This window comes from Apostichopus japonicus, chromosome 19 (genome assembly GCF_037975245.1).
Source record: "Apostichopus japonicus isolate 1M-3 chromosome 19, ASM3797524v1, whole genome shotgun sequence".
In the NCBI taxonomy this organism is placed as follows: domain Eukaryota; kingdom Metazoa; phylum Echinodermata; class Holothuroidea; order Aspidochirotida; family Stichopodidae; genus Apostichopus; species Apostichopus japonicus.
Genome location: NC_092579.1, coordinates 29,496,840 through 29,947,707, shown reverse-complemented (window position 1 = coordinate 29,947,707; position 450,868 = coordinate 29,496,840). Strand labels below are relative to the sequence as shown.

Genomic DNA, 450,868 nt, shown 5'->3' with positions numbered 1-450,868 from the left:
TGATTGGAGAACGAATTTATATAGTTGTGAAATTATGCCTTATATCAATCGTACCGCGAAAGTTGTTTTTGATTTTCTACAGCGGAAGAACAAAATTGAAACAAAGAATAATAAAACATCCAAACGTGTATATATCTGTGTTTTTCTAGAATATATAGGTCAAATTGACACAGCGCACTGTACTTTCGTGAATAAACAATAGTTGCAACTTGTTATTAAGATGCTACTAAGAGCGCACTATAATGTGAAAATGTCAATTTTTTTCTGCTTTCATATTTAATCGTTATTGTCAATAAATAGGCCTACGTTTCACTACAGCAAAATATATTAGAAAACAAATATATTAAAAAGTCGAGTTCATTAGACAATATACATAATATTTTCATAAGAGACAGCACAAAGATATATTACATGATGTTATGAAATAACAATAATTTACATGGCTTTCAGCATAATGTGCGCACTCAGATTTATTAGATTCTTATATTTTGGTCTTTGTTTAACAGATCTTCTGACGCTTTAAAACTTGTAAAATGGTGTTTTTATTATATCTTGTAGCATACTGAACAGTTTTTTTCACGAGCTTATATATATATATATATATATATATATATATATATATATATATATATATATATATATATATATATATATATATATATATATATATATATATATATATAAACCGTATACTAAGATTCTGTTGCAAACATCAGCGAAAAGGTTTACATGGTAGCCCGCGGGGCCAAGGGCTATAGATTGTCCACTGAAACGAACGAAGCGAGCAACTATTAATTGGGGTGAGGGGTAGGGGAGGGGAGGTCAAGGTTTTCTTGAAATGAATCATGTGTGAATCAACATCTTGTAAAATTTTGAAATAATATTTGATGGCGTTAATATTCTATCATAATTTAAAAAATTTATGAATCAAGTTTTAGGATCGGGATTCAACAATGTATCAATGAGGCTCCCTACACACAAACGACTTAAGGACCCTATATACGCAAATTCTACAACTGAAGCACGGTAACCCTACAACATATGCTATAGTCTTTATGAATAAATTACAGACCAAGAAAACAATTACTGAAGGATAGATAAGTAGCTGGAATTTTAAAACCAAAACAAACAACAAACGTGGTAGGTTTCGTTAAATTGTGTAAGGACAGTTTGTAGCTATCAATTATGTTGACATTAGGAGCATAGACCAGTTAACTACAACATGCATAATATGTACAATATTAAAAGTATAATTAAACAATATAGTCTATTGTAGTGAGTTCCATTATATATATACATTCCTCCGATTATCAATTTCTTACATTGCAATTCGAAGGTTATAGCTCATCAATAAAGGTCACACAATTTTGAATATTTAAAACACTTACAGTATATAATTAAATAACAGTATAGTTAAGTGTCATTAAAAGCCTATTGTAAGGTTCATATGAGGTTAAATAAATTATTTCCCTTTATTCATTGTTTATCTTGACGGTCAATAGTACGTTAAGGCTAGCATACAAGCTGGACAACAACATGCTTATGAATTAATGTCAATATTATAACAATAGTCACAATTAAATTATTGTTAGTAGTTTTAAGTTTGTATTTCTGTATACACTGGTTTCCCCCCTTCTCTTTCATTTATATATATGCAACTTATTAGCGAATAAACGCCCATACTCACAGGAGAGAAAACCAGTGTACGCGTGTGCTGCCTTCGCCTTCATTAAAGATGTACGCTCTTACAATGTGGGTAACATTGTCGAGGGTTTTAACTGTGTGTGAACCGGGCTCCACATAGCTCGCTGCAAATGGATATTTGCCAGTTCCCGTTAAAGCCCAGTCCATGCTTTGAACATTATCTACACTTACTTTGTTTCTGTCTCCACCTTCCGAGAGCCATAGAAACAAAAGATAGAAATTTGGTCCAACGACAGGTGCGAGAGGGAAAACTAGTTCCTTTACAACGGTACGAGAGAAAGTCGGGACTAAGATTGGTAGACGGTCTTCGATTGCTATGTTAAGAACGAGGATAGGGCTTGTAGATCTCAATTCGGCAACGTAATATGCTGAATTCGAATCACCGAACTGTCGGGTAATTACCTCACCTGGAGTAACCGACAGCTCGTCTCTGTAACCGTGTTGGGATGTCACATTAATCTGGGCTGCAGAAGTCGATAAGAGCTTATAAGTAGCATAGAGGTCGCGCCAAGATTTGAAGAGGGCTACAGTGCGTTGCCACCTGAACACAGCCTCGAGATAACTCACAAGAGAGGTGCAAGCAAGGCCACCCGTGGAAGGCAAATTAGGGTAGGACTGGTAGGAAAACAAAACCAATATTGGACCGGAAGCATAGATCTTTGCACCCGATAGATCAGATCTGTAGCCCACGTAGAGGGTCTGATGTGTGTCAATGGTCACTTCCAGGGTTTCTTCTAGTGAAGTAGAGGGTGGGATTAACCGCACAATGGTATCGTCTTCTAAAGCCAATATACCGATCTTTACGATATTATCTAAATAATCCATCAGGACCCAGTACTCTCTACCGATCTCATCGAGCCCTTTCACTCGATAAGTAGTCCCACATTGTTTACCGGAGGCTGCCGTGTAATCGCAGTATTGTTGCACGTACACAATAACCGTCTCATTGGCCGAAACTACCATCGTTGCATTCAGTAATATCGTACCATCTCTGTGGTTGACCACTGACGATACCGCGGTATCTGGAACATCGATGTGAATTCCTTCGCCGGGCGCAATAGAGAAGAAAATATCGTCAGTTTCTTGGTTTGGGAATGAGACGGTACCATTAGTTCCGTTGTGGTCGCTTCCAGTGCTAATGAATAGTTTGGAAACTGTCGATATCTCATCCGAACACGTTAAAGATAAAATCGGAAATATGTACTGAACAATGTGAGAATCTGAAAATGAAAAAAGAAAAGAGAATTTGTTTTTTCGTATTCCTAAGAACGATAACATGAAAAAAAAACAATATAACATAGAAGCCTACTTTTAGTGACCTTTTGACTTTCGTTTTTATCCTCAGTCAGATAAATGAAATTATTCTTTTTTTATATCGATCGTTATTTGCAGCCTGATCCGGTAAAGTAGGGTGCGGGCACTGGTGTATAACCTCGGCATACTGTTGACGTCCCGTTTCCCGTTGTAATCCGTCCAACCATCTCAGTCTCGTGTCCAAATTGGTCCAGTCGGTATCAAACACAATATTGTCTCCTTTTTAATCACAAGAAAGAACCAAACAACACAAAAAGGGACACAAATTAGGAGACTCAATTTCCCCCGGTTAGGCCTATCGCCTACCTGACCGGCGCCGTGGCCCACTTCGGGTGGAGGCAGCATATACTGAATATATGTCAGTTTCTTTTTCACACACAATCGGTCACGGAGGACAAATTGATAAACTTACCATCATGAGTTGCGACTGTTGGAGTTGTTATTGTTTGTGTCGTTATTGTTGGTGTTGTGATTGTTGGTGTTGTGATTGTTGGTGTTGTTATTGCTGGTGTTGTGATTATTGGTGTTGTGATTTTTGGAGTTGTTATTGTTGGTGTTGTGATGGCTGGTGTTGTTATTGTTGGTGTTGTGATGGCTGGTGTTGTTATCGTTGGTGTTGTTATTGTTGGTGTTGTGATGGCTGGTGTTGTTGTGATTAGTGGTGTTGTTATTTTTGGTGTTGTTGTGATTATTGGTGTTGTTATGTTTGGTGTTGTTGACTCAATCGAGTAAGTCGGTTGTTCTGTGTAAGTCGTTGGGTCTGAATTAATAAGTGGGTCGGAGTTAGTCGGTGGGTCTGAGTAAATCGTTGGGGCTGAGTGAGTCGGTCGGTCTGTGTAATTCGATGGGTCATTTCTTCCCTCATCTGGACCGCGACAGACAAAGTGCTTGACATCATCAGCGATACCTGTATAGAGATGTCGGAAAGCGTGAATCGGTATTAATCAACCACATGGATTTGGTCAGAGGTGAACATTAAAACATTATAGAAGTGAGAAAAAAATATGCCAATCACAAAGTTACATTCACAAACTTATTTCTTTTAAGAAAAACGTGACACATCTTGAAGCAGTAACGAATCGCAGTGATGACAGCCAATGTCTTACCATAAAATATTCTTCAACATTTTAATTGCCTAGGGGTGGTGTATGTGGGGGTGGGAGAAGAGGGGGATGTTTCCTCGTAAAAAAATGTTGAAAGTTGTGAGCTTCATTATACATTGCTTATAGTAAGAGAATTGGGCGTTGATATCTAATGACGTAATAGAGATGTCCTATAATGTTTGATGGCTTTATATACTTACACCCTGGGACCAATATCAGCAGCGTAAGTGCCCAGATCTCCATCCTGTGAATAAACATTACTGCAAATTGAAAAGGCGGAAACAAACTGTATTAACTGAAATGGTTAGGTAAGAGTGAAACAAAAGAAATAATTGAGAAAAGAAACGATAAATCTAGAAAAAAAAGTAATGTAACGAATAAAATGAAAAAAAAAATGGCGAATCGCGGAAGACAGAAATTTTGAAAAGAAAAGTAAAAATAAAATTAAAAAAAGGGAAAGAAAAGGCAAGCAGATAACAATTTGAAAGAAAAAGAAGGATTTCTTTTTTTAAAAGAACATATAAAAAGACGTCTAGAAGACTATACAGTCCATTTTCATTACGGAATTCGTTGGTGCTTTATAAACAGCAACCAGCTGTAATCAAATCAACTTCAACAATATGTCGTATAACGTGTTACTGCCATGGCATCCATCGTTCCGAATATTTTAAACCTTAGGGTTATCATCACCACTTATCAAATCCATCCTTCGACCATCCTGCCATTCGCTCAGTCCCACGATATACACACACGTACACGCTTAAACAATTGTGTATGTCCGTTCCGATTGCGTTTATTCAGCTGTTGTCGTTGATCCCCTCACTACACTGGACGAACGAGCAAACATTTGAGGAAATTTTCAATATAAAAAAAAATTATATTGCACAGACTATACAAACTATATACAAAATTGTAGCCAAAACAAACTCCCGACATTTATTTACCACTCACCTTTTATGTCTGTTTCTCCTGACAATTTTCTGGCTAAAAATAAAACATATATATATATATACACCGTATACGTGGGCTGTTATATACGTATCATCAACTTCATTCGAGTTAATTTAGAACTTTATGAGCACAATTAATGACTCAGTTGCAGCGCTGCCAATATTCTCTATATGAGGTTCTTCCAATGATCACTCGTATAAGTTCCTCTAAATAATCTATATTATAATTAACTATACGGTGGCGTTACACAACTATGGCTCCAAAGGAACGGAGGCAAACTGACTATTTTCACCGACTGATTAAGGTATAGGGGGGGGGGGGGCTGAATTTTTGTGGAAGGGCTAGAGGCGAATGAAGGATTTTATGGAGGAGGGAGCCTGCAATGGGCTCATTGACATACGACTCCTATGTATAGGGGGTTGGTGGTGGTGTGGGGGGGGGGGGGGCATTGGGAACTACGGGGTCTTCATGCAGAAAAATAAAAGTTTAAGCGTGAAATGGTGCTTCTTGAGGCCTATTTAGATAATTATTATGGTCTATGTCTATAAGTAAGCTCTAAACGCAGGATTGTGCTAATCATGAAATAATAACCAACTCCGATATCCCCAGCACCCCCACTCACTATACCGATTTAGGTAGCGATCTGAACCTTGATTGGGGGGGGGGGGGAGGGGTCCAGGTGCGAATTAAGTACTTTATAACGGGAGGGACAGCTCTGCCATGTATATACGGGTTGTCTGAGGGTCCTTGCCAAGAAAAATTATGAAATTTTAGTGAAATGGCGCATTCTGAGGCATATTTAGACTAAAATTTAGGTCTTATATTAGTAGCTTTAATCGGAAGGTTGTGGTAATAAATAATAATAAATTCAACATTTCCCCGACTGATTCCTTTTTTTGGAGGGTGAGATCGGGTGAATGAATTTGAATGATGTTATGAAGAAGAGGGGTTGCCCTGGCGTCATTAAATTCACCCCCTTTAATAGCGGGGTTTTGGGTGTGGTCCTCCCCCCCCCCAGAAATAAAAAAACTAACTGGACGTGAATTTAAATGGTGCATTAACTGAGGCATATTAAGACTTTAAATTAGGTCTATGTATATGTACAGTAGCCCTAAACGTAAAGTTTTGACTTTTGAGGTTTAGAAACAGGGCCCCAGGTGGCGGGAGAGGCAAGGTACACCCGTAGTAATGGTCTAATTCTTCCCGTGCTACATGAACGCAAAGATCCCCCGACTGACCCCCTTACCCCCGACTGACGATAGCAATAGCCGGAGGACATGGCCTATGATGATTACTCAATATGCCAATAAGTCAATTAAAACTCTGCCCCGTCACCCTGTCCCTCCCCCTCCCGAAAGTAAAGGTTTCTGCGGGCGCCCATGAACGTTGAAAGCTTATACGTGTTGCTTGATCTAAGAATTCGGCATTTACATCACAATCAACAGTAAGGAAAAACGTACATTTTATCAGAACTTTCACAGAATCATATTTGCTTTCCACCTAAATATGACAACTGAACACCTCCTGCTACACATTCACAAGTGTAAGCCTGGTTGAAAAATCCAAGACGCATGTACGCAATGGTCAGTGTCAACTATGCTTAATTTTATCCTAGTCATTCTCTTCTAGAAATTTTCAGGACCCTAACATTGGTCAGGCGCGGTACCTTGATCTGTCAACTGAAAAGAAAAAAGTAAACAAGTAATAATAGAGACAATACACAAAAACACAGGGAAGTACGTAGGTGTCTGCACCAGCTGTGTCTCCAAGATCCGCCGTTGACTGAAAAATTCATTAATTAGCTATCGAAATGACCGTAAGAACTGAGCAGCAATGTCACTTTTATCATTTTTGTATAGGTAAGCTAATCTTAGGCCATTGATACCCTGACACACTGTACTATAAACAACTAGTCCTATGCCTGTAAGCAAGTCCTAGAGTAGGCTAAACAAGTTGTAATGTAAGATTTGAATTGGCTTTGAAGTTGTACTACTACTTACATTACTTGTTAGGCCTGTGCTCGGACTCGAACAGACTACATGCTAATTAACAAACCTCGCAGCTAGGTGTAGCAAAGGCATCATCATAACTGTAATGCAGGAATGTTTAGTTTGCAACAGGGCCACTAGGCTTAACACTTACACAGTAACAGCCTAGGCTAGGTCTAACGTTAGGCCCTTATTTTAGGCTAGATTAAGTAAAACAAAAACAGACTTGCCTTCTAGTCTTTCACAAAATAAGCGCGACTAATAGTTTTCCATGTCAGGAGGTTATGGAAGCAAAACAGAATTGGGCAAAATCCAACAAATATAGAAAACATTGTTAGGTTTTACAAGGTAGCCTACCCATAAAATGATTTAGGCCATGTAAAAGTAATTGTATGGAAAATGAAGTGAACTTTTTAAAATTCTTACTGCAGGTAAGAACATGTGTTCAATTAGATCCCAGGTAAGGGAGATCCCAGGTAAATCAGTATGTATGTGGGAAACACCTTTGACATACAAACATATGTGATACATTTGAGATAGTGTAATCAATGTAATGAGAATTTCTCCATCTCTTTTGAAGGCACATAGTGAGAAAACTCTGGGAGCGTAAGAGCTATGATGACTTGAGGTTTGACCCTAGTTGTAGACAGATATGGTAAGCTTGCAAATGTATATATAAAGAGCACAGACATTTGTGCCTCTTATTTGAACTCAAGTACCAAGTTTATTGTCTACATTCCTAAACAGTAAAGAAAGAGTAGAATATAAAGTTAGGAACCAGAAATATGTAAGTAGTTTTCTGGCCTTAGTTTCATAGATGATAAAGAAACATACATGTATATATGGTACCGTAGATACCTCCCCCCCCCCCCCCCAGTAGGAGAAGTGTCTGGTGATAACAAGAATTATTTTTTAGTTCTACATAATTTACAACTGTTCTTAGCACAAACTTCCTTTCCTGTTGACCATTTTGTTGCATTAATCTCACAACTTTAAAATAACAAGAAAAGCTGCTTAAAAGGTTTTCTAAAACAACTATGAATATTCCCAACCCCCCCCCCCCTCCTCACCAGGCCTGTTATAACATATATGTGGAGGCTTAGCTTACTTTGCAGGTAAAATCAGGGTGAATTTGTCTTGTCTTTTACCGCAGCATATTACAAAATTTTCGGTAAAAAGGGTATTTTATTTCTTTGGTCCTCACCAATCATAGTAATGATGATTTTACACCCCCTCTCTCTCTCTTGTTGTTAGAACTGCTTGAAGGATCTATCCAGCATGACAAGAAAATGACTTTCATCCTTCGGAGCCGTCATGACTCTTCCAAATCTATATCGCTTGACCGGCCAAACTGAGGAGAGGTCACACGCTGGAAGGGGATCTGCTGTTAACAGTGGGCCATCTGACAGACAACCCTCTGCCGATCACCCATCGAATTCAGTCAACACCAGTCGATCGATTCCGGGGAACAGGGGAAACCTTGGTGTGATCCACAGTAAGAGTAGCTTGACCACTGCTGGTTTAATCGTCATTGCCCTAGGTGGCTTTATGCTTATGTCGGGCTTGATTATGCTAATCGGAGGGCATGGGAAACAACTACTTGTGGGTGTTGGTGTTGCAGCTGTCATTGGTGGATTATTGCTATTGGTCATGGGTTGGACTATTTGCCTCAAGATTAATAGGAAAAGACACCACCAGGGGGGTTGTGTCAGCTATAGGACGACGGGCCCTTGCGGTGGACAAGTGGGTATCGTGGGGCCCCCGCCTGCATACAGCCCGTTACCCATCCCTTCTGGTTTAATCAGTCCTAGTCCATCGTCACCAGCAACTGTAGGGTCAGCGAGAAGTCCAATGCTCGTCCATACCCCTCTGTCTTCCATGAACTCAAATGTTGAGGATTCCATGTTTCCTTATCCGCCTCCCAGCTATGAGGAAGCCGTCCAGAGTGGTTGAGGTCAAAGGTGGAAGGACTAAGAAATGTAGATGAGGATGTTTGCATCTCGTATGGATTCTACGAGAGTAACACATGCAAGCAGGCAGCTGAAAATGTTATGTTCCGAGTTGAGCTTCTTAGAAAAGAAATTTTGTGTACTGTACCATGGAGGCTGCAGGTTTGAAAATTTAAACACAATGTGCTTTCTTAAGTAGTTAGAAAGAAAACAAACTAAAGCAACAGTTTAACACTTTATTACAATATCATAATAACTCCTTTTTCATACAAGGTTCTTTCCAAAAGAGGCATCCATTTGGTTTCAAACCTTTCAAAATAGAATGGCCCAAAGAAGAAATATTTTGTACTGATAATGCACTCCTAGTCAATAGAGTCTGAATGCTCAATGCTAAACCGAGGAAATTTCAAAACATTTACACTCACCCCGTGTGCAACGAAAAGTTGTCAAGTTTACATGGTGTCTGCTTTCAATTATATTTAAGACCCCTCAACACGCTCAGACCGTTTCTGAATATCATGCCCATACGGTAGTGCTATGTGCTATATTGAGCAACTGTACCTGTGCATCTGCTTGTATCACTCTCAAATCGGCATAGCGCCACCATATTTCTCTACTACCACGTATAAAGTTACTGACTGTCTGATGTAGCCTTCGGACAACTTTCAAACAACCATTTCATGCTTATTTGATACTGGGAGTACATTCGATAAGACACCAGGTCGCCTTGACAGATATTTTCAACCATCTTAGAGACCAGAGATATACTATTACATGTATGTTGTTGGGAAATTTGGCATATCTGACACTTCTGTGACCTTCAGCCAGTTTTCTATGGAATGCATTTCCAAACCTTGTTCCTTATACAGTGTGTTCTCTCCATAATTACTAAACTTACATTCAGTTGATGAAATTATCACAAGTGGCTTTTATAAGTTAGAAATCGCTTCAGTCCTCCATTTAAATTGATTTAAATTACCTCTGAGAAACAGGAATATCAGGATGTACCGTACAAAAATGTCTTGTTAAAAGACAATAGATAAATGATAACAAAAGAAAGAAGAGACCAGGGGCAAACGAACGAGCATGATCAGTATCCCTTATAGCCAGCCAGAGTTTGTATTCATGTAAAAGAGTGTCTTTCTTAAAATGAAAATAGATAAATGATAAGAAAAAAAGAAGAGGCAGGGCCAAACGAAAGAACATGACAATAGATAAATGATAACAAAAGATGAGATAAGGGTAAACAAAAGATCATGATCAGTATCTATTATAGCCAGCCAGATTAAGTATTAATGTAAAAGAGTGTCCTTGTTAAAAGACAATAGATAAATGATAACAAAAGAAGAGGCAGGGCCAAACCAAAGAACATGACAATAGATAAAAGGTAACAAAAGATGAGATAAGGGTAAACAAAAGATCATGATCAGTATGTCTTATAGCCAGCCAGATTTAGTATTAATGTAAAAGAGTGTCTTTGTTAACAGACAATAGAAAAATGATAACAAAAGATGAGATGAGGAAACATAAAAGATCATAAAGATCAGTATCCCTTAGCCATGACGTAATTCATGCATTGTGGTATAGGATAGCAGGAAAGAGCAAACTATTTTTTTTTTTTTCAAAGCTACTGATTGTTGGGATAAGGTAAGCGTGTCTTTATTGAAGACCTTAGCAGGTAAGGTAATTATAAAATTTAAACCAAAACCCAATGATTCATTGTCGAGTAGCAATGATCTAGCAAAGTAGTACACCAGAACCTTTTTTTGACCAAAGATGTAGTAAATACCAAAGAAGAAGAATAAGAAAAGAAACGAGAAACATGCATTATGAGATAGATAACTTAATTTTAATCAGAAAAATAGAAACCAAATATATCCCTTAGTATTACTTTTGCAATGACATAATCTGAATTTCTGTGGTGAATTTGATGTTATGTCATGTTTTTTATTAATATTTATTTAATTTTTTTTAAATTCTTTTTCGATAGTACAAACGTAAGTTATAAATATTTTGAAGCAATACACCAGAGAAATGAAAACTCATCACATGTCAATGCCGAACGATTTCACACGCAGGCATTATAAGTGATTGTGTACAAATTAAGCATACATCATAAGTGAGTTTGTACAAATTACAGTAAACATTTCTTGGAATCATTTGGTAAACATTTTGTGGGATTTAATTCAACAATGCTGATGACATATTTATATAAAACAATGACTACGAGTCATGGGTGGACGCACAATGATGGAAAACGAGTAAACAAAGGCTTATTGTTAAGTGCTCAAACAAACTATTGTTCAAGGTAATACCAAAGAAAAATGCATGATGACATTACAATGATGATTCATCAAAGTTCATGAAAAATAAATATTATATTATTATGATTAGTTTTAGTTTAGTTTTATAATTTATATGATGAAAACAGTGTAAAGATATAAAATATTGCTCTGATGAAACACAGGTGGCTGCGAAATTCAAAAGAATGCATAATACATTTAATTTTAAAAATTTGTGGCCGACAGATTTGAGTATCTTTTATTTCACTACATGTCTTCCCTGGAATTACAAAATTTGATTAACGAATATCTCGAAATGTCCAAGTTATTTTAAATTGACTTCCAATTTATAAATCTTACTTCCTTATGCCATATTGACGGTTACATAGACTGTTGGACATGTGGAAAATACCTTGTAGAACAATTGTAGGTAGAACAGTTGTATGATATGAATAATTTGAAAGCATGTTTTGGTATGTATGAAAGTATGTTATTGTTAAGTATGAAAGTGTGCTTTGGCCAATGCGCTGAAAGACGAACGTAAGATAAAATGTTGAAAAGATTAAGATGAATTGTTTGAATAGTTGATACTATCCAAGGTTTTGGCTTCGTTCCCCACAATTTTTCAAACAATTTTCCAGTTTTCACCTTATTGGAACAATGTAATGCTGGTATCTACCTAATATTGCTGCAGCTTTGCTTTTACTCTGTGCCCCTTTCATTCATATTTCTTTCTTATTTAATCTCATTTTGTTTGTTTTAAAAATATCATATCTTTTTCTTATAACCGCATTGCAATTTACAAATTACCCACGCGCGGCTGTTTTCAATATGCAGTTATAGCAGTACTATATAATATATATTTATTATGTATTTTCGAATCGTTTGTGTCGTTTCTTGTGCTCGTTCGACATCAATGTTGCCAAGGGATACGTAAAATATTTAAATTTGAACTTGCCATTAGTTGCATGTAGGACCAGTTGGGTTATGCAAATCCCAGTCGAAACAGACCCATGATAATGGTTGTATACCTGTAGCATTCATCGACGATTAGATCGATAGTAGCAGTTTTTCATCAGCAGGCCACTAAGCCCAATGGAATGTATTACGTATAGTTTAAAATCAAATATAAATCAAACATACGATCAGCTAAGAGATGTTGCATACATTGACTTTTCCAAATGTCATGTTTTTGACCACCGATTTCCCAACTATCGAAGATTTAAATCAATAACTGGGGGTTGGGGGCGAGGGGGGGGGGTGAGACACCCTACGGCCATGTAGCTACGTCCAGGCTGCATTGGCTCATTGGAGACGACTCTTATGTGGGTGGTCTGGTGGTGAAACTTTGTATAAATTAAGGTACGTTTGTATACAAGCTTTAGCAATGAGAAACAAAAGATGCCATTGTTCTTGCACTAACATTAAAAATTCAAAGAATTACTGAGTGCAATGCATCCATCTGCCAGGGGGGTCAACCACAAGTTGCGAAAGCTTTTCTTAGATATGGATAAGGCACATATGCTATGCACGGGTGTGACAGTTTTAACAGCCAGGTAAATAAAAAATCCCAGCACGTTCAAAGTCTATCGGGCACTTCTAAAGTTCAACCAAACCTACGCACATAAACAAACACACCCACGTATATGATTATAATAATAATAATAAATATAAATTACAAATTATGTAGCATTGTACAATCAAAGAAGAAATAAAGAGAAGCAAAATGAATAAATCTCATAAAAGATACAAAAAGAAAACAGAGCAGATTAGATATTCAAAAGCTAGCTTTTTGCTTAAAAGAAAAACAAAATTTTAAGTTTACAAAAACGACCAACCGAGATTACATTTTGAGATCAGTAGGAAGAGAATTTCACAGATAAGAAAATCTAACTGTAAGTTTTCATGGAGCCATACTCCAAGGTTGCGAACTTCTGTGACAGCTTTGAGTTAAAAAGCACCAACAACCACAATAGAATCAATACAAATTTTTGGCGAAAAGCATTCTTCTAGATCCAAATCTGGACCTAGACAAGACCCCTACTACTACTACTGTGCCTATACTACTACTACTACTACTACGACTACAGCTACTACTACTACCACTGCTACTACTGCTACTACTACGACTACTACTGTACCTATAATACTCTACTACTAGTACTACTACTTAAACTGCTACGACTGCAGCTTCTTCTATTGACACTGCTGCCACCATCACTAATACTGCAATTACCAATACTAATAATACAACTTCTACTATTTCCACTAAGCCTACTACCTCTAATATGCTATAATTACTAGCTGTTATAACTACTACTACAACTAACCTGCCACAACTATTGATACTGCTACTACTACTGCTACTATAACTGGTACTGAAACTGCCGCTACTATTGCTACTACTATAATTACTACTACTACTATAACTACTACTACAGCTGCTACTACAACTAAATGAAAAACAAGTGCACACACGCACATTCACACATACAAACATTGTTTTCTGTCTTCGATAGTGATCTGCAAATTACAGACTTAGAAATACCCAAGGGCGTAGGAACCGGGGGCTGGGGCGCCAGCCCCCCCCCCAGTGAAAAATATGGGGGCGGAAGTATCATTCCGCCCCCCCCCCCCGCTTCGCAAGTCACAAAACCCCCTTTTCAAGTACCTCCCTACGCCACTGGAAAAAACACTATAACCTCTACTTAACTTCAGCAATGAAAGTCACTCTGTGGCGCTACTTGAGATATTCCAAAACGTTCATTATAGAACGACTTTAGGCACATTGCTTTTGATATGCTGTAGACCAGGGGTTCCCTAACTGGGGTGCATGAACCCCAAGGGGTATGTGAGTCCATCCCAGGGGGTTCGTGAGACGTTTCTGAAAGTCAAAACTAGAGTACTTTTTGTTGAACTAAAATCTTACATATCATGTAATTAAGTAATGTACATAAGTCGTACCTATCGAAAAACAGGAGCAAACGTCTCATCGTGTGTAATGGATGATCGATGAGTGATACGATTCGTGATCTGATCTTGAAGTTTCCAAATAAATATTTGTTCATCTCTTTTTTCCCCATTACAATATTATGAACTTGATCTTTAACGAAGCACTTTTATGCGTATTATAGTATATTCATTCATACTTAGTAAAGATTCCTAAATCCTATTGGTCCATTCAGGTCAGCTGACCGTGATTAATCCTGTGAGTAACGCACGGTAAAATTACGGGGCATCACTTAAATAAATCTTTGGTTATATGTAACCAAAACTGTTTTGTTTTATGATTTTTCCCCGGAGCATGTACCCCTCCTTTATATAAAAAAAAGTCGGCGAATCCCCGCCGGTCTTTGCATGACGTCATGTGTACGTTAAATTTTCCTCGTTATCGATAAAAGAAACTGAATACTGTATAATGAAGGACAATGGTATCTCCATACGCGACAGTTCAAAGTATACGAGCGAGTAACCTAGTATTAGTCATTTGAGTGATTACAATGAATGATATAGGGGACGGACTTGCAGCTGCACATTTTCAAGGTAAGATGCATTAAGAAGTGATGAGTGTACAACAAAATGAACCAATCAAAACAAAGTTAAGATGTTGCATGTTGCTATGACAACGAAACCTTATCAGTGCGAAGGACGGAATTCAAACAATTTGAGTTAATGCTTGCATTTAATTGCATGTCATACATTTTTGTTTTTTGGTAATCAAAATTTGCTGGAGTTTAATGCCATTTCCAATATTTGAATAGGTCGTGTCTATTGGCACGTGAACGTGCCAATAACAACCGTTATTGTTGCGTTGACTTACCAATAAGCATCGATATTCGCACGAACATGCTCGTGCTTATAGACAGTGACTTTACACACGAAGGCGTACTACTAGGATTGTTATTCGCACGAACGTGTTTGTAGGTATAAGTAGACATGTAGTGATTAGAAAAGCACTGCCAATAAACATTTATATTCGCACGAACGTGTTCGTATTGAGTAGGCGGGGAAGGTAAACCATGGCCCCAACACCAGTGCTGGGTGTGCACGGTCGATTCGCCCCCCTCGCCCCCCCCGTCCCTCAAGATTTTGGTCGATGAAAATTTGCTGATTCTCAAAAAATGGTTATCTTTTTCAAAATCAATAGCCAAATCTGTAAAATATGAGAGAAATCAGAGATGTGATCAATTCTGGGAAAATTCGGAGTAATACTTAAAGATTTTGTTGGAATATTTCAGAAAAGATTTGTTGCAAACTTTCTTAAAATGCGTAAGGAATATGATGAATTTAATTCATCTAGTCGCTTGTTTGCTGCTTCAACGGTTTTTGAATCCTTCATTACAAAAATAGATAAAGTATCCGCAGATATCCTTTTGAACATAACCCTGGCAAGCCCCATAGTTATCAAATTCCTGTTCCATTGTCATGCACTGCTGTGGTATTGTCCATCGATGTCCTCACCCCTCCCGGCCAGCACATATCAGGACAGTTCATTGGTTACATCAACCACAAGCGCTGATTGATCAAGTTACATGTGTGCAAATAGTCAATTGTATTCGCACGATTACGTTCGTGCGAATAGCCACAACGATTTGAATAAGTTCAATCCCTCTACTGAAGTTGAATAAATGGTGATAAAAATGACTCATTGACAACTTCAGATATAACGCACTGAAAATGACTCATTGACAACTTCAGATATAACGCACTGAAAATGACTCATTGACAACTTCAGATATAACGCACTGAAAATGACTCATTGACAACTTCAGATATAACGCACTGAAAATGACTCATTGACAACTTCAGATATAACGCACTGAAAATGACTCATTGACAACTTCAGATATAACGCACTGAAAATGACTCATTGACAACTTCAGATATAACGCACTGAAAATGACTCATTGACAACTTCAGATATAACGCACTGAAAATGACTCATTGACAACTTCAGATATAACGCACTGAAAATGACTCATTGACAACTTCAGATATAACGCGCTGAAAATGACTCATTGACAACTTCAGATATAACGCGCTGAAAATGACTCATTGACAACTTCAGATATAACGCGCTGAAAATGACTCATTGACAACTTCAGATATAACGCGCTGAAAATGACTTATTGACAACTTCAGATATAACGCGCTGAAAATGACTCATTGACAACTTCAGATATAACGCGCTGAAAATGACTCATTGACAACTGCAGATATAACGCACTAGTGCAAAAAAATGGAGAGTGACGGAATACGAGGAGCGTAATTATTTTCCATGGTATTTCAGATGGAGATATAGACACTATAAAAATCTTGAATCTTTGCATTTTAACTACAAAAATAACTCACACGGCCAGTCAGGGTCACATCTTATGAGCTAATAGAGCTATACAATGTCCAGACGGAAATTCGACTTAATAGTTCATCCTTTTACATTAAAATTTATCAGCATATGCCGATTTATTTCTTAACGTATCAACATTATTTTTGGTAAGACAGACAAAAACCTTCTCTGAATAACCTCCGTCTAACTGTTGTTTGAAGCTCACATTGAACGCCAAAAGGGTCAACTTGCGTTTTGACGATAATTTACACAATGTAACACAAATATATGAATATCAAGAAGCTGCCTAAATGAATCAAAGCTTGCTTAAAACTGAAATAACAGGATTGCTGCAGGAGGCGAGGTCATGCTGATCTCTATGAGGGTACTTTCTACTTTGTCAAAAGTGGATGTGCGATCCGTTTAACTCATAACAGAAGTATAACAGTTAGTAAGACTACGTACATGGCAGTCGATTTTCAATTGATTCATTTGCAGTCTACGATGGAACCAATATAACTTGTGTGATGTAAACCTGGTTTGCAGTCACTTTCCGAAGATGCATCGTCGTTCATGACGTGTGCATTTCTCAAAAACATCAAACCACGATTTTTGGTCAACATTTTGACCCCCTTTGTGAAATTTGCTTCATGTTTGCGCGCAATTCTTCTTTTGTTTCTTGTAAATATTTTTAAATAAAAACAAACCACCGTAGTAGCGATCACAATAATTGGAAATATTTGTCCCAGGAACGTATCCTTCCGGAATGTTGGAATTTTTGAAACATCTATACATTGTCTCATTTTGTAACTTCTTGAATTCTCTAAGATCTCGCCAAAAGCCAGGTCCTTGTTCTTCGACTCGTTTCCAAAAGGTCTTATTGAAATGATCGTAAAGACGAAAGTCCGCATGATTAAAAATCCGGATTTTCTCAAGCACTTTTGGAGATATCGCTGGCTTCTGTTTACTTCGATTGTTTTGGACAGTGTATGCTAAATCCTCTAAATTCCAACAGAATTCCCTCGAAAAAAGGACCACAGATTCCTCAAAATACTCGTGGATGAGAACCAGATCGAGTTCCTTATTTAATCGATTGATCAAGTTTTCAATCTGAGTTTCATTTTCAAAATCATCCCTCGCCAGACCGAGATCTTTCGATTGGCTATTTCTACCATAAGGAGAATTTTTCCAACTGCTTCCCTTCAAATAGTTTGACAACTTAATTTCACTTGTTTTACCAATCGTACTCTTACCCAGATTGAAAAAGACGAATGCCGACAGCAGTTGAGTGACGGGGTTACGTAATATCGTGATGTATTTCGTACCCGGGTTCATGAAAGTCTCAAAGACCGATCTATCGTGGACAACGTGAACGGCGGACATATTGTAACCACGGAATGAACATTCATCACCAGCTGCGAGGAGAGGCAAGAACATCTTTCTAGGGCTATCTTTGGTGACTTTCATGTACCTAATATGCCCATTGTGGGGATTCGTCTTCCGAACGACAAACGAAAGGTTCCGAGCGAATCCATATCGGTACAGAATAGACTGGACCGTGGTGCTACCAGTCTTGTGAGTCTTAATGTATACAACGTTTTCTTGACGTGTACAAGTGGCAGGTCTGGGCATTTCATTTTGTAGGACGATTGTATTTAAAAACTCGCTTCTTATTGTTGTCACGCTTTGTCTATTGCCAGATAAAAATAGAGAAAAAAACAAAAGAAGCAGAAAACTGGATTCATTAAAAGGAAAGAAACAGAAAACAAAAACAGAATTAGTTGTCAAAAACAGAAATCAATGCTGAACATACAGTTATAAGATAAAATATAACTGTTATAATATAGGATATAACTGTTATATTACATAGATACATAATATATATGTTTATACAATATATATATATATATATATATACATAATTATATATATATGCTTATATTTGTGTTATATTTTTTATAATATACAAAGCAAATCAATTTAATAAATATAAAAATGGGCTAGCTGCCACTGACATTTTGTCATGGCTTACATCACTGTGTTTTTTTTTTATCCGTTTCAAAATGGACAACGGAGGCTCTCGGATTACTCAGACTAACTTTCGGTATGCCTACGATTGAGGCATCAGTCTCCAGATATCAACATTTTATAAAAGCGATTACTTTTCTGCTGATTACTGGCAGTTACAAAGAAACGTTGCCTTTAAAGAGCGTACGCGAGGAGAGGGATTTTACCTGCTAATATTGCTGACGTAATCCTCGTTATTCCAAGACTTCATGTATAATACATGCAGTGCTTCATTCTCAGAGAACAGTGACAGGGAAACGAAAGTGACAGCCAATGCACTAAGAATGAAAGCGAAGCGTTTGACCTCCTGTAGATGGTGTAGCAAAACATCAACACATTGTAATCAATTATATTATATGGAAAGGCCAGAGGGAAAAATGAAAGCGGGGCACTACTAGTACTACTACTACTTCTACTATTACTATACTACTATCACTGGCGGATCCAGGACCTTTGTTTGGGAGGGGCCAAAGTGGCATTAGAGTGATATGGGGGAGGGGTGTAAGGGGAGGGGGCCCCTCCCCTTTGTAAAATTTTCTATTGCTGAATGCCCTCAGATGCAATTTGGTGCGACAAAAGTGTACAATGGTGATGTTAATTTACTTCTAAAAAAATGTTTCCCAGGTGTAATTTTCTAAAATATTTATAAAACAAACTTGGGATCATCTTTCTCAAGAAATTTTATTTCTTATAGGTTATAAATTTCTTACAACCAGCCTGTAACTGCAAAATTGTGTTAAACTGTTAATCCTCATACTCATACATTTACATAGCTCCCAAGTCTTGAGAAGGCAAATGCTGGTCCATGCCACGAATCGCCGTCCTGGGGGACAGGTGCGGCGGAACGGAAAAATTATTGGGGGGGGGGGGGGGCTAATGTATGGAGACTATCTAAGCGGAGCGCCACCATCGGTTGGCGCGGAGCGTACAAGAAAATTTTGGGTTTTTTCAAACCTCCAGATGGCCGGAAACGGCACTTCCCGAGTGTTTTATGCTGCGAATACCTAGCCCTAAAATATGGGTCTCAAGTCTGCAATTTCTCAGATTGCACGTAAAAGTCTGTAAAAACATTGTAATTTTGTATATTCGATGGTGCTTTAAGAGAGTAGCTATTACTCGTAGTGTACTCGCAAAGACGTTTTTGAGTGTAGTAAGGGTAGTGGCGGAGCTTGGGGTATTGGTCAGGGGGGGCAAGAATGGTCTGTAGGGGCGCTTTCAACACTATCTAAGCGGAGCGCCACCACAGGTTGGCGCGGAGCGTACAGAAAAATTTTGGATAAAGATACTCCCTAGATTGCAGGAAATGACCCTTTCCGGGCCTTGCTAATTTGCAGATAAACGGAGAATAAATAGGTGTCGTCGCCATTTTGTCGGAAAATTACACCAACAGAATATGACAAATGTCAATAGGTATATATGAGAGCGCAATAAAATAGTCAATAATCGCGAATAAGTAAAAAGTAGTGAAAAGCTGAAAAGGGCGCCAGCAGTCCATTTGAGTCCGTCCGGGGGGGGGGGGGGCATCCGCCCCCTGACTGTGTATATATACGCTCCGCCGCTAAGTAAGGGGATGTTGGAGAACTGGCTGAAATGAGGCAAGTCATTGGCCTAAGACGAAGTTGCGTTACGCTTACCGGTACTCACACTCACTGCTTCCACTTTTCACGGGGCGTGAAGACGCGGTTGAGGTGACAATGTGGTCTATAGCCAGGGGACGGGCCGAGAGTCCCCCAGCAATTACTAAAATTATTTACACCTATATAGTATACGTGTGCATCGGACAGATCGACAAGTATGCATTGAAAAATGGGCAGATGCACGTTTCGGAGCCTCGGTAAATATTTGGGGGGCTTATCATGCATTTGCCCCCTCAACTTTTTTATTGGGGGGGCTGAGCCCCCCCCAAGCCCCCCCGGTTCCGCCGCCATTGCTGGGGGAGGGGTATAAGGGGAGGGGGTGTCCCCCTCCCCTTTTGAATTTTTTTTGGAATCCTGGTGATGCCTACATGTAAAATGCATGGCACTTAGAAAGGCTTTTGTCACCCAAAAGTTTTTGAGAAATATGCATTTTTTTGTGTAACATCAATAAATTGAATAGTAGGTGATAATTCATTCTTTCCCGTGGCATGAAAATGTTCGCTGCTCGCCACAATGAAAAGAATTATAGGCTAATTTGAGGTTCAAATGATGCTGTAAAGGAGGTTTTATACTCTATTATGCTAAATGCTAAAGAAATGATGGTTGCTAAGTCAAACTTTGATGCCAATTTCTTTATGTATACTTGACAATTACAATGCGGTTTTTTCGGACGCTTGTGCGGGTCAGCGGGTTTGGGTGTTAGAATGCGGGTCTAATTCCCGCGAATTGCGGGTCAGTTGGGAGCTCTGCATTTAATTTTAAACCAGAAAACGAAAAGGTTAAGACTCGTCTACCACTGCTATTCCTCTCGATTTTTTTAATTTCCAATCATATGATTTAGCGAATGTTCGGAAACACTTTTTGGCTCACCTTTGGGGGGGGGGGGGGGGCCATGGCCCCCCTTGGCCCCCCCCTTGGATCCGCCAGTGACTACTATTATCACTACTACTAGTACTACTACTACTTCTACTATTAGTACTATACTACTATTATCACTACAACTAATTCGACTACTTCTACTGTTGCCCCAACTTGGTTTGTGTGTTCTTCCTACGTGTAATATTACTCTCATTCATAGGCGTAGGAACCCAACTTGATTTGGGGGGGGGGGGGGGCTGTAACATCTTGCCCGAAAAATAAAACCAAAACCTCTCATTTAATAGATAGCTTTGTATACGTAGCTGCATAAGAAATAGCCACTTGATCAGTCGAGCTGGCTTTGGCTGGCTCATGATTGCTAAGTTCGCACGGCTCTCCTTTATTTAGTTACTATACAAACTATCCGTTGTATTCTCTACCAAAGTCTCTTTTCAAATTCAATAGCTTCTGTAAAACCAATAGTGTAAGTCCAAGGTCTGCTCTACACGACATGATCTTCTTCCCTCATATATGTTATATAGGTTAAGTGAGAGTTTATGAACACTTCCATTAGAGGTTTAACTTATCCTTAGTATTTTCATATCCAGTGGACCGTTACGCAATTTGGACTTCGCACAACTCTCTGTTCGATAATAAGATTTTTTTCCCGTTAAGTTAGGTCGTAACTTGGAGATCCCCATTAGTTAACCGGTCTTATTTCTATAGCATATAATTAATGAAGAGGGAAAATAAAGCAATGACGAACCTTCATTGGAACTTGGTAAGTTGAACCAGGCCTGGAAAATCTGCTTCAGATGCACTCTCCACCAAACTTTGCTTCACCTAACATAAAAGTATATATATACATATATATATATATAAATAAATAAATATATAAATATATATATATATATATATATATATATATGTATATATATATATTTATATATATTCATTTGCCTTTGTCGTTTACCTTGCATATATATATATATATATATATATATATATATATATATATATATATATATATCTAATGTCTTGGTTGTTTCATCATGCCACGGTCTAAAAAATTAACAGACTCTCTAGAGAATCCTCTGCCACGAAATGAACCACGTGTAAGGTGACCTTGAACCTCTGCCTCTCCCCCGATTTGCCGTACTTTTAAGTGCGGACACTCGGTTAGGTTCAGCTATGTCTCTTAATTTTTGGGAAACATCATCACCCAACAATATTGTACTCACTTGATCTGACCGGTTACACAAACTTCTATACTCCAACCTCAAATCTGGTCTGAGTAACTCACGCCGAAAATGGTTAAGTTCCATGTTCGCACTGCCCAATAGTGCCATCGCATCTGTGATCTTAATAAGCGTTGCTTGAATGCCCATTTTTTTGCTCTCGTTGACAACATGTCATCCATTAAGGTTGTTAATGCCGTTATTGCCTTTATATTACAAACTTGTATTTTTGGAGCTTCACATCTGACGCTCTTGTATTGTTACGAAGGCCATTCCAAATGACCTCATATATCTGAGTTCAAGTCTGCAGCATTTCTAAATTAGCTGGCATATCATATTTGACCAATAACCCTTTGAGCTTGGTTTCTGCCAGGCGTTGTTTTAATTATACAAGGGCGTAGGATCCGGGGGGCTGGGGGCGCCAGCCCCCCAGTGAAAAATATGGAGGGGCGGAAGTATCATTCCGCCCCCCCCCCCCGGTTCGCAAGTCAGAAAACCCCTTTTTCATTTCCAAATGAGAAAAAAATCTCATTTTGTGGAGCACCAAATTGCATCTAAGGCCAGGTGAAAATGCAAAATTATATACAAAATGGAGTGGGTGGGTTGAAGTGTGCTATATTGCACCAAATTGCATCTGAGGCCACCTGGAAATGCAAAAAAAAATCCAACTGGGAGGGGGACACCCCCTCCCCTTAGACCCCTCCCCCAGGCCGGCCATCAGTCTTCAGCCCCCCACTCAAAAGTACCTTCCTACGCCACTGATTTTAATACATTATCCACTATTTTTTTTTAACTCTGTCATCGACAGGTATTCCTGGTTTCTTTTCTAGTTCTAAGAACGCCACAAGGTCCTGAAATAATTCATCGTTACCTGCAGTAACCGGGTTTGCCCTCCCCCCCCCCCCCCACGGAGACAAGGGTGAATTGTTTACCTCATATATTGAGTCCTCAGGCAACAAATCATACACTGATTTAAGGTCTAAATTCCTGCAGCTGGAGCCGCTTTCATTTCGTGACTCAACTAGCTTTGAATTTGTGTCTTTCCCTATAACACCTTGTTACTATAAATATTTGAATTTGGTTCTGCATTGCTAAAATTACATCTTTCATATCAAAACTGTTTTTCATTTGAGGGAATTAATCGGGATGTACCTGAGCCACATGGCGCATCCGAAACCCCAGACATCTCACCCTCGTCAAGAAGGGAGAAAATATCATTTTCACAAGTATTAGCCATGAATTTGAATGTTAAACCCTTCAAGAGGGGTAGATATTCTAAATATAACTTGCGCGTTAAATTCCCTATTCACCCGGAAGCCTAATTTTTATTCCTAGGACGAATAAGGGTTTCAGGTTTTCAGGGATTTACAAATTCGTTTGAAATCAGAGTTAGGGTTTAGAAAGTGGGTTAGGGATCCAGTTCCTGAGAAAATGAAGGATTCAGAACATGTTTTTTGAAAAAGCGTCACATGTTTGGAATATAGGGATTTGATTGGCCGATGCCCTTATTCGTCCTAGGAAAAATAATTACGCCACCCGGAACAGGAGAACTTGTTTGCAATCTCACCCGGAGATTTATGTGCACGTTTTATTGTATCAGCTACAGCCTCCGGTATGCTTATTCTTAACGTTAACGTTCTGCTGCAATCTCACCCGGAAATTGCTTAGGCTAAGCGTAGAGCCTAGCCTCTATTACAATCGCACTCGGCGATTAAACCAACGCTTGACTCAAAATAATGGCCAACACAACAAGAACTCACCAAGTTCAACTGCACGAATTCAAAGTCAGTGTGCCACACTGACGTTAATATAGCCGAGACGTTTCCCGAGACGAATTGTAGCGATGGGTTTACCTTCAGAGGCAGAGGATGAAAGAACTACACCAACGCTCCAACAATCTACTATACTACTAGACACTGCCGTGCAGAACACAACAACAATAGTCAATACAATTGACAATAGTCAATAGTCAATCGTCAATAGTCAATCGTGAATTAGACGATCTCATAAGAGACCGACCTCTGTATGTTACGTAAGAGATAATCAATACCTTTATATAGGCTGTGCTTCGATGGAAAGTATGTATGAATGTATATTTTAGATCCTCCTGCAAGCAGGAACTCGTGAAGAAGCAATCATTGGCTTATCAAAGCTGCAAGCTGACCGAAGTCAGTCTCTTACATTCATTCTTAACGTCCATGATTATGAATGGTCAATTCTCAACAACTCTGTAACTGGACGACATATACATTAATCTTGGAGTTCTCAAACTCGGGACCTTATGCATTGAAAAGCATCGACGTTAACCACTGATGTAACACTCCTAGTAAATAGAATTGCAGATTTAAGTTTTAAGTAAATATTGCCAAAGGGAGGGGCGAAACTGTAGATTCGGCATTGCAAACTATCTAAGCGTACGCCACCATGACGCGATGCGTACAAAACAAATTGGCTGAAAATGCCTCCCAGATTGCTGGAAATGGCACTTCCCAGGCCTTGTTAGCTGCATCTTAACATTTTCTCTTTTGAAAATGCTAGTGATATCATAAAAACATTTAAATTAAAAAAAAAAAAAAATGCTCAAGGGGGGAGGGCGGCTGCCCCCTTCGCCCCCCCCCCTTGGCTCTACGCGCCTGGACCATAAACGCATGTTTCGTGTCATTTCTTTCTGCAATATTTTTAGCGACCTCTGGTATCATTACTACGTTCCATCGTCTGCAACCCATGGCCAATGTAGCCTGGCAGGGTCAGGGAAATAATTTAACGAAATCGTACCGCCAATGTCGCATTCCGTGTTTAACGTTTAGGACATCTTCTTTGATGCAAACTTACCGTTGTTTGACTTATTTCCACTTTTCGTGTTACTGAACATGTGTTATCAATCCCTCTATACAGTATAGACCTACAATAGCACATGCTCTAGAGGCTAGATCTAATTTTAGATTAGTGGGGCAAAAAGGATCAGGAGGGACATAAAGTCGCCATCAAGGATCATATGGCAAAACCTCTAAACACAGAAACATCTAAGCTACATATAATTTTTATTGTTACTATCCAAAGCATTCATAAATCAATTGAACATTTTTGGAACGGATGACCGACTCAGGGAAACCATTCCAACTCTCTGAATTTCCTAAGAACATGTTATCAACTGTAAACTTTCTGCAAGATGACGCAATAACCTCTAGTGTTCCTACCATTTGAAAAACTCAAAAAGGCACTGAAAATCACGTTAACAAAACCTTGGACATACAGTTATAAATATAGGCTAGTCTAGGCTAAGTTCGACTTAGGCTAAGTCAGGCTACTTCAACCATGTAACATACTAGCATGGGTCTTCAATATGTTTGCAATTATGAAACATTCCCTTCACGATTGTGAAGGCTGCAGTTACATCATAATTATTATAACTCAAGAATTTCAATGCAGATTACTCAACGAAATGTCAAATTGATTTAAATGAAGAAAAAAAAAAGAATAATTTTGCTTTGACTGACGTCATGCGTACGTTAAATGTTTCTCGTTATCGATTAAGGAAACATACTATAATATAGTTACGTGGCATTCGTCTCTCTACGCGACAGTTCCAATTATACGAGCAAATACATATGTTATACTATAAGCAACAAATAACACTGGGTTGTATACCCTATCAACAATTTGAGTGTTTACAATGAATGATGACAGAACGTATTGTAACTACGTTGAGGTGTAATATTTCAGGCAGCGTTTATACATGGAAACGGTAATATGCCGCCGTCTAGACGTGCATACTCCTATATAGCCATATTTGTTATAGGGTCAGAGCCAAAATCTCCGTTTGTGCGACGGACGGACTTTGGGGCACATTTTCACTTGTGTTATAGTTTACGTGTCGCAAAATAAGATACCTTAAGAAGTTGATTTAAATAAAGTGATGAATGCACAACCAAAATGAACTAATCAAAACATAGTTACGAAACATGTAGCATGTTGTAAATTGTTGTAACAGAGTTGTAAAATAATATAATAATCATAAAATAAGTTGATTAAAAATAAGTTATGAATGTGTAACAAAATGAACCAATCAAAACATATTTAAGAAAAGATGAATATCATGCAGTTGATATAGCAACGAAAACCCATAAGAGAAGCAAACATATACATGTCAATTTAATCTGCGTTTGCTCCTAACCTGGCAGGCACAATGTAACAGAAATATTAAAAGGGTTGCAAGAATGGTAAAATAACGGTTGATTTGATAAGGTAGACGAATCATGGAGCTATTACTTAACAACTCTATGATGCTAACCTGAACCTAACTATAGCTTCAAACGTAAATTCACTTCATTTATGCACGAACATCATTAAAAACAAAACAACAACAACACTGCTATTAGTCCAGGTATTCTATACATCCATACACGTTCATTTTTTTAAAAGAATAGGGTATCCCTTTAAACGTCTGAGGCTCCTCAATTAAAAGGGCTTTGACTACCTACGCAGGCCATTGGGTACGTGCTCCATAGTGCCAACAAAAATCAAAATAAAACCCAACCGGAAACAAAACATTATTTTGTTCTCAATTGAGGTGTTTACATTGTATAACAAATGTTATCTATTAAGGACAAAATTCTGTTGAATACCATGCATGGGTACCGTCTGTTCAATATCTGAAGTAAAACGAATATAATTTAGTTTCATTTATAAAAATTGATCAATCAATTGACTAACATTAACATTAAGATTTGCAACGAGGAGCTGACGTCATATATATATATATATATATATATATTTATATATATATATATATATATTAAGGAAAAATTGAAAACACCACAGACTTTAACTTATACATCTATTTACCAAAATTAATACAAAGGGAACGACATGTTTCGAAAGTAGCGACTTTCATCATATATATATATATATATATATATATATATATATATATATATATATATATATATATATATATATATATATATATATATATATATATATATATATATATATATATATATATATATATATATATATATATATATATATATATATATATATATATATATATATATATATATATATATATATATATTGTCCCGTCTTTTAATTAACCTATACAATATCAAGACGAAAATTCTGCTTTATGTTCATTCTTTTACACTACAAATTATCGGCATATGTCGATTTTTTTACAGTGTATTTTCTACTTTGTCCGTTTAACTCATAACGCAAAGTGGAAACAGAATTGCTGCAAAGTGGATGGGCGACATGGCACTCGATTTTCAATTGATTCATTTGGAGACTACGATGAAACCAATATAACATGTGTGATGTGAACCTGGTTTGTAGTCACTTTCCGAAGATGCATCGTCGTTCATGGCACGTGCCTTTCTCAAAAACATCAACCACGATTATCGACGTCGTAAAACAGTTTTTGTTTTTGGTCAAGATTTTGTCCCCTCATGTTTGCGTACAATTCTTCTTTTGTTTCTTGTAAATATTTTTAAATAAAAACAAACCGCCGTAGTAGCGATCACAATAATTGGAAATATTTGTCCCAGGAACGTATCCTTCCGGAATGTTGGAAGTTTTGAAACATCTATACATTGTCTCATTTTGTAACTTCTTGAATTCTCTAAGATCTCGCCAAAAGCCAGGTCCTTGTTCTTCGACTCGTTTCCAAAAGGTCTTATTGAAATGATCGTAAAGACGAAAGTCCGCATGATTAAAAATCCGGATTTTCTCCAACAATTTTGGAGATATCGCTGGCTTCTGTTTACTGCGATTGTTTTGGACAGTGTATGCTAAATCCTTTAATTTCCAACAGAATTCCCTCGAAAAAAGGACCACAGATTCCTCAAAATACTCGTGGATGAGAACCAGATCGAGTTCCTTATTCAATCGATTGATAAAGTTTTCAATCTGAGTTTCATTGTCAAAAGCATCCCTTGCCAGACCGAGATCTTTCGATTGGCTATTTCTACCGTAAGGAGAACGTTTCCAACTGCTTCCCTTCATATAGTTTGACAACTTAATTTCACTTGTGTTACCAGTCGTTCTCTTACCGAGATTGAAAAAGACGAATGCCGACAGCAGTTGAGTGACGGGGTTACGTAATATCGTGATGTATTTCGTACCCGGGTTCATGAAAGTCTCAAAGACCGATCTATCGTGGACAACGTGAATGGCGGACATATTGTAACCTCGGAATGAACATTCATCACCAGCTGCGAGGAGAGGCAAGAACATCTTTCTAGGGCTATCTTTGGTGACTTTCATGTACCTAATATGCCCATTGTGGGGATTCGTCTTCCGAACGACAAACGAAAGGTTCCGAGCGAATCCATATCGGTACAGAATAGACTGGATCGTGGTGCTACCTGTCTTGTGAGTCTTAATGTATACAACGTTTTCTTGACGTGTACAAGTGGCAGGTCTGGGCATTTCATTTTGTAGGACGCTAGCATTTAACAGCTCGCTTCTTATTGATGTCACGTTTTGTCTATTTCCAGATAAAAATAGAGAAAAAAACAAAAGAAGCAGAAAACTGGATTCATTAAACGGAAAGAAACAGAAAACAAAAACACAAACAGTAGTTAAATCAATATTGAACATACATTTATAAGATATATACTGTATATTACATATATATATATATATAATATACATGTGTTATATTATATATATTGTATAAACTGTTATATATATATATGTATATATATATATATATTTATATATATATATATATATTTATATATAATATACATGTGTTATATTATATATATTGTATAAACTGTTATATATATATATATATATCACATTTTGTACAATATATATAATATAACAAATAATATGTGTAATATATATGTTTATATATATATATATATCATGTGTTATATATATTGTATAAACTGTTATATTATTGTTTTGCCTTAGTTGATGTTATTAAAGACTTTGAAAGCAGTTTGAAGACCCCACATATATATATAACGATGTTTGTTGACCTTTACACATGTTTAACAACAATATGCTGGCTGCCACTGACATTTTGTCATGGCTTACATCACTGTGTGTTTTGTTATCCGTTTTCAAAATGGCACAGGGAGGCTCTCAAATTACTTTACGGAATCTATGGGGCAGACTAACTTTCGGCATGCCTAAGATTGAAGCATCAGTCCCCAGATATCAACATTTTATAAAAGCGATAACTTCACTGCTGATTACCGGCAGTTACAAAGAGACGTTGCCTTTATAGAGCGTTTCTTTTACGAGAGGAGAGGGATTTTACCTGCTAATATTGCTGACGTAATCCTCGTCATTCCAAGACTTCATGTATACTACATGCAGTGTTTGATTCTGCATTGCGAACAATGACAGGGAAACGAAAGTGACAACCAATGCACTAAGGAAAGCGACGCGTTTGAACTCCTGTAGATGGTGTAGCAAAACATCAACACAGTGTAATCAATTAAAAATGTAATATGTAAATATGCATGTCAACATTGTTTTCAATAAGGGCTGACAAAAATGACAATATCGTTGTAAAAGCAACAATGGATATGGGCGCCCGATTGGAAAGGCAAAAGGGCAAATAAAAGCGGGGCACTACTAGTACTACTTCTACTACGTACTGTTTCATGCAGTACTATCCCTTCCACAACACTATTACTATTCACTAGCACTGCTACTACACTTCGAGTAGTACTACTACTGCTACAACTATTACTACTACAACACTCCTACTACTACCACCACCACCACTACTACTACTACTACTACTACTACTAATACCACTACTACCTGGTTAAGCCCATCATATAGCATTTTTTATATGGCAAAAATATGGATTTTTCAATTTGGTGATAGTTTGTAATTGCAACTGGCAACAGCAGAATACATGACGTCATCATGGCAATTGAGCTGAAAATGGATTTGTTTTTGTCTTATTCACATTCATCCATATATAGAAATAATATTTCTACAAAAGAGTTTGCATTTTAATGAAATTCTATAATTACAGGGAAACAATTATAGCGAAGCGAAACATTCCAAATATATCATGTTTCAAGGATAAATCAGCTAGAATATAATGATAACCCAACTACAGCTTTTTTTTTCTTCAAGAATATTAATACCGTGACGGCATCACAGATCATCACCTACAATCCATATCTTGGAGTATCTGAGTATAATGGGAGGGATTAGTTATTCAAAATATAGGTTACATTCTCTGTCAACCACATTTCGAGCGGGATAAGATATAGCGATGGGGTGGGGTTGGGGTGGGTTCGGCATACAGTGTGGAAGTGTCATGTCAGTTTTAACAACGGGCGTATGCTTTCTGGTCACTTCGCCCAACAACCATTTCGCCCAACTAGCATGGTCATTTCGCCCAACCTTGTTGGTCATTTCGCCCAACTAGCATGGTCATTTCGCCCAACCTTGTTGGTCATTTCGCCCAACCATTTTTTTACTTATATTCAGTCAGAATAATATCACTTTTTCTATTTCACTAGTTCAATTGATTTATTTTGGGTTACATTACTTCGTGGTAGGTAAATAAAGTGATGTCCGTTCGATATCGATCGGAGTCTGAGCAGTTATTTCGGGTATAATGGGAGGATTACACTACTTTAGGCGGTTACGCATACAATGGAAGTTATTTTATTATACAAACAAAGGGGAATCGGTCTCCATAAAAACCTATCAAACCTAACCCCTATAACACTGATCCATCATACCGACTGTCACCACTGTAACGTTAACAATTCCCCAACGTTTCCTTATTAAATTGACCAATATTGAAGTATAATATTTAATCAATGTTGGGCGAAATGACCAACAAGGTTGGGCGAAATGGTAAGGTTGGGCGAAATGGCAGTTGGGCGAAGTGACCAGCTTCCGGGCGTATCCCTATAACTTCTTTCTGGAGCTGGATTTAATCTGCAAACCAGTCTGATGCAGAAAGCGAAAGGAAAGAAAAACATGGCAGTATTTTCTTTTTTCTCTCAGAGTAGCAACTTTGACCACGGGAAAATAGTTCTTCATTTAAATAAAATCAAAATATAACATCAAAGTTTTTAACACAATTGTTATCACGCTGAAGATTTAAGTAACCATAATAACAATAACGACTCAGCGTAATGAAACCCTGTAACATATTTAAATTTATAGATGAATGGAAATACTACCTTCTACTATAATTGCTACATAATGCAGCAATTTTCAATATACTAAAAGCGCTGGGCCGGAACGAGTAGATATATACTTACACACTTCATGTCGCTTCTATTTCGGCCATTCGTCATTTCAACACATCAGTTCCTAAAGTCGATCAACTTCCTTTTTGAATATTATTGGGGTCCTTGAATTATTCCAATAAAACAATTTGGTGGTTTACTTTGTCGCTTCCGACGTGCGTCTTGCAGTGTGTGATATTGTGATGATACGCTTTTCCTTTCCAAAATTATGAGCATGCGATAATCATGGAAAACTCTCGTGTTCGAGACTTTATGCAGCATTCTGACAATAGTGCTGTAAGTTTGGTCACTGAGCCAAGTTCACTGCTAATATTTAACCCGACATGACATTTACAAACATATTGACACAGTGCATGAACGCTATTTATAATGTTATACGGTATTTATACAGTTTTAATAATGTTATAGCTCTGTAGATAACAAATCATGAAATGTACCGCACCACATTTAATTGCTCCCATTGACTTACACACTAAACATGTCACTTTCCAAGGCCGATAGAGCATAGATAAAAGTTTTCAATTGACATGTCCTATACCCACCTTGGGATATCATAAAACTTTCAACTTTTGCCACCATGACCGTTTTAGATTTTGAGCTAGAAGAGCTCAAAGTTTATCATAGTGTTCCCCATTCCCATCTGACAGCTGTCACTGCGGAATCTTCTTGTTTCACCCAAGATTTTCTAAAATACCTTAAATCACTTTCAAACCTCCAGATGTTTAGACCATCGGTGATTGATTTCGTCCTCTTCAACATCCAATCATAAAAAGAATGGTGATGACTCATAAATCATCCCCTCCTCCCCCCCCCCCCCCCCAAAAAAAAAATCAACACAGTAGGTCACTTTAGGGCTATTTTCCGATACTGGTTAACCTCTCAGGCGGACGTGCACTACTCTAATTGTGTTGTGATACCTGAAGTCGATCTCGACCTTTTAATAACGGGTACACATGCTTCAATATGCTGAATCTCTATGCCTTGTGCTAGGCGACCCCAAGGTGTGGAGAGGGGGTCAATTCCCCAATCAAGCCCCCAGCTTCCCCCTCCCTCCCAAGGAGAAGGCGCATCTAAATGTTGACTTGGAATGGGGCGTCCATCGTTGCTCGAAAATTTACTTTCAGTATTAAATTAAGTAGAAAACAACCAAATTCGTGACTAAATATACGAGTCACGAATTTGGGTTATGAGAAGCCGAATTACACAATATACTTTACAGTGATATTTTGTTTAGAAAAGTACATCATCATCTACTGAAATTGTGACCATTATTGTAAATTGTACGTTTCTCCTTTAATGATTTCATTGGCGTATACTTTCAGTAATTATGGTTGTTTTCACTTTCCAGTTTGATTAATTATTTAATTACCTAAGAGGCATGACACTTGTTCTTTACCCTTAAGAGCACAGAGACAGCTCTTCGAGTCTACGTTTGATATACACACGTACAAGTAACAAACAATCCTTTTTCATTCGCCTCTGGCCCTCCCACAAAGTTTCAGGCCTCTTCCTAAATCAGTCGAGGGAATTTGAATTTTATAATTGATTATTATTCATTAGGGAAATATCCCGTTCATAGAGCTACTAATAAAGACCTAGTTTAAATATGCCTCAGAAAGCACAACTTGACGTCTAAATAATTGAAGTTTTCCTGAGGACCCGCAAACCCCCTATACTTGGGGTCAGTTTTAATGACCCCGGAGCAGACCCCTCTTCTATAAAAGCCCCGAATCCCCGCCGGTCATACAATAAAGGCACACGCTCCTACCTAAATCAGTTGGGAAAATGTTTGAATTGCCACCCCCCACCCACCTTCGAAATCCTAAGCACGCCAATGATGTTGACGAATAGACAATCTCTCCCCTCCCCTATCCGCATACGTACAATACAGTTCCTCTTCTTTTAACAAACTGAAGCATTACGGACATGCAAGTAGAGAAACGGAATCGCTCATTTTACATTTTTCATTAGTGGAATCAGACACCTGAATTTAACTCTCAACGGAAATGGTTCTCCTGAATTACGTACGTATTAATTTATTGTAAAGTATTAGACGCTAAAGCACAGTCGTCACATGAGAAATCTAATGTCGCGTTATATCGAAATTAAGTCTTCACCCCCTCTCTCCGTTTAGCATACTTGAACATCATTGATCTGACGATTTTATACAACGGATTTTTTTATTTTTTTTATCCGGTATGATGTTTTAAACTAAACTAGCCTCTAACATACTAAAGGGGGGATTTTACACCGTCACATCGGCAGTAACATCAGGGTCCATAACACTGTTTTAACCAGTCACGTGATTCTCAAGCGTCAGCTCTGCAATGCCTTAACGTGTTATACGCTGCTATTGCAAAATCATGCAAAATAGTTATTATTTCTTCTTATCATCCCCATGTTACGATGTGTAACAAAATGGTGATATTTGTGAATGGTCTTCCGTAATGTTCATCAACATTGAGAACGCAATGAACGACCGATAGGATTAAAAAGTATCGGCGTTATTTGCCCGCTCAATCTCAGCATTTTCATCCCCCCCACCCCCCCAACACACACACCTAATATCTTGGCCAAGCATAAATTAGTCAGCATAAATTAAGTTAGTTTTCAAGTTGTGTTTGAAAGGCTGCAGTTACATCATAATTATTGTAACTCTGGGTAAAATAACACTGGGTTGTACCCTATCAGCAATTTGAGTGTTTACCATGAATAATGAAAGAACTTATTGTAACTACGTTGAGGTGTTATATTTCAGGCAGCGTTTATACATGGAAACGGTAATATGCCGCCGTCTAGACGTGCATACTCCTATATAGCCATATTTGTTATAGGGTCAGAGCCAAAATCTCCGTTTGTGCGACGGACGGACTTTGGAGCACATTTTTTCCTTGAGGGGGGGGGGGGGGCGTTGATGGAGTGATGTGTATAGATAATGCAATAAGAGTTATAAAGGGTACTAAATATCAGGCTGCATCAGTCCAATCGAATTTCTGCGAAGTGCTCTGCGACGTCGGTGACCCCAGATTATAAGTGCTTCCGCCGCCCATGAAGATACCTTAAGAAGTTGATTAAATGAAGTGATGAATGCACAACAAAATGAAAAAATGAACAAAGCAAAGCAGTTACAAAAACATGTAGCATGTTGTAAAATGTTGTAAAACAGTTGTAAAATAATATGACAATCATAAAATAAGCTGATTAAATAAAGTGATGAATGTGCAACAAAATGAACCAATCAAAACATATTTAAGAAAAGATGAATATCATGCAGTTGATATAGCAACGAAAACTGAAAAGAGAAGCAAACATACATGTCAATTTAATCTGCGTTTTCTCCTGACCTGGCAGGCACAATGTATCCTATACTAAATATATGCATGCATATATAAATATTACATATATATATATTCCCTTCTTTTTATTAACCTATACAATATCAAGACGAAAATTCTGCTTTATGTTCATTCTTTCACACTACAAATGATCGGCATATGTCCATTTTTTTACAGTGGATTTTCTACTTTGTCCGTTTAACTCATAACGCAAAGTGGAAACATATACGGTATTGCTGCAGTAGGCGAGGTCATGCTAATCTTTACAGTGTACTTTCTACTTTGTCAAAAGTGGATGGGCGATCCGTTCAACTCATAACGCAAAGTACATGGAAACAGTTAGTAAGACTACGTACATGGCACTCGATTTTCAATTGATTCATTTTGAGTCTACGATGAAATCAATATAACTTGTGTGCTGTGAACCTGGTTTGCAGTCACTTTCCGAAGATGCATCGTCGTTCATGGAACGTGCCTTTCTCAAAAATATCAAACCACGTTTATCGACTTTGTAAAACAGGTTTTGTTTTTTGGTCAAGATTTTGTCCCCCTTTGTGAAATTTGCTTCATGTTTGCGTACAATTCTTATTTTGTTTCTTGTAAATATTTTTAAATAAAAACAAACCGCCGTAGTAGCGATCACAATAATTGGAAATATTTGTCCCAGGAACGTATCCTTCCGGAATGTTGGAATTTTTGAAACATCTATACATTGTCTCATTTTGTAACTTCTTGAATTCTCTAAGATCTCGCCAAAAGCCAGGTCCTTGTTCTTCGACTCGTTTCCAAAAGGTCTTATTGAAATGATCGTAAAGACGAAAGTCCGCATGATTAAAAATCCGGATTTTCTCAAGCACTTTTGGAGATAGCGCTGGCTTCTGTTTACTGCGATTGTTTTGGACAGTGTATGCTAAATCCTCTAAATTCCAACAGAATTCCCTCGAAAAAAGGACCACAGATTCCTCAAAATACTCGTGGATGAGAACCAGATCGAGTTCCTTATTCAATCGATTGATCAAGTTTTCAATCTGAGATTCATTGTCAAAATCATCCCTTGCCAAACCGAGATCTTTCGATTGGCTATTTCTACCGTAAGGAGAATTTTTCCAACTGCTTCCCTTCATATAGTTTGACAACTTAATTTCACTTGTGTTACCAATCGTACTCTTACTAAGATTGAAAAAGACGAATGCCGACTGCAGTTGAGTGACGGGGTTACGTAATATCGTGATGTATTTCGTACCCGGGTTCATGAAAGTCTCAAAGACCGATCTATCGTGGACAACGTGAATGGCCGACATATTGTAACCACGGAATGAACATTCATCACCAGCTGCGAGGAGAGGCAAGAACATCTTTCTAGGGCTATCTTTGGTGACTTTCATGTACCTAATGTGCCCATTGTGGGGATTCGTCTTCCGAACGACAAACGAAAGGTTCCGAGCGAATCCATATCGGTACATAATAGACTGGACCGTGGTGCTACCTGTCTTGTGAGTCTTAATGTATACAACGTTTTCTTGACGTGTACAAGTGGCAGGTCTGGGCATTTCATTTTGTAGGACGCTAGCATTTAACAACTTGCTTCTAATCGTTGTCACATTTTGTCTATTTCCAGATAAAAATAGAGAAAAAAAAAAACAAAAGAGACAGAAAACTAGATTCATTAAAAAGAAAGAAACAGAAAACAAAAACAGAATTAGTTGTCAAATCAACGCTGAACATACAGTTATAAGATATGAAACATAATATAACTGTAATAATATAGGATATAACTGTTATATTACATATATATATATATATATATATATATACATATATGTTAATATAATATATGTGTTATATTGTATACATTGTATAAACTGTTATAATATATATATGTATATATATTGCATTTAATATATATATATATATATATATTGCATTTAATATATATACATATATATATATATAGATATACATATACATATAAGTTTATATATGTGTTATAATATATATATTATACAAAGCAAATCAATATTAAGAAAAATAGAATGGGCTAGCTGCCACTGACACTGCCACTTACATCACTGTGTTTTTTATCCGTTTTCAAAAGGGACCACAGAGGCTCTCAGAGTACTTTACGGAATCTATGGGGCAGACTTACTTTCGGCATGCCTAAGATTGAGGCATCAGTCCCCAGATATCAACATTTTATAAAAGCGATAACTTCACTACTGATTACCGGCAGTTACAAAGAGACGTTGCCTTTAAAGAGCGTTTCTTTTACGAGTGGAGAGGGATTTTACCTGCTAATGGGCCTATTGCTGACGTAAACCTCGTCATTCCAAGACTTCATGTATTCATTCAGTGTTTGATTCTGCATAGCGAACAGTGACAGGGAAACGAAAGTGACAACCAATACACTAAGAATGAAAGCGAAGCGTTTGACCTCCTGTAGATGGTGTAGCAAAACATCAACACAGTGTCATCAATTTAAGATGTAATATGTAAATATGCATGTCAAAAAGAGAAAAGCAAATATAGAGATGATAAAAATGACAATTTCGTTGGAAAGCAATGGATATGAGCGTCCGATTGGAAAGGCCAGATGGTAAAATGAAAGCGGGGCACTACTAGTACTACTACTACTACTACTTCTACTATTAGTATACTACTACTATTATCACTGCTACTAATTCGACTACTTCTACTATTGCCCCAACTTGGTGTGTGTGTTCTTCCTACGTGTAATATTACTCTCATTCATAGGCGTAGGAGCCCAACTTGATTTTTTTATTTGGGGGGGGGGGGGCTGTAACGACTTGCCCGAAAAATATAACCAAAAGTTTTCATGCGCTCAGCGCGCGTTCGACATGCCACCATGACCGTCTCTTTTCAAATTCAATAGCTTCTGTAATACCAATAGTGTAAGTCCAAGGTCTGCTCTACACGACATGATCTTCTTCCCTCATATATGTTATATAGGTTAAGTTAGAGTTTTTGAACACTTCCATTAGAGGTTTAACTTATCCTTAGTATTTTCATATCCAGTGGACCGTTACGCAATTTGGACTTCGCACAACTCTCTGTTCGATATTAACACAAATTTTTTTAAGGGCGCTGTCCTGTAGGCCCCACAGTGAGTAAGAGCTATCATGTTTATAGATCTCCGACGATTTTGTGTGGCGCTGTTACAGATTTCGATCTAGGCGCTAGTTGTGAACATATGTTTCAAAAGATCTCGTCTTCAATAATTACGAGACGAATCACAGGTAAAGTCCAGTATATTCCATCTCGAGGACTTGGATAAACTGTATGTGGTATACGCCACATAGAGCCTATATCAATCCGCCCGAGTGTTCTCCGTCAAGAACAGTGCTGAAAAGCATTAGAACTTTTTTTTTTGATATGTTAACAATTTTTTTTGTGGGATGAATGTAAGAGTTCACATGCAGGTGGGCGTAAATGTGGTGCAAAACTTGGATAAATTGCGGCAAATTTTAAACCACTTTATGCCTCCCAGTTTTCTACTGAGTGAAGAGGTTCGTTCACAAGTAACGAAAACTTCAGGCTCTCATAGCGACCAAATCTTCATGGGTCACGATTCGTACATTTAAAGGTGCAATCAATGACCAACGTGTCAGGGATCCAGTGATGGGTACGGTTTAGCTAGTGAGAACTTGTACAAGGACTTAGAGACCAATGGGGCAATTATATGGCATATTAAACTCAGTTAAGCGGACGTTAGTGAAATACATCTAAAAGCTTTCTGACTGGTTGACGACCAGACGTGTGTTACGTTGCCAAACGGCGAAAGGTGTGCAACATTTCGTTGCTAAAATGTGACAGTTATGAGTAATAAGAACCGCATGTTATTTTGAATGTGTCACATTGTGCGTGAATTAGGTAATGTCCAGGTTATTTGCCCAGATGTGTCCGTCAGAGACTCCTCAAAGGAATTCTCAGTGGTTTCAGATTCTGCAGCTTGTCAAGTTTCGCGGAATTAGAATGTATCGATATGATAGCGCCCTCTTTTCAGTTAGGTTGTGGCTGGGAGTCTCCATTAGTTAACCGGTTCTATTTCTATAGCATATAATTAATGAAGAGGGAAAATAAAGCAATGACAAACCTTCATTGGAACTTGGTATGTTGAATCAGGCCTGGAAAATCTGCTTCAGGTGCACCCTCCACCAAACTTTGCTTCACCTAACATAAAAGTAAATATCTATCTATATATATATATATATATATATATATATATATACATATATATAATTGAAAACGTAATGAGAAGGAAAATCCAGAACAGTGAAAAAACTTCCAGCCTCCACCGGGATTCGAACCCGGGACTCCCGCTCTGTACGCGGACACCCTAACCAAGGCTATGGACGCTGATTGTATGTCCAGAGGTTCGAAACCGGTAAGGAAGGTCGTAATTTCACTGTAGGCGTTTGACACCTGTATCGAACAACACTAGTTCTGTTTTTGGTGACATATTTTGCCCTACTCTAGGGATCAAACATGATGCTAACCAACTCGAAAATCATTTGTGATCCCTAAAGCCGCATGATATGATTTTAATGGCTCATTTCTCTTCAGAAAAACAGAATTGCAGCTGTAAAATCAACATTACACCCCCCCCCCAAAAAAAAAAAAAAAAAAAAAACGTTCTTCATCTCGACAAAACAGTCAGTAATATCATACAAAACAGTTTCAAACATTTCAAAATACTGATATAGTTTTTCGGTATTTGGTTAGCTGCTGAAACACTACATCAAAATGCATCCACCGATTGTGTTTTGTCTGCCAGAGTATAAATATTTTCTGTAACCTAATCCAATGCATCTTTTCACTGGTCGGCAGGAAGGAGTGTGCACATGATTCTGCTATCATATTTCTCAATCACCGACAGGTAAATGCCGGTACCTAACCAAAGCATTTTACTCAATTGCCAAAAAAAGAAAAAAAAATGCCTATTGAGTAGAAATGTTTTTGGGTCAAAATGATTTAATCAAGGATTTTTCCCCTACTTAAAATTTAGTGGGGGCTGGGGGAGGTACTTAAACAGATTAAAGTGCAAAAACGCACCTGTGTAAAGTGCACATCACTAGACACTTTATCTGTCTATGGAGCACGTCCCTCCTCCCCACCGCCTCTTGCAATCCCATGCTTCATCGGTGAACCAAGTTTTTAATTTATCACTGTTTTAAGTTTTACATGAAATTCAAAATTGTGTCAAAACTTCAATGTGATAGAACCAGAGTTGTGCAATCAACCATTTTCTCAAGAACAGACTTTCAATGGCTAACTGGAGTACATTCCAAGAAATAAAGCCACCACTTAGCGGCAACTTACTTTATTATTAAGGACTATACACTGTTATTAGCTGGGAGTGCAGTGCCCAGAGAGGAGAAGAAGCAGCACTTTTAGGTAGTTCTTGTTCACCTTTGTTGCGATTCTGGAAAGAAAAAAAAAATGTCAGAGAGGGAGGTAACAGGCCCAGTGAGGGTTCAGAGGGTCTATTTGAGGTCTCGGGGGCTATTGCAGGGGAAGGGGGGGGGGGTCCAGGGGGTGAATCATTTGCAGATATTCTTTATATTCTCTCGGAGCGAGATTAAAGCACAAAATACGCGAGAGAGAGAAATTCAATTCCCATTCAATTGATATTAAAGCCTTAGCAGGGAGGGGTCAAAGGGGCGAACCGCTCTGGAAATTATTGGATTTTGATATATTTCTTGTTCCCTTGTAGCGACTTCAATACACATGCCAGAAAGAGCAATTTTAATTCTGTGGAAGGCTGGAATTTATTCTAGAGATACAAATTTCAATAGAATGCATTTCAAGCACCCGTGGGTGTAGACGCCGAATAGTTGCCGCAAACTAAATACCATTAGGCTGTGCTTCGATAGAAAGTAAATATAATTGCAGATTTTCGCCATGAATATGTTTTGCCTCTTTAAAAAATGGAGTATTTGCATACCGTAGTACTTTACCGGTTATTCATCAGTACTTACGAAATAGCTTGAATATTTTATTGGCGAAATAATAACTACGTATTTAGCCTTCTGTGTCATGTCAGATTATGCAGTTTGAACATTCTTAAAATGGGAGTGTGTATTTATCTGAGACCATAAACGCATGTGTCGTGTCATTTCTTTCTGCAATATCCAATGTAGCATTTCGTGTTTAACGTATAAGACATCTTCTTTGATGCAAAATGGCCGTTGTTTGACTTATTTCCACTTTTCGTGTTACTGAACATGTGTTATCAATCCCCATCATACAGTATAGACCTATAATAGCACATACTAGGCTAGATCTAATTTGAGATTAGTGGGGGAAAAAGGATCAGGAGGGACATAAAGTCGCCATCAAGGATCATATGGCAAAACCTCTAAACACAGAAACATCTAAGCTATATATAATTCTTAATGTAACCATCCAAAGCATTCTTAAATCAATTGAACATTTTTGGAACGAATGACCGACTCAGGGAAACCATTCCAACTCTCTGAATTTCCTAAGAACATGTTATCAACTGTAAACTTTCTGCAAGATGACGCAATAACCTCTAGTGTTCCTACCATTTGAAAAACTCAAAAAGGCACTGAAAATCACGTTAACAAAGCCTTTGACATACAGTTATAAATAAAGGCTAGTCTAGGCTAAGTTCGACGTAGGCTACTTCAACCATGTAACTTTGAGTAACACAGTGGGGTGCAGTGTGTTGCATTTAAAGCATGCTGGGAATGTGTTGCCTGCTTATCTATCTTTGTTTATCTATCTTTTCAAATATAGCCTATATGAAAATTGACAGAAGACAGCATAACGGTAAACTATGATAGAACTTTGGACAAGGTTAACATTTAGCGAAAGTTAGTGTACTGTGTAAGCCTAACTGTACCGTTAGAAAACCAGGCAGAAGTGCTGTCGTCAACCTAACCTAGGTTCAGTATGTTTGCAAGTTATGAAACATTCCCTTCACGGTTGTGAAGAACACGTTGAGATCTCCCCGGAACCCTTCAAGCTATGTTATGGTCGAATCAAGAATTTTCTAAAAAGGGCGTCACAATAATAAGTTAGCCAACTGATTATAGCCAAGGCCCAAAGTAACTTAGGCCTAAGCACGTTATAATACACATTGACAACACTAGGCTAGACCTAAGACATTCAGCGTTAAAACCAAACAGATGTATAGGCCTGTCATATTTAGCCAGTAATCGTTTTACTCGGGAATTGGTGATATCGACAATTATATGTTGGAATCCAAAACTTAATTGCAGACATTAGCAAACTTTTGTTAGGATCAGCAATTGCGGGTGGTGTTGGTGATATCAAATTGTTGATATCACCAACTTTAAATAATATAAGGGACGTACAGTCTAATATTGCTATGCTTTAACCAGGGGCGGTGCAAGATAGGGTTCAATCTAAGGGGGGGGGGGGGGGAGCTTTCTTGGGCATTGGGACATGTGATTTGAGGAAGCACGAAAAAAAAGTAGCCTTAAAAATGTTTACCACAAAATAGATCCTCTCTGCATTCCGTACCATAAATTCAATTAATCGAATGTCTTAAAGTTATGAGTTTCCACCAATAAAAGAACACTGTTCAAATAGGAACCAAAGGGCAGTGTTAAATTACGAAATATAAGATGAATTTATGCATTCTTGAGAGTTTTCATGAAACCCTGAGGAGCATGGAGCACGTCCTCCCTGTTCCCCCTCCCCAACCCCTCCACCTAAAGGTGTATCGTAACTTCAGTGGTGGCTAGCGATCACTGGCGGATCCAGGGCCTTTGTTTGGGAGGGGCCAGAGTGGCGTTAGAGTGATATGGGGGAGGGGTCTAAGTGCCCCCTCCCCTTTGGAAAATTTTCTATTGCTGAATGCCCTCAGATGCAATTTGGTGCGACAAAAGTGTACAATGGTGATGTTAATTTACTTCTAAAAAAAATGTTTCCCAGGTGCAATTTTCTAAAATATTTATAAAGTTGGGATCATCTTTCTCAAGAAATTTTATTTTTCATAGGTTATAAATTTCTTACAACCAGCCTGTAACTGCAAAATGGTGATAAACTGTAAATCCTCATACTCATACATTTAATGTTAAACCAGAAAACGAAAAAGTTTAGACATCTCTTGACTGTCTACTCTTGATGACCTTTGACCTGACCTTTTTGGGGGCTAATTGGAAGTATGGACAGGTATAAGGATTACCATGGAACATTTCTTAGTTGCTACTCAGCAGTGGAATTATCGTTCATGGTGGTTATTACAAGGCATTGCCTTTTTCCTGTCCCCCAGCAAGTTCCTGTAAGTAAGGGAATTTGTCCCACAAATGATAGTACGACATGTTACGAGTGCAAGTAGTAATTCACAGTCAATTATGCAGAATTACAGATGTCCGCTCTAGATCCTGAAACTAAACTTCAATCTCATGAAGCCACTCCAGGGCAATAGCTCACGGAAGTGCCGAGCTCAACTGCTACTGCTAGTCTACCACTGCTATTCCTCTCGATTTTTTAAATTTCCAATCATATGATTTAGCGGATGTTCGGAAACACTTTTTGGCTCACCTTTGGGGGGGGGGCATGGCCCCCGTTGCCCCCCCCCCTTGGATCCGCCAGTGCTAGCGGTTTAAGACTAGGGCATGCATATTTCATTTGTTTTCATTTTACTGGTGGAGCATCGAGTAATCACTGGGACTAATAACACTATTTGGATGAGCAGTAAACGACCTGAGCAAAACAACCCGACAGTTTACACTTCCGATAATTGAAACGTTCAAGAGGACCTTTTTTCTTTTATATTTAGAACTGAACCAAATCGGCAGGTGTTTGCTTCATCCGTTCAGAGGCGGTGAGGATCGAGTGCTCTTCTCTTCTTACATATATCAAAACCTGTCTAAAGAGATGCTGATATGTATAAAGATTTACTCAGGTGCTTTTATGATTATCTTTTGAAGTTTTGAATTGAGACTTTGGAACTGACAAAAAGGGATTGGCTTTATGTATAGTGCACGGTTGTAACAATTTATATTTAATATTTAATATAAATAAACTTAATAACAACATTCAATAATTTATACTCAGTCTAATAAATCGTTTTGCTCATTTTGTTTTTAAGCCTCATTCAACAGACCACCCGGCGTTAATCTCATAGGAAGGAAAATCATACAGAAAATTAATTATTTACATGTCGTATTCAAACATTTCCTTTGCGGCTGCTGTGTGTCCTGTCAAAATTGACCCCTTCAGCAAATATGAACAATGTTTACCCACGGCATTTGGTATTCCGCTGGTGGACGTTAGGTTATATTTTTGATATAAATTTATTAATTTTAAGTTTTTCACAAATAAAATCTACATACAATTCGATCACTCAATTATAAAAAAAATTGTTTGAAATTGGTACCAAAATATTGACATTAAAAAAGTGTATGTATTTTCGTTCCAGAATATTACTTTGAATTTAAACGGATGCACTTCGAGTTACGTCTCCATGCAGATTGGACGGCGATTAGGGTAGGGGTAAGGGAGGGGACAGACACTATATACAGAATTTTTCTCCCCTCCTAATAACCTGCGTTCTCTCACGAACAGTTAAATGCGCCAACACACTGGTCTAAGCATTTGCATAAATATGTATAAATAGATCTTCGAAAGCCTTCCGGCAGGGCGCAGGAAAGTTTCTTACGTACCGGATTTTACCTACCTGTGCTTGGACACCCACACCGTCCAAATATGGCACTAAAGTATACTCCATGTCAGATTAAATGCCCCCCCCCCCTTTACTTTTAGGAGCAAATTGAACGACTATAATGAGAAAATAGCATCACTATTGTTTGAAATTAACGCAACGGTCTGTGTCAGCAATCTGCTATACCCTTACCCCCTCCCCCCCCCCCCCCCATTAAGTGGATATTTCGGTGGAAGAAAATGTAACTATTGAACTACAGAGATAATATTTAATACTTTTAGTCATAGTTGAAAATCCCATCTCGATGTCTTGACCTTCACTCGAGGTATGGGTTATTAAATGGAAGTTATCCAATATCTTGACTGGCTAAACCCTTTCTAATTACCCCAGGAGGTGGACCATGGTAATTGGTCTGTTATGTCATGTTCTTCAAATACATCACTTTTCCTATTATAATATTCTTGTCAATTTAATTATACTTCAAATGTGATAGTTCTGGAATGCTTGCTTCGCTGTCAATAATTTTCTGCACTTCAAATTAATGTGTTCCCTTAAGATCATAAAATTTGAAGATAAAAACAGAAAAAGGCACTGAATACCACCTTATCAAACCGTGGTCGTACACAGTTATAATAAGCTAGCCTAGGCTAATTTAGGCTTATGATACTTGCAAGGTCTAGGCTACTTCTACCATGACAGTTTGAGTAGCATAATGGGGTGCAGAGTGATGCATTTAAAACATGCTGCAATGTGCTGCCTGCACGTCTTTTCATATCTGTATGAAAATTAACATTAGTCAGCCTTACGGGCTATGTTGGAACTTTGGATAAGGTTAACTTTTAGGCTAAGTTAATGTATTGTGTAAGCCTGACTGTAACGTTACTTAGAGAATCAGGCAGAAGTATCGTCGACAAACTCACTAGCCTAACCTAGACCTAGGCTAGGTCTTCAGTAGGTTTGCAATTATGAAACATTATCCTCACGGTTGTGAACAAAAATTGCCCCTACAAACAGGGCTTACCTCGCCGTGCTATGGTCGAATCAAGAAATTTCTAAAAAGGGTGTCATAATGTTAAGTTTACAAACTGACACTGTAGCCAAGGTCTAAAGTAACTTAGGCCCAAGCATATTGATAACACTAGGCTAGGCATATGCCATTCAGCGTTAGATCCAAATGCACTGTTACTAGGTAAGCATACTACTACTAGTACTCATACTAGCCTAACACTACATCTGACTAAAGTAACCTTGGATTTACACTGGTTTTGTGGCTGATTAATTTTATGAAGAAGATTTTGGATATGAAATTTTACTTTATTCTGTCTTTCCATATGCTTAGTCTTCTATGTTTGCTACACCCAACTTTGCAAAAGTAAACCTATCTTACGATCACGATTCTTGATGGCCGATTCAACATATTCGAAGGTTCAAGTGTGTGTATCGTGGAACTACGGTGGCCCGGACGAGACATTAACATGATAACTGCCAACCGTAACAATTTCGGCCTTGATCTTAATTCTTCTTTTTAGTATAGTTTTCCATTTTATTACAGAGTATGTTAATATTTCCATGTGTTATGCTAAGGCTGTGTACATTATGTAGTGAGGTGAACTCTTGAATATGCAAGACTTGGTACTATTTCTTGATGCTGACCAGTGTTCTTGTCATGCTCAGGGGGTATCACTATTGGCCAATCGCTGGCCACCATAATGACCGTCCGTTAGTATTGTAACGCAGTTAATGTAATCTTCATAAATCTTTCACATTGTTTTAATTCTCGGTTCTTAAAGGTAGTCGATGATGATTGTAAACTATGATTCTGTGTATAATATCACGTTAGGTGTTTTTGGAGAATCATGACAGGCGCGTATCCAGGGGGGGGCGTTGGGGGCGCGCGCCCCCCGGGTAAGAAAAAGAGGAGAGATAAAAAGAGAAGGAAAAAAGAGGGAGAAAAAAAGAGGAGGAAGGAGAGGAAGGAAGGGAAAAGAAAAAGAAGAAAGAGAGAAAAAGGAGAAAAGGAGGGAGTAGAAGATAAACGCCAAGATACCGGGAAGATAAGAGGAACAGTCATAATTACAGCGCTGATCACTATTATATACACAGGGTAGCCAGTGACGAATCGAGGATTACGGAGGGGTGTGCGCCTCACCCTACCCCTTACACCGACCAACTCCATTTTTGACGTTTCCATATTTCCTCTCTCACTAATGTAGATATCTACATATATATACCGGTTCTAAATATGATAACGAGTGTGTGTGTATGGACGCCTTAAATTGTACAATTGTGCTATGAAACCAACTGTGGCTGGTCTCGAACTCGACCGAGTCGTCGGGGAACATGACGAACCCATCACTTCTTGAGGTTGTTCCCATCTGCATGAAAACGCGCGCCCACAAACATACGCCCACCCCTCTAATCGCTTCCCGATGAGTTACGAAACTAATTAATTAATGACCTTCGCCCGTAGTACCAAGACCTTGACAAAATCCGACAACACACCACTTCATCGATAACAAGTGATCGGGTATATTAGTGACGTCTAGAGGTCGTGCACTGACCTACATAGAGTGTGACCACTTCCGACTTTGCAATTTCCCAAGATCAGGCCCCGAAAAATCCAAGGGCACTGTACTGTATGGATATCTAGCAATATCTAGCGATAGGGATGAAAATCCCAAGATCTTCCCTTAACTGAAGGCAGATAGAGAATCGAAGCCTTCAGTGTGTAATGAACTTGAAACTGTGCGTCTTTCGAAATGAAAAGATTGTGGGGCAAAGTAGCGTAACTCCTATTGGCTCAGACCGTGCTAACCAGGTGGACCCGACCAAAAGGGGGCCCCGCTATACTGATGCACAGAAAAAGGGTATACCTCTTTGGATAGGGAGGGCCCGTTTTACTGGGAAAGAAAAACTCATGCAAAGACTGAACAAAACAATATACATATTTTCACGTGATACGGAATACGGACATCATGATCATGGGCCCATTTGGGTATTAATGTCTGTGTCGAGCTAGTTATGTTATTTATTATTATAATCGAAAACGAAGTATATTATTTAAAACCCAATTCCAGCCAATGTTGTACTGAGTACAACATCGGGACATACGATTTTTTGAAAAATTCTAAAACAATAACCCACCACCCAACAGACTTGAAACTGCGTTCATTTGAAAAAGAAGGCAGGGCTTGCCTATAAATATAATATAAAAGGTAAGAATAAAGATGCCATCGGTGTATCTGGTAAGTAAAAAAACACAGGAAATTAGGCTTAGATGGAGACAAAGTTTCAGCCGAAATTAGGTTTATGCTAAGGTTTGATTACTGTATTTGTACAGTAGTCTCCATTATACTCCATACAGTACTTGCCCACTCCCCCTGGAAAATCACAAATTAAAAAAAAAAAGTTAAGCATTTGACATTTCAATGATTTCCCCCAACCGACAGTTCTCTAGTTATGTTCATTGCATACGGACCCATAATGCATTACTGAAATTATTGAAAGTCAAAATCCTAAGACATGAGATCTCAAAATAACCGATGTGTAAATGCATCTTGAACGGGAAGTGTCTTTTCCGACGATCTAGGAGTATTTTTTGGCAAAGAAATCGTCGTGCGCTCCGCGCCAACCAATGGCCATTTCTGAGGACGCCCTTGCTTAGACTTCCTGATAGGGGCCCCTTTGGGCCAGGAGCCCGCCAGGCTCATCGTTACACCCGGGTGGAGCATTACACAATAAACAGATAATAGTTACTTATTTCAGTCTCCTTTCAACTATTCGAATTTTTAAAGCAAACAGCAGATATCACATCATATATCAGTGAGCATGAAAACGGCGCTCCGGGATGAACAGCCTCCAACTGTAGATATGTGTAGTGTTCGGTTTCGGAAATATCTGGTATTTTTTCATTTCCTTCAACGAAATTTTATAGTAGCCGTATAAGAGGTTTTAATAGATGTACACCAATAAATTAACTGTGTCTGAATTTTCGAAAATTCCCTGACCACCATTCTTCATCATTATTCCCTCCATGCAATTTTGACCGGTCTGTTAGGGGTTGAAGGTTTTCCTGTATTGGTTGTCCATAGATGAAAATTTGTGCAACATTATGGGTATGTTTTGAAGTGAATTTATTCACGAGAATTTGTGAATTTTCAAATTCTGAACAAATAATGGGCTTAAAACCTTGAAAAGTTGGGCTTACGGGTATTGTGGGCCACGACGTAGAATCACCTACAAAAAGCAATGATCCACAGGAGATGCGATGAGGTCGAACATGATGTGTGACTGGTGACATCTTCAAAAAGGATATGGATGAAAAAAAACTATTGGGAAATTCTTGGTTCTCAGGCAGAAGTGTACATCTGGTTGGTCATTTCAAGCCCGAGAAGTGCCATTTCCGGTGATCTGGGGGGTATCAAAACCAGAAATTATCTTGTACGCTACGCGCCAACCGATGGTGGCGCTCCGCTTAGATAGTAATTCGCCCCCCCCCCCCTCCCAGGGTTAAAAAATCCTGGATAGGCCCCTGATTACCATTGACATAATCATGATGAACACCCTTGCTAGCTTGGTAAATTTGGAACTATTTAATTATTCGCCCGCCTTGTCAGGTGACTGCACGTGATGTAGCTTCACATGTCAATCATCACCAAAATCAGAATTTGGAATATGTTAATGAGCTATATCGATGATATGTCGATTTAAATAGGTAAATGTCAATTTGAGTTGCTAGAAACTGGTATAGGCCTAAGTCCAAGCAATTGACTTCTACCGATTTAATTCGACATATCATCGATTTAAACTAGTAGATGTCGATTTAAATTGACATATACCGATTTATTTTACATATCATCGTTTTAAATTGGTATATGTCGATTAAAATATGTCGATTGAAACTGGTATAAGTCGAATTAAATTGACATATACCGATTTAATTCTACATATCATCGATTTAAACTGGTATTTGTCGATTTAAATTGACATATACCGATTTAGTTTACTTATCATCGATTTAAATTGTATATGTCGATTTAGATCGATTATATGTAGAATTAAACTGGTATATGTCGATTTAAATCGGTAGATGTCAATTTAAGCTGTTGGAAACTGGTATAAGTCGAAGGAAATTGAATTGGTATATGTCGATTTAAATCGGTATAAGTCGATTCCCCACAATTTGAGACTGATTGCCCGCCATAGTGCTGTACTATTTTGGTAGGTTCTACTGCATACACCACTGCGCATAAACGTAAACAGTATACTGTATTCAAATTTCAAACCAATCCGTTTTACTATATTCATTACACGTTAACCCAGATTCAAATTTCTTACAAACATTTCAAATGGATGAGCGAACGATCTTGCTAGTCACTGTTTTACTGCTGATGTCGTATTTGAGGCTAATCCAACATCGAAGGCATTTAATATTAGGTCTTAACACCTAGGAAGGTATATGCGTAGGCTAATGTAACGTCATTATATGCTAGGCCATACGTAAGGGTTCTAGCCTTTTAGTACTGCCGTAGCAACCGAGTCCAAAATCATCCGTTTCGAAGTAATCATAAATTACCATTTTTTTGGCCTCTTCAAAAACCTGTGAGTTTGGCGTACAATGAATTATAGTTTATTAGATTTAAGTGGACTGTCATTCAGTTTGTTCTAGTCTCACGAACTTAACGGTGACTTTTATGCAGTGTTGGTCGAATCGGTGCGAAGAAAAATAAAATGTGTTTACGTATAGCGTCGTTAGGTAGTGTTTCTGTTAAGAAAGGCCCGGCCTGACATTTGAACAAACACAACGTAGGTATACCTCACGCCTACTGCACGTTCAAAAATACCCGCCAAATTACAACTGGATAGAGCGGATATTATAACTTAGTCGGAAATCTCAGGTCACCATAAGTCCTCCACCGTTCACATTACATTTATCAAGAACGCAAGAGGGATTGCAGAAACCCCGAAAGAAGGATTATTCCTCAAAACGCACGCGGACTTGAAGTACGAGTACGCGAGCGTTCACACAAACACACATACATACACCCACCCACACACACATACATACACGCATACATACATAGACATGCACTCAAACCGATGAAAGCATCATACTTCTATGACATCGTGCAATAGCACCAACATAATATTGGGTTAAAATTATCACAAATTCATTTCTATGCAGAGCATCTTTTTTTATTCAAAATGGTTTCTTGAATGATTTGATTTAATATATGTTTATTGATATTTCCTTAATTTCTTCAGTTGACTAACACTTTGAAAACTGATGCTTTTTTTACTAACTCTTAATTTGCCTTTAATCGCTTTTATGGAATTTATCTATCATACGTTTTATTCTCTCTTATTAAACATAATTGTATTTTATGCTATTTATGCTGGAATGAAGGATCGGAAACTGAAACTATAACTAGATCTAACAGCTAGGACATGTTCCTTTTGAATTTATGTGTGCTATGAAAAAGAGGTTCGACCCACACCCTCTATCCACTCTTGTTCAAACATATATTAATTGGATGCCACCATATACAAATTGAAATGATAAAACTACCATTAATTTATCATGCACAACCAACCTGAACATTCTGCAGCTTGCTTGCATTTTGTGTGCATTGAAACCTTAGCTTTTTCTTAGTAAACTTGTCTAACATTCTCTCCAGATGTTGATCAAGGAATGAAAAGAACGTAGTTTCACAGGTTTACATTAGCAAGACTTGAGAAATCAGCAGAAAGCTGTACAAATAGAAAAATCTTATATTACTACCAAGTATTATTCTCAGTATTGTTACCGGGATTTTAAGAGCTGCGCCAGCGCCGGGATACAACATCTTAAAAATTGTTTGCGTCCGCTCAGAAAAAACTTGCGTCCACACGTTCCTCCATGAAAACATGCACTTTAAATTACCTCTACAGGAACGCACAATACTTAGTTATAACATGGAGCTATAAAGCCCATGGTTATAATGACCCCTGACAAAAACATTGGCTTGTGCGCAACGGATATCCTTTAGTTATAGGTTTATAATATGCATATTGAAAATCATAAATGCAAATTATACAACTCATGCCTATGGAAGCGTGGGGACATTAATATTATATGTATTATCTTAGATTACAAATAAATTCATGTGTTTGCACTGAAACCCTTTACAAGGTGTACTTACTATATAAAGAGAAGTGCAACTCATAGCAAGAATATTTTGACATAATGTGGTAGCCCATACATGCAATACAGACACAACTCTTTAAATGTACATTAATATTCACACAGATTGAAACAGATTGAAGAGGAAGGTGCCAACTGAATTATCAGTACGCAACTGGTACGGTACGGTGCCAGCATTATTTTAATATATGCCAGCATTAATTTGAATTTATGTCCACATCAAATCAATTTTATGTAGACATAAAAAAGTCCTGCCCTCTGATATGTCGTCATAATTTCTAAATTTTGTCCACTGTGCAGGGGCGTATCCAGGATTTTCCAATAGGGGGGGCGCCAGGCATGAATCATCGCCGTCCTGGGGGATGGGTCTAAGGGGAGGGGTGTACAATTTTTGCTTTCAAAGAAGGGCTGAAATGCAAAATGGTGTCACATGCATGGGCGGCGATCCGTACTTCCGAGTGGGGGGGGGGGGGATATGACCCTGTTGACTATCTAAGCGTAGCGCCACCATGAGTTGGCGCGAAGCGTACAAGAAAATTTTGGGATTAACAAACCCTCTAGATGGCCGGAAACGGCACTTCCCGAGGTTTCCAAGCGGCATATACCCAATTTTAAAATAGGGATGTCATGTCCGAAATATCTCATAATCAGGATCCAAAATACATTTTTTTTAATTTCGGGTGTTAGTTTGGGAAAATTGCCCCTGTCAATCTTGTTTCAGGCGCAACGTTAGAATGTTCGAGAGCTCTGTTATATTATTCGATGAAGAAAATGGCCTCATGCAGGCTATTATAGGCCTATACACATGCAATACACAATTACACATAGTTACATTCCTAGGTACCGATTGCTAGGGCATCCAGGTGAAACGTGTATTAAGCATTACCCTGGTTACATGAGATTCTCAGCTGTTCGAGGGAACATGTACGTGTGTAGGCCTACTATAGGGCCTATATGAATACTATGAGGGTGCATATATGTACTATATCAATACCGTGGGCGAAATAATACATTTTGTTGTTATAGGGCCAATGAAGCCTACAGTCAACTATTTTTGCTTTATAAAGACGCTTTATTTGAAAAGATCGCACTGCGTTTATGGTAGGCGAGAAATGAAGCTAAAAAAGAGCCGTACATTAACGAAGATGCATAAATGTAGGCATGAAAATATTCTTATCCCTGGCATTTGGTGGGGGGGGGGGGAGATATGGTGCATTACATCCCCTCCACCCATTTTCATGGGGGGATATATCCCCCCTCCACCTAGGATCGCCGCCCATGGCCATATGTGATCCATTTTTCGACCTTAATAATAAGCAACATTTCCAGTAAATATGGACACAAAATGCACAATTTAGTATGGCTGGCATGTCATTTAGCGTTTATAGTGATAATACAAACACAATTACCATCTATGTTTCTAAAACTATTACGCCGCCGAACTTCGCCAGAACCTTTTTTTGGCAAACAAAAAATAAAGCATACGGGAGGGGGGGGGGGGGTTGAGCGATCACCGACATCTCACATAAAGGTCGTCATCAATTTTTTTTTTTTTTTTTGCTAATTTTTTTTTTTTGGTGACGGCCAATAGGGGGGGCGCGCGCCTGTTGCGCCCCCCCTGGATACGCCCCTGACTGTGGCCAACCATACACGTTGTGATATTTGAGAGTGCACACACATGAGAGCCTATATACTACAAACTTTGCTATCTCTACACGGGACAGCAACGTTACAATTAGTTGCATTGAGACCGTCAGTATAATGCGCTATATAAATAAGTTATTAAAACATAATACGTTGTGTTTATTGAGCACGATATGTGCAAAAATGCTTGCAGACAATGGTAGGGACTATTAGCCAAACAAATCACAGGAAATTTGGAAACGCATCATTGACTGCTTTCAGCATGAAACTTCTTTGTAACGGGAGTGTTTTTAACCTTCTACTTTGCGGTTGATTGTTATCATTTATTTTTTATTTGTTTTGAAACAAATTCAATCATCTATACAAAGGATTGGAAGAAATTTTGGTTCTTTTGAGAAGTTGCGGTTTTTTGAAAAGAAAGAAAGAAAGATATTATTCCAAAAAGTACGAAAACATGTTACTGGAAACCGGCTCAAATACCGAATCATGTGTCGTTGTACTCTTGTTTACACAATTTACACGTTGACACTGAGGGTTATATCTACGATTTGTGCAAACAGATGAATATTTTTTTCAACTCCCTGGTTAAAAGTTGCAGTTAAAACGGCATGTCTATTAAGTGTTTATATGAATGAGGAATTGTTATAACGGAACGCCGAGTGGGGGGGGGGGGGGATATGACCCTGTTGACTATCTAAGCGTAGCGCCACCATGAGTTGGCGCGAAGCGTACAAGAAAATTTTGGGATTAACAAACCCTCTAGATGGCCGGAAACGGCACTTCCCGAGGTTTCCAAGCGGCATATACCCAATTTTAAAATAGGGATGTCATGTCCGAAATATCTCATAATCAGGATCCAAAATACATTTTTTTTAATTTCGGGTGTTAGTTTGGGAAAATTGCCCCTGTCAATCTTGTTTCAGGCGCAACGTTAGAATGTTCGAGAGCTCTGTTATATTATTCGATGAAGAAAATGGCCTCATGCAGGCTATTATAGGCCTATACACATGCAATACACAATTACACATAGTTACATTCCTAGGTACCGATTGCTAGGGCATCCAGGTGAAACGTGTATTAAGCATTACCCTGGTTACATGAGATTCTCAGCTGTTCGAGGGAACATGTACGTGTGTAGGCCTACTATAGGGCCTATATGAATACTATGAGGGTGCATATATGTACTATATCAATACCGTGGGCGAAATAATACATTTTGTTGTTATAGGGCCAATGAAGCCTACAGTCAACTATTTTTGCTTTATAAAGACGCTTTATTTGAAAAGATCGCACTGCGTTTATGGTAGGCGAGAAATGAAGCTAAAAAAGAGCCGTACATTAACGAAGATGCATAAATGTGGGCATGAAAATATTCTTATCCCTGGCATTTGGTGGGGGGGGGGGGGAGATATGGTGCATTACATCCCCTCCACCCATTTCATGGGGGGATATATCCCCCCTCCACCTAGGATCGCCGCCCATGGCCATATGTGATCCATTTTTCGACCTTAATAATAAGCAACATTTCCAGTAAATATGGACACAAAATGCACAATTTAGTATGGCTGGCATGTCATTTAGCGTTTATAGTGATAATACAAACACAATTACCATCTATGTTTCTAAAACTATTACGCCGCCGAACTTCGCCAGAACCTTTTTTTGGCAAACAAAAAATAAAGCATACGGGAGGGGGGGGGGGTTGAGCGATCACCGACATCTCACATAAAGGTCGTCATCAATTTTTTTTTTTTTTTTTGCTAATTTTTTTTTTTTGGTGACGGCCAATAGGGGGGGCGCGCGCCTGTTGCGCCCCCCCCCCCCTGGATACGCCCCTGACTGTGGCCAACCATACACGTTGTGATATTTGAGAGTGCACACACATGAGAGCCTATATACTACAAACTTTGCTATCTCTACACGGGACAGCAACGTTACAATTAGTTGCATTGAGACCGTCAGTATAATGCGCTATATAAATAAGTTATTAAAACATAATACGTTGTGTTTATTGAGCACGATATGTGCAAAAATGCTTGCAGACAATGGTAGGGACTATTAGCCAAACAAATCACAGGAAATTTGGAAACGCATCATTGACTGCTTTCAGCATGAAACTTCTTTGTAACGGGAGTGTTTTTAACCTTCTACTTTGCGGTTGATTGTTATCATTTATTTTTTATTTGTTTTGAAACAAATTCAATCATCTATACAAAGGATTGGAAGAAATTTTGGTTCTTTTGAGAAGTTGCGGTTTTTTGAAAAGAAAGAAAGAAAGATATTATTCCAAAAAGTACGAAAACATGTTACTGGAAACCTGCTCAAATACCGAATCATGTGTCGTTGTACTCTTGTTTACACAATTTACACGTTGACACTGAGGGTTATATCTACGATTTGTGCAAACAGATGAATATTTTTTTCAACTCCCTGGTTAAAAGTTGCAGTTAAAACGGCATGTCTATTAAGTGTTTATATGAATGAGGAATTGTTATAACGGAACGCCATTACTCTTTTAGAGATGTGTAACCATTTTCTTTAAAACTTTCCTAGCTTCCAAGATTGTTATTATTTTGAATTCTTATACATGAACTCATACTTTCATTTGTGGCTTCATCATCTGTTACTAACAATGTGATCAAATTTGTTGTATCACAGTGTTCTTGTGTTTAATTGTTTCTACCTGGTAAGTTGCATCACATAATTTAAAAAACAAAAAAGCACCCACGGTTACAGTTTACCGTTAATCAATGGATCACAGGTAGGGATGTGTCTGTTGTATAAAGCTTTACAAGATTGATTGCCCTACACAACAAACTATAACAACACCACTGAACTGAACAATGTGGCAACAAACACGTATTTAATGTAGATCCCACCCGTACAGTATACCCACAAAGAAATGTGTAATATACACTCGAGTCCAGTTTTCTGCACTCGGACTTTAGACCAATTCCAAGTTGGTATATCATCTTGCTTGGTCTTGGCAAATCTCTTATTTCTGAAGTTTACTCTTTGAGTGTCCAGAATGAGCACTTATGTAAGGAGTCAATGCAGTCTTACACATTTAGCCACACATACAATGAATATCTTCTTGTTTAAAGCAAATCATATGAAGCCAATGCTTTGATTGGTTGCTGCTGTTCGTCATATGGTAGATTCTTTAGCATAAACGATAGTGGATTTGTAATTTATATAGAGACTGTGTGTATACGGTAATTCTCACAATATAACTCCATTTCAATTAGATCCTTTCATCGTTCAAAGCTGTTTCAAAGTTATGGTTACAAAGATAAAACGGTGATCATATAGATGTCATTTTGATCTTAGTTATACAGTGAAAAGCAGTGTGATGTGACAAACAATAATTCACAATGACACAGGCTGTCCTGAAATGACCATTGACCTCAACAACTGGCTTCTTGTACTAAATGTGATACATCAAAATACTAAATATGACATCTGTCCTTGTTAAAATATTGTGATAAACAATGGTTTCCACAATTTGACCCCTGGTGAACTCAACGAATATATGACCTCCGCCCACAACATAAGGCTCAATATCACAATATTGGGACTACTAGCCCCCTTCATCATCTACATGGCTGGCTGGTGAATGCCAGCTGAACATACACTCTCAGGCGCGTATCCAGGGAGAGGCGTTGGGGCGTGCGCCCCCCGGGTAAGAAAAAGAGGAGAGAAAAAGAAAAGAGAAGAAAGGGAAAAAAGAGGGAGAAAAAAGAGGAGGAAGGAGAGAAAGGAAGGGAAAAGAAAAAGAAGAAAGAGAGAAAAAGAAGAAAGGGAGAAAAGGAGAGAGTAGAAGGAAAACGCCAAGACATCGCCAAGATGGTGGCGCTCCGCTTAGATAGTACTTTGCGCCCCCCCCCCGGGTTAGAAAATCCTGGATACGCCGCTGCATGAGACATATTAAATGGGTTGATGTTCAATGAATGGCCAACATGTTGTTAAGAGAGGGAAAACAAAGAGTTGTTACGATGCAGTTACCGACTACATGGTCCCATACATGGATCATGGGGCGATTCTAGTAAGAGTTATGAAAGACTAGTTGAGGATTTACTGATTATGAATGTTGTTTCAAGTTTGATCAAGTCTGATCTATAGTTTGTTATCGAAGTTAACTCTGAAGAAGAAAATGTACTGTACATTGTTTCATGTTAATTGTTATACTGTAGACGTAGGTGTAATTAGTATGGCTATTATTTTGCAGCAATTATATATACAGAGGTTCTTTCCTACCAATTGAGGGTGGATTGGTATTTATATATTATTTGTGTACATACTTGTTTGGTATAGGTTCTGTGTCATCAAACTTTGTACTGTAGGCCACTGTCATCCCAGGTACAGGATCCGCTGCTAAAATGGTTTCGTTTGGGTTGGTGAGTACATATAGGCGGTTATTTACAATAAGTGGTTCTTAACTGAGTTCCCAGATATTGCCTACTAGCTATTACCGGTTGGCGAGTGTGAAATATTTGGACACAGAGTACAGTTGATTTCCATTATTATATGATATCATTCTCTAACAAGTTAACACTATGTATATACCGAATAACGTATGTTAGGTTCATTAAAATGTTATTGTATACCACTGTTTGATATTGAGAGGTACCGTAGTGTTTCCTCGATGATAGTTAGGCCCACGGTTAATGTCTTGTGACATTTGGAACATGGGTATAAATAGTACAAAGCGTGTACCATGAATTGTGGTCCATGCAATGAGTATTGCTGTTGTGACATATTACCGTTATATTGTGTTTCATGTTAAAGATATTTTCAGTTGTATAACAGTTATTTTGGTGCTCACTTTAATATTCAAATTTGACGTTAATCATGTTGCATTTATTCGTAGGCTACTTACATTTTGTTCATGGTATTGATAATTCATGGATTGCTGGTTCATGATAGTCCAAGAGAATGCCATTTCAGATTGGATAATGGGTTATTCTAGTGCATATAATATGGTCTGTGGTGATCACATGACAAATTATGAGGGTGCTAACTCACGTGCTATACGTTCCTTTCATTCTACATGAATTCGTTCATGGATTTGAACTAGTGTTCTAATCTTGTGAGTTAAGATGTACTCCCACCCGAGATGCGGTGATCGGTTAAATTGACTATATACTCATTGCTTGATCATTATGATTTATGAATAGTTATGGGATGATCATTTAGATAATTATTTCATATATTAGTTTTTAAGCACTTGTTAACGGATAAAGATGTGGTTATCTAGTGCCCATGAAAGGCTTGGTATTCGCAATATTTTCCGCTCTTTTTTTTGGGGGGGGGGGGGGGGGTACATGGACAAATAGCTAAAGATATGCAATCCTTCCTGCCTGGGTGACAAAGGGCCTACATGTATCTGTGCTCAGGGCACTAATATCATATTATATTGTTGTACATGTTTCTATTCCTGTTCTCATATATATTTTATTTCACATATTTCAGAGGCTGTTTTTCCTTGTTTAATAAATCGACAGTGTCTCTATATCTCTGGTGTCGCCCTTATTACTGTAACCGATTGTAATCGACGATCTTATACCCATCTTGTTCCCGTCCGTCCTCGGTGCACGTATATCTTCAGTTACCAGACTGTTTACCAAAACTACATTCTCGAAATCGTTTCTAACCATCTTTTCTGATATGACAGATCATAAAAGTTTGTTTACATGTGTAGCTGGTGTGCAAAGACCTACCTGTAGAGCGGCATAGGCGTAAAAGGCGGGGGGGGGGGGTGGGGGCTGCAGACCCCCAACCAAACTTTTTGGTGAAAATTCGGGCACTTACTGAAAGAAAAATAATTTTCAATGTATTTTTCAATGGTTAAACTGATATTATTATTATCATTATTATTGTAACGACTTCCCAAAAAAATCTAACTAATATGGAAGGGTAATAACACGGCAAATGATTGTATGTTATTGGCATGCGATGTAATAACCGATGCATGCATATACGATATGCACATTATGACATTAACATGTTGAAAAAATGGGCTCCTACGCCTATGTGTAGAGCACAACTTAATTATTTTCACAATTGACACTCAATTTACATAATAGAAGAGTGACTGAGAACAAAACAGATGTATAGACCGGTAATCGATTTACTCGGCTTGGTGATATCAACAATTATCTGTTGGAACCAACAACTTAATTGCAGATAAACTTTAGCAAACTTTTGTTTAGGATCAGAAATTGCACACTGTTAAAAATAATTGTAAAACTACAACAGTTTTCTGTTCATTTGCAGAATTTCGTCCGTGTCACTACAGGAAAGTTTGTTTTTTAGATTTACGTTATCTTAGAGAAACTTACCGTATTTGCACAAACTGTTGTTGTGGATATATACAGATATCTATCCTCGTTCACTTTATCACAAAAATGCGGCACAAATATTTCAACACGCGACCCTCCAAAAAAAGCCGAACTATCTTACAAAATAAAATATGTAAGTTTTAACACAACAGATGAAAAGTCGATGACCTCTTAGTTTTGGCAACAAAGATGAGAGTGAATCAATGTTTCCCGGCCGGTTCGCACACTCGAATCATATCAACTAATTTGCGCCAAACTGTCTCGCCTACTGAGCAATCGAACAACTGTTTGTGAAAATAATTGCCGATCAGCGAAGGCGCATATTTTGCAGATTTGAAGGTATTGTAAGATGGCGAAATTATGTAACAAAATAAAATAATTTAATAAAATAATTTAGGTGAAGATCGACTGCTGCTTACACTAGATAAATTATCGACAAATTACATTCAGTTCGTCTTTTTGAGCACACGGCACTCCTCATGATAGGCTAGGCGTTCAATGTATATTTACAGTAGGTCCATGTCATGTTCATCAATTAAGGCTTAGTTGGCCTAAGGCCAGGTCGAAAACGCGGAAACCGCGGGAATCGATAAACATGAAATATTTCTTAAAAAAAACTTTAGCTACTTTAACTTAGTGTTATTGGCATACAGGACGTTTGATAACAATATCAGGTTCAACTGGGAACAACGTTAAACCTCGTTGAAACACGTTATTTTACCGTGGCTGGGTTCAGATGAAATGCGCCAGAAAACTTCTTCACCCTCTCTTGACAATATCATCTAGTTTCGCCATTGTAAAAAAAAAAAAAACATTTCCGCGTTTTAGAACTGCATTAACTGAAAAAAAGTCTCATATCCCCACTCCATCCATGCGCATATTGACAAACACATTTTCCGCGTTTTCGACCTGCATTTAGTGAACAAGCCTCAACCCACCTCCCCAAACCTTTGCTGGCGCATATTGACTGAAATGTGTTACATTACGTAAAATGCGAAAATTTGTATCGTAAATTCAGTGGTGAAAAAAAAAATCGATTTATGAATATATTTCACATGCCAACTGCTTGCTGGGCAGTGTAGATATATTAGTTAAGCTTCATGGGCGATCAATAAAGCGACCTTATATTATATATATACGTGCCACGATAAGAATGCACAGTATACTTGTATATAATATTCCGTTTGGACCAACGTGCTCTTGAATATTTACACAATTTTCGATTGAAAATTTCCATTTTAAATTTGGGAATCATTGAGTAATCACTGGGATTAATGAAGCTATTAGGGAAGAGAAGTAAGAGTCCTGAGGAAACTATACCTTGACAAGTTGAAGTACACCTCCAATAGTTGAATCGTTCACTTAATCACAACCTTTCATATTTCATACTCAGTCATATAAATTGTGTTGCTCATTTAGTTGTTTAAGCCTCATTCAACAGACCACCCGGCATTAATCTCATAGGAAGGTAAATAATACAGAAAATTAATCAATTACATGTCGTATTCAAACATTTCCTTTGCGGCTGTTGTGTGTCCTGTCAAAATTGACCCCTTCAGCAAATATGAACAATGTTTACCCACGGCATTTGGTATACCGCTGGTGGACGTTAGGCTATATTTTTAAAATAAATTTATCAATTTTAAGTTTGATCTCAAATACAATGTACAAACAATTCGATCACTTTACCCACGTATTATAAATCTGTTCGAAATTGGTACCAAAATATTTAAATTCAAAAAGGTATCTGTATTTTCGTTCCAGAATATTACTTCGAACAGAAGAACTTCGTGTTACGTCTTCATGCGGATTGGACGGCGATTAGGGTAGGGGATTAAGGGCGGGGCCATTCCCCCTTCTTTGTAAGGGAGGGGACAGACACTAATGCATTTCATGCTTCCAACAATTTAGGGTTCGGAGTCCTAATATTGGATGGTCACTATATACAGAATTTATCTCCCCTCCTAATAACCTGTATTCTCTCACAAAACAGTTATAGGCGCCAACACACTGGTCTAAGCATTTGCCAAAATAAGTATTAATAGGGCTTTGAAAAGGCGCAGGAAAGTTTCTTACGTATCGAATTTTACCTATCTGTGCTTGGACACCCACACCGTCCAAAGATGGCACTAAATTAGAATCCCTGTCAGCTTAAGTGTCCCCCATGCACCCCTTTATACTTTGAGAAGCAAATTGACGCACCTTTCCCCCAACGACTATAATGAGAAAATAGAATCACTATTGTTTGAAATTAACGAACGGTCTTGGCCAGCAATCTGCCGCGCCCTCCCCCTCCAACCCCCCCAAAAAAAAAACACCGTAAATGTTTATATTCTGTAATGTTTTTTTTGTGTATGTGTGTGTTAATCTAACACTATACTGAAGCTCTTTAATAGCATGGCCTAATGATGACACTGGTGTCAGTGTTCCCAACTCCCTCCCCCCTCCCCAACCCCCTCCCATCCCCACCCTACCAAACATACAAACATCATTATACATATCTGTTTCACTAATATTTATATATAGTTGTTATTTGTGGTTTATGGTGGCTTATGCTATCATCTCCTAGCTAGCAGCATTTTGAGCGAGTATGTTCTTTGAGCACATTTCCTCTTTAGGAGTGAAATCTTGTTGCCAAGCACACATGATTAAACAATAACAAAAGAAGGAAAGAGGGGCAAAACTGATTTCCAGCTACTTGGTATTCCCTGTTTCATTTTCAATAATTTCACTGTTAACTTAAATGACTGAGACTATTACTCGTTATTGACAAATCGTGTGAATTAAGTTGGAAGTGAATCCTTTGCGTGTCCTTTCAGTTTCTTGAGATGCTTATCTTTTCCTGACTTTTTGCTTTTTGTCAGCACTGTTTCAATAATTCTGTGGATACATAAAATTTAATTTTTCATTTCAGTTGAGCTGTAGTTTACATTTTTTTAAATTACATACCAAATTTGTAAGAACAGTATCTGACATGAATATATATATATATATATATATATATATATATATATATATATATATATATATATATATATATATACAGATCAAAACTATGATGTAAATTTCGTAATTCCAATATATTTTCTCGAATAAAGAGTATACACTTTATTTTTCCGAATAAAATGGAATGAAATACCCCGTCCTGATGTTATATTGATTAATTGGCACCAAGACGATTCACAACGCCTATCTTGTTTCTTATCATACTTGTTGTATTTCTTACCTAAAGATCCTTGTCAACTTAATAAACGGCCAGTGGTCTATAAAGGAGGGGGTCTTTCCGCCCTGGGTCAGCTGAAATCACCTATATGAATCCAGTGTTTCAAAGCTAGCTCTGGTGACGCGGCGAGGACACTCTGATCTCTGGGTAAAATCGTGAATGAAGCAGGTGATCCATGAATTTGTTATTACGTTGCCACCACTGTATTATGGCACTGAAGCTAAACAAACAAACAGTCCGAGTTTGCTAATTTGAACGAATATCATAACAACGATAGTAGTGTTAGCTCAGTGGTAAACGCCGGTGCCTTTTCAATTACAAGGTCCAGAGTTCGAGTCCAGTTATAGATTTGTTGACCGTGACAATTCATAGTCATGATCGTTATATGAATCTTAAGGCCCGGTCACACTATACCGATATTTTATCGGAATACTATCCGATTTTCCCAGAGGAATCGAAACAGACAGTTTTTCGTTCGGGTCTTCTAGCCACAGTGATAAAGGACCTGATTTGCTATCTGTTGAGCCATTCCGATGTGGAATAGCCCTCTCCTAACTTTTGATATTGACTCCGTTTCCTTTTATCGGTTAGCTATCCGATTTCTCTTCCGATTTTTATCGCTTTTCGATGTGACGTCACTTCAGAATGTAGTCAGTTCTAGAACCCCTCAGATTTGAAGTAGGTATTCGAATATTCTACTGCATTCATTACATTCACTACCACAAACCTCACTCTTCGGCCTTAAATCGGAAAAATCGGACCGTATTTCGATAAAATATCGCTGTAGTGTGACCGGGCCTTAAGAGACTGACTTCGGTCAGCTTGCGGCTTTGATAAGCCAATGATGGCTTCTTCGCGAGTTCCTGCTTGTAAGAGGATCTAAAATACATACATACATACATACACACACGCATACACACATACATACATACTCAACAAATATGAACAACTTTATATGTGTAATTATTACTAAACGTGCAGTATATGACGGAATACACGTGGTAGATTTCTCAGTACAATAAAAATAATAATGATGATGATTGAGATGATGATGGTGATTGTGATGATGATGATGATGATGATGATGATGATGATGATGATGATGATGATGATGATGATGATGATGATGATGATGATGATGATGATGATGATGATGATGATGATGATGATGATGATGATGATGATGATGATGATGATGAGGCCCTTTATATAGCTTCCTTATACGAGTTGAATTTTATCTGACTGTTGATCTGATGTATTTCTAGTTTGCTATATATATATATATATATATATATATATATATATATATATATATATATATATATATATATATATATATATATAGGCCTATATATATATATATAGGCCTATATTATATAGGCCTATATATATATATATATATATATAGATTTAATCGGATTTAACTACTAATTCAATAATTCCGAAATCCCATTCTATAGCCCAAAACTTCTTTGCTCTTGTCCAATTCAAATTTAATTCATCTGCGAGGATGCATACTTACACTGGCGCTCTCTGCTTGCACTCTTAATTTTTCCTTAATAAATCGAAATAATATGCTATTCTTTTGCCCCTTTTGTGTTACATTGGGCCGCATCGGCCTATAGTTTCGTCACGGTATACTTTGATATTTGCAGCATGCAATACTAACGCGGACATGAAGGCCGTTAAAGAGGGGACGCACTTTCACATCACAATTAGGAAGATTGTAGTCAAAAACACTATTCATGTAGCCTGGAGGGAATCTGTAGAGAGCGAACTGGTGGGTCTTATAAGGGAACGAAACGATTGGTTTCCCTATATATTTCGTTTCATGAACAAATATGTAAGAATCCGAAGTTACTCATTTACCTTACTTAACTTTTGCTCTGCTTGCGACACTCTTCTCGAAGGAAATAAACTGTCGAATTTATATCAACGCAATCTGGACTACTGTATTTCAATGAACGGAGAATATTTACACTGATACAAGTTGTGTTTTCTGGATGTTTATGCCCTCCCCAGGGGCGTAGCGAAGGGGTTTTTGTTAGGGGGTGTGGAGAATTTGATTTGCCGACGGATCTGGAAGTGGTGACTGAAATGGGGGAGGGGTCTAAGGGGAGGGGGTGTCCCCCTCCCGTTTGGAAAATTTTTAGTTTCGAAACGTCCTTAGATGCAATCTGGTGTATATTTTAAGTCAAATTTGATTTGCCGACGGATCTGGAAGTGGTGACTGAAATGGGGGTGTCCCCCTCCCTTTGGAAAATTTATAGTTTTGAAACGTCCTTAGATGCAATCTGGTGTATATTTTAAGTCAAATTTGATTTGCCGACGGATCTGGAAGTGGTGACTGAAATGGGGGAGGGGTCTAATTTTTAGTTCTGAAACGTCCTTAGATGCAATCTGATGTATATTTTAAGTCAAATTTGATTTGCCGACGGATCTGGAAGTGGTGACTGAAATGGGGGAGTGGTCTAAGGGGAGGGAGTGTCCCCCTCACCTTTGGAAAATTTTTAGTTTTGAAACGTCCTTAGATGCAATCTGGTGCATATTTTAAGTCAAATTTGATTTGCCGACGGATCTGGAAGTGGTGACTGAAATGGGGGAGGGGTCTAAGGGTAGGGGGTCTACCCCTCCCCTTTGGAAAAATTAGTTTGAACGTCCTTAGATGCAATCTGGTGCATATTTTAAGTCAAATTTGGCACGGAAGAAGCTCCCGTTCTCCTTTTTCTATTCAGCTTTCCTTCTTTCTTCCCCTTCCGCTCTCTTCACCTTTTCTCCTTTTGCCGACAGACCCAAAATTTGCCGACAGCGACCAAATTATTGGGGGGGGTGTGACACCCCCCACACCCCCCCCCCGCTCGCTACGCCCCTGGCCCTCCCCTGTCGGCTCTAGTCAAACAAAAGTCCCTGAATTTGCCCGTGATGTTTTCGCATGTCATCCAATTACCCTCTTCTTCAGACTATTGCATCGATAGGGATGGGATGAGTATGGTGTGGTCGAGTATGTAAATATGGGAATGTAAATATTAAAAGGAGTTATCAGTGAAAGCACCATTTGGGGGGGGGGGGGTGGGGTGCAGAGGACACACAGAGCAACTTGCGTTGGAGTATAGGCTTCGATGATCCTATGGGCCACACCATATCCTTCTTCAAAGGAATTTTGTGGTGCCTTCCAGTCTGAAAATCTACTTCTTATGGATGAATTCATCTACCATATTTCTAAACTTAATTAACACTAATTAATCAGTGCCAATTTGGAAAATAATCACTGTGAATGGGTTCAGGAGACATTAAAGATGCCAAAAACAGCATGAATTGAAGATTGATTTTTATTCATATTTTATTTTAGCCACATTTGTCATATTTTAGACTATGCAGCCAGCCGTACACTTATATGTTACAGATCCCTTTGTTTCAACAACATGCTTCATCTTCCTTCAATTTTTACACACAAAATAATATGTAATTTCATAATTTACTGCAAGCAGCGGCTCAAAAAGCCAGCGCCATGATTGTCTGAATCTTGTATGGCCTTAACTACATACCTATAAGGCCCAACGCTATTGTTCTTATTATGGTTTTTGTTATATATATATATATATATATATATATATATATATATATATATATATATATATACATATATATATATATATATATACATATACATATATATATATATATATGTATATATATATATATATATATATATGTCGGGTACTGTTCTTACAAATTCGGTATGTAACTTAAAAAAACTGTAAACTACAATTTAATTTTAAAATTAAATTTACTGTCTACTGAAGCCGATAAATCGCGGATACTGCCCGGTCTACTCTTTAGCGAGTTAACAGAAATATCTTGTGCTCGCCTCATTCTACCTTGTTCGGCTTACAGAAGTAAAGGTCGGTAAAGGGTGCGGAAATGGCGGAATAACTTGAGTATAAACGACTGTAATACCCTGCCATGCTTAAGAACTATCTTACTTCTTTCTTATTAGCAGGAGCAACGGCATTTACTTTTATCTTTCTAAAATTTCTGGTTGTGGCTTTAACAACCCTTCTCCAACCAAGTGCCCTAAAATGTCCAATGACTAGGCTGGTATCAACAACAACAACAACAACAACAACAACAAAAACGCGGTTCTAGATATACGTTTGTCTTCCTCTGCAATTGGAATCTGCCAATAGCCTTTTGTTAAGTCAATCTTTGTGGAATAATTTGGTGTAGCTACTTTAGCCATTAAATATTCTGGCGTTTGGGATTAGTTCTGGAAATCAACACAGAACGAATTAGGTCCGTCTTCAGCTCCCCCAACTAACACTATATCAGGTATAGGCGTATGCGGTGGATTCTGATCTCTTAATCACCCCCTTTTTGATCATAGCCTCGATTTCGTTTTGTTACTACTTGTTGGGAACTGAGGGAAGATGATAAGCTTTGCTCTTTACGAATTCGTCAGTTACAAGAGGCAACGTGTACTCAAATCAAAGTCATCAATTTGGTCGTTAAAATGTGACATATCAAATTTTCTAGGTGCATCAACTTTTGGATTTCCTGCTACTGATTCCTCTTGAGAAATCTTTGATTCTAATAATTTTTATGCTCCTGCTCTATTAATTGGTCGTCACGGGGCCATATTTTCTTTATTCTTAGCGAAATCTAACAGATCTTTTACCCTTCAAACAAAGGCTCTCGCCCATGTCTGCATAATTTTGAATACTCATTTCAAAATACATTTGTTGCATTACATTGCATAGTAAATTTGCATAATAGATAATAAAATGGCGACTTCAAATACATACCGTATATGATGGATGTATATACGTGCCAATACACTGTAGCTTGGTAACAACACGGAACGCTGGTAGTGACTTATAGTTGAAAGGTGGCGTCCAGTTTGAAGAAGATGGCCTAATAATTCTTTGTCTTTTGCAGCGGATACTTCAGGCATGGTGTGTAGGCGTGTATAAGTCGCAGCGAAATGGCGCGTATAACTCGTTGTGAGTTGACGCGTAGGCCTATATAGTGTTTTGAGTTTCACAATGAATACCGATGGCTGTACAGTTCTATTCCGACCCTCAGAATGTCACAAGTGAGGTGGTAATCATAATAATAATAATAATAATAATAATAAAAGGCCATGGAAAGTATCAACGAAGAAAGTATAGTAAGAAAACGCCTGTTATTGATGGCAACTGGACCGTGAAATTGTACGTTGATTCGTTTTGTGCATTGAATTGAATTCTGACACGAAATATTTTTGCCTTGACCTTCTGTGTTAACTATACCCAAATTTACCATACTCAGAATGGGGGGGGGGGGGGGGTGACCAATGTTTATTGCTAGAAGTCTATACCTGGGCTGCTTGTACTATATTCTATTGTGTAGGGATTGCCTGCGTATAACCAAGCCGCAGTGGCGGAGCTAGGGGTATTGGTGAAGGGGGGCGAGATTGGTCTGTAGGGGCGCTTTCGACACTATCTAAGCGGAGCGCCACCACAGGTTGGCGCGGAGCGTACAGAAATTTTTTGAGTAAACTTTAAGATACTTCCTAGATCGCCGGGAATGACCCTTTCCTGGCCTTGCTAATTTGCAAATAAACGAAGAATAAATAGGTGTCATCGCCAACAAAATGTGACAAATGTCAATAGGTATAGATAAGAGCGCAATAAAAAAGTAAATAATCACGAATAAGTAAGAAGTGGTAAAAAGCTGAAAAGGGAGTCAGCAGTCCATTTGAATCCGTCAGGGGAGAGGGGGGGGGGAGGGTGCATCCGCCCCCTGACTGTACGGACGCTCCGCCACTGCCAAGCCGTATAAATAGTAAGCATGCAGCAAACATTGATTACTACTAGCTGCTTCGGTGTAAATTCTTTTCACTTACTATTTAGGGTGTTACTAATACGAATGACAATTGCGTTACACATAACGAATGACAATATGTTGTACACACTAAAAAATTGCGTAGACACAAATGAAAGACATTTGCTTCATCCGGATATCACAGTTCAGACTTCGTGGGTATATTAAAGCCACGCAAACCGATTGAGCGGACGCGAAGTGCGTGGCTTATACAGATCTAGTAAAGTACGGACAAGATGCAAACGCACCTTAGGCTATAGTAAGCGAAATTGTAAGTCTGATTTTAAAAAGTAAATTTAACATCATTTTTCCGATATTAATTGTTAGAAACTAACAATACTATAATTTTAAATTGGACATTTCTATGAAAAAAAAAGTTTTTTTTTTTGGGGGGGGGGTGTGCAAAAGGGACTGGAAAAGGAGAAAATTTGCGCCAGTTATGGAGCAACTCTGTAACAGTGGCGTAGGGAAGCGGGGAGGGCGCATCCCTCTATATAAATATACAGCGGTAAATGTCAAAAGCACAGCACTCAAGCGCATTCTCACAAAAAACACTTTCCCTGTGGTTTCTATCTGTAATATAAACCAAAACCCTGCAACCATGTAACATGCGATTTTCCTCAAATCATTTTTTGCGCAGGAAACCAATAACCCCATTTACTCCACTCCGTTAATCATTCTATCTCCACTCACCACCGTCCTTCGTTGTCCTTCGTTGTCATTCGCTGTCATTCACGAATGATAATAAACCCTGTACAATGTCAACTGTCATTTGGTCATTCGCTGTCATCCGTTTTAGTTTGTCCCATTATTTAAAACACTTCAACATTACAATCACCCTTTCCATGCATCCTCGATGACTTGATTGATAATTTAAACGAAAATCTCAAATTCAAAGTACACAAACACACAACAAAGAGGATTGTAATTGTACACAATTAATATATCATATACATCTATTGACCGAAAACGTTATTAATGAAACACAGTCATACATTTGTAGTAAATAATAATTAGAGTAACCAAGGTGAGAAAATCTTTGTGCGTCCTCGGAAGCCTTTTGCCCTCAACATGGGCAAATTGTGCTACGCCACCTTTAGTGGCAAAATTCCTTTTATGTCCCTATACCCCCCACCATCCACCCTGCCCCCCCCCCCCCAAAAAAAAACCCCAGTCAACTGCTGCCAATTTCTAGCTTACCAAATTCTTTTCTTTTTTATTGTTACTATTTATGATAAATGAAATTAAATGTATATTTAATTAAATCAAGTGATAATAACTTTTCAATCGTAATGATGATTTAAAAAAAAAAATCAGAGTACAAATGACTGGAGATTACTATGACTCCATTAAATTTAAAGGTCTGGAACAAAATTGTAGGCATGTTCCTTCCTCTTTTCAAGTTCTAAAGATCGGTTTACAGAACCTCCAAATTCCAAAATGTATTCACATGATAACATTTAAGTCCAGGACCAAATTTTTTGATTTCAAGTCATTCACATTCAACTTACTTTTGTGGGGAGCTTCTTCAAAGCCCTTAGATGTTACTTCTTTCAGAATGGTCTGTAACTTTAAAGTTAGTGCTGGTTAATATTAGAACACACCATCAAATTAAATTCAATATCATCAAAAGAGCTCGGTGCTTAGCAAACTGACATCAATAACTTACTTTACACATACATGAACATGGGCTATATAAGAACCGTATCATTATTTTTCTTGTTATTATTATCTTTATTACGTACACTGTAACAGTGCATTAAAATTCATTGCATGCATGTGCAGATAATTTGAACTTAATCCTCTTTTATCGTCTCCATTATCATATTTTGTTGTGCTTTTAGTTCCTCCATCTTCAGACCAACAGTTCTTGCCACCTGTTGTCGCTGCGCATCTGATAATTTCTCTAAAAGTGTTGAATACTGCTCCAGAGTGTTGCTCAGAGATTCCTGGGCTTCGCTGAGATCTTCGTTGAAATAAACTGAACCAAATGAATTCCGCTGGGAGAAAGAGAACAATATTCGACTGTATTTTTGTGAGAAAAAGTTGACTTGCATGTAGATTTTCAGTTCACCTATGTATGGAATTTTTGTACAAGTTGGCATATGGTCTCGCAAATCAACGGAGGTAGGACCTGTCATGGTACATAATATTATCAAAAACAGAAGTAACAAAAGGTATTTGATGAACTAGAGGTTTTCAATTCACAAGTATATAATTACTGTATGTCTCCCTCTTCTGAACTTCCAAAATATTTCAAACATGAAACATTAGCCGTGGAAAACAAAACTAATCATTACAATATGGCTTTTTTGCAGCACTTTTGATAAGCCATTTTGATAAATATTTCAGTATTGCTGTTATTGATGATTTTCAATTTCCATAGGATTCGGTCAATTTTTATTGCAGGGTCAAAGATGTCCACCATTCTTACTGAGCACTACTCAATATGCTTTTTTTCACCTAATTTATGTGTGAATTTGTTGGCCCAATGTCATCAGAGTTTTGTGCATTACTTGTTGACATTTTGGTGTTATTTCTATGAATCAATAATAATGGGTCAGATATGACAAAGAGAACAAGGTAGAAGTGTGACCTATGAAGTAATTAAATTTGGTTAGTTTAGAGTTTCCCAAGGATCAGGAAGCCTTACAGTAGCTTATGTGATGTCCTATCCGTGTTAGATCATGGATGAACATAAGCTCATTTCAAGCCTTCTCTTTTCGATAGGTGTTCAGAGGATAATTAGGCAGGGGTGTGAATACAGTACGTTTCCTTACTGCTCCTGGGACCACCATTTAACAACCCCATCCGACGGACGAGAGTGTATGCCCTAGCATTTGACCCCTTTCTCAAATACTGAGGTAGGCAAAGGCACCCCATTCGACAACACTGCATTGCAGCCATGACGAACAAAGTTGTTTCAAAACCAAGTGAACAGAAACAAGCCGCTTTTCTCAAGTTCACAAACCAGAAATACCAAATCCACGGAAGACTCCGCACATCACCACTGCCATTTTGAATAGGTCAAGATAATTTCTACCCATGACCTGTTTATAAGATCACATGGATCAGTTACGAGGGGTCACTCCTACTGTACAAGTTAGTTAAACCTAGAGTGAACACTTCGCTTCGTCAAAATAATTTTACGCAGAGATCTATTACTTATTGGAATTCTTTGCCAGAACATGTTGTTAATTCTCCTTCTTTGAACTGTTTTAAATCGAGGCTTGATTCATTCTGGAAGGATAAACCTGGAGTGTTTGATTTTCAACAGTAACTTCTGGAGTTTAATTTGTGGAGTTTAATTTTCTGTGGAGCGATGAAATGGCCTTTGGCCAACAGCATCGAACTTGATGATGACGAAGAGAATCAGATCCCTGGCGGAATTTTGATCCTGGAACCTAAAGATTGGTTTGTTTAATTGAACTTGACTGACTTAGAAAGTCGGTAGCCAAATAAAATCTGACCTCAAATGGCAAATCATATTGCCACTTGTTATTCTTAAGTCAAAAGTTGTTTGAACACATGTGACTCTTGGCTTACATGAGTAATATGAGCTTGCATTGCAGACCAAACCCGGCCCGTACAAGACTTCATTGTGAAGTACGCCTATGACAGCCTAACGTTAAACCCATGGCCATGATAGTTACTGTACCTTAGTCAATAACTTACTGCGTCATCCAAGAGTTCTCTGGTTTCTATGAACTGGTCACTAAGGGAATCTACCTCCTTTCTGAGATCTGTGTGGGATAATGTCGACGAGGAAGACAACTGGGCTGAATGGTTTAACCACTTTACACTGTACCTGTTTTGGTACAAGCCTGTTGTTTGAGGTAACATCTGCTGGTGCGACCGTGAACCTCTGAAGTTGGGTGAACCAGTTCGTGCGACATAACATCCAGAAGCATTACTTGAGATACCATTCTTAACAAAGTAAGTGAACTTGAGCAACTGGTTTCGGAAATGCATATTTGTCTGTTTACAACCTCCGTTATTAACCTTCAACAAAGAATTACCAATATTAAGACTGTAGTTGAATACTGCTCTTTGCATATTTAGACATATGGACGCAGCCATCTTTTTATGTGTGTTGATGGCTCGTTCAAACTGTTGAAAATAATACCAATTATAATTACGAACTATTATCAGTTTGGTACAATGAACGTGTTTAATGGTGCTTCGTAAGGTTTAAATAAATAGTTGTCAAATATATTTGTTTTGTATAATAATTATAGATCAAATGATAAAATATAAACTTATCATCATAATAACGTTGCGTACTGCTCGTTGTTGCCTTTACATTGATATCGAAAATGACGCACTCGCTTCAAACAATGTTTCTGGAAAATGGCAATGTTAGACGCCGCTTTCATTATCACAAGTATTTCACAGAGACAACTCGTCCATGACATACTGCTTTGTAGATTTAAATATAAGGTGGAAACAATCATGGGAATTATTTAAGGGAATCCTCTAGGTACTTTCTAACCTCTCCACAAACCCCTTCATCTCAATGCTCCTCGCATGCGATGGGTGAAAGACAATGTTTCTCACAATCATTTCAAGGCGAAAGTGGGTATTGTGACAAAGCTCGCTGTGGCGTTATAGTACATGAACGAGTTGCCTCTAATTCGGGACTGTTTGTGTAATTTTTGTATTGGGACGAGTTAGTCTTCTGCGGTCCACGATGACCGTCTCGTTTGCGGATGTCATTTCTCGTCGTTGCACTGTATACAACACGCTTTGTAGATCCTATATCATCCGTTATGGCATGCGTGATAGCGTAACGTTTTACCACTGAAGTAACTTGTAACCAAGCTGGGTCCAAATTGTAGGCCTAAGTGGTAGTACTAGAAGTACTCAGTGTAGGCTAGGCAAGTCTGGGTACGAAAAAGACGCTACAGTGCACAGACCACCATCGTGCTGTGAATCTGTTATTGTGTTATGGCAAGTTTGGTTTCAATGTGAAGGCCTCTTCTGACAAAGACGGTTTATTCTCATTTGTGTTTGCTGGTACAAATTTAGGCTAGCCTACTATAATAAATTAAATGTTCCATGGATGGTGTGCTTTAATTGAGCTTTAACTTAGGCCTAGGCTAACCAATGTTAAATTAGGCATAGGGCCTACACAGGCTTTGTGTTAAGATTGCCAATGATAATGTTAAACTTATGTCCCAAATGTAATGAACGATCAATGAGGCGGCCTACCCTAACACTAACAAGTAAGACACTGAAGGTATCACTTGATATGTGCAAGTCATCTTTCTGAGGCCTACAGGTCATAATTTATAAAATTAAACAAGGGCCTACACAGGCTATGTGTTAAGATTGCCAATGATAATGTTAAACTTATGTCCCAAATGAAATGAACGATCAATGAGACGGCCTAGCCTAACACTAACAAGTAAGACACTGAAGGTATCACTTGATATGTGCAAATCATCTTTCTGAGGCCTACAGGTCAGAATTTATAAAATTAAACAATTGCATTTAAGTTCATTCAAAGGACATTGCTCTCATTAAATTAAAACTAATCATTCCAGAACATGTTTTCACTCTAACATTTATAACTTTTTTACATTATTAACTGCAGCTCTCACATAAATCACAAGCAAGCAACAGGTTAAATACAACAGAAGAGAAATGATTTATGATTTCACTAAACCTTGTAACTAATATTGGTACAAAGAGTTACCATCTCACATGTACTGTATATATCTTACAATGGCAAGCATGCCCTGCTAGTACTAGCAAATCCAGAGATGTGCTCCTCTGTAAGACCAAGGCTTAGTTTCTAGTCGGTCATTCCAGGTCTTACATTAATTTCAAATGCTAAGTAGTGTTATAGGGATGTATGGACTATATAAATAGATATATGTAAATACTATATAATTTACAATTTAAATTCATAAATTTTGTTAGGCTAGTTATCATCCCAAAACTTGATTGTACAGTTAAACTGATCTTTAATACAAGTATGTGTACTTATTTTCCTTGAAATATCTCTCCGTCATTGCAGCCTGTAGTGGACCAAGATAATGACAATTGACGATTCACTACGCAGGGATCTCCTGACATCATCCACAGGAACTCCCCATAAGAATAAAGCAAACAAGACCACCCCTCTTGACCTCGATCAGCTTATCGTCTCCTCTTCCAAACAAGTCCTTCTTAAAAAAATAGACTTTCAACCTGCCGAACAGGAAGTATCCTTTTGCCTTCAAAATCTCAGAGGAAAGTATGTTCCAGTGAATTCTTCTAAGGAGAGAGTGAATCCAGGAATGGTTCCAGTTTCTAACCAAGGTACAGTAGGACCCAAAAAAATTTAACGTCTGTGTCCAGAAGTGTCGGCTTTCTGAGTGTGTTGTGTGCTTACAATGCCATCATCCTGACTGCACAAATTTAAAACTTATATCAAAGACCCATGTTGTGTCTGCAGTATCGAGAAAGACACTTCAACGGAATACAATATGGGAGAGTAGGAATTTTTCATGATCAGTTATATTGCCCACATAAATACATATGATATATATATACAAATGTTAAAAATAACATGTTGGCCAGTAAGAAGAATGGCTTGAACATTATGTATGAGAGAAAGCCGGCTCACACTGCATATATGATGTGTACTTTTAATGATGGGGTCTTCAAGTGATAGTTCTTCCTGCGTGTATGAACCATTATGGAATATATGTGTGCGTATGTGTTATTTGAAAGGTATTCTTGTGTTTACATATGATGCGTTGGATTACTTGCTTATTGACGTTTTGTCACTTTGGGGGGGGGATGGGGGGGTGGTAGGGAGATGGCTTTGCACTATCTTAAATACTTTTTTTCTGAACGTCTTTGGTTTTGCTTCAGGGAGCATGTCCAATCTTGAAAATGGCAAGGCAGACGGTATCCCCAACCCAAAACATGTTTTATTTCAACCTGAGAAGATCCGACTGGAGTGGCAGAAATGCCACCGGATCGGAGTTGGACTCATCAACATGGGAAACACCTGCTTCTTAAATTCAACCTTGCAGTGCCTGTCGTACACTCCTCCTTTAGCCAACTATCTACTGAGTCATCAACACAAAGAACAGTGTAAGTGGATGTCACGGTGTTAACCTAAGGAGAAGTGTCGGTACACCATTGGCCGCGACCCATGAGCGATGCTGAAAGCATTCGCGGTGGGTCGCGAGATCTGGCCGTAGGTTGGAAAATTTATCTCTGGTTTGTTCTGTTGCTTGCTATACCGTCTAGCGGCCAAAGCTCGCTTTCATGTATTCTGAGGTGGTGGGGCTCAGTCGTCATGGAAACTCGTGGTTTGTGGGCCTAAAATTTACAGACCACTGGTGACTGATCCAAGGAAGATTTTTGTTACATTTTGACAGATATTGACATGCTTGTCAGACCTGTAGTCAAAGGCTCAATAAACCAAAACTCCATTAAATGACGAATTACGCTTAAAGAATAAATACAATGCGTACTTGTATTGTTTATCAAACTTTACAATACTATTCAAAGCTTTATGAGAAGTCTTCAGGTAGTCCACAGGAAGAAAGACAGACTTTGACTTAAAAATGGTTCCAGAATAAACAAAGACTAACTAAAGCATGTGTAATACTGTACGTGTGCAGTTGTAGACAACCTGTTCTCTCAATAATGGAAGATTTTGTTTGTCCAAACTTAATAGTGTACTACTACTTTGTTCCTGATACTTCTTTCCAAAGTTGTTGAAAATTTCGACCCTGTCTTGGTGGTCAACATCAGTTCTTAATAGCCTCTTTGGTGGGCTTATTATTATTATCGGACAGGAGGCAGGGTAGATGGGTAGCCAAAGTGGAACAGGTTATTCCTGCTCATAGAGCCGTTTTGTCTTTTATCCTTTCCAACAGGTCAAATGTCAGGCTTTTGTATGCTGTGTGAGCTCTACAACCATCTGGTTCGTATAGGACAACATCACGGACAAGCAGTTCGACCAATGGTGATCATCCATAAGCTTAAACGTAAGTGAGCTTTCTTCCGTCTCATCTTGAATTGGCATTTCTGGTAAAAGTATCTACCAGCTAATATATTAATACTAGATAGCTGTCTTTCGGAATGTCACTGTACTTATATGTATATATGCATGTGTGTATTTGTATTCAATTGTGTATGTATGCATATGTGTATATATATGTATTGTGGGTGGTGGGGTGGGTGGGTTTTATGTGTTGGTGGGTGTGTGGGTGGATATGTTTGACTGTTTTCTTGTATTGTTCTCTCTATTTACTTATGGGAGCGCTCTACTAGACAAGCCCTCTGGGTTTTTTTTGGAGTGCTTCCTTTCACAATTTTCCCTGTTAACTTCTCTGTATTTATATTGTGAAGATAAATGAAATGTAACTTGTAACACTCATGAGTGAACCCTGTGGGAAGTGTTCTACAGTACTGGTTTTATTATGTCGGATGCATTGACATCTCAACATTCCGCTAGCTGCTTTGTGTTCCGACAATCATCATTTTCTAATTATTCTTAATCCGGTGTCGTCGACCTCTGTTATACTCCTTTAAACATTGCCCCACAAATGATGTTGAAAAGTAAAAAACTCCATCTCAACATTCCGCTAGCTGCTTTGTGTTCCGACAATCATCATTTTCTAATTATTCTTAATCCGGTGTCGTCGACCTCTGTTATACTTCTTTAAACATTGCCCCACAAATGATGTTGAAAAGTAAAAAACTCCAAATATTTCCCCTAACCCCCCACCCCCCCAGAAAATTTCACTTTGGAGATGTAGTGTTGAATGCCAACCAGAGGTGATCTGTTGAAAAATAAAGTTAAAAGAAATTGTTAAATGGTTGAGTTACTAGAATTTATTCAAAAAAGAAAACAATTTGTCCTCCACACTCAATTTTTTTGTTTCTAAATTAGAACATCAAGACATTCTGCTTAAAGTCATCTTTTATAAATTCTGACATGTCCTATGGATCCTTCCTCCTTAAATATTGCTTTAAGATCAGTGGAGGAGTAAGTACAGTATCTCACAATTCTGACGAGTTCTTTGCATCCTCTCTTCAGATATAGCTAAACATATGCATCTAGGTAGGCAAGAGGACGCCCACGAGTTCCTTCGTTACATCATTGAAGCCATGCAGCGATCATGCACATTCGGATATGACAAGTGAGTATCCTTTGGCCTGTCCTGGTCTTTATTCTGTGGATTGCTCAAAGCAGGATTTGACCGCCGGGACGAAGGAGTGTGGTTGTTGTTGTATATACATTTCGGTAGTTACTTACTAAGCAATGATATGGTAATAGAATGGTCACTAATCAAGACATTTCTGATGTTTTGTTTCACTTAAATGTTCGTAGCTTAGACGTGAAACGGTATTTTTAATCGATTATTACTCTAGATTTGCAACGAGTCCACAAGATTCACATTGACCATCTGTTGTTAGAATCAACTTCCATTCAATCTTGATCTGCAATCGAAACATCTGCGTCCAAATGTCGTAATATAGATATTTTTGAATTCAAGATATTGAGAGCTCCCCCACGATCACAAGCTCTTATTTCTGTGTAGACAGAGGAAAGCACTCACTAATCTCATGTCATATGTCAAAATGTTTGATTTTTCTTTATATTGAAAGACCCACTTTTTTGTTTCTTCTTTTCTTTAAGGCTGGATAAGTTTAGTAAAGAGACCAGCATTGTTCATCAGATCTTTGGTGGTTACTACCGGAGCAGAGTGACGTGTTCGTTGTGTCAAGCCATTTCGGATACGTTTGACCCTTTCCTAGATATAGGACTGGATATAAAGGTGAGACCACAATCTTTATGTATGAATTCCAAACTGGCTAGAAATGGTCCCACTTGGCCCAACCTAATTGCGTGGAGAGAAACATGATCAGTGTGTGAAAGTAGGGATTAACCCTTCGACAGCCAGCAAGCCTAACATTTTTAGGAAAATGCTGTCCTCTTCAGAAATGTATATTTAGGCAGGGAAAAATAGTTTTTTTTTTTCTCAAACCTGAATACTAGTCCTAGTATAACCATGTGGTGTCAAATGAATTATTCGTTACCATAGCATGTACAGAGGGTAGTATTAATAAATATGGTATTAGACAACAAGTAAACATTTACCAGTTAGTTTTGCTTTTGGTTGGTTCATCCCTGCAACTGGTAGTTTATAACAGTTCATTATAAAGGTATTTATTACTCTTCCAACTGTTTTCATTTTGATGAATATCGCATGCCATCTCCCAATCACAGCACGTTCCTTCGGTCAACAAAGCTTTGGATCGGCTGATCCGACCAGAGATGTTAGATGGAGACAACAAGTACAAGTGTGCAAGGTGAGTGGAGCTTGTCCAATCAACTTGTGGACTCGTTATCATATCCAGTAGTTATTGCACAGCCTGACTGATTAATTAGCGGAAACGGTAAAAAGATGGACTCATCTCAAAGGAGAATCAAAACCTAAACCGCCATCTGAATTTTATGTGGTAGAAGTGGCTGAGGAAATCCTTCAAAATCCTCTTTTTTTTCTTTTCTTTTTTTTAGAGAACATGGCTTGAAAGTTTATGAGATGGTGCTGCCATTTTGTTCATGTTTGATGTTATAGTACGGTTAGGTACGAGTTATTCTAGATTGATTATAGTACGATAGTAAGATTGTTGTTATAGTACTGTAAGGTACGAATGATTCTAGTTTGATTATAGTACGATAGTAAGATTGTTGTTATAGTAATTTTTGTCTTTACGGAAGTTAGCAGTGACATTACTGTTAAGTAATGTTTAAGTTTCATCTTACCATACAGAAAATATCAGTGGGTAAGATGAAACTTAATCATTACTGTTAAGTAATGTTTCAGTTTCATCTTACCATACAGACAATGTCAGTGGGTAATAGAAATTTAATCATTACTGTTAAGTAATGTTTCAGTTTCATCTTACCATATAGACAATGTCAGTGGGTAAGAGAAATTTAATCATTACTGTTAAGTAATGTTTCAGTTTCATCTTACCATACAGACAATGTCAGTGGGTAAGATGAAACTTAATCATTACTGTTAAGTAATGTTTCAGTTTCAACTTACCATACAGACAATGTCAGTGGGTGGGATGAAACCTAATCATTACTGTTAAGTAATGTCTCAGTTTCATCTTACCATACAGACAATGTCAGTGGGTAAGATGAAACTTAATCATTCCTCTTAAGTAATGTTTCAGTTTCATCTTACCATATAGACAATGTCAGTGGGTAAGAGAAATTTAATCATTACTGTTAAGTAATGTTTCAGTTTCATCTTACCATACAGACAATGTCAGTGGGTAAGATGAAACTTAATCATTCCTGTTAAGTAATGTTTCAGTTTCATCTTACCATACAGACAATGTCAGTGGGTAAGATGAAACTTAATCATTCCTGTTAAGTAATGTTTCAGTTTCATCTTACCATACAGACAATGTCAGTGTGTAAGATGAAACTTAATCATTCCTGTTAAGTAATGTTTCAGTTTCATCTTACCATACAGACAATGTCAGTGGGTAAGATGAAACCTAATCATTACTGTTAAGTAATGTCTCAGTTTCATCTTACCATACAGACAATGTCAGTGGGTAAGATGAAACCTAATCATTACTGTTAAGTAATGTTTCAGTTTCATCTTACCATACAGACAATGTCAGTGGGTAAGATGAAACTTAATCATTACTGTTAAGTAATGTCTCAGTTTCATCTTACCATACAGACAATGTCAGTGGGTGGGATGAAACCTAATCATTACTGTTAAGTAATGTCTCAGTTTCATCTTACCATACAGACAATGTCAGTGGGTAAGATGAAACTTAATCATTCCTGTTAAGTAATGTTTCAGTTTCATCTTACCATACAGACAATGTCAGTGGGTAAGAGAAATTTAATCATTACTTTTAAGTAATGTTTCATTTTCATCTTACCATACAGACTGTCAGTGGGTAAGAAAACTGAATTGTCCCTCATATTGATATATTGCAAAATTAATTTTTTACTTTACAATTTTTGTTTCATAATCTAAACATGTCTTTATACCCTAAGTTTTGCTGACCTATTCTTGAAGATGTCTGTCATTGGGGGGGGGGGGGGGGGAGGAGAGGGGAGGGGGCATTTAAAGCTGTGCCTGGCAGCTAACAATCAACACAGACATTTTGCACAAGGGATAATGTCTTTAACCTGTAAATTATACAACATGTTAAAGGTTCCCTTTCTAAATAATACGTTTACAGGTGCAAACGACAAGTGACAGCTCAGAAGAAGTTTACTATCCATCGGTCTTCCAACGTGCTCACATTATGCCTGAAGAAGTAAGTCAATGCGTTGACCATCTTCTGCTTACAGTATTTCATTCACTTGCATGGCTTTAGTTATACATTTAAGCTACAGTGTGAATGGCCAAGAATTAAAGTGCCGATATTCAGAGTCAGAGAGGTATTTTGTGATTCTTTGGACATCACTCCCTTATTTAACTGCTTATTCGGAAAATTTTAAAGGATTGGTATTGAATAGGTGGCTTGGAAGTTACTCAGTTATGCTCCATGAAAAATCTAGAAGAGGACCTCAGAAACCCCCCCCCCCCCACCCCTTACAGTCATCAACAACAAAAGAAGGAAAAAAGAAGGAAAAGACAAAACAAGAACAAAGTTTTCTATGGAGAAATAGGTTTGATTTAGAGAAATCTGGCAAAACATCTCTGTAGCTGAGTTTGTTAGTTAGCTGGTGAGGTAAAATTTGCAACTTAGCATCCATTTACCTTATCCTGATGAGAACATTTCAAGGGATGAGGGTAGGGCATATAAGAAAGCAGGAGTCTTTCAATCAATTAAAATTCAAGTTAACATTGAAGTTAAAATTGGAAATGTTTGAGAGCGATTGTTTATCGGCAGTAGTTTCGAGTAAAATCAGGAGTTTATATTTCATACTTTTCCTTGCTTACTTTTATTATGATGATTTTGTTGGTTACAGATTTGATTTCCAGAGGTTTGGTTCAGGCAAGCTCCACAAGGATATATCCTATCCAGAAACGCTAAATATTCGTCCATACATGAGTGATACCAAGGTACAGTAACAGTTCTGCTATTTCCATCCATATTAAATATCACAAAAAAGAGATTTACGAGTACCCCGAAAACAACGAACGATGCCTCGACGAAAGGACTTGTAAACCAGATGAATTTGTAATTATGTCACTTTTGAATCTCCCTGCAACAGGGTCCAGCAGTGTTGTATAACCTATATGCAGTACTGACCCACCAAGGGGCCTCGTGCAACTCTGGCCACTATTTCTGTTTCGTCCGTGCCCCCAACAAGATGTGGTACTGTATGAATGATGCCCATGTCAGTCAGGCCAGTTTGAATCGAGTGATGAACCAGGATGCATATCTTCTGTTTTACATCAGAAAGCCTCAGGGGTCCACTTCAGGGCACAAAGTGAGTTAAAGGTTTTCCCGCATTTACGGAAACCCTCAAATGTAGAAAAGGTGGAAAATGGAGATTTTTAACAATAAGGGCATAAAAGTTAGTCTAAATATGTGGAAATGCACACTGAAAAAATTAATACAATATTATGAAAAAGTCTGGGTAAATAGACAATTTGTTACCCCATGGAATGAAACCTAACTGATCACAAGGGGAAACATCTTTTGTCATGATCTTGTAAAAGTGCTGCAAAATGGTTAACTAGACTGAAGATACCTCCAAAATTCCATTAAAGTTCTCCATTTTTACTGCCATCTGTTGTTATGCAGTACATGGCTGTATGTAGCATAGTTTATCACAAGGGTCTGTAACTCTTATGAGTTTGTCGAGAAGGTCCCTTTGAAAATTCATGGAATTTGTTTGCTAACTGCAGAATCATCTTAGGTTCATATATGGCTTTAAGTTTGAGGGACACAAACATGTGACAAACAATAGACTAAGGGCTGCTAGGTTGGTACAGTATTGCTCAAGTGCACAAACTTGAGTAGAGAGAGTAAAGATGTGTTTGTATCAATGTATATATCTTGCCATATTTATATTTACCAATGTAAGCTTTGTATGATAATCTGAACTGCCCTTTTCACATGGATGTTAATGCACCCATTAATCTCCATCAAACTTGTAACTTAAAAAAGTAACCGGCCGTTTCCTCTATTCTCTCTCAGAATGGGCCTAAGCAGAATCCTAAATCGAGAATATCTGGACCCTTTCCCCAAACTTCCGGTAAATCTCCGAGTTTAGCTAACAGCCAGAATGGCGGATTTATGGGTAAGAAATCTGAAGTCCAGACGTCTTCAGTAACGACCCCAAAGTCATCGCCGAGACCTCAGCCACCTGTCAAGCCTTCTCCAAAGCCAGCCCCGCCTAGTTCCAGTTTGCCTCCGGTTAAGAAGGAGCCCCAGAGTTTTGTTCAAACCGCTACTACCCCCTTTAAGTCCAGTACCTTTCAAGCTCCTTCCAAGGCAACGCCTCTGCCGTCGAAACGGGAGAAACTCTCCTTCTCAATCAAGAGTCAGGGCGTCGCCGGTACTCTGCAAACACTGAAGAAACAGCAGCAGATGCGGAGCGAGTTAAACCAAGAACCCTCGCCGAGTGGTGGAAGAAGCGGTGGCAGTGATAAAGGCAAAAGAATAGGCCAGAAGACTAAACTGGAGCATCTGGTGAAACCGAAAGCAATGAACGCCTGGGGTGACACGCCCCAGGGGGGGTTGGTGCCGTACGCGGCCGACGACAGCTCGGAGAGCGACTCTGACGAAAATTACGATGACGTGGCAAAGAGACTTTCTCAGCAAGCGCCGAGGTCTTCTGGTTCTGGACAGCCTAGCACCAGTACCAGTGGTAGCACCAGCGGTAGCACCAGCACCAGTACCAGTGGTAGCAATGGTGCCAGCGGTAGCACCTGCACCAGCACCAGCGCTGACACATCCACGACGACCACTGATGCGGAAGCAAAAGCCAAGGAGGATGCGAACGTAGCTTCTTTAGCAGATAGTACTGACCTGACCGCCATTCAGAGCCACGACTCACCTCTCAAGCTGACCATCACGACAAACGGTAACGCTCAACGGATCAAGAGCACCTCCACTTGGCACGTCAACCATTCCGACACTCTCATATCCCCTTCCATCAATTCGGAGAGCAGCACAGGGAGCGTCTCGTCGAATTCCACACAGGAGTGGAACGTCACGGATAGACAGAAGGACAGCTCCCGAAGCAAGTCTCGGAAGGAGAGCAACGGTGGAGGGAAGAGCTCGCACAAACCTGCAGCTTTTCCAGTCATCGGTAAGAGTGCTCCGGGCGAGATGAAATCACCGGCTATGCGACAGCTGTCGTTTGTCAAAGATGTCACCAAAGAGGGAGACAGACCGGAGTCGAGAATTGAAGCTTCCTCAGTGAAAGACCCTGTCAAGGGTGGCTCAAACACCCAAGAGCAAATCATAAATGAACCAGAATCAAGCCAAAGTCTGAACCAACACTCTTCGGTTGAAAGCAAAATGAAAAATTTGTCTGCAAAGTCACCGGACGGTTTTAATGAGGCCGTTCCCTGTTCTGTAAAAAATCCTCCCGATTCTTTCAGAGGTGGAAATTCTCAAACAGCGGAAAAGAAACAGCAAAGAGAAAGCGATTGGTCCAGCTCATCAACAGCTTTTGGAAAGCCCGGCAAGAGTGAAGATGCAGGAAGTTTAGGTCCGCAGACCGTTAAGAGAGATGAAACTACGAACAGCGTGAACGATGACGGAGTAACACCTCCCGTCGGTGCGACTTCGCATCAACGAAAGAAATCAACGATCTCGGCGATAAAGGAACTCGTCACAGAGAAAATAACAAAGCACAAGAACAAAAGGAAGAAACGGAAGATTGATTCCGAGAGCGAGAAAGAAAAGTTGCTGTCGGATAGCGAGGATAGACAGAATCAACCAAACTGTGAGGATTACGAGTGGTACGTCGTCGCCACCGAGGATCGCCACGACGATGAGGACTCTGCCTCGAAGAAGAAGAAGAGGAAACGTAAGCGAAAGCAGAGAGACGATAAAGAGGATAAATCCGAGGAAGACTGTAGACCTGATGAGAAGGAAGTTATCACAGAGAGTTGGGAGAGAGGCAAGGAAATGGGAAGATATCGAGAGAAGAGGCCGATCGACAGCGATTCCGACAGAGAGAACGTCTCCTCGAAGAAGAATTCAAAAGCTGATAAGAAAGACTACTCTCAATTGGATAGTTTCAAACAGAACGGCAGGAGAACTCCCCAGAGCAGCGACGAGGACGACTCCTCGGATGGAAGCACAGAGTATACGAAGACGACGGACTCGAATCGATACCGCATCCACGGTGCGGGGAAGGCGAGGTTAAGGGCGACGGGGGATCACAAGGCCAAGAAGAGGAAGAGGAAAGATAGGGATGGAGATAGAAAGATGTTGCTGGAGGATAGCGAGGAGGATGAGGATGAGGAAAGGTACTCCTCGCATAGAAAGCAAAAATACTTCCCTCCCGGAGAGATGGAAAATGGCCAAGACAGAGACGAGAGCAGGGATGCCAAGCAATACCACAAGCGTCGGAAAGATGGTATGTTAAAAATTGTCATCAATTGGTAATTGATATTTATCATATATTCGTTGCATTTTGCTCTTGACATCTTCAGGCAGCCATGTTTTGTTTTCATTGGTCTCTCTGTTGGTTAATCTCTCTATCAGTCTGTCTGTTTCTATTCTCAATTTTGGCAAATTGCCTCATAGATAATGGGTTAATGAATTTTTGATAATACTGACATAATCATCTTTGGGTGGTTGTCCAGTTTGATTGTTTCCCCAGAATCTAAGGTCAAAGTTCATTTTGGTGGTTGTTATTTACCCACAGTCATAGTTGCATGTATGTTTATTCAACAAAATTCCTCTTGACCTTCATTGTTTATACCCTTTCAAAGGAATTGTGTTTCCTTCTGTGATTGTTTCAAAATATTAACGAGAATTGGTCCCGATTCATTGAGGAACTTGACGTCAAAAGTTATCCCCAGTGCTCCATGGAACAAGTTTAGGTCAGAATTTATATTGAGTATGGTTGGGTAATCACTTATAATTCTTTCAACAGTACAAGAGCAAAGCTGGGATCACCATATCAAAGGTAAAAACAAAAAGTCTCACCAGGATAAAAACAACTCCACCGGCAGTTCGTCCTGGGATGGACGCTGGAAGGGCTCAGACGATGTCGTACGCCACCTGACAAAGTCTTCCTTCGGTGGTTACGGTTCGCAAGGTATGTAGATCTTGGATGACCGCAATCTGGGAAGAGTTAATTCTGTACGTGAAGCTTGAAGTCAGAATACTCCCCAACACTAGACTTAATATATGAATAAAGAGATACTTGATTTCAAACAATATTAAAGTGCATAAAAATGATCAGATTGAGATTTAGGTCACTATTTTCTGTTGAATAGGTCAGTTTAAATGCAATCGATGGACATATAACAACGATAGGTTCATGATTTTGATATTATGCAGGGTGATTGGTGATTGAGAAATTAGTTGTGTGATAAATTCTGCTAATTTGGGACAAAATCTCTTTCATCCGGTCGGTGACTTAGGTCTTGTCAGACAAATATAGAAATGTTATCGACAGCTAAAAGTTATATTGCTTAGAAAAGTATGAATCATTTTGTAGTTTAATTTTGTCTTGTCAACATTTCCAGTTAATTGGATAAATCTTATTCTAGAAGTTGAACGGTATGTACAGTGTTATAAAAGCGAGAGAGTGGGATCTTGCGAACATAATCTATCTTGCTTGTTTCTCATTAACCTGTCTGTATTCTGTGCGTGTTTTTGTCCCTTCTGTTACTGTTACTTGTCATTTAGCCTCTGAAGAAGATCCTGCTAGGATCGAAACGTCAGGCCAACTTACTTTTACACATTCTCTTACACAGGCTCTCTAGTGGATAAGCAGTTTGCTAACAGTTTTATTTTATTTTGCTTGTTTCTCCTCAGTACAATCCTGGGGCGGAGGAAAGAGCCTGGTCGATGAAGAGGCAGAGAGGGACTCTCGGCTAGCCAAGCAGAGGGACAGCTACAATGAGGAATTTGACAGCGGCAAGGTGCGTCATTGCAACAAAATCAAACTCTTCTGTAGTAACAAGATGGGACTTTATCAGATTTATCGCATTGACACAGCACTACCAGATGTTACGGAGTTGAGGGACAATATTTAATTGGGTTATCGACTGGAGGTGTACAAAATGAGTATTTCTGTTGTACCTGTAGAAAACAAGTGTTTTTAGTTTATGGTATTTAATGTTTCATTCTTTGCTATTGATAGTAAGTTAGGTGAAGCAATATATATTCCCAAAAGTAAATTACTTGCATCGATGTTTATAGGTTTGTTAAACTTGAGGAAAAATCGAACGGTTTTTGGTCGGGGGAAATTTCCAATCAGTACCTGCAGTTTAATGGTGCAGTGTTGTGTTGGTAATGTACCTGTCTGTTATTTAGCAGATCTAGTCTCATTAGCAGATTTTCACTGAGATTTATAAATGGTCTCATCATCTCTCATGCGAGCTAGTAGTGACTTCTAAATAGTACACGATAAAGGTGGGAGAGTCTTTCATTGCAAGGATATTTTGCAACCAACAACTTGATGCTCACTTTGAAATTCCAAATCAAATCCAAGAATACGAAAATTTACCAAACAAGTCGTGAGCTTAATTTGCAGTAGACCGGGTATCGATGAGTTCGAAACAGACCGTGCTCTAAAAAGATTTTTTTTCTTTCTTTTTTCCAGGTCAAGAAGATTAAAAAGAAGCCAGAAGATGACACAGACAGGTATGGCAGAGGTTACCATGGTAACCCATTTCAGCACTATCAGAGCAGCAAGAACAAAGGCAGGTCGCCTGTAAGTATGAATATGCATCTGAGATAATGATATCAATTATACAAGAAGGATCATGAATTATTTAATTTATTCCACACCTTTGGACAGTTTATCTCCTCCGCCTTTGGTCTGTCTAGTTATACTGCAGTCTTTGTTTATTGGTTCTCACTCAGTTGTCTCTTTTCTAATGCATTGTTAGCCTATTTTCCTCCCTTCCAGTTTGCCCTCTGAATAAGATCCTGCTAGGATTGGAATATGAGGCCCTCCAACTCTCATATATTGAGCTTTTTGAAGTAGATAAACTATTTGTTAACAGTTTTTCGCGCTTAGTTATGATAAATTTCGATAAGAGGAGGTGATAGCTGATTGGTTATCCTTGAAAAAAAGAAAAAGGAAATACAAAACACTCTAGACTAAGTAGGACATTTCTATTCAAGAGTTTCATTGGTTGGAAAGCCATAGGTAGGTTTGTGCTTTTGTCTGTTGGATGGATTTACCCATAGGGATGAAAATTTGGTTTGGGAATGAAGACAGCTGCTTTTATTTTCTGCCTCGGTTTAAGTCTCGAGGGAACGATGTGCCAAATATCAAACTAAAGACCCAAAGATTATCTGTCTCGCTCTTTGTCATGTCCAACTCAAAAAGTTCCAGATAAATGGAAGAGCTCAGATACTGATAGTCTAACCATCATTAAAAGATCAAAACCTAGTCTAAAACATCTACTTATTTCCTTCCTATACAATTTTTCTCCCCTCTCCTAGCAGTTTTGGAATCGTAGGCATAGCAGCAGCAGCAGCTACCATCGATTTGGTCACAACAAAACTCACAGCTGGCGTACAAATAACTGGAGATAATGAGAAAGTCAGACGGTTAGAAACTTCTTGCAAACACGGGAGACGATCTGTGGTTTCTCGTTGGGAGAAAGAAAAATGAGGTGCCGATATCCAGACTCGAAGAACAATGGGGTCCTCTATCTTGCTGACCTATGTGATGGTGAGGGCAGAGGGAGATGGCCGGGGAACTGAAGGGTTACTTGGACCAGTTGGAACTAAGTCATTGGTGGTTGGATTTGTCAGATTCTTGAAGCTTTGGAATGATGAAACTCAGTATAGTAATTGATGAAGCTAACTACACTTCTTAAAGTGTACTGGAATGAATGTTTCCCTAGCTGGATTGTTAGTAGGGCTAGTCTCTGCATATTATACACCCTTGGATGTGTTGCTAGGGAAATATTAAAGAGGTTATTAACAGCTGTTACTGTGTGTATTTCAAAACTGTGGCAGGATAGGGGGAGATAGCGGTTTGTATTTTGTTTGGCATAAAAAGGAGACAGAGTGCTCGATGGCCTGGCCTTCACAAATACATTTTTAAACAGTGTAAAACAACATGATCTCATGCCTGTGGGGAATTTGATCCACCTAGCCATCATTTTTGGGTGACAATGTGTCAGATTCTTTTTGATATGTAAATTTGCAGTAATTCTCTCAAATTTTGGTGATGGGAAACATAGAAAATGGCTTCATGATGACTTCATCACATAGAGTGAGCTCAGTATGGCTTATTTCTGTGCTTTATGTCTGGCAATCTGCAAATGCCCTCACTTTGTCCTCAGATGTCCTCAATGCAGATGTCCTCACAAAGTAATTGTTTCTTCATATTAAACAACTTCATGTAGTGGATTCTTTCTTTACAAACTGGCATAACTGTCACACAAATGTGAACGAGTGGATCCGTTCTTCAGCGTTGATTATAAAATTCATGTAATCGTACGCTTCTTGTATTCCTGACTTCCATTGATCAAGTTACACTTAGTGGAGTAGCCTTAGATATCTTACCAGGAAATGGTCACATCAAATTGCTAAACTCCTACTAGGGTCAAGGCTTTATTTGGCCATGAAACAAACTTCACAGGCCATGACGAAAAGAGAATAGGCATTAACAATGAACAGTCACAATATAATTGGCGAGGTCCTTATCTCTGCTAATAGTATGGTTGATTTATATGTACACGTATATAGGCTTGTTACTGTTGAGTGATGCCATGTTTAAGTGATGGTCATTTTAACTTTTTAATATATATTTTTTCAATATGCTGCAACATGTATATATATAGTGTAATGAAAAACAAAATGTTACAATTTAACAGGGAAGAAAAAAAAAGTGTAAAACTTAATAGAATACTTGGTTATATCACAAAGAGATTTTTAAGTTTAAAACAAAGATATAATATGAAGTGATATTGTGATTTCGTTATGTGGATTATCATGTGAGCATTTTTATTAAGAGGTATTTGCATATTAATTACTTGGAATTTCAGTATTGGCATTATGGATGAGTTGTGGCTTGGTTACTCTTCCAGACTAAACAATTCTTTGAATTATAAAGCATCCATGATTTAGAGGCCCTGAATGAGCAAATAAAATGGTGTAATTGTAGGGAAAACATTGACTTGTTTGTCATGCACAATATTGTTCAAATATGTGTCCAATATGTCATATTGTTATGTTAATTATTTTCCCTAATCAGTAGATTATTAATCTTTATATGTGACTGAAAGGAATGACTGAATTATATTAAAATTTTAACTGGAAAATGAAGATCAAGGAAATTAACAGCACCTTGAGGCAAAGAAACATTAACAAAGGCTTTTTTTCTTAGCTATTAAGCTGAACTGTGCTCTCATTGGCAGTACTCATTGTATGCTAATGTTACCGACATAAACAGATATCTTTCACAGGCTTGTTTTAGTATTTGTGTTTGGTTTCACTGGTCTCAGTCTTAAAATATTCTTTGATGTGTCCAGATTTCAGAGTATAGTAGTTAACTGAAGTTTATAGCCAGCGGAAATAAGGGTGACCCTGCCATTCTCTATGAGCCTAGGTCATGGAATATACTTCAATCAATCAAAGTTAACTGCTTCGTGGCTTTGAGCATGCTGCGTGTAACTGGAATTTACAAAAGAGAAAAATAAGAAAAGAAATTAACCTTTGACCTGAGAATAGAAAGATGGTATGTGTCAAAGGTCAGAAGGAGAGTGCAATATCTCAAAAGATGTCAAGGGTCTCTTGCACAAAAGGTAGTCAAATTACAGTTGTTATTAAAAGTGATGACCTTTTAAAAGACCAACCATATTAAACATTTACATAGTGTTTCCAATAATTCGGTTATTGTAGCCACTTGTTTCTAAACCATCATTTGTGTCTTACTTTTATCCGTAGAAGATGTGGGCGTTGGTGGGGGAAGATGGGTCACCCACTGTCATCTCAGGTTAGGCTTGATAGGCTACTGAACTATCTGAACTGTCTGTGAAGCATTCCTTGCTTGTAAACTCTTATTCTTTTCCTATTTTGTTTTTGAGTAAAACAGCTTTTTTTTTGGGAAGATTTTCAGATACCTGATCAATGTAAGAGAACAGTCTTGTTGTGTAGTATGAATGGCAAAGAAGGTGTTTGAGGCACTCAGTTTATAACTTTAGTTGGCTTTTGAAATGGTTGTCCAACACAGTCCATGTTTTGTGCTTGGCTTGAGATAGTTTCAGCATTTTACCAGTTTTGCTAGTATGGTGCGTTGCATTTTCAGGCAGATTCTCCTGACACTGACCACTTGCATCTTGCAAGAAGAAAACTTTGAATTTGTAAGCAGAAGTTACCACTGCTGTGCGAAGTTCGTTTTGTGTAAGTTTGTTTGGTGCTATTCAATACTATAATCTCATAACGATGGTCGAGTTTTATTTTGAAGTAATGAAGTAAAAGTTTTAAAAAGTTTTGAAAAATTTTCAACTTACTTTTGGCAAGTGTTTTAATCCTGACATTAATAGTGTCTTGGCAATTCAGTATTAATAATGGAATTAAATTCATAAATTTCTTCCTTATGTTTATTCACTTGGTGGGGGAAAATGAAGGGATGTTGTGGATAGGTTAATAACTCACTGCAATTCTTAATTGGAGAAACAATTGAAAGGTTCTTAAATATTGGTGTATCATTAAACTCCGGTTTTGTGTCGGAATACTAACTCAACAGACTTTAAGCGGTAAAGTTAAAGAGGTCATTATATATTTGGATACATCTAATGAAATTAAAAATCTCAGCTGATGTAAGCGTCGTTTGGCCAAAGGGACTTCATATCATTAGATGAAGACCGGACATTGAATTATGCTCAGGTTACTTCGATTTGAGGAAAGGTATGGTCAGATTGACATCAACAAACTATTAATAGTAAATAGCTAACAGGTTTTACGAGTATTAGTATGACCCCCTAAACTTAAAAATCGTCTAATTGTAGAGTCCTCAACGGTTGTGAGTGGTCGTCCACAGTCTGAATCTACAAGAAAGCATGTTGTAAAGTGGCTTTTACAGTAGCAGGTTGCGTCAGCAACGTAATATTTCCCATCATGCAATGACATGATCACATAACACATTTTTTGTGTGTGTTTACTTAATTGTATTTGTGTCGGAACATACAGACAAGATGAAATATGTATTCAAATCCCAATGTTAGCTTTGTAACGTATTTATCGTAACAGATGATCGCGTCCTGACTTAGTTTGCGTATAGCAAAGGCTCAATGTTAAAGTTATTATTACCTAAGGTGGTTAATACGTTAATTTTGGCCTAACTACTATTTTCTGCTTAATTAAGAGTAAATGCTTCTTCATAATGGGAGTCCCAAACACTGAACTAATTTCTTGAGTGTAGATATGTAGGCATGTTGACCCACAGCTTCTCCAGATATGCCTACTATAACAGATATGTTAAAACCAGATAAAGTTACACACCCTTAAGAACAAAGTCTTGGGGAGAGAAGGAGGGGGGGGGGGCAGAGGAAGGGGGTGACGAGGAGAGACCGTTAAATTCTCCCAAACCAAATTCTTTTAGCTTTAGTAATTGTTTCAGAAATGCTTCACAATTATCACAGTATTTTCTCTCTGACAACACCCACCAATACAAGCCAACAGTATAAGAAATAACTTAAACAACTTTTAACATATCGTCAATGTTTAACAGAATTTGTGTAAGCAACATGGTTTTGGTGATCTGTTTTGGCACGCCCTACCCTAATTTTGAAAATGTGAATCATGTTTACCTCTTTTGGTGGAGTAACATGATAATTAAGCAATCAAAGAATTATGATTAGTGAGAATAGCCAGGCCTTGTTATTTCTGTGACTAATTGGTTTCTCTTACTTTATTAGATTAGGATTACAAATTGATTTAACCTTCTTTGTTTTTTTAAAATTGTATTTTTTTTGTCATGTCTGAATAGTTAGAGCAAACTGCTTCTTAGTGCAAAACAATCTAATTGTATTATTTTAAAAAAAATATAATTTATGATAGTTTAGCCAATTCACTGTTATACAATTCACTGATGTATAAAAGAATATTTCTTGGGGATGATGTTGCATCCTTGATGGTGAGAAGAGATCATTGGAAGGAAAATGAAAAAAAAACAAAAAAACATGGTTTTATGTATGTCTTGGAATGGTTGGTATTGTTAAAGAAAATATACACCACTTTGGATCATGATATATGAAAATCTTTTTCAAACTTTTCTTTTGAGCTAAATTTCTTTCTTTGGAAATTTGGTAACTGTCCCTGCTCACCTCCCCCCCCTCAAGAAAAAGAACTTTCCCAAATATGAACAGTGGATATAGGCAAATTTGCCATATTGATAAGCTGAAGGACTGGAATATTAATTAATTTTTAATTAACAGAGCACAGGACTAACTGGAGTCGTGTTCAAGGTGAATTGGTATGTTTGCTCTTGTACAATTATGATCATTGGTATTATTGAAGTCATTTGACAAGAAAAAACGAACTTAGAACTGGTTAAAATTATACCAGAAATGTTGACTGATGCAGGAATTTAAGAATTTTAACAAGTGCATAGCACCTGTTGGCATATTGTTACAACTTTTAACTAGGAACTTTCATTGTGTGCTATGGAACCAGTGTAATGCATACAGACTTTAAAATACCAGTTCCACATCATTCAAATTCTACTGGTTAAAAAGTATGGAAGTGCTAAATATTTCGAACAAAGACAGCATTTTCCAAGTAAATGTGTGACTTGTTAAAAATGGTTAAGTTTTCAAACCATACAGCCATTGTTTAGGTAATTGTCACCTTATCAATAGCTGAAAGTTGAATCAACGGTTACAAGTTGCAATATTTGCTGATATGTCGATTGAACTGAAATCTCCAACAGTGATTGGTTGATTATTGTGTGTATAAAGGAATGAAAAAAAAAATAGCAACATGGAACACTGAAAGAAAGAAATACACACAAATTTGAATTTTTTTCACAAAAACCTATGAATTTTCAAAATTTTATTCACCTGCCTTTCTAATATTAATATGATACGAAACAGATAAAAAATACATTATTGCTAGAATATTTTAATAGTAAAGCCAAAGACTCACCAAGGCATCCCAAAATCTGAGGTATCTAGAATTCTAATAATTTTTTAAATACAAAATGACGTTAATTTTATGAAAAAAGAGATTCATTAGCTTACTTTTCATATCATAATATATTTACAGTGTTAATGTTACATGGGCCAGAAAAGGCTCCCTCACAAGATCCATTCACGAGGTCCTTATGACACAACGTTCATCGTGCCCTGTCAAATTTTGAAATGTATTCAGAGGGTTTGCTGGCTATGGTAATGGATATTTCTCACCTCAGGATACAGGTATTTAACACTACAAACGAACCAGGCATGAGCTAGCCGGTTTGATGATACCCATGATAGTTCGGATGATACCAATTGTGGAATACAAGGCTACAGGCTGAATAAGACTGGATAAATTTAATAATTGATACTTCAAATTCAACAAATTCAAATGCTACTACATTTTACTTTGGGTATTAATGTATCATTTTGGCTACTTGTAGATTTTATGTATTTATAACCATTCTAATATGAGTAAATGAGTACAGAAAAAATTAATGACAACCCCCCTACCCCTGCCCCCCTCCCTGAATGTAATTTCATTCTTCTGGTTCATGCAATTACTAATTTAGAAACCCTTGCAATTTTAGTTATTTCATATTTCCTGGGGCTTTTTGTTCAGGGACCTTGGATTATCTTTCTTTTATGGGTGGAGCATGCATGGTTTAACCAGTGTGTGACAAATTCAATGCTAGATAATGCAACAGGGCAGACGGCTATTGTCTGGATTTGTGGTACAATAACTATATTATATAGCACATCCATCCCAGGGTCCCTGAATTGTTGGCTACTGACTCACACATATTATATCAAATACCATATATATATTAAAATAACAAACAGGAAAAAAAAACTGAAAGCTAGCACTGTTACCATTTCAGTATTCTGTACAGATTCCCTACTGAAAGCAAGCACTGTTATCATTTCAGTATTCTGTACAGTTTCCCTTCATATCAATTGAATATCACATAAATTGTTTCTGTTAATTTTCTCTACTTATTAGATAAATACCTTTTCTGGGTTTATCAAGAAAAGAAAATATCCTAGCAAAGTCATCATTCTTTCTATTTCTGTCTGTTCCATCCTAACAAGGAAAACCAATCCAAACCTAGTCTTTTTTAATTGACATCTTGTGGGAAAGGTGAGTATGATGCAGCATACCCAAATGCATAGACCAAAACAGAATGATGTAGATAATTCTAGTAGCATTTAGGTCATTGAGCAATCAAGAAAATGATAGTAAAGTTATGAACAATTTTTGAAAAATTGCAAAGGAATAACAATAGGGATGGTCACCAACTACGAAACTGCCTAGCTCAGTTGGTAAATGTTGGATTAGTAACCATAGAGTCACTAGTTGGAATATCCAATCCTACCCAAAGATTCTTTACTCTTTTAAGTTTTGGATAACCACTGCATGATCCATCATTTATAAAAAAAAAAAAAAAAAAAAAAAAAAAAGGTTAGAGTATGTTGTTTACAACTATTCAAATCGTGAATCTTAGAGATGAATGTAAATGTCAGTTTCACTGAAAATGATCGTTCTATAATTGTATAAACATTAGAAAATATTGAACCCATGGAGGAAAAACTTAAAAAAAGCTTATATTCAAAAATCCTGGCAAACCCTCTCTTTGGTTCTAATTGTGGGCCTGTACTACCATAATTAAACCATTGTATAATTTTGAAAACAAACACAAACAAACCTGAAATGGCAAACTGAACAGTGCGGAACGGTCAAGTGAAATCTGCAGGTCTGCAAAAAGACTAGTTCCAGCAAAACGATCCTATCTAAATGTGGTCTTTGACCTAGCTTAGACTTCCTAACCTGAGGTACTTAGTTTGCAGCAGATCACAGTCAGAATTTACTCCATTATCACTGAAAGTGAGATAGCTGACACAATTCTCTTCCACAGCAATTGTAGTCCGTGTCATATCTAAACCCAAGAAAGACTGGTTGACAGATTAACAGTTACAAGGAGACGTATGCAACATGTGTTAATCAATACTTTTTTTTCTTCCATGTTTAAAATGAAGTGTATTCTTAGAAGATGACTGCGTGGGCTACACTACCGATCTCTGAGCCAAGTTCCAGGAGGGCTTCAACTCTCGAGAGATATATCTACCAGCGATCATTTCTTGAAGTTTACGGGTAGTATTAACTCTTGGATGATCTTCTCCGACTCTGAGAAAGTTTCCGTTTTCTTAAACCTTTGCCGAACCAGCCCGGCTGAGGAGGATTTTCATGATCTTTGTCTATTTCTGCCTCTGCTTCTCCATCTTGTTCTTCTTTCTTCAATTCCAGCTCAGAGTCTGCACATGATTTTAATGGTGTCTCACAGGGAGATGGAACCGAACGTAACTCCTTGGTTGAGAATGATGACATCTCCCTCTTTCTAAGACGTGTTGTAAGAGAGAACAAAGGATCGCATGATCTGAAATAAATAGAAAGAAAAAAGAATAAGAAAAAAAAAAGAATAAGAAATGAAAAAAAAAAAACTATGCAGAACAAGAATATTTTGAAATGGGAAGCATTTAGGGTTTTGTTTCATATTCAAGACTGTCATTTTGTATCTCCATAGAACATTAAAGGTATCAAACTAAGGTAAAGCTGATTCAATGCAGACACTTTCAGTTTATAAAGATTTTTCTTACTTTTATTCATCTATTTTTGAAATTATATTTGTAAAATCCCATGGAAGAATCTTACTGTTTGTATTCTGGAATCTCGAGGCAGAGTTCACAGCACAGACGTTGTACGACCTCGTCGCATCTCCCGTTAATCTTGAGATAGGCCTGGGAATCTTTAGGAGTCCACTGCAAGGAAGAAAGGGGGTGGTAAGAATGTAACATACCAGATGGTGCTACTGTATTGAGCAGGGGAGGAAATTTATCCCAGGATGTTTGATACAATTGGATTATTAACACAGCTGAAAATGAATAGCAATGAACACTTCCTAAAGTACCCACTATTCACAAGTGTACCTACAGAAGTATCTATACATCACTCACCCTATAGACCAGGAGTTATTATAGTTTCTATACTTATGTATCCTTGAAACCAGCTAACTTAAGTCATAAAATGCAGTTTCGTAACTGAAAGCAAAACTAGGAGCATTTGTGATAGATAATAATACTTTTGTATTGAATGCAGGGAATTTAAACAACTAAATTAAATGCATCCAATTTCCTTTTTTTCAACTTAGTGACTACTTTCTTCTCATTTCCACTTCTTACCCTCATACCGAGTCATTAACGTTTAACCGAAATGATGAAAGGAATGCTTGAGAAGAGGGAACGATATAGCATGCTGTCCTACAGTCTAAAAGAACAGAAATTACCTGCAAATTCACAATACATAGCTTTGGTCTTCTCTGCGGAGGTTGGTGAGTTCTCCATAAACAGGTGTACTTACGTAATACCTGGTCAGAAGAGAGGAGAATACAACTGACGGGGGTCAACAAACTAATGCTACGAAACAGGATGGTTGTCATTGCTGACTTATGAAGGAATGTTTGGCTTAAGAAATACATTCTCCTTACTTGAGAAAATATTAATAAGAAATATTGGAATCAACTAAACAATCACACTTGTCCAGATATTGCTTGAGCCCTTTACTGTTTTATATATCAATTTTCTTTTAGTGGTTGGTTGTTTTGAAATTGTGCTCTAGGAAGTGGCAATTTTCACACCTCCAAATCCATCTAACAGAATGATATGGACTGCCTTCATTTATGCAGTTTGACTAAAAGGATCAAAGTTGCAACATTTTAACCCACGTTCCATTATTTGAATGTTTTCCAACAAAACAGGCACTTCTTAATTTCCATTTATTTTTCTTTTAATAACAGGGCACTTTTCAACTTTTATTTTTCTATTTCTGCACAAAGAATCCTTTTTCCAATAACAAAAGTTTTTACATAATCAAATTGAATTACATAAAACATGAAAAAAGGACACTTCTAATTATTGAAATGGAGCACTGATTTGTGGTTTTCCACAAAGTGGGAGGGAGGGGGGAGGGGGAGGGTGTACCAGCTGTACCCCAAGCTCTGCTGCCCCTGAAACCATTAATAATGTTCACTGACCTTTAAACTTGAACCAAGACATATGATAAGACCAGCTGCTTCCACATTCTCTACGGCACCTTCCCAATTCAGGGGAAATTTGACAGAACTTTTCTCCCCGAAATGCACGATGGTATCTTCTAAGTTTGAGCGACACCTGTGGCATTTCCGAGAGGTGCGATGTCTATGGAAGGAGGTATTCTCTGTAACGTCAAAAGTGCGGATGTACTGCCTCTCTCTAGTACAATTCTTGCAAACCTGATTAAAAACGGAAATTTTACAAGGCTGAAAGGTTTTTATAGCTCAAAAAGGCTTAGTGTACTATAGAAGTCAAATCAATAATCAGGTGAAAATATTCTGTTGGAGAAATAATGCTACAAGCTTAAAAAAAGGTACTACTGTGTACTAGGGATGTGCTCAGGAATATTTGTGTGCCAGGCCGAATTGTGCAGTAGTGTGACCCACGTCCTGGGGGGAGGGCGTCTAAGGGGTGGGGGTGTCCCTTTATATAGGAACATGGCCTTAATATACATGCCTACCTTCTACAAGAATTTGGAAGAAATTATCATAACAAAGTTTAAATTACCAAAAGTAAATTAAATCTATCACATCATAATGTCGGAGCAAAATGAGATAATTTTCTTTATGTTTTTTGTAACAGTTTATCGTCAAGACTCACCATCTTCACCCTGCATGAACAAAACAAAAACAATTAATTGAAATAAACCAACGAAACCAACAAACAACAATGACTCACCTCTATGAACATATTGCCATGAATTTCTGAAAGTGATTCTTGAGGTAGGCCGCTACGTAAGTGAAGGCCGTCACAGTTTTGGGAAACGACATGTTTGACCTGAAAATTGAAAGAGAATGCAGAGGAAGAGGTTCTACACATTACAGTCTACTTTGTTTAGAAGACAGACCTTGAAGGAATGCTGTTAATTAAGTACTATGGTATAGATTTAGAGAGCAAAAATAGTTGGGTTGCATCTGAGTCTGGTAAACAAAGCTCCCTATAAAACACTTATCAATCATTTTGCACAAATTGTATATTTTATGAGTGAAATAGAGACCTTACCAGACCTTCCTGGTATAACTTGAAGATTCCCATATGAGCTGTTGTAGGACAGGCATCAACGATTGGGGTAGGTCTGAGGAAGGAAAAAAAAAAAAAAAAAAAAGTGTAAACTTGTTAACAGATCTAGCCTATGAATTTATGTTTGTCACATAACCAAGGAAAATTAAACCTAAAATTCCTTCAAAAATTGTCACATTTTTTATGAAAACCTCATCATACCCCCATTATTGGGACCCTCCAATACCTGCATCCTTTTTTTTTTATGAAATGACTGGCAAATTATCAAAATAACTCACTTTACTTCTTTGCCTTTCTGCAGTAGGGTCCACACACCATTAGGGCCTCTGTAGTCCGGTATGGAAGCTGCCTGAAAAAAAAAATGTAAAACAGTTGAAGAAAATCTCTTAAATTTTCAACTGGTCATTCCTCTCTTCTGTTTGACCTTCATTATTAAACCTGCAACATGTTAATTTCAAATTGCAATTCAGATTCTGTGAAATGGTGACTAATATTTGACCTTTGCCTTCGATATTGAAGAGCACAGACAGGCTTGACAACTGAGTGTGCATGTAGATCAATAATGGGTAATAACTTACTGTGCTGACACCAGCTCCAGTGTACAGGATAGCATGGTCAGAGTCTTTTAACAAGTCAGCAAGCAATTTTACTTTAGATTCCAAAACTTCAGGTACGTCTTCTGTCTAAAGAAAATATAAAACTTGGTGTTGTGAATGTCCAAACAAAGCTGGTGTATACAGGCAAAATTGAATATTTATGTTTTATTTTGGTAGTACAGGCATAGTTTTCATTAGTTGGTATACAACAAATCCATCTATCTTGATTGAAACTCACTTATAAAAATGCGATACTGCTTTATCAAAAAAAGGCCTACAGTAGCTGCTTAACATGGAAAACTGTGAAAGTCATATAAGATGAACAAGTGTGTAAGTTGAAAGATTTGACATTATTGAGGCTAAGAGGCCGATAAACACTCTATGGTAGCAAATGTTAATGACATTTACCTCCTCTAGGTGAGCTTTTTGCCTGTCCCTCTGTCTTGCTCTCTTATGCAACTCTTGTACAATGTTATCCAACTCTTTCAGAATCTTTACATCTTCTTCTGTTCTTTGACACTCTGGCTTCTTTAAAATCTGTTTTATCTGTTTAATGTGAAGTAAAATATGCTTTTATATAAGCAGATGCTATACATGCAGGTTACAAAAACATAGTAAGAAATCATGATTAGTATGAAGGATAGCAAGTCTGGGGTAAACTATTCTCATATGTCATAATTGAAAGGTGTATCATGTGGTCTCAACTTGAACAGCTTGATTAGTTTTGTTAAGATCCTAGTATAAACAGCCGTGTACCTTTCTTTTTCACAAAGCTATTTTCCCATATCTATTTGCTGTACTGCCCAAAGAAAGCCTGCGGCAATGCTTTCCATTGATACTAGGGTCTTGCACATTTCTCCTATGTTTTCCTTTGATTTTGGAAGATTTGCTTCGGAAAAGCGAAGAAGCCAATCAGGTTTGCCAATTGGGCCCACCTCCCCACAAATGTGTATTCAAGCCCTGCCCCAAGCAGTGAGCAATCACTTGGCCTTATATTGGTTTGTACACTGCCAGACGGTCGCTAATTGCTGTGGAAGATCCTCGGGCATGTAAAATACACTGGGCAAGAACATTCATGGTAGGCAGAAACGGACTCTGAGGCATGTACAGTTGCACGCGAGAAAAAGAGTATTATAAACGACTTCGCCAAGACTAGTACTTGATATGTGTAGGCCTTATAAAAAAAAAAATGAGGGATGCTTTTTAAGCCACTATCAATTTGCTATTTTCTGGGAAGGACAAGTCAACCCTATATGCTACATACCTTTTTTTCTTTCTCCTTTTTCTCATGTTTCAATGACACGGTGTGTCCGAGTTTTCGTACCAGAGAAATACAATTTCTACTTGGTCGCTTACGAGTTTCTGAGGGTTCCTCCATAAAGTTGTATGAAGTCTGCTTTTACTGCGATCTGTTTCTTATTTGTGCACTTGCACTACACTCTGTCAGTGATAGTCTACTTAGGCCAAAGTTAGTCATTTCTGTCCAAAAGCACTGTGCTATACAATAGTTAGTGCAGTACAACTGTAAGTGTAAGGCCTAGGCCTACCTACAGTACAAGCAGTAACTTAGCACTGTGGTACAGCCTCACACCGCGTTATTTTCTCACAAGCTATAGTACAGGCCTACGTTTCGAACTTATATTATAAACTCTCTGAGTAATTCCACTAAGGCTTATGGTAGTCGGCAATAAAACAAAATTTAAACCGTGTCTGTAGAATCTGATAATAGCATTAAAGAATGCCAAGACTGTGCGAACCAATCTGCGTTCTTCAAGCTACCGCACACATTTGTTTACAAACAGTATTTAGAATCAGTATATATCGCCGAAAGTCTGTTTTTCGCTGCCGTCTGCACGATACGGAAGTCTTTCACATGGAATTCCATCAACTTAGCCTTACTAAAACTTACAGTTCAAGATAAATTCGAGGGATCCAAAAATAACACAATTAAAGAGGATTATATACCTTATAAAAATTGATTTTATCGAAAAAATATTTTAGTTTATGTTAAGAGGATAAAAATACTGTTCTCTTTTTCTTTCGAAAACTTAATAAATAAAAAAGAAAAGCTATTAAAGTTACTTGGCAAGGATCACAAGATGGCGACGTACAGTTGGTGAGTGAAAAGTTTGTTTACGTTTTTAACTTGGCGATTTCGCTGCATTTCTTTTTCGAATTTTTAAGAAAAGTAGCCAGTTGATTATTTTCAACTTCGTGATGCATCTCTTAGTGAATTAGCAGCTGATAAGGTCGTCATATAGCGAAATCGAAACGTTGTGTTTTCATTGATCTGCGAATCGGCGGTGGGCGGTGGGCCGTGCCAATCTTTTATAGACCCTTCCTTACCTTACATGAGACTAGAGTAAAGGCTTGTTTTGTTTTTAGGATCCTTGGTGTCTAATGTTATAAAATCATATAAATACACCATTACATCGCTTCTCGGCCTTTTGACTAAGATCATGTGTAGTATCTGTTCCCTTTTGAAGGGAATGCACACCCGACGATGATCACACAGTAACAGTCCCGATGGAACGGGACTGGGGTTGACTTGAGAGCGGATCAGTCGTTCGGTAGTTTGGTTTTCGTGGCCAGGTTCTTTCCTGGGCGACTTTTTCTTAAAAAGTATAAATACACCATTACTTTCAATACACTAAGTTAAATATTTATCATACTGTCGTGCCTAACACTAACAGTTAGGTAAGTCAATACAATTACAAACATATATGCTATCCAGTATCGGTTCTGTTTATGAGTCTTTGTGAAATACTTGCAATGGGATTGAAATAAACTATTTTAAGACATGTCACAAGTAATAACTGAGGGTTAGGTTTATACACACTAATGTCCAAAACATGGGTAGTTCAATAGAAATTTCTCGGACTGTAATATGGAGCTCAATGAGTTGGTGGTATCTTGGAACGTTGATAGACCTCAACGTGCACCCTACACCATTCAACCTATTTTGCAAAACATCTGTATTGTATGTATTTATGACCCAGAGCTGTCACTTTGCCTTTTCAAAGACCTGCTTAGCTGTTGTGATTCTGTATCGTTGCAAGAAAGACAGTATGTAGCAGTACTGTAACTGACTGTGTTTGATAGAAATTATTTGCTATCAATGAAGAATGGATACTTGACACAAACAGTAAAGTTTCTGATGCTCATAGTGATAAGTTAAACAAATGAAAGGAAACTGCTATTTCTTCTAATGTATCGGAGGTAATAGTTCTACTCTGAATTTTTCTATTTCATAGGAAACCCAAGGTAAGGAACTATATTCCAGAAAAGGAAAAACTTCAGCTAGAGCGAGAGGAGACGACTAACCATCCATTAAAACCGCTTGTGGTAGGTGAAACCAGCTTAAAAAATCACTTTAGGATCTATCTATATTTCATATGCTTTACAGTAGTACAAAACAAAATAATAAAAAGACTGGTATAATTACACATATCCTGGGCCTTAGAAAAAAGAATGTTTTTCAAAGCTAGTGACCAAGAGAAAAGACAAGGCTACAAAAAAGAATAGAAAAAAAAGAGTATATCAAGCCCATTGTTTAAGAATATTGGTCATATCATGTTGCTGAGTGTAAATAACAGCTCATCACAATATATGGTAAAAAGATTTCATATTGTGGCCACCCCCCCTTCCCTCTGCCTACTTTATAAGGACCCATGATTTGTTCAATTATGGTTGAAGGGACTATGAAATGAACCCAGAATTGCTGGATTTGCAAACATCATTGCAAACCATTAAAATGTTTGATTCCAAACCGATAAAATGTTTGACAAACAGTTTAGGACATAAACTATGTTCATGATATATAAACAGTATATAGAATTGTTAAGAGAACTTCATTTTCCAACTGTTTGATTAATCCTAATAAAATTGAAGAAGGCAGTAGTTCAAGGAATTCAGTATCATCAAGCAATGCTACATTTGGCTTCACTTGGTAGTCCCTTTAATATGTGTACATACCAGTTCATGTTGAAACATTTCAACCTGATCATTGTTATGACATATCTACTGTATATGTCAATCTTCTGCAAGCATCAGATATATTTGAAGTTGTTACAATGTGATTTATTGTCATTCTTATAGGACTCTGAGCGACTTTACCATATCATCGCAAAATAAATGTTATACTCATAACTACATCTTCAAATATCACTTTGTTCTTTGCTTGCAAGGTATCCGATGTGAAGAAGATTGTTCGAGATGGCAGCGGTAAAGAGAAGGGAAAGCCCAAACCAGCTGCGGCTGTTGATCCTCTGTCGAGTGCTTTAGATGGAATTGATCCGCTATCAATGTTTGCAGCAGCAGCCGCGGCCAAACCTTCCAGAGCAGTTGATCCCCTCTCTGGCTCAGCAGGATCAACCGAAGTATGATCAAACATTTTCACTCCTTTTTCTCTTTTTTCTGTATTGTCATTGTTAGACTTTCCATACAATTTTGCAAAGAAAATGTGACCTAATTTCCCACATCTATACATGATAAATTAACATCCATGTCCAGTTTATAAAAAATATAACGTTGTAAGAATTTTAGACATGAACAGGAAGCTGACTGGGGAGCGATAAAACAAATTTGTAAGAAAAGGGAAGTTGGTCATTTTGGAATTACTGTAAAGACCTGAGGAGTACATGTCATGTATTCTATAAAGCAATGGTTAGCAAGGAAATGATTCCAGCATAGGGTGGGATTGTTCAGTTGGTGGAAGGCAGGACTTGTAACCAAGAGAAATGAGGTCCTTGCTAGATCAATGCACTGCTAGATCAGTAGTTTCTGTTGTATTTTCCATGTTTATATTAGCATCATATAAGTATGATTTTCATTTTTGGTATTGATTACCTAATTATAAGGCAAACAAGTAAGTTGGGTTACCTAGAATGCCTTTACCTGGCTACAGATAACAGTGTGCTATATATATAACTTAAGTTAAACAACTATTAAACTTGTTTAAAACATATGTATCTGTATTGTCACCCTTTGTAGAGCATATTCGCCCCTGTCTTGTCTAGGATATTTTCCGTCACCATCAGTCTTTGTAGGCCAGCTGTCAGAAGTTTCCGTCTGTTTGGAGAAGATGTTATAACACCAACTTTGTAAAACTTTAGCCACTACAGTCAGTCTCATAGTGATGGAAAGATGTGAGCAAATAGTGTGCATACATAATGAGAAATGCTGGGTATAAAATATAAAAGAAAACATGAAAATTAGTTATTGGGGCATCTACAATCTTTGGTCCTGGAGATTTTAAATTACTGGCTGACAGGAACCAATGTATGGCCTAAATATTATTGTTTATAGATCTTAAGGACAATATTTGATCATTGCATTTCCAAATTAAATCATAACAGGTTGACTCTGGTACTATTGATGATGTTGACATGGATGAGTCTTTCGAACCCTGGTCCAGTCGGAGGGGCAACATTCTTGCCACTTACACAACTTCAGAGAAACTGTCCATTACAACGGTAAATATCTTTCTTTAATAATAATATTTACCTTTTGTATAGCGCTATATACCAGTGATAGGTCTCAAAGCGCTTTACAGATGTTATATTACCCCTGGTCAATGATAACCTGTCCCAGAGACAATCCCTCCAGTTGGCAGCAGTTATATACTGCGCCCAATGACAAGTTACCTCACAGGTACCCATTTAACCCCTGGGTGGAGAGAGGCAAGTGAGATAAAGCATCTTGCCCAAGGACACAACGTAATGAACTAGGCAGGAATCGAACCAGCAATCCTTGGATTACGACTGACGCCGAAGCCAATTGGCCACCACGCTCTCATTCATCTTATCATGTCTTTTTAAGCTGGCTTTTGCTGTTTCTGTTTATTCAAGGTTATTGAATATATATCTCTGACAAATTCTATTAAAGAGAGTTGACTATTTCTTTCAAATGTAGGTTGTTTACATTTTAGTTCCGCCCCCCCCCCCCCCCCCCGAAAAAATAAATATCATTACAAACTTGAATGTGGGTCACACTTTACAGACTGAAGCAGCTATAAGGCAACTGACATTGTTTTGCATATTTCAAGAAAACTTTAAGTGGACCCTGCATGGAGAATATTGTTAAAAAAGTTGTTTGGGAATCAATTCAGTGAAAAAATATAAACTTTAAATCTAACAGAAATGGATTGTAGATGGTACTAAATTTACAAACACATCAATACTTGAACCTTCAATCCGGTTTTTGTCAAAACCTCAAGCCTGATTTATGCCTGATTTCCTGATTTCGGAACCATTTGTCTGGCTAACTTTTCAATCTGAGTTTATCGTGTGATGACCTTTTCCTGCAGTCGGGTATAGTTACAAATTTATTTAGTGTTTCTCACATTTCTTATGCAAGTTTTGAGAATATTGTAAAGAACAATGGATCATTTGATAAATTGTGCCGATCAGTTTAAAACAAAATAGTCTGTTGTTTGAAGACAGAAATAATTATTAATGATTTGTCAGTATTATTAATGGATTACTTCTTGTTTATGTAATTTAGCTTACTTTTGGCCAATTAGGTTGATCAAAAGAGGAAATAAAATGATAATATAAAATGATAATTTTATGGAGAAAATCATTCTGCTTTGATTTCAGAGTTTTCTTTCACCAGCGGATAGAGAGAAGGTTGCTGTAAAAAGTCAAGTTGCCAAGAACACCGTCACTGATCAGGTCAAGAATCGATTGGAACAACTCGATGACTTTGAGGAGGTCAGTCGAGAAATATAAATAGGAAAATGAATTCAATGAAACTGCCATTATGATCAAACCATAGCATTGTAGCAACTTGTATTGCTTAAATGTTCTAAATCATTGCATTTAGTAACATATTTGCAACAGTGAATGTTACATTTCTGTCTATTAAAACTTGAGCTTATTAGTTAATTTCGTGAGTTGCATTCATGCCAAAATTTGTATTGAGTATGATACATGATACATTTAATTGCCACCACTCTGTCATTTATTTCTAACAGTCTTTCTCAGGTTACTGTGGTGAGTGAGATTGGTCTATTCTAATGTCACAATCAATTGGGTGGCTGCATACGAACAAGCCTTCCTTTGGCCTCTAAATTGTGGCAACAGTATTTCCTCATTCCTGAGAATTTGTCTGAATGTGTAAAATTAACTCCTTCTCTTACCTCTTCCCTCCCTCTACTTCCACCCCTGCTCTCACATTCCTCTAACCCCTTTTCCTCTCACATGTGTTCTCCCACTAACTGTCCGTCATTATTCGACTGTTTTGTTACCTCTATCAGGGCTCCATCAAGGAGATGCTCAACCTCAGCCAGCAAGATTATGTCCTCCGCATTGAAGAATTGAACAATGCTTTGGTCTCAGCGTGGGAACATGACCAGAAAGTCAAGTCGTTGAAAATTGCTATACAGGTGAGATATCTGCATGCCCCATTGTGCCTTTAATCACAACTTGTGCAATGTGATGGTAATCCATATATCTTAGATCTGTTGTTAGCCATTCATTAAACATTCCATCCAGTTCTAGCAGATTTGATGAATATTGCAAATATGAAGTGAATTTTAATTGCTAAAGATGTGGGCACTCCTGTGTTTAAGTTTGGAGCTGTAGGAAGTACAGCGAAGCACTAAGAATATAAATTTGTAATGCACTTCATATACCTTCCAGAGTTTGTAACAATAAACAGCATGTCAGAATATCGAAAGAGTTACAAAATTATGAGTCTTTTGGAATTGACCACTTGTGATCAATCCCTATCCAGTTAAAAAATTTAAGACATAGTCATATATGAATTTTGCAATGTCTGTTTATTAGTAAATAAATTTGAAGGAAAGAGATGATACCATGTGAAAAACTCTGTTGTTGGTTGTTGTTCCATCCATTTTGGTCTAGGAGAGAAAAACCTTTTAAGAAACTGTTTATCCTCTCTATAAAGCCTGTTTAGGTGACATGTAAAAGTTAGAGGGCCTGATGTTTTGATCCTAGCAGAATCTTCTTCAAAGGCAAACTGAAACAAAAACAGATTAATAATGACACATTTAATATAGACAGATGGATAAGCGCTGTGATCTTTTGTAGAGCTCTCTATCAAATACATAGTAATAATTATGGACAGACAACAAAAAGTTTGACTAAAGAACAATGAATAGAGTTAGACTAGACAGAACAAGGAGCAAAACAGCTCTGATCTGTTTCCATTAGTTTTGCCTTGGAAGAAGATCCTGCTGGGATGAAACATCAGGCCCTCTAATCGTTACATTTTCGTCTAGTTACATATTTTTTTGTTCATCTCCCTTTAATAATATCTATATATTTCATACCTGGAAGGTTGGTGTTTCTAGTTTTCTGTCACTAAGTATGGTTTTAATTGTCAATATTTCTTTTCTGCTGATTACTAACTTTACCATCCCTTCCATTAAACTCTCTTTTGTATATCTATAATAATTACTGGATATTTGTGAATAATTCTCTTTTATATATTTATATATGTATTTTTTTGTCTTGTTCAGTGCTCCAAGCTGTTAGTGGATACATCTGTCATCCAGTTCTATCCCAGCAAGTTTGTTCTGATAACAGACATTCTAGACACTTTCGGTAAGTCTGAATCACACAGAGGTTGGTCACATTTGGGCTCAATGAGTAGTGTTATGAAATAACATGCGTTGCAGTGATGTTTGACTTGTTGTACAAGGAAGCATGAATACAATACCACTGGCAAAGAATTGTTTAAGTTTTAAGTAACTATGATCTCTTTAGTAAACTTTAATACCAAAGGCTGGCAATGTAACAAGAAAGACTGATTTAAGTTTTAGTATTTCACATTCCACTAAAATATAAATATATAATTCCTGTAATTGTAACTGAAGCCCACAGTATTTTTAAATGTTTTTGTGAGGAGGGTGGGTGGTGCTACCACAAGGAAAGTGAAAAACTTGACAATGCACAAACAAACTGTGATTGTCTCTGACTCAATTAATGTTTGATAGCAGAATTTAATTTCACGTATATGAAACTTTGAAAGTCCATATATTCTACTGACAGCTTGTATTGTACTGCATTTTTTTGTATTTTACGGTGATATCATAATTTGTGTCTCCTCAGGGAAGTTGGTCTTCGACAGGATACGCCAGAAGTCTTCCTACATCCCGCCAGGCAGCAAAAAGCCCCAAATGCTCCCCGAAAACTTCACCCCCGAACAAGTCCCTGAATCCGCAAAGGAGACGTGTCGAAACTGGTTCTTCAAGATTGCCTCTATCAGAGAACTGATTCCAAGATTGTATCCTTTTTTTGGTTTTCTACGAGAAGCATCTAATGTTGCACAAAACAGAAACTTGATAGTTTTACACAAATAGTAATATATTTAGATTTGAGAGTTGGAGGGGGGAATATCTTGTAACTCTATTTTCACCGCATAAAACGTTATGTTAATCTATCATAGGCAGGCTAGAAATAAGTGCTCTTATTTTTCACTTATTTTTTAATTTCCTTAACTTATGATACATCAGGTATGTTGAAGCAGCCATCTTGAAATGTTACAGTTTCCTTACGACAGGGTAAGTAGGAAGGTTGGAGATAGAAATGAAAGGAATGGAATAGTTTTTCTTTGAATATCAACTTTATAATTGGGTGGATATCTACGTAGGATTGTGTGGAAACTATACTAAATCTCACTCCCAATGTAGCACTTTGTAACAATTTCTGGGTTAAACAGGAGGGGAAAAAAAAATATAAAAAATTTAAAAAAGAAAAAGAAGAAAGAAAGGGGGGGCTGATAAAAGTTATTTCATTCAGTGTCTTTGTGCCCTCCCAGTTTTGTGTCATGAAATTTCATGGAATTTAGTAAGATTTAAAAATGTAACTGAATCTTTCACATACAATTAACAACAACTCAATTGGTAAAAGTTTGGTCACAAGTTTACACCTGGTAGTAATTAATTTCTGAACAAATGTTTAGAACTCAATTTTAATGATTTTTGTCCTATTTTCTCTTGAAGGGAATACTCACAAGCTCTTAATAGGCTGACTACCCAGATAAGAGGGATCGGTGATCCTCTTGTTGCGATATACGGCCGGGCTTATCTCAGCAGGGTGAGTTACAGTAGTACTAATCTGTTTGTTTCTTATAGTCAAACTAAAGTGTCTGATTGACTGATTATGTATGGGACAGGGGAGCGGGAGGAGGGTGCACAGCTTAAAGCAGCATGTTGGGTTTTGTCAGCAATTATTTTCCAAATCTACTAATAAATCTAAAAAAGTATCTAAAATGTCTTCGAAAATATTTACTGAAAAAGGATTGAAAATGATGAAACTAAGATACTCTCCTAGAGTTTTCAACCAAAAGAATTATTCAAAAGTAGGAATTTGAAGAATATGATTTCAATCCTGAAAAGTTTGTTGTCCAGGCAGTTTTTATACTAAACTTGGCTAGTGAAGCTAATGAAGTCCATTGATATAGGATTTTAATATAGGAGTGGATAGAAATGTTTTTTTTTATCAAAAACCAACTCAAAGAGCTTCTTCCAAGCTTATTTCCAATCAAATGTTTAATCAACTAAGTGCCACTTATGTAGCTAACCATGGATACGTTTGTTGCAGTTTTGCAATGTATTTTTTCTTTTGGGGGGGGGGGGGCTTATAATAATGCAAACAGGATGAGTGGAGGAGTGGTAAGGCTGGAACAGAGGATAAGAATGGAGGAGAGTAGAAAACATGATGTGCTCATCATATAATTGGTATATGTGTCTGTACTGAGATAAACTATTTCGAATGCTTCCCTTGTAGTTTAGAGGTTTGAATATAACAAGATGAAGTTGTAAAAAGTTATTTTTTCCTTTGATATTTGGTTTGGTGTTTGAGAAGAAAATGGAAATAAAAATAAACTGGGATCTGAAGAGCGATATTGAGTTGCTAGTAAATCATACTTTATGCTGTAAGATGTTTTATTGTTTATATTTCTAATTTTTGTTTAGGTTGGTATGGCAGTGGCACCTCAAGTCAAATCGCATCATATTAACAACCTGTATGATTTCATCAACTCATTCTCTCAGGTAAGATATAGTTCGATCAGAAATATTTTAGGCAAAAACAAGTCATACATAACTTTTATTTTATCATTTCTTTACCAACTTGATCAGCCAGTTTTCCATTCCTTGAAAACCATGAACTCATATCCAATTACCAGCACAAACTTGTTTTGAGTTAAATTCCTCCTTTTAACAATTTAAAAGTAAAATAAAACTGTTAGCAAACTGCTTATCCACTAGAGAGCCTGTGTAAGAGAATGTGTAAAAGTAAGTTGGCCTGACGTCTCCATCCTAGCAGGATCTTTTACAGAGTCTAAAAAAAAAAACAATTAAATAGTTCAATTTGCATGTGCACTCTTGTGTCATAAGTTCATTGTAAATGTGATGAGTTAATAGTTATAAAACAGTGCCACAGAGTGAACAGAGCTAACAGGAACATGGCTACATCGTAGTACTCGCTTGTTGGTGTATTATATTTTGAGTATTGATACTTGCCTCTAGTGTTAATAGACCGTCACGAAACATTGATACAAATTAGAAACTTCCAGTTGCATTATAATGAAAGTGCTGATATAGGTCAAGCATGACTAATGAGTCACAATAATTTGGTTTGATATTGATAGAATTGATTTAGATTCATAAAGAAGTCTGTTGGAACTCAAAGAAAGGGACACCATCGTAGCTAATATGCCTAGTTCATATACGTAAATAAATGTCCAGAATGAATTTGGTTTAATTAATGTCAGAAATGAGGTTATTATAATGCCTTTAACAATGGTTTCTTTAATAATGATTTATTAGCATTCAACATAGAGTTTCATCCATGAATATACAGTAGCCTTCCCCGCATTCAAAGCTGCAGATTATTAGCTATGAATGTATAGTAGTCTTCCTAGCATTCAAAGCTGCAGAGTATTTGCCATGAATATGCAGTAGTCTTCCCAGCATATCAAGCTGCACTTCGCTCCATAAATATGTCCATCTTGGGCTATTTTTAGGATTGTAGGACTGTAGATATGGAACTGTCATTTTCTCCATCAGAATAACTTTAAAAGAAACAGTGTAAAATCAGCTAGCAATGACAACATTATAACACATTCCTAACTATGTACTTTATGGAATAGTTGACCCGATGGTATTTGACTGGCAGGTTTGACAGTCATTGGATATATTGATATATAATTGATCCCCCCCCCCCTCACCACCACATGGTTAAAAGAGGAGCTAGCCTTGGCATATGCATTCATCAAATCATCAAACAGCTTTTATACGGGAGAGAAAAGTGTAGTAGTTTTATTGCATAATAGGATATGTCTTGTGTACTATACAACTAAAGTATGTTTTTTTCTGCTTGTGATTATGTCCAGCTGGACTCAGACACTGTTCAGAACGTCCTGGCAATGCAGAGATTGGACATGCCCTCCTATCTTCATCTCTACTCCCCGGCACTAGACTGGCTCCTTCAGTGCATTGCCTTCAAAGCAGCAGAGGTACAGTGAAATGGAACTACGCCCTCCTCTTAGCCCATCTCTTATTAATGGGGATGTTTGTTTTATTTAATGGGGATGTTTGTTTATTTTGTGGGGATGTTTGTTTTGCGTGTGGGCATGTGTGTTTATTTATGGGGATGTGTGTTTATTTTATGGGTATGTGTGATAATTTTGTGTGATGTGTGTTTATTTTGTGGGGATGTGTGTTTATTTTATGGGGATATGTGTTTATTTTATGGGCATGTGTGTTTATTTTGTTGGAATGTGTTTATTTTATAGGGATGCTTTTTATTTTATGGTCATGTGTGTTTATTTTGTGGGGATTTGTGTTTATTTAACAGGGACGTGTGTTTATTTTATGGGGATGTGTGTTTATTTTGTGGGGATGTGTGTTTATTTTATGGGAATGCGTCTTTATTTTGTGGGGATATGTATTTTATTTTTTGGGCATGTGTGTTTATTTTGTGGGGATGTGTGTTTATTTAACAGGGACGTGTGTTTTATTTTATGGGCATGTGTATTTATATTATGGGGATGTGTGTTTTATTAAATGGGATGTGGGATAATTTTAATATGGAATAAAGATGACAGTGATTTGAAGCAGATGTTTGCCAACATTTGTCATTTCAAACATTGTTTTTTGGGTTAACTCATTCAAAGATACAGAATGTTTCCTTAATTATTTTCCTTTAAAACTTAAACTTTATAATCTAATTTATTTTTGTTTCTACTTTTTCTGTTGCAGAATACTTTGACTGAGATTCTTGGCAAATGCAAAAAGCATTGCAACAAGTAAGTCCTTCATACTTATTGGCATCATCAAGTTTTCTCTGACACTAATAATGAAGAGTAAAAAAGAAAATTAAAATTCAAAAATTGTTTGAAATCCAATTTGCCTGCTTAAAAAAAATAAGAAGAAACTCCATGGAATATCATGTATTTTGGATTTTACTAACTTAAATACTGTTTGAAAGGCAGCGATCAGGTTTGCATGCAGTTCTAGAGCCTGTATATGTACTGCTGTATCGTTGCTATTTTTGTCTGAATTGATGGTCAATACTAGTGACATGCTGATAGATGTATTTGTGTCTTTCAATGCATAATGTAGCAGAAGGATGTCACAACTCACAGACCCCACCCACCCCTTTCCACAAGTTCCCCCGCCTTCCCTGGAACTTAATATAGCAATCGGTTTGAGAAGTTTGAACTAACCGATTTATACTTTTCTCTTTCTAGTGCCCTGTTATTGAATTCCATAATGTCTGCATTCAAACCAGAATTTATCTCCAGACGGGCCATCGAATTCTTGGAATTGATCAGGGAATGCGAAGAAGCTGGTTTTCCAAAGGTAAAAAATCATCTGAAAATTATTTCGAAATGAACAAGATGACAGGGAAATTTGAAACCTAGATTGATATTTCATAACCTGTAACAACCTGTATTGTATGGGAGACTGTGTTAACAACTATGTCAACAAACAATGATTTTTTTTTGGCCATACGAACTTTTACCAATTTTTATGGTTTTCTTACTAAATGATAGAAACTAGACATTCATGTTGTATTGTTATTGTAATTTACTCAATGTGTAAAAGTAAGAGGGCCTAACATTTTGATCATAGCAGGTTCTTCTGCATAGGCTGAAGAAGATCCTGCTAGGATTGAAACCTCAGGCCCTCTTACTTTTACACATTCTCTTACACATGCTCTTTAGTGGATAAGCAGTATGCTAAAAGTTTTGTTTTATTTTGTAATTTACTTAATACCACATAACCCTTGTTTTTGATCACTTTTGTCCATATTTAGCATAATCTTTATAAATCACTCGGAACCAACTTGATGTTAGCTGCGCCCGCCGAGCAACACAGACGGGGTATCCTCAATGAAGTATGGAAGGCTGTTATGAAGTTTCAAACACCTATGGTAAGTCATGTAATGATCAACAATATTTAATTTTGGATTTTAAAGCCCTTTTTTTTTATCAAAATTTCTGAAATGGTCTTCTATTTCTTAGGGAAAGGGTTACTCGAGAGGGTCAAATAATCTGATCCTAGACCAGCTGTCATTCAGACCAACCCCTGACCTTCTGTGGTATCTGAAAAATGCAATCTGAGGCATTTTCTATATTTCAGAAACATTGAATACACATGAAGAAGCATCATGTGTCTTTTCCAACGCTGACTTCACAAAGAATTTACACTTCATTTCAGTTGATTTGGTATCTTACCAGGATTATCATTTACATATGTATGGTAGCCTTCAAGAGCCACTTCATCACAGCCACCTGGTAGGATTATATTGTACAATAGTGTGACCAAAGTGCTTATCTTGAAAAATTGTGGTGTGCAGGAAAGGTAATCCTTCTCTTGTCACTCATTGAATAGAATTACTACACAGAACCTTCTGAAGTAATATAATATTTATAATGAACTTGTAATTCTATGTTTTGTTTTCTCCTCGTTTATCATTATCCAGGAATACATCACCTGTGCAGAAGTGTGGGTGGAATTCCCTTGTAAGCACTTCTCGGTAAGTCAACCAGAACCTTCTTTCTGACCTTAATACTGCAGAAACTAAATAAACCTTAGTCTATCTAAATTACCCTTAGCCTATCAAAATGGAATCTGTTTCAATATGAAAGTGTGAACTGGCAGTGGGTATCGATATATAATAAATGTAATGATTTAATATTAAATGGTTAATCATACATAGGAGATAGACATGATACAGTATTGCATAGTCATTGCAGTGTGAAGAAGAAAGTTCACACAGAGAATGGCGTAGTGTAATATAGGAAGTGTTTGTATTGCAGACTAAAGCTGTATTGTATATATGTATGTATGTATATATATATATACACATACATATAAATATATATATATCAAATTGAGATTATAGTGAGTTGGAAAATCCAGAACAGTGAAAAACTTCCAGCCTCCACCAGGATTCCAACCCGGTCCTCCCGCTTTTTATGCGGACACCCTAACCACTAGGCTTTGGACGCTGATTGTATGACCAGTGGTTCAAAACTGGTTAGGAAGGTCGTCATTCCACTGTATATATATATATATATATATATATATATATATATATATATATATATATATATATATATATATATATATATATATATATATATATATATATATATATATATATATATATATATATATATATATATATATATAATCGCCCTGTACACAAAATTGCAAAACGTGCTTACTTGTCGATTTGACCGGGGCCTTTCAGAGCAACCAAACCAAACGCACGTTCCAAATTCGGCGCAAAATTAACTGCCTATCCAAAAATGTCATTTACCTCATCTACTGCAATATTTGTAACTTACAATACATTGGAGAGTCAAAAAACACTCTTAGAATGAGAATGACACAACATAGATCGGCGATCAAAACAAAAAAGATCTACCAACCTGTTGCAAATCACTTCAATCTCCAAAATCATTCAATTGAGAATTTACGTGTTATTGCCATTGACCAGAACGATTCTTGGACAGATAAATCTAGGAAAGCGAAAGAAAATTTCTGGGAACTAAACCTAAAGACCACGGCACCATTCGGTTTAAACATCAGAAACGATTTGCCGTCCCAGATAAACCAAAACAATTCCTTTACAATTACGACGGAATCGGATTAAAATAATCCGACGCGGATTAAAATAATCCAAATTTCTAAAACTTCTGCTCAATTCAGCAGATATCAGTAAGTCGCTTTGCCTTTACAACCATGCCCACAATCTTCTCTATAAAATAGTTTCAATTCCTGCTACTCCTTGTCACTTTCGGTGATCATGCACTGAAGAAGAGCTAGTTTTGCTCGAAAGCTCTGCAAAAACCAAACATTGGCTGTTTTACTTCCAATCACTTACCTAATTCAATTATTGTATCTCACTCGAGATATATAGATATAAACACTAAATCAATATGGAATGCCATGTAATGGACTGTTTGTAATTGTGTCTTATCAGTTGAATGGATCGTTTCACAAGCAGCTGCACTCTTGTATGTGTCTGTCTGGAAACCTGAAATTAAGAAAACTGATCTACAGAAGCAAATATATCATGTGCTTTATGTGGAATGACTCTGAACGTAACAGAAAATGTTGTTATCTCTCTTGGGGATTTTCAGGGTCACTAAGTGTCAATTAGAAACCAAAAAAAAAATCAATGAGATAAAAAGTATTCCAAAATGTTTCAACTTTCACCTTCTTTCTATCAATAGCCCTTTTGTAAGTCTCTTTCATGTCCTGTAAAGAGTCGCAGATTAAATATTAACTCTGTGTCAATCATTTACTTAATTTTCTTCAAAATAAAAAAAACTGAAACTAGAGACATTTCCTATTTTCATGGGAAGTGCTTTAATTTGAACTTATCTCTCCTAGAAGAAAGAAAGTGAACTGGAAAGAAAAATGGAGCCTACAGTTAGGAAGAGGAAAATGAAATATGTTATCAGGATTATCGAAAGTGATTAAATAGAGCTGTGTCTGACTGTGTCTGACATTTAGAGCCCATTTCAGATAGCGTTTCCGTAAACAGATATGGTTTCGCCACGGTAATGCAAACAGAAGTCTCCACTTCCGTCTAGAAATTGAATTGTATACTTTTGAATCATCAATTTATAACGTATATCTTGAAAGCCAGATGAACGGCTACATTCCACATTTAATAACTCGAGTTATACTTTACAAGTGTTTTTTTTCCAAAAGAAAATTGACTTAAATTAGTTTTGTCCTTGTAGAGATAATAATACATTGACCTGAGTCAATGACTGGACATGTTATTGGTAGTGACTAAAATTGACCTAAGAAAAGCAAGCTAATGATTAAATTTCTACCTTTGACTCTGCAGTGCTAGAATTAGGGTTGAATTTGCAAAAAAATTCTGGTTTAATAGTTGACCTTGGAAGTTCTTTTGTTGTTGTTGCTTGAATCCACCAAAATTACATCAGGAATATTCCAATTTTGAAATAAAATTGTGGACTTAGTTTTAGTTTGTTAATGACTTTGTGGGACAGTCGTTACTAGATATGAAAGACCAAACAATGAAGCTCTTCCAGCAGCACCCAAACTGTTGAATCGGTCCCATCAACTTGGACCAAGCCATTCCATTCGTAGTTGATGAATAGTAGTTTATATTTGTAATTATTGAAGGACAGATATTGTCAAAGATAGTTATTGAAGTATCAAGTGAAGCTTCCTGTTAATAAGCACCTTGAAATGTGTTTTCCAAAACATGTTTTTCATTCAGCCAACCTGCATCAATGAAACAGTGCATTAGTCCATTATCCAACGCTTCAGTGTACAAGCTCATCAGCCATGTCTGCAGCTTGTGAACGCTTTCACCTGACTGTGTTACTTCAATTTAGAGATCATTAAACAGTGTAGATTGAGGTGGTCATTGTAGTCCTGATATCACAGCACCCTCTGTTCAATCTCTGGAGCTCCCCATCGATGGGTTGTCACCAAATATCCGTTAGGATATATTTAATTTTGTATGAATATGATATAGCGGGTTCGCGTGATGAGTTATTCTTACTGGCCGTTGCAAAATAGCTTGATGACACTTGGGTTGACAGGTGTTAGCCATAATTCCCCCAAAATCAGGGATTGTGAGAAGTGTCCTATATGACCAAAAAAAAACTTAAAGAGCAACTTTTTGAAGTTCAGGTACCGGGTAAAAGCTAGAGGGCCAAACGGGGAAAAAAAATTAAGTATTCAAATTTTGCGTAGCATTTTCAAAGACTGGGAAGATTTCTTCTCATCAAAAGTTAAAGTTCCTGTGTACAACACTGCCACATACACATCTCGATGCTTGTATAGCAACTTGACCATTTTGTATAGCACTTTGAGGTGCTATACCGGATAATTCATTCACTGTTAAATATTTGTTTATGATTGTCCCGTTATGTAGCATGTTTTATCGATCATTTTGAAAGATCCAAATTATGTTTTATCGATCATTTTGAAAGATCCAAATCATGTAAATTTGTAAATCTGTTGTATATGAATATGTTATATGATGAATATATTTATCAGAGGCTGTATAGGAGAAATGCTGGTCGCATTTTGATTGCCATCGTATCAGCAATGCTACTGTTGTTTTGGGTGAGCTTTTCATCGGTAAAGGCACCAAATGGTATATAACCTCAAAAGGCACTGAAAAGGTTTTACTCTGTTAATTTAATTTTTGAACAAATATTAGCCTTGAGTTTTTGAATGTTCACTTGTACAATCGTCATCGCCATCGTCATATCTCGCCCTGCACGGGTGAACTGAAGTGTGTTAATTCTGTTAACCGAAGTGTGTTTCGATTCAGAACAAAGGGATTGAAACTATAACCTAGACAATGTTACCCAAAACCGAAGAGGTTTTTGGGTAAATAATGAAACTAACTCTTGTTATTTCTATCATTTCTTTTCCCCCTCGATTACTTCAGAAAAAGGAGGTTAACACGATTTTGAACGACATCATCAAACACATGACTCCGGACAGAGCTTTTGAGAGTCATTACCTGGAGGTGAGATCAAAAATAATCCCATAGAGGTGTCATAACTCACCCTTTAGTGGAGTAGGGAAGGGGAAGGGAGGGGAGAGGGAGGGGAGGGGAGGGGGATGGGGGTCATGATGGACTCTATCCTCTAACAGTGGAGGGTGGAGAACAAATCAGTAAAGTAAACTAAAACTATTCAAAACTACCAGAGATGAGATTGGCAGGTGGGAGGGGAGAGGGGTGGGGATTGATGGGGAGGGAGAAGAATGGCTGTAAGATTGCGGAGAGGGGCAGAGTAATCTGCTAGATCCAGCAGAAGCACAGCAAATAGGTATGGTTAGTTACAAGGATTGGGTGATTAATGTAACAGGTTCATGTTCTAAACTAACTGCCGTACAGTATTTATATATATAGTGAGAGAGTACTGTACGCAGTTGAGTTTTGATTATGTATTTCTGTACGTAATTGTGTGCCATTGTTTATACCAGATTGAAAAACAAAAAGATTTACTTTGGTTTATATCATGACCCATTTGATAGTCCAGAGGAAAACATTATGTTTGACAGACGGAAGAGGAACACCTTTTAAGCCTCCTTGTGAAATTTAAAATCCAATCCCCATCGTTTCACTTGACCTTGGATTGGAAAGGGTTCCAACTGTTTGCTTTAATGAGTTTTGAATTTATCAAATACCCCGATGACGGAAGTATATTTATGTATGTTAAGGCATCTCAGTTTTGAGGAAGAATTAGGAGGTGTTGCTAATAGCAATCAAAGCTAAGCTATCAGTGGCTAAGTACCAGGCATATTGATCAATTTGTTTGATCGATTGACATAATAATGAGAAATTCCTTTATCGTTACTTTTACCAAAATAGATAGACAACTTCCAATGGGTTGTAGGATTGATCGATGTTTTCATTGATCGGTTTATTGATTGATTTTTTGACACTGATTTGATCATAAGTGTTCAAACGATATTTTTGAAATCCTACTTTTTGTTTAAAGAGCTGTACTTGGCCTGTGCTTCCTCAAACTTTGAATGTTCAAGAGGTTCTCATGGACAAAAAATCATTTTCTCTTTTACTGCTAGCGCTGTAGAGGAGATCAAAACTTCTTTAAATGCAGGGTGTCAAAAAGATAGGATAGCATGATACTATAAAATTAGGTTTCCTGTTACCAATTTAAAGGATTCATTAAAACCTGATGAACTATGAAAATAACATTATGTAAAATTCCTCCCCCCCCCTTCCCCTCCCCCCAAAAAAAGGCATGTTTCTTTAATTTTCTACATGAAGTCCCCATCGTAAATATTGTCTCACTTTTCCTCTTCGGAGGAATTTTTAATTTCTACATTTTTTGTTAAGCCATCTTTACATAAAGAATGTAATATTTACAAAGTTAATTTAATTGTGCAGTGCAATATTTACTGTGGTTGTTTGTATTTTTTTTCCTTTTCTAGTTACAATCAGTTGTGTCCAAGATTCTCTCACAGATGCATGACTTTTCCATTCTGTTTTCCATGGTAAGTTGATATGCTTCATCTTGTCTGCATGCCATCACATAGAAACTGCAAAATGATGAAATACTATGTGAAGAACAGATGTGCAGAGCATTTGTTTACAGAAAGAAAATGTTTGGATAAAGGAGTGGGTCAAGTGGGTGGGTAGGTTTCCCTGGATTTTATTAGTCGTCAAACTTTGTATAAGTTGCAGATTGGAAGAAGAAACTAACATCACCTCTGCCCCACCTTTAGCTAAGTAGGAACCCAACCCCCAACATATCTAGATAGCAGAAATAACAGTGCAGTATCCAACTAGTTTTGTTACCACGTCATGTGACAGTTTCAACAGCCATCACATGAACAGAATAATTTTCTGTCACTGTTGCATTAAAGAAGATGATTTTGCATATTTTTTAACATTTTGCTCAGTTTTCTGCACTTAAATGCAATGCTTGCTTTTGTCACAAAAACTGCACTTGATTAATTCAAATTTGCAATCAATGCACAAAAGAAACGTTACAAGCGTCGCTTGATACGAGAGACAGACGCATGACTTAACGATCGGTTTCCGTGAATGCAAAACTATTCTGAGCGGGCGTTGTCGATTACGAGATGAAAGAGATTCACTTCTCTCGCACAGAAGAAAGAAGAAAGAGAAACCGTATGATCAAGTCAGATCGGAAAGATAAGATGACCGGAAAACGGTTTTGTCCCGATATGATGACCGAAACACGTTTCGTCCCGATAAGATGACTGAAACACGGTTTCGTCCCGATATGATGACCGAAACACGTTTCGTCCTGATATGATGACCGAAACACGGTTTCGTCCCGATATGATGACCTAAACATGGTTTCGTTCCGATATGATGACCGAAACACGGTTTCGTTCCGATATGATGACCAAAACACGGTTTCGTTCCGATATGATGACCAAAACACGGTTTGTGTCCTGATCTATCTGGTTGCTATCAGTAACCGTTTTAAATCAGTAGTTTAAGGTTAGCTCAATTTTTTTTGCATTGGTCATATATTTTAATCAGGTTAGCAGAAAACACTCTTTATGTAGACTTTAAACCTCAGAGTAGCCTTAAAAGTGACTTACCAGTTTTATCTCAGACTTTTGATATTAAGCTCTAAATCCCCTTTGTACATGTGAGTCATATAGAAATCTGTCAGGCTTTAAAGTATCATATACACAATAAACTTATATTCTCACATGGAGTATGTGATTAGTTTTCACATAGTTTACTATGACAGCAATGTAGAGACTGTTACATAATACACTGAAACATTATTTTCAGTACTGTTGGGCCTTCAGTAAAGCCTGTATTATAGATTAATATACATTTTGCTGTTTTTTATTCTAGAAAATCTTGTAAATATCTAGAAAGATCTTAAATTCTGAGAGGTTATAGATATTCTTGTAGTAACTTCATAAGACTTGTTGTAAATGTTTCAGTCTAGTTTATTGCAGAGTTCTGTGATAGATGGGTTTTTCCATCAGCAAAGAACAAGGCAAAGTAGTCAAGATGCTGAGGAATACAGTATTAAGCATTTCTTTTCATTCCTCTTGGAGTTGTAAAGAAATCTCACAAAAAAAATATTAAATTTGCGTCAGTAGAATTAACAGATAATTAAGCATTGTTACTTACTCTGTGCTGATCATTACTTTTATGTACACATCATTCCTGCTTTTATAGAAAATTACATCTAACCGACAGCTTGACGTACTAATGTAGTTCAAAAGTGTAAGTGTAAAACATTTGAGTTATCTTTGTTCTTAGTTGGCCCCATGGATAATTTCGCATGTTACTGTTTTGTATTCATGAACTAGTTGTAGCCGACTGGAAAAAATTGACTTTGGTGTTAAAGGAACTGTTTAAAATAGTCTTATTCAATATATTCGAAGAATAAAAACATTTCCCATAAATCAATGTTCAGCAACCTCTTTGTTATATTTTCCATCCAGTTGTGATTTGCCAATCGAAACTCAGTTTTCAAGTGTTATTTTGTCAATTGGCAATTTCTAAAAATTTAAAAAAAACAAAGTAGAGGAAACTGAGAAGGAAGTGAAATGTTCTTTCCTGTTGAAGAGGGAAATAATGTATTTCATTTAGCGTTGGATGATTCTGCATTTTTAATAGCTGTAATAAGTGAGCTTTATTCAGTAGTTGCCTCATCACTTTTAAAGAGAGTAAAACAAAATTGAATTCAAGATAGGGAACAGTGGCTACCACAGACTGTTCTGCAATGTGTTTTGATATCAGTACAGTAGCTACAGTGTAGTGCATCTGATATTTAGAGAGACAATAGACACCCCATGTGCAATGAAAGCTGTACAGCTGTATCGGAGCGAATGGTTATGAGTGCAATAGTGCAAATATTTCATGAGTTGGAAGATGTAATTTGCTCCATTCAACGAGGCGCGGCCGAGTTGAATGGAACAAATTACATCTTTCAACGAATGAAATATTTGCACTATTGCACGAATGGAAACCATTATTTGTTTTATACAACACTTTCAAATTTGGATATAATTGGATGTAAAATGCACTCATACAACAGATTGTTTTGAACAGACAGGTTTCTCTGCTCTCTTACCATTGAAAAAAGTGCTATCAAAAAAGTATAACACATGGTTCTATTTCATAGAGTGCAATGGAGCAGATTTTGCATGCAATCGACGAGCAATTGACCAATCAAATGGCAGGAATATAATTAGGTGTTGTATAATAGAAGCTGTAACCCTGTATACACACCTGTGCATGGTGTAGTCTTAGTGTTGCATTTCATACATAATTGTAATGCAATGTTGATGCAGTGTGGTATTTAAGTGACATGATCCCTCACTCCTCTGTAAAGCAGTACAATGTTTCAGTTATCAGTAGTTGACTAATGGTGCGTTTACCTTCAGTAGCGGATTTGAAGTTCGAGGCAATTAAAATACATTTTATGTTTTTCAGAGAATGTCTATGAAGATTGAAATGTTCGGAAACTGGGAATCTTGCAAAATTATCACAAATAGATATTTTGTGTAATCGTGTGGAAATCAAAAGCCTCCTTTAAAAGGAAGTAAAACAAGCCAATTGAACTTGTTATAAATAGCCTTTCTTTCAGTTTCACCTTCAATGGCTGCGAATATAATGTTTCCTTAATACACAAACAATAAAAGGAGTAATGTAGAATAATAGATTGACACATTTAATGGCTTGCATAACCTAAGCCTGGACTAATTTGCATGTAATAATTAGGTCACCTTTTGTTGTTGTCATTCAAGGGGTTAAGCTAGTATCTAGATGAGTAGAGTGAAAGAAAGATATATTGAATTTGTATTTTACCTTCCGTACCGTGCTGTACCTTATTGTATAGTACATTACAGTACAGTACCGTATAATGTTACAGTACCATACAGTACGGTACCATTTATTACCGTACAGTACAGTACCGTATTGGACAGTACATAACATTACAGTATCATATATTACCGTACAGTACAGTACATTCAAAACCATATAGTACCGTACAGTAATTACACTACTTCAGACAATCTATCATCGTTGGACAAAAAGGAAAGAAAAAACTGTCAGAAGCATTTTTTTGTCAGAATTTACAGTGTGGCCATTGTACTCATAGTGAGAAGTATGGAAGCAGTAGAAAACAAACACTGTGTGTGTCGCAGTTAAAACAAATTGCAACGTCATCTACATTGCAGTTGAACATTACTCCAAGTTAGCTAATATTGTTAATTATTACTGATTAATGTTAATTCCTTAGATGCATGTTCATTCATCATCATGCAAAACTGTCCAGATAGTAGAGATTTTGGAAGATTTTTAATCACAAAATAGGGAACTAACAAACTTTTCCATTCAAAAGCAGTATGTCATGGTAGCCTGGGCTACCTTATTTGCATAGTTATTTTCTTAGTGTTTGGAGTATTTAGTAGTTCATTAAGTAATTAGTAAGAATTACTATTAATCAGTGCAAAAATTAAGAGAAGAAACTACTTAGGCCGACAGAGAAAAACAATTGAGAAGACTGATTAGACACAGAGTTTCATTGAACAAGTACTACTTTGAACAAACTATTTCCAGAAATTACATAGAAGTACTTAGGAAAAAAAAAACCCAGAGAGTTTCCCCTGAACAGCAGCACCTGAAAATCATTTTCAGGGTTTTGTTTCTTTGTTAACTTTGCTGTATTTCACTCACTCTAGGAATTAGATGTGATAACATAAAAAACGAAAGAGGAGATAACAAATTATTTTATAAATCGTAGAGCCTTCTGTAGTGTTTGAATAAGAAAGTGAAAGGTTTGGATTGGTCTTAAATTAACATGTAAAAAACACTGTTCTCGTCCATTTGTTCAATGCCAAACATTTTTCGGAAATATAACAGAAAATAATGCGACAATGAGTTTAAACATTTATATCCTTCAACTAGTAAATTGAATAAATGTAAAGTTATAAATTGAAATTAAATAATACTAATTAGGTATGTTATTTTTGGAAATTGGAATTTATAAATTAAAATTAAATAATATTAATTAGGTATGATATTTATGGAAATTGGAAATAAATGATTGATGAGGAGGTGAAAATGGCTGCGCTGACTCAGTATTCAATTAATAGCTACAGTAATGTGTTAAATTAGGTCATCACTAAATGTGTTTCACTTTGACTTATATATAGAGATGTGTGTAGTAATATTTCACAGATAAATTGCTGAGTGGATTCTAAAGTATTGAGATAATTATGTGCTTAAAGCTGTTTGGTGGCTTGTCATAAAAACTCAATGTGTAAGCTAGAGTTCTGTTGTTCATGACTTGAAAGCACAAGTCTTTAAATTGTAAAGGTTCAAAGGTACGATTCGGGAATGAGCCAAAGTTATGTATTAGGTGAAAATTGTGACTGTTATGGTAGTTAAAATTTGATGAAATAACAAGTACTATGTGCTGGACACTTGGAAATCCATTCACGATGACAGGTGTCATTGTGCTTCCATTCTAATAGTTCTATTGTATTAATGAAAAGCAGTACAATAGATAATATAATGAGAAACCAAAGACTCTCATATAGTTGAGTATGCATATAAATAAACATAAATATATATATATATACTGTATATATATATATGCATGCATGCATTTCCTGGATATTTTGAAAAGGGTTTAAAGAGCCTCTCTCGTGATTTGGTTTCAGCATTTAGCATTTTATCTTTGAATATTTAATGACTAGTTATATTTAATTGCTGATAATGTTGAGGGGGGGGAGAGTTCATACAATTGGGGGGGGGGGGAGAAATACATCTCTAAAGGAGATTTCAAGATTTCTTGGAATTCATACCCGTAATAGCAAAATAGTATGAAACACACAAGACAAAGGGTCATAGAAAATTGAAGGGAAAAAAAAATGTAATGTTACAGCAAGGTCATGTATTCCTGGATATTTTGAAAAGGTTTTAAAGAGCCTCTCCTGTGATCTGGTTCTAACATCGATCATATTATCTTGGAACATTCAATTATCAGTTTTCTGTAATAGATTAATACTATTGGGAATATTGGGAGTTAATACAATTTGTGTAGGGGACCAGTGGGAGAGAAATACATCTCTGAAAAGGAGATTTCTTGGAATTGATACCTATATAAACTAAATAGTATGAAACACCCAAGACAAAGGGTCTTTAGAAAATGGAAGAAAAAAAAGAGTTACATTACCCTACTGGGACTGTGGACTGTATGTCAAATAGGTTTCATGTTTTTTTCCCTTTAATATTGATGAATCTCCAATCGAAAGTCTTTTTCCCGAAGCAGTTAGAAATTTATAATTGGTCGTTGTTAATAAACTAATTAGAATGCATGGCCTAAAAAGGTAAAGAAAGAGAGAAAAGAGAATAAAGCAATTATGTTGTGAAAGTGTAAGCACATTGTTATTTATTAGCCGGGGGGTGCCAGACGTACTAGATATTCTCATTGCAGTTCATTGCCATGTGTAGTTCAGCATTATTGCTTGAGCGGTATACAACGGTATATAGGCCGAGTGTTGATTATGTTGGCAAAGCAAAATGTTTGCTTACAGCAATACAGGACACCTTATGTGTTTGTTTGTATAGTTTAGTATAACTATTCATGTCAGTGATTTAGTCTTCATCATAATCCTGGTCGGCCATCATCATCGTCTGTCTCTTGCAGTATTTATTTCTCGCTATTCGTCAAGGTCATTGATATTATTAATACCTGCGTCGTAGTAATCTCCTCGTCTAAACGAACTGTGGATTTTCACTGGAAAGTGAAAACACAAGGTGAATTGTTTCCGTGGAACTCGTACGTGTGTACCTTCATCTGCAAAGGTTTTGATAGGGATTTTGTTTATGTTATCTAACATTGGACTTCTCTGCAGGATTTCTGCCTTACTCTATCAATAGGACATGTAGAGCAATTGTTATGTTTTGTTGACAAAACAAAATCACTAACAACAAAAAACGAGACGAAATGAGATTGAGCTTGCCCTTTGCTAACATCGTTGATCGGCTTTATTTAAACATGATAAAGAGATGAACCATGTGGGTCCTGAACAGTGACTGTGCTTATTACAATTATTATCAGGAATAACTAGATAGAAAAGTCAGTTAGCGACACAGTGATAGTGGTGGGAGACAACAGAGAAGTTGATGTTCGTAGAAAGAATTCTGTTTATATCACAGTACAGTGATTTGTTTCTTGAATATTGAAGGATATGCGACATTAAAGACGGCCATGATGGGTTTAAGGATCACCCTTTCGCGGAAGATGTCTTTCATAGTCACTGTCATACTAGTAGTGGTATGTGTATCAAGCAAAGCAGAAGGGCAGTCCACTGATAACACGTCTGACACAACAACAGCAATGGATACTACAAGCCCATCTAATGATGGTATCCCTGGTTTTAATACTACTTTTGCTACTGTAAATACTACAGCTACTACTAATACTACTACTCCTACTACTACTACTCTTACTACTACTACTACCATTACTCCTAGTACCACTCCAGGTTTTCTTGACAGAATTAACAACTTTTTTGATGCCACACATGGCCTCTTTCTGATATTGTTCAGCGTTTGTCTGATCGCATATGTTTGTGTCAAAGCCTCGAGACCGGCGAGAAAATTAGTCCGTCGAATCCGGGTGAGACGAAAGAGGACGAAGGAGACGAAATATCAGAAATGGTTGGCAGTTTATTCCAGAACTGGAGAAGAGGTAGTCTGCACTCCGCGAGACCCTTTGAAAACTTTGTAAAACGATGTAAAAATTTCAACAAAACCAAACTTGTTTGGCTAATTTGCAAAGCAAAACATGCAAAGCACACCGTAGATGAGACTTTGTCTTTTTCATTTTGTTAGTTTGCTGGGTTTTGATGGTAAAAATGATTTGGATAAAATCGTGATAAAATGTACAAAATGCCACGGTCCGGAGGTGCACGTTCGTTGTAAAATTGTTTGAAACACGTTGTGTAAAATTTTATTCGATTGTTCATCTCAATCCAGAATGATAAATGCAGATGGCAGTAAGCCAAAAACACTCTTTTGCAAAGTGAACATTAGTAAGAAACAGTATAACACATCTTAGTTTAATTCTATAGCTTGTTTGCTATGTTATACGTATAAATTGTAAAGTATAATTCGTTGTACAATCCTCGGCAGAAATGTGTGCCTGTTCATGGAGACAAATGGCTCATAACTTTACTTGCCACCTCGGGTGGCATATTCCAATTCTCGCTTTGGATTTTGTTACCACTGGGTAACTGTTTCGGATTGGAAGCCAGAGGGAGATCTAGAAATCAAGTCTTTTGTGACCAGATGTTAAGCAATACTTTGATAATATAATCTTCCATCCTGTAGTTTACCACAACTGGAGCTTGTCTTCAGTGACCAGTTCCTACAGTTTCTGTAAATGTACCACCAAATATGTCATTGCAATTTTGCTAATGAAACAACCATTAAGCTTTGCTTACCAGTATAGAGGCAAAAAAGCATTGTATTTTGTATGTTTGATAAAGCGGGTTAATTGTGCATTTTTTTTCACATTTCAGATTTTCTGCATTTGGTTGAAATGACAGCTTGATGATATTTGTTAATGAAGTTATTAAAATGCACTCTATGGGAAAATGCTGAAAATTACAAATAATGATACTAAAATAAAACTAAAATCTGTTAGCAAACTGCTTAAGAGTCTGTGTAAGGGAATGCGTAAAAGTAAGTGGGCCTGACCTTTCGATCCTAGCAGGATCTTCTTCACTGGCTGAATGGCAAGTAACTCTTACACAGATAATGATACTCGATGCATTTATGCTCTCATCTGTTATGGGAAGAGCAGTATGGATTAACCTTAAAAATTTAGCCAACATGTCCATCTACTGAAGCTGAGGATATTGATATACTCTACAACATAGACAGGAATTAATGGGAAAAGAACATGGCATATTGGTATAGCCTACAGCATATCAGTGACATAAATACCTCAGCCTGGTATATAATATTAATATGCCATATAGTATGTCATGTAACAAGGAAGATTATATATTGAGCCATGACAATTCCAATGATGCTGGAATTCACTTAAATACTTGTTGTAGACATGAGTGTTAATATCTTGCCAACATCCAGATGTGTGCAGTTCTGATAACATGGAAGCATATTTTTGATATTGCAAGCTATGATTGGTCAGACATTTGCCAACTGTTTAATTGATTGGAATGATGGTTGGAAATAGTGTAGTTGTGGCATTGTCTACTTTTCTGGGTTTGTATTTTTTTTTAGTTTTTTTTTTACTCAAACACAGCATATTAGTATATATCTTGTGGTATTGTTGTTTCAGTATAATATACACCCATGAGTAATTTAGTTCACAGGCTCTACCCCAGTGTCATTGGGTTGTACCAAGCATATGCAACCATCATGTAATTTCTGAGATATAATCGTTTTGCAAATATTTTGTGTTGTATCTGTATTATAGCTGTGTAAATTTCAAATGTTGTAAAACTGTGGCACTTACAGTTTATCATGATGTCTTGAAAACTTGGTAGACTCATTAAGAGTGGTGGTAATTAAGTTTTGGAGAGACAATAAAAATGTTGTGGTTGCATGCACCAGCCGAGATTTATACCAAAAGACCTGTGGCATCCTGTTATTACAGTATAATTGTACAATTGGGGTGCACATGTATAAAGTACTAAGCAAAAGCATGCATGAGCATGTCTGGCAAAATAACTGTGTTTTGAAACTAAAAGGTAGTATCACATCTTTTCACAAACATATTTTGTGTAAAACATATGAAAATGGGTTGCATGATGTGTGACAAAATGAGTTGAGAAAGTGTTTGTTTACTGTTCGTGGCAAATGTGAGAGTCTAGTCCAACTCAAAGAATAATACAGATACTGTATAAAGATAATTGGGAAAATTCTGTGTCTTGGGACAAGTTCACATATTTTATTTTACATTTTCAGTGGAGTTCATGTCACAGATGTAATCCTGTATGAACCTGTGTTCTGAAGATTCCACACTTTTTGACCAGGAAATGCTGTGATAAATTTGTACAGTTAATTAAAGGGTAAAATCGGACAAATTCTGTGTCAGTGTGTGTCTTAATCATACGTTTCACTTTCATTCCCAGTAATTTTCAGAGATAGTCAAAAGGTCTCTGCATTTTGATCCTGGATACAGGGAAATTTGTAGTTGTGACCCAATTTTGACCTTATCCTATATATAGTTACAACTGATAGTAATTTCAAGTTTAAAGGTCTTAACTATGCAATCAATCATTTTTGGCTCATACACATTACTGTGTTTAAGATTATGGAGTTCCAGTTGTTTTCAAACTTTTCACATATTTTCAGCGACTTTGTGCGTTACTCTTTCCATTTGAAATTTTGTGAGCTACTTTGGTTGGATTACAGTTTTTCTTTTTGCTCATGAGAGATTAAGAAGTGATGAAACAATATAATATTTGGTAATTTTTAGTAGTTCCACAAGCAACTTCCACAAGACCCATTGTTTATTTCTGTATCAATCGGTTGTATTGCCAGCCTTCTGTTGAGCTCAGTTAAAGTGATACGGTTAGTATACCCCCCTTTTCTTACATGGTATGTGCTGTATGACATGATACGTACAGCACTACTTTGTTCCAACTAACTGTTGACTGATATATTTTCCAAAGTGGAGGTTACTACTTCTACCAAGGGGGCGGGCTCCTTATTAACATTCCCCCTCACTTCATAACTGGATGCTGTAACTTAAATCGACTTAAGCAAGTCTGATTTCATGCGACCAAGTCAATGGGCTGTTAGCCTTTGTGATTTCTGTGCGTACAGTTAACTCAATGGAAAAGGCCAATTGACTTACTGTGTAATACCTAAAAAGATTGTTGAATCAATGTTCTTTCAAAACGGATGAATCAAGAACGGTCTCCTTGAGATTTTTGTTTGTGGTAAGATAGAAGATACTTAGTTAATATATACACATGTCTGCTGAAACTCAGAGAAAGTGAATAGATCGTTGAATCAAGCAACCGCCTTGTGAATGACGAATCAAACTAATCTCCCCATAGTCCCCAAGATTTGTGGGTTACTTGAGTCTATAGTGTAACTGATAGTATGGAGACCTAGTTTTGTGAAGTTTGGCTAGCCTAAATTAGATGTAGGCTTAACAATGTAAATATGTAGACATGTTTGCATACACAAGCCGTTCTTATGTTCACCAAAATAGCGTTATGAAATTGATGAGTAACTCATTCTGTGGTAATGATTGCTGATTGGTGTCAGAGTGTAATATTGTCCATAAGTTAAATAAATGATTTTAACCATGTTGTCATCATTGATTTACAAACTTGCAGATAATGCTAAATATTAATGGGTTTGCAGTAGACGCTTTTCTGACAGTTGTTTTTATACTCTCTGTGAGGTAAACATTTGTTGTCATCTTTTACAAGGAAAATGAAAACAATAAATGATATTTACAGTGATAATCATGAACAAAAACATGTACATCAGCTGGGAGGAAGATGCTAAGCACATACACTCTTGTCAATCTTGTAACATGGTTAGGAAATCTGTTTTCCCAGTACTTTTGTCACTGTATAATTAATAGTATATATGGCTTTATACGCACTGGACCACTGTGTTATTCCTGTCGCAAGCTTATTCCTGTGTTAATGCTTTAAAATTGTTGGATTATTTATATCGTGTGGAACTTATTAAACCCCTTACCAGGAACAAAAGGAATAATGAAGCGTTTATCATTACAGAATGGAACACGCTTGCTCTCTCTAAGTATATATCATATCTGAGCAGCTGCGACCCCTGGATATTACTTGATATTATAAAGTTAATGGATTTACTGAAGTGATGCTTTCAATTTCATATTTCATGGTTGATATTAAACCAGTATCTACAGAAGGAAAAGTCATAACGAGGGTATTAAAGAAGTTGAATGCAAAGTAGACCAATAACATGGTTGACCTCCACAAAACCTACAGAAAGCAGTATTGACTAAATGGCCACCGGTGGTCAACTTGTGTTAACTACTACAATAATTAAGTGATATGCTTGCCACTAATTGGTTTAACTATTGCACAGTCTCTTTAACTCTGCTTAGAACACACCCTTTGTTAATAAACATGTTCACTCCTGGAGATTCACTCCTGTAGATTAATAACATGGGTGACCTCCACACAACCTGACCGGTGGTCAACTTGTGTTAATAACTACTACAATAATTAAGTGATATGCTTGCCACTAACTGGTTTAACTATTGAACAGATCTCCTTAATTCTGCTTAGAACACACCCTTTGTTAATATCATGTTCACTCCTAGAGATTCACTCCTGTAGATTAATAACATGGTTGACCTCCACACAACCTACAGAAAGCAGTATTGACTGAATGGCCACCGGTGGTCAACTTGTGTTAACTACTACAATCATTAAGTGATATGCTTGCCATTAATTGGTTTAACTATTGCACAGATCTCTTTAACTCTGCTTAGAACACACCCTTTGTTAATAAACATGTTCACTCCTGGAGATTCACTCCTGTAGATTAATAACATGGGTGACCTCCACACAACCTACAGAAAGCAGTATTGACTAAATGGCCACCGGTGGTCAACTTGTGTTAACTACTACAATCATTAAGTGATATGCTTGCCATTAATTGGTTTAACTATTGCACAGATCTCTTTAACTCTGCTTAGAACACACCCCTTTGTTAATAACATGTTCACTCCTAGAGATTCACTCCTGTAGATTAATAACATGGGTGACCTCCACACAACCTACAGAAAGCAGTATTGACTAAATGGCCACCGGTGGTCAACTTGTGTTAACTACTACAATCATTAAGTGATATGCTTGCCATTAATTGGTTTAACTATTGCACAGATCTCTTTAACTCTGCTTAGAACACACCCTTTGTTAATAACATGTTCACTCCTGGTGATGATATTAAATGTCATATATTTGAGACTTGTCTCTGTTTGTTTTGTTCATATCTCAACCCAGCGATTGTTTCACCGTGTCACAAAATTCTGTCTTCACTCCTCCACACAGTTATTGAGTCCTGTAAGGCAATTGAGACTAATTAATAATAATATTAATTATGAAAAATTTCTATTCAGCTGGAAAACCTCTAGTATAGTTTTACAATTAATCAAATCACAAAAATGAAAAAAAAAGTTGATCCCTGTTTTCCGTTCGTGTGCAAATCTCATTTGCATTTGAAGGCAACTTGGTTTCAAGTGTATTACTGTAGCTTCTTTGTATTTTGAAATAGTTTGTTATCAAATAAAAAGCGAGATTAATTGATTACATTTAAAGAGAGGTTGATTACAAATGAAAACTAATTCCCCTTTTAAGATACATTAAGTTGGTTTTAATTGTAAAGCCTTCTTGAAAAAATATGTTACCAAATGCATTTAGCTTTTGTATTAAGTGCAAAGGCTAATTTGCATTTAAAGACATCATAATTGTCAAATGCGAAACATGTTTCCAATTAAAGGGCTAATATATCCCATCCTGTATGTCTATTTTTCCTTATTAAGCTTTGACTTTTAAATGGTAATGCCATTATGGTAAGTTTTAATGTGAAACTGAAAATTGCTATTGTAAAGTTATTACAAATTTACTCAATATTGATCCTTCAGAGCATTACCTAGATCAATTTATTAATGTATGTGATATTAATAATAGATACTATTTTACTTTCATTGAGATCTACTTTGCTCTCAACATATATATACAATTGCTATTGAAGAGCATGCTCTAAAACAAATATTCACAGCCCCTAGTTTTTAAAGAGAAGCAGATCGTGGGAAGAATCGTATGTGCTGTTCACACACATTTTGGCACTACACACAATGTTACACATTGATTATTAAAATCATGAGAAATTTGTCGATTTAATCAGGTACTCAAACTTTAAGCCCGACCAAATCGAAGAAACTGGTGTTGCATGTCAAGAAATTAGAAGATTTTGGTTCATCATTGCAAGCAATATATCAGAGATCTACAGGTATCTGTCGCATAGAATGCAGTATTGGAAATATCAGAATGATTTGAGCTTCTTAATACCAGAGAAGTATTGTACAGTCACTACTTATTACAAGCTCACTTTTCTCATGCATGCTACCCTCTATTACTAAGTTTTGAGTGAATCCGTGGGTTTTGTTCCTCAAAGTGCATGAAATTTTTAAAATACCAGGTAAAGATACATAACGTTCTCATACAATTGTTACCCAACCATTGAAGTGAGAATTTCTGTTGTAATTCCCTCTACACTCTCCAGTGTCTTCTTTTTGATCCGGAGGTACTGTGTGGGTATGAGGTTCATTGCTTTCTATTATTTGTGATAGCAAACCCAACATTTGAGGCCTGCGCTTGTCATATTAACACTGATGAAGCTGTTCTCATTTACTATATGGTGCTGTTTTAGAAAATGGTCACTCACTTAGCATAAAGAGGATATATATATTTATATATATTTATATATTATATATATATTTATATAAACAGGTGCGTATCCAGGGGGGGCGTTGGGGGCGCGCGCCCCCCGGGTAAGGAAAAGGGGAGAAAAAAAAAGAGAAGGAAAAAGGGAAAAGGAGGGGGAAAAAAGAAAAGGAGGAGAGAAAGGAAGGGAAAAGAAAAAGAAAAAAGAGAGAAAAAGGAGAAAAGGAGGGAGTAGAAGATAGCCAAGACCTCGGGAAGAGAAAGAGGAACAGTCATAGTTAAAGCGCTGATCCCTATTATATACACAGGGTAGCTAGCGACAGATCAAGGATTACGGAGCGGTGTGCGCCTCACCCTACCCCTTACACCGACAACTCCATTTTTGACGTTTCCATATTTCCTCTCTCACTAATGTATCTATATAAATACTATATATGGTCTATCATAACACGTGTGTGTATGGACGCCTTAAACAATTGTACAATTGTGCTATATGGAACCAACTGTGGCTGGTCTTGAACTCGACCGAGTCGTCGGGGAACATGACGCATTTCGGGAAGGGGGCGACCGCACTCCCCCCCCCCCGAGCAAATATTCTTTATAACATCGCTAGTAATTTCAAAATAGACAATGCTTAGATGCAACTTACAAGGCCTGGGAAGTGTCATTTCCAGCGATCTTGGAGGCATATTCGGCCAAAATTTTTCTTGTACGCTTCGCGCCAACTCATGGTGGCGCTTCGCTTAGATAGTTTGCCTATAGGCTTCACCCCTTCCTTGGCAATTACTCGCTACACGCCTGTTCGAATTTGTAAAGCAAAGAGCAGATATAACATCATATCAGTGAGCATTGAAATGCATGTTCCACGATGTACAGCCTAAAAAACTGTCTATGTGTGTAGTCAAAGGCGTAGGAGCCCAATTGGATTTGGGGGCTGTAATGACTCGCCCGAAAAAAGCCAAAATTTTTTCGCGCGCTCCGCACGCGTCCAACAATAAGCAAGCATCGGTCATTACATTGCATGGCATCGTGTACCTTACGGTCCGTCAAAGTTCCACAGTATACCGCCGGATGCTAATGTAAACAACCAAATGTCTTATGTAGATAGAGAAAAAGCATACAGATCCATCTATGTCAAAACTCTCTTTTACAGTAGTAATGTCGGCCAAGCTTAGAACTTTATTTTAATTACCAAGGAGATCATTTTTAAGCTATTCGTTGCTATTTATTTTTCTTTCATGCAGTAGGTGCCCGAAAAAATGGGAAAAATTTGGTTGCGGGGGGGGGGGGGGGGCTGCAGCCTCGCCTCCTATGGGACCTACGCCTATGTGTGTAGTGCTCGGTTTCGATATACCTGATATCGGAAATATCTGCTATTTTTCATTTCCTTCAACGAAGTTTCATAATAGCCATTATAAGAGGTTTTAATATTTGTACACCAATAAATTAACTGTGTCTGAATTTTCGAAAATTTCCTGACCAACATTCTTCATCATACTTCCTCTACTCGTGCAATTTTGACCTGTATATTAGGGGTTCAAGGAGTTTTTCTATATTGGTTGTCCATAGATTGTATTTTGTGCAACATTATGGGTATGTTTTGAAGTGATTTTTATTCACGAGAAATGTGAATTTTCAAATTCTCAACAAATAATGGGCTTAAAACCTTCAAAAGTGGGGCTTTCGGAGGCCGTGACGTAGAATCACCTACAAAAGCAATGATCCATATAGGACATGTAATGAGGTCGAACATGATGTGTGACTGGTGACAATCTTCAAAAAGGTTTATGGATGGAAAAAAAACTTTTGGGAAATACTTGGTTCTTAGGCAAAAGTGTACATCTGGTTGGTCATTTTCAAGCCCGAGAAGTGCCATTTCCGGTGATCTGGGGGGTATCAAAACCAGAAATGCTCTTGTACGCTCCGCGCCAACCGATGGTGGCGCTCCGCTTAGATAGTAATTCGCGCCCCCCGGGTTAGAAAATCCTGGATACGCGCCTGATAAATGTTTCCTTCAATCCAAAATGCTGCAACCATTTAAGTTAGCGAGCTAGATATCTATTGCAATGCAGTTTAAGTTAAGCTGATAGAGAATATGAATCAACCTGGTGGATAGAGATGGAAATCCTGGTACCTTTCATTACAGTAGCTCTGATTAGCTCACAGTACACTAATATGTACAGTCTGTTTAGCTTTGACCTCTATTCAGCTAGTCTTCCAGCTCTTTTAAGAATGCCAGATGCAAAAAAATAAACAGTTTAGGAGGGAAAACCTATAAATCAATTCAGAATAAGTTACCTGTGATCACCACAATACTGAACCACAGTATGATCGCAATATCCATAACTTTCAGAAGATATACTGTACTGTACCCTCAAAACAACCACTTATTAAATTTTAATGAGTTCTGATGAGGTTTGCTACTCCATATGAAAAATGTACTTAAGTAGCATGACTATATATAAATATCATTTCAGTTTGCAATTGTAAATGATACTACTACCCTCAAAAGAACCATTTATTAACTGAGTGTTTATGAGTTTTAATGAGTTCTGATGAGGTTTTCTACTCTATATGGAGAAGTGTACTTAAGTAGCATGACTATATATCAATATCATTTCAGTTTGCAATCGGAAATGGCACGACTAACCTTCAAATCAGCCTCTTAAAAATGTTGGCCAAATGCCAAATGTTGCTTGTATGTGTTTTTTTGTTTTTTTTATTTTCCTATATCTCAAGCTGCAGTGGCATGACGCTGGTATGAATATCAATTACAGAATATTTGGTTCAGTTGATTTGCAAGGTAAATCACTTAATCTGTGACTTTCACTTTCCCTCTTTGACTGATACACAGCGAATGACGATGGAATAAAATGACCAATTACAGACAAAGACGAAGTGACTTGCTGTTTAGACTTAGACGTTAACTGTACCAGGTAAACCAACATTATAAAGGTGCAAGGATTATGTGTGGCATAGTCACAAGAGATCAGTAAGCTCAAGGATAAAGTTGAAATTGGAAAGTCAGAGATATATACTTATCTTAACTCTTTAGACTTTTTGAGCCTAGATTTATTTAGCAAGATGATTACTTCCGCGCTGCTAATGTATATTACTTTTCTTCTACCAGCATTTTTGCTGGTTTATGCTTCTGATAATGGAACTGTTTCTATAAAATTGGCTGATTCGTGTAACTGGGAACAACAGTGTTCCGAGTGTCAACTTGAAACTTTACAGAATGGAACATATCTGGATTGTAGTAAACTAATGCTAACAAACATTTCTGTGGAAGGCAATTGCTCATTGATGTTGTTAAATCTCTCTTCGAATTTGTTGAAAGATGTACCACAGTTAGGTACCTCATTAAAGGTAGAATGGATGGACTTATCTCACAATAATATAAAAGTTCTACGGACAAGTGCTTTTAAACAACTGAAACATCAAGGATTAAAAGTTTTGATATTAAACCATAATCGGATCTTAAATATTAGAAATTTGATATCAGTAAGTGATGTTGTATTGGATCTTCAGATAATGGAATTGTCGGATAATCCTCTAGGATATGTCCAGAACTTTGGTGACTTTAAATGGCTTCACCTTTCATCAATTAACAAGAACTATAGTGAAGGAAGTTACTGTGCAAATGCAAGCTACAGCCTTTCAGAGAGTAAGACAATCTACAGGTCAGGCAACAGTAGTCAATACTGTAGCCCTTGTAATTATTATTATCCTTCTAACTTGGAACATATCTGTGAATATTATGAATTCATTATTCAATGTGTTGATAATAGCAGCCAATCAATGGCATCGCTTAATGATTCTACTGTTTGTCAATTAGTGGCCCAAGAGCCTGAGAATTTCAGAGAAAAAGGGAATTTGTTTTGCAAGATTAATTCAACAGTTACTTCTGAACCATCGCTAGGAGTGTCAACCCTATCAACGAATAAAGAAAGTCACCCTGAAATTGCCTACACTACTTCTAGTGATTCATCTGGGGAAGACAATGAAAATGGAACAACCCCTGTCTCCTTTAAAGAACCATTGTTTATAGTCTTCATATTAATTGGTATTGTGGTAACAGCTTTGATATGTGCAACTCTTTACCGGGGATGGCAATACTGTAAACAAAGAAGAATTCACAAAAGGTATGACAAATGGCTGGCTGTTTATACTCCTAAGAATAGAAGTCCTGATGTCGTTCCAGAAACATACAATTCACACCGTTTTGGTGATCTCACACCCCCAGGAGATCAGGAAGATGTTGCCACGGAAGTCGAATTGACACCTCTGGCTCAACCCTAGAATCTTGCAACAGATAGTAGGACACTAAAGAACTCGATACATGTATGCTTACAGTAGATACAAATAGTAGAGAATTAATATAGCAGAGGTAAAAGAGATTGCAGTTATTTAATTTAATTTTACTTCTGAAAAGTTTGACTATGTCTTGTTTGATCCAATGTTACATTCACTAATTTCACTTGGTTCAAAGTCAAGTAAATTGATTTGATAGCTCAGAAGGAGCAAAAACTTTTTTCCCCACTTCAAGTATGCTCTACCTCCAACAGTAATGTAGTTATTTTTCATCTACATCCCAGTGGGTCTCCCCAGAGTTGGTTCATTTTCCACTTACCCAAACCAACCTGTTATGCTAGTGACACATGATATACGATGCAATCTGCACAATTTTTAATTCTTAAGTGTTGAGTTTCTTTTCCACAAGTTTAGCTGTTTGAGTGCATCCTAAGAAATTGTGCTCCACTGTTGACCACCTCAACAGACCATGTGACAAATACTATTGGCACTCCTTTTAGGGGTACTTTGACAACTTACCCAACTGTAGCACCTTTCAATAATTTACACTTAATTACACTAATTGGTCTGTATACATACTAATTCTATACAATAATACCTCAAGACTTGTTTTGATGAACAATTCAAAATCTTTGTGAATTCATAATATTTTCATGGCTACTAATATCAGAGTCATTTTGTATAAAGTTCATGCCAATGTTTATGTTATGTATAGTCAATAGTGTCCAGTAATTCTACAATTTCTGTAAGGTCAAATTCTCTTGCTGAAAATGACCAGTCTCGGAAAGTGACAATCTTTAAAAAGTAAATCACATTTCAATTTCTTTTTTGCTGTACAAGAAGGAGAGGGTGACAGTATTCTGTCTGTCAGCAGGGATGTGTTGATAGTGAGATGGGTATACATTTACATCTGTAAAATGTTGACTCTATGTTGACTCTGGAAAAAAAACATAACCACTGGCCAAGGGCGGCGGAAGCACTTTTAATCTGGGGGGGGCACCAACGTCGAAGGGCACTTTGCAGAAATTCGATTGGACTGATGCAGCCTGATATTTAGTACCCTTTATAACTCTTATTGCATTATCTTATTTGCGTATACACATCACTCCATCAACGCCCCCCCCCCCCTCAAGGAAATAATGCATACTAGCACTGCAATATCTAATGTGCAAATTGGGAAACAAGGAACAAGATTTCTTTCGAGACAAAATGAGGTTAAATCATTATAAAGTCCAAGTCCCTGCACACGCGATCGATGCATGCATGAAAGCAAATGAAATATGTCAAAATACGAAAGGATGGGGTAGGTTAAGGGATATTAAAAGTAAACTCATTATTCATAGTAGGCTATAAATGGCTTCTGCTTATTACAAAGTCACAATGTTATATAGCAAGGCATTTTTGGAAATGCATTAGGATTTTGTTGGCAAATTGAATATGCATAATGGCACTCACCAGAATGTTAGAAGCCTTGTGGTAGTAAACATAGGTGTAGGAGGCTGGGGGGGGGGGCCCAACCTAAAAATTTTGTGAAAATTCGGGCAATATGCTGAGAATTTTTCGGGTAGCTACTGAAAGAAAAATAATTAACTATGTGTTTTTCAATGGTTAAACTGATATTATTATGATCATTATTATTGTAACGACTTCCCCAATAATTCTAACCAATATGGAAGGGTAATAACACGGAAAATGATTTTATGTTATTGGCAGGTGATGTAATAACCGATGCATGCCTATTTGATATGCACTTCAACATGTTGAACGCGCGCCGAGCGCGTGAAAAATTCTGGTAATATTTTTCGGGCAAGTGGTTACAGCCCCCAAAATCAAATTGGGCTCCTACGCCTATGGTAGTAAACATTTAAAACTTCCCAAAATATTTCATTCGACGTGGGTTTCGCTTTGTAAACTCTTTTTTATTTAGAAATTTTTATGTAGAAAAAGGGCACATTTTAACCTGAGGAACAGTGGGGGGGCACGTGCCCCCTGTGCCCCCCCGGTTCCGCCGCCCTTGCCACTGGCTAACCAGTCTTCCGACATTAGGCTAATTCGTTAGTTGTTATCAATGGCTGTGTGTTCTTGTTTGATAGTTATTGTGTTTTTTCCTGACTTGAGATTAATCTGAGGCAGTAATATTGCTGGCAAGACTCGTCACCTTTTTGTTTCCCTTGTCGCGTTTACAACAGTTTTTCATTAAGAATTAAAGAAATAATGGTTATTCGTTATACTGCGACACTTTAAATTGTGAGTGTTGTCAAAACATCTAGTAAAACAAACTATAATCCTATTAAGGTCCTCTATGACCAATTTGAAGTATTTATGAGCTTTTATGTAGGATTATGTTTACTTCAATAGATAATGCTGTCCCTTATATCACATTTCAGGTGTATATACTTACAGAGATATTCCTGTCACCCCCGAAAATATAAAATTATAAAAAGCAAATATGACAAACAGTTAGGTGTTAACCCCCTCTCCAATCTGTCCCAACTTGAGATTGACTGAATGCAACCTGTAATGACTCGCTAAACCCTTGGTTTTTTAGAAAGTGGATGCCAGCTGGTACTAATACTGTGATGTCATCATGGTACAGTAGATATTCTTCCGAAAGCTTTACATTCCTATTACAATCTACTCATTGATTTATCATTAAACTGTTATACACAATTTGTAATGTCTTCTTTCTTGCCAGTGATCTTTGTAACTACTTTCACTTTCACCAAATTTGAACTTCCTTGTTGTAGTAGTAATATGATATTTGTCAGAGAATAAATGATTTTAATATTGTGAAGATAAGCTTAGTTTGTAGAGTGCTTGTTTTGAAACAGAGAGATGACACTGGTTCTTATCCAGGTCTAGCTAAAAAGTTCTTTGCTCTTTTCCATTGTCTCAAATTTCCCAGACAATTTATCCATTATTCGTGTACTTAATATAAGATTATCAGTAATTGTCATTTTTCAAAAAGAAAAAGAAATCGAATATGAAAGAAAGAGGAAACGGGGAAAGCCATGAAAAGACTTATTAACATGATGTGTTACTTCCTTGGTTGAACTTATTTTTCCTGCATTTTAAAAATTATTTTAATAATGAAATTAAATTAAAGGACAGTGATTGTGCAATGCTAAATAGTTTCATTGTACTATTAGTACATTGCCCTTTTGTTTAAGGTAACTCATACTTGTTTTCTGGCATGTACATCTGTTATCTTATGTTTGACAATGTTTTCAGGATTCAAAGGGTTCCGACCCTTCTGTAGAATACTCTGGTATAAATATCAGTTTCAGAATAATTTGTTCAGTTGATTTCCAGTTAAATCACTTAATCTGTGACTTTCACTGCAACTTTCACTTTCCTCTTTGACTGATACAAAGCGAAAGAAAATGGAATAAATGAACCAAATACGGACAAAGGCGATGTGAATTGCTGTTTTGACATAGCTGTCCAGGTAAACCAACATTATAAAGGTGAAATGATTATGTGTGGCATAGTCACAAGAGATCAGTAAACTGTGAGATAGAGTTGATATTGAAAGTCATATATATATATATATATACTTATCTTAACTCTTTTGACATTTTGAGCCTTGATGTATTTAGCAAGATGATTACTTCTGCGCTGCTAATGTATTTTACTTTTCTGCTACCAGCATTTTTGCTGGTTTGTGCTTCTGATAATGGAACTGTTTCTACAATATTGGCTGATTCGTGTAACTGGGAACAACATTGTTCAGAGTGTCAACTAATTGAAACTTTACCCAATGGAAAATATCTGGATTGTAGTAAACTGATGCTTACAAAAATTTCTGTGGAAGGCAATTGCTCATTGATGTTGTTAAATCTCTCTTCAAATTTGTTAGAAGATGTACCACAGTTAGGTACCTCATTACAGGTAGAATGGATGGACTTATCACACAATAATATAAACATTCTGGGGAAAAGTGCTCTAGTACAACTGAAACATCAAGGATTAAAGGTTTTGTTATTAAACCATAATCGGATCTTAAATATTAGAAATTTTATATTAGAAATTGATGTTTTATTGGATCTTCAGCTAGTTGAATTGTCAGATAATCCTCTAGGATCTCTCCAGAACTTTGGTGACTTTAAATGGCTTCACCTGTCATCAATTAACAAGAACTATAGTGAAGGAAGTGAGTGTGGAAATGCAAGCTACAGCCTTTCAGAGAGTAAGACAATCTACAGGTCAGGCAATAGTAGCCAATACTGTAGCCCTTGTAATTATTATTATCCTTCTAACTTGGAACTTATCTGTGAATATTATGAATTCATTATTCAATGTGTTGATAATGGCAGCCAATCAATTGCATCGCTTAATGATTCTACTGTTTGTCAATTAGTGGCCCAAGAGCTTGAGAATTTCAGAGGAAGAGGGAGTTTGTTTTGCAAGATGAATTCAACAATAACTTCTGAACCATCGCTAGAAGTGTCAATCCTATCAACGAATAAAGAAAGTCACTCTGAAATTGCCTACACTACTTCTAGTGATTCATCTGGGGAAGACAATGAAAATGGAACAACCCCTGTCTCCTTTACAGATCCTTGGTATTTAGTGTACATTTTAACAGGTGTTTTGGTAACAGCAACTCTTTACCAGGGATGGAAATACTGTAAACAAAGAAGAATTCACAAAAGGTATGACAAATGGCTGGCTGTTTATACTCCTAAGAATAGAAGTCCTGATGTAGTTCCAAGAACATATGTTTCACACCGTTTTGGTGATCTCACACCCCCAGGAGATCAGGAAGATGTTGCCACGGAAGTCAAATTGACACCTCTGGCTCAACCCTAGAATCTTGCAACAGATAGAAGGACACTAAATAACTAGATACATGAATGCTTTGATACAAAAAGTAGAGAATTAAAATAGTGGAGGTAAAACAGATGGCAGTTATTTAATTTACTTCTGAAAAGTTTGACAACTTCTTGTTTGATCCAATGCTGCATTCACTAATTGTGCTTGGTTCAAAGTCAAAGTAAATTGATTTTAATACTCCAGAATGAGCAAACCATGTTTATTTCCACTTTTTCTTACCTCCAACAGTAAAGTAGTTATTCCATCCATGTCCCATGTGGCCTCCCCAGAGGTAGTTCATTTTTCGCTAACCCAAACCAACCTTCCATGCTAGTGAGACATGATAGAAGATGCAATCTCCACAATTTTGAATTATTAAGTGTTGAGTATCTTTTGCACAAAGTTATCTGTTTATAAAGTGCATCCCAAGAAATTGCGCTCCACTGTTGACCGCCTCAACAGACCATGTGACAAATACTGTTGGCACTGCTTGTAGGAGTACTTTGACAACTTACCCCACTGTAGCACCTTCAAAAGCATTGTCTCTTTGCCAGGGTTTGTTCCTATGAAATTGAGTACTCATAATGGAGAAGACAATCAAAACAAACAAAATTAACCACTCAAGTTCAAAGCTGTCAGTCATTATGTTTGAAGAAGATTGAAATACCCAGTGGTTATATTGTCATCAACCCTGTTTACAGTCTTCCCCTTTAATGCTTAGAGATTGCCTCTCACAGGGACGGTTCATTTCCGCAAGATCAACCGGCCTCGTGGAGTTTCTGTGAACTATTGACTAGGCGGTACACAATCATCGACATTAATGTTGAAAATGACCCTGATAATGAATGGTCATTAAAACATTATAAGTCAAAATGAGTTTAAAATCTTTGTAAAACTTGTCTTGATGTATACTAGGGGGAATGGTTTCCATTGATAGCCTATATAGGTGGTGCACATGCCGACTTTCTATGTTAGAAGTGGCAGAGAGGATTTTGACTTCCTAATTAAGTTGAATAACCTTACAACAATCACCTTGATTGACCTAATGTGTCACATATAGTGTGTGGATGGTTTACTTCTTCCATATAATATTCCCAGCTTTAATTTAGAAAATTTATTCGTATATTTGTAGTCTTGTTTTAGTGGAACGAGTAGTTGATGATGAAAATAGTAGGGGATCCTGGCTTGAAGATGAACAATAGAGAAAACATCAATATAAGACAAATGACACAAGAATATTGAAAATAAAACAAGGTATGAGAAAAATAATTTATATAAAAGTTGGTTATAATTAGAATAACCATTCGCTGCTTCATGTGAGCACTGAATATTTCTGACCTGATAAAAATTGAATGACCTATAATAAAATATAAATCTGATCAACGGAGATCCATGGCAACTAATTAACTTAAAAGTAAGTACTTAGTTTTAAATGAAAGTGCACGCGGAGCAATCAATCATTAAGCTTTCCGCACTGAAGTGCACAGATTGTGGCATCAGGGATTGTTAGTGTGAGTTTGCACAGTAACATTTTGATTGCTTGGGAATGCCATCGAAGAAGGACTAAAAACGATAATAGATATTTTAAAATTTTTTAAACAAGATGAGTTAAAATATATTACACCAATTCAAAATTTTGCTGTTACTGCAAAGGCTTAATTAAGGGCTAACAGTGGATTCTACTGGACATGAGAGCATGAACGTGAACTGCAAAAGGTTTCTAAAATCAAACGATCATAACGGCTTGATAAACAAGTCTCCTTTCAGCTTCATTTGCTCTAGATAATATTGGACTTGACCTCAAACCCAAGACTATTGATAAGATTTTCTATCTTTGAGGGTCTTTCCAAAAATTGATATATTGTATGTACTATGGGAGGTTGCACAGGAAGCCTCTTATCGTACTGTTTTAATTTTGTTCTCCCTTGATAACATTTCTAAATATGAATATCATAATAACAGCATCAGAAAGCTTCCAGCTAAATCTACATAAACTGGTATTAATGTTATAGACTGTATGCCCATTAGGTGTATACACAGAAAGCCATTTGTCATACCGATTAGATCTTTGGCTCCTTCGGTAACATTTCCAAACAGTTAAGATCAACAGGAAAAGCATCAGGAAAAGCACCAGAAAACTTCCAGCTAGAGAGGAATCTTCAAACGTTAAATTTGGCATGGGTCCTGAGGTTGTCACTGGTAAAGCATAAGTGGTAGTGACATACCTGTTACATCCTAACATTGGTCTAATCACATCTTCCCTGCTACAGTTTCTCTCAATAGTGTCTCCACCAAGACATTCAACAAAAAGATAATCAAATTCACAATGATTTTGAAGGAAGGCCTCAATACAATAGAGAGAGCAGTTTAGTGAAGGCAGGAGAATAATTCCACCTTCTTTCCCAAGGTCACAGGTAGATATATTCAAACTCCTGTTGTTCCTTAGATCCAGCAATTTAAGATGATGTAAGCTCTTCCAGTCAGAGACCTCAAAAAAGCTGGTTGCCAACAGATTGTTTGACAGATTGAAAATAGAAAGATTTGGCAGAAAGTTACCTAGATTTTGTGTTTTCATTCTAAGAAGTCCATTGTAGCTGAAGTCTATCACCTTCAAGGTATGACTACTCAGTCTTTCAATATTATCTGCATTCAAGAACTTGATGTTATTATGAGACAAGTCAATCCATTCTATTACCAGACTCCCAGAGATATTTGGAGTTCTTGACAAGTTGTTATAAGACAGATTCAAACCAATGATGGAACATCTTCCATTAACAGTCGCCTGTTTTAATCCCTTATTGCTACAATCCAAGTTGGTTCCATTAGACATGTCACACATTGAGCAATAAATGTCACCTGGTTCATTCCAGTAGCAATGAGAGTCTGATCCATATGCAGCGAAAAGTCCAGCAAAATTAAAAATCAACAAACAGCAATAAAACAAAAAGTTTTCTCTCTTCGGAAGGAACTCCATATTCACTATGACTTCAAGAAATATTAATAATTTTGAATAATTATGAAGGACATTCTTCATCACTTTAGATAAAAGACAATCGCACACTATATCCACTGTCTGATAAAACAATCACAAGGTAATGAATACGACCAAGTATGAACTTCTCTCTTCATGTTTCTCAAAAATTTAACACAACAATAGTGCAGTAAATGAATATTTTCACGACCATGACAATGCTTATTAACTACGTGGAAATTTGTATAAAAACATATGCACACTATCCACTGTCTGATAAAACAGTCAGCAGCTAATGAACTAGACTATTAGTATTAACTTTCTCTCTTCATGTTTTGCTCAAAAATTGAAAGACAGTTTTAACAATGGGACAGAAATGAATATTCATGACCATGTAAGTGTCAAACAATATCAACTATAGATGAAATCTGGTCTGCTTTTATGAGATGAATTTCAGAAATATACTTTCAGTTTTGTAGTCTTATTGTTCAGTGGACAAGAAAAGTTCAGTGGACAAGACTTGTTTATGAAACTTACGAATATCAAAAAATGAGTTGTCTGTTATTAATGAATATTCATTTACATTATGAGTGCAGTAGCAACAGATGTTATAAATAATAACTGAATACTTCTCTGTCAAACAAAAGAAATATTAGGCATAAGGCATAATGACAGTTTTGATACCCCATATTTGTGACTTTCATTCTAGAAGAGATTTTAAATGAGTGGGCAGACCTGGACTAGGGGTGAAGCTAAGAATGGGTGGGGGAGAGAGTGGGTGGGGGAGAGAGTGGGTGGGAGAGTGGTTACAGAAACATATTATTTGAATGCATCATATTTCATATTATTTACTAGGGTATTCAGTGTTAAATTATACCAAAGTAGTTATTATCATCTCACAGCATAATTTTGAATAAAGCAATAAATTATTAGTGTATAATTTTGTCAGAATTAAGCTGACAAAGAGATTCACATTTTTTGTGTTAAATTAGTATATTCTGAGACATTGTTCATATTTGCAAAGAATCATTGCAAAGGGGAGAAAAAGTCTCCTAATTCATCCCTTTTTGCTGTAATTTTTGTTAATATTTGATACTTCATTCCCATTATTCGTTACTCAGATAATTCAAATTGTATCTCAAATTTGGAAGAAGCCTAAACATTCCCCCAATAAATTTGATTCGTACCAAATTCTTTATGAAAAAGAGTCTGGACTACAAAAGCTTAAGAATACAATACATAGCTACCTTTATGACCTTTGTTCAGAGTGAAACAAAATTTAGTCTTAGGTTGATAACATATATTACTATTTTATTTATGTTTTGCAAAATTGAAAGTGACAACCTCTAAAAATTAAATCGTATTTCCATTTCTTCTTTGATTTACGAGAAGGAGACAATGATAGTATTCTTTCTGTCAGCAGGGATGTGTTGATAGTGAGATGGATATACATTAATATCTGTAAGATGTTGACTCTACTGAATAAAACCATAACCAATAGCTAATCATTCTTTGGACATTAGGTTTACTAGTTAGTCGTTATCAATGACTGTGGGTCGTTATGTATTTTCCTGACTTGAGTTTAATCTATTAAAGGCAGTAATGTTACTGGCAAGATTTCTTACCTCGTTCCTTTGTCATATTTACAACAGTTTTTCATTAAGAATTATAGAAATAAATGTTATTTGTTATAATGCGACACTTCAAAATGTGAGTGTTTTGAAGTATTAATGAGCTTTTATGTAGGATTATGTTTACTTCAATAGATAATGCTGTCCCTTATATCACATTACAGCTGTATATACTTACAGAGATATTCCTGTCACCCCCGAAAATATAAAATTACAAAAAGCAAATATGACAAACTGTTAGGTGTTAACCCCCTCTCCCATATGTCTCAACTTGAGATTGACTGAATACAACCTGTAATGACTGGCTAAACCCTTGGTTTTCTAGAAAGTGGATAACAGTTGGTACTAATACTGTGATGTTATCATGGTACAGTAGATATTCTTCCGAAACTTTACATTCCTATTACAATCTACTCATTGATTTATCATTAAACTGTAATACACAATTTGTAATGTCTTCTTTCTTGCCAGTGATCTTTGTAACTATGTTCACTTTCGCCAAATTTGAACTTCCTTGTAGTAGTAATATAATATTTGTCAGAGAATAAATGATTTTAATATTGTGAAGATAAGCTTAGTTTGTAGAGTGCTTGTTTTGTAACCGAAAGGTGACACTGGTTCTTATGCAGGTCTAGCCATAAAGTTCTTTGCTCTTTTCCATTGTCTCAAATTTCCCGGACAATTTCTCCATTATTCGTGTACTTAATATAAGATTATCAGTAATTGTCATTTTTCAAAAAGAAATAAGGAATAGAAAATGATTGAAATTGAAAACAGGGGAAAACCATTAAAAGACTTATTAACATGCTGTGTAACTTACTTGGTTAACTTATTTTACCTGAGTTTGTAAAAATTGTTTTAATAATGAAATTAAATGAAAGGACAGTGATTGTGCAATGCTAAATAGTTTCGTTGTACTATTAGTACATTGCCCTTTTGTTGAAGGTAATTCATACTTGTTTTCTGGCATGTACATCTGTTATCTTATGTTTGACAATGTTTTCAGGATTTGAAGGGTTCCAACCCTTCTGTGGAATAAATATCAGATGTATAGGTGTAGGAGATGAAATGTACTGTACTTTCATATGGAAGTTAAGCCCTCCTACCTATTTAACCTGAAAGTAGATATTTCAGCACATATTACTTGGGCCTGAACAACACAAGTTGTGTTCATACCATGTTACCTCTTGCACAAAATACATGAGCCTAAAGAGTATATAAAAATTCATTTTATTTTATTAATCTCATAAAAAATATTTCATATTTGATAAAGTATATTTCTTATGCTACTTGCCAATACAAACATCCTAAATTAGTATGTATAGGCCAGGTTTACAATTGCTTACATTGTAACAGGCATTATAGCCACTGAAAGCCTAGATCCTAGTGAGAAAACAATTTTTATTGTTCACAAGAAATAGTTCAGAGACTGGCTCATTCAGTTTGTGTTTTTTGTTGTTGTAATTTTCGTTATAGAAGACAAGCTACTAATACCTCAACCTGCAGTGGCATGACTCTGGTATAAATATCAGTTTCAGAATTATTTGTTCAGTTGATTTTCAGTTAAATCACTTAATCTGTGACTTTCACTGCAACTTTCACTTTCCTCTTTGACTGATACAAAGCAAAAGAAAATGGAATAAATGACCAAATACAGACAAAGGCGATGTGAATTGCTGTTTTGACATAGACAATGACTATTGCAGGCGAACCAACATGATAAAGGTGAAAGGATTATGTGTGGCATAGTCATAAGAGATCAGTAAACTGTAAGGTAAAGTTGAAATTGAAAAGTGAGATATATATACTTATCTTAACTCTTTTGACTTTTTGAGCCTTGATTTATTTATCAAGATGATAACTTCTGCGCTGCTAATGTATTTTACTTTTCTTCTACCAGCATTGTTGCTGGTTTATGCTTCTGATAATGGAACTGTTTCTACAATATTGGCTGATTCGTGTAACGGGGAACAACATTGTTCTGAGTGTCAACTTGAAACTTTACCAAATGGAACATATCTGGATTGTAGTAAACTGATGCTTACAAACATTTCTGTGGAAGGCAATTGCTCATTGATGTTGTTAAATCTCTCTTCAAATTTGTTGAAAGATGTACCACAGTTAGGTACCTCATTAAAGGTACAGTGGATGGACTTATCACACAATAATATAAAACTTCTGGGGAAAAATGCTCTAGTACAACTGAAACATCAAGGATTAAAGGTTTTGTTATTAAATCATAATGGGATCTTAAATATTGGAAGTTTTGAATTAATAAGTGATGTTTTATTGGATCTTCAGCTAGTGGAATTGTCAGATAATCCTCTAGGACATGTCCAGAACTTTGGTGACTTTAAATGGCTTCACCTTTCATCAATTAACAAGAACTATAGTGAAGGAAGTGAGTGTGGAAATGCAAGCTACAGCCTTTCAGAGAGTAAGACAATCTACAGGTCAGGCAACTGTAGCCAATATTGTAGCCCATGTAATTATTATTATCCTTCTAACTTGGAACATATCTGTGAATATTATGAATTCATTATTCAATGTGTTGATAATGGCAGCCAATCAATTGAATCGCTTAGTGATTCCACTGTTTTTCCAGTGTCCCAAGATGCTGAGAATTTCAGAGGAAGAGGGAGTTTGTTTTGCAAGATGAATTCAACAACTTCTGAACCATCGGTAGAAGTGTCAACCCTATCAACGAATAAAGAAAGTCACTCTGAAATCGCCTACACTACTTCTACTACTACTTCCTTTACAGATCCTTTGTTTATAGTCTTCATATTAACAGGTATTGTGGTAACAGCTTTGATATGTGCAACTATTTACCGGGGATGGCAATACTGTAAACAAAGAAGAATTCACAAAAGGTATGACAAATGGCTGGCTGTTTATACTCCTAAGAATAGACGTCCTGATGTAGTTCCAAGAACATACGTTTCACACCGTTTTGGTGATCTCACACCCCCAGGAGATCAGGAAGATGTTGCCATGGAAGTCCAATTGACACCTCTGGCTCAACCCTAGAATCTTGCAACAGATAGTAGGACACTAAGAATTCTTTACTTCCAACAATTATGTAGTTTTTTCCATAGATCTATGTCCCACTCGGCCTCCCCAGAGGTAGTTCATTTTCCACTAACCCAAACCAACCTTTCATGCTAGTGACACATGATAGACGATGCAACCTGCACAATTTTGAATTATTAAGTGTTGAGTATCTTTTGCACAGAGTTATCTGTTTAAGTGCATCCCAAGAAATTGTGACAAATACTATTGGCACTGCTTTTAGGAGTACTTTTACAACTTACCCCACTGTAGCACCTTCAAAAGCATTGTCTCTTTGCCAGGGTTTGTTCCTTCTATGAAATTGAGTACTCATAATGGAGAAGACAATCAAACAAACAAAATTAACCACTCAAGTTCAAAGCTGTCAGTCATTATGTTTGAAGAAGATTGAAATAGCCAGTGGTTATATTGTCATCAATAGATTCAAAAATCTTACAGTTGTTAATGTATACCCAACTGTCAACACAACCCTGTTTGCAGTCTTCCCCTTTAATGCTTAGAGATTGCCTCTCACAGGGACGGTTTATTTCCGCAAGTGCAACCGGCATCCTGGAGTTACTGTGAACTATTGCCTATGCGGTACACAACCATCGACATGAATTTATAAAAATGACCCTGATAATGAGTTGTCGTTAAAACATTATGAGTCAAAATGAGTTACAAATGTTCGAAAACTTGTCTTGATGTATACTAGGGGGAACGGTTTCCATTGATAGCCTATATAGGTGGTGCACATGCCAACTATCTATTTTAGAAGTGGCAGAGAGGATTTTGACTTCCTAAATAAGTTGAATAAACTTACAACAATCACTTTGATTGGCCTAATGTGTCACATATAGTGTGTGGGATGGTTTACTTCTTCCATATAATATTCCCAGCTTTAATTTAGAAAAGTTATTGGTATATTTGTAGTCTTGTTTATAGTGCACCGAGTAGTTGATAATGAAAGTAGTAAGGGATCCTGGCTTGAAGATGAACAATAGAGAAAACAGCAATAATAGACAAACGACACAAGAATATTGAAAATAAAACAAGGTTTGAGAAAAATAATTTATTTAAAAGTTGGTTATAATAGAATAACCATTCGCTGCTTCATGTGAGCACTGAATACTTCTGACCTGAGAAAAACTGAATGACCTGTAATAAAATATAAATCTGATCAACGGAGATCCATGGCAACTAATTAACTTAAAAGTAAGTACTTAGTTTTAAATGAAAGTGCACGCCGAGCAATCAATCATTAAGCTTTCCGCACTGAAGCGTACAGATTGTGGCATCGGTGATTGTTAGTGTGAGTTTGCACAGTAACATTTTGTTTGCTTGGGAATGTCATCGAAGAAGGACTAAAAAACAATGATAGATATTTAAAAAAATTTTAAACAAGATGAGTTAAAATATATCACACCAATTCTAAATTTTGCTGTTACTGCAAAGGCTTAATTAATAAAGGCTAAAAACTGATTCTACTGGACATGAGGGCATGAACGTGAACTGAATAAGGTGGCTACAAGCAAACGATCATTACGGCTTGATAAACAAGTCTCCTTTCAGCTTCATTTGATCTAGAAAATATTGGACTTAACCTCAAACCCAAGTCTATTGATAAGATTTTGTTTGTTTGAGGGTCTTTTCAAAGATTGATAGATTGTTTATAATATGGGACGATGCACAGGAATCCATGCACTTATCGTAACGTTTTAGTCTTGTTCTTCATTTCCAAGTATGAATATAAAAAATAATAGCATCAGAAAACTTCCAGCTAAATCTATACAAACTGGTTTTAATCTTATAGACTGTTTGTCTGCCCTAAAGGTTGTATACACAGAAAGCCATTTGTCATACCGATTAGATCTTTTGCTCCTTTGGTAACATTTCCAAACAGTGAAGATCAACAGGAAAAGCATCAGAAAAGTTCCAGCCAGAGAGAAATAAAGTACTTGTAACGTTACGGTACTTGGCATGTGTCCTGTTGAGGCAGTCATCGGTGAAGCATTAGTGGTAGACACATCCCTGTTACATCCTAACATTGGTCTATTCACATCTTCCCTGCTACAGTTTCTCTCAATAGTGTCTCCACCAAGACATTCAACAAAAAGATAATAAAATTCACAATGATTTTGAAGGAAGGCCTCAATACAATAGAGAGAGCAGTTTAGTGAATTTATGAGAATAATTCCACGTTCTTTCCCAAGGTCACAGGTAGATAATTTATTACTTGCATCACCGGTGTTGTTCTGTAGATCCAGCAATTTAAGATGATGTAAGCTCTTCCAGTCAGAGACCTCAAAATAGTTGGCTCCCAATGGATTGTTTGACAGATTGAAAATAGAAAGATTTGGCAGAAAGTTACCTAGATTTTGTGTTTTCATTATAAGAATTCCATTGTAGCTGAAGTCTATCACCTTCAAGGTATAACTACTCAGTCTTCCAATATTCTCTGCATTCAAGAACTTGATCTGATTATGAGACAAGTCAATCCATTCTATTACCAGACTCCCAGAGATATTTGGAGTTCTTGACAATCTGTTATGAGAAAGATTCAAACCAATGATGGCATATCCTCCATTAACAGTCACCTGTTCTAATCCCTTATTGCTACAATCCAAGATGGTTCCGTTACACATATCACACAATAAGCAATTAATGTCACCTGGTTCATTCCAGTAGCAATGAGTGTCTGATCCATTTGCAGCAAAAAGTCCAGCAAAATTAAAAATCAACAAACAGCAATAAAACAAACAGTTTTCTCTCTTCGGAAGGAACTCCATATTCACTATGACTTCAAGAAATATGAATTATTTTGAATAATTATGAAGGATATTCTTCATCACTTTAGATAAAAGACATAGGCACTATATCCACTGTCTGATATAACAATCACAAATGAATACAACCAAGTATGAACTTCACTCTTATGTTTCTTCCCTCTAAAACTGAAGACAACAATAGCACAGTAAATGAATATATTCACGACTGTGACAGTGCTTATTAATTGTAATTTGTATAAACACATACGCACACTATCAACTGTCTGATAAAACAGTCAGCAGCAAATGAACTAGACTATTAGTATTAACTTTCTCTCTTCATGTTTTGCCCAAAAATTGAAGACAGTTAACGATGGGACAGAAATGAATATTCATGACCATGTAAGTGTCAAACAATATCAAATATATTAATATAATAGATGAAGCCTGGTCTGCTTTAATGAGTTGAATTGCAGAAATATACTTTCAGTTTTGTAGTCTTATTGTTCAGTGGACAAGAAAAGACTTGTTTATGAAAACTATGAATATCTAAAAATGAGTTGTCTGTTATTAATGAATATTCATTGACATTATGAGTGCAGTAGCAACAAAAGTTGTAAATAATTTACTGAATATTTTTCTGTCAAACAAAAGCATAAGGCATAATGACAGTTTTGATCCCCCATATTTGTGACTTTCATTCTAGTAGAGATTTTAATGAGTGGGCAGACCTGGTTTGAGGGTGAAGCTACGTGTGGGTGGGGGAGAGAGTGAGTGGGGGAGAGGTTACAGAATTATATAATTTGAATGCATCATATTTCATATTATTTACTAGGATATTCAGTGTTAAACTATACCAAAGTACTGTAGCTATTATCATCTCACAGCATCATTTTGAATCAAGAAAGAGATTATTGTATAATTTTGACAAAGAAATTCACATTTTGTTTGTTACATTAAAACATTCTGAGACATTGTTCATATTTGCAAAGAATCATTCTTCTTCATATATACACAACATTAATGATGATATTTTTTATTCTTTTGCTGAAAGAGAATACTTCGTTCCTGTTATTCGTTACTTCGATTATTCAAAGTGTATTTCAAAATTCCCTGTTACGATGAAGTCGGCGTCCATCAAACCTCAATACAAATCTTGTAATATTTCAACTGTAATCATGCCTACCCACAGAGTTTTCATGCTTCTTCATATAAACACAACATGAATGATGATATTTTTTATTCTTTTGCTGAAAGCAAAAAGAATCATTGCAGTCATGATGCTGTGTGTGTGTGTGTTTGTTTGTGACACTTTGGCTCGTAAACATGATAACTCAATTTTCAGGATATTGGATGGACTTTGTATGTAGAGGCATTACACTGAGTCCTCGGTTGCTGTTGTTTTTGGGTGGTATCACTGGTCACACTAGAGGTCAAGCTGTAAAAATTTCTAAACACGATTTCAAGTTAAATCACAAAGTTAAATGCACCTTTCACTTTCCTCTTTGACTGATACAAAGCGAAAGAAAATGGAATAATTGACCAAATACAGACAAAGACGAAGTTACTTGCTGTTTTTACTTAGACGTTAACTGTACCAGGTGAACCAACATTATAAAGGTACAAGGATTATGTGTGGCATAGTCACAAGTGATCAGTAAGCTCAAGGATAAAGTTGAAATTGGAAAGTCAGATATACTAATCTTAACTCTTTTGACATTTTGAGCCTAGATTTATTTAGCAAGATGATTACTTCCGCGCTGCTAATGTATTTAACTTTTCTTCTACCAGCATTGTTGCTGGTTTATGCTTCTGATAATGGAACTGTTTCTACAATATTGGCTGATTCCTGTAACTGGGAACAACATTGTTCAGAGTGTCAACTTGAAACTTTACCCAATGGAACATATCTGGATTGTAGTAAACTGATGCTTACAAACATTTCTGTGGAAGGCAATTGCTCATTGATGTTGTTAAATCTCTCTTCAAATTTGTTAGAAGATGTACCGCAGTTAGGTACCTCATTAAAGGTAGAATGGATGGACTTATCTCACAATGATATAACAGTTCTACGGACAAGTAATTTGAATCATCAAGGGTTAAAGGTTTTGTTATTAAACCATAATCGGATCTTAAATATTAGAAATTTTATATTAGAAAGTGATGTTTTATTGGATCTTCAGCTAGTGGAATTGTCAAATAATCCTCTAGGATCCGTCCATAACTTTGGTGACTTTAAATGGCTTCACCTTTCATCAATTAACAAGAACTATAGTGAAGGAAGTGAGTGTGGAAATGCAAGCTACAGCCTTTCAGAGAGTAAGACAATCTACAGGTCAGGTAACAGTAGTCAAGTCTGTAGCCCTTGTATTTATTATTATCCTTCTAACTTGGAACATATCTGTGAATATTATGAATTCATTATTCAATGTGTTGATAACGGCAGCCAATCAATGGCATCGCTTAATGATTCTACTGTTTGTCAATTAGTGGCCCAAGAGCCTGAGAATTTCAGAGAAAAAGGGAATTTGTTTTGCAAGATGAATTCAACATTTACTCCTGAACCATCGCTAGAAGTGTCAACCCTATCAACGAATAAAGAAAGTCATTCTGAAATCTCCTACACTATTTCTAGTGATTCATCTGGGGAAGACAATGAAAATGGAGCAACCCCTGCCTCCTTTATAGATCCATTGTTAATAGTCTTCATATTAACTGGTATTGTGGTAACAGCTTTGATATGTGCAACTCTTTACCGGGTATGGCAATACTTTAAACAAAGAAGAATTCACAAAAGGTATGACAAATGGCTGGCTGTTTATACTCCTAAGAATAGAAGTGCTGATGTCCTTTCAGAAACATATGTTTCACACCGTTTTGGTGATCTCACACCCCCAGGAGATCAGGAGGATGTTGCCACGGAAGTCGAATTGACACCTCTGGCTCAACCCTAGAATCTTGCAACAGATAGTAGGACACTAAAGAACTAGATACATGAATGCTTTGATACAAAAAGTAGAGAATTAATATAGTGGAGGTAAAAGAGATTGCAGTTATTTAATTTCATTTTACTTCTGAAAAGTTTGACTATGTCTTGTTTGATCCAATGTTACATTCACTAATTTCATTTGGTTCAAAGTCAAAGTGAATTGATTTTAATAGCTCAGAATGAGCAAAACATGTTTATTTTCACTTTGAATATGAATTGCCTCCAGCAATTATGTAGTTATTCCATCTACATCCCAGTGGGCCTCCCCAGAGTTGGTTCATTTTTCATTAGCCCAAACCAACCTTTCATGCTAGTGACACATGATAGACGATGCAATCTGCACAATTTTTAATTCTTAAGTGTTGAGTTTCTTTTCCACAAAGTTAGTTGTTTGAGTGCATCCCTAGAAATTGTGCTCCACTGTTGACCACCTCAACAGACCATGTGACAAATACTATTGGCACTGCTTTTAGGAGTACAAGTTACAACTTACCCCCCTGTAGCACCTTTCAATAATTTACACTTAATTACACTAATTGGTCTGTATACAGACCAATTCTATAGAATAATACATCAACACTTGTTTAGATGAACAATTCAAAATCTTTGTGAATTCATAATATTTTCATGGCTACTAATATCAGAGTCTTTTTGTATAAAGTTCATGTCAATGCTTAGGTTTTGTATAGTCAATAGTGCACAGTAATTCCACAAGGTCTGTAAGGTCAATTCTCTTGCTGAAAATGAACAGTCTCTGAAAGTGGCAATCTCTAAAAATTAAATTGCATTTGCATTTCTTCTTTGATTTACAAGAAGGAGAGGGTGACAGCATTATTTTTGTCAGCAGGGATGTGTTGATAGTGAGATGGGTATACATTAACATCTGTTAGATTTCGACTCTACTGAATAAAAACATAACCACTGGTTAATCATTCTTCCGACATTTGGCTAATTAGTTAGTCGTTATGTATGGCTGTGTGTTCTTGTTTGAAAGTTATTGTGTTATTCCCTGACTTGAGGTTAATCTGTGGCAGTAATATTGTTGTCCAGACTTATCGCCTTTTTTTGCACTTTTTTTGCATTGTTGCAACAGTTTTTCTTTAAGAATTAATGAAATAATCGTTATTCGATATAATGCGACAACTTTAAATTGTGAGTCTTGTCGAAACATCTAGTGATACAAACTGTAATCAGATAAAGGTCCTCTTATACCTTGGTTGTTACCATATTGAAGTGTTAATTTGCTTATATATAGTATTATGTTTACTTCAATAGATAATGATGTCCCTTATCACATTGCAGCTGTTTATACTAAGAGCGATCTTTCTGTCACCCCCAAAATCTAAAATTAACGAAATATGACAAACTGTTAGGTGTTAACCTTCCCCTCCACCCCCCCCTCCCCATCTGTCTCAAAATGAGATGGATTCAATGCGACCTGTAATGACTGGCTAAACCGTTGGTTTTTCTAGAAAGTGGATGCTGGTTGGTACTAATACTGTGATGTCATCATGGTACAGTAGATGTTCTTCCAAAAGCTTTACTTTTCCTATTATAATCTACTCATTGATTTATCATTAAACTGTAATACACTATTTGTAATGTCTTCTTTCTTTGCCAGTGATCTTTGTAACGACTTTCACTTTCACCAAATTTGAACTTCCTTGTTGTAGTAGTAATATGATATTTGTCAGAGAATAAATGATTTTAATATTGTGAAGATAAGCTTAGTTTGTAGAGCGCTTGTTTTGAAACCGAGAGGTGACACTGGTTCTTTTCCAGGTCTAGCTATAAAGTTCTTTGCTCTTTTCCATTGTCTCAAATTTCCCAGACAATTTCTCCATTATTCGTGTACTTAATATAAGATTATCAGTAATTGTCATTTTCCAAAAAGAAATAAGGAATAGAAAATGATTGAAAGCGGAAACAGGGGAAAAGCCATTAAAACACTCATTAACATGCTGTGTTACTTACTTGGTTGAACTTATTTTTCCTGAGTTTGTCAAAATTGTTTTAATAATGAAATTAAATAAAAGGACAGTGATTGTGCAATGCTAAATAGTTTCATTGTACTATAAGTTCATTGCCCTTTTGTTGAAGGTACTGTAACTCGTACTTGCTTTCTGGCATGTACATCTGTTATCTTATGTTGGACAATGTTTTCAGGATTCGAAGGGATACGACCCTTCTGTAGAATTCTCTGGTATAAATATCAGTTGCAGAATAATTTGTTCAGTTGATTTTCAGTTAAATCACTGAATCTGTGACTTTCACTGTAACTTTCACTTTCCTCTTTGACTGATACAAAGCGAAAGAAAATGGAATAAATGAACCAAATACGGACAAAAGGTGATGTGAATTGCTGTTTTGACATAGACAATGACTGTTCCAGGCAAACCAACATTATAAAGGTGCAAGGATTATGTGTGGCATAGTCACAAGTGATCAGTAAGCTCAAGGATAAAGTTGAAATGTGAAAGTCAGATATACTAATCTTAACTCTTTAGACTTTTTGAGCCTAGATTTATTTAGCAAGATGATAACTTCTGCGCTGCTAATGTATTTTACTTTTCTTCTACCAGTATTGTTGCTGGTTTATGCTTCTGATAATGGAACTGTTTCTACAATATTGGCTGATTCGTGTAACTGGGAACAACAGTGTTCCGAGTGTCAACTTGAAACTTTACCCAATGGAAAATATCTGGATTGTAGTAAACTGATGCTTACAAACATTTCTGTGGAAGGCAATTGCTCATTGATGTTGTTAAATCTCTCTTCAAATTTGTTTGAAGATGTACCACAGTTAGATACCTCATTAAAGGTAGAATGGATGGACTTATCTCATAATAATATAAAACTTCTGGGGAAAAGTGCTCTAGTACAACTGAAACATCAAGGATTAAAGGTTTTGTTATTAAATCATAATGGGATCTTAAATATTGGAAGTTTTGAATTAATAAGTGATGTTTTATTGGATCTTCAGGTAGTGGAATTGTCAGATAATCCTCTAGGATCTCTCGAGAACTTTGGTGACTTTAAATGGCTTCACCTTTCATCAATTAACAATAACTACAGTGAAGGAAGTTACTGTGAAAATGCAAACTACAGCCTTTCAGAGAGTAAGACAATCTACAGGTCAGGCAACAGTAGTCAAGTCTGTAGCCCTTGTAATTATTACTATCCTTCTAACTTGAAACGTATCTGTGAATATTATGAATTCATTATTCAATGTGTTGATAATGGCAGCCATCCAATTGCATCGCTTAATGATTCCACTGTTTGTCAAGTGTCCCAAGAGCCTGAGAATTTCAGAGGAAAAGGGACTTTGTTTTGCAAGATGAATTCAACAATTACTTCTGAACCATCGCTAGAAGTGTCCACCCTATCAACGACTAAAGAAAGTCACTCTGAAATCACCTACACTACTTCTAGTGATTCATCTGGGGAAGACAATGAAAATGGAACAACCCCTGTCTCCTTTATAGATCCATTGTTAATAGTCTTCATATTAACTGGTATTGTGGTAACAGCTTTGATATGTGCAACTCTTTACCGGGGATGGCAATACTGTAAAAAGAGAAGAATTCACAAAAGGTATGACAAATGGCTGGCTGTTTATACTCCTAAGAATAGAAGTCCTGATGTTGTTTCAGAAACATACGTTTCACACCGTTTTGGTGATCTCACACCCCCAGGGGATAAGGAAGATGTTGCCACGGAAGTCGAATTGACACCTCTGTCTCAACCCTAGAATCTTGCAACAGATAGTAGGACACTAAAGAACTAGATACATGATAGCTTAGATATTAAAAGTAGAGAATTAATAGAGTGCAGGTAAAACAGATGGCAGTTATTTAATTTACTTCTGAAAAGTTTGACAACTTCTTGTTTGATCCAATGTTGCATTCACTAATTACACTTGCTTCAAAGTCAAGTAAATTGATTTTAATAGCTCAGAATGAGCAAAACATGTTTATTTCCACTTTTTCTTACCTCCAACAGTAAAGTAGTTATTCCATCCACGTCTCATGTGGCCTCCCCAGAGGTAGTTCATTTTTCGCTAACCCAAACCAACCTTCCATGCTAGTGACACATGATGGAAGATGCAATCTCCACAATTTTGAATTATTAAGTGTTGAGTATCTTTTGCACAAAGTTATCTGTTTATAAAGTGCATCCCAAGAAATTGTGCTCCCTTGTTGACCACCTCAACAGACCATGTGACAAATACTGTTGGCACTGCTTGTAGGAAAATGAGGAAAATGAGTTGTAAAATATTTGTAAAACTTGTCTTAATGTATACTAGAGGAAATGGTTTCCATTGATAGCCTATATAGGTGGTGCACATGCCAACTACCTATGTTAGAAGTGGCAGAGAGGATTTTGACTGGACTAAGTAAGTTGAAAAACCTTACAACAATCACTTTGGTTGGCCTAATGTGTCACATATAGTGTGTGGATGGTTACAGCTTCCATGACTTATATAATATTATTTGATATTTGATATTTAATATTTAATTAATACTAAGCTTTAATTTGGAATAGTCAGTGGTATATTTGTAGTCTTGTGTAGAGTGGACTGATTAGTTGATAATGAAAATAGTAAGAGATCCTGGCTTGAAGATGAACAATAGAGAAAACAACAATATTAGACAAACGACACAAAAATATTGAAAATAACACAAGGTATGAGAAAAATAATTTATTTAAAAGTTGGTTATTAATAGAATAACCATGCGCTGCTTCATGTGAGCACTGAATACTTCTGACCTATGTAAAACTGAATGACCTGTAATAAAATATAAATCTGATCAACGGAGACATGGCAACTAACTATTAACCTAAAAGTAAGTACTTAGTTTTAAATGAAAGTGCACGCCGAGCAATCAATCATTAAGCTTTCCCCAGTGAAGCGCACAGATTGTGGCATCGGTGATTGTTAGTGTGAGTTTGCACAGTAAAATTTTGATTGCTTGGGAACGTCATCGAAGAAGGACTAAAAACGATAATAGATATTTTTAAATTTTTGAACAAGATGAGATAAAATATATCACACCAATTCAAAATTTTGCTGTTACTGCAAGTCTTAATTTAAGAGCTAAAAGTTGATTCTACTGGACATGAGAGCATGGACGTGAACTGCAAAAGTTTTCTAAAATCAAACGATCATAACCGCTTGATAAACAAGTCTCCTTTCAGCTTCATTTGCTCTAGATAATATTGGACTTTGACCTCAAACCCAAGTCTATTGATAAGATTTTCTATCTTTGAGGGTCTTTCCAAAGATGGATAGATTGTATGTACTATGGAAGGTTGCACAGGAAGCCACTTATCGTACTGTTTTAGTCTTCTTCTACTTTGATAACATTTCCAAATATGAATATCATAATAACAGCATCAGAAAGCTTCCAGCTAAATCTACATAAACTGGTATTAATGTTATAGACTGTATGCTCATTAGGTGTATACACAGAAAGCCATTTGTCATACCGATTAGATCTTCGGCTCCTTCGGTAACATTTCCAAACAGTTAAGATCAACAGGAAAAGCATCAGGAAAAGCATCAGGAAAAGCACCAGAAAAATTCCAGGTAGAGAGAAATCTCGTAATGTTACGGTAGTTGTCATGTGTCCTGAGGTGTTCATCGGTGAAGCATAAGTGGTAGTGACATACCTGTTACATTCTAACATTGGTCTATTCACATCTTCCCTGCTACAGTTTCTCTCAATAGTGTCTCCACAAAGACATTCAACAAAAAGATTATCAAATTCACAATGATTTTGAAAGAAGGCCTCAATACAATAGAGAGAGCAGTTAAGTGAATTTAGGAGAATAATTCCATCTTCTTTCCCAAGGTCACATGGAGATAAATTCATACTTGTATAATCTAAGTTGTTCCGTAGATCCAGCAATTTAAGATGAGGTAAGCTCTTCCAGTCAGAGACCTCAAAAAAGCTGGTTCCCAATTGATTGTTTGACAGAATGAAAATAGTAAGACTTGGCAGAAAGTTACCTAGACTTTGTGTTGTCATTCTAAGAAGATCATTGTAGCTTAAGTCTATCACCTTCAAGGTATGACTACTCAGTCTTTCAATATTCCCTGCATTCAAGAACTTGATGTGATTATGAGACAAGTCAATCCATTCTATTACCAGACTCCCAGAGATATTTGGAGGTTTCGACAATCTGTTATGAGACAGATTCAAACCAATGATGGAACATCTTCTATTAACAGTCGCCTGTTTTAATCCCTTATTGCTACAATCCACGTTAATTCCATTACACATATCACACATTGAGCAATTAATGTCACCTGGTTCATTCCAGTAGCAACTAAAGTATGATCCATATGCAGCAATAAGTCCAGCAAAATTAAAAATCAATAAACAGCAATAAAACAAAAGGTTTCCTCTCTTCCAAAGGAACTCCATATTCACTATGACTTCAAGAAATATTAAATATTTTGAATAATTATGAAGGACATCTTCATCACTTTAGATAAAAGACATACACGCACATTATCCGCTGTCTGATAAAAAAATCACAAGGTAATGAATACAACCAAGTATGAACTTCAATCTTATGTTTCTTCCCTCAAAAACTGAAGACAACAATAGCACAGTAAATTAATATTTCAAGACTGTGACAATAGCTTATTAATTACAAGGAAATTTGTAAAAAAACATCTGCACACTATCCACTGTCTGATAAAACAGTCAGCAGCTAATGAACTAGACTATTAGTATAAACTTTCTCTCTTCATATTTTGCTCAAAAATTGAAGACAGTTAACGATGGGACAGAAATGAATATTCATGAACTTGTCAGTGTCAAACAATATCAAATATAGATGAAGCCTGGTCTGCTTTTTTGAGTTGAATTTCAGAAATATACTTTCAGTTTTGTAGTCTTATTGTTCAGTGGACAAGAAAAGTTCAGTGGACAAGACTTGTTTATGAAACTTATGAATATCTAAAAAAGAGTTGTCTGTTGTTAATGAAATATCCATTTACATTATGAGTGCAGTAGCAACAAAAGTTATAAATAATTACTGAACATTTTTCTGTCAAACAAAAGAAATATTAGGCATAAGGCATAATGACAGTTTTGATACCCCATATTTGTCACTTTCATTCCAGAAGAGATTTTAAATGAGTGGGCAGACCTGGTTTGAGGATGAAGCTACGAATGGGTGGGGGAGAGGGTGGGTGAGGTTACAGAATCAGATAATTTGAATGCATCATATTTCATATTATTTACTAGGATATTCAGTGTTAAACTATACCAAAGTAGCTATTATCATCTCACAGCATCACTTTGAATAAAGAAAGAGATTATTGTATAATTTTGACAAAGAAATTCACATTTTGTGTGTTAAATTAAAACATTCTGAGACATTGTTCATATTTGCAAAGAATCGTTGCAAAGGGAAGAAAAAGTCTCCTAATTCATCTCTTTTTGCTGTAATTTTTGTTAATATTTGATACTTCATTCCCATTATTTGTTTCTCAGATTATTCAAATTGTATTTCAAATTTGAAAGTACGGCTACAAGATTCCCCCCAAAAAATTTGATTTGTACTAAGTTCTTTATGAAAAAGAATCCGGACTACAAAGCTTAAGAATACAATACATAGCTGACTTATGACCTTTGTTTAGAGTAGAAAAAATTGGAGCATTAGGTTGATAATTTGTAATACTATTTTATAAATGTTTTGCAAACTGATGACATATGTGACTAATTCTGAGGAAATGCCAAGAACTGCTTGCTTGGTCCATGTAGTAGTTACAATATTTTATCTTGTTTCTGTTCTCTGTGAGAGAGATGCTATATATAGGAATGAATAAGTTATAATGTTTCAGTTGTAATCATACGTACCACAGAGTTTTCATGCTTCTTCATATATACACAATATTAATGATTATATTCTTTTTGATTCCTTTGCTGAAAGCAAAAAGAATCATTGCGGTCCTGATGCTGTGTGTGTGTGTGTTTGTATGTGACACTTTGGCTTGTAAACATAAAAACTCAATATTCAGGATTTTGGATGGACTTCAATCTTCGTATGTGAATGCACCATATTGAATTCTCGGTTGCTATTGTTTTTGGGTGGGATCAATGGTCACACTAGAGGTCAACCTGTGAAAAGTTCTAAACACCATATTACTCTATACTGTATTAAAAAGTTGGATGGACTTCAAACTTGGCATGTACATGCAACGTACTTATTTCTCGGATGCTATTGTTTTTGGCTGGGATTAAAGCTCATACTCGGTCACCAGAGGTCAAACTGTGGAAACATTTTAAATTCGATATCTCAAGAAGGGAAGCTTGATGAATCTTATGCTTGGCGTGTTGATGTCCCATAGATGATCCCTATTGAAATTTGATGTAGGTTAAATGTCATTGGCAGTCAACATTTGAGTCAAAATTTCACAATCTTGTAAACACAATAACTCAAGCAGAACATCTTTCTTGAACTTTTTACTTAGTATGTAGATCTAGCTTGGTAAGTGCAAGAACTACATTGAAATTGGTAGAGGTCAAAGGTGAAATGAGGTCAACAGGTGAAAAAGTCTGAAAACCTTTTATACAAGACAACTCCAAATTTAAAACTTTAATTAACCTATGAATTCTCCCATGCTATGATTTTCTTTTTGTGAACATAGTTTGATGAAATTCAGTTCAGTTTTGTCAAGGGGCTCTGTAAGTCTCCAACAAAACATACAATTCATCCTCTGAGCTTCAATAGGTTATGTTAAATGGGGGGGGGGGGGCAAAATCGGCTCAAGGGGTCAACAGGTTATCTCAACTGGTCTCAAAATTGGCCCTTTTCTCTATGATATATAATAAATTAGTTTTGCTTTTGCAGTTAAGTGAACCTCTTACTTATTAATAACAATTATTAAAAGGATGGTTGCAAGGTTGCACAGCTGATTTGCTAACTCAAAATTAGTAAAGCAAAATGTCCCCATAGTCATGCTTCTATGTGTCTGTACTTCACATAGGAAGACACTTCTTTCTTGATTATGAAACATTTTGGAATAAATTTCTATATTATAAAATCCTTACCGGTTGATGCCCACAAGGGATTGATACAAATAAGAGCTGGAAATCTCTGAACTTTTCTGGTTCTCACTTAAAAATTCTTGGACATATTTAACTAATTTTCTCTATTTTAGTCAGATAGTTATGTGGAATGTTTGAGCAAATTGTATCGGCAAGGAATCACAAAAGCTTACTGGCTTTCTGGTTCATTTGCTAAGTTATAATATTTCATCACAATGCTGAAATTCATGCCTCACTTTACAACAGAGGGCAGTATTACACTTTGTGTTAATTATACATGTCACCAATAGCTTAGATTTTGATGATCAAAATTTGTGATACTGCCCTCTCCTTAATATCTATTTATAGCCATGTCATTGCTATCATGCTTGTATTTCATGAAAACCTCTAAGACAAACAAGGCAGAAACATTGTTGTTTCTGCTTTGGCCAAATTTATGTTTCATTAATGACATAGTGGAAGCAATATAGATGATTTACTAAGATAACTAACATCAAGCAATATAAAACCTTGTAAATTCTTCCCTAAAGACAACTGCATGGTATATATGTAAAGATTATCAATCCCATGTGATCTGCAATTTTTTTCTTTACAAACATCTATTAACATCTCTTTCACAAGGATAACTTACGATTTACATGTTCTAGTTCTTTGTATTTTATTAGATATGTCATCATTTTTGCAAAACACAATCAATAATTAGTCAAATATTAAGAATACAAGTTATCAACCTCAACTATTTCCCTAGATTAATTTCACCAAAACAAAGAACTTCCAAGCTATAGGAAGATATGTATTGCATTAAAGGATTCTTAAAATTTTGTTGCCCAGGCTTCTGAACTGGAAATAGGAAAGTTTGGAAATGTTGTGCCCTAAGTGCTTTTTAAGTTTAAACTGAAAATTGAATAATTAAGCTAAATTAATGAGTAATTGGATCAAAGATCAAATTGGATCAGATATCAATCATATATACCCAAATAATGACAATGGTTAAGAGATCTGTCAATGATTCCATTCAGTATTGCTTTACATATTATATAGTTGCATGATTTTTCTTTATTCATATTTCTGATTTCTAAGTTAGCTTAAATTTAACGGATGATGATCTGTGTTCTTTATTCAAATTTGATGTTGTGAGATGCAAACAGCTACTTTGATAAAAGGAGCACAGAGTTTATTTTTGTAAATCATTGGAAATAGGAGATTTAGAGAACATGATTCTGTTGACCCTTTCCACCCCCATTCTCCCCACACACCCCCGCACTCTCCACATCTCCTTTCTGTCCTGGTCTCTGTCACTCATGAAAATCTCTTTGGAAAGATAGTCACAGAAAGAAAGAATGGAAACAGTCAATGCCATATGTAAATATTTAACAGTCGTTTTGTTTGGTATGCAAAGTAAGTTATTGCTTCAAGCATTATGTTGGATTATGCTGGATCTTGAATCAGTGTTATTGCATATTGTACTGTAGATAAGAGACTTTCACTTGTAGACAGTGGTGATATTCATAATATCCTTTTCAAGTCTTTATCTACACTGAATATGAAAAAATATGAAACTGAAATTAGTAGGTTTCAAAGTGGAAGTAATAAAGGCAACTAGTTTCAATTACTCTATTATCAGCATTGTCATGAATATTCATTCACTGTGCCATTGTTGTCTTTGGTTTTTGAGGGAAGAAACGTGAAGAGTGAAGTTCATACTTGGTCGTATTCATTACCTTGTGATTGTTTTATCAGACAGTAGATATAGTGTGTGTATGTTTTCATCTAAAGTGATGAAGATGTCCTTCGTATTTGTTCAAATTATAATTAATATTTCTTGAAGTCATAGTGAATATGGAGTTCCTTTGGAAGAGAGAAAACTTTTTGTTTTATTGCTTTTTGTTGATTTTTAATTTTGCTGGACTTATTGCTGCAAATGGATCACACACTCATTGCTACTGGAATGAACCAGGTGACATTAATTGCTCAATGTGTGACATGTGTAACGGAACCATCTTGGATTGTAGCTATAAGGGATTAGAACAGGCGACTGTTAATGGAGGATATTCCATCATTGGTTTGAATCTTTCTCATAACAACTTGTCAAGAACTCCAAATATCTATGGGAGTCTGGTAATAGAATGGATTGACTTGTCACATAATCTGATCAAGTTCTTGATTCCAGATAATATTGAAAGACTGAGTAGTCATACCTTGAAGGTGATAGACTTAAGCAACAATAGACTTCTTATAATGAAAACAGAAATTCTCAGTAACTTTTTGCCAAATCTTTCTATTTTCAATCTGTCAAACAATCTGTTGGTAACCAGCTCTATTGAGCTCTCTGACTGGAAGAGCTTACCTCATCTTAAATTGCTGGATCTACGGAACAACAACGGTAATGCAAGTATGAATTTATTTACCTGTGACCTTGCAGAAGGAGGTGGAATTATTCTCCTAAATTCACTAAACTGCTGTCTTCCTTGTATTGAGGCCTTTCTCCAAATTCATTGTGAATTTGATCATCTTTTTGTTGAATGTCTTGGTGGAGACACTATTGAGAGAAACTGTAGCTGGGAAGATGTGAATAGACCAATGTTAGGATGTAACAGGAGTGTGTCTACCACTAATGCTTCACCGATGACTGCCTCAACAGAACACATGCCAAGTACCGTAACGTTACAAGTACTTTATTTCTCTCTGGCTGGAAGCTTTCTGACGCTATTCCTGTTGATCTTCACTGTTTGGAAATGTTATCGAAGGAGCCAAAGATCTAATCGGTATGACAAATGGCTTTCTGTGTATACACCTCATGGGCATACAGTCTATCCATCCTTGACAAAAATTGTCCTTGATTCATCCGACTTCACTGTAAGGAAGCCTCCTGCCAGTTTGACAAAACCTCCCGAGAGAAGGTCTGGTCTCGCTTCCAGGGCAAAGTCTCACGAGATTCTAAGTCAACATAGTAAGAAAAAGAACAGAATCATGATCAGGAAACAAATAACAAGCTTACCTGTTCCTGAACGTGAAGATCCAACCCCAAAAAGAATTCTTAGTTGGATTTAAGAAGATTGTTGTTTGAAAACACTAATAACTTCAATCACATGGGCGACAGAGGATTAAAATAAGTATTACTTTATAGGGACTTTATGAAATCATTTTCAAATTTTGCTACTTCTATTTAATGCACTTTGTGCTAACATCATTATAGTAATTGTTATAAATATTAGTACTTCACGTTAAAGTTACATCTTTTTGTGGGATTCAAACAGTTATGTTTCAATTTTTATACAAAAAAAAAATAGGTTGCATAAAATTTGACTAATGCAAGAAATTTTCATTCCAACACACCACACGATAACACCTCTGTAGCACTTGTTAGGAATATTCTTGAAAATAGATTCTTTACTTATTGAAGCCAGGAATATATATTATCTCTGATCTCCAGAGCTGTACAGATGTCTAAGTTTATACCTAATCCAATTTTTCATTATGAAGAGCGTGTTACCCTGAATAGGGCTGATAGCAGAGAAATGACTGGAAAGAAAGGAAATTATATTCCGCAAGTTATTTTAAGATGTATTAAAAACGGTATACAAATATGAGATTTATTACCCCTATGAAATTGTCTACGTTTGTGTTTGTCTCCTGTTGTTCGCCTCCCCACCCCCATCCCTCCCTGCCCCCACCCTTGCTACCACAGTCACAGGTGATTACGTTAGAACTGGGATCTTCATGTGATCTTATATTAACTCTTTAATGCAAATGAAAAGTCTGAAGATTAATAGATCAAACTATATTGCAGATGTTGGAAAAGATTCTGGTGTTTGAATGTATAATGTTTGTTAAATATGTCTGTTCATAAAACTTTGTTTGGTTTAAGTCTTATGATAATGGTTAAGTTTTAATCTAATCTATGTTGTTTTATAAATGAATGTTCAGTCTTATTTCTGTTCAGTCTTATTGTATATGTTTAGTCTTATGTCTGTTTTTAGTCTTGTCAAATCTTTTGTTTATAAATGTCTTGTCAGTCTTATTATATCTGTTAAGTCTTATTATTTTATATCTGTTAGGTCTTATCATTTCAGTTAAGCCTTATTAGGTGTGTTTAGTCTTTAGTTAGAAATGTATGTTCAGTGTTGTTCACTCTAACTTTTATAAAAAATAATAAAAAATAAAAAAAGTATTATTTCTGTTAAGTCTCATTTTATATATTCAGTATTATTATGTCTGTTTTAGTCTTATCAAATCTATGTTGTTTTATAAAGTCTTGTGAGTCTTATTATGTCTCTTAAGTCTTATTGTGTCTGTTTAGTCTTATCATTTCAGTTAAGTCTTATAATGTCTGATTAGTCTTATTAAATCTATCGTGTTTAATGAATGTATGTTTAGTCTTATTTCTGTTCAGTCTTATCTATGTTAATTCATATTGCTTACTATTTTAATTTCTATTTTTTGTGTGTCTTATTACCTTCTTTTTGATCATTGTAATGTATTTTGTTCATAGTCATATATATGTATATCTCTCTAGTAAAATTACTATATGTTTATTATAATATTATTGTTGTCTACATTATAATAAATTTAATTAGTATCATTGTTACAATTCTTATGTACTCTTAACTTCTTTATCACATGTGTATATTGGTGTTATTTTGATACTTGTAAATTCCATTACGCAACTTGAAAACTGAATGTTAGTTTTTTTAACACTAAGTTAAGTAATTATGCTAATTACATGATAAGTTAGCTGTTCATAAAGGTTTTGATAATAATTATATGTCAACATTTTTTTTCATTAGGAATTTGCAAGAAATTTGTTCTTCCTTGTTGAAACACACATTGGTTATTGTCATTAATTTAAAGCAAATATTGTTATTTTGGAAAATATTTAAAAAAAAATGTTGTAACACAATCTACTCAAAATGCCAATCTCATTAACTAATTAGAAGAAAGTGAAAGGTCTTTGTGACCATTTGAGGACTTCATGCTACATTTGCAATAAGAATCAATGCAACTTTATCCTGTAACTAGATATCTGCAACATGGAAATGGAACTCAAGCTGAACCATTTTACTTTTAAATGACTTAATAGTGCAAGATAGTGCAAGCGACCGTCGTGGTGATAATATATTTTATGTTCTTTGAAATTCTCATTCTTTTCTATGGTAATCGTTTGTAGAAATGATCACTCATTCTATAATTTTCTTTACCACATCTGCGATATAAAATGTTGGTTTTGTACATATTGTAGCCAATGTGTATATGTAGTAAGTAGGGCAGGATCTACACAGAATTGCTCAATGAAATTTCTGTTGATAAGGAAGGACAGTTTGTTGAACCAATAACGCACACACAATATTATGGGATATGTTGCGCTAACTGTAAGACCGGTATTAAGGTGGTACTTATTGTAATTACTTTCAGCTGTTCATGTATAATATTTAATAATTATAAATAGTAATTTCCACTTCAGTGTCAAAATCAATTATGTTTCTTTGACCCTAACAAAGTTTTTACATGGTTTTAATGGACTTTGTCAGATTCTATTTTTCGAATTGTTCCTGAGCACATGTATGCTGCAGATATTACAAAGTGTACTGTAGATGTAGTCTTGATTGCTGTCCTTACCTTAGTAATTTTATTTAAGAATATTATTCAATTTGTACTACGCTAAGTTTCCCCCAAACCTAGCAGGATCAAACTGGACCTGAAATGTTGTTTTGTTTGTTTTGATATATGTGGCCAGATGGCTAAGTTCATCTCAGGCTATTTAACTAGTATTTGAGTTAGTATATAAAGCAATCATAAAAAGGACAGTAACCACCCTATGCCGTAAAACTTAGATATAAATGTTTATTCCTCAAGGCTAAATCAAGATATGGAAAAGAAATATCCCACTATTTTATGCAATTTAAAGATTTGATTGTGGAAGTGGTTGCAATCTCCCTGTCTGAACTATAAACTTAATTTGAGTTAATTAACCCTTTGTATATTAAAGATTCTTCTGTCTTTATAGCTGAATAATTTATCATTTACAATAGATGTCATTGTATAAACAAAGTTATTTCCCTTTGTCATAGTACATAAAAGGGAGACTTCGAGAAGGGGTCCCAGTCTGTGACATAATTGTGCCATGTCCTGACCTGGCTCTCCATGGCCGGTCTATATGAACCTTTATGTATATCAACCAAATATCAAAACTGGCAACATATCATACTTATCTATGGAAATCGACATCTGCAACCAATAAGCCTGTTCGGAGATGCAACTTATGCATGTGCGAAACTATGTGCTTGATCTCCGCTTTTGGTCATTTGTGCATAAAATGTGTGTTGTTGCGAGCATACTGTGGTAAAAATGAACGAGATTAATCCTAGAATTTCGGGGGAAATTGTTAAGATAATGGACATATTTCTGATTGTGGTAGGCCAGAAATTTAAGTAATAATATTGCCCTACATCAGAAAATATGTAATTTTGGGTTAAACCTCAGGGCTAAAGATGTCTGTGGTGATAATGATACTGCATATGCGGTATGAACGCTAAGATTATTAAGTATGTAATTTGACGCATTGTGTTTATGCAAATGTATAGAAAATTAGCACCAATGAATTATACATGGGAAATATCGTCGTAGCCTGTCATATTATCATTACTAAAATCTGTTAATACGATAAAAAATCATATCTTCAAAATTTGTTTTGTATGTGAATGATCATGAGATAACGGATTTGAATCAATTTTTGACTTGAAATACTTTCACCTTTACAACCAGTGCATATCATATTCATGTACTATGCATACCATAGGTTCTGTACCAATTTTGCTAATTCTGTGTCTGTTGCTGTTTGTAATGTTGGGACAAGCTGAGGCAATCTCTTCACAGGGAAAACAAGTGCAACAAGTTCTTCTTTTCTTTAATTTTTTGATAATTTTAAGTCCTCCCTCCCTTAGAAAGACCTTCAAAGCCTTAACCGTCCATAGCTTAATATCATGATGGATATTTCATCCTCCATTGCGAAAATATTAGAAATACTTCAATACAAATATGATCGATATTTGGAGTTACAATGCTATAGTGTATGCATATGTGTAAACAAGCTGTGGAGTTATGCTACTATTCACAGTCGACCCTTTGACCTGTTACGTAATCATTAGCTGCTGGTACCTCCAAACTGGCTTATAAGTACAAAGCATCATGTGTACTTAACTAACATGATAAAGATACTTACAATGCAAAAATCTGTAACCCAAAGTAGGAAACATTGTTGACAGAATCAGTAATATATTAATATATTTTGGAACCAAATTCAAATCTAAAGGTGTATGTTTGCAAACATTGCACTGTGTGCCTAAAATAATATTTGGTGTTTAACACATGTGAAAGAGTGAGAAAATGTTTAGTAAACCTGTTTGTGGCAAACCTGAGACAATCCAGTTCAATAGAAAGATTTGACTTGTAAAATTTTGTCCAATATGTGATGTCCTGGAATCAGTGGGATTCTAGAGGAGTATTTTCATTGTTTTTCTTGTTCATACTTTGGTTAATATATTTGAAACATTCCTTGCTTGTTTTTGTTCATAAAAATTGTCTAAGTTAAAATCAGTTTTAGGCAATTATACTATAGAAAATTTTATATTTGGTAACATATTTACAATAATTGCACAAATGGATAATGAATAAACAAAAAGGGAAACAAAAATGCAATTAAGATTACGATCATCATTGGTCTTTATGATAGAGATCCTTGCAGGGGGTTTGAGCCGGGGGGGATGCGGTCCTCCCACTTTTTTCCAAAAAAACAAATGTACCTACGTACTGGCAAATAAGATGTGCCCCTTTGATGATAGAAGAACTGTCTGTTGGACATTTTAAGCCTTTGTTAATTTTAATATTTTATTTGAAGTTATTTATTTTTAGTCTGTATATGCTATTTTAAAATGGCAACCCATATCTTTTTGTAGAACGGTTAACAATAAACAATCTCAATAAATAGTATTGATAGCATACTAACACATATATATTAAATTGATATAGCTGGTTTGTATCACTTTAGAGCATAACGAATGATGGATGTGGAATGAGAAAGTGCCCCTCTGATGTTGTGTTCCCCCCCCCCACTGGTGTGGAGACTTGAGCAAGTCTAAATATGACTTCATTGAATTGAGTATCATTCACATTGTTGCATTTTTTATTCTCGTAAATTGTAAATGTTTATATTCTGTAATGTGATTTTTTGTGGGTGTGTTATCTAACACTACTGAAGCTCTTTAATAGCATAGCCATGATGACACTGGATTTAGTGTTCCCAGTGTAGTGTATTAAACATGGAAAGTAACAAGGATCCAAATCTTTGTCCTCCTCCGGCCCCCTCCCCACCCCCCTCCCAACCCATCCCACCCCACCAAACATACAAACATCATTATTCATATCTGTTTCACTAATATTTATATAGCTGTTATTTGTGGATGGCTTATGCAATATGCTATCATCTCCTAGCTAGCAGCATTTTGAGCGAGTATGTTCTTTGAGCACATTTCCTATTTAGGAGTGAAATCTTGTTGCTATGCACACATGATTAAACAATAACAAAAAAAGGAAAGAGGGGCAAAACTGATTTCCAGCCTACTTGGTAATTCCTGTTTCATTTTCAACAATTTCACTGTTAAAAATTAACCTTAAATGACTGAGACTTTACTCGTTATTGACAAATCATGTGAATTAAGTTGGAAGTAAATCCTTTGCGTGTCCTTTTAGTTTCAAGAGATGCTTATCTTTTCCTGACTTTTTGCTAGCTCGTCATAATGGCATTTCACCCATTAAATTTCGACAAAGAAACAATAAAGAGGCATGTGACGTCTTTATTGTTCACTTCCCACTCTTGCAACCTCACCAGCAATTATATAGTACCATCAAGTATTGATGCAATGGAATCGGGATGTCACATCCTGCTGAGTGATGAACACTATGCTGGTCTCAGTGAAGTATATACATATATATATATATATATGGTTAGATTTGATGACCTCCATGTCACATTCTTACTCGTTTACTGAAAATATGTATAGCTATTATTATATATAATAAATATATTATAATATATATATATATATCTATCTATATCTATATATATAAATATATATATATGTATATATATATAAATGACAACATAATGACAAGGAAAATCCAGAACAGTGAAAAAAACTTGCAGCCTCAACCGGGATTCGAACCCGGGCCTCCCCCTTTGGACACCCTAACTAACTAGGCCATGGACGCTGATTGCATGTCCGTAAGGAAGGTCGTAATTTGACTGTAGGCGTTTGACACCTGTATCGAACAATACTAGTTCTGTTTTCGGTGACATATTTTGCCTTACTCTAGAGATGAAACATGATGCTAACCAACTCGAAAATCATTTGTGATTCCTAAAGCCAGATCTCGAAAGAGATGTACGTTAAACAGACTTAATTTTAAACGACAAAGGCAAAGGCAAATGAATATAAATATATATATATATATATATATATATATATATATATATATATATATATATATATATAAGAATTTAATTTGTAGCCAGTGGTATGACAGATATGTAGTAAATCAATAAAGAATAACACACCAGAAAAACTCCACTTTCCGACCGGTTTCGTCCTTTTGGGACTCATCAGGGGAAAATAGGAATCGAACCCCGGATTTTCGTGTCACGAACCTAAGTCCGTACCACTCGACCACAGTGATTCTACTGGTGTGTTAAAGCGTATAAATTTATAGCAATCCGGTCACTAAGCAGCATGCATATACTTGTCCACTTCTTGTAATTGCGTGTTAAGCAAGCTTGTATTTGGCGGAAAGTATTTTTAGTGCAAATGTGAAATACATGTGAAATTACATCTGGATCATCACCATTGAAATATTAGTAATTTTGGGTTTTGCTTCATAGCTGAGAGAGATATACATATGCAATGATAGCTATGTGAAAGTTCAAGTTTCTATATTTTCTTTGGCCTGTCAACTAACTATTCTTAAATGTCAATCATAGTTTGCTTTGTAATCAAAATTCATTGTCCTAAAGAATTTGCAAAACTTAGGTTCTCTTAATTTCGTGTCAAGAAATGAACTCTAGTTTCAGTCGCTCTATGAAACTAACCCGTTTTTTGAATGAGTTTCTCCACTCTTCCCACGGTACTTGTAGAGTTTGAAGTAAGGAGCCAAATACAGAAGGTGTTTTGTTGTATTTCTAAAGATACTGAAAGGAAAAGCACAAAATAAATGTGAGGGCAGTAGTTGTCTTTGTTTCATTCAGTCTAGGATGAAAGAATGCAAAGTATAAGAAAGGAAGGACAATACATTCATTGTTTGAGCCATTCTATTGTCACTGGGACATTGTAGACAGGATTGCAAAGATCTTAAAGCAGCTGTTTGCTCGGTTTCATAAGATTTATTCTGTAAGCAGCAGAATTGTAGTACTCAAGTTGTTACTCTGGTACTCAAGTTGTTACTCTGGTACTCGAGTGCGTCTTTCTGTAGCCAAACTTTTACTAGTTTTACACAAATGTAATAACTGTCATTTTGTATTCATGACCTTCAGTACTAGTTTGTTCCTGTGTAACTCACACACACTTCACAACAGTATTTGTATCATTATATGAACAGAATCAATCAACAGTTATATAACAATGTAATTAAACTATATATATTGTAACTTATACAATGTAGCACATGTTGTAATATTTAACGATGTTGTATATCATCGATTACCATTGCTGTTATACTGCAGACATCAACAGTCATATCAGTGGACATGTGTATTACAGTTATTTAGTGTTATTGTTGATTTTAGGTATTCAGTGTTGTGTGGTTTCGTAAGACGTGAATTAGCTAGCTGAATCATGGCTTAATTCTTCATTGTTTTATTTAAATTTAAAACAAAAACAAGTGATGATCTTGTATGATAGCTCATTTCGGTTCATAATAATAACAATAATACCAGCACAGTTGTCTCAGAGACAATGCTCTGTTTAGAATGTAATCCATGAATTAATGTTCACTCTTAATTTATCAGTGAATGGCCAAGAGTTGTTTAACTTTCATATTATTCAAAAGTTATTTCCAAAGTACAGTTTTTTTTTACTTCAAACTGTTAGAAAGTTTAGAGTATTCAACAACAAAACAATCGTGTATAATCTGTACTAATTTTATGACCTAGTGCTGTAGAGTTGACTTTGGTTTACGGAGATTTTGTCGGAGCCATTGACACAAACAAATGCGACTTTAAACTATCATTCTCTGCAATGATAACATATATTTAACTTTCTGGCATTTGTTCTGCAATTATACAATTTTCAATACTTAGTTCGCCCAGATAAGTTTAACTTGTTTACTGTCTCCCACACATACAATAGTTACAGAGTTTGAAATAGATGAATAATCCATGGATATACTGGGCTGGTGTGCAACATCGTAACACATTGTTTATTTGATATTGAATCCACTGTACAGTGAAAAGTTTGTTGGTTTCGTTAGAGTACTTGAAATGACCATACTAATGTCATCTGATGACATTACCCAACCTGCAGTGAACATTTAATCTCCTTCAACATGCTATGGCATGCAGATCTCATGCATGCATGCCAATTAATTTCTCCAATTGTTTTACTTTCACATTGATTCAAACTTTACCTTCAAAAGTTTAGAATATTGGAAGTAGAAATAGAGGTAGAAGTAGATGCTTAGGATATTAGACTCCAAAATATTAGAAGTATTTAGAGCATTCAAAATATAAGAAGAAAATTATGAATGATCGATACTGACTTCTATGAACGAGTGCTATAGAGTTAACTTTGGTTTACGGACATTTTGTTTGAGCCATTGACACAAAAGATGAGAGCCTTAAATCTATTATTTTCTGCAATGATAACATATTTTACTTTCTGGCATTTGTTCAGCAGTTTAACGATCTTCAATACTTAATTAGCCCAGATAAGTTTGACCTGTTTTACTACTGTATCCCACACACACAATAAGTCAGTATGTTTAGTGTAGTGAGAGTGATGTGATGTATGTCTTCAAAGGCATTGTTATAAATTGGAAGTATATAAAAGCAATTTTCTACATAAAGTGATAAAGTCAATGACATCTATAGTCATTAAGTCCAATGGTTTATAAATACAGAATACTTTCAAATACCATTGTTTTAGGTCAGTGACGTCACAGTGCACTTTAATTCCATTGACTGACGGAGTCACGGTTATATAATGACGTAATTAATATACAATGTAGCACACCTTGTAATATTAACAAAATTGTTTATCATCAATTTATAATACCACTGCTATGTTTTATTTAGAGTAAAAACAGTAGGTAATGTATTTGTACGACAGCTCAGTTTGGTCTCCAAAATAATAACAATAATACCAATATTTGTCTCACAGATAATTTTTGAGAACGTAAATGGATGGATTAATGTTCACTGACTACTGATCAGTGAAACCAGTCAAAGTTTAATCAATTGTTAAATTATTTTATCACTATTTAGGATACTAATATCAAGTGGTAACCATGGTGTTTCAGTTGCCTTTAATCATCTGTTATTCTTATTTGGTTACGATGCGGAAGCCTCAATCACCTTTGCAATCGTGCCGGCAGCTTTGTGCGTGAGTGCGTGCGTGCGTGCATGTTTGTGTGTATGTGACGCCCAGCTTGTAAAAACGATTTCTCAAGAAGCACAAGTTGAGTCCATGTCATGCGTGGTAGGTAGATGCCCCATGATGTGTAGATGAGCCCTATTGTTTGTGGTTCCCATCTCATGCATATTGGTGAGTGGGTGGGACTTAATGTAAAATTCTTCATTCTTATAATGGCAATATGTCTGATAATCAATTCATTCTCATTATTATTCATGAATGGGTGTGGCTAGAGTGTCATCACAGTGAAAAGTTTAGAAACATGATACCTCGAGACCAACAAGTTGAATCAATGTCATACTAGGTACAACAGGTAGATGCCACATGATGTGCAGATGTACCCTAAGATTTGTGGTTCCCAACATGAATATTAATGAGTGGGCTGGGCTTAACATAAAATTTTTAAAATGTCAATATCTCTTCAACAGTATTTAGTTGATTTTAGTATGCTTTAACTATAGTTATACAACAAATGCATATGCATATTCATATGGTAGAAGGATAGTTGATGCTCTTGCTCAATAAGCAGAATGAGTACTTCATCTCTATATAGTATCATATTTTACAGCAATGAATATGTAGATATATGCAAAGTATACCTAGTATGATGTTGAATATTTGTGAGATTTCCCAGAGTAGTTTGTAAGGATTTTTTTTAAAATTTTGTACTGCATATTAAGTATCTTAAACTACTGATTAGTGGAATTTAGTGAAAATGTGTTAGTGCATTGCAACTGGCCACTTTTTCACTAGTACGAAGCAGTCGCATTCGTAATGCAACACTGAGATTGTCAGGAGCTCTGTTCCTTTGAATGTTATAATGGAAAATCATTTTAGATTTCAGAAAAACATTCCTTGGTAAATCAAGATGCGTTTCAAATTTTGTAAAAACCCACATTTGGTGGAGAGCTATATATTCCAGGGTCTGTCATTGCTAGTTGTTTTTAAAAGAAATTACTTAATAATATAATATTCAAAGAAAAATTCCCACCAATTAACTGGACTTGCATCATAATCATAATCATTTTCTGGAATATTTCCTAGTTCAAAGCCAAGTGGAAGGGTTTTGGTCCCATCTTGGAGTGTCACGTCACATCACATGCTCATCTCTGAAATGTGAATTGCTCTCTAAAGTCACCATGTGTAAGGCAGAAAAATAGAGGGAGATATTGCATGTCAATGATGAAAGCAAAAGCCTTTTTATTGTTCAGTGAAAGTAATAAACGAAGTAAATGAGTGTTATTGAAAATCTTCCTTTACAATTCTGGTACATTATTATTGGTAGGTTAAACACAAATGAATCTTGAACAATTCTATTCCTTGAATTGCTTTAATATAAGATCAAGCTTTGTTTCTGAATTGTGTTGTTGTAACTATGGTACTTCAGTTGGGAGATGAGATGATATCAGTAATAAACCATTCCCAAATTGATGTTTTACTTTCTAGAAATTTTATGAAATTTATGTCCTGTGTGATGTAATCTTAAATGGTGTATTATTCGGTATATTACTGGTTTATTATAATAGGACAAGTGTACTTCCCATGCATGGTTTAGTAATCCGTATATTAATGGTTTATTATTATATGACAAGTGTACTTCCCATGTGGCAGACAAAATAGAGGGGGCTATTGTGAAATGTGGGTATATTGATTGTTGCTTGATAGTCTGTTATGTATTAGTTCTTCAAATAGGATGTTAATGGAAATATGGACTGATATAAATTATACCGATAGATGACTTCGTTGTTGACTGTAGTCAATGGAGATGAAGTTGTGGTACTACCACTGAGTTCAGGGTAGAAGTGGGAAATATATGCTATGGTCCTCAGAAATTCATATTACATTAGCCATTAAAAGCATTTATCGAACACTTAACAGTTTGCAACTGACATTTCAAAATAAAACTGACGGTAAAGTTAGACTTAGTGTCCTGACCAACATCTCAGTTAAAAAGCAACAATTATCCCCTAAATAAAGGTATCGTATATATTATTGATTTATTAATGGTTTGTACTGCCCTGTGTTGGTTAATAGATAGAATTGTTGGGTGGGTACAACAGGCTTGGCGATGTCACAAAGGATAGAGGATGAACTTAGGTTTATCAACGTCTGGTAGTTCAGACAAGAAGTCATGAAATCTAGGTTAAGAAGCCGTCATGCCGCCAAAGTTCTTTGATAAGTTTGAAAGAGCAAGAGTGAAATAATGAAGCAACTTGAAGTCGGTTGCTCAATAAAGTAAGCAGCAGAATGATTTGCTGACTTCTGCAGACGTCTGAAGTAGATTTTATAGTACCGCCCTCCAAATGCTCTCTTATGTGTTGGTTGTTCAGATAAATGGGAATTAAAGGGATGCAGTGTGAGGCTTTAAAGTGTGAGCAGTGTGAGCATTAAACCTGCGGATTTATTCTCTCTCAGTAAGACTCGACTGCAGCAGTAGCCAAGTTCAATAAAATGTCCAAGACAAACTCAGCTTAACATGATGATTAAAATACAGTCATTGTCTCCCACCTTGAACTATAAATTTACAAGAGATTTGCATATCCTTTTATTCTCATTAATTCTTAACTTTACACATAATCATTTTCTGGAATATTTTCTAGTAAGCTATGGATGAAGGGTTATGATCGCATCTTGGAGTGTCACATGCTTATCACTGAAATGTGAATTGCTCTCTAAAGTCACCAACGTGTGTAGCCCACAGATAGACCATGCACCTTGGAAATGACACCTCCAAGGAATGTTGTACTGTACCTCTGTTTTTGCTGCCACAATAGTACACATATTGACATTGTACAGTTTGTCAAACACAAAACATCTATTGAAACATGATGGATTTCAAATTTTACATCAGTATACTGTAGTGAATATTCAGTTTGAATGATGTAGTTAAAGGCAATAGTTCATTACTACCTGTTGGTAAAAACGACTTAGGTGGTGGAGATAATAATATTAATGGTTTAATAAACAGGAAAATCAATAGGGAATAAGTACTGATATATGCAGAAATGAAATGCTTATTGTCATCTTTTTTGCACATTTTGCTTCACATTTACCAAATTCTGGTAGTTGTGTAAATATCATGCTTTTGATACAGCTCTTTTCAGTTGATATTGAGAAATTACAATAGAATAATCAATACTGAAACCCCTGAAATATGTTGCCCATTTATAATTTTTGATGAAACCAGTTAAGTATTTCAAATTAATATTATCAAGTTAAATATTGATTTTATTTAATGCTTTATACTCTGCTTTTGAATGTATCATACATATATATATATATATATATATATATATATATATATATATATATATATTTATTGTATGTACAGTTGAGGTGATTAAGGTGTCACTGTCAGGTTTATATCTGAATATGAATTACTTTAACTTTAAATAGTACTATTGTATGGTTACAGCTATTTGATAAAACAAAGCAGTTATCTTTCTTCTCTTTCAAGGAATCTTGAACTTGTATGTTATAGCTATCACATGAGGGGGCTGACCAATTGTAACATCGCCCACGTAGCTGCTTTATTTTACCCGGTCTCTTTAACTCAAATTGCCTGAAATGATACTAAAAGTTTGTGATAGTTTTTATTTGTATTCTGCTGTCTCATAAAAGGAAAGTAATTGTTTTCTCTGTTTTCTATGCAGATGAGTGGCCTTTTGATTGGTTCCAACCTACTGCATGATTTTGCATTATATTCATAATCAAAATTGCTTTTCGATCGTCAAAGTACCCTTGCATAATTACAAGTGTTTAAAACAAAGTTCCATATATGCTTTCACTTTATATTTTTACGACACAGTGTAACCTTCAACACAACCTTCTGCTATAATCACAGACATACTACATGTCTATCCGTTGGCAAGAACATAACTGGCATGGAGCAGGTGTAATGTTATACTTACTAACCTGTTACTTTTTGGTCTAAATTATCAATTTGTCTATTGCCGCACATACATCTGGCTCTAGCATCACACCACAAGATGTCTTTTCAAGTGATCTTTGCTGGATCAGTCATAGTTCTGCTTTGCGGACATTTAGTGTGTTGCTCTTCAAAGGATTGTGATGATTGCTCATGTCAAGTTCATGACAGTGGCATGGAAATTTATTTGACAAATCAAAGTTGTGAGGATCTCAGTTGTCTCTCGAAGTGCAATATCACCAATATGGGCTCTGTAAAGACACTCAATTTGTCTCACAATCGATTCCGCTTTCTTCAGAAATCAGACTTCAGTGGATTCACCAGCCTGGAAGTTCTCGACCTCAGTCACAATAGGCTGTTGACACTTCCCGATGATCCATTTACATCCTTGAGACACCTCAGGGAGGTTTACCTTCAGCATAATCAACTCGGGAAGCTTGATCTGAAAATGTTTCATGACCTCCAGAACTTGAGTCTCATCGACCTGGAACAGAACAGTGACATATTCGTTGCAAGTTCTTCTTCTTCTTCTGATGACGGTGGTTGCATCAATGGCACTGTTTCTGTCAAAGTAGATAAAGACCTCAATGGTGTTTTTTGTGATGAACCATCCACCGCAAGACCTCCGACCGCACTGTTGGCATCTTCCTCTGACGGCTCCAGTCCTACATCTGCCTCTGATGGCTCCAGGTCTACATCTTCCTCTGATGGCTCCAGTACCACATCTTCCTCTGAAGACACCAGTCATACTTCTCTATCCGTTGATGTCAACAAGGAATCTGCATCTTATACATCAGGCTCTGAGTTTGTTTCACATGTTGCAATTACTGCACAGAATTTCTATAGATGTGTAATCCTTGGATCCACTGGGCTGGTGTGCAACATCATAACAGTTTGGTTATTGTTCCGAATGCGCTATACCGTGAAATGTTCCTTGGTTCGGGTCGGGTAGGTTGAAAAGACCATACTAATCTCAACTGATGATATTACACTAACCGGCATCAACCATTTGATCTCCTTCAGCGTGCAGGGACATGCAGTCATCTTTTGTGAATATGGAATGGACTCTGAGTTCTCGAAAAAACTTTACGTATTGAAATTCACAAGTATGAGTATTAGTTTAATTACTTCTGTGAATATCAAAGTATTAAACTTGTGTGATTACTTACAGTAGAGTAAAGACACATAATAATTGCTACTTTCATGCACCTTCTTTTGTGGATCGTTGCAGCGAATAGATCCGATTTATCATTCTTTGGCACGACGACATGCTTTAATATCCAAATATGTCTATAATAACCAGTGGAAGTTTATTAGCAGACACTATCTTACTGTTAAAGAACAGTCAAGTTACATGTCAGAAATGGATCCATGAACATGGAACACACAAACTGTGTAACTATATTCACACTTTTCATAATTACTGAATAGTTCTTCTCTTTCCATTACTGTAACCGGGCAAATTCATCCAATCATCTGAGTTTACCAAATTTATATTCTGATAACCAAAGTCAGCTTGGTCGAGGACAACTATTTGTATACATCAAATTTGGATTGCATTGTAATTTATAATACCCCCAAAATATGTCAAAATAGAAATTTGTTTTATCCTCCATCACTGTGGAGATACTGATATTAAATAGTTATAGGCCTATGCTCCCAAAGGGGGATTTTTACAAGTTTTTCAGAAAACAAAAACATAAGACCTTGATTTTTGCAGGAAAACCACAAAATAATAAATTCTATGTCCTGCTGTATTTGTTCTCTCAAATCATAAATGTTTCTTTGTATAATTAATGGATGAAGGAAGAACTGGATTTGGTGACTTGTTCCTCAGGAATTTTGTGGGTCTCCATATCCATGCCAGAAATTTTTGAATGATCATCTTTGAGTAAAACATTCCTAACTTTATCGGAACTTATAACCATAATTAAGAAGAAGTAGTGGGAAAGAAATTGGTATAGTCTATTCAACGTAAAGAATTTTTTTTTGGACCTGTACATATTATATTTCATTACTTGTTCTTTTGATTGCGAGTGACTTGCATAGAGCAGTTACTTCTTGTTTCTGATTTGTCCTCCATTTTTGGCACTCTATTATTAATATACAACTGTTTGTCCCTGAAATGTGTATACTTGCATTTCCGCTCTGCTTTTTGTGTCAATTGTGTCAATTGACACTGATGGCTCACGCAGTTGAACCTTACCGAGTTGGTTGTAAACTTAGAACCTCATAAAACCAAGTTATAAAATTTGAAACCAAAATCTTTGGTTATCAATAAGTTGGTCGTATAGTCTCAAGTACAAGCCGTGTAAACTTGGCTTTCCGCATTTCACCTGATAAAGTTATAAACCAAAAACTTTTGTTATATATAAGTTGGTGTCCTGGTGTCATTTACAAGCCATGTATACTGGCTTTTTGCATTTCATCTGACAAACTTTTAATCCTCAAACTTTGGTTATAAATAAGTTGATTTTATCCCATCACATTTACATGTCGTCTATACAGCATTTCATCTGTAAATTTTCTACTCTTGTCATCATTCCTTATAAATAGAGTTTATCGTTTGGTTTTGAATCACACAAACATTTGTATATAGTCAATCCTTGCTGGTATTGGTGTAGGATGGGTAAAAAGATGATGCCTGGAGTGTATCAAGTATTATCAAGGAAACAGGCCTGGAGTGTATCAAGTATTTGAAAGCAAAGTAAATGTCTTAAGTGTATCAAGTATTTGAATCAAATTAAATGTCTTGAGTGTATCAAGTATTTTGAAAGCAAGGTAAATGCCTGGAGTGTATCAAGTATTGTAAAGAAAAATAAGGCCTGGAGTGTATCAAGTATTTGTAGGCAAAGTAAATTCCTGTAGTGTGTCAAGTATTTGAAAGCAAGGTAAATGCATGTAGTGTATCAAGTATTGTAAAGCAAAATAGGCCTGTAGTGTATCAAGTTTTTGAAAGCAAAGTAAATGCCGGGAGTATATCAAGTATTATAATTAAAGCAAAGTAAACTGGAGTGTATAAAGTATTTGAAAGCAAAGTAAACAATCACTTTCGATAAGAGTTGGTCACCTGAACTACGTAAAACACTTAATTGATCATTGAACTGTCCACATTATATGGTATATCTTAAAGTACTTTAAAGATTATCTTTAATTGGCAGATGCACAACCAACACTCAACATTAAAGCACTAGTATACATGTAACATGCACAAGCACCTTATGGCTCACTTTGATGTCATATATTTTGCTGGGAAATATACACTATGAAACCATTGCAACCTTCTCAACAGAGAGCTATTTTGTTTATTCCATGATAAAGCCTCATAGATTCCAGGTTTTCTTTGATATCAACAACCATAATTTGTTGAAGTTTCCTGTTGAATACAACAAAATGTAAGGAAAACATGTACAGGGAGGCTATGATACGAGGCTATGCCGTGACATTAATCAAAGATCTAACCCTTTTTCATAAGCCCATCCTATCAGAGGAATGAAATAATGAACGTTTATTAGTTAAATAACACTGCTCACAATGTTGTCTAAAGTTGGGGCTGCTTTACGAGAAACAGTTGTTGTAACAGCAATGCTTGAGCTATTAGCCAAATGATTATTACAACAAACAGTAGATATAGTCCATGCCTGAAAGTGTGCTGCAACATACGGATTGTGAAGAGGAGTGTTGGTCTATTAAGCAGTTATTCAAAGGAGGAGAAGTATAAAGATAACTTCTAAATGACCTTATATAGTTGGACATGATCCAGTCCCGTTAATTGCAAGACTGTTTGATCATCACCAGGGTTACTTGGGACAAATTATGTCTGATCATGCAAGGCATCATTCAAAGCCATATATGACTAGAATCATGTTACATTAATGGTGACAGAAGAAGGCTCATTATACCACATCATTCCAATCTCAAGTTCACTCTCTGTCACATGACACCCTGAGTCTGATTGTGATAAGAGTCATGTGACATTCTCTGAGAATTATATGCACATCAGTTGACAGGCTCATATTCTGTCAAATATCCATCATTGTCGAAGCTGTATTCAGTCATATTAATATACATGTACAGTCCCTTTAAGATTCATACTCAACCACATTGATGTACATTTACTGTTAGATTCATTTCCGTGACATTGACATTTATTGTTAGATTCATACTCAGTGACATTGACATTTATCGTTAGATTCATACTCAGTGACATTGACATTTATCGTTAGATTCATACTCAGTGACATTGACATTTATCGTTAGATTCATACTCATTGACATTGACATTTATTGTTAGATTCATACTCAGTGACATTGAAGTTATTGTTAGATTCATACTCAGTGACATTGTCATTCACTGTTAATTAGATTCATACTCATTGACATTTACTGTTAGATTGATACTCATTAACATTTGCTGTTAGACTCATACCCAGTGACATTGACATTTACTGTTATAATAATACTCAGTGACATTGCCATTGACTGTTTAATTCATACTTATTGACATTTACTGTTAGATTCACATTCAGTGACACCAACATTCACAGTTAGATTCATACTCAGTGACATCAACATTCACAGTTAGATTCATACTCATTAACATTTACTGTTAGACTCATACCCAGTGACATTGACATTTACTGTTATATTCATACTCAGTAACATTGACATTTACTGTTAGATTCACATTCAGTGACATCGACATTCACAGTTAGATTCATACTCAGTGACATTTACTGTTAGACTTGTACTCAGTGACAGTTACATTTACTGTTAGATTCATACTCATTAACATTGACTATTAGACTCATACTCAGTAACATTGACATTTACTGTAAGATTCATACTCATATTTTCATTGACATTTACTGTAAGATTCATACTCCCACACATGCTCTGTGTCATAGAATCATACTTAGTCACATGTCAGCTGGTTGTCTGCTATAAGAAATAACAATAAACAGATGTTAATACGTTGTTACTTATGTCACTAATATGGAATAAATTCTCAAAGTTTTCCAAATTTGTTGAAGAAACACAGACAACCTTGTTTATGCCTAAAGCACATTGAATTGCCTGTAGTATGTTTTAATAAAATAAGCTACAGTAATTGGGGTTTCATGATTGTACTGAGTTAGTAATTAGTTTCTATTTGCAATTTGTTCTTTGTTTGTATCAAATTATTCAAGCTAATCACATCTGCACCATTTTGATTGTGATGTGACTAGAGAACACATTTCATGGAATTCTTTTGCAAAATATATCAAAGGTCTCATGAGTATACTTGCAACCCAGCCCCTTTTAGATTTTCTGCCTTTGTTGTCATGGTGATAGTGTCAATATTCATTGTTGCCTTTGTATACCCACAGAAAAGAGTAGTTATATATAAAGACTCTATGGCGTGAGATAATTTGAAGTCCCTGGTGGGTGGCATGAAAAGGACTGTGAAAGAGAATCCTTAATTATATTATATAAAAGTACTTTCACTTATGATCTTACTACTTCAAGTGGGGAATCAAAAACATACTGAACTGTGTGGGATACTTGAATGTTAGTACTTACAATCACTTTTAATAACATATTTTAATAGTGCTAATGTAGTTTGATGCATGCAGAAACTATCACTTGTGCTTGACTCGTCATTTGTCAGAAATGTGTTCTGCACTGTCACCGTTGATGACCATTTAACTCATACATCGTAAATTGAAGACCTAGAAATATCCGCCCACAAATCGTGAAAATCATGGGAGTTTATAATCATATCTTTCGGCTCATCCAGTGTTCTGTCTACTTGCTTGGTTTAGTAGACATAAGGATAGTTGGTTCTTCATTGGGAGGAAACCTTCGTCCAGGGTCTTGCTCAAGCAGCTGTGAGTTGGTACCTCAACCATCGGACGACTGTGGCGCTAACCGGATCGACCTGGCGGGTTATAACATACGTTACATGCCACGGTTTCCCAACACCAGTGACGTGACAGATCTGAATCTGTCGCGAAACAGTCTGAGATCCGTTCCTCGCAACAGCCTGACTAATCTGACCGGACTGACCATCCTCGATCTGAGTCATAACCAGATCCTTCTCATACACGAAGAAGCCTTTGGTGAGAACACAAGCCTCAAACAAATCTTTCTGCAGAATAACAGCTTGGCCTTCATTTTCATGTCCATTTTTGATCAATTCTTACCAGATTTGGTGCTGGTTGATCTCCATGACAACAAGGATTTGTGCTTACTCTGTAATGATCAAACGCCGGGATGTACACAAAACTGTAACCTGCTTGGGATTTTGAAATTCAACGAAGAACTGACAGAAAATTGCAAGTACAAGGCACAATGCAAAAATCATTATTTCTTCAAAGTCAAGCATTGTCAAGGACAGCCTGAAACCCCAAGTTGTTATTTGACAACTGAAATGCCAACAACATCAACAACACATGAGGCAACAACATACCGTGGCAGGGTGACTGAATGGACCAGCAAGGGGGTTGCAGTATCTAGAATCAGTACCGTTCAACCAAGTAGCACCATACAGTCTACTGGTGGAGAGGAAGTGTATGATGTAACTGAGGGATCAACAATGCTGTATCTCACTTCACGGACAGAGGAACTTTCTACAGCAGGCAGTCCTATTGCTGACAAACACCAATTGCAGAATAACGAGTCAATGGATAAGGCTACAGCTAGCAAATCAATAACTGTCACCGTGGTGATCCCTGCTGCCAGTGGATACCTTAACCTTATCTGCTGGAGTTTGGGTTGCACTGGAATTATCTTCAATATCCTAACATTGATTATCGCTCCCTTTTTCTTTTGGAAGGTGAAAGTTTCGTTTCAAGTGACGAAACTCACTGAATATTAAACAGGATTTGTGGTGTACGATTATGAAAGGAAAAAAAACAAATATTGAAAACTGAACAGCACCATGTTGAGGAACTCCAATTGACTTGACTTGCTCCAACATACTTACAAAACCTCTTCCAGGAGTATACGCCACATCGTTGCCTCTGATCCAGTTCGAAATCTTTACTGCATGGTTGCCCCTTCTGTGTTCACAAAGTCACATTTCACGTCTCCTCTGCTATCCTCTGGAATGGTCTTCCATTCGGAATTAAAGAAGCTCAGTTTTGTAACCAGGTTCAAAACGCTTTTAAAGACTCACCTTTTCTTACTTTTATAGTTTTCCGTCCTTTCAGCGCATAGAGACTTTAGAATATATTTGCCCCTTATAAGAACTGTGTATTATTATTATTAAGAAACGTCTGTACATATTCTTTCTTTTCAATCTTAGGAGGTATTTCATAGGTTTCTTTAACCTTCTCTGTTGTGGAATGTTTGCGAGTATATGTTTTATAAACAGGCCGCTCTTGTGCTTCCGACAAAGGACTGCACTTAGCATCATCAGAATATTTTAAAGTTAAAGTACCTTTATGTTGGCAAAGAAATATCTAGGCATTTTTGCAATTAATACACATCATGCATGGATCATGGAGATATCAACTTTACATAACTTATAATATTTTCTTGACAAAATCATATTTTTTGGGTAGAACTTGTAAATTCCTACTGCTTTTACCTCCCCTCTTTGGTATCCTTACAGAAGGTACATGTGCCTTGAAAATTTTCTTGTGTTGAAGATTTTTGTGGTTCAAAATGCTTCTCTAATGCCAAAATTATGCGGTAGTTTCAGAATGCAGTATACAGGATTGAAATATATTGTTTCAAGGAAATTCAATTGTTTAAGGGAAATCCTTATAGGACAGAAAAAGGTCTACCAATGGCAGCTATTTTTATCTTGTGTTAACATTATGAAATGTAGACAAAATATTTTATTAAACAAGGTCATGCTTCTGTGTGTTTTGTAGAACAAAGTAGCACAAAATGAAAATGTCCAATGTCCTTTTGCACTCTTCCTTTGTACATTAAAGGCATTGAAGACTCGCCCCAAACCGTGTGCGGCCATCTGAAAAAGTTAACTCTCTGTTGCTTGCAAGTGATGTTTTGTTTGCGTCACTACAAAATGCAGACAGTAATGAACGTGATACCTTGTTATCTTTAGCTGGACCTGAGATGTCCATCGCTGTATCGTTTATTTACTGTGCTGTGGGTATTGACCGCAGCTGTATGTACTGACTGTACACTAGTGTCTAATTACCGACGGTAGCAAGCTGTGTGTGTATTTTCTGGAATCGATGGTGGTGTTTAACACTTCTGTTACACCTCATTCAAAACTAGGTCAAATAACCAGCATTAGATGTTTATTTTTGTGCGAGTCTTCACACCCTTTAACCAGTACAATTCCATCTGGCTTACGTACTTCATGTACTCTCTCATCTCCTGTTTGATTTCCTTGTACAGGTACAGAGCAAATTAAATCTTGTTGAGATTGGTTTGCTAACAATATCAGTAGAGATTGGTTTGCTAACAATATCAGTAGATATTCAATATAATATTAGTGTGTATTATCAGTATATATAATATAATATCAGTAGAGGGTTATTCCATCATAAATTATAAATGAATGTAATTCAGTAACAAATAAGTTTAAAAGAAGTTATGGAAAGCTAGACTGCACTGCATGTCACAGATATAATTTGTAGGCCTTTGATCTTACTTTTGTAAGTGAAAGCAGACATTGGTTAATTTGAAAGTCTTCCTTTGTTCATTACAATTGTAAAGATTATGTAAACGATAGAAAGTCATTTATAACCTATTATTCCACATGAGCAGTAACTTAGTTGTGTGTCAATCAACTTATTGATGCTCATTTCCATGAAAAATAGCCTGAATTTTATTGAGCAGAAGTTTTAATGCCTTTCATACTTGCGGTTTTCATTTCTTCTAGCTTTTGTTACATTAGTTATGTTTTTCTTGTGAAATGAAAGTATCAATCCAACCATTTATTAAAGTGATTCCGTGCACACCAAAAAAAGTAAAAAACTTAAAGCAGCATTTTGCGTCCTTTTCTATGGTTTTTCTCGACCTCACTGATTCCTCGATGCCATAACGAAATACATAACAAGCTTATCTATTCAAATCTTACTTCAAATGGTGGCATAAAAGTCAAAAAATTTACGACTTTCAACTTTGTTTTTCTCAAAAATATTTTCCCTTGGGATCCAAATAAACCTCGCCCATAATATGAATATTTAAAAGCTACGAACGTCATTGACCAATACGTAATACAACACCATGCTTGATTTGTGTAGATTGTTTATGGCAGTTTTACCAGGGAGCTGTTAGAGTACCAGCTACCAACTCGATGTTTTGAATCTATTTTTAGCAATGGCACATAACTAAACCTGCATCTCTGATTGGTTGAGTTCAAACTAGTGGGTTGGGGGAACTGTATGCGATTAATATGAAATGTGTAATTTGTTGGTGGACACTTTTCTCATTATTTGCAAATGTCCTTAATTACTCGCCAATTAATGCTTTTGGCAGGGAAAAAACTTGGCTAATATCTTAGTTTGCTGTTTTGTGATTGATGTATGTAAAAAACTGGATGGACTTGTCAAAAGTGGAAAACGGCGACCAAATGCAAAATGCTGCTTGAAGATAATTTTGACCTTATATTTCAATGTTTCAGTTGCAATGTACTGCTGGTTTTGTTCATCAATGCAATTTGTCATTTGATCAATGAAAATAACAGTAACGGTTGTTAAAACTTAGGGAAACGACGTAAAAACGGTAAATTTTGAAAGCATTTAAAAAAAAAACGGTTCTCATTATAAGAGCTAGACCAGTTTATTAACAAATATGCCACACTGGACAGTGATAGTGTCACCAGGGTAAAGCTTACATAACACTTAAGTTTTAGTTTTTGATTCCAAATTTGGCCTAAAATGTTGAATTGGAAGCTAGCAGACATGAACTTGTAATTACCCTTGCTGGCTTCTCCCACAGTCGTGGTCACTAATTAGTTCCATGGTCGTGTCAGCAGTATTCACAGGGTTCGTACGGGTGCTTGAAAACCTTGAAAATGCTTGAATTTGATTGGTCAGTTTTCAAGGCCTTGAAAGTACTTGATTTCTTATATTTTTGGAAAATGTCATTGAAAAGTGCTTGAAATTTAACATGCTTAATGCAAAACATATTTTGTATGTAATTGTTACACAATAATTACCGTGGGATAGTCAAATTGTGACAAACAAAAAACTTAAAAGAATGTCTTAGTTGTCTAAAAAATTACGAGGGAGGGTCGCGCACAATCACCGCAAAATTCTCGCACAGTCACTGGCAAATTACGGCCTCCACTGAGCAATTTCAGTACCAGCGACAATAACCAAAAATCCCCACAAATCTCCAACCACATGGTAGCCTAACTTCACACTGAGTCAACATGGAAATCTCACCTAGCCATCTGTTTATTCGCTCAGTTGTGTCGCAAATAAAGAATAAAAATATCCATGAAAAACTTCAATCTTCAACCACATTTTAGCCTAAACAGTAACACTAAGTCAATGGGAAATGTAGCCTAACCATCGGTTTGGTTTGCCCCCCAAATAAACTTTGCGTAGCTTTGTTTACACACTTTCCTTGCTGCTATCGTCGCGCGCATGGTAGCCGAACACCACACATAGTCAACAGGAAAATCTAGCCTAAGCATCTCTTTATTTGCTGAAATTGTGACGCAGTTAGCCAGGCGCGTAGCCAGGAATTTGCCAAGGGAGGGGCGAAACTGTAGATTCGGCAAGCGGAGCGCCACCATCGTTGGCGCGAAGCGTACAAGAAAATTTTGGCTGTAAATGCCTCCCAGATCGCTGGAAATGGCACTTCCCAGGCCTTGTAAGTTGCATTTTAGCATTTTCTCTTTTGAAAATACTAGCGATATCATAAAAACATTAAAATTTAAAAAAAAAATATGCTCGAGGGGGGGCGGCTACCCCCTTCGCCCCCCCCCCTTGGCTACGCGCCTGCAGTTAGCTAGAACTAAAATATCCGTGAAATACTGCAACCTTCGACCACATGTTAGCCTAACAGCCACACTAAGTCAATGGGAAATGTAGACAACCATCGGTTTGCAAAAAAAAAAAAATGCGTAGCTTTGTTTACAATTTCAATTTACTGAAAATCGACAGTTGTTTGGATGGTATGTGCTATGTCTTAAAGAGGGAATGTTGTATTTTACGTACACCGTTGCTGTGGCGATGGATTGAAGGTTTTAACTTTGATTACTTTTCAGCAGTATATAATGGTTTTTTATTTGGTGGTGAGTGATTTCATCCACACACGTTGTTTTTTATGTGTTTCTACATGTTTTCTATTTCAGTTGATAGGTTGTTGGTTTTTCGTAATATATTTGGTGTCTTGACGTTATTTGCTAAACGATCGCAAATTGTTGAGATTAAAATTTTAATGAATTTGCTTTAAGGTCGCAGCACTAGGAAGAGGGTAATTGTGCTTTCTTTATCCTATTAAATGCTTACAACCATTTCCTTAAACAGCATGTTGAATTTTAGAAAAGAGCACCCCTAAACCTTCACAAAAAAACCCTCGTAAATTCATTAAGAGGGTCGTTTTTAACTTTTCATTTTCCAAAATTGCCCCCAAAGCCAAATCTTAATTCTACCCTGGTTGTAACAACAGTCGATCAGACACGGACAGTCTATAGGCCGAGTGAAAATGCATTGCTGGAGGTACGCATGTGAGTTGTACAGTAGTAAACAATCTAAATCCTACCTACCTGGACGATAAATTATTTATCATTCTAGTTGGTAGGATTTATATTGTATATCATAAACAATACTGTTTGTATGCGGCGCACGTGTAGCTTCGTTACAATTCGGATATATCACGTAAACACATGCATGCTGTGAACAATTTTGGTGGAAAATTTGGAAGGACTACCAAGTTTTTTGCAGGACTACCAAAATCTTTGAAAATCTTTGAAACTGGTAGTCCCACGGACAACCTTCTCAAATACCTGAAAATCCAACACTGATCATGTCTTTATATACCCAGCGTACTGTACACATTGCATTAGATATGTTTTATGCCTCTGTCTCACAGAATGTCTATTGTTAATGATAAGCATGTGCTTGAAAACATAAATTTGGTGCTTGAAAAGAGCTTGAAAAGTGCTTGAATTTTGTTGTGAAAAAAAGTGTACGAACCCTGTATTCAGTACTGATAATGATAATGCATTGGTGAGATATGATTACTGTGTAAATACTATCTGAAGTAATCCTATTAGTAGTAATTCTGTACTTGCAGTGATACCAGTTACTTTTTCTCAGTTAAATTATTCCTCTACTTTTTTATCACCGGACAACTATTTTCATATCATAGGACTTTGAAAGCCAGATTTATTGCTGAATTATATATACAGTTAATATGATTAGTCCTTCGATCAGCTTCATCTAACATCAGTTAGAACTTTGAGCTACGTAACTGTTGGTAGGCCTATACTAGTACTAGTAGCATAGGTTTTAGTATAGAATTAGTGGCCTAGTCAGAGACCTAGTTTTTAGGCTTTTAGCTTTTAGGCCTAGTCAGAGAGAGCTTGTGAAGATGATCGAAGGTCTGTGATACCAAGTGTAGTATTATGTGTGACCATAGGCTAGGTTTTGCACATGAAATACAGTTGTCACTAGTCTGCTAGTCGTATCGACGAACAGCTGTTACTTGAGCAAGGAGAGCTTCATTTTCAGTGAATATGCATTACAGTGCATTCTCTCATTGGCTTGTTTAAACCAAGAGGCATGGCATAATAATAATTCATCATTGAAATCTCTCTTTCAAGCAGATAAATGTTTTGATACTTTAGATCATTAATTTTGTCAATTAGTGAAATATCTTTGGCAAAACTAGCCAGGTGGAACCTCATTTTGTCAGATATATAAGCAGCTTATACAAAGTGAACAATTTTATGTATTATTTATAATAAAAAAGAAAATAACGCCTTCTTATTAATGTGCAGTATATTCTGATACAACAAGTTATCATTATCAATGAATTACTGAATAATTCTGAGTGCATCATTAAGTCTGTATTTTCCAAATTTTTTCACAGTTTTTCATACTTTTTAACAACCAGCTATTCAGAGAGCCATGGGAAACCCCATACAATTTCTCTATTCGTGAAACAGGTTGTGTCTCCAAATAGTCTTCAACAGTATTGTATGAGAGTTAACTAGGTATCAATTAAAGTGGTACAACAACATTTTGTGAAGTATCAGAAAAGACTTCTCTCTAAATAACACGTCCATATTTGATATAATGGCCAATAAAATGCTGATGCATGAAATTGAGAGATCTTACAAATTTGTCTTGATTATATATTGTGTTAATACATTTTATAATTTTTGCAATGGTCACTCTCTGTCAATTTTTGTGCATTTCTTGATGTAACTGGAAGCATATATAAAGAGGTCGACTAGGGCTGTGACCATGTAGCAATTAATCGCTATTCGATCGCAATTGGAATAAAAGTTACTATTAAAAGCCACTTGCGATTTGTTTTTAAGTTATAAAGTCTATAATCCACCTTAACCCGTAAATTTCCTTGGCAGTCTTTCCTTCTATGAAATAAACGAAAGGAAAAATAATAATTGTGAGAAAAAAAAAAGTCATTCTTTTTATAGCCTTGTTAACAACTTTCAATTAGCTGGAAATTGGCAACTGTTTGGAAGGTATGTGCTATGTCTTGAAGAGACCAAGGAATTTTTTCCCTCTTTTCAGCAGCTTTAAATTTCCAAGTCCGTTTTCTAGCTGCTTTATAGGCTTTCCATTTCTTTCAACTTTGTGTTAACTTGCAAAATCATAAAGGAGTAATCATCATAATCATACTCCTGTCACACTATGCAACAAAGTTCAAGTAAGAAACATTAGTTCAGCAAGTTTGAATACAACTCACAGATATCATCAGTAGATTCTGTTTGTCATTTATGATCTTGTCAACATATTGGTTATAGTATTAATTACTGGAGCACCCATCATTCAAGAACTGGTTGAAGTTCTAAGCATTAGATGAAACTATAATCATGTCAATCTTTCAAAACCTGTTGAAATAAGTCTCAGTTATCATTTCAATTTTATCTTATCCCCATCAGACTACACTGTGGAATATGATGCTAGAGATTGCAATCTTGACCAGCTTCAGTATACAGTTAATATGATCTGCTTAGAGAGGAAATGTTTGAAGCTCTGTGTTCTAGGTATTAGTGTTTCATTTTTGAGATGCTGATGACCTTCAGTGTGTACTCCATGTATCTCTTCTACATGCTTCATTGTTTGATGGACAATGTCTTAATACGTACACTTTAAACAGTAAGTCGAGGGCAGTCTTTCAAAAAAGCCAAAGAAGAAAGTCCTAGTTATTATGAAAGCTATTTAAATTATGAGCTGCAAGTACCCCCTCTATTATATGTCTTATAGTTCATCAGTCCATACCTTATTAGGCAAATAGTTCCATTTCCATCACTATTTCTATCACAAAGCCAAGAAATTTGTAGTTTAGGTTTGTGGTCCATAGCAGTCCCTCCCATATGTAAGATACTAAAGGTTTGCAAATGAAGAAGTTATAAATGTAACATTATTCTATCAGAAAAACTAATTTCTATGTTGTATTAAGTAGAACAATAATCACTTATATGAATATTCCAATTAATCATAACCATGTAGATTACACCTAGGTAGTATGAGGGATATACAATTTTTTATAACTACGGTAAATGGCTTGGTCATTTCAAAATACAAAATATCGCTAATTTTCAGTAAAATTATGGTCCCATCCCAAGGTCAGATTGGCACACAAATGAATAACTAAAGGAACTGTCACTGTCATATCAGCAGTGTATTTAAGGTCTTTGGTCACCTATGAACAACATAACCCTTATCACTCTAATATGCATTAGAAATCATGAAAATAGCTGAAACTCCCATCAAGATTGACCACTTTACAACACTTTTCTCAATTCTAGTTTTATTTGTGAATAAAAATTAGCTAATTCTGCAGATTGATGATGTACAGGAAGTGATCACTGCCTAATTTTCTGTTGTTCAAAACTTTCATTTCAAGGACACTGAACATAGGTTTCAGTTTCAGTTTCAACAACTATATTTCGGTCACATATTTTCAGAACATAAATTGACAGTGTGCATATAGTGAGAGAGACCGGGGAGAACCCACAAGAAGCTTAGCAAAGCTTGTAAGCATGGATACCCCCTAGGCAACTCCCTAGAACGGAAAGTGTAAATCGAATAACATACCGAAAAGTAGATTGTGGCCAATTATGGCAATTGTTTTGAAATATTTTTCTTCTTTGAAAAAAGGAAGATCACATAACTCAAATGATATATGTGGGCTTGTAATTAGGGATTGAACTAAGAAGGTTTGATGAGCGCAACACTCCACGACATAGTTTGCACATATTCAATGAGTTTCCCAAATCTTGGAAACAATAAAAAGCTTTTTAAAAAATTTAAACTGATTTGGAATGAGATTGTCACACACAACTAATTTACTGAATATGGGGCAAATTGGCTTGGTGTCCGTATTAATTTAATAACAGAAGATAGAGTCATAATGGAGGGCACCCTTGAATAAGACATAGAAATTATAGCGCTTCTTATAGAAAGTAATATCGCTACTAGTCTTCCAACCAACTAGGTACCAAAGTTAATTCAACATTGCTGGCTATGTAGACGCACTATTTAAAAATATAATGTCCTGAAAATTAAATGTAAGTATCAAACTCTGTACTAAATAGTAGGCAAGTTCCAAAAGAAAATTGAAACATTAAAATTTGTTGGAATTATTAGTTCTCTTTGAACATCAACCAAGTATGTGATAAATGTGAATATGATATTTTCCTGTGGAAACTCAATTTATCATGATTTCAGTATATTACTATTCTCTTGTCAGCCTCGATAGAATTGATAAGTAAATGATACTTTCATACCTTAAGATTAATTGCTAATGTTTAAAATTAGTTATCACTTTTATTGCTCCTGTATACTAAAATTTACTATTTCAAGATAACTCTGCCAATCACGGATCTGTGATTAATTATTATTTGGCATTTACCTTTACCTATCCTCAATCTTTATTCATTTCTGAACAATTTCTGTCTATGATTAGTTTTCTCTGTTGTTTTGGAGTTATGTGTGACTTGCTTTAATTCAAATGAGATTATGCTATGGCGCCACCACTTTCTTGCCACAATCAAGTTGATACACAAACTTACAGTGTAGCCACAAGTACTCACAGTTGCAAGTTATTGTTGATTCATACAGTAGCTCTGTGTGCAGTTGAATAAGAAACATACTTAAATTAGTATTAAGTTGAATGGTTAACACTTTCATGAGGTTTTAATACTCTACATAGCATCAGTTTATTTAAATTAGTATATGCCCTTAATGTTCATTCCTTTTTTGTGTGTGGTTTAGCTGTGATTATTTGCTCTTGGATTTATTGTGGAACACTTGCCAATATCAGCACAGATATGTGTGGGAATTCTAATGAACTAATAGTGTGACTATGATGTTATGGCTGTTGTTTCTTTTGTGGATAATTTCTTGTGTTCAGCCATTATTTGTTTGTATGTTTTCTCGGTCTTCTCAGGAGTAAATTCAATGAATATGATAGACTGTAGTAGTCGCAGCATCCATTTTAACGGAAGTAAATCCATTAATTTTATCTGTGGAGTTTGCTGTACTGGTGGGGATTATTGTCCTCCTCAGGATGGTGAAATTAATCTACAGATTGTTAAACATTCAGAGATTAACTTGACTAGATATAATCTTGGATGGATTCCTGATTCCTATAGACACAGTCTAGTACTGTGTCCTGATTGTTATCAGAATTATTCTACAGAATCTTTGTTAACTTTTGAAGGATTCAACGGATCTTATAACTACTTCAGTGTGATTCCTTGTTTCAGTCAATGGTCAAACCTTAAATGGATTGATTTATCTCATAGTAAGATAAGAACACTTAGCTATCCTATTTACTTTGGAAATGACTCCGTTCTAGAGGAATTTATGCTAAGAGGTAATGGACTACAGTTTGTCCACCACACGCTGATCTCTAATCTGAAGGGGCTCCAATATCTGGATCTCAGAAATAATACTTTATTGATAGATTATTCTTTTACTAAATATAGCACAAGCTTGACAACCTTAGATTTAAGGTTCTCTTGTAACAATTTCATTGTGGTCTGTCCAGTCTGTGAGAATCTAACAAATCTAACATTACTAGTGAGTAATAGTTCAGCATGCAGTATTGAATCTCAGTGCAATGCCACTAACTGTACTTTTTCTTATGATGATTTTGAAATGTACTCCTCACATCAGTGTGTAGAAGTGGACTCTGTTACCAGTCATACAAGCTTTATTACAGTAACCAACCAAACTGTTGTTCAATCGCATACTGCTCCTGTAGTGACAAAAGACTATAGTAACAACTATTGTCACAATGTCCCATTTCTATCACAAAGCCAAGAAGTTTGTATGTTAGGTTTGTGGTCCATAGCGGTCACTATCCTTCTTGTAATGTTCCTTGTTTATCGGACTGTCAGAGACGGACCTGGAAGAAGGTAAAATGTACTTTGATGTAACTTCTGTTAATTGTAGCAGCTGTTACCTTATTGAAGCACAAAAATACATAAATTGTAATATTATCAGCAAACAGTCATTATGACATTACTAATTAAAAGATATACTGTACTTGATAAAAGATAATCATCAAATGTGAAGTAATCCTTTCTGTTCCATTTCTTAATTACTAGTAAAGTGATGAATGTCATTAGAAACAGTTGTTGTACGTGGTTATAACCCTAGCTGTTCTTTGTAAGCAAAGCGGTTATCGTAATAGACTGTTGCATGGAAATGGATTCATATCAATGCAGATAGCTGACTGTAGATTTGACCAAATTTTTTTGCTGCATGAAAACTTCACATGGAGGAAATAGATTTTTTAAATTGCAAATATTGTCGTACCTTGCAATAGTCTGAGTTATTGTGAGCAAAAACCTTGGGAGGTTTAAGTCAACCAGTTAAAATTCTATGACATTTTTATTTTCAGAAATTGGATATTTAGATGCTAGAAATATTCAGCATCAGTGCCAGCTGCTCTTAGGTTGGGAATGATTAGTTAATGTCCCTTACATGAAAAAGCTAAGCTGATTTCATTAGTAGAATCATTGTTCTCAAAACCATCTGTCTATTTTAGATCCTAAAAGAAATGTGTAAGTTATTTGGTATCATTACATTGTGTTGTTAGAGGCTTACACAAAACGTCAAGCAATAGAGAGCAATTTTTTTCAAAGATAAGTACTTTCTTTTTATAAAACTGCAGACTGAAAAGTAAGAAATATACTTACTACTGTGTGCTGTATAGTACAAACATTGAATTTATGATATGATTTTATACGTAAACGCTTGAAAAGACACATGGTTATTTCTTCTTTCGTATTTTTCTTTTCTTCTCCAATTTGTTATTAATCATGAAAGTTTGACACAGTTTTGCTTTACTGTGAAATAAGTCTTCATTTTCAAAGAATAGCAATTTCTTATAATATTGAAGTTGGGGGTTTATCAATTTACATAAAACAAATAAAATATAGTGGACAGACTTTAATTGATATTTCATGCATTGTGTTGTTAAAAACTGATGGTATATGCTATATCAAGAGAGACCTGGAAGTTTAAAATGCATAGTTCATCCGTATTTAAGATAATCAAAATTATTTTCAAAAAAGTTTAAAAGCAAACCATGACAGAAGAATCCATGTCTGATATCAAGGATTGCAATCATTCATGAATATAATGGAAATTTTGCCATCAGACGGTGGCTGTTACCTTGTTTCTTATTCAAAGTCATGGTTCATGTTTAAATAATATATTTCACTTTGAAATGTTGATATGTTTTTAGTATTAAAGAAAGTATGCAATAGACAAATGCCTCTTGTCATTTTTCTGCGATAATATTACAATATGAACAACACTTGTATATTCTAATTAGTCTGTTGTTTTTATTGACTGTTTAAGAGCCCCTCAACATCTTCAGGCAGTAAATTGGTTGATTTCTTTATATGTAGTGAGCAGGGTTGTTACCAGACCATTTTTAGAGCCGGGTAATTTGTGACAGTGATCCGCGTCCTGGGGGAGGGGTATAAAATTTTCAAACCCTGATGGTGCCTACATGCAAATTGGTGGCATTTAGAAAGGGTTTTGATCCTCAAAATACTCCTGAGATACCTTTGTTTTTTCCTGGGATCTTTTTTGGTATTTTTTGTAATTAGAGCCCCTCATCACTCACCCCCAGTGTTAATGTTTCATATGCACATTGTTCTCATTTAGTATGCATGACCATTAAATCCCAAAAAAAGGAATTCACATTTTACCTGTACGCGGGAAATCATTGGTACAGCAGACTGTCGTCTGATGATTTGCATGCTACAGTACTGTACAACATTCTTACAATGCGCGTGAAACACTTGTTCTTAGTTAAACTTGGCAAATCGCCAAGAAACGATTGGCAGTGGAACGTCTCTACATAGCTAAACAGCGAACAGTATCCATTGCACCGAGTCTTGTCCCGACATGTTTTTCGAACAGTACTCGGTGCAACGTTTCCTAACCTAATGTGCCTAAAGTCCACACAAAACGCGAGGCCTAATGTTACTACTAAAAATGATATGTTACACCGAAAGGATAAGGCACAAAGTTTCCTTCTTGCTTTTTATTACTTCGGGTAACCAGAACATATCGGGGAATAAAATAAACATGTATAAAAAGTTTTTGCCCTTCAACACGAAACTATTCTCGTTTAAAACTTTCTTTCAGTCAAAGTTCGTAAACTTCGTACTCGTAGGTCTACTCTGGATGTTTACAATAAACAATTGTGATGCATACAACGTGTGTTGGTTACAAGCGATCGGTATAAGCTACCTCCACGCTATGAATAGCGTTGTATCGATCGGTTCACTCCCATTGTGTCGGTGGTGAATAGCGAGCGAGGGGAATTTGCGTTCCTTTATTTGGAGTGCGGGGAAAGTAGCGTTCCTTTATTTGGAGCGGGGTTAATTACAGTTAAGCTGCGTTTTGCACTGAATCGCGCTAATCTTTACCAAGTTACTTATTGGCGGTACTGTAGGCTAATTTGTGCCGGGCGGTAAGGCTGAAATTGACCTTGAGTACCGGGCGGAAATTTTGAGAGCTGGGTAGCACCGCCCGGTGCCGCCCGGCGTGGTGACAACCCTGGTAGTGAGATACATTTAATTCTTTAATTGTAATCTTGCAAATCAGCTGTTGCAATTAAGAGATGATGAAACTCAAGTGAAAAGCAATTCTTTATCTTTTTATTGGATAGAAATTCTTCCAACATGCTTGAGCCATTTTGGCAATAATTCATATGATGACAAGTTCTTTAATGGTCAATATTGATTGTTCCCAGCACCCCTTTAGAGTGGACAATCTCTCTTCACCTCAGAAACTTTTATTAAAGCTTATTGACAATAGTGTTTCGATTTCAGTAGTTTCAATTTCATTCTTGAATTAAAGAAGTGAAAAAATAAAACACTTGACATAAGAATAAACTATTATCAGATAATTTCAACTTCACCACTTTGCTGATAGAAGCATGGGAAGATCAAGAAATGAGAGTTAGTTATCAGCAATAATTGAAAATGATTTGAAACAGAAACAAACTGTAAACCATTCAATAGATGGAAACAAGTAACATCCACCATAAATATTGTTTGTTTTGTTTGATAAATTACTGACCTTCAAGTTGTTTAGGGTCTAAACAGTTTTGTATACAAAGTGGACAAATGTTCCTTTTGTCATGTGTATAGTTATGGGGTTCATGTCTCATTGGCACAGTTGAACAAGTATTTTACAGACATTGTTGAAAATGTGCATTTGTCTATTATTAATAGATCTTTAGCTGCCTCTAAAAGCCACTAATATGAGTCATGCAAAGATCATTTGTTATGCAATAATTTAACTTGTTGTTGGAAAAGTTGTTACCCAAGTAGTAAATATAGTTTAAACTGTGTGTATATAGAGTGTATTTATTCATATTGCAGCTGGTTTGACTTCAACCTCTGAACTTATTTAACTGTTTGATACCTGTCACTCTCTTCAGAAAATGTAACGGTAGCATATTTAGCTTTACTTACAATCCAAGATCTCTTCAAGATGATAAAATCTTGCTCCTATTGTTATAGTAATTTCTATGAATATTGAATATGTGTTTGCAAAATCATAAAAGGAGTTATCATCATAATCATACTCCTGTCACACTATGCAACAAAGTTCAAGTAAGAAACATTAGTTTAGCAAGTCTGAATACAACTCACATATATCATCAATTGATTCTGTTTGTCATTTATGATCTTGTCAACATATCAATTATAGTATTAAGTATTGGAGCACCCGCCGACCATCATTCAAGAACTGGTTGAAGTTCTAAGCATAAGTTGAAACTATAAAAATTACAGTCATTAGTATTGTGAGTGTTACTATCAGTACTGCAGGATAGAGGGAAGTATTGACAAACTAGTTGAAATAAGTCTCAGTTATCATTTCTTTTTACCTTATTTCCATCTGTCTACTCTATGGAATATGATGAGATTGCAAACTTGACCAGCTTCAGTATACAGTTAATATGATCTGCTAAGAGAGTAAATGTTTGAAGCTCTGTCTTCTTAGTATTAGTGTTTCATTTTTGAGATGCTGATGAGCTTCAGTGTGTACTCCATGTATCCCTTCTACATGCTTCATTGTTTGATGGACAATGTCTTAATACGCACACTTTAAACAATAGGGTCGAGGGCAGTCTTTCAAAAAAGCCAAAGAAGAAAGTCCTAGTTGTTATGAAAGCTATATAAATTATGATCTGCATCTACCCCCTCTATTAAATGTCTGCTCGTTCATCAGTCCATACCATAATAGGCAAATAGTTCCCTCTATTTTATCAGCCAGCATCCATTGCAAATAGCAAGGTCTCCTTTAACACTTGCTATGTATCTAAGTATCTTGGAGAAACTAACTAGACCTTGCAATCTTATATATCAGCAATACATTCTCAATGGTTTTCTTCATTACAAAAATTAAATCAAGTACCTATTACAACATGACAATGAAATACTTAAGTATGTCTTTTGGCATGTTGAAATTACTCTGGCACTTTAAGTTAGCCATAGCCAATATGAATACAGTTTGGCAGAATAGCAGGAGTGTCCAATGGACAGTTCAATCACATTGGCTTAGCATGGTTGGTATCTGATTTGGTTTATTACATAAACAATGTTACAGAGCTTGTATCATTAGTGTTTAAATTCAGCTTATGGATTTTGATTGATTAAAAAAAAAACAGCAATTGCATCAGTTACTTTAATTTGACCTTTAACCTTTTAATAAATATATTCTGAGAAAAACAGAAACAGTACACTTTCACAAGTTCCTGGGGTTTTATTTTCTGTTCCTGAAAATCTCCACAAAATATCTTGAATTTTAAGAATAACGTGTAACTAACTAATTTCAGATACTCAGATGATTACTCCAAGTATAACTAATTAATTTCAAATATTTAATTCAGCTTATGGATTTTGTTTAAAAAAGCAAATTGCATCAGTTGTTTAAATTCGGTCTCTAACTTTAAGAAACTTGAAAAAACAGAAATACACTATCAAAAGTTCCCAGGGACTTATTTTCTGTTTCTGAAAATCTCCACAATCTTGAATTTAAAGAATAATGCGTAACTAATTAATTTCATATACTCAAGGTATAGATCCTGTCTCCAAGTATAGCTAATTAATTTCAAGTATTTATATTCAGCTTATTGACTTTGTTCATAAACAACAGCAAAGTGTGTCAGTTATTACATTCGGCCTTTACCTTTTAATGAAATTAAACTGAGATGAACAGAAACAGTACACTTTCAAAAGTTCCCAGAAATCTATTTTCTGTTTCTAATAATCTCCACAATCTTGAAGTTGAAGAATAATGTGTAACTAATTAATTTCAGATACTCAAGGGATTAGTTAATATCTACAAGTATATTGATACCAGGAATTGACTGTATTATCCAGCTACACCAATATATTATCTTGTATTGTCTGTATTGTAAAGATGAGTTCTCAATACGTTTCAGTTTATATGAGCTCATCTATTAACTAATTTCTCCTGTTCTTTTCAACAAGTTCAAGGCATTTCATTCTTCCCAGTGTTTATAACACAGTTTGACAAGTCATTATATGACAGCTTTAAGTGTTTTCCATGATGGTTTAACGGTGCTTCAAATTTTTTCGTTGGAGCTTCTCTGCATGATCTTATTTGGTGAAGGAAGAAATTTATTGTGGCAAACAACTTTTACAATGACCAATCTATGACCATTGGAAATAGTAATGTTAACCAGAAATTGGTATGTTTGTAATGAGTATCACAATAGCATTTATTAGTTGCACATGCTATCCATATCTGTTGATGTCTGTAATAAGTGTTAGTGTCTGTATAGAGCTGTGAATCACATAGTTAATATAGACTGATCTTATACTGTCCTCTGTACATCCAGTCTGTACATTTCTATGTCATGTCAGTCTTCCTGCCTGAAATTCACATCAAATTTGCAAAGCCAACTTAATTTCAGCAATTTTATAAGTCATGAAAAGTGATTGGATTTTATCCTCAGAACCTTTTAATCTCAAGCACAGAAAATCTTACTTTCCATTAATTAGAATGATATTTGTTAATGCAGTTCTTTAATGATTTTAAAGTAAATTTAGTTTAAGGCTGAAGGTAAACCTACATTTAATTTAATGTTTATCACTATTAAAACAAACTGCCAGACATATAGATGATAAAGTTGCATTGAATGATTCAAAACATTGTGCTGAGACATCCTATATAAAATGTAATGCATACATTCTCTTTAAATTGAATTCCTCATGTATGTGTATATCTTACGTGTGTTACTGCTTTACAGTCATGTGTTTAGTTAGTTAGTTGGAGCATCAGAAGAAGGAAGTTACTGCATGTTTATTAGCACATAACGGCTTTGTGCCAGATTGATGTCTATATTCGATACTTTCATCAATACTGAATCTTTTTCATGTTGGATTGGATTTCAGATCTGTGGTTTAATTACAAGACAAACATTGAAATTCTCTTTCTCTGGGACTTTGCTGTCCAAGATGGAGAGTTATAGTAATGTTTTGTTATATTTACTTCTGCTTTCGGTGTTCTTAGGGATGAATTCATCTTATGTAGTAGACTGTAGTCATCGCAGTATATATTTTAACGGATCTTCTTCAGTTAATTTTACTTGCCATGTCTGTTGTACCGATGATAATTCAACATGTAACTTTACTGGTGATATAGAACTTGAGATTACTGGATATGACTCAGAACCTCAGAGCTCAACTGTCGTTACTTCAGAGGTCAGTTCTGTGACAAATTCAGCCGATGATAAATCTGTAAATAATGCAACAGTTAGTTATTCTGTGATCACTTCCACACATGATGCTGTTATGCTCAGTCTTTGTAATTTCCATTTGTTACTTTGTAAAGACTGTTCTGGTAATAATTCTACGGTGATACTTTCTCTGGGTGATGTTGTTGGATTCAATGGATCTTATAACCAATTTGTTGAGCTGCCATGTTTTGAAGAGTGGTATAATCTCCAATGGATTGATTTATCCTATAATGAAATTCACAGGACTAATACTTTGTACTTTGGAAAAAATTCCCCTTTAAAAACTCTGATACTGAGAAACAATCCTTTGAAAAATGTTCAAAAGGACACCTTCAGTCATCTCTCTAAGATTCAGCATCTTGATTTGAGTTATAACCCAGATATTAGGGAATTCAGATTCCTGAAGAATCTCACTAGCTTAAAAATGGTTGATTTGAGAAGTTCTGCTTACCATACTGGTGCATTTTGCCTTTCCTTTAAAGCCAGTTGCAGGGAAAGTTTCATTACAATAGAAAGTTTCATTACAATAGTGAATGTTTCTAGTACAGCTGGCACATTTGTGTCTCCAGATGCTATGAAACAGATAAAACTACTCAAACAACTGAACCAGAAGTAACTGATGGAGGTTACAAGATACTATTTTGTAGCAATTTTCCTTCGCCTTTCTCTGATGACGGGTGTGTTCCATTCTTTTCGGTAATGTTACTTATTCTTCTTGGAGTAATACTGATATCGCTTGTTATCGAATACAGGAAAAGAATCAGACGTGAAGGAAGGTATGGCAGGTGTATATCTATTTACTCTCCTGAAGTTTCTTATCAAGTTAAACATGGAGACACTCATATAGAGTAGTAACTGTAGAATTGATCTCTTTAATAAACCATCCAACATCTGTAATAGGATAAATTCATCAAAGAGTAGTACTAAGTGAAGAAGTGATTAATTATTCATAACCAGGAATCAGTGTAGAGTATAAGAATTGAATGAGTAGAACATTTCATGGAATAGGAATGCAAGTCAAGTACAATGTAAATGAAGACCAAGAAGTGTACCTGTTAGGTCTATTTCAAATTACAAGTTGATCTATAATGTAAACTAACCAGGATTATATATAGTCTACATTTTGTAAGAAGTACTATGAGGCTGTAAGAAGTGCATTAGATATTGTTTACAGAGATTATAGTAAGGGTGGAATTAGGGAACATTGGAGGGGATCCATCCGTCAAGAAAGGCGGATAATGATTCACTAAAGAATAAGGAATGCTCAAAAGCAATGGGGACATGAATGGAGGCCTTAAGACTTATAAGAATTATTATGCAGATCTGAAGCATAGTTTGTAATGCATACAACTAAGCTTTAAGAAACCATTAATACAAACTTGAATGTAACTATAGTGAGTAATAGTTTAACATGCAGTAATAATGGAATTGAATCTCAGTGCTCTGCCACTACTTGTACTTTTTCTTATGATGATATTTAAATGGGTCTCAAAGTTATTGAAGCACAAAAATACATAAAATGTAATATTATCAGCAAACAGTCATTATGATATTACTAATTAAAAGATATACAGTACTTGATAAAAAAAAACAATTTTCAAATGTGAAGGATTCCTTTCTGTTCCATTTGTTTAATTACTAGTAAAGTGATGAATGTCTTTAGTAACAGTTTTTATACATGGTTATAACCCTAGCTGTTCTGTGTAAGCAAAGCTGTTATCTTAATAGACTGTTGCATGGAAATGGATTCATATCAATGCAGGTAGATGACTGTAGTTTTGACCAAATTGGTTGCTGCAAGAACAATTTACATGGAGGAAATTGATTTTTTTTTCAAGTTGCAAATGTTGTCGTACCTTGCAATAGTCTGAGTTATTATGAGCAAAAACCTTGGGAGATTTAAGTCAACCAGTTCAAATTCTTTGACATTTGTATCTTCAGAAATTGGATTTTTAGATGCTAGTAATATTCAGCATCAGTGTCAGTTACTCTTACGTTGGGAATGATTAGTCAACGTTCCTTAAATGAAAAAGCTAAGCTGATTTCATTAGTAGAATCATTGTTCTCAAAACCATCTGTCTAGTTTAGATCCTAAAAGAAATGTGTAAATTATTTGGTATCATTATATTTTGTTGTTAGAGGCTTACACAAAACGTCAAGCAATAGAGAGCAACTTTTTTCAAAGTTAAGTACTTTCTTTCATAAAACTGCAGACTGAAAAGTAAGTACTGTACTTACTACTGTGTGCTGTATAGTACAAACATTGAATTTATGATATGATTTTATAATTAAATGCTTGAAAAGACATATGGTTATTTCTTCTTAAGTATTAATTTTTCTATTCTTCTCCAATTTGTTATTTATCATGAAAGTTTGACACAATTTTGCTTTACTCTGAAATTATTCTTCAGTTTCAAAGAATAGCAATTTCTAATAATATTGAAGTTGGGGTTTATCAATTTACATAAAACAAATAAAATATAGTGGACAGATTTTAATTGATATTTCATGCATTGTGTTTATTGTTGAGTTGTTGAAAACTGATGGTACATGCTATATCAAGAGAGACCTGGAAGTATAAAATGCATAGTTCATTGGTGTTTAAGATAATCAAAATTATTTTTAAAAATGATTAAAAGCAAACCTGACAGAAGAATCCTTGTCTGATATCAAAGTTTTCAATCATTCATGAATATAACGGAAATGTTGCCAATCAAACGGTGGCTGTTACCTTGTTTCTTATTCAAAGTCATGGTTCATGTTTCAATAATTTATTTCACTTGTAAATGTTGATATGTTTCTAGTATTAAAAAGTATGCAATAGACAAATGCCTCTTGTCATTTTTTCTGCTATAATATTACAATATGAACAACACTTGTAAGTTCTAATCAGTCGGTTGTTTTTATTGAACGTTTAAGAGCCCCTCAACATCTTATGGCAGTAAATTGGTTGATTTCTTAATATGTAAGAGATACATTGAATTCTTTAATTGTAATCTTGCAAATCAGCTGTTGCAATTCAGAGATGATGAAACTCATGTGAAAAGCAATTCTTTATCTTTTTATTGGATAGAAATTCTTCCAACATGCTTGAGCCATTTTGGCAATGGCTCATGTGATGACAAGTTCTTTAATGGTCAATATTGATTGTTCCCAGCACCCCTTTAGAGTGTACAAGCTCTCTTCACCTCAAAAACTTTTATTAAAGCTTATTGTCAATAGTGTTTCGATTTCAGTAGTTTCATTTTCATTCTTGAATTGAAGAAGTGATAATATAAAACACTTGACATAATAATGAACTATTATCAGATAATTTTAATTCACCACTTTGCTGATAGAAGTTTGTCACTTTTATTGCTCCTGTATATTAAAATTTACTATTTCAAGATAACTCTGCCAATCACAGAGCTGTGTTTATTGTTGTTTGGCATTTACCTTGACCTAACCTCAATCTTTATCTTTTCTGAACAATTTCTGTGTATGATTAGTTTTCTCTGTTGTTTTGGAGTTGTGTGCCACTTGCTATAATTCAAATGAGATTATGCTATGGCGCCACCACTTTTTTGCCACAATCAAGTGATACACAAACTTACAGTGTAGCCACACGTAACACAGTTGCAAGTTATTTTTGATTCATACAGTAGCTCTGTGTGCAGTTGAATTAGAAACATACTTAAATTAGTTAAAATTTGAATGATTAACACTTTCTTGAGATTCTAATAATCTAAATAGCATCAGTTTATTTAAATTAGTATAGTATATGACGTTAATGTTCACTGCTTTTTTGTGTGTGGTTTAGCTGTGATTATTTGCTCTTGAATTGATTGTGGAACACTTGACAATATCAGCACAGATGTGTGTGGGAATTCTAATGAACTAATAGTGTGACTATGATGTAATGGCTGTTGTTTCTTTTCTGGATAATTTCTTGTGTTCAGCCATTATTTGTTTGTATGTTTTCTCGGTCTTCTCAGGAGTAAATTCAATGAATATGATAGACTGTAGTAGTCGCAGCATCCATTTTGACGGAAGTAAATCCATTAATTTTACTTGTGGAGTTTGCTGTACTGGTGATGATTATTGTCCTCCTCAGGATGGTGAAATTAATCTACAGATTGTTAAACATTCAGAGATTAACTTGACTAAATATAATCTTGGATGGATTCCTGATTCCTGTAGACACAGTCTAGTACTGTGTCCTGATTGTTATCAGAATTATTCTACAGAATCTTTTATAACTTTTGAAGGATTCAACGGATCTTATAACAACTTAAGTGTGGTTCCTTGTTTCAGTCTATGGTCAAACCTTAAATGGATTGATTTATCACATAATAAAATAAAAATACTTATCTATCCTCTTTACTTTGGAAATGAATCTGTTTTAGAGGAATTGATGTTAAGAGGTAATGGACTATATATTGTCCACCACAAGCTGAACTTCAATCTGAAGGGACTCCAGTATCTGGATCTCAGAAATAATCCTTCATTGAGAGATTATTCTTTTACTAAATATAGCACAAGTGTGACAATCTTAGATTTAAGGTTCTCTTGTAATGATTATGTTGTGCTCTGTCCAGCCTGTGAGACAAATCTAATGTTACTAGTGAGTAATAGTTCAACATGCAGTATTGAATCTAGTTGCTCTGCCACTAACTGTACGTTTTCTTATCATGATTTTGAAATGTACTCGTCACATCAGTGTCTAGAAGTGGACTCTGTTACCAGTCATACAAGCTCTATTACAGTAACCAACCAAACAGTTGTTCATTCACATACTGCTCCTGTAGTGACAAAAGACTATAGTAACAACTATTGTCACAATGTCCCATTTCTATCACAAAGCCAAGAAGTTTGTATGTTAGGTTTGTGGTCCATAGCGGTCACTATCCTTCTTGTAATGTTCCTTGTTTATCGGATTGTCAAAGACGGACCTGGAAGAAGGTAAAATGTACTTTGATGTAACTTTTGTTAATTGTAGCAGCAATTACCTGATAGAGTATGATTCAATGGTATAAGTTATTGAAGCACAAAAATACATAAATTATAATATTATCAGCAAACAGTCATTATGACATTACTAATTAAAAGATATACTGTACTTGATAAAAAACAATTGTGAAATGTGAGTATTCCTTTCTGTTCCATTTGTTTAATTACTAGTAAAGTGATGTTTGTCGTTAGAAACAGTTGTTATGCATGGTTAGAACCTTAGCTGTTCTTTGTAGGCAAAGCCGTTATCTTAAGTAGACTGTTGCATGGAAATGGATTCGTATCAATGCAGGTAGCTGACTGTAGATTTCACCAAATTTGGTTGCTGTATGAAAAATTCACATCGAGGAAATAGATTTTTTTAAATCACAAATATTTTCTACCTTGCAATAGTCTGAGTTATTGTGAGCAAAAAGCTTGGGAGATTTAAGTCAACCACTTTAAATTTCTGACATTTTAATCTTCAGAAATTGGATTTTTAGATGCTAGAAATATTCAGCATCAGTGTCAGCTGCTCTTAGGTTGGGAATGATTTGTCAACTTTACTTTAAATGAAAAAGCTAGGCTGATTTCATTAGAAGAATCGTTGTTCTCAAAACCATCTGTCTAGTTTAGATCCTAAAAGAAATGTGTAATTATTTGGTATCATTACATTGTGTTGTTAGAGGCTTACACAAAACGTCAAGCAATAGAGAGCAACTTTTTTCAAAGTTAAGTACTTTCTTTTCATCAAACTGCAGACTGAAAAGTAGGTACTGTACTTACTACTGTGTGCTGTATGGTACAAACATTGAATTTATGATAAGATTTTATAATTAAATGCTTGAAAAGACATATGGTTATTTCTTCTTTAGTATTAAATTTTCTATTCTTCTCCAATTTGTTATTAATCATGAAAGTTTGACACAATTTTGCTTTTTTTGTGAAATAAGTCTTCATTATCAAAGAATAGCAATTTCTAATAATATTGAAGTTGGGGGTTTATCAATTTACATAAAACAAATAAAACAGAATTTAATTGATAATTCATGCGTTGTGTTTATTGTTGAGTTGTTGAAAACTGATGGTATATGCTATATCAAGAGAGACCTGGAAGTATAAAATGCATAGTTCATCCGTATTTAAGATAATCAAAATTATTTTAAAAAAAGTTTAAAAGCAAACCATGACAGAAGAATCCTTGTCTGATATCAAAGTTTTCAATCATTCATGAATATAACGGAAATTTGGCCATCAAATGGTGGCTGTTACCTTGTTTCTTATTCAAAGTCATGGTTCATGTTTCAATAATATATTTCACTTGTAAATGTTGATATGTTTCTAGTATTAAAAAAGTATGCAATAGACAAATGCCTCTTGTCATTTTTTCTGCTATAATATTACAATATGAACAACACTTGTATATTCTAACCAGTCTGTTGTTTTTATTGACTGTTTAAGAGCCCCTCAACATCTTCAGTCAGTAAATTGGTTGATTTCTTTATATGTAAGAGATACATTGAATTCTTTAATTGAAATCTTGCAAAACAGCTGTTGCAATTCACAGATGATGAAAACTTAAGTGAAAAGCAATTCTTTATCTTTTTATTGGATAGAAATTCTTCCAACATGCTTGAGCCATTTTGGCAATGGCTCATGTGATGACAAGTTCTTTAATGGTCAATATTGATTGTTCCCAGCACCCCTTTAGAGTGTACAAGCTCTCTTCACCTCAAAAACTTTTATTAAAGCTTATTGTCAATAGTGTTTCGATTTCAGTAGTTTCATTTTCATTCTTGAATTGAAGAAGTGATAATATAAAACACTTGACATAATAATGAACTATTATCAGATAATCTTAATTCACCACTTTGCTGATAGAAGTTTGTCACTTTTATTGCTCCTGTATATTAAAATTTACTATTTCAAGATAACTCTGCCAATCACAGAGCTGTGTTTATTGTTGTTTGGCATTTACCTTGACCTAACCTCAATCTTTATCTTTTCTGAACAATTTCTGTGTATGATTAGTTTTCTCTGTTGTTTTGGAGTTGTGTGCCACTTGCTATAATTCAAATGAGATTATGCTATGGCGCCACCACTTTCTTGCCACAATCAAGTGATACACAAACTTACAGTGTAGCCACACGTAACACAGTTGCAAGTTATTTTTGATTCATACAGTAGTTCTGTGTGCAGTTGAATTAGAAACATACTTAAATTAGTTAAAATTTGAATGATTAACACTTTCTTGAGATTCTAATAATCTAAATAGCATCTGTTTATTTAAATTAGTATAGTATATGACGTTAATGTTCACTGCTTTTTTGTGTGTGGTTTAGCTGTGATTATTTGCTCTTGAATTGATTGTGGAACACTTGACAATATCAGCACAGATGTGTGTGGGAATTCTAATGAACTAATAGTGTGACTATGATGTAATGGCTGTTGTTTCTTTTCTGGATAATTTCTTGTGTTCAGCCATTATTTGTTTTTATTTTTTCTCGGTCTTCTCAGGAGTAAATTCAATGAATATTATAGACTGTAGTAGTCGCAGCATCCATTTTGATGGAAGTAAATCCATTAATATTACCTGTGGAGTTTGCTGTACTGGTGATGATTATTGTCCTCCTCAGGATGGTGAAATTAATCTACAGATTGTTGAACATTCAGAGATTAACTTGACTAGATATAATCTTGGATGGATTCCTGATTCCTGTAAACACAGTCTAGTACTGTGTCCTGATTGTTATCAGAATTATTCTACAGAATTTTTGTTTACTTTTGAAGGGTTCAACGGATCTTATAACTACTTAAGTCTGATTCCTTGTTTCAGTCAATGGTCACACCTTAAATGGATTGATTTATCTCATAGTAAGATAAGAACACTTAGCTATCCTCTCTACTTTGGAAATGACTCTGTTTTAGAGGAATTGATGTTAGGAGATAATGGCCTATGGATTTTCCACCCCAAGTTGATCTTGAATCTTAAGGAACTTCAGTATCTGGATCTCAGAAATAATCCTTCATTGAGAGATTATTCTTTTACTAAACATAGCTCAAGTTTGACAATCTTAGATTTAAGGTTCTCTTGTAATAATTTCACTATGATCTGTCCAGCCTGTGAGACAAATCAAATATTACTAGTGAGTAATAGTTCAACATGCAGTATTGAATCTCAGTGCTCTGCAACTAACTGTGCTTTTTCTTTTCATGATTTTGAAATGAACTGCTCGCATCAGTGTGCAGAAGTGGACTTCGTTACCAGTCATACAAGCTCTATTACAGTAACCAACCAAACAGTTGTTCATTCACATACTGCTCCTGTAGTGACAAAAGACTATAGTAACAACTATTGTCACAATGTCCCATTTCTATCACAAAGCCAAGAAGTTTGTATGTTAGGTTTGTGGTCCATAGCGGTCACTATCCTTCTTGTAATGTTCCTTATTTATCGGATTGTCAAAGACGGACCTAGAAGAAGGTAAAATGTACTTTGATGCAAATTTTTTTAGTTGTAGCAGTTATTACCTGATAGAGTATGATTCTGTGGTATAAGTTATTGAAGCATAAAAATACTTAAATTGTAACATTATCAGCAAACAGTCATTATGACATTATTAATTAAAAGATATACTGTACTTGATAGAAAACAATTGTGAAATGTGAGTATTCCTTTCTGTTCCATTTGTTTAATTACTAGTAAAGTGATGTTTGTCGTTAGAAACAGTTGTTATATGTGGTTATAACCCTAGCTGTTCTGTGTAAGCAAAGCCGTTATCGTAATAGACTGTTGGACGGAAATGGATTCATATCAATGCAGGTAGCTGATTGTAGATTTGACCAAATTTGTTACTGCATGAAAACTTCACATCGAGGAAATAGATTTCTTTAAATTGCAAATATTGTCGTATCTTGCAATAGTCTGAGTTATTGTGAGCAAACACCTTGGGAGATTTAAGTCAACCAGTTTAAATTTCTGACATTTTAATCTTCAGAAATTGGATTTTTAGAGGCTAGAAATATTCAGCATCAGTGTCAGCTGCTCTTAGGTTGGGAATGATTTGTCAACTTTACTTTAAATGAAAAAGCTAGGCTGATTTCATTAGTAGAATCATTGTTCTCAAAACCATCTGTCTAGTTTAGATCCTAAAAGAAATGTGTAATTATTTGGTATCATTACATTGTGTTGTTAGAGGCTTACACAAAACGTCAAGCAATAGAGAGCAATTTTTTTCAAAGTTAAGTACTTTCTTTTCATCAAACTGCAGACTGAAAAGTAGGTACTGTACTTACTACTGTGTGCTGTATGGTACAAACATTGAATTTATGATATGATTTTATAATTAAATGCTTGAAAAGACATATAGTTATTTCTTCTTTAGTATTAAATTTTCTATTCTTCTCCAATTTGTTATTAATCATGAAAGTTTGACACAATTTTGCTTTTTTTGTGAAATAAGTCTTCATTATCAAAGAATAGCAATTTCTAATAATATTGAAGTTGGGGGTTTATCAATTTACATAAAACAAATAAAACAGAATTTAATTGATAATTCATGCGTTGTGTTTATTGTTGAGTTGTTGAAAACTGATGGTATATGCTATATCAAGAGAGACCTGGAAGTTTAAAATGCATAGTTCATTGGTGTTTAAGATAATCAAAATTATTTTCAAAAAAGTTTAAAAGCAAACCATGACAGAAGAATCCTTGTCTGATATCAAAGTTTTCAATCATTCATGAATATAAGGGAAATTTGGCCATCAAATGGTGGCTGTTACCTTGTTTCTTATTCAAAGTCATGGTTCATGTTTCAATAATATATTTCACTTGTAAATGTTGATATGTTTCTAGTATTAAAAAAGTATGCAATAGACAAATGCCTCTTGTCATTTTTCTGCTATAATATTACAATATGAACAACACTTGTATATTCTAACCAGTCTGTTGTTTTTATTGACTGTTTAAGAGCCCCTCAACATCTTCAGGCAGTAAAGTTGGTTGATTTCTTTATATGTAAGAGATACATTGAATTCTTTAATTGAAATCTTGCAAATCAGCTGTTGCAATTCAGAGATGATGAAAACTTAAGTGAAAAGCAATTCTTTATCTTTTTATTGGATAGAAATTCTTCCAACATGCTTGAGCCATTTTGGCAATGGCTCATATGATGACAAGTTCTTTAATGGTCAATATTGATTGTTCCCAGCACCCCTTTAGAGTGTACAAGCTCTCTTCACCTCAAAAACTTTTATTAAAGCTTATTGTCAATAGTGTTTCGATTTCAGTAGTTTCATTTTCATACTTGAATTGAAGAAGTGATAATATAAAACACTTGACATAATAATGAACTATTATCAGATAATTTTAATTCACCACTTTGCTGGTAGAAGTTTGTCACTTTTATTGCTCCTGTGTATTAAAATTTACTATTTCAAGATAACTCTGCCAATCACAGAGCTGTGTTTATTGTTGTTTGGCATTTACCTTGACCTAACCTCAATCTTTATCTTTTCTGAACAATTTCTGTGTATGATTAGTTTTCTCTGTTGTTTTGGAGTTGTGTGCCACTTGCTATAATTCAAATGAGATTATGCTATGGCGCCACCACTTTCTTGCCACAATCAAGTGATACACAAACTTACAGTGTAGCCACACGTAACACAGTTGCAAGTTATTGTTGATGCATACTGTAGCTCTGTGTGCAGTTGAATTAGAAACATACTTAAATTAGTTAAAATTTGAATGATTAACACTTTCTTGAGATTCTAAAATCTAAATAGCATCAGTTTATTTAAATTAGTATAGTATATGACGTTAATGTTCACTGCTTTTTTGTGTGTAGTTTAGCTGTGATTATTTGCTGTTATGGAAAACTTGCCAATATCAGCACAGATCTCTGTGAAAGTTCTAATGAACTAATAGTGTGACTATGATGTTATGGCTGTTGTTTCTTTTCTGGATAATTTCTTGTGTTCAGCCATTATTTCTTTGTATGTTTTCTCAGTCTTCTCAGGAGTAAATTCATTGAATATTATAGACTGTAGTAGTCGCAGCATCCTTTTTGACGGAAGAACATCCATTAATATTACCTGTGGAGTTTGCTGTACTGGTGACGATTATTGTCCTCCTCAGGATGGTGAAATTAATCTACAGATTGTTAAACATTCAGAGATTAACTTGACTAAATATAATCTTGGATGGATTCCTGATTCCTGTAGACACAGTCTAGTACTGTGTCCTGATTGTTATCAGAATTATTCTACAGAATCTTTGTTAACTTTTGAAGGATTCAACGGATCTTATAACAACTTCAGTGTGATTCCTTGTTTCAGTCAATGGTCAAACCTTAAATGGATTGATTTATCACATAATAACATAAGAATTGTGATCTATCCTCTTTACTTTGGAAATAACTCTGTTTTAGAGGAATTGATGTTAGGAGATAACGGCCTATGGATTTTCCACCCCAAGCTGATCTTTAATCTGAAGGGGCTCCAATATCTGGATCTCAGAAACAATCCTTCACTGACAGATTATTCTTTTACTAAACATAGCTCAAGTTTGACAATCTTAGATATAAGGTTCTCTTGTAATGATTACATTTTGCTCTGTCCAGCCTGTGAGACAAATCTAATGTTACTAGTGAGTAATAGTTCACCATGCAGTATTGAATCTCAGTGCAATGCCACTAAGTGTACTTTTTCTTTTCATGATTTTGAAATGAACTCCTCGCATCAGTGTGTAGAAGTTGACTCCGTTACCAGTCATACAAGCTCTATTACAGTAACCAACCAAACAGTTGTTCATTCACATACTGCTACTGTTTTGACAAAAGACTATAGTAACAACTATTGTCACAATGTCCCATTTCTATCACAAAGCCAAGAAGTTTGTATGTTAGGTTTGTGGTCCATAGCGGTCACTATCCTTCTTGTAATGTTCCTTGTTTATCAGATTGTCAAAGACGGACCTGGAAGAAGGTAAAATGTACATTGATGCAACTTTTGTTAATTGTAGCAGTTATTACCTGATAGAGTATGATTCTGTGGTATAAGTTATTGAAGCACAAAATTACATAAAATGTAATATTATCAGCAAACAGTCATTATAACATTACTAATTAAAAGATATACTGTACTTGATAAAAAAAAACATCAAATGTGAAGTATTCCTTTCTGTTTCATTTTTTTAATTACTAGTGAAGTGATGAATGTCGTTAGAAACAGTTGTTATACATGGTTATAACCTTAGCTGTTCTGTGTAAGCAAAGCCGTTATCTTAATAGACTGTTGCATGGAAATGGATTCATATCAATGCAGGTAGCTGACTGTAGATTTGACCAAATTTGGTTGCTGTATGAAAAATTCACATCGAGGAAATAGATTTTTTTAAATCACAAATATTTTCTACCTTGCAATAGTCTGAGTTATTGTGAGCAAAAAGCTTGGGAGATTTAAGTCAACCAGTTTAAATTTCTGACATTTTAATCTTCAGAAATTGGATTTTTAGATGCTAGAAATATTCAGCATCAGTGTCAGCTGCTCTTAGGTTGGGAATGATTTGTCAACTTTACTTTAAATGAAAAAGCTAGGCTGATTTCATTAGTAGAATCATTGTTCTCAAAACCATCTGTCTAGTTTAGATCCTAAGAGAAATGTGTAATTATTTGGTATCATTACATTGTGTTGTTAGAGGCTTACACAAAACGTCAAGCAATAGAGAGCAATTTTTTTCAAAGTTAAGTACTTTCTTTTCATCAAACTGCAGACTGAAAAGTAGGTACTGTACTTACTACTGTGTGCTGTATGGTACAAACATTGAATTTATGATATGATTTTATAATTAAATGCTTGAAAAGACATATAATTATTTCTTCTTTAGTATTAAATTTTCTATTCTTCTCCAATTTGTTATTAATCATGAAAGTTTGACACAATTTTGCTTTTTTTGTGAAATAAGTCTTCATTTTCAAAGAATAGCAATTTCTAATAATATTGAAGTTGGGGGTTTATCAATTTACATAAAACAAATAAAACAGAATTTAATTGATAATTCATGCGTTGTGTTTATTGTTGAGTTGTTGAAAACTGATGGTATATGCTATATCAAGAGAGACCTGGAAGTTTAAAATGCATAGTTCATTGGTGTTTAAGATAATCAAAATTATTTTCAAAAAAGTTTAAAAGCAAACCATGACAGAAGAATCCTTGTCTGATATCAAAGTATTCAATCATTCATGAATATAAGGGAAATTTGGCCATCAAATGGTGGCTGTTACCTTGTTTCTTATTCAAAGTCATGGTTCATGTTTCAATAATATATTTCACTTGTAAATGTTGATATGTTTCTAGTATTAAAAAAGTATGCAATAGACAAATGCCTCTTGTCATTTTTCTGCTATAATATTACAATATGAACAACACTTGTATATTCTAACCAGTCTGTTGTTTTTATTGACTGTTTAAGAGCCCCTCAACATCTTCAGGCAGTAAAGTTGGTTGATTTCTTTATATGTAAGAGATACATTGAATTCTTTAATTGAAATCTTGCAAATCAGCTGTTGCAATTCAGAGATGATGAAAACTTAAGTGAAAAGCAATTCTTTATCTTTTTATTGGATAGAAATTCTTCCAACATGCTTGAGCCATTTTGGCAATGGCTCATATGATGACAAGTTCTTTAATGGTCAATATTGATTGTTCCCAGCACCCCTTTAGAGTGTACAAGCTCTCTTCACCTCAAAAACTTTTATTAAAGCTTATTGTCAATAGTGTTTCGATTTCAGTAGTTTCATTTTCATACTTGAATTGAAGAAGTGATAATATAAAACACTTGACATAATAATGAACTATTATCAGATAATTTTAATTCACCACTTTGCTGGTAGAAGTTTGTCACTTTTATTGCTCCTGTATATTAAAATTTACTATTTCAAGATAACTCTGCCAATCACAGAGCTGTGTTTATTGTTGTTTGGCATTTACCTTGACCTAACCTCAATCTTTATCTTTTCTGAACAATTTCTGTGTATGATTAGTTTTCTCTGTTGTTTTGGAGTTGTGTGCCACTTGCTATAATTCAAATGAGATTATGCTATGGCGCCACCACTTTCTTGCCACAATCAAGTGATACACAAACTTACAGTGTAGCCACACGTAACACAGTTGCAAGTTATTGTTGATGCATACTGTAGCTCTGTGTGCAGTTGAATTAGAAACATACTTAAATTAGTTAAAATTTGAATGATTAACACTTTCTTGAGATTCTAAAATCTCCTCTGATATTTTTTAGTATAAAAAAAGTATGCAACAATACTATGCCTCTTGTCATTTTTTTCCTGATATAATATTACAATATGAACAACACTTGTTATGTCTAATCAGTCTGTTGTTTTTATTGACTGTTTAAGAGCCCCTCAACATCTTCAGGCAGTATATTGGTTGATTTCTTTATATGTAAGAGATACATTGAATTCTTTAATTGTAATCTTGCAAATCAGCTGTTGCAATTCAGAGATGATGAAACTCAAGTGAAAAGCAATTCTTTACCTTTTTATTGGATAGAAATTCTTCCAACATGCTCGAGCCAGTTTGGCAATTGCTCATATGATGACAAGTTCTTTAATGGTCAATATTGATTGTTCCCAGCACCCCTTTAGAGTGGACAATCTCTCTTCACCTCAGAAACTTTTATTAAAGCTTATTGACAATAGTGTTTCGATTTCAGTAGTTTCAATTTCATTCTTGAATTAAAGAAGTGAAAAAATAAAATACTTGACATAATAATAAACTATTATCAGATAATTTCAACTTCACCACTTTGCTGATAGAAGCATGGGAAGATCAAGAAATGAGAGTTAATTATCAGCAATAATTGAAAATGATTTGAAACAGAAACAAACTGTAAACCATTCAATAGATGGAAACAAGTAACATCCACCTTAAATATTGCTTTTTTGTTTGTTTGATAAGTTACTGACTTTCAAGTTTTTTAGGGTCTAAACAGTTTTGTATACAAAGTGGACAAATGTTCCTTTTTGTCATGTGTATAGTTATGGGATTCATTTCTCATTGGCACGGTTGAACAAGTATTTTACAAACATTGTGGAAAATGTCCATTTGTCTGTTATATGATAGATCTTTAGCTGCCTCTAAAGTCACTAATATGAGTCATGCAAAGACCATTTGTTATGCAATAATTTAACTTGTTGTTGGAAAAGTTGTTACCCAAGTAGTAAATATAGTTTAAACTGTGTGTATATAGAGTGTATTTATTCATTTTGCAGCTGGTTTGACTTCAACCTCTGAACTTATTTAACTGTTTGATACCTGTCACTCTCTTCAGTAGATATAACTGTAGCATATTTAGCTTTACTTACAATCCAAGATCTCTTCAAGATGATAAAATCTTGCTCCTATTGTTATAGTAATTTCTATTAAGAAGCTATAGTATTTGGATACTGTGTAGCTAGGGACCAAACAACAGTTTTGTGCATTGTAACCCAGAAATTTGTTCACTCTGTTCAACATCTTTAAAGTTTCCCACTAAGTTTTCTAGCTGCTTAAGGCTTTCTGTTTCTTTCAACATTGAATATTTGTTTGCAAAATCATAAAAGGAGTAATCATCATAATCATACTCCTGTAACACTATGCAATAAAGTTCAAGTAAGAAACATTAGTTCAGCAAGTCTGAATACAACTCACAGATATCATCAATGAATTCTGTTTGTCATTAATGATCTTGTCAACATATCACTTATAGTATTAAGTACTGGAGCACCCATCATTAAAGAACTGGTTGAAATTCTAAGCATTAGATGAAACTATAATGATTACAGTCATAAGTATTAGGAGTGTTTCTATCAGTACTGTAGGATAGAGGGAAATATTGAAAAACTAGTTGAAATAAATCTCAGTTCTTATTTCAGTGTTACCTTATTTCCATTTGTCTACACTGTGGAGTATGATGAGATTGCAAACTTGACCAGCTTCAGTATACAGTTAATATGATCTGATAAGAGAGGAATGTTTGAAGCTCTCTCTTCGTAGTATTAGTGTTTCATTTTTGAGATGCTGATGAGCTTCAGTGTGTACGCCATGTATCTCTTCTACATGCTTCATTGTTTGATGGACAATGTCTTAATACGCACACTTAAAACTGTAGTGTCGAGGGCAGTCTTTCAAAAAAGCCAAAGAAGAAAGTCCTAGTCATTATGAAAGCTATTTAAATTATGAGCTGCAAGTACCCCCTCTATTATGTCTTCTAGTTCATCAGTCCATACCATAATAGGCAAATAGTTCCATTTCCATAACTATTTCTATCACAAAGCCAAGAATTTTGTAGTTTAGGTTTGTGGTCCATAGCAGTCCCTCCCATAAGTAAGATATTAAAGGTTTGCAAATGAAGGAGTTATAAATGTAACATTATTCTATCAGAAGAACTAATGTCTATGTTGTATTAAGTAGTACAAATAACTCTTATATGAAAGATCCAATTATTCATAACCATGTAGATTACATCTAGGTAGTATGAGGGATATACAATTATTTATAACTACGGTAAATGGCTTGGTCATTTCAAAGTACAAAATATCACTAATTTTCAGTGAAATTGTGGTCCCATCCCAAGGTCAGATTGGCACACAAATGAATAACTAAAGGAACTGTCACTTTAATATCAGCAGTGTATTGAAGGTCTTTGGTCACCTATGAACAACATAATCCTTATCACTCTAATATGCATTAGAAATCATGAAAATAGCTGAAACTCCCATCAAGATTGATCACTTTACAAGACTTTTCTCAATTCTAGTTTATTTGTGAATAAAAATTAGCTAATTCTGCAGATTGATGATGTACAGGGAGTGATCACTGCCTAATTTTCTGTTGTTCAAAACTTTCATTTCAAGGACACTGAACACAGGTTTCAGTTTCAGTTTCAACAACTATATTTCAGTCAAATATTTTCAGAACTTATAAATTTACAGTGTGCATATAGTGAGAGACCGCGGGGAGAACCCACAAGAAGCTTAGCAAGCTTGTAAGGGTGGATACCCCCAGGCAACTTCTTAGAACGGAAAGTGTATACCGAATAACGTACTGAATAGTAAATTGTGGCCAATTAGGGCAATTATTTTGTCTTCTTTGAAAAGAGGAACATCACATTACTCAAATGATATATGTGGGCTTGTAATTAGGGATTAAACTAGGAAGTTTTGATGAGCGCAACACTGCACGACATAGTTTGCACAAATTCAATGAGTTTCCCAAATTTATGAACCTTCAAATGTTTGTATCTTGGAAACAAAGAAAAAGCTTTTTAAAAAATTTTAACTGATTTTGAATGAGATTGTCACACACAACTAATTTACTGAATATGGGGAAAATTGGCTTGGTGTCCGTAGTACTTTAATAACAGAAGATAAAGTTCATAATGGAGGGCACCCTTGAATAAGACATAGAAATTATAGCGCTTCTTATAGAAAGTAACATGGCTACTAGTCTTCCAACCAACTAGGTACCAAAATTAATGCAACATTGCCGGAGACCCACTATATAAAAATATAATGTACTGAAAATTAAATGTAAGTATCAAACTCTGTACTAAATAGATGGCAAGTTCCAAAAGCAAATTGGAACATTAAAATTTGTTGGAATTATTAGTTCTCTTTGAACATCAACCAAGTATGTGATAAATGTGAATATGATATATTCCTGTGGAAACTCAATTTAGCATGATTTCAGTATATTACTATTCTCTCGTCAGCCATGAAAGAATTGATAAGTAAATGAGACTTGCACACCTTAAGATTAATTATTATGTTTAAAATTAGTTATCACTTTTTATACTACTGTATACTAAAATTTACTATTTCAAAATAACTCTGCCAATCACGGATCTGTGATTAATTATTATTTGGCATTTACTTTTACCTATCCTCAAACTTTATTCATTTCTGAACAATTTCTGTCTATGATAAGTTTTCTCTGCTGTTTTGGAGTTATGTGTGACTTGCTATAATTCAAATGAGATTATGCTATGGCGCCACCACTTTCTTGCCACAATCAGTTGATACACAAACTTTACAGTGTAGCCACAAGTATTCACAGTTGCAAGTTATTGTTGATGCATACTGTAGCTCTGTGTGCAGTTGAATAAGAAACATACTTAAATTAGTATAAAGTTGAATTATTAACACTTTCATGAGATTTTAATAATCTACATAGCATCAGTTATTTAAATTAGTATATGCCCTTAATGTTCATAGCTTTTTTGTGTGTAGTTTAGCTGTGATTATTTGCTCTTGGATTTATTGTGGAACACTTGCCAATATCAGCACAGATGTGTGTGGGAATTCTAATGAACTAATAGTGTGACTATGATGTAATGGCTGTTGTTTCTTTTGTGGATAATTTCTTGTGTTCAGCCATTATTTCTTTGTATGTTTTCTCGGTCTTCTCAGGAGTAAATTCAATGAATATTATAGACTGTAGTAGTCGCAGCATCCATTTTGACGGAAGAACATCCATTAATATTACCTGTGGAGTTTGCTGTACTGGTGGTGATTATTGTCCTCCTCAGGATGGTGAAATTAATCTACAGATTGTTAAACATTCAGAGATTAACCCTACTAATTATAATCTTGGATGGATTCCTTATTCCTGTAGACATAGTCTAGTACTGTGTCCTGATTGCTATCAGAATTATTCTACAGAGTCTTTGTTAACTTTTGAAGGATTCAACGGATCTTATAACTACTTAAGTGTGAATCCTTGTTTCAGTCAATGGTCAAACCTTACATGGATTGATTTATCACATAATAACATAGGAAAATTTAGCTACCCTCTTTACTTTGGAAATGACTCTGTTTTAGAGGAATTGATGCTAAGAGGTAATGGACTAGAGAGTGTCCACCCCAAGCTGACCTTGAATCTGAAGGGGCTCAAGTATCTGGATCTCAGAAATAATCCTTCATTTATAGATTATTCTTTTACTAAATATAGCACAAGTCTGACAATCTTAGATTTAAGTTTCTCTTGTAATGATTACATTGTGGTCTGTCCAGCCTGTGATACAAATCTAACATTACTAGTGAGTAATAGTTCAGCATGCAATATTGAATCTCAGTGCTCTGCCACTAACTGTACGTTTTCTTATCATGATTTTGAAATGTACTCGTCACATCAGTGTCTAGAAGTGGACTCTGTTACCAGTCATACAAGCTCTAGTACAGTAACCAACCAAACAGTAGTGACAAAGGACTATAGTAACAACTATTGACACAATGTCCCATTTCTATCACAAAGCCAAGAAGTTTGTATGTTAGGTTTGTGGTCCATAGCGGTCACTATCCTTCTTGTAATGTTCCTTATTTATCGGACTGTCAAAGACGGACCTGGAAGAAGGTAAAATGTACTTTGATGCAACTTTTGTTAATTATAGCAGTTATTACCTGATAGTAAAGTGATGAATGTCGTTAGAAACAGTTGTTATACATGATTATAACCCTAGCTGTTCTGTGTAAGCAAAGATGTTATCGTAATAGACTGTTGCATGGAAATGGACTCATATCAATGCTGGTACAGTAGCTGGCTGTAGATTTGACAAAATTTGTTGCTGCATGAAAACTTCCCATTGGAGTCAAGATTTGTCTAGTTTAGATCCTAAAAGAAATGTGTAATTATTTGGTATCATTACATTGTGTTGTTAGAGGCTTACACAAAACGTCAAGCAATAGAGAGCAATTTTTTTCAAAGTTAAGTACTTTCTTTTCATAAAACTGCAGACTGAAAAGTAAATACTGTACTTACTTCTGTGTGCTGTATAGTACAAACATTAAATTTATGATATGATTTTATACATAAATGCTTGAAAAGACATATGGTTATTTCTTCTTAAATATTAAATTTTCTATTCTTCTCCAATTTGTTATTTATCATGAAAGTTTGACACAATTTTGCTTTACTCTGAAATTAGTCTTAGTTTCAAAGAATATGTTTAATAATATTGAAGTTGGGGGTTCATCAATTTACATAAACAAATAAAAATAGTGGACAGATTTTAATTGATTTTTAATGCATGGTGTTTATTGTTGTGAACATTGTTGAAAACTGATGGAATATGCTATATCAAGAGAGACCTGAAAGTAAAAATGCATAGTTCATTCATATTTAAGATAATCAAAATTATTTGAAAAAAGTTTAAAAGCAAACCATGACAGAAGAATCCTTGTCTGATATCAAAGTTTTTAAAATAAAATAAGATTGTTAGCAAACTGCTTATCCACTAGAGAGCCTGTGTAATAGAATGTATAAAAGTAAGTTGGCCTGACGTTTTGATCCTAGCAGGATCTTCTTCAGAGGCTAAATGACAAGTCATGACTTGTCATTTAGCCTCTGAAGAAGATCCTGCTAGGTTCCAAATGTCAGGGCAACTTACTTTTACACATCAAAGTTTTTTTGAGTGAAATTATGGCGGATTCCCCCCCCCCCATCCCATGGTCAGATTGGCAAACAAATGAATAACTAAAGGAACTGTCACTTTAATATCAGCAGTGTATTTAAGGTGTTTGGTCACTTATGAACAACATAATCCTAATCACTCTAATAGGCATTAGAAATCATGATAATAGTTGAAACTCCCATCAAGATTGATCACTTAACAAGACTTTTCTCAATTCTAGTTTTATTTGTGAATAAACAGCAGCTAATTCTGCAGATTGATGATGTACAGGGAGTGACTGCCTAATTTTCTGTTGTTCAAAACTTTCATTTCAAGGACACTGAACACAGGTTTCAGTTTCAACAACTATATTTCGGTCACATACTTTCAGAACATATAAATTTACAGTGTGCATATAGTGAGAGACCGGGGAGAACCCACAAGAAGTTAGCTTAGCAAAGCTTGTAAGCATGGATACCCCCTAGGCAACTCCCTGGAACGGAAAGTGTATACCGAATAACATACCGAAAAGTAGATTGTGGCCAATTAAGGCAATTGTTTTGAAATATGTTGTCTTCTTTGAAAAGAGGAACATCACATTGATATATGTGGGCTTGTAACCAGGGATTAAGTTTTGATGAGTGCAACACTCCACGACATAGTTTGCACATATTGAATGAGTTTCCCAAATTTATGAACCTTCAAATGTTTATATCTTGGAAAAAAAAGAAAGAAGCTTTTTAAAAAATTTCAACTGATTTTGAATGAGATTGTCACACACAATTAATTTACTGAATATGGGGCAAATTGGCTTGGTATCCGTAGTACTTTAATAACAGAAGATAAAGTTATAATGGAGGGCACCCTTGAATAAGACATAGAAATTATAGCGCTTCTTATAGAAAGTAATATCACTACTAGTCTTCCAACCAACTAGGTACCAAAATTAATGTTACATAGCTGGCCATGTAGACGCACTATTTAAAAATATAATGTACTGAAAATTAAATGAAAGTATCAAACGCTGTACTAAATAGATGGCAAGTTCCAAAAGCAAATTGGAACATTAAAATTTGTTGGAATTATTAGTTCTCTTTGGACATCAACCAAGTATGTGATAAATGTGAATATGATATATTCCTGTGGAAACTCAATTTAGCATGATTTCAGTATATTACTATTCTCTCTTCAGCCATGAAAGAATTGATAAGTAAATGATACTTGCACACCTTAAGATTAATTGTAAATGTTTAAAATTAGTTATCACTTTTTATACTACTGTATACTAAAGTTTACTATTTCAAGATAACTCTGCCAATCACGAAGCTGTGATTAATTATTATTTGGCATTTACCTTTACCTATCCTCAATCTTTATTCATTTCTGAACAATTTCTGTCTATGATAAGTTTTCTCTGTTGTTTTGGAGTTATGTGTGACTTGCTATAATTCAAATGAGATTATGCTATGGCGCCACCACTTTCTTGCCACAATCAAGTGATACACAAACTTTACAGTGTAGCCACACTTATTCACAGTTGCAAGTTATTGTTGATTCATACAGTATCTCTGTGTGCAGTTGAATTAGAAACAGACTTAAATTAGTATAAAGTTGAATGGTTAACACTTTCATGAGGTTTTAATAATCTACATAGCATCAGATTATTTAAATTAGTAGTGTTTACACGGGTCCAAAAATCGGGAACCGGGTACCCGAGGGCCGTTACCCGTCGGGTATCCGGGTACCCGGAAAAAATTGTTTACCCTCGTGTAGGCCTATCACGATTTTCAAGAAATTACATATTGGATGCTGTAATAAATGCATTATGTTCTCTACTGACAATGTTTTCATGTTCAAATACGTAGGTGTAAGATAAGGTATAAAACCCTCCTCAATAATATTTATTTGCTTTAGTTTCTTTCATTAACTTGTTAATAAATTAATTATTTAATTATAATTAGCATTACTACTAACATCGCACTGCCGCCGCTGCTTATGCTTGCTCGTGCACGTCTATTGGATCAAGCCATATAAATATCCAATTTAGTTGTTACTACTATTATGCAGGCCCAGGGTTCGCATTTGCCGCGATATTGCGCGATTCGCGCAAAGTGATCGCATTTGGAATAAACGATTAGTAAAAAGCCACTTGCGATTTCTATTTCTTAGTTATCCCGTCTATAATCCATAAAAATCTCGTAAAATTCCTTGTCAGCCTTTCCTTCTATGAAATAAACGAATGAGTAAATAATTACTTCTTCCACATGGTAGCCTAACACCACACTAAGTCAATGAGAAATCTAGCAAGCCTAACCATCTGTTTATTTACTGGAGTTGTGACGCAGTTATAAGACATCCATGGAATACTTTCGTTATTGCAGTTAAGTTCGACCACATGATTGCCTAACACCACACTAAGTCAATGGGGGTAATCTAGCCTAGCCATCTGTTTATTAGCTGAAATTGTGACGCAGTTATAAGATATCCATGGAAAACTTTCGTTATTGCTGTTATCTTCCACCACATGGTAGCCTAACAACACACTAAGTCAATGGGAAATCTGCCTAACCATCGGTTTGCTTTTTTTTTTAAATCACACTTTGCGTAGGATTCGGGTAATAAATTAGGAACTGGGTAGTATCACGTCGGGCGGGTATTTTCGTTATTGCTGTTATCTTCGAACACATTGTAGCCTAACACCACACTAAGTCAATGGGAAATCTGCCTAACCGTCGGTTTGTCAATTTTTTTTATTTTTTAAATCACACTTTGCGTAGAATTCGGGTGATAAATTAGGAACCGGGTAGTAACACGTCGGGCGGGTACCCGGGTACCCGGATAACCCGTGCAAACACTATAAATTAGTAGTAGCCCTTAATGTTCACTGCTTTTTTGTGTGTAGTTTAGCTGTGATTATTTGCTGTTATGGAAAACTTGCCAATATCAGCACAGATCTCTGTGAAAGTTCTAATGAACTAATAGTGTGACTATGATGTAATGGCTGTTGTTTCTTTTCTGGATAATTTCTTGTGTTCAGCCATTATTTGTTTGTATTTTTTCTCGGTCTTCTCAGGAGTAAATTCAATGAATATTATAGACTGTAGTAGTCGCAGCATCCATTTTGACGGAAGTAAATCCATTAATTTCACTTGTGGATTTTGCTGTACTGGTGGTGATTATTGTCCTCCTCAGGATGGTGAAATTAATCTACAGATTGTTAAACATTCAGAGATTAACTTGACTAAATATAATCTTGGATGGATTCCTGATTCCTGTGAACACAGTCTAGTACTGTGTCCTGATTGTTATCAGAATTATTCTACAGAATCTTTTATAACTTTTGAAGGATTCAACGGATTTTATAACAACTTAAGTGTGGTTCCTTGTTTCAGTCTATGGTCAAACCTTAAATGGATTGATTTATCACATAATAAAATAAAAATACTAATCTATCCTCTTTACTTTGGAAATAACTCTGTTTTAGAGGAATTGATGTTAAGAGGTAATGGACTATATTGTCCACCACAAGCTGAACTTCAATCTGAAGGGACTCCAGTATCTGGATCTCAGAAATAATCCTTCATTGAGAGATTATTCTTTTACTAAATATAGCACAAGTTTGACAATCTTAGATTTAAGGTTCTCTTGTAATGATTATGTTGTGCTCTGTCCAGCCTGTGAGACAAATCTAATGTTACTAGTGAGTAATAGTTCAACATGCAGTATTGAATCTAGTTGCTCTGCCACTAACTGTACGTTTTCTTATCATGATTTTGAAATGTACTCGTCACATCAGTGTCTAGAAGTGGACTCTGTTACCAGTCATACAAGCTCTTTTACAGTAACCAACCAAACAGTTTTTCAATCGCATACTGCTCCTGTAGTGACAAAAGACTATAGTAACAACTATTGTCACAATGTCCCATTTCTATCACAAAGCCAAGAAGTTTGTATGTTAGGTTTGTGGTCCATAGCGGTCACTATCCTTCTTGTAATGTTCCTTGTTTATCGTATTGTCAAAGACGGACCTGGAAGAAGGTAAAATGTACTTTGATGTAACTTTTGTTAATTGTAGCAGCAATTACCTGATAGAGTATGATTCAATGGTATAAGTTATTGAAGCACAAAAATACATAAATTGTAATATTATCAGCAAACAGTCATTATGACATTACTAATTAAAAGATATACTGTACTTGATAAAAAACAATTGTCAAATGTGAGTATTCCTTTCTGTTCCATTTGTTTAATTACTAGTAAAGTGATGAATGTCGTTAGAAACAGTTGTTATGCATGGTTATAACCTTAGCTGTTCTTTGTAGGCAAAGCCGTTATCTTAAGTAGACTGTTGCATGGAAATGGATTCGTATCAATGCAGGTAGCTGACTGTAGATTTGACCAAATTTGGTTGCTGTATGAAAAATTCACATCGAGGAAAAAGATTTTTTTAAATCACAAATATTTTCTACCTTGCAATAGTCTGAGTTATTGTGAGCAAAAAGCTTGGGAGATTTAAGTCAACCAGTTTAAATTTCTGACATTTTAATCTTCAGAAATTGGATTTTTAGATGCTAGAAATATTCAGCATCAGTGTCAGCTGCTCTTAGGTTGGGAATGATTTGTCAACTTTACTTTAAATGAAAAAGCTAGGCTGATTTCATTAGAAGAATCATTGTTCTCAAAACCATCAGTCTAGTTTAGATCCTAAAAGAAATGTGTAATTATTTGGTATCATTACATTGTGTTGTTAGAGGCTTACACAAAACGTCAAGCAATAGAGAGCAACTTTTTTCAAAGTTAAGTACTTTCTTTTCATCAAACTGCAGACTGAAAAGTAGGTACTGTACTTACTACTGTGTGCTGTATGGTACAAACATTGAATTTATGATATGATTTTATAATTAAATGCTTGAAAAGACATGGTTATTTCTTCTTTAGTATTAAATTTTCTATTCTCTCCAATTTGTTATTAATCATGAAAGTTTGACACAATTTTGCTATTTTTGTGAAATAAGTCTTCATTATCAAAGAATAGCAATTTCTAATAATATTGAAGTTGGGGGTTTATCAATTTACATAAAACAAATAAAATATAGTGGACAGATATTAATTGATATTTCATGCATTGTGTTTATTGTTGTGTTGTTGAAAACTGATGGTATATGCAATATCAAGAGAGACCTGGAAGTTTAAAATGCATAGTTCATCCGTATTTAAGATAATCAAAATTATTTTTAAAAAAGTTTAAAAGCAAACCATGACAGAAGAATCCTTGTCTGATATCAAGGATTGCAATCATTCATGAATATAATGGAAATTTGGCCATCAGACGGTGGCAGTTACCTTGTTTCTTATTCAAAGTCATGGTTCATGTTTCAATAATATATATCACTTGTAAATGTTGATATTTTTTTGTATTAAAAAAGTATGCAACAGTACTTTGCCTCTTGTCATTTTTTCTACTATAATATTACAATATGAACAACACTTGTATTTTCTAATCAGTCTGTTGTTTTTATTGACTGTTTAAGAGACCCTCAACATCTTCAGGCAGTAAAATTGGTTGATTTCTTTATATGTAAGAGATACATGTACATTGAATTCTTTAATTGAAATCTTGCAAATCAGCTGTTGCAATTCAGAGATGATGAAATTCAAGTGAAAAGCAATTCTTTATCTATTTTTTCGGATAGAAATTCTTCCAACATGCTTGAGCCATTTTGGCAATGGCTCATATGATGACAAGTTCTGTAATAGTCAATATTGATTGTTCCCAGCACCCCTTTAGAGTGGACAATCTCTCTTCACCTCAGAAACTTTTCTTAAAGCTTATAGACAATAGTGTTTCGATTTCAGTAGTTTCAATTTCATTCTTGAATTAAAGAAGTGAAAAAATAAAACACTTGACATAAGAATGAACTATTATCAGATAATTTGAACTTCACCACTTTGCTGATAGAAGCATGGGAAGATCAAGAAATGAGAGTTAATTATCAGCAATAGTTGAAAACGATTTGAAACACAAACAAAATGTAAACCATTCAATAGATGGAAACAAGTAACATCCACCATAAATATTGTTTTTTTGTTTGATAAATTACTGACTTTCAAGTTTTTTAGGGTCTAAACAGTTTTGTATACAAAGTGGACAAATGTTCCTTTTTGTCATGTGTATAGTTATGGGATTCATTTCCAACTGGCACAGTTGAACAAGTATTTTACAAACATTGTGGAAAATGTCCATTTGTCTATTATATGATAGATCTTTAGCTGCCTCTAAAGTCACTAATATGAGTCATGCAAAGATCATTTGTTATGCAATCATTTAACTTGTTGTTAGAAAAGTTGTCACCTAATTAGTAAATAAAAGTTTAAATTTGTGTGTATATAGAGTGTATTTATTCATATTGCAGCTGGTTTGACTTCAACCTCTGAACTTATTTTACTGTTTGATACCTGTCACTCTCTTCAAAAAATATAATGGTAGCATATTTAACTTTACTTATGATCCAAGATCTCTTCAAGATGATAAAATCTTGCTCCTATTGTTATAGTCATTTCTATTAAGAAGCTATAGCATTTGGATACTGTGAACTTGTTAGGGACCAAACAACGTTCATTGTAACCCAGAAATTTGTTCACATTGTTCAACATCTTTATAGTTTCCACTAAGTTTTCTAGCTGCTTAAGGCTTTCTGTTTCCTTCAACATTGAATATGTGTTTGCAAAATCATAAAAGGAGTTATCATCATAATCATACTCCTGTCACACTATGCAATAAAGTTCAAGTAAGAAACATTAGTTCAGCAAGTGTGAATACAACTCACAGATATCATCAGTAGATTCTGTTTGTCATTTATGATCTTGTCAACATATCACTTATAGTATTAAGTACTGGAGCACCCATCATTCAAGAACTGGTGGAAGTTCTAAGCATTAGCTGAAACTATAATAATAACAGTTATTAATATTAGGGGTGTTACTATCAGTACTGCAGGATAGAGGGAAATATTGAAAAACTAGTTGAAATAAATCTCAGTTCTTATTTCAGTGTTACCTTATTCCCATCAGACTACACTGTGGAATATGATGAGATTGCAATCTTGACCAGCTTCAGTATACAGTTAATATGATCTGATAAGAGAGGAAATGTTTGCTCTGTCTTCTTAGTATTAGTGTTTCATTTTTGAGATGCCGATGAGCTTCAGTGTGTACTCCATGTATCTCTTCTACATGCTTCATTGTTTGATGGACAATGTCTTAATATGCACACTTAAAACTGTAGCGTTGAGGGCAGTCTTTCAAAAAAGACAAAGAAGAAAGTCCTAGTTGTTATGAAAGCTATTTAAATTATGAGCTGCAAGTACCCCCTCTATTATATATCTTCAAGTTCATCAGTCGGAAGCAGGACACTTCGCCCAACAACCATTTCGCCCAACTGCTATTTCGCCCAACCTTACCATTTCGCCCAACCAGCCTGGTCATTTCACCCAACCAGCCTGGTCATTTCGCCCAACCAGCCTGGTCATTTCGCCCAACCAGCCTGGTCATTTCGCCAACACGGTTGGGCGAAATGACCATGCTGGTTGGGCGAAATAACTATGATGGTTGGGTGAAATGACCAGGCTGGTTGGGCGAAATGACCAGGCTGGTTGGGCGAAATGACCATGCTGGTTGGGCGAAATGGCAGTTGGGCGAAATGGTTGTTGGGCGAAGTGACTAGAAAGCCATCAGTCCATACCATAATAGGCAAATAGTTCCATTTCCATCACTATTTCTATCACAAAGCCAAGAAATTTGTAGTTTAGGTTTGTGGTCCATAGCAGTCCCTCCCAAAAGTAAGATATTAAAGGTTTGCAAATGAAGAAGTTATAAATGTAACATTATTCTATCAGAAAAACTAATGTCTATGTTGTATTAAGTAGTACAATAATCACTTAAATGAAAGATCCAATTAATCATAACCATGTAGATTACATGTAGGTAGTTTGAGGGATATATAATTTCATACTAAAAGGCTTGGGTCATTTCATAATACAAAATATCACTAATTTTCAGTAAAATTATGGTCCCATGCCAAGGTCAGATTGCACACAAATGAAACTAAAGGAACTGTCAACTGATTTTAATGAGATTGTCACACACAACTAATTTACTGAATATGGGGCAAATTGGCTTGGTATCCCTAGTACATTAATAACAGAAGATAAATTCATAATGGAGGGCACCCTTGAATAAGACATAGAAATTATAGCGCCTCTTATAGAAAGTAATATCGCTACTAGTCTTCCAGCCAACTAGGTACCAAAATTAATGCAACATAGCTGGCCATGTAGATGCACTATTTAATAATATAATGTACTGAAAATTAAATGTAAGTATCAAACTCTGTACTTAATAGATGGCAAGTTCCAAAAGCAAATTGGAACATTAAAATTTGTTGGAATTATTAGTTCTCTTTGAACATCAACCAAGTGCATGATAAGTGTGAATATGGTATATTCCTGTGGAAACTCAATTTATCATGATTTCAGTATATTACTATTCTCTTGTCAGCCTCGATAGAATTGATAAGTAAATGATACTTTCATACCTTAAGATAATTGCTAATGTTTAAAATTAGTTAATCACTTTTATTGCTCCTGTATACTAAAATTTACTATTTCAAGATAACTCTGCCAATCACGGATCTGTGATTAATTATTATTTGGCATTTACCTTTACCTATCCTCAATCTTTATTCATTTCTGAACAATTTCTATGATAAGTTTTCTCTATTGTTTTGGAGTTATGTGTGACTTGCTATAATTCAAATGAGATTATGCTATGGCGCCACCACTTTCTTGCCACAATCAGTGACACACAAACTTACAGTGTAGCCACACGTAACACAGTTGCAAGTTATTGTTGATTCATACAGTAGCTCTGTGTGCAGTTGAATTTGAAACAGACTTAAATTAGTATTAAGTTGAATGGTTAACACTTTCATGAGGTTTTAATACTCTACATAGCATCAGTTTATTTAAATAAGTATATGTTCACTGCTTATTTTTTGTGTAGTTTAGCTGTGATTATTTGCTCTTGGATTTATTGTGCAAAACTTGCCAATATCAGCACAGATCTCTGTGAAAGTTCTAATGAACTAATAGTGTGACTATGATGTAATGGCTGTTGTTTTTTTTCTGGATAATTTCTTGTGTTCAGCCATTATTTGTTTGTATTTTTTCTCGGTCTTCTCAGGAGTAAATTCAATGAATATGATAGACTGTAGTAGTCGCAGCATCCATTTTGACGGAAGTACATCCATTAAAATTACCTGTGGAGTTTGCTGTACTGGTGACAATTATTGTCCTCCTCAGGATGGTGAACTTAATCTACAGATTGTTGAACATTCAGAGATTAACTTGACTAAATATAATCTTGGATGGATTCCTGATTCCTGTAGACACAGTCTAGTACTGTGTCCTGATTGTTACCAGAATTATTCTACAGAGTGGTTGTTTACTTTTGAAGGATTCAACGGATCTAATAACTACCTTAGTGTGGTTCCTTGTTTCAGTCAATGGTCAAACCTTAAATGGATTGATTTATCACATAATAACATAAGAAAACTTAGCTATCCTCTTTACTTTGGAAATAACTCTGTTTTAGAGGAATTGATGTTAAGAGGTATTGCACTAGATATTCTCCACAACAAGCTGATCTTGTATCTGAAGGGGCTCCAGTATCTGGATCTCAGAAATAATCCTTCATTGAGAGATTATTCTTTTACTAAATATAGCACAAGTTTGACAATCTTAGATTTAAGGTTCTCTTGTAATGATTACATTTTTAACTGTCCAGCCTGTGAGACAAATCTAACATTACTAGTGAGTAATAGTTCAGCATGCAGTATTGAATCTCAGTGCTCTGCCAGTAAATGTACATTTTCTTATCATGATTTTGAAATGTACTCCTCACATCAGTGTCTAGAAGTGGACTCGGTTACAAGCTCTAGTACAGTAACCAACCAAACAGTTGTTCATTCACATACTGCTCCTGTAGTGACAAAAGACCATAGTAACAACTTTTGTCACAATGTCCCAATTCTATCACAAAGCCAAGAAGTTTGTATGTTAGGTTTGTGGTCCATAGCAGTCACTATCCTTCTTGTAATGTTCCTTGTTTATCGGAGTGTCAGAGACGGACCTGGAAGAAGGTAAAATGTACTTTGATGTAACTTTCGTTAATTGTAGCAGCTATTTACCTGATAGAGAATGATTCAGTGGTATAAGGAATTGAAGCACAAAAATACATAAATTGTAATATTATCAGCAAACAGTCATTATGACATTACTAATTAAAAGATATACTGTACTTGATAAAAAAAAACAGTCGTCAAATATGAAGTATTCCTTTCTGTTCCATTTGTTTAATTACTAGTAAAGTGATGAATGTCGTTAGAAACAGTTGTTATACATGGTTATAACCTTAGCTGTTCTGTGTAGGCAAAGCTGTTATCGTAATAGACTGTTGCATGGAAATGGATTCATATCAATGCAGGTAGCTGACTGTAGATTTGACCAAATTTGTTGCTGCATGAAAACTTCCCATTGGAGTCAACCATCTGTCTAGTTTAGATCCTAAAATAAATGTGTAATTATTTGGTGTCATTAAATTGTGTTGTTAGAGGCTTACACAGAATGTCAAGCAATAGAGAGCAACTTTTTTCAAAGTTAAGTACTTTCTTTTCATAAAACTGCAGACTGAAAAGTAAGTACTGTACTTACTACTGTGTGCTGTATAGTACAAACATTGAATTTATGATATGATTTTATACGTAAATGCTTGAAAAGACATATAGTTATTTCTTCTTTAGTATTAAATTTTACTATTCTTCTCCAATTTGTTATTAATCATGAAAGTTTGACACAATTTTGCTTTACTGTGAAATTAGTCTTCATTTTCAAAGAACAGCAATTTCTAATAATATTGAAGTTGGGGGTTTATCAATTAACATAAAACTAATAAAAAATAGTGGACAGATTTTAATTGATATTTCATGTATTGTGTTTATTGTTGTGTTGTTGAAAACTGATGGTACAAGCTATATCAAGAGAGACCTGGAAGTTTAAAATGCATAGTTCATCCGTATTTAAGATAATCAAAATTATTTTAAAGAATGATTAAAAGCAAACCATGACAGAACAATCCTTGTCTGATATCAAAGTTTTCAATCATTCATCAATATAACGGAAATTTTGCCATCAAACCGTGGCTGTTACCTTGTTTCTTATTCAAAGTCATGGTTCATGTTTCAGTAATATATTTCACTTTGAAATGTTGATATGTTTTTAGTATTAAAGAAAGTATGCAACAGTACAATTAATGCCTCTTGTCATTTTTTCTGCTATAATATTACAATATGAACAACACTTGTTATGTCTAATCAGTCTGTTGTTTTAATTGATAGATTGAGAGCCCCTCAACATCTTCAGGCAGTAAAATTGGTTGATTTCTTTATATGTAAGAGATAAATTGAATTCTTTAATTGTAATCTTGCAAATCAGCTGTTGCAATTCAGAGATTATGAAACTCAAGTGAAAAGCAATTCTTTATCTTTTTATTGGATAGAAATTCTTCCAACATGCTCGAGCCATTTTGGCAATGTCTCATATGATGACAAGTTCTTTAATGGTCAATATTGATTGTTCCCAGCACCCCTTTAGAGTGGACAATCTCTCTTCACCTCAAAAACTTTTATGAAAGCTTATTGACAATAGTGTTTCGATTCAGTAGTTTCAATTTCATTCTTGAATTGAAGAAGTGATAATATAAAACACTTGACATAATAATGAACTATTATCAGATAATCTTAATTCACCACTTTGCTGATAGAAGTTTATCACTTTTATTGCTCCTGTATACTAAAATTTACTATTTCAAGATAACTCTGCCAATCAGGGATCTGTGATTATTTATTTATTTGGCATTTACCTTACCTATCCTCAATCTTTATTCATTTCTGAACAATTTCTGTCTATGATTAGTTTTCTCTATTGTTTTGGAGTTATGTGTGACTTGCTATAATTCAAATGAGATTATGCTATGGCGCCACCAATTTCTTGCCACAATCAATTGATACACAAACTTACAGTGTAGCCACACGTAATTAACACAGTTGCAAGTTATTATTGATTCATACTGTAGCTCTTTACATGTGCAGTTGAATAAGAAACAGACTTAAATTAGTATAAAGTTGAATGATTAACACTTTCATGAGATTCTTATACTCTACTTAGCATCAGATTATTTAAATTAGTAAATGTCCTTAATGTTCATTCCTTTTTTGTTTGTAGTTTAGCTGTGATTATTTGCTCTTGGACTTATTGTGGAACACTTGACAATATCAGCACAGATATGTGTGGGAATTCTAATGAACTAATAGTGTGACTATGATGTTATGGCTGTTGTTTCTTTTGTGGATAATTTCTTGTGTTCTTTCATTATTTGTTTGTATGTTTTCTCGGTCTTCTCAGGAGTAAATTCAATGAATATTATAGACTGTAGTAGTCGCAGCATCCATTTTGACGGAAGAACATCCATTAATTTTACCTGTGGAGTTTGCTGTACTGGTGACGATTATTGTCCTCCTCAGGATGGTGAAATTAATCTACAGATTATTAAACATTCAGAGATTAACTTGACTAAATATAATCTTGGATGGATTCCTGATTCCTGTAAACACAGTCTAGTACTGTGTCCTGATTGTTATCAGAATTATTCTACAGAGTCTTTGTTAACTTTTGAAGGATTCAATGGATCTAATAACTACTTCAGTGTGATTCCTTGTTTCGGTCAATGGTCAAACCTTAAATGGATTGATTTATCACATAATAACATAGGAAAACTTAGGTATCCTCTTTACTTTGGAAATAACTCTGTTTTAAAGGAATTGATGTTAAGAGGTAATGGACTAGAGATTGTCCACCCCAAGCTGATCTTTAATCTGAAGAGGCTCCAATATCTGGATCTCAGAAATAATCCTTCATTGAGAGATTATTCTTTTACTAAATATAGCACAAGTTTGATAATCTTAGATTTAAGGTTCTCTTGTAATAATTTCACTATGATCTGTCCAGCCAGTGATACAAATCTAACGTTACTAGTGGGTAATAGTTCAGCATGCAGTATTGAATCTCAGTGCAATGCCACTAACTGTACTTTTTCTTATGATGATTTTAAAATGAACTCCTCGCATCAGTGTGTAGAAGTGGACTCTGTTACCAGTCATACAAGCTCTTTTACAGTAACCAACCAAACAGTTGTTCATTCACATACTGCTCCTATAGTGACAAAAGACTATAGTAACAACTATTGTCACAATGTCCCATTTCTGTCACAAAGCCAAGAAGTTTGTATGTTAGGTTTGTGGTCCATAGCGGTCACTATTCTTCTTGTAATGTTCCTTATTTATCGGACTGTCAAAGACGGACCTGGAAGAAGGTAAAATGTACTTTGATGCAACTTTTGTTAATTATAGCAGCTATTTACCTGATAGAGTATGATGCAGTGGTATAATTTATAGAAGCACAAAAATACATAATATGATAATATATATAATATATATATATATATATAGTAATATTATCAGCAAACAGTTATTATGACATTACTAATTAAAAGATATACTGTACTTGATAAAAACTATTGTCAAATGTGAAGTATTGCTTTCTGTTCCATTTGTTTAATTACTAGTAAAGTGATTCATGTCGTTAGAAACAGTTGTTATACATGGTTATAACCCTAGCTGTTCTGTGTAAGCAAAGATGTTATCGTAATAGACTGTTGCATGGAAATGGACTCATATCAATGCTGGTACAGTAGCTGGCTGTAGATTTGACAAAATTTGTTGCTGCATGAAAACTTCCCATTGGAGTCAACATTTGTCTAGTTTAGATCCTAAAAGAAATGTGTAATTATTTGATATCATTACATTGTGTTGTTAGAGGCTTACACAAAACGTCAAGCAATAGAGAGCAATTTTTTCAAAGTTAAGTACTTTCTTTTCATAAAACTGCAGACTGAAAAGTAAATACTGTACTTACTTCTGTGTGCTGTATAGTACAAACATTAAATTTATGATATGATTTTATACATAAATGCTTGAAAAGACATATGGTTATTTCTTCTTTAGTATTAATTTTTCTATTCTTCTCCAATTTGTTATTGATCATGAAAGTTTGACACAATTTTGCTTTACTGTGACATTAGTCTTCATTCTCAAAGAATAGCAATTTCTAATAATATTGAAGTTGGGGGTTTATCAATTTACATAAAACAAAAACTAGTGGACAGACTTTAATTGATATTTCATGCGTCGTGTTTATTGTTGAGTTGTTGAAAACTGATGGTATATGCTCAAGAGAGACCTGAAAGTTTAAAATGCAAAGTTCTTTCTTATTTAAGATAATCAAAATTATTTAAAAAATTTTTTAAAAGCAAACCACTACAGAAGAATCCTTGTCTGATATCAAAGTTTTCAATCATTCATAATTATGACGGAAATTTTGCCATTTTACCTTGTTTCTTATTCAAAGTCATGGTTCATGTTTCAATAATATATATCACTTGTAAATGTTGATATTTTTTAGTATAAAAAAAGTATGCAATACTATGCCTCTTGTCATTTTTTTCCTGCTATAATATTACAATATGAACAACACTTGTATATTCTAATCAGTCTGTTGTTTTTATTGATTGTTTAAGAGCCCCTCAACATCTTCAGGCAGTAAATTGGTTGATTTCTTTATATGTAAGAGATACATTGAATTCTTTAATTGTAATCTTGCAAATCAGCTGTTGCAATTCAGAGATGATGAAACTCAAGTGAAAAGCAATTCTTTATCTTTTTGTTGGATATAAATTCTTCCAACATGCTTGAGCCATTTTGGCAATGGCTCATATGATGACAAGTTCTTTAATGGTCAATATTGATTGTTCCCAGCTAGCACCCCTTTAGAGTGTACAAGCTCTCTTCACCTCAAAAACTTTTATTAAAGCTTATTGACAACAGTGTTTTGATTTCAGTAGTTTCAATTTCATTCTTGAATTAAAGAAGTGAAAATATAAAACACTTGACATAATAATGAACTATTATCAGATAATTTCAATTTGCTGATAGAAGCATGGGAAGATCAAGACAGTAAATGAGAGTTAATTATCAGCAGTAATTGAAAACGATTTGAAACAGAAACAAACTGTAAACCATTCAATAAATGGAAACAAGTAACATCCACCATAAATATTGCTTGTTTTGTTTGATAAATTACTGACTTTCAAGTTTTGTAAGATCTAACCAGTTTTGTATACAAAGTGGACAAATGTTCCTTTTGTCATTTGTATAGTTTTGGGATTCATTTCTCATTGGCACAGTTGAACAAGTATTTTACAAACATTGTGGAAAATGTACATTCGTCTTTTATATGATAGATCTTTAGCTGCCTCTAAAAGTCACTAATATGAGTCATGCAAAGATCATTTGTTATGCAATCATTTAACTTGTTGTTGGAAAGGTTGTCACCTAATTAGTAAATATAGTTTAATCTGTGTGTATATAGAGTGTATTTATTCATATTGCAGCTGGTTTGACTTCAACCTCTGAACTTATTTAACTGTTTGATACCTGTCACTCTCTTCAGTAGATATAACTGTAGCATATTTAGCTTAACTTACAATCCAAGATCTCTTCAAGATGATAAAACCTTGCTCTTATTGTTATAGTAATTTCTATTAAGAAGCTATAGTATTTGGATACTGTGCAGCTAGGGACCACACAACAGTTTTGTTCATTGTAACCCAGAACTTGTTCACTCTGTTCAACATCTTTAAAGTTTCCCACTAAGTTTTCTAGCTGCTTATTAAAGGCTTTCGGTTTCTTTCGGTTTCTTTGAATTTGTGTTTGCAAAATCATAAATGAGTTATCATCATAATCATACTCCTATAACACTGTGCAACAAAGTTCAAGTAAGAAACATTAGTTCAGCAAGTCTGAATACAACTCACAGATATCATCAATGAATTCTGTTTGTCATTTATGATCTTGTCAACATATCAATTATAGTATTAAGTACTGCAGCACCCATCATTCAAGGACTGGTTGAAGTTCTAAGCACTTTAAACAGTAGGTTGAGGGCAGTCTTTCAAAAAAGCCATAGAAGAAAGTCCTAGTTATTATGAAAGCTATTTAAATTATGAGATGCAAGTACCCCCTCTATTATATGTCTTCTAGTTCATCAGTCCATACCATAATAGGCAAATAGTTCCCTCTATTTTATCAGTCAGCATCCATTGCAAATAACAAGGTCTCCTATTACACTTGCTATGTATCTAAGTATCTTGGAGAAACTAACTAGACCTTGCAATGTTATATATCAGCAATAGATTTTTAATGGTTTTCTTCATTACAAAAATGAAATCAAGTACCTATTACAACATGACAATGAAATACTTAAGTATGTCTTTTGGCATGTTGAAATTACTCTGGCACTTTAAGTTAGCCATAGCCAATATGAATACAGTTTGGCAGAATAGCAGGAGTATCCAATGGACAGTTCAATCACATTGGCTTAGCATGGTTGGTATCTGATTTGGTTTATTACATAAACAATGTTGCAGAGCTTGTATCATTAGTGTTTAAATTCAGCTTATGGATTTTGATTGATTAAAAAAAAAACAGCAATTGCATCAGTTATTTTAATTTGACCTTTAACCTTTTAATAAATATATTCTGAGAAAAACAGAAACAGTACACTTTCACAAGTTCCTGGGGTTTTATTTTCTGTTCCTGAAAATCTCCACAAAATATCTTGAATTTTAAGAATAACGTGTAACTAACTAATTTCAGATACTCAGATGATTACTCCAAGTATAACTAATTAATTTCAAATATTTAATTCAGCTTATGGATTTTGTTTAAAAAAGCAAATTGCATCAGTTGTTTAAATTCGGTCTCTAACTTTTAAGAAACTTGAAAAAACAGAAACACACTATCAAAAGTTCCCAGGGACTTATTTTCTGTTTCTGAAAATCTCCACAGTCTTGAATTTAAAGAATAATGCGTAACTAATTAATTTGATATACTCAAGGTATAGATACTGTCTCCAAGTATAGCTAATTAATTTCAAGTATTTATATTCAGCTTATTGACTTTGTTAATAAACAACAGCGAAGTGTGTCAGTTATTAAATTTGGCCTTTACCTTTTAATAAGTTTAATCTGAGATGAACAGAAACAGTACACTTTCAAAAGTTCCCAGAAATCTATTTTCTGTTTCTAATAATCTCCACAATCTTGAAGTTGAAGAATAATGTGTAACTAATTAATTTCAGATACTCAAGGGATTAGTTAATATCTACAAGTATATTGATACCAGGAATTGACTGTATTATCCAGCTACACCAATATATTATCTTGTATTGTCTGTATTGTAAAGATGAGTTCTCAATACGTTTCAGTTTATATGAGCTCATCTATTAACTAATTTCTCCTGTTCTTTTCAACAAGTTCAAGGCATTTCATTCTTCCCAGTGTTTATAACACAGTTTGACCAGTCATTATCATTATATGATAACGGTGCTTCAAGTTTTTTGTTGGAGCTTAGCTGCATGATCTTATTTGGTGAAGGAAGAAATTTATTGTGGCAAACAACTTTTACAATGACCAATCGATGAACATTGGAAATAGTAATGTTAACCAGAAATTGGTATGTTTGTAATGAGTATCACAATAGCATTTATTAGTTGTACATGCTATCCATATCTGTTTATGTCTGTAATAAGTGTTAGTGTCTGTATAGAGCTGTGAATCACATAGTTAATATAGACTGATCTTATACTGTCCTCTGTATATCCAGCATTTATTAGTTGTACATGCTATCCATATCTGTTTATGTCTGTAATAAGTGTTAGTGTCTGTATAGAGCTGTGAATCACATAGTTAATATAGACTGATCTTATACTGTCCACTGTATATCCAGCATTTATTAGTTGTACATGCTATCCATATCTGTTTATGTCTGTAATAAGTGTTAGTGTCTGTATAGAGCTGTGAATCACATAGTTAATATAGACTGATCTTATACTGTCCTCTGTATATCCAGCATTTATTAGTTGTACATGCTATCCATATCTGTTTATGTCTGTAATAAGTGTTAGTGTCTGTATAGAGCTGTGAATCACATAGTTAATATAGACTGATCTTATACTGTCCTCTGTATATCCAGCATTTATTAGTTGTACATGCTATCCATATCTGTTGATGTCTGTAATAAGTGTTAGTGTCTGTATAGAGAGTGAATCACATAGTTAATATAGACTGATCTTATACTGTCCTCTGTATATCCAGCATTTATTAGTTGTACATGCTATCCATATCTGTTGATGTCTGTAATAAGTGTTAGTGTCTGTATAGAGAGTGAATCACATAGTTAATATAGACTGATCTTATACTGTCCTCTGTATATCCAGCATTTATTAGTTGTACATGCTATCCATATCTGTTTATGTCTGTAATAAGTGTTAGTGTCTGTATAGAGCTGTGAATCACATAGTTAATATAGACTGATCTTATACTGTCCACTGTATATCCAGCATTTATTAGTTGTACATGCTATCCATATCTGTTGATGTCTGTAATAAGTGTTAGTGTCTGTATAGAGAGTGAATCACATAGTTAATATAGACTGATCTTATACTGTCCTCTGTATATCCAGCATTTATTAGTTGTACATGCTATCCATATCTGTTGATGTCTGTTATAAGTGTTAGTGTCTGTATAGAGCTGTGAATCACATAGTTAATATAGACTGATCTTATACTGTCCTCTGTATATCCAGCATTTATTAGTTGTACATGCTATCCATATCTGTTTATGTCTGTAATAAGTGTTAGTGTCTGTATAGAGCTGTGAATCACATAGTTAATATAGACTGATCTTATACTGTCCACTGTATATCCAGTCTGTTACTTTTCTATTCCATGTCAGTCTTCCTGCCTGAAATTCACATCAAATTTGCAAAGCCATTTTAATGGCAGTAAATTTATTAATCATGAAATGTGATTGGATTTTAACCTCAAAACCTTTTATGCTCAAGCACAGAAAATCTTACTTTTCCATTAATTAGAATGATATTTGTTAATGCAGTTCTTTAATGATTATAAAGTAAATTTAGTTTAAGGTTGAAGGTAAACCTACATTTAATTTAATGTTTATCACTAAACAAACTGCAAAACAGATGATAAAGTTGCATTGAATGTTTCAATATATTGCGTGAGACATCATATATAAAATGTAATGCATACATTCTCTTTAAATTGAATTCCTCATATATGTGTACATCTTACGTGTGTTACTGCTTGACAGTCATGTGTTTAGTTAGTTAGTTGGAGCATCAGAAGAAGGAAGTCACTGCATGTTTATTAGCACATAACGGCTTTGTGTCATCAATACTGAATCTTTTTCATGTTGGATTGGATTTTAGATCTGTGGTTTAATTACAAGACACACATTGAAATTCTCTTTTTCTGGGACTTTGCTGTCCAAGATGGAGAGTTATAGTAATGTTTTGTTATATTTACTTCTGCTTTCGGTGTTCTTAGGGATAAATTCATCTTATGTAGTAGACTGTAGTGATCGCAGTATCAATTTTGACGGATCTTCTTCGGTTAATTTTACTTGCCATGTCTGTTGTACCGATGATAATGCAATATGTAACTTTACTGGAGATATAGAACTTGAGATTACTGGATATGACTCAGAACCTCAGAGCTCAACTGTTGTTACTTCAGAGATCAGTTCTGTGACAAATTCAGCCGATGATAAATCTGTAAATAATGCAACAGTTAGTAATAATGTGATCAATTCAGCCGATGATAAATCTGTACTTAATGCAACAGTTAGTAATTCTGTGATCACTTCCACAGATGATGCTGTTATGCTCAGTCTTTGTAAATTCCATTTGACACTTTGTAAAGACTGTTCTGGTTATAAATCTACAGTGATACTTTCCCTCGGTGATGTTGTTGGCTTCAATGGATCCTATAACCAACTTGTTGAGCTGCCATGTTTTGAAGATTGGTATAATCTCCAGTGGATTGATTTATCCTATAATGAAATTCACAGGACTAATACTTTGTACTTTGGTCAAAATTCCCCATTAAAAACTCTGATTTTGAGAAACAATTCTTTGAAAAATGTTCAAAAGGACACCTTCAGTCATCTCTCTAAGATTCAGCATCTTGATTTAAGTTATAACCCAGATATTAGAGAATTCAGATTCCTGAAGTATCTCACTAGCTTAAAAATGGTTGATTTGAGAAGTTCTGCTTACCATACTGGTGCATTTTGCCTTTCCTTTAAAGCCAGTTGCAGGGAAAGTTTCATTACAATAGTAGATAATAGGACATTGCAGCAAGAAACATCTTCTTGTTCAAACTTGAGCTGTCGAATTTCTTTTGAGGAATGGAAAAATATTTCATTTGATCAATGTGTGGATGCTTCTAGTACACCTGGCACATTTGTGTCTCCAGATAGCTATGAAACAGATAACACTACTCAAACAACTGAACCAGAAGTAACTGATGGAGGTGACAAGATACTATTTTGTAGCAATTTTCCTTCACCTTTCTCTGATGACGGGTGTGTTCCATTCTTTTCGGTAATGTTACTTATTCTTCTTGGAATAATACTGGTATCGCTTGTTATCAAATACAGGAAAAGAATCAGACGTGAAGGAAGGTATGGCAGGTGGATGTCTGTTTACTCTCCTAAAGTTTCTTTCCGAGTTAAAGATGGAGACACTAATATAGAGTAGTAACTGTAGTATTGATCTCTTTAATACACCATCCAACATCTGTAATAGGATAGATTTATCAGAAAGTAGTACTAAGTGAAGAAGTGATTAATTATTTAAACCAGGAATCAGTGTAGAGTATAAGAATGAAATGAGTAGAACACTAATATAGAGTAGAAACTGTAGTATAGAGCTCTTAATAAACAATCCAATATCTGTAATAGGATAGATAGGATAGGATAGATTTATCCAAAAAAGTAGTACTAAGTGAAAAAGTGATTATTAATTCTAATCAGGAATCACTGTAGAGTATAAGAATGAAATGAGTAGAACATTTCATGGAATAGGAATGCAAGTCAAGTACAAAGTGAATGGAGATCTGCATTGATCTATAATGGAAACTAATCAGGGATATATATAGTGAGCATATTGTTAGTAGTACATATGAGGCTATAAAAAGTGCAGTAAAGATATTACAGTAACTGTGATAGGATAGAATTGAGAAACATTGGAGGGGATACCTTCACCTAGAAAGAGAGATAATGATTAATGTTGATGATAAATTTAAGGAACCATTTAGATAGATGAAACATATCTAAACTGGTCAAGTGGTGACTAAGAATGTAATATATAAACAAGTAAAGGTATGCTACAAATGAAGGTTTGGAGAAATGAGGTCAATTTTAAAATAAAACATAAAATAGAAAGTTATTATGCACATAAATCCTGGTTCGTGAGTGTGCTATTAAATTAATGGAATACAGGTTTTAACTATCAAAACTAAACACTATGAAAAGGAAAAAGAAAAATGCAAAAAATGATAACTAATTGTCAATATTGCCTTTTGTATATTGCTATAAAGCATAAATGGAGTGAGTAAGTACTTAAAGTTTGTGGAAATGAATCTTATCTGCAGTAAATACATTTTATAATTATGAAGCACTATCTTTTTACACCAGTCATAAAAAGTGATGCTATAACTAATCGTCATGTTTGATTACATTTGAATTATGAATATCTCATAGCAGAGTGTAATTATTAATGATTTGATATGAATTTGTTGAAAGTATGTAGTTTATATAAGTTTATATAAACTAAGGCAATTAAATTGATAAACGCTTCACTTGTTTTCATGAGACTATATAACAATCAGTCATTTCATGAATAGCTTCCACAAGTAAGCTTATGCCAGTTGGTTGATTTCTTTATATGTAAGAGATACATTGAATTCTTTAATTGTAATCTAGCAAATCAGCTGTTGCAATTCAGAGATGATGAAACTCAAGTGAAAAGCAATTCTTTATCTTTTTATTGGATAGAAATTTTTCCAACATGCTTGAGCCATTTTGGCAATGGCTCATATGATGACAAGTTCTTTAATGGTCAATATTGATTGTTCCCAGCACCCCTTTAGAGTGGACAATCTCTCTTCACCTCAGAAACTTTTCTTAAAGCTTATTGACAATAGTGTTTCGATTTCAGTAGTTTCAATTTCATTCTTGAATTAAAGAAGTGAAAAAAATAAAACACTTGACATAAGAATAAACTATTATCAGATAATTTGAATTTCACCACTTTGCTTATAGAAGCATTCAAGAAATGAGAGTTAATTATCAGCAATAATTGAAAACGATTTGAAACAGAAACAAACTGTAAACCATTCAATAAATGGAAACAAGTAACATCCACCTTAAATATTGCTATTTTTGTTTGATAAATTACTGACTTTCAATTTTTGTAAGATCTAAACAGTTTTGTATACAAAGTGGACAAATGTTCCTTTTATCATGTGTATAGTTATGGGATTCATTTCTCAGTGGCACCGTTGAACAAGTATTTTACCAACATTTTGCAAAATGTCCATTTGACTATTATATGATAGATCTTTAGCTGCCTCTAAAGTCACAAATATGAGTCATGCAAAGATAGTTTGTTATGCAATCATTTAACTTGTTGTTGGAAAGTTGTTACCTAATAAATAAATATAGTTTAATTTGTGTGTATATAGAGTGTATTTATTCATATTGCAGCTGGTTTGACTTCAACCTCTGAACTTATTTAACTGTTTGATACCTGTCACTCTCTTCAGTAGATATAACTGTAGCATATTTAGCTTAATTTACAATCCAAGATCTCTTCAAGATGATAAAACCTTGCTCTTATTGTTATAGTAATTTCTATTAAGAAGCTATAGTATTTGGATACTGTGCAGCTAGGGACCACACAACAGTTTTGTTCATTGTAACCCAGAAACTTGTTCACTCTGTTGAACATCTTTAAAGTTTCCCACTAAGTTTTCTAGCTGCTTATTAAAGGCTTTCGGTTTCTTTCGGTTTCTTTGAATTTGTGTTTGCAAAATCATAAATGAGTTATCATCATAATCATACTCCTATAACACTGTGCAACAAAGTTCAAGTAAGAAACATTAGTTCAGCAAGTCTGAATACAACTCACAGATATCATCAATGAATTCTGTTTGTCATTTATGATCTTGTCAACATATGTATTAAGTACTGCAGCACCCATCATTCAAGGACTGGTTGAAGTTCTAAGCACTTTAAACAGTAGGTTTGAGGGCAGTCTTTCAAAAAAGCCAAAGGAGAAAGTCCTAGTTATTATGAAAGCTATTTAAATTATGAGCTGCAAGTACCCCCTCTATTATATGTCTTCTAGTTCATCAGTCCATACCATAATAGGCAAATAGTTCCCTCTATTTTATCAGTCAGCATCCATTGCAAATAGCAAGGTCTCCTTTAACACTTGCTATGTATCTAAGTATCTTGGAGAAACTAACTAGACCTTGCAATGTTATATATCAGCAATACATTCTTAATGGTTTTCTTCATTACGAAAATGAAATCAAGTACCTATTACAACATGACAGAAATACTTCAAAGTATGTCTTTTGGCATGTTGAAATTACTCTGACACTTTAAGTTAGCCATAGGCAATATGAATGCAGTTTGGCAGAATAGCAGCAGTGTTTAATGGACAGTTCAACCACATTGGCTTTGCATGTTGGTATCTGATTTGGTTTATTACATAAACAATGTTGCAGAGCTTGTATCATTAGTGTTTAAATTCAACTTATGGATTTTGTTTGATGAAAAAACAGCAATTGCATCAGTTATTTAAATTTGGCTTTTTACCATTTAATAAAATATATTCTGAGAAAAACAGAAACAGTTCCCTTTCACAAGTTCCGTGGGTTTTATTTTCTGTTCCTGAAAATCACCACAATGATCTGGAATTTTAAGGATAATGTGTAACTAACTAATTTCAGATACTCAAGGTATACATAATATCTCTAAGTTTAACTATTTCATTTCAAATATTCAAATATAGTAATGGATTTTGTTTAAAGAAAGCAAATTGTACCAGTTGTTTAAATTTGGTCTCTAACTTTTTAGAAACTTGAAAAAACAGAAATACTACACTATCAAAAGTTCCCAGGGACTTATTTTCTGTTTCTGAAAATCTCCACAATCTTGAATTTAAAGAATAATGTGTAACTATATTAATTTCATATACTCAAGGTATAGATACTGTCTCCAAGTATAGCTAATTAATTTCAAGTATTTATTTTATATTCAGCTTATGGATTTTGTTAATAAGCAACAGAAGTGTGTGAGTTATATAATTCGGCATTTACCTTTTAATAAGTTTAATCTGAGATGAACAGAAACAGTACACTTTCAAAAGTTCCCAGAAATCTATTTTCTGTTTCTAATAATCTCCACAATCTTGAAGTTGAAGAATAATGTGTAACTAATTAATTTCAGATACTCAAGGGATTAGTTAATATCTACAAGTATATTAATACCAGGAATTGACTGTATTATCCAGCTACACCAATATATTATCTTGTATTGTCTGTATTGTAAAGATGAGTTCTCAATACGTTTCAGTTTATATGAGCTCATCTATTAACTAATTTCTCCTTTTCTTTTCAACAAGTTCAAGGCATTTCATTCTTCCCAGTGTTTATATCACAGTTTGACAAGTCATTATATGGCAGATTTAAGTGTTTTCCATGATGGTTTAACGGTGCTTCAAGTTTTTCGTTGGAGCTTCACTGAATGATCTTATTTGGTGAAGGAAGAAAGTTATTGTGTCAAACAACTTTTACAATGACCAATCGATGTACATTGTGAATAGTTATGTTAACCAGAAATTGGTATGTTTGTAATGAGTATCACAATAGCATTTATTAGTTGTACATGCTATCCATATCTGTTGATGTCTGTAATAAGTGTTAGTGTCTGTATAGAGCTGTGAATCACATAGTTAATATAGACTGATCTTATACTGTCCTCTGTATATCCAGCATTTATTAGTTGTACATGCTATCCATATCTGTTTATGTCTGTAACAAGTGTTAGTGTCTGTATAGAGCTGTGAATCACATAGTTAATATAGACTGATCTTATACTGTCCTCTGTATATCCAGCATTTATTAGTTGTACATGCTATCCATATCTGTTTATGTCTGTAATAAGTGTTAGTGTCTGTATAGAGCTGTGAATCACATAGTTAATATAGACTGATCTTATACTGTCCTCTGTTTATCCAGCATTTATTAGTTGTACATGCTATCCATATCTGTTTATGTCTGTAATAAGTGTTAGTGTCTGTATAGAGCTGTGAATCACATAGTTAATATAGACTGATCTTATACTGTCCTCTGTATATCCAGCATTTATTAGTTGTACATGCTATCCATATCTGTTTATGTCTGTAATAAGTGTTAGTGTCTGTATAGAGCTGTGAATCACATAGTTAATATAGACTGATCTTATACTGTCCTCTGTATATCCAGCATTTATTAGTTGTACATGCTATCCATATCTGTTTATGTCTGTAATAAGTGTTAGTGTCTGTATAGAGCTGTGAATCACATAGTTAATATAGACTGATCTTATACTGTCCTCTGTGTATCCAGCATTTATTAGTTGTACATGCTATCCATATCTGTTTATGTCTGTAATAAGTGTTAGTGTCTGTATAGAGCTGTGAATCACATAGTTAATATAGACTGATCTTATACTGTCCTCTGTGTATCCAGCATTTATTAGTTGTACATGCTATCCATATCTGTTTATGTCTGTAATAAGTGTTAGTGTCTGTATAGAGCTGTGAATCACATAGTTAATATAGACTGATCTTATACTGTCCTCTGTATATCCAGCATTTATTAGTTGTACATACTATCCATATCTGTTGAAGTCTGTAATAAGTGTTAGTGTCTGTATAGAGCTGTGAATCACATAGTTAATATAGACTGATCTTATACTGTCCACTGTTTATCCAGTCTGTTACTTTTCTATTCCATGTCAGTCTTCCTGCCTGAAATTCACATCAAATTTGCAAAGCCATTTTAATGGCAGTAAATTTATTAATCATGAAATGTGATTGGATTTTAACCTCAAAACCTTTTAATCTCAAGCACAGAAAATCTTAGTTTTCCATTAATTAGAATGATATTTGTTAATGCAGTTCTTTGATGATTATAAAGTAAATTTAGTTGAAGGTTGAAGGTAAACCTACATTTAATTTAATGTTTATCACTAAAAAAACTGCAAAACAGATGATAAAGTTGCATTGAATGTTTCAAAACATTGTGCTGAGACATCCTATATAAAATGTAATGCATACATTCTCTTTAAATTGAATTCCTCATATGTGTGTATATCTTACGTGTGTTACTGCTTGACATTCATGTGTTTAGTTTGTTAGTTGGAGCATCAGAAGAAGGAAGTTACTGCATGTTTATTAGCACATAACGGCTTTGTGCCAGATTGATGTCTATATTCAATACTTTCATCAATACTGAATCTTTTTCATGTTGGATTGGATTTTAGATCTGTGGTTTAATTACAAGACAAACGTTGAAATTCTCTTTCTCTGGGACTCAAAGATGGAGAGTTATAGTAATGTTTTGTTATATATACTTCTGCTTTCGGTGTTCTTAGAGATAAATTCATCTTATGTAGTAGACTGTAGTGATCGCAGTATATATTTTAACGGATCTTCTTCGGTTAATTTTACTTGCCACGTCTGTTGTACCAATGATAATTCAACATGTAACTTTACTGGTGATATAGAACTTGAGATTACTGGATATGACTCAGAACCTCAGAGCTCAACTGTTGTTACTACAGAGATCAGTTCTGTGACAAATTCAACCGATGATCAAACTGTAATTATTGCAACAGTTAGTAATTCTGTGATCAAATCGACAGATGATGCTGTTACACACAGTCTTTGTAATTTCCATTTGTTACTTTGTAAAGACTGTTCTGGTAATAAATCTACGGTGATACTTTCTCTGGGTGATGTTGTTGGCTTCAATGGATCTTATAACCAATTTGTTGAGCTTCCATGTTTTGAAGATTGGTATAATCTCCAATGGATTGATTTATCCTATAATGAAATTCACAGGACTAATACTTTGTACTTTGGTCAAAATTCCCCATTAAAAACTCTGATACTGAGAAACAATTCTTTGAAAAATGTTCAAAAGGACACCTTCAGTCATCTCTCTAAGATTCAGCATCTTGATTTGAGTTATAACCCAGATATTAGAGAATTCAGATTCCTGAAGTATCTCACTAGCTTAAAAATGGTTGATTTGAGAAGTTCTGCTTACCATACTGGTGCATTTTGCCTTTCCTTTAAAGCCAGTTGCAGGGAAAGTTTCATTACAATAGTAGATAATAGGACATTGCAGCAAGAAACATCTCCTTGTTCAGACTTGAGCTGTCAAATTTCTTTTGAGGAATGGAAAAATATTTCATTTGATCAATGTGTGGATGTTTCTACTACACCTGGCACATTTGTGTCTCCAGATGAAACAGATAAACCTACTCAAACAACTGAACCAAAAGTAACTGATGGAGGTGACAAGAAACCGCAAGATATATTTTGTAGCAATTTTCCTTCGCCTTTCTCTGATGACGGGTGTGTTCCATTCTTTTCGGTAATGTTACTTATTCTTCTTGGAGTAATACTGATATCGCTTGTTATCAAATACAGGAAAAGAATCAGACGTGAAGGAAGGTATGGCAGGTGGATGTCTGTTTACTCTCCTAAAGTTTCTTTCCAAGTTAAAGATGGAGACACTAATATAGAGTAGTAACTGTAGTATTGATCTCTTTAATACACCATCCAACATCTGTAATAGGATAGATTTATCAGAAAGTCGTACTAAGTGAAGAAGTGATTAATTATTTAAACCAGGAATCAGTGTAGAGTATAAGAATGAAATGAGTAGAACACTAATATAGAGTAGAAACTGTAGTATAGAGCTCTTAATAAACAATTCAATATCTGTAATAGGATAGATAGGATAGGATAGATTTATGAAAAAAAAGTAGTACTAAGTGAAGAAGTGATTATTAATTCTAATCAGGAATCACTGTAGAGTATAAGAATGAAATAAGTAGAACATTTCATGGAATAGGAATGCAAGTCAAGTACAAAGCATTGATCTATAATGGAAACTTACCAGGTATTATAGTGAGCATTTTGTAAGTAGTACATATGAGGCTATAAATAAGTGCAGTGAAGATATTACAGTAACTATAAATAGGAAAGAACTGAGAAATATTGGAGGGGATACCTTCACCTAGAAAGAAAGATAATGATAATTGTTGATGAAAATTTAAGGAACCATTTAAATAGATGACACATATCTAAACTAGTAAAGTGGTGACTAAGAATGTTATATATAAATGAGTAAAGGTATGCTACAATTAGGGTTTGGAGAAATGAGGTCAATTTTAAACTAAAAAATAAAATAGAAAGTTATTATGCACATAAATCCTGGTTCGTGAGTGTGCTATTAAATTAATGGAATACAGGTTTTAACTATCAAAACTAAACACTATGAAAAGGAAAAAGAAAAATGCAAAAAATGATAATTAATTGTCAATATTGCCTTTTGTTAATATATTGCTATAAAAGCATAAATGGAGTGAGTAATTGCTTAAAGTTTGTAGAAATGAATCTTATCATGGGGAAGAGACAGCAGTAAGTACATTTTATAATTATGAAGTACTATCTTTTTACACCAGTCATAAAAAGTGATGCTATAACTAATCGTCATGTTTGATTACATTTGAATTATGAATATCTTATAGCAGAGTGTAATTATTAATGATTTGATATGAATTTGTTGAAAGTATGTAGTTTATATAAGTCTATATAAACTAAGGCAATTAAATTGGTAAACGCCTCACTTGTTTTCATGAGACTATATAACAATCAGTCATTTCATGAATAGCTTCCACAAGTAAGCTTATGCCAGTTACCTATCATGCTATCCTTGATTATGTAGATAGGAAACAATGTGAACAGTGACAATTAAATGTCTCATCTTTTGTAAATTTCTGTGAATTATAAATTTGATGTTACTTGGGATTAATTAATAAATGTCGAAATTAGGATATATTTGTTTATAACTGAATCACTGGTATATCAAATTCTGGTAGTTTTGCATTGGGTTTCAATTGCTGAAAAGTTATGTTAAAAGTTAGATTATATCACTTTGATATTTAATACTCCTTCATTATTTCTACATTCTTGTATGGGTTATTATGTTAACCATAAATGAATAAAATGATAAATAATGTGTACTGTACAAACGGCAGGCATCATGTTCTTCTATAGTGCTATTAATAATATGTGACAATAGTAACATGAAAAAAGTGGTCTACCCAAATCCACTAATCTATCTGTCTATAGAAGACAAAACTTTTGAACATAACATAAATTTCTTGATTTATGTTATTTGTTTACTCTTTGGATAACTCTCCTTTCTGGGTGTCCTTTGGCAAGTTAGAAAGAAAAGGGAGGTAAATATTTCTTTGACTTCTTCAAATTTGTTTATAATTTCTCAGTTCTCATTCTTGATTCATATACTTAAAGATTCTTTTGTTTCTGAAACAAGTTTATAATGCATGTAAACATTATTAGTATGACTAACCACTAGCTTTGAATTAGTTGGATTGGGAATTTGTTAGATAGTTTCAGCAATCCTGATGGATTTCATCAAGCAATGTTCCTTTGAATAACAATGAATAAAATAGTAAAAGACATTCATCTACTTAATAAAAAAACAAAAATCATATGTAGTGAAATAATGATACCACATGCAATGTTATGAACTATCTGTATAAATGTTGGATCTTATGTGAAAGTATACAGGGACAGAGTGTTAATCATTTAATATGACCATGACAAGCTTGAGTTTACAATAACTGATTAAAAAATATGCAGTTCAACTTTGTAGATGTCTGATTTCTAATTAATTCCACATTGATATCTGAAATTAATTTTGATAAGAAACAGGTAGCTGTTGTCAAAGCAGCTGGCCCATGTGTGTCTTTGGTTTATTAGTTCTTGAAAGTGTGCACAGGTTTGTAAAATGTATGTTTCAGTACAATCAAGAAAACACACATACCTCTTGTGAACTAAACAGTCCATATTCATATTGAATCCTTTTATACTTCCCTTTTTTGGATAGCTTTTGAGAGTGTTAGTCTTTGCGTACAATTTGTTTTCTTGTATACATTTAACTAATTGATTTGATTAATCTATCCATTGCTATCTTGTGCAGACTACACCTTCCTCATCTTTACTGGTCTTAAGTGATCTTCACCAAACATTTCCCAATTTCTTGAAAACCTGCTGAAGATCTTCTTAAAGCAGTATAATGAAGACAATGCTAGTACACCACACTTCTTTTCTCATTCTTTTTTCGGTAAAGATTATATGTAATTGTATCATTGTATCACCTGGTTCCTTAAACATGAGTATTCTAGCAGAGCACACTCATTTCCAATACTTTTGAACAGCAAGAAATGAAACTGAATAGTACAAGGAAAAGGAAAAGAGACAATTATTGTTATTATTGTCTTACCTTTCACAATATTGTCACTATGTCTGAGGTCTCAATCCTCTCTGATTTTTTCATTCAGGAAAGTTCTTTTCTTCAGTTTGCTTTTCATTCTGAAATAGAATTTCTGATTCTTTCGCTTTCTGCCTGCACAGCTTTAGAACTTTATTACTTAGAACTTTATTACTCAGAACCTGTTGTTGTGCTTTCATAGGTTTAGCTTACAGAAGAATTTAGTGTCTTTCGATACTGCTTGCAGGGGAAAGATGTTAGATGAACATTAATTAAGCTAATCGAATGTTAGCAGAGTTTGGAGGATTTTGTAAGACGTTGCAGCATTCCTTGTCTTGACTTCAATCAACACCTTTTCTTAGGTGGCTTTGCTTGTTTTCTGAACAGCCAGGAACTTTGATTTGGTGATCTATTAACTTTCAAAGTGTTGACTTGTATGTCAGTGTGGACCTGTATTGTAACTGTGCCAGACCCTGTGGAATTGATTTTAACTACTAGTTAGTTGTTTCCATTTATAGCTAGCTACATTGTCAGCAATGGATAAGTTTGTATATTTGGTCATCATTTTGACAATGTCTTCAGCTTTCTCTATATTAAATGCAATGAATATTATAGACTGTAGTAGTCACAGCATCCATTTTAATGAAAGTACATCCATTAATTTTACCTGTGGAGTTTGCTGTAGTGATGGTGATTATTGTCCTCCTCAGGATGGTGAAATTCATCTCCAGATTATTAAACATTCAGAGATTAACTTGACTAAATATAATCTTGGATGGATTCCTGATTCCTGTAAACACAGTCTAGTACTGTGTCCTGATTGTTATCAGCATTATTCTGCAGAGTCTTTGTTAACTTTTGAAGGATTCAACGGATCTAATAACTACTTAAGTGTGATTCCTTGTTTCAGTCAATGGTCAAACCTTAAATGGATTGATTTATCACATAATAACATAGGAAAACCTAGCTCTCCTCTTTACTTTGGAAACAACTCTGTTTTAGAGAAACTCATGTTAAGAGGAAATGAACTAGAGAGTGTCCACCCCAAGCTGATTTTAAATCTGAAGGGGCTCCAGTATCTGGATCTCAGAAACAATCCTTCATTGATAGATTATTCTTTTACTAAATATAGCACAAGTTTGATAATCTTAGATTTAATGTTCTCTTGTAATGATTACATTGTGCTCTGTCCAGCCTGTGAGAGAAATCTAACGTTTCTAGTGAGTAATAGTTCAGCATGCAATATTGAATCTCAGTGCAATGCCACTAACTGTACTTTTTCTTATGATGATTTTGAAATGAACTCCTCACATCAGTGTCTAGAAGTGGACCACAGTACCTTTCATACAAGTACAACAGCAATAACAACACCTTCGGTACATTCTTCATCTGTAAGTTTCAATGAAACAGAAGCTGAAGCTTTTTGTTCAAAATTCTCAAATTTCTTTCATCTTCCATTAATTATATCGCAACGATCATACTGTGGTTTGACTATTTCGGTGTTCGCAATGTTATTCGTGATCGGAGTTATAATGATAATTTACCTTATACGCTGGAGGATAAAAGTCCGACGTGAAGGAAGGTATGGCAGGTGGATGTCGATTTATTCTCCTAAAGTCGCTTATAAAGCTAGAGAAGGCAAGAGTGAAGACAGTAGTAATTATAGAGTTCTTAATAATTCAAGCAGCAATATTAGGATGGATTGTGATGGTACAAGCAAGCATTCTTCAAGGTGTAGTAGTAGTAATGAAGAAGTGATTATTGATCCTAATCTAGAGTCATTGGAGAATATTAGGATGAAATGTAAAGTTACCGTTGAACGTTCTAAATCACATGTGGATGATAATTGTAAAAAGGTTGTTTCAGGTTCATTGAAAAGTCAAAGAAAAACAAGAAGTATGCCTGGTCAGTATTCCTCACAGAGACCGCCTCAGGGTTATAATAAAATGAATAACGATAGTTCAATAAATACTACAGATGTGGACCTATCATCCAGTGAAAATGTTTTGCGAAAGAAAAAAATGGGTGGAAGGGTACCTGGGAGGCGATCTCTGGGCATAGGAAAAACAGATTATGAAGAACTCAGTAAATCTTCCTTACAGAATCAGAAATGTTCAAAATCAGATTGGAAAATTTATGATGGCTTAAAGAAAGTGTGATTGTATGAAACATATTTAACACAAATGAGGTAAAGAAGTCAGACGCAATTCCTAACAAGATAATATCTAAGCAAGGCAATTGTATAGCTGCTAAACTGTAAAAAATAAATCAAAAGTTAGCACAGATAACCTGGTTAAAAAAGAACTCCATGTGTTAGCACAAGTTTCACTATGAGAACAGAGTAACAAACAAAGAAAAAAAAATGAAAAAAAAGGGGGAAAAATGGAAAATCAAGAAAATTTTAAAATGGCATCTCTTTCCAGAATGTCATAATATGTACATTAAGAACAGATCTGTGCTGTTATAGGTAAAAAAAAAAATGTTAAGCAAGTTAACCTTGTAACAAGTTTGACAAACAATGATGTACTTTGTTTGTGTTTTTTTTTTTCTTTTTGGGCTGGTTACATTACATAGTTATATCAATATTTCAGTTGGGATATTTTTTGACTTTTTGACTTTTGGTGTTATTTGTTTTTTGTGTTAAGTTTCCCAGTTCTTTTAATTTATCAAATAATATCATGGTCAAGTTCACATGACACAGACATACCTGTAGCAATGCTAGCAACCTTTAACAGAAGAATGAATACATATTTACTTTTAATCTCAATGTAGCAGGCATGATCTATATCCGCGAATTTGCGGAATATCTGTGATTTCTTTTCTACCTCGGGGACAAAAACTATTATCCTAACACACTGTAGCAAAAGCAAACTGGAGCCTATACTGCAATTTTTTCAAAAATGTATTTTACCCCAGGCTCATCCCTGATGTAGACATAGTAATTATCAATAGGCAATTACATGCAGGAAAAGTTGAAAATACTGAAGTAATGTTATTTTATGATTTGGAATCATTTGCTACTAATATTGCCATTGTCTATTCAGGTTCATTGAAAAAAATAATATAAAAAAACAAAAACAAATAAACAAGCAATAATAAAGAACAATCATATCTGGTCTGGATTCCTCCAACAACAGTGCCTCCTCAGGGTAGTGATAAACAATAGTCAAAATTATTGAAACAATACAAATTCAGACTGCAAAATGTCCAGTACACATGTTTTGCAAGAGATTGTAAAGGGTGGTGGAGGAGTGTCTAGGAGGCAGTCTTTGGGCCTGGAAAAGGAGGTGTATAAAGAATCTAGCTAGCCAGTGTCCATTACTGAATCAGGAATGTCCAAATTCAGAGGGAAAAGTTTATGAAGAGTGGGTGAATGTGTGATTAATAAATGTCTGTGGCAGTGTTTCTGTTGATTAAAACTTGGTTTAAACCTCTGAAAAAAAAAGTAAATGAAATCCTAGTTCTTTGCAGCAGTATTTTTTTTTATTCTTTTGGTTAGCACCCTTTTAACAGGCAAATGCATTTGAGGTAAAATAAGTTGTTGGGTTAATAAGTATATTCTGAATGAATTTCACAAATGGTCGATCCATATATCATTATCGAATGTACTACCTGCTACAATTTTGGTTTGAGTTTCTTTCTGTGAATTGAGGTTCTGAATTCAGTAATTGTTCTGATGTGAACTGATTTAATCGTAAAGCAAAGTCAAATATTTCCCCAAAATTATGATCAGTTTTTCCATTTCTGTAGATTCTTGCTCTTGGGACATCTTTTCTTTTTCTTGTTTTATCTCCTGAAGTGTTTTGGAAATATGATTGATTTTTAATCAAGGGTATTAATTTTGGTTTAACCTGTTGCAACTCTTAGGCAACTAACTTTGTGTATATAGTTGTAATGAATGAATTTGTTAAATGTCAACTCAATATTTTTCTCAAAAATGTCTCTTCTATCAAATTTCAGCATTTCATCCTTTTCTTAAATATTACAGTAGGAAATATATAAATATTATACTGTGAAATATTATAGTAGGGCTTAAAAAAACAAATGAGGCGAAATAGTTTATCTTTTATATTTTGCACTTTGTTAACCTTCTGCACTGACCTTTCTATTTGAAGCATTTCATTTCAAAGAATATGATTTGCTCAACAAGGAAAAGCTGCAACTGCAGCACTAAACAACTTTCGATACTTAAGATGGAGATAAAATATAATCGCTTTCATCACGACTAATCAAGTGGGTAATCTGAAGCTTTTGATTTCGTTGTTTTATTGATCTATTTGTTACTTCTTTCATGGCTTAAGCAAAAAATGTCAACTTTATAGTGTATATACACAATTATGAATTAATTTGCTACTCAGTATTGTAGTATAGCACATTTTAACTGTTACTTTTGATATGTATAAAGTTACCACTTTCATTTAGTTGTAAAATCCTGAGAATTTAACTGTAAGTTGATTTTGGTCGACATTAAGTCGAAAAATTCTTTTCAACTAATCTAGCTGTTAATCTGAAGCTTTTAATTATTTTCTTTCATTTATCTAATTGTTACTTTCTTTCATTAATTAAACGACACATGTGTAATCATAATACTATGCAAGCATGTAAGCATAATACGTAAGCAATGTAATTATGTAAGCATCATACAATGCCTTAGGAGATTAAATGCACAAAGATTTATATGAAATGAGTCTGTCATGGAAACCTTTCCTCACAGCTTTCTTCATCAATGGGGAATACTTTTTAACGCCTTCTCTGTCACAGTAATGATTTCATAAATGTATTTATTTGATGGCAAAAGGGACCATACTTGTTATTTTATATGAAACTGACTTTTTCCACTGACTGACTTTGGTTATGCATTAAATAAATTGGGTAAAAAAATCAAGTTTTCTTTTCCAGTGTTCTTATTCGGCTACATGTGTCTGGTTAAAATGAAAATACTTTAAACATAATTTCTCCATGAGGTATGTATATATATATATATATATATATATATTATATATGTTTTGTTTGCTTTGCTTTTCCATAACAAATTTCACTTTTAAGGCCGGCATTTAATTATGTTGAATAAATGTATTGTTTACTGGATAATGTTGAAACATGTTAATTTCATTTCAGGTTTAGTTTGGCCCTAGGTATTGTAGAAATTACTTGAATGAAGACAAATCATTTATTCACATTAAATAATAAAGAAAATGTAAGTCAATCTCTGTCACTTATGGTACAATTCAATACTACAATATTGCATGTCACATCTTTAGCACATTGCTTCATCCATTTATGATAAAATAATCACACAATTGAGTGTTGCAATCAAAATAAGATAATTGCAATTAATTAAACTAAGAGCACTGCATGCCTTTTCTTTTACAAAATTGAATTTGACTACTTAAAGAATATATCCATTAAAGCTTTTTTTTTTTAAATTGATACACTTAATTTCTGTTCAACACTATCTTAACTTACTTGGCCACAAAGGTCAAATAATTTAATTAGCCATTTTCTAAAATGGTGTACAGTACTCTATCTTACTGGGTACTCCTTGTTGCTTCTGTTTGTACTATCATTAGTTGTTACTGATCAATTAGCCAGCCTTTTTATAGCTGCATATTGAGCTGGGTATTACCCTTTCATCATTCTGACCAATCCATTGCAATATATATGTTCAAGTACACATTAGATAGTCCCCTACAACCATATCCATATATCATTATCGAATGTACTACCTGCTACAATTTTGGTTTGAGTTTCTTTCTGTGAATTGAGGTTCTGAATTCAGTAATTGTTCTGATGTGAACTGATTAATTGTAAAGCAAAGTCAAATATTTCCCCAAAATTATGATCAGTTTTTCCATTTCTGTATTTTCTTGCTCTTGGGACATCTTTTATTCTTCTTGTTTTATCTCCTGAAGTGTTTTGAAAATATTATTGATTTTTAATCAAGGTTATTAAGTTTGGTTTAACCTGTTGCAACTCTAAGGCAACTAACTTTGTGTATATAGTTGTAATGAATGAATTTGTTAAATCTCAACTCAATATTTTTCTCAAAAATGTCTCTTCTATCAAATTTCAGCATTTCATCCTTTTCTTAAATATTACAGTAGGAAATATATAAATATTATACTGTGAAATATTATAGTAGGTTTAAATAAACCAATGAGGCAAAATAGTTTATCTTTTATATTTTGCACTTTGTTAACCTTCTGCACTGACCTATCTATTTGAAGCATTTCATGTCAAAGAATATGATTTGCTCAACCAGGAAAAGCTGCAACTGCAGCACTAAACAATTGTATATGATGAATTCACTAGAAATAAATATTTGTAAGGCATATGAAACTTTACTTTCGATATTTAGATGGAGATAAAATATAATTGCTTTCATCACGACTAATCAAGTGATTGATCTGAAGCTTTTGATTTCATTGTTTTATTTATCTAATTGTTACTTCTTACATGCATTAAGCAAAAGTATGTCAACTTTAAAGTGTATATACACAATTATGAATTAATTTGCTACTCAGTATTGTAGTATAGCACATTTTAACTGTTTCTTTTGATATGTATAAAGTTACCACTTTCATTTAGTTGTAAAATCCTGAGAATTTAACTGTAAGTTGATTTCGGTCGACATTAAGTCGAAAAATTTTTTTCAACTAACCTAGCTGTTAATCTGAAGCTTTTAATCATTTTCTTTTATTTATTTATCTAACTTTCTTTCATTAATTAAACGACACATGTGTAATCATAATACTATGCAAGCATTTAAGCATATAACGTAAGCATAATACGTAAGCATAATACGTAAGCATAATATGTAAGCATAATACAATGTAATTATGTAAGCATCATGCAATGCCTTAGGAAATTAAATACACAAAGATTTATATGAAATGAGTCTGTCATGGAAACCTTTCCTCACAGCTTTCTTCATCAATGGGGAATACTTGTTAACGCTTTCTCTGTCACAGTAATGATTTCATAAATGTATTTATTTGATGGCAAAATGGACCATACTTGTTATTTTATATGAAACTGACTTTTTCCACTGACTGACTTTGGTTATGCATGAAATAAATTGGGTAAAAAAATCAAGTTTTCTTTTCCAGTGTTCTTATTCGGCTACCTGTGTCTGGTTAAAATGAAAATACTTTAAACATAATTTCTCCATGAGGTATATATATATATATATATATATATATATATATATATATATATTATATATGTTTTGTTTGCTTTGCTTATCCATAACAAATTTCACTTTTAAGGCCGGCATTTAATTATGTTGAATAAATGTATTGTTTACTGGATACTGTTGAATACATGTTAATTTCATTTCAGGTTTAGTTTGGCCCTAGGTATTGTAGAAATTACTTGAATGAAGACAAATCATTTATTCACATTAAATAATAAAGAAAATGTAAGTCAATCTCTGTCACTTATGGTACAATTCAATACTACAATATTGCATGTCACATCTTTAGCACATTGCTTCATCCATTTATGATAAAATAATCACACAATTGAGTGTTGCAATCAAAATAAGATAATTGCAATTAATTAAACTAAGAGCACTGCATGCCTTTTCTTTTACAAAATTGAATTTGACTACTTAAAGAATATATCCATTAAAGCTTTTTTTTTTTTTTTAAATTGATACACTTAATTTCTGTTCAACACTATCTTAACTTACTTGGCCACAAAGGTCAAATAATTTAATTAGCCATTTTCTAAAATGGTGTACAGTACTCTATCATACTAGGTACTCCTTGTTGCTTCTGTTTGTACTATCATTAGTTGTTACTGATCAATTAGCCAGCCTTTTTAAAGCTGCATATTGAGCTGGGTATTACCCTTTCATCATTCTGACCAATCCATTGCAATATTTATGTTCAAGTACACATTAGATAACCCCCTACAACCATATCCATATATCATTATCGAATGTACTACCTGCTACAATTTTGGTTTGAGTTTCTTTCTGTGAATTGAGGTTCTGAATTCAGTAATTGTTCTGATGTGAACTGATTAATTGTAAAGCAAAGTCAAATATTTCCCCAAAATTATGATCAGTTTTTCCATTTCTGTATTTTCTTGCTCTTGGGACATCTTTGATTCTTCTTGTTTTATCTCCTGAAGTGTTTTGAAAATATTATTGATTTGTAATCAAGGTTATTAATTTTGCTTTAACCTAAGGCAACTAACTTTGTGTATATAGTTGTAATGAATGAATTTGTTAAATCTCAACTCAATATTTTTCTCAAAAATGTCTCTTCTATCAAATTTCAGCATTTCATCCTTTTCTTAAATATTACAGTAGGAAATATATAAATATTATACTGTGAAATGTTATAGTAGGTTTAAATAAACCAATGAGGCAAAATAGTTTATCTTTTATATTTTGCACTTTGTTAACCTTCTGCACTGACCTATCTATTTGAAGCATTTCATTTCAAAGAATGTGATTTGCTCAACCAGGAAAAGCTGCAACTGCAGCACTAAACAATTGTATATGATGAATTCACTAGAAATAAATATTTGTAAGGCATATGAAACTTACTTTCGATATTTAGATGGAGATAAAATATAATAGCGTTCATCACGACTAATCAAGTGATTAATCTGAAGCTTTTGATTTCGTTGTTTTATTTATCTAATTGTTACTTTTACATGCATTAAGCAAAAGTATGTCAACTTTAAAGTGTATATACACAATTATGAATTAATTTGCTACTCAGTATTGTAGTATAGCACATTTTAACTGTTACTTTTGATATGTATAAAGTTACCACTTTCATTTAGTTGTAAAATCCTGAGAATTTAACTGTAAGTTGATTTCGGTCGACATTAAGTCGAAAAATTCTTTTCAACTAATCTAGCTGTTAATCTGAAGCTTTTAATCATTTTCTTTCATTTATCTAATTGTTACTTTCTATCATTAATTAAACGACACATGTGTAATCATAATACTATGCAAGCATGTAAGCATATAATGTAAGCATATAACGTAAGTATAATATGTAAGCATAATATGTAAGCAATATGTAAGCATCATACAATGCCTTAGGAGATTAAATACACAAAGATTTATATGAAATGAGTCTGTCATGGAAACCTTTCCTCACAGCTTTCTTCATCAATGGGGAATACTTGTTAACGCTTTCTCTGTCACAGTAATGATTTCATAAATGTATTTATTTGATGGCAAAATGGACCATACTTGTTATTTTATATGAAACTGACTTTTTCCACTGACTGACTTTGGTTATGCATGAAATAAATTGGGTAAAAAAATCAAGTTTTCTTTTCCAGTGTTCTTATTCGGCTACCTGTGTCTGGTTAAAATGAAAATACTATAAACATCATTTCTCCATGAGGTATATATATATATATATATATATATATATATATTATATATGTTTTGTTTGCTTTGCTTATCCATAACAAATTTCACTTTTAAGGCCGGCATTTAATTATGTTGAATAAATATATTGTTTACTGGATAATGTTGAAAACATGTTAATTTCATTTCAGGTTTAGTTTGGCCCTAGGTATTGTAGAAATTACTTGAATGAAGAAAAATCATTTATTCACATTAAATAATAAAGAAAGTGTAAGTCAATCTCTGTCACTTATGGTACAATTCAATACTACAATATTGCATGTCACATCTTTAGCACATTGCTTCATCCATTTATGATAAAATAATCACACAATTGAGTGTTGCAATCAAAATAAGATAATTGCAATTAATTAAACTAAGAGCACTGCATGCCTTTTCTTTTACAAAATTGAATTTGACTACTTAAAGAATATATCCATTAAAGCTTTTTTTTTTAAATTGATACACTTAATTTCTGTTCAACACTATCTTAACTTACTTGGCCACAAAGGTCAAATAATTTAATTAGCCATTTTCTAAAATGGTGTACAGTACTCTATCTTACTGGGTACTCCTTGGTGCTTCTGTTTGTACTATCATTAGTTGTTACTGATCAATTAGCCAGCCTTTTTAAAGCTGCATATTGAGCTGGGTATTACCCTTTCATCATTCTGATCAATCCATTGCAATATTTATGTTCAAGTACACATTAGATAGTCCCCTACAACCATATCCATATATCATTATCGAATGTACTACCTGCTACAATTTTGGTTTGAGTTTCTTTCTGTGAATTGAGGTTCTGAATTCAGTAATTGTTCTGATGTGAACTGATTAATTGTAAAGCAAAGTCAAATATTTCCCCAAAATTATGATCAGTTTTTCCATTTCTGTATTTTCTTGCTCTTGGGACATCTTTTATTCTTCTTGTTTTATCTCCTGAAGTGTTTTGAAAATATGATTGATTTTTAATCAAGGTTATTCATTTTGTTATAACTTGTTGCAACTCTAAGGCAACTAACTTTGTGTATATAGTTGTAATGAATGAATTTGTTAAATCTCAACTCAATATTTTTCTCAAAAATGTCTCTTCTATCAAATTTCAGCATTTCATCCTTTTCTTAAATATTACAGTAGGAAATATATAAATATTATACTGTGAAATATTATAGTAGGTTTAAATAAACCAATGAGGCAAAATAGTTTATCTTTTATATTTTGCACTTTGTTAACCTTCTGCACTGACCTATCTATTTGAAGCATTTCATGTCAAAGAATATGATTTGCTCAACAAGGAAAAGCTGCAACTGCAGCACTAAACAATTGTATATGATGAATTCACTAGAAATAAATATTTGTAAGGCATATGAAACTTTACTTTCGATATTTAGATGGAGATAAAATATAATAGCTTTCATCACGACTAATCAAGTGATTAATCTGAAGCTTTTGATTTCATTGTTTTATTTATCTAATTGTTACTTCTTACATGCATTAAGCAAAAGTATGTCAACTTTAAAGTGTATATACACAATTATGAATTAATTTGCTACTCAGTATTGTAGTATAGCACATTTTAACTGTTACTTTTGATATGTATAAAGTTACCACTTTCATTTAGTTGTAAAATCCTGAGAATTTAACTGTAAGTTGATTTTGGTCGACATTAAGTCGAAAAATTCTTTTCAACTAATCTAGCTGTTAATCTGAAGCTTTTAATCATTTTCTTTCATTTATCTAATTGTTACTTTCTATCATTAATTAAACGACACATGTGTAATCATAATACTATGCAAGCATGTAAGCATATAATGTAAGCATATAACGTAAGTATAATATGTAAGCATAATATGTAAGCAATATGTAAGCATCATACAATGCCTTAGGAGATTAAATACACAAAGATTTATATGAAATGAGTCTGTCATGGAAACCTTTCCTCACAGCTTTCTTCATCAATGGGGAATACTTGTTAACGCTTTCTCTGTCACAGTAATGATTTCATAAATGTATTTATTTGATGGCAAAATGGACCATACTTGTTATTTTATATGAAACTGACTTTTTCCACTGACTGACTTTGGTTATGCATGAAATAAATTGGGTAAAAAAATCAAGTTTTCTTTTCCAGTGTTCTTATTCGGCTACATGTGTCTGGTTAAAATGAAAATACTTTAAACATAATTTCTCCATGAGGTATATATATATATATATATATATATATATATATATATATATATATATATATATATATATATATTATATATGTTTTGTTTGCTTTGCTTATCCATAACAAATTTCACTTTTAAGGCTGGCATTTAATTATGTTGAATAAATGTATTGTTTACTGGATAATGTTGAAAACATGTTAATTTCATTTCAGGTTTAGTTTGGCCCTAGGTATTGTAGAAATTACTTGAATGAAGACAAATCATTTATTCACATTAAATAATAAAGAAAATGTAAGTCAATCTCTGTCACTTATGGTACAATTCAATACTACAATATTGCATGTCACATCTTTAGCACATTGCTTCATCCATTCATGATAAAATAATCACACAATTGAGTGTTGCAATCAAAATAAGATAATTGCAATTATTTAAGCTAAGAGCACTGCATGCCTTTTCTTTAACAAATTTGAATTTGACTACCTAACGAATAACTATGTTAAACCTTTTTTTTAAATTTGATACACTTTTCTGTTCAACTATCTGAACTTACTTGGCCACAAAGGTCAAGTAATTTAATTAGCCATTTTCTCAAATGGTGTACAGTACTCTATCTTACTGGGTACTCCTTGGTGCTTCTGTTTGTACTATCATTAGTTGTTACTGATCAATTAGCCAGCCTTTTTAAAGCTGCATATTGAGCTGGGTATTACCCTTTCATCATTCTGACCAATCCATTGCAATATTTATGTTCAAGTACACATTAGATAGTCCCCTATAACCCAATCAAGGTGTGGTGTCAGTACAAATGCCTGAGTATGAATACGAGCACAAAGGCCTGAGTATGAATACAAGTACAAAGGCCTGAGTATGAATACAAGTACAAAGGCCTGAGTATGAATACGAGTACAAAGGCCTGAGTATGAATACAAGTACAAAGGCCTGAGTATGAATACAAGTACAAAGGCCTGAGTATGAATACGAGTACAAAGGCCTGAGTATGAATACAAGTACAAAGGCCTGAGTATGAATACAAGTACAAAGGCCTGCGTATGAATACGAGTACAAAGGCCTGAGTATGAATACAAGTACAAAGGCCTGAGTATGAATACAAGTACAAAGGCCTGCGTATGAATACGAGTACAAAGGCCTGAGTATGAGTACGAGTACAAAGGCCTGGGTATGAGTACAAAGGCCTGAGCACAAGTAAGCATACAAAGCCTGGCCTGAGTATTATTACAAAGGCCTGAGTATGAGTACAAGTGCAATTGCCTGGGAATGAATTCGAGTATGAAGTCCTGAATATGAGTACACAGTCCTGAGCACAAGTAAGTGTACAAAGCCCTGAGTATAAAGTCCTGAGTACGAGTACAAAGGCCTGAGTATGAATACGAGTACAAAGTTGTGATTATGAGTACAAAGTTGTGAGCACAAGTAAGAGTACAAAATCCTGTGTATGAGTGCAAAGGCTTGAGTATGAAAACAAGTACAAAGGCCTGAGTATGAATACGAGTACAATGTCCTGCGTACAAGTAAGAGTATAAAGTCCTGAGTATGATTAAAAATACAAAGTCCTGAGTATGAGTACAAAGTCCTGAGTATGAGTACAAATAAAAAAGTTTTGAGTACAAGTATGAAAAAATTGTACTTCAACCTTTTTTTTTTTTAGTAATTTTTCAAGAAAATCTATTCTCATAAAATTCTTTTCATGAGCACTGTTTCTCTTTCTTTTAACAAACAGGACAAATTCTTGCCGTTTATCGACATGTTCCAAAAGGACTCTATCAAAGTGGATGTCTGTAAGCAGATAATGGAGGCATTCTGCAGGTTAGTTCATTTCAAGTGATACTATAAACTTCTGTCTGCTTTCTGTTTCGCTTCGATTGGTCGGCTGCTGAAATGAATGTCTCGAAATTAAGAAGGAAAGTTTCTATAGTTGTTTATGAAGTACGTAAGTGGGTCAAAAAGCTTGCCGGTCAAGATACTTTCAGAACAGTATCATATTGAAATGGGTGTGCCAGATTTTGCTAAGAATAACCCGAGTCTACATGTACAGCTAACTGAGTTGGCCAACATGTATTAAATCTTCAAATATACAGTGAAATCATGTAGCAAGTGTCATTTGTGTCCTCGGAGTCACTTCCTGCTTTTAGCTTCCTCACTAGCTGCTTGTTTAAGCTTATAGCAAGGAAACTGCCTAAGTTCTGTTTGTTGTGACAGTGAACCTTCTCAAGATGGCTGGGAAATTGTGTCAGATGTCAGACTCAGTAAAAACTAAAGCTCAAGAAATTCCATTTCCTTGTGCAGCTTCCGCACATCCCTATCAATCCACATATGTGTTTTGTTACACCTACATAGGCTGGCTCATCTTCTGTGTTCTCATATCAAGCAACAATAGTTTTCTTTGATACCAATATGATAGTATGTTTCGATCGAAAGCTTTAAAGGAATAGACCCTGTAAGACGTGCAAGAAACCTATTAAGAAGTGAAATTCTCTAGTGATTTATTCCATTACAAAACAACCCTGTGACGGTATTTCATTTCAAAAATACAGGTGAGCCTTGTGAATTAACCCTCAAATCCCAAGGGATTTTCCGTGAAAATTTGTGACTTTGACACACAATTGCAATTTTTGGACTTTTGTCACACATTGCCACAGGTTTTTCATGAGAAATTGAAATTGAACCACCAGCATACAGGTTAATGCAGGAATCTGTGATAACCTGGGGCAAGAAATCTGACTTTCTTTAGTTGGACTCATACAGGTGTTCCACAGGTTATAAGGGGAAGGGGAGGGGAGGGGCAGGGGTGTGATCACAGCTAGAGGTTGCCACAGGTTTTTTTGGTTTGTGTAATGGATGCTTTTAAGTTGTTCCTAAGTGCACATGAATTGAACACTTCTGCCGAGCACTTATTTCTCAGTACCTACAACTTTAGACATTTAAGTGTTTGCTAAGCTTTTGCAGTGTCTGCTATGAGCTCATATCCATGTGAGTCAATGCTATGTTTTTGAGCTAAGTGTTTGAACACTGAAGAGTTCAATTATGTGGAAACAAATTTGAAGTGATTGATATTGATTGCATAAAACTTGGTTAAATGTAATTACAGATGAAAGTTCAGCAATCCCATCTTGGCATAACTATAGCTTCCCTGCTGCTCTGTCTATCCTGCTGACCCTGTCTGCCTTCCTTGCCTGCCCTGTCTGCCGTGACTAACCTTCTTACCCTGTCTGCCTTGCCTACCCTCAGTCTACCCTCAGTCTACCCTCAGTCTACCCTCAGTCTACCTTGCCTACCCTCAGTCTGCCTTGCCTACCCTCAGTCTACCCTGTCTACCTTGCCTACCCTCAGTCTACCCTCAGTCTATCCTCAGTCTTCCTTGCCTACCCTCAGTCTACCCTCAGTCTTCCTTCCCTACCCTCAGTCTACCCTCAGTCTGCATTGCCTACCCCCAGTCTACCCTGTCTGCCTTGCCTACCCTTAGTCTACCCTGTCTGCCTTGCCTACCCTTTGTCTACCCTCAGTCTACCTTGCCTACCCTCAGTCTACCCTGTCTGCCTTGCCTACCCTTAGTCTACCCTGTCTGCCTTGCCTACCCTTTGTCTACCCTCAGTCTACCTTGCCTACCCTCAGTCTACCCTGTCTGCCTTGCCTACCCTTAGTCTACCCTGTCTGCCTTGCCTACCCTCAGTCTACCTTGCCTACCCTCAGTCTACCCTGTCTGCCTTGCCTACCCTCAGTCTACCTTGCCTACCCTCAGTCTACCCTGTCTGCCTTGCCTACCCTTAGTCTACCCTGTCTGCCTTGCCTACCCTTTGTCTACCCTCAGTCTACCTTGCCTACCCTCAGTCTACCCTGTCTGCCTTGCCTACCCTTAGTCTACCCTGTCTGCCTTGCCTACCCTTTGTCTACCCTCAGTCTACCTTGCCTACCCTCAGTCTACCCTGTCTGCCTTGCCTACCCTTAGTCTACCCTGTCTGCCTTGCCTACCCTTTGTCTACCCTCAGTCTACCTTGCCTACCCTCAGTCTACCCTGTCTGCCTTGCCTACCCTTAGTCTACCCTGTCTGCCTTGTCTACCCTGTCTGCCTTGCCTACCCTTAGTCTACCCTGTCTGCCTTGCCTACCCTTAGTCTACCCTCAGTCTACCTTGCCTACCCTCAGTCTACCCTGTCTGCCTTGCCTACCCTTAGTCTACCCTGTCTTCCTTGCCTTCCCTCAGTCTACCCTGCCTGCCTTGCCTTCCCACAGTCTACCCTCAGTCTACCTTGCCTACCCTCAGTCTACCCTCAGTCCACCTTGCCTTCCCTCAGTCTACTCTGCCTGCCTTGCCTTCCCACAGTCTACCCTCAGTCTACCTTGCCTACCCTCAGTCTACCCTCAGGCCACCTTGCCTACCCTCAGTCTACCTTGCCTTTCCTCAGTCTACCCTGCCTGCTTTGCCTACTGTACCCTCAGTGTACCCTGTCTTCCTTGCCTACCCTCAGTTTACCCTGTCTGCCTTGCCTACCCTCTCAGTCTACCCTCAGTCTACCCAGCCTGTCCTGCCTGCTCTTTCTGTCAAAACAACAATGAGCAAGGACTTTTATTGATGGTTGTTTGTTTTTCGTTAACTTAATTGCACAGCAGAATGATACCTGGCTGTCATCCTCTTACTATATTATTGGGCTGAACTAGAGAGACATTACTCAACAGGAATGAAAACTTTTCAATGATGATATTTGTCTTGAAGTAGTTATGTTAACTTTCTTGAATTCGTTCTCCTTTAAACAGCATCATGTTTTTGTGTTTATATAATTTAAAGCCTGACAGTAAGGTTTTCGGGTTTAAACTTTTCAAATAAAAAATTGTAACATTTGCAGTTTGACTCTCCTTTTGAATCATATTATTTATCAATAATTCTTTATTTTATTTTTCTCCAGATACCAGATTGAACCTACCCATGATCCAGTCATCGTGAATGCAGCAATCTTTATTTGTAAAGTGATGCATGATTCCATTGAGTAAGATATCATCCGTTTATTGAATTTTGACTTGATAAGATGATATATTACCTGGTGTCTCGGTTAAGAAGAATTCTTTGCAAAATGAAACTTTAAAACTAATGCCATCTGATAGAAGTAATCTTAAATGTGTTTGTAATTGTTACAATGTTTCAACTTTGCATGTTTCCTTTTCATAATAACCATAAGTTGATGATTTTGATTTTCTTTTGTTAGAATTTCTTCCTTTTTTTTGCAATACATAGTGAAAACTGTATCATAATCTTAATACAGCTCAAACCTCCGAGACAAAAAAAAAAACAGACAATGCGATAAACGTGTACTTTCATACTATACAATGCTTTATGAAATTGTCACATGAACAATTATAGTTTCTAATATTAAATAGTTAAGATAAATACCTGTTAGTACTTAAATGTCAAGGTACATGTATAATTGACTTTTTATAATGTAAAACTTCTAATGTTAAGTAAACCCAACTCCCCTTCCATTTTCCATCTCCAAAGGGGTAGAAATTGGTAACAAATACTATCACGTAATAGTTTTTGTGATATCACGGGGGGAAGCGCGGAAGAGTACAATCATGTAATGTTCTGCGCAGTGTATTGAGTATGGAGAAATCTTTAACTAGCAAAAATAATAACTTCCTCAACAGTCTGTTACAAGAAAGTTAAGAGTGTCTCACCGCACTTTTTCATTTATGTCCATATTGGATCCTCCAAGGGGGGAACAGACCGCACACTGGCTATCAACAATTAGGAAGTTAATAAGAACACAGCAATTAAAGTCACATGGATATTTCTTCATGCACTGGTTGCATGTACCCTTGTATCAGATATACTGTACAAATGACAAGAGACAGGACATGAAATAATTTGTCATCATGATCTCAGTTCTATCCCCCCTCCACTCCCCCCCCCATCCCCGCTCTCCCCCTTCCCCTAAAAATTAAACTACTATGGATATTGTGTAAGCAAATTTTTTTTTATTCCCCTGTCAAGTTATCAAACAGTGTGTATGGTTTGAAAGTTTCATAGTGTGATTTTCTTTCAAAATGACATAATAATAGCTTCATTGAAAACAAATAAATTACTGATTTTTTTTTTTGATGACACTGTACTTCAAATTGTTTTTCATTATCTGAAAGTGGTTTTCATGGACTGAATGAAAGTAAAAGTCTGTTTTTTTTATTTCTTTGTTTTGCAGTGCCTTAACTCTGGACGATGAAAGGAGAGTGATTGGTCATCTTATAGCAGGATTCGTTAGAAAGGTATGAACGAAAGAACAAGTTTTACAAAAGAGAGTTTGATTGACGAGGAAAACGAACTACTGATCTTTGGTTGTAGTAACATGAATAAGCTATTGTACCGCTCTGAAAAAATGTCTCAGCTCAGAAAAAACTGATGGATTGTTGTAATGCTTGTGCTATCAAATAGCACTTGAGCTAAAGGAGCAGTGTACTGTCTAGCAAAGAAAACAACTATTTTTAGCAATAAGTTCCCGGAAAGTGAACTTTTGAATTTTAAACATTTTCTATTCACAAGAATGAATTCCTACAAGTAGTCAAAAAGCTGACAAGACTCACTTCTTCTGATATCTTCACCCTCAAAGTTCCCATTCATGGATCTGAGAAGGAACCCGGGGGTGGGGGGGGAGGTGGAGGGGAGAGTTATTTTAACAGTCCCAACCCAACCACTGGCGGATCCAGGGCCTTTGTTTGGGAGGGGCCAAAGTGGCATTAGGAGTGATATGGGGGAGGGGTCTAAGGGGAGGGGTGCCCCCCTCCCCTTTGGAAAATCTTCTATTGCTGAATACCCTCAGATGCAATTTGGTGCGACAAAAGTGTACAATGATGATGTTCATTTACTTCTAAAAAAAATGTTTCCCAGGTGTAATTTTCTAAAATATTTATAAAACAAAGTTGGGATCATCTTTCTCAAGAAGTTTTATTTCTCATAGGTTATAAATTTCTTACAACCAGCCTGTAACTGCAAAATGGTGATAAACTGTAAATCCTCATGCTCATACATTTAATTTTAAACCAGAAAACGAAAAGGTTTAGACTAGTCTACCACTGTTATTCCTCTCGATTTTTTTAATTTCCAATCATATGATTTAGCGGATGTTCGGAAACACTTTTTGGCTCACCTTTGGGGGGGCCATGGCCCCCTTTGGCCCCCCCTTGGATCCGCCAGTGAACCCAACAGAAGTGTAGCAGGGTTTGCTTGTGATGGGTGTCAAGTTTGTGTTTTCTGCATATGTGGGGGGGGGGGAGAGAGAGATTGGCTGTTTTTACGAAAGCAGGAATGGTTTTCATTACTTTTAAATTTGACTTTATCTTTGAAATGTTGGACATGTTTTTTTCCCTTTATGTTCAAATTAAATTACTTTCTACACTTCAGACAAGTATTATCTACCTACCACTTAAGCGTTAATGAGTTATAACCTTCACGAATAAATACCTAATTAGAACAGTAAATATACCTTCAGGATTCATCATATCTAAACTTTTACTTTAAGTGTGCAAAATGTGAAGGGGTTTGAAGTGAGTTTTGTACCGTACTGAAGGCTTTTGAAGTTAATGTGGGACAGTCGTGTATTCAGTGGTACTAGAGATAGTAGTTTACTGTGAGTGTCTGGCTTAATCTGAATCGTAAATTGTTGGTTAGTTTCTAGTTTTGTATGAATTAATTTTATGATATCATATTAGCTGCACTCACTTTGAACAGTGGGTGATCAATGTTATTGAGTCAGGATACAACTTAAATTGCGGCTCATATGACATTCGATTGAGTGATTTTTGCCCCCCCCCACCACTCTCAGTTAACTTCCCATCTCTGCTAGCCGTTTGTTCGGATATCTACCGTTCTGATCGAAATATATCACTTAATTAGGCCGGTAATCCTGAGTACTTAAAGCAGCATTTTGCGTTTTGTCACCTTTTTCCACTTTTTTGACAAGTCCATTGAGTTTTTTACATATATCAATCACAAAACAGCAAACTAAGATAGTTTTTCCCTGCCAAAATTGGTGAGTAATTAAGGACATTTGCAGATAATGAGAAAAGTGTCCTCCAACAAATTACACATTTAATATTAATCGCATACAGTTCCCCCAACCCACTAGTTTGAATTCAACCAATCAGAGATGCAGGTTTAGTAATGAGCCGTTGCTAAAAATAGATTCAAAACGTCGAGTTGGTAACTTATTGGTACAACCAGCGAGCTGGACTCTAACAGCTCCCATGGTACAACTGCCATAGACAATCTACACAAATCAAGCATGGTGTTGTATTACGTATTGGCCATTGACATTCGTAGCTTTTAAATATTCATATTATGGGCAAGGTTAATTTTGGTTCTCTATTGAAAATATCTTCGAGAAAAACAAAGTTGAAAGTTGTAAATTTTTCGACTTTTATGCCACCATTTGAAGTAAGATTTGAATAGATATGCTAGTTATGTATGTCGTTATGGCATCGTGGAATCAGTGAGGTTGAGAAAAACCATAGAAAAGGACGCAAAATGTTGCTTTAAGCTGTGTTTTGGTGTTACTGTTCTTGGGTGATACACTGTTGAACCATCTTCCAAGACACCTTTTACCACGATGTGCCAAAAAAAAACAAATATAAATTAAATAAGGCTAGAGTATTATGTTTAAAACTTAGGCTAACTATCAAAGAAGATACTTTGTGATTGAATTTTACAATGTGTTCTATGGAGAAACAGTCTTGTCACTCACAACACAATTATATTAAACTTTTCAGATATAGTACCTATGATTAACAAGATGTTTTTGTTTTGTTTTGATTATTTTTGGGGGGGGGGGATTGTTCGTCTCTGTTTGAGATATAAGCACGAACAATATCTGCAAGATAGCATTGCTTTGATAAACTAGGTTTTTGCTGATAAGGATATAAATAATTAACATTAGAAAACATAAGAACAACATTGATGTCGAAAGAAAATTAGTTTCAATATATATATATAGATACCTGGTTGTTGGACACAAGTTATAGATTGGAATTTAAGAGTTTGTTAAAACATTTGGTTTAAATCATAAAAAGAAAAATGAAATATTCCTTGTTAATCAGCTGCTTTATGTTAATATATTTTGGCCTTCTGATATTTTAAAATGTTTATCTATGGGAGTGCTATTTTTAGGTTCAAAAAGTGCACCTTGGTTGAACTTCATTCTGTGTATGTAGATCCACCACTCCCCCCTCCCCTCCCCACCCCATTTCTCCTCTGGTGAGTACAAGAAATCCTTTTTAATCTGTGAAAGTCATTGGTCCACAGAGGTCAAAGAACTGAAAGTCTGAAAACCCAAATTCCTAGTAGCAAAGCCTTATCTCAAATTGATAGTTGATAATGTGTCAGTCCTCATTCAACACAAGAACCTTGCTGAGCACTTGAAATCAATAACGGTCAACTTATAAAATTGGTCAAAGTACTATTCAGCCATATATATTGTCATCATTAGGGTGGGGGTGGGGGGGCCTGAAGTTTGTTGCAGTTAATACTTTCACTTTGTGGTGTTTGAATACATTTGCAGACCTATTAATTTGAGCTTTATTAAGGGGCTAAGTTCTCTATAAAAATGGAGAGAACACTTGTGTCCCTCAATTTGTTGTTGAATTATAGTGTTGTAAATTTTCAGTAAATATTAACAAGTGAACCACAGTCTCCTTGCCAGAGTGGGTATTGTACCCGATTTACTTACATGTGAAGCTTATTTTGCCCATTGCGTGAGAAGACAACATGTTATTACAAAGCAGTTTTACATTTCAATTTTTGGATAATTGAGTGAAAATTGAGTGAAACAGAAGTAAGAAGAAACCACGAACGATCAAAATCATCAGCAGTTATTCGATTATTTAGCTGAACGGGTAACGGTATCGATCACGCAGTGCCTGTAATTTTTCTTCGTTTTCTCTGAAATGTAGATTTCATTTGGCCGTGACCTAGAGCAGCAGTTAAGTTTCTACGTGGAGGCCAGAGGTAGTTTCAGCAACCTGGATACTGTTCTGATTGCCCTGGTTCAGGTAAAGTTTAGCAGACTCCTCCTACGCACACGTCAATATCTTTGTGAAAAATCTGTCCTTTTAGTAAGACCCGGCCGTTCATTTTCGCCACTGCCCGATCTTCACCTTTCAAGGTGATTAATATGGAACATCAGCCTGTTTGTTATGTAAATCGATTCGCCAAAGGAGACGAGTTTGGAAAAGTTACTTGCACAGCTCAAATTTCCTGCGATCTAAGGCGAGAGCCTATTTGATTGCCCGAGGCGGGTAAACTGTTATGGCAGTGTTATTAAGGGCACATTTTCAAATGTTTTTTTGTTTTTTTATTATTATTTTTTCACCAAAAAGACCATACAGCTTGATAAAATCAAAATTATAATTAATTTATGGTACCACATCAAATGTGAACCATAGAATTAATCAAACAAAACAAATTTAAAAAAAAATGACAAATTTGATGAAAGATATTAGAGGATCATTTCAAAGAGAAATCCAAAGTCCTGGTGCTGTTAGTTATCCACTTGATGGTACTTAGTGTAAGTATGACAATTTTAACCTTTACAAGAGCTGAAGTCTGAAGTTGAAACTGGCGCTGAATTTGAATAATTTTGAATAATCAATGGCTCTCTATGTATTCAAATATATGATATTAGAAACGTTCTTTACATATATTAGATTAAAACACAGTTTTCTTATTTGTCAGTGAAAACCAGCAGGATAAATTTCCTTTCACAAGTGTTCTACAAAATATGGTCACTATACATCCTCACCTTTGACAAATCATGCGAAGAAATTCTCCAAACTTTTCTTCGTTTGAAATCTTGATTTCGACAGCTATTTTCACAGGCAATTGAAATTGCAAATAAAAAACGAAAGTATGATGACAGTTTGACATTGGCCTGCATACTGTCGTTCTAAGGTTTTAAATCTCACTGACATTTTATAGATGTTTATTTATTGTTAGTATTAAACAGTTTCATCCCTGTCAACAACAACAAAATCAACTTTAACATGAAAGAGCATCACCAAGAAACATGTGAGAGTTGGCAAACTGTGGCCAGCTATCAGTGTTTGGTTTGTCTTGTTTCTGTTTGAGGCCATTTAATAGAGAATGATCACTTTTTTACTCTTCTTCTTTTGTTTTAATTTCCATATTCCCGGTTGCAGTGCGTCAATCAACTTGCAGCAGAGACTCGATCAGTAATGAAAGGTAACCACTCACGGAAGACTGCAGCTTTTGTCCGGGTAATGACAGTTCGTTTTTATGGTTTGTCCGCTCTGTGTTAATATAAGTGCAGCTTTATTTCAAACACAGAGCTTGCCAACTTAACTTTGTCAGGTACATATATCTGGAAATAAAGGTTTCTATGGCGATCAGTGGCGTAGGAAAGTGCTTTTGAGTGGGGGGGCTGAAGACTGATGGCCGGCCTGGGGGAGGGGTCTAAGGGGAGGGGGTATTTTTTTGATTTTTCTTTGCATTTCCAGGTGGCCTCAGATGCAATTTGGTGCAATATAACACACTTCAACCCACCCACTCCATTCTGTATATAATTTTGCATTTTCACCTGGCCTTAGATGCAATTTGGTGCTCCAAATGGGATTTTTTGGGAAATGAGAAAGGGGTTTTCTGACTTGCGAAGCGGAGGGGCGGAATGATACTTCCGCCCCTCCATATTTTTCACTGGGGGGCTGGCGCCCCCCCCAGCCCCCCCCCCCCGGTTCCTACGCCCTTGATGGCAATCATATGTCAAGCTGCAGTTTGGGGAAGGGTAGTCAGAATGGTGAAGTCGGAATCGTGCAGTCAGAACGATATAGTCAGAACTGTATAGTCAAAAGGCAATAGTCAGAAATGGTATAGTTCAAAGGATATAGTCAGAAGGGTGTAGTCAGAAGGATATAGTCTGAATGGTATAGTCAGAATGGTGTAGTTAGAAGGATATAGTCAGAAAGGCATAGACAGAATGGTGTAGTCAGAATGGTATAGTCAAAATGCAATAGTCAGAAATGGTATAGTTCAAAGGATATAGTCAGAAGGGCATAGACAAAATTGTACAGTCAGTATGGTGTAGTCAGAAGGGTGTAGTCAGAAGAGTGTAGTCATGAGGGTGTTGTCAGAAGGGTCCAGTAAGAGTGGCATAATCAGAAGGATATATTCAAAAGGGTAGTAGTCAGTATGACAAATTCAGAATGGTACAGTTCGAATGGTGTAGTCAGAATTGTGTAGTCGGAGTTGAGGGTATAGCCAGAAAGGTATATTCATAAAGGTGCAGTTTAAAACCTGTTCAATTTGGAGACTCTTATTTTCTTCCTGACATTTCATACGACCAACAACAAAGTTTTCAATAGTACAAAGAATGATCCATACTGTAGTGTTGCCTTTACTCCAAGAAAGGTGAAGCTAAAGCAAGCACTTTTTTTTATTTTGACAAACAGTAGTAGTGATTGAGAATAAAGCCTGCTGCAACCCCTTTTCAAAGGACACGATTCACATTTAGTGAACAATGGCATGACTGAAAAATCAATGGATTTTGGCATGTTTTGTTAAACGCTACAAGACTTCATAAAAATGATCTTGGCTATGGGTGAGCCTGTTTTTTCATTCTTGTGCATGAATTGCTGTTGTAAGTTTCATGAAACATGAAGAAAACCTCTCGACATTGTGAGTGCTTTATACAAAGTGCTTATGAAGGATACTTTCAAAATTACAGGATATCAAGTGTTTTTTCGTAGACTATATCAACGCTGACTATAGTCGTTCTGGCTCGTCGTTGAGAAAACGCTTCAATCGGCTTTATAACTTAAATAATAGCGTTTTCTTTGTCGAGGTTGATTGAATGACAAGCAGATATTTATAGAGAATTAATCACACTCTGGTAGTTTTAATAGACTAGGTCTTGTAAAGTCAACGTTAGATTAAGGTCAATATAAATGATTAATCTATTAATAGAGAGAGAACAAAAGAAATATGAAGTAAAAACAGTACTTGAAATTTAATGATAAGTAGCTTAATCTTAAATAGAAAGGACTGGAATGACTGATGTTTTTGAACCCAATCAGGATCTTCAGGCTGAACCAAACTGAAAAAAGTAGTTTGAGTAAGAGAAGTTTTATAGGGGTTTAAAAGAATGCAAAGGGAATTATAATTTTGTTTCCCTCAATGACTAATTTTTTTCTTTTTCTAACTGTCATGTTTCTAGGCATGTGCAGCATACAGTTTCATTACAATACCTTCCATCAGCGGGATCTTTGAACGCTTGAAGTTGTACCTGGTGTCTGGACAGGTGGCCCTATTAAACCAAGCCCTCAGTCAAGGTAAAAATTGAATATAACAAAGTTAATTCACAGCTTCTTCAGGTTTTGTTTTGTTTTGTTTGTTTGTTGTTTGTTGTTGTTGTTGTGTTTTTTTGTCTACTACATCTGTAAATTAAAATATGAATTTATAGTAATACATTGGAGGATTGGATATGGTAAATATGTTACTCAGGGATTCAATAAAGGAAATTATGCGTTATGTTCTAGCCTTTCGTCACCTTGTTAGATATTTTTGGGGTCTCTATTAATAATAATATTTTGGTGGGCTGGTTGGGTTTAGAATCTTTGGCTCCACAGTTTATAGAAGAGTTTAATAATACACACCAAGTCTCCTTTCTTTTCTATGAACAAAGTAACTCCTGTGTTTCTTTGGTCTGAAAATTACTTGCACTTAAAGTCTCAATGTGTGTTTGTCAAATTTAAACTTCGACCTTTCCAGCTTACTGCCCTAAAAGCTCAGTGAAAAAGATACCGTTCTATGCAATTTTCATATTGATATTCATTATTTTTTATTGAGTTATCTGTCTTTAAACATTCTGAAGAAAATTTGCCAGATTTATTAACGAGTTCGTAGATTCTACAAACTTCGATCAAAATTTGCAAGCCCAGCCCAACAGATCATGCGCCAATCAAATCTCTCTGTTTTGTTTACGACCGTTAGGCCTAGGACTACTTTCACTTTGGTGGCTAGCCTGTATTAGGTTTTCTCTCTTGAATAGTATCTTTCTTTTGGTCTTACGAAAGCTGAATAAACAGGTGTTTTCAGACATTTGCTCTGTGGAATTGGGTAAAAAAAGTGGACGGTACAAGTCTGTATAGGTTACATTTGTGAATTACATGTTGATATGGGCGGTCGCAGTGATTTTACAGTAAATCGTTCGTGTTATAAGGGCAACAGAAAATAAATTTCTTTCTTTCGATGGCGACAGCTTTTCTCAATTAAACCCACCTGGTCAGAGTGCATTTCGAATAAGAAACATTGAATCTGCTTCGGAAGTTTGTTTTCCGAAATTCATCAGCAAACACGTATTGAGACTTTAAATTAGGTTGGTGGTGTGCAGTTGATAGCGGTACTCTGCATTTTAGGGGTTATTAACAACTGAAACCCTGCTTACATGTTTGTCTGCATAATTCAATTGTACCATTTTGCATTTTATACCCAAGATGATTGGTCAAGTAATGAATTTTTACCATGTGTTTTTCATTGAATTATGATTTGTAAACATATTTGATACATTCCAATGAAAGACTTCAGCTCATGATTGCCAGTGTGGCAGTTTTAAATTGCCAAGAATAACGAATACAGCATTTCAATTTCATTGGCCAGAGGAATATAAAATGTCCTGGCACAGACTCTTAATTCTGAGAGAATTAGTAGCTGAAAATTTTTTATTCCACACAAGGAAACGGATTTCCACAATTTTAATAATACAATTTTTTTTCAGTCTGAATCGGACCGACGCATTAATAACAAAGTCAGAATTTCTTTATCATGTTCATCTATTAAAGAGAACCCAAACCTATATACTGGGTCAACTGTCAGACAATAACAGCAAATTCATACTTGGCATTTTTGTCTACTTGATTTTGGCCACTGATTTAGCCGGTTGCATCACACAAAAACTGGCAACCCTGCTCCGTTCAGCTCACGGAATGGAATCAGATATGTCAAATCGATGATTTTCATTTGACATCCTTCACACTGTATGAATTATCAGTAAGCAAAATTCTCAATGGCAATATCGACAAAGACATTGTTATTCAACTTAAAACTTGCTAACCTGTTTACATCTTTGGATATCGCAATGTATCCTGTTGGGGTTTTTTTTTTTTTTTTTAGCAGCAATAAACATATTTATAACTCTGTGATGATAAAAGAACAGCAACTTTTATTAGATCGCTCCAACTCTTCCCTTCAAAGGCACTTGAAACAGACGTAGACCAAAACATGTAGGAAGAATGATTGTTGACGTTAATAATTAACCTAAGGAGTCAAAAGCTGATATCGATATTTCGAAATGGTTCTAGCTACTTTCAATGGCCCTTGTCCACCCAAGAGGGTACTTGTGTGTAACACTAGTACTTAATTACTTGCGATCAAAGGTTTTATAGGTGATGAGACATTTAGTTTATTACATTTTCACTTGCTCTTATGTTGGAACTGAAAGCGTCACCCTGGATAAAATTTTGAGCCTTCACTTGGTTGGAAACTGCAGAGTGTCTTGTATTGAGTCAGATACTTGACATATTTGAGCAAATTGCCAAATAAACTAAGAAAGCTGCTTTAGTTTAGTCTGTCGTTGGGTCGGTGGGTCGGTGGGTTGGTGGGTCGGTTGATTTACGTTCCTAGGAATCACTTCACGCATTATCAAGAACACTTTTTTGGGTTATATTATTTACCGAAACTTTCTCGTATCAAAAATCTTTTGAATCTCTGGCCATCCAGCAACCAGGTACCGATCGGTTAAAGTGTGAATTATAAAAATTGTTTGCTATTTCTCAGCTAACCCATTTATTGTCCATATAACCTGACACCCAAACACATTTTCTTCCGACAGTTAGATATGCTTATCTACAAATTTGTTTGGTCAAATGAGCCCATTAATATAAAAAGGTCGGTGTTAATGAATCGAAAAGTTCAATGGAGGACTGAATATGGTTCACATATAAATTTTGGGGATTTTATTTGTAATTAAGTACCTGATAAACTTTTTCATACTATATGCAAAGTATTTCATTTTCAATTGTACAGTAAATAATAAAATTCCTGATGCATCAGTGTTTCAATATCAGTTCCACTTTCTGTTACAAGTAGAGCGACACCTCGTAAACGATTTCATGACTGGCTCATTTTTATGTTTCCAAGAAATTCACGTTGATTGTGTAAGTGAATCTGTTTACCATGTAGTTTAGAAAGATTGATAACTTTTTAATATTTTTAATTTTTAAACAGCTGATGCATTTTTCAAGGCAACCATCAGTCTCATTCCCGATGTTCCTACAATGATCACCATCGACAATAAGACCCGTTCGTCAGAACCATTGCTGATCAGCTTCCTGAACCAGTTTCTGGCTACGCTGCTCTTGATTCCTGTGAGTTTGAGTTTATCATGAGGTCATGAACAGTATACCTTCTCTGTATTAGGAGAGAAAAATGTGTCAGCTGATTTCATGAATATTCATAGTTCATTTCCTGGATGTGCTCTAATTATCTTTAAAAAGAGTAAACCCTTTTTAAAAAAGAATATTCAGAAATTTAATAATGGAAAAACTGACCGAGAAATTATAAGCAAAATTATTATGAAAGGTATACATCTATAGATATTTTTTTGAGGGGGTTGGGGGGGGGGCAGGGAGGTTGGTAGCATGTCACTGGTTCAAATCTTCTTTGTCAAAAGTTCTTTGCATAATTTAAATTGATGACAATTGCGTATTAATATGGTAGATGTACTACTCCTAGCCATTCTTAATATTCAATCCTTGGGAAGTTTAAATGCTTTCTCTAGTTCTGGATCCTGTTAAAGATAAAGCTAATTGCATATTTGTCAATATGCTATAGCTATTGGGCATCACAGGTATTGATATGAATATACATTACTATTGGGTATCACAGGTATTGATATGAATATACATTACTATTGGGTATCACAGGTATTGATATGATTATGCATTGCTATTGGGAATCACAGGTATTGATATGAATACACATTTCTATGGGTATCACAGGTATTGATATGAATTTGGGGAGGGTTATTAATGATCAGTTTGATCAAGGGCTCATTGTTCTCTGCACAGATTAAAATCCTCATGTCTGATTCTGTTACATTATATTTCAAAGATTTGATAGCTGAGAGTAATTAGTCCTATTATGGTGTTAACAGTTCCCATATTAAATAACCCTTCCACCTTCCCCCACCCAATCACACCCCCATCCCTCCTTCATTCTCTCCATTTATATCTTCTATATATATATTTAGGTTTATGTTTAAACACGCTATTCCATTGCGTTGCAACTCAGAGTTTTTCGAACACATTGAGTTCTTTTCACTGCAGCGATCATCAGGCATTTCTCCCAGTTGTAATCATCAATTTGTGGCCTGATGATCCCCACAATGAAATGAACTCAATGTGTGCGTGAAACTCTGAGTTGCAACGCAATGGAATAGCATGTCTATACATGTATCTATATAGCTGTGCACCAGTTGTTTTGAGCACTATATTGCTATTACTGAACTTTATATACTACGGTATATATATATATATATACAGTATATATATATATATAGATAGATATATTTATAGATTGATATATAAGTTATTCTATCTGTTTTAACATTGTTACAACTTCATCGTTCAGTACTCTAGTTCTTTTATTTATGTTATTTGTTCGCTAGCTGGGAGCATATCCTAAAGAGACTATACATGTGTGAACTGGTTTTTTGTGTTTTGTTCATCTCACTCTTTATGTTCCTACTAGCACAAATTATCCTTGATATATCTATATCATTCAGATATTCACCTACAATACTTGAAGAGTAATTAAGGGGAATTAAGAATAAGTTTTTTTTTTTCTCTTTCCGGTTTCATTCTTAAAGGACAATCCAGATCAAGGGGCACTGTATCTGTTACGAGGACTTCTAAACGTTCTGCAGGACTATATGTGGGACAATAATACAGACGCCAAGGCCAAGGTTTACGTTAGCGTCCTAAAACTGCTCTCAGCAATCGGTCAAGAAAGTTATGCTCATCATATCTACAAAGGTATTAATTATATTCCAAATATTTGCAATCCTGGCCTGCCATGCATGGATTACTGGTGCATGATAATGCATGATAATATTAAGCATGGGTTCCAAGGTAATTTCTACTTTCAATTGTCGCCTCAGAGTGGTGATTCAAGAGCTCTTATATTGATAACTTGACATGTTTTTCAACATCATATTAAAAAACTGTTTTTTTTTTTCTTTTTTAATTCTTTTTTGTGAGTGTCTCTGAGTGTATACAATTTGAAATATTTTGTGCTTGAAATTGTGCTACAGGTAAATGTTGAGTTTTGTTCAAGTTTTGAAAGTTGGAAAAAGTAGACTGGGTAGGAATTTATTCTAACATGCAGTGTCCTAAATCTACTCACGGTTGCATTTGAACCACTGCAAAAACTAATGTAAATATTGACCACCTTGGATCAAATTTGTACAAATCACATATTGCTGTGAACTGTCGGGAAAACACTTTCATACCAATATTACAATGGACCAGTTGGATGATTTAAGTACGCCCTCAATACTAAAAGACTGATTTGCGTCTCGTCTGCCAAGCGGTCCCAATTTTGTTCACTCTACATGTGATCTAGTTTGTTTGGAGATCAGAATTAACATAAACAGACTGCCTTCAGAGAATAAAGAAACCATGGAGACATATTTGAAACTAAATTCAGCTGAGAATTGAAACTAAGGGACGTATGACATTTTATGAAAAAATTTAGACACGCTGGTACGTGGGAAATTTAATACGGTCTGTTTATGCCGAATTTCCTGCCCTGGGAGGAAATTGTCTCTAGTGCTTTGGTGATATTCAGTAAAGTCTTCTTGGGGGTGCACGTGTTTGTTTGGAGTAGTTTATACCGATACCTTGTTCTTTAATATCTCTTGCGGATCATACAAAGTTAGCAAGATTTGGACCAGAACGGAATTGGGTTGTACCGTTCAATAGACTAGTATTGGAGTGTGCAAAACAGTAAACTGTTTCTTGTAAGGGGGATAATGTACATTTTGTTTAGGTTTAGTGGGGTATCAATATGCTTGAATTTGATGAGCCTTTGACATTGGATTTACACTCCCCCCCCCCAAACCCTGTTTCCATATTTTCATAAAGTATGTTACAAAATATATTCACTGACAACAGAGAAAAGATTTTCGGAAAACATAGAAAGATTTGCCCAAAACAGAGCAGAGATTTGCCCAAAGCAGAGAAAAAAGATTTGCCCAAAACAGAGTACAAAGATTTGCCCAAAACAGAGAATAAAGATTTGCCCAAAACAGAGACAGATTTGCCCAAAAGAGAGAAAAGATTGCTTAATAATGTCTGAAGACTGGAATCAAAACCTTGTCATATTCTCTATAATTTAATATATGTTTTTATATGTTTTTAATCTACAGTGGACTCTAACGATGCCCTATATGGCAGTGATCCAAAATTCATCGCTGAAGTGAACGACACGTCGCAAACATTGATCAAACAGATCCTGGACTTTTGCAAGACACTTCCACAGAATGATGTGAGTCTATTAATAAGGGTTGAGAAGACTTGTGTCTTTAACCATGAATTATGTGCAGAGGATGATTTCAGTATGGCTAGCATTATGAACTCTGGCAGATATTCAATCTCCTCTGATATTCAATGCATTTCGATTTCGATTTATTTTAAACCAGTATAAATATAAAATATTTATAAATAGGCGTACATCAATAAACAGTTCTTGTTAAGATTTAACAAATGATATGGTAAATGTAAGTGAAAGAAATAAGATTGTTAAATGGTTTAAACATAAAATGATGAAACAGTCATTACTGAAACTATAATAAAGGTTCTAAACTATCAAATTGTATAAACATTGCTGCACGGTATATGAAAGAATTTCTATACAGTTGAATTCTATATTTGGGCAAGATATTTGGATTTCTGAGGGTTCTGGTAGACTTCACTAGATGACTCATGAGTGGGACATGCAGTGGGTGTTTTTCGCCATTCCTGATTTTTTTCTGTCATTCTGACGAAGCCTCTCCTAGCAGCTTCATTTACTTCCACTCTTAATGATTGATAGTCGATATGAAGTATTTGTGATGCATACTTAAGGAATTTTATAAGTCTGGATTTATCTTTAGCGGAAATGAAGTGATACCAGACAGGTACAGCATATATAATGTGTGGCAAGATGAAAGCACTCTCCTTTGCACCTTCATTGAAGAAAGATACTACGTAAGCCAAGCTGGACAGCATGTAATACACTTTACTCAATGCCTTCGATATATGACAGCTGAATGTCAGTTTACCATCTATGCATACCCCTAAGTAGTCACTCTTTGATGTTCGCTCTACCTTCGACCCTACTTGATCCTGCTGATAAGAGACCATCGTGCTTTATGCTAGCGTTAGCAAATCACATTTCCTTGGACTTTGCTGGATTGAGCAGTAGATTCTTCCGATCACAGGTTGAGACTATATCATTCACTGAACTCTGATAATTTGACTGATCATTGGCAAACGAACTCTTCGATATTCCACAGGATATTGCGGTGTCGTCAGCATATTTTGTGACTGAGAGATGGTCATTAGATCTAATCTCATCAGTGTATAAAGTGAACAATAAAGCAGACAATGGGCCTCCCTGGGGCACACCAACTCTGATATCAGACCTGTTCGATAGTCCTTTCTCCAACTTAACTTGGCGTGACCACCCTGTTAGGAAATGAGCCAGCCAGTGTAGAAGCCATGTTTCAGGAATAAATCCAGTAAGGTCTTTAATGAACTGATTGGGTAAGACTGTATTGAAAGCACTCGAGAAGTCTAGAAAAAGCACTTTCGATATAGTGGTTTCCTTGCTATTGATGTGCGTTACAATTTCATGTACAAGCAAGAGCAAACAGCATCAACACAGGAGACAACCTTTCTGTAAGCAAACTGACGTTTATCCCCATACTGATCGATACTACACATTAGGTGTGGAAGTAGAAGCTTCTGCATACTATTGAATGCAATACTGGATAAATCTATAGGTCTGAAAAATGCAGGATCAAATTCCGGGAATCAGGTGGTATTTAGCTTCGGGCGGGGAGGATCGTAGTGGAGCAAGCTGCATCATGTGGAATGCTGTAAAGGGCAAATATTGGCAGCAACGTAACCAATCGAAAAAGGTGGCTGGGGAACATTGAAGATTATAGCCGTGGAATAAATATCAGTATTGACATCCCAATCTTGAAAATCACATCAACCAAGTTTGAATGATAAAGAGCTTCAGATCGAAAGAGTAACAGGGCATTGTGAAGCAACGACCGCCCAAGCTGAATTCTATCATTCTAAATCCATTTGGCTGTCTGTCAGCTGTTAACAGAATGTGACCATTTCCTCCTCTTGGTACAATTGCTGTCAATAATTACCCGTTTGGCATTCCATAGCATCAGATAAGCACATAAGACCAGGGTGACTCGGAGTTGTGTGAAGTTGTTTTGAAGACAAACCTTTAGAATATTATAAGTTCATGTAATTTTAATTTCAAAGATCTACAAGTGCAATGATTTACTGCTTTGAAAAAAAAGAAAAACACCAATTTTTGATCTGAGTTTGTAAAAATGATTCAATATCAATCTTGGAATCGATCAATCGCCATAGCAGCCAGCCAATCAATCAACCGATCAATCGACCATGATTCAGGAACTATTTAGATTGACAGATAAATCTTCAAATCTGTTTATCATATTCCATATTGCATGCAAACAGTTTTGCAAACAATATCCAAGAACTTACACACAATTGGAAACCTCAGACGATAAAAGCCCCTTCTATTATTGATAAAACAATTTATGTGAAAACTGAAAGTGTTTTTTTTGTTCCATCCACTTACATCTCACAAACAGATTTACTCTCAATTTGATGCACGCACGCACACACAACTCTTCCCTATTCTCCCATTGTTTTACAGAATATAAAGGAACATAATCATGGTTACAAATTAAAAATTTGAATTTACAGAAAGTGAAATCCCTATCCCACCTTCTTTGTTTATATTCTCTTGTTGTTTTTGCTTTTAAATTATATTGTTCATATTTGTTTTCTCTCTCGCTTATAGCCAGGAAATAAGAGACAGGCATCTCTGGCCATAGAACTGTTTCACACAATGCTTGCACACGGAGACCTTAGAGACGACGCCATGGCAACATTGGCTCTGAACCTGTGGAATCTAGCCCAAAAGAATGGTCAAGGGGATACAAAGTTGATGGTCAGTGTAGTCTAGGAATTGTTACCTTCATCTTAGCCATTGATGATCGATGCAACTAACTTTGAAGAATATTACTTAAAAAAAAAAAAAAACCTTTACAAGTAATTTTTTGTGCTACAGCGCCACCTTAAGGTGAAATCATGGACTTAGTCATCTGTCCGTCTGCGAAATTCATAAGATCAAGTAAAGCTAAGAAGGGTGTTCAAACATCATCTGGTCTACTTGAGTGGTCTTCTCGTAGTTAAATAAAATTCACTCTTTGAAGTTTTGGCCTCCCATCAAAAGTGTACTGCTGTACAATAACAGATTTGAGAATGTCTCAACAGAACGTTTCCACTGACTTACCAAAACCAAAAAAAAGTTGGGAAGCTGCTCGTTTGCATATGCTGTTTAGCATGGTGCTTTCATAAAGGTCAGACCACCACTTCATGCTGTGAAGACTTCATTTTATCCGGGCCTGACTGGTTGGGATGATTTTAAGTCTATTAAGCTGTGAATTAGCAAAGAATAAATGATAACGTGAAGGTCACATTCTCTCCTCTTCCTATTTCTCGTTTGTTTTTCTAGGCACGTATACTGGTCTACGTGAAGAATCACGGCAAAACGTTTGGAGGCAAGCCTTACGCGGATCTAGCGAGCCGAATGCATCTACAGACTCGGACGTGAATAGCTAAAGAGTTCGAAAACCGATGCCGTGGGAAAAATTATCGATTAATTTTTTTTAAAGTACTTTCTCATATATTTTGAAATGTTCTCATGCAAACTTAATTTGCATTGGAATGTGTGAAGTCCAGTCTTCAATAGGTTGTATTTTTCCAGCATTTTTTTACCTGTTATCTGTTGAAGTTTTAAGGGTGTGAGGGTGGGGGGGGGGGCAGAGAGATGTGATTTGTGCTTGGGTGGTGAGGTGTGATGGTGGCAGCAAATTTTATGCTTTTGTGATCAAGCAAGATGACAATCATGTACCTTAAAACTTGGAAAGAACAGACCAGCATTCAATCATTATCAATGTTCATTGTCTCTCATTAGTTAATTTGAATGTCCGCCAAGGATATAACTACGTCTTCTTTGTTATTAAAAATCATATTTGATAGGGGAACAAATATCTAGAGTTAACTTTGATATCTGTTGAGGTATATTATTGAATCGTGTAAGTAACACAGATAGGCTATTGCATTTGTTTTTGAAGAAATAAACATATCAAAAGTTTAATAGATAGTGGTTGATAAAGTTTGCAGATGATATTATATTTTATACAATCCCAACTAGCATGGTTGGTATTAAAAGGCTACTATGATGTGCACCCTCCATGTAAACAGCTAAGGATTTTCTTAATGCAGCTTTCGAAAATAATATAATTTTAATGAAAATACTGGATATTATGACCGAATCAAGTCTAAATATGATATCATCAAGCCGTGATTGTTTGAATGTTTAATATGTTATATTTTACGGCGTCTTTTTAAGTTTCCATGATAGATTTGGGTTTTTGTCAATTCCAAAATATTGACTTCTCCCCCAACCCCCCCCCCCTCCCACCCACACCCCTGTTATGCCAAAATGTTTGCATTGCTTTCATTAGCAACTGGTTGTTTTACCTCTCTGTTAAAACTATATAGAAAAAGTTGCAGCCCCTTGATATGACTTTCAAATCATGGTATCTCCCATTTTTGGAGTTGAAGGGAAAAAAAGTCAGAAACATGTCTATTGTTTAAGGAGGGAAAGATAGTAAATAGTCGGTTTGTGTCTCCTTGAAGTTCTATATTAAGTATCCAAATATTTTCAACCTAATGTTGTAGTCGTACGTTGAGCTTGAACCAAGGGGGCCTACCGTGAACATCCCAGTGAGACTACAGCCTAAACATACGTGAAATTCATACATTAACATCCCAGTGAGATGATTTCACTGGATATCAAAATATGACTCAGAAGCCCTTAGATGTTGGCATTATTACAATCAGCTTTCTTAAAAGATAGGGTTGCAAAGATGTTTAATAAAGCCTGCTGAAAAAGCAAAATTGACCTCAAGAAACATGGTCTCTATGGATACCGTGTAATGACATTTATACAATGTGTGTATAGGTCCTGTGTATAGTTCTTTTGCGGAAAACTTGGGGAATATTCCTAAAGTTGGGAGTTTGTTGTGAATCATAACAAGATTTATTTGTAAAGAGAATATAGAACCTCACGTTCTGCATTTCACCAGGAAATCTTTGTTAGGATAGAGCAGTAATGGTCAGTGAGGGGTTGAAGCGGGGTGGGGCATGGGGGGGGGTCAGTGAGGGTGCAACCTGGGGGACGGGACCAGATAAGTCATTCTATGAGATTATGAAATAAAAATGTAAGATATAATGTTGTCAATGCCTACTCTCTTTGATTTACATGCTGTATAGTCAGAAGAGACCCATTAAAAATGGTTAAGCAAAGAAGTTCTTCCAATTTATTATTTAAAATTGTGTACGTTTCATTCCATTTGAAAATCCTTTTTAAATTCATTTGAAATGCTAAGTTCACTCCAAAACTGTGTGAGTGCTAAATAACTTAAGTAGGACCACGCATTCAATTATTTCTGTCCTTTGAGAGATAATTGCAGATGAATATTAATGATTTGACTCGATCTTTTTAACAGACCAGAGTTAGTTTGCCAGAAACCATGAAATGGACTTTAAGGGGCGTGGGGAGGGGGGGGGTAGGTTGTGGTAGGGTATTGGGTAAGGAATTGTTATGCAGCGATGATGATGTAAGACTTGAACAAAGAAGGAACTGCCAAGTCTCTTTAACTTTTTTTGGTTTTGTTTGTTTTGTTTTCTAAATTTTAAACAAATTCAGTGAATTGATCGTTATGAAACTTGAAATTTTGATTTAATCACGGGGTGATTGGTTTTTCCACATTGAGACTTTGTCATGAGAGAATTAGAAAGCAAATAGTGATATGCAAGGATTTGAGGATATACTTTAGAAGGACACTTAAGAGCTTATCAATATTGTGTAAAACGTTGGTTATGATGAAGCCGATTAGGAGGTAACGTAGATTAACAGCGCTTTTTTTTTATATCAGCTAGTCAAGGGTGGCAAATAGGTACCAAAATCCGAATATTTGGACCTAATGTTATAGTTGTACATTAATCTTGAACGGAGGAGCCTACCGTGGAAATCATGTACGAGAAAACCATGCAATAATATCTCAGCGAAAACATTTCATTGGATACAGAAATACAACTCAGAAGTCCTTAGATATTGTCATTATTCAAATCAGCTTTATTAAGAGATAGGGTTGCAAAGGAGTTACGAAAAGGAAAAAATTTGACCGCGAGAAACGATGTCTCTACGGATGCCGTGTAATGACATTTATCAAATGTGTATAGATACTGTATGTTGTTCTTTTGCGAAAAACGTGGGGAATATAAAGTTGAGAGTTTTTCATGAATTATTTCAAGAGTTGACTGTATAGGACATAGAAACTCGCATGCTGCGTGTCACCAGGGAATCTTCATTAGGATGGAGGAGTACTGGTGAGTGAGGGGTTGAGGTGGGGGTGGGGAGTGTGGGGGCTTAATGACTGTGTAACCAGGGAAACCGATAAGTCGTTCTAGGAACTGTTATGACATATTTAGTTCAAATGCACAAATTTGGCAACTGAAAGTACCATATGAATGCAGTTTGGTTGTTTGTGAGAGTTTTCAGCTATAACTTCATGAAAAAGCTTTCAGCAAAGATTCATATATTTGGATTTCCTGCAACTACTACAGCCTAACTACTAGGCTAAGGTTACACAGTTAACAGTTTTCCTATGTGATGTAAGTTGCCTCTCTTGTTAATCTAAAAGAACAACTCCCTCCGTCTTCCATATTTCTAGCAGGTGACAAACAGAATCGCGTGGGAGCTGGATTGATATCAGGACAATTACATGTTAATTAATGTATACATGTGTACAGTTTGTGGGGAAAAAAGGTCTAGAAAGATGTCTGAGTGCAGTCTTCAGTGTTATAATGTTATTTAGGAGTAACACTTGGTGATGGGATTGGAATTACTGGTTAGGAAGCTAGGATTAAATGCAGCCGTGAGAGAAGAAATGTGCGTTTAAGTTGACCCTTGACTCCACGCGGATCGCTGACAGGCCTTATAGCGGTAGCTGTTTCTAAGTACCCGCACACAAGGATAATTTGGACAATTCATTTCAACGAAATTGATGAGACAACGCATTTCATTTCATATGTAAGAAAATTGCGGTTGTTTCAAGTAAAAAAAAGATAAGATTATTTTAAGGCAAAAAATCATATTAATCCAGCTTGAAGAAAAAAGAAGAGTCATTGGTTGTTCAACGTTTCCATAATTTTTAGTGAATAACTTATTTTTTCAACAACTTTGGCTTGATTCAGACGGTAATTAGTAAGAACAATCATCATATCAAATAGAATCGAGAAAAAAGGGAGAACTCGGAATTGTTAATTCTATTTTCGTTTTGAAGTCTTTTGGACAGCAGTCATTCAATGATGGCGTCACATGGGATGTTACTATGCTGCAAGAACATAATGTTGGTCTTGATGTTGTTGAAATGCACGCAAGTATTGTATACACAAAGGGGTATGTATGATATCGAACCTACTTTTTTTTCAATTTTGTTTGTTTAAAGCTTCCTGGAGAAATTTCATCACCAGGCTGCCGAGAAAAGAGCTTCCTCTTTCATCAGACATATAAAGCAAAAAAGAACAAAAAAAAAAACAGTTATACATGCCCACGTGTTAGAGTGAATCCCTTTTTAACAAATCCTAATTGTTTTATTGCATATCAAAAAATGTATGGTTGTTAAGTTTTAAAGCAATGCAGGAACATCATTTGAGACCACCAGCGTATTAATATTGTTCCCACGCAGTGGAGGGGGATATTGGTCAGGGAGGGGGCGAGAATGGTCTGTAGGGGCGCTTTCGACACTATCTAAGCTGAGCGCCATCATTGGTTGGCGCGGAGCATACATAAATTTTTTGAGTAAAGATACACTCTAGATCGCCGGAAATGACCCTTTCCGGGCCTTGCTAATTTGCAGATAAACGAAGAATAAATAGGTGTCATCGCCATTTTGTCAGAAAATTACATCAACAAAATGTGACAAATGTCAATAGGTAGATGAGAGCGCAATAAAAAAGTCAATAATCGCGAATAAGTAAAAAGTGGTAAAAAGCTGAAAAGGGCGCCAGCAGTCCATTTGAGTCCGTCAGGGGGGGGGGGGCATCCGCCCCCCCTGACTGTATGGACGCTCCGCCACTGTTCCCACGGATTTTTTTGTATAACTTGTAAGATGCTGACCATTTCCTCGAAGTAGTCGCTGTTTGATCTGGAACTTTATTCTCTCGGCATTTTTTTTTTTTTTTTCGTTTTTCTCGAACTTTGCACCTTTTATAACTAATTTGTTCATGTTTCATATTACCCAAATTTAAATTTCGAAACAATCATCTGTAGATTTCAACTGGTTTCTTTCACTTTTAACTGTCGTATTAAGAAAAGTGGAAATGTTGTATTTTCATGTCGAACGTTTGCAAATTGAAAACCTGCAAAAGTGGACAACTTTGTCACAAATATATTTTTAGGCTATGTCGAAATTATTTGTTTCATATAAGTTTATTTTCCACTTGTTTCTCGAAATGTCGACCTCTCGTGTCAAACTTTCGACATTTGGCCTAATAAGATGAGCAACTATTTTATACCAAAAATGGTTTATAAAAATTGTCTTGAATATACGAATTTTTATTGTCTCTCGAAATTTCAACTATTTTCACATCTATTTTGGCATCTTATCGAAGTTGTGACATTTTGAGGAAACCTTCTTGTATAACCTGTCAAACCTGTAAATAAAGATGAGAAATTGATTATGTGGTAGCTGCCATGGTATTCCTTTGCTTACGTAAAGGAACCCGTGGAATGATGGTCGTCAGGCTGTAATGGTATAGTTTGAAAACCCAGAGCTCATAGGATGGTATTATCATAAAACCCATTAATTCTATTGTTTTACACAAATGAAATCCCTGCTTGATTTGGATCAAATAATGTGAGCATGTCCTAAGAAGATAAACATAACCCCGGTCATACAGTTCATCTATTTAAGTTTGTAAAGTTTTATCAATACATGTCCATTTGTAACGTTGAATTATAGGCATTTTAGGCAATTATATTCTTTTCTCTCTTTTTTTTCTCTTTTTTTGCTCTTGTACGACTTTCCTTCCGCCTATCAGTTTATTACTACTTTTGCGCAGACTTGAACTAATTCCACAGCTACTCTATTCTAATGTAAGATATTGTTTCTTTGGTACGTACTGGTACTTCTATGTATAATTATTAGTTACTTAATACATTTTATTCCCTATTAACATATGAATTTACTGATTTGTAAGAGACAAAATCTCAAGAGAATGTCTATTTAATCAAGTTTGCTGGTAGTATTTTATGATACGACAGTGCTCATGTTTCATTTCATCGATGACACAATAACAAGGAAGCAAAAAAAAAAAGTGGGGGTGGGAGTAAGATCAGAAAAACACACGAAAGTAAAGAAACTACTTTCTTGATTCCGTCTTTGTTTGTAGCAAAAGTTTCTTTTAATAAAATTGCAGCCACGTCAAATATACTTTGATGATGAAATATTTCAAATATTTTCCAGTACTTAATAGTCTGTAAATTTGCCACATTTACAGAAATACTCAAAAATAGTTCAATTTGTACAAATTAAGCCGACACGGTGTCCCAGTTTAGAGAGGCTGAGAAATGAATGACATAAAAGCGAATGTTTTGTTAAAAAAAACTTAGACTTGTAATTATGGATTCGTCCAGGCCAATGTATACACTGTTGCATCTTAATTTCGTGCGTAACAGTCCCAAGCGTATGCACTTAATTTATAGGGGGGGGGGGGGGGCATTAATAATTCCCGAAAGTATCAACGTAGTACACATTTTGATTTATCATATATGTCTTGTTGTTGATATACATGTGTGTGTATGTCTTAATAGACATGGGTTTTTTTCTTTCTTTATGGATATGTTTTTGTTTTTAATATTTTTAATATTCTAGCGACAGAACTCCACTATGTTACTGAACGCAAAGAGTTTAATTCATCAGAGGATCACTGTGAGAATCCCAGAAGTCCAGGTCCGATTGAAGGAGAGTTCATTTTTGTGGCAGCATGTGGGCATAAAATCGAGCTTACGATTGAGGCTATTGAGACAGCGGAAACGGACAACCTATTCATCGGAAATGGGGTCGAGCTATGCAAAAATGTACTTCTCGATTACTCTGGGGGTCCAGATGTCAATGCTATCACTGTTCTTTCACAAGAGAGCTTTATATGGCTTAAGTACCGTATAAAGGATCCTTCCGGTTTTCGTGGATTTCAGGGTTTTGTTGACGTGATCCTCGTAGGCTCCGCATGTGAGTTTTTTCCTCTCCAGTAGAACGTGTTATCAATATCAGTTGTCTCCTTTCGTATACTTATCATATAGTTATATGGCAAACATTACAATAACCTATTGTATTCCCCGTTTAATTGATGCTCTCAGCTATGCATGATGATGAAGCAAGAGGGCAACCCCCCCCCCCACACTCACCACAGATTGGCATATATATCATCGTTAACACCCTTCGTGAGCAATTGATTATAGTGACGACATAATAACATGTATAAAACTGATCCACAACTTTTATTCATGAAACGACACCCAGTGAGCAAACCTGCATTTATTCGTCCTAATACCACTTGAACTTGAGCTTGGTCATCATTGTAACTGTGTACTCTCTTCATACTTAACTTGAGAGGAATGCAATTATATTGTCCTTGTAGTCATAGCAAAAAGTCACTTTATATATATATATATATATATATATATATATATATATATATATATTTATATATATATATATATATATATATATATATATATATATATATATATATATATATATACATACATATACATAATAAAGAACTATGCCGTACCTTTGACCTCAGTAACTATGGTAACAATTGAAATTATTGTAATTACCTTCAAAATTAAACTGTTTGAAGGGGATATTATTTCCTTTTAGTTGGATATCAGGGAGGAGTACTAAATCCAACATTAATTTAATCGAAATCTGTTATTTTGTCCCGTAAGTATGAAATCACACTTAATCATATTAAGATTTCATTGCTCATAACATTACTATGAAAATAAGATATTCATGTGGCGAGACAATAACAGTGACTGTTCATTTATCTCCCTCAGCTGACGGATGTCCTGCAAACTATAATGAGTGTGGTAACACAACGTGTTTATCGACGGACCCAGTTGCCCCCCGTTATGGATATTGTTTCAGCAACTCTTCAGGTATAATTTTCTTTAAATAATAAACGTCATTATAAAGTTTTAAGTACCTGAAAAGCAGCAGAAAGCGTAGATTGACGTCATCTAAATTACAGAAAATATTGTACATTTCCAACACCTGTTGTATTTATTCATTTGTTAGTTTGATTGCGTGTAGTGTGTTTGCTTGTGTGTTTCCGTGTGTTAGTTTGTTCGTTTATATTTATTTTTCCTTCTCTAGAAACACACTTCCACACTGTGAAATACACATAACCAGAGTACCTCTTTTAACGTTTGTTATAAGAGTACCAAGTTGGTTCCTTAATCAGTCTATAGGAGGACTCAAATGCTTAACTGACTGAAGAATATCTTTGGCAATTTTTCTCGATGGTCACTCTCATATTACGCAGTATTTTTTTTTTTTTTGATCAGTAATGGTTAAACAATGATTCTTTTTGAAAGATAATCCATATGTGATCTTATTTGTCTCCTCCCAACAGAGCCATATAATATCAGAAGGGTATCGAATAACAACAATACCGTAGCTTTGATTTGCGGTGAGTTGAGCCTTTGATGTTCATGCAAAACGTTACATATAGGTAGGCGTAGATCTCATAGTTAAATATTGTACGTTACAGTACGTTTCAACATCATCATCACCATCATCTCAATGTTTGCCCTAGATGATGGAGACGTGTCACTAGTAGATGGAACACCTAACTCTGGCGTGTTACAAGTTAGTGTTCACAAAAAATGGTTCGGAGTCTGTGCTGACACGTGGGATCAGGATGAGACAGATGCCGTTTGTGCTGAACTCGGCTTTCCCAGATCGTCCAGTCACTTTAACCAGTTCTACAATTCCACCCACATCAATGGTAGCTACTTGGAATCAATATCTTGTTATGGGTTTGAAGACACACTAAAAGAGTGTTCTTCTCACGTGACTAAGACGCCCAATTGTGCGGATGACAAAATCATCTCAATAATATGTGGAGACGATGGTAAGCACTAAAAGGCATTCATTCAGGGTGTTTTTTTTTTCTTCATCTTTTACCCTGAAATTATTGGTTTGTCACTGGCAATTGACATTTTTTCAACAATTGGCAATTTAGTTTCGAAGGTTTGAAGAGGAAAATGGTAAAGTACTAAAAGAAGCAAAGCTTGGGTGAGAGATTTAAATTTGTTGCTTACTACACATGCACTGTTACATTTCCGCTCTAGTCAAGACCGTGTTGCGGGTTCATTGTGAGAGTCGGAGCCAGAAAGAATCTTTGTATATACTGAGATAAGTGAATTAGGATTTCGCCATCATATACTTCGCTTTAATATTTCCACTTTTTTCTTTTCTCTTCCTCCCTCTCCTATATTCTAGAGGAGGGATCTGTCAAGTTAGTGAAAAGATCGGACAATTCTTCAGGAGAAGTTTTATTCTATTATCAAGGAAATTGGAGCTATATATGCAGAAATGAAGAATGGACGGACAAAGCTGCAGATGTAGTGTGTAAACAAGTGGCCAACGACAGAATGGGTTATGTTGCTTACAACTTTTTCGGAGGCACGGCTAGGAAAAATGGCAAGCAATTTGCGCCATTAACTTTTAAGTGTGAAGGTGACGAACCAAGTTTGAACCAGTGTCCGTATGAGAAGGAAAAATGCGATAAAAAAGATATCGTTGGAGTCATTTGCATGAAGAGCAATCGTAAGTTATCTGGGTTTTTTTGGGGGGGGGGTGGTTTACGTTGGTTATGTTATAAATATAACTACCTCATCAATTGATATGATTACATACTCGATTGAAGTGATAACGTCCATTGGGTTTGAGGATATTACACAAATAAAAATGGATGATATTAGCAGGTCAATTAATAGAATTAATAGTCTCAACGTTCATTGTCTGCTCCAACACATTTTCTGGCCTTGTGTACGGCATACGTTTATAAACACTTTTCTGGCAGCGAGTATAACATTCACCTATTGGCAACACTTCAAGGCTAACATATTCGAAATGTTATAGATTGACCAAACGATCATCGAATGCCCTGAAAAATATTGTTGAAGTGATGACTAGAATTGGTATCAGATATCAGCTGGCATGCATATTGTTTAACGATCATAGCTTTAGAAGTTGTACCTTCTACACATAGAATCTAACGAAATTCATGATTTCACTTGTCGTTCAGCTGCGTTTGGTATTTACAAAACGACGTCATACTTTGCATGCGTCTGACCTGTATAGTGAGTAAATGAATCACTTTGTTTTCATGATAGTTCAAAGTCATATGTGGTCGTCAGTGTGTGAAACCTGTAAACAAGGGCAGCTTGACTTGTATATCATGCTTTGTTTATTGAATAAGTCAAGTTTATTATTGGAGTGAAGGTCAGAGGTCATTGGAGGTCAACGGAAGTGAACTCTGTGACAATGACATCCAAAGAAAGGATACATCTCTGATTGCTAAATATCAACTAATTATTTCATTAAAATCTCGATGCAATTTCGCATCATCTCTGTTACTTAAACTGCTTTATTGTCCTAGGGCACATTCTGTAACTTTGTAACTATTTTTCACATATATATATATTTTTTTTTTTTTATAGTTTCAACCCTAACCGACAGTGAGGTTCGGCTTTCGGGTGGAGAGGACGAATACTCGGGTTACGTTGAGATCTGGTTCAATCAAGAATGGTGCACAGTTTGTGATGATGCAATCAACATTCAAAAGGCTAACATTATTTGCAAACAGCTCAAATTTGGAGATATGGTGGATTTTAAACCGCCCGAAAATACGACCGCGAGAAACGGAACAGGACCTGTCATGCTATCAGAAATAAACTGCAAAGGCAACGAGCAAAATATCCTTGCCTGCAATTTCCGAAGCATCGGCACTACTAAGATATGTGAGGCAAACGCGTACGTCACGTGTAGTGAACCGGTTGTTACCGGTAAGAAATCATGCAACTCTCGTATATTGAATAAAGCTTTCAAATGGTTCTTGTCATGATTTAAATTTACCGTACTCTGCAGGATATAGAAGGAATTTGAAGAAATGTTGAAGAGGAGGTATATTTCACGCAATACATCCCGTTGCGTTGAATGTGCATTGAGAAAGTATTGAGTCTACTTCAGTGGAATGATGTAGTTGGTTTTCTTCTCTACCGCCCTCATTTTTGTAAGATGGCAACCCCGCATAATCTACGCACCAACAATCTATGTACTGAATACATATATATGTTGTGAAACTTGAAGTTCATCACTCGTGGAAGAATCTGTACATAGCTAAGGATTATACGCTTTGTACAAATGATTAAAAGTTTCTAAGCAGTTTAAATAATGAGCAAAATTGTCCATTGTATCAGACTTATGACTGAAACAAAAGATTGATCAAACCTGTAAAAAAATGTGCCTATAGTTCATATGGTTGTAGCCCCTAACCCCCTCCCCCTCCCCTCCTTTGCCCGATATGTGTAGCAATCTATTCATATTTAGGCAGGGTTCTTACAACCATTGTACATAATAAGTGATATTATTGTCTGTATTGTGCACAAGCTTACAACCATCACTATAACCTGCATCAGGTTATGTAAAACTGGGCAATATTTTCCATCTTATATATTTCATCTTACGTTACAAAATTGAACGGAAGTTGACTTTATATAACGTCATCAATTTCAAATTACCACTAATCAAAGTTAAAGCTTCTTTTTTTTTAAATTGTGCCACCTGCAGATCCCAACGTGCCAATTGTTAAACTGGGAACCGTAGTAACACCGCCCACTGATAACAATTTCGTTGTCGTCCTTGTATCGGTATTGGTCGTTCTCTGTGTTACCGGAATGTTATGGTTTATCAGAACAATGATTAAAAAACGGTTGAAGAGACCACTTCCACCATTGCCGCAGGGAAAGTTTCGCTCGGGCAGTCTTACCAACTCAGACAGCGTGTACGAGGAGATACCGAACGCAGAAGACCCCTACTACATGACTCCTATCAGGAAAGAAGATAGTGACCATTCTTCGGAGGGCAAACCTTCTGAAACGGTAGCCGATGTCCATGCCAGTGGTCCCCCTGACGGCGATGTTACGGATCGTACGGAAGAGGAAAGCCAACAAGAAACTGCATCCATCGACAAGACTGTTTCAGCAAACCTGCAGCATGGCGGTGACTCGAATGTGAAAACCATCCCTTCTAACGAAGATACACTCAGTGCTTCTGCCGAAGACAATTGTTATGAAATCAATCAGCCTGCTCTCAAAGATGAAGATGGAGAGGATCCTGGTGTCTTTGACGACCAAACCTCCGACGAGGTACCTTCTCTTGATGAAGCTCAAACCAATGGCTCGAATGAGGGCGTCCTTTTGGAAAACCGCACGTACAAGGACAAAGATGAATGAAAGCTCTGCCTGCTCTGTAGTCTGCTGCACAATGAGGAGGAGCCCGTAACGATTTGATTTGTATGTATGCATGGATGCCACTAGCGGTGGTGGATGTGTTATATATAACATGACTTACTATAGTAGCTAGAATGTTCCAGTTCGATTCATTCAGCCAGGGGAATATGACTAGGCTGGGGGTATGGGCCTATAGCTGTGGTGCTCATTTTGCTTATAATTCAACCACCCAGCCATTCTGTACATACATCGATTGTTTTGTAGTTTCTATCGCCATGAAGAGAAGAAGAAGGTTAGGTTCCACTTACTCTCTCATCCATCGTCCAGCATGTTCTCAAATGCAAACAACCCATACATGACTGCAGGGCTTATAAGTCTGGCATGCATGTACTGTGGAAATAGTGGTAATGTGTGTAGTACTATAGGCATTCCAAGTGTTTGATGTGGTAGCACAGGGGCTTTGAAGACTTCCTTAGTCCCAAACTTCAGAAATATAGTCCTGTGAGTTCATAAATGTTGATCTTCAATGATATAATTATAATCGCATGATAAAACTCGTGTAAAATTGTCACCAAAAAGGCCGTTTTGCCACAAACAAAACCATGGTTTTCAACGCGTGTAACTGCAGCATTTGGCTGTAGTTCACATATACGAGTCCAGTAAGTGCGGAAATGGATGTAATTTACCTATTAGATTCATTGATTGTTATAATATGGCCCCACATAAGAGGAGGAGGTGGATGTACTTTACTGCTCCAATTTGAGTTAAGGGTAGGTGATGTGAAATATAATATATGTATATTTTATTTGGTAACGGGTGATTTGTACCAGAAGGTATGGGGCTGTTTAGCACACCAGTGAGTTGAACCATGAGATCAATTAATTTGATATGATGGTTTGAATATACCCATATGTTAACAATGAGGGTGGATTAGATGTATACAATTTTACGTAGTGACGAATACAGTGCACTGTATTTGGTTAATCGATAGGTCCTCTGAGACACCCATTTGTTGCATTTAATGTATTAATTTATATTGTGTATTTATTTGGTAATAGTGTATTTATCTGTAATTAATTATTTATATCATAGTGTATTTATTTGGTAATGGTGTTAATACGATCATATGCTGACAAAATGATGGATCAGATGTAAAACAATTTTTATGAAGTGACGCTTTATATTATGTACCTATTTCAGTATTAATAATAATAATACATAAGGTGTGTATGATTTATAAAGGTTTATGTGGCGGTGGTTTTAATACAAACATAAAGTTTACCTATGTTGGATAAGATGTATATAGTTTCTATGTATTGACGAACCCTATAATACACATAGTTAAGCCATAGGGCCCTACCACACCCATAATTTGATTGATGTAGAAAGCTATATGTGGTGACGGTTTTTTAATACAACCACAGGTTTACCTTATAGTAGATTAGATGTATATAGCTGTTATGTGATAACAATTAAAATGTAACCAATTGATTAATTAATATCGCGGATATGATATACAAAGGTTTATTAAGTAATGATTTACATGCACCTGCATGGTGCTGATTCCGTACTGGGTGGAGGTGACAACAATAATATTTTAAACGGTGGTGGGTATAGCATGCGTAATGCTGCCGGGTGTACTGCATCTCAAGTGCTAGCATTACCCGATTGATTATTACTATTATTATAAGAATAAGGAGTAGATCATTAAACAAAATACATTAAATGTATCTTTGTAGTTCCTTTTGTCAATATATAGATCGAAGCAGGGGTGGGGGTTGATTGTGGACATAATTTGCAACGCACTCCGATTTACCCGAGAGTGCTGCCAGTTTGCGAAGGCGAAGGCATTTCTATGAATGCAATGAATCGATAGAAAAGCAAATATAACTGAGACTGTCGCAAACTTGGTTAACGTAAGTTAAATACCTGGAGGTCTTTGCTTAACAGGTATAGGAAAACCTTTGCCAACGTTTATCTCAGATAATTGTATTCACGCTGGTTGAATAATGTGAATTTGAAAACGATGAATTTAGACTTGAGGGAATTGTGCCAACTGTATGTGTTAACTTCATCTCAATAGTTGGACCAAGAACAAAAACAAAATAATCAACAGCAACATAGAAGAGTTTAATTAGCTTCATGAATATATTTGTTATAAATCTGAACAATCAATGAGCAGATATACGCAGAGAGTCATTCTTATCAAACTGTCAAACCACCTCAGTGCGTTATATCCATTGTATTCTGCAAACAAATGGCGATATCACAGCAGTGTCATTACACGCCCATTTCTCCCAAGTGCGTGGACTTCCGACGGCGTTAACCACGGGAACGATATGCGCACAAGAGTTACCGCCAGAAATTTGCGCAGATTTATCGGTAGACCTTCTCTCACGTTCGTCGCCTTTTTCGTACTTTTTTCCTTTGTAATCGCGGTTATCCCGGTTTTCTACATTTTCTATATTCTGTTGGCCAATCCAGTTGGTAAAGCTCAGCTTGGTACCATCCGTCCAGGAGAATTCCTCCGCTCTCCTGTGGTCACTAAGTCCAATCCAAGTTAACGTTTGCTAGAGATAGAAAATTAAAAGGGGGGATATATTTTCAATTATATAAAATTATATACTATGGAGGTCGATATCAAAGATTGAATGAATCATGTGGCCATGGTAGGATGGATATAGAACCAAGTCAAAAAGAAAACCGATTTGTTACTAAATTCAAACAATTTCATCGTCTTGTACATGGCAATATTTGCCTCAAACTATAGTTTGCATCAAATATTTAATAGTGAGTTCTTGAGTGCAAACATATGGGACTTTCAGTATAGACACTTTTAACCAGAATACTATTGTTAATGTGTTTGAGATTTAAACACAAACGTCATTGAAATACCTGGATTGTTGTAGGGATAACCTGTGTTACGTGTTCATCATGGGTGGCTGCTTCTTCCATATTTCCATCTTCTTTTGGATCTTGAATTATTGGTCGTCCATCTGTTTGTTCATTTCCTTCATCTTCTGTAACATTGTTCAACAGTTCTTCAGATCCATCATGGCGGCGGTCGACTGGACATGCAGCTTCATGATGGTCACTAAACAAAATGAAGAAGTAAGTTCAACTTTTATCGACTGGCCGGGGGCATTCTGGGACACTGCTCCCCGCCCCCGGGCCCCTGCCACACCCCCAATTCGATTATGCCCCCCTCTCCCAATTCTTTTGTTTTTCTTCAAATTAATGGTTTCACTAATGGACCATGCAAATGCCCCCTCGAAAATTCTGCCCCTCCAAACAAACACTGCCCCTCTAAATTTGACAAGCTGGCTATGAGCTCGATATCCATTACCGGGAATATTTTTCAAACACAAACCAATCGTTTGAAAGGTCAGATATTCTGCTTGATATGAAAGAATATTTTTCTCATTTATTTCAATTAATTCAATCCATTGTTCGTACTTTGTCGCAGTCTATCACAAGAATAGTTTAAATTCGTAACCTAAAATGACTTAGTAGAATTTCTATATTACTGCGCCCCTACCCGCTTACTACAGTCCGGCTGTACATCACCAATTGCGTAATGAAAGAGTTTTCGTCCTCAGAAACAATAGATGTTAGGTGACCTAGCCCTCTGGTTCCAGCAAAACCCTTGCATGCCTCTTCAGCTTCGATCCATGTTCTAGGTTGACCAAAGTATCTGAGAAGAAGAAAGAAATATATATAATAAATATCACTTTAATTCGAGAAAAAGAATGCTTTGTTTCGTATGTTAAAGAGTACTTTTCTTTTATAGCAGCTAAAAAATTACTTTGGGGTTATTCCTTGCGATATGTTAGTAAATCGAAAAACTCGAATTGTACTTCGATGTCGTCGAAATTTCAGTCTCCAAGATCAAACCGCTACTATAGTATGTGACAAGCAAATAAAGCTAGATTGCACATACATTTTGATCAATGTAAAGCTTTTCACAGTTAAACACCACATATTATAATCTGTGGCGACTTCAACCCAGGTTTCGTGTCTGAATAGAAAGCTTGTGTTTATCCTGTTTTGACGAAGAGTGGGCGTTTTTCTGCGCAACTAACATAACAAATATCGTGACAAATGTTATACTATAGTAGCCTATATAGGTAAAAATGTTGAATTTTCACGACGCACCAATGTTATTAACGTTATTGCGGTTAGGGTTATGGGGGTTGTACATCCCCTCTCGGCGATCAAGGGGTATCGCAAAAAACAAAAATGATAAAACCTTGTTGGTCTCGCCTTTGCATTACAACTGGCATCATCCTAACATAAAGGTAACGTTTCGCTCGCAACTCTTTGAACATTTTACATTTCTTCGTCGAAATATAAATACAGTATAAAGAGATGGAGAATAGACAATATTCATATAGTTACCTGTAACAGCTTCGACCAAACGATGTCCAAAATGGTGGGCAGCTACGACTACACAAATAGTCGCCGTTGGCTTGTACAGCCACAATTATGCAGACTACATAAGCTATGAATTTCAACATGTTGACAGGGCGCATTGATTGGATAAAACAACTGTATAGCCGTCTGCTATTTGTTTTTATATGAGGATCACTCCACTGGGTACATAACTGCCATAGTCATATGCAAATTTTACTACCAGTTGTCTTACCTTGCGGAATGCTTTCGCTATTGTTGGAAGATATAACCCACATACTTAGCTGTCGTGTGTAACTGAAACGTTCATGTCTTGTTGGAGACCTTTAAACTGGTATCTGTTCTTTGAAGGTACACGTTACACAGTATAGATACTTCCACATAAAAATACACTGTAGATTGCCCACTCTCTAACCTTTAAACTAATCATCTGCAGTATGCTTTCCTCTTCCACTGGACACTTGATACTTAACGGGAAACATCGTCATTATCATACGGTTCCAGTCTCGATGTAAGGTGACTGTCGTTCACAATCAATTTTTGGACGCTGGTGTGCTGGGGAGGGGTTTTTCGTTTCGCTGCGTGCGGGTCGTCCTTTTGTAGGTTTTTGAATGTTTGAGTGGGGGGGTTGGGCGTTTTGTCTCTGCAGGTCGGCGGGCGTATGTTTTTTTGGCTCGCTAGACCTGAGTTTCGTTTGTCAGAATGGGATGGTTCGGTAGTGCCGTTTGGCCGTGACGTTTTGTATCCCGCATGGCGGATCACGTAAAAAGCACAATCAATTTTGTTGTTAGGTTTTCGTGCCCGGTTCTTTCATGGATGTCTACTCATGGCAGACGGGTGGGATATGTCAGGGATAGTGAGTGGTGTTAGTTATTGAAGCCAGGTATCTATAGCTGACTTGTTTCTTTCTCGGAAGTTTATAGTGTACGCTTTTAGCTTGGGTGTGACTTTAAGGCTGCGGGAGGTGAATGTGGGGTATAATGGAGTACGTCCAACTCTCCCTCCCACCAGGACCCGTTCAACTCTCCCCCTCCCACCAGCACTTGTACAACTTTCCCCTCCCACCAGGACCCTTCCAACTCTCCCCTCTCACACTGCAAAAACTCCGGTGTTGAAATTTTGAATTTAATTTGTCGGTGTTGAATTTACACCTAAGAATACAATCTGACCTTTCAACCTCCTTCAGGTAGAAGTTTCAGCCAATCCCTGTTCAACTTTCTCTCAAATACATATGTCACACAAACCGGGACTCCTAATTGGTCCATAGTAGTGGCAGTAATTACCATAAATATCGTCTGCGCAGCTAGCTGGTATAATCTGTATTGCGAAGTTCGGAACACTTCGAAGTTTGGACACCCCTAATAAATCCACGATTTCACCATGACAACCTACAGCCAGAGCCAATTTCACGAAAAACTACGAAGCTACAGTTATTTTCTCTCCAAAATGACCGTGTGCAAGTATGTACTAACATATTTGTCAATAAAATGAAGTTATAGTTTTAAAGTTTTAAGGCTTAGGCCTAGGTGTCCGAATTTCGAAGTGTCCATGCTACAGAGTCTTACTACTTAGTATAGAAATATCGATTTGATTGAAACCGGTAAGCAATCGTTTTGGAGATAAAGGTGTAGGCTATAGGTTTTAATTTATCGTGAAAGGATAGTAAATCTACGACTGAGGGTACGAAGGCAAGAGAAGATTACTAACATTACTTCATCATAGGCAGATGCCAAACAGACATACGCCTCCTGCGTAACTTTAGGTCTAGGATAGTGGTTGTCGAAGGCCCTAGGCTATAGTGCTGTATATTACTACTATATTACTAGTACTAGGACAGCGTAGCAACAGCATCGAAAGTCAATGGATGTAGGCCTACTGTATACTTAGGCCTACACTACAGTCTACAGTTAGCTTATCGATAAATGTGTCAATTTAAGGCATGAAAGAACTTGACACAGCAGACATTTTGTGCTCAAAATTTTATGTTGCTTTCGGCCAACTTTGGACTGAAAAAGAAAGCATATATGTCTAAAGTACATACTTAGTGAGGCAAAACAGGTAGATCATGTTGAAGCGCTTCATTGCATATTTACATCGTCAATCTCGATTTTGAAAGGGAAACACTGCAGGTCAATGTGATATGACTGTAGGCTTTTTCTGCATGGCATATGCAAGGTGAGTGTGTTGCAGTCTACTTGATAGTTTTATTACCATTATATGTTGGTCAATTGCCTCATTAGGGAAAATCCATAATAAATCAGCAGTTGGTCATCATTTCAATTACAAATACAGACAAATGATGCTCCAACTCATTGTCTTTATGTTTCTGTTTGTATTCACTATCTTGCAAACAAACAGTTTGCTGAGAAAAAGGACTATTTGAGAATGAGTTAGACATGATGCTCTCTGTGCAGGCCAACTAAAGGGAATAACTTAAATGGTACAAGGTCAAGGGCTGTTAAGTTTAATGCGTACAGACTTATTTCAGGGAAAATTCCTAACAAGATAGACCTAATTAATATAAATGACTGCCATGGATAACTTAATAAAAAAGTATGGTTGCTTGCTGGTTTTTATTCTGTTTTCTTTCATATATGATACAGCAAAGAAGGAATTTAAACTTGCTGAAGATGTGATACTTGTGGATAAAGAGGATGGAGCAGAGATCAATGAAGATTCTCTTGTACTGTACCTCTCCTTGAAATGGAGACAAACATAGCCCTCCCTGACGTTCCGTAAGAAGGAATATTTAAGCCAAATCTCTTTTTGACAGAGGAGATCTCAAGGTTCCTCAAAAGTGACATTTGTTGGTGTTTTTGCCTTGTTTGGTGGATTAAACCTCAGATTGGCTGTCCTAGATCCCCATCATTTCAAATAGGGAATCAGTTTTGTTCAGTTTTAATACCACATTGTGAGTAGCGTGTAGATGTAGTTTTTACAGTGGTCAAGATATGGTCAAGATAATAAGGGTTGAACGTTGAATTCTGACTGCCTCTTATCAACGTTATCATACTGTGTTTCATATTAGGTGATTTGTTTCCTGCATGTAAAACAGGAGATTTAAATAAATGTCTCATGTAGTGATGGTATCCATGCAAGTACAGCAAAACAGATGAGGCTTAATTGCAACTAAAGGGGTAACAGTGCTGTGGCAGGTTTAATGTCTGGTTCTTGTGACTGGTTTTGTGAAGTTTTGAAATCAAGATGTTACATTAATTGTCATTTTCTGTGTGGTTATCAGGAGCATCACACGGAAATAAGAATAGAAACAATCCCCTTGCTAATTTATCATTTGTAATTACTTTTATTGCTGATTCTCTAAAATCACTAAAAAAAAAATTGCACAAGCATTTTTTGACAGGAGTCTTAGCCATATCCAATTTCTAGTTCGCCGTGTACAATCCATGGAGATAGGGAATGATCTGGAATTGCTTTTGTATATTTATTTGTTTCATCACAATTTACAGTGTGATGGGAAGTCTCCTTGGCCTGCAAGGCTTAACAAAGTAGGAGACTCCCCAAAAATAAAAAAATGAGAGAAAAACTTAAGAATAGAAAAAGAAAAGTTAAAAGTAGCATCTACAATGATGAAATAATCGAATTGACGCTAATTGAAGTTAATAATCTTAACAAACAATCCTAACAATCTTTATAATGATCTTAATCACAAACATTCACAAGAATAATTGACAGAGGAGATCTCAAGGTTCCTCAAAAGTGACATTTGTTGGTGTTTTTGCCTTGTGTAAACGCGCTCACACGATGTGTTGTTTGTGTATTGTTACGAAGTGTGCGTCATGTAAAGTTGCAGTGCTACTGCGCGTGTGCGTGTCTGTGCGAGTGTGCGTGCGTGTGTAAGTATTTGTTTGAAATTTGTTGTTTTCGTTGGTTCTGTCTTACGGTCATTTACCGTAATTTGAGTTCAGTCGATATCAAGAACGTATTGAAGCAAGAAGTATTTTCCAGTGTTAAACCAAAGATTTTATGTAAGTTGTGTTTTTATTGATATAACGTTGTATATTTGTTGCATACATGATTATTTATTGTGTATGATTTGGATTTATGTATATATTCTTCAATAATTGACTTATTCATTAATCGATTTCCTGATTGTTTAATTACAAACGTATGTTTCGTTTTTATTTGTTTAGTTACCAGACTGACAGATTGACAGATTAGCAGATTAACAGATTACCAGATAGTTACCAGATATCAAATTTAAATAAACCACGAATCGACTCAACATTTCTTCTGCGTTGAATAATCTTTGGATTACAGGAATACGGAATAAAGAAATCTATACTGATTTACAGTAAATAAAATCTATAATTGAAGATGTCAACAGATGAGGCCCTTACGATGAAGACGCTGTTAATACGGCGCAGGAATAAGAAGGGGACCTTGACTAGAGCAATTAATTCTATTTCTACTCTCATTAGAGAGGACGCAGGAATAGACTCTGTGAAGGAACTCTTAGAGAAAGCGAATACAAATTTAGAAGCAATAGAAGAGGCCCATCAAGCTGTGATTGAGAAGCTTTTGGAAGAAGATAAGTTTATTTTGGAAGAAGAATGGATGGCGGACGTAGTCAGCAAGTTCATCGCCGTAAAGATCGAAGTCGAGAGGTATGTAGACCTAAGCAGAAAAGGGCCCGAGAGGATCTCAGAAGCTCCCGAAGGCGACGAGGAAAAGAGGTTAACCGACAATGATGATAACGGTATTTTTACTAAGAATAGTAACGTTAGCCATTGTGTTAGCTCTAAGGAAGTTAATGATATTACCGATGGTAATAATAGTAACGTAGACATGAAGAATGGTGAAGGTCTTCCACATTTAAGTTCAAGTAGGTATAGTTCTAGTTGTGATTCCAACTATGTATTCGGGTTTAACGAACTCAAATTGGCATTAGAGTTACCGAAGGCTGAGGTATTTGAGTTTAATGGAGACCCCACAGATTATTGGTACTTCATAACCAATTTCGAAGTTAACGTGGCAAGTAAATTGAGCGGTGATGCCGCGCGTTTGCAGTATTTGCTGCAGCTATGTAAAGGTAAAGCGCGTTTCTGCATCGAAAGTTGCGCGCTTCTAGGTGACGAAGGTTACGAAAGCGCGAAGGCAATTTTGAAACGTCAGTTTGGTCAACCGCATCTGATTCTGAATTTTTTAATGAGTAAATTGGTTAGTCGCAAATCGATTAAGGCTAATGACGGAGAAAGCTTGTGGAAGCTCATATCCGAAATGCAGAGGTGTTACGTTACCTTAACTCAGATAGGGTATGTAAATGACCTAAAATCAACAAGTAACCTTAAGATTCACAGTTTGTTACCTGTTTATCTTCAAACTGGGTGGGCAAATGTCGCCCAAAAGATATATGAGAGTAGAGAACCAGAATTTAATGACCTTCTGTCGTATCTGACAGGTCAAGCTGAAATTTCGTCTAACATGTTTGGTAGGAATATAGGCAAGTCGAGTAGCGGAGTGAGTGACGAGAAACCTCGCGTGAAATCTAATTTTATGAAAGGTAGATCTCTTAAGTGTTTTGCCTGTGATGATGATCATAGGATTTTTGACTGTGAGTCGTTCTGCAACATGAGTTACAACCAGAGGCTAGACATTGTTAGGACAAAGAGGTGTTTTAGGTGTCTATTTCCTGGTCATTCGGTGGCTAAATGTAGAAGGGATACCGTTTGCACTTTTTGTCAGTCTAACAAACACAATGATCTACTTCATCCTCCACCCAATCAAGAGAATATCTCTGTTATGTCAAACACTGCTGTTTGTGGTAGTAACGTTTTCTTGAGAATTCTGCCGGTTACAGTGACCGGTAACAATGGTAATCGGGTGCATACCCTGGCTATTTTGGACAGTGGGTCAGACACTACTCTGTGTTCAGAATCCCTTAGGAAGAAGTTGGGTGTTAAGGGAAAACCGACGTCTTACACGTCTTCGACGGTTAACGGAGTCGAACCTAAGATCGGTTCAACATTTGATATTACCGTTAAAGGGGAGAATGAAAGTAATGATTTGTCAATAACTGCTCTTTCTGTTCCAAAACTACCCAATAGTGATGATAGTGTCCCCTCTGCTCGTGACCTCAACCGGTGGCAACATTTGAAACTTATTCCCTGGGGGGATATCTCAAGATACAACCTTGAGCTACTAATAGGGGCGGATGTTCCCGAAGCATTTTGGGTTATGGATGAGAGGCGTGGTGGAACGGGGGATCCGTATGGAGTAAAGACACCCCTTGGTTGGTCTGTTATGGGTCCTACAGGTTTCAGTGGTCGTAGCGATAGAAAGAACATCCATCGTATATCTTGTTGCTCGAATGGAGAGATCTTAAGTTTACTTAAAAGTTCTTGGTCTGTAGACGATGCGAGTATTGGTGAAGGTGATTCTGTCCAAGACAAGAGAGCCAAAGGTATATTAGAATCTACTACCTCACTTACTAGTGAAGGTCGCTACCAGATAGGACTTCTGTGGAAGGACGATTACCATTTCTTGCCTTCCAATAAACCGTTAGCTGAATCGCGTCTAAGATACATAAAACGTAAGCTAATAAGAGACAATGTAATGCGTCAAAAGTATACAGAAACCGTAGAAAGTTACATTGCGAAAGGTTATGCCGAACGGGTTCAAGGTGAAGGTAAGGCTGGTAATGTTTGGTATCTGCCTCACCCTCCAGTTGTTCATCCCCACAAAGACAAGGTCAGAGTAGTCTATGATTGTGCAGCGAAGTGGAGGGATACTTCATTAAACTTGTGTTTATTGAAGTGCCCAGACACGATAAACAGTCTCGTGGGTGTTCTCCACAGATTTAGGCAGCAGCGAATTGCACTAGTTGCTGACGTAGAGGCAATGTTTCACCAAGTGCAGGTGATAAGCGAAGACCGCGATGTCTTCAGGTTCTTGTGGTGGCCTGGGGGTAATCTAGAAAGTGAACCGCTCGAATATAGAATGACGGTGCATCTCTTTGGTGCCACTTCAAGTCCAGCTTGCGCCGGCTATGCGTTACAGCGCACGGCCAGGGACAACGAGTTACATAATCAGGACATTGTAGGTAAGAAAGCCATTCAGTTCATAAGGAACAACTTCTATGTAGACGATCTTCTGGCTTCAGTTGATGATCCAACTGTTGCAACAGAAGTTGTGGAACGTCTTAGAAGTATTTTAAGTAAGGGCGGCTTTAGACTCACGAAGTGGGTTAGTAACGATTGTCCCGTTCTCCAAAGCATCCCAGTGTCCGAAAGAGCTCCAAATTTACGTAATAGCCTGGAGACTCTTCCAACTGAGCGAACACTGGGAGTGAGTTGGAATGCCGAAAATGACAATTTCCTATTCAACGTGTCGTTGCCCGACAAACCCTTTACAAGGCGAGGGTTATTGTCAATATCAAGCTCGATCTTTGACCCATTGGGTTTTGCTGCTCCCTTTGTTGTCATTGCTCGGTGCCTCTTACAAGATATTTGTTGCAAAGGGTCTGATTGGGACAAACCCTTGACGGACGAAGAACTTGTGACATGGAAGAAGTGGCTTCAAAATGTTCCTCTTCTTTCATATATACAGATCCCTCGATCGTTGGCTACAGTTAGATAACGCACAGCGCGTCCAGCTTCACGTGTTTTGTGACGCATCTCAGAGAGGATATGCTGCAGTAGCATATCTCCGCGTGATAGGTGCTGACAGTGAAGCAAGCTGCTCATTCATTCAAGGAAAGGCCAAAGTCAGCCCAATGAAGCCTGTGTCTATTCCTAGGCTCGAGTTAATGGGGGCGGTTCTTGCAGTGACATTGTACACGTCGATCAAACAAGAGATCAGGTTTGATCTCGATGATGTTATATTTTGGACGGACTCAATGATTGTCCTTGGGTACATTCGCAACGAGGATAAGCGGTTTAAAACCTTCGTTGCGAACCGAGTGTCCAAGATTCATGATTTGTCCTCTCCAAATCAATGGAGACATGTAGGCTCCAAAGAAAACCCAGCCGATGATGGCTCGAGGGGTACGTATGATTTAGGAACGTGGCTCTCCGGCCCAAGTTTCCTTTCGAAGAAAGAAAGCGCATGGCCTTCACTGAAACATGATGATATTGATTTGTCTTGAGACACAGAAATAGGAAAGTCTGTTGTTCTTAATGTAACTACTTTAGTTAATGATAATTTTTCTGAGCAGTTAATCTCCAGGTTTTCATCGTGGACCAAGTTAGTCAAGGTGTTAGCTTGGGTCTTTCGCTTTGTTAATAAGTGTAGAGGTTCATTGGCAGCAAGTGGCATAAATCTGTCTGTATCAGAAATCGAAGCGAGTGAAACTACCATAATTTCGTGGGTCCAAAAATCGGCGTTTAAATCCTGGCAGCGTGACCAGCGATTATTTAAACTCAAACCCATTCTTCTTGGAAATGTACTTAAAGCGGGGGGTCGTCTTGACAATGCTGATTTGGGAAATGACGTTAAGCACCCAATTATCTTGCCCCCTAGGGGAGCAGTAGTCACACTCATTATTAGATATTATCATGAGTCGGTAGGTCATGGTGGTTTGGCCATGACGTTAAGTGCCATTCGGCAAAAGTTTTGGCTACTGAATGGTCGAACAGCAGTGAAGAGTGTAGTAAGTAAGTGCGTTATTTGTCGTAAGATCCTTGCACGGCCTTCTTGTCAGATAATGGCCGCATTGCCTTCGGAGAGAGTCTCCTCTGACAAACCTCTTTTTAGTTTTGTCGGCGTGGACTATTTTGGGCCATTCGAAGCGAAAAGAGGTCGCTCGACCGTAAAGAGGTTCGGTTGCATTTTTACTTGCTTGTCCTCCAGAGCTGTTCATTTGGAAGTTTGTGAATCTCTGGATGCTGATTCCTTCCTTAATGCTTTCAGACGTTTTGTAGCAAGAAGAGGTCAGCCAGTTAAGATTTCCAAGCTGGCGAGAAAGAGTTGAGAAATGCCTTTAAAGCTATGAATAAAGATGATGTAGAAGCCTTTTTTCATAGTAAAGGTTGTGAGTGGCACTTTAACCCTCCTACAGCCAGCCATTTCGGAGGAGCATGGGAAAGGCTTATCAGGTCGGTTAGAAGGATGCTAAGAGGCGTCCTGAGGCAGCAAACGGTCACTGATGAGGTTCTTACTACTGTACTTGCTGAGGTTGAATCTATTCTCAACTCAAGACCTCTCACTGACTTCTCCTCAGATCCAAAAGATGAGGAGCCTCTTACTCCGAACCACCTACTTTTGATGAGACATGGGCCTGACAACCCAGTCAACGCAGGAGTCTCTTACGGCCGTAAAAGGTGGCTTCAAGTACAGTACCTTGCTTCTTTGTTTTGGAGTAGATGGCGGAAAGAATATCTGCCTCTCCTCCAAAAACGCCATAAGTGGAATTTTCCGAAAGAAAATGTTGTCATTGGGGACATAGTTCTCCTCACCGACGAAACAATTTTAGTTACCAGACTGACAGATTAGCAGATTAACAGATTAACAGATTACCAGATAGTTACCAGATATCAAAGCTAATAAACCACGAATCGACTCAACATTTCTTCTGCGTTGAATAATCTTTGGATTACAGGAATACGGAATAAAGAAATCTATATTGATTTACACCTTGTTTGGTGGATTAAACCTCAGATTGGCTGTCCTAGATCCCCATCATTTCAAATAGGGAATCAGTTTTAATACCACATTGTGAGTAGTGTGTAGATGTAGTTTTTACAGTGGTCAAGATATGGTCAAGATAATAAGGGTTGAATGTTGAATTCTGACTGCCTCTTATCAGCGTTATCATACTGTGTTTCATATAAGGTGATTTGATTCCCACACGTAAAACAGAAGACTTAAATAAATGTCTCATGTAGTGATGGTATCCTTGCAAGTACAGCAAAACAGATGAGGCTTAATTGCAACTAAAGGGGTAACAGCAGAGTTGGGGACTCGAGTCAGGGACTCGGACTCGAGTCCGACTCGAGTCGCAAATTTTAGGACTTGAGACTCGACTCGAGACTCGGCTGTCAGAGACTTGGGACTTGACTTGAGACTTGCCCAAAAAGTTAGCAAAGACTTGGGACTTGACTCATAACGGAAAGTTTTAGACCAAAACGCTCACAGCGAAAACTAAGATTTGCCTTTGCAGCAAGCACCTCTTTGCGGTTTTTCTGCTGACCTACTTTTCCCTGCTGCTCTGTGGACAATCACGCGACGGCGGAGAGCGTCAGGGACTGTTCCATTATACATTAGGGGGTTAATACCAATGTGATACTAGGCCGAACCCCACTACGACTTGTACTTGAATAAGTCTATAGGCTACAGTATCACTAATACTGTTTTATACGCAGCTAGTATAGACATCACACTGCAAGGCTATATTACGTGCTAAACAGTACAGAACTATAGTCTTTAGAACAACTACATACCCCACAAACTGTGGTTTGGTACGCTCCAACTTAGTCGTTTCATCGCGTGGTCAGAAACAGGTTCAAAAGGATACAGAAAATGTCACTTTGGAGGTATTATTTTCAACCGAAATTACAATTAATTGAATGAATAAAGTCTTCTGAAAGTTACTGAGAAGCATTTTGAGTTAAATCTAACAATAACTCAAGATATCACAATCAAACGACAACACTTCTTGAATGCACATTCACCAACGTGTGCTGAGTACAGTATTGTGACGTCATGTCGATTGAGAACAAAGGGAAACAGAAGGAATATCCCTGATTTCTTTTTAGTTTGCAATTTGGCGTAAGGTTCTCATTGGTCAATTTAGTTAAGAATCGGTAGAAAACGTGATGAATATTCATAGTTTATTTCACCGTTTGAACTGGGATTTTAGGACTTAGCAAACAAAAGTTACGGGGCAAAAATAGCCCACACAGTGCGGAAAAACGAGGGTTTTCAAGTGTACTCTCATTGAAAATATCCTAAAATCACTTTTTTAATTAAAAATTGGCGTAAGGTTACCAAAATATATATGGATTAAGGCATACACCACCAGAAAGCTAACAGTTTAAGCTTTCAAAATGTGGATGGTCCAAAATGATTGACTAAATACACATGAAGATACAGGTCAAAACACACACAAAATGGCTCTTGCGCTACACAGTTAAGGACCCTCTCGGAGTGCCGTGAGCGCTATGTTCCGTTATGTGAGACTTTCAAAAGACTTGGTTTTTCTACTAGAGACTTGTTTGTATTTCACAATTTTCTAATCATTAAATAACTTCATAATTTGATATCGATAATAAATAATTATGGTTTCGTGTACGCAGGGCCGTCTTAAGTGATCACCGGGCCCTGGACCCGGCAATGGAGCGGGGCCCATCAATCAAGTGAGTTCGAAAAAAGTTGCGTGAAAAATTGACATCCTTGACAATCGCTCAAGCATAGACATGCCTGCATTTACCACCCCTCCCTATGTCGCGCATAAAGCATAAAACTCTAGCTGAATAACATACGTGATATATCTAAAAAATGAAATACATTATAGAAGAGAAATCTTCCAGTTGCCCTCCATCCCTTCCCTAACAATACTGGACTTACCATTTGTAACACCTTTGTGTTGAGTCTTTCAACTGAGAGGGAGGTGTAGGCGGTTTTACACTATCTAACGCAACGTAGTCGCCAAGAACATGAAGTATTTTTAAGGGAGGGCCCGAGGAACATGAACTTATAGCATGCTCCTCATGGCGAAACATAATTGCACCTATTAGGTGAATTGAGTGTACTGTTAATAGTAGGAGAGACTAGCGTAGGTTCTTATGACCAACTAGACCGGTTTCTGCTTTCAAACTTCATAGGAGGAGCTTCATCAGTAGTAGCCTTTGAATATTTTATATTCGGCCTGGGCGTCTCATTCTCAAAATGCATCTATTTTCTGTGCACAAGTTTTTATGGACTCATGGTGCAGCTATAAGAGCATCTAAAAGAGCTTCGTGTGAACCTTGAGAGTCAGCTGATTCTTCGTTAGTACGAAACCTTGAGTTAACAAGTAAATCTTTGAGATTTTGGGCCCTATTGTAGGCTAGAATCGGTTCTTTTGGAAACAGTTTGGATAATTGTTGCGTGTTGCGAGATTAAGTGCCAATGTTTCTAAAGTGTTTTTTTTTTTCAAATGCGTGGTTTTGATATGGGGTGTAAAGGTGAGCTTGAACACAAGTGGTGGTTACTTTTGTTTAGGTTTGGTAGTGAGGTATTGCCCACGGTTTTCAAATTTTATGCCTTTCGTGGCTGAGGCAATTTCCTCTTTCTTATAGTTACGGAGTAACAGTTTCTCTGTGTAAGCCTTCGGGGCATTGTATATTCCAGGGTTGCCAACTCAGATTTGAATATTTAATGTCAAACTCTCAAGTGTTTCACCAACTCTCGTCACAAGTTGTCAAGTATCGAATTCAATCAGGCATAATGGCCTATTCAATAAGTTTTCCTCCCAGATTAAGACACGGGGTTACTGTGATTGCGGGGCCACTGACATCGCAGGGCCCTGGGCCAGGGCCCAGTGGGCCCATGCGTTAAGACGGCCCTGCGTGTACGCTCGAATTACGAGCGCCCAACGACGACTACAGGCGTTACCATAACTACCATTGGCTTGGTTGAATATTTCATCCAGGGCTGCTGTTTGGCTGAAAGTTGGCCTTTTTCAATAAAACAGTGGCTAGCAAATTTTGAGGTAATTTGTTCCGTGGCGTGTGCCCCGGTTTTGCTATTCGGCTGTTTAATTTATACCACATAATTCCTGGAACACTGTTACATTATTCGTAGCCTGCATCATTGTATTCAAACTTCAAAGACTTGAGACTTGACTTGGGACTTGCTCATAGGGACTTGAGACTTGACTCGAGACTCGACCTCCAAAGACTTGAGACTTGACTTGAGACTCGCTCAAAATTTTCAAGGTGACTTGAGACTTGACTTGAGACTTGCTGGTAAAGACTTGAGACTTGACTTGAGACTTTGCAGCTAGGGACTTGTTGACAACTCTGGGTAACAATGCTGTGGCAGGTTTAATGTCTGGTTCTTGTGACTGCATGGTTTTGTGAAGTTTTGAAATCAAGATGTTACATTAATTGTCATTTTCTGTGTGGTTGTAGGATTGATAACTGGTTAACCGATTGACCGGTTATCAGTTCATGGATTGTTTGAAAATGCACATTCCTATTCATTACAAGAAATGTGTTCACCTGTCTCTAGCTATATAAAGCCATTTGCTAATTCACAGCATATTTTCCTTCCTTTAGTGTCTCCAGCAGCTGCACCAGTGAAGACAGACAGCAATTCAGATACTGATGTAATTTCTGAGGAGGAGGATTCTCAAGATCATGTTAAACTACCCTCCACCAGTTCTGTACCTCCAGTGAAAAGATTAAGGGAAACAGTTCTAAGCAGGAACAGATGAGGCCACTGAGGTAATCACTCATTGAACATTTCTTTTAATTTTGAGGAGGGCTGTATACCATTCATTGGAAACCTAAAACTTGGCAACACATTTGCTCCAGATAGTAAGTTTTGGCATCCTCCTTAGTATGTAACATCTTTGTGAAAATGTATTGTATTTATTGATAATGCTTGAATCTACAATTGCTCCCAAAAACTGTGGATATAGCAGGGTACAACTCAAGAAACAGCATACATTGGTGTTGGATTAGGGGTTTGACATCTTGACTGAACAGAAATATTACTTTTGAGATGTTCGAATTTGCTATTAACTTGCAAGATTCTGAACACATAATTTACCTCAATAAATTAAGGTTGCCTTTAAACCTTATTGTTTTTTGTGTGTTTTTTTTACGGGGGGGGGGGGGGGAGGGTCACCCATGTAAATTAAGAATGGATTTGGAATGTATTATCTTAAAATAAGTGGAACTGACCTTTTGATGCTGGGAAGATCTCCTGCAGAGGCAAACCCTGGATTTGGGATGGTCCTTGGAGTATATTATATCATGTATTAGTCGAAACAGATTTTAAGCACTGGAGTCTTATCACTTTCCTCGGTTATTATTTTGTGTAGATATGTATGAGAATGGCGCACATAAAGGCTCCTTCCTTCCCTCTTGCATGCCTGGGTTTCCGTAACTGGACCAGGTGTCGGTTCGATTTGTGTATTTCCCTGAAATGTTTAAACTCATTTGTATTTTTTTGTATTTTTAACTATATGAATGTTTGCATTGTTGTTAATATCATACATGTTGTGAAGAGAAAGTTTGTCTTTTGTTTCTGTTTCGAGGCCAGGTCCCAGTGATAGAAATCATGATAACTACAGCTCTTTGACATATACAAACTGCCTTCACGATCGGGAGAAAGCCACTTGTACGTTATCTTATTACCTTGGAGCACAAATGTCACTTTTTATACATAATTTTTTTTATTTTAGTTCTTGAACTTCAAAAATCTAGCCAAGATTTTTAAACCACATTAGAACTGCTGTCGTGAAATTAGACTTTTAAAATCGCTTTGCTGAAATAGTTCTGTATATTCCCTTGGATCAAGGACTATCAGACTAGCGTTATGTTGTAACAAAACTCTCTTCACAGGACGAGAGAGCCATGTTTAGAATTAATTCTCGAAGTGCAAAGTTCCAGTAACCAATGAACCTAATATTTACTCGCCCGGCTCTGTTTATGTGTGGTTATCAGGAGCATCACACGGAAATAAGAATAGAAACAATCCCGTAGCTAATTTATCATTTGTAATTACTTTTATTGCTGATACTCTAAAATCACTAAAAAAAAATTGCACAAGCATATTTTGCCAGGAGTCTTAGCCATATCCAATTTCTAGTACGCCGTGTACGATCCATGGAGATAGGGAATGATCTGGAATTGCTTTTGTATATTTATTTGTTTCATCACAATTTACAGTGTGATGGGAAGTCTCCTTGGCCTGCAAGGCTTAACAAAGTAGGAGACTCCCCAAAAAGAAAAAAAGAGAGAAAAACTTAAGAATAGAAAAAGAAAAGTTAAAAGTAGCATCTACAATGATGAAATAATCGAATTGACGCTAATTGAAATTAATAATCTTAATAAACAATCCTAACAATCTTTATAATGATCTTAATCACTAACATTCACAAGAATAAATCCATCAATATTGAGAAATAATTACAGTTTGGAGATTCCTTTTGAATACAGAGTAAGAAGGCTTATTCTTAACATTATCCAGGAGATTATTCCACGTTTTTATAGCACAAATACGAGGGCTTAAAGAACCCATAGTACTTCCATGGGATAAAAAATGTGCGTTATTACAATGGCGTGTTTGATGGTTGTGGATTAGTCTATTACTATAAATAAAATCTTTAAAAGCCTCGGGTAGCAATCCATTCCATGCTTTATATGCAAATGTTGCAAGTTGGACTCTTATAATATCATTTAGTCTTAATAAATTTAATCTATTGAATAATGGGCTAGTATGATCACATGGTGCAGCATGTGAAATATGGCGGATAGCTCTCTTCTGGAGGACACATAGGTGATTAAGATTTGTAGAATAGGTTCCTGACCAAATAGTCGTGCAATAAGTTAACTGGGGTAAAATCAGAGTTATATACAGTGTTCTGAGTATATTTGGAGGAAAATAATGTTTTAATTTGCATATAATACCAGTATTTCTAGCCACTCTGTTACAGACTGCTGATAGATGACTGCAGATATATGATCATGCTACAAAAGTTTATTGTCTATGTGTACATCCAAGAGCTTAGTAGTGTTAACCCGATTAATAATTTATCATTCATGGTAATATTGTGATCCCATCTGAATGAATGACTAGCATTAAACACCATATAACTAGTTTTTTCTATGTTAAGAGATAATTTGTTTGCTGCAAACCAGCTGGAAAATTTAGTTAGTTCAGTAGAAACAGTTTATTGTGATGAGAGTAGATTTTGGGAATCAAAGAAAATATTTGTGTCGTCTGCAAATAATATTGTTTTAGCAATATCGGAGACATTAACGATATCATTGACATAAATTATAAATAGTAATGGACCTAGTATAGAACCCTGAGGAACTCCGCAAACGATTTTAGCAAGTTCAGATTCAGAATTTTTATATAAAGTGTACTGGTATCTATTTGAAAGATAACTATCTAGCCAATTTAGGGTTGCTCCTCTGAAACCATAAAAAGATAATTTACTTAATAATATTTTGTGATCGATGGTGTCAAAAGCTTTGGATAGGTAGAGAAATACGCCTACACAGGTATTACTCTTATCAAGACTATTATCAATATTGTTGACTGCATCTGCTAAAGCTAATTCTGTAGACTGGCCAGGATGAAATCCGTACTGCTCGTTATTAATTATATTATATTTACATAGAAAACCGTATATACAGTTAAACATTAATCGTTCAATAATTTTTGAAAAGACTGACAATAAAGATATAGGGCAGTAATTCTCAAAATGACTGGGGTCTCCTTTCGTAAAGATTGGTTTTACCTTTGCTATTTTAAGCTTTTCCGGAAAAATGCCGGTGTTAAAAGAAATATTGCAGAGATGAGTAAAAGGCTTTACAATGTATGGGATTACTTGTTTGATAATACATGGCTTAAAGTCATCATAGCCTGCTGCTTTGTTTGGTTTCACATTTGTGTGAGCAACTTTTAAAACTTCTTCTACTGTTACTGGATATGTAAATATGGAATGGCATACCTTGTCATTATTATGTAAAAAATGTTCCGCTTTTAGTTTAATATTAATCTTACTAGCGAGATTATAACCAAGATTTACAAAGTATTTGTTAAAGTTGCTAGTGATGTCATTATCATTGCTAATTTCGCAATCATCATTTTTAAATATTGCTGGATATGATAAGTCTTTACCGTTTTTATTGCATTAATTGTACGCCAAGTACTTTTTGCGTTGTTTCTACTCTGCTTGAATTTATCATAAAAGTATAATCGTTTGGAATATTGTATAACATGGTTTAATTTATTACGGTACATTTTGTAAATAGACTTATGTTCAGTAGGATCTTTAAATAACGTCTAAATAATAAGTTCTTCCTTTTGATTGATTTTAAAATGCCCTTAGTGATCCTGGGGTGTTTTTTAGTACATTTCTTTCTTGGATTGAACACTTGAGTAGGAAAGCAATTATTATACGTAGTATTGAAATAATAGTAAAATGTATTATAAGCAGTATTTACATCTGGTTCCTGTAGGACATTGTCCCACGTAGTTTTCCCAATTTCAGAATTGAAAAGTTTTATATTATTATCACTGTAATTACGTGCATAATGGGATTATTTTGTCTGCGATTAGTCTTGAGGGCATTGACAAACACTGGAAAGTGATCAGAGATATCAGTTACAAAAATACCTGATGAAAGTTTAGAATTACTATTAGTTATAATATTGTCAATCAAAGTTGAAGAGTTACTGTTCACTCTGGTTGGTCTTGATATTGTAGGATAGAAACCATTTGAGTAAAGGTTATTTATAAACTCTGGTGATTTGCTTTTATCTAACAAATCAATATTAAAATCCCCCATTATGTAGGAAGTATATACAGTTTAGCTGATTAATGGTAGTACAAATATTTTGCATGTTAAAATAAAATTGTTCTAAAGAACCATTTGGAGGTCTATAAACAATACCAATAATTATTTTCTCTTTAGAATTTGGCAAGTTTGCCTCAATAAATAAGGATTCAATGATATCGTTTAATGTTGATAGATCTGGTTGGTGTTTAAAGTTTAAGCCATTGTGCACATATAAGCAGACACCGCCACCCCTTCTATTAACACAATGTTTTTCTATAATTTTGTCATTTTTCATATGAATAAGAGGTGATGGGTGGTCACTTAGCCACGTTTCGGTGAAGCCAAGTACAGAGAATTCATTCTTCTGCCTATTCATTCTTTGCCAAAGATGATAAACATGGTAAACGAGCAGACACTGCTTTTCTCTAATGTCAATAAGAAACACTTTGAAACTGCCTGTAAGGTGTGTATATGCTCTCATATAAACACATCGTGTTATGTACACTTCACTGGCATGCTTCATTTTGTTACCATATTTGAAGGATAGCTCTTTTTTTCCTTTTTTTTTTATTCTATTGGCTTTGGATTCAGACCTTCTTCTTAAAACTTAGTTGTAGGAGTACCTTAGTAAGTGCAATTTTAGTAGTATCGAAAACAAAATCAAAATATACGTAATTATCATATATGTCTTTTTTGATTTTCACAGGTTTGACAAAAGAAATAAAATGGGGAATATTTCAGTAACAGTATCTGGTCAACAGAGGCCGATCTGTATGGAATGTGGTTTGTTTAGTAATGTAATGTAGCGTAGCATGAATAAAACAACCTTGTTGAATGGATGAAGAATGAATGGGCTTTGTGAACCTTGTATTTTGTAATGAAAGAAGGAAACAAACATTTCAAAGGGTATTTTGTTTTTCAAATATGATTGCATGTTGAAATTTTTTCTTATTTTCCTTTGGATATGAGATTTAATCTTCATATGTATGAAGTATGATTTTCTGCTTTATTTGTTTTAGTGTCGGACATAGTCAGCTCATCTGTCTTGCGAGAGCTCTTCTCCTTAAAACAAAGATTCTGATATTGGACGAGGCGACTGCGGCCGTTGATCTGGAGACGGATGATTTGATCCAGGCAACCATCAGGACTGAGTTTGTTGACTGCACCATCCTGACAATAGCTCATAGACTGAATACAATTATGGACAACACAAGGTCAGTCAAAACAAAGCCTGTTGTTTGTTTCTCGTTTGTCTGTACATGTTTTATTTGTCAAAATTCACTCTTTAATCACTCAATACATCTGGATTTTATCTTGATCCTTCATCTAATGAACTTCACATTACACATATATCTCCAGTTTTGCTTACAAACTTGTTTAGAAATGTTTAGAATTTTTTGTTTGTTCATCGAAACGGGTAAATGACTGCTGCAGTCCTGTTTCAATGCAAAGCCGCTATAAATAACAGTACTATCCCACCAAACAATGAAGTCATTAAGGTGCAATGTTCCATATGAAACATGCTTAAGATATTCTTTTGGTCCAAAGATCTGCAATTTTCTGTCTCTGACAATAACAATGATATCAGTTTTTTTCATTTGTGTAGAGTGCTGATTCTAGATTCTGGAGAGATAGCAGAATATGATACTCCAGTTAAGCTGTTGGAGACTGGAGGCATCTTCTACGGAATGGCGAAGGACGTACGCCGGCCTAGTAGCATCTTGAGTATATCGCAAACATTGTTTTGGTTCTGCATTTTGGATAAAAGCCTGAGGAAAAAACGGTCATGTGACACTGTTCTTGAAGTAACCAACGAGAAGACGACCAGTTGACTCTTCTACGTTGGTGATGTGAGGGGCTGGGGGGCATGGGGGTGGGGAGGAGCTTGCTAGTCATACTTTATAGCAGGGTGTAAGTTTTGAAGAAAGCATTGAGACAGTGCGGGAAGGGGGTGGGAGGGTAAGCATTCAATTCTCTTTCTCAGTTTAGCTTTCAAGACCTTTCACAGAATTTTTCACCTCAATATTTATGAGTCACAGGTAGTAGCCTTACTCATATTTCATGATATTACAAGAGTCTTAAAGTTTGTCTTTCTATGTTTTTTAAACCTATTTTGTTTTTTAAACTTTGCTTTTATATTTTTGTCCCAATATTCATTTTCAACTTTTGTATGTCTTTAACTGTCAACTTATTTTCTATGGTTTCACTTTTTTCTTTAAATCCATTCGGATATGGGCATTTTGAGGTTTTCATTTGACGTATAAACACAAACAAAAATGTTGGTCATGAATAGCACACAGCTCCTCTGTTTTCACTTACATTTCAAAACTGAGTAAATTGGTTGGTTTTATAACTTGCCTCGTAGTTGTGTTTTGATGAATATCCTTCATTGTTTGTAGTTACTTTCATGTGATATTTAGGTATAAAGCCCCATTATGCCTTCCATTATAAACACGAACAAACTGTTCCCTAACTCTATATTGGTACCATTGTGTAGTTAATAAGCAGACAATCTTGTAGGTGCATCATTTGCCAAATATTTTGGCCGAATCTCAGAGAACGAGCGAGAACAGAAATCTCCAAAACATTATCATTCAGACCGTCCAGATGGAATGCATAGTGAGACTTTAACATCAAAGGACAAGATGTACAGTGACCTTTGAGTTAATGTTATATATTCTTTGATGGTATGATATCCCTTTTATTACCCTTATATTTCTTATATCATGGTGAAGCATGTAAAACCTACCTTTATAATCCCCACCGGTTTCATACACAGTGTATCAAAGACTGGAACAGTACTATCCTTAAACTGTTTCTGTATGGTTAGATATTACAGCATTCAAATGGTGGCCTTTACCTTAGAGTTGTTTACTTTTTGTTTGTCACTTAGATAGTTAATGTAAGTTACTTAATATATGCTGCAAGACACTTGGGGCGATATTTTATAAAGGAAGTGCGTTCCTATGTAGCTAATTGTTCTATTTGCTATTTTCTAACTGTTAACAAATGAGTACTTTTTAATGATTACTCACAATATTCATTGTTATAGATGTGATTGCACACAAAATCACAACCTAATTAAGAGGTTTGTATTAGTATACATCTCTCTCCAGAGGCTCCAGTTCACCGTACTTTCATCAAGGGATGTCATTTTCTTATCATGTTTTCAGTTTTAGTACTTTTATCTTTTATGTTACTGTTTTATCATTCAATTATGGTGTGTATGTATGCATGCTGTTGATAAATAAAAAGGATTCCTTTCACGGAATGGAGCGGCAAAATAAATGGCTGTCCTTTGAGTTTCTTATAAAGCTAAGATTTATATCAGAGCTGTAACATTATGTAAATGTGGTTTTCTGTTTCTTAATCTTGGTGTCCAATTGCACTACACATCCAACAAGTGCAGATATCCCCCACCCCAACCTCCCCCTCCAAAGATAAGAATGGGGTTACACACCCCTTGTAATAATAATATTAATCAGCAGTTATTTTTACGAAGCTTAAATGAACACAAATGTGGGAGAAGCCCGCACAGGCTTACGGATTACAACTTACACCTCGGGGTGGCTTCCAATTCAACATTTTATATCAAATTTAGACATTTTATCTAGAAATATCTAAATTCAATAACCAAAATGTGATGTAAGTTGCGATACTAATATGTTGTAAATTTAAACCTTTGAAGGTCAGGGTGTGCCATGGGGGAGGGGGACCCAAAATGTTTTTCCGGCCCCCACTTAAAGTGTCAACTATTATCTTTAGAATTTCTATACCCTGAATACGCCGGACCGACATCCTGTCCCCCCCCCCCCCCGAGTTGATCATGACAGTAGGCCTACTGAATTTGCCTCACTGTCCGGCCTAGGCCTAATGCCAAACCAACCCACTCGGGTAGTGCTTTATTGGTCCTTAAAGGCATTGAAGACTCGCCCCAAACCGCAAGCGGCCATCTGAAAAAGTTAACTTTCTGTTGCTTGCAAGTGACGTTTTCTGTTTCTGTTAGGTACTACTCGTTAAAAACCAATGTCGGAGCAGGGGTATTGGTCAGAGTGGGCGAGAATGGTCTGTATGGGCGCTTTCGACTTTATCTAAGCGGAGCGCCACCACATGGTAGCGCGGATGGTACGGACATTTTTTGGAGTAAAGTTACTCCCTAGATCGCCGGAAATGACCCTTTCCGGGCCTTGCTAATTTGCAGAAAAACGAAGAATAAATAGGTTTCATCGCCAACAAAATGTGACAAATGTCAATAGGTAGATAAGAGCGCAATAAAAATGTCAATACTCGCGAATAAGTTAAAAGTGGTAAATAGCTGAAAAGGGCGCCAGCAGTCCATTTGAGTCAGTCAGGGGGGTGGGGGTGGGGGCATCCGCCCCTGACTGTATGGACGCTCCGCCACTGTTGGGAGCGCAGTGTAGGAAGATAAGGGGTGAGTGCGGTATTTTTTAACGGTTTGGGTGAAGGTCTGCAATGATTCGTAATGACAAATTATCGCAAGCGTTCAACGTGCTCAAATAATATGAATGAATGAGGAGGAATTCATGTCACTTTTCAACCATTTTTTGAAACAAATTTTGCGAATTGATCTCTAGTAATCTTGAAAATGATTTTATCACGGTCATTGTCATGTTTCCCATATGTACCTTTCTCATAGAAAAAGGAGGGAGGGCGAATCTGTACGTAATGTAATCAGAAATATTTTTAAAATGTCACCAAAGAGACTAAATATTCTTTTCGACTTTGTTAATAATGATGTATTTTAAGAGACACCGTAGATACGTTGCTCGGTTGGGTTTACTGCAATAGTGGCAAATGGAGACCAATATCTGCACTTAGTGGACCTAATGTTATAGTCGTGCATTGACCTTGAACAGAGGGGCCTACCGTGAAAACGTACGGAAAATTCATCCTTTTATATCTCAGCGAGACAATTCCACTGGATACAGAAAAACGACTCAAAAGTCATAAGATGTAGTCATTATAACAATCACATTAAAAGATATGTATGAAAAGCAGATTAAAGATATGATGGAAACTCAAATGTGGACCAAAAAACGATGTCCCTACGGATGCCGTTCAATGACATTTACATAATTTGTGTGTAGTAGGTTCTGTAGCTCTTTCGTGGAAAAACTTTGGAATATGCTTAAAGTTGAGAGTTCATCCATGCTTCAGACTAATGAGGGACATAGATCAACACGTTTTATGAGGAGGGAGGCTGTTTTTAATTATTTACATAACATCTGGGTAATAGGTACTGTAACTCTTTTCTTGGAGAAAGCTTGAAAGAAGCGGGTAAAGAAAAAAGTTTCGAGTTCCTCCCATGCATTAGATTAACGAGGGACCTAGATCATCACACTTTACGAGGATATCTCATATATTATGTTTAAGAGAAGTTGTGAGTGTGAGGAAGGGTAGGGGAGATGGGGGGGAGTATATAATGTTACCAGGGGGACCTAATTATTCGTCCTAAATGAGATTTGGAAAAATTCATTAATGTAAGTAAATATCATTACTGCCTGCTCTCGCTGATTTCTTTTAACCCTAGGAGCGGAGTGTGTGAGGTGAAGAAGGGTAGGGCAGGATGAGGAGGGATAAATGACGATGTAACCAGGGGGCTGATGATAATTCGTTCAATAAGACATTTGAAAATATATATATGTAAGAATTAATATCATTACTGCCTGCTCTCACTGATTTCTTTCAACCCTAAGTTGCGCTTATCGGAAGACTAAGCCGATTATACAATGCTTTAACAAAGAGATGCTTGTGTAACTTTCATTAATCTTTTCGGAAAAAACATGCTTTTAAGTTGAGAGACTCAGTAAGGATCAATTAAGTAGAACAAAGGTCGTTGTGTGCTGCGTGTAACGATGAAGTTTCCTACATTGGGATGGAAGGGTATCAATTGGGAGTGTAGGATTGAGTGCGAAGTTAAATGACGGTGTTACTAAGAAATTTAAAAAAAAAAATCTTAGTGATAAAATAATTATTGCTTGCTCTTTGCTGATTTAACATTAGAATAAGCTTAAGTGTCTCTAATCATTAGATATTCCTTTAACAAACGAGGTGCGGTTGGTAAGGGGATGGGGGGATACTAGACGGATTGACGGGGAAGAATGATTGGGAGCCAGTGGCGGAGCTAGGGGTATTGGTCAGAGTGGGCGACTCGCGGAATGATCTGTATGGGCGCTTTCGACTTTATCTAAGGGGAGCGCCACCACATGGTTGGCACGGAGCGTACGGAAATTTTTTGAGTCAAGAAACTCCCTAGATCGCCGGAAATGACCCTTTCCGGGCCTTGCTAATTTGCAGAAAAACGAAGAATAAATAGGTGTCATCGGCAACAAAATGTGACAAATGTCAATAGGTAGATAAGAGCGCAATAAAAATGTCAATACTCGCGAATAAGTTAAAAGTGGTAAATAGCTGAAAAGGGCGCCAGCAGTCCATTTGAGTCAGTCAGGGGGTGGGGGTGGGGGCATCCGCCCCTGACTGTATGGACGCTCCGCCACTGTTGGGAGCGCAGTGTAGGAAGATAAGGGGTGAGTGCGGTATTTTTTAACGGTTTGGGTGAAGGTCTGCAATGATTCGTAATGACAAATTATCGCAAGCGTTCAACGTGCTCAAATAATATGAATGAATGAGGAGGAATTCAAGTCACTTTTCAACCATTTTTTGAAACAAATTTTGCGAATTGATCTCTAGTAATCTTGAAAATGATTTTATCACTGTCATTGTCATGTTTCCCATATGTACCTTTCTCATAGAAAAAGGAGAGAGGGCGAATCTGTACGTAATGTAATCAGAAATATTTTTAAAATGTCACCAAAGAGACTAAATATTCTTTTCGACTTTGTTAATAATGATGTATTTTAAGAGACACCGTAGATACGTTGCTCGGTTGGGTTTACTGCAATAGTGGCAAATGGAGACCAATATCTGCACTTAGTGGACCTAATGTTATAGTCGTGCATTGACCTTGAACAGAGGGGCCTACCGTGAAAACGTACGGAAAATTCATCCTTTTATATCTCAGCGAGACAATTCCACTGGATACAGAAAAACGACTCAAAAGTCATAAGATGTAGTCATTATAACAATCACATTAAAAGATATGTATGAAAAGCAGATTAAAGATATGATGGAAACTCAAATGTGGACCAAAAAACGATGTCACTACGGATGCCGTTCAATGACATTTACATAATTTGTGTGTAGTAGGTTCTGTAGCAAAAACTTTGGAATATGCTTAATGTTGAGAGTTCGTCCATGCTTTAGATTAATGAGGGACATAGATCATCAATTTTTGTGACGAGATTCTCAGCGAAATCAATAAATTATCTTGACCAACATGTTTAATGACGTTAGGCCTATATTATGAGACCATTTGAATTGTTTCCTTGTAAATGTAATGATTTTAATGGATATGCATCTAGCATGTTATTGTTAGTTTATCTTCGGTCAGTCGCACACGGTCGTGGTCAAAGGTTAGGCTAAGGAGCGCGAATTATGATCTGTATATAAAAGCTCACGAAAGGTTGCACGAGCAGTGCAGTTCGCTTCCTGACAGCCGTAGGCTAATAATTCATACGTAATTGTAATTTGTAGCCTATTCTGTATGGGGAGTAACTGCCAAAGAATGTGGATGGCAGATATATTCACCAGCTCGAAGGTTGTTCTTAGTTTTGTGGAGCAAGTTAGTACTTCACATTGTTTGAGTCAGCGAGCGTGATAAATTAGGCTAGCCTATCATATAATAGGTTCGCTTAGGCCTAACGGTAGGCTAGCTCACGTAGGCACTGGCGTCTATAGTAAGTTGGAATGCTATTATGCTACAGTATTGGCCTAGGCCTAATATGATATTCACTAGACTATTTATGTAAGTAAAATAAGTCACTTTATATTTGCCTACAGAATACTAGACCTAGCTGGTTGGACATAATTACGTTCTGGTTAAGGCTAGTATAGTCAGTATTGCGAAGTTCGGCATACTGCGAAGATCGGCCACCCCTAAGAAATACACGATTTCACTATGAAAAACTACAGGAAGAGCCAAATTTCACCAAAAAGTACGAAGCTACAGTTATTTTCTCTCCAAAATGACCCGTGTGCAAGAAATTACTTACATATTTGTCAATAAAATGACGAAGATCTATGAAGTCTGTTATAATTACTGAAAGAGCAACTGCGCCACCAATTTTATCACCAGCGCCACACTGTGGGTTGCACGTCCGAACTTCGCAATACTCTAGCAAGAAATACCAGTTCCACAATCACAAAGAATCTTCTTGGAAAACAACGTGAAAACAGTTTGCAGGAAAGAAAGTTTGGCCGTGTATCGTAGGTTTCAGTTGTTTTCCGCATACGTTACTTTCCGCTGAATACTTTCCGCTGAAAAAATTCTTCTGCGGAAAACACCTATTTTTTTCACTTACCTGTACACTATATTTTTCCGCAATTTTGAGATACCAAATTCAGGCAGGATGATTAAAATAACATGAGAATGTATCAAAGAACGTCGATCAAGGATGGTTAGACTGAGTTCATGTCAGAAAAGTTAAGCTGCGTATAATTTAGAGGAGGCTTGGGGTGTTTGTAATTACGAATTATTAAAGAAGCATATAATACTAGGGCAAAGGGACGCCCGCGTTATGAAGGATTGAGTATCTAATTAAGTATTAAAAATTCGGCCCGCGTAATGATGGTTTAAAAAAAAGGTGTAAAAGGCGGTATCTTTGATTTTCGCTGGAAATAAAATGGCTGTATAAGTAAGGCATGTCGAAAACTACAACCCAAAAGGGTGGCGCTGTTTAACTAAAATTAAACTTGTGCTTACAGCCTAAGCTAGTGCTTACAGTACAGCCTAAGCTACAAGTACAACCTTAGCTATCCTAAATCTAGTCTCGAAGCTACATTTTATCCTGTTACAGTCAAATCCTATCTTATCCATCTTCCTAAATCCTTCCATGTGCCTAATAATTTCAGTAAGTCATTCTGTTCCTCCCAAAAAGAAACGGTACTTTCCGCTGAAAAAAAACGTTGTTTTCCGCTGACAAATTTGTTTGCGGAAAACACCGTTTTGTTTCAGCGGAAAGTAACGTGTGCGGAAAACAACGGTACCCGTATCGTACTATAACAAAATTCTCCCACCATATGAAGTATATTTTCAAATGATTTATACCAGAAGATTTAGTTTTGGGGTGTTTTAAGTCTTAAGTGGCCGAACTTCGAAGTCACCATCCTACAGTTAGGCCTAACTTAATTGACTTTAAATTCCTACCAGAGTAGCCTACCATAGCCTATGCCATCTAGGCCTAGGCTAGCACTTATGGCACAGTAACAAGAAACTAACTCGAAGCCAGAAAAACTAGCTTTGGATGAAAGGTATCTCTCTTTGCTATTTTTTCTATTTCTATCATGTCAGATAGGCAAGGCCGTCTCCTGTTAGTTCCGGACAGGAAAAGCATCGGTTTCCTCTCCAACTTCCAAGAATAAAAACCTTAGTTTCCTCCCTGAAATTTTAGGGGAGGAAACCAACTTTTTAGCTCTAAGTGATGTTGGTGATGGCTCAAATATGGAGAAAACTCTCCATGCAAGCTCATATTAATACCTAGCGTAGGCAACTAACTTGATATACATGTATTAATTTGATAAAGTAGCATAATTTTGACCTGAAGCTAGGCTTAACAGTATTGATCCAACTCTCCGCATATCTTTATCAGATCATAGACTTCTTTTGATGCCTAAGGTATGATTTTATGGTCGGCAGAACTGTTTCACTGAAACTTCGCTTATTATTAAACCGAATTTAAACTTTGCTAAGTCGACCTCTCATTGTTAAGTAATTGTCCTTAATTTGGTTTTTAATTTGAAAACATTGATTGAAAGTTGTGAGGAACATGACTCATGGTAAACACACATTAAGAGTATTGAGAGATAAGTACAATATATAGTATCTCTGTCCTTGTTGATATAGAATATTATTACACAGACCTGTGCTAGAAGTCATGGAAGCACATGAGGGTTTACAGTACCATGAATATACCAATATGTTGTTGGTACTTGTGTAAGGCTGAAAAGCCAGTTTTCATCTTTGCTAAGTGTACACTCAAAATTGTTTGGCTGATGAAATGTTCTCAAAATTGTGTTGAATTCATTCCTTACTATTGGCTTGACCATTATAGTGAACAATGTACATCAAAGGAAGTTTTGAGAAAAGAAATGTTTGATAGCAATGTCTAGTAAGGTTCATTAATGAGTCATATTGCAAGTATTAAAAATAAACAGGCACTTAGTAACAAAAAGAGGTACAGTTTATTCATGTTTGTAAACATTCATCGGAAAGGTATCTGCATACGCAAACTGGAAGATGATCTTATGTAAAACTACTAAACAAAAAATACTAAAATTTATTTCACACCATAGGTATATATCTATACATATTGCTTTTGTATTCGTCTTTACAGCATTGCATTGGCCACACTGATTCACAAGAAGACTCCATGAACTGTGACTAACATCCTGCTGGAGGTCTGAGACATTGAAGATTCTGTAATGCTTTCGTTTGGGTATGCACAATTAACTATAGTAACACAGAAATATTTAAGCTCTGGTATTCGTTTTGTTTCTTTCTGCCATTAAACCACAATGATATACATTTGTTTATACATAGTTATATCAATGAGGCAGCAGTCAGGGTTGTTTAGGTAGTCAGGGGGAGGGAGGGGAGGAAGGGAGGGAGTGTATAAAATTGAGTCTAGTTGCAATGTCTACAGTATCTGCTTTCCAATATATGACATCTTCTTATCTTTTACAATACTGTCTCAGGTGAAAGAAGAAGGTGAAGAAAATGGAAGGAAAATTGTGAGTCTTGGACGTCTGTAATGAAGCTGGATCAGGTTTAGAACAAGTGGTTGAAAGATCATAAACTCCACCAAATACGAGAAGATCCTTCAAGCCTGTCCTCTACAGAGAGATCTGGAAGTGCTATCTGGAGGTGATTTAACAGAAATTGGATAAAAAGTAAGATTCAAGGTAAACATCATTGTGATCCAGAATCATTAACATCAGTCTTGTCCTCTCAACAGTTGATTGTTGTCAAGATCAGTGCTAAATGTAAGAGACACGGTGCCTTAGCCTGTTGGAACCAGTCGGTATTTGGTGTGGTCTGTTTTTTGCTAAATGTACGAGACACAGTGCCTTAGCCTGTTGGAACCAGTCGGTAATTGGTGTGGTCTGTTTTTGTGCTAAATTAATGAGACACAGTGCCTTAGCCTGTTGGAACCAGTTGGTATTTGGTGTGTTCTTGTTTTTGTGCTAAATGTACAAGACACGGTGCCTTTGCGTGTTGGAACCAGTGGGTATTTGATGTGATTTTTTTTGTGCTAAACTACTATTCTTACAGAAAGGCTGAATAAGTTCCATGATATGGTTTGAACAGAGTTACACATTCCATTCATTCCAAGCAACCATGACAACATCAAAATGAAGCTAATTGGTGTCTTAGTTTAGTGGCATGAGATTCTAATTAATGTAGTCTGTTTTTGTGCTAAATTATTGAGACATGGTGCCTTAGTTTATTGGTTTTAGTTTTTAATTAGTGTTGTTTGTTTTGTGCCAAATGTAGGAGACATTGTGCCTTAGCCTGTTTGAACCAGTCGGTATTTGGTGTTGCCTGTTTTTGTGCTAAATGTATAAGACCTCAGCCTTAGCCTATTGGAGCCAGTCGGTAATTGGAACCAGTCGGTAATTGGTGGTGTGTTTGTATTAAATTGATAAGTTCTGCCTTAGTTTATTGATATGAGTTGCTAATTAGTGTGGTCTGTTTTGTGCTAAATTAATGAGACCGTTGCCTTAGTTTGTTGGAATGAATTTGTAATTAGTATTTTGGTTGTCTTAAATTGATGATTGTTGCCTTAGTTTGTTGGAAAGAGTTGTCAATTAGTGTGGTCTGGTTTGTGGTAAATTAATAAGACATTGTACCTAGTTTGATGGAACGAGTTGGTATTTAGTGAGGTCTTTTTTGAGAGTTGTTCAAGCCAGTGTCCAATAACGTTGATCTGACCATATAATTCCATTTCTTTCACAAAATGCCCCTCTAGAAGGGTACACATCTTTTGTCTCACGGCTGACAGTTTGGTTGTTAACAGGGTTTGACTTTTTTACTTTTGCTGTAACTTTGAAGAAAAGTGACTTACTTGTTATGTATTCCTCTCCTTTCATCAGAGATCTGTGGCCTATATTGCTCAACAAGCTTGGATCCAAAATGATACCGTGAGAGGAAACGTTTTGTTTGGTAAAGATCGCAACTCCACCAAATACGAGAAGCTCCTTCAAGCCTGTCCTCTACAGATAGATCTGGAAATGTTATCTGGAGGTGATTTAACAGAAATTGGAGAAAAATTAAGTTTCAAGGGAAACATCATTATGAGCCAGAATCATTAACATCAGTCTTGTCCTCTCAACAGTTGATTGTTGTCAAGATAAATGTAGGAGACACGGTGCTTTAGCCTGTTGGAACCAGTCGGTGTTTGGTGTGGTATGTTTCGTGATAATTTAAAGAGACATTGTGGCTTAGTTTGGTGGAATGAGTAGCTAATTAGTGTGGTCTGTTTGTGCTAAATTGAAGAGAAGTGCTGTGATAATTTGTTGGTAATTAGTGTGGTGTGTTTGTATTAAATTTATAAGTTTTGCCTTATTTTATTGGTATGAGTTGCTAACTAGTGTGGTCTGTTTTGTGCTAAATTAATGAGAGCCGGTGCCTTAGTTTGTTGGAATCATTTTGTAATTAGTAATTTGGTTGTCTTAAATTGATGATTGTTGCCTTCGATTGTTGGAAAGAGTTGCCAATTAGTGTGGTCTGGGTTGTGGTAAATGAAAAAGACAGTTGATTGTTGTCAAGATCAGAAAACTCAAAGATGAGCTGAAAAGCTGCAATATACAGTCAAGGTTCGTCATAAGAAAGAAAGGTTCCTAAAAATGTAATATATATTTACTTATGTTTCCACCAGTAAAGTTTCAATCACAGCCTAAACTTTGTTGGAATTAGTTGCTAATTAGTGTTTAATGTTTTGTGCTAAATGTACGAGACTTACTTTGAATGAAACTGGCTCATTTCTTTTGCATTCCTCTCCTTTCCTTAGGGTTCTGTGGACTATGTTGGTCAACAGTTAGCTTTTTGACATAGCGCCACCCCATCATCCTTCACTCTATGACTTACCCACCATTTACCGAACGTACACGTCCTTGGATACAGCGCTACCGAGTACACTTTGGATGTATAGTGTGTCTCTTCAAAAGGAGTTCCTATTCTTTCCGTCTGCCGTCTTACGCTGGAGACTAATTCTTTCTGGTAAGTGAAGTCTATGATCAATTTCATTGTATAGAAGCCATTTAAAACCCGTAGGGAGGGGCTGTTTTGCAATATGGCAACCCCAAACCCACCTATAACGGCCCCCCTAGTCGAAAACCTAAACCTCTCTGATTTTGACATAGACATTAATGACTGGATCCCTGTACAAAAATAGCAGAAATAGACAACGTCCAAACTCTGTTGAAATAAGCCCACATCCTTACTCCAAACCAACCACCAAAAAGTCCGCTCAAACAATCATTGTATCAGGAATCTTACCAGAACTATCAAAAAACCCAATAACCCTTGCTAAACTAATCAATGAAGAAAAACCAAATGCCATGATCTCAAATATAAACGATCTTCATAGTAACAACATCCTAATCACCCCCATGACCCTAAATCTGCAAATATCCTCCTGAAACCATGGACTCAAGAGACTAAACTAGGCAACCCCAAACCAAGAATCCCCCAAAAAGTAAGACAAAGAAACTTCTCTGTAGTAGCCTGTGGCATAAACCCTGAAATTCAAATCAAAGATATTGAACAAGAACTCAATTAAAGACCAAGAATACACCCCAATACAACTAAAAGACTCATTAGTCACGCCACAAACAATCCAACTTGGAAAGTAAAAATAACGTTTGAAGAACAAGAACCTCAACAATCCCTAATCAAACAAGGTTTCTACTTAGGATACTCTAAACACAAAACAGAAGAATACCACGAACCCCCCCAAATCACTCAATGTTTCAAATGTCAACTTTTTGGACACACCCATCATACTTGCAAAAATCAAACCAGATGTCTCAGATGTGGCGAAAACCACAGAGTTTTTTTTCACTGTCACCGAGACGACGCTCAATGAAGCTGAACAGGTGGTTGTACATTTTAACCCATTTATTTACACGCGTGGTTTCAACAAGACCACAATGAAAACTAGAAAGTAAAGATATCAAAACATCAATATACAAACATTAGTGAAATAAACACATGAATTGAACAAATAAATAATAACATAATAATGCATTATATTTCTCCTTATAAATAATGCACAAAAGGAAGAAGTAAAATTATAACATTTGGTAACATGAAACAAGACATAGAGAAAGATTGGCAACAATTACATTCTTGATAATTATAACTTAACTTACAATCGTTACCGGGCAAAACCAACAGCACGACAAACTGCGGTGTACAGGGGTTTACATGGATTAACTGCGGCTTTCTGGGGTTAACGGCGGCTTTCTGGGGTTAACGGCGGCTTTCTGGGGTTAACAGCGGCTTTCTGGAGAATGTACAGAATACCAACAAAAAATAACCTCAGATGAGATATTCTACTCCAGATACTCTTACAAATAAGCAAACAACAAATACACAAAAAAGGCAATCAAAATAACAAGCACAAGCATACAGCAAAATCACATTAAAGGCAAATATCTATAATGCGATATTAAAAGAGATATACAATTACAATATCAAGCCCCTTAATACTTATATAAAACATTGAGAATACTTACATACTAAGGAACAGTGCTACAGGAACACATGCGACGCCTCTCTGAACCAGGAGAGGAATGAAGCACGTGTACCTCACAAAATACGCAAGTATACATCGATTACGTAATTGTACATCGATTACATAAGTATGCAAATCAAGGAGGTGGATATGAAAGGCAACCAGTAAATGGGCAGTTTTGACCTCTGCCCGACCTCGACCAAGTGGAAATTTCCCTTTGGTCACGCTAAGCAAATAGCACACATCGGCAACGATGACACTCCCCCCAGGCTGGAATACGTCATATTCAAGTATAACAATGCCTACAATACCTTAACCACCCCATCGATGTACATTAAATTCCACAACAGCTTTTGCAATCAAAATTGTGACGTAAAGCTTCTTAACCAGGTTAATAACTATTAAGCCTCACACCTGACAGCTCAATAACGAAGATAAAACACATCAACTATATTAACATGGAATTTCAACGATAATGCATTGCGTGCAGACACTTAAGAAGATGAGAATGCCGATTCAAGTAAAACAATCTTAGTAATAGGACGAAGCAGCTCGGTAGTCCTAGTCTTAACTCTTACCGACCTAACTAACCCATCTCTACTACATTTAACACTAACAACCAGCGCCAACGGCCAGAGGTTACAGGGAGTCATTTCATCTAAGATTAAAACCAAGTCACCGACTGCCAGATTATCCGTGACCCCCGTCCACTTAGACCTCTTTTGCAATTCAGGTAGATATAATTTAACCACTTTCGCCAGAATTGGTTAGCTAGGTGCTGGACATGCCTCCAGCGGCGACGAAAACGGTCAAAAGAGTTAGAGAATGTCCCAAACAAAAAGAAAACACAAAATGTGCCAATTGCTCAGGGACTCATGCCGCCTACAAAGGATGCCCAAAATTTAAAGAAGCTAAAACTGAAGCTAATAACAAACAACAAGAACAGAGAACCTATGCAAATGTAACCAAATCTACCCATAAAATTGAAATAACAAATAGAATCGCCACTGAAGAAAAACTTAATATCGCAACCTTTGTAATTGAATTAGTACAATACACCTTCCAAAAAGCCGACATTAATATTAAATCCGACGACCTTGCGATATAAACGATTGGTATAGTGCCACTAAATATGCAAAAATGCCTCCTTCCCTGGTCTTGACAACATAAATGACCTAATGCTAAAAGATTCCCCTCCGTCGGCCTCCGATATTCATTAACTCTCATATTTTCCCATTATTTAACGAATCCTTAGAATCGGTTATTTCCCAACCCTGTGGAAATCCGCCAAAATGATTTTAATACAGAAACTAAGTAAAGACACACCAAAATTCAAAACTATCGACCAATTAGTCTTCTCCCAGCCTTAGGTAAGATTTTCGAAAGAATTATAGATAACCACACCAGAACCCACCTAGAGCAAAATAATCACTTTGCCCGTATCAATCAGGCTAAATCCGTGCACACAAATCTACAATAAACCAAACTTTCAGCCTTTTTGAAGAAATTCGCATCGGCTTCATAAAAAAACATGATACCACTGCCCTCTTCCTTGATGCCTAAAAGGCGTTCGACAAAACTTGGCACAACGGCATAAGAATTTAACTACTTAACTTTAATCTCCCCTCCAATTACACCAGACTTCTTTCCTCTTTGCTTAGTGAGTGCAATGTAAAAATATGCTACAAAACCAATACTCAAAACCTATTCCACTTCGGCAGGCACCCCTCAGGGCGCTGTTCTCAGCCCCTCCCCTACACCCTATTTGTTAATGATTTGAACATCCCCCCCCTCTATCTAAATGCAACTATAGTCAGTACACTGACGACATAGCCATTTGGAGCAGCAGTAAAAATATCTATATGACGGAACTAAATATTAAAAAAGCAATTACACATCTCTAAAATTGGTGCCCAATGTGGAGAACAAAAATAAATCCCTCAAAATCTAACCTAGCCAATTTCTCCATAATAAACTCAAAATACCATAACCATATTTCCAAAATTAGTCTTTTCAACACCTCAATCACTGCTACTCCTAACGCAACCTTCCTCGGTACCACTTTCGATAGCAAATTATTGTTTAATCTACATTGTAACAGAACTGCAGGACGCTGCTGGTTCCAACTTCCATTCAAATCTTCTCACACAAATATAACTTCCCTCTGAAAACAATTATCCAAATCTATAAATCCAAAGTTATAAATCCAAAGTTAAACCGATTCTCAGTTATGGGAGCATCTCCCTGCTTACCATCTCTAATCCCAATAAACAAATTTTAAACTGAATCCACACCACAGCTTATCGACTCGCACTCAAAATCCCTACCTATATTGCTACTTTGTACGTTCTCCGTGCAGGAAACACAAAATCTACTTTCACTCGACTTGGAGAATTCAACACCAAGTTATACAAAAACAACCTCGAGAACGACACTTTGATTGAAAACCTTCCCCCTGAAATACAAAGTCGCAACAACTCACTACCCAAAAACCAAACCCTTTCTGTATTCACAGTTGTTACTACTTAAAGTCTCATTCCATTAAAAAAATCCTTTCCTAAATGGGTCTAGGCCCCGACTCCAAGTATACTTATATATACAGAACAAAACAAACAACTCCAACAATGACTGATTGATTAAAACAAAGTAGCAACCACTCCCATACCAAACAATAGAAACCGCAACCACTCCCTACCCAAACAATAGAAACCACTCCGTCTCCACTATCCTCAGTACTTAGAAATTCCTCTCCTTTAGAAGTCCCTCCCTAATTGGCTCTTCGACTCCGACTTCGGGTATGATTATGGCTATCCTGTCCAATGTAATTATATAAGACTTCATTTACCAGCAATTCCCTGACTGAACATAGACAACTATTCCAAGAAAAAAAAGGGAAAAAAATGTCTATTCTATAAAAACACACTTATTATCCCCTGTAAGACCTCTCGCCGGGTTGACCAGGGGTTAAACTCCTTTTGATTCGATATCAACAACAACAAAAACAAAGCTTTTACTTGAATTAAAAAAAAATGTAACTAATTTCATTTATTTCAATTCATTTATTTATTTTTGTTCTATCTTAACATAAGTATGACATATGACATAGAAGGAGATAAGAAACAAAACTTGTGAAAGGAAGTGTACTAAAACACCCTATAGGGCTTGTCGGGTAGTGACACTCCCTAAGAAACTTAATGTGGAAGACATCGTGATTAGATTTTGGTTTCATTTAATCGATAGGTAGAGGAATTGGACACTCTTGCGCAAGATATCAACGGCTTGAAGTACTCTGCTCAGGCGGCCTCCATTCTAGGTATGTACATATATAATATAATAATAATCATAATAATAAAAATAATAATCAATTTACTGTGTTTGGAAAGAAACTTTTTGCTGCTTTGGATGAAGATTAAGGATTCTTGTTTTTCAAAAGGCAAAATGCAAGATGGACTATATATGAAAGGATGAATACCAAAAATTTAAGAAAAGAAATTGGGTGGGGGGAGGGGGGAATCAGGCAGAGACCATCATGCTACTACCCTGTTAATTTAGTGGAGGACCCTGGTTAATTTAAAAGGAAGAAATCCCTTTAGTACCCTTAAGTTTCTGAAAGGTTTCTTCTTTGGGATAACGGTGGAGAGACATATTGATGTTCTCTTTTGGGTCTGATCGTCAGGAAAATGCAGATTAAACTGCCATGTCCATTTAGAACCTGGGAATTGAACCCTGCTACTGGAACAAATGTATTCCATCAGAGCATAGACAATGATTCAGAGAAATATGGCATTTATATTAATAATCTGTTGTTTTCTTTCCCAAATTTTTCTCTTTGGTTAAACAATGAATGAAAAGATTCATTCGGTTGGATGCAGCACCGCCCTTTTTCACCCTTTTTTTGGGAGGGGGTGGGGGGTTGGGGGGAGACCTATTATCCCTTAGGGTCTGAAAATATTACAATAGGATTATTGTGGTGGACAGGACAGACAACAGTTATTTTTGCTTGTAGCTGAATGTATGATGTCCAGGGATCACAAGGAAGTATCAGAAGCCCGATCAAAAATGCCGTATTTTTGTTCTATCGAAATTTGTCAGAATAAAGAAATTAAAAGCCAAAATATAAAGAGTTTATCTGGCCGTGTAGACTGCGATTGAACCAGTCTCTGTCATCTACAAATAATAGAAAGTGGGTATCCATTTCTGTTTGTGACAGCAACAACAAAAAATGACTGCAAATTAACAAGTTTTTGTAAACTTTCTCTATACAGGGATTCGAATCTCCACTCGAATATAACCCCCCTACTTATGAACTGTCATGTAGCTCAAGGTGACAAACTTACGACAATGATGAGAAAAGGCCTTAGGTGGTTCCTAATTCAATGACGTTTCTCACAGTTTATTGAATTGACTTCCCCCACCCTCCGGATTATCCTCACCCGTAGAAAATACCCTCCACCCAAGAATACTTTAAAAAAAAGAGGCCATGGCTACCCGAGAACCTCTCTGCGTTCATTTTTCAGATTCCAATGAACCTTCCATCAGCAAAGGAATGGCGCAACTCGGTCTGAAGGACAATCGACCGCTGGCAGAACGGCTTGACCAGTACAACCCAACCAGCCAGACCTGGCCGCCAATCCCAACTTAACCGCATTTCCACCGGACTTTAAGCCGTCACCGTGCAAACCGCTCTTCTTTGACATAGCTCTGAACCATATAGAGTTACCTTCCTTGGACGAGAAACTGGTACAGAATAAATTGGCCGTGCAGGGGGGTCTGGGTGGGTTTCTGCGTGGATGGTGGAGCGGGGGTGAAAAGTAACACGATTTGCCATGATGTCGGAAAAAGGATCCAAAGGTAGCTACTCTCCAGGATCAAATGCGATCTCCAGTGGGAATGTAAGCAGGCGAATAGGAGTGATATTCTTTTCCAACCATGTTATTTTTCTATTTTTTCTCTCTTCTTTGGTCTTGGTTGTTACAGTATGTATGTGTTGGCATTATACAGTTACATGATTATATCTGCATGTATTGCATGTCGTGGTTCCGGGTGCATTCAGGTGAAGCACCTACAGATTGATATATCACGTTTGGTAAACATCCATCATAAGACCACAGGAATGACACACGTCAGGTCAAATGGGTTAGTCCAGGTTATTTGGAACTTCAAATCGGTGTAACTCCTTCAACCTTAATCTGCGTCCGTGAGGTCTTTTGTATACATAAGCCGGTAGTATTTGGGAGGGCTCTCACTCTTCTCCTGCATATGCTGTCATCATCTTATATTTAAGTTTTATTTTATTTTATTTGTTTTTTTTTAAACACAAAGATGGGGGAAGGCCAAAAAGAATAACACTCACTTTTTTAACGTGGCTTGGCAAAAAAAAAATTGAAGAATATTCAAAATGGGAATTGGAATTTTATATATTTTGGATTTGGTTTTTGTGTGTTTATCTCGTTTAGAGGAAAAGAAGAAAAAAACAGCATCTTTATTTTATGGGGCTTTAAAGTTTTAAAAATGGGTTTCGGTTGATGATTTCTTGGTCTACAAACATTGTGGTGCTCGACCGACTGACACTTTATGGGGATGTTAAGGTGACTGAATTTAATATTGGCAGGAGTTATGGATGGTAGTTGCAAGGACCAGTGGTGGGGGGGGGGGGGTTGTGAGGCAAAGGATCAAGAAGGAGAAATGAAAGTGTTGAAAGTGAAGAGGGAGAATCTTTTAATTGAATTTTCAGTTTGCAGTAGCACAGGTTTACTGATAAGGTTATATTTAAAGAAAGTGCCAATAATGCACTATTGGAGGGGGGGGGGGGTTGTCGGAGGGGGGGGATTGAGTTTGCAATGAAAGGGAGCAACCTTTCCACATTTATGTTGTTTGTGCTATGGTAGTATCGTTTCCTTTTTCAAACTGGAGGGCGAAAATGTAAAAATTAAAGAGTTTTCTAAAACTAATTTAAAATCAGGTTTAGTTAATAAATGAAAGTTAAAGAAAATGATATTGTTGGTATCAGAGGTGCCACTGTATTGTAAACTCAAGCAGCCATGGAAGGCCACCTTCTTTTTATTGGGAACTTGTTGTCAAGCAAACCTATGGATCCAAGCACTGTCTGGCTAAAGTAAGATGGGGTTTTTATTTTTATCTAGGAGAAATCCATTCTTTATCCCTTCATTTAAAAATGGTCTTCCAAATGTTTAAAAAAAAAATGTCCAAAAAGAATGTACTGGTGTGAATTGGATAGCCACCTGGTGTGAAGTAAAAAGGCCATAGGGCTTATCCCATATGTACATGTGACTGCTTAGTATCATTTAATAACTGCCCTCCAGGCTGATATTATAAATAATAGAAACATTATAGAAAATAACTGTCTGTTGTCACCCAACCATCTCAATAGTAGATGCAGGTATCACTAAGAATGTTTATGAAATATATATTGCATGTTTTGATTAGTATTTGCATAATAATTTGATGAGGGATAACCTGTTTCTGGACAGGTAATTGAAGGGTATTAACATTGGTGGGAGGGATGAAGGTATATCCTGTCCATGAACTGATTTGTCATTAAAAAAAAAGAAGTTATTTCAAAGTATCACTCTTTTTTTTCCCTTTTTTTTTCTTTTTTTCTTCTTTTACTTGAGTATTGTAAAAGGAAAAGCAGAGGTTGAGTTTGAGCCAGGGACCTTGAGATGCAAAAGCAAAAGTCTTTACCACTAGACTATTAGGTGGGCCTCTGTTTTCAAAAGCTTTACAAATATTTAAAGATCCTGCTGTTTGGACTTAGTCTTTTTTGTAAAACATTTTCTCCACTACTCCCTCACCCCCCGATTAGCTAGTCAGGGGGGAGGGGTGGCGGCAAACTCACCTTGTCCGCGTTGAACCTTGTCAGGGGGAGGGGTGGCGGCGAACTCCACTTGTCCGCGCCTTTACCTTGTCAGGGGGAGGGGGGCGGCGACCTCACCTTGTCCCCACCCTCACTCCCTCTCACCTTCACCCCCTCTCACCTTCGGTACTCACCTTGTCCACCTGTCAGGAGGAGGGGGACCGCCCGCCTTCGGGATTCACCTTATCCACTTGTCAGAACTCCTTTTGCAAATACTCACCTGGGACCTGAACCGATGCAATCCAAACCAATCGCTTACTGAACGATGGAATAACCAATTACACCATTTCGGTTCCCTCTGGAAAAACTTCGTTTCTTATATTTATACTTCCACTCCCTCCAAAGAACAGAAAAGTAAAAGGCTCTGTCTGGACATTAACCGCAGACATGATGCTCTGTCTGGGAATCGAACCTGAGACATGGAGTTTGTCTGTGTCTCTCCAGTCCAGAGCACTACCAACTGCGCCACTAGAACTGTTGAGAATTAATGCTCGTTTCTAATATTTAAACTTCAAAGTCCAGAATGGAAGAAGGAAAAGAGAAAAAATCAAAATGCTGTCTCTGGGATTCGAACCTGAGACATGGAGTTTGTCTGTCTCTCTCCAGTCCAGAGCACTACCAACTGCGCCACTAGAACTGTTGAGAATTAATGCTCGTTTCTAATATTTAAACTTCAAAGTCCAGAATGGAAGAAGGAAAAGAGAAAAAATCAAAATGCTCTGTCTGGTAATCGAACCTGAGACATGGAGTTTGTCTGTGTCTCTCCAGTCCAGAGCACTACCAACTGCGCCACTAGAACTGTTGAGAATTAATGCTCGTTTCTAATATTTAAACTTCAAAGTCCAGAATGGAAGAAGGAAAATAGAAAAAGTCAAAATGCTCTGTCTGGGAATCGAACCTGAGACATGGAGTTTGTCTGTCTCTCTGCAGTCCAGAGCACTACCAACTGCGCCACTAGAACTGTTGAGAATTAATGCTCGTTTCTAATACTTAAACTTAAAGTCCAGAATGGAAGAAGGAAAAGAACAGAAAATCAAAATGCTCTGTCTGGGGATCGAACCAGAGACTTGGAGTTTGTATGTCTCTCTGCAGTCCAGAGCACTACCAACTGCGCCACTAGAACTGTTGAGAATTTATACTCGTTTTTAAAATTTAATCTTCGCAACATTAGGAGGCAAATAAATAGAAAACCAAATGCATCCTCTGGTGTTGTCTCATTTTTTTTTCAGTTTAATGACAATTTCATTGTACAAAGCAATAATAAATATGCAAAATTATACATCATAACAACTGCGCCACAGTAACTGATAATTGAGAAATGATAGGCTTTTCTAATATTTTAACTTCAAAATGAGGAAAAGAAATACCAAATCAATACATCCTCTGGGAGTTGAATTTTAGACAAAGGGTCTGTCTTACTTTCTAAGTACATAGCACTAACCACTGTAACTGTTTAGAAATAAGTATTATTTATTTGATTTGATTTATTTTGTTTCTTCACGTGCAAATATCCACTCGTCTTTGAGCTACACATAAACCTCCACCGCATACAAAATAACGAATTGACGTATAATTACAATAAAACAGACTCCCCAAATACAACAACCGAAACAACGAGCTCAATTACATCGACAATTACTGTGACAGCGTTGCCCATCATATCTTCAATACTTTCAAAAGACACTGTCCCTTAAAAACAAAACAGAAAACGAAAACTAAATAAGAATAGCCTTACATTTATGAAACTCTGACGTCGCCTACGTAGAACCTATATCATCTCCCGAGACCCAACTCTAAAAACCCAATTTAACCAACTCAAATAAAAATAAACAGACATATATTGGCGGATGAACAAAACCGCGTCCAAAACAACTGCGATTCAATCATTAATGATGAAAACCCGAAAAACTTTTGGAAAATTTAAAAAAAAAGCATTGAACCCATTACACCCCCAAACACAGGTAAAACAGACCAAGGCCTTAGAGATAACGTAGGTAACCTCATCACAAAAACTCAAGACCAAATAAAGCTAATTGAATCGTTCTTTAAAAGTATATTCAATATCTTCGATGGCCCCCATACGATATCAGCGGTAAACACGAAATAGACCGTACAATTATCAGTAATGAACCAGCTTTAACCCCAACCCCTTATATGAAAACATCCCTCTATTCAAAAAATAGATATAAAAAATTGGTATAGTGCCACTAAAAATGCATCCTCCACTGGTCTTGACAATATAAATGACCAAATGCTTAAAAACTCCCCTCCGATATTCATTAACTCTCATATTTTCCCACTATTTAACGAACTCCTTAGACTGTGTTATTTTCCAACCCCATGGAAATCCGCCAAAAAGATTTTAATACCGAAACTAAGTAAAAACTATCGACCAATTAGTCTCCTCCCAGCCTTAGGTAAGATTTTAGAAAGAATTATAGATGACCGCACCAGAAACCACCTTGAGCAAATTAATCACCTTTCCCCGTATCAATCGGGCTAACTCCGTGCACACAAATCTACAATAAACCAAACTTTCTGCTTATCTTTTTTTTTAACCTCTGAAGAAGATCCTGCTAGGTTCGAAACATCAGGCCAACTTACTTTTACACATTCTATTACACAGGCTCTCTAGTGGATAAGCAGTTTGCTAACTGTTTGATTTTATTTTCATTCTGCTATCTTTTAGGCAGAAGAAAGGTTTGAGAATCCTTTGTTCGTTTTAAGAGTTTTTCGGGTTTCCATTGTCCTTTTGAAGTTGCAAACTGACCAAAAAAGAGGCTCGTAGAGGGCGCTCGACGCACCTTGCCAGTCATATGTGATTTCAAAGCAGTCAAATCAAACCTTTCTCATTCATAAATGTTCTCCAGTTTTACGGTGTTGTTTCCTCGGAAGTTGTATGCTAAGCGATAGAAATGTTCAATGTTTTAATCGTAATTTTTTCTTCAAAAATGGAACGGAGGGTGATAAAATACTGCCTGATACTGTTGTTTTAAGTGGTTGTTGTATATTAATAGTTTTCAACCGCTCCGCGACATGAGCTATGCAGTTTCAGGAAACGTTGCCTTGACCATTACTTTAGCAACTAGGCAATCAAAAGAATTAAGATCTTTTAAGGACTCAAAAATGTAGAATTTATATTCCAAAATGTTTCAATACCCAGAGAGAACAGTCTTCCTATGCGAAATAAAAGACATACAGATGCTCTATGTATGAGCACATGGACATATTCTTTGATCAATTTGAGCAAGAAAAGCAGCTCTGCCACCCCTTTAATAATTAATGAGTTACATGACAGTTTTATTTTCACTATGAAACATTTTCACAAGTTACTGCCAAACCTAGAGTCATGTAGTATAAATCACTGAAAATAATGCTAATTTTGAGACCATTTCAAATATGAAGTTCAATAAAGGTGTACGTTTTGAGTTATCCTGTTTACAAGTACAGCATTTTGAACATCACCCTCCGTTCCATTTTGAAGACAAAATTAGCATTATTTCCCAACAGTTGCTGAGACGCAGTGGTTAGTCTTACTATATGTAACAACTGTGGATAAAATATAATAAAATGAGAACTGCTGCATGTCATTTGCACAATGCTGGATCTAACTGCGCCAAAGTTCAATACAGGGGAACTTGAAATGCAGCTATTGGTCAAGACAAATTGGTGGGGACACGGTATATCATGTCCCCATTACCGAAAAAGTTGATGGGGACGCGTCCCGCTGTCCCCACCAGGATCTGCGCCCATGGTTTGGAGGCTGTTCATCCTGGAACGCCATTTTTATGCTCACTGATATGATGTGATATCTGCTGTTTGCATAACAAATTCGAATAATTGAAATGAGACTGAAATAACTAACTTTGATCTAGTGGCGTAGGAAGGTACTTTTGAGTGGGGGGGGGGGCTGAAGACTGATGGCCGGCCTGTGGGAGGGGTCTAAGGGAGGGGCGTCCCCCTCCCCCTTTGGAATTTTTTGCATTTCCAGGTGGCCTCAGATGCAATTTGATGCAATATAGCACACTTCAACACCCACTCCATTTTGTTAACTTAATTTTGTATTATCACCTGGCTTTAGATGCAATTTGGTGCTCCAAATGAGATTTTTTTTTCTCATTTGGAAATGAAAAGGGGATTTTCTGACTTGCGAAGCGCGGAATGATATTTCCGCCCCTCCACATTTTTCACGGGGGGGGGGGGCTGGCGCCCCAGCCCCCGGTTCCTACGCCCTTGCTTTGATCTGTTTATTGTGCAATTCCCCACATTCTTTTCATTTCGAAAGACGCACAGTTTCAAGTTCAGTACACACTGAAGGTTTCGATTCTCTATCTGCCTACAGTTTAGGTAAGATCTTGGGATTTTCATCCCTAGATATCGCTGGATATTGCTAGAAATCCATACAGTACAGTGTTCTTGGTATTTCTTGGGCCTGATCTTGGGAAATTGCAAAATCGGGGAGTGGTCACACTCCATTTAGGTCAGTGCACGACCTCCAGACGTCACTAATACACAGACCGATCACTAGACTTGTTATCGATGAAGTGGTGTGTTGCCGGATTTTGTCAAGGTTTTGGTACTACGGGCGAAGGTTATTAATTAAGTTTTGTAACTCATCGGGAAGCAATAAGAGTGGTGGGGCGTAGGGGTTGGTGGGGTGTTTTCATGCAGATTGGAACAATCTCAAGAAGTGATAGGTGCGTCCGCCTGCCCCCCCCCCCCCATGCACTACATGATCTTCACAGGAGATGTGCTCAATTCTCCAATCACATGCATAATTTATTTTTAAATTCATTGTATGACTTACGGTACTAGGTTTAGGGTAACAATTAGCATTCAGGTCTGAGTATAACATTTTATCTCTGGATGGCAGTGTTGCATCGAAGGACATATGTCTGGTGCAGTTCGCATATAGATCCTGGTCTAATACCCAAATGCGGCATCATGTTCCCGACGACTCGGTCGAGTTCGAGATCAGCCACAGTGGGTTTCATAACACAATTGTTTATATATATATATATATAGATATTTATATATATATATATATATATATATATATATACAGTGGCGTAGGAAGGTACTTTTGAGGGGGGCTGAAGACTGATGGCCAGCCTGGGGGAGGGGTTTAAGGGGAGGGGGTGTCCCCCTCCCCTTTGGAAATTTTTTGTTTTTCCAGGTGGCCTCAGATGCAAGTTGGTGCAATATAGCACATTTCAACCCACCCACTCCATTTTGTATATAATTTTGCATTTTCACCTGGCCTTAGATGCAATTTGGTGCTCCAAATGAGATTTTTTTCTCATTTGGAAATGAAAAAGGGGTTTTCTGACTTACGAAGCGGGGGGGGGGGGGGTGGAATGATACTTCTGCCCCTCCACATTTTTCACTGGGGGGCTGGCGCCCCCCAGCCCCCCCGGTTCCTACGCCCTTGTATATATATATATATACATTAGTGAAAGAGGAAATAGGAAAACATCAAAATTGAGTTGTCGGTGTAAGAGGTGGGGTGAGGCGCACGCCCCTTTCGAAATCATCGATCCGTCACTGGCTACCCTATGTGTATAATAGGGATCAGCCCTGTAATGTCACTGTTCTTCTTTCTCTTTCCGGTTGCTTGCCGTTTTTTCTACTCCCTCATTTTCCTCTATTTCTTCCTTTTCTTTTCCCTTCCTTCCTCCCCTTCTTTCCTCTCTTTTTCCCCTCTTTTTCTTCTCTTTTTATTTCTCTCCTCTTATTTTTACCCGGGGGGCGCGCTCCCCCAATGCCCCCCCTGGATACGCGCCTGATCAAGGTGGTCAGAATTTGACCCTAAGTGACCTTTGACCTCTTCATAGAACGTTCAATTCTTGTACATTTCTGAGCATGAGGATAATCGCAGCTTTGATTTTGAAGCTATGTTGACAAGGATTTCAGGCTTTTGGCAGCTGATGACTCCAATTTACATTTGACCTCTTAACAGAACTGCTCAAAGTGTAATGCTCAGTGAGGGGGACCTACCACCTAATTATGACATTTTACCGATGCTACAGATGTTCACTAAACTCGACTACGAGGTTTTTGTATTTTGGCCGCTGATGACCTCAATTGACCTTTGACTCCGCTCAATAACTGGAGCAGCCAAAGAATTCAGTGCTGTTAATTTACATCCTAATTTTCCTGAAATTCATGCAAGATATGCTTGGTGAGTCATCCCGTTTACAAGTTGGAACATCACATATACATACCTTTACCTGCATACATACACGCCTAGATTCCCTTTTGCATTTTGGCTAGGAATCAATGAAACATTCCTGGCATAGGATACTTATAAATTCCTCTCTTCTGAATTTACAGACTCTTTATGCATTTGATTATCCTTTAGCATCATCACATTACCATCCTTAACGAAAAACCTTTCATAATTTCCATCTGTAAATCTGAGAAAATTTTCAACATGATACCCTTGAGAAGAGCACTTCTGAAAACATGCAAGAGAGGAAAAAAAAACCGGTATTTTTAGGTGCAGGGCAGAGATGGTCTTATGGTATTGCAGAAGTATTCAAGACTATGCATGAAATAAAGACAGATTTCCCCAGAAAAAAGTTCTGCCAAACTGTTCCTTAAAATTTGGAAAAGCAGTTTTCAAGTGTTTTAAGTACAGCTTTCATAACAGTATTCTCCATTTTATCTCTTGCTATTTCAAGGAAAAAAAAACTACATATCCTTAGTGCTTCAATATTTACACACATGGTCATACAAAAAAAATAGAAAAGCCCACATATATGTATATATATATAGTATATATATATACATATATCTTTCAAGAAGCTGCAACATCGGTGGCTAAAAAAGTTTGTGATCCTGAAAGTTCGAGACCTGCAGGACTATCTGGTAGCTGGATAGAATCACTTTCCAATTCTTCTTCAACTTTAGTCCTATTTCTAATCCCTTTCCATCAGCTTGTCTCTTTGGTTTGATGTAGCGTTCAGCACAGCGCCCAGAATTGGAACAAACTTTTCTGTCTTCTTCTGCCTTCAGGAGGTTATCGTCTGGTAAGACTTTCCTGATCTGGTCCGAGTTAGAAAGTACTTTACTCGGAGATGACATGGAGGCTTTCATGTTCATAATGAGACTAGAGAAGGGATCTGAATCGGCTACAGAAGGCTTGGGATTCCAATTTATTTTCTCTGTCTGATGTTTTGTCATCTTCCCAAGTAGCTTCCAAATTTAAGTCTTCTGGAGGTCTCTCGCAGAGCTGTTCCATGGTGGACACCATAGGTGGTTCTGTCAAGAAAAGAGTATGAAGGAAAATTACTAGATAGGAATACACAAGCCATGTAGACCAAAGTACTCTGCATAAAGTGTAGATCATGCATGTTACATTTGAAGACTCGAATGACTTGACAATAGCCAATAATTTTAAGGGCGAACACGGATTACCTTGGGTGATGGGAGGGGGTGGGGGAGTAACCTTTCCTGGTGGGAGGGGGTCAGAGCCACAGACAGAGACGTAAGAACATTTAATGATTTCCCTAACTTATGTAATGTCAGAAATGTCAAATACATTTATTTTTCTTTATAACCCATCTACTAGTAAAATGCCTAGTATTGTTGTATCAACTACAGTAGTTACAGAATATTATTATAAAATGTAAAAAAAAAATGTAAAAAAGGAATATATTACAACATGAAGGCCAAAAGTATTTGAGTTGCAATAGATTTACAATCTATATAACAATGGAAAGACATGAAGGAAAACTTCATAATAAAGATGACTTAAGGAACAAACCTCAGTTAATTTGTGGTGAACTGTTGAAAAACAGTGCTATCAGGCCAGGCTGGATTTTTTATGCCACTTTTAATTTTTGAGGGAACGACCCTTTAATTTGCCGAGGTTCATCGGTTTAGAGTGACAAGACTATTTAGTCTAATACTTTTACCATTTAGCTCAGTTCCTCAGATCCAACACAAAATCACAAAAAGAGTTTTACCTGTCTCAAATGACATGTTTACAGTGGTAGTACAAATTTGTCAACTTTTGGACAGATGGTGTTTAAGTTTCATTCAATGGGTGCAAGGGTGTTGTTGTTTTAATATCAAGTTAAAGGAACATGCTTTGGTTGAGTGAGTTATTAGAATTTATGTAAAGCAATGGGTTAACATTAACATTAAAGCAAGTACTAGAAGAGCTGATAACATCATCAAGTTAGCCTTTAAAGGAACATCTCAAATTAACCTTGTTCTGGTGGACTACGACATTATTGTGTCCAAAATTCAGCCTACATTTGTCATTTAGGTAGATACTGAGGAAGTGACGGAAATGAAGTCATGCTGTCGAGGAAGGAAACATTTCATTTACAATTTTATTAATTCTTATTCTCATTTCATTATCTGACAATAACACGGATGGAGAAATGTACTACATCTCAAACCTGCCCATAATCAGAAAGCAAAGCCAGAATTTTAAAGTTGAGGGCGGAGTGGAGGCAATAAGTAAGTGTTTACTATTTTGAATACATGTGCTGAAAGTTTCTCCATTTTGTTTATCATTATATTGATGATGATACTAGAGTTTCTGTAAATGGATAAGAAAAATGCCCAATATCTTTGCAATTGTGTAGCAAGTCAGTCAATTTCATAGCAAGATTCTCTCGGGTAAATGGAGCAACATAGGTCGGAGTGGGTTTAGTGGTACTTGATATGTGTTTTGGTGGGGTTACAGACAAAATCTAAGAGATGGGGAATCTAGGTCCCACCCCTGGCTGCATCCAAAACAGCGATATACTAAGTAACTGGGTGTTCATTTACAAATAAACTACAGGTCTTTAATTGAGATGGAGAACAACACACAAATAACTGTCCCTAAAATAATGTCCCTAAATATTCCACCAAGACCCGCCCCCCCCCCCCCGTGCCATCCTCCTCAACCAATTCTCTCCTAGTCTCTTTACGTGTAGGGTACGTTCCAGAAAGATCCAACCCGACGTTAATATTCTTACACCCTTTTCAAGATATTCCTCTAAATATATTAATATTTATATTTCTGGGATTATAGGAAAAAAAATTCTCTGCACAGAACAAAGCCTTATTTGTCAAAACATACGTGACACAATGCACATACAATTTAAGGGAACCCCCCCACCTCCCAAAGAAATAATGCACAGTTGCATATGGCAAAACTAAATGGCAGGTATAATATTGTTGCCAATACACTACTAACTGCACAGCTACTTTCATGATGGGTAAAAAGAGCAATTTGCTTTGCGTAAATACTTATTCGGTTCTAGGAAAAAGGGAACGAGCTTGTTATCCTTACAATATTCACCAAATGTACTTTACACTGAATCTGAGGACGAAGGAAATAAACTTGATGTATTTTTTAACGTTCCGAAAATTCCACTCTCCTCAACTCTGTTGTACTCCATCGCCTTCGGTAAGACTGAATATTACTAAGTGATATTTCATCATGGTTAGGGAAACTTCTTTCCGGGGGTGGGGTGGGGTTGGCGGTGACATAAAATTTAACAACTGCACTTATTTAATACAAAAACTTGGTATCAATTCCATATAAGGTAGGTAACATCTTCGCTTGCGAACTACCATAAATTGAACATTTTAACCAAATTTAAACGTCCCTGATTTATGCTTGACACCAGGGACGTAGCCAGGGGGGGAGCAGGGGGAGCGACCGCTCCCCCCCTTTCAGTGTCGATTTTTTTTTTTAACTGTCGTTCTTTTTGCATGGTATTTTGTCAGTGCTCTTTTGATCTTGAATACTCGTCAGCTCCGTTAACTCGATTGTAATCGTAGTAACATTCACGCCTACTGATTCAACTACTTACTTAGTTTGGCAGATGCAATTAGCTAAATTTAGCTTATAGCCAATTACAAGCCTACAGTTGGCCACTGCGTAATAAAATACATATTGCCTACCTAACCACACTCTATGGAATGTCACCAACTGTATGCACAACAACGTCGACAACGTTCGTTCAATGAGTCGTCCTAAGTTGTTGCACGAACAGCATGTTATGAAGCTAAACTTGTAAAAGAGCACTATGTTTGTCTTTCTGATATATTATGTAAAAGAACATGTAAAAGAATTTAAACAGGAAACAAAATCTGCTGATAATGATATCATATGATCAGGGCGTAACCAGTATGTAGCACGATAGTTTCATTCAACACTCTACCAGCCGAAAAAGACTATAGGATCCGATCTTGTCAGTTTTTAAACATGTAGTTAAGAACCCGTTTACGCAGATAACATTTCAGTTGAGAAAACACTTGAGAAATGTGCATCAGATGGCAATCGTCGGATAGCTCTCGCCTTCTCTTATTAGGCTAACTTAAACATTTACTAGCTATACAGTTGTATCAAAGACATATCTGGACTATCTTTGTATCTACAAGTATCAGAAGTTGAAAAGACTGAAATGAATGTAGCAAGATTATGGCTAAATTAGGTGACCTATTCTTCTGTCATCTAGGCTGTCATTCATATCGCGTGCCGTTTCATTCATTACTCTACCCGCCGAAAAAGACTAGGATACGAGTTTGTCAGTTTTTTAACATCTACTTAAGAACCCGTTTACGCAGATAAAATTTCAGTTGAGAACATTCCACAGTCAAATAAGCCTATCGTTGATTAACAGACTTTATATGTATAGAGCTGCAGCACTTTGTTGCCTGTTGTTGTCACGATCGGCGTTCCAAGTTCCAAAACAGGTTTCGATAAACATTTACTAGCTACAGTTGTATCAAAGACAATTACTGGCTATGGTTGTATGAAAGACATTTCTGGCCTATCTTTGTATCTACAAGTATCAGAAGTTGAAAAGTAAGACTACTAAGATGGGGGGGGGTGGGGGCGTTGATGGAGTGATGTGTATACGCAAATAAGATAATACAATAAGATTTATAAAGGGTACTAAATATCAGGCTGCATCAGTCCAATCGAATTTCTGCAAAGTGCCCTTTGACGTCGGTGCCCCCCCCCCCAGATTAAAAGTGCTTCCGCCGCCCTTGTGTACCTTGCTAATTTTAATACATTATGTATTATTGAATTACGTACTATTTTAACTCGTTTGTTTTTTGGGATTAAAAGTGATATTGAATGAGGTGTCTCAAGTTAGCAAGAGGCCAGGGAACCAGAATGAACATTCGGGAAGGGCCGTTTCCGGCCATCTGGGGGGTTTGTAAAACCAAAAATTTTCTTGTACGCTCCGCGCCAACCGATGGTGGCGCTCCGCTCAGATAGTCGTGCCTACAACTTTGAAAATCCAAATCAATTGCAAAAAGTGCTCCCCCCCTTTCAAATTCCTGGCTACGTCGCTGCTTGACACTCCTGCTAAATGAGCTCGGGTTTATTTAGCAGCGAAGTAAACCTTTGTACGCATGACAGACTCATTGGTTAGTTTGAAATTCATTCAAACTTTCTTTGCAAATGACCATATCTGTGACCCACTCGCAAACAATAGTCTTACAACCCATTGTCTCCAGCATACTGCTACCAATTCTTTCATACAATGCGAGCATCATATCCATCTTGTACTCTCAACGTACCAAACCCAAATGGAAAGAACTTTAAAATGTACCTGGCTCTTCCTCCTTCTGTACCTTTTTATGAAATTGAACGACCCTTTGACCTAGCATCTTGATCTCGGCTACCAGTCTCTTCACGGAATCCTCTGATTTTTCAACGCCTAAGCAGAAAGATGGATTAATAATCAATCACGCAAAGATGGATTAATAATCAATCACGCAAATATGGATTAGTAATCAATCACGCAAAGATACATTAATAATCATCATTGCTTACAGATTTCTCTTTTGTTATACAACCCACAGGTGATATGAATTCCACCCCACCAATATGGGGAATATTTTCACTTTCATTAAATGACATGTTAACTTCTTCCCCATAAGGTCTGTTCATATCAATGTCTCTTATGCTATTGTCGCGTTACAAGAGCAGACGTCACTTACTCTCTTCGTTGGGATCTGGGTAGGAGTTGAAATTTAACCCCCAATGAATGAGCTGGAGCTTGCAAATTAAACACCAAATGTTTCATCACCTACAGCAGTGGGTAGTTTCACTCAGCATTCTATTAAACACGAAATGTAGTGTAAGCAAAGAAACTTGGAATTTTCAACAGGTTACATGATGTTGCATGTTAGTCGCAAAGTTACCTTGCATCTAATGATATTAAACACCAACAATATTTAATAGGACAGCTCTTGAACAAAGCAATTAAACTTACATTAAACTAATGAAACTATACTCAAATTGACAGTTGAATGATCCATTAATTAATAGTTTTGTCATCTCACCTTCATTCTGTCATGGATTGCTTCATTAGTCATCTTAACTCTTTGCATACCTTGAAGGTAGCCATCTTTATCAATCATATCTTTCCTGTCGAGAAAAACAGAAACAAATGAAACTTGCCTAATTAACTCCCTTGTTATGGGATCTTAGCATCTATTACGATTAAAACATAAGACAAGATGGCAATCCATGGCATCTCGTCTCTTCTATGATGAAGTGAATCTACAATGAACTTTGACCTTGACCCTTAACAACTGCATAAGTTCTAATTTAAAATTTTCCCATTATAGTCTACACATTTTGTGGTTTAATGACTTTTTCCAACATACTGACAAGCAGAAAATGGCTACAGTGTCTGGGTATTTGACCTTCCACCTATGACATTTATACCAATCACCCAAGATCAAATTTACAGTACATGGTCAGGCACCTACCCACCAAGTATGAACCTGATCAGACTTACAGTCTAGGAGAAGTTCACAACACACTCTTTTGCACAATTTAACTCAATTGACCCGTTAACTAACCACAGCTAAACAGCTAAATCTGTCTTGTTTTAAACTTTGTCTCTTCATTCTCTACTTATAATGTGGTTTAATGCCTTTGTCCAACAAGTTGGCATGCAGAAAATGGCTAAAAACCAATTTTTAGATTTCTTGACCTTCGACCGCTTGAACGTCAGCAATCACGCAGGCATGAGTTAACATGGTCAGGCACCCACCCACCAAGCTTGAACTTGACAGGACTTCGGGTCTAGGAGGAGTTTGCTACATACTTAATTTTGCTCACTCACAAACACACGCCAAGCCATCCACCCACCCGCCCACCCACGCACACTCACTCATTCACATTTCTGATGTGGGGTGAAGTACAATATCTCATCTCCCTATACATTACATGAAGGGAGATGAGATCAAAACAAACTCAACACAAAGTCACAACAGTTCTGCTTTACAGCAAGAAATAGATAGTGGTTTACTTTAAAATGCACTGTGCAGTTTTCAGTACAGTCAACTGTTTAAATTTAAAAATCATATTATTACAAGCAACTTTAATATTTTAGCCGCACCCCCCCCCCCCATTCCACTCGACCCAACCCAAATCGACTTCTATTTACCTTCCCAATCCTTTACATCTTGAGATAGTTCAAAATGTCGTTACCAAGACACATCGTTATGTTTCAACCAGTTACATTTATGGTAAATAAACATTCAGTTTGGGATTATCTAATAACTTGTCTCAATAAAGTACATTGCATTTACTTTTCCAGTCAGTTTCTTATTTTTGAATTGTTTTACAAAAGAATAAAACATAACAAATATGTTGCCAGCTGAAAAAACCTTGCTTCAAATATGATATGTTTAGAGAGTGAAACTTACTTATGACTGGTTAAAATGTCCCTGTAACTATCGCTACCACTGGACTCCAATGTCTAGCGATGAGCCGCGCTTGTACTCGGACTGAGCCGTATCTCCTAAATTTTTTATAGCGACCTTTTGTGGGGAGAATAAACTGCAGCGGAAGATGAAAGAAAAGAGAACCAACAATGTAGACAGACAGAGGGTGAAAGAAGAACAAACGAAATGCACTCAATAGACGTAAGAATATGTACATCAGGAAGCAGGTCGATGGCAAAATACCTCTTGCAGTAATGAGCTTAAAAATCATCCATCACAACAACTGCGGTATGCCCTTTAACCCTTTCAATGCCTTAGGTGCCCTCTCCATCATCCTACAACTTTATCATCTAGGTCTTGGCTCTAAGACTGTCCAAAACTCCAGCGAAATTTGGGCCGAGAGCCAGTAAATATTGAGCAGTTGCAGGAAATGTTAAGGTTTTGATGTACAGTTTTCAATGCTCGTTATTGGTCCAATTTCTGTTGACAACGGGATGACCTCGAAAAATAATCCTTGAATCTGCATCAAAGAGGTACAAACAATGAACGTAAGTAGTTGTGATGAGATTACAAATATCATTACCTATTCTAGCTAATAGATCATTCTCTCTCAGCATCCAACAATAGCCGTTTACATTTAAAACTGTCACAACCCACAGTCAGATGTATCTGGATAATTAAAGGTAAAAAAAATGTGCGAAATTTGCATCTGTCGAAAATTTGGACAATTTTTTCCACCATCTTGATCATGGAATTCCAGTACCATGACATCTTCGCAATTCCAAACCGTCAGATTCCCATGATACCTGTATCTTCAATACTGTCAATGTATTTCGTCATAGTTTAGTCGGTTTAGTATGGGCTGACACATGTTTTGGTGCTGTTTGAAATGCTCTTAAAAATTAAGGTAAGCATGGTAGATAATGACAAAGTCGGAAGTATTCCTATAACTACCGCCAAGGTGGCAGCCAGCACCTGGAATGGCTCCATTTGATTTGTTGTCCTCACAGTTGTTGGTTTCAGTCAGAAGCTTGGCAGTAATTTCAACAAGGTACACAGTGATCTTGTCAGGGATAGTTGAGTTGTAGGGCAATTTGGTAAGACTGCTGGAAGCTGCAGGTGAACTCCTGTAAGAAAACGCTAGGTATATTTAAACTTCACCTAGTTTGCTCAGTGAAAAAGATTTTTTTTCAAACAGTGAATGACATTATTTGCTTAATCAAAGTTGTAGGCCTAGTCAGAAACAGCCGCCATTGACTGTGAAATCATGCCTGCTTTCCGTAAATTCTTCTCAAAGACACCTTAATTACTTTGTGTGTTATTCGTGTACATAGAAGCATCGATACAAATAACAGATATGATTATATGAACTCATACTTCAACAGTTATGGTAATATTGGTCATAAATTCTGGTGTGATATCATCACAATATTCACAAATCATAAACTATTGCTCTTACTTCCTCATGTTCCAACGCAAGCGTTTTAACTAAATGCAAGTAAATCTGTCATGTTTACGAATCTTTGAATATATGTCACACGATCGGGTAAACGCTCTCACAAGCACGCGAACATGTGACACTGGACTCGACTTACTTGACGGACGAATGTAAACGTCCATCACCCGATTCCCGTATTAGATGCAGTAACTACTGTGTAAACTCCATAAAGTAGATCAACAGTAAAAAGAAGGTGTTAGAACATCTTGTGTGTTCTGATTCGCTTCATCAGGTATTGTGAAACTGTTATCAGTGCTCTCACAACAGGGTCACACAAGTATCACAACTAAAGGGTGTGGAGACGAATGAGGTGTAACAGAAGTGTCCATCACCACCATTTAGACACTAGTGTACAGTCAGTACATACAGCTGCGGCCAATACCCACAGCACAGTGTACAAACGATACAGTGATGGACATCTCAGGTCCAGCTAAAGATAACAAGGTATCACTTTCATTACTGTCTGCACTTTGTAGCGACAAGCAGAAAACTTCACTTGCAAGCAGCGGAAAGTTAACTTATTCAGAGTGTGGCACGTGGTTTGGGGGGAGTCTTCAATGCCTTTTAGTGGAGAATTTGTTAACTATGAGAACATTTTTTCAAGTTCAACTCAAGGGACCTCCTTAAAATTGTCATTTTTATCAGGTCCTCCGCGACCAGAAGCTGAAGCATCCAACCCTCAGCAAAATGGAAAATATGCAGGCAATAATAACTTATGTAACCTCAATGACAAATCCGTATTCTTTTCCTTCAATTTTAGTGCTTGCACATTGCTAGATATACTGGAGTCCTAACAATGGTTCAGTGTGACAGAACTGCATTAAATCGAAAATGTCCCCCTCCGTGTTAGTTAGGCTATATCGCCCAAAGAGTTGTGTAAAGAGTTAAGTTCACTTAGGGCAACATGCATATTTGTCACTAGTTAATAAGTTAATTAAGTTCTTTGGTATGTATATTTTGCAAAGGGAATTATGATAAATAACACAAATTCTGGATTCCAACAATGGTCCACTTTGACATAATTACAATACATTGCCAATGTCGCCCTTTGTATTGTTTTATGTCGCTCTATGTCGCCTAAGTATTTATCGCTCCAGGTCTGTATATGACTAATAATTAATTATTAAGTTAATTAAATTCCTTGGTATTTGTATGCCAAGCGATTATTATAAATACCACCCATACTGGAGTCCTAACAATGGTCCAGTGTGACGAATTTACATGAAATCACCAAGTGTTGTTTTATGCACATAGATGTCACCCTAATTCGTGTTTTAAAAAGAGTTAAGTGCTCATAGGGCAACAGTATATGTGATTCTCTGTGATGGTTCTGAAGCATCCTTCATTCCAAAAGGCATAACTTTGTTAATGCAAGTCCATTAGGAGTATTAAATAAATGCTGAAATTTCTTTTCAGTAAATGGGATCTCCCAATCCTTTCAACTGATCAAACTTAGTGACACGCTTAAATACCAATTTTATCAATACAATCATGGACTCTAGGAATTGGATACGTGTTACCGCATTTAATTTACAATAATCTGTACAAATCGAGACCATCAGGTTTTTGCACCAGAAGACATGGTGATGACCAATTACATTGACTATAATGTTCTATAATATCCATTAGCCAGCATGTACTAAATTTCTTTATTTCATGAACCTCGATTTGAAATGGATTCATTATGCATGGATGTTGCTTAATGGGTGCTGTATTACCTACCTCAACATCATGTGAAATAACATTAGCTCTTGAAGGAGTATCTGAGAATAAGGATGGATATATTTTCTATTAGTTCAGTCATTTTGACCCTGTTGTTCTGGTGTCAAATGATTAATTTTACTTATGAAATTTGATAACACCATCAGAATTTTGTAACTTAGGTGTTACATAGTGGTGACTAATATTTTTAGGTCATATTTTACCTCATTTTTACACTTACATCATTTCATTCAGACTGCTTACAACTTAATAAATTAGTAATATCTTCTTGAGTACATTTTGGGGACACTAATGTCAGTCATAGTGTCCCGTGCTGAAATTTTCCATTTCTTGTGCACTTAAAGTCTGTCGTTCATGATACGTATGTGATATGTATGTGATGTATGTGACACAACTGTATTTGTTTTCTTCTATTTGGGGTGAAGACTATGTAATAAACTGTATAAGCACTGACCTTCTTGTCTAATGACATAAGGACCATAATAATAATAATAACTGTATTTTGTATAGTGCAGGTATCCAGAGCACAAGGCAATGTTCAAATGCACTCCCATATAAAGGGTCTAACTGTGATATTTCTCAGAAAGGATAGTTTTTAACTGTTTTTTGAGATCCGTCTTACTGGATGGAGAAATAGGTGCCTCTTGTTTGGCTATGAGATTGTTCCACAGTCGTGGGGCCATCACGGAGAAAGCTCGCCCGCCAAAGTTAGTTGAATGAAATGATGGCTCCGCAAGCAAATATTTATTTTGGGACCTCAGCGATCTTGGTGGAATGTAACGATGGACTAATTCTGCTAAGTACAATGGAGCTTCCCCGTTGAGTGCCATAAAGGTGAGATACAAAATTTTAAAATCTATTCTTGCACGTACAGGTAACCAGTGAAGTTCACAAAGTACAGGTGTTATATGGGCTCGCTTGGGAGTTTTCGCGACAAGGCGAGCAGCATTGTTTTGAAGCATTTGTAATTTATTCATCAACTCATTGGTGATCCCATACAGAAGGCTATTGCCATAATCGAGGCGAGATATTACAAGTGCCTGCGTGATCGATAGTGTCGCACTTTTGCTGAGCTGCCTTCGGGCTAAGGCAATATTTCTGAGATGAAAATAGCTACACTGATTTTAATCATATGATACCGTACCACTGGTCTTACTGTTCCGTAAGTTTTTCTTTATGGAATAAATTGGTTTCAGGTTTCATGCCCTTGTTCATGACCGGATGTTGGTCATGCAATAAGTGCTGGTCCTACTGTTATATGCTGTCTGCCAGAGGGGATGTGGTGTGGTGGGATAGGGTTGGGTGGGGGCTACAGGCCATTCAGAAGTATGCCTGTTTGGCGACCCTGGTGGAGGCCGACTGAGATGGATTATGCTCGATTAAAATCAGTGTAGAAATTTTTGAACATTATAGATTTCTTCCAAGTTTGCCTTGCATGCTAAAATGTTATCACTTTGTGGCTTGCCTGTGGTCGAAATTCCATTTTGTAGCTATTTTTAACAAAGGGTGAGGGGTGAGGGGGAAGGACAGTTTCCGCTGGGTGGAGTCATGTGAAACGTACATTAACATTCTGCAAACAGTCCATCAAGTTCAACAGGGTGAGGTTGGGGATGAGGATTACTATCGTCTGTCGAAAGATTATTTACATTCAACCGGTGGAAGAAGTAGACAACTGCTAGGTGTGTACACTCCTTTCCAAGAAACTACATTTTTTTTTCCTTGCATTTTTTACCTTGCATTTAGAGCTAATTATAGTCTAAATATGACCCAGAATGCACAGTTTGACATATATTTTTGTTTTCTTGTGGAGCATCTTCTGACCCCTGCATGGGACTCGGTTTAAACAACCCCAGGACCGCCCCTCGTTTACAAACCCTTGATATGGCTCTGGCCCTTCATAAAGGCTCAATGCCTATCTAAATCAGTTCGGGTGGGGGGTGTAGAATTACCCCTCGTTTACAAATCCTTGATATGGCTCTGGCCCTTCATAAAGGCTCAATGCCTATCTAAATCAGTTGGGGTGGGGGGTGTAGAATTACCCCCTACAACCTTTTAACTTCTGTGTATGCCACTGGTATGCTTCGCCAGTCTATACATACATCCACAATTAAATTCAGTGTAAAACAACCACACATTTTTCTCCACTCTATTAAATATATGTTTCGTTGTGTACATTTAACACATTTTATGTACGAGAGGCGGAGCCTATGCAGCATATTCGTGCAACATGGTTTATCGATCGCAAGTGTGCTGATAGTTTTTTAGTGCAGTGCGGTATATTTAGTGCGTTCAACATCATTTACATATAGTACAGTATCGCATATGCATAACTACAAACAGAAAGTGTCTCGAATCAATATATTGTTTGAATGATAACGGCCTTAACGATCAAACGGCGGCGTTCCATCTGCCGTGGTCAAAACGAGAAAGAAGATATATATTATACCTATACAAGCTTAGTCGCTAAAGTACATGCATGCTTTGCTGGATTCTAGACTCCGATATATATTGTACGTTATATTTGTACATTATCATTTATTCGTGATGCACAAAGTCGTGGCAATTATAGGCATTTCATTGAACCCCCCCCGAATGTCTGCCGGGATCCCTAGTGTCATTAGTTCTGACATTTTGCGCCAACAGAACATGTCGATTAGTTTAAGAGAGTCAGACACATTTTTTTCTTCTTTATGGACATTTATGGCTTTAGGCTTATTGCAGTTTGGACGAAGTAGCCTATGGGGTGCATGAAGGTGGCCCAGATCTAGGAACTGCATGGGGCACCTGAAAACCTTGCTACACCCCTAAATGCCTAATAATAAGCACAATGTACATGCATAACTGAGGGAGGGATAAAAAACATGTTTACAATCAAGCTGTATCATTCATTTTGCCAATATTACGCCGGCTATTCAAAAATTGTAACAGGAGGCAAAAAAGAGAAGAAATTAGACGTGTAGAACTATATGCTTCCAGGATACTTACAACCATTCAGTTTGTTATCGATGTGTTTTACGATATTTTACGCATCTTAAGTTTTAACCTCCCTGGGAGGTTCAATGGAACATAGTAAAATAGTATCAACTTTAATGGTATCGTGCTTTGTCGCTAGGCTTGAAATAATCGTGTTCACATACCAGTCCTTCTGTACTTTTCTAAACCTCTTTGATATAGGTACCAGCCCCCCACCCCCCACTCAGCTCGTCTAGTCATTTGGTAATTATATGCATATTAATATATATATCTTCAGCAGCCAGAACTTACTTGTTCACTGAGATAAAGAACAGACAGCGCTCTCCCTTTGATATGGATTTGCTCTTATAATGTAGTGAAAGACGACAGTGTTGAAATTTTGGCCAATTATCGTTTAGAGAAACAATGTCTACAACAGTGGTGTTCGCAAGGGGAGGGGGTGATGGGGGAGATTTCAATCTTCAGTCAAGTCCTGAGGTGATTATTTACATTCAGTCGGTGGAAGTATTAGACCACTGCTAGTCTGGTGTACACACTCCTTTTCAACAGCACAAGGTATCCAGCACCATTGCCCCCCCCCCCTCACCTTATCACCCAAAGAAAGTTGCAGAGACAATCATCACGTCATAATTAGACTTGCTCAAGTCTCCAGTCTTGCATGTTAAGGAAAATTGAAACCAAACTGTGGTATCTCCAAAGTATGGAGTAACGTTAGTTAGCAGTGCCGGGAAGTTGTTCATGACAGTTATTTGTATCACATAGACCATTGATTATGGTTGGATCTACTCTTCATATCTGTGAGAGGTGGGGATGGGGATGGGAGGGGGATAGGAGGGGGGTTGGTTATTGTTATTACAGGTATGGCTATCACATTAACTGTTTACAACATTTACAACGTGGGGAGAAGTAGCCAGATTATGCAGGTACAGTTGTTACGGTATCGGAAGAAATGTCGCCTCAAATGCGACAAAAGCTACATGACTTACCCGTTAGTACCACCTACAGTAGGAAGAAAGCTGGATCACCCCCTGTACCGTCACTGTCATTGGGTTGGTAGGAGGCCATATGTCCTATCGAGATATAAAATATCAAGTTTAATGCGAATCAAAACAGCTTTTGCATCATGATAATGTTAAAATTGCCACTGAAATCCCACAAAGACAATCGCCGTTGACTAGTTAATTAGCGCGACTGTATCATCAAACATTTGAATGTAGTGAAGGTATAACAACAGAGGTTAACTACCTTATTTGTACATGGGGGATGGGGGAGAGGGGGAAGAGGTTGAGCAGTTATGTCGTCCAGGGAAGGGGATCCCCTCCCCCCTTTGAGAATTTTGTTAAACTGGAGGGTGCTTTAGATGCAAGATGGAAGATAACTCATGTAGGAGAAAAGGAACAGGATACATTCCAGTATAAATGCCTGAAGAAAATACTTAAAATAAGATACATACAGACCATCAGTTATGAAGAGATGGAGACAGTGACCAAATTGAGCAGGATAAGTAATGAAATCAGGAGGAGAAGATGGAACTGACTAGGCCATGTGCTGCAAAAAGACAGGGTAGACAGCAATTACATAGCCCTGGGATGGACCCCAGAAGGTTCAAGAGCAAGAGGAAGGCCTAAAACAAAATGGCGGAGGACAGTAGAGAACTGAGAGAGGAGGAGAGCAGGCTGGAATAGTTGGAATAAAGCCAGGACAGAAGGAAGAAGTGGAGGTAAGACATCTCTGCCTTGGGTGCCTCTTGGTACAGAGAGCGTTAAGCTTCAGCTAAGCTTTAGATGCAAGATCTATATTTTACAACTTTTCAAACGATGTTAAAGAATTTTCAACTGTTGTACCGCACATAAGTAATATACTGTATATGTATATTTATGCACGATATTGTGAACAATGATACCTTTGTAAAGTTCTGTCTGTCGCCTGTGGTTTCCATTGGATTTATATTCCCAGCAATCACTCTCTCATTAACCGGCATTGGCACCGAGTAAAGATATATTAACCATGCATATGCATGTTTCTTACAACACTGCCGTATATATGAGAAATACTATTAATCACTGTATCTGGTCATTAATCTTTTAGATAAGTTCTTCATCAAGTGCGTACAACATGTTCATTGTTTTCTATAACTGATAAGTAGTTCAGACAGGTATGACTTTCAGATACATATACTGTGTCTGATTAAATCGACACAATATAAAAGCTTTGGTATTGACGTAGTGTACTGGTGTTACTGGAATGTGCGTAATTAATTTTCAGTGCCAAATCTCTGCCAATCTGTGCGAAATATGCAGAATGTGGTCCAGGTGCCCTCTTTGGATCAGATCCTGACATGTAGATCCAGCATCATTGGCGCCACCTATCTCTATCAATTGTTTTTTGGGGGGGGGGACCATTCATGAATATCATGTTTTATGCAACTCAAAGCTTTCTACACTGAAGTGAGTTGACACAAACTGCTGCCCTGCACTGTACCTTGTAATGCACAAAATAGTGGAAGGAACAAGTATTTTGTGCGCACTGTTAAGCTTCACTGGATGGATATAGATGTATGATGTATTTTGCCGTGGACTTGTCGGCACGGTAACGTAGACGTCAATCCAGATATGAACATGAAATTACTGACATCAATCCCTAAATGGTTGCAAATTAGAAAGAAATGAACTTACACCTTTGAGACACCATATTTTGAGACACGTTATAATCACAGCCAAACTAGTCGTCATTGAACAAAGCTCCTGCAAAGACTGCCGGGCAGACAAATCTGTGTGAATGATAAATAGCATTTGGTCAGAATATCAAAAAGTAACGCTCAAGGAAAAAATAAACAACTAATTATAGATAGTTTTTTTTCCATCATGGAATATCCTTGAGCAATTACCTCATATAGGGGGCAGGGTGCATATGGTACAGCTGTATTTTGGTTGTTAATCACACCTCTCAGTATTTTGGGGAGTCGCTAAAGGCTGAAAGACTCATATCTGTTGATGGGAACTAATCAATTGTGAAAAACCTTCATTCTGGAGAACAAAGCCTGCTAGCTCCGTCGGAGCAGCAACAGACCTGAGATCAGCGGATTGTGGATTCGAATCCCGAAACACTGTTTCCATTGCTCCATTCCTACCCAGGCAAGAATTGGAGACCTGCGGGACCTGAGCACCACCTGTGCATAAATTGCTGCAACAAATTGTTGGGGATCGCCGGAATGCGTGGTTCCCATGTTCAGCGGAGTAATAGCGCTTTGAGCCCTTTGGTGGAAAGGCGCTATATTGATATGAATACATGAACAATTATTGATCGTTCCATAATATAATATATCATGATAATAATATCTTGTTTCTTATATACCACAGCGCCTTATCACCGAAGTATCAAAGCGCTTCACAGATATTACCAGATCATTGACAACTTGTCGATCCTGCACTATGTGCGCTGCCCAATCTGATCGATCCAGACATACGTCACCGGAGCGTGTCCCCCGGGGGACATCCCATAGGGTGCAGCCACAAGCCAGCGCACATCTTTCTGCCAATTATCACAAGTTGCCTCACCCAATTAGCACCCGGGTGGAGAGAGGCAATCGAGAAGCCGTGCTTTGTCTGACAGCACTACACTACGGAGCAGCCCTTGGCGGGTGTCGAACCCACTATCTACTAATCACAAGTCCATAGCTCTACCGACTGAGCTAATCCGCCTTTTCCATACAACAAAGATCAATACAGCTTCTACGAATGCCACTGCTAGCTCAATTTTCCACAAAATTTGCAAATATATACTTTCACTGCAGCATCTGATGAGACAATGATCAAAAATGCCACATGGGTTCATTTGCGTGGTTCCGATTTCTTTCTTCACCTCCGTCAAAATCAGATACAAGTAACAGGTTGACAATTAAGTTCTGAAGCATATAATAAAAAATGCAGGCGTCTGGCTATACTACTGCTCGGCTGCATTCCTCTTCACAGTTTTGACTGCGTTCGCCAGCTTCTGTCGCATCATGGCTCTTACAGCCGATGGTGTTGTTTTTGGGAACGCGCCTGTCACACGTTCTGGAAAAAGAATGAAGACTCTAGATGAGGCTGAGTATGTTATAATAGTAATAATAAAGTAATCCAACTTTTAATGCAACTATTACAAGTGAGCAGGTCTGTACATGCACCTCCGCTGCTCCTTTAACAAGAACTTGAATGATGGGGACAACTTAGCACAAGCGGAACTTGAACCCACAACATACTGCCATACAATCTGCTCTACCATCTGAGCTATGTTTTGTACTCTTGGCCTGATGGAGACATTAACTTCCAAGCCCCGCACAGTCACTCATGAATAATAATGAGGTATGATATCATCCTGACATGGCTACCTGCGCAGATTTCCAATGAGCTGCAATGATGTCATCAAAGCAAGCTGAAAGTGAATTGGACATACGGTCCTATAAGGATATTTGCATAGGGAGGATTTTCTTCAAAGCCCCGCCCACTCATGAATAATATTGAGATCGGCACCAAGATCAATAGGGACTATCTACTCACTATGAGTAATCTGACATTGCGTCTTCAACTGTTCGTGTTCACGAAATTATAAGGTTTTGGCTTGAGCCCCGCACACTCATGAAAATCGGCTCTGAAAACAATAGGGACCATCTACTTCACTATGGGTATCTGTCACCCAAATATGAGAACAATCTGTCACATTGCATCTTCCACTCATCGTGTTCACCAAAAAAAAAAGGCTTTGGTTCTGAGCCCTGTCCATTCATGAATAGCAACGTCATCCGCACTACAAACAAACAATAGGAAGCATCTGCTCACTATGGGTGATCTACTACCAAAGTATGAGACCAATCTCAAGTTGCGTCTTCCACTTATCTCATTCACGAGAGAACGTCACACAGACAGACACACACACACTTGCGTGAATACGTAACTACCTTCTTGTCTTCGGCAAGGGATAAAAAAGACCACTTGGAGGAGAGCGAAATCAGTGGCGGTGATTTACGACACCGAGACCCCATCTTTTATAGGTGTTCCACAAGAATGAGAAGCCTACATCTTTGTCAACCACGTGATAACAATCAGCTGTGGAAGATGATATGAACACTTACCAATGATCTCATTGACAACTTGTGGGTCCAATCTTCTCCTTGCCGGACTCACTGATTCCAGTCAAAGTATGTCTCGCCATGTATCCGGTGCTATACAGGCCAGTTAGCATGTCCTTTACCATTTTTGCGGGTACTTGGTGATTGCACCTTTTGATCAATGTGGCCATCCCTGCCTCATGGGCAGTCGCGGTATTCGGTGGGTTCTGTTGAAAAATCAAAAATATTTTGCCATTATCAGTTCGACCAATCGAGACTGTTTTCACCATGTAACAAGAAAGCCGCTGACTTCGTGATTCTTTGCCTTTGGGTTGTTTCCCACAGGCATATGTTGATGACATACCTCAACAGTAGGCATATGGTTTGGTATGTTTGGCTTTAGGCATCATTTTTCAATCTTGCCTCCCAAAGAGCGGCACCCAACGCCTTGTCTCCACTCGTTGGGCACTGGATTGTCCTCCCTACAGCATTGCTTACGGTATGTGAAGCACAAGCACAATGGCCCCACAAGTGATAACGGGGTATGATGAGGTCGAGCATGGCTACTTACCCCACTCTTCAATGATGTCACTAGAGCAAGTTGGAAGAGGATCGAGCATACGGTTCTGAAGATGGTGACATTCAAACCATTTGCTAATTATTGAATATTAATGAGATCTGCTTGGAAAAATTATAGGCACCCTCCACTCACCGAAGATGTTCCATCACTAATGTGAAAAGCAATGGGGTGAAAAGTGATCCCTTTATTTTGAACCCTGAACGCTGCGGAAGGTATGTAGATTTGACAGTATACTATACCTCCTTCATGTTTTATATTGTTATTGGATCTCACCCCCCCCCCCATCCCCTGGAGTGGAATGAGATGCAAACAGTTCATTTTGAACTTATTAGTTTACACGTCAGTAGAGCCGCATACCTCAATGTAGTAATGTGTAGTTTGGATATTTTCCAAATTGGCCTGCCTTGGTAAGTTTCTACTGGCCTCCCTTAGGGTAGCATACGCCCATTAAAAGCCCCATTGACTTACACACTAAATCACAAAAGTAATGTGGTCTCTAAGCATAGATAGAAGTTTTCACTAGCTAAACGCTACCCATCACCGGATAGCTGACAAGTTGGCCTTTCATGACACTATCAATTTTCCGTACCGTGAAAATTTTTTGCTATCCGAGCTGGAAGTTTTCGTCACTTGTAAACAAACCTCTTCACTCAGTGGTAAACAAATTTCCTACGCTGCTCCTGGGAGGCCTAAAGGGGTCTAAAATTGCCTCAATTTACCCAATTTTCTCACCACATGTACATCCATTCATGCTCTTCAACATGCAAGCCACAAAAAAATAGATTATGATTGATAACAGGTCACAAAAGATGTTCTCCTGCTGCTTTTTGGCACTCTTCCTGAAGGAGAACAATCGAGCGGATGGATATAGACTCTAATAGGAGTATGCCACCTTAAGTGAGAGATGTATTTTGTTTTCACCTAGTCTAAATCAGTCTGAAGGGATGCCAATTAAGTAGTGACAATGGTGGGTTATAATACAATCTAGTGTTTTGGGATATTTCACAAAGATTGACTGCTATTTCTTTACTCTTACAGAGTCTTGGAGGAAAATAGTTAGCTGGGTTAAATTGCAAGGGGATCATTTATTGTATTTTGTTTATTCATGTTTCGTTTTATTTTGTTTTGTTTAGGGGCTGCTCTGCTCTGCTCGTTTCTGTTCCTTTCCTTTCCATTAATGCTTGAGGAATATATTGCAGCTAAACTACTTGGACGGTTTTCTGTTGTCATTTGCTTGACTCGTTTCACCCAAAGTCGCCCCTCCATGCCCCCAAATATCGCTTTACAACAAACCTCAACAATCTGGTTGATGGAGCCTTCATCTGTGGATGGTTTCCTCAGCTCCTGCATCTGTGCCAACATATCTGAAATATCAATCATGTAAATAAATTATTCAGACTCTGTTATACAATATGAACGTTTCCTTCATAATGGTGTGGTGCAAAGAGAAGTGATGGCGCTACGGGAGTTTGGTGACATGGGGGGAAGGGGCATTTCGGTATTGCCCCACCCCCGGTCCCTAACCCCAGTTTGGAGAGGCACTGAGAAACAAGAGCCAAGGGCTACGCGATTCCTTGCCTTCAGGAGTTGAAAATGGACTCGAACTTACTGGTCAGTATTCTAATCATCCTCCTCAGGTTTTTGTTCTCCGCTCACAGTTGCTTCTTTTCCTCTTTCATTTCCCGAGCTCCTTCTCCAGTTTCTGTATGGTGTTATCCTGAAAAATGGTATGCATTTGATTCTTACATTTATAACCAAAACAGACTTTTGAGTTTCTGAACCATGATGTCTCTATAATCATTATTTTTATCATGAAGAAACACATTTCTAGCTGGGTGTATAGAAATACAGCATCACTACATGCAATCTTGGAGAAATATAGGATCCAGAAAACACAGGATCATTATAATAAGACTGACAAAGGAAGGAATACATGATCCTGAAATACACGAACCTTGAGAATCACACGTGATTCAGGATCCTACGAATAAACATAAACACAGGAAATATTTTATTATAGACATACAGGATCACAAAATGTGATCATGTGGGCTTTCATTTAGATTCTGAGAAACTACATAGGTTGCTGATATATTACCTTTTAAGGTAAACCTTCCCCTCCCCAGCCCCCACCCCATCGTTCCAATCCTCTTCCTTCTTTTAAACCTTGCCCTCCTTTTATCTACTAAAGATAAAAGCGATGACTTTTTCAATGTATAGAAAAGAGGAAATCTGAGGTCCAGGAAATGAACTCAGAATTAATGGAATTTAATAAGTGTTTTCCAAATGGAATTAAACTTAAACAGTTTTAAGCAATACATTTAAATAATCTCCTTGCAAAATCATTCTTTAATGAATAAGGTTGCTAACCTGTTAAGATGATCCCATTGACACAGCCAAAAGTTGTCCTTGTGGTGGTACTGGTAGCCTAGGCTATGATATCATGATCCATGTTATATGCATTATATTCAGGATCCCAAAATATTGCTTCCCAGCAAAGATATGGATGATAAAAACGGTCAAATTACCCAGGGCTACTTGGGCTAGGTTAGTTTGCATATTATATGGCTTGTGATATTGTATATGCAATAGGTAAACGTAATTCAATTCGCTTACAAGTTACAGCAAAGCCTTACTTTAAGTTTAGCTGAGACTAGCTGAGGTCAGGACTATACATGTTTCAGTAGGATGGTGACTTCGAAGTTCGCCCACTTAAGACTTAAAACACCCCAAAACTAAATCTTCTGGTATAAATCATTTGAAAATATACTTCATATGGTGGGAGAATTTTGTTATAGTACGATACACGGCCAAACTTTCTTTCCTGCAAACTGTTTTCACGTTGTTTTCCAAGAAGATTCTTCGTGATTGTGGAACTGGTATTTCTTGCTAGAGTATTGCGAATTTCGGCCACGCAACCTACAGTGTGGCGCTGGTAAAAATTGGTGGCGCTGTTGCTCTTTCAGTAATTATAACAGACTTCATAGATCTTCGTCATTTTATTGACAAATATGTAAGTAATTTCTTGCACACGGGTCATTTTGGAGAGAAAATAACTGTAGCTTCGTACTTTTTGGTGAAATTTGGCTCTTCCTGTAGGTTTTCATGGTGAAAATCGTGTATTTCTTAGGGTGGCCGAACTTCGCAGTATGGCGAACTTCGCAATACTGACTATACTACTACTACTAGGCTACTAGGCCTAGGCCCTAAGCTTATTTACCATACCTACTGTTTGGGAGATTATTCTTTCCGTGACTCGGAGTTGAGTAAATTGCATATAAAAAGAATCGGTATGCGAGATCCCATTGTATTGGATGATGTAATAAAGGATGGACTTGTGGTCGAACGTATTGTAAACGTGTTAAGACCTTCTTTCATCACGTATCGTAGCTAGTTAGTAATAGTAGTTGTAGCTAAGGTCAGTTGATCACGTGTAAACTTGTAGGTAGTTGTAGTAGTAGTAGACGAAAGAGTTACTAACAGTAAAACGTGTGCTATGGATGTCATTGAAGAGCATCCGTAGTGACATCGTTCTTTGGGATAAATTTGTTGTTTCATCTTGTCTTTTAGCTGCTTTTCACACTTTTCTTTTAAGCTCATTGTAACAATGTCATCATTTAAACACTATTGATTTGCATTACTGTATCCAATGGCATTATCGCGATGAAATATTAATAGCTCAATTTTCCGTACATTTTCACGGTAGGCCCCTCTGTTCAAGGTCAATGCACGACTATAACATTAGGTCCAAAATATACGAATTTCGGTTCCCGTTGCAACTCTGAGAGCAAATATTTTCATCAGGGGTTACAACTTTGCACAGCTCCAGCTCAGTGCATTTAATGATGTTCAATTATGTGAAACCATTGTGTTAAGCCGCGCCCCTTTTTGAAACTGTGCTACGGTGTCTCACTGTGACCTGAGTTTTGTAAAATACATTGATGAACATATTTGAACAATTATTAAGATAATGTATGACCCTAAATGGACTACATATTAATTGTCAAGTCTATTAAATACACAATGTATTTATTTCATCTTCATTGATGCACATTCAGGGTGTTTTTCGGGGTTAAAACCCAGCTCCACCTCAGGGCAGCTCAATACGGCATTTTAGTGTGGAATCATAAAAAATGCGACATTTGACCAACTTTAAGCTTTTTTTTAACAATTATTGAGATAATGTATGACCCTAAATGGACTACATATTTATTGTCAAGTCTATTAAATACACTATGTATTTATTTCAGCTTCATTGATGCACATTTAGGGTGTTTTTCGGGGTTAAAACCCAGCTCCACCTCAGGGCAGCTTAATACGGCATTTTAGTGTGGAATCATAAACAATGCGACCTTTGACCAACTTAAAGCCTTTTTTAACAATTATTGAGATAATGTATGACCCTTAATGGACTACATATTTATTGTCGAGTCTATTAAATACACTATGTATTTATTTCAGCTTCCGTGATGCACATTTAGGGTGTTTTTCGGGGTTAAAACCCAGCTCCACCTCAGGGCAGCTCAATACGGCATTTTAGTGTGGAATCATAAAAAATGCGACATTTGACCAACTTTAAGCTTTTTTTTAACAATTATTGAGATAATGTATGACCCTAAATGGACAACATACTTATTGTCGAGTCTATTAAATACACTATGTATTTATGTCAGCTTCATTGATGCACATTTAGGGTGTTTTTCGGGGTTAAAACCCAGCTCCACCTCAGGGCAGCTCAATACGGCATTTTAGTGTGGAATCATAAAAAAATGCGACATTTGACCAACTTTAAGCTTTTTTTAACAATTATTGAGATAATGTATGACCCTTAATGGACTACATACTTATTGTCAAGTCTATTAAATACACTATGTATTTATTTCAGCTTCATTGATGCACATTTAGGGTGTTTTTCGGGGTTAAAACCCAGCTTCACCTCAGGGCAGCTCAATACGGCATTTTAGTGTGGAATCATAAAAAATGCGACTTATGACCAACTTTAAGCTTTTTAAACAATTATTGAGATAATGTATGACCCTAAATGGACTGCATATTTATTGTCAAGTCTATTACATACACAATGTATTTATTTCAGCTGCATTTATGCACATTTAGGGTGTTTTTCGAGATTAAAACCCAGCTCCACCTCAGGGCAGCTCAATACGGCATTTTAGTATATATGGAATCATAAAAAATGCGACTTATGGCCAACCTTAAGCTTTTTTTTAACAATTATTGAGATAATGTATGACCCTAAATGGACTACATATTTATTTTCGAGTCTATTAAATACACCATGTATTTATTTCAGCTGCATTGATGCACATTTAGGGTGTTTTGCTCCACATCAGGGCAGCTCAGTATATATATCGCGATTACTTCGACCAAATTTAAGATTGTTTTTACCCTTAATTGCATAATCATTTAAGACAGTAAGCACAGTAAGAATTTAGTCAAAATACAAGAACGGCATGTAAAATGTCTCTTTATTTTACCTTCCTCTTAAAAATCCTAACACCGACATCAGACCAGTACTAATTAAAAGTGGTAGCCTTCATCACTCTCAAATATCTATACACTCTAAAAACAACCTGGTGAAATTTCACCAGGAACTGGTGAAATTTTAAATACGTTTATATGCCACCCTCCATATCCTGGTTGTTTTCACCAGGTTTCCTCCTGGTAGAAAATCCTGGTAGAAATAACCAGGAAATCCTGGTTAAATTTCCTGGTGAGATTTTTACAATATCCTGGTTACTATCAATGGGTATTCACCTCATTCCTGGTTAAAATAATCAACATTTTCTGGTTGATGTGACTACTTATCCATAATCCTGGTTAATATCAAACGTATTCCACCTCTTTCCTGGTTAAATCAACCAAGATTTCATGGTTGGTACTCATACTATCCTGGTTAATATCATAAAAGTTCCACCTCTTTCCTGGTCAAATTAACCAACTTATTCCTGGTTGGTACTCATACTATCCTGGTTAATATCACATAATTTTCCACCTCTTTCTGGTTAAATTAAACAACATTTCCTAGTTGATGTCACCATTATCCTGGTTAATATTAAAGAATTTTCCACCTCATTCCTGGTTAAATCACCACTATAATACTATTGGGTATGGGCCCTTTTCTCCATTTTAGTTGCAATGCATTCAAATTTTGAAAAGCAAAACAAATTATAAAACAACATATAATTAATGCTACTGATAGCTAACTTTATTTGCATCTACATTACTTTTGAATTTTGAGTACTAAGTGAACTTTTGCAATATAGTTTAATTAATACCTCAAATATTTATAAAATGAATTTCTATAAGAGATGCAATACTGAAATCAAAATTTTGAGGACATATTTACAACATAACCATCGTCGCATGCTGAAGCACTGATTGCTCGACATCAACTGTGAAATGTAACAGGGATACCAAGACCTTGATCTGCACTTTTGCACAAGGAAACAACTTGAAAATGACTTGAACAGTTTCACTACAAAACAAGAAATGGACCCTATACCTGTCTCTTAACCAGAATGCAAAAATGCATAGTGGTTTTGATGATGTAACATTCACCTATTTTCTTCATGAATGTGACGTAATGTATAGTGATGGCGTACAACATACTTGATATTAGTAATACAGTGAAAAGCAGTGCGATATGACAAAAAAATAAATTCACAATGACACAGGCTGTCCTGATAATGACCATTGACCTCAACAACAAGCTTCTTGTACTTAATGTGATAGATACATCAACATACTAAATATGACATCAGTCCTTGTTGAAATATTGTGTAAAACATGGTTCACAATCTGACCCCTGGTGAACTCTAATGACCATTGACCTCCGCCCACAACATTAAGGCTTCTTGTCCTCAATGTGGTACAATTACATACCAAATATGCGATCTGTCCAAGCTTCCTTTACGAGATTATGTTTAGGAAGATGTCTTAGTGTGGAGAGACAGGTAAGAGGGGAGTGAAGTAAATGTTTGGCATTTGCTGACTTCAAATGACCTTTGACCTCCACCAAAAGCAATAATAGGCTCCTTAACTGTAATATGGTACATTTTCAAACCAAATATGATATCTTTCCTTTCTTGCAATAGCATGTTTACAAGGTTGTCACAGTTTGACCTGTTGTCCCAAAATGACCTTTGACCTACACCAAAAACATTAGGCTTCCTGTACTCAATGTGGTACTACTACACACCAAATATGAATTGTTCCAACCTTCCCTTCTTGAGATATCATGTTTACAAGGTTTTCACAATTTGACCCCTAGTGACCCTAAATGACCTTTGACCTCCACAGAAAACAATAGGCTTCTTGTACTCAATGTGGTACACCTACAAACCAAACATGAAGTTGGTCCAACATTCCCTTCTTGAGATATCGTGTTTACAAGCTGGGCGTCACAAACGCACACATACGCCATCATGAACGCATAGGTTACGATTTTCATCGAAACCAAAAACTTGATCAAAGCCTCTCTCCCAATATCCTTTGTCATGACAACTTCAGCCCTGTGTCAGTAGCTCCTTTTTTTATAGGTATGCTGTATTAGCCCCAAATATGCTAGATATTCAAATATGGTCATCTCTGGTCACAATTCTTAAACTGTTTTTATTACAACCTTTGAGGAAATTGTCCTCACTGGGACATTCAGTCATCTTGTGTGTTCGTTAAAAATGTCTGAGAACAATTGGAGAGTAAAGACCTCCAGGAAAGTACTTTTGGAAACTTCTTGCAATTATAACGTGCTATAGTTTGGGGCCTATACTGACTACCTTTAAACTAGATAGGAAGGTCTTAGAAGACCTATGTTCACATTGTTGTTGATAAGGATGACATATTACCAAATTTATTTTTTATATAATTACCATTATAGTTTACCACTTTGCACTGGCAAACCGAACATCAAGCAAGGCTCTGCAAGACAATAATTAGGCTTCCAACGATACCATTAATGTTTTAGTCTCAAGCTCCTCCTTGGACCTCACATACTTGTGCAAATTATTTTAACTCCAATAGAAAGTGGTAATTTTTGCTTATTATAATCACAAGAAAGATTAATTTGAAAAGATTTTGAACTAACAGTTAAATAGTTAAAGAATAGACCGAAGTGTCCTTGAACATGAAATTTCTGAAACTCTGACCCCGAATGACCAAAATTATGATCACGTTTTGCATACATCCACACGTCCGTCCTGGACTCAGGAAGAAGCGTTTCCAAACAATTAACTAATGACCTTTGACATAAAATTCCTGAGCACTTCCACATGTCTGTTCATCACAGGTCATCTCTATGCAAGTTTCATTGAAGTTGTAAAAGCAGGTCTTATCAATTGTGGACAGAGAGATGAATTGAAATGCAAAAAATCAAATTGATTCTCATAAACAGCTACAATCACATTCTTGATGTGCATCATCCAAGCCAAAGACATCTTTCTACTACTGCAAAGCTGTGTTACTTGGTAGCGTGACTCAATTTCTCATTTTTCCCCTCATCCAGTTTGTACAAATCTAGGAAAGGAATGAAACAATTAAAGTATTAAATGGTGTTTTAACGAACTTGAATGGAAAGAAGTTTAATTAAAGATCACGATTCTTCACGGTTGTTTCCTCTGATCTTTTCGACAAACAAGAAAATGGAGATGTTAGTACACACAGCCTGTGTTAGTGAACTTGACATACCAATTGCATCATAGGCGAAGGTCAAATGTGTAAATGTGCATTACACGATAGTCACTTGGAGCAAAATGAGTCAATATTGTTATCTGAAGCACTTAGCCTACAGTCCAACCAAAGGGTGTGATATTGGTTCAACATTGTTTTTGTTGTCATTTTACGGTAGATAGAGGTAGGAGCACTGAAAGTTCTCTGTCCTATCAATTTTCTCTTCGTTTTAGACAATTTGTTGCTATGCTTTGCAAAGTCCTGTTGTTTCTGGCTGACATCTCAGTAAATAAATTGTTCAATTTCCTTAATTTCCTTACAGATCTAAATGGGTTCCACTTTACCATTAATCAGTGGGCTCTCAGCAATTCTATGTAGATTGAACATAAATCTAAAAAATTAAACTTACTTGTTTTACATCTATGAATGATCCCTATGAATGATACCCTTCGATGTTGAAATTCCCCAAAACAACAGAGTTAAAAGAGAAAATGCCAAGTTCATCTGCAACAAAAGATTTGTGAAATTGCTTAAATTTGATACAGTAAAATAACATTCACTGAAAGTTTACATCTTCTCCCAACCCCCTCCCCCCTTTCTGAGATAGCCAAGGTATCTCACTGCTCTATGACAACAATTTTAAAAGGACTGACACTTACTAAAGGCCATGGTCACACTTTTTGTTTATACCATAGAGAATTAAAACTAGAAGTCAGAGATTTCCCAATTACAATACAGAATGTAGGAAATGCTTAGAATAGTGTACAGTCATATGTTGTACAGTCCTGATTTGGCCTTTCTGTTTTGAATTTTTTAAGACACATGCACCTTAATTTAACTGAAATTCAATACCACAAGAAAATTCATCTCATATAAAATTGATTACTTTGCAGTGACTTGAAGTCATGCTTCCACAATTGGCAGAGAGTAAGTGACCAATCTTTTGCAAAGATAAATCGATATCTTTTAACACTTTAATAGGAGGAAGTGTATGGACGTATGAGATATAGGTTATTGCAATGATCGCAGTGACCTCAATTGACCTCTACATGCATAACTTATACATGGTATCAATCACCATGCAACTCATTTTTGGTATGAGTTGTAGTCTAATATAAGGCAATATGAAGCATGTCTTTGTTGTACCACAAACTGTTTTAGTTGCTCAACTTGTGTATAGATATATTTTACTTAATAGTAATACTCAACAGTATTCAGTTGCATTTTACATTGAACAACACTTACTATCATAGGGCTAAGTAAACTGCAGCCAACAGATTTTCCAGGTAGTTTGCAAGTACGGCATTGGAAGGCTCAAGGTTGTGTGTTTCTTGTACTCTGTCATGGCTGTTAGCTCCTCTTGGGAAAAATCTTCCATTTCTGCCACACAAAATGACACATAATAAAGAGTTATTTATTTCTGCACCTAACAGAAGCCGGTCACATTTGTTAGAAAATATTTTCAAAGTAAAACAAAATCAATTCCATTAATGGTCTTTATTTGAGTTTTGTACCATGTTTATATCTTATCAGTTTGTATCTATATAAACATTCTCTCCCATGAAAACTGTATATGTGTCCCTTTTTGAATGTTCAGAAAATCAATGCCATAAGGAATCCTGTTATGGGCAGTTAAGTTTATTGAGATTTACACCAATTTCATGATCTGATGTGCTTTATATAGAAACATAATATACCTTACTGTAAAGGTGTCCCTTTTAATGTTCAGAAATCAATGCCATATGGAATCCTTGTTATGTGCAGTTCAGTTCATTGAGATTTACACCAATCTCATAATCTGCTGTGCCTAATATGGAAATATAATCTGCCACACTGACAGTGCTTCAAAACCTACCTCTGGGTAGTATATTTGTTGAATAAGAACAACATGAGATTAATAAAACTCATGTCTGTGTTATAGTGTGAGGCTTATAACATTAGGAGTGCAAAGCTGTGACCTAGTCATGTGGTGTTTCATATTTACATTTCTCATGTGGATAAATCTGATATGTGACTAGGCCTAGGCTAAACCTATATCCTTGCATGGGAAGGCCTAGCCTAATTAACTGACATTTCAGCCAAAACTTGTTTAAATTTGACACACAAGTCTCCCCCTTCCCCCCCCCCCCCTCCTCTCCCCCAGGCACTGATTTCTGACCAATTAACATTGAAGTATAGTCCCGATTGAGATTAACCATACACAAGTTTGTTGGTTTTTATAAATGAATAGTACAAAATTATCATCTTTCTAATTAAGTTTCACATTATCAATACATATAACCTAAATTCACTAATATAGCTTAACTGGTTATAGCATAGCCTGGGTAAGTTTTACACTCAGTCAGAGGTTAGTCTAGTCCACCACCATAAATGCATCACTTGCAATTTTAAGCAATCTCTTCTTTCAGTGTCGGCAATTACTATTAGCCATTTCCCAACAATATAGACCACTAGTATAGCCTAGGCCTAGTCTTTTAAAAGTGAAGGCAAGCTAGGCCTACAGGGTCTAACTCTAACTTAGACTAAAGTGTACTGACCCAAGCGCAAAGAGGTCTAGGCCTATGTATAATTTCAATATAAATGTGTGGCTTTGATTAGGTGTGCCCTCAGAATTAGTAGTAAAAAGTAGTCACTAGAGGCGGCCTTGAATTAGGGAAGGTCTTGCTTTGAGTATGACACACAGGCATAAACTGACTTAGGTCTAGACTTAGTCCTGAAGTGAAGGTACTTACTATACAAATACTAGCCTAGTTATACTATCTCATAGCTAGTACAGCGTATTTACTACATCAGGGAAAGGATCTGGCCTAACCTAGCCTAACAACGTAAGAGCTAACGTTAGGTTATACTTCAATATCGCGCGTACTGACTGTATCGCAGAAATGACAAAATCGACATGATCCCGTTATTTCACCTTTACATTTAAACACTGATTTAAGGTTGCTCATACCCCATTAATCTAGCAAGAATTTGACTTCGTCGTCTGCAATAATTAGATGGTTATTTGCACATTTCTTCGTTGTATTTGACTATATCTCCTGCTTGCGATTGTCGCCGTAGGAAGCTGCTGCTAGCGAGAGGTTAAATTAACATATAAAGGCGGGGGAAACCTTTGAGTGACATAAGGAGTGTGCTGAGACTGGAGATATAGGCGTGGTTTAAATAATGTGGGTGGGCTTTAATGTGCGTTCAGGATGGAGCTGGATAAAGAAATACATAAGTGTTAACCCCCTATGATATATGAATATTTAGTGCGATGAGGATGGAGCTAGCGCTGTAACCCCTGATCAATATTTTGGGGTACATATATCTACGGTGTCTTATAAATAGCATCATAATTACATACGTATTACATGATTGATAAGCTCTTTGTTGTCTTTCTCGATTCCTTCCATAAATATTTGACATACTACTTCAATGATATTTTTAGAGAATTACCAAGTAACCGTTTTCTATCGATCAATATACTAAATTTATATTAAAAAAAGTTGAAAACTGACGTCCTAATTCGTTTTTTTTTACCCTAATGTTTGTGAACTCTCCTAATCGCGTAAAAACATGATGTCATAGAAACCGGGACTCCTAATTGGTCCATAGTAGTGGCAGTAGTTATCATATCGATGTCGTCTGCGAAGCTGATACAGCCAAAGTCGCGCAAGCAGACGAAGTGCAAACGAAGGGGGCAAATTGTTCGTCTATTTCGAAATGAAGCAAGGAAGGTTGTGGTGTTCAAGGAATTCAGAGATTTGATTGAAACCGGTATGCATTCTTTTGGAGATAATCTGTGTATAGCCTATAGGTTTAAACTTTCTCGTGAAAGGAAACGCAATCTACGGAGGCAAGGGAAAGTTGCCTTTCATTACTTCATCATAGGCATATGCCTAACAGACATACTCCTATTGCGTAACTTAGGCCTAAGCTAATTGTTGCCGAAGGCCCTATAGCCTCTATAGAGGCCCAAAGCATAGGCCTAGGAGTAGTATAGTCAGTATTGCGAAGTTCGCCATACTGCGAAGTTCGGGCACCCTAAGAAATACACGATTTTCACCATGAAAACCTACAGGAAGAGCCAAATTTCACCAAAAAGTACGAAGCTACAGTTATTTTCTCTCCAAAATGACCCGTGTGCAAGAAATTACTTACATATTTGTCAATAAAATGACGAAGATCTATGAAGTCTGTTATAATTACTGAAAGAGCAACTGCGCCACCAATTTTTACCAGCGCCACACAGTGGGTTGCGCGTCCGAACTTCGCAATACTCTAGCAAGAAATACCAGTTCCACAATCACGAAGAATCTTCTTGGAAAACAACGTGAAAACAGTTTGCAGGAAAGAAAGTTTGGCCGTGTATCGTACTATAACAAAATTCTCCCACCATATGAAGTATATTTTCAAATGATTTATACCAGAAGATTTAGTTTTGGGGTGTTTTAAGTCTTAAGTGGCCGAACTTCGAAGTCACCATCCTAGTATAGGCCTAGTCAGTATTGCGAGGTTCGGAACACTGCGAAGTTCGGACACCCCTAAGAAATACACGATTTCACCATGACAACGTATAGCAACAGCCAATTTCACGCAAAACTACCAAGCTACAGTTTTCTCTCCAGAATGACCTGTGTGTAAGTAAGTACTTACATATTTGGCCGTGGCTATTCTTACGACTAGTCGTAACAATTATTTATAAACTATTCTTACGACATCAGCGAATTCATACCAATTCAAAGTAAATAAAGCAACTGCACATGTAGTAGGGGTAACCATGACCCTAACTCTAACCCTCAATCCAACCCTAACCCTAACCGGAAATTATTGTTACTCCTGGTCGTAAAAATAGTTCGCCTAGTCGTAAAAATAGCAACTGCGCATGCGCAAAAGGTCATTGTTACGACTAGTCGTAAGAATAGCCACTTTGTACATATTTGTCAATAAAATGACAGAGATCTATGAAGCCTGTTATAATTACTGAAGTGAAAGAGCAATTGCGCCACCAATTTATCACCAGCGCCACACTGTGGGACCGGGTGTCCGAACATCGCAATACTCTAGCAAACAATACCAGTTCCACAATTGCAAAGAATCTTCTTGGAATACAACGTGAAAACAATTTGCAGGAAAGTAAGTTTGGCTGTGTATCGTAATATAACACACTTCTGCCACCATATCAAGTATATTTTCAGATGATTTATACCAGAAGATATAGTTTTGGGGTGTTTTAAGGCTTAGGTATCTGAACTTCGAAGTGTCCATGCTAGTATTAGATCATGTGTAACGTTATATATCATTGCGTAGGCCTATAGAGCTGGCAGTTTAATTACCACTTGTCCTTGAACAGGGCTGTGTATCACGATTATATGTATCACTTTTAAATTAGAGTTCTTCTTTCCATTTTACTAACAATGTGAAATGGAGAGTGATACTGATAGTGATACCATAGGCCTACTCCATACTCCATAGTCTCGAATATAATGTATGCATGTATGTATGTATGTATTTTAGATACTCCTGCAAGCAGGAACTCACGAAGAAGCCTCATTGGCTTATCAAAGCCGCAAGCTGACCGAAGTCAGTCTCTTACATTTATATTTAACGTCCATGATTATGAATTGTTAATTGTCAACAACTCTGTAACTGGAAGACATACATTAATCTGGGAGTGACTCGATGTGTCACTCTAATGCATGTATGATGTAGCCTAGCCCAGTTCAAAGGGTCGTTGACGACTTGACCTAGCCTATATGTATAGTTTACGCCTGTAAAAAGTCGGCAAAACGGGAAGCTCATTGCCGGGAAATCTTGATAACTCGCGGTAAGCTCATTGCCGGGAAATCTCACACGCAGCCAAAAAAAAAAAAAAAACGAGGTAGAGAAAGAGCAAAAGAGAAAATAAAATTTAAAAAAGATGATAAATAAAAAATCAGAAACACTTACTAGTGTCTGGGTGTCTTTATTTCTCAATTGAAACATCCCAAAATAGCATCACAATTTTTTAATTTACTCAAAGGCATCGCCGCCGCAAGCCCGCTGAATCTCTCAAGCCAATGTTGGAAAACCTTGTTCAATTTCCCGCGAACACACTGCCGATTTCCCGCCGGTGTTCGCGCAGTACCTGGGAATTTCCCAGGTACCTTGCCAAACAACTGTAAGCGCTTCCCCTGTCTAACACCTGTTGGTTAACCTTCTTTTTTTTTTTGGCACGTTTCCAAGGAACGTTTTATGTAGTACACGAGGCACAGACCATTCCATACGTGCATATCACGATATCAAGGCCCCTATAGCTATGGCCATCTTTATTATGAAAGTAAACCTTGTAATAACTTATGTTTTAGGCCACTTGGCATGATTAACTAAATGCTAAATATTGTTTCCATGTTCTTGTAGAAAACGTCTACTTCGCAAAATACAATTAGTTGTGTGTTTGTAGTTACGTGAGATCCGTAACCGACAAGGTGGTTAGGCTATTTGATATGCACTTAACTATGGTAGGATATTATTTTTTCTGTATTTTTGGAAATTCTAGAAAATATTTCCCCCGCTTAACACCAGATGTGTTCTTACGGTTTATTCATAAATGGGTGTACTAGAGCCTTGTTTACATGACATTAGTTGCATTTAGCACGATATGCCAGTTTCGCGTGAATTTTTCGAGAGTGTTTTGCTTTCGTAAATTTTGAAAGGTGTACCAACTTACTTTTCGTACACAATTGGTAATTTCTCTACTGATTTTCAGAGTTTTTATCTCCATTCAGTCAAGTGAATACGTTGTGTATTGATTATAAACTTATCGCGAATTTAATAATAAAGGCTTACTAGGCGTCCTTTTTAAAGGATTTTTATTTCATTTGTTCTATTTTTATCGTGAACCATGTCCCATTTATCTCTCTGCTCCAAGCCATGCGGCACACTGTGCGTAAAAACTCATGGGATCCATCGCGCACTCGATTGCTAAAATACACGTGCTCGCTCCAGCTCCACAGATGTGTAGCAATCAGTGGCTCACTTGCATCTCATGTAACTTTACGATGTTTGTTTACATTACATAATTATAATTGATGTGGTACAATGTGTGACGCCTAGGGTATAGATTTATAATAAATTATGATCAGACTGGTTTGATTACGTAAGATGAGACTACTTTGAGTTTTGTCAAGGTAGAAACTCAAGAAACTGACACACTAAAACAGTTTGTTTTAAAAATTATATTTATTAGCTTATAAGTTCAAATTAGCAGGCGCGGATCCAGAGGGGGGGTCCAGGGGGTCCGGACCCCCCCCTGCTCTTGGCCAAACAAAAAAAAGAGAGAAAAAAAAGAGAGAGAGAGATAAAAATAATTAAATTAAACATTCCCTGCGTTTGTTCTCTCCAATCTACCATGAATAGAGATCATCAATAAAACTAGCTAACTTGTACTGATACAGATACATTTCGAGTGAGATTTTGTCGGTGCTTTGCATGGCTAAATTGAAGGGGGTTCCCTGTTGTACTTAAATATCCAAGAATTTCACAATGGATAGAGGGAATCCCACTACCCTTAGACCCTAGGATCACTGGAGGCCAAACCCCTCACCCTTCCAGAATCCTGGATCCGGCCCTGCAGTGGTGACGGAACGGGAGGGGGATTGGGGGCTAAAGGCATTATGATTTTTGTATCTCACTCATCTGATATGTATTACCATATTTCATAGATTGTTTTTTTCTCATCAATCGAGAAATTGCAGACATGAGATCCATATTTTCAGGCTAGGTACATGCAGCTTAGAATACTCGGGAAGTGCCGTTTCCGGCCATCTGGGGGGTTTGTAAAGCCAAAAATTTTCTTGTACGCTCCGCGCCAACCGATGGTGGTGCTCTGCTTAGATAGTCTTATACGTTCAGGTGCGGCTGGACCAGTCAGACCCCCCCCCCTCCCGTCACAAATCATGCATCCGCCCCTGATTAGCACTGGTCTTAAAGGCGCAAGTTGTTTTAAATCGCCAAAAAGCCATATGGTTCGAGGGAAATGATACCTTCCTTGCCGGGAAAAAAATGCCCCAGCTAGTTTAACTTAATAAGGACGCCCTACTGTAAATAGGGCCTACAGTTCTATTGGCCACCAACAAGACTAGACCAAGGCCCTTAAAGTAGCCTCACACTCATCATCACACTGATTATAATGCAGGCAACATAATTTTGAGGTGGGTTCTCAATCGTTTCGTGCTGCAATAAGCTGCTGTCAAAAGACATAATAAATAAGTTGCATTGAATCTCTTGCTGATGAGCATGTCTAATCATCTCTGTGTTCACGAATAGACTTTTTATCATTAGTACTATTGGCTTCTAGGCTTAAATGTCTTTGTTACACTGGAAAGCCATAGGGCAAATTTCATGCCTAGTAGTTTGCATCCCTCACTAATCAACACTAGCCTACACAAAGACCAAATATGTGATAGGCCTTATATGGTTTCCAATATTGCCAAATGATGACAGACTACATATCTTAGATTAAAAGAATCTATGAAAAGCTTGTTTGTTATGTTGGTTTTGGCCAACTTTGGAAGCATATATCTAGCATACATGCTTAGAAAGGCAAAAAGTAGATAATTTTGAAGCACTTCATTGCATATTTACATTTTCAATCTTGATTTCCAAAGGAAAACACTTACAGCAGGTCTATGTGATTTTACTGTAGGCTTTTTCTGTAAGGCATGTGTAGGGTGAAAGTATTGCAGTCTACATAGTACATGGTAGTTTTATTACCATTAAATGTTGGCTAATTGCCTCATTAGGGCAAATTCATAATAAACCAGCAGTTGGTCACCATTTGAATTACAAGTTCAGACAAATGAAGCCCCAACTCTTTGTCACTATGTTTCTGTTTGTATTCACTATCTTGCAAACATGCAATTTGCTGAGAAAAATGACTTTGAGCATGAGTTAGACATAACGCTCTCTGTGCAGGCCAGCTTAAGGGAGTAAACTTAATGATACAAGGTCAAGGGCTGTTAAGTTTAATGCGTACAGACCTATATCAGGGCTAATTCCTAACAAGATAGACCTAATGAATATATGCATGACTAAATCAAAAGTATGGCACTTGCTGGTTTATTCTATTTTCTTTCATTAATGATACAGCAAAGAAGAAATTCAAAATTGCTGAAGATGTGGTACTTGTGGATTAAGAGAATGGATCAGAGATTGGTGAAGATTCTCTTGTACCTCTCTTTGCAATGGAGCCAAACACAGCCATCGTGGTGTTAAAGAGACTTGGAGGTGAAAAGTGGGGTAAGTGGCAAATAAGGAAGCTCCAGACAACGCAACATACTCTGCTGACATGAATTACCAGATGTGTTCCCAATGTATGTAAGTTAGTGTGTAATGTATGTAAGTTAGTGTGTAATGTATGTAAGTTAGTCTGTAATGTATGTAAGTTAGTCTGTAATGTATGTAAGTTAGTCTGTAATGTATGTAAGTTAGTGTGGACATGGGATCTCTGACAACATTTCCTTAAAGGTCAAGCGACACGTAAACTTGACTTTGCATAATATTAAACTTAACAATTCTTACATTAACAAAAACCCAACACCGCGATTTTTTTCCGTCTCCAAAGGGGTAGAAATCGGTAAAAAGTACTATTACGTAATAGATTCAGTGACGTCACGGGGGGGAGCGCAGAAGAGTGCAAACTGTATATGTTCTGCGCAGTGCATTGGGTATGGAGAAATCTCAAACTTCTCGAAAATATTACCTTTTTCAGCAGTCTGTTACAAGAAAGTTAAGATTTGGATTAAGATGAAAAATCACAAATTGATACATAAGATATCGAACAAAACATCCATTGACTTCTTTTTTCATAAATTCCTTGCATTTTCTTCCTATCAAGCAACAAAAAACTCCGCAAAAATCGGCTAGATTGACTCGTTCAGGGAAAGCCGAAAACAAATGACGTCATTTGTTTACCAAGTCGAAAGTGAATGATATCGTCGCATACGATATTGCTACCACATACAGTTTCTATACACGCACTGTAGTACGCATATATACACAGCACAGCATAGCTTATACACATCGCGAAATGGCTGCCGGTGGCATTGACACACAGTATTTAGATAGCAACGGCGAAGAAGTAAGGGAAATGGAGGACATGGTGGACGATCGTGGGGAAGTTTTTCCCTATATGTTCGAACCGGAGACCAGCGAAGAGGAAGCGGGATCGGACAGCGATGTCGAAATTGATCGTCTTGACGGAATATAACGGTAACGTTACGCCAAGCGTACTATACTTTATAAAGGATAGTTGTGTCACTAGTTAGGCCTAGAACCGATAAATGTTTCCTAACTTTGCTCATACACTTAGCTAGCCAATTTGTTGATGGGGCAGCAAAATTAACATGAATGTGCGGTCGAGTAAAGTTAAGGAAGTTACTATTTTCCTTAAAAGTTGTGGCAGCACATGTCCCAGGAACATGTCACACAGACATGTTTCATTTGGTTAGTAGATTGAAGGAGCCAATTGGAAGAGTGCACAACAAATTCAGAGGTGGCCTATTATTAATTTCCTAGCAGTTGTAGGCCTAGTGGCAAATTAGTGAAGTTACCACAAATCAGGGAAAGGGTGGGGGGGGGGAGGGAGAAGGTGGCACCTCACACCAGCTTTTTGTCATTTCCGCTTGAGCTAATTTCATAACCAGATTTTCTCAATCTAGGGAATGGATTCAGAAGTGGGAAAGAGTTGGAAACGAGGCAATATCGGCCTGTTTTATTTTCCTTTGCAGCATTGTCCCAACAGAGGCAAGACTTCTAAGAAGAGGCTACCCCTTCCTTACTAGTGATGTTACTTGTAAGGAGCTTCAACAGTAGATTGCCCTTCAGAGGTGCCCCTTTTCTATTTTGACATGATGTTAGTACAGTATGCCCCAATAATTGAGGTTGGTATGAAGTCATTGAATTGGCTCTTTATTATTTGAACTGGTTTGTATTGTTTACAGGTGTCATTGTGGCCAATGTGCTGTGATGCCTACAGCAAGGGAGTGTAGATGCTGCAGCGAAATAGATAAGGACTGTGATGGATGAAGAAGGTGCTGCATGCATCACCTTACACCCAGGTTTTGAAGCTATGTGCCTGAACCCATTGTTTCTTCAGACAGCCTACTATATGTACCGTCAACAGTATGGTGGACGTGCACAGGAAAACAGGATCCAAGAGTAAGTATAGAATACATTATTTTTGTTGTATACCTTTATTCATTGCTCTGACCTGCTGTTGAAAGATGTAACAATACAGAGGGTGTATTCATAGTTTAGTTTTGTTTCGTTGTGAAAGGAATAACATTAAGATATAGATTTGATCAAGAAAATTTGTGCACCATGTTCAAAACCTGCTTCTGATTAGGTCATTTTGACCAAAAACTGGTGTAATGCCCTTGAGGTTAACCCTTATCATGCTGACTGACATAGTAATCATTAACACTGAGCCATGGAACCAAATGCCACAAAAAAAATGTCCACCATGCTTGTGCACGATCCATTTACAAATTTTAGTCCCCGAGATGATGACAATGATCAGTTTGTATAAATGGCATAGCTAGGCTTACTTTAGGGGAGGCAGATTTAGGGGCCAAGCAAATTCTGGAAATCATATAGAAATTTATTTTAAAATTGACGTCCCCAGATGGCTACCAAGCTTTTGTGTGTCTTCATCTTTTATAGCTGGTTTTCATATGATTATTTTACAGGAAATACAGACACACAGCATACAGACAACTTGCACGGATGAGCTAGCAGTTTTTAGGGAAGGAGTTTTGTGTTGTTCTCCCATCCTATGCAGTAAGGAGGATTAGAGAAGCTTTACCATCTGAACAGTATGAAGGATTTAAATTATCAAGACTGAGAATGTGGACTGTTTATGCCAAGTCATAGTATCATTTCTGCAAAGTTTTATAGAAACAGGGTTCAGTGCTGTCTGTTTTGTGGCTGAATGGTGAACATTTTGGAATTCCAGCTTACATTTTTCTGGTTCATGGTATTAACTACAATCTTGGATGAAATTTTACATTTTCAAGTTTGGGAAGTACATAACAGTAATAAATAATAAAAACTCAAGTTAAGTTTTTGTATGTATTCTCTCTTGTAAGCAAAGCTGTCACTTCTAGTAGCCTGCCAACAAAATCTGGATGATTGAAATCTCAAATATACTAGGTTAAAATAGAAAAATAGTTTGAATTAAGTACCCTAAACCACTATGTCAATGGGATCTGGAGAGCTTAGGCTTTCATTTTAATAAAATTGTAATGAGAATCATTCTGAAATTGTTCATTTATCCATGGAATATCAAGGTTACTTGATCATAAATGAGATAAAAAAAATCATATTTTATCCCATGCGGGGGAACAAACAGCAAATTTCTGTCAATTCTTTTCGAGAAAAACAAAAAATTGGCAACATGTTTGAAACACCAAAGTTGCATACAAATAGCCTTAAGTCAGCATGAAATTTACATTTATGAAGTCTAAGCTCTCTAGAAAGGAATACTTGTCATTGGAACTTTTTTTTAAATATAATGTTATCATTACTAATAGTTAGTTACAATGGAAACCAGATGTAAGTAAAACTTGAATGTAAAACTTTAGCAACTTCCCTAAAGGCTGGTAGCGACCTGTTAATTAACACTGCTCTGCAGCTGTGCCATACACCATGTGAACAGACGATTCACAGAGTCGATTGCTCCCCACTACAATGAAACAAAATTAGAACTTGGGAGGCCATCAACTACAGTACTTCAGCAAAGCTTTTGAAATCTGCTTCGGTGTTGTTTTATGGCATCCTCATTGTTCGGATGAACATAGGAGCTTGCAAGGGGTGGGGGCTCTTTTCTGACAGGAACAGGACACTCCTCTCCCAGAGTTCCACTTCTGCAGAAGTTGTTGCAAGCAGTCAAGAAGTTCCCATACATAATCTGTAGAATAGTAAAGATATGAAGAATAATATAATAATAGTTCATAAAAACATACCATTTAGATAGAGGCATTCCAATCACTCCATTTCGGTCAATAGGCATGGCACAGTTGTCGGTCAAGTCTTTGGATGCCCAACTAAGGCGACAGCTGAGTACACCTCAATTCGTGTGGATACATGGGTCAGGTTTTACCTGACAACTTGTGCCTGAACAATTCCAATATATTTTTTACTGATTACAACAAAAACCCTACACCTGTTTGTGCACCTAATATTATGGATTATGTAATCTTCAGCAGGATGTGTGGTCATTGTCTCAGTAGCTTAACCACTGTTTATGTAGTAAAGTAAACATGTGGACAGAGTAACATCCTGTCCCATCCCCTTGTAATCCATGGTAAAAGAGTGTATAAGATGCAACTTTCACCATTTGTATTCAGTAGCAGATATCCAGCCAAGTTAAGATATAATATACTCTGTAAAATCCAACTACTTGTTTGTGCCTTTATTTCTTGTTCACATACAGCTGTGACAACTCTACCAGATACAGTATGTATATGCTAATTGAAGTAAAGACTGATGGCCTCACCACACATTCCAGACTGCCCCACAGTGTTGGTGTCAAAATTAATAATGATCCTCTTTCCAGAAAGTTATGGCACCAATTGATTTTCCAGACTAATCTACTATCAATCTTGAAAATTACCTTGAAGGGTCATCTTTGTCATGTTCAGATGAGTTAACAGATGGAGTGTAGTCCAGACTACCTGGCGGTTTTTCGGTGTATCCTGATATGGATGCCACAGCAGCAGACGGACCATCATCGCCACTGTGAGATGGCCCTGGTTGCTTTGATGGTGTTCTTGTCTCTGTTGGTCCAGTCAGCAACTTCAATGGTGGTAGGGGGACCAGTGAACACTGGACTTCTACATGTGTTACATTCACTGAAAATTAGAATAAACGCTTATTATACCACACACATACAGTATAGGCTGCTCTTGGACAGGGGTCAGCTGCCTAGATGGTTCACTTATCTTTTCTGAAGGAGAGCATATCCTCCTGCTTTATGTGGCTGCAAAAATATGGGCCACTCACACCATGAGCATTGCAAATGACTTCAGCTTGGTTTCATATAGTATAACTACAATGTAATCTCCCTTCTCTCAGTAACTATAGCTGTAGCCTTTATATTTTCCTGTGAAGCCATCAGGTATAGCCTCCTCAACCACTCTCGTCAGGCAGGCGGATATGATGGATAAAATACAATGTATATTATCCCCTAGTCAGCCTGCCCGATGTGCAGTTTTGATTGCTATTTTGCTTTTAACGAGTACTGTTTCTAAAATTTTGGCCCCTGTACTCACTTCTGCTATAGAATACTCTATAGATGTATGAAAGTTTTCCATTCTTGCTTGTATTACCCTAGCTTACACTTCTCTACCACATTTTCTCCCCCAACCCCCCTGCCTCCTTTTTGTCTGGTAGCTTGCCCCCCTCCCCATATACATGCCTCAATGTTTTACTGGTGGAGATTCCTTGTATCCCGTTCAAAACTGACTACTTAAATCTTTAATGCCTGTCACCACCCTCCCCTCCCCCATTTCCCAACTGTTTTTCGGTAATATCAAGCACATGTCTATAAGATCATGCTACCTTTAGATGGAGATGTACATTCTGCAGAATCCTGCCTTTATTTTCACTGCAGTTGGTTAGGGAACAGCTTCTAGATTAATCTAAGTATTGAAAATTGGGAAAGAAAATAACAAGGAAGTTATGAAAGTTCATTTAAGAAAGCAGTTTGATATGTTTGAAAGTACCTGTCACAAGCGTTTTCTCTTGCAACAAAAATTGCAGCCCTACCAACAAAAATGGCAAAATATAAGGATGTCATTTACTGTGAAACATATGAGCTATGACTCTTGAGTATATAGATAGGTGGGAGCACATTATAATATTGGGCAAAATGACATGTAAACATCTTATGCTTGTTATTCTGGATTTTTTCATGATGTACCACAAATGAAAGTTAATATAGCCCTAGCCTACGCCTAACTTCATCGTCGCCGTACCTAATTTAGGACCTAACTAACTGAACGAAATTATAAGAATCAGGCTACTGTAAGATAGTAATAATACCAAGTTAGTCATTGTTGTAGTAGGCCTAGGCCAGAAAATACACTTACTCTTTTCCGATCCAGCTTCGCAACTACTGGTCTACTTGTTTCTATATCTCCTCGAGATTTGAAGATACTTTCTCCAAATAGAGAAGGAACGGCATTGTCTTGTAGACGGCGAGCTGTTGGTGTTCCAAGTCCAAGTTGCGCGGATAGGCGATAGGAATCGAAACTTTAACTGGTGAAGGGCGCACTGCACACATAAGATTCGCTCGAAGGTCCAAGCCAATCTTTACTTATAGGCAGCTAGGCTGGCTGAGTGCACTGGTACTAAGCTATCGCTGTATACAGTGTTGACGAACACGAAACTTTCTTGTACTGTTGTGCACCCATTCTCATCTGATATTTTGTTTACTGTTCGTGACGTTTTGTTTACGGCTTTGATCTCGGTTAGCATATTAGGCATACTTAGTTTTGGTAACATTGGCGGTTCCCCCCGTGACGTCATTAAGTTTCGGAATTAGCTTGGTTATTAACTTAATTAAAACAGCAAAGAAACAATTGTGGAACTCCAAATTTGGAATATAGGGTTTTGATATGTAGCTTTTCAATTTGTGCAAGTTTGAAGGAAATCTGTTACGTGTCACTTGACCTTTAAGAAGGAATAATCCTATACCTTTCTTCACAGAGAAGATCCCAGAGGTCCCTCAAAAGTGACATTTTTTGGTGTTTTTGCCTCGTTTGGTGGATAAAACCTCAGATTGGCTCCTTGATCCCCAGCATTTCAAATTGGGAATTTTGTTCAGTTTTCATACCACATTGTGAGTAGTGTGTAAGCATATTTTATACAGTGGCAGTCACAATCATATGGTCAAGATAACAAGGGTTGAACTTTTAATTTTGACTGCAGTTCATCAGCTTTGTATTGTTTTTTCCATAATTTAGGCGATTCCCACACGTAAAACATAGAAGATTTAAAGAAATGTCTCATTTAGTGAGGGTATATATGCAAGTACAGCAAAACAGATAAGGCTTAATTGCAACTAAGGGGAAGCAGCGCTGGGCAGTTTTAATGTCTGGTTCTTATGACTAGTTCTGTGAAGTTTGAAATCAACATGTTACATTAATTGCCTTTTTTTGTGTGGTTGTAGGATTGATTACTGGTTAACCGATTGAAAATTTGACCGTTTATCAGTTCATGGATTGTTCGAAAATGCACATTCCTATTCATTACAAGAAATGTGTTCACCTAACTCTAGCTATGTGCTTAACAGCAGATTTTCTTTCCTTTAGTATCTCCAGCAGCTGCAAGGGTTAAAATAGACAGCAATTCAGATACTGATGTAATTTCTGAGGAAGATGATACTCAAGATCATGTTAATATCCCTCCACCAGTTCTGCACCTCCCATGAAAAGATTAAGGGATTACAAGCAACAACAAATGAGGCAGCTGAGGTAATCACATTTTAACATTTCTTTTACTGTTGAGGGCTTTATACCATTCATTGGAAACCTGAAACTTGGCAAAACATTTGCTCAAATTAGCAAGTTTTGGCATCCTCCTTAGCATGTAACAATCTTTGTGAAAATGTATTGTATTTATTGATAATGCTTGAATCCACATTGCTCCCAAAGACTTTGGATATAGCAGGGAACAACTCAAGAAGCCGCATACATTGGTGTTGGATTTGGGGTTTGACATCTTGACTGAACAGAAATATTACTTTTGAGATGTTTCAAATTTTCTATTAACTTGCAAGATTCTGAACAGTTAATAACCTAACAAATTGATGTAGCCTTGAACATGATGGGTTTAGGTGGGGTGGGGGGGGGGGAGGGGGATGGGCGTCACCAATGTAAACTATGAATGGATTTGGTGGGCAAATAAGTGGGACTGACGTTTTGATGCTGGGAAGATCTCCTGCAGAGGCAAACTCTGGATTTGGAATGGTCTTTGGGTATCCAATTTAGGATTTCAAAGGACATTAGAAAACAATAATACTAATATTAAAATAAAAAGAATGAAGGTCTTTACTAATTTATGTTACGAAAGCTCTGATTATGAATCTCTGTAGTTCATTGCAACTTTCAAGAATCCTTGTATTTTTTTCCCTACACTTTATTAAAGGGCAGTTCTTCGATGGGCAGTTCTTCAAATGGCAGTTCTTCAATAAAGTGCAAGTGGGGCCACTGTTTTAACTGAATACAGAGCCCAAAAGTGTCTGAGCGAAAAGTCCAGGAGATTGTTGGTAAACATTGTAGTTGCTAACATGATGGAAGTACATGGGTAAGTTTTTTTTTTTGAAGTTGTAAACATAGAAAAACATGATTGCTGCAATGAAATGATTAAAACTTAAACATGTCTATGAACATGGATTAATTGACACTTGTTGTAAGTATATAAGTGCTCCATTGATGAAACATTTAGATGGTCAACCCATTAAGATAGTTGGAGAATTGGAGTGTGGCAGTACTAGCAACTAATGACTGCCACACTTGTGTCAATTTTCAGAATTTGTTACAGAATTGAATCCCGGTCAAGATTGATGGCATAATTTTTACCCATTTTTGTGTGCTGACAAGAAAACAAATCTTGGATCCTTAAATTCCTGGATTCTCCACAGAACTTTGCATAATTTTGAACTAATCGTTTTAGCAATGCAGTGGCTAAATTGAGGACCTACAGTAGGGAAAAAAAATTCTCAACTTTTGACTTTTGTCACAAAATTTTGACCTTTCACCTCACAGTTTGAGTGTTCTTTGTCAAAACTGTAATTTACTCAGTCAAAATTGTGGCTTCTTGTCTGGGAATTTTGGCTTTTCAGTACACAATCTTACTACCTCAAACTTTTGGATTTTGGTATCAAACTGTTGCCTTTTCACCCCAAACAACTGACTAATTTCTATCAATTTTGACTTAATAATATATCATAATGACTCGACCTTTCCGCCTCAAAATTTTCACCTAATTATCTTACAACAGAGTTAGTTTTTGCTAAAATTGGTTTATATGTCATTTTTTCAGATAAATTACACCCTTATAGTTGTAGGAGATATTTGAAAGCTAGTGTGGTGTAATTGAGACAAGGAAATCAGAGATCAGACCCTTCAGGATATCAGATCCTGATGTATTACCTGTGTAAATTATGCATATCAGATCCAGATCAGAGCTCCTAATTTAGAGCTTGAGAGCGACCAGGATTAATGGCAGATCAGTACCACGCTTGAGATCAGTTCCCTCTTTTTTTTTTTAACTGTAAACAATGTTGAGTGGTGACTATTCAACAAATTATTAGCCAAAGATTCAAGGACATACAGTAGCTGTTCTGTTGACATGATAGTTTATAAATTCCTGTTTCTTGATCTCTTGAGGGATCTTAGTAAGTCAGCAGATCCAATTTTAATACCCCACAGTAAATAGTTCAAGGGGGTGGGGGGGGGAGTTGTCTGTTGCTTTGTCAGATCTGATCCTGAGCTGGGGATCCATTGTAAACTTGGCTTTACATATACATATACATACATACATACATACATAAAGCAGCATTTTGCGTCCTTTTCTATGGTTTTCTCAACCTCACTGATTCCTCGATGCCATAACCACATACATAACTAGCTTATCTATTCAAATCTTACTTCAAATGGTGGCATAAAAGCCGAAAAATTTACAACTTTCAACTTAGTTTTTCTCGAAGATATTTCCGTTGGGATCGAAATAAACCTCGCCCATAATATGAATATTTAAAAGCTAGGAACGTCATTGACCAATACGTAATACAACACCATGCTTGATTTGTGTAGGTTTGTCCAGGGCAGCTGTACCAGGGAGCTCTGATTGGTTGAGTTCAAACAAGTGGGTTGGGGGAGCTGTATGTGATTAATATGAAATGTGTAATGGGTAGGTGAACACTTTTCTCATTTTCTGCAAATGACCTTAATTACTCGCCAATTAACGCTTTTGGCAGGGAAAAAACTTGGCTAATATCTTAGTTTGCTGTTTTGTGATTGATATATATGTAAAAAACTTGATGGACTTGTCAAAAAGTGGAAAACGGCAACCAAACGCAAAATGCTGCTTTAAGATCTGTTGCATTGGCCTCAAAGTTAGCACAATAATACAAAAATTGTGTTTCCTTTCAAGGACAGTGTTGTGACATGCTCAATATCAACCATTGAACACCAGTATTGCTTTTCATTCCAAATATTCTCCACAGACAATACCATATGCTGAAAGACACAGGTTATTGAAATTGTGTACACAAATACTTAGTGGGGCTAACCCCGGCAGTTCAATTTCATGATGTTAGAAACTATCCTAGTTCATAGCATGTTATATTTGGGAGCTGTGACCAATACAGCAGATAGCTGAGCTCCTTTAAAGACATTTTTCTCTACGGTGCAAGAGAATTTCAAGGCCCAGGTTATTAAATTCTGCATTGGTCCATTGTTGTTTTTAAGACATACATAACATTTGAACTGACCAGTATTGCAGGTTTATGGCAGATACAGTATGTGGTGAGAGAAAAGCGCCTTTAAATAATCACTCATATAATAAGGCAAACATCTAATACACTCATATATTTTTTGTCCCTACCATCACAGCCGGACTCTACCCAAGGTCACAAAAAGAAAATATGCAGTTGGTATTGTGAACCTGTTTGAAAACCTTAAAGACCCATACACACCAACATGTCATGTAAGTAATTAATTTAAATAAACTGCAGGAGGACCCAAGACCCCCACCAAGGGTTTTGTGGCTTTAGCACTCGCTGTCATAGGGACATTATTGTAAATTTTGGAACCATACTTCAAAACAGTTGTTCTGTGCAGTACCATAGTTTAACATTAATTGCAGGGAAATAGCATACATGTATAGGAGGGGAAATGGTTTGTCTAATGCAGGGCCAGTCAAATTTTACATTATAGGTATCATGATATTTCCAGGGCAAGAGGAGAACTTTTTTTCTCACGTAAAATGTTGGGACATGCATAATTTGGAACTAGACATTGCCACGGAAAACATTTCATCCCCCCTCCCCCCCCCCCCTTCTGCAATTCTTCCTCTAGACGCCCATGACTTTAGTAGAAATAGAGGAAGTTGTGGTTAAAGGTCTCTTGTATAAGCGCTGTAGTTTTGCTAGTTCAAACTAAAATTACTGCCACATACTCATAATTTCTGAGAGTGTTTTTGATGGTAAAGATGTCTTGGAAGAGCTCTACTTATGAAAACTCCTAGCAATTTTCAACCCACAGCTTAGCTTGGGAAAGGACATTAAGAAGCCTCCAACTGGATAGTGGTGCATAAAATGAACCACAGCTAGTACTAGTTAAATTTCATTATTATTTTCAGGAAGCTTTTTATGATGAAAGAACCAATACAGGATTCCTTGGAGCAAGGATAAAAAACGTCAATAGAGGAGAATGTCGTTCTGAACAATCAAATATAACTCCAAAGGACCCTGCCTGCAAACATGATGGAGGCCCCATGCTTAAAAGGGCATTACCTGCTGTGTCTGATAACCTGCAATCTGAAGATAACACTACAGCAGATGTAAACTGGATGAAACATACTCACCCCTGCTGTATCTACGGATTCTAATTTGGTCTTTGAGAAGATGAAAAATACTCTTTTACTGAGGAAAAACCTGATCAATGCTGTGAGTTCAGCAGCTCACATAATACAGGAATTTCCAAAATTCCAGATTAAACCAGCCTGGCCTTGTGAGTATGAAACAAAGTATTCTGACTGGTGTCATGTATGCAATTAGACTGTGGATTGCATGCATTTACAAGTGCGGGGTGGGGGGGGGGGATACGTCTGTCATGGGGTGAAGAATGGTAGATAGTTTCCATCTATGCCTGCATGGTCACTGATGAGTGATCTCCACAGTTCATGAGCAACCTATTCTTGAGCTGCATTCAGAGCTCCACAAAAGTTATCAGCTAGTATATGATAAGAGTCAAAATAAAAAATAAAATAATGGACAACCTCATGGCAATAAACAAATGATGTTACTTCAGCAATTTTAGGAAATCCATGAAAGATTTATTTCCAGTTTTTTGTGTGGACAAAAAAAGACAAGATGTAAGTTTTGCCAGCCATAACCAATGCATTCTTGCTCCTGTGTAACAATAAAATGCTAAAGAAACTTCATCGTGATCCGTTCTTAAGATGTAAAGTCATAGGAGCCTCATTTGATTTGGGGGGGCTGTAACGACTTGCCCTAAAAATATAACCAAAATTGTTCGCGCGCTCTGCGCGCGTTCCACATGTTAATGTGCATATCATATAGGCATTCATTCCTTATTACATCACATGCCAATAACATAAACTCATTTTTCGTGTTATTACCCTTCCATATTGCTATTGGTTATAATTATTGGGGAAGTCGTCTCAACAATAATGATAATAATGTAAGTTTAAATATTGAAAAACACATTGCAAATTCTTCTCCTTTGAGTAGGTGCCAGTGGCGGAGCTAGGGGTATTGTTCATGGGGGAGAGAATGGTCTGTAGGGGCGCTTTTGACACTATCTAAGCGGAGCGCCACACCTGTTGGCGCGGAGCGTACACATTTTTGAGCAAAGATACTCCCTAGATCGCCGGAAATGACCCTTTCCAGGCCTAGCTAATTTGCAGATAAACGAAGAATAAATAGGTGTCATCGCCATTTGTCAGAAAATTGCACCAATAAATGTGACAAATGTCAGTAGGTATTTGAGAGCGCAATAAAGAAGTCAATAATAGCGAATAAGTAGGAAGTGTTAAAAAGCTGAAAAGGGCGCCAGCAGTCCATTTGAGTCCGTTAGGGGGGCATCCGCCCCCTCTGACTGTATGTACGCTCCGCAACTGGTAGGTGCCCGAAAAATTCTCAGCATATTGCCAAAATTTTCACAAAATAATTGGTTGAGGGGCTGCAGCCCCTCCCCCCCCCCCCCCCCGCCTCCTACGCCTTTGTGTAAAGTAAATCCTGTAATTTTCTTGTTTGCAGATTGAACAAGACTTCAGATTATTGTTTCCAGAGGAATACCCAAAGCCACTGGAACAGTGGCTTCTCCTTAAGCAGTAATTTATTGCTCTTGCAAGAAAAAGCACTGATAAAGAAGCCACTGCTGAGCTGCTGGCAACAGTGGACCGTGGACCATGTAAGGATTTGGAGTTGGGAAGTAAGTAAACAAAAATGCTTCACTTTATCCTCTCAGCATCCCCTACATCACCAGTTGACACCTGCAGAGCTGATGGAATTGACTTTGTTGCATTACACTCATTACTCAGAGGATGGTGATCAGATGCCATTGTTTATTAATTGATACTCGTGCAGTACCCGCTGACTGTTCAATTGAAATCATGTGACTAGTTCTAAATGCATGAGGAAATCTCCATTATCATCTGTAAATATTAAAGCTCACAAATAATAACCTCCCCCCCCCCTCCCCCATTAAAGTTAAGATAATTCTTAGCTTGACAGAGCAACATCAGCTCAGTTCTCATGTAGAATACAAATGGGAGGTATTTATAGCTACAGCCAAATTATGTAATAAGCATGCCACAGGGAGCTGCATGAAAAACTATCCAACAGCTAAAATATTTACAGCTTTCCAATGGCTTAGTAACAGTTTTATTAGAAAGCAAGTTATCAATACTTGAATTACTACCTCAGGTTATTAGGTTATGCATAAAAAGTCTTAATCTTCCTTCCCATGTATATTCTTACTTTTGCAACTTGAGGTTGATAAATTCCAAACAACAAAAAGATCATTTAACTGAACACTAAGTGCCATGTCTCTTTAATTAATTACCTTTTCATTTTACTTTCTTAGGCTGGGACAAAGAGACCGCTACCATACTGCTGGTGCTCTGTCTGTTACCACCTGCCAACCATGGACGTACAAGCTGGAGTGTCAAAATTGCCAGGGATTAAAGCAGTGGACTCTTTCATTCAGAAAAGGTTTGATAATGTTTGTGTTAAATGTATTGTGCAGGGAGGATTTAAGTGAATAGAACACTGCTAGCAGCTCCCTAAACATCAGCAGTATTTGCCCCAAGTATAGCATTGCTGTAATGTAAAAGTTTTATATGATTATGTAATCACTGAAACTGTTTGGTTATAGCCTGCAGAGTTTGAAGTCAATATGGCAGATCTAAGTTTAAAGCATTTTGTATTTTTTTCCAAAACAAATTGGATACTGTGATGTCACTGCCTCTTGCAGACACCATTGATGATAGACATCGTTTATCAAATCCTTGAGTGCGTCAATAATGAGCCCACCATGCTACTAATACTAATGTAGCCTAGGCCTAGCCCTGTTCTGTCAAAGGTTAGTTGACGACTTGACCTAGCCTATAGTTAAGCCTAGGCCCTAGGCTAGTCATGATTAACTTAATTACATTGTCAATGGTCAATCTTGATTTTGAAAGGAAAACACTGTAGGTCAATATGATATGACTGTAGGCTGCAATGAAGCTGCAACTCTTTTTCACTATGTTTCTGTTTGTATTCGCTATTGTGAAGCCCAGAGGAGCGTCACGTAAACGCCTCCGTACATAGGTAGCATCACTGCTGGAGTAGTCCTGTTTGTGTGTATTGTTTTATTTTTCTCTGGGGGTCTGTTTTATCTAATATCTTTTATACGTAAAGTGAATTGTTGTAGTTTCACATGCTAATTTATACCTTTTGTTTCTGTCTCCCTTTCAGCTGTCCGGCTCTCGTGACAATAGTCTGGTTCCTTCGTAGCTATGTGGAATGTTCGAGCCACGCGAAGATCCGAGGTTTTGAATCAGTATTTGTGTTAAGTTAGGGCACTTAGCAATTTTGGTTTCCAAAAGTGTGTTCTGTTTTTGGTGTTTGCTGCTGTCTAGGAGGTCCGTTGGCCAGTTCGTTAAGAAAGTTAAATCTTCTTTTATAGTTTAGACAAGTCCGAGTCCTTTTTCTTATAATATTGTAGGCGTCTGTCCCCGTTTGTCTGAATCCCGTTAAAGTATCACATCTAAACTTATTAAAAGGTTGGGAACACAGTGTTTGCGTCGGACGATATTATCGCCGCACCCTGCGGGGTTATTCTCATATTTGTGGCGCAGGGGTGGCTTTGATTCGGGTTGAATTTCCCCGAGACAACGACTACTTATTGTAGATTTAGGACTGGTAATTATACGTTTGGCCACGGACTTCGCAGGTACGTCTAATTATTTATATAAATTATAAGCTGGGATTTATGTGGATTTGTATTGTTATTAAATAAATATTGGTCTTAATTTATCACCTTGCTACATTATTATTGGAGGTCACTGCAATGACCTCAAGTATTATTTAATTTGGTTTTTATAGACACCTGCCCAAGTTGGGCATCGGTTTCGTATTAAATGTATTAGCACAAAATTCAATTTATTTGTCCGTGTTTTATTGGTTCAGGTTGTGTTAACTTTTAGTTGCCCCACATTCATGCTGACATAGGGTGGCGGACAGCGGCCCTATCGAACCGACAGCCCCTCGGGTAGTTACAACTCTGTTGGGGGCGCTACACTTTCTTGCAGACAAGCATTTTTTCTGAGAAAAAGGACTATTTGAGAATGAGTTAGACATGATACTCTTTGTGCTGGCCAACTCAAGGGAGGGACTTAACGGTACAAGGTCACCGGCTGCTAAATTTAATGGGTGCAGACCTATTTCAGGGTGAATTCCTAACAAGATAGACCTAATTAATCCTACTGATATGGATAAATAAATAAAAATTTATGAGTGCTTGCTGGTTTATTCTGTTTTCTTTCATATATGATACAGCAAAGAAGGAATTTAAACTTGCTGAGGATGTAGTACTTGTGGATTAAGAGGATGGAGCAGAGATTGATGAAGATTCTCTTGTACCTCTCCTTGAAATGGAGCCAAACACAGCAATCATGGTGTTAAAGAGACTCTGAGGTGAAAAGTGGGGTAAGTGGCAAATAAGGAAGCTTCAGACAACGCAACATACTCTGCTGACATGAATAACCAGATGTATTCCCAATGTATGTAAGTTAGTGTGTAATGTATGTAAGTTAGTGTGTAATGTATGTTAGTTAGTGTTTAATATATGTTAGTTAGTGTGGACATGGGATCTCTGACATTTACCTAGGAAGGAATCGATCCCCATCATTTCAAATAGGGAATCAGTTTTGTTCAGTTTTCATACTACATGGTGAGTATCGTGTAGATGTAGTTTATACAGTGTATCAGTCACAATCATATATGGTCAAGATAATAAGCGTTGAACGTTGAATTCTGACTGCCTCTCATCAGCATTATACTGTGTTCCCATATTTGAGGTGATTTGATTCCCGCAGGTAAAACAGAAGATTTAAATAAATGTCTCATGTAGTGATGGTATACATGCAAGTACAGCAAAACAGATGAGGCTTAATTGCAACTAAAGGGGTAGCAGTGCTGTGGCAGGTTTAATGTCTGCATGGTTCTTGTGACTGGTTTTGTGAAGTTTTGAAATCAAGATGTTACATTAATTGTCATTTTCTGTGTGGTTGTAGGATTGATTACTGGTTAACCGCTTGACCGGTTATCAGTTCATGGATTGTTTGAAATGCACATTCCTATTCATACCTCTCTAGCTATATAATGCTATGTGCTTAACCATAGGTGTACAGGATCATTTCAGTTTGGGGGGGTAGAAAATTTTGTGCTCAAAAGTTCCTGTGACACTATCTAAGCGAAGCACCACCATCGGTTGGGGCGTAGCCTACAAGAATTTTTGGGGAAAAAATGCCTCTTAGATTGCCGGAAATGGCACTTCGAAGGCCTTGCAAGTTGCATCTAAACATTCTTTATTTTATAATCTCACGTTTTAGAAATTTACACTTCACCAAAAATTAATAATTTTGGGCGATAGTGCAAAAAACGTGGTAGCCCAGATGAAATGCGCTTACGGTGGTGTTACAGGGAAGTATTCGGGCATCATGATGCTAAATAAAGAAAATCATTAGGCCTATATTAATATTAATGTCACAAAACAAATAACACAAAACGCTCTCCACGGAATTGTCGGGCAAAAATTTGAAAAAGATTCGGGCAAGCTACTGCATATTTATATATATATATATATATATTTTATCCTCTTAGGCTGCCTGAATTTTTCAGGACTTTTGCCCAAATTTCTTGACCTCTGGAAATTTGGGGGGGCAATCTGCCCCCCCCCCCCACCTTGTACGCCTATGTGCTTAACAGCATATTTTCCTTCCTTTAGTGTCTCCAGCAGCTGCATCAGTGAAGAAAGGCAGCAATTCTGATACTGATGTAATTTCTGAAGAGGAGGAGGAGGAGGAGGAGGAGGATCCTCAAGACCATGTTTAACTACCCTCCACCAGTTCTGAACCTCCAATGAAAAGATTAAGAGAAACAGTTCTAAGCAGGAACAGATGAGGCCACTGAGGTAATCACTCATTTAAACATTTCTTATAATATTGAGGAGGGCTCTATACCATTCATTGGAAACCTGAAACTTGGCAAGTTTTGGCATCCTCCTTAGCATGTAACATCTTTGTGAAAATGTATTGAATTTATTGATAATGTTTGAATCTGTAATTTCTCCCTAAAACTTTGGATATAGCAGGGAACAACTCAAGAAACAGCATACATTGGTGTTGGATTTGGGGTTTGACATCTTGACTGAATAGAAACATTACTTTTGAGATGTTCAAATTTGCTGTTAACTTGCAAGATTCTGAACAGACTATAACCTAACAAACTGAAGTTGCCTTAAACCATGTTGTTTTTTTTGTTTGGATTTGGTATGTATTATCTTAAAATAAGTGGGACTGACCTTTTGATGCTGGGAAGATCTCCTGCAGAGGCAAACTCTGGATTTGGGATCGTCCTTGAGTATCCAATTCAGGATTTGAAAGGACCTTAAAAAACAATAATACAAATATTACAATAATAAGAATGAAAGGTATTTTACTAATTTATGTTACGAAAACTCTGATTATGAATCTCTAAAGTTCATTACAACTTTCAAGAATCCTTGTATTTTTTGTACACTTTATTAAAGCTCACAAGGGCAGATCTTCAAAAAAGTGCAAGTGGGGCCACAGTTTTAGCTGAATACAGAGCCCAAAAGTGTCGGAGTGCAAAGTCCCAGAGATTGTTGGTGAACATTGTAGTTGCTATAAGTAATTTTTTTTTTTGGTAGTTGTAAACTTAGAAACTCATGATTGCTGCAATGAAATGTTTGAAACTTTAACACGTCTATGAACATGGATTAATTGACACTTGTTTTGAGTATGAAAGTGCTCCATTGATGAAACATTTAGATGGTCAACCCATGATGATAGTTGGAGAATTGAAGTGTGGCAGTAGCAATTTCTGACTGCCACACTTGTGTCAATTTTTCAACCAGGCTAATTGGTATGTTCCTGTTACAAAATGTTTTTGTGTGCTGACAAGAAAAAAATCTTGGATCCTCACATGTCCAAACATAACTTTACATAATTTTGAACTAATCTTTTTAGCAATGCAGTGGCTAAATTGAAAAATTCTCAACTTTTGAATTTTCGTCATAAAATGTTGACCTTTTTACCTCACAATTTGAGTGTTCTTAGCCAAAAATGAAATTTACAAAGTCAAAATTGTGACTTCTTGTCTGGGGATTGGCTTTTTTAGTTCACTATCTTACTGTCACAAACTTTTGGCTTTGGTATCAAACTTTTGTCTTTTCATCTAAACAACTGACTTCATAAGTTATCATAATGAATTGACCTTTTTATCTCAAAAGTTTCACATTTTTATCTCAGAAGTGAGTTAGGAGTTTGACATATAGCACCCATGTTTTCATGATATAACAAAATATAGCATGAACCATCCCATTACCTCATATTTCACTTGGCTTGTAAATTTTTCCTAGAATTGGTTCAAATGTCATATTTTTAGATAAATCACACCCCTACAGTTGTAGGAGATATGTAAAGAGCTTGTTTGGTTTAATTGAGACTAGGAAATCAGTGTTCAGAGATCCTTCAGGATATCAGATCCTGATGTATTACCAGTGTAAATTATGCAAATTAGATCCAGATCAAAGCCCCTAATAGAGCGACCAGGATAAACCGCAGATCAGTCCTGCGCTTGAGATCAGATTTTGAAGTGTAACCAATGTTGAGTGGTGAGCATGCAACAAATTATTAGCCAAAGATTCAAGAACATAGCTGTTTTATAAACGTGATAGTTTATAAATTCCTGTTTCTTGATATCTTGAGGGATCTAATTATGTCAAAAGATCCAATGTTAATACCCTACAGTTCACAGGGGGGGGGGGGGGGTGCAGTCTCCTCTATCAGAGATCTGATCTTAAGCTGGGGATCAATCGTTAACATGGCCTTAAAGATCTGCTGCATGGGCCCCAAAGTTGGCACAGTAATAGAAAAAATGTGTTTTTCTTTCAAGGACAGTGCTCTGACATGCTCAGTATCAACCATCATTGAGCGCCAGGTATTGCTTCTCAGCCTAAATATATAAGACACACGTTGTTGAAATTGTTTACACAAATACTTAGAGGAGCGCTAAACCCTGGCAGTTCAATTTCATGATGTTAGAAACTTTTCGAGTTCATATCATGTTATATTTGGGAGTTGTGACCAATATAGCAGATAGTTGAGCTCCTTTAAAGACATTTTGATCTGTGCTAGAGAATTTCATAGCTCAGGTTATTAAATTCTGCATTAGTCTACATTGTTATTAACCCAAACATAACATTTGAGCTGACTGGTATTGCAGGTAAGTTAATGGCAGATTTTGGGTGAAAGAAAAGGGCCTTTAAATTATCACTCATTTAATAAGGCAAATATCTAATACACTTGTTATATTTTGTATCCCTACATGTACCATCACAGACGGACTCCACCGACGGTCACTAAAAGAAAGTATGCAATTGGTATTTGCCTTGAAGACCCACTAAAAGCCTTAAAGACCCACATAAACCAACAGGTCATGTAAGTAATTTATTTCAATAAACTGGTCTGAATTTTATTGCAGATAGCATAGCTCTCAGCCAAAATTTGATTTCTGTTGACCTCAAACCTTAAGCCTTGAGCCTCTGCAAGGAAGGGACAATGACGGCACTCCTCTCCCATGGAAAATCAAATAGTAAAACATTAGTTGTGATATGACATTATGCTTGCACCAATGCACCAAAAACAAAGCTATCAATAATTATCCTGGAACATGCATGATTTGATATTGGAAAAGGCCACAGAAGCCATCAAATTTCAAAGAAAATCTCTGCAGGAGGACCTGAGAACCGTTCTTGACATGTAAAATAATTCCTGGAATTTTCTTGCTTGCAGATTGAACAAGACTTCAGGTTATTGTTTCCAGAGGAATACCCAAGGTTACTGGAACAGTGGCCTCTCCCTAAGCAGAAAGTTATTGCTCTTGCAAGATAAAGCACTGATAAAGACGCCACTGCTGAGCTGCTGGCAACAGTGGACCGTGGACCATGTAAGGATTTGTAGTTGGGAAGTAAGGAAACAATGATGTTTCACTTTATCCCCTCACCATCCCCTACATCACCAGTTGACACCTACAGAGCTGGTGGAATTGACTTTGTTGCCTTACACTCATTACTCAGAGGATGGTGATCAGATGCCATTGATTATTAATTGATACTCATGCATTCATTACTTGCTAATGTGGTGAAGGCCAGATGTGGAGTGACAGCCAATAGTCTGTTGAGTTGAAATCATGTGACTGGTTTTAAATGCATGAGGAAAACCTTCATCATCATATGTAAATATTAAAGCTCACAAATAATAACCTCCCCCCCCCCCTCCCCCATTAAAGTTAAGATAATTCTTAGCTTGACAGAGCAACATCAGCTCAGTTCTCATGTAGAATACAAATGGGAGGTATTTATAGCTACAGCCAAATTATGTAATAAGCATGCCACTGTGGGAGCTGCATGAAAACTATCCAACAGCTAAAATATTTACAGCTTTCCAATGGCTTAGTAACAGTTTTATTAGAAGCAAATTATCAATACTTGAATTACTACCTCAGGTTATTAGGTTATGCATAAAAGTCTTAATCTTCTATCCCATGTATATTTCTACTTTTGCAGCTTGTGGTTGATAAATTCCAAACAACAAAAAGATCATTTAACTGAACATTTAGTGCCATGTCTCTTTAATTAATATCTCTTCATTTTACTTTCTTAGGCTGGGACACAGAGACCACTACCATACTGCTAGTGCTCTGTCTGTTAACACCTGCAAACCATGGACGTACAAGCTGGAGTGTCAAATTTGCCAGGGATTAAAGCAGTGGACTCTCTCATTCAGTTTGAAAAGGTTTGATAATGTTGGTGTTAAATGTAGTGTGCAAGGAGGATTTAGGTGAACATAGCACTGCTAGCAGCTCCTTAAAGATCAGCAGTATTTGCCCCAAGTATAGCAAGGCTGTAATTTTAGCAAATTTCAGCAAACCCCTATATCTTTCAACAAGATAGCAACGCTATTCAGCTGCATTTTCGTCTATGATGACTTTGAGACAGTGAATCCTTTTGGATAGAAAACATATATTCACAAAAATAGGTGCATTTTATTTTGTTTAAAAACAAAATCTACCTCCAAGGTTTAATTCTAGCTTGAATAACATTCACTGTGCTGCCTTTTGTCACACCAAATTTATTAAGAAATATGGGTTTGATCAAATTCTCAAACACAAAGTGAAAGATATAACTTACCTGGCTGAACATGGTATTCTACTTCCAAGTGGACATTACAAAAAAAATGAATTATTACTCAGTTTAGTGCTGACAATCTCGGTGCAAACTCATTATTCAATTTTGTGGAGAGCTCTTCAGCAAGTCATTATCACCGCCTTTGTTTGACCAGTCGTGAAGATGCACAACTACTTTACAGCCCCAAAAAAAAACATGCAAATGAGAGACAAAGATTCCCACAATTTGCATAATTTGCATGTGCAACAGCCATAACAACTTCAAACTGTTCATGTTCAAGGTGTAAAAAGGGGCTCAATTTTAAATAGTTGTGCATCTGTCCGTATTCTTTATAACTTTTCTCTGGATGTGATGCATGATCTTTTTAAAGGTGTGGGTGGTCCAATATGATATTACACTAGTATTGTCATATTTATTATCAGGTAGAGAGTTACCTCTAATGACATTACATTTTTGGAATACAGAAGTCACAAGTTATGATGACGGATCAACAGAAAAGTCAAACAAGTCCTTCCTAATTAATTTACGTTCACATGGCAATTCTATTGGTCAAAAAGCTATGCAATCTCTGTGTTTAATAAGAAAAATACAAATTTAACACAGTTGGTGTTAATATTAATACCAGAGTTTTTGTAGTGCACCAACTTTACCCTCCCAACAGCACCCGTCCAACTCTCCCCTTGTGTTATATGCTGTTATATCATGAAAGAGGTATATCCCTGAGTATATTAAATACTTCTAGAGTGATTTTGCACCACCGTTTTTCTCTTTTTCTGTTATTGTTGTAATTATAATTATTATTGCTGTTGTTGTTATTATTATTATTATTCAAATTATTATTTCAAATGGTATTTACTGGTATTTTCCTTTAATAGTGGCTTTGGACAATTGCAGCCTCATTAAACAGCATATTGTAGCACGACTAGATCGACTACGAGAAAGCAGCTCAAATTACGATATCCTGCGTCATAGTGAACAGCGAAACTTTCTGCGATTTCAATGCTTGTGATTGGTCCTTTTTCTGAGTCTGCAGGGACAACAATGGACGTAAGTAGTTGCAATAAGATTACAAATATCATTACCTATTCTAGCTAGATCAATTTGGTTCTCTCTCAGCATTGTACAATAGCTAAAGTTGACAATTCATACTGCCACAACCCCCAGTCAAATGTATCTGGATAATTGGAGGTAAAAATGTGCGAAATTGCATCGGTCGAAGTTGGAATTTGTTTCCACCATTGGCCGGTTTACTATGGGGTTGACACATGTTTTTGTGCTATTTGTAATGCTGGTAAAGGTAAGCGTGGTAGATAATGGTAAGTCGGAACTATTCCTAACTACTGCGCAGTAGTTCAACTTGGCGCCAAGGTGGCAGCCAGCACCTGGAATGGCTCCATTTGATTTGTTGTCCTCACAGTTGTTAGTTTCAGTCAGAAGCTTGGCAGTAATTTGAACTAGGTACACAGTCATCTCGTCAGGGATAGTTGAGTTCTACGGCGAGTTTGGTAAGACAGCTTGAAGCTGCAGGTGAAACACTAGGTATATTTAAACGTCACCTAGTTTGCTCAGTAAAGAAGATATTTTTTTTTCAAACAGTGAATGACACCATTTGCTTAATCAAAGTTGTAGGCCTAGTAACGACAGCAGCTGGTGACTCTGAAATCATCCCTGCTTTTCCTAAATTAAATTGCTGACTTTCTCTAACTATATTGGGAGATTTTTAATGTCTTTGAGAAACAATATTAGTACGAAAGAGAATTACATTTAATAACTTAAAACCAAAATTAGTTTGAGTTATTCCTACAGATTCTTCTCAAAGACACCTTAATTGCTTTGTGTATCATTCGTGTACATAGAAGCAGCGAAACAATAACAGATATGATTATGATAACTCATACTTCAACAGTTATGGTAATATTGGTCATAAACTCTGGTGTGATATGATCACAATATTCACAATTATAAACTATTGCTCTTACTTCATCATGAACCAATGCAAGTGTTTTAACAGAGGCAGAGGACGCAGTCATGTGAGTCCTAAATGCACGCAAAATCTGTCATATTTAGGAATCTTTGCATATATGTCACACCATCGTGTAATCGCTCTCACAAGCATGAGAACATGTGACACCGGACTCGACTTACTTGGACGGACAAAAGTAAGCGTTTCAGAAAACACTAGTTATGGCACTTTAAAACAATTAGTTTGACTGGATACCTCAAAAATCTGCTTTCAAAAGATCTCTTCTTCAATATTTGTGAACAAACTTGTATACACTGGTAGCGATTAAATCACGATACCATTATTATCTGCCTGCAAAGATTGCAGCTTATTGTGAAGTTTCACAGAACTAGATAGGACCAATACAACTGCGTCCTCTGTTGGTTTGGGCGTGAGTGGAGAGCCCCATTGTCTATGAATTCAATGTTACTTTCCACTCACATTAATATTTACACTTCTATACGTTGTCAACTTGCCCAATAATTTTGTATTGATTAATTGTTTGTTTATAGCTTAAACTTTGGCTTACTATTGCCGCAAATTTCATCTTGTGCTTTTGGGCCTTCAAATTAAAATCCTCCAGAATCTTTCTGTCAATTTGAAATTTCCTCCCCTCCCAGAAGAGGCAAAACGAAGAAGAATTAGGATTGTACTATTTTTTTCGTTTTTTCTAGACCACAAGCAATCATCGCAAGAGAAAACACTGTGGCTAACCTAAGCTTGTTCTCATAACGTCTCACCATGATACTGCTAAAAATCCATAAATAAGGTTTTGTATTGTAGGTATTCATCCTTCACTTTTGTTTGAACCAAGTACAAGTCAAGCGTAATTAAATTCATAGATACTAATAATTAATGACAGCTGTATAAGATGGTAATTATATCTCTGCGTCACTATTGGTGTCTATTGATTTGCTTAAGTTAACTCAGTATTCCCTAAAAAGTTAAATATTAGATGGGAACTTATCATAATTATTTCAATAGGTATTTCTAGGATTTGAGAGTTATACATACCATGCGAGGTCAGACTATACGTGTTGCATAGAATCAGAGAAAAGAAACTTGATGGAGTCCACGCTACTGATTCTATATAGGAAATTGTTGTTTAACACAGACATATACAGCATTAAACACTACAACAACAAAAAATATAGTTGATAAAAACATATTGCCAAATATATAGTCATTCTGATTGTGTCCTATAAATGGGTATAGGTCTCCCCTCCCCCAAAGAAAAATATGGAATAGTTTTTACGTCAAATTGTGCATTCTGAGGCATATTTAGAGACTTGAAATTCCTTAAATATATAAAAACAAATAAAATAAACAAATAAAATTAAGCCTTTAAATAGGTCTAAATGCAAGCATAGGCTAATCTATACTATTGATTCCTATAAATATGATTCGATTGAACGCCTCAAGCCACCCCACCCCACCCCCATACTCACCCCCTTCCTCACCTCACCCCACCCGGGTGACAAACGTTAGTTTTCACTACAAATACCATTTTCATTTTAAATTTCACAATTGTCATATTGGTTCTTTTATTTGCCCCCAAAAAAGAAAAAAAAAGGTTGTTTTCAATAACCTGATGACAAGTTGTCGTCTGTCTCAATATCCTGTGTCAAACTCAGACCGAGACATGACTTCATGGGTTTTTTTGTGACATTGAGTGACGCAAACATGTTAGAAAGGTTTATTCTTGGTAGGTAAATGCCCCGTGATGTGTAGATGTGCTCAATTGTTTGTGATTCCTGTGCATGAATATTAATGAGCGGGCCGGGCTTAACATAAAATTCTTAAAATGTCAATATATCTTCAACAGTACTGTGTCCGATTTAATTCATACTTGGTATGGTGATGTAACTACAAAGTATATATGCTTTTTGCAACAACTTTGACTTCATTAATATTCATGAGAACATACAGTCATCCAGGAAAGTTCAAGGAAAGTTGATATGTAGTGTTGCTTTGTGGCCAGTTAGCCAGTATCATCCTCTGAACTTCAAGGGGACAACAGTTTATCTCTAATGGTGAAAAAATTGGCTCAAGGGGTCAAAAGGTTATCTCAGTTGGCCTCCAATTGGCCATTTGTTTTGTGATTTATCCAGATAACTTGAAGGTTGTCAAAATATTTCCCTCTGTGCATGTATACAATGTCTTGTAGGCTCTCAGTCTACGGTAACATTAGGAATTGGAATAAAAATTCTATACTGTAAAATCCTTACCAGTGAATTAATTAAATACTTGATGCTTTGTCAACATGGATAACTGATTCCTGGTACCTTCTTTATATTAGTCAATAGATAAGCCTCTTCATTTTGGTGTGTACAAGTTCATGTATATTACCGTGTATGGCTTACACACTATTGTATCGTATAGGTATCGTAGTCACTATAGGTATGGTAATTACTATATAGGTATAAGAAACCACTATAGGTATCATAATCACAATAGGTATAAGTAACCACTATAGGTATAAGTAACCACTATAGGTATCGTAATTACTATAGGTATCGTAACCACTATAGGTAACGTAACCACTATAGGTATCGTAACCACTATAGGTATAAGTAACCACTATATGTATCGTAACCACTATACGTATAAGTAACCACTATAGGTATCGTAATCACTATAGGTATCATAACCACTAAAGGTATCGTAATCACTATAGGTATAAGTAACCACTATAGGTATAAGAAACCACTATAGGTATCGTCACCACTATAGGTATAAGTATCCACTATAGGTTTAGTAACCACTATAGGTATTGTAATCACTATAGGTATCATAACCACTAAAGGTATCGTAATCACTATAGGTATAAGTAACCACTATAGGTATAAGTATCCACTATAGGTTTAGTAACCACTATAGGTATTGTAATCACTATAGGTATAAGTAACTATTATAGGTATCGTAACCACTATAGGTATAAGTAACCACTACAGGTATCGTAACCACTAAACTTTTTCGTTTTCCAGTTTTCATTGCAAGGGAACTCTCTATAGCTCTCTGGAAATATTTCCTGACCACTGCCAAAGTACTACTGCAGTATTAGCTTTCATTTTGGTAACCAGAGCAGTTACAATCCTCGGTTATGAGGCCAGCAAATGTTTGTAAAGAGAGAAAATGTTAAGAAGTTGTAAGTATTCAAATAAATACAAACAGAAAACAGAACCAAAAATATGGAAGGAGATAAGATCTGATTTATGAAGTAGAAACATGTATTGGCGTGTTATCATACTGGTTTGCTCTAAGGAAAAGAATGTATACTTTTAATGGAACCCTAAATTAGGGTGTCTAACATAGTAAACATGGTACTTTGTGGGGAATTGGGAGCTCTTCAATCTCTGAATTATTGAGATACAAAGGTAGAGATAATGGCAGACTACTGTAACTGACTAACTGTATTTATTATGAGACAGACACCAGGTTCAGTGGAACATTGCAAGGTCACAAAATGAATGGAACGTCTTTACGTTCAGTGAGTAGACCTAATAAACAAATATTGTAGGTGCATTTGTCAGGGGTAACTCTAAGCATCTTTGTGCTCAAATTCCCGCACCAGTACCACTGACCTAGTTCTTCGTTGGGTTACCATAAAGTGGAATCTCCCGTTTGTTATTGTTTAATAATAAATTATAGAAAAACGTCAACGTCCCTGATATAAGTAAGAGATATTCTGGATAGTGTATACTCTACCCACAACCACATAATATACATTACATTTAAGTAAAGCAAGGAAACAATAAACCTATTTCATGACTAACATCAATACTTTCAGTTTCAATACTTCTGATTGGTTCAGATTCCGTCATCGACAAAGGTATGATGTCACGGAAAAATCCAGTCACGTCTTGAATCTCCATATAAGAGGGACATCTTTTCACAGCAGTCGTTGAGTATACACCACAGATATCATTGCTGAATCTATTCAGATCGCACTCTCTCTCTTTGAGCTTTGCACAGAAACTGAAGTTTGACCCAAAATCGTCACATCCCCAGTCAAAAACGTTTGGATAACTGGAGAAAGCGATGTGCGAACTCGGGTCAGTCGATCCTGGGAAATTTTCCTCAAGTAAGTTTTGCTCCTTTTCGGTACAAGACTGATCGTCCTGAATTTGGACTACCATGACGTCATCTCCATTCCGGAACGTGACAGTTCCGTTTCCGGAGTCTTGAATACTGTCGATGTATGTCGTCATTCTGTGACTGGTCGAGTAAGGATCCAGCACCGTTTTCTTGCTGTCTGTGATGCTAGCAAGGAGAAGCATGGTGGGCAACAATGCATCAGACCTAACTACTGAGAGAACAACACCCAAACGCCTGAAGGATTCTATGTGATCTTCTGCCTGACAATATGTATGTTCGACAGTAGGTATAACCTCCGTGACATCACCAAAATATATACCGATCTCCCCGAAGCGTCTCCGATCATATGGTGAGTTCGGCCAAGAGGTTGGGAGTTGAAGATCAAGTTCTGTAAGATGAGGAATATTTTCAGAAGAAATGATCGTGAGCTACTGTTTTACCCTTAAAGGAATGCTATATGGCCCCAAATGTGCTAGATATTTAAATATTGTCACCTTTGGTCAAAATTCTTAAACTATTTTTATAACAACCTTGAGAAAGTTTCCCTCATTGGGACATTCAGTCATCTTGTGTGTTCCTCAAAAATGTCTGAGAACAATTAGGAGAGTTAAGACCTCCAGGAAAGTCCTTTTTGAAAACTTCTAGCAAATATAGCGTGGGATAATTTAGGGCAGACTAACTTTAAGGCTGTGCCATTCTTATTTTCTTAATTAACCTTTGGTGAATAAATCATTAAGAAGTAAGGTAAGAGTATATTTTCAGATCCTCCTACATGTATATAGGTTTTTGTCATGAAGTATATGTTTCAATTATAAGTTTCAAAAATCGAACGTTACCCAAAGAAGGAAATATTCATGGCACATTACATTGCCTAACGAAGCCTGACGTCATGCAAGTAATATTCACAGTTTAATTGCGTCTGTGAAACATCAGAGCGGTACTAAGAAGATTGTTAAGGCAGCAATTGTGCACGACCTGGATTAACCATAGACATCGCATTAGTGATCATCAGTCAGGCTATGGCATGGAACCCATGTCATTTTCGTACAAATCTTGCTTGAAAAGCTGACTTCATTTCAGCAATAAAACCACGAGAAATATAACATTCTGAAAAATGACATTTTTGACTAAACATTCTCTGTGTCCATTTAGACGCAACATTGGATTCACTTACCATCTCCGCAAACTTCATCTTGCTCTCTGAGGTCTCGAATCAAGTCCTCCAGGATCTTCCTATCAACCTGAAATCTTCCTCCCCATAAATGAGCTGAAAAGCTACGAAGATTGGGGATGAACCGCTGTTCACCAGTGCCCTTGACAAACAGCCAAAGTGAAAATATTAGCATTAATTTGACAATGTTTGCGGTGGAACCCTCCATGTTGTTGAATATAACCAACACTACGGAAATGTTCAGGAGTTCGATGTAACCATACCAGAGTTTCTGTCAGCTAATACACTGCTGACTCCTGGATATATATATATATATTGCCATAGAGTATTTGGATTAATTGTATGTAGTGAATATAGACCCTGTTTTTACTATTCCTTTATAAAAAAACAAAACAATGATTACGTTTTAATTAACGATTCAGTGATTTCTATTGCCACAAAGTGACGACGCATGTTAATGGCTTTTTCCCAAACATATTGATATATAACAACAATGCCTGCAATTAAAACTCTCAAACAGTATAGAGGATACTAAATTTAAGGGTAGTTATTTTAATATGATTTAGACTATTTAACAGTCGCATCTCATTAACTGTGTAGTAAAGGTTGAAGTTTATACATTGTAAACAGAATTGAGCAATTTGATTATGCATTGGATTTCTTTTCTATTAGAGTAACACCCTTAAATGTGCCTAGTCACGTAGGCTGGTTTGAGATTTTTTTCTGTGACGTGAGATCTTTGTACATTAAATTTCTACGACGTCACGATTGCGACGTCACTCAACTTTTTTATGACGCAACGTTTGCTTGTATGTAGCCAACATTGGAGAAGTGCACAGTAAATAATGCAGTGTGTGTCAGCGTTACCATTTTTTGATGTTTTAAACGCCCAAAAAAAGACAAATCTGGCGTTTTTAACAGGGTGGGGTGGGGACCGGGGGTTTAATGGCCACTACATTTAAGAGAAATAGTAGCTAACAATTGTTGAATTCCCATAAGAACATTGACTTCACCCGTTTCATGTCGTTTACTAGTCCGACTCAGGGCCTACGCGTCGGTAGAAACTGCACTTTTACCATGTTTAATCCTGAATTGTTCATGTTCGAAACCTCAATTACAAACCCACATAATTCCTACCCATACACAGGGGCTATAAAATATCAGCTAATTCGACTTTGGCGATTTGTTTTTTCACCGGATTTGGCCACTAATTCTGGCGGTTCCGTCACAGAAAAAAAATGGCAACCTTGGTGTGTCTTCGTATTGTAACTTTCGCTACTAAGTGACAGTTAAAGTTAAAAAAGAATGGATACTCCTTCTCAAAGGAGTACTAGAAAGAGAAATCCCAAAGGAGGACCTCCGATGCTTTTTATCTCTTAGACTAGAGGCCTTTGATGGTTTCGATATTAAAAACAGCAAGGACTATGAGCAGAAACGATGCGAACTCAAGAGTGATCAATGGCTGAGCGACACGGACTTCAACCTTATGGTTTCGACGTCATGATTTGTCAAACATCATCTTGTACCCAACCTTAGTGCCTGTTGTATGTACTTGGAAGAACCTAACTTTTAACCTCTTTAATATATATATATATATATATGTATATATATTTATATAGGAATAACCACCGGTAAATTGTACTTGTCCAGTGAGTGAAATCATTAGACCTAACTTAAGCAAGTTTCAGTCTCCATCTCCCATAAACATATATACTTTTCCAATAAAGATATGAAAGGCAGAATATTTCCACTAAAAAAATTGTTTACCACGAAAAATCTACTATCAGTCAATACTCACACGTTGCATATGTCATTACACAGCACCCTTAGAGGCATGGGTTTTATTGTTGACAAATAACTATTTCTCCTGCGTTTTAGCTCAGCTATAACGATTCTTCCGAAATTCTGTAACTTTCGGCCACCGTATTTGCGTGACTGACATTAATGACTGCCATTTCTTTTCGATGCGGCTGAAATTTCTTCAGTGGTTTGTGCGACTTAAAGTTTCATACATGCCATCATAGCTACAAATTATTTTTTCAAGTTTTTTTTGTATTCATGGCCATGATGCGCTTTCATGTGAGTAGCAAATGTCTTTCATCTTAATTTTCCCGTCATTTTGGGAAATAATTTCACTCGAGGGAGGCTTGATAAAGTCAAATTTTTAATTGTTATTCAGACTTCCTATGGCTACCTAACAGATTTGCAAGTTGAAATTTTCTACAGTTTGTCTGTGGAACACGACATGTGAGAACAGGGGGTAGGAAGCTCCCAAAACTGGGGAGTGGGGGGGGGGCACAACATCAGACAGGCACTTTCTCATTCCAAAACCACCACTTGTTATGCTATAAACTGATGCACACCGGCCATATCACTTAAATATATATGATGTGTTAGTATGCTATCAATACTATTTATTGAGATTGTTTATTGCTAACAGTGCTACAAAAAGATATGGGATGCCATTTCAAAAATAGCATGTACAGACAAAAAATAAATTATTAAAATAAAATATTAAAATTATCAAAAGCTTAAGATATCCAAACGACAGTTCTTCATCAAAGGGGCATATTTTATTTGCCAGTAGGGCGCATTTGCTATTTTGGAAACAAAAAAGTGTCGGGGGGTGGGGGATGTGCCCCCGACTTCAACCCCCTGTGTGAGAATGACCTTTATTGTTGAAGCAGATTCCGATTTCTGCTGTAACGTTTCTCTGAGGTTCCTCGATGGTAAACAAGTTGCAGGTCGCTCTGTTATTGTATGGGTGCAATTTCCGTGAGCAATTTTATGTCAGCACAATTCATACGTGATACCAGCGACGTAGCCAGGAATTTGAAAGGGAGGAGTTTTTGCGATTGATATGGGGGAGGGGCACACCCCCTCCCCTTTGAGATATTTTTGAACAATTGAAGGTCCTTAGATGCGATCAGGTGCAATGTTTTGCCAGTTTCATCATTTTCATATGATATCATATTATCAGCAATTTTTTTTCCCTGTTTGTATTCTTTCACTTGTTCTTTTACATATTATATCAGAAAGACAAACATAGCGCTCTTTTACAATTTTTCCAGTAGGATGATTCTTGTTTATTGTCCAATGTCTGGACTTTAATACATTTGACGAACTTAACTGATGAACAATATAAACTTTCATATTTTGTAATATAGCCAGATGTGCAGTGGCCTAAAAACAAATATCGTTATCGCAGTGTATTAGCAGTGTAATAATTATTCATAGGAAGTGCGTATCACGTACGCACTTAGCTTGCTTAGCTTCATAATTGCTAGCTTAGCTTCATAATATGCTGTTCGTGCAACAACTTAAGACGAATCATAGAAAGGATGAGAACGAACGTTGTCGACGTTGTTTGTGCATATGGTTTGTGACACTCCATTGGGTGCGGTTAGGTAGGCAATATGTATTTTATTACGCAGTGGCCAACTGTAGGCAATAGGCTAAAATTTAGCTAATTACATCTGCCAAACTAAGTAAGTACTGAATCAGTAGGCCTGAATGTTACTACGATTATAATCGAGTTAACAGCTGACGAGTATTCAAGATCAAAAGAGCACTGACAAACTACCATGCTAAAAAACAACAGATTTTAACATTTTTTCGACACTGAAAGGGGGGAGCAGTTGCTCCCCCTGGCTACGTCCCTGCGTGATATCCACAATATTTTTACAGATTTAGCAGAGGAATATTTATTTTGAGTTTTCATTCTATCATTGAAAAATACGAAGTGCATATTCGGTTGGTTCTTTGGTTTTACAATATGCATAGTTTATCCCTAGTAATGTGATCTATTGCATAAAATAAGTTTGTGACAGCGTTTCAACTTTGAAGAATCACAACTTTCCAACTCATTAACATGTCTGTATTCTGTCCTGTTTCAATGCAAAGCCGCTATAAATAACAGTACTCTGTATCCCACCAGACAATGAAGTCATTAAGGTGCAATGTTCCATATGAAACATGCTTAAGATATTCTTTTGGTTCAAAGATCTGCAAATTTCTGTCTCTGACAACAATGATACATATTTTTTTCCTTTTGTGTAGAGTGCTGGTTCTAGATTCTGGAGGCATCTTCAACGGAATGGCGAAGGACGTACGCCGGCCTAGTAGCATCTTGAGTACATCGCGAAACATTGTTTTAGTTCTGCATGTTGGATAGAAGCCAGAGGAAAGAACGGTTTCGTGACACTGTTCTTGAAGTAACCAACGAGAAGACGACCAGTTGACTCTTCTACGTTGGTGATGTGAGGGGCTGGGGGGCATGAGGGTGGGAAGGGCTTGCTAGTCATACTTTATAGCAGGGTGTAAGTTTTGAAGAAAGCATTGAGACAGTGGGGGAAGGGGGTGGGAGGGTAAGCATTCAATTCTCTTTCTCAGTTTAGCTTTCAAGACCTTTCACAGAATTTTTCACCTCAATATTTATGAGTCACAGGTAGTAGCCTTACGCATATTTTATGATATTACAAGAGTCTAAAAGTTTGTCTTTCTATGTTTTTTAAACCTATTTTGTTTTTTTAAACTTTGCTTTTATATTTTTGTCCCAATATTCATTTTCAACTTTTGTATGTCTTTAACTCTCAACTTATTTTCTATGGTTTCAATTTTTTCTTTAAATCCATTCGGATATGGGCATTTTGAGTTTTTCATATGACGTATTGAACACAAACAAAAATGTTAGTCATGAATAGCACACAGCTCCTCTGTTTTTACTTACATTTCAAAACTGAGTAAATTGGTTGGTTTTATAACTTGCCTCGTAGTTGTGTTCTGATGAATATCCTTAATTGTTTGTAGTTACTTTCATGTGATATTTAGGTATAACGCCCCATTATGCCTTTCATTATAAACACGAACAAACTGTTCCCTAACCCTATTTTGGTACCATTGTGTAGTTAATAAGCAGACAATCTTGTAGGTGCATCATTTGCCAAATATTTTGGCCGAATCTCAGAGAACGAGCGAGAATAGAAACCTCCAAAACATTATTATTCAGACCGTCCAGATGGAATGCATAGTGAGACTTTAACATCAAAGGACAAGATGTACAGTGACATTTGAGTTAATGTTATATATTCTTTGATGGTATGATATTCCTTTTATTACCCTTATATTTCTTATATCATGGTGAAGCATGTAAAACCTACCTTTATAATCCCCACCGGTTTCATACACAGTGTATCAAAGCCTGGAACAGTACCAACTATCCTTTAACTGTATGGTTAGATATTACAGTATTCAAATGGTGGCCTTTACCGTAGAGTTGTCTACATTTTGTTTGTCACTTAGATAGTTAATGTAAGTTACTTAATATATGCTGCAAGACACTTGGGGCGATATTTTATAAAGGAAGTGCGTTCCTATGTAGCTAATTGTTCTGTTTGCTACAGTATGATCTAACTGTTAACAAATGAGTACTTATTAATGATTACTCACAATGTTCATTGTTATAGATGTGATTGAACACACAAAATCACAACCTAATTAAGAGGCTTGTATTAGTATACATCTCTCTCCAGAGGCTCCAGTTCACTGTACTTCCATCAAGGGATGTCATTTTCTTATCATGTTTTCAGTTTTAGTACTTTTATCTTTTATGTTACTGTTTTATCATTCAATGATGGTGTGTATGTATGCTGTTGATAAATAAAAAGGATTCCTTCCACGGTATGGAGCGGCAAAATAAATGGCTGTCCTTTGAGTTTCTTATAAAGCTAAGATTTATATCAGAGCTGTAACATTATATGTGGCTTTCTGTTTTTTTAAATCTTGGTGTCCAATTGCACTACACATCCAACAAGTGCAGATATCCCCCACCCCAACCCCAACCCCCCCTCCAAAGATAAGAATGGGGTTACACACCTCTTGTAATAATAATATTAATCAGCAGTTATTTTTACGAAGCTTAAATGAACACAAATGTGGGAGAAGCCCGCACAGGCTTACGGATTACAACTTACACCTCGGGTGGCTTCCAATTCAACATTTTATATCAAATTTAGACAATTTATCTAGAAATATCTAAATTCAATAACCAAAATGTGATGTAAGTTGCGATATTATATGTTGTAAATTTAAACCTCTGAAGGTCAGGGTGTGCCACGGGGGAGGGGGACCCAAAATGTTTTTCCGGCCCCCTCTAAAAGTGTCAACTATTATCTTTAGAATGTCTATGCCCTGAATACGCCGGACCGACATCCTGCCCCTCCCCCCCCCCCGAGTTTATCATGACAGTAGGCCTACTGAATTTGCCTCACTGTCCGGCCTAGGCCTATAGTGCCAAACCAACCCACTCGGGTAGTGCTATATTGGGCATTGAAGACTCGCCCCATACCGCAAGCGGCCATCTGAAAGAGTTAACTTTCTGTTGCTTGCAAGTGACGTTTTCTGTTTCTGTTAGGTACTACTCGTTAAAAACCAATGTCGGAGCTAGGGGTATTGGTCAGAGTGGGCGAGAATGGTCTGTATTGGCGCTTTCGACTTTATCTAAGCGGAGCGCCACCACAGGTTGGCGCGGAGCGTACAAAATTTTTTGGAGTAAAGTTACTCCCTAGATCGCCGGAAATAACCCCTTCCGGGCCTTGCTAATTTGCAGAAAAACGAAGAATACATAGGTGTCATCGCCAACAAAATGTGACAAATGTCAATAGGTAGATGAGAGCGCAATAAAAATGTCAATACTCGCGAATAAGTAAAAGTGGTAAATAGCTGAAAAGGGCGCCAGCAGTCCATTTGAGTCCGTCGGGGGGGGGGGGGGGAATCCGCCCCCTGACTGTATGGACGCTCCGCCACTGTTGGGAGCGCAGTGTAGGAAGATAAGGGGTGAGTGCGGGGTTTTTTTGAACGGTTTGGGTGAGCGTCTGCAATGATTCGTAATGACAAATTATCGCAAGCGTTCAACGTGCTCAAATAAAATGAAAGAATGAGGAGGAATTCATGTCACTTTTCAACCATTTTTTGAAACAAATTTTGCGAATTGATCGCTAGTAATCTTGAAAATGATTTTATCACGGTCATTGTCATGTTTCCCATATGAACCTTTCTTATAGAAAAGGAGGGAGGGCGAATCTGTACGTAACGTAATCAGAAATACTTTTAAAATGTCATTAAAGAGACTAAAAATTCTTTTCGACTTTGTTAAAATGATGTCTTTTAAGAGACACCGTAGATACGTTGCTCGGTTGGGTTTACTGCAATAGTGGCAAATGGAGACCAATATCCGCACTTAGTGGACCTAATGTTATAGTCGTGCATTGACCTTGAACAGAGGGGCCTACCGTGAAAACGTACGGAAAATTCATCCTTTTATATCTCAGCGAGACAATTTCACTGGATACAGAAAAACGACTCAAAAGTCATTAGATGTGGTCATTATAACAATCACATTAAAAGATATGTATGAAAAGCAGATTAAAGATATGATGGAAACTCAAATGTGGACCAAAAAACGATGTCCCTACGGATGCCGTTCAATGACATTTACATAATTTGTGTGTAGTAGGTTCTGTAGCTCTTTTGTGGAAAAACTTTGGAAGATGCTTAAAGTTGAGAGTTCATCCATGCTTTAGATTAATAAGGGACATAGATCATCACGTTTTACGAAGAGGGAGGCTGTTTTTAATTATTTACATAACATCTGGGTAATAGGTACTGTAACTCGTTTCTTGGAGAAAGCTTGGAATATGCGGATAAGGAAGAAAGTTTCGAGTTCCTCCCATGCATTAGATTAACGAGGGACCTAGATCATCACGCTTTACGAGGATATCTCATATATTAGGTGTAAGAGAAGCTGTGAGTGTGAGGAAGGGTAGGGGAGAATGGGGGGGGGGAGTAAATGATGTTACCAGGGGGACCGAATTATTCGTCCTAAATGAGATTTGAAAAAAATCATTAATGCAAGTAAATATCATTACTGCCTGCTCTCGCTGATTTCTTTTAACCCTAGGAGCGGAGTGTGTGAGGTGAAGAAGGGTAGGGCAGGATGAGGAGGGATAAATGACGATGTAACCAGGGGGCTGATGATAATTCGTTCGATAAGAGATTTGAAAATATATATATATGTAAGAATTAATATCATTACTGCCTGTTCTCACTGATTTCTTTCAACCCTAAGTTACGCTTATCGGAAGACTAGGCCGATAATACAATGCTTTAACAAAGCAATGCTTGTGTAACTTTCATTAATCTATTCGGAAAAAATATGCTTTTAAGTTGAGAGACTCAGTAAGGATCAATTAAGTAGAACAAAGATCGTTGCGTGCTGCGTGTAACGATGAAGTTTCCTACATTGGGATGGAAGGGTATCAGGGAGTGTCGGATTGAGTGGGAAGTTAAATGACGTTGTAACTAAGAAATTTAAAAAAAATCTTAGTGGTAAAATCATTATTGCTTGCTCTTTGCTGATTTAACATTAGAATAAGTGTCTCTAATCATTAGATATTCCTTCAACAAACGAGGTGCGTTTGGGGAAGAGTGGGGGGGGGGGGATACTAGACGGATCGACGGGGAAGAATGATTGGGAGCCAGTGGCGGAGCTAGGGGTATTGGTCAGCGGGGGCGAGAATGATCTGTATGGGCGCTTTCGACTTTATCTAAGCGGAGCGCCACCACAGGTCGGCGCGGAGCGTACGGAAATTTTTTGAGTCAAGATACTCCATAGATCGCCGGAAATGACCCTTTCCGGGCCTTGCTAATTTGCAGAAAAACGAAGCATAAATAGGTGTCATCGCCAACAAACGTGACAAATGTCAATAGGTAGATGAGAGCGCAATAAAAATGTCATTACTCGCGAATAAGTAAAAACTGGTAAATAGCTGAAAAAGGCGCCAGCAGTCCATTTGAGTCCGTCAGGGGGAGGGGCATCCACCCCCTGACTGTAGGGACGCTCCGCCACTGTTGGGAGCGCAGTGTAGGAAGAGAAGGGGGAGGGTGGTATTTTTTAACGGTTTGGGTGAGCGTTTGCAATGATTCGTAATGTCAAATTATCGCAAGCGTTCAACATGCTCAAATAAAATGAATGAATGAGGAGGAATTCATGTCACTTTTCAACCATTTTTTGAAACAAATTTTGCGAATTGATCGCTAGTAATCTTGAAAATGATTTTATCACGGTCATTGTCATGTTTCCCATATGTACCTTTCTCATAGAAAAGGAGGGAGGGCGAATCTGTACGTAATGTAATCAGAAATACTTTTAAAATGTCACCAAAGAGACTAAATATTCTTTTCGACTTTGTTAAAATGATGTATTTTAAGAGACACCGTAGATATGTTGCTCGGTTGGGTTTACTGCAATAGTGGCAAATGGAGACCAATATCCGCACTTAGTGGACCTAATGTTATAGTCGTGCGTTGACCTTGAACAGAGGGGCCTACCGTGAAAACGTACGGAAAATTCATCCTTTTATATCTCAGCGAGACAATTCCACTGGATACAGAAAAACGACTCAAAAGTCATTAGATGTGGTCATTATAACAATCACAATAAAAGATATGTATGAAAAGCAGATTAAAGATATGATGGAAACTCAAATGTGGACCAAAAAACGATGTCACTACGGATGCCGTTCAATGACATTTACATAATTTGTGTGTAGTAGGTTCTGTAGCAAAAACTTTGGAATATGCTTAAAGTTGAGAGTTCATCCATGCTTAAGATTAATGAGGGACATAGATCATCAATTTTTGTGACGAGATTATCAGCGAAATCAATAAATTATCTTGACCAACATGTTTAATGACGTTAGGCCTATATTATGAGACCATTTGAATTGTTTCGTTGTAAATGTAACGATTTTAATGGTTATGCATCTAGCATGTTATTGTTAGTTTATCTTCGGTCAGTCGCACACGGTCGTGGTCAAAGGTTAGGCTAAGGAGCGCGAATTATGATCTGTATATAAAAGCTCACGAAAGGTTGCACGAGCAGTGCAGTTCGCTTCCTGACAGCCGTAGGCTAATAATTCATACGTAATTGTAATTTGTAGCCTATTCTGTATGGGGAGTAACTGCCAAAGAATGTGGATGGCAGATATATTCACCAGCTCGAAGGTTGTTCTTAGTTTTGTGGAGCAAGTTAGTACTTCACATTGTTTGAGTCAGCGAGCGTGATAAATTAGGCTAGCCTATCATATAATAGGTTCGCTTAGGCCTAACGGTAGGCTAGCTCACGTAGGCACTGGCGTCTATAGTAAGTTGGAATGCTATTAATATTATGCTACAGTATTGGCCTAGGCCTAGGTCTAATATGATATTCACTAGAATATATGTAAGTAAAATAAGTCACTTTATATTTGCCTACAGAATACTAGACCTAGCTGGTTGGACATAATTACGTTCTGGTTACAAAGTGGCTATTCTTACTACTGTTCGTAAGAATAATTTCCGATTACGCATGCGCAGTTGCTATTTTTATGACAGGAGTACTATTTTTTACGACCAGGAGTAACAATAATTTCCGGTTAGGGTTAGTGTTAGGGTTAGGATTGGGGTTTAGGGTTAAAGTTAGGGTTACCCCTACTACATGCGCAGTTGCTTTATTTACTTTACTGCGCTTGAATTCGCCTTTGTCGTAAGAATAGTTTATAAATAATTGTTACGACTAGTCGTAAGAATAGCCACGGCCTTCTGGTTAAGGCTAGTACAGTTAGGCCTAACTTAATTGACTTTAAATTCCTACCAGAGTAGCCTACCATAGCCTATGCCATCTAGCACTTAACAGTAACACATTCTCAAGGCTCAAGAAACTAACTCGAAGCCAGAAAAATTAGCTTAGGATGAAAGCTCTCTCTCTTTGCTATTTTTTCTATTTCTATCATGTCAGATAGGCAAGGCCGTCTCCTGTTAGTTCCGGACAGGAAAAGCGTCGGTTTCCTCTCCAACTTCCAAGAATAAAAACCTCAGTTTCCTCCCTGAAATTTTAGGGGAGGAAACCAACTTTTTAGCTCTGCGGTCTAAGTGATGTTGGTGATGGTTCACATATGGAGAAAACTCTCCATGCAAGCTCTTATTAATACCTAGCGTAGGCATCTAAATGTATACATGTATTAATTTGATAAAGTAGCATAACTTTGACCTGAAGCTAGGCTTTACAGTATTGGTCCAACTCTCGGCATATCTTTATCAGATCATAGACTTCTTTTGATGCCTAAGGCATGATTTTATGGTCGGCAGAACTGTTTCACTGAAACTTCGCTTATTATTAAACCGAATTTAAACTTTGCTAAGTCGACCTCTCATTGTTAAGTAATTGTCCTTAATTTGGTTTTTAATTTGAAAACATTGATTGAAAGTTGTGAGGAACATGACTCATGGTAAACACATATTAAGAGTATTGAGAGATAAGTACAATATATAGTATCTCTGTCCTTGTTGATATAGAATATTATTACACAGATCTGTGCTAGAAGTCATGGAAGCACATGAGGGTTTACCATGAATATACCAATATGTTGTTGGTACTTGTGTAAGGCTGAAAAGCCAGTTTTCATCATTGCTAAGTGTACACTCAAAATTGTTTGGCTGATGAAATGTTCTCAAAATTGTGTTGAATTCATTCCTTACTATTGGCTTGACCATTATAGTGAATAATGTACATCAAAGGAAGTTTTGGCAGTTTATGAAGTACTCCAAATGTTTGATAGCAATGTCTAGTAATGTTCATTAATGAGTCATATTGCAAGTATTAAAAATAAACAGGCACTTAGTAACAAAAAGAGGTACAGTTTATTCATGTTTGTAAACATTCATCGGAAAGGTATCTGCATACGCAAACTGGAAGATGATCTTTTGTAAAACTACTAAACAAAAAATACTAAAATTTATTTCACACCATATATATCTATACATATTGCTTTTGTATTCGTCTTTACAGCATTGCATTGGCCACACTGATTCACAAGAAGACTCCATGAACTGTGACTGTAACATCCTGCTGGAGGTCTGAGACATTGAAGATTCTGTAATGCTTTCGTTTGGGTAAGCACAATTAACTATAGTAACACAGAAATATTTAAGCTCTGGTATTCGTTTCGTTTCTTTCTGCCATTAAACCACAATGATATACATTTGTTTATACATAGTTATATCAATTAGGCAGCAGTCAGGGCTGTTTAGGTAGTCAGGGGGAGAGAGGAGAGGAAGGGAGGGAGTGTATAAAATTGAGTCTAGTTGCAATGTCTACAGCATCTGCTTTCCAATATATGACATCTTCTTATCTTTTACAATACTGTCTCAGGTGAAAGAAGAAGATGAAGAAAATGGAAGGAAAATTGTGAGTCTTGGATGTCTGTAATGAAGCTGGATCAGGTTTAGAACAAGTGGTTGAAAGATCATAAACTCCACCAAATACGAGAAGATCCTTCAAGCCTGTCCTCTACAAAGAGATCTGGAAGTGCTATCTGGAGGTGATTTAACAGAAATTGGAGAAAAAGTAAGATTCAAGGGAAACATCAGTGTGAGCCAGAATCATTAACATCAGTCTTGTCCTCTCAACAGTTGATTGTTGTCAAGATCAGTGCTAAATGTACGAGACATGGTGCCTTAGCCTGTTTGAACCAGTCGGTATTTGGTGTTGCCTGTTTTTGTGCTAAATGTACGAGACACGGTGCCTTAGCCTGTTGGAACCAGTTGGTATTTGATGTGGTCAGTTTTGTGCTACAGGTACGAGACACGGTGCATTAGCCTGTTGGAACCAGTCGGAATTTGGTGTTCTTGTTTTTGTGTTAAATGTACGAGACACGGTGCCTTAAGCAAGTTGGAACCAGTCGGTATTTGATGTGTTTTTTTTTGTGCTAAACTACTATTCTTACAGAAAGGCTGAACAAGTTTCATGATATAGTTCCGTTTTTGTGCTAAATTATTGAGACATGGTACGTTAGTTTATTGGTATTAGTTTTTAATTAGTGTTGTCTGTTTTGTGCCAAATGTAGGAGACATTGTGCCTTAGCCTGTTTGAACCAGTCGGTATTTGGTGTTGCCTGTTTTTGAGCTAAATGTATAAGACCTCAGCCTTAGCCTATTGGAACCAGTCTCTAATTGGAACCAGTCGGTAATTGGAACCAGTCGGTAATTGGTGGTGTGTTTGACTTTGTATTAAATTGATAAGTTCTGCCTTAGTTTATTGATATGAGTTGCTAATTAGTGTGGTCTGTTTTGTGCTTAATTACTGAGACCCGTTGCCTTAGTTTGTTGGAATGAATTTGTAATTAGTATTTTGGTTGTCTTAAATTGATGATTGTTGCCTTAGCTTGTTGGAAAGAGTTGCCAAAGAGTGTGGTCTGGGTTGTGGTAAATTCATAAGACATTGTACCTAGTTTGATGGAACGAGTTGGTATTTAGTGAGGTCTTTTTTGAGAGTTGTTCAAACCAGTGTCCAATAACTTTGATCTGACCATATAATTCCATTTCTTTCACAAATGGCCCCTCTAGAAGAGTACACATCTTTTGTCTCATGGCTGACAGTTTGGTTGTTAACACTTAACAGGGTTTGACTTTTTTACTTTTGCTGTTACTTTGAAGAAAAGTGACTAATTTGTTTTGTATTCCTTTCCTTTCATCAGAGATCTGTGGCCTATATTGCTCAACAAGCTTGGATCCGAAATGATACCGTGAGAGGAAACGTTTTGTTTGGTAAAGATCTCAACTCCACCAAATACGAGAAGATCCTTCAAGCCTGTCCTCTACAGAGAGATCTGGAAATGTTATCTGGAGGTGATTTAACAGAAATTGGAGAAAAATTAAGTTTCAAGGGAAACATCATTGTGAGCCAGAATCATTACCATCAGTCTTGTCCTCTCAAAACAGTTGATTGTTGTCAAGATCAGTGCTAAATGTAGGAGACACAGTGCCTTAGCCTGTTTGAACCAGTCGGTATTTGGTGTGGTCTGTTTCGTGATAAATTAAAGAGACATTGTGGCTTAGTTTGGTGGAATGAGTAGCTAATTAGTGTGGTCTGTTTGTGCTTAATTGAAGAGAAGTGCTGTGATAATTTGTTGGTAATTAGTGTGGTGTGTTTGTATTAAATTTATAAGTTTTGCCTTAGTTTATTGATATGAGTTGCTAACTAGTGTGGTCTGTTTTGTGCTAAATTAATGAGACCCGGTGCCTTAGTTTGTTGGAATCATTTTGTAATTAGTAATTTGGTTGTCTTAAATTGATAGTTGTTGCCTTAGATTGTTGGAAAGAGTTGCCAATTAGTGTGGTCTGGGTTGTGGTAAATGAAAAAGACAGTTGATTGTTGTCAAGATCAGAAAACTCAAAGATGAGCTGAAAAGCTGCAATATACAGTCAAGGTTAGTCATAAGAAAGAAAGGTTCCTAAATATGTAATATATATTTACTTATGTTTCCACCAGTAAAGTTTCAATCACAGCCTAAACTTTGTTGGAATTAGTTGCTAATGTGTTTAATGTTTTGTGCTAAATGTACGAGACTTACTTTGAAGAAAACTGGCTCATTTTCTTTTGCATTCCTCTCCTTTCCTTAGGGTTCTGTGGACTATGTTGGTCAACAGTTAGCTTTTTGTCATAGCGCCACCCCATCATCCTTCACTCTATGACTTACCCACCATTTACTGAACGTACACGTCCTTGGATACAGCGCTACCGAGTACACTTTGGATTTATAGTGTGTCTCTTCAAAAGGAGTTCCTATTCTTTCCGTCTGCCGTCTTAGGCTGGAGACTAATTCTTTCTGGTAAGTGAAGTCTATGACCAATTTCATTGTATAGAAGCCATTTAAAACCCGTAGGGAGGGGCTGTTTTGCCAATATGGCAACCCCTAACCCACCTATAACGGCCCCCCCCCCCCAGTCGAAAACCTAAACCTCTCTGATTTTGTCATAGACATTAATGACTGGATCCCTGTACAAAAATAGCAGAAAAAGACAACGTCCAAACTCACATCCTAACTCCAAACCAACCACCAAAAAGTCCGCTCAAACAATCGTTGTATCAGGAATCTTACCAGAACTATCAAAAAACCCAATAACACTTGCTAAACTAATCAATGAAGAAAAACCAAATGCCATGATCTCAAATATAAACGATCTTCGTAGTAACGACATCGTAATCACCCCCATGACCCTAAATCTGCAAATATCCTCCTGAAACCATGGACTCAAAAGACTAAACTAGGCAACCCCAAACCAAGAACCCCCAAAAAAGTAAGACAAAGAAACTTCTCTGTAGAAGCCTGGGGCATAAACCCTGAAATTCAAATCAAAGATATTGAACAAGAACTCAAAGACCAAGAATACACCCCAATACAACTAAAAGACTCATTAGTCACGCCACAAACAATCCAACTTGGAAAGTAAAAATAACGTTTGAAGAACAAGAACCTCAACAATCCCTAATCACACAAGGTTTCTACTTAGGATACTCTAAACACAAAACAGAAGAATACCACGAACCCCCCCAAATCACTTATCTCTGCCCGACCTCGACCAAGTGGAAATTTCCCTTTGGTCACACTAAGCAAATAGCACACATCGGCAACGATGACACTCCCCCCAGGCTGGAATACGTCATATTCAAGTATAACAATGCCTACAATACCTAAACCACCCCATCGATGTACATTAAATTCCACAACAGCTTTTGCAATCAAAATTGTGACGTAAAGCTTCTAAACCAGGTTAATAACTATTACGCCTCACACACCTGACCGCTCAATAACGAAGATAAAACACATCAACTATATTTACATGGAATATCAACGATAATGCGTGCAAACACTTAAGAAGATGAGAATGCAGATTCAAGTAAAACAATCTTAGTAATAAGACGAACCAGCTCGGTAGTCCTAGTCTTAACTCTTACCGACCTAACTAACCCATCTCTACTACAGTTAACACTAACAACCAGCGCCAACGGCCAGAGGTTACGGGGAGTCATTTCATCTAAGATTAAAACCAAGTCACCGACTGCCAGATTATCCGTGACCCCCCGTCCACTTAGAACTCTTTTGCAATTCAGGTAGATATAATTTAACCACTTTCGCCAGAATTGGTTAGCTAGGTGCTGGACATGCCTCCAGCGGCGACGAAAACGGTCAAAAGAGTTAGAGACTGTCCCGAACAAAAAGAAAACACAAAATGTGCCAATTGCTCAGGGACTCATGCCGCCCTTTACAAAGGATGCCCAAAATTTAAAGAAGCTAAAACTGAAGCTAATAACAAACAACAAGAACAAAGAACCTATGCAAATGTAACCAAATCTACCCATAAAATTGAAATAACAAATAAAATCGCCACTGAAGAAAAACTTAATATCCCAACCTTTGTAATTGAATTAGTACAATACACCTTCCAAAAAGCCGACATTAATATTAAATCCGACGACCTTGAGATATAAACGATTGGTATAGTGCCACTAAATATGCAAAAATGCCTCCTTCCCTGGTCTTGACAACATAAATGACCTACAGTAATGCTAAAAGATTCCCCTCCGTCTGCCTCCGATATTCATTAACTCTCATATTTTCCCATTATTTAACGAATCCTTAGAATTGGTTATTTCCCAACCCTGTGGAAGTCCGCCAAAATGATTTTAATACAGAAACTAAGTAAAGATACACCAAAATTCAAAACTATCGACCAATTAGTCTCCTCCCAGCCTTAGGTAAGATTTTCGAAAGAATTATAGATAACCGCACCAGAACCCACCTAGAGCAAAATAATCACTTTGCCCGTATCAATCAGGCTAAATCCGCGCACACAAATCTACAATAAACCAAACTTTCCCCCTTTCCGAAGAAATTCCCATCAGCTTCATAAAAAACATGATACCACTGCCCTCTTCCTTGATGCCGAAAAGGCGTTCGACAAAACTTGGCACAACGGCATAAGAATTTAACTACTTAACTTTAATCTCCCCTCCAATTACACCAGACTTCTTTCCTCTTTCCTTAGTGAGCGCAACACAAAAAAATACTACAAAGACCAATACTCAAAACCTATTCCACTTCGTGCAGGCACCCCTCAGGGCGCTGTTCTCAGCCCCTCCCCTACACCCTATTTGTTAATGATTGAACATCCCCCCTCTATCTAAATGCAACTATAGTCAGTACACTGACGACATAGCCATTTGGAGCAGCAGTAAAAATATCTATATGACGGAACTAAATATTAAAAAAGCAATTACACATCTCGAAAATTGGTGCTCAATGTGGAGAACAAAAATAAATCCCTCAAAATATAACCTAGCCAATTTCTCCATAATAAACTCAAAATACCATAACCATATTTCCAAAATTAATCTTTTCAACACCTCAATCACTGCTACTCCTAATGCAACCTTCCTCGGTACCACTTTCGATAGCAAATTATTGTTTAATCTACATTGTAACAGAACTGCAGGACGCTGCTGGTTCCAACTTCCATTCCAAATCCTCTCACACAAATATAACTTCCCTCCAAAAACAATTATCCAAATCTATAAATCCAAAGTTAAACCGATTCTCAGTTACGGGAGCATCTCCCTGCTTACCATCTCTAATCCCAATAAACAAATTTTAAACAGAATCCACACCACAGCTTATCGACTCGCACTCAAAATCCCTACCTTTATTGCTACTTTGTACGTTCTCCGTGCAGGAAACACAAAATCTACTTTCACCCGACTTGGAGAATTCAACACCAAGTTATACAAAAACAACCTCGAGAACGACACTTTGATTGAAGACCTCCCCCTGAAATACAAAGTCGCAACAAAAACCAAACCCTTTCTGTATTCACAGTTGTTACTACTTAAAGTCTCATTCCATTAAAAAAATCCTTTCCTAAATGGGTCTAGGCCCCGACTCCAAGTATACTTATATATACAGAACAAAACAAACAACTCCAACAATGACTGATTGATTAAAACATAAAGTAGCAACCACTCCCATACCAAACAATAGAAACCGCAACCACTCCTTACCCAAACAATAGAAACCACTCCGTCTCCACAATCATGTTTTTGTTCTATCTTAACATAAGTATGACATATGACATAGAAGGAGATAAGAAACAAAACTTGTGAAAGGAAGTGTACTAAAAAACCCTATAGGGCTTGTCGGGTAGTGACACTCCCTAAAAAACTTAATGTGGAAGACGACATGATTAGATTTTGGTTTCATTTAATCGATAGGTAGAGGAATTGGACACTCTTGCCCAAGATATCAACGGCTTGAAGTACTCTGCTCAGGCGGCCTCCATTCTAGGTATGTACATATATAATATAATAATAATAAAAATAATAATCAATTTACTGTGTTTGGAAAGAAACTTTTTGCTGCTTTAGATGAAGATTGAGGATTCTTGTTTTTCAAAAGGCAAAATGCAAGTGGACCATATAAAGGATGAATACCAAAACTTTAAGAAAAGAAATTGGGTGGAGGGGAGGGGGGAATCAGGCAGAGACCATCATGCTACTACCCTGTTAATTTTGTGTAGGACCCTGGTTAATTTAAAAGGAAGAAATCCCTTTAGTACCCTTGAGTTTCTGAAAGGTTTCTTCTTTGGAATAATGGTGGAGAGACATATCGATGTTCTCTTTTGGGTCTGATCGTCAGGAAAATGCAGATTAAACTGCCATGTCCATTTGGAACCTGGGAATTGAACCCTGCTACTGGAACAAATGTATTCCATCAGAGCATAGACAATTATTCAGAGAAATATGGCATTTATATTAAAAAGCTGTTGTTTTCTTTCCCAAATTTTTCTCTTTGGTTAAACAATGAGTGAAAAGATTCATTCGGTTGGATGCAGCACCGCCCTTTTCCCCCCCTTTTTTTGGGAGGGGTGGGGGGTTGGGGGAGACCTATTATCCCTTAGGGTCTGAAAATATTACAATAGGATTATTGTGGTGGACAGGACAGACAACAGTTATTTTTGCTTGTAGCTGAATGTATGATGTCCAGGGATCACAAGGAAGCATCAGAAGCCCAATCAAAAATGCGGTATTTTTGTTCTATCGAAATTTGTCAGAATAAAGATATTAAAAGCCAAAATATAAAGAGTTTATCTGGCCGTGTAGACTGCGATTGAACCAGTCTCTGTCATCTACAAATAATAGAAAGTGGGTATCCATTTCTGTTTGTGACAGCAACAACAAAAAATGACTGCAAATTAACAAGTTTTTGTAAACTTTCTCTATTCAGGGATTCGAATCTCCCCTCGAATATAACCCCCCTACTTATGAACTGTCACGTAGCTCAAGGTGACAAACTTACGAAAATGATGAGAAAAGGCCTTAGGTGGTTCCTAATTCAATGAAGTTTCTCACAGTTTATTGAATTGACTTCCCCCACCCTCCGGATTATCCTCACCCATAGAAAATACCCTCCACCCAAGAATACTTTAAAAAAAAAAAGAGGCCATGGCTTACCGAGAACCTCTCTGCGTTCATTTTTCAGATTCCAATGAACCTTCCATCAGCAAAGGAATGGCGCAACTCGGTCTGAAGGACAATTGACCGCTGGCAGAACAGTTTGACCAGTACAACCCAACCAGCCGGACCTGGCAGCCAAGCCCAACTTCACCGCATTCCCACCGGACTTTAAGCCGTCACCGTGCAAACCCCTCTTTTTTGACATAGCTCTGAACCATATAGAGTTACCCTCCTTGGACATGAAACTGGAACAGAATAAATCGACCGCGCAGGGGGGGTCTGGGTGGGTTCCTGCGTGGATGGTGGAGTGGGGGTGAAAAGTAACGGGATTTGCCATGATGTCGGATAAAGAATCCAAAGGTAGCGACTCTCCAGGATCAAATGCGATCCCCAGTGGGAATGTCAGCAGGCGAATAGGAGTGATATCCTTTACCAACGATGTTATTTTTCTTTTTTTTCTCTCTTCTTTGGTCTTGGTTGTTACAGTATGTATATGTTAGCGTTATACAGTTACATGATTATATCTGCATGTATTGCATGTCGTGGTTCTGGTTGCATTCAGGTGAGGCACCCACAGATTGATATATCACATTTCATAAACATCCATCATAAGACTACAGGAATGACACACGTCAGGTCAAATGGGTTAGTCCAGGTTATTTGGAACTTCAAATCGGTGTAACTCCTTCTACCTTAATCTGCGTCCGTGAGGTCTTTTGTATACATAAGCCGGTAGTATTGGGAGGGCTCTCACTCTTCTCCTGCATGTGCTGTCATCATCTTTTATTTAAGTTTTATTTGTTTTTTTAGTAGAGAAAAGTACACCTTGTTGCAATTCAAACACAAAGATGGGGGAAGGCCAAAAAGAATAACACTTACTTTTTCAATGTGGCTTGGCCCAAAAAATTTGAAGAACATTAAAAATGGGAAGTGGAATTTCATATATTTTGGATTTGGTGTTTGTGTGATTATCTCGTTTAGAGAAAAAGAAGAAAAAACAGCATCTTTTTTTGATGGGCCTTTAAAGTTTAAAAATGGGTTTCGGTTGTTGATTCTTGGTCTACAAACATTGTGGTGCTTGACCGACTGACACTTTATGGGGATGTTAAGGTGACTGAATTTGATATTGGCAGGAGTTATGGATGGTAGTTGGAAGGACCAGGGGTGGGGGGGGGGGGGGGTTGTGAGGCGAAGGATCAAGAAGGAGAAATGAAAGTGAAAGTGAAGAGGGAGAATCTTTGAATTGAATTTTCAGTTTGCAGTAGCACAGGTTTACTGATAAGGTTATATTTAAAGAAACTTTCAATAATGCATTCTTTTTGTATATAATTTGGGGTGTGGTAGTCCGAGTGGGGGGGGGGGTGGGGGCGATTAAGACGGCAATGAAAGGGAGCAACCTTTCCACATGTTGTTTGCGCTATGGTAGTATTGTTTCCTTTTTCAAACTGGAGGGCAAAAATGTAAAAATTAAGAGTTATCTAAAACTAATTCAAAATCAGGTTAAGTTAATAAATGAAAGTTAAAGAAAATGATATTGATGGTAGCAGGGGAACCATGGTATTGTAAACTCAAGCAGCCATGGAAGGTCACCTCCTTTTTATTGGGAACTTGTTGTCAAGCAAACCTATGGATCCAAGCACTGTCTGGCTAAAGTAGGATGGGGTTTTTATTTTTATCTAGGAGAAATCAATTCTTTATCCCTTCATTTAAAAATGGTCTTCCAAATGTTTAAAAAAAAAAATGTCCAAAAAGAATGTACTGGTGTGAATTGGATAGCCACCTGGTGTGAAGTAAAAAGGCCATAGGGCTTATCCCATATGTACATGTGACTGCTTAGTATCATTTATTAACTGCCCTCCAGGCTGATATTATAAATAATAGAAACATTATAGAAAATAACTGTCTGTTGTCACCCAACCTTCTCAATAGTAGATGCAGGTATCACTAAGAATGTTTATGAAATATATTTGCATGTTTTGATTAGTATTTGCATAATAATTTGATGAGGGGTAACCTGTTTCTGGACAGGTAGTTGAAGGGTATTAACTGTGGTGGGAGGGATGAAGGTATATCCTGTCCATGAACTGATTTGTCATTAAAAAAAAGAAGTTATTTCAAAGTATCATTCTTTTTGTTCCTTTTTTATTTCTTTTTTTTCTTCCTTTTACTTGAGTATTGTAAAAGGAAAAGCAGAGATTGAGTTTGAGCCAGGGTCCTTGAGATGCAAAAGCAAAAGTCTTTACCACTAGACCATTAGGTGGGCCTCTGTTTTCAAAAGCTTTACAAATATTTAAAGATCCTGCAGTTTGGACTTAGTCTTTTTTTGTAAAACATTTTCTCCACTACTCCCTCACCCCCCGATTAGCTAGTCAGGGGGGAGGGGTGGCGGCGAACTCACCTTGTCCGCGTTGAACCTTGTCAGGGGGAGGGGTGGCGGCGAACTCCACTTGTCCGTGCCTTTACCTTGTCAGGGGGAGGGGGGCGGCGACCTCACCTTGTCCCCACCCTCACTCCCTCTCACCTTCACCCCCTCTCACCTTCGGTACTCACCTTGTCCACCTGTCAGGAGGAGGGGGACCGCCCGCCTTCAGGATTCACCTTATCCACTTGTCAGAACTCCTTTTGCGAATACTCACCTGGGACTTGAACCGATGCAATCCAAACCAATCGCTTACTGAACGATGGAATAACCAATTACACCATTTCGGTTCCCTCTGGAAAAACTTCGTTTCTTATATTTATACTTCCACTCCCTCCAAAGAACAGAAAAGTAAAAGGCTCTGTCTGGACATTAACCGCAGACATGAAGCTCTGTCTGGGAATCGAACCTGAGACATGGAGTTTGTCTGTGTCTCTCCAGTCCAGAGCACTACCAACTGCGCCACTAGAACTGTTGAGAATTAATGCTCGTTTCTAATATTTAAACTTCAAAGTCCAGAATGGAAGAAGGAAAAGAGAAAAAATCAAAATGCTCTGTCTGGTAATCGAACCGGAGACATGGAGTTTGTCTGTGTCTCTCCAGTCCAGAGCACTACCAACTGCGCCACTAGAACTGTTGAAAATTAACGCTCGTTTCTAATATTTAAACTTCAAAGTCCAGAATGGAAGAAGGAAAAGAGAAGAAAATCAAAATGCTCTCTCTGGGAATCGAACCTGAGACATGGAGTTTGTCAGTCCAGAGCACTACCAACTGCGCCACTAGAACTGTTGAGAAGTAATGCTCGTTTCTAATATTTAAACTTCAAAGTCCAGAATGGAAGAAGGAAAAGAGAAAAAAATCAAAATGCTCTGTCTGGGAATCGAACCTGAGACACGGAGTTTGTCAGTCCAGAGCACTACCAACTGCGCCACTAGAACTGTTGAGAATTAATGCTCGTTTCTAATATTTAAACTTCAAAGTTCAGATTTATGACTTATGAAAAAATAGAAATCATATAAACAAAAAGCCTTTTCCGGTCACTCGGTCAGATAATTACACGAAATTGGTGTATAACAAAGACAAGGGTGTCTTCTACTCCACGTCTAATTTTAATTTCGATGGGTGCTTCAGAGAGGACAAGAGAGGAGGCTGAAAAGAAATGGTTTTCCAATTTGTACACTTATAAAGAACACGTACGGAAGCAGATATGGACCTGGGAGTTGCAGATTTGGGCTCCTGAGCATCGATTACTCCCTATTGCGTCTTTTGGGCTAAATCGATTTGGGGTCAATTTTTGGCAATTTTTATTTGCGCCAAAAATAGGTTTTTTGTCTGAAAAGTTTAAAAAGTACTTCTTTTTGATACCCAATTCCAAAATAAACTTGAGATTCGTAATCAGCGTGTCGCGAACTACCAGAAAAGATACACATTTATCGATTTTGCGACAACAAGTTTTTGCACCTCAAACTTGAAAAAGTAAGACTGAAAAACTTTTACGACGAACAAAGGATTAAAATCTTTTGTTGCCCCTAAAAGTTTTTCCGTTTTCTATTGTTCCTCTGAAAAGTTGCAAACTGAGCGAAATAAAAGGGCGCTCGACGCATCTTGCCAGTGATACGTGATTTCAAAGCAGTCAAATCAAACCTTTGTTTGTCATCTTGAGTTTTATCTTGACATTTATGAATAAATGGGTCAATTTTTGGCATAAATTTGGGAAAAAACTGCTTACGGTTTTTAAAGGTGAAAAAACTTTTTGTCGCAAAGGCGATAAATGTGTATCTTTTCTGGTAGTTCGCGACACGCTGATTACGAATCTGAAGTTTATTTTGGAATTGGGTGCTGTGTGGGGGCGTGCAGGGGAAAAAACCTGATTTATGATTTATGAAAAAAATAGAAATCATATAAACAAAAAGCCTTTCCCGGTCAGATAATTACACGAAATTAGTGTATAACAAAGACAAGGGTGTCTTCTATTCCACGTCTAATTTTAATGTCGATGGGTGTTTCAGAGAGGACAAGAGAGGGGCTGAAAAGAGGGGTTTTTCAAAATTGTGCACTTATAAAGAACACGTATTTCTATCGGGTCCTTTGCAGTGGCGGAGCTAAGGGTATTGGTCGAGGGGGGCGAGAATGGTCTGTAGGGGCGCTTTCGAAACTAAGCGGAGCGCCACCACGGGTTTGGCGCGGAGCGTACAGAAATTTTTGAATAAAGATGCTCCTTAGATCGGCGGAAATGACACTTTCCGGGCCTTGCTAATTTGCAGATAAAGGATAAATAGGTGTCATCGCCAAAAAATGTGACAAATGTCAATAGGTAGATGAGAGCGCAATAAAAACGTCAATAATAGCATATAAAGTGGTAAAAAGCTAAAAAAGGGCGCCAGCAGTCCACTTGAGTCCGTCAGGGGGGGGGGGGGAGTATCCGCCCCCTGACTGTATGGACGCTCCGCCACTGCCAGATAGACCACCCCAACCCCCCTCCCCCCATGGTACGCCATTTGACGAAAGAATAACACACCCTCAATGCAACCTATAGCTAATGGACACTTTCGTGGTATGATTATAGTCCCCAAATGAGCCCATATCCAGCATATCCAGCATAGCATATATATGTTCTAATAAAAATACAAAACTCCTAGTACTTGCCCACATTATTTTTTTTTCTGAAAAAGGCAAATCTCTTAGAAATATGTGATAAACATGGGCGGCGATCCTGGGGGGGATGGGGGGGATATATCCCCCCCATGAAAATGGGTGGAGGGGATGTAATACACCATATCCCCCCCACCAAATGCCAGGAATAAGAATATTTTCATGCCTTCATTTATGCATCATCGTGAATGTACGGCTCTTTTTAGCTTCATTTCTCGCCTATACCAGTGCGATCTTTTCAAATAAACCGTCTTTATAAAGCAAGAATAGTTGACTGTAGGCTTCATTGGCCCTATAACAACAAAATGTATTATTGCGCCCACGGTATTGATATAGTACATATATGCACCCTCATAGTATTCATATAGGCCCTATAGTAGGCCTACACACGTACATGTTCCCTCGAACAGCTGAGAATCGCATGTTACCAGGGTAATGCCGTCGGAGCGGTTCGCCGGACCAATATTCACGGCGCAAAAAAAAAGGAGAAAAAAGTAGCACTAAGAAGAAAAAAAGGCAAAAAATAAAGAACCAAAATGAAAACATACTTCAAAATGTGTTTCAGAAGATTAATCGGGTACAAAAACAGACAAGGGAGAATGCACAGATGAAAAGCTCGGGAAGTGCCATTTCCTGCAATCTGGGAGGCATTTTTTCAAAATTTTCTCCATTACGCTACGCGCCAACCAATGGTGGCGCGTAGCGTAGTTTGACCTTCCAAACGTCCCCCACCCCCCCGATAATTATGGTAGATGGCCACACTCTGATCTTCCGTACCAATCCCAAATACGTTTCACCTGGATGCCCGAGCAATCGGTACCTAGGAATGTAACTATGTGTAATTGTGTATTGCATGTGTATAGGCCTATAATAGCCTGCATGAGGCCATTTTCTTCATCGAATAATATAAAGAGCTCTCGAACATTCTAACGTAGCGCCTGAAACAAGATTGACAGGGGCAATTTTCCCAAAATAACACCCGAAATTAAAAAAAAAGTATTTTGGATCCTGATTATGAGATATTTCGGACATGAAATCCCTATTTTAAAGTTGGGTATATGCCGCTTGGAAACCTCGGCAAGTGCCGTTTCCGGCCATCTAGAGGGTTTGTAAATCCCAAAATTTTCTTGTACGCTTCGCGCCAACTCATGGTGGCGCTACGCTTAGATAGTCAACAAGGTCATATCCCCCCCACTCGGAAGTACGGATCGCCGCCCATGGTGATAAATACACCTTAACGATAATTAGCCAAAGTACCAAACCTAGGATAAACCCAATAAACAATATTACAGAACTACTTGACTACCCATGTAACCTCAAATCACCTCGCAACTTAAACACATTCGATACAAATCCTAGAAGATGACTAAATCAGTGACCATTTTCCACTCCTTTTTTAGCTAGACATAAACCTCAACCGCATACCAAATAACGAAGTGACGTATAATTACAACAACAAAAACAGACTCCCCAAATTCAACAACCAAAACAACGAGCTAAATTCAGTGGCGGCGGAACCGGGGGGGGGGGGGGAGGGGGGCTTGGGGGGGCTCAGCCCCCAATGAAAAAGTTGAGGGGGCAAATGCATGATAGCCCCCCCCCCCAATATTTACCAAGGCTCCGAAACGTGCATCTGCCCATTTTTCAATGCATACTTGTCGATCTGTCCGATGCACACGTATACTATATAGGTGTAATCATTTTAGTAAATGCTCCCCGTGAAAATTGGTAGCAGTGAGTGTGAGTACCGGTAAGCGCAACACAACTGCGTCTAAGGCCAATGACTTGCCTCATTTCAGCCAGTTCTCCAACATCCCCTGAAAGATATATCCTTCCAATGGTAGCAAATTTCCTATGGATATATCCTTCAGGGACATTTGGGGGGGGGGGTAGGTGCGGAGCATTGCAGCCAGAGCATTCAAACGATATGATAATTGATTGTCTGTATCATGCATCGAATATTAGTGTTTTAAATAAGAGTGTAATAAGCTAAACGCTATACACTCATCAAAATTTGCGTTTACACTACGAGTACACGCAAGGCGTGGAACATGGCTCTATGTGCGCAATTAATTATTAAACGAACAAAAACACAATATTAGCATTTCACCTGTACTGTATAGGGTACATGCATTCGTGACAGTGCTTGGTTCATAGAAATTTGTTGGCAACTGCACATGGTTTTGGAATTACCCATTTGTTGACATTAAGAAATGCTTTCTGTTTTTTCTTATGACATTTATTTAATTATTGCATTTAATTGCAAGTAGTAATTTACTACACTCAAAAACGTCTTTGCGAGTACACTACGAGTAATAGCTACTCTCTTAAAACACCCTCGAATATACAAATTACAATGTTTTTACAGATTTTTACGTGCAATCTGAGAAATTGCAGGCTTGAGACCCATATCTTAGGGCTAGGTATTCGCAGCATAAAACACTCGGCAAGTGCCGTTTCCGGCCATCTGGGGGTTTAAAAAACCCAAAATTTTCTTGTACGCTAAGCGCCAACCGATGGTGGCGCTCCGCTTAGATAATCTTAACACACTTAGCCACCCCCTCCCCCAATAATTTTCCCGTTCCGCCGCGCCTGGCTAAATTACATCGACAATTACTGTGACAGCGTTGCCCATCATATCTTCAATACTTTCAAAAGACACTGTCCCTTACAGAAAACGGAAAACGAAAACTAAATAAGAATATCCTTACACTTATGAAACTCAGACGTCGCCTACGTAGAACCTATATCATCTCCCGAGACAAAACTCTAAAAACCCAAATTAACCAACTCAAATAGCAATAAACAGACAAATATTGGCGGATGAACAAAATGATAAAAACCCGAAAAACTTTTGGAAAATTAAAAAAAAAAGAAGCATTAACCCTATTACACCCCCAAACACAGGTAAAACAGACCAAGGCCTTAGAGATACACTGGCGGATCCAATGGATAGAAAAGAGTAAATGCGAGGTCGTGATAAATTAATTCAGTCACACAGGTTCTGGCAATGTACTTACATTAATTGAATTTAATAAGCGTTTTCAAATGGAATAAAACGTACGCAGTTTTAAGTAACACCTTTTAAGAACCTCTGAATAAAAAAAATTCTTTAATGAATCTCTTCTGATTAAAGCGTAATTTAAATTCAAAATAAAACAGCGATAGCACGCATTAATGGCACCTTAAAAGGCTACACCGTCATGTAACCCCCCCCTCCCACCCCTTCCCCTTCAAACCCTCACTCGGGCCCGCCGACAATCCACTCTTAAGCAGAGATATGTCCTCGTGACTCGCAGAACGGTGGTGTGTATCCTTTAAATAATTAAAATAGAATAACTCCCAACTTGTAGAATATTTACAACTTTCACGAAAGAGCTACTAACAGTTAAACGCATTCCGTGGATGTCATTAAAGGGCATCCGTAGTGACATCGTTCTTTGAGATAAATTGGTCTTTTCATCATGTCTTTAAACTGCTTTTCAAACTTTTCTTTTAAGCTCATTGTAATAATAACATCATTTAAACACTTTTGAGTTGTTTTTCTGTATCCAATGGCATCACCGCGATGAAATATCAATAGCTCAATTCCCCGTACATTTTCACGGTAGGCCCCTCTGTTCAAGGTCAATGCACGGCTATAACATTAGGTCCAAAATATACGAATTTCGGTTGCCGTTTGCAAATCTGACAGCAAAAATTCTGAGCTACATATCTACGGTGTCTTATAAACAGCATCATAATTACGTACTTTGTACAGGATTGATAAGCTCTTCAGTGTTGTCTTTTCGAATCCTTCCATAAATATTTGACTTACCGGTACTACTTCAATGATATTTTTAGAGAATTACCAAGTAACCGTTTTCTATCGATCAATATACTAAATTTATATTAAAAAAAGTTGAAAACTGACGTAGAATATCCTAATTCGTTTTTAGAACTTTATGTTTATGAACATGGGGCGCGCGATAACATGCCATAAGAATTCCTGACGTACAAACACCCGAATCATACCAAAACACAACTTTCCCCTAAATTCCTCCTTCCTTCCTTCCTTCCTTCCTTCCTTCCTTCCTTCCTTCCTTCCTTCCTTCCTTCCTTCCTTCCTTCCTTCCTTCCTTCCTTCCTTCCTTCCTTCCTTCCTTCCTTCCTTCCTTCCTTCCTTCCTTCCTTCCTTCCTTCCTTCCTTCCTTCCTTCCTTCCTTCCTTCCTTCCTTCCTTCCTTCCTTCCTTCCTTCCTTCCTTCCTTCCTTCCGCCCCCCCCCTCCCCTCCTTCCACGTCTGATCCAATCTTCTTCCTCCTTCTAAACCTTTCCCTCCCTTGATCTGCTAAAGGATTAAAGTCACAAAGATGTAAAGCAAATACTTTTTCAATGTATAGAAAAGAGGAAATGCGAGGTTAATTCAGTCACGCAGGTTCTGGCAAGGAACTTACATTTAATGGAATTTAATAAGCGCTTTCAAATGATATAAAACGTACGCAGTTTTAAGTAACACATTTTAAGAACCTCTGAAAAAAGTCATTCTTTACTGAATCTCTTCTGATTAAAGCGTAATTTAGTCTCAAAATAAAACAGCGACAGCACGCATTAATGGGCACCTTAAAAGGCTACACCGTCATGTAACCCCCCCTCCCACCCCTTCCCCTTCAAACCCTCACTCGGGCCCGCCGACAATCCACTCTTAAGCAGAGATAATGTCCTCGTGACTCGCAGTACACATGTACAGTGGTTTGTATCCTTTAAATAGATAAAATAGAATATCTACCAACTTGTAGAATATTTACAACTTTCACGAAAGAGCTACTAACAGTAAAACGCGTTCTATGGATGTCATTGAAGGGCATCCGTAGTGACATCGTTCTTTGAGATAAATTGGTCTTTTCATCATGTCTTTAAACTGCTTTTCAAACATTTCTTTGAAGCTCATTATAATAATAACATCATGTAAACACTATTGAGTTGCATTTCTGTATCTAATGACATTACCGCGATGAAATATTAATAGCTCAATTTCCCGTTCATTTTCACGGTAGGCCCCTCTGTTCAATGTCAATGCACGACTATAACATTAGGTCCAAAATATACGAATTTCGGTACCGCGTTTGCAAATCTGACAGCAAAAATTCTGAGCTACATATCTACGGTATCTTATAAACAGCATCATAATTACAAAAACGTTTTACAGAATTGATAAATTCTTTGTTGTCTTTCTCAATTCCTTACCGTAAACATTTGACATTTTCAGGTAAAAACTTTGATTTGCTTTCAGAATCAGCATACCCTTGTCATATGTCCGTTTCATATCAATATATACTTAACGGACATTAATTTTAGTTATTTTTTATGTGTTTGATAAGTATAGTATTAGTGCAATCGAATTGCTTTACTCTACCAAGCGTACAATACAGGCAATTCTACCTGTCTACTGCAAGAAAAATAAATTACGTACCTTTCACAAGCAGACTCGAAATGTATACGTCAAATCATGAAGTTAGAAGAGAACCAACCAGCGAATGTCACAGTGCATTCATAGCGCAGCAGGCATCCGAATATACAGTGACGTTTCGTAAAGGGGACGACGTGATGGTATACTTAAAATTCAGGATTTCGAAAAGTGCACGAAACATGATTTAGAGGTACTGGGAGAAAATTTCCGGGGTGCAACGCCTGAAAAGGTT

The 450,868-nt window shown here is 36.5% G+C and overlaps 15 protein-coding genes and 4 long non-coding RNA genes across 75 annotated transcripts; 9 read left to right on the top strand and 10 right to left on the bottom strand.

The window, feature by feature from the left end:
* Positions 1-1,438: 1,438 nt before the first annotated feature.
* Positions 1,439-5,366, bottom strand: LOC139960079 (uncharacterized). Of its 2 annotated transcripts, none has more exons than XM_071958142.1 (4): positions 5,073-5,366; positions 4,322-4,381; positions 3,431-3,925; positions 1,439-2,924 (listed from the first exon to the last, which is right to left on the bottom strand). In XM_071958142.1, the coding sequence occupies exons 2-4, from the start codon at positions 4,377-4,379 to the stop codon at positions 1,684-1,686; spliced, it is 1,794 nt and encodes a 597-aa protein (XP_071814243.1). In that variant the 5' UTR covers positions 4,380-4,381; positions 5,073-5,366; the 3' UTR covers positions 1,439-1,683. The 2 variants fall into 2 exon arrangements, with proteins under 2 accessions (XP_071814243.1, XP_071814244.1); XM_071958143.1 differs by having other exon boundaries at positions 4,322-4,365.
* A 1,333-nt stretch (positions 5,367-6,699) lies between these two features.
* Positions 6,700-10,068, top strand: LOC139960097 (uncharacterized). Its single transcript, XR_011790349.1, has 3 exons — positions 6,700-6,888; positions 7,641-7,715; positions 8,315-10,068. It is a non-coding gene; the product is annotated as an uncharacterized lncRNA (long non-coding RNA).
* Positions 9,813-27,339, bottom strand: LOC139960082 (galactose-3-O-sulfotransferase 3-like). Of its 2 annotated transcripts, XM_071958153.1 has the most exons (4): positions 24,178-27,339; positions 21,946-22,022; positions 18,852-18,991; positions 9,813-18,307 (listed from the first exon to the last, which is right to left on the bottom strand). In XM_071958153.1, the coding sequence occupies exons 2-4, from the start codon at positions 21,949-21,951 to the stop codon at positions 17,266-17,268; spliced, it is 1,188 nt and encodes a 395-aa protein (XP_071814254.1). In that variant the 5' UTR covers positions 21,952-22,022; positions 24,178-27,339; the 3' UTR covers positions 9,813-17,265. The 2 variants fall into 2 exon arrangements, with proteins under 2 accessions (XP_071814254.1, XP_071814255.1); XM_071958154.1 differs by lacking the exon at positions 21,946-22,022.
* Positions 27,340-27,459: 120 nt separating this feature from the next.
* LOC139960081 (galactose-3-O-sulfotransferase 3-like) lies at positions 27,460-63,931 on the bottom strand. 7 transcript variants are annotated; one of them, XM_071958149.1, is made up of 6 exons: positions 63,071-63,925; positions 40,335-40,437; positions 39,109-39,185; positions 37,344-37,431; positions 29,691-29,745; positions 27,460-28,904 (listed from the first exon to the last, which is right to left on the bottom strand). In XM_071958149.1, the coding sequence occupies exons 3-6, from the start codon at positions 39,112-39,114 to the stop codon at positions 27,863-27,865; spliced, it is 1,191 nt and encodes a 396-aa protein (XP_071814250.1). In that variant the 5' UTR covers positions 39,115-39,185; positions 40,335-40,437; positions 63,071-63,925; the 3' UTR covers positions 27,460-27,862. The 7 variants fall into 7 exon arrangements, with proteins under 7 accessions (XP_071814250.1, XP_071814247.1, XP_071814249.1 ...); XM_071958148.1 differs by lacking the exons at positions 27,460-28,904; positions 29,691-29,745 and adding an exon at positions 31,773-36,605 and having other exon boundaries at positions 37,286-37,431; positions 39,109-39,204; positions 63,071-63,931; XM_071958147.1 differs by lacking the exons at positions 27,460-28,904; positions 29,691-29,745 and adding an exon at positions 31,773-36,605 and having other exon boundaries at positions 37,286-37,431; positions 63,071-63,929.
* A 5,920-nt stretch (positions 63,932-69,851) lies between these two features.
* On the bottom strand, positions 69,852-73,059 carry LOC139960089 (uncharacterized). Its single transcript, XM_071958166.1, has 2 exons — positions 72,605-73,059; positions 69,852-70,929 (listed from the first exon to the last, which is right to left on the bottom strand). Exons 1-2 carry the CDS (start codon positions 73,007-73,009, stop codon positions 70,726-70,728), a joined length of 609 nt encoding a protein of 202 aa, XP_071814267.1. The 5' UTR covers positions 73,010-73,059; the 3' UTR covers positions 69,852-70,725.
* Positions 73,060-73,557: 498 nt separating this feature from the next.
* On the top strand, positions 73,558-95,080 carry LOC139960071 (uncharacterized). Of its 2 annotated transcripts, none has more exons than XM_071958123.1 (15): positions 73,558-73,945; positions 74,952-75,235; positions 75,794-76,018; positions 76,813-76,923; positions 77,979-78,081; positions 78,582-78,720; positions 79,173-79,255; positions 81,167-81,244; positions 81,903-81,996; positions 82,149-82,367; positions 83,081-85,478; positions 86,001-86,165; positions 86,891-86,997; positions 87,681-87,791; positions 88,535-95,080. In XM_071958123.1, the coding sequence occupies exons 2-15, from the start codon at positions 74,971-74,973 to the stop codon at positions 88,622-88,624; spliced, it is 4,188 nt and encodes a 1,395-aa protein (XP_071814224.1). In that variant the 5' UTR covers positions 73,558-73,945; positions 74,952-74,970; the 3' UTR covers positions 88,625-95,080. The 2 variants fall into 2 exon arrangements, with proteins under 2 accessions (XP_071814224.1, XP_071814223.1); XM_071958122.1 differs by having other exon boundaries at positions 73,559-73,879.
* A 605-nt stretch (positions 95,081-95,685) lies between these two features.
* LOC139960080 (NAD-dependent protein deacetylase sirtuin-7-like) lies at positions 95,686-101,900 on the bottom strand. The gene is made up of 10 exons (XM_071958144.1): positions 101,248-101,900; positions 100,392-100,529; positions 99,966-100,070; positions 99,666-99,736; positions 99,370-99,442; positions 99,046-99,144; positions 98,310-98,546; positions 97,563-97,643; positions 96,932-97,038; positions 95,686-96,656 (listed from the first exon to the last, which is right to left on the bottom strand). The coding sequence occupies exons 1-10, from the start codon at positions 101,359-101,361 to the stop codon at positions 96,380-96,382; spliced, it is 1,302 nt and encodes a 433-aa protein (XP_071814245.1). The 5' UTR covers positions 101,362-101,900; the 3' UTR covers positions 95,686-96,379.
* Positions 101,901-102,042: 142 nt separating this feature from the next.
* Positions 102,043-294,544, top strand: LOC139960073 (VPS35 endosomal protein-sorting factor-like). The gene is made up of 29 exons (XM_071958126.1): positions 102,043-102,099; positions 103,238-103,328; positions 104,171-104,362; positions 105,341-105,457; positions 106,583-106,696; positions 107,242-107,370; positions 108,469-108,553; positions 109,061-109,235; positions 109,465-109,512; positions 109,954-110,047; positions 110,929-111,006; positions 112,350-112,472; positions 113,218-113,264; positions 113,709-113,820; positions 114,278-114,394; positions 114,947-115,000; positions 118,922-119,002; positions 120,436-120,498; positions 271,531-271,616; positions 274,711-274,791; positions 275,998-276,061; positions 279,737-279,835; positions 280,982-281,059; positions 283,012-283,126; positions 286,080-286,219; positions 287,722-287,887; positions 289,282-289,400; positions 291,969-292,118; positions 292,686-294,544. The coding sequence occupies exons 1-29, from the start codon at positions 102,083-102,085 to the stop codon at positions 292,782-292,784; spliced, it is 2,934 nt and encodes a 977-aa protein (XP_071814227.1). The 5' UTR covers positions 102,043-102,082; the 3' UTR covers positions 292,785-294,544.
* LOC139960026 (uncharacterized) lies at positions 182,117-190,238 on the top strand. The gene is made up of 2 exons (XM_071958037.1): positions 182,117-185,376; positions 185,596-190,238. Exon 2 carries the CDS (start codon positions 188,407-188,409, stop codon positions 189,520-189,522), a length of 1,116 nt encoding a protein of 371 aa, XP_071814138.1. The 5' UTR covers positions 182,117-185,376; positions 185,596-188,406; the 3' UTR covers positions 189,523-190,238.
* Positions 294,545-294,903: 359 nt separating the features above from the next.
* Positions 294,904-306,558, top strand: LOC139960076 (uncharacterized). 2 transcript variants are annotated; one of them, XM_071958134.1, is made up of 8 exons: positions 294,904-296,702; positions 299,179-299,535; positions 300,369-300,470; positions 300,947-301,003; positions 301,130-301,447; positions 301,819-302,145; positions 303,042-303,386; positions 304,171-306,558. In XM_071958134.1, the coding sequence occupies exons 1-8, from the start codon at positions 296,609-296,611 to the stop codon at positions 304,833-304,835; spliced, it is 2,265 nt and encodes a 754-aa protein (XP_071814235.1). In that variant the 5' UTR covers positions 294,904-296,608; the 3' UTR covers positions 304,836-306,558. The 2 variants fall into 2 exon arrangements, with proteins under 2 accessions (XP_071814235.1, XP_071814236.1); XM_071958135.1 differs by having other exon boundaries at positions 294,906-296,702; positions 299,185-299,535.
* Positions 306,559-306,961: 403 nt separating this feature from the next.
* On the bottom strand, positions 306,962-309,390 carry LOC139960085 (uncharacterized). The gene is made up of 4 exons (XM_071958164.1): positions 309,231-309,390; positions 308,371-308,526; positions 307,728-307,926; positions 306,962-307,402 (listed from the first exon to the last, which is right to left on the bottom strand). The coding sequence occupies exons 1-4, from the start codon at positions 309,362-309,364 to the stop codon at positions 307,064-307,066; spliced, it is 828 nt and encodes a 275-aa protein (XP_071814265.1). The 5' UTR covers positions 309,365-309,390; the 3' UTR covers positions 306,962-307,063.
* Positions 309,391-309,507: 117 nt separating this feature from the next.
* On the top strand, positions 309,508-328,580 carry LOC139960091 (ATP-binding cassette sub-family C member 3-like). 7 transcript variants are annotated; one of them, XM_071958173.1, is made up of 4 exons: positions 309,508-309,593; positions 322,460-322,627; positions 327,723-327,917; positions 328,310-328,580. In XM_071958173.1, the coding sequence occupies exons 2-4, from the start codon at positions 322,614-322,616 to the stop codon at positions 328,533-328,535; spliced, it is 435 nt and encodes a 144-aa protein (XP_071814274.1). In that variant the 5' UTR covers positions 309,508-309,593; positions 322,460-322,613; the 3' UTR covers positions 328,536-328,580. The 7 variants fall into 7 exon arrangements, with proteins under 7 accessions (XP_071814274.1, XP_071814271.1, XP_071814273.1 ...); XM_071958170.1 differs by lacking the exon at positions 309,508-309,593 and adding an exon at positions 309,600-309,758; XM_071958172.1 differs by lacking the exon at positions 309,508-309,593 and adding an exon at positions 310,849-310,930.
* Positions 310,520-318,840, top strand: LOC139960072 (uncharacterized). The gene is made up of 3 exons (XM_071958125.1): positions 310,520-310,702; positions 311,846-311,977; positions 313,394-318,840. Exon 3 carries the CDS (start codon positions 313,578-313,580, stop codon positions 316,836-316,838), a length of 3,261 nt encoding a protein of 1,086 aa, XP_071814226.1. The 5' UTR covers positions 310,520-310,702; positions 311,846-311,977; positions 313,394-313,577; the 3' UTR covers positions 316,839-318,840.
* A 5,116-nt stretch (positions 328,581-333,696) lies between the features above and the next one.
* On the top strand, positions 333,697-347,928 carry LOC139960096 (uncharacterized). Of its 10 annotated transcripts, none has more exons than XR_011790345.1 (7): positions 333,697-333,715; positions 337,176-337,277; positions 337,537-337,743; positions 338,935-339,085; positions 339,852-340,060; positions 344,820-344,892; positions 346,097-347,928. It is a non-coding gene; the product is annotated as an uncharacterized lncRNA (long non-coding RNA). The 10 variants fall into 10 exon arrangements; XR_011790347.1 differs by lacking the exon at positions 333,697-333,715 and adding an exon at positions 334,099-334,117; XR_011790346.1 differs by lacking the exon at positions 333,697-333,715 and adding an exon at positions 334,178-334,196.
* Positions 347,929-349,658: 1,730 nt separating this feature from the next.
* Positions 349,659-377,453, bottom strand: LOC139960093 (uncharacterized). 16 transcript variants are annotated; one of them, XR_011790322.1, is made up of 13 exons: positions 377,248-377,453; positions 375,601-375,739; positions 375,316-375,386; positions 373,467-373,669; positions 371,757-372,411; positions 371,032-371,126; positions 369,343-369,426; positions 365,384-365,424; positions 363,118-363,290; positions 362,146-362,278; positions 360,769-360,853; positions 360,033-360,140; positions 349,659-355,719 (listed from the first exon to the last, which is right to left on the bottom strand). XR_011790322.1 is itself a non-coding variant. In XM_071958181.1 (13 exons), exons 1-4 carry the CDS (start codon positions 377,297-377,299, stop codon positions 372,294-372,296), a joined length of 393 nt encoding a protein of 130 aa, XP_071814282.1. In that variant the 5' UTR covers positions 377,300-377,447; the 3' UTR covers positions 349,659-355,719; positions 360,033-360,140; positions 360,769-360,853; positions 362,146-362,278; positions 362,747-362,832; positions 363,118-363,290; positions 365,384-365,424; positions 369,343-369,426; positions 371,032-371,126; positions 371,757-372,293. The 16 variants fall into 16 exon arrangements, 12 of the variants coding, with proteins under 12 accessions (XP_071814282.1, XP_071814283.1, XP_071814288.1 ...); XM_071958181.1 differs by lacking the exon at positions 375,601-375,739 and adding an exon at positions 362,747-362,832 and having other exon boundaries at positions 371,757-372,414; positions 373,521-373,669; positions 377,248-377,447; XM_071958182.1 differs by lacking the exon at positions 375,601-375,739 and adding an exon at positions 362,407-362,683 and having other exon boundaries at positions 363,139-363,290; positions 371,757-372,414; positions 373,521-373,669; positions 377,248-377,447.
* A 2,780-nt stretch (positions 377,454-380,233) lies between these two features.
* On the bottom strand, positions 380,234-385,806 carry LOC139960387 (uncharacterized). Of its 2 annotated transcripts, XR_011790500.1 has the most exons (4): positions 385,658-385,806; positions 383,953-384,087; positions 383,117-383,211; positions 380,234-382,554 (listed from the first exon to the last, which is right to left on the bottom strand). It is a non-coding gene; the product is annotated as an uncharacterized lncRNA (long non-coding RNA). The 2 variants fall into 2 exon arrangements; XR_011790501.1 differs by lacking the exon at positions 383,117-383,211.
* Positions 385,807-386,318: 512 nt separating this feature from the next.
* Positions 386,319-441,458, top strand: LOC139960095 (uncharacterized). 16 transcript variants are annotated; one of them, XR_011790336.1, is made up of 25 exons: positions 386,319-386,466; positions 391,819-391,968; positions 399,045-399,206; positions 399,880-400,038; positions 402,351-402,444; positions 403,099-403,469; positions 404,741-404,915; positions 405,570-405,697; positions 406,445-406,518; positions 407,528-407,755; positions 408,978-409,163; positions 409,782-409,880; positions 411,616-411,714; positions 412,069-412,222; positions 412,939-413,070; positions 414,338-414,509; positions 416,139-418,252; positions 418,363-418,612; positions 419,279-419,548; positions 432,618-432,721; positions 432,981-433,175; positions 434,305-434,455; positions 435,230-435,438; positions 438,876-438,948; positions 440,143-441,457. XR_011790336.1 is itself a non-coding variant. In XM_071958190.1 (19 exons), the coding sequence occupies exons 4-6, from the start codon at positions 400,022-400,024 to the stop codon at positions 403,345-403,347; spliced, it is 360 nt and encodes a 119-aa protein (XP_071814291.1). In that variant the 5' UTR covers positions 386,319-386,466; positions 391,819-391,968; positions 399,045-399,206; positions 399,880-400,021; the 3' UTR covers positions 403,348-403,469; positions 404,741-404,915; positions 405,570-405,697; positions 406,445-406,518; positions 407,528-407,755; positions 408,978-409,163; positions 411,616-411,714; positions 412,069-412,222; positions 412,939-413,070; positions 414,338-414,509; positions 416,139-418,252; positions 418,363-418,612; positions 419,279-419,548; positions 424,793-426,432. The 16 variants fall into 16 exon arrangements, 3 of the variants coding, with proteins under 3 accessions (XP_071814291.1, XP_071814290.1, XP_071814292.1); XR_011790335.1 differs by lacking the exon at positions 409,782-409,880 and having other exon boundaries at positions 432,981-433,149; XR_011790333.1 differs by lacking the exon at positions 409,782-409,880 and having other exon boundaries at positions 434,305-434,505.
* Positions 395,145-398,411, bottom strand: LOC139960419 (uncharacterized). Its single transcript, XR_011790507.1, has 4 exons — positions 397,821-398,411; positions 397,291-397,370; positions 396,344-396,581; positions 395,145-395,638 (listed from the first exon to the last, which is right to left on the bottom strand). It is a non-coding gene; the product is annotated as an uncharacterized lncRNA (long non-coding RNA).
* Positions 418,965-422,132, bottom strand: LOC139960084 (uncharacterized). Its single transcript, XM_071958163.1, has 2 exons — positions 420,737-422,132; positions 418,965-419,950 (listed from the first exon to the last, which is right to left on the bottom strand). The coding sequence occupies exons 1-2, from the start codon at positions 420,939-420,941 to the stop codon at positions 419,199-419,201; spliced, it is 957 nt and encodes a 318-aa protein (XP_071814264.1). The 5' UTR covers positions 420,942-422,132; the 3' UTR covers positions 418,965-419,198.
* Positions 441,459-450,868: the final 9,410 nt, after the last annotated feature.

Bases quoted from the DNA above. Each gene is read 5' to 3' on its own strand.
- LOC139960080 (XM_071958144.1), bottom strand. From the start codon at position 101,361: ATGGAGGAACCCTCAGAAACTCGTAAGCGACCAAGTAGAAATTGTATT. The intron at 99,737-99,965 runs GTAAGTTATTAC...TTTTTTTTTCAG, and splicing joins CTGGAGCTGGTGTCAGCACA to GCAGCTTCCATACCGGACTA. The intron at 99,145-99,369 runs GTAAGGTCTCTA...TTCAATTTTCAG, and splicing joins AGTTATACCAGGAAGGTCTG to GTCAAACATGTCGTTTCCCA.
- LOC139960079 (XM_071958142.1), bottom strand. From the start codon at position 4,379: ATGTTTATTCACAGGATGGAGATCTGGGCACTTACGCTGCTGATATTG. The intron at 3,926-4,321 runs GTAAGTATATAA...ATCTCTATACAG, and splicing joins GCTGATATTGGTCCCAGGGT to GTATCGCTGATGATGTCAAG. The intron at 2,925-3,430 runs GTAAGTTTATCA...TTTCATTTTCAG, and splicing joins AACAGTCGCAACTCATGATG to ATTCTCACATTGTTCAGTAC.
- LOC139960073 (XM_071958126.1), top strand. The intron at 105,458-106,582 runs GTAAATATCTTT...CTTTGATTTCAG, and splicing joins AGAAACTGTCCATTACAACG to AGTTTTCTTTCACCAGCGGA. The intron at 286,220-287,721 runs GTGAGTTTGAGT...TCATTCTTAAAG, and splicing joins CTACGCTGCTCTTGATTCCT to GACAATCCAGATCAAGGGGC.
- LOC139960071 (XM_071958123.1), top strand. From the start codon at position 74,971: ATGACAATTGACGATTCACTACGCAGGGATCTCCTGACATCATCCACA. The intron at 78,721-79,172 runs GTGAGACCACAA...TCCCAATCACAG, and splicing joins ATATAGGACTGGATATAAAG to CACGTTCCTTCGGTCAACAA. The intron at 79,256-81,166 runs GTGAGTGGAGCT...ATACGTTTACAG, and splicing joins AACAAGTACAAGTGTGCAAG to GTGCAAACGACAAGTGACAG.
- LOC139960085 (XM_071958164.1), bottom strand. From the start codon at position 309,364: ATGCGCCCTGTCAACATGTTGAAATTCATAGCTTATGTAGTCTGCATA. The intron at 308,527-309,230 runs GTAACTATATGA...TCTTCTTCTCAG, and splicing joins TTTGGTCGAAGCTGTTACAG to ATACTTTGGTCAACCTAGAA. The intron at 307,403-307,727 runs GTATTTCAATGA...TTCTATCTCTAG, and splicing joins TTATCCCTACAACAATCCAG to CAAACGTTAACTTGGATTGG.
- LOC139960089 (XM_071958166.1), bottom strand. From the start codon at position 73,009: ATGGCTGCGTCCATATGTCTAAATATGCAAAGAGCAGTATTCAACTAC. The intron at 70,930-72,604 runs GTAAGTTATTGA...TCTTTCTCCCAG, and splicing joins GAGAACTCTTGGATGACGCA to CGGAATTCATTTGGTTCAGT.
- LOC139960082 (XM_071958153.1), bottom strand. The intron at 18,308-18,851 runs GTAAAATCCCTC...ATCTGGCAATAG, and splicing joins TACGTCAGCAATATTAGCAG to ACAAAGCGTGACAACAATAA.
- LOC139960095 (XM_071958189.1), top strand. The intron at 402,445-403,098 runs GTAAGTAATTAA...TATTATTTTCAG, and splicing joins CATACACACCAACATGTCAT to GAAGCTTTTTATGATGAAAG.
- LOC139960091 (XM_071958173.1), top strand. The intron at 327,918-328,309 runs GTCAGTCAAAAC...TCATTTGTGTAG, and splicing joins ACAATTATGGACAACACAAG to AGTGCTGATTCTAGATTCTG.
- LOC139960084 (XM_071958163.1), bottom strand. From the start codon at position 420,941: ATGGAGGGTTCCACCGCAAACATTGTCAAATTAATGCTAATATTTTCA. The intron at 419,951-420,736 runs GTAAGTGAATCC...CTCATCTTACAG, and splicing joins AGATGAAGTTTGCGGAGATG to AACTTGATCTTCAACTCCCA.
- LOC139960026 (XM_071958037.1), top strand. From the start codon at position 188,407: ATGGGAGTTTATAATCATATCTTTCGGCTCATCCAGTGTTCTGTCTAC.
- LOC139960072 (XM_071958125.1), top strand. From the start codon at position 313,578: ATGTCAACAGATGAGGCCCTTACGATGAAGACGCTGTTAATACGGCGC.
- LOC139960081 (XM_071958146.1), bottom strand. From the start codon at position 31,710: ATGACGAATGGCCGAAATAGAAGCGACATGAAGTGT. The intron at 29,831-31,674 runs GTAAGTATATAT...CACCATCTACAG, and splicing joins ATAGAAGCGACATGAAGTGT to GAGTTCAAACGCGTCGCTTT. The intron at 28,905-29,690 runs GTAAAATCCCTC...ATCTGGAAATAG, and splicing joins TACGTCAGCAATATTAGCAG to ACAAAACGTGACATCAATAA.
- LOC139960076 (XM_071958134.1), top strand. From the start codon at position 296,609: ATGATGGCGTCACATGGGATGTTACTATGCTGCAAGAACATAATGTTG. The intron at 296,703-299,178 runs GTATGTATGATA...TTAATATTCTAG, and splicing joins AGTATTGTATACACAAAGGG to CGACAGAACTCCACTATGTT. The intron at 299,536-300,368 runs GTGAGTTTTTTC...TATCTCCCTCAG, and splicing joins GATCCTCGTAGGCTCCGCAT to CTGACGGATGTCCTGCAAAC.
- LOC139960093 (XM_071958181.1), bottom strand. From the start codon at position 377,299: ATGCAATTTACTCAACTCCGAGTCACGGAAAGAATAATCTCCCAAACA. The intron at 375,387-377,247 runs GTATGGTAAATA...TTGATATTTCAG, and splicing joins AATAATCTCCCAAACAGTAG to ATATGTTGGCACAGATGCAG. The intron at 372,415-373,520 runs CAGTGAGTCCGG...TCATTCTTTTTC, and splicing joins AGACATACTTTGACTGGAAT to CAGAACGTGTGACAGGCGCG.